The sequence below is a fragment of the Spinacia oleracea genome, chromosome 3, assembly GCF_020520425.1.
Source record: "Spinacia oleracea cultivar Varoflay chromosome 3, BTI_SOV_V1, whole genome shotgun sequence".
Classification (NCBI taxonomy): domain Eukaryota; kingdom Viridiplantae; phylum Streptophyta; class Magnoliopsida; order Caryophyllales; family Amaranthaceae; genus Spinacia; species Spinacia oleracea.
This window is the reverse complement of record NC_079489.1, coordinates 2164107-2712689: the sequence shown is the minus strand read 5'-3', so window position 1 is coordinate 2712689 and position 548583 is coordinate 2164107. Positions and strand designations below refer to the sequence as shown.

The following is a 548583-nucleotide window of genomic DNA, read 5'->3' as shown; positions in this document are numbered from 1 at the left end:
ACAATCCTAAATATCCACAACACACATGTCCTCAAAATAAAATTAAAAGTTCTATGGCATAAACATAAACTATTGTTGGCGAATTATAGAATTCTCACATTGGAAACGAATGCCTTTACTTTTATTGCTAATTCTATAAAGGTTTAATACATCCTTGAAAAGAATAAAGAATAACTCAAACTCTTATTGCTTTAACTTTAAACTGTTGTAGCTTTGCTACTTATTCTCCAAAACATTTAAGAACAAACTAACTATTACAACTTCAAATGTTTAAGGCATCTTGTCTATCTGTTCTTTCTTTGGAAATTTGTGAAGTGGAATCTAGATCCTCAGTATTCGTCGATCTTCTCAAAGGATCCTATGTTGGTGTACTTGGAAAGAAGCGTTTTATTCATGAAACAAACAACTTAAGATCTTACTAACGATTTCCCAACCAAAGCATAATCAGAATTCAATAAAACAATAAGTTTGGTGTAATCAAACAATTTTTATGCACATTTACATGCCACTTAAACATTTAACATATGCACATAGCAATTAACTTCTTATGCTAGCAATTAACTACTAATGCACATATAATTCTATCCTATATGCCCTTTCCTATATTACCCATCTCTCATAATAAATCATAATAGGTCAAACATTGAAGAATTTAAAGAATAAAACAAGAACGATTGGTAAGAAAAAGTTTATTAAACGAATTAATAATAAACGAATAAATAAAATAAAGAAATTTTATTATTATTTTTATTTTCAAACGAATAATTAATAAGAATTTTTTTTTTTTTTTTTTTATTAAACGAATAAATATTAAACGAATAAATATACTTAAGGGATAAGATTTTTTTTTTTTTTTTTTTTTTTTTTTTTTCCGAATATATTTAATTTAATTTCGAAAATAACGAAAAACGTACTTAATTCACATAAACGAAAAGTTTCGAATAAATAAGTTAATTCTGAACTTAAATAAGAAATATTATATACTTTCAAACAAGATAAAAGGAAATCGGCCCCCGAAAAAAAAAGTACCAATTTTTGAACACTATAATACGTAGAAGCTCGATTTTTAAGAAGTTTATTTTAAATAACTAGATAGTTAGGCGCCTAAAAAATTGTTAAGTAAAACCTTAGCTTCTAGATACCACTTTGTAACACCCCGACAATTCCCTTTTTCTAAAACAACCCTTTTATAAATATAACTATAGAGAATTATTAAGGCATTATCGCCCGTGTGAAAACGTACGGCTTATTCAGAATTTTGCAGCGGAAAACATAAAACTAACTTTTAGGTTCATAAATAATCGATTACATACTAAGTCCAAAACCAATTAACGGAAATAAGGAAATACGAATAGTACGACAACTTTCAAATATAAGTTAACAACCCAAATCACTTAATAAAACAAATATAACTACAAGCTCTCTAATCCCGATCCCAATGATGCATCATCTTCAAACCTGTAGATGGGCAACGCTTATTGATCCTTAGAGACTGCTCACCAAAGTTGGGTCATCACAGGATCAATAAGGCATAGCCATGATCAACACGCACAAACAAAGCACGTAATCAGCAAAGCTGAGTACTACATACTAAAACAATAATAATCCTAACATGATACTATTAAACATAATTAAGGGCAGACAAAGCATGATAATCTGACGACCATACTTAACTAGACTAGGCTAGACTGGACTAGACTTTTATAACAATAATATTATTTTAATTGAAATAGGCAATGGACCGAGTTTTCTAGCTAGGCGAGGTACGGGCGCGACTCCGTAACCTCAGTGACCTGCGATATCGAGGAACGTTTGACTGAAAATAGGACGCGGTGATCAATCCGGTCCGAATGAAAGGCCATGGGCTACCACCATGAACCCCAACTCCTGTTTGTCCGTCACTTTAGACGTGCACAGTCTAAAGCTATTGCTACTTAGTTTCACTTTACATGATTTACAGATTGACACCCTGTTATGACTCAACAATCACATAAGGCATGCAACTCACATTTATTTATAACTGTTTTTATCTTGGAATTGAGTAAGTGACCACAAAGGCATCAAACAAGACTCATTCCAATTAACTCCAATCTTTTCTTTAATACTGATCAACCCCTGAATATGGGTATAAGGTTTCAACTTACTAAATAAGGTCCTCCGCCCTCATAAAGTAGTGAAAAGCTAAAAAGGGAACAACAATTAACTGATCTGAATTATATACTAAATAATCTAGTGTTCCCAATCAAACATGTTTGCATCAATCTTCCATACTAACATGTTATAATCCTCAAAATGCAATAAAGGTTTAATATGTTCATCCAACAGTATCAAACATGCAATTTCAACCTGACTAAGTTCATCAACAACATCAACATAACCAAGTTCATCAATAATTCAACATGGTTTCAACAATTAGCACACATTCCAAGCACACAGGTATGTACGTACCTTGTGTAAACAAACTGATAGACCACTTTAACACTTTTAAAAGTCGCCTACAGATAATTCTCCGCCTAAAACAATCAACAAAGATACCCAATCAACTTCTAATCATTCACTACAATAATAGAGCACTCTAAATACATCCTAAACATATTTAGGATATTCCCTAACATTAAAACTTGAACATTTGATTTCCTAGCATCATAATTATTGAATCAATGATTGAAATTCGTTGAAAACTCTTCAAAGCATCATACTTTAAATTTCCAGCAACATAAACTAATTTCAAACTATTCCAAAACATAATTAACATGTTTGAAATCATAAAACAATAACTTTAATAATTAATAAACATCCTACCATGATTTAAAATCATTAAAATTTAAAATGTCCGCTTTAATTAATTCAAATTCTCGTTTCAATCAATTTATGAAATCTGAAAAATTAATAAATCGATTACGAAATATTAAAATCTGAAGTTCATGCATAAGTCATAAAATTCATAAATTTAGTTAAATCAAATATAACTTAAATTAATAATATATAATTCAACATTTAATTTAATTAAATTAGGGTTCAAGAAATAACCCAATAAAGAAGGAGATAAGTGTTGGCCGGCGGACAAGGGCGGCGGCGGCAGGCAGGGAGACGCGGCCACGGAGGCTGGACACCGCAGAGGTTCGCGGCGACGCTGGTTGTTTGCGAAAGAAGGAAGCCAGCAACAAGCAAAAGGCGAAAAAGAGAAGGGACGAACGAGAGGGAGAGGGAAGGGCGATGCTCGCCGGCGGCAGGGCGGCGCGACGGAGGAACTGGGCGATGGTGCGGCGACTTTGGTGGCTGTGCAAGAAAATAGAACATTAAGGAGGAGAGAACAACGAAGTAACGTGAGAGGAAGAACAAAAGGAAAAACGAGTGAGAGAAGGAGGAGGAGACTACCCGACAGCGGCAGGCGGCGGCGAGGGACGCCGGAGGTCGTGCCGGTGACCGGTGGTGGTGGCGGCGTGAGCACAACAAGCAAGGGAGGCTTGATAGTTTTTTTTTTCCACGTGAATGTTGAGAGAGAGAGAAGGGTTTGATTTCTTGTTTTTGTTTTTACGTGAAGTTGGAGCAAGTGAAAAGAGTGGTGAGTTTATTTGTTTTGGGCTTCACCTATTTGGGCTAGGATTAAGATTTATTTTTAGAACTTGAATCCAAAACCGATTATGATTGTTTTCCAATTTCGAACTTGTTTTCGTAATTCAAATACTTTTCAACATAAAATTCTAAAATCATTTTAATTTCATAAATCGTTGAAATATTTAAAACGATAAAAATAAATATTCGTTAATTACATATTTATTACTAAAATTCATAAATTCTATTTAAATATAAATAATATACGTTAAAATATATTTAATAAAATTTATTAATTTACGGGGGATTACATGGACCCAACACTTTGTAAATTATTTCGACATGAGTTTCTTAATCTAATATGTTTTCAATTAGTGTTCAATCAAGTCTGACAAATTTAATGTTCTAGAAATTTGATTTGATTTGTGTACGTTAACATTGGACATACCTCAAGATAAAGCATAGTTCGAGTTTTAACCCTTTAATAATATACGAAGTATGTGACAATCTCATCATTAATTACGGGAGGGAATAATATAGAAAACATAATTAAATACTCCATAATAAACATGAGTTCTTAAAATGTCATCAACATATATCATCTCATAGTTTAAGATGAACTATAATGTTATGTAGAAATAATTTACATCGTAAGTTATGACAAACATGCTATACGATGTAGAATTTTGAAGTTGTCTGACTTGAATTTTGTAAGACCCGCTAATAGTCCAACTCAAACAAATTTGATTTAGGCTTGGGTTAACCATTAGATGAAAGTATTGGCCTATACTAGCTGTTCCTAACACAAGTCCATATGATCGAGTTTTGGGTATGGAAAAACCTCAGTTGGGAAGGATGTTGCCCATCGAGGTAATCGTGCAAACTCGTGACGGATATTAATCCATTCGTCGAAGGTGGTGGAAACTGCTCGTAGCAGAACAAAAAAAAAAAATGTTTATAACATAAGTCCACAATTAAAGATGGTTGTGGTCCAGTTGGGTCGTGCTGTGTCTTGGCCTGAATGAATCGGGCCCACGCCAAACCCGCTTGCTTCTTGTTAGCCGAGACCAAAATTTTCAAAAAGGCAGCACATGCACGATTCAAACCCACGTGCCCTCTTGTCCGATAGGGTGGTACCTTCGTGCCTAAGTCTAATTTCACTAAAATTAACGTGTTTTGTCGTGCTTTTTCTAAAAAGTTGCCCGAGCCCAACCCACAATTTCGTGTTTTGTCAGACTGTGCTTTTTTTACTTGTCGTGTCATACCTCGGCCCGACCCAACATGACCCAACCCAACATGACCCAACCATCTTTTTACGTAACCCACACCTCCTCCATGAATGCAGCCCAAAAGGACCCTTTAGGAAATTCACATTAACGAAAGGACAAAAACATTAGTTTCACACTTTCACACATCTCAAAACCATAAACACAATCCAAAACCATAACCCCCAAAAGAAAAGAAAAATCATTCCAAAAAATTCCCATTGGCTAATCCTCCTTTAGGTGGCGTTTTCCACCACCCACCACCTGTCACCGCCCCATAACCACTCTCTCACCACCCCATCAAAATTACCAAACCACCCTCCACCGCTAATCATAAATGCAAAGCCCATTAACAGTAAATGAGTCATGTCTGACTAACACTTCCACTAAACTCCTCCGATTACAAACTCCATCATATTTTGCATTTCTAAAATCAGCATCAAACCCCAGAAATTTGCGAAAAAGAGGAGAGAGAAAATTCAATCACACTAATCTCACCACCACCACCATAACTACTACTGTTAGGGCAATGCCTGCTACTTGTTCGACCTCCATTGAAGCAACTTCAGGTGGCAATCTTCGTAACTTTAAGCATACTGAAGCCTCTTTTCTCGCTTCTCTCATGCCAAAGCGAGAGATCGCCGCTGATAAGTTTCTTGATGCTCATCCTCACTTCGATGGCCGCGGCGTCCTCATTGCTATCTTCGGTACTACTGTCACTCCATTTTCTTTCAATTTTATGATTTCTTTATTGTTCGAATTTGTTTTTGTTAATGATGCATGAAGATCAGATAATCATACTACTTAATTAAATAATGATTGTTGATTTGGTCGGTTTTTTCAATTTTATGAGTTCTTTATTGTTTGAATTTGTTTTTGTTAATGATGCATGACGATCAGATTATAATACTAATTATTGATTAATGATTGTTGATTTGGTCGGTTTATTTTTTAATTTTCCAATTTCCAGTATTATACAATGATTTGTTCGATTTGCGATTTTATTTTTTTGGTTTCTTTTTGGTGAAATGATGATGTTATTGAACCTATGATTGCTGACACGCCGAATTGCGAAGTATAGGTTGTTATTAGAAAGTTACCATTTGATAAAGGAAAATAAGAGGCATCACACTGCTGATTTTATTACGATTTTTTTTTGTACTTTTATTATTATTAAGAAGTAGAAACTGGCATTCAGCTTAAGTATATTAGTACTCCGAATATTCAAGTGTGTTGCTAGAATTAGCATTTCGGGTGATGTATGCGGTTGGAACATGGAATAGTTGTGACATTGTGGCAACTCTCGCAATTAAGGATGTGATTTGACAAAGGAAAAGAAGTTGCATCATATTGCTAATTTATTACGATTCGAGAACCTTTTTTTTAATATTTTTTCTTTATATTAAGAAGTAAAACTAGCATTTAGCTTAAGTATATTATTAATTTTGGTGTATGAAAAGTTGAAAACTCCGATATTCAAGTGTGTTACTAGAATTAGCATTCTTTGTGAGGTATGCGGTTGGAACTTGGAATAGCTCTGACATTGTGGCAACCTCTGGCAATTAAGGATATGCCATGATTTTACTAAATAAACCTTTCGTTATAGTTAAACCAATGCCACAATATTCGGTTGGTCATTCAAGAGAAGCATAAAGACCAAAAAGAAGTATGATCAAGAATAAGAACTTGATAAAATCTGCCTAGTTAATCAAGATATTTTTGTTTCGGGTGTATATAACTTTTATTTATAACTTGCTTTCTTTTATTCTGTGTTATTCTTTAAGATGCTTTGTTCTCAATACTTTGTACATTCCTTTGCTTTTACTAACATTCCTTATTTTAATGTGCTAAACCTGACGAAAACTACTATATCCCCATGATCTTTCTACCACCTCCTCAAGCCAAATTCTTACATGCTCTCAAATGTCTATATACATTCAACTTCTAATCATCTAATGTTATACAACTTTATCAAAAAAAAATGTCACTCTGCATCTCGTGCATTCGAGCACTTATTTAGTGTCGGTGTGTCAAATTTAATTTGCCTGTTAGTAGCAAAGCATATGATCGTGCGACTTTTTGAGCAGTGTATAGGTCCGAGAAAGTATATCCCATCTTGGAGAGTTGACTCTCAGGGTGTCATAGACTCGTAGTATAAACTGTTACTACTTTCGAAAAGGTGGCAACTATTTTGACATCCCAAAGTAACATGTGACGATTATTTCTAGATGGAGTGACTATTGGTGAAGTTTATGGTGGTTGTTTATCACATGACATTTGTTGATGGCTTAATTATCCAATTGCGATGCTGATTGGGAAATAGTTAAATTATGTGTTTAAATTATGCTTATTGGTGTAGCCAGGAGTGAAGGAATCGGTTATAATAGATTTTTGTGCTTAATTATTTCAGTATTACTTATTGATATTGAATGGTTGTCTATAATTAGATTCGGGGGTGGATCCATCTGCGGCTGGTTTACAAGTAACTTCAGATGGGAAACCTAAAGTTCTGGATGTCCTTGACTGGTATATCTAAAATCTCTTAATGTGGTTTTTACTTTTTGCTCTTTGTGACTCTCTATTACGAAACTTTTTTGGATCAACTGGGAGATTAACGCAGTGGATAAGGGGGAAAGATTGACCAATGTTGAGTGCTATGAAGTTAGTTAATTAAAACATGTTTTGATCTTGTGGTGATTTCGTTCTTAAAAAGACACTTTGTGTATTCTTTTGGAATTTAGCTAATGAGTTGTACATTTCCGCTACATTTTCTCAGTACTGGTAGTGGGGATGTTGACACGTCCACTGTGGTGAAGGCTGATGCAGATGGCTGCATTTGTGGAGCTTCAGGTTGGTTATTTTGTATAGATGACTTGGATGTGTTGTGATACAATCAAATAGCTATTCTTAGTTTACAGTTGCATACATAAATTCATTTGTTCATTTATCTTATATTTCTGCTTTGGTTTAATATGTTGTATAAACATGTTTCATGCCTGGTGTATGTTTTCCATGTGTGCTTCTGTTTATTCATGTGCACTTGTGCGTTAGAAGAAATAATTCTTTCTGCTTTCCCATAGCATACACTAGCTCAACTTCTCTATGCGACATTTTCCTTGTGAATTGTTGATGGACAATGCATCCTTTTAATTGTTTGGATGGAACTTTATTGACGTCAAAGTTTTAGGGGTCATATGAAGAACAATATCCAAGATGTTTTGGTGCATTAGACATTGCACTTTGGTCATTTTAAATTGTGCAAGCACATGATCTTGTGTCATTTTCAAAACCTTGATGGAAAATATACAAACTAGATTTGTGATGCAATGATGTGAAATTTTTCTAGTGAATAGTTTTAAAACTACAACATCTGTGATTCTAGTTTCCACAACTAATGAATCTGTATCCTGTTCTAAATTTTATAGACATTTCATCACATCGTGGAGTGCTTTCCATCCTGCTGTTTTATATTATTTTGCATTATTCTAGTCACTATACATTTGCATCAGTCTGTGGTACCATGTGTGGAACCAGTCATGTTATCATTTCCCTTCCATCATATTTATCCAAAATTTTGTGGTTAAATTATCAATCATCTCTGCACTATGATTGGTTCAGTGCTACCATGACCTGTCCCACATACATCTTGGGTGCGTCATGAAGACTTTGGATTCAAGTAATCCTTTTTATGATGATATATTTGGTTTCTTTCTTTCGGATGCAAATATGAATAGGAGCACCGTTGGTTGTGAATTCTTCATGGAAGAATCCGTCCGGGGAGTGGCATGTCGGTTGTAAACTGGTTTACGAGCTATTTACTAAAGATTTGACATCCCGTCTGAAGGTATTGCCTAATTGGAACCTCTTTTTTTTGTTTCCTTGTGTCTGGTGGATATTTAATCTAGTTACGTTAAGAACTCTTCAGAGTATCCCTTCTGAAAACGTCTCTGTTATGGGCAGAAAGAGAGGAAGAAAATGTGGGATGAAAAGAATCAGGAAGCAATAGCTAAAGCTGTAAAGGATCTCTCAGAATTTGAACAGGTTCTTTTATGAGTCCTTCATTTTTGTATCTATATTGATGCTTAGTAGTTGTACCCCGCATATGTTTCTTTTTATCTTGGTTGGAGTGTAGAGGATCTTATTTTAAGTACGTCCGAAGATGATAAGCAGCTGTCCAATTGGCACTTCATATATGCCTCCACCCTCCTTCCCCAAAGAAATGAAAAATGAAAATTTTGCGTGGTACTACCTCCGTTTCATAAAGAAATTTACAGTTCTATTTGCACAAAGATTAAGACAAAAGTAGAAAAGTTGGTTGAATATAATAGAATATGAATAAAGTAAGAGAAATTTGTAAAAGGTAAGTAGGTGTAAGAAAAAAAATGAATAAAGTAAGGGAAAGTGAGTGGAAAATTGTAAATATGGTGGGGTAAGAATGGTAAGGTAGTAAATTTTCATGTCCAAAAATAGAATAAAGCAAAGTGTAAAGACCATATGAAACGGACTAAATCGGAAAGTGTAAAGATCATTTTGAAACGGAGGTAGTGTATGCCTAATTCCATGTTCTTAGTTTCTTTTTAAAAAAAAAAAATTTAAAATCAAATTTGAATTTCTTTCTTCATGATATTTATATTCAGAGACTGATTTTTCCATGCATTAGAAATCATGTAAGCAACTAAAACTGTAAAAAAATTAGCTCGACCATTACCCAGCCCTTGGGTAGTGGGTTGTCAACAAAAAATTATGACCAGAAAACCGAAATATCCGGACCTGAACAACCTGGAAAAATTGGGCCTAGTCCACCCCTCTCTGTTTTACCAATCTGACCAAGAAGGCAAGAACCGTCTATTTCTAGTATTGAGTGATTTGAGAACTTTACCTTCAGAGTTCAGATGTTATGTTGCTACTGCTGGGCTAAACAGGATTTAGGTAGGACATAGAAGTTAGAAATCATTTTATGATTATACTTTGCTATAAATGACTATTTTATTATAATGTGTTACTCGACACGTATATTTTGTACTTGTATGTTTTTGTTAAGATACGACTATACATATTGCACTGAAAATGGAAATTGAAATCTCTTAACCCATTGGGTCGACTTGGAAAGTCACCAACCTGAAATTCTCAAACCGGATCCGACCAACCCGACCCCTTTTGACAAGTCAGGTAGCAGCCTATAAAATTAAGAGCATTCTGTAATCTATTTGGGTAATCTTCTTGTTCCGTAACGTAAAGCTGCTTCCAGAAGCTAGTGGAAGATTACAAAACCCGAGACTTCAAAAAATTCAATTTGCTTTATGATATTCCATTTATTGAGATGTTTCTAGTTCTTTTGCACTTTCTTTCTCTATTGTGAGTGTGAGTTTGGTATTTGTGTGAAAGTTAGCTGATTAAAGCTCTTATTACAGAAACATACAAAGTTGGAAGATCCACACCTGAAAAGGTTGCGTGAAGACCTCCAGAGCAGGGTAGACTTCCTACAAAAGGGAACTAATGTAAGTATAAGGTCTCTTAGTTCCTTCAAAATAAAAGTATAAGGTCTCTTAGTTTCTTATCATAATTTTCAAGTATAATATTTCTGTTTTGATTTGACCTTTATGTATTCAGAGTTACAATGATAAAGGGCCTGTAATTGACGCTGTTGTATGGAATGATGGGGAATTATGGAGGGTTGCTCTGGACACTCAAAGTCTTGAGGATGAACCGGGCAAGGGGAAACTTGCAGATTTTGTTCCCCTCACGAACTATAGGTAGTTATATTTTAGTATCTCTACCGGACATACAAGATTGAATATTTTCTTCTATTATATTGTATTCTTTTCAATGAAAAAATTTGTTATTGAAAAAGAATAGTGTGTGAGACTCTGGCCCATTTTTGTGTTGTGGGTAGTTGCCACACATTACTTTCTAGAATCTAGGGTCTAGAATAACATTTGAGAAATTTACCAATATGTCTCCTTCTAGTGTGCTTTATCTTTTATCCTCCCTATTTTCGTATTCGATGCCGTTGATGACATTTAGTGCCCTTTCTGGGTAGGATGTAGATACCACTTATTTCTTGTTATATTGACAATTTGCACGTAGCTGCTGTTAACCATCCTCACTATTGAGCACTTTGTGAAATTCCAAGGTCACTATCCTATGGATGCTAGTATCCAATTTAGTACTTAAATGTACATTTGAGATTGAAAATTGCACTTTTTGGTACAAGTTGCACCATATAATCTTTTCAAGCAAATAAGCAATTTAGTCATTATTTGGGTGTTATTCACTTAGTATATTTTCCCTCGTTGGGTAGCTGATTGATTTTGGTGTCTGTTTGACACGTGATCCGTGATTCATCCCAAAATCTTCCTCTAATAGGCAGCTCACTTAGAATTTCATGTTATCGCATGGTTATCTTGATACCCCTTGGTACACCTTGACCTTTTTATGAATAGTGGGTAGTAACCTCTTAACACCTAAAAACTAATACATTATGCTTTTTTTTCCCAGAGGGGTCATTTTGATACGATTTGTAACAGCTTAGCTCCTTCTTGGGTTGCTGGAAATTCCTCGGGCGACTGTCCACCTGTCTACAGTTTATTAAAATGGGATACATTTACTTAGCATGTGCGTTTTGGTATAGAAAAGTGCATCTTGTTGGTATAGACTATAGGTAGTACCATCAATTATCAACCATCATGTTTGTGTTAATCACATTAAGAGTGTAAGGAGTCTGCTAAAAGAAACCTAATCAAAATAGTACTTCATGCTGAGTCTGGATAGTGGAAAGCTGGGAATAACTTTCTAGAGAAGTGCCACAAAGAATCAAGAAACACTACTCTTCCCTGCAAAGACCCCTAGTCTGATAAATATCACCATCCTTTTCCATCAACAAATCTAATGGAAAGCCATGTAAGCTTATATCTCTATGTTGCTCATTGATGACAGGACTGAAAGGAAGTTTGGCATATTCAGCAAACTAGATGCTTGTTCATTTGTGACTAATGTGTATGAAGAAGGGAATGTCTTAAGCATTGTAACTGATTGCTCACCTCATGGAACTCATGTTGCAGGGATTGCCACAGCTTACCACCCCCAGGTTGTGTTCTTTTTCCATCTCATTATATTGATATCACTTGTGTTTCATCATCTAATTGTGATGGGCAATTTTGCTATCTATATAGGAGCCCTTGTTGAACGGAGTTGCACCAGGAGCTCAGATCATTTCATGTAAGATTGGCGACGCCCGCTTAGGTTCAATGGAGACAGGGACAGGCTTGACTCGAGCTCTCATTGCAGCTGTGGAGGTGAGCTTTCCTCTTGTTCTGCGTGTTGGGTAGAAAAGAAATGTGTAAATAGTTTATTCATTTGAGGGTAAGTAGGTCTTTTTCATTATAAATGTACGTACTTATTTTCCTTTCAGTGAAGTACAGTTAAAATTCGAATTTGGATTTCCTTGTTACTCTTGTATAAATATCGAGATACATAATGTGTTTTCTTCTTTGCTGTTGATATCTCTTGCACTTTGTCTTTTAATAGTATCAATGATATTCATTTGGTTTTTTGTAGCACAAATGTGATCTTATCAACATGAGTTATGGTGAAGCTTCGTTACTGCCAGATTATGGTCGCTTTGTTGACCTAGTTAATGAGGTTATTTTTACTACTTATTGCTCTGTTTCAATAGTGTGGCAACTCATCTGTTCTTCATTTTGAAGTATGATTTCCATTAATCAATGCTTCTCTCTCCTGATGAACTTGTAATGTTTTTGTTTGCGAATTTAGGCTGTCGATAAGCATCACTTGGTATTTATTAGTAGTGCTGGAAATGAGGGGCCAGCTTTGAGCACCGTAGGAGCACCAGGGGGTACCACGTCAAGCATCATTGGAATTGGTGCTTATGTTTCTCCTGCAATGGCAGCAGGAGCTCATTGTGTTGTTGAGCCTCCAAGTGAAGGGCTGGAGTACACATGGTAAGGTCCAATGGTTTCATACTTTCATGCACTTTGGCAACAATAATAATTTTGTGAATTTTCCATTATCAATGTTTTGTAGTTAATATTTTTGAAGATTTGAGTAGATGAATGTGATGCAGGTCTAGTCGTGGGCCAACTGCAGATGGAGATCTTGGTGTCTCTGTAAGTGCTCCAGGCGGGGCTGTAGCACCTGTTCCAACATGGACCCTTCAATGTCGAATGCTCATGAATGGAACCTCAATGTCATCTCCATGTGCTTGTGGTGGAGTTGCATTACTCATTAGCGGAATGAAGGTTCTTAGCATGCATTATTTTGCTTACTAGTCCTATTTTGAAGATGTATTCTTCCTACTGTACTGATTTCTCCTTGAATCTTCTACTTTTTCTTTCAGGCTGAGGGTGTTCATGTTAGTCCTTATAGTGTGAGGAAGGCTATTGAAAACACATGTGTTCCCATAAGTAGTTCTCCGGAGGAGAGACTAACCACAGGGATGGGACTTATGCAAGTTGATAGGTTAGTGTCCCCAACGCAAACTTGAGTTTAATTTTTATGCTATGCAATCCATTTAACGTTTCCAAATATGTATCATGGATCTCTATTTCTTCAGGGCATTTGAATATATCAGACAATCAAGTGACATTCCTTCTGTTTCGTACGAAGTGAAAGTCAATTTATCTGGAAAGTCAAGTAAGGCTCCTTGCTAACTTGCTGTTTCTTCCCTTTATCGGCTCCATATAACTTTTTCTTGTTAATCTACCACACTTGCCAAAATAATGTTCATAACTTCTCTGAGATCTGTGCCATCAACTTTTCTTCAGTTTTTCCATTCACTACTGGAGCAATTATTTGGGTGGACTACCATACTCAATATATCCCCTATTCTCGTTGCTCCAAGTTATAATACATGCCAACTTCACTCTTGTTACACTACCATTAACGTAATCTGTTTATTTTCTTCCTTTGTTTGACTGGGGGTACCAGTTGTATCGACATTCCTTGACAAGTGTTCGATTTTAGAAGGGGTATTCTTGCCTGTTGGCGAATAGATCATGGGATAAGGGTCAATCTGGGAGATTATGTGCGCTTAGCAGGCACAAGTGAGGCCGACAACGAGAAATCATGCTTGAGGAGACTTTAGGGGAATTGGGATGCTTTAAAACTAGTGGTGACACAATATCTTAACACAACACAAGTATTAAAGTAGAGCAACACTATGTAGAAGGTTTTGATTTCTTTCATTCGTTGTCGCTGTAAAGAGGCTTAATTTGAAAGTTTAAGAAACTTCCAGTTAACAGGGGATAAACAAAAACATAACAATAAAATCCGAAGCCTAGAAAACTTAAGAAAAGTCCTATATAACAATAGAATCCAAAGCCTAGAAAAATAAAAGAAAATCCTAGACAACATTAAATAAGGAAAATATAAGGGAAGGAAGGTTGGATTCTAACATTATCGTGCAGACAAGCAAGTCCACTTAGATCTTGTGCCCGCAACTATTACAGTGACATGTGACCCGAACATTGCTTTGAAAGAAGTGCTGGTTTAAATGTTTAATTGATGCATTGTTATTTGTTATTTCTTCTTTAGGGTGCTACATATAGCTAGAGAGAGAGGTGCATCTGCAGCGTGTTTAGCATTGAAATTGAAACATTTAGGCTTCTTCCAGTGAACCATTAACAGCTTATTTGTTGTCTCTGATACCACTTGAAAACTAGCTCTTCATTTGTATGTATGCATGACTTGCTCCTACCTACTACTTTTTTTCTTCTGAAACAGCACCTGCGTCCTTGAAAGTCAAAAAAGGTATTTATTAGCATGTATGCACTTGATGGATTTCAATTTGTATGCAAGTGTTTATCGTTGTGTAGTTATTTCCTTTGTTAATTATTATATCAGCTTTTGTGCTAGTTAAGTGTTATATCTTCTATACTAAGTGTCACCTTTTTAGACTGAAGCATGACTGGCAAAAGTGGTGGGATGTTTTTCATGTTTGCACTGACTTAAGCTTAGTTATGCGTCGTGCTAGGCCTTTTCCTGATGTTCTACTCTTCATTATCTAAAGAATTTGGCTGTCCATCTTATGCACAATTCACTTTTGCTTGCAGCACCTACATATCGAGGCATCTACTTGAGAGAGGCTAGTGCCTGCCAACAGGCTGCAGAGGTGAGCCAAAATAGGATGAGTGTTGTAGTTTTATGGGATATTTAATTGACATGCTGTGTTTGGTATATACTACATCCTTCAACCTTGGCAGGACTAATGATGGTGTTCTCTTTCAGTTCAATTCAATTTTGGGTGTAAAAAGTATGTCTGGGAATGTGGCTAGGTGTGAGATGCAGTGAGGATAGCGTGGGCCATGTGGCATTCTTCTTCTTCTTAAATGAAAAGGATTATATTATTGAGACGTTGGGAGTATTCATATTTGGTTGAGGGGGGGGGGGGGGTATGTGCCTCGTGAGCGTGCTGTGTCATGCCTGAGTGAGTCGTTCCCTCGTGCATCACACCTTTGAAACCCTTAGTGCCTTAAAGCTCCTCATGTTTTTCAAAATCATGATTTCTGTTTCTGTAAATCAAGAGGCAACAACGTTTCATATCACTTTGTTGGTTTCATGAATAATTTTTGTTAACTCTACACTTGAAAGTTAAAGTCCTAGCAAGATGGCATTTAGTACAGCAATTTCTCTTCCTCTAGACACCAAATTGCTAATAGCTATTCCATTATTTCTTTTTTTAATTTTGATAATATGTTTCATGTTTATATTTAAAGCGTTTATTTTATATGACTTCATTCTTCAGAATCTGATTTAGTCCTCTTAACAGTGGACAGTCCAAGTTGCTCCAAAATTCCACGAGGATGCGAGTAAGTTAGATGATTTAGTTCCCTTTGAGGAGTGTATAGAATTGCATTCCAGTGACACTACTGTTGTCAGGGCTCCTGAGTATCTGTTCCTAACTCATAATGGGCGTAGCTTCAAGTTAGTGACTATCTTCAACCTTGGATCCCCCCCCCCCCCCTCTGGATTCCTTCTCTTTCACTTTATTTTCTTGCTTTCTTCACTTGTATATCTGTCAGCTGTATTTTGTGATTTTTAAAGAAACATTTAGAAATTCAGAGACATTAGACATATACTTCACTTTTATTAATATGAGCTTAACATGTATCCCATCTGTTTTTTTCTTCTACTTACTCTATTTGACTTGGCTGATTTGCAATTCCAATGCATAACTTTGACCAAAAAAGTTTCAATTATCAATTTGCACAAGTTATAAATGTTGTTATTTTGAAACTCTACATAATTACATTTGTTTTTGTATATCAGCTAAAAACATGGTCAAATAGGATATGTGAATAGTGCACAAGATCAAACTGGAACGAGTAAAAATAAAACGGAGGGTGTTTTAGGCATTAGGTGATTAGGATATGGATGTTGATCAAGAATTTTTAGTATATAGAACAGCGTGGGCAGGGGAGTAGCCATAAGCTTTGAAGTGCAGAGCAACCGGAAATTATTTTGTTTAGAGGAACTTTGGACAAGAAATTGTTTGGTTCCAAAACAACAGATTTTGAAGGCATTATAGAACATTACTTAAGGTGTTGTGTCTTCAATTCAGTATTGGTTGGTAAATGTCACTCTTTCAGTGGAAGAGCCAGCCCTCGTAATTGTCACTCTTTTTATAATCAAATTATGATTCTTTTACCTCCTTTGTGGCCATCTAGCTTGCCTTCTTCTTCATCTCTCTCTCTGATGTGCGTATGTGTGGCCGTGTGGGAGTTCTTCTTTTCTTTTTTTGGGGGGTGGGGTTGACTTTTTGTGTAGCCTAATGAAGAATAGGTTATAGGATCAGGTTCTTGGCCTCCAAATTGCTTGTGGGGTCTTGTACACCAGTTATTGCTAGCTCGTAGGCGACTATGTGATGAGGAGAGAGATTTAGAGAAATAAAAGGAGAGACCCATGTAGTGAGGACTGAGGAGTAGTAGAGAGAAATCATATACAAATTGCAAAACTTCCATATAAGCGAAACGTTGCAATGTTAAAGGAGAAGAGGAAGTTTATATTTATGCTTAAACATTTTTGCTAATTTTTTTTTTTTATGTTTATTGATTTTTATAATCTGAACATTTGTAATAATATTCGTTTTCCAGACTGATTCTGGAATCATGATTTTAAGCTTGTATTCTTATTTCCTGCAGCGTGATTGTTGATCCCACAAATCTTGAAACTGGGTTACATTATTTTGAAGTCTATGGAATTGATAGCAAAGCACCTTGGCGTGGTCCTCTTTTCAGAATTCCTGTGACAATCACGAAGCCCGTGGCTGTGATAAATTGTCCGCCTGTGATTTCTTTCACGGGCATGCAATTTTGCCCAGGTACCCCTCTCTCTTCTCTCTGATTTTCTCCTTGGTAACTCTTCAAAATTGTCTCTCTAGTGGTCATGCTTGCTCCGTTGAAACTCTTTATCTGGTGGGTGGTGGTTTTAGGACTCTTTATCTTGAAGGCAGAGTTTATATTATTTCCCTAATTGTTTTCTTAATTGGGTTTTTTGTCACCATATCAGGAGGTTTGTCTAGATGACCTCTATAAATGATTATAGTATGGAAATTGGAGAGTTGTTTCCAAATAACTTTGAGAATAGAAGCCATACATCTTTGACCATATTGTTTATTCTTATGCCTGGATCTACCTTAGGCCATATAATGGTGAAACCAACTATTGGTTTCATTATAACAGAAAGCTATCCAAAACTGCACCAAGTATAATGAATTGATTTAGGCTGTTTTGAGCGGCTTGAAATAAGTTTGACTTTCGTATACGCACTATCGACTTTTTGTTGGGTGCTAATAAGTTCGTAAAAGTCTGTACCCCCAAGTATATTTTTGTTACTACTAGATTTTCACTTTTAAAAAAAAGTTACTGTTAGGAGTTTTTTTCGTTTCTTTTTGGGAATATAGTTATGATTTTGTTGTATTGTTTTTGAAAGAGTCTTCTGCGTAAGTGTCTCTGCTTAATGACGGTTAAGACTGAAGGCTATGTTTATCCTGCCCTTCCCAGATTTTACTGTAAGGCGATGGTTCTCGTTGACCGTTGTTATATATTTATATTCCATATCTTGCTTGCTGGAACTGGAAGTAGTACTGTACTAGTTAGTTGTCAATATTCATTGATGCAAATGATAGTGAGGTATTGGATTTCTATTTCTCTTGTCTAGATGTACATAATTCCGTAACTTCTCCATCTTTCTAATCTTGTCTCTTTCCTTTTAACATTTCATTAGGTCATATAGAACGGAGATATATTGAAGTACCTCTTGGTGCTACATGGGTCGAGGCAACCATGCGAACATCTGGGTTTGATACATCTCGCAGATTTTTTGTCGATTCTGTACAGGTTTGGAGAAATATTGAACTGTTTGCTCTGAGTCCTTTTTCAGAAACCAAAAAACTTTCTTGTGATCTATATCTGGTTCAATGTGCTTGCAGCTTTCTCCGCTTAAAAGATACATGAAAACAGAAAGTGTGGTCACATTCTCATCTCCGTCAGCTCAGAATTTTTCCTTTGCTGTAGAGGGTGGTAGGACAATTGAATTTGCTGTAGCTCAGTTTTGGTCAAGTGGAGTAGGAAGTCAAGAAACAACAACTGTGGACTTTGAGGTATAACTAGTCTTCTTAGTTTTGCAAAGGACTGAAGTTTTATACTATTTTTTCCCTGGACCTTGGGATTCTGACTCGCCCTTGTGTTTCTCTAGTTGACAGGTCAATGTTTTGATTTAGCTTGCTATTTTATGTTTCATATTGCCTTTAAGTACATAATGTAATGTATGTAAACAAGTGAAGTTGTAGACACATTTGTGAGGAGTCTTTTCGAGCTTATCGAATATGTGCTTGAAACACCCAACTTTACCAGAGAGCTCACATTCTTCCCACTCCTCTCTTGGTTGTGAAAGAGATAGATTTGACCCATCACCGAACAAAGTATTCCCAGATAATTAACTCTTATCTATTTCCAGAAATTTATCCTAATTGTACACAAGCAGGAAACCAAAATTTTGTATCAAAATTAACTTGATTCCAACAAGAATAACCTAGAAATTAACATGGTTTACATTGATTGTTTATTTTATTTAAGCGTCTCCCCTCGTCCCTTGATTTTCTTTATACACTCTCTTATTGCTGTCCCAAAATTTCTTCACACTTCTGTTTTGAGTTAAGTGATGTTTCTCTTCATCAAATGAACTCTTTTACTCTCAGCATGCTAAAATTTCTTTTACTCTTTTCTCTCACTATCTGCTTCCATTTTTTTAATTGAACTTTTATCACCATTCTTAACCTCCTAGCCAACCCCAGTCCTTAAGTGTGAAGAAAATTAAGAGATGAAGAGAGAAATTGACAACAGACCTAAATATGACCCATACCAAAAATAATCTGAACTGAACCAAATGTCTCGTCTTAAAAAATGGCTCGAGCTGAATCAACTCGAACTGAACCCGGGTCAAAACGACCTGTCTGTAGTTCTGCAAGGTTTAACTTTCAGCTGTATGCTTTTTCCAGAATACCCCATGATCTCGGTTATGTCCTAGTCTCATCACCCTGGATAACAAATTTTTTTACGCAAATGTGCAGATTGCTTTTCATGGTTTCAAAATAAAAAACGAGGAAATAATTCTTGGTGGGAGTGAAGCTCCGACAAGAATAGATGTTGGAAGCCTGCTATCATCTGAGAAACTTTTCCCTTCAGCTACTCTAAAAAAGGTAAAGATTGTCAGAGTTTGTCGAGGCAGTGATTGTTTTTCTACCCTCCCCCCCAATTAAATTTTGATTTGATTAAAATGTGATTTGTTTGTGTACTATATAGGTTAGAATTCCGTTACGACCAGTAACGACAAAACTCCGAGCTCTTCCAACAAGTCGGGACAAATTACCATCGGGGAAGCAGATTTTATCCCTTACGTTAACGTAAGTTTTACATCAATTTACTTACGTTATTACCTGTCTTTGGGTTTGACATTATTGTGTGTTATCTGTGCCTCTATTGTTCAACAGTTACAAGTTTAAACTTGAGGCTGGAGCTGAGATTAAGCCTTATATCCCTTTACTTAACAACCGCGTTTACGATACAAAGTTTGAGTCTCAATTCTATGTGATCTCAGATGCAAACAAGGTTAGCACTCTGTTTATATCTCTGTTTTCTATGCTCTGTGTTTAAGTACAACTGAGTAATGGCTTGTATTGACTGTGGAACACTAAAGATAGCGTTTTTGTTTGAAATTGTGTGTATTCTTCTCTTTCCCTGAAAAAACTCTTGATAATTCCGGTTTCCAGATATTAGGTTTAGTGTAAATATGATAGAAACGTTGATTTTGGTGCCAAAAAAATCATTACTTGAAGCTACCTAGTGGTTTCGTTAATGATCATTTATATTATGATGTGACTTGTATAAATTCCGATTCACTTAGCTTCAACTAGTTTAACACCTTCTCTCCCTTTTCATGCGATCTTTGTGTTTCTAGCGTGTTTATGCCTCGGGTGACGTCTACCCAGAAGCTGCAAGTGTGCCAAAGGGTGAACTTACATTGCAATTATATTTAAGGTGAAGAGTTATATATTTTGGGATGCAATTATTCTTTGTATTAGTAAATGGCTAGTCATAAACTTTTTGATTTTGATCTGAAATTGTTTGACAATATTATCTCTGCAGTGTGTATTCATCTCTCACACAGTTCTATTCTTCCTCAGGCATGACGACGTGCAGCTATTGGAAAAAATGAAGACTATGGTAATATTTATTGAGAGGACTTTGGACAACAAGGTAATATACCTTTTCTGTCCCTCCTTCATGAAGTCCTTATTTATTTTGTTGCCACCATGATTTCTTTGTAAAATTTTACTTATGTTGCAAGGATTTAGCTTTGGTAGTTTGGTACCATATGGCGGTGGGTGATGTGGTGATGTGAAATTGCTTTTATATCTGATATGCTGGTTTCTATTTTTTATTTTGATTCAGGAAGTCATCCAGTTGAGCTTTTATTCTCAACCTGACGGCCATGTGACAGGAAAGGGCAGCTTCCAGTCTTCAATATTGGTTCCAGGGTATGCTTACTAATCTGAGAGGCTGTTTTCCTCCAGCTATCCTTGGGACCTTGCTCCTTCATCTTCTTGTGTTCTGTGATTGCAGATCAGAAGAAGCTTTCTATGTTGGTCCTCCATCCAAGGAAAAACTTCCAAAGGTATGGAGTCTTGTACATGTGAATTAGTTCCATAATTTTACTGTATTTTCTCATTGCTTCGTCTCTGTAGAATTGTCCTGAGGGATCGTTGCTGGTTGGAGCAATTTCATACGGGAGGGTATCTTTTTCCGGTGAGAAAAATGGAGGAGACCCTGAAAAGAACCCTGTTCCTTATCAGATATATTATGTGGTCCCTCCCAATCAGGTTGTTAGAAATGCATTTTGAATTTAAAATTTGAATGTTCTTGTTATGTTATGCAGATATTTTTTATGCTCAGTAATACCAATAAATTTCAAATTGTGTCCAACTTAGTGGTCTCTTAACTTGTCCATCCATACTTTATCTGATAGCCTGTTGAAGATAAAAAGGATCTTTCAGTATCAGCTAGCAAGACTGTAGCTGAGCGGATCGAGGAAGAGGTATTTATGATACATTATAATGTCTATACTTGAGAATCAGTGGTACTTCTATAATTATTGCTGACTTGGGTTTCCATCTCATTAGGTTAGAGATGCGAAGATGAAAGTTTTGACAAGCCTGAAGCAAAGCAGTGATGAAGAGCGTGAAGAATGGAAAAAATTATCCGAATCATTAAAGGTAAAATCTACTAATTTCTTTTCAGAAGCTGTCTCATGCAGTGATGCATACATGAGTCTAAGAGGTCGCATAAATTCGATAAGGAACAAGGAATGCAACAAAACATAGCTGGAAAAATGGAAAACAAGTGTATTCCTGTTTGGTTTACCTAGAGTTGCATATAGATATTATTCTGTAGTTGTCAAGGGATCTGTTTTTCTGGAGTCTTCCCATGCAATAATTTCTCTCTCTCTTTCTTTTCCTTTTTATCTTTTCCGCTCATTTGATGGAGGAACAATGCTGGTGCTTACTGTGGACCCCCCCCCCCCCTTTAAATAAAAAGGTGAAATAAGCCATTGCTAAACGATAATTTTCTCACCAAAACCACATTTTCCATGGTGGCGTGGATGAAAAACCTTTTGTAATGAATGATGTTGCTTATAAATGTCATCCTTTACTGAATTTATGATATACTGTGCTTGAATTATTTGATACAACTAACAATGTGCTCATCTAAGTAAATTCAATGAATGGTGTTGCTTATAAATGAATGGTGTTGCTTATAAATGTCATCCTTTACTGAATTTATGATATACTGTGCTTGAATTATTTGATACAACAATGTGCTCATCTAAGTAAATCCAACCCCCCACTCCACACACACCAAAAGCACACACCGGAAAAAACTAATCCTGGTATGATGATGCTTCTCAAAGGTGGTTGTCACAGATTATTTAATATAAAACTCGGTATGGTTCTGTTGCTTGACAGTCTGAATATTCGAGATACACTCCATTACTTGCGAAGATCTTGGAGGGTCTGCTTTCTCAAACTAACATTGAAGACAAATGTTCCCACTTGGAAGAGGTAATATTTTTTGCTGGTTTTTCTTCCATTTCGATTGCTTATATTTCCTTGTTGTGGTATTTGTTAATTAGGGCTGAAATTATACTACCCTCTTCACCCCAAGATAATAGGCTACAACAACAACAAAGCCTTAGTCCCAAAATGTTTTGGGGTCGGCTAATATGAATCGTCGTAGGAGATTTTCATTGTCACCAATCAAACCAGAAAGGAGCGGGAAGTTAAAAAATAAACAAGGAAGAGGGAGAAAGTGGAATTAATGAAAGTAAGATAAGAGGAAAATGTATATATATATTACAGAAAAAAAATATTATAAGGGATAATAAAATAAGTAAAGTTTAAAATAAATAAATAAGTAAAGTATTTCAAAATAGCATGTAAAAAAATAAACGCAATAAGTAAAAGTAAGAAGAGTCAAAATGGAAGCTGTATAAGTCAAATGAAGTCATCAATGTATATTCTCTCCCTCTACTCTGTCATATCCAACGCCATATTTTGCTCAATCTCAAGAAGGCTCATATCGTGCTCAATCACCTTCCTCCAGGTTTTCTTAGGTCTTCCCCTACCCCTTGCAATTCTATCACTTTGCCTCCATTTTAGCCTCCTAACCAGGGCATGTGTCACCGCCGCCTCTTTTTCTCTTTTAGTCTTTTTCGGTCTTCTTCTCTCTTTCTTTTTATCTCCTTCTCTAGTACTCCTTGCGTTCTTGAATGTTAGTCCTTTTGGAACTAAGACAATCCAACATAAATAAACTTGTCATATGTATCTCAATAGCATCTAACATGTGGGTAGGACCGTAGGAAAGAGAAATAATCTAGGGGTTTAATGAGAATAAAGGTTTAATTGAGAGTTAATAAGTGGGTCATTTGGATATCTATAAGGGTATAATGGGGATATAAATGTTGGACAAATAAAGAAAGATTCCAAAAAGGACTAACAAAAAAAACTCAATACGGAAAGAAGACTAACATTCATGAACAGAGGGAGTAGTTTGATGGGTTTTATTTGCAATTGGTGTTGTTTTTAGGGTAGGAGGTGTTGTCTTCAAGTGGTGTGCGTAGCTTTGGAGTGGGTAGAGTTGTTTTTGAAGTAGGTGGGGGAAGGTTAGGGTTTGTTCTTGGGGGTGGTTGAGGGGGACTTTCGAGGTGAGATGAGGGGTTTTGGTGGTGTGTGGGTGATTTTGTGGTAGATAGGGTGGATTTTTGGTGGTGTGGGTGATTTTGTGGTAGATAGGGTGGATTTTTGGTGGTGTGTGGGTGTTTGACGGAGGGTGGTTTCGTAGTGGTAGGTGGGTGTTTGAGGAGGTTGGGTGGTTTCCATTGAGTTGGAGTTTGTTCTCGATGGTGGCTGGGGTGGTGGTTGGGTGGTAGGGAGTAGGGGTAAAGGGAATCATTAAATTAGTCTAACGAACAACATAAAAGGGAATTAAGGTAGTCGATTGTCTTTCCCTTTGATAAATCCCCAAACAAAGCTCCCCCCTAAATCCACTGGTATTTTTTTCTGAATTCTGGACGACCAACTGTCCGAAAGAAGCACAAGAGTGAGTTATTCAATAGTTCAAATTATTTTAAGAATAAACTAAGAAGATTACTTTTTGCTTACTACATAATGCTTTGTGGTTCTGGAAGCTTGCTTGACCTTCTTTGTGTTGTGTTAGCAGGTTATTGATGCAGCTGATGAGGTGATTGATAGCATTGACAGAGACGAGCTGGCAAAATTTCTTTCACAGAAGACTGTTCCTGAAGATGATGAGGAAGAGGTGAGCTTATGTTAAAAGTGTCCCAATGTATTTCCGTGGGAGACATTGTCCCTTGATATGTCCTGTTTAATGTCATAAGTTTTTGGGATCAACTGCACAACCCATCAATTTTCTTTGCAGTTGGGTATCCTTAGTTTCTATCATGTCTAATGTATTTCTTATGCGCTGATTATACTTATATGTGACCTTGCTCTTCTCTACTCGGCATTCTTTTTGTTTCTATGTATTTTTCTTACCCCATTTTGAAGTTGGAAATATGTTTTTATTTTTGTAGAAAACCAAGAAGCAAATGGAGACAACGCGAGACCAGTTAGCCGAGGCACTTTACCAAAAGGGTGTAGCTTTATCCGAAATTGAATCATTGAAGGTGAAATATGTCTCTTCACATTGTACCCTCATATTTGCCTTAACATTACTTCACATGTACAGCACTACTATTGGTTGTCGAAGTTTTAATTTCTTAATTTGTAGTATGAAAATAAGAGAGTGTTTATCTGAGCTTGCAGGCAGAAAGTGTTGCAGCGGATTTGGCAAGTGATCAGGTTGGAACTCCTTCGGATGATTCATTTGAAGCAACATACAAGGAACTAAGGAAGTGGGCGGATGTAAAGACCGCCAAGTATGGAACTCTCTCTGTGATTCGAGAAAGACGTTGCAGAAGGCTGGGAACAGCTCTTAAGGTTTGCTGCTTAACCTTTGCTGGCTCTTGATTAGAGATATGCTTAAAATTCATTATCGCTAGTTGTATACATGTCTGTTTTGTCCTGGAATGAAATAACCTAATCTAAACCCAATCGGCCCTAACAATAGGACTAATACGGGTTGATATTTCACAATAACCTGAATCGGACGAAAGTCTATAACTGAACCGAATATCATATTCCAAATATGATACGGACCAAACCTGACTGAAGCAGTTGTTTCCATGCCTACAGCTGCTACTCTGAAATGTTCCTAATAAACAAAATCCAAACTGTTGCAAAACAATTTGAGGATACCTGATCACCTCAAATAAGACTGTTGCATTTGGGGAGTAGTTTTCTTTCTTGGCCTTGTAAGATAAGGTTCCACTTCAAAGCTCAAACTACACTCTTATTTGTGTTAGAAGCTAGTTACGGGAACTAGCTCGGTGGCGTCACCACTTCCCTGCTAGATTTGTTCAAAAAGTCTCATCTGAAATTCTATTATGGATGAAGCTCTTCACTTCCTTTCGATGAAGTAGAAGATGGCCATCCCGTTGTCATCCCGTTATCGCTTTTGGGTCAATTGGAAACAACCTCTCTGCAATTGCAGGGGTAAGGTTGCGTACATCTGACACCACCCCCAACCCCGCTTCTTGCGGGAGCCTCTTTGAGGCAATGGGGTAATGATGAAGCTCTTAAATGAAGAACTACTAAAAACAAGTCACTTTCAATCCTACACTTTTCGGTCTGAATAGAACCCCTATCCGCCTAAATTTTAGACCTATAGCACATCTGGACTGACTCGTTGAACACAGTTGGAAAGAAAACAACTTGAGAGTTAGCAGAAGCTACCCTAACACCCTGACATTTCAGTTTGAGACAATCCCTACCTAGAGTACCTACCATGTGGCCTCCTATTCCAATATATGCTAAAACATCCCTGATATATAAAACGATTCGAATTTGTTCACTTCACCTTATTTCAGGAACTTGTTACTTGTGTTTGGAAGAACCAGACCAGATCAGAAAGATTTGGACCAGACAAGATTTCTATTTCTTTTTTTCTTTTCTTTTTTAATTTCAGGTGGACAAAATATTTCCAGTAACTCCAAGTAGTATGCAAGCTGTCATAAACACTAAGGATCAACATAGAAAGAACTAGTTACTAAACTTCAAATTTATCTCTTGATATCAACAGAATTTTAGATTCCATACCCTCGTATTTGAAACGTTCTAAAATTCAACAATTCTAAGCAAGACTTGGTAATTAGAGACTCGTGCAAATATCCTGTCCCTTTGCTTACATCTTGTTGCTCCAAATTGATGGATTAATATATACGTAGTACTATGGACCCTCATGACTCTTGGTCACATACGAGTCATATGACATCTCAACCCAAACTAAGCATCAATTAGAGAAAAGAGGAAGTAAATGAAATGGATTAACCAAAGTATGTCAACAGCAGAAATGAAAGAGCCAGAAAGAATGTTAGTATGAAATAACTTATTTGGCGGACCGATAGCAAGGATTGCCGCTCGAAAGGCTTCTGCGTGATGGCGACTTGAAAAGGGGTTGGGGATTTTGTTGGAGAAGTTGTCCAATCTGGTTAAACAGTGTTGTGTTTTGAATAATGAGTAATGTGTTTGTAAAAAATACTTCAGAACTTTAATGGAACCTATATGTATTTGTGGTTGTCTAAACACTGTGCTACTGGTGCATCAGGTGTTGAACGACATGATTAATGATGATGAGCAGCCTGCAAAGAAGAAACTGTATGATCTCAAACTGTCCTTGATTGAAGAGATTGGATGGGACCACGTAGCTACATATGAACGACAATGGATGCACGTCCGCTTCCCACAAAGCTTGCCTCTCTTCTAAGGTTGTTACTTCTTAGTTTGCTTAGTTCTTAACCATTTGTTTCTATTTAGGTTCCTACCTATGAATTGAATATGTAAGGAAGTTGCATTGCATCCCCTTTAATAAAGGCATGCTAATTGTTTGTGTTCTGATAGATAAATTGTTAATACAAGGCATTCCAGCTTTTCCCACGTAATAAAAATCATGCTTATTGAAATCCTTAGTGTAGAACTTGGTTTATTATTTTGAAAATAATAGTATTTCTGAAAGGGGGATCTGTTTGTTCCTACTGCAGATTAGAACGCCTTATGTTTGGGTGAACCAACATAATGATAATCCAACTGTTAGTTTTCTTTGCATGCTTGCCTTTTAATCAAGCACGCACAAAATTATAGATTGCACAACTCTTTCAATCCTAAATATTTTCTACTTTTTTCGTTAATTCAATCACACCTTCTGTTTTAATTTGTGAATTAAAAAAATTGAATTTACTACGGATATATAATTATTTTGTGGCACTTTGAAATATTTTATCCACTTGCTAAAACTCTAGGACGGTTTGCTATTACATCATTCTCTATTCAATACATGTCTTCTATATAACTTTGTGATTTGTAGAAGTCTCGTTGTTAAGTTGTTACAGATTTATTGTTTTAATGTTTTTTCTTATGTTAGTTTGTTACTTAATGTTTGAAATATCAAAATCTGTGCTTAATTGTACAAGATCAAAGGTGTTCAAATTAAATCTTTATACGTTGTTAATAGAGTAATTGTTTTTTTGCTAGTTTAATTAGATACAGAGTAGTATTAGAAAGTCAAAAAGTTGATACTTTATAAAAAATTTCAATCAAGTTCACATCATTTACGAATAAATTATTTTTACTTATTACTTTAGGTGTGTTAGGGCCCCCAGTTTATTATTTCGCCCTTGGGACACCAAAAAGTTTGGGACGGCCCTAGACGCAAGTTTGAAGCTTTGTTGGGCAAACTGAAATACAAACATATGCTACTTGGTTGAATCTTAATTTTAGCACCAACACATGATTTTGTGTCCTGTGCTTATATTCTCTAAGCTTTGAAGTGTATTGAGATCTTTCCTAGAACATTTGCCTACACTTCTGTAGTTCTATAGCTCGTAAATGGGTTTTTGTTAATTGCAATACATTTTCACTTTCCTGGTCAAAAATAAAGTCACTCATAAGTCATGAAGTATTCTAATGTAAGCCATTTCTTATTAGTTTGAAAACATTTACAAAGGTTTAACAATAAGAGGCACCCCAGAACCCGGTCTAAAAGAGAAAAAATAAGTCGGCGAATGGTGATACGACGGTGCAACGGTGAAAGAAAACCGGCGAAGAATCAAAGACATAACAATCTTGTACTCCATGAGTGCATAATTTTTTCCTATGCACATCCTTCCCCCAAACCCGAAAGGCATGTAACCCATCTTATGCTTGCATCCGCCGTACAAGTCGCCATCGAATCTCTCGGGTTTGAACTCGTTGACATCGTCTCCCCACAAAGTCCGGTCGTGGTGCATTCCAACGACATCGATCCATATGTTGGTGCCGTTCGGGATTACTACATTGCCTACTTGAATGTCACTTCTTGCTTGCCTTTGTGCATTTGGTGATGAAGGGTATAGTCTTAATACTTCATTAAACACCCATCCCATCTGCAAGAATAACAATAAATAGATTAGAACTCTATAATGTTTTCATGAATAAGCCAAAAAGTTTGCAGCATAAAGTGCTTTTTTTATTTCTTTTTGAGGAAAAGATAGAACAGACATTTTATTAAAGTAATATTCGTCAAAGCCGTTAAACTGCATGAAATAGTACCAACACAAACATATTCAAAATTACTACTGGTATCTCACCTTGCCACATCGAAATATTTTGCATAATGTAACATTGAAATACTTTTATTTATTTATTTTCAAAAAGATTTTTTTTTTTTTTATGTGGTGATCCAACTTTTTTTTGATGAAAAAAAGAGAATTTGGTAGTGGGTCGTGTACTCGTGGACAGAATGAGTGGCCATTACATTTAGAGTGAACTCATGTAGTGGGCCGTGTTTGACATCCGGACGGTTATCAGTTTCGGCGCTAAATGACAAATTATATGGTAGTTAAACTTTCCTTTTGGGAGGTGGTCAAACGTTTGACCCACGACCCATTTGACCATATGGTTTCTCACTTTTCTCGTTGACATAAAATGTCTCCCATCTTTTTTTCTCACCCTATTTTTTTTTCCATTTTTGGAAATTTTATGTACGGAGTACATATAATTGAAATCCAAACATATAGTTAGACCCGATCCTACCGTATTCTGATTTATTGTTATTGTACATTCGTAATATAGTTACTTCGATTAATCATTAAATTGACATCATCACCAACTCAATACTCTCTAGTTACCAATAAGGGTTATACATTGTAGTAAAAAGAATTTACTCCGTAACTTTATAATCACATGCACGTACTATGTTTGTCTCGTTTTACTTATTCATTTGACTGTATTTCTATGCGAGGGTTTTTATGTCAAATGGAGCAATTAAAATGAAACAGATGGAGTATGAGTTCCATATTTTGAAACCCTAAGGGCATTTGTCCCAATAGAAATAATTTAATTGGTTAAAAAAGTTATTTGACACAAATTTTGATAAAATATTAAAGTATTTATGTGATAATATAAAAGGGAATGTAAAGAACATTTCAAAACACCAAAAAAAAAAAAACGTAAAAAACAGAAAGAAACAGAGGCAGTACCTTCTTGAGTCCAGCAAGCATTGTGAAATCAATCTCATCTTTCTCCCCAATCACTTCCTCAATTTCTTTCCTCAATTCATCTTGCCATTTAGGGTACATTGCCAATAACATCAAAGTCCATGTCATTGACAATGCGACCGTCTCATGCCCTCCAAAAAAGAACGTCTTACACTCATCAACAAGCTCTCTAGTTGTCAATTTCTTTACAAATTGTCCATCAACTCGATTATCTTCCTCACCTTCGAGCAATAACCCTAGTAAATCATGTTGAGGTTCAACACCAATAACCTTTCTTCTCGAATTTATAATTGATAAAAGAATTTCATCAATTTCTTGTCCTAGTTTTCTTGCTTCTAGGGTTTGTCCCATTGTTAAAAGGTGACCATATGGGACTCCAACGTAACGTGTGTGTTTGAACAGACTAATTTGCATTGATCTTAGTTTTTCGAGTAATACGTTTCCTAATTCACTGTTAATCCCAAAATTAGTCTTGGCAATTATCTCTCCGGCTAGTGTTGTGACTTCTTTCTCCATGTCGAGTTCGAGTTTGCTCGAGTTGGTAAGGAGAGTAGTCCATTGGGTTATCATCTTTGTTGTGGATTCCACCATTGAATTCGCCATGACCTAAAGTATCGAAAACACAATCGAATTTAGTACAAACCAAGGTTATCAAAATCGTGATTCTGCTGTAAATCATAAGGGGCTCTTAGATACTGTAAATCATAAGGGACTCTTAGAATCGAATAGTAAATCAAATCGTAGAATCTTTACATTCCAAATTTTATTCTTAAATTTCATTTAAAGTGCTTATATTATAGGTGAAAATCTTAATAACTGAGATATATAGTTGTTTACTAACTAAATAAGCAATAATTAACAACATTTATATATTATTAACAGTCTCAATATGATTTAAGCTTATCAAGTTTTCGTTAGTCAAGAAAAAAGTATAGAATTGTAAATCGAATCGTAAGATCATATTTGAATAGTAGAATCGTAAGATCCTACGATTTGAATCGCGGTTTTATAAACCTTGATGTCATTTATATATAACTTCAAAGTTTAGTATTGCTCACTCTGTCTCGTTTTACTTCCTCCATTTGACTGTTTTTTGTGAGAGATTTCCGTGTCAAATGATGGAGCAACTAAAATGATACGTAGAGAGTAAACATTAGCGAAATGTATATAATTAAATTAATTACCTTCAAATTGGTAGAAGAGAAAGCTGGATTAATAATATGTCTATGACGAGCCCAAGTATTGCCCTCAATCATATTAAGACCATAATCTCCAAACATGGGAATCCTATCATTTCTGAATACATTAGGTTTTCCCCAATTCTTCGCCAATACACTTCCAGACATTTGCTTGAGAAACTCAGGATCTGCTATGTACAAAAATGGCTCAACTCCCATCCAGTAAACATACACTTTTCCTGCAATAATTCATGCATGCAACCACGAAAATGTTAGAAATTGTTCGTTCAATATCACTGTCAGTTTTATTTTATTTTTTGTTTTCATCAAATTCATATATTGCATGTTGCTCATTTATGGTAGTCAACTACTGGTCATGCATTATTGTCACACTACGTTGTTTACAAAGAAAGGAATAATGTTGGGTAGGAAGGTTACATATGGTATATTATATTCTATACACGAGAACTGATTTTGACACACCACTATATGAGTAGAACACAGAGTTTTTGTGCTGCATTATATGTACTTGTCAATGTTGGAAAAATTGTTAACAAATTCCCTTTGACCAATTAAGTTTGTGAAGTATGCAAGCTAGCTAGTGATTTCTACTTTTCTAACAAAAGGAAAAAAGAATAGTTTTTTCTTTTTCTTTTTTGTGCTTACCATGCAACTTCTTCCATTGAGCGAAATAAGGAAGAGAAGAAGAATGAATATCATGGGATATACTTTCAGAAGACGACGACGACAACGACAACGACGAAGATAAAGATTTAGCTTTGATGAGCATTTGTTTCATATCACTCAAATTTCCCAAAGGAAACTTAGGAGTTGGTCCTCCTAACCCGTTCGAACGCAGCTTTTGCAGCGTTCGAACGGGTGAAATATAACAAGCATTAATCAATTTCCATAACAAAAACAAGCTAATGAAGATGAATCCATACACAAAATGAACAAGACTCATTTTCTCTCTCTTCTTTCTAATTTTTTCTTTTGTTTTTGGTTTTTTCTCTCTCTAGTTATTGTTGTGTGAGAATATTTGATGGTGAGTATGACAAAGATGAAGAAGGGTATTTATAGAGAGCAAAAAAGTGAGAAAAAGAAAAAGGGGAAATAAAAAGGTTTTAGAATGGTGTTTATATTGGTTGGTTTGACCTTGAGAAATGTGCATTATTGAAAATACGTTCTTTGACTTGAAAGTTGAATAGAACCGCGGTTGCTAAATAAGTATACGACGTGGAACACAAAACATAATTTATCTTTTATTTTTTCATTATTCAACTCGTGTGGTCTTGACGTTCTTAATTCTTCCCTAGTTCTTTGTTCTAATTACGTACTTTAATCACACAAAAACAAATCGAAATTTTGAGTAATCAATTGGGAGTTATTTTATGTACTAAGTAGTACGTGTGTGTGTGAAAAGTAAATAAATAAGGCAATACTTTGTACGGAGTATATATATATTACTTCCGTTTCTGAAAGTTCTTTACGCTTTGGAAAATGTGTCCAAAGTATAAAATTTTTTGCCGTGAATTCTCACTGTTATATACATCAAAATGTTACATGTAAGATCTTGTCAGATTGGTCTCGGTATGTATTTTCAGAATATCAATTTTTTTAAAAAAAATTCACATACGAAATTGGATATATTAGTAGTTAAATATTGCATTGGAGTTCGTGCAAATAGTAACTGTAAAGATCTTTTTGAAACGGAGGAAGTATGTCATAACTTTATATTACCTACTTTTTATGGATGGCCGGTTATACAATAATCCGTAACATATAAGAAAATTATAGCACAAAGAACTAGGGAATAGATCCACTTAACCTTTCCCCATCTTTCATGATGACTATCCCGCAAACTCGATCGGGTCTGGTTGGTCCGAGAGGGGGTCTGACATGTAGGGCCCTCCATCTACGTTAAAAAAACACGTCTATAATTTTTAAAATTTCATGATTAATAAAACGGTATTTCTAAAAAATATGTATTCAATTTACTCTTTAACTTTTATATTTAAAATTATGTAGATAGTTAACCTTTTTGTCTGAACTTATTTTAATTTACTGATCTTCTGATCCGAATTTTTCTAGTCTAGTTAGATCTCCTGATTTGACTAATTTTGACTATGTTTGAACAAAAATATATACGGATTAAGAAAAATAATATTATCAAATACTCAAATGGAGCCTTATTACATTCTCCTTAATGTGTATCTTTGATGTATTTAATTTTCATGGTAATACAAATATGGAATTATATAAGCAACAGAAAAGTACAGTCTGATATGGCTGAACTTTTTCTGTTTATTCTATTTTGATTTGATGAAAAAAACGCAATCTAAATTAGGGAAAAATATTTAAAGAAACCATTTTCTAGGATGATCATATGTACTTTCAAACCTTTGCCATTTAACTTTCTTAGTAGTGGATTAAGGACTTGAGCGCAAGTGCCACGAGTAAGTATAAATTCATATCAGATATATTTTTACAAAAACATATCACCCCACTAAACGATAAAATAGGCTAAAGACAAACGTTAAAGTACAAAATCAATTTTTTTGGAAAATGACATCCGTTTTTTTAAAATGGCATCGATTTTTTTAAAATGGCATCGGATCTTTGAAAAATGACACATGTTTTAATGTTTGTCTTATCCATATTTTATCGTTTAGTGGGGTGATATGTTTTTGTAAAAACATATCTGATATGGGGCACGCCGCCCACCGAGTGACACACCCAAATGGTTTAGGGTGGTGAAGGTAACACCATGCCTCATATGACGTATGCTCGTTGTCCAAGACTTGTTCAAAATATAGATACCATAAACAATTTATCAATTATTAATTAAATTATTTGTAAAGATTAAATAAGGGTTAACTTGGTGTCATGTATTCACATTAGCACACATGATATTACATCAACAATCTTAATTTTATGGATTAAATTATCAATTACAAGGTGTTATTTTAAAGTTCAAAGCAATTATTGCATACTGAAAGTTCTACCGGGGTACCTAGTCGGATACGTACTATAATGTCACATTGTCGTGTACGGATTCTTATTGGACTATTTACTACGGAGTACGAAGTATTATTTTAATTACTTAGAGTATCGATCTATTTTAAAATACTACTCCGTAAAATCTTTTGCATGTCTTCAAACTTATAATAATAATAATAAAATTGTGTGACACGATATATTGGACGTATATGAAATGAAAAGTTACTCTTATTCTCTATAAAAGTTATTCTATAATATTATAAAAATTAAAGTTTAGTTCTCAACTCATAAGTTTAGTTCTCAACTCATATATTAGGGTGCAAATAGGGGTGGATACGAGCCAAGTCGAATCGAACTCCATATGGCTCGGCTTGGTTTGGTTAAACTTTTCCGAGTTTGAACTCGAGCTCCAACTTACCTCGAGCTTAAAATCCTTATTGAGTCAGGTTTGATAAGATTTTTTCGAGTTCGAACCGAATTTCGATCTTTTCGAGCCTTGACTCGATAAACTAATAAACCATATTCTACCAATATGTAAATATATTAATAATTTTCTTAATCTAACATAATAATAGTATTTTTCTTGGACAAGTTATGTAAAATATTTTCCCCTATTTGTCATTCAATTGATAATTTAGACAATGGTATTAAAATTCTCATAAATATACCGTATTATTCTTAAATTAACGAACTCGCGAGCTTTCGAATCGAATACCATTGAGTTTGAGTTTAGTTCGTTTAGTTATCGAACCATAAGTTTAGTTCGTTTAGTTATCGAACCATAAATTTAAGTTCAAGCTTGGTTCATTAACAAACGAATCGAGCTCGAACCGAACTTTTATCAGACTGATTCCGAACTATTCACGAACAATACTGTTCGTGTCCACCCGTGCAAATTGAGGAGGTGAAAGGTGACATTGGGAGTAGAGGAGAGGGACGAAAACATTTGTCATTTAGTAAATTATTACACCCGATTTTTTAAAATGTTTGTTGATGTATTTTTTACAACGTGAATTATCTCGGACTTGGACGGTACGGTAAATATTCAAATATATGGCTTGTGTTATTATTCTTTTTATATATATATATATATATATATATATATATATATATATATATATATATATATATATATATATATATATATATATTGTTTAAGGATGAATCAGGCCACCTTTGTATTATTGTGTACCAAACATCAATTGAGGTTGGCATGAGTGGTTAAGGGTCTTTGCTCCTTAACCAAGGTCTCGGGTTCGAGCATTGGGAATAGAAAAATTCTCAACTGGGAGGGATGCTGCCCATCGAGGTACCCATGCAAACTCCCATGAGAGATTACCTCGCCGAAGGCGGTGGGAACTCCTCGTAGTAGAACCAAAAAAAAAAATTGTGTACCAAATACCTCAAAAAGTAAGTACCAAAAATATGCAACCAAAAGAGAGTTTTATATTGCCTCATTTCCCGTAGTATACTTTTGCAGCTCTAAAATTAGAATGTCTTTCCGCATTCGGAAAGGATGCATCCATAAAATGGAAAATGTTCATCATTTTTTCATTTTCTATTGCAATAAAAATCTCTAACTTCAAGTTTCATATCAATTGAGTAATGTTATATATTTTTTAATTTTTTTTTTTGATTCAATTGAGGAGTAAATCCAATTGAGTAATGTTATATTTTAGATAATTAAAACTACTCGTGAAAACTTTCTTGACCCCTTCGAAAATATACCCCATTCTTCATACTCATATATATCGACCTATACTTGTCAAATATATATATATATATATATATATATATATATATATATATATATATATATATATATATATATATCGACCTACGAGATTTATGTTGAGTGTGGTGTAAATTATACTCACTCTGTTCCAAAATACTCGAAACAGTTTGGTCGGCACAAAGTTGGTAGTGGGGTATTAACTTATTATTTAATTAGATTGTAGTTAGTAGTGGAGTTATTTTTTTTAATATAGATAGTGGGATATGTGTCAAACTTTTAAAGGGGTAGGGGACTAGGGGGTGGGGGTAGTGGAATTTTTTAATGTTTTTTTTTTTGATGTAGGTGGGTCCTTGGATAAGTGAGAAATTGATATAATATTAATAAAATTTTCCATTTTTAGAAACATTACAAGTAATCCGGGACGGCTTTATAAGGAAAGCATTTCAAGTGTTACAGGACGGATCGGAGGGAGTATAGACTTGTATGCACTTGTCATCCTTTTTTTTACACAACGAATAGGTCAAAAGGTTTATTTCTTTTCAAATTTGTATGTATATCGGATGTAATGTTAACCCAAAATGTAGTAAACCGATATAAGGTAAAAGTTATTTATTTTTTGGTGATAAATATTTTTTTTAAATAACGATTATCTCTTTAAAATCATTCATAATGTATAAAGGTAACCATATAACCCTTTAAAAAGTTTATCCGTCAAAAATTAATTCTTAGTATAAAGAGTTAATTTAATCAAAATATATTAAAAGTTACTCCGTACCAAAAATTGGGTAAAAGTTATCCCGGTTTATAATATTTTATTACTCCCTCCGTAGTTTAAAAAGAGATACACTTTCCTTAAACGGTCGTATTTTAAAAAGAGATACACTTTCCTTAAACGGCCGTACTTTAAAAAAAGATACACTTTTCTTTTTTGACATGTTTTGTTCCCCACTTCCAACTATATTAATATTATTCTCTTTCGTGTGATCTTCACACTTATTCATATCATCTTTTTATTATAATATATAATTCATCCACTACCCCACTTTCATCTCATTTTAATAAATTCAATTCACTCTCTTAAAATTACGTGTCGGTCAATACACCAGTTTCGTGCAAGACATATCGCTATATATATCCACTTGTCCTTTCCTCAATTTGTGTCCGAATAATTGTTAAATACGAAACTTTGAATTATGAAAAACGAAATTCAGAAACTAGATTAGGACGAGATAATCTCTGTCCTTAGGATAATATTAGCCCCACTATATTGTTGATGGGATTCAAAGCTAATCTACCCCCAGGATTCCCTAATCAAGAACGGATTACAGCAAATTAAACCATTCTCCATGAACAAGTATTTTTGAAGAAACTGACATTGTGATAAATATGAAGGAAAACGTAATTAACATAATCAATGTGCATTAGATTAAATAGGAAACCATATGGCAGTTACTAATAACCGCCATTTGTTATTATCCTATTTAAAATAAATAATTAATTAATATCGAAATATTAATTAACTGATAACCGCAAAAAGATTAACGTTAATTATGTCATTAAATAACCCAATACTAGCACACCAAAGGCCAATGCTCCATTTGGCCCAACAACTTAACCCACCACATATTTAATATACAATGCACATGGGTCTATTTAAAGACATAACAAACTTCATATTTCTTCCATGTGGGAGAATACTCCCACACTCACAAATAGAAGACTATTATCTAACAATAATATGTTACAATAGGTAAAAATTTTAATTTGTTTCAAAAAGTAACTAACACGTGATTAAATTAATTGTACGACCGAAGATCCGAAATCACTATTACCATGGCGTCTTTAATTCACTTATGTCTTGTTTGACTTTATGGTGACACGTGTACAATGTTCATGCAACGTAACGTGCCAAGTATGACCTATCGTTGTTACATCTCTTGATAACCATCTCTAATTGGTAGATCGAATACATGAATTTCGATCAAAAGAGGGTCTTCTATATAATCATAGCTCATGCATACCCTACGTCGTCCTTACTAAAAAAAAATAAAAAAATTGCCCACCTAGCTGGTACTACAAGAAATTGTACTATTAACGACGGGAGCGAAAGGCCAATAACCATTCATTAACGACGGGATTTCCTCAGGGCCGGCCCTAGGGCAGTGCATAAGGGGCACTCGCCCAGGGCCCAACGAAAAAAGCCCAAGTTTCTCTTTAATCGGTCCAAAGCTAATTTATAAAAAAGTTACCGTGTGTTAAGATGCAGTATTAACTAAATTGGCTCATTGGTTGTTTGCGAGAAATTTGGTGCCAGTGGTGACTGGTTCAAGTCCCACGAAAGCCAAATTCTCACACAAGTTTCAATATTTTTAAAATCTTTTGTAATTTCAATTTTTTTGACCAAATGTAATTTCGATTTCTCATTTGCTAACTTTAACAATATTTTTTATTCAGTTTTATTTAGTATTGCTCAATTTTAATCAAGCACACACAAATATATAGAGTACACAACTCTTATAATCCTAAAATTTTCTTCTTTTTTCGTTATTTCAATCACACCTTCTGTTTTAGTTTGTGATTTTTTTTAGAAAAATTGATTTTTTGTACGAATACGGACTACGAAATATGCAATTTACTTATTTTATCGCACTTTGAAATATTTTACTCACTTGTTAAAATTCTAGGACGATTCGCTATTACATCATTTTCTATTCAATACATGACTTTTAAAAAACTTTGCGATTTGTGGAGGTCTCGGTGTTAAGGTGTTACAGGTTTATTGTGTTTTGCTATGTTAGTTTGATAGTTAACGTTTGAAATATTAAAATTCATGCTTAATTGTACAAGATCGAAGGTGTTCAAATTAAACCTTCATATGTTAGGTTTTTTTTTTTGACGATGATCTTCATATGTTGTTAATAGAGTTAATTTTTTTTTTTCTGGCAGTTTAGAAAGTAAAAAGTTGACAATGTATAAATCCATTTTTTTCAATCAAAAGTACACATCATTTACGGAAAATTATTTCTACTAATTACGTACTTAAGGTGCGTAGGGCCCCAATTTATTGTTTCGCCCATAGGCCACCAAAAATTTTGGGACGGCCCTGGATTTCCTGTCGCGAACCCGCGAAAGGCCAATAATCATTCATTAACGACGGGGTTTCCTGTCGCGAACCCGTCATAAAAGGGGGCCGTCGTTAATAGAAATCTCGTCATAAATCCGTCATAAAAGGGGGCCGTCGTTAATAGAAATCTCGTCGTAAATCCGTCATAAAAGACATTTGCGACGGTTATTCCCGTCATTGTTTGGTTGTTAGCCCCGTCACAAAAGCCTTTTGCGACGGGATTTTTGACCCGTCGTAATTAGGTTCTCGTTAAAAATACAAATTCTTGTAGTGTGGTTTTTTGGTGGCTAATTAATTAAGTGTTTCGAAATCAAAACTAAAAATATAATACAAAATTTTTGTCTTGGAGGATAGACTTTCGGCCCTCACAGGATATCATTAAGATATACGAACTTGAATTTATGGGGTTAATTAAGGATCTTAATTAATTGGACTGGAAATTAAAAATGCGATACAAAATTTTATGCCCTCGGCCCTCGCATGCCATCATTAAGATAAATGAACTTGAATCTGTTTGCATTTTATGTGACAAAAGAAATGTAGTTCAATTCGATAAATATAAGACCAAAATAACGCAAGTCCAATAAATAAATTGAAACTTTTCTTCTTAGATGATGCTTCTTACACCAGCTCGTGGACCATGAACAAGGGTGACAAGGGGCATTAGTGCATACTCCCTCCGTTTCGGAATACTCGACCCGGTTTGACCGGCACATAGTTTAAGGGATTTGAATTGACTTATTTAATTTAATAGGTAGTAGTTGATAGTGGGGTATTATTTTAATGTAGTTAGTGTGAGGTGGGTTAAGAGGTGGGGTTGGGGAAGAGTAGGGGTTGAATTTTTAATTATTTTTTGTATGGAGTAGGGGGTGGGTGGGTTAATAGGGAAGGAGTGAGAAATAATATAACATTGTTAGAATATTTCCATTTTTAGAAACAGGTTAAGTATTAAGGGACGGCCCGATAAGGAAAACAGGTCAAGTATTCCGGGACGGAGGGAGTAAAATTTATGCTTGTACTTGAACAACATGAGTATATACGTACAAAAAAAGTTACACGTCGTGATTTAAAAGCATGAATATCTCAAACTGTAACTAAGATACACCGATATTCTTTTACACAATACTTATATATCAGCCAACCGGCCATTTAATTTGTGTAAATCAATTGGTAGAAGGTACACCTGGTTGCACGTAGTTTTACGTGCAACCAAGTCATTTTATACTTTTAACTCCTCAAAAGTATATTTTTATAGTTTAAAAGCACATATTTATAAATTAAAAGCACTTTTTACAGTTTTAAATCACATTGTTACAGATAAAAAGCAAAGTTTTGCAAATAAAAGAAAATGAAAAATATATAAATATGTGCTTTTTAATCGTTAATGTGCTTTTTAAGTATGTAAATGTACGTGCTTTTAAGCCGTAAAAATATGTGCTTTTTAAGTATGTAAATGTACGTGCTTTTAAGCCGTAAAAATATGTGCTTTTAACCCGGTTGCATGTAGAACTACATACAATCGGGTGTACCTTATAATTTGTGTAAATTATGCATGTTATTAGTCCTTGTTTATTCTTTAATGTCCCGCTCCTTTCTGGTTTGATTTGGTCACAATGACGATCTCCTATGACGATTCATGACAGCCGACCTCAAATAATTTTTGGACTAGGGCTTTGTTGTTGTCGTTGTTGTTGTTGTTGTTGCTGTATACTTTGTAAAAAGATTTGGGTGTATTTGCACGTTATAAAATGTTGCCGAAAACCTTTTATAGGGTTGCTGGTTGATGTTGATAATCATAATATGAGGCGAAAGATGTGTCACAATTAGAGTTTTAAGACACTTTTAATAAAGTTATGGCTTTCATTTTAGGGCACTACATTATCAGCACCGTCACAGTACTTTATTTTTTGGGTGCATGCAATATATCTCCGCCGTAACACCAAACGCTAGGCAACAGTCTACCTTTCAAATCCACCGTCTCGTGCGATTTCGTTCTGGATGAGTTAATCAACTCTAAAAAAAATTAACTTTATATAATGATGTTGGTAAAATAAGTTGAAGGGGCGGTGTCCTAACAAAAAGTGATTGAGGATGGATTAGACCTGATCAAACACCGGGCCAGGTTCGGGGTGGGCTTGGGCATAAAAAGCAGTCCGTTATGTCGGGCCGGGCCGTGCCAAGATTCGGGCCAAAATTTTGTGTCCAAATCCGCTATTTTCGGGCCTAAAACACCGGGATTTTCAGGCCATTTCGGGCCGGGCCAAATTTATAACTAAAAAGTGTATTTTTGTGTTTCCCAAACCCGTCCAAAAAAATGAAAATTTCGGGCCGGGCCCGGAAACCGGGCCAGAAAAATCTGCCCAAGCCCGCAAAATTTTTGGCCGGGCCGGGCTCGACTTGATCAGGTCTAGGATGGATCACTACAAAAAATTGTACTATCGGAAAATTTCGTCGCTAAAGGCCAATAATCGTTGATTAATGACGGGATTTTCTGTCGCGAACTCGTCATAAAAGGGGGCCGTCGTTAATGGAAAATTCCATCGTTAACCTGTCGTAAAAGACATTTACGACGGTTGTTCCCGTCTTTGTTTGTTAGTTAGTCCTGTCCCAAAAGGCTTTTGCGACGGAATTTTTGACCCATCATAATTAGGTTGTCGTTAAAGATACAAATTCTTATAGTGTAATATAATACTCCATACTTTGTATCGATTATTTGACACTGCTACTTTTCTTTAGTTACGTAATTTTTGTTGTTGTTGTTGTTGTTATCGAAACAATAATAATATATGCAACATTTTTCCTACGTATTAAATATATTTCTAAATTTGTATATTCCGTATTAATTTAGAAAAATTGCATACATAAGCTAGTATGCGTATGTGTGTCTAACTTTCTAATGTTTGATTATACTTTACTTTTGAGTTGTTGTATTGAAATATAGCCTTCACAAATCACAAACAACACGTACAAATCAATGAGATCTTGGTCTAGTGGTTATCATTGAGGGTCTAACACGATAAATTTCAGGTACGAATCTCACTGCCCCAGTTCATAATTTGTATTACTCCTCGGATGGTATAATTATCATTTATCGCTCTCTCTTTTAAAATAAAATATCTATAGAAAATATGGACCAAATAAGTACATGATAATGGATAAAATATGATGAGGTATGATCGCACCTTTTTTTTTTTTTTTTTCAAGTGCATTATTGACGTAGATGTAGTAGTGATGTTCTTCTATTTACAATCCCTATTTGAGTGAATGGACAGTCGAAGTGATTCACTGATTTGGAGGTCATTATCAATTTATCATGATTATATTTATGGAGTTCTTTCCGAAATAAATCAACGGCCTTTTTTATTTGTTTATGGAACTACTATTATACTAGATTTATAGTACTTGGCCTACCACTCTTACAAAAAGAGAAAAATAAATTAAAGTGCTTCAATTCACCTAAAGTTAGGTCATGAAATCAATATAGCCTTTCATTAAAATAAAATAAAATAAAATCCCTATTTACAATCCCTATTTGAGTGAATGGAACCTTTCGCCTAAAGTTAGGTCATAAGTTCAAATAGGGATTGTAAATAGAACTTTTTTAAGGATCCGTAGTATTTACATGACTTTCGATCACTTATATTTTCTGATTTTTTTTTATCTGAACTTAGTTTTTCAGTAATAATTGAAATTAAGGTAAACGGAATAGAAAGCTAGTGAAAACATTATAAATAAACAAATTTTGTATTTTATTTTTAAATAAATAAATCTCAATCTACATTAATTATTCGTTAAATTGCGTGTATGATACCGAACCGTAGAAAATCAAGTAATATTTGATTTACCTTAATATTTTCAATTCTAACTCTATTGACACTCACGAAAACAGAGACTAATTAACATTAAGTCTCATTTTAGGTTAGCGATGACGGTGTTTGTCGCTTTCAAAAACTTTTATTTAAACGCTGCTCCCCATTTTATGGGGGTTCATAGCATGCTTCTCGAGTCACTTTTAGTGATTCATGCCGCTTGTGAGCAAATCACAAGCCCTTTGCAACCGACTCGTGTCATTACTACTCTCCTACTTCTTGCCTTGGTTTTTAAGTGTTTCAGGTTCTCAAGGGAGCCTCTAGTTTATTTCCCCAATAACCCAGTCTTTTATGAGGAAACCAATAAGTTTGTCTTTGGCATGCTACGACGCTGTAAACAAAGTCAAGTCAACAACCGGAATGCCAACGGAGAAGAATTTGCTACCTTTTTTATGTTAAGTAGTTTATTTGTTATGTAAGTTAGTTATTGTAATTTGTAAACTTGTTTCTTTTATGCAAATTAAGTCTATGTTAAAAAATTAAAAAGAAAAAAAAAAAGAAGAAAACAGAGAGTAGATGGGCAGAACAACACTAATAAACAAAGAAAGTATGCATGAAATCCAAAATGCATGCTTTGGGATTTGGGAATGAGATGATAATAGCAGAATGCATGGAATCCAATACTTGAAAATGTTGAAAATGCATGGAATCCAGAAACTTGTATGAATTTTGCATGCTATTTAAGAGGTTCAACAGAGAATATAATTGATATTTGAGTTTTTCCTAGTTCGATCTTAATGCCATATTGCCGTTAGTTAGTCACTTAGTCTTATATGACAACTGTCATAAGATTGTTGATATTAGAAAAACATAGTTATACTGATAGAATATGTATTTCTAATTTATACAAAATAATTATGAAATCAATAAAAATACGTATTATATCATATACATTGAAGAATTAGTGTAATTAATTATTTGATGAGAAAGTATAAGAATATATTGATTAGAAAGTATAATCATTTCAACCTAACTATTTTATCACAACTTATAGCTATTTGATTAGAAAGTACGTAGTACTATTTAGCAGGGCATGCATAATGCATTTGTTAATGACTAATTGATCAAGCATAACTTCATTATTGGATCGCCAAAAGTAAGTAATTATATTGTATAATAAAACTTCACTATTTGATTATAGGGTATAATATATATCTAATACTATATAGCTATTCGATCACAATGTAACTATTGGATTTATGCATGTGTTTGTTTCAAATACTTATAGTACAATAATAGTTGGAGTATGTATTGCACTAATTAATACGGAGTATAAGTTAATTAGTAGCATAATTTTATATACTAATAAATTAAAGTATACTCCTTATCAAATAATTATGTATTTATAGGTGTGCATAAGTTAAGTTACTTAACTACGCCAAAAAAAAAAAAACTTAACTTAAGTCAAGTTGGGTTTATACATAAGACTGTCATATATATACATGTGAGCTTAGCTTGTTTAAGGGAGGCCGCACATTTTTCTACCTGCCTATCGATCAACAATTCAATATTGCCTTGAATTCATTAATTTTCTAATGATTTGATGCCGTTGGGAATGAGGTTGAAGCAGAATGCATGCATGGAATTCAGTATTTGTAAATGTAAAAATTCAAGTTAAAATGTAATCGTACTATGTAGTTTGCATGCTATTTAAGAGGTTTGATTGAAAAAAGTCTTGATTTGGTGGTTAAAACTAAGGTCATGTATATAGGTCTTAGGTTTGTATTTCCCGACCCTATTTATAATTTATCTGTCCTTATAACTCATTCGCACAAAACAAAAAAAGCAAAAAACAAATTAAAAAAGATGGTTGAATAAAAGCAAGATAATTGGTAATTGAGTTTTTCCTAGGCCAATCTAGCTTCTTGCATTTAGTTAGTGAGACTACAAGTTGTATCTTAACCTATTTTAATAGGTGCATTTTATTCACATGTATTTTACTTATTTATCCGATCCGAACTTATTAGTTGAAAATTAAACTTGGGACCCTTTATTTATTTTGAATATATCTTATTTCATATTCCTTGAAATAAGTGGAAACAAGGTATATAAATGAAAATAGATTGGTCTGTTGTACAAGATCGAGCTTGTTTTTTGGATGCAACGTGTTTTTCTACCTGCCTGTCAATAATTCTATATACTTTCAATCCAGGGACGAAAAGAGATAAAGACAAACGTAAGTGAACACAAAGCTATACACGTAATTTTTTATAACATAATTATACTTTTCTTGGACAATCAGTTTGACCCTGTCTAAAATACTACGTAAGACTCTTCCTAATAGGCCTTCTATGTTTACAAGACCCCTCATACGGTCATACCGATTACCGACAATACCATTAGGCAATCTTGACTAATAACCAGGTCTATCTGTATTTAGGTAACCTATATAATACTCCTTTCGTTTTGAAATAATAATGACACTTTGACTTTTGACACTATTCATAAATTTTAATTTGACCATCATTTGTGATTTATGGATAAAGAAAAATAAACTCGTGTGGGGTCTTGTTTGATTCTTCTCAATAGATACTTTCGGAATATCAACTTTTTATAATTACGAATACAAAATTAGAGATATTAATGTCCAACCATTTACATTGGCAACCGTGAAAGTACAAATTGTCCCATTATTTCGAAACAGAGAATTGACAAATTGTTTTTTTAACGATGATGCTTTACCTTGAGTAGGACTTTGAAATCACGAGTATCGCCATCACTCGATCCTAATATGGACCCACATTGATATTATTATAAAGAAACTTCTAAAAACCAATATGCAATGCCAATTATGCATCCACGTACCAAAACAAACTCAACTAGTTTAAGTGGTAAACGTCACCAAATATAAAAAGTTCATTTTTGTAACCCTATTATTGGCCGGAGAACTCTCAATCATTTCAATCTTTATTTAATATTACGAAATTCAAAGTAGCTTATTTTATTTTAAAATGGCCGGTGATTAAGATTGATGCTAGGCCGGAGATTACTTCAATATTATTAAAGTTTAGTTTGTACTAGCTACCTATTAATTTGTGGCTCATTAAGCTAGATCACCAATCTCTTGTTACTTGTTAGTTCATTTGTCATTGTTGGAGTAATAAACTCCACTAAATTACATAGCACAATTTAATATTACAAACTTTTCTATAAGGCGGTCTTACACAAAAGACCAACTTGGTATCATATAAGTTAAGCAATGGAACCAATTAGTTAAGCATTTGAACTAATTAGTTAAACACTGAAATCAATTAGTTAAGCAAAGGAATTAATTAGTTAAGCAATTGAATCAATTAATTAAGCAATGTAACCAATTAGTTAAGAAATATAACCAATTAGTTAAGCAACCAAAGTGGTCTTTCCGGTAAGGCGGTCTTACACAAAAGTTGCCGATTTAATATACCGAATGTGTGACATTATATTTAGGATATTTCATGTCAAATTTAGTGCAGTATTGACATTCGTTTAATTTAGAAGAAAATAGAGAGCATTTCAAAGATCGAACATATGATTTGACGACTTTACGACTAGTCAAGCATATACTTCGTAATATCCTGACTATTCAATATCCTTCCTCCTCGAACCTCGATAAATCTTCAACGGAGTTTATCTGTATTATTTTGGATATTGGCTCACACATTTTCTATCTGGTTTCTCTAATGCTCCCTCTTTTCCTTGAAATATTTACTAAAGCTTCATTCTCTTTCCTTGTTATAAAATACAGAATAGTAAACAACGTAAACAATTCTTAAACATTACATTATCTATACTCTTCCTGTCTTCCATAACTACGTATAAACGGTAAAATAATTTTAAAAATTTTAACCAACTAAGCTAGTTTGACATCTGTATGTATTATTACGCGAAAAGGAAAACTAATTTTGTTCCAATAAACTGAAACAAAATGTAGATTATCTAGCCGTCTAAACTCAATAGTAATTGAAAGGACTTTTGCCATAATAATCCAACAAAAATTGAAAGTCAAAGAAGTAAAAAGGTGAAGATGGGCCAATTCCATAAGGACAAATGTAAAATTAATTAATTAATTGAATTGGCTCCACTAATAGGACGGTAGCTCATTCGTGGCTAGTTATGTTTTGGATTTTGGCGGCTTAGACTGATCACAAATTCACAATGATATGTCAATCATTAGTTTTATGAAAATATCAAATTATAATCAAAGGATATTTTAAGATTGCTTTCACATATGATGCACAAACGTCCCATAAAGTATTCATTTGGAGTGGAATATTGAGTAAAGTAATTTACTATATCGGCATATTCCAAATCAATACTAGTACTTGTAAAGTCGAATGGAGTATGATTTAAATAATATACTTCCTTCATCATAGGTAGTAATCTATATATATTACTTCCTCCGTCTGTTAATACTCGCACCAGTTTAACTGGTGTGGAGTTTAAGACACATGAATTGACTTATTAATTTAATGGATATTAATTGATAGTGAAGTTTTTTAATTGAAAATGATAAAGGTCGAAACATGCGACCTTTAAGCCGTGTCACAATGATGACATGACATGCTTATGTGTCATAATTTAAATTGGAATCTAAAATATTTAACTTATATATCCTATTATACATGTTTAAAATAAAGGTGGGAAAATCTTAATATTCTAATTTGTTTCTTTCTTTATATCGATTACCTTATTTACATATTTTTATAGTAAATTTTTTGCATTGATAGTAAAAATATTATGATGACTAATATCCTAAATGGCGCCTATATGTACTAATTAAACTCCGACACGTAAGATTGCGACAACTAAATGTTGTCGCAACTTGCGACCTTTATCATCACACTTTTTAAATATAGTTAGTGAAAAATGTATAAAGGGTGGGGAGTGGTGAGTGGGATGTGAATTTTTAAATGATTTTTTGTAGAGAGTATGGGTGTAGATGGGTAAGTAGGTAAGTGTGAGAAATAATATAATATTGGTAAAAGTTTTCATTTATAGAAGTGGTGCAAGTATTAAGGGACGACCCGAAAAGAAAAGCGGTGCGCTTATTCAGGGACGCAGGTCGGAGGGAGTAATTGAGTAGCAGAAAAATATTAAAGTAGCGGATAGTGGTGAACTAATATCCGGTAACTTACAGTTAGTTGTCAATAGTTGTTGATTGTATCAGTGTTCCGACCTTGCTCCAAGTCTTGACTATGGGTCATTTACAATCCTACAAGATGAACTCCGAGCCCTTGGCCGGTTGACGACCAAGGGCGGAGCCTCCGAATCTAAGTTCGTGTACAAACAACATATCTTTGAGAGTTTTTAGGGGAGAGAATTTGTACAAAAGGGTTCTTTGTGGCGAGAGTCTGACCTACCTTTACCTTTACCTCTAAGCAGAGTGTATATAGTAGTAGTGTTGAGCCTTGATAGTATATGTGGGCTCCTTTTGACCCTTATGAGGCTCTTTTATGATCCAATTATGATCTTGAGGGTTTATGTGGGTTGTGGTTATTTTAAGCCAAAATAAATAGGTCTATTTTAGCACCCAAACAGTAAGATAACATCATTTCGAATTCGAACAAGCGAAAACTTGTATTTTTACTTATGAAAACGTGTGATACTCGGGGTTGATAATTAAAACTATGTCGAGGAAACCTTTTAAAAAAAAGTTAAGATAAGTATCCTATTGAGCCAAAATCATGTATGTACTAATTCAGACTAAGTTAGCGGGCTGGACACTTTGAAAATGAGGGAGAATGGTAAGAGAAATTCTTTTAAAGTGTCAAGTAGAAAATGGATCCCAACCTTTTAGTTAGAAGGTGAAATATTTTCCATTAGACCAAGGTCTTGCTTGGTTACAATGTCAAGGACGACGTTATCATCTCATAATTGGAGTGTACTCCGTAAAAAATACGACGTATGGCGTCCCAAAAGAAAGCTTCAGAAGGGAAATCAAGTACTTTGCTAAAAGGTTGGTGTGTACAACTAGAAAATGTAGAGCAACTACGTATTGTGTAGTCACTAGCCCTCATGCTTAACTATTAAGACGAGACATTATTATTAACGCGGATCGTTTTAAAAGGAATATGGCTGATTATCCTAAATGTTAATCCCAATTATTTAATTAATTGGTTCACCTTTTATAATGACCGTATTTTTATCAATTGGTGCAATTTTTTATTTATGGAAATACCACTCTTATTATATAATTTCCTTCTTAGTTTTATCCCAATGACCCAACTAGTCATATTTTATGTGTACTCCTCTTTTTTCTATAGTCTTATATGCACGCGATGCGTATGTGCGAGAGTATATGCACATTAGAATGTCTCAGTTCATCATTTTAGAAGTTATGAACATTGAAAGGTCTCAGTTCATCATTATTCTAATCCAAGGGAGACACCAAAGGTGGATTTACGAAAATAACCTCAATTCTTCACTTATATAATAGAAATTCTTCAAATACTTTAATACACTCACTATCTTTTATTACAATCTTTTATTCCTCATTTATCCCACTTACATCTTATTCTACAAACAAATCACATTCATTAAATTCCGTGCCAATTAAAGTTCACTAATTAATTCTATACGAGGGAGTACATATGTGATTATAGTAAGGAATCAACTTTACACATTTTGAATTTTGAGAAACTGCCTGTTGGCAAGAATTATATGGCGTAGCTAGACTAGAGGCCCATCAACGGCCCAATCACAGCCCTCTGACCCAGTGGCTTAAGGCTTATTTATCCTTTGAAGACGAGGATGCTCTAGGCATGCCTACTTGGTCTACTTACTTTGGGCTAATTTTTTTTTTGGATTTGGAGATGGCGCAATGACTATGGGGTCTTTTGGTTGATAGTAGAAAGTAGAATTTCTTAGGAAAAAGTTATTTCCATGTATAAGCATTTTCTAGGAAGTGGATAATATTGTTTGGTTAAACATGGGAAGTAAATTCTCACGGGAAGTTCCACTTACCTAGGGGAATCTAGGTAAGCAAATTCCTCCATTTTGTAGGAAGTAGAACGTCCTAGGAAGTGTGACTTCCTATGTTTTTGTCAACCAAACAATCTTATACTTCCTAGGAAGTCATACTTCCCACGGAATTTCATGTCAACCAAACATCACCTATGTATGTTTGGTAGAAACAACGATGGTATGGAAGGGTAATCGTCTACTCGGCGTATTTTTATTAAAAAAGGATACATGATATACGTTGTTAGCGTCTAAATGGACGCTCTTTGTTGTTGTCCAAGATTTCCTCTTAAAGGGTATAATTTTCTTTTCTTTTATGGTTCAATGTTTTGTCAAAAATCTTAACCGCATTGGAACGCTTTTATTTTTTGATGATTTTTTACCATGTATTTTTTTCCCTGGGTGTATAACCAAGGTGTCTACCGTTAACAACAGTGACTAACTCTCTCATTTCGCGTGCTCCAACTAAGGGTATGGGGCTGAGTGGTTGACCAAGGATCTATTTTCATTCCAAAATATTAGGATTCGAACCCCTAACCAATTAGTTAATAGACAGTGTGAGCAACCACTATATCAATACCAACTTGGTTAACCTTGTGCTTCCTTGGAATTGTACTGGGCTCCTCACTACAAAGTTTCTCTAAACATAAGAAGTGTATTGGAGTCCTACCTAGAAAGTTTACCATAATTCGACAAGACTCCTTGACACGACATGACAAGCAAATCATATGATGTTCTTTTTCCTTGTACGAAACGACAAGACTCCTTGAAACGACAGTAACAACATGACTCTATGACATAACATGACAAGCATATGACATTTTCTTTTTATTTAATCGCAACGTTCATAAGATAGAAGTGTATATGACTTAATAAACCTACGAACAGAATTATATCTAGTTTGTAATATGAATAGAGGCGTGTGCCCACACACAACATACCCAACAATATACTTCCCCATCAATAATATTTTAACATACATCCTATAGGTTAACTTATAATTACAAAGGTTTAACAATAAGAGGCACCCCAGAACCCGGTCTAAAAGAGAAAAAATAAGTCGGGAAATGGTGATACGACGGTGCAACGGAAAAAGAAAACCGGCGAAGAATCAAAGACATAACAATCTTATACTCCATAAGTGCATAGTTTTTGCCAATGCACATCCTACCTCCAAAACCGAATGGCAAGTAACCCATTTTATTTTTGCATCCGCCATACAAGTCCCCGTCGAATCTCTCGGGTTTGAACTCGTTGACGTCATTTCCCCATAGATCCGGGTCGTGGTGCATTCCGACGACGTCGATCCATATGTTGGTGCCGTTCGGGATTACTACATTGCCTACTTGAATGTCACTTCTTGCTTGCCTTTGAAGATTTGGTGATGAGGGGTATAATCTTTGTGATTCGTTAAACACCCATCCCATCTAAAAGAATAACATATACTAACTCCGTTTCAGAAAGTTCTTTACGCTTTGGAAAATGTGTCTAAAGTATAAAAACTTTGACTGTAAATTCTACCAATTATATACATCAAAACGTTACATGTAAGATGTTGTTAGATTGGTCTCGGGATATATTTTCAGAATATCAAATTTTTATAATTTTTTCACATACAAAATTGGATATATTTGTAGTTAAATATTGCATCGGAGTTCGTGCAAATAGTAACTGTAAAGATCTTTTTGAGACGGGGGTAGTATAATTCAATTAGAATTGACATACAAAGTATAAAAATTTTGTGCCTTGTGGCTAGCTCATTTGCACACACACAAAAAAACCAAAAAAAACAAACAAATTAACAAACAAACAAACAACATATACCATTTTCGTTAATAAATTTTTGGTTTATGAGGACTGGACCACTAAGGGTCCATCAGCTATCGTGTTAAATACTCCATTCATTTCCGAATACTTGTAAATATGAAAATTAACTTTTGGAATATTCATACATTAAATTGAACCACATTTTCTTACTGTAGTAATATATAAAAATCAAATGTTATTGTGTAATATGTTTTTTTTATGAGGGGAAATGTGTAATATGTTGTTAGGTTTGTGTTAATGTATATTTCTCAAAAATCAACTTTTAATAGTTTTTGCTAACATATAGTTACATATATTTACGATTTAACTAGTGCATGGGTAAGTGTGTCAATCAAACTGCCACAAATATCATGAAACAGGGAGAGCAACATTCAATTCAACATACCAAAAACATGAAAATAATGTATTAAAATAAGGAGAAAAAATCCTTAATTACCTTCTTGAGTCTAGCAAGCATTGTGAAATCAATGTCATCTTTGTCTCCAATCACCTCTTTGATTTCTTCCCTCAATTCATCTTGCCATTTTGGGTACATAGCCAATAACATCGATGTCCATGTCATTGATAATGCAACCGTCTCATGCCCTCCAAAGAAAAACGTCTTACACTCATCAATTAGTTCTTTTGTTGTCAATTGTCCATCAAAGTGATCCTCACCTTCGAGCAATAATCGCAATAAATCCTCGTGTTGTCGAGGTTCGACACCAATAATCTCTCTTCTCGCGTTTATAATAGATAAAAGTATTCCATCGATCTCTTTCCCTAGCTTCCTAGCCTTTAGGGTTTGTCTCATGCTCAAAAACTTACCGTAAGGGACTCCAACATAACGCGTGTGTTTGAACAGACTAATCTGTATTTCTCTTAATTTTTCAAGCAATGTATTTTCCACTTCACTATTATGAATTCCAAAATTAGTTTTGGCCATTGTTTCCCCGCCTAACACCGGGAATTCTCTCTCCACATCGAGTTCGAGTTCGAGTTTGCTCGAGTTACCAAGGAGAGTACTCCAATTTTTTATCATCTTGATCGTAGATTCCACCATTGAATCCACCATGCCCTAAAGTTTCAAATGAAATCGATCAATGAAGTTGTAAATTTGAGCTCATAAAGGTGATCAAGATATACTTCCTCCATTCTCTTTCAGTTGCAATGATTCTATTTTAGGAAATTTCATTTAAGTTTTAACCTTTCCATTTTTGGCAATTTTACTACATAACTTTATCCAACTACCCTCATCCATGTACAATAACCCATCTTTCCCCCCAAATACATAAGAAGCATCCTCATCTATATGGCATGAATGTAATTTACTACCTAACCACTTGCATCTCAAAATTTAGGGTGAACAGTAAAAGTTGCAATTAAAACAGAACAGGGGAAATATTGAAAATTCTCAGGTACACCCTACAGTATTATGTCCATTGCTGGTCACTCTCACATTTTCTTTTCACTTGAATATATACGTTTAAAGGGAAAATATAAAAGAGTGCACACTATACCTGAGTGCATTATAGATGTGTTGAACATATATACCTTCAAATTAGTGGAAGAGAAAGCTGGAGTTATAATATGCCTATGACGAGCCCAAGCATTACCCTCAATCATACTAAGACCACATTCTCCCAACATTGGAACCCTATCACTTCTGAATACATTAGGTTTTCCCCAATTCCTCGAAAACACTTTTCCAGACATTTCCTTAAGAAATTCAGGGTCTGCTATGTATACAAACGGCTCAACTCCCATCCAATAAACATACACTTTTCCTGCAAATCATGCACGCAACCCTAAATATATTAGGGGCAAGTTCGGTATCACTATGAGTTCTCATTTTTTATAGATTTATACATAATTTTTCTATGTATACAAACGACTCAACTCTACACTATCCTTGCAAATCATGCATGCAACCATGAAAATACTAGTAGCAATAAGAGATGACAATGCATAGATCCTGGTCCTGATCCGGGTTCGATGGATCCAGACCCGTTTTACAGGATTTGGATCTTTAAAATTAAATGTAGACCCTGTAGATCTAGATCCGAATCCAGATACGTTTCTGGTAGATAGGGTCCGGGTCTAGATCTTATTCTCGAGATCCTGATCCGGTCCAGATCCTGCACATGGATTTGGATCCAAATTTTTGGACCCAGAGATCCGGATCTGGATCTATGTGTGAAAACGGATTTGGATCTAGATTCAGTAGGATCCGGTCTAGATCCTACCCATTGCCATCCCTAATAGCAATCCAATATCACTATCAATTTTCATTTTTTGGTTTTATAATTTTGTTATGTATACAAACGACTCTACTCCCATCCAATAAACATACACTAATCACTATCCCTGCAAATAATGCACGCAACCATGGAAATATTAGGTACAGTATGTTTGGTATTACTGGCTATTTTAAATTTTTGGTTTCAAAATTTTAAATGCAAGAAGAATTTTATGACAAAAACAAAAGAACTTACCATGCAACTTTTTCCATTGAGCGAAGTAAGGAAGAGAAGAAGAATGGATATCATGGGATATACTTTCAGAAGACGACGACAACAACGACGAAGAAGATAAAGATTTAGCTTTGATGAGCATTTGTTTCATATCACTCAAATTTCCCAAGGGAAAACTAGGAGTTGGTCCTCCTAACCCGTTCGAACGCAGCTTTCGCAGCGTTCGAACGGGTGAGATATAACAAGCATTAATCAATTTCCATAACAAAAACAAGCTAATGAAGATGAATCCATACACAAAATGAACAAGACTCATTTTCTTCTTCTTTTTGTTTTTTTTTTGTTTTTAGTTTTCTCTCTTTATTATTGTGTAATAATAATTATTATATGATGAGCATGCTAAAGGAGCAAGCACGAGGGGCAATATATAGAAAGAAGTCAAAGTACTATAAAACAAGGGTTGTAAAACAAATTCATGTACTTCTTTATAGTAAAGAAACGTGGGTATGACTCTTTCAACCTCTCATGCTGAGGCGCTCGCTTGCTTGCACGGGATGAATTCGGTAACACCCTCCTTACTTGTTGGTTCAGTAGTGATTAAGACTGAATTTGGTAGGAGGATCACGTGTTCGATCCCTCGCAACAACGATTGGAGGGGACTGAAACCTATCCAACGAGAACTCGCTCCAAATCCGAATTAGTTCAAAGGGTGAACGGGGTGCTAACACCAAAAAAAAAAAAAAAACAGATAATCATTTTGAATAGAAAGGCTTTTTTTTATAATTTGAGTGAATGTCGAATATTCCACTCCTCCACAATATAGAGCCAAAAGACATTGACGAAACAAATATTGAAATGTCCTCCTATAATTCATAATATTGAGCCAGAAGACATTGACGAAACAAATGTTAAAATGTCTTCCTATAATTCTACTCTTTGTTAAATTTTACCAAGTTGCATTACAAAAATTTGTATCTTTTATGACAACTTAATAACGACGGGTAAGAATCCCGTTGCAAAAGGACTTTTGCGACGGGGATAACAACCCAACAAAGATGGGAACAACCGTCGCAAATGTCTTTTACGACGGGTTAATGACAGGATTTTCCATTAACGACGGGCCCCTTTTATGACGGGTTGACGACGGAAAATCATGTCGTTAATCAATAATTATTGACCTTTAATGACGGGATTTTCCGTCGTTAATAGTACAATTTCTTGTAGTGTTGTTTGTTGGTTCAGTGGTGATTAGGGCTAAACTTGGTAGGGAGAACCTGTGTTCGATCCTAAGCAATAACAATTGGGAGGGGACTGTAACCTATCCACCCAGAACTCGCCTAAGTTGTAATAGACCGGTCTTGAATACATCCGACAAAACTCTAGTGAGACAATTATAGACCCGACAGAGAGTAATTTGGATGGATTGATAATATGGACCATTTCCATAACTATCATATCTACAATAAGTCAATAATTAATATTTGTAGACCCGATGAGAGTTTGGATCAATATAATGGATGGACCAATTTCCATAACTACAAATAGTGCTGGCGTGGAACGGGCTAGCACGCGGGCAATCCAAACCCATCACAAATCGGCCCAATATGATAAGATCCCATTGTAAACCCGACATAACATGAGAGGCACGACGATAGGTTTACGGGCCTTGCATGGAAATCATTTTAGATTTGGCACGGGCCAACATGAGCACGTCAGCTTATTTTTAAGAAATTAACAAAAAAAATTCTTAAAATTAGTAATGAAACCCGCTAGCATGGCACCAGTCCGACTCAAAATGAAACGGTACTTGAACGGGCCACACATGGGCCTCATTTATAGAAGAAAGGCACGAGCTTGCTAGCAGCGCACAATCCGGCACGGCACGCACTTGGACGGAACGTGAGCCCGGGCATGGACCTCATTTATAGAAGATCGGCATGAATCCTACACGACACGACTTTTCCTTAGCCTGTTCTAAACATGAATCGCAGGGCACGAGGACCAGATCTAACTACAAAACAAATAATTAAGATTTTTGTAGACCCGATGAGAGTAAATTGAATCAATTACCTCCACTAAAAAAGGCAAAGGAGATATGTAGGACGGTAGCTCGTTGGTGGCTAGTTTATTTGCTTATTTATTTTAGCGGCTAAATACTAAAGTGGTCACAATAACATGTGAATCATTGGTTTATGGCTTTATGCTATATTGTAATATTGCTATGTACATATTCCACATATAAAGTAAGCAAATATTGATATGATACTTCCTTAATTACTTTTGCCCGGAAAATAAACATATTTTGTCAGTAATAAGTCAAAATCAGTTGAGACAAACAGACCTTTAACCATTATATATTTATATGTGAATTTTTGTAAAAGTATCAGCAAATACGAAGTATAATAAATAATAAATAGGGTCATTTACATTTTACTAAAACCACTTTAGATTTTAAATCATATAAATAAATAACATCGTACTTCGAATTATTTATAAATTATTTCTATAAAGACTAAAGACATACTTACTTAGCTAAGAGAAGAGCTTGAAGCCTTGAAGAACAAGAAGAAATGAAGAAAAATTCACATTTTGCACTACAAAAAATGGAGTTAAATACTTCTACTTTGTAACCGTTGTCGTCTAATCCGGTAATTAATAACCCCTTCGAAGACAGAAGAACTCATACCAGAAAATCGTGAAAGAGCATAACGGCATCATCTAGCTTCATTAAGGACGAGTCTAGGAGAAACCTCACATTTCGTAGTCGTTCTCTCCTCTTCTTAACCTCCGGTGGCGGGTTTTCCATGCTCAAGTTCTGGATCTGGAGAAGCAAGTTGAAAAAAATATATGATTAAGCAAATTGAAGTGATGAAAAAAACATTACTATTGTAGATTTGTAGTATCACTTAACAAGTGAATTCATGGGGTCGTTTGGTTGAACGTAGGAAATTAGAACTTCCTAAGAGAAGTACATGCATTTTCCTAGGAATCAGGTCATGTTGTTTGATTGAACGTGGGAAGTTCTACTTACCTAGGGGGACCTAGGCAAGCAACTTCCTCCACTTTGGGGAAGTGAACTACTCCTAGGTGCTTGTTTGGTTAGTAACTTGTATTTCATAGGAATTTAATTCCTTTGTTAACTTCCTAGGAAATAGCTTGATGATGTTTATGTTTGGTTTAACTTAGGCAATGGTAATTTATGGGAATTGACATGGGAATTATAACTTACCAAGGGCAGAATAGGTAAGTCACTTCCCATGTTTCATAGCATTGGTAATTCCCCCTTACTCTCATTTCATGCCAACCAAACAACTTACAATATATGCACTTCCTAAGAATTCATACTTCTCCCTTCATTTACTTGCAACCAAACATCCCCCCTAGGAAGTGTGACTTCCCATGTTTTTGTCAACCAAACAATACCACAATCTTCCACTTCCTAGGAAGTCATACTTCTCATGTCAACCAAACAACACCTATATCAACTTCAATAACATATATACATGAAAAGCATACGACACATTAACCAATTATTTAGCCACTCGTGATGAATGAAAAGAAAACCAATTGGGGGGTGAAGGGAAAACATAAGGTAGTGACAGATTAGCTTGTTGACAAGAAGCAACAAGATGACAGAGCAATGCAACAATTGCATGTAACTAGCTTTTTTTGGACCGTGTGACGCACGGTATATATTTTTTAATAAAATTAAATAATGATGTTTGATATAAAAGTTGAAGAGGCAATGAACTAAATAATCAAGGATTGATTAATTGGGAGTTTTAAGAATGTTAAAAGTTCTTTTTATTAAATATTTAGGGAGACTTGTACAAAAAATAAGTTAAAATATATAAAAATAAAAGAGATATTAAGGCGGGCACAAGTGGCATGCAAATCTTCATGTTTTAAAATATTAAGATAGATGTGACATTAACGAATGAGTAGCATAAATCTCGAAGCTTCTCTGCTGATATATAAAAGAATTTTTCAACGATTTTATTTTGAAATAATCTAAAACAAGTCAACCAGCCAGATCAGTTCTGCAGGAATTATGCCATGAGTCCATGACCTTCTACTACTAGTTTGCCATTTTATATAGCCTTCACAAAATGCAAAGGGAAAACAATAATAGTACCTCTCGCTCTTGATCGACTTCATGAGCATATCGCAGGGACAGATTAAGTGCAGCATGGTACAGTTCATCCAAAATTTGATGCCAGAGATTGTCTTTTTTCACTCTCCATAAAAAGAAGTCTGTCTGTCTTGGACCTCCAGTACTTATTTTCTGCAAAAAGCATATATTAACTTATGAGGCATGATTTAAGGTATTCCTAACATTAACTTTCTTTGTAGGGGAACGGAATCTAATTTGCAGGCATGGGAAAATAACACACGCACAAAACAAAAGATGAAACAACTAAATTCAGAAAATAAAAATAAAAAAAGGGAGTTGGAAAAAAGAAAATGCATCTACTGACATTAGGTCGTTTGAAGTTAGAACATCGTATGCCAGGTGGACATCAAAATTTGTGCAACAATTGCATCAGAGAAAAGTTTTCCAGCAAGAATTATCCATAGGGGTTCCAGATCTAACTGAGGCAATTGAGATTTCACTCGTTATTTTTCTTACACCAGAGGCTAATTTCCACACAAAATTTAAGAACAACAAAAATAAAGTAAAGTTTTCACCTGAAGACTTTCATGATCATATAAATTAACATATTCTCATTTAACTGCAGGGTATAACTTCCAGAAATCTTGTGTCGACCAGTACAAGCAAACACAAGAAAAAGGAAAAGTGGAAAGCATGATATAGGGTACATAACACGACTTTACTTGATTGTAAAACTTACGGAGTATGCGCGTAGCTAAATGTTCAGTTTGGGAAAATTGAAGTTATTTGCAATTGCAAATCTGAAAAGCTGAGGCAGGCAATCAGAGGACCCCGTTACCCACAATTGACTATTCTACTTTTCAACTTTTCATTGCATCAAAAAATTATTCTTCTTTTAAGATGAAAGGTTAACTAACTGGTTTTATTGAAAGTCATGTCTTAGATCTTCCAAAGACAATCACACGAGCTACTGGCCATTATGGGATAGACTTGGTGAATGGACTCCATTGCCATTTCCATAGGAAAGAATCCATGTAACCTACCCACCTAATAAATACAGTGTTGATTGGCTAATTGTAGTGAAGTAAAGTATTTCTCATTGACATCACTAGTTTTAGTGTGCTTCGACTATTTTCGAATAAATTTTTCTATACCAGACAACCAGGTTTAAAGATTCTTACGAGTGATTTCTGGGACATTGCACAAACTGCTATAGCTTGCATTTTTGGCATCTTATTCCAAAAAAGTTGCTTCTATAAAAAATAAAATAAAATACCAGATTTGTTCTCCACTTTCTAGGTATCTAAGCAGCTAAAGACTGCACAATTGCAATCCAAAATCAAACAGGTTGCAAGAAAAGAACCTGAGACACATTCCTTAAAGAAGCAACACATCGGTGATTTGCTAACAAAATTAATGTCAAGGTGAATTTTCATGGAAAGCAAAAAGGAGACATTTCTTAATCCAAACTAACAATCATTAAATGGAAGGGGTTCTAGAAAAGACATTGAAGATTTTTGCAATTGCATGCAAATAAGTAAGGCAAGAACTGTTTGACGAAAAAGGTTCACAGAAACCATATGAAAGAGTAACTGAAAATCAGATACATAAACTGATTAATAACAGACAACCAAGAAGATTATCCAGTGAAAATGAGGATACCTCCATTTGTATGTAATTATCCTTCCAAAGCTTATACAGAATCTGTGGTGTACTTTTTTTGTCAACGAAGGTACGTTCCGAAATCTGCACAAGTGCATAAGAACTAAGAAAATGCATCAAGAGGACAAGGGGCCAGACTTCAAAAGATTAATTTCTAGGAGTCAAAAGATTTCTAGTCATTTCTATCAACTATATCACTGAAAGGCAAATCCTTAACATAAATTATACATGAATCCTAGAAACCATCAATTCCAAAAGCCACTTCAGTCTTCGTCTCCCAAACAACTAAACCAGATCTAACACTTGGCATAAAATGATTAAAAAATCTGGACACAGACTGTTTGATATGCAAGGCTACATTCTCATATTGTGTTTGCCGAAGAAGTCAAGTCTAGTCTAACCATATAAGAGATAGTCGCAAAAACAATAACCAGTTATGCCCAACAATTCCAATAAGCATATCAAATAATCTTTTAGTAGTATTACTTTCCACTTGGAGATAACCATCAAACCTTAAGCAGGACATAAGCGTGTTTCACTTTAACTTCCCTAGCATCCTAGTTAACCTATTACATGCATTTAAAGAAAGAGTGAAAGAAGATCAGCAGTATTGATTTAGTGGAATTCTACGAATATAGAGAAATGATGAAGGACCAAAACTGAAAGTAAGGTAGTCGATGTAAAAAAAAGAGAGAGTATATAAAAATTTGATATAAAACAAAACGTAGCATTTCTTTCTTTTACAATCAGCAATATGCACAAGAAATGCCTCAAGGTTTGATTGCATCAGCTAGTATGCATCAAACTTCATCTGATTGCATTGCCTGGTATTGCAGCAAAATTCATCTAACCCAACCCAATTTACGTTGAAGGCTTCATTTAGGTTTGCCTCTATAGTTCTACTTCATGTAATAAGTAGTACATTCTGGCTGAGTAAGATATTAATTTAATCCATTTTCCTAGAATGCAAAATGGTGACAGTTAGTTACATTTCTAAAGAACAAAGAAAAATGCAGCTCCGTCTTAATTATCTGTCTTGATAAATGAAGAAAATTATACAAAAACCACCTTCTTCAGCTAACTTATGACTTGCTATTCAAAATTTTAATTCAATATCTCAGACAGCCTATTTTCCAACCCAGGGTGATGTTTAGTCAGGAGTAGCAATGCTTTACATTTCCATCTCGAGCATGAATCACAGGTAGTAAACATAATTTTGTTGATGAAAATAGGTATCAAGTTATTCAGAAACAGGAAGCAGCCTTTGCAAAACCACACTGTAACCATTAATTACCTTATCAGTATCCAGTGGACGACCGTTTGATAATGACCTGAACATCCTAAAAGCCTCTATCCCATACCGCTTTTTCACAATAGACTCCACCTGTTCAGAAATTTATAACTGTATAAATAGAGTCGTATTTCAAATCAAACTCCTAAAGAAACACATCTGTAGATAGGCAAGCCAACTGACCTCTTCGAATTGAGCTTTCTTTATGATTTCATGCAGATCTGCAAAAAAAATCATTTTAATACAAAAGCCTGAAATTAATGGACAAAATGCCTTCAAGCATCCAGGCATTTAGTGCAAGTATTGCTAGTCACAGAAGAATTCTTACTAATGGTGTACACATCATCTGCTTCAGAACAAAAATCCAGTTGTTCAAGAGAGCATCTTAGATGCTCCAAGTTCATAGTGAGACCTTCTTCTCTCTTAATAACCTGTTCGAAAATTGAATCCAGAGACAACGACACTGCCAAGAAAAGCGCAACAATAAACCATAGCGAAAAGCCAGAAGAGAAACTACAGAAAAAAGGAGTCACGACACCTAAAAAAGAAAGCATCATAAAATAAACAAGAGATGGAGGTTTCACCTCTTAAAAAACCCGACAGAAAATAGTATCACATGGACAAAGCAGTGGAGAAAAAAACTATGGAGTTATGTCAGAAACCCAAACCTAGAAACCACTATTGCTGTCTACGGAAGAAAAACAAGAACTTAAAAGTAAAATATTATGCCGAAAACAAGCATCAATTACCCCTATAGACGTGTCAGAAGGGAGATTTGGCCTCTTCAAAAAACCAACCAAAAATAAGTCAAGGGAAAATCATCAGGATATTTCACTCAAAGTGATTATATTACAATCAGAAGGACAAAACATTGAGAAAAAACTACTGTGAGACGACCCAAACCTAGAAACCCCTATAGTTTTCTGTGTAAGAAAACAAGAACCTAAAATTAGAAATATTCAAATGAAAGTCTTTTTTTTTTAATATTATTGTTTAGACGTGAATTTCACACAAACTGATAAAATCCTATCTGGACCAACCATGACACACATACATGTCTACCAGAGAAATCCAGACAAGCAAGTAAGACATTAACATAATTTAAGTTGCAAGTAGAGGAGAAAGATCCAAATACCCAAGAGAAAGGAACAATTAATTTCTATCACATATCACAAGTAAGAACTAGGATCACAGATGTTGATCTAGGAAAACTCTTGAGAGGTTAAGATGTATGCAATAGTACCCCTAATCCATCAAAACTAGCAAAGGTTGTTTTAGAAGACTAGAAGTCAACAAGCAACTTAAGAAAGTAGAAAGTAATATTCATTCATATGAAAAGAAACATGCCATAGCATCAACTAAGAATATAGGTTAATAAGCATCATGGATATAGCATTAGCAGCCTATTGGACCAAGTTCTAGGCTTCTAGCACAGATTAGCCAAAATTATGCAAGAAAGATACAACAGCAGAGTTTTGCATTTTAAATAATACAGGGAAACCAGAAAAAGGTCCACATCACATAGTTAATAATCAAAGTCCATGACTGAGCAAGCAGATCAAACTATTTTTGGTTCTCCTGATTTCTGGAAAAACAAAAATCAAGTAGTAATTCGTCTTCATATCACAGGTCAACTTGCTTTCAGGCATCAGTTCATTAAGAAGAAGGGACAAACAATACTAGAGAAAACCAGCAAATTTTCTCAGCAAAGGCGTAGATAAATATCGACAGCATGATTACCTGTGCTAGTTGTTCTTTGAGTCCCTTCCAACATAGAATTCAAAATCACTGCTGCAACGTTGTCATACTCTGATCTGGCATACTCAACGCAGGCCTTGAGTAAAGCAAACAAGGAAAAGAGAATTTCAAGAAGCATACACGCAAAAGATATCAATTACTACCATTGCCACCCGCAAATTCATAGATCTACCCAAGACAGCAACACCATCACCACCATAGTATAACTCTATGCAACTTTACCTTTAACTTATCAAGATCAGTAGATTTCTAATAAAAACGAGGCAATACACATTAAAAAGCACGAGAACGGAAAAAGAGGGTAAGCACCTTTATCCTTAGACGCTTAATAAACTCATCAAAATTCACTCGCCATACTGGTTCTTTCTTACCCCCATTAATATCAAGTTCATTGTCCCACTCCAGATTATGTTGTTTCCTCTGCACAAGAAATTAATTATGTATCAGACTATGTAAACAGTACTCGACTAAGCAGAAATTACTAAATCAACCTTCTCTCCAACTTTCAGGCCTGAACTTTTACTCTCGCTTTTTTCTTCATCAGAATCAACTCCTTGGTCATATGAGATGGAAAATCTCTCTGCGTCCATGGGAATTGCAGCAGCCAAAGCGCGTTCTTCCAGGGTCACTTCTTTCCTAGCAATCTGAAATGAAGACGATAAAGTCAATCAAGGTCACTATTCAAAAAAATCCTGCAAAAAAAGCAGAAGAAATAATCAAATTCATACAATCTGCACTATCATAAGAAGATTCTATAACATATCCCCTGCATAGGAAATCGTCATCTTATTAGGGAGGAAACACATTAGGTAGCTATGCAATTTAGTGCCAAAGCATGAAAACGTTCTCAATGAATAGCTAATATAAGAAAAAGTTGCCACATTTATGGGACTGCATAAAAGAGGATCTTAGAACCAATTATGTTTCTTATACTTGTAAAGTAAAGCGAAAATAAAGACTTAAGTAAAAAACGGGAGAAATTATGTGAGAGAAAGAACCAAAGCCTGTGGCGGAGTCCAATCCCCCAGAGGATTAGATAGAACTTTTTAGTTCCTATACAGATTTGAGATATATTCCAAACTTCTACAAGATTCAGCAATAGAGCATTCAAAGAATAACAATAGTTGTCTAAACCTTACATGCTCTTCAGTACTTCCTCTGTTTTCTTAGTGTACCAAATCAACTTTTGCACTATTCACATCTCACCTTTGACCACCTTTGGTTCTACATAGCCATGTGGATCTTGCTAATTTGTCTCAATATATTTTCATAATATCAGCTTTTTATGATTTTTGCTTTTAGATAATCAAAGATATGCATTGGAAAACGTGCCAAATCAATATGGTATAAATAATTTTTTAACATTAAACAATAATCTTCAAGCAACTATAAGTTGCTAATTTATTATTGTAATATGAACTGAACGACACTATCCTACTTGTTTAATCATAATAAACTTCCATACTCGGAATTTATATAAAGTATGACAGAGCCATGGCACTTTTGAATTGAAAGGAACATAACTAAAAATAAAATAACCAAAAACAGCATAAGAGAATGAAAAGGAGAAAACAACTGCAGCAAAAATGCTCCCTGAGGATGCTACCTTATTTCTCCCCCCTCCTTTCTTAGCAGGACCTTCTCCCTCAGTTGGTAAAGATATTAATGGCTCTGGAGCAGGGCACCGTTCAACAAAACGGCCGCGAACAAGTTTTCTGAAGCTTTCTCGGTGAGCATCTTGATTTCCTGGCCGGAAAAAAAAAACAGAAGAAATGATATCCCAATCACTAACTTACAATTACAATAATATACCCAAGTACTAGAATTCAACTCAGTGGACCTGTGGTCAGTGACTCAGTGGTCATAGATGCATAGAGAAATAATCGTCCACAAGGTTATCACAAACTAAATCTAAGAAGCTAAAGGTGTCTAGTCAGTGGCAAGCTCTAAAAAAGTTAAATAGGCAATATAACATGACTCTTACATACATGTGTTAATTTATCAACTCATAGCCAAATATATCCTTGGATTCCTCTCAACAAGATCTTATAAGGTGCCCAATCAGAATCGGGGAAAAAAAATATGTGTCCTCTGCATCCAGATTTTATCACAAATTATAACTTCGCAGCTTCAGAAGGAAATAAAACCAGATAACGAGAGCAAGTTAAAAGGACCCCATGAACACAAGATGCTGCCATCTATTTCAGATAAACAATGAAAACGAGTCTTTGTTAGGTGGCCTACAATCATCACAGAAATTATGAATGGCAAAGACAAAAATATAGCCAACAAACTTGATATCGTCATATTAATTCCGGATACTAACATCAATATTAGATTTGCTTAGAGTGCGATCACGATTTTTGGATGTTCTTTTACCACTCAGGGATTATGTTGCCAATGTTATGGCATTACAAAGCACAGGTGTACAACCAGCAGAACTAAAAAAAATGTCTTAGTCAAGAACAGCATCTTGTTTGCTTGGAAGCTTGTTTGAATTCATAACAAAACATGAAAACATTGCCTAATTTTCTAATTTTGATACTACTCCATACTCAAGCCAAATTCTTTAATGATTGGCAGCATGTAGTTTACCAGGTCACTTGTTGAAATTTGAAGACTAGGGTAAAAATATAAACAATGTAGAAGACAGATCAAATAAATATTTCCTAATTATGCAAAACTAACATGCACTAAATTTCACAGACCAGATTCCATCAGCAACTTCCTTTTGGTACAGTTTGGAGGGCTAAGCGTTGGCAACAACAGCACCTGATATTACTATAATAGTAATATCAGACTCAGGAAGTCTTTTCCACAGACTTTCCCGGGTACTCTTGCTATAGCGGGCATAAAGACTCTTCAACAATCCCCTTTCACAATGAAGGCCTGTGGTCTAACAATTGACAACTGAACTTCCTTCTTATTGACGGGGGGTCCTACTTCAGCATATTTAGAACATAAATTGATAGAAGAAGAAGGCGATTTTGATTGATGATTCTGGAAAACAGTAACAATGGAATGATAAGCTTCAAGAGTTCAAGAGGCTGGTTCCCCAAATACAAAATAAAACTAAAGGAACCTCTCCATAGATTTCATCCTCATCTCTCTGCTCTATTCATAGAAGATCTGATTCTCTTTTCTCTGTCTCTCCTCCAAGTAACACTCTTCCTTCTTCTTCAAGCTACTCCTAACAGATTAATAATGCAATACATACACTACCCTCCACATTAGGCCAGTTCATTGCAAAAGGGGGGAGAAAACTCAGTACTAAATGTTTTGGAAAGATTTTCTTTGTCCCAGAAGCACATCATCTTACTTGGCAATACATAAAAGTAGATTAACTTGGAAGGGAAAGATGAACTTCTTGTGGGACTTCCCAATACAGTTAGAAGGAAGTTCATTTTGTGATGAACCTAAGAACAGTGTGATTTTCGGAGCATGGGTGAAAGAGATCAGAGTCGTCTCTTTAATGTTGTCCCAATCTACCAGATCAAGGTAAGGCCAATAATGAGGTCATTTTGTTGTTAAAAGAGAGCCTTAAGAAGGAATCTGATTTTTGAGCCTGGACAGAAATCCATTCTTTATTTCCAAGGTCCTATCCTTTTGCAGTTATCGACATGCATAATAAAAATAAAACAAATTATAAAAAACAAAAGAACCTCACATCAATTTCTAATATTTCATATAAAAATCAACCATAACAAATTAAAAACCACTTATAACTTGCCTACACTTGAACGGGCCCGTGCTCTATCCAGAATTTGCGTGAGAGTGAGTCTGCCATGCTGCAGCAACCCTTCAAGAATCTCCTCACCCTAGCATAATTGGTAACGACATGAGAAATGGCCAACAAGTTCCACAATCACGGCAAGAAGTTAGTAAAAGAGAAACATAAAGTACTAAGTCACCAACTTTTTTATCCTTCTCCATTGACACTGTAACCATGAACTTCGGGAACCTCAAGCGCTGAATGATGTTATCAAACAATGCCATGTACTGTGTGACTACCACTGTAGTATCTCTGGCACCCCCTAGGAACATTAATTCAATAGTTGTTATCATCTAAGTAGTAATATAGAATATGATTATTGACAACATCAAATAATGGAAATAGTATAACACTAGAAAGGCAAATAACCACAACTCCAATTGAAGAAGAATCTTGTGGCTGCTGTGTGCATTAATTCCATCATGATCATTGTCATAAGAGTTCTTAAGCCCACCTTTACACTTAGACTTCATATCACGACTTCAAAAGTTCAAATCACTTCAAATTTATTCAAAAGAACCGTATGGCTGTGTACATATATTCCTCTGATAGATGATTCAACAATATTAAAGAACTCTCTTTGGAAGCCAAATACTCCCTATTTGATAGAAAAAGTTCATTCTAAACTCCGGCATGGTTAATAACGAAAAAAACAATGTTATTTCAGATCTACTGATAACAAATCATCATACTATAAGTTTGTTCACAACAACACGAAACAAACAATGACTTCACCCTAAAATCCACCAAAACCTTTACAATGTATATAAACATAGGAATCATGATAACCACTAATCAACACCTCGACGAAACAAATTCCTTAGCATACTTCAAAAACTGTAAATTAATAACGAAAGCAACAATGTTACTTCAGCCCTACTAATAACACATGATCATAATAGAAACTCGACAATTAAGCTATTTTCCAGAAAATTCTAAACCAACAATTACAATAAACAACAAATGTATAGCATAAAAAACAACAATCATAAATTAACTAAGCATTATAAGCATCAAATTAATAAATAAAAATTAAAAAAAAAAGGAAAACCTTCTTGTTCAAGGCCGAAAGCTTGAACACAATTATGCTGAATTAAAACCCATAAACATTTCTTCACTTTGTCTTGAGGGAGTTCAGTGAATCGAGAAATCAACGCTCTACTTTGGGTTCCTCTTCTGAGTATACATTCGCATATTTTCTGCTCAAATTAAAATTCACCAAAAAATAATTGCAATTAATTGTATAAGAAATAAAATAATTAAATTGTCAATTGAAGAATAGAGAGGAGAGAGAAAGAGAGATAGTTTACAGCGACGAGGTTTCCGAAGTCGGTAGTGATGATGTGGACGGCGAGTTTGATGCCGTACGGTGTCAGCGCCGCCATCGATTACGGTGGTTCTTTCAGTGTTTTAACTGTCAGTGTTGTTTTTCGAGCTTTTGAGCTTTTAAGAAACGGAGGGAGAAGAACTGGAAAAGAAAACAAAAACAATATTTGATTATTTTAATGTTAGGTCATGTAACAGCGTTGGGTCCATAGCTCAGTGGTAGAGCATTTGACTGCAGATCAAGAGGTCACCGGTTCGAACCCGGTTGGGCCCTTCTAACAATACTTTTTTCACCATAAGTTCAAATTATAATCAACTTTATTGTAGTTTAAAAGGATGATACCCAAAATCATGGATTGAAACCCATTTACATCATTTTGTGGCTCTTTCTACAACAAACAAACAAATTGTACAACCTTGTCCATAGTCCACGAATTGGATATTGGAATATATGTCTCAAATTTTAAGGTTTTTGTCTAAGGTTTTATTTCATTGCAACAAGATTTTGGTATACATGTCGTGTCGCGTCTAACACAAATACACAATACCTCTTCTTTCTTCTAAGGAGTGTCTTAAACCATTTATATACGAAGTATTAGCTTATGAGTTACTTACTATATATTGCCCATTTATAATAGGTTTCGGGTTCGTGTCCCCCCTCCCTCCATTTATAATTTGTGTTACCCTTATGGCTCATTTGTACCGAAAAATCATGATTTATTCACCAAATTAATTTACCAAAGACTATGAATTCTTTATTTATCAATATTTTTTTTATCATACACATGAGTTACACACTTTTAATTGTAGAAGATGAGCTTTAATGAACTTTTTATGATACTATGCTACATAGGTTGTGTATGCAAGTTGATGGTAATAAGTTAATAACTTACCCATCAATTTACAACTGCAACGATTTATTTTTTGTGTATAGTATACTTAAGGTATCAAATTTTACCTAAAGTAAAACTCCCTAATTTCCTATTAAGTATGGTTTTTTCCGATCGATCCAATCTTCCATGTAAAACTATTTCCATGCACATCTGCACTTAAGGCTAGAAAATCGGATAAGATGTCTAGTAAGGAGACGGAGCTGGAGTGAAAACTGGGGCAACAATTGGAGTAACAATGTCCGACTCGTGAACATTGATAGGAGTTGGAGCGGAAGCCGGAGAATCAATTGGAGCGAAAGTTGGTGCATCAACTGGAGTAGAAACTGGAGCATAAGTTGGAGCTGAAATCGGAGCATCAACTTCCATCTCAAGAACATTGATAGGAGTTGGAGCGAAAACTGAAGCGAAAGTTGGAGCATCAATTGGAGCGGAAATCGGTGCATCAACTGGAGTGAAAGTCGGAGCATAAAGTGGAGCGAAAGTTGGTGCATCAACTAGAGCGAAAGCTGGTACATCAACTGGAGTAGAAACTGGAGCGTAAGTTGGAGCAGAAACTGGAGATTCAACTTCCAACTCATGAACATTGATAGGAGTTGGAGCAAAAACTGGAGCGAAAGCTGGAGCATCAATTGGAGCGAAAGTTGGTGCATCACCTTTAGTATAAGTTGGAGTAGAAACTGGAGCATCAACTTCCAATTCAAGAACATTAATAGGAGTTGGAGCTTCAACTGGAGCGAAAGTTGGAGCTTCAACTGGAGAAAAAGTTGGAGCATCAACTGGAGCGAAAGTTGGTGCATCAACTGGAGTATAAGTTGGAGTAGAAACTGGAGCATCAACTTCCAACTCAAGAACATTAATAGGAGATGGAGCGAAAACTGGAGCGGAAGTTGGAGAAGGAACTGGAGCAACCACTGGAGCAAAACCTGGAGCAAAAATTGGAATATCAACGTCAACCTCAAGAGCACTGATAGTTGGAGAGAAAACTGGAGCGGAAGCTGGAGCAGGAACTGGAGCGACAACTGGAGCAACAACGTCCAACTCAAGAGCATTCATAGGAGACCCAATTGGTGCGCCGAAGAAATTAGCGGCATGAATATCTAATCCCGGCCCTGGTGCAGCTATGCCCGAGCTCTTGATCTCAGACATCCCTCTCCTTGGGTTTTTTGTCTCGCATAGGTTAGGAAGAAATACACCTGCATCATTCATTACACATCTTTGTCAGTAAAACTGCATACTTTATCCGTTCCTTTTTAGTTAACACACTTTCCTTTTTGGAAAAAAAAATTGTACGTACGTAGTTGACACACTTCTTATTTTAGTAAGCTTTGTAACGTAAATTTCCCATTTCAATTCACCCTTACATGGTTAGTATGTTAACGGGTATGGATATTATTGTCTATTACCTTCCTTTTTCCTTTTTTTCTTAATATATGTGCCAAAATAAAGTGCATCGCCTGGAGAAGAACGAAGGAAGTATATAACAACAAATTATTGTATACCTTCACCAGCAGCAAGATTGAAGTAGAGATCGATAACATTAGGGCACATTTTGTAACATTCCGGGGAGCAAAGCTTTTGGGTAAAGCGAGACTCAAGAAGAGAGTCAGAAGAGATCCCTAGTGTATCGCGGTCTAGACCACAAGCTTCAATACAATGGTTAGTCTCAACCAAGTCCTTAAGCTTGTCGGCTTCGACGGCGGTGGTGGTGCACTTAAACGCCTCCATCCCATTCCTTCGCACATACTTCTCTAGCACGCAACGTTTTCCTATAGATGAAACCGCAAATGCGCATTCCTCCTTGTTAAGTTGCTCACATGTTATACCTCCTAATTAAACATATACACATATTATATAAACCAAATAAATTAGATGTTAATAACAATCGAGAAATTTTTTGAAACATATTTTGTATATGGTAAAGTACTCCCTTCGTTCTTTTTTAATTGTCGTTTTACCAATTGTATAGTAATTAGAAGGGATAAAAGCTACGGATCGAGTAGATGTTTTATTTGTTTTACAACTAACACCATTTATTAAGGACATAAGTCCTTGATCTATACATATTTCGTTTTAGTCCGTTTTGTAATATTATTTATATTGTGTTTGATATTATTTTTGGACATGAAATTTTATTGCCTTGCCTTCTTACCCTTAAAGGCTAAAGCATTTACAATTTTCACTCACTTTCTCCCTATTTTATTCATTTTTCTTTTCTTACAATGACGCACATTTTTACACAACTCTCTTACTTTATCCATATTTTATTATATTTATATTCACTCACATTTTTTACACTATTCCTTTTTTGTTTGAATATTTATGCAAATAGTAACTATGAAAATCATCTTTGAAATAATATTTCTTTTAAACTTCTCTTGGAAATACTCAAACTTTCTCATACTTCTAAGCATATTTTAATATTTCTCACTCCGCTATATAATGATGACTAACCTTTTAGTGTAATAACCGAAGTTATCAAGTTAAAAGTTGCATCGATAATCCAAAAACGTACAACAATAAAAAAGAACCGAAGAAGTTAGTTAAAACGACAATTAAAAAGAACAGAGGTAACATATGTTAATTAATTACCTAGGACACCTTGGATCAAAAGGGAGGAAAGAAGAGCAAGGGTTACAAGGGAAGTGATGTTAAAAAGAGAAGCCATTTGTTGTTGTTTGTTGTTATAGAAAAAGCAATAAAAATCAAAATATTGATTTAATTGTTATTGCTCTTCTATTAGCTTAATGTTGTTTCTTTGAAGAATGTTGTGGTTTTTAAATGATGTTTGGTATTACAAGTATTTATAGTTGGTTTCATGCAAATTGTGTGGTAAATGTGAAGGGAGTTATAATGGAAGATGCTTGATTACTTGGAAATTTTGGGTACTAAAACGGTGGGGCCCTTTAATGCTTCATTGAATTAGAGTGTGGACGACTAAGCTTAATTAGGAATATGTAATTAGGAAAATCTTCGTCAATGACTTCGCCACTATCATTGGTCGACAACTTTGATCATGTCACTTCAAGAGAAAATTAAAACTATATGAATATATCTTAGGAAAACTAGCCATGGACAAATCCGTAGTAGCATGTTACAAGTTTACAACTAGTCTCCTACTAGGCTGTTATTTAACTGTCAGACCATACTTCATACTTTGTATTGTTGTAAGTCTTTAATATATAAGTCTGCGTTCTATTCACCTGATTTTCACTTATTTTTCCTGAACTTATTTTATCTGAACTTAACTGAACTTATCTGAACTTATTACGGAGTAAAACTTATCAAAATTTATTTTAGTTATAAATTGTACTTGGTCAAACCTTATTTTAAGTGGAAATAAGGTGCACAGAACATGACCTAAGGCGGGTAAAAAATGGATAACATAATATGTGGTCTGATAGTTAAAGACGATTTTTCGCATTACTTGTACAATTTTAAACTAAGGAATGATAAATAAGCATTAATAGTACGGAATATATGAAAACACTCCAAATGAACTATACGTAGTATGATCAAATATAAACGCTCGATGAAACTTATCGATTTTCTTATTAATTTGTACTCCGTACTTAATAAAGCAACTCTTATGTAAGAGCGTATATATGTTTTGGAATTTGATTTTGGCACATGCACAATACTCGTGACATAATAGAAAAAATCGTGTTTTACTCATATAAGTTGTGCCAAAATCAATTCTCATATTTTCCTTAGCTATAAATCATAAATAACTTTGGTTATTAATTGTTTAGGTACTCTAACTAATTTTATTGTGCTTTTTCTTCCTACTTTTCCTAGTGTTTAAAGAGAATTTTCAATATTTGGTCAAGTGTAGCAAAACTATTGATTTGACTTCATCACCGTCGTTAACGGTAAGATTAAATGATTAAAAGTCCAACAAAATGAAATTATTTCATTAATTTGACAATTCCATGGAAAAAAAAAATGTAGCTAGACTAGTTGTTTGTTTTGTAATCCGTCCGTTGCTATTTTGTCCAAAAAGTTCGGGAGAAAAATGATGTCAAATCCCAAAGGTTAAATAACTACTCAAGAAGTTTAAACTTCATTTAAAGTTCCTTTTTTAAAAAAATAGGGTCAAAGTGAATTATGTGAATAGTGTAAAAAGTCAATAAACTGGGTAGAGTATTAAGGGACAGAGGGAGTACGTGAGTCTGTGGTTTTCGACAAACGTTATGTGGTTGTATGATTGTATTATGACCTATTAACGAAAAAGACGTACTCATAAATAAGGTTGTTAAAATCGGGATTCTACTTTGAATCGGAAAAGACTTTTAGAGTTGAACTGTAAATTCGAATCAAGAAATTGTAAGATTCTACGAGCAATCATAATCAATATTTTAATCTCAAATTTAAGTGAAAGTGCTTATATTATAGGTGAAAAACTTATTCAATACCCATGCGTGAGTATAGACTAGCAAACAATTGAATCAAATTTAACTCGCATTAAACAACAAAGGAAAATTCTCAAGTAGACACGTAAAATAACGAATAGTTGAACCACGAAGCTAGGTTATATTCCTAAGTGTAAATATAGACTAAGAAGCAATTGATGAAGGCTATATATTCACACATTGAATTATATATACATTAACAAACAATTGAACCGGCTAAACTTTAACTTACTTTACTTTGAACCACGAATGTTATATTCCTAAGCAACTATATATGTAAACTAAAGGGGTGTTCTGTCACCTAAAAAAAATATAAGTTTCAGGTTTAATAAGTTCAGATAAGTTCCAATAAGTTCAGGTCAAATAAGTTGAATAAAACGCACCCTAAGACATAACTAGCCGATATATTCGTGAATTATTCGCGGACAAATTCGGTCAAAATTTGGACAAAACTCGTTTGTTAAGTTAATAAAAAGCTTGAACAAAAGCTTTAAGCTAGTTGTTAAGTAAACGTGATAAGCTTGAACAACTCCTTCATACCTAACTCCTTAATATATGTTCGTGAACATCTCGTTAAAGTTTGTTTGTAAGGTTGTTCATAAGAGAAAACATATTAAAGCTTTTTATAAATATTTCATAACTTTTCTATATCTTTTAATTGGAATTAGTCACTTAGTAAAATTTTGCCATACTTTTTTGTTATAGAAAGATTGGAAAGACTTGAATTAAATTAAATGGATGTACTTGTATAAAATTTTGTTTCAGAGGTGATTCAGGGCACGTGTATTTTATCAAACTCGAGCTCAAACTCGAGATGCAAACGAGCATGTATGTTCATGAACATCGTTCGAACAAATCAAACTCTTAATTTAACGAGCCAAGCTCGAACAAGAATTTCAAGCTCGTTCAAACTCGAACACCAATAATCATTATCAAGCTTAGATCGAGCAGACCACAACTCGACTAGGCTCAACTTATTTGCAGCACTATAAGCAAATTGGTAAGTTGCTTTCATTTGCCATGTCAAATTTTCAAGCAACTATATTTTCATGTGTATTTTGCTCAAATGGTTAGCAAATTGCTTGAATTTTTTTTAAAATTTTAAATTATTTAATTCACATGTTTATCCAATAAACAAAAAACTTTCGTACTTTTTTCCAAGCTAATTTGCTTAACTTGGTTAATTGCTCATATGTTTCCAATGGTTGACTAGTAGCTAGAAATTTTATAAAAATTACAAGCTAGTCCCTACTTAAATATAATTTTTTTTGGTGCGAATGAGCCATAAGGGCGGGAATGAGAATCGATCCCAGGATCACCTGGAACCGGGATGAAAGCTCTAACCAACTAAGCTATCCATCACTCTCAAATATAATCATTGAAGATACTCTAAACAATTGAACTAAACTCTCAAATTATTTTGTCTAAAAAACTTATTTTAACCTTATTTTACCCAAAATAAATTAAAATAATTACAACATGACTATAGATATTCCAAAATGTGTCCGGACACGTGGTGATTGATAAACACATTAAATTGTTTCCCGCGGGAAATAGACGGTCAGGATTAAACTAGCTTCATCACGTCCCTTTGTCTTCCACTCTTCCTCTGCTACTTAAAACCGCTCAATTCTTTTTACACTCTAAACGAAAACCCTCCAAAGTTCAAACCCTAAAAACCCTAGTATTTGAATCGATCGAAGAAATTTTCTTTGCCCCTTTCAGAATTCAGGTCAGCTTCAATTCATACTTCTCATTCTAAATTATCTCGCATTTCGCAAATTCGTGCTATTACTAATCATGTTTGGAGAAATTAGAAACAATTTAAGTTCAATTTTGTAACATTTCCGTAATTTTTACTATAATTCTTCGTCATTTTTTGCGTTTTAGTCACGATTAAGTTTAAGTTCATACTTGGTTGCTTGTTTGTGTGCTTAATTTATATGAAATTGGAACTTTTTGTTTAAGCTCCAATTTTGTAACATTTCTGTAATTTTTACTACAGTTCTTCGTCATTTTGTAAGTTTAATCATGATTAAGTGTGAGTTCGTACTTGGTTGCTTGTTTGTGTGCTCAATTTCGATTAAATTCCAACTTTTTGATGGATTAATATTTTAATAGTTCATCGTTTTATGATTTGTAGTTACGACTTACGAGAAGTGTTAGAACCTAGATCGATTATACAATATTGCTCATTCTGCATAATTTAGTTGTTAAATTGAGTAGTACTCCGTATTATTCCATTAATTTAGTATAGAGAGCACTTAGGGTTTTTTGAAGGCTATTATAGGTTAGGTTGCACGGATACAAATACGAGAATACGGGGGAAACGAGAATCAAAGGTTGGTACCATAGGGCGATAAGCCCGGGAACAAGTTTTGGCGTGTTCAAGTATTGCGTGTCCAACATGTTTTGGAAACGATTAGAGTCATGTTTTGCCATGTCCGTGCATCATAGATTATAGGAACACCTAAAATGTGAAGGGTGGGGACTGGGGTTGTATGTTGGGCCCTTTGGAGCTATTGTCACTTACGTTTCATTTGTAATGATTTTTGTAAAATTTGGGACGTGTGAGAAAGAGACTTAGAGTGTGAAGCAAACTAAATTAGGACGAAGGGAGTACTAGGATTAATGTAATGGAAGACCCAACTTTTAGGGGGAAAGTATATTACATTTGGACCCCAAATTTTGAATTACCTAGTCCATTTTCTTGTCTCCATAGCCTTTTGTAAGAGAGAACCCATCCTTTTGCGGTTAAGGTTTTGATATTATTATTCTTGGGAGGCTTCTTAACAATTTACTTGTTCCTAAAAAGTCTCCCATCTTTATCATTCAATAGATAGTTTAGGCATTGATATTGAAGGATATAAAACTATCCCATAAAATCAAAAAACAATGAAAAAAAAGGCAGGGAAAAAAATGAATGCTCAGATGCGCTTTGTTTCGTCTGAAGATCAGACAGTAGTGGCGGACCCAACTGCCACAAGAAGCGCAGATATCATCATAGCTTTGCACCAGCCGGGAATCGAACCCGGGTCTGTACCGTGGCAGGGTACTATTCTACCACTAGACCACTGGTGCTTCTTGTGTTCTAGTTCCCTGACAAAAGTCTAGTACTAAATCTTTTTTAATGGTTTAAAACGTGGGCATAACCAGCCAACTCCAAACCCACAAGTAACATACATTACAAAGTATTTGTTAAATTATAAATTTATGCAAACAATTTTTACCATGAAACATATATGGGATAATGTAAATTAATGATTAAACTTAGCATCGTTGAGCACAAAAAGTCAAAACGTGACTCTAAATTGATATTTATGTCATTATGTGTCATGGATTGAGTCTTAATTAATAGAAGAATTGTTCATTTCATTTGTAACTAATATACTTAGTAGAATTTTCTATTGTTCATTTCATACATTAGTATTGCAGTTCATTAGTTTCCCATCAAACAATGTAATCATCTTTGTCATAGTTATGCTCAACGCCGCATGATTTCTTCGTTCTCATGGGTCTTGTTCACAGGTTTCTAGCATGTTTTGGATTTTTTTGTTCGAGTTAAGTTGTCCAAGTCTAACCTCTACAACCCTGTTCATTACAAGGGTGGTTACATTTGCAAAAACATGTCTTTAGACAACTGAACACATTATGTGAAAATGTGAGCAATTCGAGCTAGTTGTCCAAGTCTAACCTTTACAATCCTGTTCATTACAAGGGTTTTTACTTTAGCAAAAACATGTCTTTAGTCAACTGAACACATAACATGAATATGTGATCAGTTCAAGCTATAGTTCAAGTGTAACCTCTACAATCTTGTTCATTACAAGGGTGGTTACTTTCGCAAAAACTTCTTTTCAGTCAACTGAACACATAGTGTGAATATGTGATCAATGCTAAGTTTTTCTTTTTACAAGTATTAACATCTGTTTTTATTTACAAAGTACATGAAATGATGAAAATGTAGAGACTAGTCAGATTATTCCTTCTGTTGTGTGTCAAAGCATTGTGAGTTCTAACTGATGGTTAACTTTTTTTGTCCCCCTTTTCCTTAGAACAACATGAAAAGCCGAAAGGTTGACAAATCTGAGGAAGAGCAACGAGCAGAAGCTTCTCAACTAGCCCTTGCACAGTGGGTTTGCTATAGTAAACTGGCACCTCAGGCAGTTATTAGTGACTCTTTCAAACGACTCATGCGTTCACTGAATCCAAACATATCCTTCAAGTTCGAGACCCTTGAGAGCAACTGCCTGAAGTTGTTCGAGGAAGAGCAACTTAAGGTGAAGGATGCTTTCTCAAAACATGGTGGACAGATCAGCCTCTCTGTGGATGTGCTTTATGATCAGACACAATATCAGGAATATCTGTGCTTAAGTGCTCAGTTCATTGATGATGATTGGAAACTGCGAAATTGGGTGATTAGTTATTGTTGTGATAACGGTGAGGATATGTTCCTAATAACTGAAGCTATTCTGAAGTCTCTGAAAGAGTACAATATTGAGAGCAAAGTACTTACTTTGACTGTTGGTGGTGATACTGACTTGGCTGATGTTGTGAAGGAGGGTATTCATAAGGAGAAACTCCCCATGAATAGCCAACTGTTTCATGTGCAGTGTGGGTGTGATATTATAAGTCGAATGGTTCAGATAGGATTGGAGGAGATTGATAAAATCATTGACAAAGTTAAATTGTTAAGTTGGTCCAAATCATTGCCCTTATGGTACCTCACAACTTTTAAGCTTTCAGAGGCCTTGCAATTGCAGGAAATGGGGGAGTTTTCTTCAGTTAAAGATGATGGTTTTTATGAATTACCATCAAAGGAAGAATGGGAGAAAGTCAGGAACATGTGCAAAATTTCTGATAGAATTTATGAGATTGTTGAAAGGTTATTTGAACAAAAGAGGCCTACACCTAATCTCTTTCTACCACACTTTCAGGAGATTCGAGCTTACCTTAACAAAGAATCAAGCAGTTCAGATGAATTTGTGAGCTTTGTGGCAAAGAAAATGCTTGATTTCTTCAACAAGTACTGGGATGATACGTGTTTAGTGCTTTCAAGTACTGCATTTCTTGATCCTCGTTACAAGATGAAGTTCATAGAATTCTGTCCGTCTGACTCAAGGGGAACTACTTATTTGGACAACATTCGCAAGGTATATGATAGCTATGTGATGCAATGTGATCAAAAGGAGTATGTATTGAGCGATTCGAGTTCTGATTCTGAAGATGATGAAGAGGAAATTGAGGAAGAGGAAACTGAAGAAGGGTCTGAAACACATGCCAAGAAAAAACCCCGTGACATTCTTGAAAACCTGAGTTTACTAAAAGAGTATTGTCAGGCAATGGAATCATCTGAGAATGATAAGGCTCAAAAGACTGAATTTGATATGTACTTAGAGGAGCCTATTGTGCCATGGAAGGGGAATTTCAGTGTGCTTCACTGGTGGAAAGATAACTGCACTAAGTATCCTCAGCTTTCAAGGATGGCTCGGGATTTTCTAGCTATTCCTATGTCTGTTGCTACTTCTTATGATGCGTACTACACTGAGCAAAGGGAACCTGATTCGACATTGTTGTCTCTGAAACCTGGACTGATGAATGCGTTGAAGTGCACCAGGAGCTGGAAACTTGGTGCTATAAAACATAAATGAGAAGGTACTTACAGAATATAAACTTCTTGTACTGTTTCTGTTTTTGCGGACTGAACTGATAACAAAAATTCATCTTGAATTTACTTTCATTTCTGTTTTAACTGAACAATTGAACATCCCCTAAATCTGTCACACAAATAAGAAGGTACTGATGCAGAATGAATTTCTTATACTGTTTCCGTTTCCGCAGACTAACTGATAATAATTTGTTCTATTGAATTTACTTTCTTTTCTGTTTTAACTGAACAATCGAACATCCTCAAAATTTGTTTTGCTGTTTGCACAAATAAAGAAGGTACTTATGCGTAATGAAATTCTTGTACTGTTTCTGTTTTCTCAGACTGAATTGATAAAATTTTGTTATCTTTAATTACTTTCTTTTCAGCCTTAACTGAACAATTGAACACCCACTTAAATCTATTTTGCTGCTTGCACAACATTAAGAATGTACTTATGCAGAATATAAATTTCGGAACTGTTTCTGTTTTCGCGGCCTGAGCTGATAATGTTTTGGTATCCTAAATTTACTTTCATTTCTGTCTTAACTGAACAATTGAACATCCTGTTAAATCTGTTTTGCTATTTGCACAAAAATAAGAAGGTACTTATGCAGAATGAACTTCTTGTACTGTTTCTGTTTTCGTGTAGTGAACTGATAATGTTTTGTTATCCTAAATTTACTTTCTTTTCTGTCTTAACTGAACAAATGAACATCCTCTTAAATCCGTGTTGCTGTTTGCACAAATAAAGAAGGTACTTACACAGAATATAAACTTCTTGTACTGTTTCTGTATTCGCGAACTGAACTGAATATTTTGTATCTTAAATTTACTTTCATTTCTGTTTTAACCGAACAATTGAACATCCTCTGAAATCTGTTTTGCTATATGCACAAAATTAAGAAGGTACTTATACAGACTGAACTTCTTGTACTGTTTCTGTTTCCGCAGACTATACTGACAATAATTTGTTATCTTAAATTTAATTTCATTTCTGTTTTAACTGAACAATTGATCATCCTCTTAAATCTGTTTTTTCTGTTTGCTTGTTTCAGACTTGCTGCTGCTGCTAGTAGGGGCTAGTACCACCGCGAAAGAGTTCATTTTGGGACCGTCACTGGAGGAACATGATTTTGGAAGTATAGTACAGCCTTCTGCTTATTAAGATCCTTTTTGGTAGACAATTATTAATATTAAACTTCATTAGCTAATATTTTCTGGATTAGTGGTTTTCCATGACTAGTTTCGATCAAAATTTTCATGACGAATACTGTTGGGAGTTTATTCTAGTTCGTTTACAGCTTGATTTGAATGTCACAGTTTTAATCACTCCATAGTTTATGGTAATGTTCGGCTTGTTTGTGTTACAGTTTACTATGGTTGGAAATTTGCTTAAACTGCTGAGAGTTTATGAAATCATATTACTCTCGTACTCCTAGCTCGCGATGTTAACTTTTTGTTGTCAACGATGTTAACCGATCAAAATAGGGTTACATTTTTACTTTTTGTGAACAACTGTCAACCATGTGAATTAACCGTTCAAAATAGTCACATTTTACTTTTTGTGATCAACGTGTTAACCGTTCAAAATAGGGTCACATTTTACTTTTACACATCAACGATGCTCACTTTGATTACTAACTTACTTTATCGTATGTTTGTATGGTGAAAGTTATTTGCATGAATTTATACGAAAGTAATTTAACAAATACTCCCGGAATACTTGAAACCGTTTGACCGGCACAGAGTTTAATTCATTACTCCGTATAATTGACTTCTTATTTAATTGAAAGGTAGTTAGTAGTGGGGTATTTTTTTAATATAGACAGTGGAATATGGTGGGGGTCATGAATTTTTTAATGTTTATTTGGGGTAGTAGGGTTGTTGGTGGGCCTTTAGGTAAGGTGAGAAAACAATAAAATATTATGTAAAATTTCCATTTTTAGAAGCGTTTCAAGTAATCAGGGACGACCCGATAAGGAAAGCGTTTCAAGTATTCCGGGACGGAGGGAGTACTTCGCAGTACTTTGGACTATATACTTGTGGGTTTGAACTTTGAAGTGGGCTGGTTAAGTCCGTATTTAAGCCATTACAAAAGATTTAATACTAGGCAGTTTGTCAAAAAACTAGAGAATAAGCAGCACCAGTGGTCTAGTGGTAGAATAGTACCCTGCCACGGTACAGACCCGGGTTCGATTCCCGGCTGGTGCAAAGCAATGATGATATTTGCGCTTCTTATGGCAGTTGGGTCCGCCATTTCTGTCTGATCCTTCGGACGAAGCAAAGCGCATATGAGCTTTAATTTTTTTTTATAATCAAGAGTCTATAGTCACTATAATATACTTATATTATCTCAAATTTCCTTAATTATATTCATTCTTTAAATTTAAATAACTTTTTTCTAATCAAATCATATAGTGACTATAATATATTGTCTCAAATTTTCTTAACTTTATAATGAGACATGTGTCATCACTTCATCAGTTTCTTTATTTTTTGTTAATTAAAATAGAGAAAACTCAAAAGACATCAATATTAATGTGTACTTGTATTAAAAGAGGGAAAACCCAAAAGACTTTCCATCAAAAGAAAAAAAAAAACTTAATGGAGCTAACTTAAATAGTTGTTAGTACCATCACCATAACAATAAACACTTGTTTCTGACCATGCTGCCATTATATTACAAACTGAGGAACCTACTTTTACAAGGAATCGCCCTTATCAGGTAGAAAATTGGTGTCTTTCTTTTCCGGACGTCAAAAACTCAATTCAGGATGTCTGGAATCTTCAAATTTGGGGTTCTCCAATGTACTCCTTATCCCGTAGGATGGATACTATTCGTAAAGTTTTGCGCACTTGGTGTTTGCAAAATAAAAAATTATGGGGTATCAATTGGCATCAATTTTCGAACAAGTTGGCTTTGAAGGGGCTTCAGGTTGATACTATTCAGCATGGTAACCAGTATAGCTCTCTTATGCAACAGTTAGAAGAACAAGCAAAGTTAAGCCATCAATATTGGTCTCAAAGAATGAAGGAAAACTGGGTAAGAACTGGTGATTGTCCGTCAAAGTTGCTTTTTTCAAAGGTTAAGAAGAGACAAAAACGAAATGAAGTTTCGCGTTTGAAAGACGTCCAGGGAAATTTTAAGGAAGGTCAGGAAAATGTTCAGCAAATATTGGTCGACAATTTGAAATTGGTTTTCAAATCTGAGGAGTCGGTTATTGATTATGGAGAAGTGGATTATGTTCTTCGTGAAATGGATTTGCCTCAGCTCACGACTGATGACATTTCTAGGCTTTCACTTCCTTTTTCAACTTTGGAAATCACCAAGGCGATGTTTGATATGCATGGTTCTAAATCTCCTGGCCCAGATGGTATGTCTGTTGAATTTTTTAAGAAGCATTGGTTAATAGTGGGTAACTCTGTTATTGAAGGAATTCAAAGTTTTTTCAGAACTGGTTTTTTATTAAAAGAATGGAATCATTCGTTGTTGGTTATGATTCCAAAGATTGCTTCTCCAGAAGAGGTAAACCATCTTCGCCCTATTAGCCTATGCAATACTATTTACAAGTGTGCGTCAAAATGTCTGGTTAATCGTTTAAAGGTCAATCTCAATTGCCTCATTGATGAACCACAACATGCATTTATTCCGGGGCGTTATATGAGTGACAACATTTTAATGAGCCATGATATTCTACATTTTCTGAATGGAAGGAAAGTTAATGGTCCAAATTTGGCAGCAATGAAGATTGACATGAGCAAAGCCTATGATCGGATTCACTGGGGTTTTCTATTACGTGTTCTTAAAGCCTATGGTTTTCCATCGATGTGGATTCATTTGATATATCAGTGCATTTCAACAGTTTCATTCAAGGTTCTTATTAATGGAAAAACTTCACCTCCGTTCAGGCCCAAGTGTGGTTTAAGGCAAGGGGATCCCTTGTCCCCGTACTTGTTTCTCTTCTGCATGGATATTCTAGGACGAATGCTATCGTTAGGTCAGGATATTAAGTTGTTTCAAGGGATTAAACTTGCAAGGCAAGCTCCAACGATTATGCATTTGTTCTTTGCTGATGATGCGATGGTTTTTTTCCGCGCAACGGAAAGCTCTTGCACAAATATAAGAGGTATTATGGATCGCTATTGTCGAATATCAGGTCAGCAGCTAAATCTAGCTAAATCATTTATTAAGTTCAGTCCAAATACATCTCTTCCGAATCAACAACTTTTCAAAACAATATTTCGAATGACACAAGTTTCACAGTTTGGACAACATTTGGGTGTTCCCATTGATTGTATGGGCTCAAAACGTTCACATTTTACTTATTTGATAGACAAGGTTGCGGATTTGATAACTTCATGGAATGAGGTTAGGCTATCCCAGGTTCAAAAGTTGCTTTTAATTAATACCATCGTCGTTGCTATGGTCTCTCATATTATGATGAGTTTGGAAATTCCAGTGACAATTGCGAACAAAATTGATTCAATGATAGCTACTTTCTTCTGGGCTAAACAAGGACAAAAGGGAATGCATTGGATTCGAAGAAATATCTTACATTTACCCAAAGGAATGGGAGGCTTGGATATTCGTCATTTATCGACACTTAATAAAGCATTTTTAATGAAGCAAGTGTGGAGAATGCATCAAAATCCCCAGCTTTTAATTTCAAGAATCTATGCTGCAAAGGGGAAATTTGCTTTAGCTACAGGCAAGCCTAATAAATGCCAAGGTCGGGTTTCATGGGGTATGCGCAGTCTTCGCCAGGCAGAAAATGTGTTACTTCAAGGGTGTGCTTGGAAGATTGGAAACGGAAGCAACGTCATAGCAGGAAGGGATAATTGGGTTCACGGTAAGATACCTGTTTTTGCTTCCCATATTCGTTTAGCAGATGCTCAGATGTGGAGGGTCAACCATTTTATTCAGGGCTCTGAAAAGCGTTGGAATGCTTCACTAATTAGAAATTCCTTTGTTAATATGGATGCTAATGCTATCTTGGCTGTAGAGCTTCCATCAGGGTTAGTTCCAGACCAGTTATATTGGACTAAAACTGTAAACGGAAGTTTCACAGTTAAAACGGGTTACGCATTCTTACAAGATCGTCTCAAAGACCAGGATTCTATTTTTGGAATAAGGCAGAATAGGTTTCTACCTTTTTTTAAGGTGTTATGGACTCTTAAAATTCTTCCAAAGTGGAAGCTTTTTATTTGGAAGGTAATGGTCGACGGGATCCCAGTAAAAGCTAATTTGGAGCGAAGAGGGATTAGTTTAGATGTAACTTGTGATTTTTGTAGTGACTTTTGCGAAGATGAACAACACCTGTTTCGCCAGTGTAAATTGGCTCAAGATGTTTGGAGGAGTTGTATGCTAGGCATAAACTCAAATTTTAACGAGAATCTATCCCTTCAGCATTGGATTCTCAACTATATCCAGCTTTTTATTAGCGCGGATGGAAAATTAAGTGATCGTATAGTTACTTTTATAGGGATCTTGTGGGCATTATGGGTAACACGTAATTCAAGAGTTTTCAGTTCGGAAACTGGAGACATTCAAATGGTTCAGACACACTTCAAGTTAGCTTTGGAGCAGAACAAAATCTACAGGCAGAAAGACAGTGAACAACTGAGCTTTTTACATCCTCCGGAGGACACACCAACCTACCCGCCAGGGTTCTATTTTGCAAATATCGGTAGAGTTAACGTTTATTTGCCTGTTACAGTTATATATATTGATGGAGCTTGGAACAAAGAAACGTCAAGAGCAGGTATGGGATGGGTGCTTCAACAACAACCACAAGCAGCTGGGACAAGTATTATAGGAGGTAGTGACTATGGTTTAGGTCATTCAGCTTTACATGTGGAATCAATGGCCTGTTTGCGAGCGTTACAATGGGCAACGATAGCTTCGCTAACTGATATTGCAATACATACTGACTCAGCTACCTTGGTCTCTTATTTACAAGGACAAGTTAAGCCTGATATCCGTCTCACTTGGACAGTGAAGGCCATTCTCGAAATAGGTACAGGTTTCAGAAGTTGCATGATTATCAAGGTGGAACGGGATGATGTAAAACTTGCTCATGATCTGGCTAAACGGGCTGCGAAGGAAGGACTGCAATTCGATTCATCATTTGGTGTTAGGCCAAATGGTTAATTAGCTTGTTGTTTTTGTTTTGCTTTTACTCCTGTATCTTTATCCTATGTCAAAAAAAAAAAAAAAAAAAAAACAATAAACATTAGTACATATAAGTTAATAGTGTTTTAAATTGTTAACTAAAAATAAATCATAAGAAACTAAATATCTTCGATCTTCATCAACCTTTCATGTTCCATGCACTCCTTATAAATTGACTAACAATCATTTTGTGTTACATCACTTACACAATCAACTCTATATCATCTACATGTTCAGAGGTATGTGCGTTTTACTTTATGTGTCTATTTATTTTTTCTTTGACTAAGTTTGAATTTTTGTCAATTTATTATGATTATTTTATTATCGATTTATTTTGCTATTGACATTATATTATATGTTACGTTATCACCATCTTTGATGGTTCCTTCTAAATATTTTTAGATTAATATATTTAATAATAATCTTAACATATACAAAATATGGTTCTATGTATTTATATATTCGTGTATTACACTAAGCAAAAATTTACGGATGGGCATAAATAATTTAAAGGATCATAATACCTAAAGTTATTGTATTTTGACTAATGCAGTATAACTTTACAAATGTTCCCGTGCATTGCACGGATCCAAATACTAGTTCTTAAAATTAAAATAACCCTAAATATTTAAGTAAGTCTTTAACAAAAGAAATATAGCACAACTTATGCTAACTGACACCGATTTAATAGGAGTACTTTTTTAATCATGACCCTAATAATCATGCCAAAATAATCTACAATATGTTTAGTTCAGTAGTGATTAGGGCTGAACTTGGTAGGGAGGACCCGTGTTTGATCTCTCGCAACAACAATTGGGGGAGGGGAATGGAACCTATCCACCCAAAACTCTCCCCGAATTCGAATTAGCCTTAAGGGTGAACCGGTGCTAACACAAAAAAAATTAAAAAATCCACAATATATAGTGTGGAACTGTGGATCGAGCCAATTTAAAAATAACATACGTCTTAAATTAATCAATTTAGAAAATGTAAAAATTACTTATTTGTGGTCATTTAATTTATATACCAAGTAGGTTGCATGAGTAGTTCTTAAACTACAGAGGATTTTATATGTATATATATAAAAGTCTTTAGATAGGTTAATTTTAATACTTTTTCCTAAATGAAAATGAAAATCAACAAAAATAAAATAAAATCATAATTATGCATATAAAAAGAACGTAAATAAATAGTTTTGATAATAGAAAAAAAAAATAGTCCATAAAGAAAATATCCATAACATTCTAAGACGTTGTAGATTTGTGATTAAAACAATTTGTATTATCGATTTCCATTATATAAAATTATAAACAGAAAGGGAGTAGTAACAGATCCAAAAATTATAGGTAGCGGATTCACTATTTAAAAATTGAAGAAACTTTAACCAAAATTATGTAGGAAAAATTACTTTAAATAATCCAACCTTTCGACGATTTTCCGTTAATAATCCAACTTTTGGATTATTATCTAATAATCCAACCTTTGCACCCCATTAACTTTTATTAAACCCGAGTGACCGAAAACCGGTAAAAAAGGTCAACTTTTTTTTTTCCAGTTTTTTTCCCTTACCTCCTTCCTCCTAACTCATCTGCCTTCATAGTTGTTTGCTGATATATCTTCTTCTTCCCTCCCAGCTACTGCCATAATACCAGCCCACCAAAAAATCAACCCCACACAATAAATCATATACCCGTCTCCTTGAAACACCAACCCACCCTCGAAATCCGACCTCTCTCCCCCGCCTTCATCTCATATGCGACCACCATCAACACCTTAATTAATACCATTCATGGACATCCTAACTCCACCTCCAACCAATCTCCCATCAAAACTGACTAAAAATATCGTCTCTGCCACCGCAACAAGCTGGAGAAGGCGGAGAGAGAAAATCGAAACTCCTCACACCCAAACTACCACCGACGTTTCGACTCCCTGCGCACCAATCCTTTGTGCATCCCATGCAAATTAATTAATTATACGAGTATAAAATAATTTTGGCCTTTTTTATGTTTGTTTATACTTTTATACATGTAATATATGGTGCATGATTTGAATTCCACTTGAAATTTCATCTTTGTTGACTGTTAATTTGTAATGCTGAATTTGTAGATATTTTTTTCTTACTTTTGTTTTTTGGATTGATTTTGTGTGGTTGGTTTTTGCTTTTTTTTCTTTTCAATTCAAAATTTGAAATGAAGTGGAATTAATTCGCGTAGATGAAAGAGAAAACATTGAAGATGATGTAGATACAAAGTGTTGTTTCCTTTGTTGGTGAGGAGGAAGTCAAGAGGAAGGAAATTAAAAAAAACCCAGAAAGAAGACAGAAGGAAAACAAAAGAGAAAAAAAAAATAAAGAAATTATACATTTTCAAAATAAAAATAAATTATGACGAATAGTCGCATGACACGTGTACAAGTTACCTGTTGAATCGGGTTGGTGACCTGTTGGGTGCAATAAAAGTTAATGGGGTGCAAAGGTTGGATTATTAGATAATAATCCAAAGGTTGGATTATTAACGGAAAATCGTAGAAAGGTTGGATTATTTAAAATAATTTTTCCAATTATGTATTTTTAAAATTAAAAATAATGAAAATATAACTTATCCTAGGTGAGTCAAGTACCCCTATACTTTTTTTTTACAAGGTAAGAAGAAAGGAAAAACACTAGGAGACTTTGCTCACGAGGGGCACTCCTATGCATTAGAAGAAATGATGGGAAATAAACTAGAGTACGTTATTACAAATATCAATATCTAATCTAGTAGAAACAAGATGTCCAACATTAGCAATCCAATCTGCTGCTCTATTTGCTTCTATGTAGACGTGTTTGATTTTCCAATTGCAGAAAGAATTCAGGAGAATCCGAATAACAGTAATAATGTGATCAATTTGCCAGGGAGAGGACCAAGTACCAAGCACCACATTTATTACTAAGAGGTTATCACCTTCGATGTGGAGGTTAGAAATACCCATATCACGAGCAAGAACGATGCCAAGGTGGAGAGTTGTGGCTTCTGCGACGAACGATGAAGTAGAACCTAGATTGTAAGCACAAGCTTTGTGAGGTTGACCATTGGAGTTGCGGATGATTACTCCAGCTGCTGCTGAATTATGACGAACCAAACCATCGAAGTTGAGTTTGAATTGAAGAAGTTAGGAGGAGGGGCCTCCCATGCTACTGAGATGAGGTGGTGGTTAGAGGGAGGGTGAGAACGGGGTTGCCTGATAGGCTCCCCAAAGAAAGAAAAGAGTCTATACGGGTTCTATAGTCCCATTCCATAAATGTGCGACGAGCGCGATGATAAATTCGAAAGACATCAAACTTTTCATTACCGAAAATGGTGGCATTGCGTTTTTTCCAGATACTCCAAATGAGGAAAATAAACTTCCTAAGCGCGATCCTGTGCATTTGATAGTTATTAAAAGCTTCTTCGATTGAGAACGGAAACAGGAGCATCTAGATATTTAGATACAATTTCTACAAGTACCCATATACCTGTATCGTGGCTCCGCCACCAGAAAGAAGGCATAATACTCTACTAGTAGTTGAAACTTAAATATTATAGTACGTTCAAAAGGAAAATACCAAGGCAAATGAAAAATATTAGAATTGGTACTTCGTAGCAATTATGCTTTTGACATCATTCGTCTTCCTTTACCTTCGACTTTGTTCCATCATCACTTTAATAACCCTCGTTATACCACAAACATAGACTCGGAAAATTCCATTTGATTCAAGAAAATAAAATAAAATGTTTTATTAATTGAAGAAAAATAAATTTCTTTGGTTTTTTCTTTATCATCAAGAATATAAAAATGCGTAATTTTTAATTAATAGGACCCGAGTAGTATCAACTACTCACAAGGATCAACATTCAAGACAATCAACCAAACAATACAACTCCAATACACCATAAATAATACACCAAACAAACAACCTATCAATCAACCAATCATGGACAACAATTAATAATCAAATGTGGAAGAATAAAATGCAATCAACACACGAATTATCCTTGGGAAACCCTTCTATGTGACGAGTAAAAATCACGGGACTTAATTGTGAGGATTCCACCTTCTCTTAATATTATACCATTTAGGTGAAAAGAACTCAAATCAGACAATTCTCGTAGGTTCTGTTCAGCTACGACCACAGACAAACCAAAGCTCTAAACAACGATTCAGCCGTTCAAAAGGAGGCCTTATGTATCCCCAACAAGCTGACCAAAAATCAGCATGATCCGACAGTTGAAACTCCGGCAAACGACAATTTCGTGAAGCTTGTCATAAAAAATCGGAGCAAGTCTCCTCACTCTCTCCCCTCTTTTTGTTTGGGTTTAGATCTGATTTCTTGTTTCTAACTAACTCATTTAGCACCGAGTGCGCTAAAAACATAACCCAATATTTTAGGCTCACAAACACAAGTTAAAAGAACTTACTTGTGCAATAAATGAGCTGAACCCACAACAATGCAACACAAATAACATTTTGTCAAAATTTATGTAAAACATTTTTACTTTTTTTTTTTTTTTCTAAAAAGAGAACTTCAATTAAGAACTAAGAACATACATAGTTTGCCCTGAAGGATTAATTATACGGTTTTTTCATGAAATGCCCCTGAGGTTTTAAAAAACGCACCAAATACCCTCGCCTGTTTCGATTCACATAATATACCCCTATTTATCCGTACTGTTCATGACATGCCCCTGTTAGCTAACGCCGTTAGTCTGCCGTTAGTGGTGTTTTACTTATTTGCCCTTAATTTTGGTTTAGCGCCATTGACTTCCTTCACTTTCACAGAAAGACCAAAAAAAAAAAAAAACCGTTCACATTTTTCTCTTTCTCTCTCCTCTCCCCTGTTCTTCTTCAAGCTCTAATCCTACTCAAACCCTAGAAATTCTGGGTAGATCTTCAATATTTTTGTGAATTTTGCTGCGCACCTTAAAGGCGAGTTCGTGGGTTGTGATTTTGCTTCAATCGCGACAAAAAAAGGGAGAAACTTGAGGCGATTTCCAGTTGAGTTAGTGTTGAAGAGGAAACGGGAATTTAAAGTTGGTTAGTCTACTTCCAGGTAATAATCTCTTCTCCTCTGTTTAATTTTGCTGGTTAACTTGTTTTTTTTTCACGAAATCGATTAGGGTTAGGGTTTGTGAAATTGTCAGTTTTTTTTTTAAAATTGCGCAACTTTCTTGTTGGTTATTGGTCAATTGTGGTTGTTGGAATGAAAATTGATGTTAGTTTCATTATTTTTTCCCTTTAGGATGAGTGCTATTTGGTTGTTACTACGTTATGGGTCACATAGTTTTGATATTAGAGTGGGAGACATGGAAAAATATCGTTTGTTGAAGTTGTTTCTTGATATCTTTGAGGAATCAGTTAAGCAAGATGTTTTTTTGCCTAGTACCTTTAGCTTGTATGTTGAGGGTCCTTGTGGTAAGGTTGAATTGAATGATGATAAGACTTTAAGGCTTCTGTGGGGATGGAATTGGGGTAAAGACACTGCTGAAATTTGGGTTGAGGGAACAGATAAACCAGGATTGGTGTTTAGGAATGCTGTTGCAACAATTGAGAATCATAGAAAGGAAAAAGAGAGACAACTTAAGGAGAGACAAGAGGAACTGTTGAGGGCTCAAAGAGAGGAGGAAGAGGCAATGAGGAAACAACAGGAAAGGGAGGACATTTTGAGGGAAATACAGGAACAAATGGAGTACACTGTGGCTATGGAGGTCCCTGTTGTTGATTGTGAGGACATGAAGGTTGAGTATGTGAGAGTCATTAGCAAAGATGATGCTGATGAGGTGTTTCCAGGTTGCTCTCAACCAAAACAAACACAAGAATCCCCAAAGAAACAACCCACCCCACCCAAACACACAAATCATGTTGCTTCTAAGTCAAAAGGCAAGGATAAGCCTGCTTCTAAGAAACTAACCCCTAAAAGGAGGGCATCAGCTAAACAACCCACCCCACAGAAACAACCCACCCCACCTAAACAACCCACCAAACAACCTACACCACCACCCCCACCACCCCCACCACAGAAAGAACCCACCCAACCAAAACAACAACAACACACACCACCACCAGAACATCCCACCTCTCCACCACAACAACAACAACACACACCACCACCAGAACATCCCACCTCTCCACCACAACATCACACCCCTCCACCACCACCACAAAATCCCACTCCACCACAGAACAACCAAACTGATGAGCCTAACAATCAAGCACCACCTGATCAAGCTCAGCCAGTGAAAAAGAAGGGGGGCAGAGCTAGACCTGAGGGGTTTAGGGTTAACAAAGTCACTGCTAAGAAGGCTGGAACTTGGGTTTCCAAGGGAAAGGGAAAAGGGAGAAAGGGTACAGGAAGGTCTAAGACACCAGGGGTTTTTGCTGATGTTGGTGAGATATGTTCAGAAGAGGAGAGTGAGGATTCTGATTATGAGGAATCAGATTCTGAACAAGAGGATGTTCTGAATGATTGGATTGATTCTGATGTTGATGATGAGGTGATTCCTGATGATATTCCTGATTTGGGGTTTGAGGATTGTCTAAATGGTTCCTCAAAGATGGATAAGGCCTATAAAAATGGCAAAATATGGACTGATCAACCATATGGGTCCATTAAGTTAGAACCCTGGTTGATCTTTCATGATAAGGCCACATTTCATGATATGGACTGATTTCATATCCCCATGATTCAAGGCTGCTGCATACAAGCTAACCTATGCAGAACATATTCATCCTATGGCAGATCCATCTCAGTGGCCTGACTTTGGCCTTCCTTCCATTCAGCCTCCAACCATCAAAAGACCATCTGGCAGACCTGCTAAGAAGAGAAAGAGAGGGGCAAATGAACCAAAGAAAGGGAAGAGGAACACAAATGTGAAATGTGGAAAGTGTAGAGAGTTTGGTCACAACTCAAGAACATGCAAGAGTGGAGGAACAAGTGCCACTGGACCAAGTACTTCAAAGAGTGGTGCAGCAGGAGCAAGTACATCAAATGGGGGACCAAACACAAGGAAGAGGTCAAAGGCAGCTGCATAGTCACCTCAGTTGGCTATATTTTGTGAATTGTAGTGCACAAAGCTAAACTAACTTAGTCAAATCAGTTTAGTCAGAATCAGTTTAGTTAGAATCAGTTTTTGGAAACAGTTGTGCAGAGATCATTTTTTGGAAACAGTGAAATGCTTAGAACACCTCTTTTTGTGCAGTTCAGTGGTGTTTGTCCACTTAAAGTTCAGTTTATGTAAAGCTTATTTGCTTGAACAAGTATTTATGGAACAAAGTCTCTTTATTTCATGAAATTTGTTACAACTTTACTTCATTGCTATCCAAATCAGAAATGCAAACATTAATACACCAATTTTTATTGCAAAATTGATTTGCTGTTTCTGTTGTTTGATCTTCTTCTTCAATAGCTTCAACTCTTCATGCATTCCCCTGCTCTGTTCTTGCATTCCCCAGCTTTGTTCTTGCATTCCCCTGTTTTCATCATCTCTGTTTCCCTTGCTCTGAACTTCATCACTTGTGTGCTCAAGAAAACCTTTGCACCATTTGAAATTATCACAAGGATCACACTTGTAGTAAAGCTTTTGCGGATTTTTTTCCGTTTCCGAGCTCCTAATTGCAAATCTTCTCCCGCAATAGCAATTTTTATTAGGAACTCTAATGTATGCTAAATTTGGGATGGAAGAAGATTCGATTTTTGAATGAGAGCTCATGGCTAATTTGGAGAGGGGAAAGTATGCAAGTGAGGTGAACACTAGTAGCATTTATATGCAGCAAGAACATAACGGCTATATTTTGCTTCCTAGGTTTAAAAACTAGCCGTTAAATTCAAATTCCTGCAATTTGGGTATCTAGTGCAACTTAATTTTAAAATAGGTGTATATTATGCATTAAGTTTATAAAAAGGGGTATACTGTGAATTATAAACACGACTTAACGGAGGACTAACGGAAGGTCAGTTAAGGGGTATTTGGTGCAAACTTGGAAAAAATAGGGGTATATTATGTGAATCGAAACAGGCGAGGGTATTTGGTGCGTTTTTTAAAACCTCAGGGGCATTTCATGAAAAAACCGTTAATTATAATGAGATAAGGGGAGTTTAAAGACGACTCGCTTCCTACTAGACCTGTCAAACGGTCGGTCGCGTCGGGTTGTAAAAAAATATTTTCGGGTTCGGGTTAGATCGGGTCGGTCACTTTCGGGTTCGGGTTTACAAATGCTTGTTCAATACCCAGAATTTTCGGGTTCGGGTCGACTCAACGGGTTGAGAGATTTTAAAACGCGCATTATATATTCATTACTTTAGGTGATAAATATACAAAATATGGGCACAAATAAACAAATTTTCCTACACAAGTTTATATTTAGTCAAATTCAACCATAAAATGGCGTATAATTCAAATTAAAATCATATTACACACAATAATAGTAAAAACAACGTGTTTATTATGCTTAAATTTTCTCATAATCTCATTTATTACTATAAATACAACGATTTTCAATCGGTCAGGTCCAAAACGGGTTCGGTCGGGTTTTGACCCATTACTTTTCGGGTTGATGGGGTTCGGATAAAATCGGGTTACGGGTCACAATCTTGTTCAGGACCCAGTATTTTCGGGTCGGGTTCGGGTCGGCTTTCGGGTCGGGTCGATTTTTGACAGGTCTACTTCCTACATTAGGCCTAACATTAATAAACTTCATATCAACTATGGGACAACAAAGTAAAGGTTTTTCTTGCGGATTTTGCCAAATATATCAGCATCCAGTATTTTGTCAAGCTTTTCCCTGCATTCATCAATAATCAACTTATGCCTAGAATTACAACCATTAGCAGAGGTTATTTACTGGTACACAATTAGGTAAAACATTGTTGGTCTCTGTTTCTTATCAATTTGATTATGATTTAGAACTGTTTTTGGGTTTTTGTTTTCTAATTTTTGTGCTTAAAAGAACCATACAAGAACTTAATCCAAAATTTTGATTGATTGATAGAAGAAAATGTCATCCTGTATGTTTATTTTATTGATCTAAAAACTTTGACCCGTATTTTTTAAAATTAATTGAAGAAAATCATGTACAAGAGGGTAAGGGTATGAGTCATAGCATAAGCATAATAGTCTAGAGATTAATGGAACTAAAATGCAAGAAAAGCAAAGACTAATGAATGACTTTTTGCTGAAGGTTTTTGTGGATTCCTCAAATTAGTGTTGCTCCAACTCTTATATATATATATATATATATATATATATATATATATATATATATATATATATATATATATATATATATATATATATATATATATATATATATATATATATATATATATATATATATATATATATATAGTGTTAAGCATTTTGGTTTGATATGTTGGTAAGTGGATTCTAGAATTGTTGATAATTACTCAACTTAATGTTCTAGTTTTGCCAAGACAAATCCCACTTAATTCTCTAGATTTTACCGTATTAATTTTCTAGAGAGTGATATTTATGGTAAAATGCAATATGTGAGTTAAACTTGAATATAACGGATCATAAAATTTGGGCCACAAATCCAATACGTTCTAACTAAATGCACACCGTACACGGTACGTGTTTAAATATATACGGAATACATAATAGGTATAAAAACAAAAATCAATGTGTTACTAGCTAGATTAAAAATTGATGTTATGTTTATTTAGCACGAAATATCTATTGTATTTAGCAACCAACTACTAAGTAATATGTTTTTTTCCCATAATAATCAACAACAATAACTAAGTTAGTGTGTTAAAACGCTCTCCCATCCTCTTCCCCTCTCTCATCTTCTAGGTTTTTTTTTTTTTTTTAAACCGTCGTAGGTCGAAAATAGTCTAATTTCTTCGGAAATTAGACTACTTTCGACCCTTTTCCTTCATTTAATTCAGTTATTTTCTTCGAAATTCAATAAATTTTCACCACGTGGGCGGAGTTCGTCCTTGTTTGTTAGTCTCCCTGTGGTGGAGTTAGTATTAGTATGTTTGGTTTGTCGTTTAGTGGATTTATGTAGAATTGGTTCGTTGGTAAAGTTTTATGCGGGATCGCAACAAATATCCATTTTTCGAGTACATTCAGATGAATTAAGTAGAAATCATCATCGCGGCTTCAACAAATCGTTATACCTTCTCTCTAGAAAGACTGCATGTTTCAGCGTTATACACGGGAGACGTTCTACCGTGCAAGATCCATTCAACGACCGTAGTTTTAATGAAGGAAACCTTTATTTAAATCAATTTGTCATGTATTTAATTTGTTAATTAATCTTTAAATATCCTTCCATAATTTTAGGCAAATTATATAGTGTATTCCGTGTATAAATAAATTATTTTTATAATTAATCTTTATAATTATATAGTGTACTCCGTGTATAAATTATTTTTATAATTATTTTTAAGTTACGAGAATAATCAATTAAGAATGTATTCAGATTGATATTTGAAATAAGAACTACTCCGTACTTGTACGGTTGTACGGTTGTACCTAGTATCTTTTCAAAGACACATAACACAAGAAGCATCAGTGGTCTAGTGGTAGAATAATACACTGTCATGGGCCCACGGTACAGACCCGCGCTCGATGGCGCGCTGGTGCAAAACTGTAATGAAACATGCATTGTGGCTGTTGGGTCTGCCACTACTTTCTGATGCATGCCACACAACTTTTGGTGGTCTAAGGGTGAAACTATAAAGTATAGCCTTTACTTTAATAAATCGTAATATAATGTATATTTCCCTTTTTAAATTAGTGGAGTTGGTGGGAAACTCACCTTATAGTCGAGCCCCATCAGTTGCGAAATACTTGGGAGTGACTCAAGCGATGATATGCGTAGCTGGACTTGTTATGTACATCTTTTGAATACATAACGAAAATATTCTTTCAGTTATGATTTGGTTATGACTCATGCGCGCCCGCCTTAAGAGATCGTATTACTTAAGATTAATGGCTTATAGTGTCATTTCTTGAATTATTTGTTTGGTGTAATGTTATTAAGACCAATCAAAGGAAAAACGAGTTAAGAGATTGAATTAGTTCTAACTATGATTTGTACTGAATTTACTCAGTTCATAACAGAGTATGACATAGGCTTGTACCGAATTTACTCAGTTTACGCTCTAATTAATACACCAAGTTTCATATTATAAAAATACCGAATGAAATGCCTAGATATTTAGATACAATTTCTACAAGTATTTTAAGGTAATAATGGTGTTTACGTCAATATATTCCAACATACTAACACTTAATTCCTTATGACATATCAACCCAATTTAAAGATATTGTAATTGAACAAGTTAGATATTAGTCTTCAAGTTGTGTGAGTAGGAGTATTCTTCCACATGGAAGAGAAATGAAGTTTTGGTTGTCTTTAAATATACCCATGTGCCTCATATATTGAATATGAGATGGCTTGGGTTGTTGGATCTAGTAGTGCATTATTACATTCTTGATTAGGGAATCCTGGCTAAATTAGCTTTGAATCCCATCAGCAATATAATGTAGGCTAACATTATCATAAGGACAGAGATTAACTCGTCCTAATCTAGTTTCTAAATTTTCGTTTTTTTTTTATATATTTCAAAGTACAGTATTTAACAGAACATAGAGCCAAAATCATATCAACCCAATTTAAAGACATTGTAATGGAACAGAGCTAACAGCACCAGTAGTCTAGTGGTAGAATTGCACTCTCCCACAAATTGTAATTTCTCATAATACTTTGTCAAATTTTATGTAAAATATTGTTAATATCGGTTTCTAATCAGTTTGATTATGATTTGGAAGTGTTTTTTCGTTTTTGTTTTCTTATTTTTGTGCTTAAAACAACCATACAAGAACTTAACTCAAAACTTTAATTGATTGATAGAAGAAAATGACATATTATATATTTTTTTATTTTTCGACAAACTTTGACCCGTATTTTTTAAAATTGATTGAAGAAAATTATGATTCTTTAGGTTTCATCGTGTCGATAAGGATAAGGGTATGAGACGGTTATACTTCTTACTATTTACTATATGATTTTTTGGGTATTAATTAGGGTAAAGGTGAGAGATTATCATAATTCATAAACATCATAGTCGAGAGACTGATGGGAATAAAATGCAAAAAAGCGAAGACTAGATGAAATTTTGCTGAAGATTTTTGTGGATTCCTAATGTTACCAACTCTTGTATATATAATATAACGGTATATCTCGATTAAAATGGGAAGCATTTTGGTTTGGTATGTTGGTAAGTGGATTCTAGAATTGTTGAGAATTTCTCACTTAATGTTCTAGTTTTGCCAAGACAAATCACACTTCATGACAGAGATAAAAATCTGTTAGGATTTAATCTAATTAATTATGAACAATCAAATTTTAATTAATTTAAGTGTTTTAGAACTTATAAAAGTTGCTGGATAAGTTCTATTATTTTAATGATTTATAGCCTTGAGTCGTGATTCGCAAAGTAGCTCCGTGTTTATTATTTGTGAATCATGTGACTTGAATTATTATTGGATTAATGTTTGATGTGGTGAACAAACATGTTATTGATTATTGTGGAATTTATGAATCCTATGTGAACAATCATGTTGTGATCAATTATAATCGTTGAATTTAATGTCAAGCATGTTTTCAAGTTTTATATGCATGTATGTGTGTTTCACATGCAAAGATTATGTTTATGCTATTGTACGTAATGTCTAGCATACTTTGAGCCAAGTACGCGTGCCTTGTTGCACTATTTATTCTACCCCGTCTGTAGGGTATGTTTGGAAAATCTATGTGAATTGAACTAAGGATTTTTCGTGCCTTGTGCACACCTCGCTTGTTAACTGGCAATGTAGGGTTATCGATCTCAATAGTATATTGAGAAGGAACAATAGGAGTAATATCACTTGAGTCCTGTACTCCTGTTGCTTGTATTTTATGTTTTGTTGATTGTGTCTTGAATTCACTTTGTACATAAAATATTAATTAACGTAAGTGCAACCGGGTCAAACTTCAAAACTCTTGGAACGTATATACCTCGAGTATGAACAATGAGGGGAGTCTTGCCGGAAAACTTGTACTCCTACGAATGATACAAGACGTTGTTTCATTCTTATTTTTATGTGCTGGAATTTCGTTGGTATGGTCCAACCTTCGGTATGGTCCGATATTTACTTTATTATTATTTTGGTGTTTGGTGGGCTCCCAACACCCTTCCTTTTATGGATATTTTCTTTTAGCTCGTTCGAAGCTTATTTTTAATTAATATTTGAGTCAAGAGTCGTGTCAAGTGTCGAGTCTTGTCTCCGTAATTACTTGTTTATTAAATGGCTTTTGCATGTGGATTATTAAGTTGTTGACTGAAGCAGGTTAGACTAGGATTTCATTCTAGCTTGTTCCTAGTCAGATTTCGTTGACTTCGTGCTTCATGTTTCCTTTGGTCATGACCTTTGCCTTAATGACCCTATGATGATCCACCATTGCATTTGCATTTTCAATAACAGGTTTGTAGAGATAACTTGCGGGAGAAATTATCAAGCATGAGATTGAGTTTGAGAGATGTTTTCTCTTCCGCATTTATAAATTCTGCTATTATTATTTTATAGCCATGACTACATAAACTATTTAAACTATTTAATTGATAGTTAATGGATTTTAAAAGTTTTGGTTTGGGCCGTAACGGTTTCGATTTGTATGGAGGCCTTAACTATTATTGTGTTTTTGAAGTTAGTTAAATTCCGCTGCGCAATTCTGGTAATAGACTTAACCGTTATCACGGTGGCGGTAATATCTTAGTAATTCCTTTATTGTAAGTTAGAAAATGGTTTTATAAAAGCAATGAATCATTAGGGTATTACAGATATCCACTCTGTTCGTGAGAAGGTGGCGAAAGGACACATTCGTGTCTTACATGTCCCATCCCGTTATCAGATTGCAAATATTTTTACGCAGGGTCTTCTTCAAGTATTGTTTGAAAATTTTTGGGACAGTCTCAGCGTTGGTAAACCACCCGTTTTGACTGCTGGAAAGTGTTAGAATATATGATAATATAATTCTTGTTATTTTAGGCAATTATGTAAAGTCAAAACCAGTTAGCAATATTTGTGCATTACAGTTAGCAAATTAGCCTTGAGTCTCGGGCTGATTATGCGCCTAAATCATTCTCTCAATCTTTCACTTGTGACATATCAACCCAATTAAAGACATCGTAAATGGAACATAGCAAAAGAAGCACCAGTAGTCTAGTGGTAGAATAGTACTCTATCGCTATCTAGTGGTAGAATAGTACTCTGCCGCGAAAGAAGCACCAGTGGTCTAGTGGTAGAATAGTACTCTGCCGCGAATTAAGGTATTTTATATCCTTTGATTTTGTTGAGTTCTTATGATCGAGAATATAAAAATGTGTAATTTCTCATAATATTTTGTCAAAATTTATGTAAAATATTGGAAATCTTTGTTTCTTATCGGTTTGATTATGATTTAGAAGTGTTTTTTTTTTTGTTTTTGTTTTCTAATTTTTGTGCTTAAAACAACCATACAAGAACTTAATCCAAAATTTTGATTGATTGATAGCAGAAAATGCCATACTGTATTTTTTTTTATCGATCGAAAAACTTTGACCCACGCGTATTTTTAAAAATTGATTGCAGAAAATTATGTGTGCCGCAACAAGTGTCGTGAATCGTGTATCGTGTATCGTTTAACTTTTTACTGGAGTATGTACTATATGATTCTTTGGGTTTCTTCGTGCCAATAAGGGTAACGGTATGTGACGTTCATACTTCTTGCTCTTTAGTATTTACTATATGATTTTTTAGCATAAACATAATAGTCGAGAAACTGAGGGAAATAAAATGCAAGAAAAGCGAAGACCAGTGAATGAATTTTTGCAGAAGATTTTTGTGGATTCCAAATGTTACTCCAACTCTTGTATATATATTGGTATATCTCGATTAAAATGGGAAACATTTTGGTCGGTATGTTGGTAAGTGGATTCTAGTAGTGTTGAGAATTTCTCAACTTAATGTTCTAGTTTTGCCAAGACAAATCACACTTAATTCTCTAGATTTTTACCCAATTATTTTCCAGACATATCTTTATATTTCTTGTAAAGTGCAATATGTGAGTTAGGCTTTAAGTATAATTGATCATAAAATGATGCTTATATAATTATTTCGCAATTAATGACTGAACATATATCATATATTTTCTATCGATCTCTATTCTATAAGAAAATGTCTGAGACATTTGACCTTTCGATATCCCTTATGAAATATGAAGTACATATACTACTAGCCTAGTATACTACCCTTAATAACTTAGTTTCCGAATTACCTATAGTAACCATATTCACAGACAATCTATATTAATAATGTCTCGTGTCCTTCTCTTTGTATTTCTATTTTTTAAATTAACCAAATCAATCATTTATTACCCTCTCCCTCTTATATTAATATACTCCGTACACATTTAATTTCTTTTTATATTTAATTATCTTTTTTAAGTTATTTATTTATTTATATTTTTTAAAATCTGTATAAGTTAGGTTATGTGAATAATCAATGAAGAAATAACTCAATCAATTGATAATTGCAATTAAACTAAGTACTACTATCACCTCAACGATACACATCACAAGTAGCACCAGTGGTCTAGTGGTAGAATAGTACCCTGCCACGGTACAGACCCGGGTTCGATTCCCGGCTGGTGCAAAGCTGTGATGATATTTGCGTTAATTGTGGCTGTTGGGTCCGCCACTTCTGTCTGATCTTCAGACGAAGCAAAGCGCATCTGAGCTTTACATTTTTTCGTATTTCTTTATATTTTTTTACAATTTTCTTGATCTTATTAGAAGTAGATACTTCTTACACTGGATTTAACTCTTACTACTCCCTCCGTCCCGGAATACTTGACCTGTTTTCCTTATCGGGCCGTCCCTTAATACTTGACCTGTTTCTAAAAATGGAAATATTCTAACAATATTATATTATTTCTCACTCCACCCCTATTAACCCACCTACCCCTTACTCCATACAAAAAATAATTAAAAATTCAACCCCTATTCTCTCCCAACCCCACCCCTAGCTTCACACATTTCCCACTAACTACATTAAAATAATACCCCACTACCAACTACTACCTATTAAATTAAATAAGTCAATTCAAGTCCCTTAAACTCTGTGCCGGTCAAACTGGGTCGAGTATTCCGGGACAGAGGAAGTATTAGTCTAATACGCGAGAGAAAAGGAGAAATAATCAAGGATAAACGTTTTAAAAAGATCGAATTAATTATGAATAATTAGTTTAGTTTAGTTTAGTTCAGTTTAGTATAGAGTATGACATAGGGTTATTTCTTGGCTCATTTTTTTTGGTACATGTAATGTTCACCTAGTTCACATGAAATAAACTCCGATTTCTACTTAAACTTAATTCCACAATTTGCTTCGTACAGTATATTTATTCCTAAGATGTATCAAGTGCCGTTTATGAGTTTTTGGTGGACAAAACTAGCAAAACTATAAGTTGGGGCCTGTAAATACATTTTGCTTGTATTAGAAAATTATTGCTTGTAAATACATATTATAGTCTCTAGTTCTCTACTTAATTTAATTTCACAATTTACTTCGTGTAATTTAGTTCTACAATAAACAAAATTGCCTAAGATTTATGCAACCCCGTCTCTGAGCTTTGTGGCCTAAAATGACAAAACTATAAGTTGCAGCCTTACATTAGTTAACAAGTAATGGAAAAAAATATTGCTTGTACATAATCGGAGTACCTTTGTTATATTCAACAAACGATCGAATTAATACATGCATCAAATCATATTATAAAAATACCAAATGAAATGCCTAAATGTTTAGAAACAATTTCTACGAGCGTCGTAAAGTTTGTAATAATGGTGTTTACTACAATATATTGTAACACATTTTGGGACTAATTAAATAGTTAAACCTACCAATTGAGGTTGGCATGAGTGGTTAAGGGCCTCTTGCTCCTTAACCAAGGTCTCGGGTTCGAGCCTTGGGAATGGAAAAAATCTCAACTGGGAGGGAAGATGCCCATCGAGGTACTCATGCAAATTCCCGCGGGAGATTAGTCCACTCGCCGAAGGCGGTGAGAACTCCTCGTAGTAGAAACAAAAAAAAAACAAAAAAAAAAAGCTAAACCACTCCACCTTTAATTTCTTATGACATGATCAACCCAAGAACAATGGAATAATGTTTAGCTGTGTATGACAAGAAGCAACTGTGGTCTAGTGGTAGAATAATACCCTGCCACGGTACAGATGCGGGTGTCAATGAGAAGGAATTTGAATATAAATTTGTAAAACAATATTCATTCCTATGTTAATGCTAGTTCACTTAAAATTATTGACTTTTTTTCTTCATAAACTTTCATTACATTTAGGGAGTGGGAGTGCAAATTAATGAAGAAAAACACCAAGTTTGACACGAAATTTTATTACATTGACAATATGATGCTACTTTTTTGGCAAATAACACTCATTCTTACAATTTATTACCGACTACTAAACATGCCGTCAATTGTTTGGAATTTGAAAACCACCTCGATTAACTTTGTGGTGGTCAAGGATGTTAACTTAATACAATTTAAGAAAAAACTTATTTGCGGTCCTTAATGTGTTATTATACATATTATCTTATTAAGCAAGCCACCGTATAATTTTCCATATAAGAAGAACGTTAAAAAATAATTTGGGTAAAAAAAATTAGTCCAAATCTGTGATTAAAAAGTTCGTATTATCAATTTCCATTACATAAACAGAAAAGGAAGGTATAACACATAAGGTATAAAACTCCAGTTTAAACTAAAATCCTACAACCCGGAAAGGAAAATAGTAGTGCAAAAGAAAAATAAATATTAGGCACGTGTGTTCGGTCAGCAAATTTTAGCAGTTAACTAGTGTTTGGTGTCCGGGCGATGTCTCGGGAAGTCGGGTTACTACTTTGAATATCATATATGAGGTATAATATTTTGGTGTCCAAATATATATATTTATGTGCAATGAAGACCATGTCTAATGGTTGGATAAAATGGTAAGATATTAACTTTTCATTTGATAGATTCTAGCTATTTGATTCAAAAAAATAAAGCAAAAATGTTTTATTGATTAAAAAATATTCCACGATTTGAGGAACCGATTCTGGTTCCTGGTACTAGATTAGTTTACAATTTTTTTATTCATTCTTTTCGTTTATATAAAATTATTTTTCACAAGAATTCAAGAAATGTATAAACAAGGGCAGGATTATATAAAAGAATTACATAAAATTTATCTGTAATTATGCTCCAATAACATCATTTGAAAAAAAAAAAAAACTCATTAGACTTTCGGATAAAGGCAACCTTTATGGAGATGTGAAACACCATATCACCCGCTATAAGCAAACAATGTTTAGCTTTGAAGATCCAAATGACAAATGGTGAGATACTGAGATGTTGGAAACTAAAACTCGGATGTTGAAAATGACAGTGATGACGGATGAGTGAAAAACTCTAGGGTTTGTGTATGTGTGTTTGTGAGAATGTGTTAGGTTGTATGTATGAGTAATGGGCTAGACTTCATTTCTATGAAATATCGAATAGTACAGTAGACGGCAGAAAAAAACAATAAAAACAATGTTATAGAACTAGTGTTATCGGGTACCCGGTGGAAAACGGGTCCCAAAAGCTAGCAACCGATACCAGAACCGATTAAGCCGGGTGCTCATTTTTTGATCTGGAACGGATCTCAAGTTCTTAACGTTTCCGATTCCGGTTCTGGACCCGACGGGACTTCACCACCATTTTTGGGTTGATCCGGTACCGAATACCCGATTTTTTGCTCATACCTAACAATAATGAGAATTCTCTATTTATTATTTTGTCAAAATTTATGTAAAATTTTGTTAATCTCTATTTCTTATCAATTTGGTTATGATTTTTCTTTTTTGTGTTTCTTATTTTGGTGCTTAAAACAACCATAGAAAAGCTTAACCAAACATTTTGATTGATTGATACTCCGTAGAAGAAAATGTCTTATCGTATTTTTTTTTTATTGATCGAAAAACTTTGACACGTATTATTTTCAATTGATTGAAGAAAATTATATAAAGCTAACAAGTGCCATGAGTATGACACGTTTGTAATAGCATAAACATAATCGTCGAGAAATTAATGGAAATAAAACACAAGAAAAGCGAAGACTAATGGATGACTTTTTGCTGAAGGTTTTTGTGTATATTCCTAAAATATTGCTCCAACTCTTGTATATATAGACATATAGTGGTATTATATGTCGGTTAAAATTAAACTTAAAATGGGAAGCATTTTGGTTTGTAATGTTGGTGAGTGGATACTAGAATTGTTGAGAATTTCTCAACTTAATGTTCTAATTTTGCCAAGACAAATATATCCCACTTAATTCTCTAGATTTTACCAAATTATTTTATAGAGAAACATGAGACAATGATACTTATGGTAAAGTGTAATATGTGAGTTAGGCTTAAATATAACTGTTTTAATTCTCTGAACGTGATGTGGACTTATAATTAACAAAAAAATGCACGCATAACAATACTTATTTCTTTTAAATGGATAATAACAATTAGTTGGTTAATTACTTGTTTTTTTTTTTTTGACATAATAATTATTTGTTGTCCTTGTTATTAATATATTTTTCTAATTTTAATAGCTTATGTTATGATAAGCATTTTTTAAATTAATTCACTAATTTTTTTTTCAATTTTTGATTTAAATAAAGGGTGAAATTATCAATCACTTTTTTGACGCCACATCAGGCGTTCCCTTATACTTTCCCTGTTCTTATTTAAATCCCAAATTTTTATATGAGACTGTCCTCACCATCAACTGATGGTGAGACCAGTTCACACTTGCGAATTTAGGTATGTTACTTCTATAGTTTAGACATGTTACTTTTTTTTATATAATTTTAGAGGAGGTACTTTTTTTAGTTTAGGTATGTTACTTCTATAGTTTATACATGTTAATTACTTTTTTTATACAGAGTAGTTTTAGGGGAGATATTTTCTTAGTTTAGGTATGTTACTTCTATAGTTTATACATGTTACTTTTTTAAAAAAAAATAATTTTAGAGGAGGTATTTTTTTTAGTTTAGGTAATGTTACTTCTATAGTTTAAACATGTTACTTTTTTTTTATAATTTTAGACGAGGTACTTTTTTAGTTTAGGTATGTTACTTCTATAGTTTAGACATGTTACTTTTTTTTATACGGAATAGTTTTGGGGAGGTACATTTTTAGTTTAGGTATGTTACTTCTATAGTTTAGACATGTTACTTTTTTTATATATATAATTTTAGAAGAGGTACTTTTTTAGTTTAGGTATGTTACTTCTATAGTTTAGATCTGTTACTTTTTTTTATATAGTTTTAGGGGAGGTACGCTATTGGTTTCGCGTTCGTCACACCATCAAGTTGATGGTGTGACTGGTCTCACAGGAGCCGCGTTGTATTTAAATAACACAATTATTTAGTCACATTTTTAAATGCACGATTTTAAACATCAACATCTTCGACCATGGATAATAAAAAATTATAAAAAATTATTATTTAAAAAATATTTATTGAGAGAATGTAACAAAAACTCCATGTGACGACTATGTTCTTTCTCAAGTACTCCGTATAAATCACAAAAGGAAATCTATAACTAATATTCATTTACAATAAAGGAAAATTCAATTGTTTATTCTTTGAATATCTTTCCTTAAGAAAATTATATTATTGTATTCCATATATAAATAGTTTTCTTTTATAATGATCTTCTTGGGTAAGTTATTTACTTTTGTATCTGTATAGGTTAAGGTATGAGAATAATCAATGAAGAATATATTTATTAATACTGTGTAGTAGATTCTCAGCTATAAACACAAGAAGCACCAGTGGTCTAGTGGTAGAATAGTACCTGCCACGGTACAGACCCGGGTACGATTCCCGGCTGGTGCAAAGCTTATGATATTATCTGCACTCTTTGTGGCTGTTGGGTCCGCCACATTTGTCTGATCTTCGAATGAAATAATGAAATTTAAGTGCATCTGAGCTTTAAACCTTATTTTTTTATTTTTTATTTTTTATTTTTTATTATGGTATATCGCACCTTTAATTTGCTCACAACAACCATAGTCTTGCGTTAATTAACTTCTGCAATTCATAATTAAGCAAACTCGTCTTAAACGACATGTGATCCCGACTCTTACTAATACTCTGATGGGCGCAAAAATCGTCTTAAACTACATGCGATACCGACTCTTACTAATACTCTGGTAGGCGCTGAATGCCTGAATTTGCCCAGTTCATAAAAGAGTGTGACATATAAAGTTATTCTTGAATTATTTGTTTGGTGTAATGTTATTAAGACCAAATCAAAGGGAACATGCCTAAAGAGATCGAATTAGTTATGACTTATGATTATTTATGGCTTATAATTATGTCTTATGCCAAATTTACTCGATTCACAATATAGTAAGACATATAGGGTTATTTCTTTGATTATTTGTCTGGGGTAACGTTATTAAGAACATCACTTGCCGTGGATATCTATATGATAACTTTGACTTTAACATAAAAATTGATGAAGTCAACTTTAGTACGTACATTGTATCAATACATAAATTATCACAATATGAGAATCTTGTAAGGGAAAAACAGAGAAGAAAACTCACAACATTACATACATATGCGGCCGGTCACAATGTGCTACATTTTGTCGTCTTGTCAAATCGTACGTGTAGGTGTTAAACGTGGTTGATACTTGACTTGTTCTCTTCCGCCACATTGGCAATCCTTTTTCTCTTGAAACTAAGATACCAAGTAGTCGCTTCAAGTACAACAAAACTAACCACCAACCCCAAAAGTACCCCACCATACCCGACCCGCCATACATTATCGGGTTTAAGGATCCTGAAACCCTCGAAGATATTATATACACCAAGTATGATCGTAGCGTATCCTACCGAGTGATGGTACACGTTCCAGTAAACCCTGTACTTATGGTCCTTCTTCGGCCTTACGAAAAGGGCTAACACCTGAAGAGTCGCCATGGAAAAGATGGTGGTACCGATACATCTATGGGTCGGGTGATGAATGTGTTGCGGGCCACTCGTGAGCTTGAGCCCGGTAGCCCAGCCCGCGACGCCGAAAATGTAGGCTGTTAACTGACATCCTACGTGGAGGTAGAACCATGCTGGATCTGCTGATGGGAAGAACTTGACATATCTTGCTATTATTACTCCTAATGGCATTAGAATTCCCCAACTCATTGTGTTTATCACTCCATGTGTCTGAAATAATCAAGATTACACAAACTTGTTAATTTATTAACCATTGACTCATACAAAAAAAAGTATATTCCATGTTAATAACAAGTTAACAATCATATATGTGCAGTGACGAAGCTGCATTGGATCATGGATGGTCCACCGACACTTTAAATAAAAACAAAAATTATAAAAGCTTATTGTTCTTGCCGGTTTTCCTTTGTTTATGCTACAATAATTTGGAAATTTTGTGGGGAACTAATTTTTATCACGTACTCCGTACATTGGTTTTAAAATTAAATAACTACATTTTAATGTGTTTTATGTGGAAAAGCTACCTATTATCTAATATCTTCTTTTTTGTTGGCATCACTACACTTTTCATCCAAAATTTTATTTAGTCCAAAATATATGCAATTTTCCCAAATTATAAAACCTAATGTACAAATATATATTACTCCGTATGTGGCTAATGACTTATTTTTAGGACTAAATACCTTTATGTGAGGGTAAATTATACAATAATATGGTGTTAATTACCGTTAATTAGAAGTAAATTATTGATGGACACCTTAAACGGAATTTTGGATGAAAAGTGTTAATTAAGTGATAGTGCTACCAAAAATAAAAGATAATAGCTAGGTAGTTTTACCGAGTCCGGATCCTCTAGAGTTTTAATAAAACTCTACAAAATAGAGTTGTATTTATACCATACATTTTAAAATCAATGGCTCGTATTAATGGAAAGGGGAAATCAGGTTTTGGATATTAATGAGAAAAAATAAGGGAGATTTTGGAAAGAAAATATATGAGCCATTCATTTTTCATTCAGTGGTTGATATTGATCAAACTCTACCGTGTAGAGTTATTTTAGAACTCTAGAGGATCCAAAACCAGTTTTACCACATAATTAATTTACGTAATTATTTAAAAATCGCTATTATTAAAGTTCCTTTCGCACAAAATTTTCCTAGTAATAATTTACGATTAACGAAACCCCAACTTTAATTTCCAAAAAAATTCAGCCACTACATTAGGGTATGGCTATATTTATACGTAGTATGTTCGAATTAATGAAAAACAAAATAAATTAAACCAATATATTAAAAGTTAAGACTTACATTCTTCCAAGAAGTACCAAACCCGCCGGAACCACCGTTGGCCGGAGCAATGACACCGGAAAGAAGATCAAGCGACGCCATGGACCGAACATTATCGCCGGAAAGCGAATGCATCCGAGGAGTTCCGTCACTAGATAACGGACCTTCTTGCCAAACTTGGTTAACTTGTGTACTACCATTAATAGAAACCTTAATCGTCGCAAATATTACAATCTCGCCGTTACTAAACTCCGCCTTTAATTCCGACACATTAAAACTTAAATCACCCTTCTCAAGCATCGTCCCGTACGACGTGATTGGCGACGTATACGCCGTTAGGGTTCCGTCGATAGGGCTACGGTATGCTACTAATGCTTGTGATCCCACCATGGATTTGGATGTTGGGTTAATGGCCCAAACCACCCACTTTGAGGTGGCGGGGCCCGTGCTGCCACCAACGGGGTGGCGGTACGCGATGTTTAGGGTTTCGGTGGCCGGGGAATAAGTGTAGTGTAGGAAAGAGTTTAATGAAGGAAGATCAACACAACTCTTGTAGTTAGGTTGTTGTTGGTTGTTTGATTGAAAAGGGTGATTAGTACATGTATTAGTGGATTGAGCATTGGTAATGCTAGATGAAAGTGTGGTTAGTAATAACATGAGTGTTATACCGAAAATAACCTTTGCCATCGTCGTAGAATTACGTAGACGAGTACGTCGAACTAGCTAGGTATGGTGGCTTGCGTGCAAAGCAAGTAATGTGGGGTTAAAGAAGAAAGGTTAAGTTGTAGATGTAAAACTTAAGGAGGGGTTAAGGGAAATTTATAGATTATGGACGATGATGTACAGTTAGCATGGTATAAATAGCGGGTTATGGGTTGTTTTTATGGGTTTTTAGACGACAAAATTGTACTCCGATTCCTACTAGGTGTCTAGGTTTAAGACTAGCTAAGAGATTAGGGTTCCTTCAAAACTACCTAAGAGATTCCAATTAGTCTTTTCACATGCGTTTATCTTAACTTAGATTCGAATTAAAATCTGTTATTAGTATTTTCTTTTACCAAATTGGCTACTTAAACTAAACTATTTACCAAATTTGACTATTTTAATATTCTAATTTCGAAACTAGCTACTTCTATAATATTGTTTTGAAGGCATAAAACTATCTACTTCTATAGTACTATCTCCGTTTTGAAATAATAGGGACACTTTGACTTTTGACACTATTAACAAATTTCAATTTGACCGCCATTTGTGATTTATGGGTAAGGAAAAATATAGTCGTGTGTGATCTTGTTTGATTCGTCTCGATATGTACTTTCGGAATTATATAAAAAAAAATATATTTTTTACGAATACAAAATTAGATATATAAATGTCCAAATATTTACATTGACAATCATGAAAAGGTAAACTGTCCCTCGAGGCAATGCAAATATTGTACTAGGTTATTTATATTTATTTATTTATCTAATGACCATTTTTTCAATAATTCCATTTGTTTAAGCTCGGGTTGAGCTAGTTCGATTGAATTCAGTTCAGGCTGGGGAAAACTAAATCAAAGAACGAGTTTTACTCCAGAGTCTCAATACATAGCTTAGAAATTTTTATTTTATCTATTCACAAAAAAACTTACAATGTATCTCATAAAGGGAGACTAGTCGGCAATGATTTTACCGGTAGGCTATTCGGAGGAGATAAGATGGTTCCTACTCAACTTCTCTTCACTTTTTCATCTATCTATACTAATATATTAAAAGACGTTTATGAAAACGTGTATGTGCCACGTATACCCCCTCCTTATTACGCCATGTCACCGCTAATAATCGTCATGGCATGTTGACAACCAAAAAAAATCATGTAGCAAGGATCGAACATCAAACCTCGTGGATTAAAGTTTCACTTCTACCATCTTAACTAGCTACAAATCTACAATGTATGTTATATTTTCCTATATAAATGTAAAATACAATCTTTTAAAAATGGGCACATTTTATCAAAAAAGTAAACCTACTAAAAGTAAAACCCGGAGCAACGCCCGGGCCACACACTAGTTCATAGTTAAATGTCGCGTCTAATCTGCTTTAGTTTTGAAGCTGTCTTTCAGCATAAAGCCTCATCCATCCAAAAACTCCTATTGTAGATGTTCACTGATATCACACTTCTACCCCGAGAACTTTGGATCAGTGAATGACAGGCTTCAGAGGATTGCCCCTCAACCGCGAAAGCTCAATATCAGCATCTAAGTTTTCATCCAGCTCACCAATAATGCTTCTGTAAATGCCAAACGACAACAACAGGATAAATTACGATATCATATAATCTAGAGCTGGTCAACATGGGCCCGGCCCGAAAATTATCGGGTTTTGGGTTAAAAAAATGCAGGCTTTGGACAATATAAAACAACAATTTTAGTGTAATTTTGGCCTGGCCTGGAAGCCTGATGATATGTTTGCCCCGAAATAGCGGGGTTTTGGTACAAAAAATTGGCCCGAAGTTGGCCCGGCCTGACATAATGGGCAGATTTCTATGCCCTTGGCCCGGCCCACGTTTTGATCAGGTCTAATATAATTATACTACAAAAACAATTGCATAAGAATAAAAATAAAAATAAAATACTTTAAGAAAAGATAGCATACATGTTGTCACCCCTGATGATGTACAAACCCAATACAATCTGTTGGACTCCTTCCTGCAACCGAGCAAATAACTATTTCAGAATACACTCTAAAGTCTAAAACAGAGAAAGATTTAACATAAATACGGCAATAATAGGAGATTTCATGCACTTACAAGTTACAACAACATCAATTTCATTCCTCAACCCCACAGACAGGGGCGCCTTGAATGGATCCAAACCACATACTTACTTTTGGTCGACATAAAAGCAATAAATAACAAAAAAGACTTAACTTCTCAAATAAGGCTATAGCTAAAATAAGTTTTGATAAATTCTGATAAGTTCATTTCAGATAGTTCAGGAAAAATAAGTTAAAACCAGGTGAATAGAACACACCATAAATAGCTACCTATGTACAGTGGCTTGAACAGTATCGTGCTGAGACGATTAACACTTATCCTACTGGGTTACGGTGATAGATAATATAACCCTCCAATAACTTTCCTGCACTCCGAATGCAAAAAATTTAAGAGCTGGAAGCATTAAACAACGTAACATGCCACAATTTCTTGTTCTCGTGATATATACTTTAAGAGATGAACACTTTTACACAAGAGTGCAATACATAAAAGAATAAATGAACATCGTTAAAATAATAGGGCTTGCTACATAGATCAATAACGAGCTCTTATCTTTCTGCATTATGTTCCTCGTTACTGCTAACTTGTTGGAAACAAATCGGTCATAAGATCAAGTGATTGAGTAGACTGAGATCGAATTACAAAGAATATAACATGTATATAAGTATATTTATTATGGTTTCAGCCTTCATCTCAAAGTGGTAACAAGGAACTCAAGTTCCAACGGTAAACCAACTTTTCCCTGAAATTGCTTATAGTGAACATTACAATGTTTGATTTATTAGGCAGAAAAAAAAAACAGATAAAGACCCTGCATAATTCCATTGCCAAAAGATTAAGTATTTTCATGTATGTAAAGCCTGTTCTGTCGCATGCCATTCCATACCAAAACATATTAATATATTTTTTGGGAAAATTACTTTAAATAATCCATCATTTCGACGATTTTCCATTAATAATCCAACCTTTCGATTATTATCGAATAATCTAACCTTTGAACCTCATTAACTTTTATTACACCCAAATGACCGTTTACCTGTTAACAAGGTCACCCTCTTATTTTATTTTTAAAAAAAAAACTAAAAAGCTTTTAGAAATACAACATAATTGTTTTTTTTGTTTTTAAAAATATTAAACTCCTCCCTCTTTTCTCGTTTCTTTCCTTTGTCTTCCCCAAATGAATTTTGGCCACCTTCTTCACTGATCCATGCCAGCCAGTCAGCCATCACCTGCGGCTTTTCGAACGGTCATCGTCGATTCAAATACTCGAAGCCCAGATTCACGCAAGGCAACAAATTACTACCAAATGTCTAGATTCGCATAAGCCCCAAGAAAATCAAATTGGGGGAAGAAAAAAAATTAAAGTTCTTGTTCAAATAATTTGTGGCAAAATTTGAACAATTATGTTCGCATCAGGCATGAATTTAAGTATTTATTGTTTAATTTCGATCAAATTAATACTTTCCCAACTTTTTTTTAACAATTTGGAAATTAAATCCAAATTTACATTCAAGCACATTAAATTAAGGAATAAATAGGTTATATAATTTGGGTGAGTTGGAGGAGTTGGTCGGCAGCGGTGGTGGTTCTTGAAGGTCGTCCTTGTTGGTGGTTGTTGCGGCAATGACGAAAGTGGATACTAGTTGTTGTTGCTGCTTTGGGTTTCTGTTGTAAACTATTTCTGCTGATGTAGATGTGGGTGAGAAAAGAAGGGACAGAAAATGTAAGTGACTGAATAGTGCATAAAATTAATTTTATTGTGGTTTATTTTGATGATCAAATGATGATGACGACAATGGTGGTGGGAGTGAGTAAGGCTGGTGGTGGAGGATAGAGAAAAAAGAGGGGATGTGGGATTAGAGTAAGGACAGAGATGAGGAAGGAGGAAGGAAAGAAAAAGTAAAAAGAAATTATTAATGTTAAAAAATAAAATAAATTATGACAAATAGTTGCATGACACGTGTATAGGTGACCTGATGTATTATGTAGGTGACCGGTTGGGTGCAATAAAAATTAATGGGGTGCAAAGGTCGGATTATTAGATAATAAGTCAAAGGTTGAATTATTAATGAAAAATCGTCAAAATGTTGGATTATTTAAAGTAATTTTTCCTATATTTTTTAGTTTTTTTGATAAAAAAAGGGGGATAGAGAGAGAGAGAACTACGGAGTGATATAAGCCAAACCTTGGTAGAAAAAACCCTTTCATGCGATTCATCAAGAATAATATTTGTTGCCTGGTCAAAACCTTTTAGGATCCCCTGAATGAAAATCGATCACAATATTCAGACAAAGATGCCTAAATGAGTAAATTCACAAGTACTAAAGCCAACTTGAAAAGAATTTAGCTACTAATTCAGGTATCTTGCAAACTAACCACTATATTGCGTCCATCATTGGTAATAACTGAAATCATCTCTGCAAGGGGGGAGGTGAGAAAAAGAAAGATTGTAAGCAAAGGCCATGTCAACTTCGCTAGCTTTCAGACAACAATCTTATAAATGAAACTAGGGAAAATCGATATTATCAGTCCCAACTATGGCCGATTTACTTTAAAAGGTCGCAACTTTTGATTATCTCAAAGTGGTCCCAACTATAGAGAGTCCTTTCCAAAAATGGTCCCTTAGTTTATTAAGTGCTATATAACTTAATTAAGACTCGTATCTCTCGTGCAATAATCATATTTTTTAATTAAATGAAGTTAATGGAATAGTATGATATGGTTAAATCAACTTAATTAACAGTTTAATTAAGCTAAAGGACCATTCTGGGAAAATACACCTCAAATTTGAGACCACTCTAGAATAATCAAAAGTTGGGAGCTTTTAAAGTGAAAGGGCCATAGTTGGGACAGTCAGTATCAATCTTACAAAAGAAACTATTTAAATAAATTTTATAGCCCTGCTGTCACTCGAAGAGACACATCCTCATGCAAATCTGGGAACTGAAACTGCAATATAAAGCATACATGCAAATATAGAGCACTTACGGTCTACAAGAGGCTCAAGTCCAGGTCCGGTAGCCATTGTACAAACTCCCGCGGCCAACAATGAGGTCAAACTTTCTTAAAATACACTGCAGGACAGATCAGATAGGATCAACAATGATCACATACTAGAGAAACATCATGTAGGCATACGGAAAGAAAAAAATCAAATACGGTTGCCAAAAAAAACACAAATATGTGAATATAATTTCGGGATGACAACAAGTTCAATTACCAGTTCTCTTCAATTCATATAAAATCTGTATTATATACAAGTTTTAAAGACAGTGAAACAAAAAATATTGACGCTTGCATAAAAAATAAGAAACCCCTACACATAAACTAGAATGGCTTAGCAAAGACTAAGAAAAAAAAGTTGAAAATGTTGGCCATTAACATTTCCAACGGGAAAAACACACGATATCCCTGTAATACTTAACTTCCTACATGATGCTGAAACCTCCGAAATCTATCAGGATAATGATGCACTCCTCGATTCCCATGGTCAGCCAGCAGTCATCGCAAAGATAACGTTGTAGATTATATAATTGGGAAGATAACACACTCATCATCCTTCTAAAATCGTACTGCAGTCATCTGCTAAAATTGTGTTACCTCTGAAGCTTAGGTCATGGACGCAAAGAGTAATGAATTGTCCGAGTAAGAAGAAAAAGGATGGATACTATAGAAGAGTAATAGACCCTTAGAACAACCAATTAGCAGAATGCAAAAAATCAAACGTAGTTCACTTCTATACTCCATCAAGATGTACTCATATTACATATAACAGCTACTCCCGCCAACCAAGTTTAACAGGCCACATTTGGATTTAGGTAATCTTCAAGGAATTTGATCAAAATGCCGTAATTATACAAAGAATAATTGTTGAAAACAAGCATCTTATTATGATGCTTAGAATCATATCCTAAACAAAGTAAAAGTAATACCGGAAAATTCATAATTAGCTTAGAGCATCTCCAATGGACTAGCTTAGGGACTAGCTTGAGCTATAAAAAAAGTTCAAGTTAATAGCTAGACCATTGGAGTTAAAATAATAAATTAGCTTGGCCAATCAAATAAGCTTGACAACTAGCTCCCAAAAGTTGTCAAATAATTAATTGACAAGTGGGACCAATTTAAATACAAGCTAGTTGCTAGCCAATGGAGCAAATTAGCTACAAAATGAAATAGCTTGAAATCTTATGTGGCATAACAAGCTAATTGTCAAATTAGCTTGCCATTGGAGATTATATGAAAACTGGCTTATTATTTTGGGACATACTAAAATAGAGATGTGGCATATCAAAGTGGGACAGAGTCACAGAGAAAGAAAAATTTAAGTGAAAGAAACTCAAGTTTGTACCCATTATAGTGGAGTCTTGTCATTTCTTGCCTCGGTAAAACTACTCAATTGGCCCGAAAGTGGTTACTCTATTGGCCCGAAAATACGAACAAGTTCGAACAATGAGAAATACACACTTTGTACTATTTACAATGTGGCAAATATCCCGCTTCATTTGGCAAATTATGAAACCTGACCATGAAAGGAGGCGACTGCCCTGGACCAGGGAGAAAATATTTTCATAGTTTTACATCCTAACATAAAATTGGTTGAAGTAGGCCGGGAAGTAGGCTGAACGGTTGAAGACTTGAAGAAGTTCAATGGTATTGAGGCCTATAATCATCAACCTTCTCAGGCATTCAGGGTTGATCCTAGCCTAGTAACACTATCTTCTCATGAACAAAATCGCCACCACCTACCCCATTACACAAGCTCCAAAATTCATCTGCTCAAAATCTTATTCAATCAAACTCATAATTATGTACTGCCCCGTATAAAAAATGAGTTCAATCAAACTAAACATTGTTATTCCCTTAAGTTAATTCTTTTTTCTACTCGTTCGTTCTTTAAAAAAACACCAAATTAAACCCAAAACATAATATTTAATCAAAATAACTTGAAAATTAACTACAATTATGAACTGCTTATAGAATATTAGACATAAACAACACCAAAACAAAGCCAATTAAAAGACCAACATAGTGGTGAGTTTGCAAGATACCTGAATTAGTAGCTAAATTCCTTTCAAGTTGGCTTTAGTACTTGTAAATTTAGGCATCTTTGTCTGAATATTGTGATCGACATTCAGGGGATCCTAAAAGATTTTGACCAGGCAACAAATATTATTCTTGAATCGCATGAAAGCAAAAATCACCAATTAATTTGAGCAGAAATCATCAATTAATACGAGAAAAAATCACCAATTAATTCGAGCAAATATCACCAATTAATTCGAGCAGAAATAATCAATTAATTCGAGCAGAAATCACCAATTAATTCGAGCAAATATGACCAATTAATTCAGTAAATATCACCAAATTAAGTAGACTAAGTCGATAACAAATAAAAAATCGAACCATAAGTCGAACAGATAATTGCAAAAATAGAAAAATAGTCGAGTAGAATTTTCGAATAATAAATCCACCAAAATGAAAGCAAACAAATACAAAATTAAACCAAAATGAAGAGTATCAGATTCGTAATTTCGTACCTTGAATCTTTAAGCCGGGAAAATAATCGGAGAAGGAGCCGTGAAGAATGAGATGAGAAGCTTGAAGCCGTGACGAAAAGGAGACAGTGAGATGAAGCCGAGAAGAGTAGCAGAAACTCAGAGAAGACACTCGACAGAGAGGACTTTTGGGTTTTCTAGTTTATTTGGGCTTTGTGTTTTGGGCTTAGAGCGATTTCCTTCAATATTGCATAAAGATCCAACAATTCCCTAAATACGTTACTTTTTAAGTTATTTCCCACCATACCGTCCACGTAAGCAAGGGAGAAAGAGAAGTAAATTTTTTTTTCCGGTTCAGCATTGAACCGCTATATGAGATAGCGGTTTCGTTTTAAAGCAAACCGCCATCTCAGATGGCGGTTCAATGTTATAAACCGCTATCTCAGATAGCGGTTTGTATTAAAACAAAACCGCTATCTCAGATGGCGGTTTACTTAATTGTAAATTATTTTTAACATGAATTACAGTTTAAATAGAAATATAATTTAGAAGTAACCTCTTATGACATCAATTGTGTCTGTAGCTCAGTGGATAGAGTGTGTTTACGTAGGAGGTTGTGGGTTCGAATCCTACCTGATGAGTTTATTTCTTTTTAACCATTTATTAATATTAATTATAAACATTTCTAAATTTAACTTATCAACATTAGTGTCTGTAGCTCAGCGGATAGAGTGTTTATTTCCTAACCAAAAGGTCGTGGGTTCGACCCCTAGCTGATGCAGTTTTTTTTTAACCATTTATAAATAGTACTACCTACGTGATTATAAACCGCTATCTCAGATAGCGGTTTACTTAAGTCAACCGCTACCTGAGATAGCGGTTTTGTGTCGCTTCGTTAAAAAAAAAAGACCGGTTTTAATGCTGACGTGGACGGTATGGTGGGAATTAAGTTAAAAAGTGGCGCATTTTGGGAATTTGACGTTTTTTAAACAATATTGAAGGAAATCGCTCTTGGGCTTATTATTTGAGTAGAGTTTAAAAAATTCTGAGTCGGTTTATTCGGTTTTAGTTCGGTTTATTCGGTTTTAGTTTTTTCAGTCCAAAATCCTAATCATAAACCCAATTTTAAAAAATTGTCAGTCTAAACCGAACCGAATAGAAAAAAACCGAATAGAATTTCTTATTCGGTTCGGTTCGGTTCGGTTTTCGATTTTTTACTACCAAACTTTCACCCCTACTGAAGAGCAGCTCCGAGTTGGTGTTTGAGGTGAGAGAAAACTTATTCAAAAGACATGAAAACACGTAATCAACAAAATCTGAGTATTACAAGCTAAAAAAAGCTTAAAACTAACATGCTTCACTCCAAAGATACATAATTGAAATCACATGCAAAAATCATATAATAAACATTCAATCATAAAGACAATACTTGACTCATGATACGACTCTTAAACTTTATAAATTAATTAGAATAAGTATCGAACGAGTTTCCTTCCTCCTAAGCCCGAATGAACCAGTGTTGGGAGCCCTCCAAGCACTAAATAAAAATAGTAACTATGTGCCACAATTACTGTGACGGAATTCTGTGAGCATAAAATAGTAATACAACGTCTTGTATCACCGTTACAAGTAAACGGGACTGCGACCGAGCACTCCTCCCATTGTTCATACTCAAGATGCATACGTTCCAAGAGTTTTGAAGTTTATTCGATTTCACTTTACGTTTATTAATAATTTATTCAAATGCCGACTCAAGTCCTTAACATTCACTTTATTTCAGTGTTCGATCTTAATGATGGTCACTTTACACGTTAAACAACTAACAACTAATTTGCCAAACACTTTACACAAACAACTAATTCAACCGGCTAATAGATAATACAAGCAGCTAACAATTAACAGTTAATCAAACTAACTAATAAGTAATAACTACGGAGTACCAACTAATTGCTAAACATGGCTTTTATATTGAGTATTTCCAAAATTAGCCTTTTTGCTCGTATTTCTTAATTGGGCCTCCAAACTTTTGTTATGGGCTAATTTGTTATATATAATATATGGGCCAATTTTGTAAACCAACCCAGCTATGCTACGAGCTATTATTTCATGGGCTATCTCTTAACCTCATACTTAATTCATTGGCTATTTAGCTTGTTACATTGCTACATTCAAAAGATTACGTTGGACTATAAATCCAAATATTCGAGATGATTTTCAATGAGTATTAAGGTTAAATGGTGAATATTTAGAGTCTTCAATCTTAATACATTCAATAATCAATAGTACCTTAAAAAAATTTGGTCTCTCGAGTCTCGACGCATGTGTGTAACCGACATGTATCATCCATGATGTTGGTGTGTGTTGTGCGATCCATGACAACTAGAAGAACACATAGTCATAATGGTGATCATAAATTTAGACACGTCACATTTTCTCGTTAAATGTACATATTATGTGAGCATGTGAGGCTGTGACGAAGACATGTAAGAGGGTGCACGGTGCATCCGGGTGTATCTTATATAGGCTGCTATTTGTGACCCCTGAATAAAAGTATTGGTCATCTATCGAAACAATCTATCAACTCTAAACTTTTTTTGCCTCGGGACTACACATTTGTAGGGGTAATTTTTGAAATTGCAATTTTTTTTGTGAGAATCCTTCACACTACGTAAAGTATTATGATTATTTTACATTTTTAATTTTAATTTTAATTTTTTTGGATACTCTGTTTTGTTCAACTTATTTCCACTTATTTCAAGAAAATTAAGTTCAGATAAGTTCAGTTAAGTTCAGATAAGATAAGTTTAGTAAAAAATATAAATTGACCAAGTATAATTTATAACTAAAATAAATTCAGATAAGTTCAGTTAATTTCAGATAAGATAAATTCAAGAAAAATAAGTGAAAATCATGTAAATATAACTTAGTGAACGACTGAACGTGACCAAATTAGGAAACGGTATAAAGTCGTACAGTATTAACTATTAAGGATAAGATTTGCATGCTCCTATGTTCCGGACATCCGGGTGCAAAGAAATGAAATGACAAATGGAACACGTTATGATTTTTAAAACAAAAGATCTTGCGCGCACAAGGTGTACAATAAATTTATTGTACACCAATATAACTTTTATCTAATTTTTTGTAACTTTAACCTAGTTTTGATTAACTTTTATATTAGTAATAAAAAAATTGATAGATAAACATTTTAAAGGGTTAAATGATTAATTTTATACATTATTAGTCATTTTGAAGAAATAAGTTTTACTAAAATTAAAAAATTTATCACTAAAAATAGATAACTTTTACATATATAAGCTTAACTTTTAAGCATTTTGAGTTAACTTTTACTCCGGTGTACAATATTTATTGTACACCCCTTGTAAATAAGAATTTGTGTTTTTAAAATGCGAAGGGTGTAGTCTATAATTTGTAGTAATAATATAGGTGAATATAGTCAATTGATGAGCCTCTTTTTATGACATGTTTAGTATATTGCCATATTGGTACTAATGAAAGCTACCTTCACCAACAAATTAACAAATAACAACCCATTGTGTGCAAGGTTACACCTTAAAATGTAACATCTATTATGGGGTATTTAATTAGTTAAGTGTCACTAATTATAGTTCGGTCTAAACATGTGTTTGCTGAAACACGGTGTTATAGCTTGAATGATTGACTTTTTATTCGATTTTAACTGATTTTGGAATTATACATTATGATTTCCCTTTTGATATTAAGCACTTGGATCACAAAAGCATAAAGATTGACATTCATCGCGATAGCGTTCATGAATTGAACCAATGAGATTAAGGGTACGACCATGTATCCAAAAAGATATTTAAAATTTGATAGAAAAAACTTTTTGAAATTTCCATTAACATAATACATAAAAGTAACAAATAGAAACGAATGGGAGGTTACTCCTTAAAACGTAGCATCTATTACGGGGTATTTAATTAGTTCAGTGTCATTAATTATACTTCGGTCTAAACATGTGTTTGCTGAAACACGGTGTTATAGCTTGAATGAAATTTTCTTCGATTTTAACTGATTTTGGAATTATACATTATGATTTCTCTTTTCCTATTAAAGCATTCAGATCATAAAAGCATAAAGATTGACATTCATCGCGAAAACGTTCATGAATTGAACCAATGAAATTAGGGTACGGTCATGTATCAAAAAGATATTTAGAATTTGATAGAAAAAACTTTTTGAAATTTCCATTAACATAATATGTTAAAAAAAACAAATAGAAACGAATGGAGTATATTTAACCAAATTTAATAAGGTACTCCTAAAATCCTAGTAATATTTTGGGGTTGAGAAAGAAAGTTAATTTAAGTAGTATTTGCAAGTGTTTTGGTGGAGAGTGGCCAAACTTGACTATGGTTCTGTTCACCTTATTTCCACTTATTTCAGGAAAAATAAGTTCAGATAAGTTCAGTTAAGTTCACATAAGTTCAGATAAGTTCAGTTCAGGAAAAATAAGGGTTGACCAAGTACAATTTATAACTAAAATAAGTTTTGATAAGTTCTAATAAGTTCAGATAAGTTCAGATAAGTCCAGTTAAGTTCAGATAAGTTCAGATAAGTTCAGATAAGATAAGTTCAGGAAAAATAAGTGAAAATCAGGTGAAAAGAACGCAGTCGAATTCGTGCATTTAGAAAGAGGCAATTCGTTTCCTAGATGTCGATCGTGCCACACTTGAAAGAAACAAGTTGCTTTCCAACTTTACAAATTTTGTGGACAAGTCACAAATATATCATAGCCTCACAAGTCTCAGTCCTTGAGTAAATTCGTGGTTCATATAAATTAGAATTAATACAACATATATATTGGATAGGCCATATAATATTTGGAAAATGTTATGTGCATCGACATAAAAATAAAGCTTCAACACTAGCTCTGAAAAGGAATTAAAAGTGCAGTGGTGATGAGGTGTAAAAATTTCATTATTGGAGGGGATAACTTGATGGTGATGAACTCGATGAACTGAATTAATCTGGCATGTCCCTTGGAAGATAAGTGAGCGCATTGAAGATGCGAGTAGGAAGAATTTCGATTGTTTTTCGATCATTCACTACTATCGAGAAGCTAATCAATGACGAATTTTGTGACGCTGAAACATATGTTCTTATCCTAATTTGTCCTTATGATTTTCGTGTTTTGATTCTTCTCTTTCCCTCATTAGGTTGGCTGACTTGGCTCTCTTAAAGGGGCTAGCCTAGTTTCTTATCATTATATAAAAAAAAAATCAACATAAAAATGAAAATATTTACTTGGGTGATGATAAAGGTCGCAAGTTGCGACAACATTTAGTTGTCACAATCTTACGTGTCGCAGTTTAATTGGTACATATAGGCGCCACGTAGGCTATGTGTCATCAGGATATTTTTACTATCAATTCAATATTTTTACTATGAAAATATGTAAATAGATTAATCGATATAAAAAAGGAAACAAATTAGAATATTAAAATTTTCTTACCTTTTTTGAATCATGTATAATGGATTATATAAGTTAAATATTTTAGTTTCCAATTTAAATCATGACACATAAGCATGTCATGTCATCATTGTGACACAGCTTAAAGGTCGCGTGTTGCGACCTTTATCATTTTCGTATTTACTTATACTCCATATTAAACAATTAACTACATCGACCGACACATAATTTTGACGTACATGCGTTCCTACATAAATTACAGTTTAGGAAAGATATACTACTTAAGGCCTTGTACTGTTCACCTTAGTTTCACTTATTTCGAGAAATATAAGTTCAGATAAGCTCAGATAAGATAAGTTCAGATAAAAATAAGGGTAGACCAAGTATAGTTCATAACTAAAATAAGTTCAGATAAGTTCAGAAAAAATAAGTGGAAATCAGGGAAATAGAACGCACCAATATTTTATTGGGACCCTGGTAGACGCTTGTATAAAATTCAATTCTATTTATAAATCTGTTTAATAATCTCCTCCTTTTTTTATTCAATTCTATTTATAAATCTGTTTAATAATCTCCTCCTTTTTTTTGGAACTTTATAAATTGGTTGATACAAAAAATTCGACATGATCTAGCAGTTACCTTCCTCTTTCTTTTTCATTTTTATGTTCAAAGCTAGGGTAGTTAGCCGGCACTTTGACAAATTGAGATTAACAAAAAAATACACCAAATATTTATATAACCATCTGTTGTGCAATATTGATTTCTTATTTTGCGCGTAAAACATTCCACCATTTCCCCCGTTACTCCATTCTAATCCAACTTGTGTGTGATAGTGATATTTGAGTGTAACTTTGGACTAGTATTAGTTACACCTGATCAAAAGACGGGTTGGGTCGGGTTCAGACCGAGCCGAGGGAATAAAAAATATGTCGATTATGTCGGGCCAAACTTCGGGCCAATTTTGTGTACCCAAACCCCACTATTTCAGGATAAAATCATCGGGCTTTTCGGGTCTGGCCAAATTTATAACTTAAATTGTTGTTTTTCATTGCCCAAAACTTGCATAATTTTTAAAAAAAGTTTGAACCGGGCCTGATAATCGGGTCGATTATCGGGCCGGCAGGCTGGGCCCATGATGATTAGCTCTAGTATTAGTGAGGTTGAGACCGGACTACCTATCTCAAAACTAACCCAATCCAATTGAGAACTAGCCCCGGCCCGATATATTCTATACGAGGTCATACGACTACATCTTGTGAGGAATGGCCAAATCGGGGAATACAAGGATCAATAATCCAATGACCGACCTTGGAGAATAGCTCTTCAATCTTATAAAGTGGTTCATACAAAATGTTTATTTCTTTATTGTCCAATTATTCTGAATAAATAAGTTGTAATCAGATTCAATTAGGATAAATAAGTTTTAAAAGGTCTTGCGCGCATAAGGTATACAATAAATTTATTATACACCAAGATAACTTTTACCTATTTTTTTTGTAACTTTAACCTAGTTTTGATTAACTTTTATATTAGTAAAAAAAGTTGATAGATATACATTTTAAAGGGTTAAATGATTAATGTTATACATTATTAGTGATTTTGAAGAAATAAGTTTTACTAAAATGAAAAAATTTATCACTAAAAAATAGATAACTTTTACATATATAAGCTTAACTTTTAAGCATTTTGAGTTAACTTTTACTCTGGTGTACAATAATTATTGTACACCCTTTGTAAATAAGAATTTGTGATTAAGTTTTTTCTATCAAATTTACTATTTTGAAATCAGGACCAACTAAATTATATCATATCATATCAATCATGTTTGATCAGGAATCAATTCAATTCAATTCAAATAAATTCAGGTATTATAAGGAGAAATAAAGCCTCATATAACCATTATTTTTTCTTGACGGAAAGAACAATATCATTTATAATCAACAATATATATAATAATAAAATATATCTGCATACCACGCATTTTCTCCATTTACCGATCATCTAATCAGTGGATTGACATCTCCCAAAGTTTTGGGCCACTAAAATTTACAACCATTCCATAAATAGGTTAGAATTTGTAATCCTAGGCTTGGAGTAAATCCATGCCACGTTGCCCTTCCAAGACACGTACACAACCAAAAGGGTGATGATAAAGATCGCAAGTTGCGACAACATTACGTGTAGGAATTTAATTGGTACACATAGGCGTCACGTAGGGTATGCGTCATCAAATTATTTTTACTATCAATTCAATATTTTTACTATGAAAATAGGTAAATAAGGTATTCGAGATAAAAAAAGGAAACAAATTAAAATATTAAGATCTTCCTACTTTTTTTTTGAAACATGTATAATAGATTATATAAGTTAAATATTTTAATTTCCAATTTAAATCATGACACATAAGCATACCACGTCATGATTGTGACATGGCTTAAAGGTCGCATGTTGCGACCTTTATCATTTTCGCAACCAAAATTAAATACTTGTCTAAAATAATAAAAAATAAAAAATAAAAAATAAAAAATAAAAAATAAAAAGAAGGGATTGATAGATAGACAATGGTGGACGAAGAAGCAACTAGCAAGTAGCAAGTGGTGTAATTTTCAAGATGGACTTGCGACACCCGTGAACTTCCCCACACCAAATCACTTCAAAAACCAAACTCCCTCCACGTGGCAAACCTCCCCCAATTCTCCCCTCCCCCTTACAAAACCTATACCTATTCTACAATTGCCACTTTTCTTTCTTTCTTTGGCTTTTCCTTTTGGTTTTGGTTTTGGTTTTGGTTTTTTCTACCTCAAATCCCCAATAATAACATAGAGCTTAATGCCACCCTTTTCTACTTTAGGCATTGGTGTAACAACTTACAACTAGATACAAGTACAAATCTCATAAAATATCTACTCTATTAATTCTGTTTCATAAAATTTTTTACAGTTACTATTTGCATAAATATTGGGACAAAAATAAAAAAATTGGTTAAATATAATAAAATATAGATAAAGTAAGAGAAATGTGTAAAAATATGGTTGAGTGTTAGAAAAAAAAAAGAATAAAATAAGAGAAAACGAGTGGAAAATTGTAAATATTATGGGTTAGAAGGGTAATGTAGTAAATTTTTATGTCACAAACAAAATAAAGCAAAGTGTAAATAGCATTATAAAACGGATTAAAACGAAAAGTATAAATATCATTTTAAAATGGAGATAGTGTATTGTATTTTACTCCGTTCTATAATTAAGTTCAGGGCCGACCCTGAGGGTTGTTTTGAGGGGCGACCGCCCAGGACCCCCGAGCGGGGAGGGCCCCGAAATTGTTGTTTAAGATACAAGTTAAATAGCATATGTATGCATGCACATACAAAAATAGTTGGCAGCGTGGTTGGTTGAAGCCTCCAACGAAGTAGAAGATATTCCGGGTTCGATCCTTTCCGTATCAATTTTACCTCATTTTTACTGACTTGGTGTATCTCTTGTTTTTTCTTTTTTACTCTACGCTTTCTAAAACCTTCTCAGTTTATTGTTTTTGGCTGGATCAACTCTTCAAATTTTTGATATGGTGAATTTGTTTTTCTCGTAATTTTTCACTTTGGTGTTGTTTGTCTCACTAGGACTCTTTTTTACCGACTTCTTTAAAAATATTTTACATCTTGGTTTCGATGAAACTTATAAAGGACATTTTATCTTATATTTTCTTGTTGGACGGGAATAAAACACAACATTGATAATTATATGTATCTTATATGCTACGTATACATTGTCGTATTCTTTAGAAAATATGAAAACAAAGGGCTCCAATTTATCATCTTGCCCTAGGCCCTTAAAATGTCAGGATCGGACCTGATTAAATTCTTGCTTGTTTCTAATTTTCACAGGAATTAAAGTGGAACATGATGCATGCGTATTTCATAAATGAACGAATGTAGGAGTTTATTTAAAGTCGAATGCCATTGGAATTGAGTTTGACTCGTTTAATATGCAAAATACTGTATAATTTTAAGCTTAGCTTTATTCATTAACACATAAATCGAGCCCGATCAAATTTTAATGGAAATTAGTGACTTAAGGTTGCGTTCTATTCACCTGATTTTCACTTATTTTTTCTGAACTTATCTTATCTGAACTTATCTGAACTTATCTGAACTTAACTGAACTTATCTGAACTTATTAGAACTTATCAAAACTTATTTTAGTTATAAATTGAACTTGGCCAACCTTATTTTTTCTGAACTTATCTTATCTGAACTTATCTTATCTGAACTTAACTGAACTTATTTTCTTGAAATAAGTAGAAATAAGGTGAACAGAACAAGACCTTAATTCCAAACTGTTCACGAGTAGTTCTGTTTGTCTGTGTCCACCCCTGATTTCCGGTAAATAGTGGTGTTAGACTTTGTGACTATATTATACTAATGTGATCATATAGTCATGTCACTCATGCAAAGAATATATGCAAGGAGTTAAACATGGAACTAGTGCTTTAGCCTACTTTGTGTACTAAATGCTATATTATCACTTTAATTATAACTAGGGAGGAATTAAATGACGAGACAACTAAAAAATGAATTCCATGCTCAAAATGATTTGCTTCTGTTGCCAATATAAAGTAATTTAATTTGTTATGAAATGATTTGTACTCCGTATTAGGCAGTGAATTAGGGTCCTGTTAAATGATATAAGATTTAAAACAAGAGAAACATGTTAAATGACATATGGTTTAGCACAATCATCTTTCCATTTAGATTAAAAGTCTTCAAAGTAACATTACAATAATAAGCTCACAAGTCACAACCAACAAAATGCGCAACAACTACTTTTATCGAACATAAAAGTATCCCAATATAGCGTATTAATCATTTGTAGATTATATACTCGTACTAAGTAATATTAATCATTTGGAGTACTTCGTACTAAGTAATACTTACATGGTTTTCCCTTATCTGGATTTACCTAAACTTAATAAAAACATATCAAAAGTTGTTTAGCTGTAAATCATACGGAACACTTGATAACACAATAACACTTATTTTTTTTGAATTTATATTACCTGAACTTATTTTTCTTGATGTAAGTGGACATAAATTGAGCAAATACAGACTTTAACCTTGATTTGTAAATTTAAGAAAAGATCAATTTAATAAGTCAAAGACTCAAAGAACTAATCAGACTATCCTTATTTATCCAAGATTAATGGCTAAAAGGATTGTACTCAATTGACCCGTTACCCACTAATGGCCCCATGGCCCATGGGTAATTTGTGAAGACTAACTTTTTTCTAAAGTACATCCCCAAATTTTGTGTTAATTGCGTGCTTCTTGAATAACCAACCTTTCTGCCTCATTAGGGCCAGATTTAAAGCAAAGAAGAATCAGACTTTACGTTATGCATGACCTCAAAAATCAAAATTAAAATCAAAATCAAAAGATTATAGGGCCCAGTTTGATATCTGTGTGAGTTTTCAGTTTTTGGTTTTAAAAGTGAACTCTGTAAAAAAACATGTGATTTAAAGGTCATTATGAACTTAAAATCAATCGTACCGGGCGGCACAATCATTTTTTTTTAGAAAACATGCCAACAAAAATCTGAAAATAACTTTATCATTTCCACTCTTAAAAAACAGAAAACAAAGCGATAATGAACATACCTATGTTATTTGTTTTTTTTAATACTTCAGGTGTATTTGGCGGTAATATTTAAGGTAGAGGGAAACATTTTGTCCTATTCAAGACGCTTTTTGTAAAATTTGTAAGTGTTTGCAAGGTAGAGATTTAGGTAGCAGTTAGCGGTAGAGGTAGCGGTTTAGTATCTTTTCTCAAACGTTAAAAACAGTAACGTTCAAAGGTAACATTGGATAAAATTATATAAACTTTATCGTATTACACGAGATCAGCCTCTACTTTTACCGACTACTGCATTAATTACCACTATGTTAACAACCAACCGTTATTCGTTACTATTCAATACTACCCGCTAAATTTTACGAATACGACCTCACAACTTTTATCATGGCCTACTAATTAATAAAAATAAAACAAAAAAAATGGGTAAATAGTTCTCATGTGACCCCCACACGCCCCCTTCAACCGTCTATATATACTCAATTCATTCTTACCACCACTTCTCGTATCTCTCTCACTACCGTCACACCATTTCACCCAAAAAAAAAAGAAATGGAAAACTTAACCCTCACCGGATTACTCAAAGAAGTCGCCGGAAAATTCCCCAACCGGAGAGCAATTTCCGTCTCCGGTAAGTTTGATGTAACTCATTCTCACTTACACCAATTAGTCGAACATGCCGCCTCCCGCCTCCTCGCCGCCGGTGTTCATCCCGGCGATGTTGTTGCCCTCACCTTCCCAAACACCTTTGAGGTATACCTCGTTTGATTTCTCTGAATTTTTATTGGTAGAATTTAGTTGTCCTAATTCTCTATTTAATTAATTGTTTTACCTTTATTATTAAGTCATGTTTTATGCGTTTAATCGTATTTTTTGGTAAAGAAGTTGAGAATATTGATTCTACTCCATATAAAAGGGAAAATTCTCTACGCAGTAACTATGGGTCCGTTTGTTCTTTTTTGTTTCCATTTTTCTATTTTTTGTTGTTGATTGTTAAATTTTAATGCCTGATTAGTGATTACTGTAGGTATGACTAATTTTAATTTGCAAATTAACTTAGATTCTCTTGTTGCAACATTCGTATGGGCAACCAATTGTTTGTTGGTTCAGTGCCTGTACCAATTGTTTGTTGGTTCAGTGGTGATTGGGGTGGAACTTGGTGGGGAGAACCCGTGTTCGATACCCGCAACAAATTTGGGGGGACTGAAACCTATCCAACAAAAAACTCGCCCCGAATACGAATTGGCCTTAAGAGTGAACCAGGTGCTAACAATAAAAAACATTTGTATGGGCACGAACCGCACGAGGATTAAAAAAAACAAAGGAAATAGTGGGTTTTGGACCATTTGGTCTCCACCTGAGGGGCAAAGTTTGATTTTAATTGTGAAAAGTTATCAAATAGTAATTTACTATTTTTGATGCAAATGAGCCACGAGGGGCAGTTTAAATTACAAACGGGGAGGGGAGATTTGAACGTGCGAGCTGCCATATACATGCGCTCATCTTGTCCAATAGGCCAAGATATCTTTGATAAGTAACTTTACAAGTATTACAAGTGAAGTAAATTGATGTGTTTGCAACTCATACTAAATTTTTTTACGGTACATACAGAAGTATAACCTCCAAATCATAAAACCAAATAATTAAAAAGGGTCCAATCGTTCCCTACGCATTAATTAATGCTCGTTTGTTATTGCCGGCAGTTTTCAGTTTTGTGGTTTTGAAATTCATATGATTTATATTGAATCGTGAACCAAATCATACCTATAGTAATCATGTGATTTAAAATTGACAACAAAAAACTGGAAACTACTTTGTATTATTTTTATATTTTGGTTTTTAGCTTTGTAAGAAACATAAAACGAAAGACAATAAACAATGCCGAACGAGCCATAAGGTTTGAAAGTCATATAATTTAGTTTAAACAATAAACTAAAAAGTAGTCATCTGATAATTTTGGAAACTGGCAGTAAAAAAATTGGAAACTACTCGATGTGATTTTCACATTTTGATTTTTAGTTTTATGAAGCACAAAAAAGTCGGTAATAAAAACGATACCGAATGGCCCTAAAAAAGTGTCCAAATAATATAGATGAGTGTGATATTTTGGGCACTAATTTCTAAATTAATATTGTTATTAAAACTTGAAATTAATTTAAAGTAACATTGATATTTTGGGAGTGATTTTCTTAAGGTCACACACTCACAATAGAACCACTGAACCAATGAGGTCTTTGTCCGGTACTCCGGTCACTCCGGTGGTTAAGATTGAGTGTCATAGTACGGGTGCACTTAATATTTTTATTTTAAGAGAAAAAGTACACGAAAATTAGGCCCAGTTACACTTAATGTCAAGTGTACATTTCTGTTCATTTCATAAATTTGCTGTCGGAAGTCCATACTTGTATAAGATTTTTATCAAAACTTTTACCTGTGATTAATTTAGTAAATTATGTCACTATAATCATCATACAGAGTATCAATTAGGGAAGTTTTATTTACAATTCCTTAATCATAATTTGAATGTTTTCTTAACTAATGAAAGTTAATTGATGGTGTACAGTTTGTGATTATGTTCTTGGCGGTGATCCGAGTTCGAGCCACCGCAGCACCACTAAACGCAGCCTACACGGCAGATGAATTCGAGTTCTACCTCTCTGACTCAGAATCCAAACTCCTCATCACTTGTGCAGAAGGAAATAAAGCGGCCGAAGCCGCCGCTTCTAAGATCAACCTCCCCCTCGCCACCGCATCTTTCACCTCCGCTGACTCAGAAATCACACTCTCCTCAGCTCAGCCCGAGTCAGACTCAGTCTACTCGCTGGCCACACTCGTTAACGAGCCTTCTGACGTGTCACTCTTCCTCCACACCTCCGGGACAACCAGCCGCCCCAAGGGTGTCCCACTGAGTCAACTCAACCTGTTCTCCACTGTCAGGAACATCAAATCGGTATACAAATTAACCGAGTCTGACTCGACGGTGATTGTCCTCCCCTTGTTTCATGTCCACGGGTTGATGGCGGCGTTACTGAGTTCACTCGGTGCTGGCGCGGCGGTGACTCTCCCTTCAGCAGGGAGATTCTCGGCGTCGACGTTTTGGTCTGACATGAAGAAATACAATGCCACGTGGTACACTGCAGTCCCCACCATTCACCAGATCATCCTAGACCGCCACGTAAGCAAACCCGAAACAGAATACCCGAAACTCCGGTTTATTCGGAGCTGCAGCGCGTCGTTAGCCCCGACTATCTTGAACCGGCTTGAGGATTCATTCGGTGCACCCGTTTTGGAAGCGTATGCGATGACGGAGGCGACCCATTTAATGTGTTCTAACCCGTTGCCTGAGGATGGGCCGCATAAAGTGAGCTCAGTTGGGCGACCCGTGGGTCAGGAGATGGCGATTTTGGATGAAAATGGTCAAGTTCAGGGACCGAGGTCTAAAGGAGAGATTTGTATTAGGGGCCCGAATGTCACAAAAGGGTACAAGAATAACCCGGAGGCAAACAAGTCGGCTTTTCAATTCGGGTGGTTCCATACGGGTGATGTCGGGTTTTTTGATGAAGACGGGTATTTGCATTTGGTGGGTCGGATTAAGGAGCTCATTAACCGTGGAGGTATACATCATTTATCCCCTATTTGGCTATTTTAAGGCATTTATTTATGCTGATGTTTATTTATGGCAATTGTTTAAGTTTATGTTGATTAACAAATTCGTTATGAACTCACTTTGAAGTTTAGCAATATGAGAAATGTCTTGGTAAATGGTAAGGGCATTGCTTGTTAGTTTTAAATTACTAAGTTTGTCGAACATGCCATTAATAATTTTAATGCTAATTTGCTTAGACATCATAGACTCCTTTGTCAAAGTTGCTCAAAAGTTTCTAGTAGTGTGATCATAATATAATGTCTTGTTGCAATTATAGGAATTACGTTACGGTCCTATGTTTTTATGTGCTATGTGCAAGCACATTAAGCAATCACGGCTGCCGTGGCTCGTAGTGTTATAGTTACGATAGAAGTTTAACTTAGGAAAATCCAAAAAGGTTTTTTCGGATGGATTGGTAAAATGACCATTAAGGACATTGAAATGGGTTCCAACTTCTGCTTGCTCATGATGAGTCATTGAGTCACAATTTATGTGGCCGTTTATTGTCTTTATCACAAGTCACTACATTTATGTTACACCCTTCGTCCGTAGGGTCTATGGGTCTATTTTGCAGGGAGTCATATCTAAAAGTCTTGAGTTTGATTATCATAATTAACATTTTTTGTTTAAAATTTTACTATACAAATGTTGTACAGTAAATCTTGTCGTGGTCAATCTTGTAGGGGCGGAGGGAGTGCTAAGTCGAATCACTTAAAACTTGCCTTTAGAAAGTCACCATGATTAAGTAGTTTTGATTATCATAATTTCATTTACTCTTTAAGGTTTTACTATTCCAATGTCGTAAATCTTGTCGGGGTCAATCTTCCAGGGGCAGAAGGAGTATTTTAAGTTAATCACCTAAAACTTGCCTATAGAAAGTCACCATATTTTATTAGTCTCAAGTTGAATTGTTGATCAACTACTTTTCATGGTTGGTAAACTGAGTTTTCTTAATCCTAGTTTTCTTTCTTGGTCAGCAACTGAACCTCGTCGACAATCACCATCCTTTTTGTTATTCAATAGCTCTACTTTTTATCTTTACCTCTTTGCTTTGTTAATTATGCTCCACTTGTATCCCCGTGTTTGTGATTGTATATTTACAAGTTGGGGTTATAAAGTAAAAAATGTCTAATATATGGAGTTGTTTTCTACCACCAAATATTTTTCAGGGGAAAAGATATCACCAATTGAAGTGGATTCAGTGCTTTTGTCGCATCCTGACCTTGCGCAAGCTGTTGCTTTCGGGGTCCCTGATGACAAGTACGGTGAAGAGGTAAAATCTAATTTCTATTCCTTCTTGTGTTAGGCTTTAGGCTCCGTTTGGTTTGGTGTAAAATGTTTACAGTGAAAAATGATTTTTCATGGAAAGCACAATTTCAAACTAGTTTTCCTTTTTCGAAACGAGAAAAATCATTTTCCATGAAACGTTTTGCACCCTACCAAACGATGCCTTAAACTTTAAAATAATAAGTTGTTAGTCTACGTCCTTCATGATTAATGACGGGATTTGGTATCATCAAAGCAATGTCTCGTATCATCATGCCATACATATGACTTGTAGATTTGGTAAGATCATTTACGTGGATGCTATGAACATAACTTTTGTATCATCATGCCATACATATGACTTGTAGATTTGGTAAGATCATTTACGTGGATGCTATGAACATAACTTTTGTATACCAAAAGACAAATATAGGTGGAATTGAGTCATGTTATGCCTAATGATGTGGTTGAAAGGTAAAGCGTAGAAGCTGGTATTGTGTGTGAGGATTTCCATGATCATGTTTGGTTAGGTTGACTTTCCGGAACTGATGTTGCCTAAACAACGCCTTTTTATCACCAATAATTTGTTTTAAATGACGTTTTCTGTAAGGAACTTGAATCTTTTATAAAATGTTCCGTATGATGCTTTTTAGGCCCGAAACAGTGGGGTTGGGCACAATATTGGCCCGGACGGGCTGATTTTATGTCCCGACCCGGCCCGACTTTTGATCAGGTCTACATTGTTCTGACATTTTAAGGACGGGGTAATTTGGTTACTGATTCATTCATTTCTGCTATTTTGAACAGATAAACTGTGCAGTCATTCCAAGAGAAGGAGTCGAGGTTGACGAGGAAGCGGTAACAAGATTCTGCAAGAAAATGCTAGCATCATTCAAGGTACCGAAGAAGGTATTCATCACCGACTTTTTACCAAAAACTGCAAGCGGGAAAATACAAAGAAGAATCGTGGCGGAACACTTCCTAGCTCAGATCTCGACTGCTAAAGTTCCCAAGTTCGGGGCTTAAGAAAGAAAGAAGATGAACCAAACGCCGCCTTGTCCGGGCACTATATAGCCATATAGGTAGTTCTGGTTTTTTAGCATAACAGAACTGTCCTTTGGTTTGATCATTCTGGGTATGTAACTTCGGTTTATCTCTGAAAATGTAATACAGTATGTTCTTTCCACCCTTATCATTGTATAGTCTATGGAAAATGGGGTGACAAACATATCAGAAATACAACAGAGTTATTGTAGCATATTGATCCTTCATGAAGAAATATGTATCGATTAATCAGAAACATGGTTGATTTATACGTAGTAGAATAGAATTATACTGTATGAATGTATGTCGATGTCGGAGATTAACTTAGGTATGTATGCCATATATGTAATGTAAGGTTTTGGATCCTCTAGAGTTCTAAAATAACTCTACAAGGTATTATTTCTCCATAATTCAATGGTTCATATATTATTTTTACATAATTCCCCCTATTATTTCTCATCAATATGAGTTATTGATTTTAAAATGTATGGTTTAGATACAACTCTACCTTGTATGGCAGAAAGCAAATCTTTATTGCAATATTTGGAACTTTAAAATGTATGGTAGAAATGTATGGCAGAAAGCAAATCTTTATTGCAATATTTGGAAAGAATTTGTGGCTTTTCTTTGCTCGAAACTTGGTTCCTTAAGATTAATTTCGAAACTGTATTTTGAAACTTTGAGTGGTTACTTAAGATTAAGAGGTATAACAAAACTTTAGTACGAGAACTTTCGTACTAAAAGGTTAATAAATTTACTAGATTAGGGACTGTGACAATTTTTACCGGACACGAAATAGGTTAATTTAATTAATTTTACTAGATTAGGTTAATTTAATTAATTTTACTAGATTAGGGAGTGTGACAACTTTTATTGGACTAGGGACAATGAATTGTGTGGTTTAGTTGGGAGATCACACATGAAGTGGAGAGCATTCGACCTTTCTACATCAAAATGTTGGTTGTTGAAAGTTGGAAGGGAGATAAAGATATGCAAAACAATATAAAGAGTGTTGTTTTGGCCACACAAAATTTTGGTGCCTTGCAAACACTCTCAAGTTGTCTTGTAAGTTGTAACTAGTTATGTGACTATGTTAGTTTGGTGTGGCTCCACCGTTTGTTTAATTTAAGGGTGTATTTGTTTTAAATTTATTTATACTTTCTCCGCTTCATTTTAATTGCTCTAGTAGACTAATTTGTGAGAGTTTTTGGTTAAAGTGGAGCAAATATAATGAGACGAAGTAATTGAGTCTCATAACTTTGGTAGGGTTTGAGTCGGGTTCATTAAGGTATCGAGTTTCATTCGGTTTATGGATGATCGGATGGGGTCTGATTCAAATCAAATCGGATTGGTTCATATTGAAATGTGTTTTCTGGATTAGATCAAGCCATTGTTTATAAAGGTAGTAATATCGATGGGAAATACAATATTTTGTTTAGTGACTAACAATAAATTATTATTCTGCTATAAGCTAACTAATATTTGAGGTCGGACGATTCGGTCAATTCCGTTTGGTTATTTGGGTTCAAGGCAATTCGGTTCGGTTAATTGGGTTGAGTTAATTCGGGTATCAATTCATTCAAGGTCAAGTCAATTTGAAACCTATTTTTGTTTCGACTCGTATCGTTTTCAAGTTTCGGGTTAACTTCGTGTTATCGTTTTAGCTCAAAATTGAGAACCCGTCCGGGTTAGTTTTGTCGGGTCTAATTACTATTTACGCCCCTGTCAAACCCAATGAGCTTGGTAAGTCGGTGGGGGCAAGTCTAGGCTTTACTAACCCAACCCTGCGACCACCTCTATCCGAATTCGTGGGTTGAAGTTCAAACCAAGACCTCTCCGAATCTCCGCGAAGTGGATCGGTCCAAGTCGGGTTGAACCCTTGTCAAACACGGTGCGATCACCGATCGGTTAGTCGGTGGGACAAGTCTAGCCGTCTAGGCTCTATTAACCCCAACCCAAATGACCACCTCTATTTGGGGTTAGATTATAGACCTTGACCTATTCAGTCTGAAGCGCCTCTTCTCCCTCTCTTCCCAAACCCTGCCTAAAACCCCTAATTCACAGTTACCTTCTTCTTCAATCCTTCATCAACAGCAGCAAAAGCTTGAATCATACAAAAATGGTGAGTAAAAGACAGAAAGAAGCTAAGAAAAAGTTCAAACAAGAAAACCCTGGATTGTTTCCAAAGCCTGAACCAACCCCACCAAAAGATCCCACCAGAAAGAAGAAGAAAAAACCCGATTTTAAGAAATCTAAACCAAATCATCCCAAAACCCTAAATGATTCAAGTAAACCCTCTTTTACCAGAAAACCCTCTTTTACAAAAAAACCCTTGAGGGTTCCTGGGTTGAAGATTGGTGATTGCTGCTTCATTTGCAAAGATGTTCATCATATTGCCAAAAATTGTCCCGAAAAAGCTCAGTGGGAAAAGAATAAGGTCCGTTTTTCTTTTTCTATGCTTTAATGGGCACTTGAAACTTCAATTTTTCAGGAATTTGGTTGAATTTTATTTAATTTTTGCATTTTTATTTGAAACTGCTGTTAGAATGTGGTAGATTGATTTTTTTGATGAATTATGATTCCTTACATTGGTTTTGGGTGTATGTTTATAATGGTGTTACAGATTTGTTTATGTTGCCGACAACGCGGTCATAGTATGAAGAACTGCCCCAACAAGGATGGTGAATTTGTTGAAGCAGCTGGACAAAAGTTGTGTTACAATTGTGGTGAAAATGGGCATTCTTTGTCTCAATGCCCTCAGCCATTGCAAGATGGTATGGTCATTTTGTGCTATTTGATTCTCATTGTAGCACTTTGACTCGTTTAAAATTGATCATTGATATGGAAAATTGTTTGAATAACTTTTCTTTATGCTAGTTAGGGAAGAATTTAGAGGTTGTCGTTGATAGTGAATGAGCGAAATTAGTATATATGTCAGACAGTTAAAGATAGTAAGCTGTGTTTTGGTGTAATTAGGCAATCTCAATTCAATATAATAGATGGGACATTGCATCATGAGTCATACAGGTTCCAGTAGAGTTAGTCGTTTCATGCTAGAAGCTCAATTTTAGAATTGGTGTTCTACTTTGGTGTGTGGAACCGCTTTTATAGTAGATAAACAATGCTAGGATATGAGAAAGCCCCTGATTAGGGGTGTATGATGTCAACACGAGTATTTTAAACATATAGAACTTAGACAAGTATACTTTAGGTCAATCATTTACATAACTATACAAAGTATCTACTGTCAAACTTTTTCACCTGATGATTTTATTATGTAGAGATCTTCTGTGGTTTTAGAGAATCCTACTATCGAAACCATGTTCTGCTTCTTAAGCTTAGATTATAATCAATATAGGTGTTTTTTGGTATAGGGGGTTAATGTGAACCCTAGTCAGCCAAATTCAGCCACTGTTTTATAGCCAATCTAATATAGTTGAGGATAGGAGTTAGTGTGAACTGTTTGTGTATTTTAACCTGATCTAGAATGATCTCACTGTCTTCTTAAATGATTTTATGAACTGTCAACTAATGCTTGATTGAAGACCTTCGATATCTCTTGAAGTCCTTGCTTCCCTTGTATTCTGTTCTTTGTTTCTTAATTCCCGAGGTACAGGAGTTGACATGCTTTATTCTTTCTATAGCTTCTCATCCTTTATTCTTTCTATAGCTTCTCATCCTTTAGTTCTTTTCATACGTACTTGTTTGCGCTTTGCTTAGCACTCTTAGGCCTCTCTAGTATCTGCAATATCGTTCATGTTTGTTTATCCTATTAACCTTTGCCGCTGGTAGTGAAATATTAGTAACTAAAAGTACTTCAAATGTCCTTAGTACCTTTCAACTCAACAAAAGTAGTTACAGATTAGCCACTTTGGCAACAGATGCTGCATCGTGATTGCTGACTCCTTTCTATATAACTTCCTATCTACTTGCTTTTCATGTATCCCCTCCATTAGTAATTGTTTGAATAATTTGACAAAATATGCTTAGTAAGAAGTATTGCCTTTAACAACTATGATTTATGTAGTAACAAAGTATCTGTTATGTCTGTGGTCTACCTGTAACCACTATGATTTACTACCTCGGTTGCATAATGATTTTAACATTTCCGTTTCGTCCGTACCATAATGTTCTTAAACATTGTGCTTTATACTATTTTAGACATGAAAATATACTATCTTACCCTTCTTAGCCCACTATATTTACACCTTTCCACTTACTTTTCTTACTTTATCCACCTTTTTCTTAAACTCGCCCACCTTTTTACACTCTCTCTCTCTCTCTCTCTCTCTCTCTCACTCTCACTCTGTTCTAATATTTGTGCAAATAATAAGTACGGAGATCGTTATGAAGCGGAGGTTATATGTGGTGGGTTTCCTGAAAGATAGCAAATTATTTGATGAATAAAATTTATTAACTATGTATAAATCTATTGATACAATTCAAAAGACTGGAAAACACTACAAACTTATTGGATATATTATGAACAATTTGTCTTCTACTGTAATAGGTCATCCAGTACTCCAGTAGTAAAGATGTAGGAACTTAAATGGACACGAGTCCACCTTAAGCTTCTCTATTAGGTACCTTTGTGCAATATTCTTTGCACAATATTGAATCAAAAGAACTTTTGCCTCCTGTTCTGATACTTTTGCTCAAGTTACCTTCTGTTCTATCAAGGCTCTTGTGTTAATTGTCATCCCTAAGCCAAGCTTGTTTGCTGAATTTATAGATTTCTAGATGGCACTTCAGATGGGGAAGAAAACAATCCTATGATTTCTTTTATGCTATTAAGAGGGTATGTTGACATACAAACGTTGTTATTCCCAGCGATTAAGACTTTAAGTTATAATAGTGCTATAACTTTAGCTAATCTCCTGATTATAGAACATTGTGATGTTAGTGCAGTCTTTTTTCTGATCCTGACATAACATTTGTTAGAATTGCCTTGGCTTAATTCTGAAAGCATTAGTTTGTACAGTGTCTACAGCCTTCAAGTCACCGTGCTTGCTTCAAAATGAATTGTTAAAAGAAAACTAAGAGTCTAAGAGCAAGCAGTTACTCAAAATTTGTGAGAAACTTCCAGGGAGTTCTCTGTGCTAGTAAGTTGATCCACACAAGAAACTACTGAGTGAAACTTAACACCTGATAGCAGGTGGAACTTGAGATTTTGTTCCAAAACTAACTCTTATATATGTAATTTTTTTAACCTTGTAAATAGTCTGTAGGAACTATGACTAATAAGAACAATAATTAGAACAAGCTTATCTGTAACAATGTCGTGGCGTGACACCAATCACTGCCCTAAAGTCGAATTTGCCCCGCTAAGTACACGCGGACTCGTAGCAACCGACCCCTAGGGATACACGACTCCAATCCTTCGGTGTACGACGAAGAACTAGATTGAGAACATCCTTAAGCAATGCCCAGAACAATGGAGGTTTTGTGTTTTTATTTCGGAGAAGAGTAAAAGAACAATTTTTCTGTGTGTTTTCTGTGGAAAAAGATGATGAATTTATAGAGAGGTTTTTGGGAAACTGTAACAGCCATAAACGGCTAGTGGAGCAGTTACCGGAGTAATGGGGAACTGCAACAGTCATAAAACGGCTAGTGGGGTTAATGGAGCAATTTCCAGAGTTAGTGGGTTGATTAAGTCTCCTGACTTAATCAAACCGCCCTTGACCAAAAAGAATAACCCGGTCCACAAAACCCACCCCACGCCGCGAACCGCATTCGCCAAGTACCAAGTACCAAGTACCAAGGCCCACGGCCCACGGCCCTCGCCCGAGCCCGGCCCGGCGCGCGCGCGCGCGTGTGTGTGTTGTGACCACCCATGCCACTCTCAAGCACTCTTTAACAAATGATTAAAGGGTAGTGCAATATATAAAGAAGGTAGTATGTGGGTTTTTTATCAATGTGGGACAATTGGTTTTTCATTCTTTTGAAGCATTCCTTTTTGGAGGAACAAACTCCAACATTCCCCCACATGATTCAAAAGAAGGACGGCTTTGGTAATGAAAGATGTTCTGGGCAAGGGATACTTAGTTTTGCAAGTATCAATGTCTTGTGGACTTGAATTGATACCTAGTGCATACTAGTATGTCATACAGCCATATAAGGTGGATTTATCCTTGAACCCTGCATGGGGATTGTAGTAACACAACAGCGCACCAAACTTTTCTCAAAACAAGTAGTGTTCTCGCGAACTTTAATAGTCAGTGCCCCACAAGTTCCTGGTATTTCATGAACGCTCTAGAGGTCCTAAGCCAAGGGACCTCATAGGGGGTTGGGCGTAGCCCCCACATTCACATAGGTAAGTTCATCAGGTTTATACTGTCATAAACCACCTCAATAGGCTATGAACTTATTAAGAGCTTTGGCTCATCCTTACTCATTTGACAGTAAGACAAAATACTACATCACTTTATTAATAGGAATGGCAGTAGTATACAAAACGCGAGTTCTTTTGTTACTTAGTTTGACCCATTGAACTTAGATTTCTCCAAGATGGGTATCCATCACAATTCACTCCTCAATAGGCTTTAAACCCATTCCTTGTGCTGACTCATGCACCATTTTCTTACAAAGGCCTTTGGTGAGAGGATCTGCAATATTCCTCTCCGACTTTACATACTCAAGTGATATCACATTATTTCTGATCAGATCTCTAACAATTGCATGCCTCACGCGAATGTGCCTCCTTTTTCCATTATAGGATTGATTGTTCGCTACCCCAATTGCAGCTTGTGAGTCACAATGCATGGACACTGATGGAGTTGGCTTCCCCCACAATGGTATGTCAGCTAGCAGGCTCCTTAGCCACTCGGCTTCTTGACCTGCCAATTCTAAAGCAATAAACTCAGATTCCATTGTAGATTTAGCAATACAAGTTTGTTTAGATGATTTCCATGAAATAGCACCACTAGCAAGAGTGAAAACATAGCCACTAGTAGAATGAATCTCATCATTATCTGACACCCAATTAGCATCGCAATATCCTTCTAAAACACATGGTGTCCTATGATAGTGCAAACCCCAATTGATAGTGCCTTTCAAGTACCTCAATAGTCTTATTAAAGCATTCCAATGATCACGATTAGGACTATGAGTATACCTACTCAATCTACTAACAGCATATGCAATATATGGTCTAGTATAATTCATTAAAAACATCACACTTCCAATGATCTTGGCATATTGTTCCTGAGACACACTATCACCTTTATTTTTCTTCAAAGTAATATTAGAATCATATGGGGTTTTCGCAGGTGTACAATCAAATTGATTAAATTTCTTTAAAATTTTCTCAACATAATGAGATTGGTTTAAAGACAGCCCATATGAAGTTCTAATAATTTTTATGCCAAGAATAACATCCGCCTCTCCCAAATCCTTCATTTCAAAACAAGAATTTAAGAAGGCCTTAGTTGCATTAACAACATCTATATTGGTTCCAAAAATTAACATATCATCCACATATAGACATATGATCACACAACCAAACTTGTCAAGTTTAGAATACACACAAGCATCAGAATCATTAACACAAAAACCATCAGAAATAATAGTTTGATGAAACTTGTCATACCATTGCTTAGGTGCTTGTTTTAGACCGTATAACGATCTAATGAGTTTACATACCTTGTTTTCCTGTCCAGGAGCAATACATCCTTCTGGTTGCTTCATGTAAATCTCCTCTTTCAAATCACCATTCAAAAAAGCAGTTTTCACATCCATTTGATGCACAATAAGATCATGAATAGATGCAAGTGCAATTAAAGCTCTAATGGTAGCAACCTTTGTCACAGGAGAATAGGTATCAAAGAAATCTAGACCTTTCTTTTGATGTTGACCACCAACTACTAATCTAGCTTTAAACTTGATCAAATTTCCATTAGTATCCTCTTTCTTTGTAAAAATCCACTTACTTCCTAAAGCTTTACAACCCCTAGGAAGTTCAGTCAAAACCCAAGTATTGTTACTCATGATAGACTCTATCTCACTATTTATGGCCTCTAACCAAAAACTAGAGTCAACAGACCTCATAGCCTCCCCATAGGTCATAGGATTTTCTTCTAAAATAAATGCATCTATCTCATGCTCATTCAGAAACTCATTTTCAATAAGAAATGCAGTTATGAAATCAGGACCAAAACTAGACTCAGTTTTAGCTCTCTTACTCCTTCTAGGTTCTACATTAGATGATGCAATGTCATGATGCACAACAGAAGAAGATGGAGATGGAACAGGTAAACTTGCTTGCACATTCAATTTCATAGGAAAAATATGCTCAAAAAATTCAACATCCCTTGACTCACGAATTGGACCAAAACCAGATGCATCCTTAAGAATGAGTCTATATGCAGCACTGTTAGAAGCATAACCAATAAAAATCCCATCAACAGTCTTAGGCCCAATCTTACTCCTTTGGAAATCAGGAAGTCCTATTTTTCCTAGACACCCCCACACTTTAAGGTAACTCAGGTTTGGTTTAAAACCTCTCCATAGCTCAAAAGGGGTTTTATCTAGTTTTTTATGGGGAACACGATTAAGCACATAGCAAGCAGAAAGAATGGCCTCACCCCACATGTTAGTAGGCATACCCGAACTAATAAGCATAGCATTCATCATATCCTTAAGGGTTCTATTTTTCCGCTCAGCTATTCCATTTTGTTCGGGGGTATAAGGAGCTGTAGTCTCATGAATAATACCATTAGTTTCACAAAATTTCTTAAGGGGATTGCTATCATACTCTCCACCTCTATCTGATCTCAGCCTTTTAATCTTAAGGTTTAATTGGTTTTCAACTTCAGCCTTATAGATAAGAAACTTTTCTTCAGCCTCATCTTTAGTACTCAACAAATAAACCTTAGTAAATCGGGAAAAATCATCAACAAAAGTAATATAGTAATGCTTACCTCCTCTACTCATTGAATTCTTAAAGTCACCTAAGTCACTATGAACTAACTCAAGTAAAGAAGAAGTACGAGATACACTTTTGTTAAACGCTTTCTTAGGGTGTTTAGCCTCCACACATACTTCACACTTATCGAAAGAAGTATTGCTAAAGTCAGGAATTAAACTAAGTTGTTTAAGTCGTTTAACAGATGCAACATTCACATGACCTAGTCTAGAATGCCATAAAGAAATAGACTCGGCAATATAAACAGAAGTAGTAGGAGTTTTATTATCAGAAACAACATCAAGCACAAACAAACCCCCATTACAAAATCCCTTTCCCACAAAATCCCCATTTCTGGTGAGTACAAGTTTATCAGATTCAAAAGTTAATTTGATGCCAGCTTTGTTCAATAATGCACCAGAAATGAGGTTTCTGCGAATATCAGGTACATGTAAGACATTTTGCAAAGCAATGGTTTTTCCGGAAGTTAATTTCAGAAAAACCTTTCCTTTGCCAAGAACACTCACAGTGCTTGAGTTGCCCATGAAGACACATTCTCCTTCAGAAACTTTTTCGTACTCCTTGAACATCTCCTTGCTAGAACAAATATGACGAGTTGCACCGGTATCAAGCACCCATTCTGTTACGTTGCTCACCAAGTTTACTTCCGACACCACAGCAGCAATGATTTCATCCTCAACAAGATTGGCTTGAGCTTTATTCTCCTTTGCTTTGTTGTTCGGTCCATGCCCTTGTCTGCAATCTTTTGCAATATGCCCGAACTTACCACAAGTGAAGCAGTTTCCCTTGAATTGCCTATTTCCCTTGAAGTTGTTTTTGGCTTGTCTGGTCCCATGAAGTTGATTAGAACCTTTTCCCTTCGAACCTTTATTATAACCTGCATTTTTAGATTCAACAAGGTTAGCAGTAGAAGAGGAATGATCCTGAGATTTCCCTTTGGTTTGGATGCGATTCTGCTCTTCTATCTTGATCCCAGAAACCAACTCTTGGAGGGTGAAATCCTTCTGTTTATGCTTCATGGAGTGAACATAATTCTGCCAGGAAGGAGTTAGTTTTTCAAGAAGACAATTGGCTTGAAACTGATCACAAAACTTCATTCCTTCAGCAATAATATCAGCACATAGATTCTCATACTCATGTACTTGATCTAAAACAGGCTTATCATCAGTCATACGAAAATTTAACCACCGAGAACAAGCATACTTCTTAGTCCCAAAATCATCAGTACCATACTTAGATTTCAAAGCATCCCAAATATCCTTTGCATTCTTTGACTTACTATGAATCATGTAAAGGGAAGTAGTCATGTAATGCAACAACATACCACGACAGGTCTTATTATCCTTATCGAAATCCCTAATAGAATTAACAGGGGCTACATCAATAAGAAGAGTATAATCTACCCCAATTTGACCCAAGAAAAATTCCATTTTATCAGACCACATCCTATAGTTTTTCCCATCAAAATGTTGCATTTTCGACATATCAGGAATGAAAGCATGGGAAAGCATGGATGAGGAAAGGGGTACAGCAGTAGGAATATTATCAGCCATAATTCATGAAAAGAAAAATAAATTCGACTTTAGATTGTAGGAACTATGACTAATAAGAACAATAATTAGAACAAGCTTATCTGTAACAATGTCGTGGCGTGACACCAATCACTGCCCTAAAGTCGAATTTGCCCCGCTAAGTACACGCGGACTCGTAGCAACCGACCCCCAGGGATACACGACTCCAATCCTTCGGTGTACGACGAAGAACTAGATTGAGAACATCCTTAAGCAATGCCCAGAACAATGGAGGTTTTGTGTTTTTATTTCGGAGAAGAGTAAAAGAACAATTTTTCTGTGTGTTTTCTGTGGAAAAAGATGATGAATTTATAGAGAGGTTTTTGGGAAACTGTAACAGCCATAAACGGCTAGTGGAGCAGTTACCGGAGTAATGGGGAACTGCAACAGTCATAAAACGGCTAGTGGGGTTAATGGAGCAGTTTCCAGAGTTAGTGGGTTGATTAAACCCACCCCACGCCCGCGAACCGCATTCGCCAAGTGCCAAGTGCCAAGTGCCAAGTGCCAAGGCCCACGGCCCTCGCCCGAGCCCGGCCCGGCGCGCGCGCGTGTGTGTTGTGACCACCCATGCCACTCTCAAGCACTCTTAAACAAATGATTAAAGGGTAGTGCAATATATAAAGAAGGTAGTATGTGGGTTTTTTATCAATGTGGGACAATTGGTTTTTCATTCTTTTGAAGCATTCCTTTTTGGAGGAACAAACTCCAACATAGTCCACAACTCCACACCACCTTCCTTGAAACCAAGTGTCATTCTAGGCTTCTTATATACCGGTGTACTTTCGTACCCTTCTTCTGTATATCTTCAGGATGATTTTGTTAATTTTTTTCCCATTTTTTTGGGGTTAATGTAGGTGGAACAAAGTTTGCCCTATGCTTTATCTGCAATGAACGTGGACATTTGAGTAAGAACTGTCCCAAAAGTACCCATGGGATATATCCGAAGGTAAAATAAGGATTCATTTATTACTGCAAACTGTCATATGTGTATATTTTTTGTTTAATTTTGTTATTCATTGTTGTTTCTTCTAACTTTCCCATCTTGCCTTAAATCCCTGAATTCTGCTTACGTGTATAATGTTTAACTGATGTACAGGGTGGGTGCTGTAAAATATGTGGTGGTGTGAATCATTTAGCTAGAGATTGCCCAAACAAAGGAAATAGTTACGGTTCTGCTAGTAGAGGAGGCAGAGGTCAGTTTCTTCTTCGTATAAATTGCATATTCGGCAGTTATGAACTAACAACTGTGATGCGACTGATGCTCAATACATATCGCCGATATCGGATTCAACCTGAGAAATTTCATGATTTTATTTTTGTGTTGTTTGTCTGCTTGAATACTTCCCTGGGTCCTTAATAATACAGTGTAGGTCACATTTGGTTTTGGGTCATGCTCAAATGCTCATTAGTAAATAACTAAATACCATCCTGGATCTTGTAAATGAAATGGAAAGAGTTAACCTGAGAAATTTCAGGATTATATGTATATCTCCGTTCTCTTTCAATACTCCATCGGTCCCTATATAAAACTCCGCAGGTCAAATTGATTTGGGATCATTTCAAAAGAATTTAGCTAGAACACCCTAATCCGTTATTATTTTCCCATCTTCACTAGTCCAATGTAGTCTTTATGTTGCAAATTTGCAATACTTACCAGGGTGTCGTTTCAGGGAAATTTAGAAAATTCAAAACTTCTTTTTGAATGATAAAGTGGCCTATCATTGTAGGATAAACTAAAACTGAAATCTGGCCTACTATTGTTGGATAAACTAAGAGCGTGTTTGGTATAGAGTTTTAAGTGATGGAAATGGAATCAATTAACTAATTCCATTACCTAATGTTTGGTATGAGAGGAGTGGTAACACAATCCATTTCCTAAGGATAAGTGGTAACCATTACCACAATTTGTTACCTCTCCCACTCTATGGTAACAACATTGTTACCCTCCTTAATCCCCAATTTGTTACAAGTGATTCCTTTCCTAAGGTATACCAAACAACTAATAGTGGAAATAGGTAACACTACCCTTTCCCCTTATTTATTTCCTTTCGTAAGTTTATAACAAACATGCCCTAAAACAGAAACCGTATTACCATGATGGTGATGCCTATTGATTTCACCTTGTTTGGCCAATATAAGATTTCACTTGTTAGTCACGACTCATGACTCATGAGTTGACTCGTGGTGCTACAAAACCAAATTGTTTAATTTTTGCTGAGATGTTTTTCTGCATCATCCCACCACAGTTTCTGAATTCTGATGTTGTTTTTATAATGTTTCTTCAGTATCTATACTAGAACAGTCGCAGTCAAAAGTTACTAAGCTATATAGTGGGGATGATCTTGAAGATGACTTCACGATAGAGGACGACTCCAAGGATTTTGAAGGTGATCCTGCATCTGAGAATCCCGCAAAGGTAAAGAAGAAGCAAGGTCCGAAAGTGGTGAATTTTGTTGGTTGACATTGTTGATCAGATAGTTTGAGGTATTCTGTAAAATTCGACACTCGTATAAATTTTTTGTTATTTTTTACCGTACTAGAGGTTCTTTTCATGTTCCTCTTACTTTGGAAATCTTGTATCAATTTTTAGCATTTTTGGCATTAATGGCTGTATTAGTTTGTATTCCAATGTTTAATTCTCCTGGTCTAGTCTTGTCTCTTTCTTTTTCAATGTTTTCTTCATAGCTTAACTTAGTTTAGTTATGGAAAGCTCGATTTGGTGATCAACCTTGAATTCCCAAGTTCGATTCCCCTACTAGCGTATGTGGAGAGTTTACCACGATTGTTATTTGTAATTTCAGTGTTAGGGTGCGTTCTATTCACCTGATTTTCACTTATTTTTCCTAAACTTAACTGAATCTGAACTTATTAGAACTTATCAAAACTTATTTTAGATATAGAACTTATCAAAACTTATTTTAGATATAAATTATATTTGGTCATCCCTATTTTTCTTGAACTTTTATTTTTCCTGAAATAAGTGAAAATAAGGTGAACAGAACATAGTCGTAATTGTGTTTTTTGGGTAAATTTGGTAACTTGATTTATGGTCATTTTGAAGGAACTTTGTCAAAATTCTGATTTTGATCTTAAAATAAAATGTGCCCCATCAATGGAAAATGTTTCAAAATCTTAATACAACCGCGTATGTATGTCAACTTAGATGACGAATCAAGCACGAGTTGCTGATTTGGTCCACTTGCGATGGAGTCAACTGCAGCATTATGAATCCCCCCTTTCTCTAAGTATGTAGCCCGTTAACTCAGTTTGGGTCAACTCGATAGGAATTACGGTTCTGTAGGGCCTTTCATCTTACCTTTAAGCAAAAAAAAAAGAAATATCGGGTAGACCCAGTCAACAATTACTTCATAATCCAAAGTATTAGCCGTACAACAAAACTAATGCTACATTGAACTACTTGGGGGTGGCAATTCGGGTCAATGGATTAGGTTCGGGTTTGATTTCTGGTCGATTCTGGGTTGTTTCAAAAAAATATCAGAAATATTGAAAAACTTAATATCACGACAAATTATGATAAATATGTCAAATTAGGTCGATTTCAGCCTTTCAGGTCATTCAGGTTCGGTTCAAGTGGGGTTCGGGGTTCTCTCAGTAACTTCAGGTCGGGTTATCGGGTCGGGTCAGGGATTGACAACTCATACTATATATCTAACACCAAGGAGGTAATTGTTTTTCTTGTAGGTGCAAATTAGCCGTAAGGGCAATACAAATTACATCGGGGAGGTAATTGTTTTCCTTTTTTTTTGTGAGAATCAGTGATAAGGCAGTACAAATTACAACGAGAAGGTAATGTTTTCTTTTATGGTACGAGTTAGCCATAAGAGCAATATAAATCACACCGAAGAGATAATTGTTTTCTTTTATGGTACGAGTTAGCCATAAGAGCAATATAAATCACACCGAAGAGATAATTGTTTTCTTTTTTGTGCGAATTAGCCATAAGGCAATATAAACCGTGGGACATATATTCTACAAATCATCGACGTTAACGAGTTAATGATTAAGCGATTAGACTAAGACACCACTAATTTTTCAGTTTTAACCACTACGCCAATACATCATTAGTTCAAGGAGGTAATTGTGGTTGACCATTGTTTGTACAATACCCAAAAAGTATAATCCATGATTTGTAAATAGTAGGAAAATGGTGCAAATATTAATATTTATTTTATTTAATTTTGATAGTCAAAACTCAAAAGGTGGTGGGACGTGCCTTGTTAGGCACTAGACGTGGCAACAAGAACAGTTCGTCGTAGACATGATCAGCCTTGCTTAGCTAATTTTTTGGGAGCAAATTAGCTGTTTTTTCACACAAAATACCCAATCAAATTTTAGTTTCTTTTATTTATTTAATTAATTTCTTGAATTTTATTTTATTAATTTATTTAATAAAATAAATAAATTCTCTACATTGTCCGCACTTTTCTGGCCCCTCAAAAACTCTAACCATTCATGGTTGCCCTTTAATCAAGGATCTCTCTCTTTCTATCTTCATTCCTCAATCTCTCTCTCTCCCCCTTTCCCATAATCTTTTCTCAAAATTCCCATTTCTCTCTAATTCATTGCCAAAACAACGACAAAATGGTATGTTTCTTTTCTCTTTTTGTTTTATTTACATTCATGTTCATATAATGATATGATTTAATCATCTAATGATCTAGATTAGGATAATTGTATTGTTTCTCGTGAGGAAAATAGACGAGGGGTTGTTATTATTATTGCAAATCAAGTTTCGTCAGAGTAGAAAATGATTTTGTGAAAATCAAGGAACATTTATACTTTTGGACCCATCAATTTGCATGTTTATGTCAACAAGATGTAGAACGTTCTATATATCTTTAATCTTTATGATCATGCCATGCATTTTGTTCAATGTGCTTGAATAACAAAAGCACTATGTTAAGATGTTAGGGAATGAATGGTAATGACATTACAAATTACAGGGAGGGGTTTCGTTCATGTGGCCTAATATATATATTTAATACACAGACCCTGAATCTTTATCACTAGACCAAGATCTCATTCGTTGGTCTGTTGGGATGATCAACGTACAATTTCAATTATTTTGATAGCGTTGATCAAATTTTGCCTGCAATTTTTGTTTCCATCATTTTAAAAGGATGTTTTGATCTGACATAATTTCACCTAGTGCTACAAACTTGAAATGTTCTTTGCCACGGTCTACGGGAAATTTGTTTCATGCGTTTGACCAAATCAATTTTCCGCTTTTAAATTCATCCAAAATCATATGAAGAGAATTTAACACTTTTTTCAATTAAATCAACTAATCTCGAAATGTTAAGAGTACAATCCAGATGTGATGGTTATGACTAGTTTGGTGGGCTACGTTGTCTATCAGCAATTGGTTTTTAGGATGAAACTTTACTAGACTTGCATGTGGTACTTATGTTTTCTTATATACTATAGTTCTTAAACACTACTGTTGAACACGCCCTATATGCGACATCATTGTATATCATAACTAAACAAACTAATCTTGCAACATCAATAGCACTTGTTAGACATGAGTTCCTATCTTCGAGCAAGTATGGTGCTCATTTTTATCATCTTATATGTTAACAATACAAGATTGGTGAGCCATATGCATTATCTATCACCAATTGGTTTTAAGATGGAACCCTGCTAGGATTGTTCGTGTTCTATCACTCCTCTTGTGTAACGTATTCGAATTCTTACGTTATGACATGTAGTTTGCGCCAGTGTCGTGGGAAATGATAAATCCAAGGAATAATTCACTTCTTCCAAGGAAATCATCTTTGAAGAAATGTGGATTTCCTTGGAAGAAGTAAAAATTTCCTTGGATTTATCACTTCCCCAGTGTCGTGTATCTTAGTGATGGCCCGAGGGGCCCGTCCCACCATTGAAAATCTCATACTACATTGCTTAATTCTTCAATTAACCTCCTTAATTAAACGGTATAAGATCCGCCATTGGACTGTACATCAAAAAGATTAAAACAAAACTCATTTTGCAACATCAATATCACTTGTTCATTGGCGGATCTAGTGTATAGGGAGTGGGGTCACTTGACCCCACTTGGCCAAATTTTTTTGCATAATTTTAGTTAATTTTCGACTAATTTGTATTAAAAAGTACCTAATTTAGTTAATTTCTCAGTAATTTTGTAATAGTGACCCCACTTAGTACAATTTCTAAATCCGCCACTGCACTTGTTAGACATAAGCTAAACTTTATGTTGCTCAAATTTGTCATCTTTAAATCTTAACTATATGCTGCTGTGTTGGACCGGAAACCTCCTTCTCGTGGCCCGAAAATGACAGGCGAACGCTGCGTCCGGTATGGCTGTGGACGACGAGTGTAAGCTCAAGTTTCATGAGCTAAAAGCAAAGAGATCATACCGTTTCATTACCTTTAGGATTGATGGACAACAAGTTGTGGTGGATAAGTATGGGAGCCCTGAAGAGAGCTATGAAGATTTTACCAATTCCTTGCCTGCTGATGAGTGTCGTTATGCCGTTTTCGACTTCGATTTCACTACTGATGAGAACTGCCAGAAGAGCAAGATCTTCTTCATTGCATGGTATGTATGCCCCGTTCCTCTTTCTTTTCCTGCATTTTCTGTTAGTTTGAATTAGACCTGATCAAATTACGGGCCGGGTTGAGTTCGTGCCGGGCCATGACTTAAAAATTCTGCCCACTATGTCAGGCCGGGCCTAACTTCATGTCGGAAATTTCTGGCCAAAACCCGCTATTTCGGGCCATTTTCAGGCCGGGTCAAATTTTTAATTAAAATTGCAATTTTGAGTTGCCCAAAACCCATACAAAAAATTTAAAAATATAGGGCGGGTTACGGGCCTACAAATTTTGCCCAAAACCCAATATTTTCGGGTCGGGTTCATGAAGATCATGTCTACTTTGAATACAACTTTATAGTTACTGATATTCTTGTTGCTATGCATCCACTATGATAGTTTTGAACCTGGACGATCTATGATAATCAGTTGAAGAGAACATGGCTTTAATATGCACGCAGTATAAATATGTACAAAGTAGAACACTATGCAAAACGTACTATTGGAAATATTTGTGGAGGTACTACTTAGGGGTGTTCTCTTCAACGGATGAAACCCGTACTTATTTGAATTGAACTTATTAAGATTGATTAAACCTGTTGACCTGTTTGGACCTGGTTGAAACTATTAGACATGGTAGAACCTGATTGAAACTATTAGATCTGGCTTCATTGGAACTATTAGACCTGACCTAATAGGACCTGATTGGAACTTTTAGACCTGACTTGATAGGACTTGATTGGAACTATTAGACTTGACCTAATAGAACCTAATGAAACTTTTAGGCCTGACTTGATACGACTTGATTGGAACTATTAGACCAAACCTGATAGGACGTAATTGACCTTATTGGAACTATTAGATCGACATGATTACTAGAGTCTAAACTTAAGATAGTAAAGTTATAAGACCTAATGGAAACTTATTGACCTTATAACACATGTTTGCAATTTATCTGAACTTAATAGACCTGAAACTTTTTTTCATTAACTTTTTTTTAAGCACCCTTAATTGATATTAATGCTCTACTTAATTAAGATTAACACGCAATGTATATGATTACAGGTCTCCAGACACATCAAGGGTTAGAATGAAGATGGTGTATGCAAGTTCAAAGGATAGGTTCAAGAGAGAACTTGATGGCATTCAAGTTGAATTACAAGCTACAGATCCTAGTGAGATGAGCTTCGACATCATCAAATCACGAGCATTATAATAATTTTTGTTTTCAATGAAAAAATACTCTCACTTAATCTTCTTTTGGATTTAATTCAGCAATTCTATTTTATTGCTGTTTTTATTTGTGGATCAAACAACATTTTGTTGCTTAAAAAAGTCCTTTTTTCTTTAGAGAAAAAAAGGGATGCAAAAAAATGGTTTTTGTTTATTTTTTCAGAATCAAAAAACTAAGTGTAGTGCAGAAGAGATGTAACATTGTGCACTCTTTTAATCATTTTCAGTATTATTGGTTGTTGTTGTTGTGTGCTACTCTTTGTTATTATTATTGGCATTTTGCAACCAATTTGTTTACGGACATGCATAGGTTTATGAAATATTATATGGATGATCATTATTAATTTTGTGAAACGAGGTATTTTCACATAATGGTTTCTTCATTTAACCTGTCACGTGCTGACTATTTTATCTGCTTTTTAAGGCTAGCCACACATTGTGTCTAAGTTTACCTTGTAGCGCAACTCCTTAGTGCTACAAAAACTCCCGATTAGCATGGCGGTGGGTAGTGGAGTGGGCCATATCGCGTATGGGCCTGGGTAAGGGGGAACTTAGATCAGTCCACTGAAGAAAGGAACTAGTTTCCTTGGGCACTATAGGCAGAGGGGTGGGCTAGGATTTTGACCCATGACCCTTAAAATTGTACCCTCATGTGTCTAGTAGTGGATGATCAAGTAGTTAGGGATGTCAATCGGGTGGGGCAATGCGGAAGTAGGTCACTCCATCCTCATTCCCACCTAAAATTTCCAATCCCCATCCCCGCCCCATCATCCTTGGCGGGTACAAACTTCATCCCCGTCCCCGTTCCAACGGGTACAAACTAAAATCTATCCCCACCCCACCACCTGCTTAGGTATCCATCCCGGCCCCGCCCCATATCCGCGCCAACACCCACCTAGTTTTTCTTATTTAGCAAACATTGCGGAAAAAGTAACTTCCATAACAAAAAAACTTCAAGCAAACAAAATCATAAGTCTCGCCTTAATTCATATTATCACATACTACAAACAAATCCAAATACATAAAAGAAATTATTTAACTTTTTATCTTCTTTAAATTTTTTAATTTACGTAGAAAATGATACTCGGGTAAGGTTGACGAGTATCAAGTGGGGCTGGTGGGGATGGGGCGGGGCTGGCGGGGATAAAGCGGGTCCAACAAAAAATTCACACCCGCCCCATTACCCATGGCGGATATGATTTTTATACCCATCATCGCCCCATCACTCGCCAAACCTCCCTCCATCTCCGCCAACTTGGGGCGGATGCGAGACAGGTCTCCCATAAAACTCACCCCACTGACATCCTATTCGAGTAGAAAATAACCCATGACCCTTAACTAACACTGATTGGTATAATTAATATTTAGTTGAAGTAAATGTTTTCATTTTTAGGCTTATATATAGCCTTAAGGGTTGCATATATCATTTTTCTTATTTTAAAGTTATTTTATCGATTTTTTTTCCCAAAATAAGATAAATAAAATATTAATATGGCCGACGAAAACCCATCATCGGCTCTATACGGACTTACGGAGTATAACGGAATGTATCTAACGTTGTACAATGCATTATGTATGGCACATTGGCACAATCAACAAAAGATTTTGCATACCTTTGTTTACAATAATATTGTTGTGTGACGTGACTTATAATGGTATTTACAAAAGATACTCGTATTCTCGATAAAAGTTATCCTAATATAGTTATCATGTAGAGCTGATTATCATGGGCCCAGCCCGAAAATTAGCGGGTTTAACAGATTATTTCGGCCAGATTTTCAGGCCCGATCCGAACTTTTTTTAAAAAGTGCGGGCTTTGGACAACGCAAAACAACATTTTTAATTATAAATTTATCCCGATTTGAAAATGGGCCGAAAAGCCCGTTAATTTTGGCCCGAAATAGTGGGTTTTAGGACACAAAATCGAGCTGAACCCTGACATGGCCCGACATAATAGGCAGTTTTATTTCCTCGACCCGACCCGAACCCGACCAGGCCCACTTTTGATCAGGTCTATCAATTTATCAGGGTTTACAATACTTTGTAGCTAGAAAATATTTATGAACTATGTCGGGGGCAGTGGGCCGGATCATGTAGGATGGGTACTGTTGGAGTGTTGGGTCAATTCAAGTGGACCAACTTAATTTAAAACAGTATCTAATTTGAAGAAATAATAGTTGGCTAGGATTTTGACGCATGCCACAAAAGATTAGCCCCGTGGTCCTCATGTGTCTATTAGAGCCTGGAAGGTCCATATTACAAGTAGGACTGTTAAAAACTGATCCGAACGTATCGCTATCCGATAAACTTTGAAGTAACCAATTGTTGGTTGGTTCAGTGGTGATTGGGGCTGAACTTGATAGGGAGAACCCGTGTTCGATCCCCCGCAACAACAATTGGGAGGGGACTGGAACCTATCCACCCAGAACTCGCCCCGAATCCGGATTAGCCTTAAGGGTAAACCGGATACTAACACCAAAAAAAAAAAAAAAAAACTTTGAAGTGACTTCAATAAAAAAATCACACAATAGACACAATTAGAGTAGATGTTATAGCAGCTTAGTAGTGGCTATTGTAGCAAGGGGTATCAGCATGTAAGTCATTGCAAACAAAAATCTTTTAATCTAATTTCGAGTTTGTGAATTCTGAATATAATTTCTTTAAAGGTGAAATGATCCTTTATAATCGTCGATAAAGTTATAATACATTGTATTCTAGCTACCTTTTCCAATCTTGATGGTGGGTCGCAATTTTGTATTATAACAAGAAGTAAACAACTCAGACGTTTATGAAAATGTTAGGAGTTACGCATCTTACTTGAGTTTGGTTTTATTTACATTTATTTTCTTCAAAAGTTAGATGATCCTGTGTAATCTTAGCCAAACCTAGCAATTAAAGGCTAACTCTTCGATGTTAAGATCCAAACCATTTATATACAACGTTACGTTACGTACGGGATTATTATTTTAGGATATCGTTACTATTTTACAGGTTTAGACATACGGTATTACAAGATTTCATTTGAAAATCGGTAAACATTTTCAAGTATCGTTAAGTTTTATTGTAAGCCCTTGTGTAATTATAAAAATATATAGTATATAATTAAAAAATAAAACCAATTTTAAAATTTTCAACAACCAACTCCTTTTTATAATAATGACAGTTAATTATCTTATAGTCCCCATCAAGGCAACAAGTTGCCAAAAAATCATGGTTAAAGTTTAAAAAAAATCATTCCATATTTTGATCTTTTAATGACTAAAAATGTCCCATAGGTTTTTTGACGGAAAATGATCCCATAAGTTGGCTTAGCATCGATGATTGAATTATGAAATCTAACTATACATTACTTATCTACTTCATCTCTATTATCGTATGTACTAAACATTTTATCTAGCACGAATAGATGAACGTGTTGATACTCCTTGCCAAACTGGTTACAACGATCCTTACTCGATCATCCTTACACTGTTGTACCATGTGTTCGATCCTCTGAATGTGGAAAGGGTTTTTTTTGCGATTGTTATTTTTGATTTATTATTGTATTTTATAGGTCCTTGTTACGATTTATGGAATCAGAATACATAATCTATAGTCAGATTGTATATTACAATATATCTTCAATTCCTCAACCTTAGCGATAAACAAATCAAATTCATAAAAGGATCCAACCTTGGCTGTTGTTGAAGAACAAAACATCACCATATATAGTCCTCTTCTACACTTCTTCCACCCAGTAAATTGCAATAACTGAAAATGATTTGGAAAAGGTAGATTAAATTTAATAATTCAATTGAGCAATTCATCAAGCATCTTATATGCATTATAAAGGGTAGTTTATCTAATAAAAGAACTAGTTTATCAAGTCGATTAAAAATATAAAATATCTGATTTATCAAGTTGATTAAACAATGGTTGTATTTAATAAAATTATTTCCGTAAAAGAGGATGAAGGAAGACGAGAACTGCAACAAAACTATTTTTTCTTATTATTTTTTGCTGAACAATAATGACAAGGTTTCTCCGTTTAACAATGCTAGAAATAGAAGGAGGTGGAGGAAGATGAAGAAAGGTGAAATCTCAATTAAAATTTCACTTGACGCTTAACAGGGGAAGCACAATTCGGCTAAATAAACCTCGCTCAATAGTGTACAATAAAAAAGAACCCGAACATTTCTATGATTTTATTGTCCAATTTCCTTCTCATTTCTTAATGGATTGATGACGTGTCGACAAACTATTGGTGTACAAGAAACCCTTTCACACCATGTGCATTCGTATCCTTTCCAAATAATTTTAATACACTCTTTCAATTTAAAAAAACATTAGATTAAAATGTCTAAATTCCGACTAGACAAACCATTCATTCGGATCTAAAAGTAGTTGTACATCAGTCTCATACGAAACATAAAGGATCATCACTCATCACTCACTTTAATTACTTGAATATGAAAATTCAGTGGAAAATAAATTGATGCTACAAAAATCGAAGGCAACATTTAATACTTGATTCTGTTGAGAAGATCACAAGTAAACATTCCAATAGAAGATACAATACTAATCACTAATCTACCTACCGTCCAATAAGGTTAACTACATATGAATCCCCCATTCCAAAATTATAAGAACTTAACTCGCTTCTTGTCAAATGGTCGTACTTTTTTGGTTCTACTACGAAGAGTTCCCACCGCCTTAGGCGAGTGGACTAATCTCCCGCGGGAGTTTGCATGGGTACCTCGATGGGCAGCATCCCTCCCAGTTGAGATTTTTTCCATTCCCAAGGCTCGAACCCGAGACCTTGGTTAAGGAGCAAGAGGTCCTTAACCACTCATGCCAACCTCAATTGGTAAATGGTCGTACTTTTAATTAAATAACTAGTTTGTGGCCCGGGCGTTGCTCCGAGTTTTACTTTTAGTGGGATTTACTTATTTTAAATATGTGCGTATGTGGTGCTATTATCTGATTTACATTCAAGATCAGTGGCCGATCAACAAACTTCCTTCCCATATCCGAAAATCAAAACAAAGTCGAGTTCTCTTCTTCGTGATTAGTTGATTATTATACTCTTGTCAATGTTTCCCTCTTCACGCACTCATAATTACACTCCATTACCCTAATTTTTTTATTTTTTAAGCTTAAGTTGAGAAGAGAAGAATTATACATTTATAAGTTAAGTAATTAATTCCTTTTTGTTTGTTTTTTTCCTTTAATTCATTATTATCTATACTATATATTAAAAGGCGTTTAAAAGAAAGTTTATGTGACACGTGGCGCTCTTCTTATGGGTGGTTTGCTCAATGTAATCTTCATACACATTAAAAAAAAAAATCAAACATGGTTTGCATAAGGTTTGAATCCTTGACATTGAGTTTAAACAGTAAAGTCTTTACCACTAAGTTATTACATGTGTTCATGTTATCATTGCAGAAAGAAAATACAAGTAAATGTGAATATCATTAATGTAGTAACCCGGGGCATCGCATGGACCCAAAAACTAGTTCATTTTAAAAAGGTTGTATGTATTATTTAAATAGAAAGATAAAATATCATTGTGGCTAGCTAAGATGGTAAGAATGGTAACTTTTAATTCAATAGGTCTAGTGTTCAATCCTTGCTATACATGCTTTTTGGTTGCCAACTACATGTCATGATACTTAGTAGTGCTGATGTGGCGTAATAAGGAGGGATCTACGTGACACATATACGTTCTTATAAACGCCTTTTAATATATTACTATAGATTACAGTAATAATTAGTCATAGAGTTATGTTATATTTTGTATATAGGTTGCCATAATTTCAAAATAGTGGAGTAATAAATATCATTTTAATTAAAAACACTTAATAAAAATAATTTAATTACAAATCTAACTAATACTTTTAAACAAAAAATATGCTTACCAAGATGTCCAAGTGTCCCACTTCAATTTCATTTCTATTGTTGTCGAATTTTTTTTTAATTTTTTTTTAAATTTTTTATTTCCATTCCTTTGTTTTTCAAACTATCATACATTTTCATAACCTTGTGTTCTATTTTTTTTTTTTTTTGGCAAATAAGGGTATTTTATTACCAAAGAATAATGAATACATCTAGCCAAGCTAGAGACTAGTTAAGCACAAAACAAGAGTGCAACAGCAACACAAGCAACATAAGCTCATAAAACAACAAGCTAAACTAGCTCAACAGAAGTAATTTCTGACTGTCAGTAGCTCTACATGCTACTCTAAATTTGATATCATGCAGAACCTCAGTAGGAGTTCTACGCTTCTGGTTAAACACCTATCTCATTGGGTTGCAGCCAAACACTATAAATGCATTCACCAAAGTACATCAACAACAACTTATGCCTATAACCAGTTCTTTTAGTAGCTTTCAAAATCCAGATCAGTGCTTGATCAAAGGTAGTAAGCCTCCTTAGAAACTGCAGGTTGTGTAAAATATTCACCCAAATATCAGCAGCATTTTCACACTCGAAGAATAGATGAGCCACTGAAACTTAATGAACACACAGTAGACAGAAATCACTAGTAACCACATTCCATGACATCAGTCTGTCCTTAGTAGGTAACCTATTTCACAGAGCTAACCAGGTGATAAAAAGACTCTTGGGATAGCTGAATTGTTACAAACAATCCTTCTCTGGTTTACTTTCTCATGAGTACCCAGCAAGACATTGTGTTCTCATATTTATTAAACTATCATGTTTTTTCATTCTTACTTTTATTAGTTTCACCTTCTAAATTTAATTGGATCAATTCGCAACAAACTCACAACTGATCCTCTACGTAACGTTATTTCAACAATTTCGTTTTTCATTCCTCCTCTTCTTCTTTACAAATAGAAATAAGACATTATTTTGGAAAAAACAGTAATTAATTAAGAGAGAACTTGTGCGTTGCACAGGGTGAAAACTAATTTCATTTATAACGAGCGCGAATAACTATTATCCATAAGTAAAATCCGGCGGGAGAGACTCCAGGGATCTCCCTAGCACACATAATAGTACATTAAGGGCATACACACATTTATATATGAGACTAGCTATATATCTTCCTCTAGCTAAAAGTAGCTAGATTAGTAAGCTACCCTCAGCTTATTTGATACTCCCTCCGTCTCATTTTAACCTATAATTGTCACCCTCTGACCAAAAAGCTCTCACTAAAATTGGTCAAATGGAGCAAATAAAACGAAACAGATGAAGTATTTTTATGATCACAACAATGGATGAACATGATTAATTGTCACTCTTTTTCTTCTTAAGGTATTCCATGACCCAAGTATCACAAGCAAAGCAAACCAATTGAAAATCTTCAAATCCAGCCTCTTTGCCTAAGGCCTCAAACTCTTTTTTGGTTCTTGATTTTCCTCCCGTAAATGTCAACATAATCGAATCCCAAATGAAGGCCGTGTGAGCTTGGTAACTTGTTTTTGGCAATTCCGGTACGACGTACTCGCAGATTATTACTTTTCCGTCTTCCGGTAACGCTTCGTGGCAATTCTTCAATAGTTTTACACATTTTTCATCGGTTCCTGATTGAAACGTCCACTGAATTCACAAAGGAAAAAAAATTAACTCAAACGGACGATTAATTAATTACTTAGTTACTACGTATAATATAATGTTTTCATATAATATTTATTACGACCCCATAAAATTGGTATACCACTTAATATTGTTTTTTTGGTGTTAGCACCTGGTTCACCCTTTGGGCTAATACGGATTTGGGGCGAGTTTTGGGTGGATAGATTTCAATCCCCTCCCAATTATTATTGCAGGGGATCAAACACGGGTTCTCCCTAACATGTTCAATTCATCCCCAATCACCACTGAACCAACAAAGAATTGGTATCATTTAATATTATATGACTACTTAATTAATTTTACTCGATCCATATTGGCAAGTTGGCATCACAATCGAAATTAAAACTCACCTTCATAAATATAGCATCACCCTTAGGAACACTGTCGTACATGTCCCCTCCAACGTGCTCCACACCTAAAAATACGTAGAAATAATTAATTATCAAGAATACGCGTGAGTAGATCTTTTTTAATACGAAGTACATTGTGTATCGCTATTCGATGTCCTCAATCACTAAAAACACCCTTGTATATGTGGCAAAATGACGATTTTACGCTTTTAAAGAAAATTACCTCCCTCCCCCTTCATCCTTCCCCTTCACTTTTTTAAACTTTTTTTTGAATCGAAATTAATATTATTACCTCCGTTTCTAAATAGTTGCACAATTTTGACTTTTATTTATCTTACTTTGACCATATTTTTTTGCTAATACTTCGTAAAGTAAAAAGAAATATTATGTAAAATGTGTGGGGTACTCTGTATCCAGTTTGTGTCAATATATATTCACTACAAGCGTTTGTATCTTTAACGACAATCTAATTACAACGGGTCAAATATCCCGTCGCAAAAGTCTTTTTTCGACGGGGCTAACAACCAAACAAAGACGGGAACAACCGTCGCAAATGTCTTTTACGACGGGTTAACGACGAAATTTTCCATTAACGACGACCCTCTTTTATGACGGGTTCGCGACAGAAAATCTCGTCATTAATCAACGATTATTGGCTTTTAGCGACGGAATTTCCCGTCATTAATGGTACAATTTTTTGTTGTGATTTTTCTAAATATTGGTATTGATTGTCAAAATTATGTATGGGTAAACGTAAAAGTTAAAATGGTGTAACTATTTTGAAATGGAGAAAGTATTAATGATTAACAGGGAATATTAAGTTCTTAAATAATTACCTGGATAAGAGGGTGCATCCTTAATAATATGGGGCAGATCAAAATTGATGGCCTTAATTGAAGGATATTTATCCAGAATCATCTTAAGTGTGAGACCAGTCGCACCACCAACATCAATAATTGTCGAAATACCCTTAAATCCTTGGTAAGTATCTAGAAGTTTCTTCATAACAATGGTAGAGTGATGATCCATCCCCTCATAGAAAACCTTATAGAATCTTGAATCTGTTCCAAGATAGTCAAAAAAGCTCGTACCATTTGAATTTCTAAATGCACTTCCACCTACTAGCACTGCTTCTTTCAAATGTTTCCTTCAAATTAAAATATCTCAAATATAAGTTAGAAAACAATACCTCAGATATTAAAACATTTATGTGACATTATGATAACATAAAAGTAATTACGTACACTACAAGAAATTATACTGTTAACGATGGAAAATCTCGTCGCTAAAAGCCAATAATCGTTGATTAACGATGGGATTTCTTATCGCGCACCCGTCATAGAAAGGGACCGTCATTAATGGAAAATCTCGACGTTAACCCGTCGTAAAACACATTTGAGGCGGTTGTTCCCGTCTTTGTTTGGTTGTTATCCCCGTCTCAAAAAGATTTTGCGACGAAATTTTTAACCCGTCGTTATTAGATTGTTATTAAAAATTTAAATTCTTATAGTGAGAAAATAATACCTAGCTCGGATATTAAGAAAATTATGTGAGGAAGTACATTTTATAACACTGATTTTAAAAGTATTAGCATTTTTTTTAGTACCATTTAACATTTTCCATTCAAAATTCTGTCCAAGGCGCTCACGGGTAACGATCTACCTCCAACTATCAATAATTATACACCAATTAAAGGTAATTAGCCCCAAATATAAGCAATTTTCTTCGAATTACAAACTTTGATTTACAAATACAATGTGGCTATACTAATGACTTACTTTGGGTTCTCTAATTATCTTTGTTTGGGGGTAAATTAAACAATAACATGGAGTGGCAGTGCTACTAACAAAAAAAGAAGAATAGGTAGTTTTTCCAAAGGTAATGATTTTTTCTTCTTCTAAAATAAGTGTTATAAAAGGTAGTTCCCATAAAATTGTCTTACTTTTAACTTATTTCAGACAAAATGGGTTCACCAGTTAGGATTTGCTCTCCTCATCTTATGCTTATTGCTTATTAGTAAACCCAGAAAGACCAGATCAGAATAGACCGGGCAAGAAAAAACAAAAGGCATTCACATGCATAAACATCTATTCCAAACTATACCAGACCACATCAAACCAGGCTAGAAAAAACAAAAGGCATTCACATAAACATTTATTCCAAACTATATCAGACCAGACTAGACCAGAAACTAGAAAAATCATACCAAATCAGGTGAAGAGAATAAGGACTAATAGCCTACGAAAAGAAAGACGATCAAGTTAAACTCACCAAGTGTCCATAATAACCTTATCATGCATAAGATTAGCAAAGGCAGCGTAAGAAACCTCATCATCATTCTTAGCCAAAAACTGGCAAACCGGACCAAGCCCATATAACCTCTTAGGCTGACCATCATCTCCAACTTGTTGAGTACAAGTGAGGATAGTAAAGCTAGCCAAGAGGCGGAGCATACGGTCCAACACCACCGCGGCGTGGGGGTTCGTGGCGGGTAATTTGGCCACGATCTCCTCCGCGGAGAGCTGGGCCTCGGGCCCGGTGAAGTAAATGATGTCAAGGACGTTCAACTCTAACACGGTTTTGAAAACCATTGAGGGAACTGACCATGTAGCCAAGCACATTGCCATACATGAGGCTTCTTCTTCAGTAGTTGGATGGATTTGTGATTCATTGCTACCAATAATTGAACTCATTTTGTTAACTAAATAGAAATATGAAAAAAGATGTAAGATTTGTATAGAAATGCCTAGGATGAGATGAAATGTTACAAGGTGCATGTTGGGTATTTATATAGTGGTAGCTAGACCTGATCATGTTAAGCCCGGCCCGTTGGCCTGACCCAAAAAATAATGAGATTTTGGAACAGAATATTTAGGCCCGATTTTAATATTTTGGGACGGGTTTTTGGCTAGAGCATATTAAATGCACCAGAAAAAATACTCTTGATTGCACGGTGCATCTAATATTTTCAGTTTTTGGCAACTCAAAACAGGAATTTCAGTTATAAAATTACCCTGAAAAGCCTTTAGTTTGATCCGAAATAACGGATCTTGGCACACAAATTGGCACGAAATTTGACCCGCCTACCCGACAAGGTGGGATAAATTTTCATCCTCAGTTCCGCCCGAACCCAGCTCGACCCGCCTTTTGGCCGGGTGCAATAGTGGCAGTACACCCTACACAGTATGGGTATACACTAATCATGTAAAATTATGGCGTCATCATCCACTAATATCTATATGTCACCTAATACAAATAATGGTCGTTAATAATTTAGAATGTCAGTCCTGATTCACGTGATTCCTAATATTTTATTCTATCAACAGTATTTTTTTTTCTGCCAAATTACGGAGTATAAACGGGAAAGGGGGATTGAATCTGATTATCTGAACCAATCGTACATACACCTTAAATTTTACTCCCTTCATCCCGGAATACTTGACTTGTTTTCCTTATTGGACCGTCCCTTAATACTTGACCTGTTTCTAAAAATGGAAGTATTTTAACAATATTATATTATTTCTCACTCCACCCCTATTAACCCACCTACCCCCTACTCCATACAAAAAATAATTAAAAATTCAACCCCTACTCTCCCCCAACCCTACCCCTTTACACATTTCCCACTAACTACATTATAATAATACCCCACTATCAACTAATACCTATTAAATTAAATAAGTCAATTCAAATTCCTTAAACTCTGTGCCGGTCAAACCGGGTCGAATATTCCGGGACGGAGGGAGTAATCACTAAGAGTCTAAGTCAAAACCTCACTGGTTCATCAAAAATATGATGATTGAATGATTATATGCACTATCCATCTATAATAATATATTAAAAAAACGTCTTTAATAACGTAGGTGTGTTACGTGAAATTCTCTAATAACATCATGTCATTTTCTTAGCTAGGAATATGTACTACTTATAACGTACATCAAAATTTCTTGCATAAGATTTAAACCAGTGACCTATCACACGGAATTAGTTGATGGTTTACCATCTTAGCCAACAATTAGATATGATTTACATTTTTTTTAAATAGGTGGGAAAAAAAGACCCTACTGAACCAACACCTAACACAGGTTAACCGGTCTATCTATGCAGGTCTTCATATATTATATATTGCATGTAAATAGATACAACTCGGAACATCTAAATGAATATTATACTACGGAGTACGGAGTAGTGTTGTACTCCGTACAGAATTAATCCATAATATGATGTTCAAAATAGCAATCTAGGGTATCGCCCACACCAAACTGCACACTACTTTTTATTTTATAAAAGACTAGTTTAGGGCCCGTGCAACGCATGGCTACTACTAAAACAATTTATTATTTTAATAGTAACTAAATTTGAATAATACTATACAAAGTTATATGTAACGCCTCCACCGAGATTATACAATTATGACATATTTGATTATTCCAAATACTTAATTTCAATTTAGATGGGGTTTAATTGAATTGTAAATGTATGTAGATTTTATCATAGGAAATGTTGAAAATTTAATTGATTTTGCATAATCATGTACGTATTCCATAATCCTGTATGTATTCCTTAATTCAAGGTTACGAGCTTTCCGGGAGCCGATTTTTCGGGACAAATTTCACGACTATAAACACCGCCGCAACTCCCACATGAATTATGAAGAACAAACGTTTTCCGGATTTTCAGTTTTCCGGCGAATAATGAAGAAACAGGTATGAATTTCAGTTTTCCGGCGATTTATAAAAGGGGTAAAAAAAATACTCGCCGGAATTTCATTTTTCCGGCGACATTCCGGCAGCCAGTTGGTGGGGAAGGGGGGTTGAGAGAGAGGTGATGGAAAGGTGAGGTGAGAAGGGTAAAAAAATGAAAGGGAGGGGTAAGTTTTTATAAGGGTATTTCTGTACTTTCGCTATGAATAGTAGGGCGTTTTTAGCGTGGGTGGGCGTCGAATAGCGATACACATTCTTTAATGAATTTGTAGTTTTGATTTGCATTTTTTTTTTTTGCATAATCCCATGGTATCCCTTAATTTAAGATATTCTTGGAGATCCCTTTTAAATTAGAGTTCGTATGTAGGATCATTATTACTTTTGTGAAACCAAGTGTTTTTTTAAATGTCATACGGAGTAATCACTTTAATTAACATGTCACGTGTTGACTATTCTGCTACTCTTTTAGGTCCTGTTCTTTAGAGCTGAACTGAACTGAACTGAAATGAACTGAACTGAACTAAACTGAACTGAACTGAACTGAATGCTCCTGAACTGAACTGAACTGAACTTAACAGAATATATTACCGAAATAAATAATAAATAATAAATAATAAATAATAAATAATAAATAATAAATAATAAATAATAAATAACAAATAATAAATAACAAATAATAAATAATAAATAATAAATAATAAATAATAAATAATAAATAATAAATAATAAATAATAAATAATAAATAATAAATAATAAATAATAAATAATAAATAATAATAATAAATAATAAATAATAAATAATAAATAATAAATAATAAATAATAAATAATAAATAATAAATAATAAATAATAAATAATAAATAATAAATAATAAATAATAAATAATAAATAATAAATAATAAATAATAAATAATAAATAACAAATAATAAATAATAATAAATAATAAATAATAAATAATAAATAATAAATAATAAATAATAAATAATAAATAATAAATAATAAATAATAAATAATAAATAATAAATAATAATAATAAATAATAAATAATAAATAATAAATAATAAATAATAAATAATAAATAATAATAAATAATAAATAATAAATAATAAATAATAAATAATAAATAATAAATAATAAATAATAAATAATAAATAATAAATAATAAATAATAAATAATAAATAATAAATAATAAATAATAAATAATAAATAATAAATAATAAATAATAAATAATAAATAATAAATAATAATAATAAATAATAAATAATAAATAATAAATAATAAATAATAAATAATAAATAATAAATAATAAATAATAAATAATAAATAATAAATAATAAATAATAAATAATAAATAATAAATAATAAATAATAAATAATAAATAATAAATGATAAATGATAAATAATTAATAATTAATAATAAATAATAAATAATAAATAATAAATAATAAATAATAAATTAATAATAATTATTAATTAATAACTAAATAACTATATAATAAATAATAATAATAATAATCTGTAATTGATTACTCAATAATTACAATAAATGATAAATATTAATAACAATAATATTTCATATTTAATAACTAATAACTAAATAATTAATAACTAATAATCCGTAACTAATTAATAAATAATATTAATAAATAATTAGTTATAAATAATAATAATAATAATAATAATAATAATAAGTAATATAATAGTATAAATATAAATATAAATAATAAGTAATATAATAATATAATAATATAAATATAAATAATAGTATAAGTAATATTAATAATAATAATATAATTATAATTATAATTATTATTATTATCATTAAAATAAATTGAATTAAATTAAACTGAACTGAACTTAATGCTCCTGAACTGAACTGAACTGAACTGAATGCTCCTGAACTGAACTGAACTGAACTGAACTGAACTGAACTGAATGCTCCTAAACTAAACTGCCAAATAAGTCCTGAAACTGAAATTAAGCCAAAAAGAACAGGGTCTTAGGCTAGTCACACACCTTAAGCCACTGTCTATTAGTGGATGGTCGTTTAGAAAATAACTCCGATTTGCGGAGTGTTTAATGTTTTTTTTTAAAACTTAGTTACTCCGTAACTTATAAGAATTTGCGTTCTCTTAGAAATATTTATTAAAACTTTTTTTCCTCAAAATGAGTAGAGATAAGATGAATAAAATATTAATATGGCCGACAAAAGCCTATCATTTAGCTCTATACGAAGTTTAACGGAATGGTACATTGGCAAAATCAAGCAAAAGCCTTTGCGTACCTTAGTTTACAATAATATTGTTTTGTGACGCGACTTATAATAGTATTTACAAAAGGGTCTGCGCTAGGCGCACCGTTTACACGATTCCCGATAACTTCAGCCATGCCAAGGTTTTGTTGGGTAACTAATTAAGGGTGATACAATAAGTGCTCCGCATAGAAATTGGCTTCGGGTTTGACTTATTTTGCTCAGTTCTATGTGTCGGCACTCGGGATGCTCGATTTTGTAGGTCAGCGCCCGAATTTGCAAGTGATATATGATTTTGAGTGAAAAAGTGTCTCGAATACACTCGTATTCTCGATAAAAGTTAACCTATTATAATAATATTTCGTAGTAAACTGTAAACCATAAAACTACCCCTTTTCCAAAGTGGGTCGGATTATTTAGATGGGTGGTGGGTAAATCCAAGTTGACCTTTTAAACCAGTATCTTTTTTGAAGAAATAATTGGCCAGTTGCTTGGCTAGGATTTTTGACCCATGAATCCCATGACACATAAAAGATTAGCCTCGCCCTCGTGTCATCTGTCTATTAGTGGAAGACTGGAAGGTCAATACGAGCAGGAGTAGCATTTCGGGTTAATGGGTCAGGTTCGGGTTTGATTTCGGTTGGATTTCGGGTTGTGTCATAAAATGTCAGAAATGATGTAAAACTCAACATTACTACAAAATATGATAAATGGGTCAAATCGGGTCGATTTCAGGTCATTCGGGTTCGGTTCAGGTCGGGTTCGGTTTAGGTCGGGTTCGGGTTTCTTTCAGTAACTCCAAATCGGGTTCGAGTCGGGTTATCAGGTCGTGTCAAGGATTGCCAACCCTAAATACGAGTAGGATATGTAACTTTTTTTTAGGTATTTTCCTTTGAATTTAATTTAACTTACTAGTTGGGTATTGAGCCCTAAAAACATTACTGGGTTGATATAGATGCAACGCATACTCGAAATTTAAAGACGTATTACAGTAAAAACATTAGAAAACATTAGTTACTCTAAAGATTAATGACGAATCAGGCCCTCATAAGAGGAAATTTTATAGTGTATTTTTTTGTTCCTTCGCCTAAAATTTTAATATAACTGTAAAAACTCCGTATTTTATTACTTAATTATTTTTCAGGTTCCGTTAATTAAATTGTTCAAAATCTACCACTACTCGATATTGAGTCACTAGACTCACTGCTTAATTGGTTACGTGACATCAATAGACCAATCTCTAATTCACGATCAAATTCCACTACAGAATAAAATATAATCCTAAAAATAGCCTAAATTCCGACCAGACAAGTCATTCATTTAGATCTAAAAAAAGTAGTTTTACATCAGTCTCATACAATTATAGAGGAGCATCACTCATCACTCATTTAATTACTTGAAATAGAAAATTCAATGGAAATTAATTGATGCTATAAATAACAAAAGAACATTTAATACTTGATTCTGTTGAGAAGATCACAAGTACACATTTCAATAGAAGATACCATATTAATTACTACTACCTTCGTTTCATTAAGATTTTTAGGGTTTAGGATTTAGGGTTTTGGGCCGGATTGTATAATTACTCCGTATTTGTTAATAAAGCACTCCGTATAACAAAGTACTCTACATTTACATCTAAAAATTAATAATCATGAATTTGCTCAATAAATTTAAGTAATCACGTGACAAACATATGAGTAGTCAACGCATGAAAAGGTGTTTGGCTATCGATTTCCGACCAAAGGTGTGGTTTGACCCCTACAAAAAATTGTTTAGGTTTATTCTCACAATTTTTTTTTAAAACAATTTTTTTTAAGGTGATTTTTCATAAATTTGTATTTTTAAAAGGCGGTTTTTGACATGCTTAAAGAATATGACAATAATAGTTGATGTAATTTAACAACCAAAAATAATATATAAAAACCACGACGAATTAATAAGTGTCGTACTAGAAATTATAGTACTCCATCGCAATGACGCAATCTCGTATAGTCTACGTTGTATCTTAAATTATACGGAGTACTCCATAGCACCCCCTCGTAATTTAGTATTCCGAATATATATTTATAATGCACGCTATTCAACTAATTATTCACGCTATTAGTTTTATTTCATATGTAGTACATATTCCTAGCTAATTAGAAAATGACATGGCATCCTTAGAGCCTTAGAGGTTTTATGTAGCATATATACGAAGTATGTTATTTGTATTTTAATGGACAAAAAGTGCATACAATTAATATATTATCGAATGATATCTTGACTTAGTGATTAAGAGCAAGGATATATATACACGATAGGTTTGAATTCGAATTTTCCATTTCCATTTATAAAACTTATTGACGGAAAAGAAGAAATTATTGATGAATAAAATATTAGGAATCACGTGAATCAGGACTAACATTCTACTTAGGGAATCAGGACTAATATTAGGAATCACGTGAATCAGTAAATTATTACCGACCATTATGTGTATTAGGTGAAATACATAAATTAGTGGATGATGACGCCATATTTTACATGATTAATGACCGGTTCGAACCCGGTTGGGCCCTTCATGTTGGTTTTTTTTTTTTTAAAAAAAAAAAATTACATGATTAATGTGTAGTTGTGTACGCATGCATAGTATGTAAGCTATTAATGGTTCGTTGATTCAGTGGAGATCGGGTTTGAACTTAGGGTATTTGGGGCGGATTTTATAGGAGACCTGTCCCAAATCTGCCCTAATTAAGTAGGCAGTTGGGGATGGAGGGAGGTTTGGCGCGTGATGGGGCGATGATGAGTATACAAATCATACCCGTTATGGTAATAAGGAGCATGTGGATTTTTTGTTGGACCCACCTCATCCCCACCCGTCCGGCGTGATACTCGTCAATCCTACCCGAGTATCACTTCCTACGTGAATTGAAAAATTTAAAGAAGATAAAAAGTTGAACAATTATTTTTATGCGTTTGGATTTGTTTGTAGTATGAGATAATATGAATTAAGGCGGGATTTTTAGTTTTGTTTTTTTGAATTTTTTTTGTTACGGAAGTTACTTTTTTCCCGTAATGTTTGCTAATAAAAAAAACTAGGTGGGTGTTGGCGCGGATATGGGGCGGAGATAAGACGGGGATGGATATCCAGGCAGGTGGTGGGGCGGAGATGAATTTTAGTTTGCACCCGTTGGGACGTGAATGAGATGAATTTTGTATGCGTCATGAGTGATAGGGAGGGGATGAGGATGAAATTTTTTGGTGGGGATGCGGTTGGAGGGAGCCACATCCGCATTCGCCCCGCCGCATTGACATCCCCAGTTGAATTTGGTAGGAGGACTACATGTTCGATCTCCCGCAACAACAATTGCGAGGGGACTGAAACCTATCCAATCAAAACTCGCTCCAAAATAGCCCTAATGGTGAAACGAGTGGTAACAAAAAAAAAAAAAACAAACTATGTAGGGCGTACTGTCACTACAAGACCTGATCAAAAGGTGGGTAGAGCTGGGTTCGGGCCAGACCGAGGATAAAAAAATCCTATCATGTCGGGTCAACTAGGTTGGCCAATTTCGTGTGCCAAAAATCCGTTTTTTCGTATCAAAATAGAAGGCTTTTCGGACCAATTTTATTACTGCAATTCCTTTTTTGAGTTGCCAAAAATCCGTTGAAAACAAATAAAATCGAGCCTAAAAATTCCATCCAAAACCCGTTATTTTCCGTGTATCGGGCCAGCGGGACTGACTTAAGATGATTAGGTCTAGCCACTATACTATTTGTTATATGTACTTCGTAATACATATTTTTGTGGATTGTGTACGATAGGTGTCAGGTTCGAATCTTGTTAACCCATGTACTCCGAAGCGTATTGCAGAAATTTTTTAAGCACCTTATTAAAATATTATACATGACACACATAGTTATTAGAGACATTTTTAATAGATTAAGAATCACATGAATCGGGACTAACCTTTCTAAATCATTACCGACCATTATTGGTATTAGGTGACATACATAAGTTCATCGCTTATGTTATTTAATTCTTGACAATAAACAGTGACATTAGCAAAATTATTCAAGTGCAATGTAATAAACATATTTTGAGAAAAATGCCCCTAGCTAGAATTTTATTATCTTGACAAATATCTTGAACTTTTTTCAAATTTTTTGTGCACTAGTTTGAGAATCTTTGTAAAGATCGATCTGTTGATATTGTTCCACAAATTCATTAATTGTTTCACATTTACCTCTAGACTTTTTCACATTAAGTTTGAGATGTCGGAGGGATGATGAGTCTTGGGATCTGTATGATCTAAAACATTAAACGCCATAATTTTATATTAATTAAATCAAATTAAAATATTGTACATTTTACATGTCAAGAATGAAAGAAATCATGTTCTTGATATTGTTTACCGTGAGAGCCGGATGAAATGCCGACACTAGGGATGTCAATGAGCCGATACGCTCGTGAACAACTCGTGAACAAGCTCGGTCAAAGCTCGTTCATTAGTAAATAAATCGAGCTTGAACAAAAAAATTTAAGCTCGTTTAATAAATGATACTAGCTTGAACAACCTAGTGTTCGGCTCGTTTAGGCTCGCGAACAACTCGTTCATGTTCATTTCCAAGCTCGTTCGTGTTCGTTTACAAGCTCGTTTAAAAGATCGCGAATAACTCGTTCTCGTTCGTTCAAGCTCGTTTATATTAAATTTCTAAAAAAATATATATATTTATAGTAAATATAATAAAATATTAACAAACAATATATTAATGATATTATTCATATAGTTATGCTAAAATTAAGGGTAAGAAATCAACTATATACTAGTATATTACCAAAACCATATATGCTTACTATTCTTATTTTTTCGATCAAGGATATATTAAAATTCCTAAAGGTCAAAACCCTCAAGTTTATGCTTTTATGTTTTATAATTTTTAACATAATATTTCGTTTATTAATATGATCGTTTAAATTCAATCTTACTTGTTTATTAAGCCTCGTTTATTAAGGCTCCTTTGCTAATAGCTCGGCTCAGATCGAAGTTGAACTTAAATCTTAAATGAGCTACTCGTGAGCTAAGCTCAAACAACAAAAATCTTAAATGAGCCAAGCTCGAATAGGAAAAATAAAAGCTCGGTTAAACTCGGCTCGAGCTCGAACTTGGAAATTTCTTATCAAGCGTAGCTCGAACATCCAAATACTCGGCTCGGCTCGTTAACATCCCTAGCCGACACATCTTCGTTTACCATGATGAGATTATACAGGTTGGTTTAATTGAAAACAAATAGTTGACTTATGCATGTGAATATACTACGTTGTACCCAAGACTTGGTTTTTATTTATTTATTTTATTTATTTATTTTATTTATTTTTACGTCAGCAATAATTGATTTTTAAAAACCACTGGTATATTGCAAGACTATCCAACTGGTATTAGTTGGCATTCATAAATTGGTGGTTGATGACGCCATAATTTAGAATGCTTATATTAATCTAATTGACTAATTTCTACTTATTTTCCCCGAACTTATTACGGAGTATATCTTATCATAACTTATTTTAATCATAAATTTTACTTAACGCTTATTTTTTTTTGAACTTATCTTAACTGAACTTATTTTTTCCTGGAAATAAAGTGGAAATAAGGTGAACCAAATAAAGTCATATTTTGTTCTCATCACCTTATCCTCATTGCTTATTAATTAAATCAGATCAGAAAAATCAAACCAGATCATAGCACAACAAAAATAACAAAAACACTCTTATAAAAAATTCAGAGAATTATAAAACCTTACTTGAATAGTGTGTGCACACATTGTATTAGTGTGTAGTGTGTATTGCCACTACTATATAAATACCCATCATCACCTTATAACATTTCATCTCATCCTAGGCATTGCTACAAATCTTACATATTTTTTCATACTTTTATTTTACCAATTAATTAACAAAATGAGTTCAATTATTGGTAGCAATGAATCACAAATCCATCCAACTACTGAAGAAGAGGCCTCATGTATGGCAATGTGTTTGGCTACATGGTCAGTTCCTTCTATGGTTTTCAAAACCGTGTTAGAGTTGAACGTCCTTGACATCATTTACTTCACCGGGCCCGAGGCCCAGCTGTCCGCGGAGGAGATCGTGGCCAAATTACCCGCCACGAACCCCCATGCCGCGGTGGTGTTGGACCGTATGCTACGGCTGTTGGCTAGCTTTACTATCCTCACTTGTACTCAACAAGTTGGGGATGATGGACACCCTAAGAGGTTGTATGGGCTTGGCCCGGTTTGCCAGTTTTTGGCTAAGAATGATGATGAGGTTTCTTATGCTGCCTTTGCTAATCTTATGCATGATAAGGTTATCATGGACACTTGGTGAGTTTTAATTTGTCTTTCCTTTTGACTAATTTATCTTAACTTGTTTTTTCTGAAATAAGTTAAACAAAATATTTTGCGTGCCCACGCTTTATATTAATGTTAAAGTGTTAGATTGACCAGAAAAAATTTATTTTTGCTACACTTATCACTACAAAATAATCGGTTTATAGAGTTTCGAAAGCCAGTCTCCTATTAATCCAAATCCGTCTCATAATATTTTCTTGAGACGGTTTAGAGACAGGAATAGGGTGTCTCTATATTGGTCTTCTCAAATACTTTGAGACGGAATTGGGCAATTAGTCTGTTACAAATTTGAGATGAAAATTTTGAAACTAGCTCCATATAAATTCCCTCTTAATTAAGTATTCTTTAGCAAAGAAGTTGATAAAATTCCTTCTTAATTAACATTAGGGTTTGTTTGTTTTAACTTATTCGGTTTATAAATTTAGTAATCTTTATCATCCGTCTCAACCTTCTCTAAAGCAGTATTATTATATTTTGTAGTGCATATATACGGAGTACTTATTTTGTCCGAACTTAACTGAATATAGAAGTATATATATATATATATATATATATATATAAATAAATATAAATAAATATATATATATATATATATATATATATATATATATATATATATATATATATATATATATATATATATATATATATATATATATATATATATATAAATTTGTTTTTCTCAAACAAGTTAAAACAAACAAACCATATTGTTAATTATATTGTCATCACCCGAATTTGAAATCCAACTTAATAAAATATCTCACACATGTACGTACCTTGAAATTTTACAGGAAACATTTGAAAGATGCAGTGTTAGTAGGTGGAAGTCCATTTAAAAACACATATGGTACGGGCATATTTGACTACCTAGGAACAGATTCAAGATTCTATAAGGTTTTCTATGATGGCATGGATCATCACTCCACCATTGTTATGAAGAAACTTCTAGATACTTACCAAGGATTTGAAGGTATCTCGACAATTGTTGATGTTGGTGGTGCGACTGGTCTCACACTTAAGATGATTCTGGATAAGTATCCTTCAATTAAGGCCATTAATTTTGATCTGCCCCATATTATTAAGGATGCACCCTCTTACCCAGGTAATTAAGAATCTAATATTATATTCCTTGTTTAATGTATCTATTAATTACATTAATTGCGCGTACGTAGTATTAATTGATAATTACTGTAATACAAAATTTTATATGCTATGGTATTATGTACAGGACCAACTTGTCACCAAATAAGTATTCTTTTTAATCTAATAACTAGTATTTGGGCTCGGGCGATGCCCCGGATTATTATGTGAATAACATTAATTATTATATTTCTTAATGAAACTATGTTTGAATTTTTTCCACAAAATAATAATTCTATATTATATCAATATTAATTTTGCAAAGATAACATGTAAAAGGTTATAGCTCAATTGGATAATACTCTAGTGTTTGAAACACGAGGTTGCAGGTTTGAATTTTATGCTAACCATATTTCTTATTTTTTTTAAATGAAAGTGTATTAATAGCATAGACTTATGGATTGAGGGAGAGCTCCACGTGACGTGTAAACGTTTGTAAAAACGCCTTTTAATATATAGTATAGATTACTCAATTTGATCAAATAATTATAGTCTATTTATATTAATTTATATTACACTCTCCAATCAAATAGATAAAGTGTTTAATCAAATAATTTTTTTTAATGATAACATCAGCGCTCTTACGCTTATGACGTTGTTATGAAAGACTACCTACTCTCAAGTTAATTATTTATGTGTGTGTACTTGTAGGTGTTGAACACGTTGGAGGGGATATGTATGAAAGTGTTCCCAAGGGTGATGCTATTTTTATGAAGGTACGTGAGTTTAAATTTCATTATCTTGCCAAGTAATTATAATATTTTTGAACCATAGATAATATATAACGAGCGAAGTTAGTTAAGTAGTCACGTAATACTAAATCATATTATCAACTTGTTACATTTTATGAGTTCGTAATAAAATATATCCTTTGTGTACGTGTTACAGTGGACTTTCCAATCAGGAACCGATGAACAATGTGTGACGTTATTGAAGAATTGCCACGAATCGTTACCAGAGGATGGAAAAGTAATAATTTGCGAGTACGTCGTACCGGAATCGCCGAAAACAAGCTACCAAGCTCATACGGCCTTCATTTGGGATGCGATCATGTTGACATTTCCAGGAGGAAAGTCAAGAACCAAAAAAGAATATGAGGCCTTAGGGAAAGAAGCTGGATTTGAAGATTTTCAATTGGTTTGTTTTGCTTGTGATACTTGGGTCATGGAATATCTCAAAAAGAAGAGTGTCAATTAATTAATAAAATTTTAAGTTAATGATCATGTGATCGAATCAATCAGACCTTTAATTAATGTACTAGTATTTGTGCTCGTGCGATGCCTCAATTTTAATTCACGGGTAATAATTAATTAATTATTCCCTTTATGAATAAAGATCATTGTTGGTTTTACTTTTTATTTATTAAATTTTCTTTATTAATTAATTAAAATGCAATTTTGTTTTAATAATTATGATAGTTCGATGGTTAGTCATTAGTGAAGATCGAAACTTAAAGTCACAATTTTGTTTTGAAACCTATTTATAACTTGCATTTGAGAAAGATGAGAGAAATTCAGTAAGGTATAGAGTTATTTCTACTATTATTATCAACTGATTTTAATATATATAAAATCTTCTTTGGACTTATTAATTGAACAAACTCCCATACGGCCATACCCCATTTAATAGTTCAAGCATTGTACAAACCAATAAACATATTTGAGTTTTTTTTTTTTTTTTTTTATAAAATATATGACATGGAACGAGACTCTACAGGTGGTGTACTCTGGATTCGATCTCATATCTATATAGTATATTATTTATTGTTTTGTTTAACGTTGTGACTTGCAAATTCTATTATGATATTGGTGGAATTGTTACAATTCTTTGCATATGTTCCAACAATGAATAATGAACTGAATTATTAATGTTTCTCCCCACTAAAATAATGTGTCATTTGTAGTCGAGTCTTTGGTATTGATGCTTCCTTTACATATATACTGAGTAATTAATAAGGAATAATCGATTAAGTAAGAATTGATGATAATTCGATACTTAGAATTCGTGAACCAAATATTTATAGAGTCACACCAACCACCACAAAACTTTGTATAATGATATGATTAATGATCAACCATCTGCTTAACATACTAGCCAAATTATACGATGATTCATGTACCATTTAATTTAAACGGTTGAATATACAACAAAATTATGCATCAATTAGAAATGGATATGATTTTGAGACGGATACAATAAACATCTCAAACTTGAGACGGATTACTAAAATTTCGTCTCTAAATTAAAATTGAGATGGAATTGTATATGAAATTTCAAAAATTCCGTCTCAAATTTGTAATGAATTTGCAAAAATTTCGTCTCAATTTTTTTTTCGGTTTTTTCATGAAATGCCCCTGAGGTTTCACGAAATGCATCAAATACACCCGCGCGTTTCAAAATACATAATATACCCCTATTTAAACTTATTTGCACCAAATGCCCTTAGAATTAACGGAAGTCTAACTCCGTTAACATTAACTCTTAATTAATCTAACTAATCCTAATTTAACCATAATTAAACACCGATTAGTCTAATTAATCCTAATTAACACCTAATGAACCTTAATTAACTCTAACTCCCCTCTCTCCTCTCACTCTCCTCTATCCTCTCAATCTCACGCCTTTTTCTGGGTATCAAAATGGTGAACCCAACCACAATATTTCCTTCTTCAAACCATCTTCATCAAACATCAATTGCTAACTCATGTAGATATGTACTTCATGATATATGTTGGTTACTTGAGTAGCTTGGGACGGTGACGAAATCGGGAGGTTTAGGAGCGGATTTCTTAGGATCTGGCGGCTGAGGGGTGGTTTCAGGCTTTAAGGGCGGAGGGGTGGTTTCTGGCTTTGAGGGCGGCGGAAGAGGAGAGACAGTGTTGAAAGCGGAGGTGGTGTTGATGGGTGATTGGACCTCCATTGGTGGTGGTGGTTGTATTTGTGCTTGCTGCTCTCGTGAATGGAAAGTCAAGTTGACAGACATTGATTTGGCTGCCCTCGATTCCAATCGCTGCTATTCTACTCTCCTATTTCTGCTACTGCTGCTATATATCTCTTTCTGCAGAAGAACTCAACCCCAAGAACGAAAATAAGAAAACAAAATCGAAAAAGAAATTAAAATTTGAAGACGAAATTCATTCTAATCTACGAATTGTTTATGATTCTCTAATCTAATTCTAACTACCCTGCGCTATTCTCTTTCCTAGCTGTTATTCTACCTCGCCCAATACAAATTAGAACTTCGTTTTAGAATTTGTTCTTCAGCATTTATGTTCTTCTTTTTGGTTCGAGGGAGCAGCTGCGATTAGAGGAGATAGAGAATAGCGCAGCAGGAATTGTTTTATGTTTTTCAGATTTTGATTTTTGTTGGTTTTCCTATTTTAGATTTTGCAGCTGGGTTCTTCGTGAGTATATAATAGCAGCAACAACAACAACAAAGGGCGAAAAATGGCAGAATTTGGGTAAATTAGAGAGAGATTAGAGCCACTAGAATTCCAATTTGTAGTTTAGATTTTCGATTTTAGGTATTAAACTCTCAAATTTTCATATTCTCTTCTTCAATTTTTTGGGTTTTGTTCTTGAATTTTCAGATTTATTGTTCTTCAATTTTGGGCTTCAAATTCAATTGTATTTGTTAGCTAGAGTTAATTAGAGGCAATTAGAGGTTAATACTAACGGAGTTAACGGCCGTTAGTCATTAAAGATATTCAAGGGCATTTGGTGCATTTTTTTAAGAAATAGGGGTATATTATGTATTTTGAAACGCGCGGGTGTATTTGGTGCATTTTGTGAAACCTCAGGGGCATTTCATGAAAAAACCGTTTTTTTTTGAGACGCCCTCTATAGAGACGCCCTATTTCTGTCTCAAAATCCGTCTTTAAGCACCAATTTGAGACGGATTTAGACTATATAGAGACAAAATTTCTCGTCTCTATAAAATGATCATTTTGTAGTGATATACTTTATGAAGTTTTGCAACATAAATTAGCCTAACAACCGAGGAGGCGGCCCAAGAGTTATATTGACATCATTTATTTACATAACCACAAACGTAGAATGATTGGAATAGTTTTAGTACAAACCGTTGTGTTATAATAAATCGAGGTAAATTTTTTGCTAAAATAATTGAAATCTTAATCCTTATACATGAATGCTTCACTTGTGTAAACTTTTTACGTGTATATTTGATTAGGGTTGAGTGGAGGACTGATTGAGGACTTTAACTTCGATGTCACGGTTCGATAGAGCTTTGAGGCTTGAAATAAATACTCATTAAATAGGTCACTAATAACAACACCAATCAATTTATAAATACAAGGATCATTCAGTGAACACGTAGATGAAGTAGTTGGCCGTAATTGCATGGCACCAATAATTAAAGATGGCACTGGGTCAGGATGAGCTGAGACATGACACGATCTATCACAAAAATGTACAACGTGTGTACGAGAAAAGTATGGCACCCTAGGGGCACGAAGTTGTGGGCTGAACTCGGGCCTCAATTTATTTGGAAAATCACGACACAACCCGAAACAACAAAATACGCTAAATTGTGTGAAATTATGCTTACGAGTTTGGGTTGTGTCTGGGCCGCCGTTTAGACATTTGTGGTTCGGCATGGCTCGACACTTTCTTTTTTGACAACTTCGTAGTATAACGTATTTGTATTATTTGGTTATAAGAAACTTTAACTACTCCGTAATATTTTATTCGTTATCTTTCTTTGTACTATCTATTACTATATATTAAAAGAGACACCAGGAATTGACACGTATCTATTATTACTATATATTAAAAGAGACACCAGGAATGGCACGTGTCAATTCCTGGTGCGATATTTTTCCGCCGAAAAACACTTTCCCAAAAAAGTGTATTTGTTTTATTTTATTTTTATTCTCTAACTTTTTTTTATAAATTATTTATGTATGGAAACAAAATTTAGTTTATAAATTATGGCAATAATAGATACGACGTAATAATAATTATTCTAAATTGGTAATATTTTAGTCAAATCGCTATATTAATGATGGAAAATATATCACCCAATATTTTAGTCAAATTACCATATCAGCATTTTAAATATGCATATTAGATGAATAAATTTAAACGAGTATGTTAAAAATGTTATAACTATTCAGTAGTTTGGGAGATATTCATTTAAATATGTTGTGGAAAAATTGATCAAAATCCGTACGTACACGGGATCTAAGCTAGTTTGACAATAAGAGTGTAACTTTAATTTGATCGGGTATCGAGTACCCAACTATACATGGATCCGGAACGACCACCCGGCCAATACAATTCCGGTTTTGAAACTGCCGATTTCTATCCGGTTCTGATTCCGATTCGAGGTATATATCCGGAAATTTTGCTCACCCTAACTTCTATTGAGGAAGGACACGCCAATGTTTTAGTTAAGGATGCCATATAAATCATGAGTATTTTCTATTCATATCCTTCGAAATCCCAAACTCCCCCTCGTAATTATTGGTCACATTACTAAAAAATTCTGTTCCTAAAATTTAGTACTTCGAATTTTATAAATTATCTTTTTCTACTGAAATACGGCCTAGCATTCATATCGATTGTTGACGATTTTATTAGTTATCAGAGTTTGTCGATGATGCCATAATCACTGCATGGCATGGTACGTATAGATTGAAAAAATTATTTTTGATTAATTTATATGAATTTATTTTGTCCGAATTTATATGAGTTTATCTAAATTTATCTGAAACAAACAAACATTAAATACATTTCTCTCTATAATACGAACAATCTCTCTTACAATATGAAAAATTCCAACATATTTCAAAATGAAAATAGTGCGAATTATTACGCGCGCATGTGCAGATCTTTAGTATTTTAGTTTCGCTCCCTTAAAATTTGAAACATCGATACTTTTATAAATCTCATACCATTATAAATCTCATACCATTTTGCTTAAAATTTTCAAAATGAAAATAGTGCATGGTACGGAGATTGATCAATCAAACATTAGGAATCACGTGAATCAGGACTAGCATTGTAAATTATTACTGACGATTGGTGTTAGTTGCCATAGTATAATGGTTGATGACCTCATCATTTACATGATTGCTCGATTCGTTTTTTATTTTCAGTTTTCTATTTTTATAAAACTAAACATCAAAATATAAAATCACAAAAAAAGTATTTTCTAGTTTTTTTTTTTTTTTTGCCAATTTTTAAAATCAACATATTGCTATAGACATGACTATTTTTTTGTTCAAAATAAATAAATATAAACTGACTGTAATACCAAACAAGTACCTATTTACGTGTGTATAGTGTGTATGGAGTACTACACTTTCTATATAAATACCCATCACCTTGTAACATATTCCCTCATCCAAGGCATTCCAAACCAAATCTTACTCCAAAGTTTATACCAAAATTGTAGCCTCTTTTTCCACATTTTTGTTTGTGCTAATTAACAAAATGAGTTCAATAATTGGTAGCAATGAAACACAAATCCACCCAACCACAGAGGAAGAGGCCTCTTGTATGGCTATGTGTTTGGCTACATGGTCAGTTCCCTCTATGGTTTTCAAAACCATGCTAGAGTTGAACGTCATAGACATTATTTATAACTCCGGGCCTACGGCCCAACTGTCCGCGGAGGAGATCGTGGCTAAATTACCCGCCACAAACCCACACGCCGCGGTGGTGTTGGACCGTATGCTACGCCTCTTGGCTAGCTTTACTATCCTCACTTGTACTCAACAAGTTGGGCCTGATGGCCAGCCCAAGAGGTTGTATGGGCTTGGCCCAGTTTGTCAATTTTTGGCTAAGAATGATGATGAGGTTTCTTATGCTGCTTATGCTAATCTTATGCATGATAAGATTATTATGGATACTTGGTAAGTTTAACACTAAACTCAACCTAATAGTTTGCCTTGTATTCAAAGAGCTTTTGAATTTCTCTTTTCTGTTTTCATTTTAAAGCATGACAAAGCCATGAAAACTTGATCATCATACGGGTCGGGTTGGGTCGGGTTAAGGTCAATGCAGGTCATTGGCGGATCGGGTTATTAGGGGTCACTTTTTAGTGAGTCAAAGCCATTTAGATTGATGTTGGACAAATAACGGACGAGTCAATAAAAAAGCAAGAAAATAAAGGATGGAAAACAAAGTCAATACACAATCCATATAAATATTAATCCATATGTTTGTTTTTATGTTATCTATTTTCCTTTTACCGAGTAGTAATTATTGGGCAAACATTCTAACCTTGTATCGATCATGTCCAATAAATTAATATCCGGTCAACTAATAACCATGTCCAATAAAAGTCATTTGACACTACCCCTAAACCTTAGGCAATATACTATCGTGTCCAATATGATCTTGTATCGACCATGACCAAAAAATGTCATGTCAACTAATAACCATGTTCAATAAAAGTCCATTCACATTGACTCTAACCTTTTCGATCGGCAACAGACTACCATGTCCCATAACCAGGTCTAAATCAGATCCAATTCGTTAAATTAGATCAATATTTGAATTGATATGATTGTTGCAGGAAACATTTGAAAGATGCAGTACTAGAAGGTTCAGTTCCATTCAAAAAGACATATGGTACGGGCATATATGATTACCTAGGAACAGATTCGAGATTCTATAGGGTTTTCTATGATGGAATGGACCATCACTCAACCATAGTCTTGAAGAAGATTCTAGAAACATACAAAGGATTTGAAGGTATTTCTACACTTGTTGATGTTGGTGGTGGTTCTGGTGTTACCCTTAAGATGATTGTCTCTAAATATCCTTCAATTAAGGCCATCAACTTTGATCAACCCCATATCATCAAGGATGCACCATCTTATCCTGGTATGAATACTATTTTTATTGTCATCAATTAAAACATGCTTAGTAATTCCTAACAAATAGGATGTGTTTTCTTCACCTTAAAAAAAATACGAAATAAGTTTCAGTCTAATAATTTCGTATTAGTTGAGGTAAGTTACAATCAGGTCATCATGTCCTATAAGCTTACTCTGTGTAACAAGGTCGATCTGATTAGGTCCAATTTGTTTCAATCTGGTCATATCAGATCAATCAAATTTAATGAGTTCCAATAAATTCAGATAAGTCACATAAGTTTAGGTTTTATCTGGTCAAGAGAATGCACCCTTAATTAGTCTTTGTACAATAAAATGTTATGCGATATACTTCCTATATTTCAAATAGTTGCATCATTTTCACTTTCATGACGCCTAACCATCAATATTTATAATTGTTTAAAATTATATAAAAAATTAATATATGTACAATATATATACATTGAAACAAGTCCAGTAACATTGCCAAAAGTCAAAATAATGCAAATATTTAGATACGAAGGTAATACATTGCAAAAAAAAATTATATTAATTCGAAGATTTCTATGTATTTGAAGGTGTTGAACATGTTGGAGGGGATATGTACGCCAGTGTTCCTAAGGCGGATGCTATATTCATGAAGGTGCATTTTACTTACGTACAACATGTTCTTTTTTCCTTATCATGCCAAAAAAAAAAAACTTTACACTTTTCAAAATGATCTTTATACTTTTCGTTTTTGTTGTTAGTGGACGTTTCAATCAGGAACCGATGAACAATGTGTGAAACTGTTGAAGAACTTCCACGAAGCGTTACCGGAAGACGGAAAAGTAGTAATTTGCGAATACCTTGTACCCGATTCGCCGAAAACAAGTTACCAAGCTCATACGGCCTTCATTTGGGATATAATCATGATGACATATCCAGGAGGTAAAGCAAGAACTAAACAAGAGTATGAGGCTTTAGGGAAAGAGGCTGGATTTGAAGATTTTCGATTGGTTTGCTTTGCTTGTGATACTTGGGTCATGGAATACCTTAAGAAGAAGAAGAGCGGAAATTAATCGGTCGTGTTTTAAGCTTGTTTTAGCTTAGGGCCGTCTCTGACATTTTAGAGGCCCCACTCCCGGTGCCAAATAAAAGGGTGTTATGAAATTTTCAATTGAAAAAGTTGTTTTTTTAAGCTTTCATTATCTTCTTTTAATATCTGTTGTTGTGAATTAATACATTAGTTCAATAAAGATTGAAAAATTTTGATTTGTGGTTTTTTTGGGTCAAAATGAAGAACATGAATACCAAAATAAGAACACCTGGATTTATAGTGGTTCTCGTCCAACATGAGCTACATCCACTTTTGGGGAGGGGAATTATTTCTTGTATTAATCACTTCAATCTATGAGTGGTGTTTTATGTTTATCTCACTACCATTTAGAAAATAGGTTTAATTGGGATTATATAGTACAAAGGAATAAGTTAGAGATATAGAGCAAAAAAGGTCAAGTAGCCCAAACAAAGAAAACCCGTGCAAGGACATGCGGGTGCACGCCTAAGTCGTGCGGGCGCACCAAACGAGGTAGAACATTTTGGAAATTGAGCTGCAGGGATGTGCGGGCGCGCAGCTATTTATGCCAATTTGGTGTTATATTTTGGTATTGATGTGCCATGCTAGCCATTTTCACATCGATATGCCTTGCCGGTCTTTTTTCAACACTATATTTTATATTTTCATTTTATTGACTGCTACGCTTCACGATTAAATATTAATGGAGCTAAAATGTTTCATTTCCTTGTCCTTGCTTCTGATGGCCACGAATGGGCTTGAATATTTCAGCCCAATTCTTTTCCTTTTCTTACTTGTTGAGCTCGTGGCTAATTTGGCCTTATAAGGCCCAAGCTTTGCTTTCTCCTATTGAACCCAAACATCTTGTTCTCTCTTCAACACTTCAAAGTTAAAACTATTTAAGCTTCAAGCTTATTTGCCCATTTTAAATCCTTCTTTGCACTATAATTGCAAACCCAAAAATATTAATCCTTCATTAAGGATTTCATTCACCTTAATCACAACATCATTTACTCTTAAGGGTGATGATCAAGGTCGCAAGTTGCGACAAATAAAATATTTCGCCATCCTATATGTCACTCTTTTAATGGTACCACTAGGGTGCCACGTAGACCGCGACTCATCAAATTATTTTTACTATCAACGGCTCAACGCCATATTTTTACTATCAAAATATTAAAATAAGGTAATTTATAGAAAAAAAAAGTAATTATTTTTATAATGGTTATAGTAAATGTATATATATTTTTTTTATTTTGTAAATTATAAATTAAAAAATTACAATTACAATCTAATAATATAATTTTGTATATTTAAAATAAATTTGCGACACAAATTATTTTGTCGCAAACTAATAGAGGACCTTTTATCATTTTTCTACTCCTAATATGTTTGTATTACCTACGTGACATTAATGGTCAGGGCCGTGTCAAACAATTGGGACTTGGGAGGCCTTGTGCTAAGTGCAATTTACTTTGACACAACTTTAAGTAAAGTTAAACTAATTAAATACTAAAACACACACTAAAAGTGATGGCAAATGCCTAAATAACAGTATTTTGGAACAAACTAATCTAAGCTATTACTAGTTTATACTTTGATAGGCTTTTGTTATCATTTACATATAACACGTAACTCTGATCTAACAACCCTTGATATCATGTTAAGTGATAAATCTCTCAAATAATATGAAAAGTATGTAACTCGTTGTATTTGTATTAAGTAATTCTTGATTTTATGATTAGTGACTTAATGATATAGCTAGGTGTATATCATTATACTTATCTTAAAATACACAAACCACCTTAAATGTACCTTCCTCAAATAAGCGATCAACTTATCAAATTACTAATTATATGCACGTTGCAATTTTTATTTTTTTTGACAACACAAAATAAGAAAGAAAGCAAATTAAGTGCCCCTTCTAGCTTTCACTACCAAATTATATATATAAAGGCTCTTATTACACATAGTCTATCAACTTTAATAATTCTAAAAAAATCAAGCCCAACAGTTGATTCTTTGATCTCTTCCACTATCCCTTGAAAATTCTTGTTGCCTTTGTCCAACACCATTGTTGGTCTTCTTCCAATTGCACCAAAAAAATGTTGAAGAAAACTGCGTTCAATTCCTACTCCTACTCTTAAGTGTTCTATTAACTGTGGCTAATGCACTAAGCAGTGTTTCTTCAAATGTACGTAAGCCTACTCCTTATATTTTATTATATACATAGTACGTACGTATATCCATATTTTCGTGTTTTTAAAAATGAAAATTCTTGTTTTATTTTTTATTCAACAGGTAAAGTACGTAAACATTATCATTGCCCAAGACGGGTCGGGCACCGCAAAAACAATTTACAAAGCCATCCAGATGGCCCCAAAAACAGTCTGTCTCCTTATATTATCTTCGTTAAGGCTGGAAAATACGTGATTTTAATTAATTTGGATTTCAAAATGTAATTCATATCGAGTAATAATGTTAAAGTATATAATTGATTATGTGCTTGACCATTAAATAAATTGTACGTACAATCAAAAGAAACAATTTTTGTTCATTTGTCTTTATATAATACTACAAACTTATATAACAGTTCAATAGTTCCCAACTAAAACTAAAACTAAAACTAAAACAATTTTTTAATTCCCCAACTTACATTTTACATGTATATATATTGTTCATATATTGCACGTATACTATACATATACTCAAAAAAAAAAAAAAAAAAAAAAAAAAAAAAAAGTTAGCAACTTATTCCTTATCTCTTTCACGGAAGAATTCAATGGCAAGTAATACTAAAGTGATATTATCTTAACAATTACACTAGCTATTAACAATTACACGATGCATTTTTAGACTTTTAGTGACACTCACACAGATGACGGATATAGCAAAATCAGTAAGTTGGAATAGTCGTTTACATATAACGTAACACTTAAACAAACCCATAAAATAAAATACTAGTATTAAACAATGCTTGCTAATCCAATGTATCATTCTTATAGTTCAATACCGCGTGCATGATGTTTAATTGCAAAGACGCATCCCCCATGACCCGTAACCAACAACCTATTTTTGGTTGTAATCTTTATCATTTACTCAAACTAGCTAATTAACTTGTTTGTATTATTACTAATGAGTAACTAATTGTGTATTGTTACGCCAGCTGCCTGGGGTACCGGGTTATTACTCCAGGATATCACATTTGTGAATGACGCTGGTCCAGCAAACTAACAAGCAGTAGCACTGCTTGTTGCGCGGACCAAGCTGTCATTTATAGGTGTGAGATACTGGGGTATCAGGACACCCTTTATGTATTCAAAAAGCCGGCAGTTCTACAGAGACTGCGATATTAATTTACGGCACAATGGACTACATTTTCGGCAACACAACAAGCGTGTTTCAAAACTGCACTTTGTGGGCCCGAAAGCCCATGGACCATCAACAAAATGCAGTCACGGCCCAAGGACGTGAAATGGACAAACATGAGGCTACATGTATATCCATCATCTCTTGCCAAATACGGGCAACCCGTGAGCTAGAGAAAGTGAAGTCGGATATTCCTACGTACTTGGGTCGCCCTTGGAAGATTTACGCCACAGTTGTTTACATAGAGTCTTACCGTGGAGACCACATTGATCCCGCGGGTTGGTTGGAGTGGAACTCAACGAGTCCACTCCAATATTTGTTCTACGGCGAATTTTAAAATGTTGGCCCGGGAGCCAACATTTCTCAACGGGTCCGATGGCCCGGTGTTCATCCTAGTATGTCTAGGGCAGAGGCTGGGAAATACACAGTGGCCCAATTTATCCAAGGCCACACTTGGATAAATGGCACTGGGGTGCCTTACCAAGAAGGTTTATTAGGCTAATTTAATTGTGTTTAATTCATCCCCTTTCCTCTTTTAATTACTTACTAATTACTATGTATTATTGTAAATAAATGTTTGTCTAATTGTTAATCAAAATATTTCTTGAAGATGTGTCTTGGACTTTGTGCTGGATAGTGGATACAAGCCCAATTATGATATTGGGCCTTGTTAGGTTTTGTTATGGGCTATAAGCCTAGAAAGCGGGACCAAATATGTGGGTTCTTGTATTTTTATCTTTTCTTTTTATTTATGAGAAAATGAAGTACTTTTTGCATTTTGTAGTCTTAAAGCTTAGAAACTGTTCTCAACGAAAATGTTGGTAACCTTAACTAGAAATGCAAGGAACACATGTTACAATCACATCGGAAATAACCAATTGAGGTTGGCATGAGTGGTTAAAGGCCTCTTGCTCCTTAACCAAAGTCTCGGGTTCGAGCCTTGGGAATGGAAAAAATCTCAACTGGGAGGGATGTTGCCCATCGAGGTACCCATGCAAACTCCCACGGGAGATTACCTCGCCGAAGGCGGTGGGAACTCCTCGTAGTAGAACCAAAAAAAACAATCACATCGGAAATTAGAAACTGTTCACTTAACAAAAGGAAATGAAATAAACATCAAAAGTATTATGTTTTAACAACATCTTTCTCATCAAAAATAAAATAATATTGATATTTCTATAATTATAAAAATAATATTTTTAACACGGGCTAGGGTCATAGGGCTGCTTAGAGTAACGCTGTCATTGCTAACATTCGTTCTTTTCTTTTTCAACTGTTGTGTTTTGCCTTGAATAAGGGTGTCAGGGATCAGTTAGTTGCTAGACTCCCATCCAACTTTGTATAAATGTTTTTATAATAATAATAATAATAATAATAATAATAATAATAATTTTATAGTAGTAATAATAATAATAATAATAATAATAATAATAATAATAATAATTAAGAGTAGTGTTTGACTACTCCTCTGAATTTCATTCTTGAGAGATTGAATAATGATTTGAGCATATCCTAGCTTCACTTTGACATTAATTCTATTTGGGTTTAACTTATTGAATTGAATTGAGAAAATCAAATATACTTCCTCCGTCCCTTTTTTATTCTTTACATTTGTTATTATACACGCTATTTAACAATTAATTAATATGGAATGTGATTTACTTACTTATCTATTTAAATAATATAAGTTACGTTTATTTACAATGATTTCACATGTCTAAATGAATATAGTTAATTAAAATAATCATTTGACACAATTTTTAACAGAATATTAGGGACATTTAAGTTATAATATAAAAGCATGTATTCCAAACGCGCGTAAAAATAAAAATGGGACACACTATTACACTAAATGTAATACGTAAAGAATAAAAAGAAACGAGAGTAGTTTGTGATAAGGTTATAAACGGATTAACCCGAATCTGATACGTGTAAACAGATTAAAATGGGTAGAGAGTTACTGACCCATTTAAGAAGACTGGTTGAGTTAGGGTTAGGGAGACTGGACGACCCACCAACCTCAAAGCCCAATAGAAATTCGTTAAATCGACACGACCGGCGTATCTATTACTTTTCTAATTTATGAATACTAATAGTAATAACTTTTCTAATTTATGATCCTCCGTATCTACGTGATTTATGTAAAAAACTAGTGTGTGGCTCGGGCGATGCCCCGATTGTTACATTGAATAGTTAAAATTTTAGATTTTTCTTGAATAAAATATTTGATAAGATACATGTAAAGCATTAAGTGAAAGCATTCATCAAGTTCGTCAACTACACAAACACACTAAGTCATTCATCATGAGAAATAATTTTTCAATTGCATCATCTTACAATTTGTATAATTTGTTTTCTAGTGGAAATAAGTGATTCAAAATTAACAAACACCAAATTAGATACATGCAGCAATGCAAGACATTTCTGTAGTTGATGCTTAATTATGAGACTTATGACATCATGGTTATTCATGGTTGTCCTAATTCTTTAATTATTATTTTTTTTTCAAAATAGTCAATAGAAAATAAAAAGTCACATAAGAGTTTAGTTGTTGTAAACTTCATGTTAACATTCACTTTTAAATTAATGTGAAAAGATAAACCACAAATGGTTGTTGGTTAAGATGGTAATGAAAGTTATCCTCCACACTTGAGGTCTAGAGTTCAAACCTCATTGTATGTATTGATTTTTGGTTGTCCATGATATGACATATCATTTGGTGAGTGGATGATGTGGCGCAAAAGGAAGAGTACTACGTACCACATAGACATTTTTCTCAACGCTTTTTAATATATTAGTATAGATATTTAAAAAAAAATGAAAAAAAGAGAGAGAATCCTAGTGATCTTATTTTATTATTGAAAGCATTAATATATACAAACGGGTATCTACATGATTAATTACCATTACTTGATGATTTGATGCAACTTATAAAGATTTTTTCCTTTTTTCTTAAGTAAACAATGGGTGATATACTGATACGTACAATATTTTTTCCTTACATAGAAAATTAAATCAATTATTATAGAAAACATAATTAATTGATAGAAAACATATATGCAAAATTAATATTTTCTTCCTAATTTATATATTTTTATTAAATAATTCCATAAAACAGCCTTTATAAAATCCAATCTCCACCCTCAAAAATTAAAAACCTTTTACACCCGATCAAATATGACTTCTTTTCAATTCCTCAACGCGTTCTTTCTCTTATCATTGTCTACCACCTTAGTTGTCGCGGTGTCCACAACCAGCAACAATGAGATTATAAATATATGCAAAGAAGTAGCCGAAGACGTAACCATGAATTACAAGTTTTGTGTTGACACCCTTAACTCCATCCCCGGAAGCGCTACCGCTAATCGTACAACATTAGGGCTAATGACGATCCACCTCGTAAAACAAAACATTAACAATACATTGTCTCTAATTACGAGTCTTTCAAATAATCCAAAGACGGGAAAAGGAGAATTAGCATCACTAAGTGTTTGCACAACTGTTTATTCAAATAACATGTACTTCCTCCGTCTTTTAATACTCGCAACGTTTGTTAGTTTCACGCATGCCGATGCACGTACAACTTTGATCATTTATATCTTAAATTCTCTTTATGCAAAAATTATAAAAAGTTGATATTTTGAAAATACACATTGAGACGAATTTAACAAGATCCACATGACTATGTTTTATCTTATATAAAAAACACTACGAATAGTCAAAGTAGATTATATGAATAGTGGCAAAAGTCCAAACGTTGCGAGTATTAAAAGACGGAGGAAGTATGATTTAAGGGATATAGAGGAAGATTACAATGCGAAACGTTTCGGTGATGTTCAACGTAAAGCAGGTTTCGGGGTTGATGCTTCGTATACTTGTGAAGATGGGTTTAGCGATTTTCATATTCCTTCTCCATTAACAAGTCAAAACTTTGCTATTTCTCAAGTGTCTGGTATTGTTCTTTCTATCGTATATTCATTCATGAAATAAAGTTTAACTAGTTTTTGGGCCCGGGCGATGCCATCAAACATCTAATAGTTTAGTGGTGAAAGTTTTGATGGTTAAACTCAAGGTCAAGGGTTCAAACCCTATGCAAAACATGTTTGAAATTTTTATGTATATGAAGATTACATGATGTGAACCATAAGCTGAGTGCCACGTGTCATGTAAACTTTCATATAAACGCGGCCCTGGAATTTTATATCTTTTGAAATAAAATGAGAAAATGTTATTATTTAATATTAATTACAAGTTTGATATTATTTAATATATATTTTTCAAATATTAATTTTTTACAACTTTTACCTACACACAATTTAAGATATTAAGAGTTAAAATAATATATTAGATGAGTAAAAGTCAACCATGATGCGATATTTATGGAACAAAGTAAGTATAGTATACGTAGACACGTAGTAGATGTCATGCAAGAAGTACCGGCCGGGGCAAGAGTCAGCAGTAGTAATAGTAGTAGTCGGCCTATATGGCTATATAGCTAATAGGTAAAGATGGATGTGGCCCGGGCTAAGTCGTGCTCATGCCGAGCCTACGGGCCCTTACCTTGAACGAGCCCGGCCCAATCTCACCTCATTTGAAACGTGTTTTGTCGGGTTGAAAACTTCAAAAATGTGGCCAAGGCACGACCGAGTCCACGTGCCAGGCCGGGCTGTACTCATGTTTAAGCCTAAATTTACTCAATTTAATGTGTTTTGCTTTGTCGGCATGTCTTGCCTTGTTGTGCTTTTTCTAATTAATTAAATGTGGCTTAGGCCTGACCCATAACTTTGTGCTCGTGTCACGACGTGCTTTCTTTATTCCGGGTCTCGGCCCGGTGCAATAACAATTTTACGCCAGTTGGGGGGAGTTTTTGGTTTGGTGTACGGAAAAAAAATCCCTTTAATTAATGTAATATCATTTTCCGTTGTTTGTAATGAAAAATGGTGTCAAACAATTTTTCATTAACTCTAAGGGTTGAAAACGTTTTCTATTTGAAAGGGAAAATCATTTTTCCTCTTTACATCTATCATCCATCTATTCTTATTTTCTTTTTCGACGTTGTAACAACTTGTAAGAAACAAAACAAAGTAAAACTAATTTAGAATGTGATATTTTATGAAAAATGTTTTATACCAAACCAAACACTCTATAGTACGTAGTAATAACTTTTCTTAGTTATGCTCCACCGGTTCTACGATATCAAAACTAGTTTCCAAAAAATAGTGATTCTATTATTATGTTGACAGCAAATACTAAAGGACATTTACATGATTATTAATTCCCATTATTTGATAATTTCTTGCAACGAAATATTAATGATATTATTCATATAATTATGCTAAAATTAAGGGTAAGAAATCAACTATATACTAGTATATATACTACCAAAACCATATTTGTTTACTATTCTTATTTATTCAATGAAGCATGTATTAAAATTCTTAAAGGTCAAAGCCCTTAAGTTTATGTTTTTAGTATTTCTAATTTTTTTAAATAATATTTCGTTTATTAATATTATCGTTTAAATTTGATCTTGTTTTTTTTATTTATTTATTAAGGCTTGTTTGCTAAAAGCTCGCTTATTGAGGCTCGTTTGTTAATATCTCGGCTCGGCTCGAGCTTGAACTTAAACAAGCTACTCGTGAGCTAAGCTCGAGCAACGAAGAAACTTAAACGAGCCAAGCTCGAACAGGAAAAATGAAAGCTCGACTAAGCTCGGCTCGAGCTTAAACTTAAACAAGCTACTCGTCAGCTAAGCTCAAACAACGAAAAACTTAAATGAGCCAACCTCGAACAAGAAAAATGAAAGCTCGACTAAGCTCGGTTCGAGCTTGAGCTCGGAAATTTCTTATCAAGCCTACCTCGAACAACCAAATACTCGGCTCGGCTTGTTGACATCCCTACTCATTACTTAGTTGTTAATTATTAACTTGCTAATTCAGTTTTAGAGCATGTTTGGTATAACACTTTTCAAGTGTTGGAATATAATCAATTAATTACTAATTCCATTAACCTATTGTTTGGTATGAGAGATGGGTAGTAACACACTCCATTACCACCAATTTGTTATCACTAATAGCCTCGTGGTAACAAAGTGTTACCCTCCTCAGTCCCTAATTTGATACAAGGGATTGTATGTTTTCCTTAGATACCAAACAACAAATAATGATAACACTTAACACTAGATATACCATTTCTCCTTCTTAGATGTTTCTAATCCATTTCCTTTCTTAGATTCATACCAAAATCAGAAGTTTAATTTTAAGCTAAGGGTGGAAATTTGAACATGCACCGATACACCTACACCTTAAAATACACAACACACTTATGCTCCGACATCGTCACTTAATTGTTTTTTTTTTTGGACATCCAGGAAAAGTACAGGAAAGAAAAGAAAAAGGAACAAAACTAAAACGAAACTAATCAGGCTCTGCCACTTAATTTTTAAGTAGTATGAGTAATTATTAAGTCGATAATATTATAATCATCGAAATCAGGAGTTTAATTTTAGGCTACGGGTGGCAATTTTAACATACAAATACCCCTTAAAATACTGAAAATCCTACAATATCGTGCACTGCCATTTATCACTAATTAAATAAACGTGCTATGTACTACATTAATTTATTTATTTAATTAAATTTGTGTTGATTTTTATATCTTGTTACTACATACTAGCACGTAGTATATGTTAGTAAGTTAGTTTAAATGGTATTGACTTTATAAATTTTGTTGATGGTTCTAGGATCAAATCCTAACACTTTTTATTTTATTCCATTTTTTCTTTACAGTTTGTTTTATTTTTCAACCCCTTTTCATTTTCTATAGACTACCTTCATCTTTATTGGATATTTTACGTGTTGTGCATTCTCTTTTTTTCTTTTTTAAACATTTGTAAAAAATGTTTTCATAAGTAGAATTTGATAAATTAACGGGTATATTATAAATTTTAAATAGTTTGCATGTGATAGTTTGTCCGAAATAATCACATTGTATTTTTTTTATATACCCTCCTCCTATATGTAGTAATATTTTACTCACTTTTGATTTTGGAGTGTTTCATAACCTACTCACTTTCTATTATAAATTGTTCCATAATAATCTACTTATGATCTCATCAATTACATAGTATCACATATATAAATACAATGTAAACATTCATTGTATTACTCATTTAATAAAATTTACAAAGTTTCCTACTCTTCTCTCTTCTATCTACTGTCTTATCTCTTCTCATTCTCTCTTAAGAAAAATGTTTCTCTCTTTCTCCGTTAACACATCAAGCAGTTGAGGATAAGCCTCCTGCAACATGATCACCTTTCAATTGAAAATGTCCTATGTGCGATGATACTTTTGGGGAGTCTTTTTTTCACTACCCTAACTACTAGTGAAATTGAAAATGTTTTAAATGTAAGGGTTTTTTCCCCTTATTTTCATTTTCACATACGTTAATGCATGGTTGTTCATATTATGATTCGTCGTATTATTTATTTACTTTTCAAAGCTACACATCATATACCATCAAAATTTGCCGTAAACAAAAACAAGAACAAATTTAAAATATAATTACAAATTATTTTTTCAAATAACTAAATAAGTAAATATCGAAGAACAGTTTCTAAATCATGGTATATGTGTGTACGTACCATGAAATAATGTCAAAACATCTTTTCATCGTGTGACCAGAGGACTTTGTAGCTTAATTGTTAATTATTAATTAACTCGCTAATTCAATATTAGAGCATGTCTGGTATAACATTTTTCAAGTGTTTGAATATAATCCATTAACTAATTTCATTACCTATTGTTTGGTATGAGAGATGGGTAACACTAACACACTCCATTTTCAAAGGATTACTATTACCACCAACTTGTTATCTCTCATAACATTGTGGTACCAAAGTGTTACCCTACTCAATCCCTAATTTGATACAAGGGATTGTACATTTTCTTTAAGTATAAAAAACAACAAATAATGATAACACTTAATAGTTAACACTACCATTTCTCCTTCTTAAATTTTTCTAATCCATTTCCTTTCTTAGATTCATACAAAACATGCACTTATAGTACTTGTTAAAAATCAGGAGCTTAATTAATTTTAAGCTAAGGGTGGAAATTTGAACATGCACCGATACAACTACACCTTAAAATACACAACACGTACACTTATGCACTGACCTCGTCACTTAATTGTTACGGACTATACGTAGTACTACGTAGTTATTAAGTCGATAATATATAGTGATCAAAATCAGGAGTTTAATTTTAGGCTATGGGTGGCAATTTTAACATACATCTACACCTTCAAATACACAACACACTTAAAATACACCTTCCACTTGCAGTATGACCTAGTTTTTGGGATGTTTATTTTTGAGTTGTAGTGTAATTTTGTAAACTGCATGTAAATATGTGATCAATCAACGTACTCATCAATTAATTACTTATAGAAATGTTACAATTAATGTGTGTATATATATAGATATAAGGTACCCTCTGATATGATCAGTTATGAGCAACTTCAATTCCACATCCACTATGAAAATTATTCCATTATCCCGTTTGTATTCTGCTTTGGCTTTGAGCTTCCACTGCTGGTACCTATGCGCGGTTGTTCTCTTGGCCGGTCTTCTCTTCACACGTACCCTAGCTTCTAATGACATTGAATATGTTTCAAATGTAAGGTTTTTTTTTTTTCCGTTTTCAATTTTACATTCATGGTTGTTCATATTTTGGTTTGTCATATTATTTATTTACTTTTCATTAATCAAAATTATTGTTTTCTTTGTTTACGAATTAACTAGCTAGATTCCATATATCTATGTTACGGTAGCCCAAGACGGGTCGGGCACCGTAAAGACGGTCTTGGAGGCCATCGGGATGGCTGCCAAAAACACTCCTCGACCTTACATTATATTCATCAAGGCCAGAAAGTAAGTATAAGCTAGTTTATTAATTTCATTTAAAATGTAATAATAATAATGTTAATTAGTTTTGTGCATGATCGACCACTTAAGGTATTGTACGGTGTAATTGTTGGAAGTTCTAAGCTATGTCAAAGAAAGTCACCCTCAAAAATTAAATAGTGCGCAACAATGATAAAAATATATCCAATTTTGTTCTTGTAAAATGATTAGTTTAACAAAGTGGTCATTTGAACTTAGAACTTAATTACTAAGTAATGATAAAAACTTAAATAATGTACTAACTCTCCTGGCTGTGCAAATTGTATAACTATTTCAGGTACGCGGATCAGAATTTGACTGTGGACTCATCTAACTACTTATATTGAAGTAGAAGGTTCAAACATATATTATATTTTATGCACATATTGCACATATATTATACATATATTGTACATATATTATACTCCCCCTGTTCCTACATGTTTTTCCCATTTTCATTTGACACACATGCCAATGCACATTTTGCTTCGTTAATATCTCTTGTTACGTGTTATTAACAATTATAAGATTTTCATATTGTTAAAGTACTCATTGAGACGAATCAAACAAAACCCCACATGACTATGTGTTTTCTTATATATATTGAACGTAATTCATAAGATTCTCTTCCATTATGAATAATGTCAAGATTCTAAATGAGAAAAGCATTTAGATTCGGAAGGAGTATTTATTTTATAGGTACATAAATTGACATACGTAACAATATATCTCAAACTTGGTAATTGCATTGAACTCACATGTTATCTTTCTCAATTTAACTAACTAAAATAATATTTCATATTCATATTCAAAAGAAATTTGTGGATTAAGTGATGCCAAATAACCTCTATTATTTAATCATAACTCCGCCTCATTCTCAAAATAAAAACTTAATTTTTTTTGAGAACAAAATATAGATCTAGTTTATAGTATATTTAATTTGTTGTAATATTTTTTAAGAAAATTAGAAAATTGACTTTTGGTCCACCTAATATACAAACGTACTCTCTACGTTCCAATTTATTCTTTACGCTTTCCGTTTTCAGTGTCATATTTTAATCTTTATACTTAGAATCTTTCCTTTTATATTGTAGCATAAAAGTCCCTAATATTCTATCAAAAATTGGGTCAAATGATTATCAACCAATCAAATTAATTGGGTCATTTTAACCATTAAATCTCTCGCACTTTTCCATTTGAACATTAAATCTTTCTCATTTTTCCAATGACAATATTTTGATTAAAGTGAAAATATTGCTCAGTACTAATAAATATATTTGTATTGTTTAAGTTAAATAAAAATAGAATCTTTATCCACATTAATTATTTATTAAATTGCGTGCATGATAACCTTCGTAAAGAAATAAAATGGGACGAAGGGAGTAAAATATATGGTCAATGTTGGTGTATGAATAGTAACATAACTAAAAGTGTTGTAATTTTTCTTCTTCCTTAGAGGGTTCAACTTTGTACTTAACACGGAATGTTTGGAGCAATATCAAGTTTTATTTTAGACCACATTTCTCTTCTCTTCAAATAAAATATATTTCCTATGCTCTTAGTTATATGACACAATTGAGTTTTTGACACTATTCACACAAACTCATTTGACATCTTTTTGCGATTTATACCTAAGAAAAAACATAGTCGCGTGAGTTCTTATTAGATTCGTCTCAATAAATATTTTTAAATATCAACTTTTTATAACTTTTTTATTATAATGGAAGATATTAACTTTTAAAATTGTACATTGACAAACGTGTATAAATAATTGTGTCATTTAAAAAAGAATAGAGAAAATATATAATACTATGTATTACGGATCGAGAACTATAATTTTAAAATAGTAATTATACTCTTGTTTGAGTGTCCAAATGACTTCTCCAATTTGATTCTTGTTAAAGAGTCCAAAAAGAACCACATTATGACAACAATGAGAAAGTTGGCCTAAAGGCCCAAAAACATGTGTTAATAAGATCCAAATGCTACGCAAGCCCACTACTATAAAAATGGGCTAAGGTACCACTTTGTAGGATTGTAGGTTTCTAAGATAAAGAAATCTGGTTTCATAGGCAATAATAAAAGATACTGTACTAAAAGTCACCATATATTTGTCTTTATTATGGTTTCTTAGTTTTTATTTAAGAAAGTGATTAATAAAACCATGTCATAAATATCTTTTACTTTACATAAATATTCTTTTCTTTAGTTCTATTTAAGAAAAAACTGGATCAGTAAAACTTGTAATAAATGTCTTTTTCTTTACATATAAATGTCAAATACGAAATGTACTCATTGATTTTTTTTTTTAAAGCGTGGCCATTACAATGAAAATGAGGGACGTCACATTGAGATTGCCTCATACCTTAAGTAATAGGTTTTTCACTTGGTTTCAACTCATGTATATAACTTACGCCAAAATTTTAACAAATTGAAGTGTCCTTTATGACCTTATGAGTAGGGGTGACAAAACAGGTCAGTGGGTTAGCTCAGAATTTGATTTCAGGTCGATTTCTGGATATGGCTAAAACTATTAGAAAAAGTTTAAAAAAGTTAATATAACAACGAAAATGATAAATGAGTCAAATTGTGTTGGACGCTCATGTTCGGTTCAGGTCTAGTTTGGGATCTCTTAATAACACGAGATCGGATTCAAAGTCGGTTGGTTAGCCCACCTAACATATGATGAGATTCTCGATCGATTTGATCGAATTAGAATCAAATTATCGATTCGGGCCAAGAATTATCAGCCGTGTTTACGAGACAATAAAAAAGAGACTGAGGGACTCTGGACCTTTTTAGGTTCACAAGTAGCAAGTAGCAAAAAGCCAAAAAGTAGGCAGCAAACCACATTTTAAGGCTCAAATTAAAAATCAAATGCATTTAATTTAAGTCCCAAATGAAAACAACGGTAAGTTTCATTGAGCTAATTCATACCTAAATCCACCACTGTATTTTCAACAACAAAAACAACTCTGAAAAGAGTTTCCAGTCCAAAAGATATCACCAGCTTTCCCCCAGATTCTCTCAACTAGGCCTCGCTTTCCTTTTTTGCTGTTTCTCTCTCCTCGCCGTCCTCCGCCACCTCTACCACCTCCGGCGTTGCTGATTTGGTACTTCTCCCCCCTTTCTCTCTCTCTAGATTCATTCATTTCGATGTATTCGAGTTCTTTCTTGTACAATAACTCAGCAACTTTTGAGACCCACTTTTGAACCCATTAATTTTATGTAAAGTGCTTGTTGTTTAAACTGAATCTCAGTAATTTTAGTTCGATTTTTGATTTTTGATTTTTCTTTTGTCACTTGGGGTTTTGAAAATAAAGGGAAAAATTGAAGAACCCCACTTTGAGTTTGATTTTTGAGTTGGGGTTTGAAAATAAAGGGGGAAAAATTGAAGAACCCTCACTTTGAATTTGATAGTTTTCTGATGCAAATAGGTTGTTGCTCAATTGTGAATAATCAATGAGTAGTAGCAAGAACTTTGACAGGTTGTTGTCAGCTAGGAAATCACTAAACCTAAGCTTAGAAAAGTCGAAATCTTTAGGGTTAGCTTTAGATAAAGCTGGACCTAGATTGGAGGAAATTAACCAGAGGTTGCCTTCCCTTGAGGCTGCTGTTAGACCCATTCGGGCCAATGAGGATGCCCTTGCAGCTGTTGTGGGTCACATTGACCGGGCCGTTGGCCCGGCTGCCGCCGTTCTGAAGGTTTTTGATGCTGTCCATGGCCTTGAGAAGTCATTATTGTCAGACCCCAGGAGTGATCTTCCAGGGTACCTAGCCGTGCTCAAACGGCTCGAAGAGGCGTTGCGGTTTTTAGGGGATAATTGTGGGTTAGCCATTCAATGGTTAGAGGATATAGTTGAGTATTTGGAAGATAATGTTCTTGCTGATGAGAGGTATATTTCTGAAATGAAGAAATTGTTGAAGGGTCTTAGAGAAATTCAGAATGATTCGGGAAAGGGAAAGGCTATTCTTGATGGTGGATTACTAGAAGCGGCTTTAGATAAATTGGAGAACGAATTTCGGTGTTTGTTGATTGAAAATAGTATCCCACTTCCCATGTCTTCTGATGATGATCAAGCTTGTATTGCCCCGTCCCCTCTTCCCGTAGCAGTGATTCAGAAACTCCAAGCAATTCTTGGAAGGTTGATTGCTAATAACAGGCTTGATAAGTGCATATCAATCTATGTTGAGGTCCGAAGTGCGAATGTTCGTGCAAGTTTACAGGCTCTTAACTTGGATTATCTTGATATCTCAATAGCTGAATTCAACGATGTACAGAGCATTGAGGGTTACATATCTAAATGGGGGAAGCATTTGGAGTTTGCCGTGAAGCATTTGTTTGAAGCGGAGTATAAGCTTTGCATTGATGTGTTTGAGAGGATTGGATTAGATGTTTGGATGGGTTGCTTTGCTAAAATTGCAGCTCAAGCTGGAATTCTGGCGTTTCTTCAGTTTGGGAAGACAGTTACAGAGAGCAAGAAAGACCCCATTAAGCTTCTTAAGTTGTTAGACATTTTTGCATCTTTGAATAAGCTCAGGTTGGATTTCAACCGACTTTTTGGTGGAGCAGCTTGTGCTGAAATCCAAAACTTGACCCGAGATCTAATCAGGCGGGTCATTGATGGTGCGTGTGAGATATTTTGGGAACTTCTAGTTCAAGTTGAATTACAGAGACAAACACCACCCCCTATTGATGGAAGTGTTCCTAGGTTGGTTAGCTTTGTTACTGACTACTGCAATAGACTTCTTGGGGATGATTACAAACCACTTTTAACCCAAGTTCTAGTCATACAACGGAGTTGGAAGAACGAGAAATTTCAAGAACGGCTCCTAATTAACGCCATCCTAGAGATAATCAAAGCCATTGAGCTAAACTTAGATGCATGGTCCAAGATGTACGAGGATAACACCGTCCTTTCGTACCTTTTCTTGATGAACAACCACTGGCATTTGTACAAGCAGTTAAAGGGAACAAAACTCGGGAATTTGTTAGGTGATTCATGGTTAAAAGAACACGAACAGTACAAGGAATACTACGCTGCTATTTATCTGAGAGAAACGTGGATGAATCTTCCGTCTTTGTTAAGCCGAGAAGGTCTGATCTTGTTCTCTGGTGGTAGGGCTACTGCTCGTGACCTTGTTAAGAGACGGTTAAAGAAATTCAACGAGACTTTTGATGAAATGTATAAGAAGCAGTCAACCTGGGTTGTTTCAGACAAGGAGTTGAGAGAGAAAACATGGCAGCTTATTGTGCAGGCGATTGTTCCTGTATATAGAAGCTACATGCAGAACTACGGACCTCTCGTGGAACAAGATTCGAGTTCTAGTAAGTACGCGAAGTACACAGCACAGTCTTTGGAGAAGATGATAATGGCACTGTTTCTTCCTAAACCTGGTAGATTTAACAGCTTTAAAGGAAGGCAATATAGTGGGAAATTCAACAATGTCCAAGCAGATCAACCTCAACCTCAACCTCAACCTCAACCATCTCCTACTGCTGCTTCATAATCAATCTCAGCATGCTATGATATTCGGGCCAGCGGGTCAGGTTCGGGTTTTGTTTTGGGTCGACTTCGGGTTGTGTCAAAAACTCAAAAAATATCAGAAATATTGTACAACTTAGTATTACTACAAAATATGATAAATGAGTCAAATCGGGTCGATTTCAGGTCATTTGGGTTTGGTTCAGGGCGAGTTCGGGTTTCTCTCAGTAACTTCAGGTCGGGTTCGAGTCGGGTTATCGGGTCGGACCAGGGATTGCCAGCCCATTTCTCAAGTGTCCAATCAAGTATGCAAAGGCTGATCTTTGTATATAACTTATATTCTCGGAGATCTTAGTTTGCAGACTGATATGGTCCTGAATTACTGCTGGCCTTCAGTAAGTAAAATTCTACCTCCACCATCTTCTTCATCAGTGGTAGTATAATGTATAAGTTTTGTCAAGGGTTATTTAAGGTTCCAAGAGTAGCTAAATTATCATCATTAAGTGTATTAGAATTGTGAGTTGATAGAAAACTAATAATAGAACATTCATTTGTAATTTGGAGTAGATTTCTGTACGCCTTTTTTATTGTGTTTCTTGGATGTTCTTGTAGAAATATGGAATAGTTTTTCAGTCCAGATTAGGACCAATAATTCAGAGAAGATTTTTCAGGTAAGAGTTACAGAGCCTGTTATTCTGTTCAACTCATTTCAGTACACTGTTTGGTTGTATCTTGAGAGGTACCGGGAATCCGGTAATCCTTTGGGGTCAGGTTTAACACCCTCTCATTTTATCACTGTCAGTACAACGGTAGTCTGTAGACCTGATCAAAAGTCGGGCCGGGTCGGGTTGGGTCACGACAAAAAGTCTGCAGTTTAGGTCGGGCTAGACTTCATGTCAAAATTTCTGCCCCAAACCCGCTATTTCGGGCCAAAATAGCAGGTTTTTCGAATCGGGTCAATTTTATAACTAAAGTTCAAATCTCTTTTCTCTCAGAACCAAGAAAATGGCCAGATCAATCTCAGTTCTCTGACTTGTGGCTAACCATCGCTCCACAAGAAGAAATTGAATTCCCGACTAACTCTTTCTAAAGATAACTGCTCCCGGAAATTCAAGTCAAACTTAGTACTTATATGAATAATGCCAAAGTTAAAGTCATGCATTTAAAAAAATCGGGAGTAGAATATAATATCGTTAAATTAGAGAGAAAATAATAGTCAAAGAAAATTCTTTTAAAAAAAATATCCGGCAGATGCTAGATATGATCAACGTGAGCCTGGCTCGAAATTTTGTGGGTTTGGGCAGAATTTCGGGTCCGTTTTTCGAGCCCGATCCAAAATTTTTAATTTTTTAACTGGGCTTGGGCAACATAAAACCACACTTTTAAGTTATAAATTTGGCATGGCCCGTAGGCCCGGTAATCTAGGCCGAAACAACGGGTTTGAGCACATTTTGTTGGCCCCAATCTTGACACGGCCCAACATAACAGACTGATTTCATGCCTCGCCACGGCCCAAACCCGGCCTGGACCGCCATTTGATCAAGTCTAGCAGATACCTGTCATGGCTCACATTATGACACAGAGGAAATACTCTGTAGACCGTAACATGTAAACCATTGACCATCTAATATTACAGAATTTTCAGTATTACATGACCGAAAAATTATTTGATCTTGTAGAAAGGTCTGTGTTGCTAACCTGCACGGCTGCAGATATATCACATTCACCATTAATCTAACAGTGAATAACAACAATTTAACAAATATCTTAGGATAGTAATCATAGGAGGAACAAAACTACATTACATGCCAACAACGAAGTCTTAATTTGACATTTGCTTAAAGCCATTACGAACACAAATATACAATACAAGTCTTTAATCTTGCATTAAGAGTCTTCCTTTAACCCAACTACCCAAGCCTTGTCACTAATTATAAAGAACATCTATACTTAAAGAAGTGCACTCAAGACTCAAGTGCATCAAACAATTGGTGCTCAGGTGCTCTCACCCCATCACGGCATCGCCTGCACACTCGACGCTCTAGACCTTGGTGCACCTAATTTTACAATGGCAGCTAAAGTTAACCTTATTTTTATGTAGATATGAAGTTGTTCTATTTTTTTAATCAAGTTAGAGCTCCGCCCAGTCAATCTTCATAATTGGCGAGTGAAACATATTAAGGGGTATTTTTGTAAATAAATTATCAAAATGTACAATCTACATTATTTAAATATACAATCTCTTTTTATATTAACTTTTTTCTTTTATTTTTATTTTTATAAAATATCAAATATATTATGCAATCGCATTTTTACATTGTATATTTTTTTCATTATATACGAGTATTCCACTTAATATGTCAATCAAAGAAATTATTTTGAAATTTCTCTGTACTTCACTACTTTGTAATAATTTAAATCCTCTTCGATTTCACAAACATTGTCACGTACCAAATAGCCCTAAAATAACAGGCCGTGTTGCCGTCAATTTTACCGCCAAACATTCACCGCCTAAACACTGTAAAAAGTAAAAACACTCATCGTCGCAGTGGTTAAACGTATGTTCAATTCCGATCAAATCCTAACCCTAGAAACCTAAATTCTCACTCCAATTACATGAACTCGTCTAAATTCTCACTCCAATTTCGTGAAAATGCTGATTAAAATGTGAAAATATCCATCTTTAACCTCCGATCACTTGTTTAAGGCAACAAAAAGTATCGATTAGTCTTTGCGATGTAAAATTGAGGACTTCATTAGCTGCAATTTAATGGCGTTGAAGACGTGAAGAAGAAGTAATTCAGAAACGGTAAGAAAAATCCCATTGGATTACACCAATTGATCATATTTTTCTGCTTAAATTTGCTCAATTGAAAAAGAAGTAATTCAGTTTTTTTTTATTTGTTAAGAAAATATTTCTAGGGTTTCCGATTTTGATTATCGTTCTATCGACGCAGAAAAACAAAGAGAAGATGAAGAACATACTATTCTGCAGATCAAGTAATCTTCAATTATTCATTTTAGTAATTAGTATTTCTACATTGCGATCTTTAATTTTAAAAAATGTGATAATTACTGTTTGTTGGATTCAATTGAAGTTCTCGCCAGTCCAATTTCAAACGACAGCGTTTCATAGGATATTCCTGATGATGGAGGAGTACTAGTAACGCAGTAAGTTTCCCGAGTTCCCTCTTCTGCTTCATTGTCACAATGCTTCACTATGCTTGACTGATTTTTGGTCTGTTAATTTGGAAACTTTGGCACCTTCTCTGAAATGACTTATAGAGAGTAGAGATTAGGCTATCTAGAAAAACTAGGGTATACATTCCTAACTTGTTTAGTACGTCAAAATCTCTTCGGAGACTAAGTCTATCTTTACACATCCATACATGTAATTGTCTTGTGGGTCTGGATTTGACTCAAATTTTCCACCCCGTGGTTGTTGGAGAAACTCTTTGGCCATTTTGTGTTTGTTGAATTGTTGCACATTGATTTTTTCTGTCTTTTCATCCTGTATAGTTTCTCAAGAGATTAGCAGACATCTACAAGTCATTCAAATGAAAACCTTTGATTATTCCAAGTGAAAGGTCTCCTCTGTGAGGTCTTTTGATATTGAACGTACAAGTAGAAAAGCCAACCATATATGATAGAGGCACTGCATGCTACTCTAGGATGTTATAACAGGGGAGGAGTTGTTTTTATTGTTAAACTCTAAGAAACTTTGCTCGTAATGTACGTTCATCGTTTCGCTGGACTTTGAAAGGTTGCTTTCTTGGGTTGTACCATTTTTGCTTGACCTGCTTGGCTGCTTGACTTCCAAAATTCCCTCATTTTTTTCTGATCCAAGTGAAAAAAGTTGGATAGGATTAATTTTCCACAAAAATCAATAATTTCAGAGAGGATAGGATTATAAATAATTATATACATACGAGTTTTCAATTTTGAGTAGAAACCCAACAATAACATACTATGTATACGATTATATGTTAGGAAATACCATATATTAACATGTACTACATATGTGTGTTGGATTAAATGTCTCATAATTGAAAATATGTACTACCTCCGTTGCTATATGTTGCATGTGGTGATAAACTCATATTACCTTTGTTTCTAAATAGTTGCACCATTTTACTTTTGACACTATTCACTTATCGTACTTTGACCACTATCTTCTACTAATAAATAAAGGCAAATATTATTATGTAAAATGTTATTAGGTTGGTTAATATTTGATTTGTCCCAAATATTAACTCGGTTTGTTTATAATAAAATGCAAAGAGAAACAATAATAATAATTAATTATTACTGCCTTAACAATCTTGGGCGTCACGTTGAATATTCAATTTAACAAGGGTTGAAGAAGACAATGCATGCAACTCGGCGATGGTGACCAACTGATAACAGTTACCAAAAAAGAAAATTATCCCCCCACCCCACAGTGAGATTGAGAGGTTGTCTATAAAGTCTGACTAGGAGCTGTATAATTTTTCATAACAAAAAATCATCAAGCATAACAAATGGGTAAAGTGCAAATATATTATTTGCTTACTATTGTTCCCCTTTTTGTTTTGTTTATTGAAAATATGAAGTTGTGTAGTTGTGGCATGTACTCCAACAGCAGCCATTTGCTGAAGTTGGGGTGTAAGCCTGCTGAAAGGAAGGCACTGCTCAACTTCAAGAGCAGTGTTACCTTCTATGATAAACATGTTTCGTCTTCATGGAAAGGCGAGGATTGCTGTAGCTGGCGTAGGGTTAAGTGTAATCCTACTACTGGCCACGTCGTCCAACTCCGTCTCCATGGCAGCTGCCCAACAGATACATGTGATAACTTGTTTGAAGCTAGAAAGATGGAGTCGTCTTTGGTATATTTGTTGGAGTTGAACCATCTTGAGCATCTCGATGTGAGCGGCAACGACTTCGGTAATAGCAGTATCCCGAAATTTATGGGTTCAATGCAGGAACTCAGGTATCTCAACCTCTCATATACGAGTAATCCCCTTTATGGAAAAGTTCCTAATGAACTTGGTAATCTCACTAACTTGCAAGTCCTCGATCTAAAATCTTACGAAACCTATTTATTTACAGATAGTTTGAAATGGTCTTCTAGTCTTCAGCAATTGCGTTACCTAGATTTAACTGGTACAAATTTAAGTCAGGTCAATAATTCCTCTTTTAAGAGTCTTGGGTTTGTCTGACTGTAGCCTAATAACCACTTATCAATTGAAGAATTCATCACTTGCTTCACCTCCACTATCTATCCGTAAATTAGATCTCAATTGGAATAATTTGGAGGGAGAATTTCCATCTTTTATACAAAACTTAACCTCCCTTGAATACCTTGACATTTCAAGTAATATACACTTGGACTTAGGAAAAGCTGGTTTCACTAGTGTTGAAGGAGGAGATATTTGGAGCCTTGTAGGCCATCTACATAACTTGACATATCTGGATATTGGTCAAACCTTTCTAAGTCTTAAGTTGTCTTCTGGTTGGGTGCCTCCCTTCCAACTTCAATCATTCACTGCCAGCACCTGCAGAATCAATGGTCCATTCCCTCGGTGGCTCAAAACACAAAAGAGTCTGAGTTATTTGAGATTGTCTGATGCTGGAATTCACGGTGCATTGCCAAAATGGTTCCATAAGATGCAATCACTTACTTTCGTGGATCTTTCTAACAACCAAATTACTGGATGTCCGTCCTTTCCCGATAATTTTGTAAGTTTGTATCTGTATAATAATTCATTATCTTGCCAATACATGACTAATACGAGCCATAGAAATAAGGTCAATTATCATGCTGATATAATAAATCTCTCTAATAATTCTATTTCAGGGCAATTTCTTGAATATTTATATCATGAAATGCCTAATCTGAGTTCACTCATCCTATCTAATAACAAGATAAGTGGTTCAATCCCAAAGTCTATGTGTCATTTTACATCCTTGCATCTTCTAGACCTTCCAAGGAATAGGATATCAGGGACAATACCACATTGTTTGCGTGACCTTTACAACCTTGACTTTGTAAGTCTTTCATTCAACAAGCTCTCGGGGCCGGGGATATTCCTTGCTTCAGTAGCAAGTTGTCATATCTGCACTTAAATGACAATATGTTGAGTGGACAAGTCCCTTCTTGCTTAGCTAACCTCTCAGGTCTGAATATTTTGGATGTTGGCGAAAATAATCTATTAGGTGAGATACCAACATTCATTAGTGGAGTAAATGTTCCATACTTGCAAATACTTCGGCTGAGAAATAATAAACTTGAAGGCAGTATTCCTGATCGAGCAGTTGTGCTCATTGTCTAGCCTTCAAATCTTGGACCTTGGCCACAATTGTTTAAATGGAACCATTCCTTCCTGCCTAAGCAACCTTACGGCTATGAGTTCGTTGGTTGATTATGACTCATTTACTAGCATAGGCCAAGTCAACGAGGTCACCAAAGGAATTGAACGAGCGTATACAACCACACTAGCGTATATGGTGAACATTGACCTTTCATGCAACAACCTAATCGGCCGCATTCCGGAAGGGATCACAAATCTCTCTTATTTGGGTAACCTTAATCTATCTTACAATCACTTATCAGGACAAATTCCCATGAGCATAGGTGGTTTGAGATTATTGGAATCTCTTGATTTATCAAGGAACAAACTCCAGGGAACAATCCCAACAAGCTTGCATTGGGTGCAATATTTTCCTTGGAATCCCTTGACTTATCCTACAACAATCTCTCTGGTCTAATCCCAACCGGAAACCAGTTGCAAACCCTCAACGACCCCTCCATTTACGCAGGCAATCCATATCTTTGCGGAGACCCACTTACCAAGAAATGCAAAAGCAACCACGACTCTACAAGTGGTTCATCGGGAGATCAAAACAACGAAGATGAAGAAAGTGAGGACAAGCATGAGACAATGTGGTTCTACCTAGTTGTGATGTCAGGATTTGCTACCGGGTTTTGGTGTGTTGTTGGGACTCTGTTCTTGAAAAAGAGTTGGAGGCATGCTTTTTTTAGGCGTGTTGAATTTGTCCAGGATTGGTTGTATGTGGCCGTTGTTGTTCGAGTTCCTAAGCTTATGAGACGCTTCATATGATAACCCCGGTGTATGTGTGGCTGTTGTTCAGGGTGTATGTGGCCGTTGTTGTATGTGTAATTGTGTAAAGATGGTTAAATTCAGTAAGGTCTTTTTCCAACTTGGTTTTGTTTTCGTGATGTGTGTACACCAAGTATGGTATGTCTGTAATTTCTTTTTATATTCTATTAATAAAATTACTACTGGGCTGCAGCACCCCAAGTGAATTATTTGCTGCTACTTTTGTTTTTGTCAACAGATATTAGAAGTTGTAACTTAGTTTTCTACTCTTGAATGAAATATCAAACATATATAATGATTCCCCAGATGGTTCAGGAGATCAAGGCAACCAAGATGGAGAAGACAAGGATAAGCATGAGGCGATGTGGTCGTGATGTCAGGATTTGCTACCCGGGTTTGGTGTGTTGTAGGAACTTTACTGCTGAAAAAGAGTTGCAGGTATGCTTTCTTTAGGCGTGTTGAAGATGCACAAGATTGGTTGTATGTGGCCATTGTTGTTAGGATGGCTAAGCTCAAGAATAGATAAGGTAGTATAGTAGTATATATTTATTGTATGATATTTGTCCAACTTGGTTCTCCTTTTCCTATTGTACACAAAGTGTGGTACCTTTGTATTTACTTTTTTTCTGTATTGATGTAGTATAATGTACGGGGATGCAGCACTCTGACACAATTTAGCTGCAAATTCTTTTCTCTTATAACATAAGTTGCAGTCCTCTGTTAGTATGGCAATAAACTAGAAAAAAGTTCTTTGTTGGATATACAGAGGTATATCTATTCATCTTTGATTGTTAAAGACATTTGCTCTATATTGTTGCATACTTGCAGCCCTATTTACTTGTACTGGAGTGATAATTTATCCTGACTAATGCTTGCCTTTGACATCTGTTGTTTGCCAAAGCTTTTGTGTGCAGGTGCTTGCTCGTGACACAGGTTTTAGGATGTTCACTAGCTTTTCGCCGCCTTGGATAGAAGTCTCTTGAGCAGGTTAGTTGGAGGCGTGCTTTTTTTAGGCGTGTTGAATTTGTCCAGGATTGGTTGTATGTGGCCATTGTTGTTCGAGTTCCTAACCTTATGAGACGCTTCATATGATAATCCCGGTATATGTGGCCGTTGTTTAGGGTGTATGTGTAAAGATGGTTGAATTCAGTAAGGTCTTTTTCCAACTTGGTTTTGTTTTCGTAATGTGTGTACACCAAGTATGGTAATGTCTGTAATTTCTTTTTGCCTTCTATTAAATAAAATTACTACTGGGCTGCAGCACCCGAAGTGAATTATTTGCTGCCATTTTTGTTTTTGTCAACAGATATTAGAAGTTGTAACTTAATTTTCTACTCCTTGAATGAAATAATCAGACATAGATAATGGTTCCCCAGATGGGTCAGGAGATCAAGGCAAACAAGATGGATAACACGAGGATAAGAATGAGACGATGTGGTTCTACCTGGTCGTGATGTCAGGAACTTTACTGCTGAAAAAGAGTTGGAGATATGCTTTCTTTAGGCGTGTTGAAGATGCACAAGATTGTTTTTATGTGGCCATTGTTGTCAGGATGGCTAATCTCAGGAATAATTAAGGTAGTTTGTGTGATATATTTGTTTTCCTTTGTATTTTATTTTTTCTGTATTAAAGAAGTACCTAATTTACAGGAGTCAGGGAAGGGATGCAGCACTCTTGACATAATTTAGCTGCAAATTATCCTTGTTGTTTCTCTTGGTATGCCATTAAACGAGGAAAAGGTTGTGATTGGAGATAATCAAGGCCATTTATACAGGTCTTCAGATCATTTGTGAAAGAGATTGGAGAAACTTTTTCTTTCTAGACATCATTTTTAAAATGTGTTTTATTTTTTATTTTTTATTTTTATGGTAAATGCATGCAGGGAGCTTTTGAGGCAGATGGGTGACGATGACATCGAGCACCGTACAAAGAGGAGACTCTTATTTAGTCGATTCAGAATTTTATCTTACAAACTCTAATTAAGAGCATCCCATTTGTCTCGGGTTATATGGAAGCCTTGTTCTAAGTATAAACTAGGCTTATGCACGACCCGTCTACACCACGGACTTCCCGGTTGATTACTACGGAGTACTTTAATATTAAAAGAAACACTTTATTGTAACGGAAGACAAAATGGTGGCTAATACTAGCCCAAAATAGAAGATAAAATGGTGGCCAATACTAGCCCAACTGCCTCTGTTTGAAATTGTTCAAAGTGCAAAATTAAAATGAACAATGAGTGTATGACCAAAACAAAAACAAAAACAATAAAAAAAGTTAAGGTGACCGGCTTAAAATTTTGATAAAGATCTTTCTGAGTATTAAGACCTTGTCCTTGGCAACTCTGTAAAGTTGGAATTGAATGTGAATACTATTGGAAATCTTTTAAAGATTTGCATCTCCTCGTAGAATCCGAGTTCAATATGATCGTCATTAGCTTAAAACCTACGTATGAGTTCATAAGTATGTTGGAGTGCTGCAATCATACAGAATACTGGTAAACAACATGCCTTCATTTATCAGTGCCGAGTCGACAGACGACAGTTTGTACTTGTGCCGTACAAACTCCCTCCCCTTGTAGAATTCTAAGTATTTTGAATTGATTTGACACAGAACAAAACCCCAACCCAGATTTAAGGTGATGAACTCGTCTATGTACTTTTTTTTGCTTGATCATAATATGTTGCCCCGTAACCAGATTGCATATGACGTAAAGACCCTGACCCGGATCAGAATGCGAACCCAGATCCGGATAAGAATCAAACAAGATTAATCCATTACATTCATTGAACAGATATGGATCATTCCCCTCTCTGGATTTGGCCCTGTACCTAATCATCATATCGGGATTAGACCTGGTTATTGGACAGGGTAGTCCAATGGATATAGGGTTAGGGTCAAGTTAATAGGGCTTTTATTGAGCAGGACTCTTATTGGACAAGGTTTTTATTGGACAGAGTCATTATAGGGTCTAACTTATACTACAATTATTTTGAAAATTAAAATAGTAATGATACAAAAAATTACGTGTATAGCTTCGTATTCACTTGTATTTGTACATGGCTCTTTTGTTTTTCATTTTTCATTGCTCGTTTATTGACCCGCCCACTAATGACCCGCTATTGACCCGCGACCCGCTTTTGACCCGCCCATTATCGACCCGCTAAAAATGACCCTTTTAATACCCGATCCTCTTTTGACCCGCACCGACCCTGACCCGACCGGCCCGATAACCAGGTCTAATCGGGATTAACTTCAAGATTACCCATCTCATTAACATTTGGGTGTTTTTTGTCTATGTCAAGGACTATAAACGAACAGTCCGACTCTTTATACAAACAACCATAAAGCAATAGGGTGGAATAGCGACCACGATAACGGCGCAAATTAGCAAAATGTGGATCTTTGATGATAGAATTCCAGGTTTTGCAAACAAGCTTACAAATTATTAAGCATGTTTTAGTTGGGAGTCTTGATAAAATATCGCATAGAATTGCAGATGGGATTTTTTCGATCATACAACGATTCAATTGCACTTTCTTCTTCTTCACCATCGCGAGCTCAACTGTATATTAAAGACTTAAGTTTATTATTCAATTAATAAATCTATAATTATTAATTACTACCTCCATTTGTGAAAGTTATTTACGCTTTTGAAAAATAAAGGTATAAAAACTTTGACCGTGATTTCTCACTATTATATACATCAAAATTTTATATACATCAAAACGTTACCTGGAAGATCTTGTCGATTTCGGTATATATTTTCAGAATATCAAATTTTTATAATTTTTTCACATACGAAATTAGATATATTAGTAGTTAAATATTGCTATGGAGTTCGTGCAAATAGTTACCGTAAAGATCTTTTTGAAACGGGGGAAATATAAAGGAATTTTTTTTAAAAAAATGGTAATTGCAAATATACGAAATCTATGATATGATTATGATAAGGAAAATTCAAAAATAAATTGGTATGTAACTAATCGCAAATTTACTTTGCAGTCTTAAGAATGGGTATCCATGGAGATTATTTTATTTATTATTTTTTTGAGCAATAACAAGCAAACAATACGAAGTACAAAACAGTAAAAAATTAGGTTAAAAAAGCGTACCTTGAGGCAGTTTGGACTTTGGAGCTCGACACATACGAAGCTTACACGGAAGGAGAAGGAGAGTTTTTTGGGTATATTTGTAGGGGAAGAAGAGTTTGGGTATATTTTGATTCCATAATTTTATTATCGGTTTTTTTATGAAATGCCCTTGAGGTTTCACAAAATGCACCAAATACACCCGCGCGTTTCAAATTACATAATATACCCCTATTTAAACTTATTTGCACCAAATGCCCCTAGACTTAACGGAAGTCTAACTCCGTTAACATTAACTCTTAATTAATCTAACTAATCCTAATTTAACCATAATTAAATACTGATTAGTCTAATTAATCTTAATTAACTCTAATTCCCCTCTCTCCTCTCACTCTCCTCTCTCCTCTTAATCTCACATTCTCACGCCATTTTCTGGGTATCATCAAAATGGTGAACCCAACCACAATATTCCTTCTTCAAACCATCTTCATCAAACATAAATTGCTAACTCAAACCCCCAAATATTCGAACCCAAATTTTCGAGTGAATTGAAATCGTGAATAGCGCAAAAAAAAAAATGGAGAGTTTGATAGTCTGAAAATGAAGAACAAAACAAACTTGAAAATGAAGAACAAAACAAATCAGAAAAATTGGAAAAGATATATAATCTGAAATTTGAGAGTTTGATTCCTAAATTCTCAACTATAAATTCGATTCCAATGTCCCTCGATCCCAATTGCTGCTATTCTACTCTCCTATTTGCTGCTACTGTTGCTATCTCTTCCTGCAGAAGAACTCAGCCCCAAGAACAAAAACAAGAACACAAAATCGGAAAAGAAATAAAAATTTGAAAACGAAATTCATTCTAATCTACGAATTGTTTCTGATTCTCTAATCTAATTCTAACTACCCTGCGCTATTTTCTATCCTAGTTGTTATTCTACCTCGCCCAATACAAATTAGAACTTCGTTCTCGAATTCGTTCTTCAGCATTTATGTTCTTCTTTTTGGTTCGAGGGAGCAGTTGCGATTAGAGGAGATCGATAGAGAATAGCGCAGCAAGATTTGTTTTATGTTTTTCAGATTTTGATTTTAGGTATAGCGCAACAAGATAGAGAATAGCGCAGCTGGGTTCAGATCGATAGAGAATAATGCAGCAAGATAGAGAATAGCGCAGCTGGGTTCTTTGTGAGTATAGAATAGCAGCAACAGCAACAACAAAGGGCAAAAAACAACAGAATTTGGGTAAATTAGAGAGAGATTAGAGCCACTAGAATTCGAATTTGTAGTTTAGATTTTCGATTTTAGGTATTAAACTCTCAAAATTTCATATTCTCTTCTTCAATTTTTTGGGTTTTGTTCTTGAATTTTCAGATTTATTGTTCTTCAATTTTGGGCTTCAAATTCAATTATATTTGTTAGCTAGAGTTAATTAGAGGCAATTAGAGGTTAATACTAACAGAGTTAACGACCGTTAGTCATTAAAGATATTCAAGGGCATTTGGTGCATTTTTTTCAGTAATGGGGGTATATTATGTAATTTGAAATGCGCGGGTGTATTTGGTGCATTTCGTGAAACCTCAGGGGCATTTCATGAAAAAACCGTTTTATTATATTATTGTAAAATATATTATGTGTCGTATCAATTACGGAGTAGTGGAGTACTTCAGGAAACTATATTATTTATCTTTTTGAGAGATTAATATTATTATATATATATCCATGAATCGTGTGTTTCCTAATGGAGTGTGTAGTACAAACGATAACTCGTACAAAAATAATGACTAAATTTGATTTGATTAAAGAATACTAGTTTAGGCAATAAACAATTAATACACGGTTACTACTAAAATAATTTTTACCAATTGACTGTTGGTTCAGTGGTGATTGAGGCTGGACTTGGTAGGGAGGACCTGTGTTCGATCCCCGCAACAACAATTGGGAGGGGAATGGAACCTATCCACTCAGAACTCGCCCCGAATCCGGATTAGCCCTAAGAGTGAACCGGATGGTACACCAAAAAAGAAACTACTTAAATAATTTTTGTTATTTCAATAGTAACTAAATAAAAAAACTTGTGATATTTAGGAAAACGTGAATCACAAAAATAATGACCCCAACTGACTACAACTATCTTACACAAAAAAAAAAAAGTCAAAGTCATAGGGTAAATAGTGTAAAACCAAATAGTGCGATATTTACGGAACGAATGAAGTATTACAATTCAAAGTTAAGGATTATCGTCTTGTATGTAGATCATCAACCATATTTGATCAAGTTCATGGGTCAGACCATTTCTCTCCAAATATATTTATGGACATGAACTTTTCATATTGTTTCATTCCTATTTTTATAGAATGATTTTCACGTACCAAATGATACACCCAAATAGACATAACTCAAAATTTTATTTTAACAGTATTGAAGTATAGATGGGTTGAGAAAAAAAATCATACTCGGGTATTTTCAAAACTTGAGTTTATCTTGTAATGTATCCATATTTTCTGTATTCATAAAGTTGGGTGTTGCAACCGAAATACTCGAGAAGAGTTGAGTACATGCTTATTTTTTTATGTGTTGAAGATATTATGGTTAAGAAGTTAGGAGTATGATTCATTTTGTTAATGTCTCGAACTTAATAAGTTTACCAAGCTTTAACTATACATATCATATGTTGATTGTTGAGTTTCATATATTAAAATTTATGGAGGTACGTACTATCATCAAAGAATTATTTCACTAATTAAGAACATAAATTCTTATTTATAATGAGTGTACAATAAATATTTTACACCGGAGTAAAAGTTAACTCAAAATGCTCAAAAGTTAAGCTTATATATGTAAAAGTTATCTATTTTACAGTGATAAATTTTTTCATTTTAGTAAAACTGATTTCTTCAAAATCACTAATAATGTATAAAATTAATCTTTTAACCCTTTAAAATATTTTACTAATATAAAAGTTAATCAACACTAGGTTAAAGTTACAAAAAAAGGATAAAGTTATCTTAGTGTACAATAAATTTATTATACACCTTGTGCGCGCAAGATCTTTTGAATTAAGAAATAAAGTATGTGTTCACTATAATATAACGATTCTCCCAAACTTGTTCAGCATCAAAATAAACTAGTCTCGTGAGGTGATGGACAACAACATTGCCATCCTTTTCGAACATGTGACCAGACAATAGAATTAAAACGAGTTTATAAAGACAGAATATCTCATGAAACCGAATCAAGATCAGAAAAATAAATGACACCCTTCGACAGACGAGAAATCAACAATTGGCAAATCCGAGTATAGTATCACCTTCATAAGGCAATACTTTCGTCCAAATTTGACCTTAGGGCTTAGGCACTCGTTCATATTCTTTCTTGTAAAAAAACAAAAACAAAAACAAAATATATGAAGAGAAAGATGGATAATAAAATTCGGTCCACTTCCTTTTCGGGTAGACCCGACCCATTACTACTAGTCAAGTGACTAAGCAGCTCATCACTCACTTCAGCACATCAGCATTCAGCAAACATTGCACCGATTTTGCTTCTTTCCTGAACAAGAGTAGGGTTTATTGAAATCAATTAATTCCTCCATTACCTAAAATTAAGCAGAAAAAGATGAGAAATTTATCAAAATCTCTGCAAATTTCATCAACTCTACTGCGTTCTTCAGTTACCCACAAACCCCTTTCTTCATCTTTAACCTCTTTATCTTCTTCAGAACCCTTAATTTCCCAGGACCCAATTTCAGAATCTTCATTACCAAATCAATCACCAATTTCTAATGATTTTAATGAGGGATATTCCTCAATACCCATATCACAGAATCATCAAAATCCCACAAATTTCTCTCATGGCATAAATGGTTTATTGAGCTCAAAGGATCCACCTTCTGCAATGGAATACTTCAAATGGGCTGAAAAACAACCAGGGTTTGGCGAAGGGGTTGATTCTTTCTGTTTACTTTTGCACAATTTCATGGGTTTGGAGGGTCAGCAATGTGCAGTGAAAGAATTGGTTTCAACCCAGAATTTTCCTGATGCTAAAACTGTGATTCGAGGCCTCAATGATTGCTCCAACAGGTTTGGTTTTGATTTGGATTCGCGAATTTATAATTACTTACTGTGTGGTTTTATTAAAACTGGTAGAATTGAGGATTCAATTAGTTGTGTCGAATGGATGCTTGAAAATAAAATTGACTTATGGGTGTCATATTTGAATGATCTTATCTATGAGTTAGGGATTCAAAGGAAAATGATTAAGGAAGCTAAGGAGTTGTATGATAAGGTGTTTTGTAAAGGGAATGTTGTAAATGGTGGTACTGTGCGTATAATGATGAAGGCTTGCTTGAAAGATGGGAACCCGAGTGAGGCGGACCGATATTTTAGGTTAGCAAGGGATAAGGGAGTTGAATTAGATCCAGCTGCATTTAGTTGTGCTATTGTAGCTGTTAGTCAAAAACCAGATTCGAATGCAGCTTGTGAGTTGTTAATGGAGATGAAGGAGAAGGGTTGGGTGCCCTCTGAGGGTACCTACACCCAAACTATCATCGCGTGTGTGAAGCAAAGGAATTTGATGGAAGCTTTGAGATTGAAAGATGAAATGGTTTCTTGTGGGAAACCGATGAATTTGGTAGTTGCAACGACCTTGATGAAGGGGTATTGTGTATCGGGTGATTTGGAGAGTGCTTTAGGTTTGTTTGCAAAATTAGATGAGTATGAACTTTCACCAAATAACATCACTTTTTCAGTTTTGATTGATGGATGCTGTATAAACGGAAATATGGAGAAAGCGTCTGAGCTTTATGACCAAATGATTGAAAAGGGTATTGAACCTAGTGTCTATAATGTTAATTCAATGATTAAAGGGTTTCTGAAAGCTCGGTTGTTTGAGAAAGCTTATGAGATGTTTAACAAGGCGGCTGAATCTGGTTTGGTTGATGATTCCTCATTGAACAGTCTCCTATCATGTCTCTGTAAAGATGGCAATATGGATGAAGCTCAGAAGTTTTGGGGTATGGCGTTACAATGTGGAATTGAACCTAATCTACAAAATTATAACAACCTTATCCTTGGTTATTGTAGGAAAGGAAATGTTGCTATGGCACATAGCATGTATGTTGAGATGATTGGTAAGGGTTTGAATCCCAATGTTTTCACCTTTACAATATTAATCAACGGGCATTTCAAGAAAGGTGAGGTAGATAAAGCTCTTAACCTGTTTGATGAGATGTCGGACCAGAGGATTGATTGTACAGATCACACGTACAATACTATGATTGGTGGATTGTGCAAACACGGGAAAACATCGCTTGCAAGGAACATGCTAGAGAATTTTATCAAGGAAGCTAATTTTGTACCATCTTGCATGACTTATAATTCTATTGTTGGTGGATTAATTAAGGAAGGTGATTTGGATTCCGCATTGTCTGTTTATAATGAGATGGGCGAGAATGGAGTGTCCCCTGATATTTGTACATACACAATTTTCATCGATGCATTCCGCAAGAGCAATAATTTTGATCTTGCTTTGAAAATGCAAAATGAGATGATAAGCAAGGGTCTTGAATTGGATATTACTGCATACGGCACACTTATTGATGGTTGTTGCAAAAGAAGGGATATGGAGAGTGCATGTAAACTTTTCAATGAACTGTGTAAATCCGGGCTGTCTCCAAACATATACATTTACAATAACATGATCAGTGGTTACAGAAATCTAAATAACATGGAAGTAGCTCTCTCGTTCCAAAAGAAAATGACCGAACAAGGGGTTTTGTGTGATTTGGAAACATACACAACATTGATAGACGGACTTCTGAAGGAAGATAAACTGAAGTCAGCTTTAGAATTCTATGATGACATGGTAGAGAAAGGCATTAGGCCCGATAAAATTACTTATACGGTTTTGGTGAAAGGTTTGTGTAAGAAAGGAAAGCTGGAAAATGCACGTAACTTCTTCAAAGAGATGGAAGAAAAGGGGGTGACTCCAAATTCCCTTATATATAATGCTTTGGTTGCTGGGTATTTTAGGGAGGGTAATTTGCCTGAGGCTTTCAAATTGTATGATGAAATGCTCGAAAGAGGTCTTACTCCAGATAAAATGACTTTTGATTTCCTCATGAACGCAAACTTCAAACCCGGTTACCAATCATCAAGGACTTCATCAGATATGCCTATATTCTGCAAAGAGGCCCTAGCATGAGCTTGAGACTTTCAGACAGGTAATGTGCTTAAATTTCCTGTTTACTGTGGAGTATGTGTTCAAAGTGATGTATCTTTATGTTTCCCATGATGAGTATTGAACTTTGACTAGGTGAAGTTTCAAGAGGAAGGAAAAATGATAGCATTGTTTCTATCACGGTCTTGGGTTTTGGCATCATTGCATTACTAGTGTTATAAAACAGTTTGAGCACAAGGCCATTTAGAATCTCCTATCTTATTTTGTTATGTTGGCGAAGATTTGTGTTGAATCAATGGAAGTTTCCAGAGAACTATTGCTGATTTGCTGCATGTTATAATTAATGGCATTTCTACTTTCTGCGCTCGTCAAGCAGTACTTAAGCTGACATATCTGCTTATTTTTGAATGATTTGATAACTCGAATTGCCTCGACTATGAAGATAAATTTCTGGGCTTGTTAGTTGAAATTCCCTGCATTTTTTAGCTGTTTTGTAAGAAATAAAAGTGTGCAAATTTGTCTGGTTAGAGTATCACACTTGTTTGTGTTCTCCCTTTTATATTTTATCTCTGCTCCCTCATGTCCGAATTTGGACGTGATTCGTACCCTTTATGCTAGTTTGTAATTGTGTTTGATTAAAAATGCTGCAAGTCCCTTGCTAAAATCACTTTTGTCGTAATTTTTGACAAAATATAAAGAGTGGGTTCCAACCCTGGACTATTTAACTCAATCCAATTCCTTCTAGTCGAGCCTCCCGATCTGTCATTATACCTCTCGAGGTAGAAAGCGGATTCAATTGGGACCGAGCTAGAACCCAAGAATGTGGAAATTGCTGCACTATTCTGACAAAACTAGAATGACCTATGTATTAAATCTGCAGGAAAAAGAAATTGGAGACTCTAGTGAAGCTTTTAGCAGAGTAGCAGAGTATGAGAAGGCTAACAACAGAAATGATGAAGATGAAGATGAGGATGAATATGAAGAGGATGCCACAAGAATCTGCACTCCCATTCGCTTGATAAAGCGCCGATAACTGACTAACTGGAGAATCAGATGACTATGGAGCTATTGAATGGTTATCTTCATTGAGTGAGGTGTGACATTTTTGTTTTTTCTGTCTTTTAACTTCCTTCAAAATACATATTTGCTGCTGCATTTCCCTATAGTTTAACTTCTAGGTATATGGTCCATTTCTATCTTGGCTTTGAGTTAACATTAGTGACAGTAATCTAGAAACAACACATTGCTGAATTATTATACTTCTGCGTAAGTACAAGTCGTTAAGCATAAGCGCCAACCCTTCTCAAAAGAGATGCACAAACGAACCATCAACTAAAGCTCCGTTTGGTTGGGTATAAAACATTTCCAGTGTAAAATGATTTTCATGGAAAACAATTTACAACGGAAAACACAATTCCACAATTAGTTTTCTGTTGTTTGATTCCGTGTAAGAAAAATGATGAAATGAAAGGGAAAGTAAGCAGGTAGTCAGAGGAGTGTACAAGAGAGATAAGGAAAAGGAAGGAAAACAATTTTCCCGTCATTTTGAACAATTTTGAAGGGAAAATGTGAAGGGAAAAAGGTTTTCCATCATTTGGAGAACAATTTTACTCCTAGGGAAAATGGTTTTACACTCTTTTGCAAATCAAACAATGTAAAATTGAAAATAGAAGAAAATTGTTTTCCATTAAAATATTTTACGCCCTACCAAACGGAGCCTAAATGAATGCCATCTTGAAAACAAATGTATTCCATCTTGCTGTATTGCCAGGTCAATCAGAATCCTGTATAGATGTATCTGCTGTTGGTACTCCCTCCTTTCAGTTTTTCACACTTGATTTAGATGGAATTAGTAATATTCTTCACTGGGATTCCCAATTCAATGAATACATATTCGATTACAGGCTGATGAGTGTACTTGTTTCAGGTTTCTGCTGCTGGTAAAAGATGTATATGTTTGCCCTGGTATTTTTCCCATCAGCTGAAGGTGCTATTGTGGCTTTATCTCGAGTAACTCTGTTCCAGATCATTGAATGAAAGTCCACATTCTACAGGAACATAAGCGACAATGCCTTCTCGGCATTTGATGGATTCCGATTTTGGTATATTCACTCATCTTTTCCATGGGGTTTCATTACTCAGTAGATGGTGTCTTTTTTCACTATTCATCTAGTGATGAATCCAGGCTTCTGGCTTATAGTTACTAAAGCTTGGTGATTTTGGGTTTTTGTTACCAAAAACGACTTTCCGGAAATTGTATCTGCTCTTTTCTGGAAATTGTTCATGTGTTTACAATGTAGTAATGATAGAATGTAATTCCAAAGCTGTGTTTAGTTTATATTACTGCTCCACTTCTTGTTTAATTAGATGGGCGAGAATGTGAGATTAATAAATTTTGACGTTTGAACATTTTAGCACTTGATCGTGTTAAAAACTCACAGGTCAAGTATAATGTTTGATTATTGATGTTTTGAGTAAGGTATTTGACTATTTTCTCTGTTTTAAAGCTGTATTTGTGTACAATTACACAAAGGTATCACGTATGAAAGATGGCTGCGGGCTGGGCCGACCCGAATACTGGTCCGAGCACGAAAAAGCCCGGCCCTGCCTGGCCCTAGCACGAAAAAAGCACGGCCCGGCACAGGCACGAAGTCGTGGGTCGTGGGCCGAGCCTGTGCATGAATTTTGTTGAAAAAGCACGACAAGACACACTAAATTTAGTAAAATTAGCCTTAGGCAAGACGGCCTGGCCCGATACGAAAGCCATGGGCTTGGGCCGCACATGGGCCCTATTTTAAAGGTCTTGGCCCGGACTGGCCCGATTCAACATGGGCCCGGTCTGATTAGGCCACGACTCGAATCCTGACCCGGCCCGGCCCGGCCCACGCCCATCTTTGTTTAACCCTTAAGGCCTTAAATCCTTAATTACACTTATCTTACACGTAATTAAATACCAAAGAAGCCTTAACCTAATGCCTAAGATCGAGAGCTTATATATGATAGGTTAAAAGTTTAAATCCAAAATATCATTTTTGCTAGGAGATGGTCATTAAATAATCGATCCACATTCCCGATCACCCAATCCTATCACAAAACTCACTTCTCATCCTGCGTGAACCATCCAATGGCAATTTGGACAACCCACGATATGACAAATGGGCCATTTGAATAGGTTTCATCTCATATAAGTTCTAATCGGGTCTTTTCGGGTCGGGTCCATTTGGGTATCTCGAATCAAGTCTAATTCAGTTTATGCGTGGTCGGATCCGGTTTGTTTCGAGTCAAAATTCCAGGTCAATTTCGGTTCGGGTCATAACAGGTTCGATTTTTTGGGATAAGTTTGGTTTTCTCGGGTTAGATCAAGTCATGATGTAGTTAACTAGCTAACTTTGGGGTCCGAACATCAGGTCAATTTAGTACAGTTATTTTGGTTCTTGCCGATTTAGCTTGGTCATTTGGTACGGGTCAACTAAAGTATCATGTCATATCGGGACAAGTCAATGTCGGGTCTGGTTTAATTTCGATTCCTATTATTTTTGGGTTTCGGGTTAACTTCGGGTATGAAATCGGGTCAAGCCGTTCGGATAATGGTCCAGATCAGTTTTGCACAAGTCGCACCCATGTTTATGAAAATGAAGGAATCAAGTTTTTTCGTCAGTCATGGCAACTAGTGTTCACTGGAAATCCGAAACCATCATCAAGATCTTCAAAAAATGAGTGCTTTAAGAAAATCTCTGCAAATTTCTTCCTCCCTACTGCAATCTTCCACTACCCAGAAATCTTTCTCTTCATCTTCAAACTCTCTTACCTCAATTTTACTCTCCAAATTGGAAACCCTTCTCCCATCCCAAAAACCCCCAATTTCCCAAGAACCCATTTCAAAAACATCAATTTCAAATGAATTTCTTCCCTCAGATGCTCTCAAAACTGCAAATTTCCCAATACCCATCTCACAAAATCACCAAAATCATCAAAATTCCACCCCTCTTTCTCAATCCGATGTAGTAAATAGTCTATTGAGCTTTAAAAATCAGCCCAAGTCAGCCCTAAAGTACTTCAATGAAGCTGTGAAGCAACCTGGGTTTAATGTAGGAGTTGAATCTTTATGTGTTTTGGTTCACATTTTTGCAGGATCTAACAAGTATGAACCTAAGAAGAATAAGAATGTTAGAGAATTGTTTTCAATTCAGCAATGCCCTAAAGATGCTGCCATTGTCATCCAAGGTCTGATGGAAACTGCTGAGAGGTTCGAGTTTCGTGTTAAACCTCAAACTTTCGATATTTTATTGAATGGTTTTGTTACTGCTGGTAGATTAGATGATGCAATTGTTTGTTTTAATGCTATGGTTGAGAATTTTGGTACTGATTTGAATGAATCATTTGCGAATTTTCTATTGAGGATATTGGTGAAAAGGGATAGGATTAAAGAAGTTGAAGAGTTGCTTAATAAGATTGTTTCGATTGAGATAACTCGAAATGCTAACATCATTAATCGATTGTTGAAGTATTGTGTTAGTAATATGAAGTTTGAGGAAGCTGATCAATTGTTTAGGAAGGTTAGGGAAATGGGGTTTAAACTAGATGCACAAACATATAGTTATGTTGCAGAGATTGTTAGTAAGAAACCTGAATCGAATTCAACTCGTGAGATGTTGTTGAAGGAGATGAGAGGTAAGGGTTTGTTGCCCTCTAGTTCTCATTTCAAGAATGTTATTTTCGGGTATGTGCAGCAAAAGAACATGGTAGAAGCTATTAGGGTTAAAGATGAGATGGTTTCGAGTGGTGAACCGATGAATTTAGCTGTTTTAACTAGATTGGTGAAGGGATATTGTGAATCGGGTGATTTGCAGAATGCCGTGAATTTGTTGAAAAAATGCATAGACGACGGACTTCTTCCTGATAGACGGAGTTTGTCTGTCTTAATCAAAGAGTACTGTAATAAGGGAAATATGGACTTAGCTATTGAACTTTACAACTTAATGATTGTAATGGGGATTAAACCAAGTGTTTATATAACCTTTTTGTTGATTAAAGGTTTTTTGGATGTTCAATCATATGAGAAAGCTTGTGAACAGCTCAACATTGGTGTTGAATCTGGTGTTATTGACTATTTTTCATATAACTTTCTGATGTCATGGCTCTGTGTAGAGGGTAAGGTTGATGAAGCTCAACAGTTGTGGGATAAGATAGTAAAAACTGGAAGCATACCAACTGTAATTTCTGATGAATATTTTGGTTATAGCAAGGTAAAAAAAAAGGTTGATCTTTCAGTTGTTGTTGGAAAGGATTTTAAACCCAATGCTATCACCTATACTACCTTAATTCATGGGTATTTCAAGAAAGGCGAAGTGGAAAAAGCCCTAAAACTATTTGATGAGATGGTAAACCAAAAGATTGATTGTAAACCTTACACATACAACACCATAATTCATGGATTGTGCAACAATAGCAAAACTTCTGAAGCGAGGAAGATGCTTGAGAAGTTCACTTCTTTCAAACCATCTGTAACGACTTACAATTTCATCATCGATGGATTTGTGAAAGAAGATCAAATGGATTGTGCATCATCTATCCATACCGAGATGAGCGAAAAGGGAGTTTCCCGGGTCCCAATGCTGAGGAAAGATATAGTTGAGAAGTTGTGTGAAAACAATAACCTTGATCATGCTTTACAAGTGATAAAGGAGATGTTAGAGAAGGGTTTTGAAATGGATGTTTCGGGATTCGAGATACTTATTGGTTGTTTTTGCAGTAGAGGAAACATTAGAACTGCTTTGAATCTTTATTCTCAGGTTCTTAATACAGGATTGGTTCCTACACAATGTATTCTGGATTGTATGATTCGATGTTTTCGGGTTAGAGAAGGTCAAATTGATGTAAATGCAGAAGCAGTTGTTCCTCGGAACAAAAGGAACAAGAAAAAGAAGAAGCTGAAGAAGAAGCTAAAGATTAGTGATTTTGGAACAAAAACTGCTTAGGTTGATGAGACTCTGTTTATTTTGGTTTTTTTAATTAAGATTAGTGAATAATTATGTGCTCACATTAGATTAATGGTGAATGTGAGCCATTAATCTGTTTTTTGAAATTCTGGTCATATTAATCCTTTGTGATGCTGAAAACTCTGTAACATTTAGATGGTTTCCATGTTACGGTCTACGGAGTATTTCCTCTGTTTCATAATGTGAGCTTGACAGGAATCTGCAGAGTATGTTTTTCTCGAGAATTTTCTTTGACTATTAATTTCTCTCTAATCTAACGATATTATTCTATAAAATTGGTACGGTTTGATTTGACTGAAGATTATTTTACCAATGAACTTAATCAAATATGTATGATGATCTACCTACAACTACAAGTATACAATTATATATAATCCTTAAATTTGAATATTTATTTAATTTACACACTTTGAATGTATACTTTTGCATATATATCCTTTTTATTTTTACATTTTCCTAATATCACAAGATTTTTATTTAGTTACTATAGAAATAATAAATTATTTTAATACCAGCCGTGCGGTTTTAGGGGACTAAACTTTATTTTAGTAGTATTCTCTAATCAAATCAAATTTAGTAGTTATTTTTATACTGCACACTCAATTAGGTAATATAAAATACACAGATTTATGGAATTCAAAATAATCTAATATATATGTATATATATAGGAGGCATATTTGCTGAAATATTAGAGCGCCACCTACGATTACTAATGGTTTCGGCCAATGAAAAATAAGATTTTTAATTTATTTTTGAATTAAAAAAATCGATTGCCACGTGGATAATTAATTAGGTGCCACGTAGATATTCTAATTAATTAATTACTAATATATACAACTCAATCCAAAATCAAACACTCTAAAAATTTAAAAAATAAATCTAAAATAAAATTCATCCAAAATCAAACACTAATCAAAAATAAAATAAATAAAATTCAATTTAAAATCAAACATTAATCCAATATTAGAGCGCCACGTAGGAAATTAATGGTTTCGGCCAATGAAAAATAAGATTTAAAAATTAATTTTGAATTAAAAAAGTTGAGTGCCACGTAGATAAATAATTAAGTGTCACGTAGATATTTTTATTAATTAATTATTAATATTACGCATGTACAATTTCATCCAAAAACAAACAACACTCATAATTAAAAAATAAATCTAAAATAAAATTCAATGCAAAATAAAAAAAACTAATCTAATCTAATATATAAAATTGGTATATACATAGGAGTTCTATTTGAACATAACAATTTAATAGAATTTGTGCATCGCACGGGCTAAAATTATTAGAGCGCCACCTAGGATTACTAATGGTTTCGGCCAATGAAAAATAAGATTTCTAATTTATTTTTGAATTAAAAAAATCGCGTGCTACGTAGATAATTAATTAGGTGTCACATGGATATTTTAATTAATTAATTACTAATATATACAACTCTATCCAAAATCAAACACTCTAATAATTAAAAAAAATCTAAAATAAAATTCATCCAATTAAAAGAAAAAACTAATCTAAAATAAAATTCAATCCAAAATCAAACACGAATCCAATATTAGAGCGCCACGTAAAAAATCTAATGGTTTCGGCCAATGAAAAATAAGATTTCGGAATTATTTTTGAATTAAAAAAGTCGAGTGTCACGTAGATAAATAATTAGGTGACACGTAGATATGTTTATTAATTAATTACTAATATTACACATATAAAACTTCATCCAAAATCAAACACTCTAACAATTAATCTAAAATAAAAAATTTAATTTAATCTAATATATAAAACATAGCCGTTGGTATTTTTTTTTTAATTTAGCAATTTTATAAAATCAGTGCATCGCACGGGCTAAAATCTAGTATTGATATATTAAAGTACTCTGTAATTTGTTACAAACAATATATTTTACAAAAGTATAATAAAATTATGGAAACAAAATATACCCAAATTATCCTTTCCCTACAAATATATATTGCTTCGTATATGGCAATTGACTTTTTGTTAATACATCGGAAACGCAACATTAGCGCCAAACTGCTTCAAGGAATCAAGGTATGCTTTTTTAACCTAATTTTGTACTTCGTATTGTTTGCGCTTGGTTATTGCTCTAATCTCCATGAATACCCATTCTTAATTTTCTTATGAATTCAAAGCATATTTGCAATTTCCAATTATTATTTTTGAATTTCCCTCGTAATAATCATAGATTTATTATATTTGCAATTACCAAATTATTTTTTGAATTTCTCTTGAATGGAGAAATAAACTTGAGTCGACTTGAATTAATTTACAGTTGAGAGCTCGCGATGGTGAAGAAGAAGAAGAAGAAAGTGCAATTGAATCGTTGTATGATCGAAGAAATCCCATCTCCAATTTTATGGGAAATTTTATCAAGACTCCCAACTAAAACATGCTTAATAATTTGTAAGCTTGTTTGCAAAACCTGGAATTCTATCATCAAAGATCCACATTTTGCTAATTTCCGTCGTTGTCGTGGTCGCTATTCCACCCTATTTGCTTTATGGTGATTTCATTAGAGAGAGGTTCGTCTATAATGACTCGGGTTGTGACCCGGGTTGTTCGTTTCTGGTTCTTGACATAGACAACAAGAGCCCAAATGTTAATGAGATGGGTAACCTAGCTTGTAGTTAATCCCGATATGATGATTAGGTACCAGAATAAATTTATAGTGAAGAATCATATGCGTTTGGTTAATGAATGTAATGGGTTAATCTTGCTTGATTGTTATCCGTGTCCGGGTACGGGTCGTTGTTCTACTCCGGATCAGGGTATTTTTGTCATCTGCAATCTTCTTACCGGGGAATATGTTAGGATCATTCAACCATTGATCAAGCGAAAAAGAAAAAGATTTGAATCAGGTTATTTACTTAAAATCTGGGTTGGGGTTTTGTCCTATGTCAAATCAATTCAAAATACTTAGTATTATAAAACAGGAGGGAGTTTGTACGGCACAAGTACTAACTGTGGGCACTAATGAATGGAGGCCTGTTGTTGATGATAAAGGAATGCTGCAAACAAGTAGATCGTTCTGGAATATTTTTGTGATTTTCTTTAACAGCTCGTTTTATGGATGAGGAAGTATTTTCGGATATCAGATATGTGTGGGCAAATGCATATCATAGCAAAAGACAAAATAAGAAAAATGACAAAAAAAGAAATTAAATGGTACTTTTTTAAACAAAAATGGTACTTTTTTTAACTGAATGGTACTTTTTTAACATAAATGGTACTTCCTTTTTTGTCTTTTAGCTATTTGTCTTTTAGTTGATATGTGTGTTGCCTCACATATCTGATATCCGAAAAAACAACCTCTTTTATGGATACCCGTACTACTCGCACAATACCAAGTATATATGGGCATTCCATTGCGGAAATGAACAATTTTCCTGCATTCCATTACCCAATGAAATCACAGTGTATTTTTTTTGCAAATTTAAAGAAAAGTGTAAATTTACACCACCACTAATTGTCTAATTGCAACAAACTTAATTACTTCGTATTAAGTAATAGACGACTAACAGTTTTAACAATTAGTCAACACCAAATGTCAAACCATCATATGATTCACATACATTCTTCCTTGTTAGCTACATAACCTTCACTATCTTCACTAAATTAACAGGTAAAAAGTTCTTCACATCTTCACTATTGTTGTCGTTGCATCTGGTTCATCTTCAATACCCTAAAGGTGTTCAACAATCCTCCTATGAAGATCAAGAAGCTTCCTACCACTCCAAACCACACCATAGAAGCTTGTCCCTACATGAATATGATACCAAAACCTCAGTTTTGATGCCACGAAAACTATATGTATAAAAAGTTAAATTCAATATACTAGTAATTTCACAACAAAAATATTAAAAAATAACATATCAAAGAAGAAGAAAAAAGGCATAACAATATAATTAAATCATGTCCCACAACTTGTTTTTGATGGTTTTTCATAGAATCATAATGTGTTCAAACTTATAAATCGTATCGTTTGGTGATGTATTGTTGTAAATCAAAATTAACATTTTAATACATGATTTATTTGTATTCCAAAAATAAAATGAATTGCTAAAACTGACCTGATTTGTGATCATGGATCCAAGTGAGAGTAGTGCCCCAACAAAACGAATAGTTGGAATTGCAGACTCAAGATCCATCAAAAGCTCTACTTTTGAAGACTGGTTACCAAATCCTATTATACTACATATCAAATCATATAGATTGATGAGCATAATGAGTAAAAATCCAACTGCGAGAGCAACATTCCCAACTTGCGACGTATTCGGGTTTGATGAAAACTGCGTTGTAAAACCATAGATTAGCATCAGGGAAGCCAGCAGGTACTGCACATGGAGGTAGCACTGCCCAAAACTTGCAAACTTCATCTTGTTCATCCTGCAATCGAAGTCATTTTCAAATAATGGTTTACTGGGTTTATCTCATATTCTGTAAAATCCCTAAAACTCATCCTTCAAAAACCCTAAATCGCAACAATCTGTCAATCCTACCAAATTACCCCAAATCAATTTTCGTCCAAAGTACCTAATGCAAGGCAATTAGGGGTCGCATTTATTTCTCAAAATTTAAACCTTCAAAATGGAAGCAATTGCGTATTCAACTAAACCCCCAAAAAAATTAGAGTGTAAATATGATAAAATCAACAAAAACCCCAGTCGTAATCAACCCATGAATTGCAATTCATATCTGATTTGAACATGTCAAATATTTAATGTGTTTATTTGATAATCTGTATAAACCCTAAAACTCTTCCTCCAAAACCCCTACAATTTTTCCCCAATCAATTCTCATAAAAAAATACCTAACGAAACGCAATTAGGGGTCGAGCTTGTACTATTTCTCAACATTTCAACCAATCGGAAGCAATGGCGTATTCAACTGAACCCAAAATCCGAAAGAAAGAATATATCCGAGTTTGCATATGTTAAAACGCGAAAAAAAAAACCTGAAATTGAAAGAAAAATAAGAAAAGCATTGATTTACCTTGAGTCTTGGGAGAGATTGTCGCTGGCTTCCAGTTTTATCGAAAAGTTTGAAAATCGTAAATCCTTTCCTCTCGTCTCTCAATATTGTCAGTTGAGTTTGAGCAGGAAGAGGTAAGCGAAACAAAGGCCGATTTAGATGAGGCTATATTTTTTCTCGTAAATATATAACAGCAAAATTACACAAATTCTTATTTACAATGGTTGTACACCGGAGTAAAAGTTAACTCAAAATGCTTAAAAGTTAAGCATATATATGTAAAAGTTATCTATTTTTCAGTGATAAATTTTTTCATTTTAGTAAAACTTATTTCTTCAAAATAACTAATGATGTATAAAATTAATCATTTAACCCTTTAAAATATTTATCTATCAATTTCTTTTTTACTAATATAAAAGTTAATCAAAACTAAGTTAAAGTTACAAAAAAGGGTTAAAGTTATCTTGGTGTACAATAAATTTATTGTACACCTTGTGCGCACAAGACCTTTTGGGAAAATTATAGGTGGTATAATTCTATCAAGTGACTATGTTTTTTTTTGGGGGGGGGATGGAAAAGTGACTATGTTTTATAGTTAACCTTTATATTAATAGAACGATTTTCGTAAATGATGCTTAAAGATATCAAAATTTGCAAAATACGTCTCTTTTCAAATATAATTCTATTGTCCACATCAGTATTAAATTCGGTCTAATATTTTTATAGGAGTCAATAAAAAATCGCCAATTCAATTAGCGGCTAACTAAGACAAATCACTAATTGAATAGTGGTTTGGTATAAGTTTCCCTTCATGCAACAAAAGACACAAATCCCATACAAAATTACATAACAAACAAACATTCCAAAGGAAATCGATTAATTTCTCTTGACGCTTGTGTGTTTGTAGCCGACCACTTAATCTCATCGTCACTATTCTACTTCCTCCCTGGTGCGTCGGCATAACCTCTCACCAGAAGCGGTGGTAGCAACAACAAAATTATGTGGTTTTGTAAATATTTGTTAAAAAGCTTATTTTAATTTGGGGGATTTGTTTGAATTTGATCAAGAACTCGTAATTATGATTGAATTTGATCAAGAACTTGAAATTGTTGTTATAGATTTTGCTTCTCCGCCTTTTTTGTTGTTCTTGTTGACTTGTTGGTGATGGTAATGGTAGATTGGTACTTTTGCGGAGTTGTAGGGCCGCAGTTATTTTTTTCCTCTGCTTATTGTTCTTTCCAATACAAGTATTATTTGCATATTTTTTCGGGATTTGTTTTTTTTTTTTTTAGTTTTATAGTGAAACCGCCAATTTAATTTGCGGTTTTATAATGCATTAAACCGACAATTGAGTTGGCGGTTTAGAGAAGAACCGATTTTTTTTTTTCAAAGTACCCGATGATGTGGACTACCAGATTGGGAATTATATTGAAAAGGGACACATTTTGGGAATTTCAGTATCTTTAAGCATTATCTACGGAAATCGCTCATATTAATAAGGGTTAATTATATAATAATACTTGTTGACAATATACTCAGCCGTTGCTGATGTATTACTAAAACGCAATATTATTTATTTGTAAGTCATTTTTTGTACAGTCACTATACAAAGCCTAATAACTGATGGAGACCATTAATTCTTGCTTGGACAACAAGTTTGTGGTCGTTCATCGCTTGCCTACTAATAAATTTAATACTACGTATTGCAATAATCAAACTTTATACCTATATTACAAAGATCATCATTTATGCTGCGAATCTCCATAGGGGTAGAAATTCTTCTTCTTAGGTGCTTACTGAGGGCCTTGCAATCAGTATTGATAATAATGTCCCCATAGCCATTATCACTCAGCTATTTCATTAAGAGAAGGACTCCTCTTGCTTCTGTATCTGTTGCCGATGTGCTTCGAATATGCATGCTCATTGTGGATGTAGTGGTGTTGGTATTCTTGTTGAAGATTCTCCACCCAATTTTTGCGAAACTTTTACTTGGGTTGTTTCTTTTCGCTTTCCAAACCCCATCAACATTTTCTGCTAGATATGTGTTCCCATCCTTGATAAATTCAATTGATACATTGCCTTCACTTTCTCTCAGTTCCCTTGAAGTTGGATTGCTCCTTAATTGTTGTTCTATTATGTGCGGTCTTCTGTGCTATATTGGTCCATTGATGAAGGGTCTCCACGAGTGTGTGTGGGTTTGGAACTGCTCCTCGGAAGATTATGTCATTCCAATGCTTCCATATAGTCCATAATCCTGCAAAAAAATGTTAGTTCTTTCATAATTTGGTGCATCATCTCGCATAAGAATCTTGATCCATTACTTCGTCCAATCTTGAATTGTGGTTGTGTTCCCAACCCTTGTGTTGATGCCAAGGGGGCTGGTTTTCCACAATCTTGCGACCCAAATACAATCCCTAAACAGATGGGTGTCAGTTCCCTGTTCTTGATTACAAAGAACCCAGACGGGAGCAATTGGGGTCCATTTTTAATTGATGTTTGTTTTTGTTGGTAAGGCATTGTTGCATAGCCTCCATACGAACACCTTCCATTTGTGAAGAGTATTGATAACCCAAAATTTCTTCCAAATGGCATTGTCATCCTTGTTTGTGTAGTGGTCTACACTCTTGTTGATAAGAAAAGCGTACCTGATTTTCACTGAATAACTCCATGTACTCGTGTAACCCCATGTTTGTTAATCATCTTTTTCTTCCTTTGTAATGTATGTTTCCAAAATTTTAATTTCATCTTCTTTCGGGAATGAGTTCCACGTGATGTTTTGGTTCCAATTCCTCCTGTTGTGATCAATAAGGGTGACCACTTTGGACAAGGACTCTTTGATATCGTACGAGATGTTGTTCTTGAACACAACAATGTGATATTTGATCCATGTATCTTTATCAATTGATCTTCTTGATCCTAGGTTCCGGCCACCTCGTGCTCGTCTTGAACTCCATTGCCACCCAAATTATTCCTTTGAACCATCATGCCCAATAAGGCTTAATGTTGTTGGTGAACCCTCCTTCGAGGATGTTGGTTGAAGCCCATATTTTTCTTTATAAATTTGAGCAAGGATGTTGTCTTTACTTGTGTTGTATCTCCACACGTATTTGTAGAGAAGCTCCTTGTTGAACATGGCTACATTCTTTATAACCAATCCACCCATTCCTTTGAATTTTCAAGCAGGTGTTTGTTGCGCCAATGGATCGCATTCTGTTTTCATTTGGCCTTCCATGCATCAATGGAGTTTGTTATCTTTTTCGGTAGCAAAAATATTGACATTAAATGATTGCACATTGAAGAGAGGATGTCATTGATAAGCACCAACTTTCCGTCTTGGGAGAGAGATGAAGCCCCCCATGATGATATTCTCGTGGAGACTTTATCACAGAGGAAACAAAAGTCTTTAGACTTTGCTGGTGAAAACGTAATCGGAGAGCCAAGGTACGTACCAATATCTTCTTTAAGAGGCACTGCCATTATTTCCTTTAATTCTAGCTTTGCATCAGTAGAAATGTTAGGGCTAAAAATAATGGAAGACTTTTCCAAATTGATTACCTCTCCCGACAATTCACTGAATTTCTCTAGATTCCTTTGAGATTATTGTACCCATCCGAGTTTGCTTGAATGAAGAAAAGGGCGTCATCTACAAAAAAAAAGTAGGTGGGAGATGGGTGGATCTCTTCTCGCTATTTTAGTTCCCATGATTAGCTGGTTATTTTCCAAATCCTTTATTAGCAATGATAGAACCTCTATACATAGAATGAATAGGTAAGGTGATAGGGGATCACCTTGTCTCATGCCACACTCGGGGTGATTGTGTCAGAAGGTTCCCCATTAATAAGCACTCTGTAACTAACTATGCACACCCGTGTCCGGATACGGGTCGTTGTTCTACTCCGGATCAGGGTATTTTTGTCATCTGCAATCTTCTTACCGGGGAATATGTTAGGATCATTCAACCATTGATCAAGCGAAAAAGAAAAAGATTTGAATCAGGTTATTTACTTAAATCTGGGTTGGGGTTTTGTCCTATGTCAAATCATTTCAAAATACTTAGTATTATAAAACAGGAGGGAGTTTGTACGGCACAAGTACTAACTGTGGGCACTAATGAATGGAGGCCTGTTGTTGATGATAAAGGAATGCTGCAAACAAGTAGATTGTTCTGGAATATTTTTGTGATTTTCTTTAACAGCTCGTTTTATGGATGAGGAAGTATTTTCGGATATCAGATATGTGTGGGCAAATGCATATCATAGCAAAAGACAAAATAAGAAAAATGACAAAAAAAGAAATTAAATGGTACTTTTTTAAACAAAAATGGTACTTTTTTTAACTGAATGGTACTTTTTTAACATAAATGGTACTTCCTTTTTTGTCTTTTAGCTATTTGTCTTTTAGTTGATATGTGTGTTGCCTCACATATCTGATATCCGAAAAAACAACCTCTTTTATGGATACCCGTACTACTCGCACAATACCAAGTATATATGGGCATTCCATTGCGGAAATGAACAATTTTCCTGCATTCCATTACCCAATGAAATACAACAGAACTATAATCGTTATCATCAGGCTGGTCACACGCCTTGTTTGAGCATTTATGATTCTTGCCTTTCTCTCAAATGTCGGATTGACAAAGGTACTCGATGTGAAATTTGGGTGATGAAAGAATACGGTGTGAAAGAATCTTGGGTGAAACAATTTGTTTTCAAGAGTACTTCGATTAGTCGGAGTTTGATGCTTCCTTTGATGCAATCCGGAAAAAATATCAGATATTTATGAAATCGAAAATAGGGTTTACGTTGATGACGACGGTCATATTGAACCCGGATTCTGTGAGCATATGCAAATCTTTGGATGTTATTCGTTTAAGGTACTCGCATTCAATTCCAACTTTACAGAGTTCTCAAGAACAAGGTTTGAACCTTCAACAAGAATTACAAGATCTTTATCAAAATTATTAAGCCAATCACCATATTTTTTGTTTTTACGGAGTATCAACTATTGGCAATCGATTAAGCCAACTTTACAGTGACTTTAATTAATTTACAGTTGAGAGCTCGCGATGGTGAGGAAGAAGAAAGTGGAATTGAATCGTTGTATTATCGAAGAAATCCCATAAAACTCCCCACTAAAACATGCTTAATGATTTGTAAACTTGTTTGCAAAACCTGGAATTCTATCATTAAAGATCCACAATTTGCTAATTTGCGCCGTTTACGTGGTCGATATTCCACCCTATTGCTTTTTGGTAATTTCTATAGAGAGTGGTTCGATACGTTTTTGGTTCTTGACAATGAACAATTTTCGTGCATTCCATTACCCGATGAAATACAACATAACCATTCTCGTTATCATTCTTATCATCACAAACCTTGTTTGAGCATTTATGATTCTTGCCTATCTCTCAAATGTTGGGTTGACAATGGTACTCGATGTGAAATTTGGGTCATGAAAGAATACAGTGTGAAAGAATCTTGGGTCAAGCAATTTGTTTCTAACACTTGGATTAGCCGGAGTTTGATGCTTCATGTGTTGCGTTCTCAATCGCAACCGAGTAATGAACTCGAAGTTAGGGCTTACGTTAGTGACGACCATATTGAACCCGAATTCTGTGAGCAGATGCAAATCTTTGGAAGTTTTCCGTTCATGGTAGTCACATTCAATTCCAACTTTATAGAGTTGCCAAGGACAAGGCTTGAATAATCAACAAGCGTTGCAAGATCTTTATGAAAATTATTAAGCAAGTCACTTTTAATTTTTTTTTTGTTTTGTTTTGTTTTGGTCATAGACTCATTGTTCATTTTAATTTTGCACTTTGAATAATTTCATACAGAGGCAGTTGTGGCCACCATTTTATCTTCTATTATATCCTAACACTTTAAAACATACTTCCTCCGTCTTTTAATACTCGCAACGTTTCTTAGTTTCACGAATGCCAATGCACAATTATAAAAAGTTGATATTTTGAAAATACACATTGAGACGAATCTAACAAGATCCCACATGCTATGTTTTATCTTATATAAAAAACACTAAAAATAGTCAAAGTAGATTATATGAATAGTGGCAAAAGTCCAAACGTTACGAATATTAAAAGACATAAGAAGTACTCCTCTGTATTTTTTTAAGAGATACACTTGCCTTTTCCGGCCGTATTTATTTAAGAGATACACTTGCCATTTTTAGTAACTTATCAACCCCACCATCTAATTAAATAATACATTTAATATACCCTATCATCCACCATCCTATTAAACAAATATTTTCATAAACCCACCCCACCCTCCACCCACCAAAATGACATGGTCCTCACATATTTAATTATTAAAATATCTATCCAACCCCACTTGCTTTATTATTTTATTTCATTCAATTATTCTTCTTAATACCCTTGCCCGGCCAAGTGTATCTCTTAAAAAAATACGGAGGGAGTATAAAGTATGTGTTTCTTATAATTTAATATTAAAGGAGGTTATCAACTCAACAAGGGAGCCACTGCACAGGCCAACGGGAAGTCCGTGATGTACATGACGGGTCGTGCATAAGCCAAGTTTATACTTAGAACAGGGTTCCCATATAGCCCGAGACCGGCCTACAACATATAAAAACTGATTTTAATATACTTCCTCCGTTTGTTTTTACTTGTAACATTGACCACTTTCACGCATGCCAATTCAAAACTTATATCATTAATATCTTAAATTCTATTTAAGCAAAAATTATAAAATGTTTATATTTTGAAAATACACATTGGGACGAATTTAACAAGATCCCACATAAATATGTTTTATCTACGTATAAATCACGAACAATAGTCAAAGTTGAATATGTAAATAGTGTAAAAATTCCAAACATTGCGAGTATTAAAAAATAGAGGAAATATTATTTTCAATAACAATGAGGCAATTAATCCCATGACGCCTAAGTCAAGCAAAAATGGGACAAGCCAAGAAAAAAAGTAAACAATCTTCCAAATGTCAGCCAAGCAATGGACGTTACATGCAAAGTTTTTCTACTTGTACGTTCAATATCAAAAGGCCCCACATACGGAAAATACGGATACATCACAAGATAAACTCGAGTTATGGTAACACCCGACTCTTTCTGCATCAAAATCATGAATTTTTTTTCCCAACCCCATCTATGATTCTAACTGTAAAAAAAAAACTCAAGAGTTATGTCCATCTGGGTGTATCATCTGATACCTGAAAATCATTCTATACAAACAGGAATAAAACAATATGAAAAGTTCCTGTCCATAAACTACACTACTCTGAATCTCTGATACATACAATGACAAATTGACAATAAATAATAACACAACTGAACATAATAACAAGCACTTTTATTATTTCCTGTTTACCTATCTAAAGAGTAAATATAAGATCTAGCTATCTATTACTACTGAGTTGGGTTAAACCAATAATCTTTCTCCCACTTTTCTACCTCTTTCACTGTGTTGGTTTATCTGAGAATGCATCATAAACTTCTTCTCTGAGGCAACTTGAATTTTAAGAGCTTAGAATATTCAGTAAACAAATGTGGAGTAATATGTAATCATATACAAAAAATAAAAATAATTTTAAACAGCTTAAAAGGCGGATACTAGTGCAAAGTTGTCAAGAGCAGGTTAACTGGATTAAGAGAACAGCGAACGTCTGTTTTAGTAGGTTATCTCTTATTTACCCCCTCTTCGCCTCTATTCTCATCCATCTCATCACTATCTCTTGACAAGAGTTATCTCTAAATATAGGATCTCTAAAAAAACTCAAGAAGTAGCCTACCTCTTATACACTACTTCGCTCTTAGACAACTTTTTAATATTTTTTATTTTATTTTTGGAACAAAAATGACAAAAGGCAAATATAATACCAATTATTATTCCACCTCACCCCCTCTAATTTACCCAGAGCTACCTCTAAATATAGGATGTCCCAATTAGCCTCTAAATAAGAGTGAGCTAAGAATTACCCTAATTTTATTAAGAACTAGTTCTTAAAATTTCTCTCCTTAAGAGTGAGCTAAGAATTACCCTAATTTTATTAAGAGCATCAATAATAAGGGTCGCTTTTATTAACCTCTCTCTTCATCCACCTCATCACCCTCTCTTAATGAGAGTTATCTATCAAAAAAATCCAAAACATACACTCTCTCTTATTTACTCCCTCCTAAACACCTTTTACATGTATTTTTTTTTAAAATAAAAATATCAAAAGCAAGCACAATATCCCCACAATCATCCCCTCTTATTTCTAAGAGTTACCTCTTATTCAGAGGATGTCTTAATCAACCTCTAAATAATAGGTAGCTAAGAGTTCAAAACATTTCTTTCTCTTGAATTAGCAAGACCACTGTTTCATAAGCATTAGTAAGACCACTGTTTTATAGCATTAGTAATGCAATGATGCTAAAACGCAAGACCAGAAACAATAGTATCGTTTTATTCTTCCTCTTGAAACTTCACCTATTCAAAGTTCAAAACATAAAGAGACATCACTTTAAACACATAGTAAACAGGAAATTTAAGCACATTACCTGTCTGAAACTCTCCAGTTCATGCTAATTACAACACGGGGCCTCTTCGCATAATATAGGCATGTCTGATGAAGTCTTTGGTGATTGGTAGGAGTAAATCAGAAGTCATTTTATCTGAACTAAAACCTTTCTTGACCATTTCATCATACAATTTGAAAGCCTCGGGCAAATTACCCTCCGTAAAATACCCAGTAACCAAAGCATTATATATAAGGGAGTTAGGAGTCACCCCCTTTTCTTTCATCTCTTTGAAAAGGTAACGTGCAATTTCCAGCTTGCCGTTCTTACAGAATCCTTTCACCAAACCCGTATAAGTATCTTCATCAGGCATAACTCCTTTTGCTACCATGTTATTGTAGAATTTTAAATCTGACAGCGGTTTACCTTCCTTCAGAAATCCATCTATCAATGAAGTGCATGTTTACTGTGCTAGCCAATCAGGTAAAATCCCTTGTTCATTCATTTTCTTTTCGAACGAGAGAGCTGCTCTTATGTTACCTAAAGTTCTGTAACCCATGATCATGTTATAGTAAATGTCATAGTTTGGAGACAACCCTGCTTCACACAGTTGATTGAAAAGTTTACAAGCATTCTTCATGTCCTCCCTTTGGCAACAACCATCAATAAGTGTGCCATATGCAGTAATATCCAATTCAAGACCCTTGCTTATCATCTCATTTTGCATTTTCAAAACAAGATTAAAATTATTGCTCTTGAGGAATGCATCGATGAAAATTGTGTATGTACAAAGATCAGGGGACACTCCTTTCTCGCCCATCTCATTATAAACAGACAATGCAGAATCCAAATCACCTTCGTTAATTAATCCACCAACAATAGAATTATAAGTCAGGCAAGATGGTACAAATTTATCTATCTTAATAAAATCCTCTAGTATTTTCCTTGCACGCGATGTTTGGCCATTTTTGCACAATCCGACAATTATACTATTGTACGTGTCATCTGTACAATCAATCCTCTGGCCATTTTTGCACAATCCACCAATTATAGTATTGTACGCGTGATCTGTACACTTAATCCCCTTCTGCAACATCTCATCAAACATCTTCAGAGCTTTACCTACCTCACCTTTCTTGATATGCCCGTTCATTAATATTGTAAAGGTGACAACATTGGGATTCAAACCCTTAGCTATCATCTGGACATACATTCCATGTGCCATAGCAACATTTCCTTTCCTACAATAACCAAGAATCAGGTTGTTATAATTTTGTAGATTAGGTTCAATTCCACATTGTAACGCCATACCCCAAAACTTCTGAGCTTCATCCATATTGCCGTCTTTACAGAGACATGATAGGAGACTGTTCAATGAGGAATCATCAACCAAACCAGATTCAGCCGCCTTGTTAAACATCTCATAAGCTTTCTCAAACAACCGGGCTTTCAGAAACCCTTTAATCAATGAATTAACATTAAAACCACTAGGTTTAATACCCTTTTCAGTCATTTGATCATAAAGCTCAGACGCTTTCTCCATATTTCCGTTTATACAGCATCCATCAATCAAAACTGAAAAAGTGGATTTATTTGGTGAAAGTTCAAGCTCAGCTAATTTTTCAAACAAACCTAAAGCACTCTCCAAATCACCCGATACACAATACCCCTTCATCAACATCGTTGCAACCACCAAATTCATCGGTTTCCCACAAGAAACCATTTCATCTTTCAGTCTCAAAGCTTCCATCAAATTCCTCTGTTTCACACACGCGATAATAGCTTGGGTGTAGGAACCCTCAGAGGGCACCCAACCCTTCTCCTTCATCTCCAACAACAAATTACAAGCTGCATTTGAATCTGGTTTTTGACTAACAAGTCCAATTGCACAACTAAATGAAGCAGGATCTAATTCAACTCCCTTATCCCTTGCTAACTTAAAGTATCGCTCCAAATTAGCACCAGAATCATAATACGCCTTATCATAAAACTCCCAAGACTCATACATAACATGCTTCACACATGGCACCCACAAACGGATGTTATTTACAAGCATCCATTCAACACAACTAATTGAATCCTCAATCCTACCAGTTTTAATAAAACCATACATCAACTAATTAAAAACCCGCGAATTTAAATTAAAACCATACCTGTTGGAGCCATCTTTGAGGCCTTGAATCACAGTTTTAGCATCAGGGATTTTCTTGTCTGAAAAATAGTTCACTGTATCTTTGAGACACTCCAAGCCCATCAAACCTTGCAACAATAAACGGAAAGAATCAAACCTTTCGCCAAACCCTGGTTCTTTTTCAGCCCATTTGAAGAAATCCATTGCATAAGGTGGATCCTTTGAGCTCAATAAACCATTTACATCATGAAAGAAATTTTGACGATTCTCTGGAATTGGGTCCGGGAAAATTATGGTTTCTGAACAAGATGAAGAGGTTGAAGATGAAGGAAAGGGTTTGTGGGTAATTAAAGAACGCAATAGAGTTGACGAAATTTGCAGAGATTTTGATAAATTTCTCATAGTTTCTGCTTAATTTTGGGGAAAAGGAGGAATTCATTGATTTCAATAAACCCTAATTTTCCCGAGAGAAGCAAAATTGGTGCAACACTGCAAGTTGCAACACCTGCTGAAGTGAGTGATGAAAATTGAAAAGTGATCGACTACTTGACTTAGTAATGGGGCGGGTCTACCCGAAAAGGAAGTACTGGACCGAATTTTTATTATCCATCCATCTCTTCTTGGTTTCTATTTTTTTTTTCTCTTTAACAATAGAGCATGTGAACGAGGAACTTTAAGGTTCAAGTGACTTGTGTTTATATGGACACAAGTGACTCGTGTTGGTACCGTTAATTTGACATTACTTCCTCCGTCCCGGAATACTTGACCTGTTTTCCTTATCGGGTGGTCCCTTAATACTTGACCTGTTTCTAAAAATGAAAATATTCTAACAATATTATATTATTTCTCACTCCACCCCTATTAACCCACCTACCCCCTACTCCATACAAAAAATAATTAAAAATTCAACCCCTACTCTCCCCCAACCCCACCTCTTAACCCACTTTCCACTAACTACATTAAAATAATACCCCACTATCAACTACTACCTATTAAATTAAATAAGTCAATTTAAGTCCCTTAAACTCTGTGCCGGTCAAACCGGGTCGAGTATTCCGGGACGGATGGAGTAGTATTGAGACTAGTATGGTATTTGTATACCAATACAAATCATTTGTGTTTTTGGTACTGACATATGCATTATGCTATGAATGAGTGCCTAAGGTTAGCACCAACAAGAGTTCGTGCTCAAAAGCTGGTGGAAGTAGCGGAAGCTAAAGTTTTGGCTGGACTTGGACGAAAATACGGCCTTACATGGAGGTGATTCTAGAGTCGTATTTGCCAATTATTGATTTCTCGTCTGTCGAAAAATGTCATTTATTTTCCTGATCTTGATTCGGTCTTGATCAAGAGATATTTTGTCATTATATAAACTGATTTTAATTCTATTATTTTGTCACTTGTTCGAAAGGATGACAACGTTGTAATACACGACTTTGCAAGGCTAGTCCTTTTGAGTGTTGAACAATTTGAGAGAATCATTGTCTTTCAAAGATCTCTCCTTGAAGGACTTTTTGTCCCTAATTAATGAACTATCTCGTAAAAAATATAAAGGTTGATTCTTTCTACATATATCTATGAAAACACCCGACTCTTCCTGCATCAAAATCATACAAAGTAATTTTTTTAACCTATCTATGATTCCTTACTCTAATACACTCGAGTTATATCCATGATCCATATGGGTGTATCATTTGGTATGTGAAAATCATGCTATAGAAAACTGGAATAAAACAATATGGAAAATTTCCTGTGTTACTAAAATCTCTAAATATATCTACCTAGTGTGGTGTATAGTCCATAAACTACACTCTGATACAATGATAATAATAACACAAAACTGAACATAATATAATAACAAACATTTTTATGATTTTGAGATTTTCTATTTACCTATTCTTAAGAGTAAATATAAAATAAAGACCTATCTATTATTGCTGCTGAGTTTTGTTAAACCAATAATCTTTCTCCCATTTTTCAACCTGTTTCAATGTGTTGGTTTTTCTCCTCAAAAGGGTTTGAAGTGCAACCTGATCGTAAGGAGGCGGCATGGTGCACGGACTTTTATCCGAAGGACCTTTCACCAGAGAATCCATCATGAACTTCTTCTCTGACCCCACTGCAGGGCACGCCATGGTTTCTGAGCAAAGCTCAACCGCGTCTTCTGGTATTGTGGGGTTGTATTTTAAGAGCTTGGAATATTCAGTAAGTAAATGTAACATGTAATCATATACATAGTCCATTTTCATATCTTCTAGTATGAAATTACTGGCCGCCTTTCCAATTTCCTGCGCCTGATAAGTTCATAAAGATAAATGAAGATTAAACGGGTTACAAGGGTTAATAGTAATGCAAAGTTGTCATTCAAATTTAGCGCAGCGCGTGCCAACCTCAGAACAGAATGTATATCTGTTTTCTTGAAAGAGAAGGGTTGGTAACGCTGGTTGACTGGTTTAAGGGGGCGTTCTATTCACCTTAATTTCACTTATTTTTTCCAACTTATTTTATCTGAACTAATCTCACTTATCAAAACTTATTTTAGTTATAAATTGTACTTGGTCAACTCTTATTATTCCTGACTTATCTGGACTTATTTATTTTTCCTGAAATAAGTGGAAATAAGTGGAAATAAGTGAACAGAACAGAACAGTCAAAGTCTGTTTTAGCAATTAGGCGGCACCTAGTTGACCTCTACTAGCATATGCCATACTGTGTGTTTTGAGAATTATACGAATGAACATTTGGTTCATGTTCAAGATACAGCAAATACTCCCAGAAAAAAAAAAATGACAAATCTAGTGGAACAGATGGAGTACTAATGATAAGAACTGAATGTTAGGCAGTTACTGGACTTTGGACTTTGCCACTTTGGAGCATCATCTTATATAGTGTAAAGAACTATATGTATTAGGATACAAAATCAAGTTAAGACTGTTGTCAGAGGTTCTTTCAGTTTTCTTATTCACATTGGTCCGAGGCGCTTAGGGCACGCACATCTCCACTATCTACTTTTTAGTTAATCTGCTCAAATTGATTTCCTATTTCTGGCTTTCCTATTGATAAAGCTACCAAATCCGCCATGGATATAATGTTTGAAATTCCCCATAAAACCACAGAATAAAAGAGTTTAGTAGTGAAAGTTACCTTTTGCATGTGATGATTACCCCATTCAACAGCGAACTTAATAGACCTACACTTATCATCCTGCCTGACGGGCCAATAATGTTGTAGAGGCATCAAACTTCTTGAGAAGAAGTCGTAGTACAATGGCTTTACTAACAAGGAAACAGAATCACATGCGAGGATATACTTCTCACTGACTGACCACGCTGATCCTTCGATGTAGATCTTATATCTAGTCAATCGTACAAGAAAAAATGTCACCAAATTTTAGCATATCTTCTAAGAAGACGAAGATTGTTTTGAGAAACTATAAAATCACTCATGAAAACATTCATGTCATGTACCTGTCTACGCATTGGCTCGCCAAGTCTGACTGCTTAAAACCTTGTTGTGCTTCTTTAAACCAATCCTGCATTAATTTTTGGTGGAAATGTCAGTAGGTTGGAGAAGCTAAGCAGTAATAAATTAGAATAGTTATCACATGAAATTTTAATTATGGTAATAAGGAGCAAGAATGTAATATACTTGAAAGAATGAAAACTGAAGAATGTTTCACCTGTATATACAAGCGAGCATTCCAGTCCTCCTTGTCAGTGACGTTACACTTAAGAAGGTCCAACCTGTGTGGCGCAACAAAAGGATTTCCTTTCCAAAAAGCATAAGGTTCTCTGTCCGCGAATTTCATCCTCGTGTTTCCTTCTTTTAGATCCTTCGACAAAAACTCCCATGGCTTCATATTGATCTCGGCCCTGTGTACAGATATTGTTGAGTGCTAAATTTTATGTGATAGTCATAATACATATGAAATTTACATTACATGTGTATTAACAGAGAAACTGGCAGATGTTATGCGTACATGAACTCTAAAAAGAAATGGTGAAACAAGGAAATCCAGAAATTAAGTTTTGCATGCACAAGGAGTCCTTGATGTTACAAACTTAAAATTAGATTATATACTCAAAACTTGGCATATCTGTTTTATCAGTTTTGAAATGTGGAAGAGCTGAACCAAAAACTCAATCAAATTGTGGAATGGTGCAAGTTGCAACATAAGTATATCGGGATATAAATCATATCTACCAAGATTTTAGTAAAAAGGACATAAAACATATAACATATATGTACCACCTGGAAAGTAACTGGCTATGCAAGATTTGTAAACTTACCATCCCCAAAAGGACCAGTCGGGGAAAACGATATCCCATGTTCCATCGTCCCCGCAATAACGAAACAGCGGAGGAGGAGCCTCGTTGTTGGGCCAGTGATGGCGTTTTGATATTACCGGCCAGTCAACACAGTCAAACATGAGATCTAGATCAGGAACTTTACCAGGGTACCTCCTTAATAGCTGTAAAATTCCCCAGAGGGTGAAAACATCTCTGGTTTGATACGACCTTTTGTATCTCTCAACATAAGCCTTTCCATCTTTTATCACCAATCTGAAATTGGCAGTTCTTTTTGCTCCTTCCACCATCTCTCTACTAACACCATTCTTCTTCCAAGGCTGTAAATCTTCATGTATCCAGCGAAAGTATTCAGGACACGTGGAAGGAGGTGGAGCATCCGGATCCATCTCCGGTTTTTTAGGGTAATTTGCTGGGCAGGTTTGTGTGGTGTTCTCATCAGAACATTTAAGTGGAATTTCAATTTTTCTGTGAGCCTTTTTAGGGGGCTCGGTGGTCGGGTTGTTCGAGTTTTTCTGTTGTGCAGAGTCTGATGTTGCCAATTTACCACTTGCAGTGGCAGTTGGAAATGCTTGCTGTGTGGAACTTTCAGCAAAATTCTGCAACCAAAGAGAAGATAAACAAAAATGTTAGCAATACAGTGTAGAGTAGGAAGTATTGTATGGAGTAATAAGTACATACAGTGTAAATATCAACCACAATCAGAGTAGGAAAAGCATCATCAAATTCCCAAGCTAGTGGATACTTTGTAAGAAGTAGTAATAAGAATCGAGAAATTTCATTCGTGACTTCAACTGGTTTGTTTTATTGGACCTTATCCAAGGAGAAGAGTGAGGACTAATACTTTCATATGCCAGCTTACGAGGAAATGTAGCATTGCACTTAGTTCAATACACATACATGCAGCGTGGTAAAAGAAGAGGGTTCGTGAATCATAAAGACATAAACCATCTGACGAGTGTCGAGTGACTCCTTAATATACAAAATCTCCATTTGACAGAAACTTTCAGTTTATAGATTGATGATATGAAACATGTATAATACAAATGCACATTGTACAATCAATTACGGAGAACAACAAGTCAACAACCATCAAGCATGCTTCTAGTGTGTGAGAGGGATCCAAGTTTAGGTCAATCCGTGGCTTTCATATCATATAACATCAAATGAAGTTGTGTTGGACAAAGCTGGTAAAGGTACTATATGCATTATGCCATTATGGAGTACACAAAAGATTAAAGTTATCTCTAAACCTCTTTGAAAACCGGAAACATACATAAGGAGTAATAGTAAACCATTTTGCCCCTATAGGTGCCGGAAACTACAAGATAATGCCCTTTTAAGTACGACAAGTAACTCGAGAGTCCGTGCACGGTACTCCCCTTTAAACAAATTACGGATCCTTCCTTGATCACTAGATTGTCAAGATTCTCAAGTGTTAATACTATATTTACTGACAACTGTTGATTTAAGTGGAAGTATTAATAATTGAGGGTCGTGTATAGATCACTAGATTGTCAGGAAATTATTAAACTTACTAACTTTGGGAATATGTGAACAAGAAGAAATCAATAAAGAAATGTAGGGTTCTTTTATCCAAAAATTAAAAAATAAAAAAACGAACTTCCAAAAGTCTCCCTTGCATTTGGCAAACTTTGTAAACAATTAAACATGGAGTACAACGTCTAGTAACGTAGCAGATGTAAGTACACGTAGTTATCAAATGTATCTAATCTCGCCTGCATTATTGCCCTTAACTGCTTACTACTCTTTAAGCTTCCCTAGTTGCTTGGTAAATTGGTAATTAGAGTTGGGCACGTGTCGGGACGTGTAGGTCCACGTGTCCGGCCTGCGTGCCTTGCGCTCTATCGAGTTGTGTCTAAAGCGGGCCAAGGGAAAGTCGTGACGTGTGGAGCTTGTGCCTTTTGTGACGCCCATGCACAGCCCATCCCACATACTGGGCCGAGGCGCATCGTGTCATGCTAGTCGGTTCCTTTACTACTTTTAAGATTTTCTGTTAATCGCTTAAAATAAGTGTGTTAGACATGTGGGATGGCCCGTCGTGTTCGTGCCAAATTTCTAAAATGATTCACATGAATAACCCATAGTGCATCGCCGTGTTATTCTAGGGTTACAACGGACTCATGCCATGGCGGACCAAATTTTTTCGGGCCAGCGAAGCCCACATGCTGGCCCAGCCCGACCCATGCCCATTTAGTAATTAAGGAGTACTCCCTCTGTATTTATTTAAGGGATACACTTGATTTTTCCAGCCGTATTTATTTAAGAGATACACTTGCCATTTTTATTAACTTATCAACTCCACCATCTAATTAAATAATACATCTATTACCCTATGATCCAATATCCTATTAAACAAATAATTTCATAACCCCACTCCTACCTCCCACCCCACAAAATGATATGGTCCCTACTTATTTACTTATTAAAATATCTAACCAACCCCACTTACTTTATTATTTTATTTTATTCAATTTTTCTTCTTAATACCCATGCCCGACCAAGTGTATCTCTTAAATAAATATGGAAGGAGTATCTGTCAACGAGAAGTCAAGATGGCTAATTTAAAAAGAGTGAAGAAAGATCCACTCCACATTATTTAAAAGTTTCACATGTGATTTGTCCACGTATTTCAAGGTGTTCCTCCCGTTGGACCCCACTACCTACTACTACACGCAACAGATCTAGGCCACCTTGCCTCCCACATTCTTCTCTCTCCCCCCACTAAAAATAAAGTCCTCCTTCTATTTTTGACATAAAAAATTCCAAAATTAGCACACGACACCGTTTGGGCACCATTTTCACTGATTCCAATTCCCAGTGTAACAACTTCTTCCTAGTGTTCAAACTAAAGCCTAATATGGAGTAAAACTTCTTGCAAATGCTATATCAATTCCTCCACAAAGGTAATACAAATTTCAAATGCGAGAAGGAAATTCAAACTTGTTACTTATCGACTTATCGTACATAATCCTCAATCTTAACCACGCATTTACGCATTGTTGATTTTTCCAACACTCAGTTAGACAGCACAAAATTTATATACTGCTATACAGGTTCAAATTATGGAAAATGATATACATAACACATTTATAACAAACTAGAATTGAAAATATTAAGCATAATTAAACATTTGATATTATCATCCATACACATAAAAGCATTAAAATGATGATTTACGGTAGTGCGTTATGTAACCAGTGAAACGACAAACGTTACAACTCGAAACACGTAAAAAGAAGACTAAAAACTAAAAGTAAAATTAAAATGAAAAAAAAGAAGAAGGAGAAGAGAGACTTACGGAGGTATCAAGGAAGCGAGTAGAGAGAAGAGCACCGACGAGAAGAGAAAGGAAGAAGAAAAGAATGATCGAAGATCTAGCAGGAGATTGTATCAATGGCCGCAAAATCATCTCTGTAAACTGACCAATAAACCCCGATTTATTCGATTTATTCACCAAATTACCACTCATCATCTTACTTCAATTCCTTTTTTCAATTCAACTCAACAGTTGAGCTTCATCACCAAATCAAACACTCCTGCGCGCTCGCATGTCGATTCAGTGGCCGCAAAATCGATTATCAGTTAAGCTTGATTTAGTAGGAGACTGTATCAATGGCGGCAAAAATCAATTAGCAGTGGTGAATTAAGAAGTTTGAGCTGAATCAGGAGAGAGAATGATGGTTTTGGAGGAGAGAGAAAGGGAGAGGAAGTAGTAGCCCGTGAAGAAAAGGGAGTGTAAACTGTGTAATACTGTAATGGTTTTTGACGATCGAGAAAATGGAAAGGGGATTGAGGGAGGAAGAACGTGGAAAAGGAAGGGAAAGAGAAGAGGGGGAGTGTTCGTACAAAGAGAAGATGTAAGAAGCCAAAAGAGAAAACAAAGTGGGTCTACTCCTTTTGTAATGTGGTTTGTCTTTTTGCTATTAGAATATGTATTCTCTAATTTGGGTTGTTAAAAACGAATACAACAATTATTTAAACTTATTTTGGGTTTAATTAAGTTTCAAGTTACTCATCGGTCGATGAGCGCCGGTCTATGTGATGTAAGTACTCCTGGATTGATTCATTACCTGTCAAAAAAGGTCATCGGGTCGAATCAGGTCGGGTAATCATGGGTTTTCGGATTGTGTCAGGTCACTTTATTACTCGGGTATTATTCGGGTTAGGTCGAATTGGTTTTCGGTCGGGTCATGTCGGGTTTTTTCCAATTTCGGGTATAAGTCGAGTTCGGGTCAAGTCATGTTCAGGTCAGGTTCAATTTTGAGTTTGGGTCTTATATAGTTGGGTTTGAATCAGGTTTGTAGCAGTTAATCTCAGGTTCCGGGTCAAGTTCGGATCAGAAAATTTTCGGATAGGTTAAAATGCAGGCCGCGTTCACTCTGGAATACGAGTTAAGATCGAGTTCGTATCTAATTTAGTCATCTCAAAATATTCAAACGTAAAATATTTACTCCACAGGTCGAGTCACTAATAGGTTATGTGGTAAAAATCGGGTTAAGGTCATTTTCGGATCGGGTATCGGGTTCAGATCATTGTTCAGTTTGGTCGGGTTGGTTATCGGTTATCTTTCGGTCGGTTGTCGGGTTTGAGTTCGGGTCATACAACATCGGGTTAAAATCGGCTATTGGTTTTTTCGTGTCAGGTACATGTCGGGTTTTCAGTTACCTATTTTACCAAAATTTCGGATGATGATCAATTACGGGTTCGGTCGTTTCAGGTCGGCTTTTCGGATCGGGTCAGTTTTTGACAGCTCTCTGGAGACATTGTAATTTGGTTAATTATGAGTCTGGTCGATTTCTATATGGAAAATTATCTTATTTGAGAAATTAAAATAGCTAACTCAATTATATGGTTAATTATGGGTCTGGTCGATTTCTATATGGAAAATTATCTTATTTGAGAAATTAAAATAGCTAACTCAATTATATTTGACTATACCGGGTTGATTTAAGTTGAGTCTACTTTAATTTAAGCCACTTTTAGAGTTCATGTCATATAACTTCGAAAATGAGTCTGGTTCATTTCGATTCGAGTCAATATTTGACTCTTTTGAGTCATTTAACTTCATGTTGAACACATTTCAGTTCAAGTCAACTTTACTTTCGAGTTATCTAATTTCAGGTACAATTGGATTCATGTCAGGTCATTCCAATTGAGTCCGTTCTATCAATTATAGTTATATATAAGTGTACTCGTATGCATCATAACGGTTCCCCTTGAATCCAACACAATTATGTGATCGATACAACAAGATTTCAACTTATCCTAATGTATATATGCACAATGACGATTTTCATGTTTGTCTCTTCCACATAGAACGTATATTTTGATTACAAACTTTTAATTAATAACATCTTATGAGTATGATATTATATAGTAATGATTTTGTGTTACAATACTACACATATTTCGGATTTTCGGGTTAATAGTTGTAATTTTTGCGTTAATAGTTATAGTCTTATGAGTACGAGACGATTTTACACAGAACTTACCCAATACTCCCATACACAAGTATGGAATAAGATTATTACATACAAGTTTTTTTTTTTTACCAATAATATGGGTTTTGCATCAAAGTTGATGTAAATGCAAAAGAGGTCAATCAGCGGCACCAATTTTACGGAAGCATGTCCTAATCATAAATGTTAGAACCATTATTCAATGCTTGTTTTGGTACGTTACTGTCAACTTAAGTATAGATTAACATGATAATTATGGGTTTATGGGGGGTTTAGGGAAGTAAATATTAGTTTAATCGTGATGTAACAGTGTAATGCGTATACGTGTAGCATTTTAATTACTTGTTTACTGCACCATAACATTCGAATATTCGATCGATTATCAACCAGTGAATTAATGATGTCTTGGTAAAAAGAATCAAACTAGTTTGAAAATCGATATAAAATCGACCTGAAAATAATGAGTCTTGAATAAAATATGGACTCGAAACCCGATTTTATTTGAACCTGAACAACCCGGAAAATAATGGGTCAAAATCCAACCGATCTATCGCATTTTACCCGACCGATTGAAAATCATTGTATTTTGGTGTTACATTATTTTCATTTTGTTGTTTGTTATTGGTTTAATTTCAGGAATGAGGTGGTTAGTTGCGGATCTTTGATATCGTGGGATGGAATACATATTGTGTGTGTTTTTTTGGGTGTATAATTAAGGTGTTCATCGCCGACAGCAGTGATTAATCCTATCGTCACACGTGCTCCAATCAGGAGTAAATGGCTGGTCAGTGGTCAATGATGTGTTTTCATTCCCAAACTTTTGGGATGATGAGATTCGAATCCTCAACCTGTTAGTTAAGAGACAAATTGAGCAACCACTCTGTAAAGACAAACTTTACCAAATTTAATTAACATTTAATCCGATTAAAAAAGTTCAAATAAGTTCAACTAATACGGAGTAAATAACCTTGATCTCACATGAACAAAACTGCAAGATATATGTGTGCAAAATGGAACCAATTATCCTATACTTGTACTTTTCTCTACTAGAGAAATCCAAAAAACAAGTCTAGTACTATTGAGCTATTTGACTTTTATGGCGTCTCGGATGATATACTTTCTCCGTTCTTATTTACATCACACAATTGAGTTTTGGAAACTATTCACACAAGTTCCTCCGATTTCCTTTTGTGAAAGAAAAAACGTAGTCGTGTGGAATCTTATTAGATTTTTCCCAATATATATTTTTTAAATATCAACTTTTTATAATTTTTTCTTTTCCATAATTGAATATATTAATATTTAAAATCGTGCATTGACAAACACACGTACCTAAATAGTTATATCATTCAGAAAAGAACGGAGAAAATATCTATACGTTTCCTAAGGAGTTAATTTGATTTGAAGAAATAATTTAGTTCATCTATTGCTAGAAAAAATCTTTTGTGAAGTTTGGTTCTTGGACATATTTGTTTTAATATAATATAGATATCTTCTGATTTGCGCAAAAAAAAAATTGCTAGAAAAAATCATTTCGAGCCAAAAAATATAAAATTACAATATTGAATATTCATTTATAAAATGTCACACATAGCGTCCATAAGTACTATTTTTGAATATTCCATCCCCCGACATCAAATTGTCCAACCTTAAGTTGATTATACGTTACACCACTAAAATTATCATTATGCAAAGTGGCCCCATAAATCATAAGTCATAATACAGTTGGTCCAGGCCATCACTTGAAAGTTGAAAGCCATCTACATGAGATAGTGAAGAAATATTGTCTTGTGTCCTGAGAGGTGCTTGGAGCCAAATGTAGGTCCCAGATCGGTTTTGGACCGATGAACAACCCTAGCCGTGATGTTACGTACGTCGATCTCCCGTGTTTCCGAGGCATAGTTATGAAAATATGAGCTTAGGATCAACGGTCTTCATTCTCCTGGACCTTTAGAAGGCGCATGGATGCACCTAAAGATGGTAGTGGGTCTTTCTATCCTTCAGGTTGTGGGCCTGGACGAGCCCGGCCCATGCCGAACCCATTTGTAATATGTCGGGCTAGGAAGTTCAAAAATACGGGCAAGGGGCACATGCCCTCGTGCCGGGTCGGGCTGAGAATTTCAAAAATATGGGCAAGGGGCACCTGCACTCGTGCCGGGTCGGGCCACATGTCGTGCATACGCCTAATTTTACTCAATTTAGTGTAATTTCTCGTACTTTTTCAAAAAAAGTGTGGACCAAGCCCGGCCCATGACTTCATGCTCATGTGGGGCGGGCCGAACCAAAATTTTCAAAGTACGACCCATGGCCACATATCCTCGGGCCGGCCCGTTAATCTTACTCATTTGAATGTGCTTGTCATGCCGGGCCAGGCCGTGCTGTACTTTTTCAAAAGAAAGTGACTCAATCCCACCCCCACGATCCGTGCTGGGTCGGCCCTCGGGTCGGTGTCGGGCCACTAGTGCCATATTTACCACCAAGGCTCCAACCACTTGGTCTAAAATCAAACATGCTTAGTTTGATTAATCCAATAATCTTTCTCCCACTTCTCCACCAATTTCAGTGCACTTGTTTCTCTCCTCAGCAGGGCCCGAAGAGCAGCCCGATCGTAAGGAGGCGGCATGGTGCATGGAGCTTTATCTGAAGGACCTTTAACAAGAGATTCCATCATAAACTTCTTCTCTAAACCAACTGCAGAACACACCATGATCTCTGAACAAAGCTCAACTGCATTTTCAGGTATCCTGGGTTTGAATTTTAAGTGCTTAGCATATTCTGTGAGCAGATGTAACATGTAATCATATACATAGTCCATCTTCATATCTTCGAGGATGAAATCACTGGCTGTCTTTCCCATGCTTTGAGCCTGATAAATTCATGAGATCATATCAAATTATCAATTACACAACTAGCCAATTCCATTCAGTTTTTAATGAAATATGGAGTACTAAACACTAGACCTGACAAACGGGACGTTTGGATCGGTTTAGACCGGGTTCATCTGGATTGGTTCATTTTGGTCACTTTTACTTCGGGTTGGGTTCGGGTATGTTCGTGTTCATTCGGGTTTTGTTCGGTTTTTTGATGGTGGGATCGAGTTATGTTTGGGTCATAGCGATTAGCTTCTAGTCAATATCAGATTAGGTTTTTCGGCTTAGGGTTAAACGATAAGGGTTACATTTTTCACATGTTTGCAAGTAATACTAATATTAAAAGTTTTTGTAAAAAAGTGTGTTATTTAGTTTACACTATTGGTAAACTTGAGTTGTTCTTCAGTTCGGATCGGTTTTGTGTTTTAAGTTCAGGTTGATTCAAAATTTACATTGAACATCGGTTCGTTTTCCTTTAGTTTCAGGTGAAGTCGGTTCGGGTCGATTCGAGTATCAGGTCATTTTGTGTCATATCAATTCTGGTTCAATTTTGGGTCGGATCAATGTGGGTTGATTTCGGGTCAAATCGGGTACGGATCGGTTTTTCGGATTCAGGTGAGTTTTCCCACGTCTACAACACCAACAAGATATTGCACCAAAATACTCTTGAAAAACTATGAAAAATCCATTACCTTTTCAATGTGTTTATTCCCCCATTCAACAGCAAACTTAATAGACCTACACTTATCATCCTCCCTAACGGGCCAATAGTGTTGCAACGGCATCAAACTTCTGGAGAAAAAGTCGTAGTACAATGGTTTTACTACCAAGGAAACTGAATCACATGCCAGGATGTACTTCTCACTGACTGACCATGCTGATCCTTCAATGTAGATCTTATATCTAAATCAAAGTCATACAAGAAAGAAAGAAAGAAAGAAAGAAAATCATCAAATTTTTAGCAGAGTTTTTAACTAGGAAATGATCATTTTTTGAGAAACTGGGAAATCAGTGAAGAATGTACCTGTTTAGGCATTGGCTTGCCAAGTCTGAATGCTTGAATCCTTGCTGTTTTTCTTTTTCCCAATCCTGCATTCGTTTTTGGTGGAAAACTGTCAGTAGTAGACCTGATTTTAATAATCGGGTCATGACGGGTTCGGGCCGGGACATGACCAAAATGTTATGTCCATTGTGTTGGCACGAGCCAAATTCGGGGCTGAACTTTTCTGTCCAAACCCCGCTGTTTTGGATAAAAAGTAGCGGGTTTTTTTTGCCCATTTCAGGCCAGGTAAATTTAATAACTAAAATTTCAATTTTGAGTTGCTAAAAAGTCAACCCACACCCCCAAAAAAAAAAAAAAGGGCCTGGCCGGGTCCGAAACCGGGCCTGAAATTTATGTCCAACTCCTGCTGATTTCGGGCTGGGCCAGGCGAAACTTGGCGCTGAAATTTTCTGTCCAATATCCGCTATTACAGGCCAAAGAAATAGCGAGCGTGTTGGGCCGTTTTCGGGCCGTGGCAATTTTACAATTAAAATATCAACTTTCAGTTGCTCAAAAGTCAAAACCGACCAAAAAAATTTAAAATCAAGACGGGCCCGGAAAACGAGCCTAAAATTTCTGCCCAAAGCCCACTCTTTTCAGGCTGGGTCAGGTCGGGTAGGGGTTCAAGATGATCAGGTCTAGTCAGCACAATTTTTTTGTCTCAAGACGAAGGTTACATTCTCCCATCCCCCCTTCTCCTTAGACAATCATTACCTCGCCCCATCTAGCTCAACTGCACAACCCCCTTAACACCTGGCCTGCAATTTCCGTCAAAACCCACTTTCGGGCTGGGACGGGTCGGGTCGGGCTCAAGGTGACCAGGTCATGTCAGTAGGGTGTTATCCTACATTCTCATGCTCTTAACAGCAGAATTGATATCAACTGATATCTTACTCTGAAATGCTATCCAAGAATGAAGGAATAAAGGGAAAATGTTTTCACCTGTACATACAATCGAGCATTCCAATCCTCTTTGTCAGAAACATTACACTTAAGAAGGTCCATCCTGTGTGGAGCAACTAAGGGATTTCCTTTCCAGTATGCATAAGGTTCTCTGTCTGTAAATTTCACCTTCTTGTTGCCTTCTTTTAAATCCTTTGACAAAAATTCCCAGGGTCTTATGTTTATATCAGACCTGTACATAAATATTATGCAGTGAGTAATTACATGTGAGGTAATAGGATATAAAACATTGCTACTTCTCTTCTAGCTACCCACATCAACAAAAGAAACTGGCTTCAGGAGTTCTTGATGTTACAATTAGATTGCATAATACATTGCACTACATGGAAAAAGTTGAGCATGGATTCGCTATCGTTTTATTGATTAAGATGGCATCGGGCCGGGCCCAGCACGAGGACAGAAAAGGCACGGCCCAACACGAGCACGAAGTCGTGGGTCAAGATTGGGCCGCATTTTTTTTTTTGAAAAAGCACATGGTACGGCCTGATATGACAAAGCATGCTAATTTTAGTAAATTACGCTTAGACACAATGCCCCGGCCCGACACGGCACGTGGGCCTGAGCCGTTGTTGGGACACTTTTTTGTAATTTTCCGCCTGGACCGGCACGAGTACGAAGTCATGGGCTAGGCTTGAGCCACTTTTTTTTTTTTTGACGATAAGGCACGACCCGACAAGACAAAACACGCAATATTGAGTAAATTAGACTTAGACACGACGGTCCGGCCCCACCCGACACAAGGGCATGTGAGCCTGGGTCGTTCTTGGGCCGCTTTTTGTAATTTTCAGCCACGGCTAGGGGGATGAGCTTGGGGTGCACTTTTTTTTTTGTTGGAAAAACACGAGAAAACACGCTAAATTGAGTAACTTATGATTATGTGTGCGGCCCGGCCCGTGAGCCTGTGCTGTGTTTGTGGAGCTTTCTATAATTTTCGGCCGATCGGGCACAATATTTTACAAGTGGGCATAGTGTGGACCAGGCCCATGCCACTGCTCGTGGGCTCAGCCCAAAGACCGGCCCGACCCACAACCATCTCTAAGCACGGTAGCTTAGCAGCACAACCATATAACAAAATATTTTGAAACCTTACCATCCCCAGAAAGACCAGTCAGGAAAAACAACATCCCTCGTACCATCATCTCCACAATAACGAAACAACGGAGAAGGAGCTTCATCAAACGGCCAACGACGAGGCCTCTTCTTTATCTTCGGATAATCATCACAGTCAAACATGAGCTCTAAATCAGGCACTCTACCAGGGTACCTCCTTAACAGCTGCAAAATTCCCCACAGGGTGAAAACATCTCTGTTTTTCTGCCAATATTCACTGTATCTCTCAATATAAGCCTTTCCATTATGTATTACCAGTCTGAAATTAGCAGTTTTTTGAGCTTTATCCACCATTCTTCTTGTAATACCGTTCTTCTTCCAAGGTTGAAGATCTTCGTGTATCCATCTGAAGTATTCGGGGCATGTTGGAGGTGGTGAAGTATCAGGGTTCGGGTCGGGTTTTGAAGGGTAATTTGCTGGGCAGGTTTGTGTGGTGTTGTTGTTATGGTCAGAACATTTAAGTGGGATGTCTGTTTTTCTGTGAGTGTTGTTGGAGGGAGTTTTGGTTGTGTTGTTAGTGAGAGTTGAATGTTTTTGATGGGTGGAACTTTGCAGAATAGACTGAAAGCAAAAGCAAGACCAGAGAAAATGTTATTCCATAACAGTACATGAGAAGTTTACTGATACAGAACAAGATTATGCCAATTACAAACCTCAAAATGTAAGTCTAAACAATAACTAGGGGGTGGGAAAATGTCTAGTTACATTGGACAAATTGAGATTTATTTTATGTTACACCTGATCAACTATAGTCCAGCCCGTTGGCCCAAAAAGGTACAGATTTGGGCAGCTTTAAATACACATTTTTTTAGATCAAAACCCGAATCCGGCCCGAAAGCCCGAAAGAACCCCTTTTGGACAGAAAATCCGTTATCAAACTTGTGAGTTAAAGCCCGAGATGGCTTGAATTTTGATCATCTCTAGTTTATGTTTATCTTAGAGTCACAGTTTATGTAACGTCACTTATAGGCTTGTTCTTTTGGACGTTTCAATTTCTTTCAGTTCAGTTTCATTCAATTCAGTTCAGCTAAAAAAACTTCAACAAGATACACTTAGCAAACACACAATAACTACTAAAGAAGCTAAACTTGAACAGAGTTTTAATCTCAGTTTAAAGTGTTTGAGCTTGCATGAGTTAAAACATATATGAACATGTTAATGTTATTACAAACATCCCGACTTGTGCTTAGAGTTGCATATATCATTTCCCTTATACCAACCGTGAAAACACAAAATTGCGAAACATACTGAAATAAGGGAGAGGGGGGGAGATAGACTTACAGAGAAATCATGGAAGTGAGTTGAGAAGAAAACACCGATCACGAGGAAAGACAGTAAGAAGAAAGCAATGATCACAGAAGTAGCAGGAAGCTGTATCAATGGCCGGAAAATCATGCCGGAAAATTGACGTAAAATCTATTTCTGATCAACTATTGTGGCCACAGACTGAATAAGAGGCATTCAAAGAAAACAGACAAGAAAGAAACAAGTGGGTTGGTTTGTGCTTTAGAATAAGCCCTATTTATTGGATGAGAATAACTACTTTTGGTCGTTATTACGAAATGGTTCAATTAATAATGTTCGTTTGGAGACTAATTGTGTGGTTAGGAACTTTTTGTATTACTTCTGAGTGGACTACAAAAGGCCAAGAGTACGTAGTTAGATACATCGATTTGAGATGGCACTGGACTGGCCGGCTCTAGGGCCCAACCAAGCTAGCCGGTCCGGCCCGAGGCCCAACCCGGCCTGAAACAAAAATGCACAGCCCGTCCAAGTGTAACTTGACACGACACGACACACGACATATCACGCTAAATTCAATAATATTAGACTTAGGCACGACAGCCCGAGTCAGCCCGTGGTTCCGAGACAAACCTGGGCCCTAATTTGATACTTCTGGCCCGCAATGGCCCAACGCATTTGCATGGGCAGAGCCGTTTAGGCCCTGGCCCATAGCTCGTGGGCTTGGACCAAAGCCCGGCCCACAACCATCTTTGGACGCAGCACAAAAAAGCAAAGCCATGCACAAAAACAAAGTCAGGGCCCACAAAAGGCACGACAAAACAAGCTAAATTGAGTAAAATTAGCTTAGACACGACGACCCAACCCGACCCTACACGAGGGCTGGCAGGCATGGGCTGCAAATTTCTAAACTTTTGGCCCATTCCAGCACACACAAGTGGGCTTGTCTTGGCATGACCGGGCCAATTTAGGTCCACAGCCCATGAGATCAGCCCGAGACCCAGTCCTACCACTGCCATCTTTTCTATTTGACTCGATCTCCGTTATAATCAGAATCATCTTGCTCAATCCAAACAAGTTCTGAAATTACATTTAACAATTTTCTCTTCGAAATGAAGTGACTTGAAATTTTATGTACTAATGTTGATTACTTTATACAACTATATAAACGACTCGTTAATCAATTCACGACATACCTTAAACGCCTTAACAGAAACCCAGAACAAAGGAAACTGTAATACTACAAGCATAAAGGATCTGAAAGTTTATACAAGTGAAAAGGTTGAAGTATTTACATCGTCGATAGGTTACATACCCACATGATCTATGCTCACCCCGGGAAAAAAAACCCGAGGATTATTGCAAATACTCAGATATAGAACTTCATATGTAATCAAAACCACCACTTCCAGGTTGCTCTATATCTGGGTGAATCCCTCCTCGTCGAGGACCACGTCCTGGGTTAGGTCCTCGTGGGAACCTATAAATTGAGGACAAATTAAGTGATTAATAACAAGACGAATATGCTAAACATGGTAATCTACGATTTAACATTAGCCAGACTGGCTGTGACTCTGTGAGCCGGGCCGGCATGGGCACGAAAAAAGCACGGCCCGACACGAGCACGAAGTCGTAGGCCGGGTCTGAGCCGCATTTTCTTGGAAAAACACTACAAGGCACGGCACGGCACAATAAAGAACGCCAAATTTAGTAAAATTAGGCTTAGGCACGACAACCCGTGGGCATGGGCCCTGTTTTGAACTTTTTTGGCCCGACCCAGAACATTACAGAGTGGGCTTGGCATGGACCTAGCATGTATAGGCCCATGACCATGGGCTCGGCCCAAAGCCCAGCCCATGCCAATCATTAGCCAGAGTGGGAGAATGGTTTATTTATCAACTTTCACACAGATAAATTAAGGAGAAAGATAAGATTTGCACCTTCCAAAACGATCAGGCTCAAAACCAGGGACTCCTGGTGGACCATAAGGATCGAATCGAGCACCAGGTGGTACACCACTGCCAGAATACAAAAATAGAATTATGAGAAAATCTTGAAATGCAAACAATGTAAGATGCACAAGATCGCAAGGGTTACTCACAGTCCTCCTGGTCCTCCCGCAATGCCAGGGAAACCACTTCTGTCGCCAAGCCATCTAGGATCTTCCGGACCTATGAGCATGGACCCACCACCAAAATCACCTCTGTAAAAGTGCAAATGAGACACTGGTTACTATTGGAGAAAAAACTTAACTATCAAAAATGATACGGTAGAAAAGAAGGGGAGACACAAACCTAGAAGGATACATTCCAGCACCAGGACCAGGGTACAGATCACTACCACCAGCTGGACTGATTGGAGGAACCACAAACCTAAAAGAAACCCAAGTAAAAAAAAAATTAGCAAAAAAGCCTTAACTGTTGGCAATGATAATCTGGATTAGATTTGGTGAAATAAAACAAAGAGCTCCTGTTGGATACTCTGCAATTCACGGCTTGTTTGGTAAGTGATAACAAATAGTAGTAATTGTAAGTTTTTAAATTTCATTACCATTATAGAGGTGGAACTGAATATTGATATTCATCTATGAATAGGAAGGGATACTTGGGGGCAGACAAGCATTACCATCACGGCATCACCAATTCACCACTATTTGCTACCGTCCATTGAACGGGTCGTGAAAGTACGGTACTGTGAGTTTGTGATAGAGGGAATCTAGTTGTAATGGAAATTATATATTCCTATCTTTGTGAATATTTAGTTTCCTAGTTCTATTCTGTTAAGGTCTCTAAGGTGTTTCACTTAAGCTCCAGCCTCCATGTCTGTGACCTAGTATGTATTTGTCAGACGTTTCTGCAAATCAATTCAAAACTGTTGACACATTTTCCTAACTTAATCAGTTTTTCTCCCCACCCTTCTTTAGATGAAACTCTGAAGCAAAGTTTATACAAGAGTACAAGTATATCGTCCAGTCATTTACCGATTGTAACATTAACAATTCTTAAATTGATTTCAATAGTGAAAACAATCCAACTACGTAATTTATTGTGCTAAATATGAAGATTCAAATATGTGTCGATCTTCCATCGACCGTGTTGAGTAGATCTTGCAAGTAAACCAAAAATCTTGAACCAACATGCTAACAGTAGTAGATAAATTGTCAAGTCTACAAGTTACTCAAATTGCCAACTGAAAAGCGATTATATTTATTTTTTATTGAGAAAATATTTGATATTTACCCTGTAAATGGATCTTGGGAGGTAATTGATCCATCTGAATACCTGTTTGGCTCCTCAACATCAGGTAACCTGTAAGGTGACAAAAAGAAACAAATTTATTATTAACAAAAAAATAGCCCCTTTACCGTAACAAAATGCAAGTCAATAGCAAAAAACTCTGACTTGAGATACTTTATTTATCACTTGAGCATCAGTTTTAAATCCAAATTTGAAGTTCGATTATCACACAGGGGCTATTCAGATAAACATTTAGACGATATAGTGCATCGTACAGACGTGCACATAAATTAAATGTATGAAAACATTTTTGAGTAAGATACTTTTTGGTTATATTAAAGAGACTTAGTGTTGGACAGTGTGTTTTCCTTGGAATGTATAGTCTGATCAATATTTGTGTTTTAGTGTATTTTTTACCCAATAGTTTAAGAGGCAGTCACTAAGGTTTAGACATTGGGGCAATATTCAGTAACGGTTACCATAGAACCAGATAACAGCTAAATGGCAAATAGACAAACGACCACTCTTAATCTAAGTATAATACTATAATAGAAACTTTGGCAGATTTGATATGAAAACATTTCAGTACAAAATCATAATAAATCATTGTCAAGCAACAAAATCTGTCATTTCACTTCACATATCCATCTATACAATTAGAAAGAGGACTTTGTACAAGGATACAGCATCAAAATAAACATGAACTTGTTCTCAGCCTTTTTCATTTCTACATCAAAATGATCATACTTAGCTTTATACATCTGTAGACTTGACTGTATAACTGTATAATATCAAGGACAGTAAATGAGAAACTGAGAACACGGGTCAATATATGCTTCCACTTTACTCATGCCCACTAGAAACTTAAACTTTTTGCAAGTTACTTTCAACAATTTTTCGGGATACAGAGACTGGAATAACAACTAGATATAACCTATATAGAAATTGCAGACTTCCCACGATTGAACACTAGTGTTAGATACAAGAATGCAAATTACCACCATTGTTGAAAAGCCCACCCAAAGTTATAAATCTGAGTCCAAGCCTCAAGAAACGGGCATACTACAAGCATGCAAATAGGCACCATTATAAAAAAGAGCAATGCTAAGAAGGAGAGATTTTAGTAATCTAGAGAAAACAGAAAGCACATGACATTCAAAAGATGCACCTAACCCACCGCTCCACCAAAGGTCATAAAATGTGAACCAAGGCTTCAGGAAAGGGGCGCCGTCGAACTATAAGTTTCTAGATCAAAAGGTAAAAATGGACAACAAAAGATACCACGCTTCGGCAAAAGCTAGTTTCTACAGTGGGCATCAAAGAACTTGGCAAGGAATTTTGTATTGACTTTCCCAAGCTACTATGAGCATTACGAAAGATGCAACAATCAGAAAAGACAAACCAAAGAACAAACATAATGAAAAACTAAATGCACAAACAAAACGGAAGAGAAGCCTTTTGAGAGGGTAAAGCAGAGGAGAGATAGAGATGAGGGACAAAACTATAGACGACTAGATTAAGGATATTCTGCTCAAGTTAATGAGTAACACATCTTGCCATGGGGTGATATAGTGCAGAAGTGTAAAGTTCAAGCCGCACTATTAACCATAGCTGATGTTGAGACTTGAGAGTAATGGGTACATTTAAAAGTTCAAGCATATGTGGTCAGGGTACTCTTAAACGAGGGAAGATATGAGCATCAACCATTTTAGGACAAGTTTTCCACAGCTGCGAACATTCATCAATGGGAAGTTGGAACCAGAGGGGATTCTGCTAGGTCATATCTTGTACCTATAACATGATGTCTAGTAGTCCTTTTAGTATTGAAACCAAGTAATAAAAAACCTAGGTTCGGAAAAGTTTGATGGAAGTGACATATGGCTCACAAGACTCGCAGTGGCAACAGAGAGAGGTAACGTCAAGGTTATTGGCTTCCTCAAGGTCCAGGATTGAGAGAATACACACGAGTTCAGGGGCTTGGCAGTTCAAACTTCTTGATAGACTAGCAGAACACTGACTGGGAAAGGTCAGCACATATTTTGAGCTTCAAACACTTTAAGAGTTCTTAGTTGTCTCCTAGATGATTTAAGGCCGCTCAGGCATTCGAGGACCATTCATATTTTCTGTTACTTTCACAAGTGTACCATATTTTCATAATAAATAGCAGGTAGTTAACAGAGGCCAGGCTATGACTCTATGAGCAGCCATTGCAAAGGCAACTTGAGAACCCTCATCATCACACGGTTCACACACTGTGTGTATCAAGACTACCAACAGTCAGAAAAAGGAATCAATTTGCAGATAGCGTGAAAACTACTCCGGATATCATATCTTTGGAACTTGGAAAGAACCTTCAAAAGTCCATGCATGTGCCATTAATTAAAACCCTCAAAACCCTCTCATGCACTGCCAGAGTACAATCTCATTTTTCTTCGGATTTAGTAAGTTATCTCCTTTATAAGCTTGGTGAATGAGTAAATGGTGATAGTACAGTGAGAAATGATCTGTCTTCATTCTTAATGGAAGAACCCAACTTCCTAATTCATTACAAGGTCTCTAGTGTTGCAACCTTTCGTACTCCATAAGGGCTTGCATCTCATACTTTTCTCCTCCACCTCACCCCAAAAGCAATGGCATGTATCAGGTCCACAAATGAATAGAACATCTATGATCCTAAATATCAACACTAACTAGTAACATGAAATTATTCAAATGAAATTTCCAACAACCATAAAATAATACTTCATTAATCCACTACACTCTTGGAAGATATCTAATATCAACAATGACATGATATGTTGTCTAAATGACAGAAAACTGCCATATTGATCTGAAGTATAAAGGAAATCAAGAAGCCAGACAATCCAGATATAACTTAACATTTTTTATAATCTAATGAAACATTTTTTATAACTTAACACACAGAAAAATATATGTATCTTTGCACCTCATTCATTCACTCCATTATAAAATCATAAAGAACAAGGAACAGGACACCAATTGAACAACTATGAAACAAAAAGTATATAAAGATAAACGGATTCTGGGAATTACCTTGAAGGAGCAGTCACAGAACCTCCTGCTGAAGATCCATCCAATTTGGAAAGTACATCTGACTTCAAACTGCTAACAAGCTTCCCCAAATTCTTGTACTGTGCATTGTAATCACTTGTTGCTGTCTCAGCAACATAATCATCAACACTGCGAAAACACACCATCCATCAAGAATGGAACAAAGGTGTGAAATTCACATCCAATTCAGCAAATAAATCCAATAAAAAAGAACAAAAACATCCAAGTTGAAAGGAAAATGTACTTAATATCAAGGTGAACTTGCTCAGTGGCACCATCAAGCAAAGCATCGACCATCAACTTATTAGCTATTACCAAGCACTTTACCAACACCTTCTTGTTACTCTGCTTCGGGTTTATGTACACAAATGCATATTCGTCATTCAGTTCATTCCAACGATCAATCCCCACCTCATCTGAACAATCAAAAAGCATAAGTTATACTATCTTTCTAACCACAAAATACAGAACAAGTTTCTACACAAGAAATGTATCCATCGTTCCCAATCATCAATTCCATCTATCTAAGAATCCCAAACCCACAAATATTGCTCCAGATGATTCAAAACTAATCCCCCATCAAAAATATCAAAATAAATTCATACACAAAAGCATATTTTTAAATGATTGCATTCAGATGATCAATCACGAGCTTAATGAGCAACCAAAACCTAAGAAAATTAAATATCTAAACAAATTGATACAGAGAATCATATTAATCATCACCATCATTCAATTAATCAATTCCAAACTCCTCCGAACAACCAAAAAAGACCTAAATCACAAATATCATAACAAAATTAACTCCAAAAGGTTTGATTTTACAAAATTACAGAAATAAAAGAGTGATACCGGTTGAAGAGGAAGACAAGTGAGAGCTCGCTTCAAAAGCAGGGGGTCCGGTGGCAGTGAGGACAAAACCAGCGGCGAGAAACGAAGCGTGAACTGCAAAAGCTAATTTGTCGTGATCATTTCGGAAATTAGGTCTAGATGCTCTTATCACCAACATTACAGATTCTTCTGTCGCCATTTTCTTCTTCTGGCTCGAAATTAGGGTTTTTTCTTCAAGAATTTCTCAATTGATTCGTCTTCACTGGAAGTTTTTTCGGGTTTTGATTTTCTGTGTCTCTGAAAATTTCTTGGGAAGGAGGGAAAGTGAGGGGGTTTTCGGGGTTTATTGTTGTCGGGCTGATCATTCCTATCCGGGTCAGGCGGCAATTTGCGGGCTTAATGATCGGGCTCATTCTAGATTGGAAGGTGCTTTTAAATTGTAAATATGTGTTTTTCAATCGGAAAAATGCGTTTTTTAAACCGTAATGTGTTTTTAACTAGGTTACATTTAGAATTACATATAATCGGGGTGCACCTTCTAATAATTTGTATTCTAGATTTTTTTTTAGGTTTATTTAATCGTGAAGCCCGTAGACAAGAGTTGATTATGGATTCGTACGGCCCAAACTGATATGAGCACGAGAAAACACACCGCTTGGCACGGGCTCGAAGTCCTGGCCCATGGGTTGTATATTTGCCATATATTTTTGGAAAAAATACGACAAAATATGGCTTAACATAACAAAACACGTCAAATTGAGTGAAACTCTTAAGCAAACATATTGTCATATTAGCAACAATTAATATTTTCATTATACATATCAACTTTGTATATCATTTACTAATAGACCACTAGAGAGCGGTCAAAGTAGTGTAGTGTTGCATTCATAGTTACTAATCTTGTATGCACGCATTACGTGCGAAAGTAAATAGAAAACAAATCAAAGAGAAAAACGATTGGTTTTTAAAAGTAAATCAAAGAGTGATTAAGGGATTTTCCATATTTTGTTGTGCTTATTTGTCCTATAATTTGTTATTATTTGAGGCATATTAATCTAGAATACGGATTTTGCCAAGGCAAAAATTGATATATCCAACACAATACCGTCAGTCCGTTACCCACTGCTCGTGATATTTCTACTACGTAGCAATTAACAAAAGTGAATCAAATCTCCTACTATTCTTTATTGCCAAAATTATGAAATAATAATATACTTAATCTCCTACCGATTTTGTTTTCTACAGAATATATTTTTCCATGCGCCATTTTAGTAATTAATTGGTATTTTCCTCAATTACTAGTATTAGACTATTAATACGTTGTTAATGCATTATGCATAACCAGTTAGTCTCATAATTATGGGAAAAATATATGCGAAGTACTTGGTATATTTTAACTTTTTGCAATTGCACAAATAATTATTTCTAAACACACATGACAAAATAAGTGGATAATAAAAATGTGTATAACTCCATACGTACGGCTAATGAATGAATGAATTAAACATAAATAATCTACTAAAATCTCTCATATAATTAACAATCTTAAAAAAGTAACCCATGGAATTAAGCTTTAAGCACGGGCATCTCGGGAGTAACAACATCCTCGGGAATGAAATGACCCCAAAACTTGTGATTCTTCCAGACAAGATTCATCTCCTCGATAGGCACGTTCTTGGTCTCGGGCAACAAGAAGTAGATGAATATTGTCATAACCACCACGAAGAAGGCGAAGAAGATGAAGAGTCCAAACTTCATGGCACATAACATTGGGAGGAAAGCTTGGGCTATAATAAAGGTGAATATCATATTAACCGATACATTGATACTTTGTGCAGCTGATCGGACTTCGAGAGGGAAGATTTCACTAGGGACGAGCCATCCTAGTGGACCCCATGACCATGCAAATCCTGCTACGTAGATGCATATAAACAATACAACTACAATTGCATACCATTCTGGCAAATTTGTTGCATCCCCTGTCACCCCAAATTGCCATCCGATGAATATTGCTACCAAGATCTGACAAATATGCAACACAACAATTAAGATAAGTCGTCAATTAATTAATTAATCAATCCATTAATGTTACATTTAATTAAATTAAGATTGAAGAAATTGATTTGATTACCTGGAGAATGAGCATTTGAATTCCACCCTGAAGAAAGAGAGCGCGCCTTCCCCACTTATCAACACCGTAAATGGAGACCAAAGTAGCAACAACGTTAACGCCACCGGTAATAACAGCTGACATGAGGGAAGCGTCATCTGCAAATCCAATTGTTTTAAACAAAACCGGTGCGTAGAACATGATCACATTGATCCCGGTAAGTTGTTGAAACATTGGAATTGCAAAGGCGAAGATGAGAGGAGGTCGATATTGTCTGTCTTTTAAGAGGCTTTTCCAAGGGTCTTCCACTTTCTTGGAGGCGTCGCTAGCTGTAACTAGATCTTGGAATTCAGCGTCAACATTGTCAACCCCTCGAATTTTTAACAGTTGTTTCTTAGCTTCATCGGGTTTGCCTTGTTCAATGAGGGAGTTGGGGGTTTCGGGAAGGATTAAAGAACCAACAAGGATAATGAGAGCAGGAACCATAGCTCCCCCGAGACTCAACCTCCATCCAATGTGGTCAACTTTGGCAAATACGTAGTTAAGGAGATTGGCTATCAGGATTCCTATTGTGATTGTCAGTTGAAACATCATGTTTAGCGCACCACGGTGCTTGTAAGGTGCCATCTCTGATAGAAACACAGGCACTGACTGCAAATACCATACAACAACCAATAATTTACTTAATATAATTTTTTATAAACAAATCTCAACTTACAATTACACATATTAATTGGTTGTATATGTGATATAGCAATAAGAAGTATAAATTAGAAACGGTAACTCTATCAATATCAATGTCACATATAGGTTAGGAACTACGTACTACGTATTAGACTAACTGGTTATATATGCATAATGGCATAATGCATTAACACTTTGGTATATAAATCGTTTCGTAATTAATAAGCTATGCATACTTTAAGATATATAGAATGCAATATAATTGTGCTTAAAAACAAGAGTTATGTTCTGCCACTAATCTCTCAAGTAAAACATACGAAGTATTACAATTATAATTACAATTACAGTACAGTAAAAATATAGGTTATATATAGGTAATGCATTAACACTTTGATATAAATCATTTCGTAATAAGCAAACGTATAATTTAAGATAGAACTAGTATTTGGGCCCGGGCGATACCCCGGATATTATGTGAATAACAATTAATTATTATATTCTTTAATGAAATTATATCTGGATATTTTTCACAATTTTTTCTGTATTATATTAATATTAATATTACAAAGATAATATAGCTCAATTGGATAATGCTCTAATATTGAAACTTGAGGTCAGCGCCACGTGATATGTAGACATTTGATTGAGGGAGAGCGCCACGTGATATGTAGACATTTGTAGAAATATATATAGTATAGATGCAACATAATTGTGCTTAAAACCAAGAGTTATGTTATACCACTAATAATAATCTCTCAAGTAAAACATATTACAATTATAGTAAAAATATTGGTTATATATGCATAATGCATTAACACTTCGATCTAAATCGTTTCGTAATAAGCTACATACGTATACTTTAAGATAGAACGCAATATAATTGTGCTTAAAAACAATGAGTTATGTTCTGCTACTAATAATAATCTCTCAAGTAAAACATATTAAAATTACAGTACAGTAAAAAAAAAAATTGGTTACGTTCGAGGAGTATGTACCTGATTAGCGAAACCAATGCCAAAACCAAGAAGTATACGACCAATGATAAGCATTGCAACGTTTTGAGCAGCGGCATTAACGACGGCACCAACAAGGAAGAGGAGCCCTCCAGCAAACATGGATCGCTTACGGCCCCACTTTCTGGTGACGGTGGATGCCACAATTGAAGCTACCAATGCAGCCAAGTATAAAGAGGATGTGAACATGGTTAATTTGACGCTATTAAATTTACAATATTGGTTCGTTCCAGAATCCGCCATCTGCTGTCTGTAAACGGATGGGAAAAATTTCTCCAAAAACATCGGCATTGATGTAACTCCACCTACATATATGAAAATTATATTATGTTAATTGATGTATCTAATAACACACATGCGATTAATACTCTTAATTAGAATCCATATACGAGATTTACGTACTAATGACAATTATAATATGTTAATTCACGTATCTAATAACACAAGTGCGATTAATGCTAGCATCCCTATACAAGATTGACTAATTAAGCGAATAACGGTATCCCTCAAAAAAATAACAAAAAATAAGCGAATAACACTAGCAACATCAATTCATTCAACTCAAGCCATACAAATTAAATTAAACCTTGATAATATAATAATTCAATAAATCAAATTAATACCTGAAATCCCGATGTCATAGCCGAAAATCAAACCTCCGGCAGCCGCAAGAAGGCAACTCAAAAAGACGTAGCTAGTTAGTTTTCCTGGATAGTCTTTACCCATTTTCCCACCATCAACCATTATTCCACCCGCCATTGTTTATATTATCTCTATGTTTGATCGACAGAGAAAATATTGATATTATGAATAAATTAAAGCACAAATATCAACGTATTTATAGTATCATATACTCTCCTAATCCTAATCGACATGTAATAGGAAACTAATAACTCGAAACCTATAATTAATTGAAGTATATAATAAGAAACATAAGATAAACACAACTCTAAAAGGTCTCCTAATTCTATCCTAACAAGAAGCAAAACCGAATTTACAAGGAGCACACCAGGAGTTTTAGTAAGAGAACACCGTATTTAGTTGCAAGATTAATTAGAAGATAACTTATCTTTTTGTGTTTCTTTTGTTTTTGTTTTTGTTTTTGCGTACAGTAGTAGGTTGCTGGAAATTTATTTAAATTGAAACTCTATTTTATTTTTTTAGCTATTAATTAATTGGTACTCCGTAATTTTTAGTACAAGCTGGGTAATATTGATTACTAGGTTAGGTCCTATGCGTTGCACGTTTGTTATTAAATCATTTGTTTATACTTCGTATATTTTTAATTTTAAACTAATTTATTAAAAATAATTTTTTCGTTAGGTAAAAAACCAGATTTTATCAAGTGTTAATGAGACCGAATACACGACCGAGTTTCGGATTTTTAAATAATTTTTTTGTTCACGCTTTTTAATACTTATTAAATGCATACAATGTAATAAAAAAAATACAAAATTTCTCAAAATTTTGACTCATACCCGAACCAGACCCGAAGTAAAGTGACCAAAATTACTTCATTCGAATGCGATCCAAATGACCTGTTTGCCAGGTCTAGTATATATAGTAATTGATTGCTTGATTTATTGACTGATAGTTATAGTTATCGATTTCAATAGTTAAAAAATGTGCCAGAAAAACACTCTCGAAGGTGTGACACATTGTTCTCGGTATTGTTTTAAAATAAAGTAGTGTAATAATTAATTGATTTTCAAAAATAAAATTGTAAAAATAATAATATTATGTAAAACAAAATATATATGTCACCGTATTTAGAAAAGAATAAATTATATACTCCGTAACATATACGGAGTATATATATATATACAAATAGTTAATTTATAGAAACAAAAATTTGATAAAGGATAACAATTGTGTAAGGAATAGTTTTCTATATTAAACAAAAAAATGAATGATGAGATTCTTTAAAATATAGTAAATCTTTTCCGTGCAAAAAATAAGGGAAAAAAAACTAAGGACTGTTCCCACCGCCTTCTGCGAGGTCTCCCGTGGGAGTTTGCATGGGTACCTCGATGGGCAGCATCCCTCCCAGTTGAGATTTTTTCCATTCCCAAGCCTCGAACCCGAGACCTTGGTTAAGGGCTTGCTCCCTAACCACTCATGCCAACCTCAATTGGTTATATCTATAATCTATGACCTAAAGTAATAATCGTTGAGGTCATTATTATGCATTTATGCACATGGTTGGTGTCTTTCTCAATTACTAGTATTAGACTATTAATACGCTGCTTTCATCCACGCTTACTTACCCGTCAATTTTCATAACTAGTACCTTGTTCTATCAAAAAAAAATAATTGGAGGACACTAATCACACTAACTATAACAAAAAAAAAGAGTAATATCAAATATAAATACGAGTAATAACGAAACAGATTAATGAAACCATTTCATGCAATAAAGATAAAACAATCAACGGGTAAAAGACCAATTAATTGCCAAATTGGGTCAAGCAACAAATTAAGAAAATGATAGTGGAAGATTTGATTCGTTTTGTTACTTCACGTTATATAGAAATAAAAAGATTACGGTTTCATCAAAAGAAAATAAATAAATAAATAAATAAGATAACAGACAGCTAGCGGTTAACGGTGTTGCCTTTGATCTATCAATTTTTGTCTTGGCAAAATCCGTACCCTTAATCTATTATATAAGGGACACCAAAAAGGCATTATTACATTAACGACTTCAAAAGTTAACTATAGATTACAGATGATTTATTCAGAAACGATGAAAATATTTAGTAATAGATAGTAAAAACACATATACGAAAAATATATTTCACCTCAATATACATTTATACTAATGAAACGTTAAACATTTCCTTAAACATACAAAAGATACATTACCAAAGGAGTTTAAACATCCAGCAACAGCTACTACAAACCTTACATAAAAACAACAAACCAAACTGAACCTTTCATATTTCTCCTCTATAACCCCCACCTCCAAAATAATCCTTTCTCGAATTAACAAGTTGTTGGGTTTTCTGATGCTCCAATTTAGGGCAATTCTGGATCCTATGACCAAGCCCTCCACAATAAGAACACCCAACGACTCCACTCGCCATCGCAACATCGTCCGCTTCGTCCATCGGATCATCAAGTTCGGCCAATACTGGAGGTATCCTCTGTCTAGCTTCTTGCAAAAGGTGCTTCAAATCAAGCAGTGTAGTCTCACTCTGGTTTCTATTTATGAATGTCGTTGCAATTCCCGTTTTCCCACATCTTCCCGTTCGACCAATTCGGTGAACATAATTCTCAATCTCACCCGGCATGTCGTAGTTGATAACGTGCTGAATATCGGGAAAATCAAGCCCCTTTGAGGCGACATCGGTGGCAACTAACACGTCTTTTTCCCCGGCTTTGAAGGATTTAATGGCGTATTCCCTCTCCTCTTGATCTTTTCCACCGTGGATGGCGACGGCTTCAACCCCTTTTAAAAGGAGATACTCGTGGATATCGTCCACGTCAGCTTTGTTTTCACAAAATATTAGGACGGGTGGCGGGGTCTTTTGTAGGCATTCGAGGAGGTAAACGATTTTGGCCTCTTGCTTCACGTACTCGACTTCTTGGATAACGTCGAGATTAGCGGCCCCCGCTCTGCCGACATTTACAACAATGGGTTTAACCAGGGCACTTCGAGCGAAATTCTGGATCTTTGTTGGCATAGTGGCAGAAAACAGGACTGTCTGCCTTTGAGCTTTGAAATGGTCAAAGACTTCTCTGATGTCATCTTCGAACCCTAAATCAACCAATCTATCTGCCTCATCCAAGCACAAATATCTGAGGGGAAAAAAAAACAATTGTTAGGGCCTTAAATAAAGAGAGGGATTAACTCAAGATGCTTTATTAAGTTATTAAGGTAGTTAATAATAGGAAAGCCAAGTTCCATATATTTTAGCAGACCAAATACAAAAATGATGTAGCATCAGCTAATTACTAAAATATTAGCAGACCAAATACAAAAATGATGTAGCATCAGCTAATTACTAAAATACCACCAACATGACCCTACGAAACTCGAGTCATAAAGGGGAGAAAATGTTTGATGATCCACAAAAGGGGGAAAGTGCAAATTACCATTAAGTTCTTAGAAGAAAGAGGCTAAGTATTACTTAAATTTCTTTCCTTTGCTAATTATTAGAAGAAAAACCACTAAAAAATACTCGTATCCAAATAACAAATATTTGGTGTAACCCAAAGCAAGCAGGCAGTAATAAGAATAAACATGAGATAAGCGCTGAGCCACCACCGACTGTCAACTAACATATAGAGCCAGTTACATACAATCAAACCATCTTAACACCCCACCAGTGTTACCTAATTCCTAATCACCCAACGAAGTGCAAACGGAAAAGGCAAATATAACATGAAACTGGTACATTTTTTCATCTAATTTAGCAAATTAGGCAGCAAATTGTGAACCCGTAGCCAATCTAATACTAGCGAATCATATGATTATATGCAAGACAAAGTACCTAACCATCTCCCCAGCTTCTGAATCCAAACTACAATACTTAAAATCTATAATTGAGCTCTTATACCATGACACTTCATTCTGATTCTACATGATGGTTATATGATTCATGTGAAGAAGAAAATAAGGAAAGGGGTGTGATGCAGCAAGTTTATAACACACTACACAGTAAAGGTATTAAACTATTAAAACAGGAATAAAGAACTTGAAGCTTTTACCTGCAATTATCAAGATTCATTTTCTTCTTGGCAAGCATATCCTTAAGCCTCCCTGGAGTGGCAACAACTATATGTACACCCTTTTTTACAATCTCCAATTGTGACCGCATATCAACCCCTCCAATGCACAGCAACGGCCTCAATTCTGGATGTCCAGCCTCCCTTAGCGGAATCAGAAACTGCTCCACAACCTCGTATGTTTGCCTTGCAAGTTCCCTTGAAGGGCAAACTACCAGACCAATCGGCCCTTCGCCGGGAAGAATAGGCATCATATACTCCTCTTGCAGGGCCAACATTATGAGGGGCAAGACAAAAACCAATGTCTTCCCTGAACCGGTAAACGCAATACCGATCATGTCTCTACCGGACAAGATTACAGGAAGGCCTTGCACTTGGATTGGTGTGGGTTGAACAATTCCCTTGTCTTTCAACTCCTTCAAAACAGGTTCAGGGAACCTCATCTCCTTAAAGTTCTTGATAGGAGGTGGTGCATCATCACCATCCACAATAATATGCCATTGCTTTCGAATGGTTTCACACTGCTTCTTTGACATCCTCCTTATAGGCAACGGAGGTTTCCACCCTGTCCAGAGTGGCTCTGTGTATGTTATGCCTTTGGCTAACTCACGAACTGACATCAGGGTTTTCCTATCTGAAAGATTCTCTATCATCTCCTTTTCTTGTATCACAATTTGCTCAACAGGACTGATCTCAGGAACATCTTTCTTTAATTGTGTAGCCTTCACCAGAAGACTGGGCTTAGCTTCCTCGGCTTTCTCCTTCTCGACTTCAACTTCATTTGGTGCTGACTCTTTCCCCTTCTGAAGTATTTTTGCTTCTTCCATAGCCCTTCGCTTATTCACAGGGATGTAGTCCTCATAGTTATCATCCTCTTCAATTTCCATAGTTTCTGAAATACCGGCAGGCCTGAGAAAAATTGAATCTTGTTAAAAAGGATTATACGATTTCAAACACCAAAACAATTTAACAATTTGAAACGCATCATTTAAGAAGAATCGAATCATATCAAAATAAAAAAGTATAATACGAATGAGCTCAAGAGAATAAATTGAATAATTTAGAAAATTACATATTTTGAATCAATAAATATACAAATAAAATCAACAGAAAAATAGACTGTAGATAATTATCGAGAATATTTCACCTCATTATATTTTACACAGCATCAAAATAAACATAAACATGCTCTCGGCCTTTGTCATCTCATCTCTACTTCAAAATGAAACCTCTTATTCAGTTTTATACATCTGTAGACTTTACTGTATAATATCAAGGACAATAAATGAGAGCACAGATCAATATATGCTTCCACTTTACTCTGGCCATTAGAAACTCAAACTTTTTTGCAAGTTACTTTCAACATTGTTGCGGATACAGAGACTAAAATTACGACTAAATATAAGTATATAACTTGTACAGAAATTTCAGACCTCCCACACATTAAATCACTAGCGTTAATACAAGAATGCAAATTACCCCATTGTTAAAAAGCCCACCCAAAGTTATAAATCTGAGTCAAGGGCCTCAGGAAACAAGCATACTCAATCAGATCAAACTACAAGCATGCAAATTGCCGCCATTATCAAAAAAAAGCATTGCTGAGAAGGAGAGATTTTATAAAATCTAGAGAAAACAGAAAGCCCGTGATGTTCCAAAGGTGTGCCTGTTTTAAATTAAAATAGCCCACCGCTCCACTAAAGGTCATAAATGTGAAGCCAGGCTTCAGGAAATGGGAATCGTCGAACTAAAAGTTCTAGATCAAAAGGAAAAAGATGGAGAACAAGATTTGCAAAAGCTAGTTTTCTATAGTGGGCATCAAAATGCAACAATAGGAGATCAAACATAATGAAAAAGAAATACACAAACAAAACAGAAGAGAAGCTTTTTAAGAGGGTACGGCAGAGGAGCGATACAGACTAGCGACAAAACTAACAACAACTAGATTCAGGATATTCTGCTCACGTTAACAAGTAACCATTCTTGTTTTGGAATAAATAGTGTAGAAGTGTAAATTTCAAGCAGCACTATTAACCAAAGCTAATGTTGAGGACTTGAGAAAAATGGGTGAATTTTAAAAGTTCAAGATCTAACAACATCGCAAGCATACATTAATACGAATCATAATATAGGAGTTAAATATACCTTTTCATATTTCGGAGACAAAATCCCAAGCGTGATTCCTCTACTTAGTCCACACGAGCACAGATCAAGATCTCCTTGCGTCGTTTGCTTCACTTTCACAAGGAAAGGACCGGATTTAGAGTACTGAATAAGGTTAATGATTTATTCAACTTGTGTTTAATCATCATTAGACCTGGTTATCGGGCGGGTCGGGTCAGGGTCGGGGCAGGTCAAAAGAGGGTCGGGTATTGAAAGGGTCATTTTTAGCGGGTCGATAATGGGCGGGTCAAAAGCGGGTCGCGGGTCAATAGCGGGTCTTTATGGGCGGGTCAATAAACGAGCAATGAAAAATGAAAAACAAAAGAGCCATGTGCAAGTACAAGTGAATACGAAGCTATACACGTAATTTTTTGTATCATTACTATTTTAATTTTCAAAATAATTGTAGTATAAGTTTGACCCTATAATGACCCTGTCCAATAAAGACCCTGTCCAATAAGAGCCCTGACCAATAAAAGTCCTATTAATTTGACCCTAACCCTATATCCATTGGACTACCCTGTCCAATAACCAGGTCTAATCATCATATGGTCATCACGAGCTAAAACTAGGGAACCTTATCCCAGTAAACCTTAACTACTACAGATCATAATTGGTTTCTAGCAAAATATTATGACCACCTAAATAACCGGATTATTAATCTCCATTATTAATCCTAATCTATATTCAGTGATTGCCATCTTGATTAAAGGACATATTCCTTCACAATCACGAGCTCAATGAGCAACCAAAACCTAAGTAAAATATTATACGGAGAAGCATATTAATCATCACCATCATTCAATTAATCAATTCCAAATTCCTCCGAATCAAACAACAAAACCGTAAATCACAAATCACAAATATCGTAACAAAATTAACTCCAAAAAGTTTGATTTTACAAAATTATAGAAATAAAGAGTAATACCGGTTGACGAAGCAGACGAGTGTGAGCTCTTTTCAAAAGCGGGGGGTCCGGTGGCAGTGACGATGAAACCAGCGGCTGAAAACGAAGCGTGAACTGGAAAAGCTAATTTGTCGGAAATTAGGTCTAGATGCTGTTATCACCAACACCACTTTCTGTCGCCATTTTCTTCTTCTGCTTCAAATTAGGTTTTTTTTTTTCAAGAATTTCTCGATCGATTGAGATTTCTTGGGAAGGAGTGAAAGAGTGAAAGGGAGGGGGGTTTTCGGGGTTTATTGTTGTCGGGCTAATCATTTATATCCGGGTCAGGCGGTGATTTCCGGGCTTAATGGTCGGGCCCATTCTACAATCTCACTTTTAATTTTTTAGGTTTATTTCATCGGGGACAAGAGTTGATCATGGTCTCATTTTTATTTATTTTACTAATGTATGCCCGTGTTAATGCAGGGGAAATATTAATATACATGTATTATGATCGATTACTTGTTTAAGTTTTGAAGCTGTAATTATAGGAAATAGTTGAACATTTATGAGAATAGAAATGGCGCAATTTTTTATTTATTTAAACAACATACAAAATAAGTACTCCGTACAATACAACTCTAGTTTCCTAAATATACTAGTACCCTAGATATACCATAACTCTAACATCACTTAATTTTTTGAACTTATTACTTAGAACTTATCAAAACTTATTTTAGTTATAAATTGGACTTAAATAGCACTTATTTTTTCCGAACTTATTATATGAACTTATTTTTTTCTCGAAATAAATAGAAATAAGATGAACAAAATGGGGCCTAAGTGTCGGAACCATGAAAATATTAATGTAGTTAGGAGTGGAAACAATTAAAGGAGAAAATGTAATAAAGTAGTTGAGATTATTTCCATAAATAGAAGTCTAACACGAAAATGACTGATTTAGGCAAGTGTATCACTTTAAAAAAAACGGATAGACTAGCTCTCAAGTACTCCCTCCGTATTTATTTAAGAGATACACTTGCTTTTTCCGGCCGTATTTATTTAAGAGATACACTTGCCATTTTTAGTAATTTATCAACCCCACCATATAATTAAATAATACATTTAATTTACCCACCCCACCTCCCACCCCAAAATGACATGGTCCCCACTTGTTTACTTATTAAAATATCTACCCAATACCACTTGTTTTATTATTTTAATTCATTCAATTCTTTTTTCTTAATACACGTACCCGACTAAGTGTATCTCTTAAATAAATACGGAGGGAGTAGCACTTTGAATTTGGGTTGATAATTTGGTTTTTTCTCGGGTTGAACGATTTATGGTTAAAATATGTCGGGTTGAAGTGATGTGTTCTTTTGGTTGACTGGTAAGTTTTAAACAACTTTAAAAACTAGTGGGTCAGTATGCGGTTACTGCTTACACAATTTTAAATTAGGCTGGTCATAATCGGATTATGACAATTTTGATTCTAGTTGAAATAGATCGAGTTGTAAATTGGTGAATGACACACTTTCTTTTTTCAACATTTTTCAAAATATTTGACACACTTCATTATTTGAAAAGAACCCACAGTATAAAAACGTTTAACTTTTACCTAACATGACCCACTAACTTTTCTCACAATTACATGGCCCATTTTCTCACAATATAAAGTAATTCCATTAACCAACCTTTATACGTAAGTATTACCAAACTCATTTCATGGTTCCCATCTATTCCGTATTATTTATTAAAAACGTTTGTCTAATGTAGTGTTTCACTTATTATGAGACAGATGTCGTAACTAACACTGACTTCGATTGATCAATCAACAATGACTTATTTGATTAAATATAACATGTATCAAACTAGATCATACCAGATCAACTTAATTGACAAAGACAATTAGTTCAAATAGAGTAATGTTCTCTCAAAAATAAAATAAAATAAAATAAAAATAGAGTAATGTTCTCTAAATACGTCATATCGGACCAATTTTATTATTTTAAGCAAGTTTAAAGTGTTAAAATCCAAATTTAAACAAGTCAAAAGGCCGAATTTTTTGAGAGCGAAATTTCGGCATGTTGTGATGTGTTTCAAAACACATCACAGGGACATTTTGGTGAATAACATGTACCATTCATCAAAAAGAAAGTACCATTTCGTTAAATGGAATACCATTACGATAAAAACATATACCATTACAATAAAACATGTACCATTACAATAAAAATAGACTAGCATTCTGAGTAAAATATGTACCATTGACATTCAATATATTTACAGAATTTCCCCTGTGATGTGTTTAGCATGCCGAATTTAATTCCTCGAACTTTTTAACATAAATCGTTTTTTACTTTTACTTCTACTTCGTAGTTCGTACTCAATTAGCTTATCACACACTTGATTACTTGACAATCTCCCTCCTCTCTCTCTCTCTCTCTCTCCTCAACAACTATTTCTTTTGATAATACTTTGGCCTTCTCTCTTAATCATCTACTGCCTGCTGGTTAATCTGGTTAGTTCATTTTAATTGATTTATCAATTTGATGTTAATTGTTGTGTTGATCTGATTTTGGTAGTCATTTTGTATTCAATTATTTATTTGAAGTTTTGATTTGTTGTCTGGGTTTATTTTCACCTTTTTATATCTTTGAATTATTGTCTCCCTTTTTTCCAAATTGATTTAAAGAATTAGTTTTGTGTTTAATTGATTGATTTGTTCTGAATTATTGCATATGGAACTAGAGATTTGGTTAGATTGTATGTTATTTGGTGGGTTTGGTTTAGGGTTTGGTGATATGAAGAACAAATTGATGAAGAATGGTACTTCCAAATTCTGGTAGTGGGATTCTGTTTAAATCAATTGTCGAAATTACTGGTAGTTGATGTTCAATTCAAAGACAAGGGTCAACTTCCTTCACAAAAGTTTAATTCCTTTATCCAAAAGATTACCCCTCTTTTGTAAAGAATTGTAAAGTCAGCTTTTGCTTTACAAAGATAGGTAAATTACAGACAAACAACTTCAATTGAGCTTCCTGTGGAAGAAGTTAAGTTTCCCCAGTTTGTGTAAAACCTTACTTAACTTGCTCAGTTGCTCTTCACTCTCAATTCAAATACTTTACAAATGTTAATTAAACAGGTGAATCATGAATAAATTGATTGGATATTTAGTGTTTGGAATAGAAATCTATATTCATAAGCAATGTTTCATTGCTTGGTTGGCTAGTCAGAAACAAAAGAGGGGTTGTTCGACATTGTTTTTGTAGGTAATGAGTATCGATGCAGATCTGTAATTCTATTTAGCAGGATCTTGTTTTTGTAGGTAATGAGTCATTGAGTATCGATGCTCCAAGAAAGCTAGTGGCTATGGAACAGCATATTCATGGTTTACGTCCGTTATATGAAGTTCTTCTACCTTTTTTAAGGAAAGCGGCAGTCTGTGAGTTTTGCATTACTTCTTGAACTTTCTACTATATGTCTATATGCATTACTGGATAATGATCTATTGCAAGTGCCAGTGTGCTAGTTGAGCTTCTACAATGTTTAATTTACTCTAATTACGTGTTTGTAACCAAATGCGCATATATACACACACATATTGGGTGATGTTTTTTCTAAGTGTAAAGCCTATTAGCTCAATTAGTAGAGCTTTGTGCAATTGCACAATGATGTAGGTTCGAATCCTACATAGGCTAGCTATTAATGGATGTTTCACAATCTGGTAAGTGATGCTTTTAGACAAAAATAAAATAAGCTTGTTTTGATTTCTAACATAGTAATAAGAAACTGCATGTGAATTTTATAAATTGATTGCCAAAAACAAAACACTTTAATTAACACTTTAAAGCCAAAAACAATGCAATTGCTCACTCGTATTGCTAAAACTCTCAATGGTATCTTCAGTTCCTGCAACATGAAACTTACCAGTCTCGAGGGAGTAGAAAACTATATGATTCCCTCTGAACCTGGAGATATAGATCCTATTTCTCATCCCAACCTCTGTAATCAATGCCGAAAAAGATGACTTTTGGCTAACGAACAAGCTGTAGTTACCAAGGGTTTTAAGTTGAACCCAAATTAGTTTACAAAGATCGAACTTGAACACTTTAACCCAATCTCCCATGCACCCGACAAATACAGCTACAAGTTGTCCATCACACTCAACTAAGTGATATGATTGTAGTGTATCTGTATCATCTGAAATGGATGACGGCTTGTTGTAAACTTTCCAGCTTCCTTGTTGTTCATCATCTACCAGTTGAAATTCTCCCAAATATCCTTTTATGTCAAGAACATAAAATGCTCCTGCAAAATAAACCGGACTGCTTGTTCCCACAGTAAAGGTAATGTCTTCATTATGGTTAAATTCACATCGATTCCATGTTTCATCCCCATTTTGAATATGGTATATGACGACTGCTCGATTTGCATCTATAAAATCATTTCTAAAATAATTTGTAAAAGCAACAGTAATGCAGTCATGGGAATTAGGGTAAGTTGAGAACCCGATACTTCTGATACCCGAAACACTTAGGTCACCATCAGGGTCGACATAATCCCCCCTAACCCTAGTGATTGGGTTGAAGAACTTTAGTGATTTCAACTTATCGTAACTCCAAGTAAGTATAACAACCCAACCATTCTTGGAGAAATCTACTGTAAAAGGATCTTCTGTAGATGATATTCTGAGGTTGTTGTAATGTATATCGTTACGATATAGGTCCATTACTTGACACGATCCACCTTCATCATTCTTAAAGGAGATAAACAAAGGAAGCAATAAGTTATTATTGGTTTTTGGGATGGGCGGAACTGCTAATCGAATAGTCTTACATGTAGCTCGGAAGTTCCCAAGATCGAACAAATGTATGTATTCTGATAATAAACTTATCATGTCTTGAGGAAGCTCAGTGATTTGCCTAATAAACCTATCTTCTTCATCATCTTCTACTTGTTCTTCTTCTTCGATTGAGTACATTACTAACCTGTCGTGTTGATGTTGATGTTGTGGCATCAGATTTAGATTTGCCCAGACAGGACTTTTGACAGGGAATTGTAAGTTGGGGTAATGTAGAAACGAGGTGATCCTGTCATCTAGTAGGCTGTAAGAATAAAAACATCTGAAATCATCATAGACAAAATAGACACAATTCCCTTGAACCCCGAATTCAGATTCAGATCCCCAACACCAGGTAGAAGAATTTTGATCTAAGAAAAAGGCGCGGCCATCCAAAGACTTGACCTCCACCCAATTTTGTTCTACGAGCAAATCCAACACCCACACTTTGACCGCGGTAATTTGGGATTCCCCTCCATTACGTATTAAAAGACTTACGTAGTATATACGCCCACAAGATTCAAGCAGAGCATCCATAGCAGGAATATAATTGTAACCATAATTAGGTCGCTTGAGTTTCGAGGACTTAAAGGTGATTGAGTTTGTACTCAAAAAACAGTCTATAATTGAATAATGATCGGCATCCATCATCTGACCCTCACTGTATAGGATCCCATTCAGTATAACAGTGCGGTATATATCTACACTCTCACCATCAAGCTCAACTCTTTGAATTTCCCAATTAATACGACCACACTGATTTTGATTTGTTGTAGGACGGCAGGACAAAACTTGTCCTGGAAAATCAAAAAACAAAAAAAGCACACAACAACAACTAGTACTTGTATTTTCAAGATCATAACTTGGTACAGGTGATGTGAGTGTACAAGCAGATAAGTCTGGCAAATCAGATTCTGCGAATGACAACAATCGCGGCAATGGTGGAAGAGTGAGTAATTGTATAGTCATTGGGTTCCATAAACTAAATAGGTTTAATTTGTTAGAATCACGAAGAACTAACCAGCCATGGTAGGAAGCTTCGACAGTTTTACCTTCCAATTCAGGGATGTTTCTTATATAAATATTGTTGTTAAGATTGTTGTTTGAAATTGTGCAGAATGTTTGAAATTCATTCTTTTCCGAATCCGAATGCGTATACACAAGCCATGGTGCTGCTGTTGATGCCACCGGAGGCCGTCTTCTTTCATTCATCATCCTCTTCTTCTTGTTTGAACCCGCCATTAATCTACCAGTTAATCTACCAGTTGACGTACTTTGCACAATTTAATCTACCAATTAATATAACCTCGATCACACACTTTTTGTATATATATAGGACATAATACTATATATAATAGACATAGGACTTTCCAATACCAATTCGATAACAATATACCAAAAATAAAATATCACTTATAGTTTCCTAATTCTCATTCAACTAGGAAACTAAAACTCCAAAAATAAAATATACGATTGCCGTACGTAGTATTTGTATGCATAAAGAATAAACAATTTGACTTTTACTCAGACTCGATTTCTAACATAAGTTGTGTTCATTTACCAAAATATTCTTTCCGTATTTATTTAAGGAATACACGAGTGGGGTTGGATAGATATTTTAATAAATAAAATAAGTGGGGACCATGTTATTTTAGAGGGTGGGGGTGGGGTGTTTGGTGGGACATATGATATATTAGATAGATTATTTAATTAGATAGTGGGGTTGATAAGTTACTAAAAATAATAAGTGTATCTCTTAGTTTCTTTAAGCTCGTGTCAAAAAAAAATATATATATAAAAAAAAAAAGGATAAATTGTTTTTTACCACCTAAAAAAATCGAAAAATTGTTTTTTACCACCTGAAAAACTAAAACTTGTATTTTACCACCTAAAATTTTTTTAAAAATTGTATTTTACCACCTGAAAAATGGAAAAATAGATGAAAATGTTATGTAGGGGGTCACAACAACGGTAATACTTCTAATATGTTTTATTCTTCCACGATTTCATGCATTTAACTCTATTTTCTTCCCCCGTTTCCTTATTTTCTATTAATTTACATAATTTTTCACCACCATTAATTTACAAAATTTGACAATAATTAATGGAAGTAATGAGCGAAGGGTGAAAGAGTTAAAGAAATCACACAAGGAATGTATAAAATTGGAGGAAATTTGAATTAGGTAGCCATACATAAAGGTTTCATCTATTTTTTTATTTTTTAGGTGGTAAAAAACAAGTTTTAATTATTTTTTAGGTGGTAAAATACAAGTTTTAATTTTTTAGGTGGTAAAAAACAATTTTTCGATTTTTGTAGGTGGTAAAAAACAATTTGTCCAAAAAAAAATGGCACAAACATTGATTTCTCTTACGAGTAAAATCTGTGCATGCACATCCTCCTCTTTTTTGGTTGTGACTTCTGATCACACACTTAATTGTAAGACATCGAATATTAAAGAGTCGATCAAACATTTATTTTGTAGGATCAATCCCATCCAACATTAAACATGAAATTCACTTCATCATTGCACTATAATTACTGTTCTTAAACAGTTTACCACTAATAATACGGACCTATTAATAGAGGAAAAGCTAGGAAAATCATTGTCCCATGCACGTGGAAGAAATATCTAATACTTCCTCCGTTCTCATTTACATGACATTATTGGTGTTTACACACTATTCACTTAAACTCTTTTGACTTTTTTCTGTGGTTTATATATAAGAAAAAACATAGTCGTGTGGGGTCTTATTAATTAGATTCGTCTCAATAAATATTTTTTTAATATCAACTTTTTATAATTTTTTCTTATGCATATTTGAAGATATTAACGTTTGAAGTCGTGCGTTGGCAAACGTGCCTAAATAATTGTGTCATTTAAAAAAGAACGGAGGAAATATTTTCCTTCTTTATGGCACTCGATATTTATTTGGGTTCCAATTTTTTAATTTTGGGTACCCGTTATTGAAAACAGTATTTACCGGATACCTAACAAGGTTCCCGTTCTAGAAAACTGAGAATCGTAGTGTGGCGGATCCAGACATTTAGAATAGGATAGACACGCTTATTAAAAAAATGTATATTTCATACATAGAGAAAACAAAGTGATTTTTCAAAAAAGAGAAGCAAATATTTTGAAGGGAGAAAAAAACTAAAATGGCAAATATTAGGCACAAGGATAGAACCCATGGTCATTCATATTTAACCAAAGCTTTGAAAGCATTACCAATTACCACCAAGCTACAACTTTATTTATGCTAATAAATCATAGGAATAATATTTTAAAGAGGGTAGACAATTGTCTACCCACTTTGTATAATAGATCCGCCCCTAATCATAACGGCACAAACAAAACCTGTTTGAATAAGTTTTCAATTTTATTACCCGAAATCATATGTTTCTAACAGCTTATGGTTTCGATTCAAAGTACGTACCTTGAATTTTAGTTCACCCCTAATTAGGGATATTACATAAGTATGTTACAATTTGCACTCTACCTTTCTTGATAAATGTTCCATTAATTGCATCAGTTTTTATAGGATTTACTAATGAATACTTAAATATACTAGCGGTCACCAAAAGGAACCTTTCCTCTTCCCCGCCATTTCGGTTTAAGAAGATGAGAAAGCGGAGTTACGTTACGGGCAGACATTTTATCAGAGGTTTCACTTGTATCAATCTCCCCTTGTTTTCTTGATCTACCCAATCGGTCAAGGAAGCTTTTCTGATGGTATGCCTCTAGGAATCTCCGATGAGAGACGGTGGTTTACCCTGTGGCGGATGTCAGCGAATCCAGTCTGCTTATCTCCAACTCGGCTGGCTATTCACGGACTGGTTGTACATACTGTTTCTTTTTTGGGGTACAATTGCTCAGGATACCCTTTTTTAGCTTCTAGAGTCTATTTTCTTCATGTTGGTTCAGACGTTTAGTAGTGTTTGAGGATAAACTTGGTATGGAGGACCGCGTGTTCGATCCCTCGCAACAAAAATTCGGAAGGGACTGAAACCTATCCACCTAGAACTCGCCCTGAATCCGGATTAGCTCTAAGGGTAAACCGGGTGATAACACAAAAGAAAAATTTATTAGTGATCAAAGTTGTACATTAGCAAATGCATGCTCGAGTCAAAGTTATGCATTTTTTCAGAAATAGAGGGAATACTTTGTAATACGTGTAATAAAGAGCCATATTTTGTTTATTTGTCTATATCATGATTCTATATTAGAACAAAACTATATATCCATTTTGGGCCAAAATGCTGAAATTAAGGATAAATAAACTTAGTCAACAAGTAAGCGAGTGAGCCAAAATTCAAGCAATTTTGATCTAACATCGATCAATTTTATCCATGGAAGAATTAATCAAATTGAAAAACAAACAAACAAACTAAGTCACCAGCTAACACTTTGTTGATCTGAAATCTGTAATAAACAATCGATGAGTATGTACGAAAACAGTGACCCAATTACGTTCATCAAAGTACATAAGTAAAACTAGGTGCACGTTAACTTCAATAAACTACGGAGTTAGGACTTAGGAGTAACAAGACAGAGTAAAATTTTAAGAACATATTTTACATGTGAGTATTAAACTGATTATTCCACATTTCGTTCCGGAAATATCGCACCATTTGTTTTTTACACTATTCACACTACAACTTTGACAATTTTTTGTGATTCGCATGTAAAAAAAATTTAGTCATGTGAGGTCATGTTAGATTCGTATTGATATATATTTTATAAATATTAATTTTTTATAATTTTTACTTGCACGCAATTTGAGATATTAAGAGTCAAAGTAACAGGGAGAGGGGTAAAAGTCAACTATAGTGCGATATTTCCGGAACGGATGAAGTATAAGACTTGTTTTGAAATGCAACATTGTCATGGCTTATGTGGCTGACTGGCTTCTCTTGTCTGGGCTTGTACACAACCCACAAAGACCTAGAATCAACATATCATTAGTTAACCTTTTTTGGCTAACTATATCGACAACCAACATGAAAACAGTATCAAGAGCCTCTCAAACAATACTGATTTTGGCATATCTCTAATGAATAGAGAAACTCTTACCGTGCGTGTTGCCAAAAGCACCTCCCCTTAAGTTGGGAATGTGTCGAGCCCTAAGTACCTCGTTGGGCACTCGTCAAAGAAAGTCTTATTAGGAGTCACACTTACCATTTACGATCATATTTTATTAGGAGTCACACTTCCATTTTTAATAATTTTTCTCCCACATTATAATTATTAATTACATCTAATATTCTTTAGGTACCACCACTACAATAAACTCCTCTCTACTTTGATTAAAATATGATTCCTATCATCTTTTTGTATTTGTTTATCACTCCCTCCCCCCCACTTACTTTATTATTTTTGTTAGATTCAACTTTCTTTCTTTAATACGCGTGTCGGTAAAATGTAGAGCTGGCAAACGTGTCGTGTTCGTGTCGAATATAAAAGTTTGGAAAAGTCTCAACACTAATCAGACCCATTTAATAAACGTGTAGTGTCGTGTTGACCCGTTTAACTAATTGCATGTGTCATAATCTCTTGACACTAACCCGTATTTTTCGTGTCCGGATCGTGTCGTGTTGTCGTGTTTGTTCGATAAAGTTAGCTTTATTATAAGGTTGGTAACCGAATACATTAAATAATTGGTTGATTTTCTTAACTGGTTTAAAGTCGTGTCAGTTTCAGGTTGAGAATCTAAATACTAACCCGACCCATTTAATCAAACTTGTCGTGTCGTGTTGACCCGTTTAATTAAACCTTAACACTAACCCGCTTTTTTCGTGTCCGCATCGTGTCGTGTTATCGTGTCGTGTCAGACTTTGTCAGTTCTAGAAAAATGGGACTCCTAATAAAATAAAATACGGAGGAGTAACAATTTCAAATTGCAAAAAAGAAGACAATTAAAACACGCGAGACAGAAGAGCACTCGTATTTCTCTTTCCAAAATCTAATATACATATATAAAGGAGACATATTTGCTGAACTATTTGTAATACCTCGTATTTTTATAATATTTATAAATATATTTTATTATATTTATAAAGCATTTTACGATTTATTAGCATTTAAATAATATTTAAATGTATTTAATGTATTTTAATTAATTAGAATATTTATTATTTTAATTAATTACGAAACGAATTTAATTCTTGAGTCGGGAAATTAAATGAGTTGCAAATGATTTTTATGTGCTTCGGGTTTTAAATAAAAAGTCCAATTCGTTTTATTAAACGAGCCCAATCAAAAGAGTTTAATTTAAATCCTAAGCTAGCCCAATCATTTGTTTCCTAAGCCCAACTCAAATCTCCTAAGCCTAGCCCATCAAGGGATTAGGGAGCCTATAAATAGGACTCCCCCGTCATTAAATGAGCCCCTAAAATTCATAAACCCTATTTTGCTTTGCTTGCCCAACACTCCTCTTTCCTCTCCTCCTTGCTCGGCTCGTCCGCACGCTGCACGGCCTCGTGCCCTCGTGCTCGTGCCCCTGCTGTTGCGTCGCTGCTGCTCGGCCTCACGCCCTAGCGCACAGCGCCCCTGCTCCCTCGTCCCTCTCGCGCGCCTAGCGTGCTGCCCTGCCCTGCTCCCTCGCGCCCCAGCGCGCGCGTCCCTCTCTGCTCTCTCGCGCCCCAGCGCGCGCGTCCCTCTCTGCTCTCTGGCGCCTCAGCGCACGTCCCTCTCTCGCTCTCTCCTCGCGCACAGCGCGCGCCTGCTGCCCTCGCGCCCAGCCCCTGCGCGCAGCCCATGCTCGTCGCCCCTCTCGCCCGCGCGCACACATGACGTGTGTGTGTGTGTTGTTCGTGTTCGTAATTCAATTCCTTTTTCGTCCAATCACCCTAATTCGTGATTGTTCCGTGCTATAGGCCGGATTGGTATAATTCTCTTCTTCCTTACCTATTCTATTTAAATTCCGTATTTTAAATTATTATATTAATATTGTTTTGAGTAATTAAAATGCTGGGAACCGGTTATGAATACCGTGGTTTGAGGATTTGTGTGTTGTGATTCATTAGGTTTGTTTTAATTATTAAAGGATGAATTTTCAGATTTTTTTATTTAATAAAGCATCGATTTTTATGATATTAAACTAGTGTTTTTGGGATTTTCAAGTTAGGGTTTTAACCTAGACCTAATGAGTCAATTGATTAGCATAATTAGGCGATGATTTTAATTATGATAATCAATTATATTTTCAGATTTGAATAAAGGTTTAAAGTGTTGATGTTTATTGATTTTAAAGGCGGAAAAAGTATGTTTTTGTACTAGGGATTGATTTTGTAAATTGAGACGACTTTATTATTGAAAAACGATTGAATTCTAAAGTCTAAAGGAAGTTTTAATTTTTATAAAGTTGCTGGAAATTTAATGAACATGGAAATAATTTAAGTTTCATTATTTTGATGATAGGAGGTGATTTCTAGTTGAGTGCTCGTTATTGCAAAGTGGCCCCTACGCTTAGGTATTCAAGGTACGTACAAGTCTAGGGCGACCACACCTTTTTGTCAATGACACTACATGATTGTTGATGATGTGAATTACATTATGTGGAATCATGTTTATTTTGATGAACGAGCATGTGATTTGTTGTAACACCCCGACAATTCTCTCTTTTCTAAAAGAACATTTTAATATAAAACGTAGAGAATTATCAAGGCATTATCGCCCGTGTGAAAACGTAACGGCTTATTCAGAATTTTGCAGCGGAAAACATAAAACTAACTGTAGGTTTATAAATAATCATTTTCAGAATAAATCCCAAAAACCAATCAACGAAAAACAAAGTTAATGTTACTAATTCAATAAGTTTTAGAGTCCACTTAAACAAACCAAATCCAACTTAGAAAATCAAATGAACTACAAGCTCTCTAATCCCGATCCCAATGATGCATCATCTTCAAACCTGTAGATGGGCAACGCTTATTGATCCTTAGAGACTGCTCACCAAAGATGGGTCATCACAGGATCAATAAGGCATAGCCATGATCAACACACACAAACAAAGCACGTAATCAGCAAAGCTGAGTACTACATACTAAAGCAATAATAATCCTAACATGATACTATTAAACATAATTAAGGGCAGACAAAGCATGATAATCTGACGACCATACTTAACTAGACTAGGCTAGACTGGACTAGACTTTTATAACAATAATATTATTTTAATTGAAATAGGCAATGGACCGAGTTTTCTAGCTAGACGAGGTACGGGCGCGACTCCGTAACCTCAGTGACCTGCGATATCGAGGAACGTTTGACTGAAAATAGGACGCGGTGATCAATCCGGTCCGAATGAAAGGCCATGGGCTACCACCATGAACCCCAACTCCTGTTTGTCCGTCACTTTAGACGTGCACAGTCTAAAGCTATTGCTACTCGGTTTCACTTTACATGATTTACAAATTGACACCCTGTTATGACTCAACAATCACATAAGGCATGCAACTCACATTTATTTATAACTGTTTTTATCTTGGAATTGAGTAAGTGATCACAGAGGCATCAAACAAGACTCATTCCAATTAACTCCAATCTTTTCTCTAATACTGATCAACCCCTGTATATGGGTATAAGGTTTCAACTTACTAAATGAGGTCCTCCGCCCTCATAAAGTAGTGAAAAGATAAAAGGGAACAACAATTAACTGATCTGAATTATATACTAAATAATCTAGTGTTCCCAATCAAACATGTTTGCATCAATCTTCCATACTAACATGTTACAATTCTCATAATGCAATATAAGTTCAATATGTCCGTCCAACAATATTAAACATGCAATTTCAACCTAACCGAGTTCGTCAATAATATCAACATAACTAAGTTCAACAACAATCTCAACACAACCAAGTTCACCAACAAGTTCAACATGGTTTCAACAATTAGCACACATTCCAAGCACACAGGTATGTACGTACCTTGTGTAAACAAAATGCGAGACCACTTTAAGAATTCAAAAGTCGCCTACGGAGAATTCTCCACCTAACAACAACCAATATAGACTCATATCAATTCATATTGAATTTTCAGCAACATTAGGGAGCTTCAAACCCTTCATAAACATAATTAGAACATTTTCCAATATCGAAACTTGAATATTTGATTTCTAGCATCATAATTATTATATTAATTATTGAAATTCGTTGAAAACTCTTCAAAGCATCATACTTTAAATTTCCAGCAATATAACTACTTTCAAACTACTCCGAAACATAATTAACATGTTTGAAATCATAAAAACAATAAATTTAATAATTCCTAAACATCCTACCATGATTTAAATCATTAAAAACCTTAAAATTCATTCTTTAAATAATTAAAAATTAATAGTTCAATGCATTTATATAATCTGAAATTAATAATCTAATTATGCAAACATATAATTCTTGAAATTCATAATCAAATCATAAAACCTATAATTTAAATTCAAGAAACATAATTAAATCATTAAAACGTAATTAAAACATTAATTAATTTAAGGGTTAAGAATTAACCAAAAGAAAGAATGAAGAGTGGTTGGACGGCGGTCGGAGATGGCGCGGCAGCGGCGGTGGCGGCTGTCGATGGTGGCAGCGAGGGTTGCTCGGGTCGTTGGTGGTGGTGCCGTGAGCAAGGAGCAAGCCAAAGGGAGGACTGTTTGCGTGTGGAAGGATTGCGAAGTTGGTGCTGGTTGGTCGGCGACGACACAGGACGGTGGCTGTCGCGGTCAGTTTCGTAGGTGGGTGGTGGTTGCTGCACAAAACCACGAGCATTAAGGAGGAGAGGAACGAAAGGAAAACCAATCACGAAAAGGAAAACGTGAGAGGAGAAGGAGAACGGAGGAGAACGAAAGAGATAAGAGAGGAGGGAGGTTTACCGGACGAAGGAGGAGACGCCGACGGCGAGGGTGGTGCAGGCGGTGTGCGGTGGCTGGTGGCTGGCGGCTGCAAGGTTTGAGGGTTTGAGGGTTCACGTGAAGGGTGAAGGATGAAGGAGAGAGATTTTTCTTTTGTTGTTTCTTTGGTTTCACGTGAGATGAGATTATGGGGGTTTAGGTTTATCACAATGGGCTTTACCAAAGTGGGCTAGAATTAGGAACTTAGTTTTAGGATTTCATTCCAAAATCGATTAGGAACGTTCTCTAAATTCAATCGGTTTTGTAATTCGATTTATTTTCAACATGAAATTCTAAAATTATTTTAATTTCATAAATCGTTGAAATATTTAAAACGTATAAAAATAAATATTCGTTAATTACATTTTTATTTCTAAAATTCGTAAATTCTATTTAAATATAATTAACTATACGTTAAAATGTATTAATAAGATTTATAAAATTACGGGGGATTACAATCTACCCCTCTTAAAAGAAGTTTCGTCCCGAAACTTGACACGAAAATTCACATATCTTTCCAAACTTTTGAACTTATTCTTACTGTAGAAGTACTTGTGGCATTTATGTACACTCTTTTGCCAACTTAAAGTTTCTTGAATTACTCATGAACACCTTTTTCTTACGCGGAGAATCTATTTACTTGCATCGACATGTATAATTTGCTAAAATAAGCATAAAAATGCATAAAAACACCATAAAATTAGGTAAGAAGCGCGAATTTATATCGCATTCTACCCCTCTTAAATAAAACGAGTTACGCCCTCGTAACTCATCTCAGGGAATAACTTTGGGTATTTCTTCCTCAACGAATTATGTCCTCAATACAATATTCTCACTAAACTCATTCCAACAAGTAAGACTTCTACAATTCTTTCCATACAGTGCCTCAACATGTGACATCGTAATGCTTGCATGGTAACTATTGATGCACGAAAATTCAATCGAACCTAGGTGGCCTTCCCAATTACCCTTAAAGTCAATAACACCGGTTTTCAACATAAATTCCGTTAGTAATCTCAATCTGTCTATCGGTTGCAGGGTGGAAAGAAATATTCATTTTCAATGTTGTCCCAAAGATTCAACTGGACCTTATTGCCAAAATTTCAGACTTTTGTTCTCGGTAAGGATCTTACATGTTGCTCTATAAAGGTAATGTCTCCAAATATTCGTAGATAACACCATAACAGCTAACTCTAGGTCATGGGTTTGGTAATTAGCCTTATAAGGTTTCAATTGACGCGACAAAAGCTAAATCTAAAAAGCTTCCTCACATTTCTCACTTCACTTGAATTTCGATTCCTTTTTCAACAAGTTGGTCAATGGTTTTTCTCTCTTCGAAAAGTCTTTCACAACATCCTATAATGGTCATCTAGGCCTAGAAAACTTTAGATACATACACGTTATTGGAATAGGTCACTCACTCACCTCTCTAATCTTAGCAGGATCTACAGAGACTCCTTCTGGTCAACTTTTCCTTTTTACCAAACCTCATTATGCCTTTCATGGATATGTATAACTTTTGGGCACAACCCCTAGCTCTTTCACCAATTCATATATTTCTTTTCATCTTTTTAAGATGCCAAATGATTTCTAACGATCCTGGACCACTCGAATCTTCTCTTAAATTTATTCCCTTAAGTAACGTAGTTTTCAATCAATTTAGTCCTTCACTATTCCGCCAGTGTCACTTATACCCACATGACTTCAAGATTTGTATACTTCATCCATATAAAACTAGATTCTTTCTAAGCGTCTCCAAAATAACTCTCAAGTGTTTACCATGCTCTTTCTCATTCCTTGCTATACGGTGTTTCAGATATAGGTGTCGTTTCAGGATTTAACTCTATAGTGAACTCAAATGCTCTAGTTGGTGACATACTCGCAATTCCACTCGGAAACACATCAATGAATTCATTCACACTGGGAACATCCTCGATCTTCACTCCAACTTATTTACTCCCAACTAGCACACTACAGAAAAAATAGCTCACGCTCTCTATTCGTCCATTTCCTCACTCGCATTACAGAAATAACTAAAGGTTCTTGGACTTCTCAAAACATCTACATGAGGTCAATTTCCCAACAAGGTTCCTTAAAATTACTCTCTAAATTTCACAGTCTATCTTAGCCTTGGAAAAACTTAGTCAATCCGTCCCTGGAATTACATCTAGGTCCCTAAAATTAAACTTTTGTCCAATCATAAGGGAAAACGCAATCTTTTGTCTTCAAAGGCAAGTTCTTAAATAATCTTATACACCTTATGGTTACCCCGGTGGGCATAATAACAGGTAAATGAAACATTCAAAATCTACTAATTTCAGACTTTTAATAACAAATGACAAAATGAAAGAATAAGTTGCTACCGAATCAAATAATGTTTAACTAGCACAAAATTAATTAAAAAAAAGTACCATGAACTACGTCTGCAGAACGTTCAGCTTCATTTCTACTCATCATGAATAGTTTGCCCGGAGCCTTATCCTGGTTGTTGTTATCATTTGCAGGCTTATTATAGTTCTCTTGATTGTTTTGTGCCCCTCCAGGCTTTGAATTTTGATCTCCAGACTGGTTAAACCTCTCTTGGTTCCCACCTCCATTACTATTTTGTTCCTTTCTGTGCTTAATGAAGCACTCAAACTCTCTATGCCCCCTTTTCTGACAATAGTGGCAATTCACCAATTTTCCTTTACAGTCCTTCCCAGGGTGGTTATTGTTGCACCTCTTGCAGTGATACACTCTCTCGGATTTACTCCTATTGTTGTGCCCCTGACTGTTTCCTCCTCGAAAATTTCCATTTCCATTTTCATTCCTATTCTCATTCATATTCCTCTTGAAATTCCCTTGGTTTTCCTGGACATTAAACTCTTTTCTTTTCTCCCCAACAACATTTTTCGCGTCCCTTATGGACTGCAAATCGTAAATATGAACGGTTCTCTCATACACATTATCTAAAGAGGTAAAGATTTCTCCACCTAATCCCAACTGGAACTCATCGGTCAACCCTTGCTCAAACCTCTGAGCCTTTATCTCTTCTGTGGCTACAACTTCAGGTGCGATCCTCGACATCGCTATAAATTTGCTATAATATTCAGCGATGGTCATACTCCCCATCCCAAGGTTTATGAATTCCTGCGCTTTTCGTTTTGTTATAAAAGGAGGATAAAACTTTTCCCTCAATGCAACAACAAATGAGTCCCAATTAAATCCTTCAACAACACTTAGCTTAGTTCTATTTTCTTTCCACCATAGATCGGCCTCATCTTTTAGGTAAAGGACAGCTTGGCCTACTTTCATATTTTCAGGACAATTTACCGCCCAAAATAGTTTTTCAAACTCCCTAATCCAGCGTTCTAGGAAGGTCGGGTCTGCTTGCCCCTTGAAGTATGGTGGCTTAACTTTCGCAAACCTTTCAAACATGTCCCCTGCAGAATCGGGGCGCTCAGTTCTTTCCTGGGCTAGTTTTTCCGCCAAGAGGCGAATAGCAGCAGCTAGGTCATTATTGTTGGCCATCCTAAAGCGCGACCTGTAAGTAATATATTCTATTTTACGTTCGAAACTTCACTTAACATTATCCTAGCAATGTAATATCACACCAGCATCCAGAATTCACATACATAAACAATCATTTATGAATGATATTCGCATACCGGACATTCAACTAAGAAACAAGGATCAAATTCAATCATCACAAATAATAAGGTAGAAAAAGAAGAAAACATTCCCTTTGCGTGCCCAAAATAAACTCTTGGTCCTTTGGATAATCAATGATCTAACTTTTATTCCTCAAAAGAATGAGTATAACAATCCCTAAATATTAACAACACACTTGTCCTCAAAATAAAATAAAAGTTCTATGATATAAACATAAACTATTGTTGGCGAATTATGGAATTCTCACATTGGAAACGAATACTTTAACTTTTATTGCTAATTCTATAAAGGTTTAATACATCCTTGAAAAGAATAAAGAATAACTCAAACTCTTATTGCTTTAACTTTAAACTGTTGTAGCTTTGCTACTTATTCTCCAAAACATTTAAGAACAAACTAACTATTACAACTTCAAATGTTTAAGGCATCTTGTCTATCTGTTCTTTCCTTGGAAATTTGTGAAGTGAAATCTAGATCCTCAGTATTCGTCGATCTTCTCAAAGGATCCTATGTTGGTGTACTTGGAAAGAAGCGTTTTATTCATGAAACAAACAACTTAAGATCTTACTAACGATTTCCCAACCAAAGCATAATCAGAATTCAATAAAACAATAAGTTTGGTGGAATCAAACAATTTCTATGCACATTTACATGCAACACTTAAACATTTAACACATGCACATAGCAATTAACTTCTTATGTTAGCAATTAACTACTAATGCACATATAACTCTATCCTATATGCCCTTTCCTATATTACCCATCTCTCATAATAAATCATAATAGGTCAAACATTGAAGAATTTAAAGAATAAAACAAGAACGATTAGTAAGAAAAAGTTTATTAAACGAATTAATAATAAACGAATAAATAAAATAAAGAATATTTTTTTTTTTTTTTAACGAATAATTAATAAGAAATTTTTATTAAACGAATAAATAATAAACGAATACATATTTATTAAGCGAATAAATATTAAACGAATAAATATACTTAAGGAATAAGATTTTTTTATTTTATTTTTTTCGAATATATTTAATTTAATTTCGAAAATAAAGAAAAACGTACTTAATTCACATAAACAAAAAGTTTCGAATAAATAAGTTAATTCCGAACTTAAATAAGAAATATTATATACTTTCAAACAAGATAAAAGGAAATCGGCCCCCCAAAAAAAAAGTACCAATTTTTGAACACTATAATACGTAGAAGCTCGATTTTTAAGAAATTTATTTTAAATAACTAGATAGTTAGGCGCCTAAAAAAATTGTTAAGTAAAACCTTAGCTTCTAGATACCACTTTGTAACACCCCGGCAATTCTCTCTTTTCTAAAAGAACATTTTAATATAAAACGTAGAGAATTATCAAGGCATTATCGCCCGTGTGAAAACGTAACGGCTTATTCAAAATTTTGCAGCGGAAAACATAAAACTAACTGTAGGTTTATAAATAATCATTTTCAGAATAAATCCCAAAAACCAATCAACGAAAAACAAAGTTAATGTTACTAATTCAATAAGTTTTAGAGTCCACTTAAACAAACCAAATCCAACTTAGAAAATCAAATGAACTACAAGCTCTCTAATCCCGATCCCAATGATGCATCATCTTCAAACCTGTAGATGGGCAACGCTTATTGATCCTTAGAGACTGCTCACCAAAGATGGGTCATCACAGGATCAATAAGGCATAGCCATGATCAACACACACAAACAAAGCACGTAATCAGCAAAGCTGAGTACTACATACTAAAGCAATAATAATCCTAACATGATACTATTAAACATAATTAAGGGCAGACAAAGCATGATAATCTGACGACCATACTTAACTAGACTAGGCTAGACTGGACTAGACTTTTATAACAATAATATTATTTTAATTGAAATAGGCAATGGACCGAGTTTTCTAGCTAGACGAGGTACGGGCGCGACTCCGTAACCTCAGTGACCTGCGATATCGAGGAACGTTTGACTGAAAATAGGACGCGGTGATCAATCCGGTCCGAATGAAAGGCCATGGGCTACCACCATGAACCCCAACTCCTGTTTGTCCGTCACTTTAGACGTGCACAGTCTAAAGCTATTGCTACTCGGTTTCACTTTACATGATTTACAAATTGACACCCTGTTATGACTCAACAATCACATAAGGCATGCAACTCACATTTATTTATAACTGTTTTTATCTTGGAATTGAGTAAGTGATCACAGAGGCATCAAACAAGACTCATTCCAAATAACTCCAATCTTTTCTCTAATACTGATCAACCCCTGTATATGGGTATAAGGTTTCAACTTACTAAATGAGGTCCTCCGCCCTCATAAAGTAGTGAAAAGCTAAAAGGGAACAACAATTAACTGATCTGAATTATATACTAAATAATCTAGTGTTCCCAATCAAACATGTTTGCATCAATCTTCCATACTAACATGTTACAATTCTCATAATGCAATATAAGTTCAATATGTCCGTCCAACAATATTAAACATGCAATTTCAACCTAACCGAGTTCGTCAATAATATCAACATAACTAAGTTCAACAACAATCTCAACACAACCAAGTTCACCAACAAGTTCAACATGGTTTCAACAATTAGCACACATTCCAAGCACACAGGTATGTACGTACCTTGTGTAAACAAAATGCGAGACCACTTTAAGAATTCAAAAGTCGCCTACGGAGAATTCTCCACCTAACAACAACCAATATAGACTCATATCAATTCATATTGAATTTTCAGCAACATTAGGGAGCTTCAAACCCTTCATAAACATAATTAGAACATTTTCCAATATCGAAACTTGAATATTTGATTTCTAGCATCATAATTATTATATTAATTATTGAAATTCGTTGAAAACTCTTCAAAGCATCATACTTTAAATTTCCAGCAATATAACTACTTTCAAACTACTCCGAAACATAATTAACATGTTTGAAATCATAAAAACAATAAATTTAATAATTCCTAAACATCCTACCATGATTTAAATCATTAAAAACCTTAAAATTCATTCTTTAAATAATTAAAAATTAATAGTTCAATGCATTTATATAATCTGAAATTAATAATCTAATTATGCAAACATATAATTCTTGAAATTCATAATCAAATCATAAAACCTATAATTTAAATTCAAGAAACATAATTAAATCATTAAAACGTAATTAAAACATTAATTAATTTAAGGGTTAAGAATTAACCAAAAGAAAGAATGAAGAGTGGTTGGACGGCGGTCGGAGATGGCGCGGCAGCGGCGGTGGCGGCTGTCGATGGTGGCAGCGAGGGTTGCTCGGGTCGTTGGTGGTGGTGCCGTGAGCAAGGAGCAAGCCAAAGGGAGGACTGTTTGCGTGTGGAAGGATTGCGAAGTTGGTGCTGGTTGGTCGGCGACGACACAGGACGGTGGCTGTCGCGGTCAGTTTCGTAGGTGGGTGGTGGTTGCTGCACAAAACCACGAGCATTAAGGAGGAGAGGAACGAAAGGAAAACCAATCACGAAAAGGAAAACGTGAGAGGAGAAGGAGAACGGAGGAGAACGAAAGAGATAAGAGAGGAGGGAGGTTTACCGGACGAAGGAGGAGACGCCGACGGCGAGGGTGGTGCAGGCGGTGTGCGGTGGCTGGTGGCTGGCGGCTGCAAGGTTTGAGGGTTTGAGGGTTCACGTGAAGGGTGAAGGATGAAGGAGAGAGATTTTTCTTTTGTTGTTTCTTTGGTTTCACGTGAGATGAGATTATGGGGGTTTAGGTTTATCACAATGGGCTTTACCAAAGTGGGCTAGAATTAGGAACTTAGTTTTAGGATTTCATTCCAAAATCGATTAGGAACGTTCTCTAAATTCAATCGGTTTTGTAATTCGATTTATTTTCAACATGAAATTCTAAAATTATTTTAATTTCATAAATCGTTGAAATATTTAAAACGTATAAAAATAAATATTCGTTAATTACATTTTTATTTCTAAAATTCGTAAATTCTATTTAAATATAATTAACTATACGTTAAAATGTATTAATAAGATTTATAAAATTACGGGGGATTACAATCTACCCCTCTTAAAAGAAGTTTCGTCCCGAAACTTGACACGAAAATTCACATATCTTTCCAAACTTTTGAACTTATTCTTACTGTAGAAGTACTTGTGGCATTTATGTACACTCTTTTGCCAACTTAAAGTTTCTTGAATTACTCATGAACACCTTTTTCTTACGCGGAGAATCTATTTACTTGCATCGACATGTATAATTTGCTAAAATAAGCATAAAAATGCATAAAAACACCATAAAATTAGGTAAGAAGCGCGAATTTATATCGCATTCTACCCCTCTTAAATAAAACGAGTTACGCCCTCGTAACTCATCTCAGGGAATAACTTTGGGTATTTCTTCCTCAACGAATTATGTCCTCAATACAATATTCTCACTAAACTCATTCCAACAAGTAAGACTTCTACAATTCTTTCCATACAGTGCCTCAACATGTGACATCGTAATGCTTGCATGGTAACTATTGATGCACGAAAATTCAATCGAACCTAGGTGGCCTTCCCAATTACCCTTAAAGTCAATAACACCGGTTTTCAACATAAATTCCGTTAGTAATCTCAATCTGTCTATCGGTTGCAGGGTGGAAAGAAATATTCATTTTCAATGTTGTCCCAAAGATTCAACTGGACCTTATTGCCAAAATTTCAGACTTTTGTTCTCGGTAAGGATCTTACATGTTGCTCTATAAAGGTAATGTCTCCAAATATTCGTAGATAACACCATAACAGCTAACTCTAGGTCATGGGTTTGGTAATTAGCCTTATAAGGTTTCAATTGACGCGACAAAAGCTAAATCTAAAAAGCTTCCTCACATTTCTCACTTCACTTGAATTTCGATTCCTTTTTCAACAAGTTGGTCAATGGTTTTTCTCTCTTCGAAAAGTCTTTCACAACATCCTATAATGGTCATCTAGGCCTAGAAAACTTTAGATACATACACGTTATTGGAATAGGTCACTCACTCACCTCTCTAATCTTAGCAGGATCTACAGAGACTCCTTCTGGTCAACTTTTCCTTTTTACCAAACCTCATTATGCCTTTCATGGATATGTATAACTTTTGGGCACAACCCCTAGCTCTTTCACCAATTCATATATTTCTTTTCATCTTTTTAAGATGCCAAATGATTTCTAACGATCCTGGACCACTCGAATCTTCTCTTAAATTTATTCCCTTAAGTAACGTAGTTTTCAATCAATTTAGTCCTTCACTATTCCGCCAGTGTCACTTATACCCACATGACTTCAAGATTTGTATACTTCATCCATATAAAACTAGATTCTTTCTAAGCGTCTCCAAAATAACTCTCAAGTGTTTACCATGCTCTTTCTCATTCCTTGCTATACGGTGTTTCAGATATAGGTGTCGTTTCAGGATTTAACTCTATAGTGAACTCAAATGCTCTAGTTGGTGACATACTCGCAATTCCACTCGGAAACACATCAATGAATTCATTCACACTGGGAACATCCTCGATCTTCACTCCAACTTATTTACTCCCAACTAGCACACTACAGAAAAAATAGCTCACGCTCTCTATTCGTCCATTTCCTCACTCGCATTACAGAAATAACTAAAGGTTCTTGGACTTCTCAAAACATCTACATGAGGTCAATTTCCCAACAAGGTTCCTTAAAATTACTCTCTAAATTTCACAGTCTATCTTAGCCTTGGAAAAACTTAGTCAATCCGTCCCTGGAATTACATCTAGGTCCCTAAAATTAAACTTTTGTCCAATCATAAGGGAAAACGCAATCTTTTGTCTTCAAAGGCAAGTTCTTAAATAATCTTATACACCTTATGGTTACCTCGGTGGGCATAATAACAGGTAAATGAAACATTCAAAATCTACTAATTTCAGACTTTTAATAACAAATGACAAAATGAAAGAATAAGTTGCTACCGAATCAAATAATGTTTAACTAGCACAAAATTAATTAAAAAAAAGTACCATGAACTACGTCTGCAGAACGTTCAGCTTCATTTCTACTCATCATGAATAGTTTGCCCGGAGCCTTATCCTGGTTGTTGTTATCATTTGCAGGCTTATTATAGTTCTCTTGATTGTTTTGTGCCCCTCCAGGCTTTGAATTTTGATCTCCAGACTGGTTAAACCTCTCTTGGTTCCCACCTCCATTACTATTTTGTTCCTTTCTGTGCTTAATGAAGCACTCAAACTCTCTATGCCCCCTTTTCTGACAATAGTGGCAATTCACCAATTTTCCTTTACAGTCCTTCCCAGGGTGGTTATTGTTGCACCTCTTGCAGTGATACACTCTCTCGGATTTACTCCTATTGTTGTGCCCCTGACTGTTTCCTCCTCGAAAATTTCCATTTCCATTTTCATTCCTATTCTCATTCATATTCCTCTTGAAATTCCCTTGGTTTTCCTGGACATTAAACTCTTTTCTTTTCTCCCCAACAACATTTTTCGCGTCCCTTATGGACTGCAAACCGTAAATATGAACGGTTCTCTCATACACATTATCTAAAGAGGTAAAGATTTCTCCACCTAATCCCAACTGGAACTCATCGGTCAACCCTTGCTCAAACCTCTGAGCCTTTATCTCTTCTGTGGCTACAACTTCAGGTGCGATCCTCGACATCGCTATAAATTTGCTATAATATTCAGCGATGGTCATACTCCCCATCCCAAGGTTTATGAATTCCTGCGCTTTTCGTTTTGTTATAAAAGGAGGATAAAACTTTTCCCTCAATGCAACAACAAATGAGTCCCAATTAAATCCTTCAACAACACTTAGCTTAGTTCTATTTTCTTTCCACCATAGATCGGCCTCATCTTTTAGGTAAAGGACAGCTTGGCCTACTTTCATATTTTCAGGACAATTTACCGCCCAAAATAGTTTTTCAAACTCCCTAATCCAGCGTTCTAGGAAGGTCGGGTCTGCTTGCCCCTTGAAGTATGGTGGCTTAACTTTCGCAAACCTTTCAAACATGTCCCCTGCAGAATCGGGGCGCTCAGTTCTTTCCTGGGCTAGTTTTTCCGCCAAGAGGCGAATAGCAGCAGCTAGGTCATTATTGTTGGCCATCCTAAAGCGCGACCTGTAAGTAATATATTCTATTTTACGTTCGAAACTTCACTTAACATTATCCTAGCAATGTAATATCACACCAGCATCCAGAATTCACATACATAAACAATCATTTATGAATGATATTCGCATACCGGACATTGTCAATCATGTTGTTCAATATTTATGCATGTATGGTTCAATTCACATGCAAGGGATGGATTATTCGTTTGTATGCTATTGTACGGGATGTCTAGCATACTTTGAGCCATTTATTTGTACCTCGTCGTACTATTTATTTTACCACATGTGAAGGGTTAGCTCACGTAAGCCACCGCACATGTAGGGTTCAGTTGGGAATATTATGTATGAAATGAATTAGGATTTGTCGTGCAAGGGCACAACCCTCATGTTAATGTGCATAATGTGGAGTCTCACTTTGGTGAGGAGGAACATGGTAGTAATATCACAAGTGTCTTGCTTGGTTGATCACAAGTCCTAAAGCATTAAAATAAGATTTATTTTGGTTGTTGTTTATTAATTGTATGTATGCATGTTGTCGAATCTTGAGTTCGCCTTTAATAAAATATTAATAAACGTAAAGTGCAACCAGAACAAGCTTCAAAACTCTTGGAACGTAAATACCTTGAGTATAAACAATGGGGGGAGTCTTGCCGGAAAGCTCGTACTCCTACTAATGATACAAGACATTGTTTCATTTATATTATGCGCAGGAATTCCGTCGGTATGGCCCGACACTCGGTATGGCCCGATTTTATTATTATTATTATATTGGTGTATGGTTGGCTCCCATCACCTTTTCCCTTTGTGGATTATTCTTTTGGCCTGTTCGAAGCTTATTCTAATTAAATTGTGAGTCAAGAGTCGAGTCAAGAGTCGAGTCTTGTAAATTGTAACTCATGATTGGTTGTTAATTATTATATGGCTTTTGCATGTTGATTACTACTTAGTGAGTGATGCATGTTTTAATTTCAATCACCCTATTCTTGTAAGTACTCAGCTTTTGCTGACTACGTGCTTTGTGTGTTTCTGGTCATGGCCTTTGCCTTAATGACCCTATGACGATCCATCATTTGCACTTGCATTGTTGGGGAGTAGAATAATATAGCAGGTTGGTAGATCAAGTACGATCGAAATCATGTGGCTTGGGATGATTGAGAGAGTTGCATGTTTTCGTTCTTTGAAACTATTTTATTTAATATTTTAATTATGTTTGAAATGTTTGAATTATTTACATTTTGGGTTTTGGGCCATTATGGTTCCAAATTGTAGGAGGCGTCGATATTACATTAATTATGTTTTTAAAATTCCGCTGCGTAATTCTGGTAATAGCCTTAACCGTTATCACGGTGGCGGTAATACTTTAGTAATTCCTTTATTTTAAGTTGGAAAATGGTTTTATAAAAGCAAGGAATTATTAGTGTGTTACACTATTAGAGCGCCACCTAGGATTACTAATGGTTTCGGCCAATGAAAAATAAGATTTCTAATTTATTTTTGAATTAAAAAATCGAGTGCCACGTAGATAATTAATTACGTGCCACGTAGATATTTAAATTAATTAATTACTAATATATACAATTCCATCCAAAATCAAAAGCTCTAATAATTAAAAAATAGATTTAAAATAAAATTCATCAAAACGCAAACACTAATCTAAAATAAAATTCAATCCAAAATCAAACATTAATCCAATATTAGAGCGCCACGTAGGAAATCGAATGTTTCGGCTAATGAAAAATAAGACTTCAAAATTATTTTTGAATTAAAAAGTCGAATGCCACGTAGATAAATAATTAGGTGCCACGTAAATATTTTTATTAAATAATTATTAATATTTCTTATATACAATTTCATCCAAAATCAAACATTATAATAATTAAAATAAATCTAAAATGAAATTCAATCCAAAATAAAAAAAAACAATTTAATCTAATATATACAAGATATCAGTTGATATATGTAAGAGTTTTATTTTAACGTAACAATTTAATAGAAATCGTGCATCGCACGGGCTAAAATCTAGTTTCAACAATTCAAAGCTGCAATATAAGTTGTAATCGAATACATATTAATTTAGTGAAGAAGTCAAAATTACCGGTGAAATTTGATTTTGATGATTTTGATTTGAGTTGGAAATGATTTGATTTTGATGATTTTTATTTGAGTTGGAAATGATTTGATTTTGATGAATTTGATTTGAGTTGGAAATTGCAGGGCCCGCGGAAAAATGCCCTATGCGTGGATCCCAGATAACAGTACAGCCAGCAGGGAGGATTTGAAGGATACATCGGGTTGGCGATGCGGAGTATGCGGCTTACAATTTAAGAACATAGATGAGCATAAAGTTCACCGTGCAACACATGATATCAAGAAGGAGAAGAAGAAGAAGACGAAGGAGAAGAGGAAGAAATAATTAGGTACATACATTAATAGTTAACGAAAACGGATAAGAACGAGAAGAAATATAAAGCCGATTTTTGATGACCATTATTATTATTACTATCTTGGATCTTCACTGGCTTTCTTATTTACTCCGTATTTATAAACAAACTAGCTTAGTACTCGTGCAACGCACAATGATTACTACTCCGTAAATATTTTTATGTAATAATTTTAATAATTTAATAATTATTTACAGAAAAGTTAATAAACTAAAATATATTTCGTAAATTAGTTCATCAACACCAATTGATTGAACTTTCACTAAATAAATAATTAAAAAAAAATTAAGTGATATAGATTGGATACTAAAATGTTTGATTTATTATATTGCATTATTTCAATTTCCCATATATATATATATATATATATATATATATATATATATATATATGTATATATATATATATATATATATATATATATATATATATAAAAATCCAAAAATTTTATTACAATATTTTAATCAAATAAAAAATATAATGATGAACAAACCTAGTATTTAATAACGTTTTAATGGAATAATTACAATGGTTATCATTAGTTTATGTAGATTTTTGGATTAGTATAGGGTAGAGTTTTGGATTAATTTAGTGGAATTTCATCGACAAAACAACAATGCAAGTTTACCGACTTTTGATTTCGATTTGTTTAATGTAGATTTTTGATGGCCCATGGGAAGATGCCGCACGCGAAGATTCCAGGTCAAAAGGAATTTCATCGCAAAGATCGCAACAAGTATGATTCTAACTGGCAGTGTGGAATGTGCGGCAAGCACGATTTCAAGAACGAAGATGAGTTTCGTGTCCATCAGGCTACACATGCTATAAGAAGGAGAAGGTGAAAAAAGAATAATTAGGTACGAAATTTATATTTTCCAAATTGGGGCTAATATACAAATTGGACTTGATATACAATATTCAGTTTATATACAAAAAGCTACACTAAATTAATCGAAATATAAAAGGAATGGAAGATGAAATACAATATTTATAGCCAAACTGATACAAGGAATGGAAGATGAAATACAGTAATCTTCAGCCCTGTTTGGATAGCCAATAATTCTCCCATGAGAGCAGATTGAACCCATCAATTTTGGTGAAAACTTAGTATCCAAGTACCCGAATTGTCTCTAAAAACACCTGCCACACTAACAACTTCACCTGTTGTTTTGAAAGATGTATCAAAATTGAGCTTAAAACATTTGGGTGGGGGGAGGGATCCATTGTGGAATTGAAATACTTGGCCCAGGATTGGAGGTAGTGGAATTTCTGGAAAACCTCTCCCTTCCCTACTTGAACTAGAAAATCCAGAAAATATCACCTTGTTCGCAAAGCCCACAAGTCGCGGAGAAACGCACGCCAAGAAGGCAAGGCATAATTTTTGTCCCGAGGTTGGTCGAGGATATAATCGCAGCGGGGTCGGAGGTTTGTAAGGCGACACAAGAAGAGGAGGAAACTGGAGGTAGTTAAGGAAGAAGATGTTGAAGCATGAGCGAGGAAGAGGTCATAATGGAGGAGAGAGAAAGAGGTGTATTCGGATAAGAGGAAGAGGATGGAAATGCCAGCAGATTGGAGGGAGGTAAAGCGGTTGGCCGGAGAAAAAGAGTTGGTATATGGAGGACTAGAGGAGGGAGTTCGATTATGAATCGACACTCGGTTTATTTAGGCTGGAATGGGAGGTGAAAGTTGGTGGGGGTGGGGGGTGGCCGAAAGGGGATGGGTAGTTGGGTAATTGGCATAGTGGTAGGTTGGACGAAGCAGTAATGGATGGGGGAAGGGAAAAGTCAAAAAAGGGGAACAATAATGAAAAAGAAAAGGGGGTAATTTGGGGGATAAGGGGGTTAATTAGATGTTAATCGGGTTGATTAGGGGTTGATAACGTCATTAAGGATAGTTGGTGTATTAAGTATTGAAATAGGGGTACTTTATGAATATTGAAACTTGAGGGGTATTTGGTGATTTCTTCAAACTTCATGGGCATTTCATGAAAAAACTTTTAGTAATAGAAGGGATGGTACTGGTTCTAAACATATTTGCAATGTATTGGTAGATGTCATCCTTGAGAATTGGCCATTGGTCACTATGAAAACGTGCATGAAACCCATCCGGTCCCGGAGCCTTAAACGCCCCAAAGTTAAACAAAGCATCCTTATTCTCCTTACAGGAGGGAAAACTAAGGACTACTACAATAGAGAATTGAGGGGTAGAGTTTTGGACAACATTATCCTAGTTCCTAAACCAATACACCTCAACTTGGAAGTAGTAAAAAGATTAATGAAGAACTTATACACACAAGCTTCAATCTCACCGACTTGTGAAAAAGTGTCGTACTTTTATCCCCGTTAGTTAACCGATTAGCGTTTGATCTAATGGCAATTTGTCAAACGAGACTGGAAGTTCACCATCTTATATATACATGCCTAATGCTTCAAAATGAAACAATTGAGGAAACCCTTTACTAAGGCTTTTCCAACCGAAAGCGTTGAGAACATGTGCATAAGAGATATGTAATAATTCTACTTGGATACAAGTCCACCAATGTAATACGCCGAATTTTTAAAACTTGATTATATATGCTCAATTATTTTTGTTTAGCTTAAAGTCGTTTTAAATCCTAATTTCGAACTTTATTAAAGAAGTTGTATGTTGCTTGAATTTTTAATATTGTTACACGATTTATTATTTTCAGATTTTATAATTTAATTTCAAAATTACGAGCTTAACTACCTTTTTAAATCTTAATTATTTCGTAATTTATAAAGGATTTTAATAATTTCGAAACGTTCTTATTAACGACAAATTTTATTCGAAAACTAAATTTATTTATGATAATGATTTATAAAGAATTATTTCAAAAACTTTGTTTTAATTAAACATTTCTATTTCAATCAATTTCCTAAAAATAGTAACCAAATTTCAAAAAATTTGCCTTACAATGTGAAATGACCAAAATTCCCTCAAGAGCAAAAATTGCCATTTTCTTCTTCTTCCTTCCTCTTCATGTATGTATTGCTTCCACTCTTCCCTCAATCCAGTCTTTGTTCATGCCTTGGTCCCCAAGGATTCATCCTTCTTCTTAGACTTGACCCTATAAATAGAGCATTAATCTTCTCCAATTCTTCATACAAATCAGTCATAATTCCAATTGAATTTCAATAAAAACCAAATACAATTTCAATCTCATCCCTTTAATTTTATTTCGAACCACCACCACCATCATTCCCAGCCACCCACACCAACTCCCAAACCCATCACCGCCTCCATCTCCTGCAAGAACCGACCCTCAAACTCCCCTGTTTTTCCCATGTTCGCACGACCTCCCTCTCCCCTTTCCTTGTTGTTCTGTCGCCGTGAAACCACACCACCACCGTCGCCTTGGCGCGGTTCCGCGCTGCTGCGCCGCCCAGACCCCCGGTCACCACCTCCCATCTCCTTCCTCTTCGTTCTCCCTTTCTCCCTCGTGCCTCCCTGTTCGTGCTTCACTTCCCAGAAACCAAGTTTTAGATGGTGGATTATATCGACTCTTAAACAGGAAGATGGGGTGGAAGAGGTTATATGCTAATTTTGTTGAGGGATTCTGATTTCAGTGAGTTGAAAGTTGAAAAAAAATATATACAAGTTAGATGGTGGATTAATATCGGCTGTTAAAGAGAAAGATGAATTAAATGTGAATTGATGTTGAATGAGGAAGATGAAATGGGGTGTTAAAGCTGTAAAATAATTTGTATAATAAACAAAAAATGAAAAAGTTAATAGAGGAAAAATGTGATGACACATGTTATCCAATAATCTATGATCTTCCTTTTTAAATACTACTAGTTATAGATGTGCTTGAGTTTATCTTATTAGAATAAGATAGTTCATCTTCTTAGAATACTATAGGGGTGGGGTAATAGGTTATAACTTAAAAATTAATAGTTGGTAGTGACTTATAACTTAAAAGAGTTGAGTATGCGAGCAAATATAGAGATCAAAAGAGGGGGAGAAAAATTATAATATAATTGGAAGAGGTCATGATATGCCAAAAATCAAAGTTGATCACTTTATATAATATGGCTCGAAGAAGGAAAGTATATCATTTAATAAAATAAGTTACAAAGGGAGTAACTGGATAAGGACATTACCAAAGTAAGATTCTCCCAATACACTCTAATATAAGTTTGTCTCCTTCCTCTGTTCCATGAATATCTTACCATATCGCACCATCTTATTTTTTACACTCTTTGCACTAGACATTTCATGAGATATTGTTAAATTTAGATCGATATATATTTTCTAGATATCAACTTCTTAATAATTTTTCACATATATAATTCTAAATATTAAGAGACAAAAGTACAAGTGTAAAGTCAACCATGGTGCAATATTTAAGTAACATGGAAGTATTAGAATTATCACAATACAAAAACAATTAAGATTCTCCCAATATACTCTAATATAAGTTTTTTTCTCTTAGAATTATCGGATATTATTAATCCAAAGGTCAATGTGAGTAGATGTAAAATTTTAGACAGTAGATATTGTGCAATGTGTCATTATTCTTATTAACAATACACTAATCTTGTTGCAATGTGCAATGTGTCATTAACAATACACTAATCTTGTTGCAATGTGCAATGTGTCATTAACAATACACTAATCTTGTTGCAATGTGTCATTAACAATACACTAATCTTGTTGCAATGTGCAATGTGTCATTAACAATACACTAATCTTCTTGTTTGTTGTGCGTAGAGAGTATGGAAGTTGTATCTTCTCAAGAAATTATGTATGGATCTTTTTAATGTTGTAACTAATTAATCGTACATTCATGTATTTGTGCGTAACTTAATGGTACTATATTAGAATTTAACTAAAAATAACTCTTCGTATAAGTGGACGTATTTAATTAAAAGATATATTTCTTATTTTGGCATGTTTTTGGTTTACTTTTAATTATATTAATATTTCTTCTCCTACGAATCACATAATTAAATTGTGAAGTAAAAATGAAAATAAGAATAAGAAAACGAAAAAGGGAAATATGTGTCATTCAACATGTTATACTTGTAGAATGGAATACTACGAATCATGGAATTAAAATAACTCTATTAAATCAAGAAATTGTGATATAAAAATGAGAAAATGAAGGGTAAAACAAAAATGAAGCTCAGATGCGCTGTAGATTTCGTCTGAATATCAGACAGAAGTGGCGGACCCAACTGCCACAATTAACGCAGATTTCATCATCGCAGTTTTGCACCAGCCGGGAATCGAACCCGGGTCTGTATCGTGGCAGGGTACTATTCTACCACTAGACCACTGGTGCTTGTTGTTTCATAATCTTTTGAGAAGCTACTTGGATGCTTTAAGCTTAGGAACTTGGGCCTAACCGGCCCACTCCAAAGCCCAAACCCACAAGTTATGCAATCAAAATTTGGAGTAATGGTTTTAACCTTTTACCGAGTCCTTACCACATTATACTTAAACTTAAGTTGTCTTGACTTTTTTTTTTGGTGAACTAAAATTTAGTTCATTAATGGAAGATTTAATTAGATATTATTATGGAGTTTTTTTTTGTATAAGATTGTGTATTATGTAATAGTTTATATTTCGATGTGGAAAGAGTTTTCGACTTCGATGGACAAATTATCTTAGGCCGAACTTCAAACGGGAACTTTTTTCGAGGAAGAGAACAAGATTTTTATACAACTTCAGGGTCTTCTAAGCAATAGGCACAAGATCTCTTAGATATAGTCACTATTTTTTGAATCAAATTAATCCCATGGTTTTAAAAGAGAACTTTGATTTAAAATTACATTATTCAAGCATACAACATATACTAGCGAGACCAATTTGATACGAAGTATGTTTTTTCATAATAAGGCACCATTCTCTTCACCTCAAGTTCACTTATACTATCTTAACTAATCAATGACGACCCACTTCTATGACGGTTTCGCAACAGAAAATTCCGTCACTATTGACCTTTATCGACAGATTTCCCGTCGTTAATGAAACAATTTCTTGTAGTGAATGGACTCTTGTTTCAAATTTTAGTGGCGCTTCAATCTTCACCGAGGTTTTAAGGCAATTTATCGTGCTTTTTTCAGAAAAAGCACGGCCCGAGCTCAACCTATGGCCACTACTTCGTTTTTGTATTGTGCCGTATTTTTTTCCTGTCCTTATCAAGCTTTTTGTTTTTTTTTCTTTTACGTTGGGCCGTACCATGCCTCGGGTCGGCCCGGCTCAGTACCACTTTATGCACATATGATAATGATAAATTAATTTGTACGCAAGATGTCCAACGGGATTATATCCTTAATTTTAAACCAAAGAAAAAAAAAACAGAAAACAAAAACAGGCTTATATCTTTGTCTCTTTGGATTATGGTGTGAATCAAATCTTTGGTGGGAAATTCAATGATACGCCTAGACTCCTAGAGAGTCTTTAACTACAAGTCCACAAGTACAGAGTAGTAGAAATATACTCAATTCCTCTAGAGCCCTATTAGGCTAATACTCCTCTTTTCTCTTTCTTAAAATACTCCCTCCGTCCCGGAATACTCGATCCAGTTTGACCGGCACAGAGTTTAAGGGACTTGAATTGACTTATTTAATTTAATAGGTAGTAGTTGATAGTGGGGTATTATTTTAATATAGTTAGTGGGAGGTGGGTTAAGAGGTGGGGTTGGGGGAGAGTAGGGGTTGAATTTTTAATTATTTTTTGTATGGAGTGGGGGGTAGGTGGGTTAATAGGGGTGAAGTGAGAAATAATATAATATTGTTAGAATATTTCCATTTTTAGAAACAAGTCAAATATTAAGGGACGACCCGATAAGGAAAATAGGTCAAGTATTCCGGGACGGAGGGAGTAAATAATTTGAGGTGCAATAAGTATTCTACTCCTATATACTCTGGTATAGAGCTGACAAACGTGACGTATTGAATTGTGTCTAATAAAAAAATTGAAAAAAAAAAAAATCACACTAATCCAACTCATTTAATTAAACGTGTTTACTCCGCTCGTGTGAAGTAATGTACGTAGTTTTTGTTGTTGTTTTATTAGGTAATAAAAAGGCCCCTAATAAAACAACACTTATCACATGTTAATCAACCCATCTACACAAGTCTACCTTTGAGACACTTTTAAGCATTTTACAGCTGATGGGACTCGACCAACCTGTGTTGGTTAAAATAATGTACGTAGTATCACCTGGTTTATTGACAGATAAATAAAGCGGCATTCATTTTGAAATTTCGATTCTACATACGTACGTGTGAAGTTAGTATGAACAATATGTTCGATCAATTATTATCATACCATGCATATGTTAATTGGCCGGAAATGGTTAAAATAGTACTCTCTCCGTCTTATTTACTTGCTTCATTGACTGTTTTTGTGATATTTTTTTGGGTCAAATGAAACAAGTAAAATGAGACGGAGGGGAAAATATGCAAGTGTAACGAGTAAACACAAGAAGGAGAGAGTATTGCTTAAAACAAAGATCAAATCTCTTCTATATTCCATGCTCCATAAACACAAATTTAGTAGTACTAGATTGTCTAGATAAAGGCATAAAGCTTTAAAAGTCAGAAAATTTACATAATCTAGCAAAACTAAACATTCTGAAAATTTTAGATACGGCCATACGGGGTAATATTGTGTGACTGTGTCTGTTTGTCAGAAGTATATTTAAGAGAAATAATTATGAATTACAGCTAAAACAAAAAAATTACTACTCCACTACAAGTTAGTCAATAAAGGTCTGACACTCTTTTTGTGAAATACAAATATTTAAAATGACATTAATTCATAATAGTACTCCCTCCGTCCCGGAATACTCGACTCGGTTTGACCGGCACAAAGTTTAAGGGACTTGAATTGACTTATTTAATTTAATAGGTAGTAGTTGATAGTGGGGTATTATTTTAATGTAGTTAGTGAGAGGTGGGTTAAGAGGTGGGGTTGGGGAGAGTAGGGGTTGAATTTTTAATTATTTTTTGTATGGAGTAGGTGGTAGGTGGGTTAATAGGGGTGGAGTGAGAATAATATAATATTGTTAGAATATTTCCATTTTTAGAAACAGATCAAGTATTAAGGGACGGCCCGATAAGAAAAACAGGTCAAGTATTCCGGGACGGAGGGAGTAATATCTATGTGTTCGATCTACTGTATATTTTTGAGTTCCATCGAAGAAAAAATGGAAAAAAGTACACAACTTCCATTAATGTAATTAATGCGAGCGCCAAAATTAATTGCAATTTAATGGATTTCATCTTTTTAGTTTTCTCACTTCGGTTGTCCTTTATTTTGTTCTCCATATATGTTGGATACTTAATCCATATTTCTTTTGTTTTGTGTGTGTGTGGGAAGTATCGTAAAAAACAAATACTTCCACCGATTTTTAATATTCGCAACGTTTGTGATTTTTACATTATTCGCGTATTATACTTTGATCAGTGTTGGTGATTTATACGTAAAGTAAAACATAGTCATTTGGGATTTTTGTTAGGTTCGTGTTAATGTGTATTGTCAAAATATTAACTTCTTATAATTTTTGTTTAAAGAGAAATAAAGATATTATTGGTCAAAGTTGTGCATTGACATGCGTGAAAGTGACAAACGTTGCGAGTAAAAGTGAATAGAGGAAGTAATATAGACGGGATTTAATGTCACTGAATTTGTTGTTCGGTTGATGACGACCCGATTTTTACTTCCGATATCATATTAGAGTATTTGTACACATTAGTGAGATAGGGGAAGAGGATTTTAACATTTAATTTATTGTAAATACACATTCAGTTTTAAGACTTTTAACCACTAAGTTAAAACCTTATTAGTTAAAACTAGGGGTGATAATTTCACTCGAACCTAACTTATATCTGAACTACCTAAACCGAATATATGAATGGAAATTCGATAAAACACGATGTTAAACGGGTGTCGGGTGTGTCGAGTGACTTCTATAATGATTATAGTATGCTATAATTAATCTTGCAATGCTTAGTGAATGATATGATGTACGGAGTAACATATTTTTATTGCATAACGGTATTTTTTACATGGAGTGGAGACTCGTTTAGGAAATTTTTTAACATGTTATGAACGCGTTCTTATTCACTTAATTTTCGCTAGTTAAAATTATCTAAACTCATTAGAATTTATTTTAGTTGTTAATTGGAAATACAAAATTCTATTTTAATTAAACTTAATTTGTTTGAATTTATATAGGTAAAAATGTGAAAATAATGTAAATAAAACTTGATGTTATGAGTTTTGTCCATGGGTTTTTCATTACTAATAATAATAAAAAAAACCCTTTATAGGGAGCATAGTACTACATTAAATACAAGTGTATGTACTTAAAATTTGGCAATCTATCAATCAGATTTTTATCATCATTATCATCACCATCTCCTTGAACAGTCTTTTCATTTATTTATTTAAACTTAATATTTTCTATTATATCTCACTCAACCTTTTTACTAGCTTATTGTTATAAATAATACTTTTAGGAGGGCTTTTTTTAAAAATCATGAAAATAATTAAAAGATGGTAAAATCAACAGAAAATTCATCTAGGGAAAAATGCATTAAAATTGAAAAAAATGAAAGTATTTTCAAGTTAAAGAAAGGGTGTTGGACTTTTGAAGAAGATCGTAAGCTTGTTGATTTCGTCCGCAACAACAACGGTCATCCTGGAAACTGGAAATCTGTCCCTAAACTTACTGGTTAGTTTCTTATTTATTTATTTATTATTACAAGTATTTTTCAACAATTTTATTTATTTATTTATTATTACAAGTATTTTTCAACAATTTTATTTATTATTACAAGCATTTTTCAACAATTTTATTTATTATTACAAGCATTTTTCAACAATTTTATTTATTATTACAAGCATTTTTCAACAATTTTACAAGTATACTCCCTCTGTCTCATTTAGTTGCTTCATTTAACCCAAAAAGCTGTCATGAAAAATAATGAAAATGCATAATTAAAAATGAGAAGTAGGGATGATTTATTTTCGAATTTGGATGAAAAATTCTTAGAATTTTGACATTGTTATTTGATTAATTTCGAGATAGAGAGAGTATATATAATTTTGAATTTTGATCTTGTTTGTTTGATTGAGTTGTTTTAGTATATGAATGTTACTATTTATAATTACTTGATAAGTTTGGATAACAATGATTTTATGTTTAATGTTCAAAAAAGGGAAATATGTCTCATTCAACATGTTACACTTGTAGTATGAACCACGGAAATTAAATTAACTCTACAAAATCAAGAAATTGTGAAATAAAAATTATAATATAAGAATGAAAATTAAATTAACTCTACAAAATCAAGAAATTGTGAAATAAAAATGATAATATGTCTAATGTTCAAAAAAGGGAAATATGTCTCATTATACATCAAATGTTATACTTGTAGTATGAATCACGGAAAGTAAATTAACTCTACAAAATCAAGAAATTGTGAAATAAAAATGATAATAAGAAAAAAAATAAGAAAGAAAATTAAATTAACTCTATAAAATAAAGAAATTGTGAAATAAAAATGATAGTAAAAAAAAAAAAATGAAGCTCAGATGCGCTATAAGCTTCGTCTGAAGATCAGACAGAAGTGGCGGACCCAACTGCCACAATTAACGCAAATATCATCACAGCTTTGCACCAGCCGGGAATCGAACCCGGGTCTGTACCGTGGCAGGGTACTATTCTACCACTAGACCACTGGTGCTTCTTGTGTTAAATTTCTTTGAGAAGCATGAAGTTGCACATTCTTTACATGAAATAGTGTTTTGATTCAGAGAATGTGTATGAATTATGATATTGATTTCTAAGAAATTTGGAATTAAATTTGTTATAGTCACTGTGCATGCGAAGTTGCGAACTATAGGGTCAGTGAGTCAGTCACCTACAGATGGCCAACATGGCGTGTTGGGTGTGTTGTGAGTTGGTTTGGTGGGTCGTGGGTAGGGGATAATTGACACATGACCCACCTCAGTTTAATTAGGATGGGCCGAGTCATGGTAAAATGGACACAGTACATGATGGGTGGTGGGTTACGTGGGTCGTGGGTCGAGGTGGGTTGTGCAGGTCGGGTGGGTCCGATTGGTTATAATAGATGTTATCCAATAGGTTAGGTGGGTTTGGACCATTACTTAAGCGTTAAAAGTAACAAAGTTTGTATGAACTTCAATTAATTAATTTTTATGTTAGTCACATACTCACATAAATGTGGTTAATGTATATTTACATAATAAAATTAGAATTTATAAGCATTTAAACATATAAAATTGTATAAATTATGATAGGTTTGGTGGTTTGGGTTCGTGTGTTGGGTTGGGTGGGTCGGGTCTGCCGTGGTGGGTTGTGTCGGGCCGATGGGGGTGGGTCGAAATGGATTGTGTTAAAAAAATTGGACTCACAAGTCCACAACAAATCAAAAAAATATCCGGGTTGGGCGAGTTGTGTCATGGGTCATATGTGGGTACGACCTACGTGACCCACTACAGGCTGTGTCAGAGTAGGCTGGGTCAAACCCGACCCATTGGCCATCTCTACAGTCACCCAACCAACAAACCTTAAGCATGGACACGATCGAGTCGATGTGAACTCTAAAATTGTTTGGCTTGGTTTGATTAGTTTTTACTAAGTTCGAACCCTCGAGGTCAAACTTATGCACTATGCTTGCTTAGTATAGGGTGAATGATGTTACTCAGCCTTAGGGGTGGACACGCGCTGAACTTTAACATGGTTCGCCTTGGTTTGATTTAGTTTTTACCAAGTTCGAACTCCAGCTTAGGCTCGAACTTAAAAATCCTTACTATCGAGGTAGGTTTAATACCACATTTTGAGTTTGAGTCGAGCTTCAAGGACTTAAATCGACAAAACCGATAATTTAATAACCTCCTTAATCAACGCTATAATAGTACTTCCTTAATCAAAAGACTTCCCACTTTATCATTCAATTGATAGTTTAGACATCCATAGGAAAAAATATAAAACAATCCCTTAAAATCAAAAACTTGTAAAAAGCAAGAAAAATTAAAGCTCAGATGCGCTTTGCTTCGTCCGAATTGATCAGACATTAATGGCGGACCCAACTGCCATAAGGGGCGCAAATATCATCATAGCTTCTTTGCACCAGCCGGGAATCGAACCCGGGTCTGTACCGTGGCAGGGTACTATTCTACCACTAGACCACTGGTGCTGGTTGTTTAATATGTCATTGCAATTAATTTGATCGGATCATGTCATAAGAACTTGGAGGTTGAATTGTTTTGCAATTTAGGCCCATTTTATGTAGTGAGAGAAATATGTTGGAACACATCGATGTGAACACCATACTTACTAACTTTGAGTCTAAATTATTTGGGTATTTCAATTGATGTTTCTTTGCCTCTAAAATAATAGTAGAAATTATTTAGGTATTTCATTCGATGCTTATTTGTGTCTAAAAATGCTCTTCGAAGTTATATGGGTATTTTCATTTGATGCTTCTTTGTGTCTAAAAATGCTCGTAGAAATTATTCATGTATTTCGGTTCGATGCTTCTTTGCGTCTAAAAATGCTGGTAGAAATTATTTGTGTATTTCATTCGATACTTTTATACTGAAACTTGATGTATATATATATAATAAATCGTTTGTTGAACATCATGTAAAACATTATTTACAGGCAATTTTATCTCCATTACTTATTAACTAGAGTCATAGTTTATTGTTTCGCCTTTAGACCACTAAAAGTTTAGAAACGGGGTTATGTTACTTGCGTAGATCTTGAGCGATTTTGTAGAACAAAATTATAAATTGTGGAATGAAATTAAGTAGAGTCGACTATACTTCATGTGAACTAGGTGAGATTACTACCACTCAATCACTTGTAAAATAAACATAAGAGAACCAGCGATTTTGTAGAACAAAATTATAAATTGTGGAATGAAATTAAGTAGAGTCGACTATACTTCATGTGAACTAGGTGAGATTACTACCACTCAATCACTTGTAAAATAAACATAAGAGAACCAAAAAAAAAGGCATAAACAAAGGAAAAACTATAAAAAAGTTTAGCTCAGATGCACTATTGCTTTCGTCGCTTAGATCAGAAAGTAGTGGCGGACCCAACTGCCACAAGAAGCGCATGTTTCGTCACAGCTATTATGCACCAGCCGGGAATCGAACCCGGGTCTGTACCGTGGCAGGGTACTATTCTACCACTAGACCACTGGTGCTTGTTGATTTATGCTTCATTATGAAGCTACTACTCTAAAATTGCTTTTAATGCTTTAGGGATTGGGCCTAACCGGCCCACTTTAAAGCCCAAATCCACAAATTGTGCAATCAAAATGTGGAGTAATTGTTTTACCAAGTCCTTACCACATTATACTTAAGTTGTCTCGACTTTTTTGGTGAACTAAAATTTATTTCATTGGTGTTATGGATTTATTTAGTACTACGTATAAGATAAGATTGTGTATTATGTAATAGGTATACTTCGATGTGGAAAGAGTTGTCGACTTCGATGGACAAATTATCTTAGGCCGGACCTCAACCGAGAACCTTTCACTGAGGAAGAGAATAAGATTCTTATACAACTTCATGGTCTTCTTGGCAATAGGTACCTTATTAGTTATTACTCCAATGTTATAATTGTTGTGTTTAATACATACTCCTAGTATTTACTCAAATTATTTTGTACAAAATATTTCATAAATTATTATGTGACAATCTCCTACGAAGTACTAGACTTTGCTTTCCTCCAAACGTTTCAGTAGGATGAGTTTGGGAGGAAAGCAAAGTCTAGTACGAACTGTTTCATAATTAGTTTAAATCAAAATCGAGGTAGCTTAGGGTCAAATCGAGGAAGCGAGATACAATAAAAGTAAGTAGACCTGATCAAAAGATGGGCCATGTTTGAGCCGGGTTCAAGTCGGGCCAGAATTTGTGCCATATGTTATGCATTTCGGGCCACTTCGGGTTGGACCAATTTCATAACTAAAATTTCAGTTATTAGTTGTCCAAAACCAATCCAAAAAACATAAAAATCGGGCTGGGCTGGCCTTAAAAATCTGCCCAAACCCGTGATTATTCGGCCTGGTCTACTAACTAGTAATGCCATCTTTGCAGGTGGGCTGCAATAGCAGCAAGGCTACCAGGAAGAACAGACAATGATGTAAAGAATCACTGGAACTCCCACTTCAAGAAATACCAAACCAACAACAATGACTCAAAAACTACACAATCGGCCGAGTCACGTATAGCCCGGCATATGGTACAATGGGAGAGTATCAGATTAGAGGCCGAGGCCCGGTTATCACTCCAGGCCCGGCATTACCCCTCAGGATTTCCCAGGCCCAACTCTGACAACTTCCTTCCTCTGTGGAACTCCGAAGTCGGACAGTCCTTCCGGAAGGTTCCAAAGGAGCAGGCCCCGGTAATGGGCTGGGCTTCAGCTTCTCCCGAGGCATGTTCGGGTATAACGGGCCAAGTTTGGCAGCCATTAAGTGTTAAAAAAGAGCAGTTTTCAGGTGTTACAGACCAAGTTTGGCAGCCTGTAAGTGTGAAAAAAGAGCAGCTACAGCAGCAGTGGGCTTATTCAGGGTCTCCTGAATCAGGTGAATCTTCTGATACAGCAATGAATATGTTGCTTGATTCTCCAGTTAGTGAATAGAGTAGATTAGTTACAGGCATGATATAACTTTAATCTTGCTGAGGTTGTTAGGAATTTAAGCTCATTATTGTAAGGATTAAGGGAACATTTTGATCCGATCCTTAAAAATGTTAATCTATGTTACCCGATATGATACGGATATCCATGCCGGAAACAGGTACGTAACAAAATGAAGTGATGCTATTTTGTGAAAAAAATGCATTATTTTGGTCCAAAATGAATGTTCAAGTATCGAGGAATGAAGAGACGTTAATCTAGCTGAAAAATCTAGCAACAGAATAGGTAGAAAAATCTAGCGTAAAATAATGTCTAGAAATTACTTAAAGAAATATCTAGCTATGACTATCATCCTAACCAAAGGGAAGGAGGTAAAAAATTCTAGAGAAGGAAGATTAACAACATTGTGTACAACTATAAATAGATGTATATCCCAGGTTTTTACAAGTCTGCCCAAAACTATCACAATTCAAATCCACATATGACATATATATGAAACTAAATAAATACAAGTATGCAACAATTTTTTACAAATCTGCCCATTACTATACAACTACTAACAAATTAAACCATAGAACACTTTAACAAACAGAAACATGAGCTTTTTTTGGTCTTTCCTTTACACAATCTAAATAAATATTAACATAATTATTATTAGAACAAACCAAGAAGAAGTTTCTTGGGGGCCTTTCCAGTGGCACGAAATTTGGCAGCCATTTCTTCTGATTTTAACACATCTTCAGCACGTTTCGCTTCAATTGCCGCCTTCTTCTCTTCTGCTTCCTTGTGAATCATAGCCACTTTGTTCTTCATTTTTTCCGCATATTCTGCCTTCTTCCTTTCCAACTTTTCCTGCATTTCATGTAAGCCTCGTAAGATAAAAGGACGTCTATGACACACAAATTACTCTAAAATGATAAAAATAATGGGCCTTATACCTCCATCTTTTTTAGCTCAGCCTCAACAGATGCTTTTTTGCTATTCTCCCATGCCTCTACAGAAGCAATATTCTTGTGTGCCCTGCTCAATTCATTTAGTAAGTCAAAGTGTTTCATGGTTTATCATTCACATTGATATGCATGAGAAACGCTTAAATACTAGCTTATGGTCTAAATTATACTACAATAGCCTTTTCAACTAAATCAACAATCAATCTGAACCCAAAAACAGAAAGTTTATTCCTTAGAAAGATATTGAAGGATAGAACCGTATTCCTGTTGCAAATGCTTGCTACCATCATGCAATTCGAATAAGCAACAATGGAGTGTAACACAATGGTTTTACGAAAAAGAAGAAAAAAAATTTGAGGCAAGAAGGTATGTTTGGCCATTCGATTTGTCCGTTGAGGTTGAAGGGTTCATTTTTTGTCGCCAGCTTATCATTTAGTATTATTATTGTAGTTTATTCACAAACCAATCTTAGAACTTTGCTCGTTAATGGTATACTTTTTAAATATTTAGGAGAATGTGCGAGTTGTTTTTTCCGTTATTCTTTAGCAGTTTCAGAGCCATTCTTATTTGTGGGCTTGCAAATAAGGTGAGTAAGGAAATTAAATTTGACAAATTCACTAATGACACTCTTTGGAGTAACTAAAACGACAAATAATCACATCTTTACGAAGTATACTATGTACTTACTTGTTTTCGACCTTGCACAACTCACTTTCTTCCCATGCTTTGATGAGTGAGTTCCTCTTCTCGGTCTGAACTCGTACAAGCTTAGCATCTGAATGCAACGATTGAAATGTTTGTAAAATACAACTAACAATTAACCACTGACCAAGTTCATGTATATGAATATGAGTACAACTATTTACCTCTAGCAACAGATCCCTCTAAAGACTTTTCCCCTACAGAATTCTCTTTCTCTTCTACAGACTTCTCCTCGATAGGCTTCTCCTCTAAAGATTTCTCGTCTGCAAACTTCTCCACGATAGGCTTCTCCTCCAAAGGCTTGTCCTCCTTAGGATTATCTGTAACCTCTGTTCATCAAATATAGTAAAATCAAAATATATACTTCATACTAAAAGTTTACTTGTCAAATATTTCATGTTGAAGTTTAACATACTCTAAGCCCTTTTTTTTGACTTCTTTCCATTTCAGTTTCTAAGACTTAAATTTCACTTTACTTCACTTCAGTTCAACTCAGTAAAATTCAGCTCAAAAAAACACAGACTAACTGAACGAAAGCAAAAAAACCTAAAATTAATGAGGTAAAAGCAATTAGTAAATTTGTGTACATCCATTATTATGGAGGATCCTTCATCTATGGCTAGCTCAAATGATAACCAAGACTTGAGTTAAAAAGCGTATACAATATGTATTGGTGCTTCGTAATTAATTATATATATATAACACGATTTTGTAAAATGACCTTTATAATAGTTGGTCATCTCAATCATATTGCCATCAATTTAGAGTCATATTGAAAACTCTAACCATCAATAAAAAAAAACCATGTGATTAGTAAATGTGACAACTTTTTTTGCATATTATATGACTACATAGTACTCGTAATCAAATAGCTACATGCCTAATTATAATCATTGCAAACACTTTGGAAAATTGTAACGCTAGCATATAAGAAGCTAAAAATGACTATACGATCAAACATAAACATAAACATAAATAAGTTATCTACTTCGTACGTAAAGTGATTCACCAACTAATACCATATTCAATTTATTAACCGTAGGCTGCATATATCAAAACCGAGAAATTAAAGAACATCTAACATATAAGCAACTTGGAAAATGATAACGACAAACATATACGAAGTAAAAAGCTAAAAATGAAAATACGAATTACTGATCAAACAAAAATAAATTATCTATTGAACACTTGATTTTGTCATAAATTCACAAACTAAGCAAACTTGGAAAATAATTACGGCAAACATATAAGAAGCTAAAATTGAAAAACACGAATTTCTGATCAAACAAAAATAAATTATCTATTGAACAAAACCGAGAAATTAAATAACAAATAATAGGAATTAATAAAGTTGATTAACTTACTTTCAACAGAAACAGGGGTGTTTTGAGGTTCAGGGGTTTCTACCACAGTGGCGGCGGCAGAAGGCGGCGGTGGTGGTGGAACTTGTTCCACAACTTTCTCCTCAGCCAGAACCACAGTTTCCTGGGTCTCCACGGCCAGCGGCGCTGGTGACTCTTGCGGAGGAGTAAGAGGCGCCGCCGCCGTAGTTTCAGTCTCCACCATCTTTGCTTCCTCTGTTGCCAAACTTGCCATATTTGTCAATCAATATATGTAATAATACCAATTAATTAAGTATATTTTCTTTTTTACTAAGATAAAATCCCAAATAAGCAAAACAAAAGCAAGAACAAGAACAAAAACAAGAAGAAAAGTTGGTAAGGAGTTTGTATGTAATGTAATTATGGTGGGGGAAGAAGTTGGAAAGAAGTTGAGGGAAGTTTATGAAAAGGACAGTAGTTATATAAGGGTATTTAGCTTTTTGTTGACAGTAGTTATATTAGCTGGATTGAAAACAAAAGTTGAATAATTTGTAGGTGTAAGCAATCAAGGAGTTGGTATTCTGCTGGTGTCGACGGTGAACACCTTGGTAATTCAAAAGAAAAAAAATAGTTAGTTCATTATTTTGATATAAATGGTAATGATGATTAATATAATTAAGTTGAATACAAATTCTTTTCTATGTTTAGTATAGTCTTAGTTTCCTATTTTAGTTAATCAAAGTTCAAAACTAACAAAAAAAAAAATGATGACCTAAGAGTTGTACTCCGTATTAGCTTAAGAGATATTTCTTTTTTTAGAAACAATTTTGATGTATCGGGTCACAGATGTAACAAAAAATGATAACCTAAGGGTTGTACTCCGTATTGAAGTGTATGTTTTGTTGATGTCAACTATTTTAGTTGGTAAAATTTAAGAGATGATACTCAAGATTTGAAATTAAATTTCTTCTACATTATTTGCAGGCCTGCCCTTTTTATGACTCAGAAAACTGATAGTTTTAACTTAACAAATCATTAAACATTTAATTTCTTGTTCGTTGAGGAATAAAAGAATAATTACGACTTACGAGCATAATTAATCAAGTTCAAACCTAAATAATTTCAAATAAATAAAAAACAAGGTCACTTATTCAAATTGAGAAGTACTCCCTCCGTATTTTTTTAAGAGATACACTTAGTCAGGCACGGGTATTAAGAAGAATAATTGAATGAAATAAAATAATAAAGCAAGTGGGGTTGGATAGATATTTTAATAATTAAATATGTGGGGACCATGTCATTTTGGTGGGTGGAGGGTGGGGTGAGTTTATGAAAATATTTGTTTAATAGAATGGTGGGTGATATGGTATATTAGATGTATTATTTAATTAGATGGTGGAGTTGATAAGTTACTAAAAATGGCAAGCGTTTCTCTTAAATAAATACGGCCGGAAAAGACAAGTGTATCTCTTAAAAAAATACGGAGGGAGTATAATGAACCGTGATGTTGGAGGATAAGGACGCGTTCTCTTCGGCGGATGAAATTACATAAACTAATCTGATTTTATTGAAACTGATTAAACTTGATTAACTTGAGAGTAAACATATACAAATTGATTAGAACTTATGGAGGGCGGAGAGGCCAATATCTGATATGTATTTCAAGATACATATCACCCTACTAAACGACAAATTAGAAATAAGACAAAAATGAAAGCATGTGCCATTTTTCAAAAAACAAATGCCATTTTGGAAAAACGGATGCCATTTTTCAAAAACCAATGCCATTTTCAAAAAAAAATTGATTTTGTCGTTTAGTGTTTGTTTTATCCTTATTTTGTCGTTTAGTGGGAGATATATATTTGTGATATACTTCCTCCAATTCTTTTTAGTTGCAACACTTTGCTTTTCACGCTTGCCAATGCATATCTTGAACAATTAATATATTCAATTACCGATAAGTAAAAATTATAAAAAATTGATTTTCGCAAAATATACATTAAGACGAATCTAACAAGATCCCACATGAATATGTTTTTCTTTGAGTATAGATTATAAAAAATAAACAAAGTAGATTATGTGAATAGTACAAAATAAAAAGTGTTGCAACTATTGTGAAATAGAGGAAATACATATCAGATATTGATTTATACTTCCTCGAACTTATGAGACCTTGTTGCAACTTATCAGAAATTATTTGACCTGACTTTTTTAGGTGAAAATGAAAATAACACACCTAAATGGATAATGTAATAGCTAAGGATCTGATTGCAACATTTCTAAACTTATTTGAACTGAAATTTTTATTTATTTAAAGTAAAGATAATGCACCCTAAATGAATAATGTGCTCCCTCCGTCCCTTAATACTTGCACCGCTTTTCTTTTCGGGTCGTCCCTAATACTTGCACCGCTTCTATAAATGGAAATTTATACCAATATTATATTATTTCTCAAACTTACTTACTAACCCCACCTACACCCTTATTCCCTACAAAAAATCATTTAAAATTCACACCCCCACTCACCATTCCCCACCTCTTACACATTTCCCACTAACTATATTAAAAAATATCCCACTATCAACTAACACCCATTAAATTAATAAGTCAATTCAAATGTTTTAAACTCCGCACCGATCAAACCGGTGCGAGTATTAAGGGAGGGAGTAATACGGAGTAGTCTTGTACCCGAGAAAAAAAGTCCCCGTTCGTTCCAACTATCATTACGGATTACGGAGTACGTACTTGTTGGTAGAATACAAATAATGAGAAATTGGGAAGGGAAACTTAACAAGCAAAGCCGACATGTAACAATCATCTTTATACATCCAATTGTATGGAATCTTGAAGATTAATTTATTGATTAAGTAATCAACAAATGTGAGAGTCACTGGAGTGTGATGTCATTAATACTTTTTATGTTCATAATCATGATTCAGGAGAGATCATTAGGCCCCATGATGGATACTGGCATTAGGTGAGATAATACCATTTAGGCCATATTATGATCACATCATCAAATATAGGATTATACAACTATACAAGCATCACCAATTGCTCAAAAATGAGTGTATTCACACGGGGCACAATACTCATTTTTGCTCATTTGCATTGCTCATTTCAAGCTCTTCCAAAGCTAGGGATGGCCCGGACTATCACTTGGGTTGCTCGAGCCGAGCACAAAATTGGTCTGGCACAACATAAGCTTGTTGTAAACTCGATTCAGAACGAAAGGCACGACATTAGACCATGGGTCATACATGGACATCATTTTAGAAATTTGGCACAAGTCCAACACAAGCAAAACAAGCCCACTTGCACGCGAGCACACTTATTCTTTAAACAATAACAAAAGATCTTAAAATTAGCAAGAGAGCCCGGCTGGAAAACACAATTCGGCCTGACACGACACGACCAGACGTGTGAACCTCATTTATGAAAAAGAGCAACAACCCAACGCGACACGACTCTCCTTTGGCTCGGATAGGCACAATCCTTTAGGACACATGGGGCCCGGCCCATGCCCACCTCTAAGCCCTTTCAATGAACATGAGCCAAAAGATCAGACGGGACAACACGTGAGATGGTCAGACGGGATATGCATGAACCTCATTTATGAAAGAGAGAAACAACCCAATGCGACACGACTTTTCTTTGACCCGGATAAGCACAACCCTTTAGGGCACACGGGCCCCGGCACGTGCCCACCTCTAAGCCCTATCAATGAACATGAGCAACAAGATCGTCATGAACTCATGGGTGTACAATACCAACATTTGTTTAGTAAATTATAATATAGCAAATAATTTCAGAATGGAGGGAGTTTAAGATAAGTGTGACCCCTGTCTTTGCAACAAAGGTACAGTACAAACATTTTCAGATCATAAAAACCACCACCAAGACTGTGACTTAGATACATGACATACAAGACATAATTTTCTAACAAGTTTTTTAAAAGAATAAAGTAAAACAATTCATGACTAATTAACTATACATTGACACCATAAAATCACCTTCAAAGTATAGAGTAACAAGGATTCAAAGTGGTATGGTATTTTTCATTTATAGTCTTTCAAATAGCTGAATAGCTTCTATAATCCTCCTCCTCCGTCTGCTCATCCTTCTGAGCATACACCGTGAGCAAAACAAACCCACCAAAAAGTATAGTAGCAATGGCAGTGAAGTTTACGAGATAAGCCTCTGGACCGACTTTGTCGAGGCCTGAACTTTCGAGAAAGGTAAGCTTCTCTAGGAATCCTATTGCTGCATTTGCAATAGCTAATGCATACACAAATATCCCTACGAGAACATGCAATGGAAGTGATTCACTTCTTAAGGAAGAGTTCCCTCCTGGGTAGAAGAATATTACGAATCCGTATATCCACTGCAAAATTTGTACCAATAGTTTCGGGAAGAATTAGAAGCTGAGATGAAAAGGACAACTCATGGGGCTTAAGTATGAAGATACTGTTAGGAATTAAACACAATTTAGTTAAGTCGACAAGAATACAAAACGGACTTGGAGAGATTGTGCAACACTTTTGTGTTGGGTAATTGTAAGAGAGATTCATTATCATTACCCCGTTGCCTTAAAGAGGCTCCCGCAAGAAGCGGGGTAAGGGGGGTCCGACGTACGCAATCTTACCCCTGCAATTGCAGAGGTTGTTTCCAATTGACCCAAAAGCGATAACGGGACTACCACAGGACGACCGTCTTCTACTTCATGGAAAATAGGCGAAGAGGTTTTAAGAACTATTTTGATTTAGTCCATTATATCCCACTGCCAAAAAGAACAAATGAATCTTTGGCTCCGCACTAAGCTTAATTCAATGTTGTAAGAGAGATAATCTTCTTAATTCAATGTGATAAATATACTAATTACTCCGCACTAAGCTTAATCTACATCAGTTTTCACCTATATTGCCATCAGCTCTCTTTTGCTGGGCTGAAACCATGTGACTATCACTTACCAACAGAACAACACACTACGTAAAGGGAAAACTGGTTTACCTAATGAAGTATTAGTATTCAATACTAAGCTTAATCATACATCAGTTTTCACCTATATTGCCATCATCTTTCTTTTGCTGGGATGAAACCATGTGACAATCACTTACCAACAGAACAGCACACTATGTAAAGGGAAAACTTCTTTACCTAATGAAGTATTTGTAGCATCAGCAAAGTTGCTTGAAATGTGGTTTGTTCTGGTTCGTAGAAAATGTACGGGATTCCATGACACCTCTAGCCTTAAGGCCCAAAAGGCATGTTAGAGCAGTGACAGATTAGTACTTTAGTAGTCACCATTATGATTTTGTGCCAGTTGCTTATGTGTTGCCAATTCTCAATAACACATTTAATTATATTTGATCCAAAAATCCCTCTCAAACACTATGTTTCAGATCAAAATCATCCAAATAGTACTATTGGTTTCACATTTTCGATCCATGATAAGCTCATTAGTCTACCACTTTTGTTTGATTTGACTTGTGAGTTATGAGGGTAAAGTATTTCCTGAATCATAAATCTTAAGCAGTGTTTCATGACTTTGATCACCTTATGTATAGTTTTCATATCACAAGCAAGCAAATTGTCAGAGTATTATGAAAGTTTACCTGAAGGGTGTAGAGGACAATGATGCCAATACCAAGCCATGAGTGTAAGCTGTACAAGTTTGGGATTGAACTCTCATTGTGGAACTTGAATGCAGCCCAAATACCAATAATACCAAGAATTAGTGCAACAGCATGCAGCACTAGATGAATCACTTTCTGCACTTCTTTCTTCAAGGGCAGAGATTTGTAGCTTACAATTGCTGCAATTGAATTCTAATTAGTATATGTTACAAAGACAGACTTGATTTTCAGCTGAATTAAACATGATCCCAATTTTTATAATGTAGAGTTTAGATTTAGCCTGATTGATTACCTTCACCTCCAAGTATTATGAAACCAATCAACATCAAAACAGGGTGAATCTGTCAAAAGAAAGTATAAGCTGATGGTGAGTGATTACCATCAGAGTAACAACATTACTCAATGAACATAGACTATAAGGGATTAAGTGGGGCAATACAAACAGGGGAGGTTAAAGATGGATGTGGGCCGGGCCGTCCCGAAGCCCGACCCGATTCGACACGAAAAAGCCCGGCCCGACACAGGCACGAAGTCGTGGGCCATGGGCCTTAATTTTTTGGAAAAAGCACGGCAAAGCACACTAAATTTAGTAAAATTAGCCTTAGGCACGACGGTCGGCCCTGCCTGGCACGAAAGTCCGTGGTCTTGGGCCGGACCTAGGCCCATGTTTTGAACTTTTAGGCCCGGTTCGACACAAAACAATATGGGACTGGTGTGGGCCCGAACCGGTTAGGGCCATGACATGTGGCTCGGCCCGAAGCCCAACCCATCTCACGGCCATCTTTAATTAATTTTATTATATAAACGACCCGGTAGGTTAGGAAACATTGTTAGGAGGTGCTTAAGAGTCACCCACTAGTTGCCAAATTGAACAAAACACATATCAGAAGAGCAGGATTAGTTTTTAAACAATTATTTTCACTGTTTGACAAGCACCACGTTTCTCACATTCCACATGAATCAGACACAAAAAGGAGGTCCACGTCCAGCTTACCAAATTTATCCCATTATTCTGAAATTTTTTTTGAAAGATTGAGTAGTACATAAGAAATCAAAGCAGCCAATCACAGTCTAAATGCAAGATAAGTATCCTAAATTATTTCCACAAAGGGACAAGATACCTCATCTTTTTATTAAACTGAACAATCTATGCAAGTAAGAGGCTGATATTCTGTAGCAAAGAAACTTCCAATATTTTCCTAACATGTAGAGGTTTGGGAATTTCAGAAACTTATTATGACAATTTAGGAATCTTGAGGCTTGATAGGGAGCATTTTGAGTGACTTGAGACTCTATTGTCACAGTTTTGAACTAGGGGTTTCTCGTACTAGTAACGTTATCCATCAAGAGTGTTCATGGTATATAACCTATGTTATTCCGACTCTTCATTTTACCTCAAGTACCTGTGTTGGACCCTCGACACTCTGACATGGGTACGGACACTCCGACACTTCATTTTCGACTTAAATCCTGTATTTCTTTCACAATGCCGAGTCGGACCCGAGTCCAAGTTACATAGTATATAACATCCCCTCATTCTTTTTATCATTTGACGCTTTTCCAAAATGAGCAAACGAGCTAAAAAACTAGCGTTGGCTTTACAACATTTTTGGTTTAACTAGTATAGAAATTGCCTTATCCAAGGTATGGAGCTTCAAAGGTTTGGGTTCCTTCAAAGACAAACAACCAACATACTTTCAGTATACTCTTTCCATTATTAAAGACTTATATCATATGGACACACTAGAACTTTCCTAAAACTTCAAAATTCATAAATTACTAAAGCTAATAGGTGCCCAACTGTTCACATGTTATGGAGTAATTAAATATTAATGGTGTGAAAGAGGGGAAGTCAAAATCATGTGCAAAGTTTATTGTCACATACACACCTAAACCAACCAAATGTATTATCTTCTGAGAGAAACAAGCAAATGATAGGAATCATAGGATGATGTTACCTAACATACCCAATTACTCTGCCTACCATGATTTCCCCTCTAATTCGAAAAATCATTTGGTGGCATAATTTTTATTCCAAGTATACTTAATTTAATATATTAAAAAGACCTCTCACCCCAAAATTGTAGAAAAGTGACCTATCCCAATCCTATACGTGGGCAATACTTTCTCTAGAAAAGAAGTAACCAGCTAAAAGTCTAAAACCAAACTTTATGACTGGTTCCATCATCATTTGCCATTTGAAATCACCCAAGAGACTTTAACTTTATTTTGTGTGACATATTTTCCATTGTTCCCAACAAATCTGGAATCAGGATCAAGCCCACCACAAAATTTAGCAGAAAAACTAACTATTACTAGAAAGAAGAGGGATGATCAAATTAAATCAGAAAGTAGTAAAAGAGCATACGTTGAAGATGAGACTTTTATTGGTAGCTTCCCAAGCCAATCCGCCTCTGAAGTGGATGCACCAAACCAACACCATCACTGCACACGCCACCGCTAGCACGTGTACCACATAAGTCAACGGAGCTGCCTTTACCAACCCGGCCATCCTCTGTTTCTGTTTCTTTCTCTAGTTCTAACTCTCTCTCTTTTTCTGTGACTCCAAAGTTCGTTGTATTCCAAACTGAAACAAAAGCTTAAAGTCGTTGGAGTATTTTGGGAGCTAAAGTTTGGTATTTATCTTTCTTTCTATGGGAGGATATTGGGACTTTTGATTTATCACTAGCGACTTGAATAATAGCCGTCGGATACTAAGGTTAGTTTTGGCAAAAATAATTACGAAAGAATTAGACAATGTCATCTACGTGGAAATTTGGCGTATGGTCCACACTATTAAATTTAAGGTATGGCCAATATTAATAAATTTGAGGTATGACCCTATTGGTTTTGGGCCCATATTCTCTAGAATTCGAGTGTCTACCACCCGCTTCAAGCCTTCAAGTCCACCTACGAGTAATTAATTTGATGAAGAGGGAAATGATGTGTTCATTTCAGCATCACTAGATAATTTTTATGGAGCACAAATTTCTAATGTGATTTTCATTTTCCTTAGATAAAAAACAATTGATTCCTTTTTCTTACACAAATGAGTCACAATAGACTAATATAAATCACAAACAGGGGAGAAGGGATTTTAACTAGTGATGTATCATACACACACTCAGTCTTACCACTCTTAAACATCAGGCCAAAACTTCATTGATATTTGAATTCTTTCTGTAATAGCGATGTTATTTGGTTGATTAAAGGTTGACAATTAACAAGATAGAAAGAGAACAAAAAATAGTAAAATAATATATTAGAATTATTCAAGATAATCATATTATTTTGTTACCTATGCCAGTACGATCATTGTGAATTTCAGTTTTTAGTTTTATGATTTTGAAGATCACATGATAGGTCGAAATAAACTTAAAATTAGTCATACCAATAATAACCTTATTCACGTTGAAAACTTACAATAAAAAACTGAAAACTAAAAACGAAAAACAAAAACCGATGAAGAACAGGCCCTAAAATACGTGTTTTCAAGCATTATAATATGAGCTGAGTGAACTTAGTGTTGTAATGGCTCTGGACTTTTAAATGTGTCTGTCTACTAAATTGGTCCTGACAGATGGAGAGGCTCACATTTAAACCACACTAGACACTATCAGCCTACCTGGACTGAACCCAGGCCCAGTCAAACTTACACTTGAAAGACTATCAAAATGGGCCTTACAGATGAGGCACCAGTATCACAAATCACAAGTCACACCGAGCCATCTGTTTTCAAACTTGTACCTGAAGGGGTCTAAAGCTGACAAAAGCTTACCTTGATGCCTACTCAAAGGTGCAAGAAGCAAGCATTACATCTGGAAACCTACTCTCGAAAGAGCCAAGAAACAGCCTTATATGCTTCAAACAAAACTAAATCAAGACTAAATTACATTTAGAGAAACTAACAGTGATCACACTTGGTGAAAAGGATGAAAAAAAAGACTATATATTCCCTTGTTTCATATGAAATGAGGGAGGGATGGAAAGGAATTTGGAAGAGCATATTCTTTATACAAAAAATTTCTTACGTAGCTTTTCGTGCATTTAGGTGCAGACGGATGCATATAAGAATCTTCACACATTTTCATTATTTGAATAGTTTAGAAGAAAAATGATAGCATCCTATGACTCCTATCCTTCCCTATATCTCTTTCCCTCACCTCCCCTTTCGGCCTTTCCTCTCCAATTACGAACCAAGTACGAGTACATAGTAAGTGACAATTTTCAAAGGTTAAGATCCTCGTTTAAGTTCAACACTTCAACACCAAATCATGTACAATCTGTTGCGCAAAAATGGGCCAAAGAATAAAGCCCATGGCCAACTATATCAAACCCACCCTTGTCTGAAGAAGTGTGCAATAGCACTCTAAAAAAATTACTTGAATAACGGCACTTTCATTAGTTCTTTGTTAGAGCAAGTGGATTTTATTAATCTAACTCTGTATTATAGATCAATTGAGTATCAAAAGTCAAAACAATCTCTCCCTTATCCAGTAAACAATGAAAAAACAAGTGCTTACCCCTTGAAGATCGTGAACATGTTCCACCACTGTCCTAATTACATTTGTGTATACTTGTTAATAGCTGCGTCCCCATCACGTTGTCAGATTCTACAATAAATTCAACACCAAACATTATCTAGTAAATGGGGCCAAGCAAAAAACTACTACGTAGAAGGGGAAAAAGGTGGCTTGTTTATTCAAATGAGGCATGAATGCAAAATTCAAGATTAGAGGTGGAAGAAGATATATTTATGTCGATACACTAGTGGAAGTCAATAAGTGTATGAAAAGCTACACTTTTGTATCTCTAATCATAAAAACAGGATCTTACCAAATCGTATTCTATATTTCTACCCCATCATAGTTCAATGAAACAACAAAAGCTTTATAGAGAACGACAATTAATAATAACTGCTAATTGCGGCATTAGGAGTTTAAACCCTTAATTTCAGTAGACAAAAAGAGGTCAATAATTACAACCCGTATACAGCATTATTAGTATGTTGACTAGTAGGAAACGTAATTTGTAAATGGCATTACTGTCTGCAACTGCACAGGGACAAAAACGTGCTTTTTACTAACAAAGGTTAGTTTTATTTTTAAATTTGGTTAATAGCATTCACAAATCATTGCAGGAAAGAATTGAATGTACCTGCTGAAGTGCTGAGTACTACAAATAACTACAAAAACATGGAGTAATGGGGAAAACTATTCCTTCAATACTTGGATAATACTACTCTATCCTACATTTATACTCTGGAAAGTGTCAAACCCAAAGTATACTAGATTTGTTTTCATTGTTGGAATACATTCTACAATTTTTATAAGTTTGAAAGTTATTATGGTTCTATACTTGAGTTACTCTATAGCCAGCCACCATAAAAACAATACTTTACCTTAATACCATAAAATAAACCCTAGATCAATAGCCTTGATAAGGTTGAGGGCGTACTATAACTACCTCATGATTTCAAGAATTAGGATCACCTAGATCAGTCCTACACATATTTTGAACAACCTCCTACGTTTGTTGCGGATGTAATTTTGGAGGATAAACCTCCTTGAACTTTCTCTTGTAACTCTCTACTTTTTAATTTAAGGTTCCTTGCTTGCATAAAAAAAAAAGTTGTTTTAAGTTCTTATTCCGAAAAAATCTCCACCTGAAGATGTTTCGTAACCTATTGATGGTGCTCCATTAGTAACGGAACAAATAGCAAGGAGCAAGAAAAATATGTAAGCGGGTACAATATTCACCTAAAGTATATGAGAACTTATTTGGTATCAGACTATCAGGGAATCTAAATTTAGGGTGGAGGAAGTAAATTATCTCAATGACTTCTCATAATTGACAAGAAAAGAAAATCATAAGGGAGGAAAAAACTTGTAACAGAATCACAATGACTTTCCCTCTTTAATTTTGGCCCTAGTGGTCCTTTGTTTCAAAGAGGAAACAGAGGGGGACTTGAAAATTAAAAAATGATCTGGCACGAGTGTGTGACAGACATGTTACCATGTGCTACCAGCCCACAAAGTGCAAACTACTTAAAGACAATTTGCTGGTGTATTGGTGTAATATTTCCATTATTCAGACACCAAGGTTCCGTCAACGGATTGGGAGCTTATCTCTTTCACACAATGCATCCAAGGTGGCACCATTTTACCTAAACAGATCCAGTGTCTTCACATGAAACTCTTAAATCGTAGTCCAATACCAATCCAATCACCAATAAACATCTTCCGTAAATAGACAACTAGCTTAGTTGGTTAAAGTCTTTGAAGATGGTATCCAAGATTGGGATCGAATCTCGTCTTCTACACCCAGAAAATTACCAATAAATATACCCTTTCCTCCAAACGTATCAAAGAAAGAGGAGATAAAATATTGAAATTCCTAACTGGTATTTGATTAATGCTTGTATATCAGAATGATCTTTTAAATTACTCAAAGAATGGCAAAGCAGATTTGTGATAATTAAATGCTAACCAGAGGCAAATGTGGACATTGACTAGACAGACCATCTGCACAATACTAAGCCATTTATCATTATAAATTATTGTCTTCTATGGATTTGTGAGATCTATACTTCTTTTTTTTTATTAACACAATATAACAAGGAAGGCTCATATCACGTGCCAACCGCTGCTCTCACAGAGTCACAGCCAATATCCCACTTTATCAGAGAATGATAGAGAAGTTTCTTTCCTTGCCTATTCTTTCTTCACCTGATGGTAATCTGTTTTCCTTTCGACTTACCTAACCTTTTGGATGCTTTACCTCAAACACTCTATTTAGGTTAATTAACAATCTATAATCTCTAAAGGACCTGGGCCCACATGTAGTGAAGGGTAAAAATGTAAAAATAAAATTCAAAAGATGAAGGGCCAGATCACCTTTATGAAATCAAAGGGGAAAACAGAAACACGGAATTAAATACAATTCCTAACTAATTCCTAATTTATTATACTAGTTGTGTAGTTCACTAAACCAAAGTAATTTTCGAACCTGAAGGCTGAAGCTTAGGAAGGAAGTTCACTGACAGAGAGGTCTCTTTACTCTTATTCTCTTGTCTATATGCCATATGTGCTCTGTCCTTGCATATCTCTGCAAACCAGAGCTTCACTGCCAATGTACGAGATTAGTAAACAGAAAGGGAAAGATCAACTACAAAGATAACGTAGCAGGATCTTCATTATTGGATTGAGTTTCGAATCGAGTTGTCCCAAATCCAAGATGTTCAAGGTGGGAAGATGGAGGAATGAGAAGATCAAAGCTGTATTCAGGTTACAGTTTGAAGCATCTCAGGTATCAATCTTACCCCATCATGAAGCAAACTTTGGGAAGTCAAATTACTGGAAAAATAATTCAGTCTACCACAATAAGCTTCCTTTCAATTTTAAAATTTTGAACTGCTTGACATTTACTTAGAATGGGGTGCACTGTTTCATCCACAATTACTTGTATTTTAATTTCACAAATGCAACTAGAAAATATGATGTGATCATATAGTTTAAAGATTGAAAAGATGTCTTACCAGGTTAATTGATTCTTATGCCTTCTGAATTCTCAGGTGCCAAGTTCCAAATTAAAGCTGATGATATCTGTGGTTCCAGTGGATGTTGGCCAACCAACAGTTAGACTGGGCAAAGCTGCGGTCCAAGATGGGATCTGTACATGGGAAAATCCCGTATACGAAACAGTTAAACTCACAAGGGACACAAAAACAGGAAGAATTCAAGACAAAATTTACCAATTTATAATTTCGACTGTAAGAAAACAACCGAAGTCTTTCGCATTCTCATCTGGCTTTTTCTACAATCTGTGTTCATTTTTTCTTGTGTTGCACACTGCCAGGGATCATCAAAATCTGGCTTCGTGGGAGAAGTGTTTGTTAACCTTGCAGATTTTGTTGATGCAACAATACCATCCACAATCTCCCTGCCAATTAAGTCCTCAATCGCTGGAGCAATTCTGCATGTGAGCTCTTTACATTTCTTTAGCTTATTTGTAACAAACCAACAGTCAACTGCCTACTCCTTCCCCGAACCAAATAACAATAACAGGAATAGAAGTAAAGAGTGGAAATACTGTCACCCTTTCCCATATAATTAACCAAGATATTACTCAGCCCAATTAACAATTATCAGTACGGATCAAGGGTTTGGTAGTTTCTAATCCATTGTCACTGTAATGTGGAACATCCGAGTGTCATTGCATATCTAGGAGAAGAAAGGTGAGGAGGAAGCCAAAGAGAACAAGTAGATGAGTTTAATAGTTATCCGAAGATGTATTATTAATTTATTATTTCTCTGATCGGTAGTTAATTTAAAACAGGTCATAATTCAGAATATGCACGGAGCTGCTGATCAAAGGTAATTGTCAAAAGAATAATGATTCTAATCCTTTTGTTCTCAACCTTCTGTTATCCCAGAAATTTGATATGGATGAGTGATGATGCATCTAACTTATATTTTCAGGGAGCCTCAGAGGGATATTGAAGAAAGTAGAGCATCAATTGCACAGGACGGTAGCTTGCATAGTCAAGACAGCAACTTTCAACTAGAAGGAAACATGATTTATGATACCCATGAAGTAAAGTTTCATTCCAGCTACTCACCTTCAAATTAAGTGTAATAGGATGTCTAAACATCCATTTTAGAATTTAGTTCATGATAGAAAATTTTCAGATCAAAGTTATAATTTACCAGGTTGCTGGTTGTCTTTATTAAGTGGAATCTCTCTTTTTGGTGGCAGGATGAGTACTACAACACAGTTAACTCTCTAGACAATGAAGGCGGGAAAAACACAAGGAACGTAAATACGTTGAATTCTCTATTTGAACAGAAAGAAAATAGAGACCTTCAGGAGATCATCAGTGACCAATCACTCTACGAAAATAAACCTGTATCAGAAGTCCCTAGTCCTGTACACAAGGAACATCAAATGAGAAGACCCCTCACGCTGGATTGGAGTTCAGATGATGATATAATAAACTATGTGGACACTAGTGAAAATATTTCGAGAGAGCAAGAGCAAGAGCCTCCCAAGAGTCTCGTTGAACAGCTCAATAGAGAGATTTTTTCTTTAAAGAGACAGGCAGAGGTAACTGATATAGAGCTATTGTCAATAAGGAGGCAGGTTGTGAAGGAAACCAAAAGGGCACAGGAATTAACGGGCCAAGTGGTTAGGCTAAAAAAGGAAAGAGATGGATTCAGAAGGGAATCTGAAAACATAGGGTCAAAGCAAAATGGAGAAAATGGCGAACGTCCAAAGGAAATGGGAACTCAGGGTAAGAAATCGAGACACCGCCACAATGAAGGTGATGAAGACCTGGGTCAGGTAAAGGATTTGAATAGGACCCTTCGTTCACAGCTAAGGAGGACACAAGATTCAAATTCGGAACTAATTCTTGTGGTGAGAGACCTTGAAGAGAAGCTTGGTAAAAAAGAGAAGGAACTAGCCAATCTTAGCAGAAAAATGATAAGTGACAGGAAACAAGAAGAATTTGAAAATATAGATTCTGACCATGAGCTGTTTGGTGACAAACAAGTAGAAGCAGCACAAAGTCCAAACAGAGATTCTAGAGAAATAAAGCTCTTGCAACAACAGATCATGAACCTGCAAGGTGAATTAGAGGACCGTTTGAAAGAGAACGAAAAGCTTCAGGAGCAGATAAAAAAGGTTTTCCAAGATTGTGAGATTGCGAAGAGGGAAAATGATGATCTCTCTTCAAAGTTTAACCAGAAACAGCTAGATTTGATTAAGAAAGAAAGAGAGTGCACGCATAATATGCGAACTGTAGAAGAACTTGAATCTCACATAGCAAGGTTGGAGAAAGTGATTCAGAACCAAGCAGAAGAATTCTGTGAATCTTCAGAAACAATTCATGACCTTGAAACCCAATTAAACAGCTTGAAGAATGAACTGGAAACGCAGGAAGCAGAATTTGAAGATGAGCTTAAAGCAATGAACGATGCAAAAGTTGAGCTCGACCAAAGAACCCTCCAAGCAGAGGAGAACTTGAGAAGAACAAAACTAGATAATGCTTCAGCAGCCCAGAGGCTACAAGAGGAGTTTCGAGAACTTTCTGAAGAATTAGAAATAAAGTTCAAGGAAAATGAAATTTTGACCGCAACAGCAGAAGCTGAGGCCAGGGAACTACGTCTTCATGTGAACACTCTTGAAGAAAATGCAGAGAAAGCTACCAAAGAACTTGAGCTAGTTCAAAATCGATGTAAATCTGAGGTGGAAGCGCTTTCAAGACAGTTGAAAGAGAAAGAGAGCGAACATGAGCAAGTAGTACTCGCACACAGAGATGAGATTCTGGAGCTTAAAAGTATCAAAAAGAAAGTAGCCGACAAATGTGAAGCCTTGTCAAAAGAGAATCAATCACTCAGAATGGAAGTCGAAAGGCTTACAGAAGAAAATTATTACTTCTCAAAGAAGTTAGAAGAGATGACGACACTTGTTGATGAGACAAATAAGTCTTTTCAGGAAACGAAGAGAGACAGGGAAGACCTAGAGACTAAATATACCTTGGCGAGGGAAGAAATTAAACAAGCACAAGAGGAACTGAAAATCCTAAATTCCTTGAAAGAAAAGGAAGGTGTGATGGCTGAAGTGCAATCAGAATTAGAAACGCTCCAAGTTAGGCACAATGAATTGAAAAACCGACTGACTGAAATGAAATTGGAGAATGAGAACCTCAGAAAGCAACAAACCAGGCAGAAGGAAAATCTACAGAAGAAGGACCATGAGATATCACACTTAGAGAAGGTCAACAACGGCAGCTCCAAAGAGGTATCTGCTCTTAAGGAGAAAGTAAAACAGCTTAAGGTGATATATCTTTTCCCTAGTTTCATATTAACTATTTATAGGCCAAATCAACATATAAAAGTGTGTTCTGACCAACTGACCATATATGACTTTTTCATAATCAGTACAATTACCTCTCTTATCTATGGCATTAAAAAGAGTCAGTTAGGCAATATCCGTGTAGGAATTCTTTGGAATACAATAAACTAAATCAAATATCCACCAAATTATCCTTTACTTGTCATTTAAAGTGCATAGTGACAGTGATACTGATACAATAGTTTCTAAAAAATATAGTTTTCTTATCAGAAAGTTCTAGCTGTTCTACTGTCATTCTAGCACAAGAAGTATAATAAAATAGAAGAAAATTCACAGAATAGCTAAACCACAAATTTTCTCAAGGAAACACGTTGCTTGTATCTACATGAGTTTCAAAACATTGCATGATAGTCCGTTAGAAAATGAAAGTAAAAGGGAGAGGCAGAAAAAACAAAGATAATATGTAGCACAATTTCAACTTTCTCCAAGTAGGCAAGAAAAGAGAAATGCAAAACCCTTTCCCCGGTTCAATTTTCCTGAAATGATCCCTTTAAAATGAGTTAGGGCATAAGCAAATATCACAATACACCAAAGTACACGATGTAAAATGCATATGTAAAGGAGTTGATCCCTTGTAGGAGTTGTAGTAAACAAATAATTTTCATAAATTGGGCTCCTGCCACAGTTAGATACAGGGTGATATTCAGAAGTTTTTCCTTTAAATGAGTGAAAATATTGCTGTTTACCCAGATCAATGGTTTAGTGACTTTAGTCCATTAAAGTGATTAAACCAAAGCTTAACTACACCTCAAGGACGACCCTTGGCTTGTCAGAGTATTAATGTCAAGTTGCTATGACGTGAAGGCAAATCTATCTGTTGAATCGTTGGATTTTCAGCTTAATCATAAATGCAGTGTGTCTAAAGTAAACTAGAACCGCCAATTTGATTGTAACCCCCTGGATGATGAGACCACAGTTTACATTCATGTTGGTTTATTATAATATTTTACTAAAGATCTTAATGAACAGAGTGTTCACAAAGTTTCCTGTATAAAATGTGTAAACTTCCTCTGTCTCACCAAGTCCCACGTTAAGCACCCCAACTGATTCTTCTTTTCTCCTCACACCAGAAGATGTTTCACTAGTAAACTTTTGTACCTCTGCCTTAATATGCTTACAAAACCAATTTGAGAATTCTTTCACTAGAACAGGAAAAGTGTTGCAAATACTTATTATTGGAGATTATCTTAACAAATATGGGTTGCAAATCCACAGGCAGTCAGACCCTCTGGAATATCTGCTGAGACGCCTGAGAGTGGTAGCAGGATGGAAGAAAGAAAACATATGGCGAAAAAAACACAGCAGTCAGCAACTTCAGTCAAGTCATTGCAAAACGAGGCCAGCAGAATAGCAGGGGAAAGGTGTAGTGAACAAACTCTTCTAATTCATATTCCCTTTGTTCATCCCTTAACTCTTTAGTGACATTGTTCTTCTGATTATGCTAAAAAATTCCCATTCCCACTGCAGAAGAGAAACATGCATAGAAAAGAAAGTCTCTGATTCTCAAACCAGTGATATTCTAACAGAATTGACGTTACTGAAAGAGAAGAACAAAATAATGGAAGATGACCTCAAAGAAATGCAAGAGAAGTATTTGGAGGTCAGCCTGAAGTTTGCAGAGGTTGAAGGTGAAAGGCAACAACTTGTAATGACCATTCGCAACTTAAGGAATGGGCAGAAGAAATAGATTTTAATACTAGACATAATTTAGATAGAAAATGGAGAGAAACAATTGACAGATATGATTATTTATATTGTGCACCAAGAAGAAAAACCACATTCATTATTTAAATTCTTTAGTCGGATGTAAAGCTTACTATATGTCTTCTTATGTTAGTAAATGGTGATTTGGCTTCCTGGAAACGCCAAAACTCTGTCAATGACTGATACAGTTCTGGTGGTCCATCCTTATCTAACACCCCTGTGAGGGTGGAGTTGGCGGCTGGGAATAGTTAGGCAAAGTATCTTCAATATTAATGATTAATATTTTGCAAGCATATTTAGAGTTGCTAAGATCATAAACATTATTTGAAAAAGTGCAAGAGCAGGGTTTTAATGGTGTTTCAGAATTTGCATCATGTGCTTGGCTGTACATAACATCAGAATGTCTTCTTTAATTAAACTTTAAAAAGTACTTCTGTATTTAGCCTATGATTGCAAAAAATCGAGGTGTAACACAAAACTGGCAAATTTAATATCCTTAATACATGTCATCGTAAACATAAATTGAATTTGCATTACATGGATGTTATTATCCACACAAGCAATATGAATGTTTTCACGACACTTTTTGTAAAGGAGAAAAACTGAGACCGTATGCAGAAGAATCCTAATCATAATTATGTTCCCCCAAGACTTCTATTCCCATCAATAATTCCATGATTCATGAATGTAGGTTACTTAACAACTGACAATAAAACAAGATCTCTATGCTGAAATCCTGACCCATTGTGCGCTGGTAATACAAGATAACAGGCGCTAACAAGTAACAAATGAAGAAACAAGGTATAACATTAACCTGACATGCATGAAGAGATCTTGCCATCAATGTTGGTAAGTGCAAGTTTAAGGTAAGTGCAAGTTTAAGGCAAGTGCAAGTTTAAGCTAAGTGCAAGTTTAAGATAGAGCTATCCCACATACAGTAACTAAGATGAATAATAGGTCTTTTCTGTAACTCTCATTTAATTAAAAAGATCAAGACCAACCTGTAATTTCATGCTAATCATTATGGGATGATGTTACCTAAACACATTGCATGATTAGAAATCTTCAGCTGTCTCATGCTCAACTTGAAAACATGTTTCCCTGACTGCAAGAGATATTGTCACCCCAAACAAGTTTAGTTTGGCTCCCAGTTCCAGTAGTTGTAAAAGATAGACTCTGCAGTTCATGAAATCAGATTTTGAGAAGAAGAAAATTTAAACCTGGTAAAGTGGTAAATAAAGCCATTAGTATAAGAAACAAACCCGTCTTGCTCTTTTGTCAATTGGTGTACAAATTGGACGAAATCCTTGAGACCTCTCATTCCGCAGCTGAGCATGTTGCTTTTGCATTTTCTGCTCTGCCACCTTCCTTGACGTGCTGTCACTTTGATATTTATAGTATTCAAGAATAGATGGGCTTCTTCTCTTTGTGGCTTTTGTGATATTCCCGTGATAACTAGTGCGTGGAACAGAAGCATATGGCTGACACTGTTGATTTAACCTCCTCTTTTCCTTAATACGATTGAGAAATTCTATTGTCCAAGGTGACCCTTGAGCCAGTTTCCCTGAATGAACGGCTTTCGAGAGTGGTGATTCACCATAGGGAGGCACGTTCTTTCCTTTCAAGAACTGGCCACTGAAATTTTGCATAGATTTTTCGGGAATATTTCTAACTGTCGGCTCCTGCTGCTCTGGAGCCTTGTATATGTTGTTGCTCCAGGTATATTCCACATCATTAAAACTATTATCTGCCCTCAACTGTCTATTTTCTTCTAACATACATCTAGCATCCATTCCATCAGCCATTGGGATGTTCCAGTCAGAACTGTTGTCAAACGATAATCTTCTAGCAGTCCTGTTATATGTAGGAGCACGATCTTTTACATTATCAGAGACTATTGGAGAGCACTTCACGACTTCCTCATCTATTTGAAAGTCCCCATCAAATATAGATTTGTCATAAAAGTCGACAACTTCACCAACAAAATCTTCCTGCAAATCCTGAAGTAAGTCCCTTGAACTCTCTTCTCGGTTGTTTTTTATTGTCTTACCTGATTTCTGTTGACAGGGAAATCTATCATTTACATGTAAGCTAGATCGAGCAAAACCATCATCCATTCGTGGAAGTTTTGGTTCACAATTGATATTTGTTTCAGGCCATGCTTTAGAAGGATCCATATTTATGGCAGTATATGGTACTTCTCCTTCACGAAACAGTTCACTATCCAACAAGAAATCAGGCAGCTTCTTCTGCAGACATATCCTGGGACTTTTTGGTGCTTTTGAATCAGATGGCCTCAACATCATGCCCTGGTCAGATGATTCAGCATCATCATATTTTTTGGATGGCTCATAACATCTGAAGTCATACATAGCATCACCAGAAGTTGCATTAAATTTTCTTTTTCTATCATCTGAGTTGCTTTTGCTGACAAATCTTCCTGAATCAGGAGGAGAAGATAAAGAGGAAGAACAGTCAGTCAGTCCAGATTCCTCCCGCTCCCCGTATTTGCACAAGGCACTAAGAAGATTGACACTTTCATCCGGTACATGATTCTTTCGGAGTAAGAGGGCCCTGCTTTCAACTGTCAACTCCAGGAACTCCAAGAGCGTGCAGCCACTAGAAATAATTGCATGCGCTGAGAGTGGATTAATAGGAGGGAGCTTGGTAAGGAACGATTCAGCAAGTGTCTCTGATTCAGGAAGTCTAGAAAGTGACCCTTTATATATATCCCTGGAATGTCTGATGTAAGTCAATATAATTTCATCTGTCAGCTCAATTGACGAGGAATAGAAGATCTGCAAATAAATGCCAAGACTGGCTGCCGCTGCATACAATTCATCTGCTGACTCCATTACAGGACCAATGAAGTTGCAATCTCCCTCGAAAATCTTTAACCAGAACAAAAAGGAAAGGCATTTTTTTACAAAGCTATGGTATTTAGCAAGCCAAGCCAAAAGTGCAAAATATAGATGAACGTGAAAAAATCAACTAGGTCAACATGAAGGGAACAGCAATAATCACTAGTTTTCAAACAAAAGGTTTAGACTACCAACTTAACCACATACAGCACCACATAAAACCTTTATATGTCAGCAGAAGTCGGAACAAGTCAGGCGACTTCCAAGAGGAAGTAATATAGATAACTAAAGCTCTGAGTGTTCCACCAAAATGCTTCATGCGATGAGATATAAACAAGTAAATAAATACCTAGGACACCAGAAGAATGAAAGAAAAGCTGCTTCACCATACTCAAGGAAATTTTTAGCATGCTCACCAGTTCCAACAACAATAATTATAGTTTGAGATTTTTTTATTAAAAAAAAGAAAGAGAGCCTCCAGAAATATTGAGTATAAGTGAAGAAAATTACCAGAACACAGGTAGTGAATGCAAAACTCAGAGATGTCAGAATATTTGTTGCTATATTCTCAATGCAGAGAGGAACGCTTGAAGCACCCTCATCTTGAGCAGTGGCTTTCTTTCCAATATTTTTGCAGTTATACCACCCTAGGCATACTGTAGAATTAAGTACTATATCAACGGGCAGAATCAGATCCCTCTCCACAACTTGTACTCCTCTCTTCTCCATAGTTAAGATCTTCTGATATGTGCTTCTCCGAGAAATTATCATCTCTTTCTCAAAATCTTGAGTGTTAATAATGATAGGCATATCTTGGAAAGTTATTCCACATGGAAGAACCGGTTCAGATTCTTGAGCCGTGTGACAAACAGGTATAGGAAAACCCGAGGAATTTGTACCACCTGAAGCTTCTGTAAACACTTTATTGCATTTTTCCTTGATAGGCCCACAGTTCAATAGCGCATCCAACTTCTGGTGGTTTAGAGTAACAATACAATTAATAATTAGACTAACAATTTCAGTAAGTCAGCTAACTAATAGAGATCAACCTGAAGCATTAGCATTAGCACAAGCATAAGCTTAAGAACAACCTGCCTAGGAACAAAAAAGATAGTTTGAAGTTTCTTTACTGTAAGACATACTTCACATTATCAACAGAACATATCTAATTAAAAATCAAATAAAAGTATATGTGCATTTCATTTCTATCCTGAGAGTGCATGTAATAGCCCAAAGAGATGAGAGATCAATATGTATAAGATTTACTTTCTTAAAGAACCATAAGATTTTGAGGGGTCAAATATCCAAACCTCACTTTCATTGATATGGAGAATGAAGGGTAGCAATGGATTGGACTTGGCCAAATTTAGTCTTGTTGGATATATCAAATAATTATTCCCTCTTCTTTGAATTAAACTCTCAACCATTAGCCTTGACCCAAGCTGGGCAGGCTGCAGGACAAAGGAATTTCTCTTTCCAGCCATTCAAAATAAAAATGAAGAGGCATGCAAGAGGAGAAAAAAAATAACAGTGACCTCAAAAAAGAGAAAGTAAGGGAACTCAGTGAAATAAATGATTGCCTCATCTCTTGATAGGTAGGTTATCTTGTGAATAGTTGAAATTTCCTTAATATACTTGATAGCATTAAGGTTTGAGGTCTCTCCAACGGCCAAAACAACCCCTCTTAAGTTACAAGGGTAAACCATCCAGACTTCACACAACAGAACTTTGGCCAAGTGGTTATTTATGGACTTTGCAGCACCCACCCTTGCAGAGGAAATACACCATGCACAGAAATTTCAGCTTCCACACATTAAAATTAGAAAATGATGAAATAGCTGCAGTATCCTATTGAAGAACACCTCCTTATGTTAAAGAAAAAAACAAAGCAATAATTTGCCCAAGTGAATCCAAATCTCTTTGCATCTCCAAACAGTATCAAGGATCATCATATAACTCTCAACACGAGTAGGGATAGGCAAATAAATTCATGCACGAACTGGAAAACAACTTAAGGAGTAGGGATGGGATTCAAGCACAGACGTGAAAACAACCCATATAATAGAATGAAGAACAATGCTGTGATAAATGGTTAGAAAATATGAAGTACACACTTAACTGAACAACAGAAAATATTGAAATGACAATCTGAATTGGACTTCTACAAAAGGAAACAAGATCAAGAGAGTGATAATAATGCTCAGACTTACAATTGTATCTCTGTCATTTGAAGTGCCAATGACACCTTCACAGACATTAAACTGCTGCATTTGATTGTTGCTTGAAGGGGCTGTTTCTTTCTTCTGAAGACCCCTATCAGAAAGTATAGATTTAGCATCTAGTGGCTTGACTTTGTTACCGGTTCTCATACCACCCATGGCATTTCTAGGATTTAAGAAAAAATCAAGATCATTGAACTGAGGCATTGACCCGGCGACTGAATCAAGCTTATGCAAATCAACATTGCATACTCCAGCATTTTCTACGATTTCACAATCAACGTTGTACAACTTGCCTGATGAAAACTTCTCAAAATCAGCATTAGTAAGATTTCCAATATTTTCTATGATTTGGCAGTCCTCATCTAGAAACTCCCGTGAAACGACTTCATTGAACAGATGCTTTTCTGTGCAGCTCACTCCAGATGGCATCATTACCTTGTTCTCCATCATATGTAACCCATCTGAAGGACCGTCTGAAAAAAGAAATTCAAGCACTAGCATATTTCCATCATCAGATTTCAAGTTAGGATCCATGGTATAACAATCAATGTCATCGAACACCTTCTCAATAGCAGCATTTACATAGCTATTGCATTCACCCCTTCCCAGAAGATGCCAATCCAAATAAATTTCATCCGATGTAGAGAGGGGCACTGGTTCCAATTCAGTGAGTATTTTATCAAAAATAAAATGTAATGACCAGATCTTTTCATCGTCAACCAGATCAGGGACAGAGAGTGATGTGAAAGTGCCATCAATAATTGCTAGTTCACGGCTGACAATTAATTCTTCAAAACTTCTCAAGGGCAAGTCTTCTGGAAACATATTGCACAATTCAGTTTCTTCAGTTGTTTGAAAAATGGCATGCGTCTCAAAAATATCAAAGGAATCTGAATCCAGCATCTTGAATTCTTCAAATAAAAATGTATCGACAAAGGAACTAGCACCAGCATCAGTGTTTTTCTCTGTATAAGGAATTTCTATAACTTGTATCAGATCAATATCTGAAGTCATACTCGGGCTTGTATAACATAGTTCAAGGGGAAGCTTTGATGAGTGACTATCAGAAATATGCTCCAAAATGTCAATTTCCACGGAGACAAGCAGATCTTGGCAACTACGTTCAAGGTCAACACTACAAACAGAATGTTGTTCTTCAATAGTTGCAAACAGAGATTCCGGGCAAAAGCATGGAAAATCTGCAGGTCCGATCTCTTCTACTTCAAGCAATGGTAAGGTGGTGCCAAGGTGATGGTTGGTGTTTGGCAAGAGGTCAACTTCATCCGGTGTCTGAAGCTTCGGTACCATATCATATTCTAGACAGATAGTCTCCACTGACTCCACATGATCTTTAACATCAAAATCAAATGGATCTCTATTTACAAGATTGAGAAATTCCTGCATGTATCAATAAAATAAACAGAAAAAATTAGAAACAATCAAAGGTAATTTGGCTTCGAAGAAGCATAAACTACTCAATCACAAAGATATTTAACCAGAAAATCCCAATGATTTGTTAATTTATAAGGCATATACATATGGAACAATACAGCACCAGTAAAGGATCCCGTCAAGGCTAAGTTTTACATCAACTAATAACAGCTCGGCTGCCATGTTTTGAGTTTTCCCTTGTCATTGTGCATGCATTATAGACAAGGTTTAATGGAGTAAGCAACAAAATAGTTCCCACGTACATGGATTGACAAGTTGACAGTGCATCCAAATTTCCTATGGTATTTCATGCGCTCACTAGTTCGGAAAAAGAATGAATCTCAGCATAGGATTCAACTGGCTGAATGATATTTGTTTCAAGGAGACAAGCAATAAATCAGTATTGCTCACTCATCTGATCCCAAAACCAAAACATTCCCGGGCTTCTTAAGGTACTTAGCAGTTACCATAAAAGACTCTTGTAGACTTGTGGTTGTCTGCCTTCTAAGACCAACTAAAGTGAGAGTTAGGTCAACCTTTTAAACCAAAATTCCGTTCAGCACTGTCGTAACTTGTTAAAGCCCATGAGCAATGAGAAAAAAGAAGGAAAAAAAAGTAATTTTATCAGCAATGGAATCTTATACTAATGTTATGAGTAGGAAAAATCATTCAGTCGGCAAGCATCCATCTAATTCCATCTGCATACACACTACCGCAGATATCAAAAATTATTCAATGCACATTCACCGGGGCAGGTATATCCAGAAATTAGTAGGCAAAGCTAGTCTGTTTACCAAATCATCATCACAATCTTGCACTTCTGACAGTAACTGAATTTCTTCTTTCTCGGACATGCAAACATTGTCCTGTAAAAAGCAACACAAAACTGATTAGTCGTTAGTCTCAGATGGATAATAAAAAAATATCCTTCATCAAATGTTTAAGAACGGTTATTTAACCACATATTGGAACAGTTCTGGTGTTTCAAACTGGATAATCGCAGCCTTAGTGTCATTCGTATCACCAATAGCGTCCTTAGCAAATTGACGTAATGATTCAGAATTAGAAGCTACACATCTATGAGCTTCCATTTCCTCATAACATGAATCGGATTCTTTCTGCATCAGAAATACAACAAGTGCATAAGAAAGTATTTCGGGAATGCCTCTTGAACTAAATTTGACATTTATAGATACACTAGACAGTAAAACAATTAGTCAATTACGGGTTTTTTTTTTATGTCCAAGTAGATATTAGACAATATAACATGCTTGTTTAACTAAGCCAGAGCCAAATATAAAAATGATGAAATAAATGAAAATTAAAATAAATAAATAAATTGCTTATGTGAAACAGTAGCTTAATCAATCATGAAATCTACTTCAGCAAAATGGAAATTCCTGACATCGTAGCCACGAATGAAATTTGTACAATATCACAGTCTAGCATCACAACTCACAACTGTTTTATGAAACAGAAAAATTGACCAAAATACTTACTGGCTGACACTTTGAGAAAGCATGCAACGAACTTAGGAGTACCGAATATTTGTACATGATTACTCAAGGTGATATAGATAGATTTGGTCACACTTAAATTTAAGGATACACATTGCCATTACAGGAAATCATTAATCATAGATTAGTAAGGGCAACAAAACAGACAGCAGCGAGATGATACGACAGAATTTCAACATTACAACGCAGAAATTCTCACAAATATATACGTAGTAATAGCTTTTGTGAAAACTAATAAGGATTGACTAACTGTATTCAATCAATCGTAAATATTCTGCAAATAATGAAGGATTTATTCCTTCAATATTCGGTCAATAATCTGTGAATATCTACTCCTCTAATTTAGCTTAAAAGTCTTTCTTGTTATATTTAGTTATAGCATACTCTAATTGTAAAACAGCTACTGTAAGCCCTAGCTTGCTTGCACTATTTACATGTGCAAATACTCTATAAGAAAATCATCTCTTCTCAAACTCTAATTAAAACACATTACAATTAATTTATATTTTTCATATATAAGTTATAAACTTATAACCGAACAACAATCATGTTTGTCCCAACACATAGCTTCACAATAGCTTCATAATTTTCATAAATAATCATTAGAAATTTCGAAAAGGCTAAATGAGATAAGAAACCTAGTTATAATCGAACTTTTCAATAAAATAGCCGATTACTGAGACACACATTCATCACTGTGGCTAAGCAGATAATAGAGGCACGTATTATCATTGTTACTGAAAAGAACCGACTTCAACAACTCAAGCAATTCCAATAAAACATGAACAAATCATCAGAAAACCTAATTCACAAAAACACAGGTCAAAACTTTTAGAAAATCAAAACATCCTACAAAATCAAAGCACGTCGAACAATCTCGCGTCAGTCGGCCGTTCTCAGCTCCAGAAACAGTTCAATATATAAACAAAACTCAAAATAAAACACTGAAACCCTAGAATTCATCAGTAGCATCTCAAAAACTCGCAAAATTGACGAGATATAGTACAAAATGGTTAGGAATGCGAAATTCACCTTCGGAATTTGAACGTCGCCATAGCTAGACCCGGAATTGCTCGAAAAATCGTCATAACAAACGTCGATAGTGTGAGGAAGTACGTCTGAGTAGAATTTTGACAGAGCGTCGCCAATCGGAAGGCTAGGGAGCTCGTACGAGACGGAATTATCTGCAGAACCGGCGCAGCAGCGAAGCAAATCGGAGATAGAGAGAGGTTTGGGAGGAGGTGGTAGAGGGGAGAGAGGGAATCGAAGGAAATCTAGGGTTTGGTCGGGGGCGAAGTAGTCGGTAGTGAGAAATCGAGTTCGCATTTCTGCAGATTGCTGGTGAGAGCAAGGAGAGAGATGGTGGAGGAGTGGAGTGGAGAGGAACTGTTTGTTTATGGTAATGCTGCTGATTGTTAAGAGGATTTTGAATTGATTTTCGGGATTTAAGAACAGGGAGAAATGAGGGGAAGGCGCGCAATTTTTTTTATTTTTTTTTCTTTCTTTTTTTCTAACTTTTAAATTGGCCTCTTGCTGGGCTGGCATTCTGCATTCTGCCAATGACTTCAAGCTTCAAAGCCCCAAATGGGCAAACCCAACAAATTTGGAGTGGTTCTATTTGAGGAAAAGGTTACATGTATAGTGTACAAAATCTCTTGTACAATATCATTAATTTGTTGACACATCATTAAATCCACTAAAAAATGAGAATGGAAAATAATAAAATGTCATTTCAACCAATAGAAAAGCATGGTGTATAAGATGCCTTGTAACACTAGGTGTACATGTAGTAAGATCCTCTATTTGAAATTGTTTTTTTTTTGTTCAGAATTAATAGGCACATACTCACATGCCCTTGTCAAACAAAAAAATATATATACTAACATATAGTGTGAGGGTACATTTAATCAAATGTGGTTTTCCTTTTTAAATACTAGGTATAGACTAGGTATAGACTAGGTATAGATGATATATGCAACTATTACGGCCGTAAATAAGTACTTATTTAGTTCATTTCCTAAATTGAAATCAATTTAGTAATGCATGTTAAAAGCACGCGTTTAACAGTATAATTAATGTTAATTAATGTTTACATTTTAACTTCTTATAATTAATGTTAATTAATGTTTACATTTTAACTTCTACCGTATGCGATTCATTCTCGTATAGATTATAATAGACATAAGTGATAAGACTCCTTACCCTGAGAGCATGATGAGTGATTCATTCGACGAGCTTATATATGTAATTTAATGACCGCGTAAAGATGAAGGACCCTACTGTACTGATAACTCGCATATGTATTTCCAGCCAGCTTTGTAGGTCAGACTCATTAAAAGTGAGGGGGATTTAGAAGAAATCCTCACCACCAAAGAGTCCCTAGTGGAAGGTTATGAGGCCAAACTTTTACCACTAAATCGAGCCTTGCTCGGTAAATCTCTCGCTTAATATGTTGGTATAAGTTACTACTTTGTGTACTAATCAAGCAAAACTTTGCTGAGTGATAAAAGTTTCACTACATAACCTCGAAGTCATGAGATCAAATTCCACTAGGAATTCTTTGGAAGTAAGGATTTGCTTATCATCCCTCTCAGTTACAATGTGTGAAAGTGTGAAACGAGTCAAACATGACAACTAATTGAAAATACCTGCGAAAAGTACCATTTTAGTAGAGTCCTTTATAATCCGGGCTTGGACCTGATTTACCAATCCTATTCCGATTCAAATATTACCGGTCCAATTCTCAAAATTAAAATTGTTAAATTTCTGTTCAGGTCCGATCCAAACATAAATGGAGTACAAAATACGTGTTACTATCATTAATTTGACCTGAAAAAGAACTAATTTTTACTACTAAACAATATTGATTATTGAACTGTACGTGTTAATAGTTAGGAGTATTAAACTATTAACAATCTTAATTACGGAGTAAGGCCTTATCCTTAGTTCAAATTATGGCGAAACCATTTACACCTATCTCACTTGTCTCTAGACCTGTCAAACGGGTCGGTCGGGTCGGGTTGTAAAAAAAATTATTTTCGGGTTCGGGTTGAATCGGGTCGGTCACTTTTGGGTTCGGGTTTATAAATGTTTGTTCAAGACCCAGAACTTTCGGGTTCGGGTCGACCCAACGGGTTGAGAGATTTTTAAACGCGCATTATATTTTCATTAATTTAGGTAATAAATATACAAAATATGAGCAAAAATTAACAAATTTTCCTACACAAGTTTATATTTAGTCAAATTCAACCATATAATGGCGTATAATTCAAATTAAAATTATATTACACACAACAATAGAAAAAACAACCTGTTTATTATGCTTTAATTTTCTAATAATCTCATTTTTTAGTATAAATACAATGATTTTCAATCGGTCGGGTCCTAAACGGGTTCGGTCGGGTTTTGACCCATTATATTTCGGGTTGCTCGGGTTCGGATAAAATCGGGTTACGGGTCACAAAATTTTATTCAGGACCCATTATTTCCGGGTCAGGTTCGGATCGGTTTTCGGATCAGGTCGATTTTTGACAGGTCTACTTGTCTCCTCTTTATTCGGCATGGGTTAAACCGCCACGTTAAAGGCTAAACTCAATACCATCACCATTCACCACCGACTTAATCAAGCAGGCACGTGTTAGCTCACACCAACACGTGTCATTCACCCAAAGCACCAGCACCATGCAACGTGTCACTTTCCTATTCTGCAAAATATTTATTACCATAATTCCAATCAAACTCCCATTTTTTAATTACAAGAAAACAAAACAAGTACTGACTTTAATTTTACTTTCCCTTATTGGTAACGTCTTCTTTTACGAGTTGATCACTATCACTATCACTATCACTATTTATTCCCCCCTACTATTCGGCCATTACCATTTCCCAATTTGATTTCTACAAAAACAAAAACAAAGTTATTTGAAAAACCGAACCAAAAAAATAAATAAAATAAATTGAACAGCCACTAATCACTATCACAATGAACAATCAAATGGAACGCCCTACCGGTCACACCACTCATGTAGACGATCCTCATATGCATGGTCAAGATGTTGACATCAATGGTAAGAAATACTTTACTTAATTCAACCTTTTGTTTTTTATATTAACACCCGGTTCACCCTTAGGGCTAATTCGAATTTGGGGCGAGTTCTGAGTGGATATGTTCCAGTCCCCTCCCAATTGTTATAATTAAGGATATAACATGCTTTCATAATTAAGATATTTTTTTTTTTGGGTGCGAATGAGCCACAAGGGCAATATAAATTACAAATGGGGTAAGGGATTCGAACCTGAGACCTATTGTACATAGGCCCTCAGTCTTAAACTCTTAACCACTAGGCCAAGACATCATTGGTTCATAATTAAGATATAGTATAACATGATTTTATTCGGATGTGATTGTTGTTATTTACTTGTCATGTTTTGATTTAAATAATGGCATATATTTTACTAAGTAAAATCAAGGTTTTGCTTATTGATTAAGCCTTAAGGTTTGACGTCATAATCTCCATTTATCATAAGATTAGAGGGGATGCTAATGAGATTAGAGGGGATTTCTCTTTATCATCCCCCTTGCTTCTAATGGGTATGGCCTTTAAGAACACGTGATACATGTTTAGTGGGTTATTTATTTCATAACAGAAAATGGGGTTAATATTGTTGTTTTAACCTTTTATGGGTGTATGCAAGTGAGTTCATAGAGTGAACCTATTACTAAGGAAATTGAACAATCTTTAAAGGATAGACTGAAATAAACAAATAGGGGCATACAGAATATTGCATTGCAAATAGTATCAAATTGATCAATCTGTGGACGAATTATCATACCAATAAAGTCTTGATCTAGTGGTTAAGATTGATAACCTGTATGATCCTGTTATTCTATACAATAAGGTCATAGGTGCGATTCTCCTGTATCTATTTATAATTTGTATTGGCTCATTTGTATCAAAAAATACCAACGAGGTCTTGACTCAGTAGTTAAGATTGATAACTTGTATAACTATATTGTTCTATACTATAGGGTCATAGGTTCGACTCTCCTACATCCATTTATAATTTGTATTGGCTCATTCATATAAAAGAAAAATCAAAAAGAAAAATGAGGTTTTGGCCTATAGTTAAGACTATAGGGTCTCAGGTTCGATTCTCAATTTCTCATACATCTATTTCACTATTTGTAATTTGTATTATATTTATGGCTCATTCGTATTAAAAGAAAAATGAACGAAATGGAATTTTACAATTAGTCTGTTTAATTACCGTACGATATGGGAGTTAAGCTAACATTTAGGGAATAACATTTGATTTTTTTTTAGTATGGTTTTAGTATTCACAAATTCTTATTTACAATGGGTGACATATTTTACACCGGAGTAAAATTTAACTTAAAATACTTAAAAGTTAAGTTTATATAGGTAAAAATTATCTATTTTTAAGTGATAAATTTTTTCATTTTAGTAAAACTTATTTCTTCAAAATTACTAATAATGTATAAAATTAATCATTTAACCCTTTAAAATATTTATCTATCAATTTTTTTACTAATATAAAAATTAATCAAAACTAGAATAAAGTTAAAAAAAAAAAAAAAAAAGGTTAAAGTTATATTGGTGTACGTCCAAGACCTTTTGTTTAGTATCAGCAATCTCACTAAACTAAATAAATAGGGACATACAATCTTTAACGATATGGTTTTACCGTTTTACTTTGTGTTGTCCGTGCAAATAGTAAGTGTAAAGATCTTTTTGAAACAGAGTAGTATTAGCAATCCCACGGAGCCGTGGTTAATTGGTTATTCTTATTCATGGTGAAGGTCAAAATGAAGAGCATCATGGTGAGAAGAAATCAGTGCTAAAGAAAGTAAAGGCGAAAGCGAAGAAGATTAAGGACACTATAAAAGATCATGTTGGACATGGTCATGATCATCACGAGGAAGACGACGACGAAGATGATGAGATGGATATGGACCCTGAAATCCACGGCACTCACAGTATGTCACTTTCTCTTCTCCCTCGTTCATTCCCTGTAAATTACTGTATTTATTATTTCTGTATGAATTTCCTCCCCAAATTACCATTTTTAACCTAAAACTAGTGTGTGGCCCGGGCGATGCCCCAGTTGCTACATTGAATAACTAAAGTTTAGATTTTTCTTCAGCTCAATATTTGACCAAAATACTTGTATTCTATAGAATAGAAAATATCCGTTAAGTTAGTCAATTACACAGACACGCTAAGTCATTTATCATGGCAAGTAAGTTTTCAATCATATCATCTTACAATTTGTATAATTTGTTTTCTCGTGGAACTAAGTGCGTCAAATTAATAAACACCAAATTAGATATATATGCAGCCATGTAAGGCAATCCTATAGTTGATTCTTATGAGACTTATGACATCAGGATTCTCCATGGTTGTCATAATGCTTTATTTTTTCTTTTCTTTTCAAAATAGTCCATAGAAATGAAAAAGTCCCATAAAAATTTATTTGTTTTAGACTTCATTTGAACATTTATTTATAAATTAATGTGAAGAGATAAACCACAATTGGTGGTTGGTTAAGATGGTAATGAGAATTATCATCCACACTTGAGGTTTGGTGTTCGAACCTCATTGTATTGATTTTTGGTTGTCCATTACATAATACTTTGTGAGTGGATGATGTGGCATGAGGAGAGTACTACGTGACACATATACATTTTCCACAACGCCTTTTAATATATTAGTATAGATAATAATAATTAGATTTCAGATATGTTAAACAATTTCAAATAGTTAGTTCAATTTACTATACTGTCAATTTAACCGATTACAGTATTAAAGCAAGATCAATTGAGGCGGTGTCAATTGAACCGATTGTAGTATTGAAGCAAAATCAATTGAATCGGCCGCACTGTCGATTGACCCGATTTCATTGAATCGGCCATCGCCAATTGAATGATTTACAGTATTGAAGCAAAGCCCATTTAATCGGCCTCACTGTCAATTGAACGGATTTCAGTATTAGAGCAAAATCGGAATCGCCCGCACCATCAATTGAACCGCTTACACCAATCCTTAACTTATTTCAAAGTTTGAGCTAGTAAGCTAGATAATTTTAGATATTTAATTAAGATAGAGAAATGCAAGATAAGAGAGTGCACTGTGTTAATGGAACCCTAAGTGAACATCTGAAATTGTGCCTATTGAAGGGTATGCTCAAACTCGATCATGGACATATGTGTGTAGGCTCATTGTGTACTTGAAGAATATAAGTGGAATACTTAAACGAATGTAGTAGAGAAAACAGAAGGGTAGGGGTTGAAATATGGAATACTACTACAAATGTGCTTTGAAGAAACAAAAGGGGTACGAATTACAGCAAAGAGCAGGCAGCAATGGTGCCAACTTGTGTGTTTTGTTATAAACCGAGGGAATGGGGGATGTACTGCAAGTCTGCAAATGTGATACTAAAACAATGTAGTAGTAAATCAATAAAACGTAGGCAGCAATGTTGCCAATGTGTTTGTGTCATAAACCGGGGAAACGGGGGGAATGCATTGCAAGTCTGTAAAATGGAATTCTAAAACAATGTAGCAGGGAAAACAGTAAATCTATTTTTGAATTATGTAATTCCGCTAAATGGATGATTTTGCAGCTGCACAAAGCACCATGCCAGGGCAAGAGGGAGTTGCAAGGCAGCAAATGCACGAACCAATAATCGGTGAAAGAACTGCAGGTGAAGGTGCCCACGTGATGAGTAAGCCAAGGCAGCAAATGCATGAACCAACATTCGGCGAAAGAACTGCAGGTGAAGGTGCCCCACACGCGATGAGTAAGCCGGGTGATTATCAGACATTTGATCCTACAACTGCGAGATATACCCCTGGACAGGATGAGACCTTGGGTTGGTCGAGGACCGATGCCAGAAGGCCACAGGACTTTGAGGAAAAACCTTATGCACCAAAGAACACTCCTGTTGCTATGCATTCTGGTGGAGGTCATAGTGCTAGTACTGGAGCTTTGGATATGGGGAAGAAAGGAGCTCCTGTGAAGCTTGGAGGTGTTGTTGGGGGAGTGGAGAGAGATCCTCAGGCCCCGAAAGATGTAGGGGTAGATCGTCATCCTGCCAATTATCAAGCCAAAGTAACTGACCCAACAGCCACTGGTAAGATTGTATCTCAAGTTAGTTGGAATGTTTTATGTACTGTACTCTAAATTAATGTGTACTTGTGTTTGGATTCTTCATCTGGCTTCAAGTTTTATGTACTGTACACTGGTTCCTCGATTCTGTGACGTGGGTTTTGAATATCCAACTACTACTTTATTTTTGTTCAACATGTTGGAAGCATGCTTTTATAAGGGGTTACATGGCCTTTGTGTTCAAAGGAAACTGAATGCATAACATTGATATACTTGATCATGGAAAACTGTATCTTCCTTTTTGCACAATCATTCACTTCATTGTTACACTTGAAAATTGAATATGGAATATAATATTCAGCTTCCATCTTGAGAAAGGGTCTGAATTTTCTTTGTGCCTGCTGAAAATTAATGTTTTAGCACTTCAGCCATCATTTAGTATTGGAACTTATAAGTGTGATTTTGTCAAATTGGTGAAGATTTCTCTGCATATACTATATTCCATTCAACAAAAAATAAAATTAACCATTGATTTATTATTGTATAGGAAAGGATCCCCTAGTTGCTCAGAGCTTCATGGCAGGGCTTCATACAAGTAAAATCGATGAAAGATCAGTCGAAGGGGTGATTAACGCCCCAGCAAGCAAGCCACACGGAGATTTAAGGACCTTTGATCTTACTACTACAGATTATGTCCCAGGACAAGAGGAGACCTTAGGTTGGTCTAGGGCTGATACTGGAAGGCTAAACAGGTCAGAGGAAGTGTCCAACGCATCATATAATACACCAATAGCAGCCCATTCAGGTAGATTACTTGTTTGTGCTTTTTTACACACTGATTGTTCCATTTGCAATACTGAGAATAGCCGGAAATGCTGGACTACAGACTGTTTATAGAGGAAAACGTGAATGTGCTTTGTGCGTGATGTATGTTAATGGTTTAGCTATATCTTGCATGGGAAACATGTATGTTAATGGTTTAGCTATATCTTGCATTGGAAACTTATTGAATGTAATTTGCATTATAAACTTATTAAATGTGATTTTGTTGAATTGTTATATATATTTTTTGCATATTCACTTGCAAAGAAAAAAAAAGGTTCTTTTCAGAATGTAGGAAAAATTTAATCATTAATTGTTCTTTTAATTTATAGGACATGAATCACATGATTCCACAGCTGCTCAGAGATTCATGCCAGGGCTACATAGACGTAACATGGGTGAAGGAACTGCAGTACAAGGGGTGGTTCATTCCCCGACAACCAAGCAGCAAGGCCACTATCAGACCTTTGATCCTACTAGTGCAAGTTATGTTCCGGGGCAAGAGGAGACTTTGGGTTGGTCTAGGACTGATACTGGTAGGCAACACGGATCAGAGAAACTGTCCTCTGCAATAAAGAATACACCAACGGCAGCTCATTCAGGTAAACAAAATTCTGCCTAAACAATTTTATTTTCCTCCACATTGAGTTTGTCACTTGCAAAATGACTAGAAAAACCTGAATTTTCTTGGTGCCTGCTGAAATTTACCTCTGGCTAGCATTGGAAAAATTTCTGCATTTGCTATAGCTGTCTGAAATTTTTGTATGCATAGAAAACTTGTTAATTCAAAGTTTACCGTTGATTCATTTTACAACTGCGAATCTGTACAGGAAATGAATCACATGATCCCATGGCTGCTCAGGGCTTCATGGGAGGGCCACATAGAAGTAAAGTGGATGAAAGAACTGCAATGGAAGGGGTAATCCATTCCCCGGAAAGCAATCCGAAAGGAGATTATCACACCTTTGATCCTAATGCAACGAGTTATTTTCCGGGGCAAGAAGAGACCTTGGGTTGGTCTAGGACTGATACCGGAAGGACTCATACAGGTAGAATTCATGGTATGGGAGCTGAAGAGGAGAGAGGGACTGGGAAGCTTGGTGGCTTAATTCAGAATCCAGGATTCTTGGAGAAGGATCCTAATACTGCAAGAGTTCCAGGGGAAAGACATCATGCTGGAAATTATGAGACCAAAGTTTCAGACCCAACAGGCAAGGGTAAGAGATTTTATTCAAAATTGTGCATGTATATATGGTTGCGAATTAAACCATTCTTATTTTTCTTCTGCGTATGAGAAGACCTGTTTTGATCTCCAATATATTACTCTCTGATCTTGTTTGTATTATATGGTTTGGTACTATTACCAGCAGTTCAGAGTAGTGGTTTTGGATCAAAAAAATTAGAATGGTTGTGAATTAAATCATTCTTAATTTCCTTCTACATATTATATGACTTGTTTTTGCTCTCCAATATATTACTCTTTGATCTTGTTTGTTTTATATGGTTTGGTATTATTACCAACAGTTCTGAGTAGTGTTTTTGGATCAATAATTGTTTTTCTATATATTACTCTTTGATCTTGTTTTTTTATATGGTTTGGTATATTACCAACAGTTCTGAGTATTGGTTTTGGATCAAGAAGACTTGTTTTGCTCTCCAATATATTACTCTTTGATCTTGTTTTTTTAATATGGTTTGGTATTATTACCAACAGTTCTGAGTAGTGGTTTTGGATCAAGAAGACTTGTTTTGCTCTCCAATATATTTACTCTTTGATCTTGTGTTTTTTTATATGGTTAGGAATATTACCAACAGTTCTGACTTCTGAGTAGTGGTTTTGGATCAAGAAGACTTTGTTTTGCTCTCCTATATATTACTCTTTGATCTTGTTGTTTTATATGGTTTGGTATTATTACCAACAGTTATGAGTAGTGGGTTTGGGTCAAAAAAATTTAGAAGATCTGAAAAGTGAATGCTAGTACTACACGAGTCGTGTTGCTTACATGCTTCTACTGTCACTTTCAGGCGGTGAAGAAGTAGGGGTTACTCCAATCCTGCATCAGTTAGATAAGATGAATATTTTCGATGAATCACAGCAAAAACCAAGAGCAGACAATGTTCACCTGAACAGAACAGAACACACTCCACAATCTGAGAAGATCACCACTGGAAGCCATAATCAATTCTATCCAGAGCCAGTCACTTCCGAGACGAGCACATTTCTCCAACAATCTACCAGTCCAATCAGCGAGGGACCACGTGACATGTCAGAACAGAAACAAGGAAGTTACACCGGAAAGGTCTCGTCTGCAGCTGCGATGGTGGCTGATAAAGCAAAGCAGGCCACTAATTCTGTTACATCAAAGTTAGGGTATGGTGGAAATTCTGATCAGCACCCAACTTCTGTATCTTCAGCAATGCATGACAAGTCGTCTGAGCCAAGGGGCTATGGGGAGAAGATAACAGGTGCCACAGCTGCTATTACAAACAAGGCTGTACAAGCCAAGGATGTTGTGGCCTCTAAACTAGGCTATGGCGGGACTCACGAGAGACAGCCACCTGTACAAGAAGGGGCCTCCAAGGGAGGAGGATCAATTGTGGGGACAGTGAAAGAAAAAATGGCCCCGGTTTACGATAAAGGGGCAACGGTGGGTTCAACCATGGCCTCAAAGGTGCAAGGTTCAGGGACGGAGCATGAGGTCCAGTTTACTGGGCCTACTATCGGTCCAACTGCTGGGGTGGATAAGGGAGTGTCGATGAAGGAGTATCTGGTCGAGAAACTGAAGCCCGGGGAAGAAGATAAGGCGTTGTCTGAGGCTATAACTGCAGCGTTGCCGGTACACAAACGTAGGGAAGATGTAAGCAAATCCGGGGAGTTCGGGGAAGGTGAAGCGAGGAAAGTGACGATAATAGGAAGAGTGACGGAGTCTGATGAGGTGGCGCAACGGCTTGGAAGGAGTGACGAGAAGAATTATGATAATGCTGGTACAGGGATGGCTAGTCCAGGGAAGGGTGTAATGGACAGGATTAAAGAAGCTGCTACTTCTTGGTTTCAGAGTAGTGGTGAGTTTCCATCGCAGTATACCACTACACAAGGTAAGAATAATCGACTTCTCTGTGAGAACTAGAAACTTTGTTTCAGATTGTAGACAATAGAACATATTTTGTTGATTTTTGGTGTGTTTTCTTTTGTAACAGGAACTGAAGGTTCTACTATAATTTCCAGCACGGAAAGTGAGCAGAAAAGAGCCGATGAAGCAGGATTTCAGTAATAACTTGAGCTTAGATATGTTATGCTATATGTTAATCTGGGATTTTGTGTTTGTCATGTCATGTGTGCACAATAGTTTGCTCCAGGTGATAAGAGTAATGTGGGCTAATGTACTTCAAGTTAGCAGCTGTTGTAAATAAAGATTCTGGACACTTTTTGGTGTTTGTGAATGTTTGTAATGTGTTATCTTTGGTGCACTTACTCGTATTGTCAAACCGTTCTTTTACCATCGGTGCTGGGGTTATACCAGTAACCGATGATTTCTTCTTAAGATGAGTAATCTCTATATCTACAGGTTACATTTTTTTTGTTTTGACTGGTACAGGTTACATTATACTTTGCTATCATAATCAAATAAAACAGAGGGTGAATTTTACGGTCAAATGCTCAAAGTTAGTAAAGATTGATCATTGATGGGAGATCATGCGATAGTAGACTGTGAACTAAACTTAACTGAAAGTTACTCATACAAAGTATAAAACTTAATGCACATTTGACATAACCAGTGTGAATTCTTGGTCAAATCTTCAAAATTGAGACATTTCAAGTGTTTCTGTTCTTCAAGTGTGTTACGGAATACTTTTAGGCCGTCAATTTCCAACGCACTTAAATTAAACGGAATATAAACTTATCATTGTTGCTTTGGAGGGAGTATAATGAAGTACATAGAATTAGGTGAAAGCTTAACAAAAGTATAGTTCAGTAATCAATTTATTTCATAAAACAAGCTGGGATATGCTTTATTTACCGATGGAATGGATGAACGTGGATATTGTACCAGATTAGACCTGTCAAACGGGCCAGTCGGGTCGGGTTGTAAAAAAAATACTTTTGGGTTCGGGTTGAATCGGGTCGGTCACTTTCGGGTTCGGGTTTACAAATGCTTGTTCAAGACCCAGAACTTTTGGGTTTGGGTCGACCCAACGGGTTGAGAGATTTTAAAACGCGCATTATATTTTCATTAATTTATGTGATAAATATACAAAATATTGGCACAAATTAACAAATTATCCTACGAAAGTTAATATTTAGTCAAATTCAATCATAAAATGGCGTATAATTCAAATTAAAATCATATTATACACAACAATAGTAAAAACGTGTTTGTTATGCTTAAATTTTCTCATAATCTCATTTATTACTATAGATACAATGATTTTCAATCGGTCGGGTTCAAAACGGGTTCGGTCGGGTTTTGACCCATTCCTTTTAGGGTTGCTCAGGTTACGAGACACAAAATCTTGTTCAGGACCCAGTATTTTCGGGTCGGGTTCGGGTCGATTTTCGGGTCGGGTCAATTTTTGACAGCTCTATACCAGATTAACCACCATTGTAGTGAGGCGAGAATGGGTATAACTTATAAGTAAAGATGGTTGTGGTTTGGGCAAGTCGTGCTTCGTGCTGAGCCATGTGCCTTGGGTCTGAACGGCGCAAGCCTATGCCAAGCACACTTATCTCTTGTCGGGCCGAAATTGGCCCAGGCATGACCCACGTTAGAGTGACCTCGGTCGGTCGGGTTGTGCCAAAATTTGGCCTAGTACGGGCCCAAGCTCGCGTGTCGGTCATGCTGTGCTTTTGTGCCTAACCTAATTTTACTTAATTTAACAAGCTTTATCTTGTTGGGATTGTTCTTCTTTTCAAAAAATTCAGCTTAAGCTCAGCCTAGAGTTCAGACTTCATTCTCGTTTTTTCAATGTTGGGTTGTGTCTCGGGCCGACCCATCCCAGATAAAGATGGATGTGGGGCGGGTTGGTCCTCGACACGAAAAAATACGGCACCGATACATACACAAAGTCGTGGGCGATTGCATTATTTTTTGGAAAAAGCACGATAAGGCATGGCACTGCCCGCATGACAAAGCCATAAAATTTAGCAAAATTAAGCTTAGACACGACGAGATGACCCGTCCCAACTCAACGACACGTGGGCTTGAACCAAACTTGAACCCGATTTTGTAACTTTGACCCAGCCTGACCCGATAACAATCGGGCTTAACATGTTTCGGGCCCATTCAACCCATGGTATGTGCACTTAGTCTGAGCCCAGCCCACGGCCATCTTTAATCCCAGAGCCATCTCTAGGTAAGTACACACAAGTAGGAACCACCCTCCCAACCCACCGGCCAGGTACACGTCCGTAATTACCGCCGAAAGAGTACTACCGACATAAGATTGTGACCGATAACCCACTCCTTTACCGCCATGTCAACCCCCAAACTCATAACCAAATACTTTCTACTTTCTGAATGTGCCGACATAAGCAAACAGAGACTAATTAGCTCATACCAACACGTGTCATTTATCTATTGCACCAACACAACACAAAACGGATCATTTTCCTACTACTATTATTCAAGATATTTTTAAATAATTCCTAAAATAAAAAAATTAATTTTTATATCCATATTTGTAAAGCTGTCTTCTTTACAAGTTGGCTCACAATAATCATGGTTTTGTAAGTCTTATAAAAGTTATAACCTCCTATTTATTTCCAATTCAATTTGTATCTCATTTTATATAAATAGTATTTTCAATTAAAAAAACCAAGAATTCAAAATGGAACACCCTAGCGGTCACACGCGTCACACTACTCATGTAGAAGATGATCTTCAAGATGCTTCCATACAAACTGGTAAGAAAAACTTCACTTTAATTAGAGTTCTAAACTTATAAATGTAGTTGAATTCTTGTATTAGCTTTCCAATTTAAGACTATAAATTTGTGTAAGATAGTAATTCTACTCATTCGCACCAAAATAAGTAGATGAATTGTGACATGATTGTATTAGTTTGTGGGGTGATGATAAAGGTCGCAAGTTGCGACAACATTTAGTTGTCGCAATCTTACGTGTCGCAGTTTAATTGGTACATATAGGCGACACGTAGGCTATGAGTCATAATAATATTTTTACTATCAATGCAATATTTTTACTATGAAAATATGTAAATAAGGTAGTCGATATAAATAAGGAAATAAATTAGAATATTAAGATTTTCCTAGTTTTTTTTTGAAACATTTAAAGTAGGATATATAAATTAAATATTTTATTTTCCAATTTAAATAATGACACATAAGCATGCCATGTCATCATTGTGACACGGCTTAAAGGTCGCATGTTGCGACCTTTATCATTTTCGTAGTTTGTGATCTCCTCTTCTCCATTGCTTGCCATGTTTTGATTTAAGGGAAAAAAAACAATAGTACTACAATTTTTGGTGTCCAAGTATTGAGACTATGCGACCAACATTTGCTATCAAATAACATATGATCGTATCATGCAATCTAGTTATTTATGTACGGAGTATTAATTTAATGTTTAAAGTTGTGCATCGATTACTCCTCCATACATGTGAGGTATGACTATATTTGAAGGGATAATGTTAAGTTTTGAAAAGTGAAATGTTTGATAATTCTCATGTTAAACGGGCTTGTAATACGACAGCTCAGATAAAGTGGAAGATTAGTGGTAATGAAGAACGTATTTGTAGGACAAATGATAAATTCAAGGAATAATTTCATTTTTTCTAGGGAAATCAACTTTGAAAATATATGAATTTTCTTGAAAAAGGCGAAAATTATCCTTGGATTTATCACCTCCCTGTTTATACTGTTTCTTTTGGAAAAGGCTGCATGTACACCTAGTGTACAAGATTCTCTTGTACACCATCATTAATTTGTTGACACATCATCAAACCCACTAAAAAATGAGAATGAAAAACAATAAATATACCATTTTAACAATAGAAAAGCATGGTGTATAAGATGCCTTGTACACTAGGTGTACATGTATTAGGACGTTTCTTTTGTGCAATGCTTAATCACTTTAGTGAACATATTACATTAATTAATAAAATGCCCGGACTACCTTCCCTTCCGAAAAATAAAGTTGCTCATTGGCAATTGTAAATGTAATAATCAAATTTCTCCCAATTTTAAGAAAATGGGGGAAGTATTATGTATGAATACATGGAGTTTGTCTGTTTAATTATCATATTATCATATAATATGGTTTTAAACTTTTTATTAGCAATCTAATATTCTAATGGAGTCATACTTATTAATTGTGAAGGTCATAATGAAGATGAGAAGCCTGAGAAGAAAACAATGATGATGAAAGTAAAGGCGAAAGCAAGGAAGATTAGAGACAGTATTAAGAATGTTGGACATAGTCATGATCATGATCATGATCACGATGAGAATGACGACGATGATGACGAGGAGGAGGAAGTTGAGATGGATATGGACTCTGAAATCCAAGGCACTCATAGTATGGTTCTTACTCTTTCTATCTTTTTAATTGCCTTATTGAGTAATTGTGTATGAGTTTAGTGTCACATTCCCATTTTTTTAAGCAAACAAGTTCAAGTTAGTTAAAATAAGTTCAGATTAGTTCAGTTGATTACACCGACAAATCGAGTAACACCATGGGAGTGTTCGGTTTGGTATAAGACTCTATTTGGTTCAACTGAATTTGATTGAAATTAACTTATCTGAACTTATGAATTTATTTTTGTTCAAAATAACTTAGTTGTGTCTGAAATTATCTATAAAAACTTATTTTTGCTGAAATAAGTCAAAATGAGTTGAACCAAACAAACCCTAAAATGTTTTCCCTTTTATAACCATTTTCCGTTGTTTGTTTTGGTAAGTGATGAAAATAACACTCCCAGGAGTGGAAAACATTTTCCATTTGAAAGGAAGGAAGCTACTCTTCCTCCTTACCTCATTTTCTCTATTCCCATCATTCCCCATTCCCCCACCCACCAAATCCATGCTCCGTTTTCTTTTTCTATATGCTTTTTTTTGTAACAAACAAAACAAAGGAAAACTAGTTTCGAATTTGTCTTTTTTTCCCCTTGAAAAGTGTTTTCCATAAAAAATCAATTTTCACAGAAAATGTTATCCGCCAAACCAATCGGAGACCAAGTAGTAAAAAGTCGAAATAAGTTTCCTGATAATGGAGCTCTAACTCCTCTAAGTACAGACCAAGAATTGAGGATAAGGGTGAAATACTGTAACTGAAATACTAAAACAATTTACTCCCTCTGTATTTATTTAAGGGATACACTTGCCTTTTCCGGCCGTATTTATTTAAGAGATACATTTGACATTTTTAGTAACTTATCAACCCCAACCATCTAATTAAATAACCCCACCCCCACCCCCACTCCCTAAAATGACATGGTCCCCACTTGTTTTTCTTATTAAAATATCTACTCAACCTCACTTGTTTTATTACTTTATTTCATTCAATTCTTTTTTCTTAATACCCGTGCCTGACCAAGTATATCTCTTAAATAAATACGGAGGGAGTAGTATGGAAAATAATAAGTCCATATTTGAATAATGCAACTCCTCTAATGCACAATTTTGATTTGCAGCTGCTCAAACCGGCACACCAGGGAAAGAGGAAGTTACAAGGCAGAAGCTGCATGAACCAAAACTGGTAGAAAGAACAATAGGTGAAGATATCCAAGTTCGGAACAGACTAGGTGATTATCAGACATTTGATCCTACTTCTGAAACATTCACTCCTGGACATGATCAGACCTTAGGTTGGTCGAGGACTGATACCGGAAAGCCAAAAGAGTACGGTGGAAGTCATAGTACTGAAGCTTCTGATAAAGAGATGAATGCAGCAGCTCCTGTAAATCTTGGAGGTGTTGTTGTTGGTTGTGACCATCAGGTCCCGAAAGATGTAGGGGAAGATAGTCATTCTGCTAATTATCAGTCTGAAGTCATTGAACCAACAGTTACTGGTAAGATTTTATTACAGATTATATGTATGGTTTTGTATGTATTGTGTGTTCTTCTAGTGTTTTATTACCTATGTTGTGTGGACCTTTTGTATCACTTGAAGTACATATATTGTGTCTGCGATACTATGACATGGGTATGGATATTCGGTGTTTTGTTTTGGATGAATAACATGGATTATTTTCTATACAAAGTTGAGCCTAACATTAGCATAGACACTCATCCGAGTATGCCTTTGAGGCTCCGTTTTGTTCGACTTATTTTGTCTAAACACTTATATTATCTGAACAAGTAACTTTCTGAACTTTTTATCTGCAAAAAACACTTATTTTGTCTGAAATAAACTGATTTGTGTGTGAAAAAATATGGAAAAAACTTGATTTTTCTGAACTTTGGTAAACTTATCTGAACTTATTTTATCAGCAAAAACACTTGTTTTGTCTGAAATAAACTGATTTGTGTGTGAAAAAAGTCTGGAAAAAACTTAATTTTTCTGAACTTATCTCATCTGGATTTATTTTATCTTATTTGACCTTATTCTGCCTGACATAAGTCGAAAATAAGTCGAACAGAACAATGAGTGTCAAAGCAAAGGTGTTGTTGTGGAAGGCATTATTTTTGTAGGGGTTACATGGCCCTTTGTGTTCCAATGAAACTGAATGCATGACATTATAACTGACATACTTGATCATCTTCTTGTTTGCCAAAACTGGTTGTTTTTTGCACAATGATTGTTAGTTTGTTACACTAACATAACAACTGTTATATATCTCTGAGAAAGGCCTGAATTTTCTTTGTGCCTGCTGAAAATCAATGGTTTGGCAGTGTAATCTTTATCTAGCCTTAGGATCATAAAAGTCTGATTCTGATAAATTGTTGAAAGTTTCTTGCAGATTTTGTACTCCAAAATTCAATATGTAAAAAAAATTAACCATTAAATTATTTTTGTGACTGTGATATAGGATTCGAATTCCCGGTTGCTCAAAGTCATTCACCAGCAAATAAGCCACAGGGCGATTTTCAGACCTTTAATCCTAGGACTGATACTGAAAGGCTAAACAAGTCAGAGGAAATGTTCAATGAATCGAATAATGCACCAATATCAGCCCATTCAGGTAGATTTCTTTGTGCCCATGTTAATGGTTTATTGAGTGTGATATTACTATATTAGACCTGATCAAATTGCGTCCGGGCCGGGTTTGGGCCGGGCAGCCACTTAAAAAATTCTGCCCACTATGTTGGGCCGGACGGGCCAAACTTCGGGGAGAAATTTTCTGCCCAAACCCCGCTAATTCGGGTAAAAAATAGTGGGATTTTCGGCCCCGGTCAAATTTATACTAAAAAGACGATTTTGAGTTGTCCAAAACCCACCCAAAAAATTAAAAATTCGAGTCGGGCCACAAAACCGGGCCTAAAATTTCCGTCCAAAACCCGCTATTTTCGGGGCGGGCTCATGGTGATCAGGTTTAATATTGTTTGATGAATATTCTATGCATAATTTGTATTTTAAGAACTCAGGAAGATTTTAACCATTTGTTTTGTTCTTTTAATTTATAGGAAATGAATCACATGAAAGAACTGCAATGGAAGGGGTGGTTCATGCACCGGGAAACAAGACAGAAGGCGATTATCAGACCTTTGATCCTAAGACTACAAGCTATGTTCCGGGACAAGAAGAGACCTTGGGTTGGTCTAGGACTGATACCGGAGGGCTAAACAAGTCCGAGGAACTTTCCAATCTATCGAACAACACTTCAACTGAAACTCATTCAGGTAAGATTTGATTTCAAATTATGTTTGTAGCAAGATTGAAAATTAGATCATATGAGCAGACTTGATTTGGTTTAAAAGAAGTTGGCTCACCATTATAGTACTCCTTGATCTTGTTATCATGTTTGTTGTGAATTGTTTACATCTATTTACTGGTAGCCTGTTATAAATGGTGTCAATGAGAATAAATTTGTTAGGAAAATCAATATCCATTCCCATATGGTAATGCTAGACTGCTAGTTCACTCAAAATCATCTACTTTTTTTTCATAAATTTTCATTACCATCCGTTATCATTTTGGGATTGGTATTGGGTGAGAATGCAAATTTATGAAGAAAAACATCAAATTCGAGATAAGATTTTATTACCATGGACATTATCCATTATGATGTTATTGTTTTTGCTAAATAACACTTAAATCTATTCTCATCCTTACCATTTATTACTGGTTACCAAACAGGCCGTAACAGTTTTGAAAAACTTAAGGATGTTACTTACCACATGAGTGTGTTTTCCTTTGCTTACACACTTCTTTTCACTTTCAGGTGATGAAGAAACAAGGATTATTCAAATCCTGAATCAGATGGATTTAATGAATGTTAACGAAGAATCGCAGCAGAAACCAACAGCACCAGATGATTCTCACCTGAACAAAACAGAACATCATAATCCACTAGATGAGAAAATCTCAACTGAAAGCCACCATGATCAGTTCTTTGCAAAGCCAGACACATCTGAGACGGGCCCAGCTGTTCAAGCTACTACTACTCCAGCCAGTGACGGTAATAGCTACACCGGAATGATATCAAATGCGGCTGCAATGGTGGCTGATAAGGCAATGCAAGCCACTAGTGCTGTTACATCAAAGCTAGGGTATGGTGGGCCATCCACCGGGCCTACTAGTCCTGATCAGCAGCACTCAACAACTGATGTAACTTCAGAAATGCACGACAACAACCCGTCAGATAAGCCCGTGGGTACTACTTATGGGGAGAGAATGTCGAGTGCCACAGCTGTTGTTACTGATAAAGCTATACAAGCCAAGGATGTTGTAGCCACTAAGCTAGGCTATGGTGGCAGTCCTGATCAGCAGCACTCCACTGATGTGACTTCAGAAATGCATGAAAACCCGTCAGAGCAGCCCGTGGGTACTACCTACGGGGAGAAAATATCGAGTGCCACGACTGTTGTTACTGATAAGGCTATACAAGCCAAGGATGTTGTAGCCGCTAAGCTAGGCTATGGCGGGCCGTCCACCGGGCCATCCACTGGGCCTATTACCGGACCATCCAAGGGGCCTATTACCGGGCCATCCACCGGGCCTATTACATGGGGGGATAAGGGAGTGGCAGTGAAGGAGTATTTGGTAGAGAAACTGAAGCCCGGTGAAGATGACAAGGCGTTGTCCGAGGTTATAACTGAAGCCTTGCCTTCGCCCTTACACAAACCGAAGGAGGAGGGTGTGACTATAATAGGGAGAGTTGCAGAGCCTAAAGAGGTGGTGCAAATGATTGATCATATTGAGGAGAAGAATGATGATGGTATAGTGATGGGTGAAGATGACAAGGCAGTGTTCGAGGCTGTAGTTGGGAAGGTAGGGGGAGGGGACGAGGTTGCGGAAAGGCTTGGTTGGGGGGAGGAGAAGAAGGAGGATGGTAGTGATAATGGTGGTGCAGGGGTGGTTAGTCCAGGGAAGGGTGTAATGGAAAGGATTAAAGATGCTGCTAGTGGGTGGTTTCAGAGTAGTGATGAGTTTCCGTCTCAGGATACCGGTACCGGTACCGGTCATATCACACAAGGTAAGAACACATTGATGTAATTGTGGAAATTGAAAACAAGGAACTTTGTGATCCTCAATCACAATCCTCTCGAAATGACCGGGAAATCGGTCTAAAGATGGATGTGGCCGTGTCAGGCCGGGCCGTGTTTTTTTGTTGAGCCCACGTGCCCGACCCATGTAAAACACACTTGTTTCGTGCCGGCCCGTGCCAAAAATTTCAAATGGGGGACCAGGCCAAGTCCACATACCCTCGTGTCGGTTCGGACTGGGCCTTTGTGCTCAAGCATAAATTCACTCAATTTCACATGTTGAGTCACGCCTTGCCATGTTTTTTCCCCAAAAAAAATATGGCCCGAGCAATCCACGACTTCCTGCTTTGGCCCGGCCTGGCCAAGTGTCATCATTAAGCATTGTTTTTGGTAAATAGATTTAATTTTGTTGATATTTGGTGTGTTTTCTTGTAACAGGAACGGAAAGTTTTCCCATTTCTAGCATGGAAAGTGAGCAGAAAAGAATCGGTGGTGCAGGGTCTCTTTAGTAATTTGAGCTTAGATATGTGTTCCGGGTCTGGAAGTGGAACTGGGGGATGATCTGGGAGTACCTTGCCCTGTCAAGTAGAGCAAACGTTAGCCCCACTTTACGACCCAGTACAATATGTTGTATTCCCGGATTTTTTTTATTTGTGATGTGTAAACAATAGCAGTTTGCTTCAGGAGTAATGCTGCTAGCTTGCTAGGAATGTACTTCAAATTAACAACTGTTGTAATTTTGTAAATAAAGAACTGGACACTTTCCAGAGTTTGTGAATGTTGTAATGTGTTAATATTTGTTGCACTTTACGTGCAGTGTCGGATCTTGAACAATTTTACGAGGGGGTCGGTAAAAAAAAAAAGGCAATATAATACTTGTACAATTATACACAAATTTCAGGGGACGTAACTAAAAATACAATACAAAAATATTCGCCAGGGGGGCAGGCCCACCCTAAGCTAAGCTTAACTAACATCCGACACTGCTTACGTGTACTCGCCTAACCATTTCTTACCGCCGGTACGTGCTAGTGTTAATGTGTTATACGTTTATACTGAGTACTAATTTGCAAACTGCAAGCTGGGAAATCTACCACTGCACAATGTCGTATTGCTCAAGATGGAGAGGATTTTAAGGTAGATGATATTTACCGAAACAACCCCAGAAAGTCAACTTTGGCCAAGTCAACGATAGAGTCTAAACTAAGGAGTAAGAAGTTTGCATAGGAAACATGTTCGTACATCGTTTCAAGTAGATTATGTAAGTATTAAGTTGTAGATGTTTTTAACAACACTGATTATCAAATTGTAATTTTTATTTGATGACTCGTGTTTATATTGTACTCCATACCTATACTCGATCCTAAATCTTGTCATGCTTAGCTCTATATATTCGATCCTAAATCTCGTTATGTTAGCTCTATATAACTATTTAAAGTATACCCCATTTTTTCCCCCAATCTACCGTCTATGTCATTAAGAATTTATAAAAAGTAATTATTCTTTTCCGGTTCAAACACAAAAACGTCAATTCAAATGGTAGTTTTACGAAGGACAAAACCGTCATTTTAGTTAGCGAAGATTCGACAAAGGGGGGTGGTAGACTGGTAGGTTGAATATGCTTTTAGATTAGACTGAAGATAAAGTTTTCATTGCCTTTTTGAGAAGGGTAGTGTGTCGAATTAGCCAATAGCTTAATAAAGTATGTGTTAATAATCAATTTATTTTATGTAATCGGCAAGACAGCAACCACCTGCTGATTGCTAACGGTCCACAGTAGGAGGAATTGCTAAGCAATCTCATATGTTGGAAGAAATTTGTCAATCAAGTCGAATTTTCGAAAAAAAATGAAAAAAAATATACAAGTACAATCGAAATGATTATAAATCTTGTTTCTTTTAAAATATACTAATTAGGTTTTACCCCGAGTCGATGGACCAACCCGGCCCAAACTAAAAAAGTGCGAGTTTAGGCAGATTCAAATATGCTTTTTTAGACTAAAGCCCGAGCTTGATCAGAAAAAGCCAAAACCCCAAATTTTTAAGTTTGGGCACGGGCTTTTGTGTTAATGTTCGGCTCGACCCTACCTGACCCAACCCGAATTTTAATCCCTCTTTTAGGCTATATTATGTTCTATTTTACTCCTTGATTACCAAAAAGCCATTGATTTGGATTTTTCGGCAATCAAGGAGATCAACTGAGCGGCGAACCTCGAGTAGCAACTTAAAAGTTGAAACCACACTCTAGTCTGGGCTGTGCCGCCACCCGGGAACCAAGCTTCTTCGCTGAACTGCATCTTTGCACCTCTCTGTATCCGCCCATTGATTTTCTTGTTACAGAAAACTTCAGTTCTTCCAACAATCAATCAATCAACCAAGTAAGCTTTTTTACTCCGTATACTTCTTCTCTCTCTAAAACTGCAATTACCTCCCTAAAACCCTAAACCCTCATCCTAATTATTAGCATTTGAAACTCTCTGATTTTTGGTTCGTTTGATAAGAAGAAGGGTAGATTAATATCTTGATTTTCAATGAGGGATTTTAATTTATGAGTTGGGGGCTCTTAATTTTAATGGGAACATTGCAATTGGTGTTATACTTGCTTGAATGTTCAAATCTGTTTCTGGGTTTCTTAAATTCAATAACTTTTGTCAAGGTATTGAGATAATGGGATCTGCCCATTTGTTGGATTTGGTTAACTATGAACTCTGTAGCTCAATTTGGTCGAAGGTTTTTTTTGCATCCCGTCTCGTTTCTGCGTTTTGTGTCGCGAAGGCGGGCGTATTGTAATTGTAGTTTAGATAGTGGTAGTGATGATGTTGATAATAATGCTGGAAAAGGGTATAGCCCTATTGAGAAATTGTTAAGGGAATTCTGGAAAAGTCCGGATTTTGATCCGGGTTTGGATAAACCAAGTAGAGAGGAATCGGATGATGACAACGAAAGCCAATTTCGGGGTAACTGTGATCTCAAGCAGACGTTTTTTGTGACTACACAGAGAGATGCAAATAGGATGTTTGATGTATTAAGGCAGGATGGTCCGGGGTTTAATTTGAAAACTGCGTTGCTTGAATTGGATGTAAGGATTTCGGGCCTTCTTGTTAGGCTAGTACTACTGAAGATTTTGAAGATTGTAAACTATGAAAATAAGATTTTGTGTGCCAAATTGGCTTACAAGTTTTTTGTATGGTCTAGTGAGCAGGAATACTACAGGCATCCAGTGAACGCGTACCATTTACTATTGAACATTTTCGCAGCTGCTGAGGAGTTTAAAGCAATGTGGAGATTAGTTGATGAGATGACGGAGAAGGGGTACCCGGTAACTGCAAGAACATTCAATATTCTGATATGTTGTTGTCGTGAATTAGGGTTGCAAAGAACAATCGTTGAAAGATATGTTAGGACGAAGACTTTCAACTACCGCCCATTCAAGCATTCCTACAATGCTATTTTGGTTTGCCTTCTTAGAATAAATCACCACAGGTTGATTGAGTGGGTTTATCAGCAAATGTTAGCTGATAATCATTTGCCTGATACTCTGACTTATAACATACTCATCTGCGCGCACTATAGAATGGGAAAGATGGATAATGTTCATCGGTTGTTGGATGAAATGGGTAGGAATGGAATTTCACCGGATTATCACACTTTTAATGTTCTTCTTCACGTTCTTGGAAAAGGGGATAAACCATATGCTGCTCTCAATCTTTTAAATCATATGAGGGAAGTTGGAATAAATCCAACCTATTTACACTACACTACTTTGATGGATGGTTTAAGCCGAGCAGGAAATATGGATGCTTGTAAGTATTTCTTTGATGAAATGAGTAAGAATGGTTTCAACCATGATGTTGTCAGTTACACTGTTTTGATCAGTGGATATGTACAAGCAGCAGAGCTAGAAAAGGCTCAGCAATTTTTCAGTGATATGATTGCAGATGGACAGTTGCCAAATGTTTTTACATACAACTCTATGATTCGGGGACTCTGTATGGCTGGGAAGTTTGATGATGCATGCTCTATGCTCAAGGAAATGGAAAAGAGAAATTGCAGCCCGAATTTTCTTGTGTACAATACCTTAATTAGTAATCTACGAAGCAATGGGAAGCTTAACAAAGCACATGAAGTAATGAAAGATATGATCGAGAAAGGACAATATGTTCATCGCATCTCAAGATATAGGAGACATAGGAAATACTGAATAACAGGAATTCGACATTGTAACTTTATTCCAGAAAGTATTCATTGATTGTTTACACACCACAGCTTGTTGCTGCTGCTTGTATTGGATGTTAGTTGAGCGCATATGGTATGATAAACTCTTCCATTTCCTCAATTTTCCTGATAAATTTTATAGTTATGATTTTTGTCCAAGTTTCATCATGCCTTGCAAAGTTACAATTTCACCGTATGGTGTTACCTTTGTTGCGTGGGAAATAGGATTCACCATTTTGATTAAATGATTACTTCCATGTGGAAAATGATAAATTGTCTAATGCCTTCTAAAGTAGTTCCCGTTCATATTTTGGTAATGTTATTCATTTTGGCGCACCTTACGCTATTTGTCTTTATTTATTTAGTGTTGACATCTAAGATGCGTTTTCTTTTTAGAAGTTAGAACTTACTTATGCTAGTTATACCTAGTTGAGAAGATCATCAAAGAAATATTAGGTCTTTCTCACTAGATTTGGCTGCTATTCCAAAGGTGCATAATTTTCCATCATGTCCTCAACACTTCTGAAATCTCGAGTATTTTGTTGATCTTGTTTAGGGAGAAAATCTGTAATAGTGGGGTTCGGTGTAATTGCTCCAGTTAAAAAATGTCAATTCAAAGTCTCAGAAAGTTGTAAAGAGAAAAGAAGTGCTCTAGTGCCCAACCCTTTTAGTCTCGGGTTTGATTTAGTCTTGCTAAAATGCTACTCAGAGTTTGTTGCTTGGAATTATCCTTCATTGCCTAAATAGTCGATATCTTCTCTGCCCCTTCTTATTCCTGCAACTTGCTATTGCCAAACTAGCTTTCGTCGTGGGTAATAGTTTAGGGATTCTTCTTACATGCAAAATTTTCTGGTTTTCCTGTAAAGAAAATTTGATCACTTGTAGAGATGGACACCGGTAAGATAGAATCATAGGAGAGTAAGGAGACTAGATCCTGTAACCTCCATTTATTGAAATTTCCTTGCCATTGGTATTGGAAATGCAGTTCTTAAGAAATAATATTTTTGAGAGTCAGGAAAAACATGTATTATCATCCAGCGGATCGCCTTCCATATTTGATATTTCTGCCCTTTCTATAAGGTAGAAGTTGATGTTCCCTCTTTCTTAATAATACATATCATCAGATTGAAGAAAGTGGACAAACAGGGAAGGCTTTGTGGAACATGAACATTGTCTCCTGGCATTTGAGTGCTACTGAAATATCCTGTTCTGTTCATGAAAGATTCAACCTTATGGAGTTATGGTTAGTACTTCTTCTGTTGCAAAGTAATTGACAAGTCAACCCCTTTTATGGTCAAAACTTGCTAAAATATGACAGATGAGTGTAAACATTACTTTACCAGGAGGTAACATTTTCTGGAACCTTACGTGGTGATTGTCTGAGTTCCTGTGTACGTTAATTTCCCTATATTTTTATCTCCTCGGAAGTTTGTAACACTTGTTTATTTATTGGCATGGAAAATTTGATGTATTGACCTCTCAACTCTGTCTGATTTTCCGAGTTTCCGACAGTAATGTCATTTGAATTTACTTCATGCTTTGTCTATATACAAGTGAGTTACTTTTACAGTGTCTTTTTGAGCCAAGGCGGCTGTAGCCTTCAAGACTTGCTCAGTTAGGCTCTTCGGGAGAATCAATGGAATTATTTTTGTCCGTAGTTTGTGTTTGCTGTTTTCACTAATGGGGTTAAATAAAAAAATATATGAATCTTAATCAAAAAGTATGTGATTAATCAGGCAATCATTTAGATTATTCTTCTTGGTATTGATTGATTGGGGCTTTGAGGGTCTTGAAAGTTCTCTACCGTTTCATCAGATGAATTACCCTATTGGTGAAATTATGCTACCTCTAATCAGCCGGCGTTTCTTCTTCTGCCTTACTTGCTATCAGATCAGTTTTATGTCATGGTGTTGATAAATAATACTGACGCTTGCTGCCAAGTTATGGTGCATGTGTCTCTCTTGTGCTACCGAATTTCTTCTCATTGTTGCTTACCTTCCTTTTCCTTTCTTTCTACCTGATGTATTCATAAAGTTCATAGATGCTATGTGTTCTTGAAACTTTATGATAAACAAACATGAAGATACATGGTTTTAGAAGTAAGAAACCACTTATTCGGATAATAAATTCATGAAATAATAACTATCAGTTGGTAGGTGTCATTGACGATTACATTCTGAAGAACATGTCCATTATATCCACTGGTTTACGTCCCTGTCTAGTTTTTCTTGCTAGCAGAATGCAGTATGAATGATTCAATGTAGTATTGAACTATCCAATCTGCATGCTAGATCTGTTTATAGTTGTAAAACATTTATTTGAGTGTCTTGCAGGTAATCTCCATTTAAATCTATCTCTGTTGAACCGCTGCAAAGTCTGGACGTCACCAAATTTTTGCACACTATGCCAAGAAAGTGGAGCTGGTCGCTAGGTATTCTTCTACAACTCCGCTGATAGCTCATTTTTTTAGTAGTACATGTATTCATTTAAATTTGGTTTTTCATGTCCAAGGGTTTCATTGCTGTTAGAAAAGGTTAGCATCAAAGACGACCCGAATCGCATGCTAACTACTCAAGACTGTGTGCCTCCCCCACCGGGTCCAATCCGTGGGCCTAAACTGGTCGTGCCCAAGCCAGGCCCACTCTGCATCGTGTCAGGCCGGATTGAAAAGTTCAAAAGGCCCACGGGCCGCCGTGTCTAAGTCTGGTTTTGACTAAATGTAGCGTGCTTTGTCGGGTCGAGTCGTGCTGTGCTTTGTCGTGCTTTTTCTTAAAAAAATGCGGCTCAGGCCCGGCCCACGACTTTGTGCTCGTGTCGGGCTGGGCCTCGCCCGGGTCGGGTCATAACCACCTTTACCCCACCCCCCAAACAGGAATACCAGTAGCTAAGTAGAGGCGCCTAGGAATTTTGGATGTTTTAGACAGGCTCGGGATTTTGACTTGCATTTAGCAAGCTTTAGCCATTACTTCATGGATTTTCCATTTATGCTATATTATTCCCCAAGAGTGTGTTTGCTGTTTGCCTATTTGGGGTAGATTGAGCACTGCTAGATTTTCAGAACTATATTTTCTCGCTGGATTTTTTGATTTTTTTCTGCCGCCAACTGAATTTCCTGCTGAATGTATATAGGATTTATTGTTGGTCTAACTTTCCCGAAATCCCCTTTCTTGTCTCCACACCATAGATGAAAAGAGGAATTGTAGGAAAAAAAAAGGCAACTAGAGTTAAAATTCGAGTTTCATGCTTGAACTTGCAATTTTTTTTACAGTCACTGGATGATCCCCCTACACCCTGCTAGCTACTGAGTTTCAGGCTTTGTGTGCTAGTGAATAATTCTCTGCTCTTCCCACAGTTCTCGCTACATAAGTTTGACGAAACAGAATCCTGAAACGATTAAACCTCGCCAACCTCCACGTAGTTGGTTATGACTTAGTTGTTGAGGGAATGGTTAGACTTAGGGCTTGTTTGATTGACATGGGAATTTAATTCCCATAGGAAGTTATAATTCAAGGGAAATTACTTGAGTTGTTTGGTTGATAACATGGGAATTAGAAATTCCCATGAATTTTGATTGACCGAGGGGGAGCTAGGTAATTTAGTTCCCATGTTTTGTAGGAATTACAACATCCCATGAATTTCAACTTCCTCCATTTTTACCTTTTTATGTCAACCAAACAACTACTTTATCTATGTATTCCAATGAATTTCCACTTCCCCCATTTCTAATTGTCAACCAAACAACACCTTAGTTTGTTGTAGACTTGTAGTGCTTGTGTAATTTTCACATAGAGCAGAAGCCATAATAGTTTTCGCCATCTTATGGTTTTTTTTTTACAGTGATGCAGGACTCTTGAACCGGAGCTCACAGACTCGCAGTAGAGATTGGACAACGGTTGTATGTAACAATGTATGGAGAAAAGGTTAGGAGTTTTCTTGCCTAATGGATTCCTTTTTTAGTGACTCCATCAATAGTTTTTTGGCAATTTACGGAATTATATATTCTTCCGTTGCAAAAACTTCGTATGAATTTTAGATTCGTCTCAACAAATGCTTTCGTGGGAAGATAGAATGTTCTTTTTACTCTGTACATGATTTAGTCATTGGTAATGATCAATAATAATTGTCAACTTTGGTACTGTTTTGACTAAACAAATACAAATGTAACCTTTTATCTTGAAAAGTGGGGATTAACTAAAATGAAAGGTCTTCCACATTCATGAAAGACTGTGGTTTGAACAGTCTTAAATACGAAGTACTTTGTAATTCATCATCTTAAGATGAGTATATGTAAGGCTCTGTTTCGAGTTACCAGTTTAGTAGAGTCCTTCATTTTACCTTCTAAAAAAATAAAAAAAAAATAAAAATATATATATATATATATATATATATATATATATATATATATATATATATATATATATATATATATATATATATGAGGCTTTGTTCGCCTCACCTTATTTTTATTTTCATTTATTTTTCAAAAAAAAAGTCTAATTTTGCAACATTGGAAGGTCAGCGTCGCTGAGCCATATACAAGAGAGGGAGTCATAATTGGTAGGCGCTCTAGCTAGCTTAATGTGAACTGGGATTTCAGGAACGAGTTCGAAGTGGTTAGAGTTCATGCATTAGCCACCGCATTTCATTATTATAAAAATATATATCGAGGGGTCAAAACTACGAGAACCAACATAATTCATCCTTTCGGATTATATTAAATATTAAAAAAAAACTACATTCTTCAAATATTTCTGCTTGTAATCTGAAGTCTGAAGAGAATATAGTGACATCAGAAATATGTATAGCATGAATTAGGCGATGTTGATCTTTATATAAAAATAATATGATGACAGATTAAAGTCATTTTCAGGTAATCTTGTTCTGAATGATACACACAACATGATGAAGTCATTATGCACATTTACACTCTGGAATTTCATTATCATGCCGTAATTGTGTTATCTGCATCACTTATTAGTTATGTTTTTAAAGTTTCCTTGTATGGTCGTGTTGGGCGTGCTTCGTGACGAGCCCGTGTTTTATGTGCTTGAATGGATCCAACCCACGCCAAGCTGAAACACATTCGTGTCGGGCCAAAATTTCAAAAGGGTAGCCTCGTACCGAGCCTCCGGGCCTATGCCACTCAATTTAACGTGATTTCTTGCGCTTTTTCTAAAAAAATACGGCACCAACCTAGCTTACAGCCCACGATTTTGTACCTGTGTCGGGTTGTGCTTTTTTCGTGTTGGCCGGTGCCGGACGGCCCATTGTCATCTTTATTCCTTGTCCACACTAAGTCCACCATTAGTGGGTGCTATATTGGATTATTGAATGAAGAATGACCCTTCATCAAAACTGGATTTTTAAGAGTTCCTTTGCCAATGCATTGGCGATTGCCGTATGCCAATGGTCAGTGTTATGGTTCCGAATGACAACTAGTTCCCACTAATTTGACAGTTAACTGTTATCCATTATTATTCACCGCTTTCCGCTACTTTAATAGTTACCCGCTTTGGCAACTAAACATTATCCACTACTTTTTTATTTACCGTTATTATAACAACTACTCTCTATTCAACCGCTGAAAACTCCCGCCTACGACTAGTTTTGCCAAACAGGCCGTAACTCATTAGCCCCCAAGGAAGATAAGGGAAACAAATAGCCGAAATGAAAGGCATTGTAAACTTTCTTTTTTTATTTTCACAAATTTATTAGACAATATAGCGTATCCTAACACGTTACGATTATAATCATATCTTAGACGAGAAAAAACTATCGGTCATACCCGTTACACCTAGTACACAATCCATCTTAACCAACTTCCAATTTTGTAGTGGAATGATTTTGTAGTGGAATCATTGCATCATAAGAATAAGAAAATACAAATGCATATGCCAATTTATGCAAAAATTAGGTTGTGGATTAACTAAAATATATGTAATTTTTTTAAATTTGGAGTGTCTAATAATAATTGAGAAAACAAAATAAAATAAAATAAAATAACTACTTTTTCTCCTCTTTCTTTTCTTCCTTTTTCTCCTCTTTCTTCTCTTCTTTTTTCTCTTCTTTCTTTTCTTCCTTTTTCTCTTCTTTGGCTGGACCAACTGAGATTATATCAGTTTTCCCAACTTTCTTCAACTTCTTCACTACTGCTACTGCATCCATTAGCCCAATTACTGTCAACTTCTGCTCTTTTATATCAGCTGCTATCGAATCCACCCCTGTTCGATCGCCGACATATTGTCACGTTGATAGTGTAAGTTGAACTAGTAAACACGACTTTACGGCCGCAGAAGTGACAACAATATGATATAAAGTAGTGTTACTTTGGCTCTGTTCTATTCGACTTATATTATTTGAACTTTTTATTTTGTTTGAAATAAGTCAAAATAAGTCGTATAGAACAAACCATTAATTCCCTAATCACCTCATAATCCAAGAACCAAAAAGTGAATTGTAGCATGAAAATGGTACTTTTTTTGGTCTAATTTGATACAAACTAGGTAGCAAATTGAGAAGTCGTACCTAGTCGCATACTAACAAATCAGGTAACAGTAACCTAAAAGCATGAAAGTTTAGAATAATGGGGTTGAAATTTGTACCAAAGATATCAGCAGCAGCTTCAATAGCTTTCTTCTTTGTTTTCTCATCAGTCATGGTTAGCACCTTTACCACCACTTTCTAACAAAAATTAACCAAATCCAAATAAATTTTAGAAAAAAAAAATAGAGAAAATTCGCTTTTATGAATATTAGAAATTATAAAATTGGGATCAAGAGAAGGGAAGAAAGAAAATTACTTGTGCCATTTGATGTGGATTTTAGCCTCGAATTTGAATTCCGATAAAGTAACCGATATTTCTCCTCACACGATCGCTCTCGAAACTCGTGACTCGAATCTAATGAATTTTGAATCTCCAACCTTTGCCCGATCTTCTAAAAATGTTTAAACTTTAGAGAAATGGAAAAGGAGGTGAAGAGAGCAAAGTTGAATTATATAAGTGTGTTGAGCATTTAAATTGATGAAAAAAAGTGGGGAATTTGTGAGGTTGGAGATGGCGTGTATGTAGGGCCTCCTTTTTTTGTGATGTTACGTGCACCTTCTCCTCATTGATGTGCTAGTGTACTCCACTTTGTCAATATGGTTAATTGTACGTAGCAATCACTAGTTTATTAGGTCGATTAGGATAAATAAACTCGATTATTGGTAGTCTGACAAAAATACCCGTATATCCAAGCAGTGGCGGATCAAGAATAATACAGTAGTGGGTGTAAATATTTTTCCTTTCTTTTAGGGGGTTCAAATTGACAAATTTGTATAAGAAAAATTACAAAAATTCTGATTTTATAGCAAAATTTTCCAAAAATTTATATTCAAGTGGGGTCAAATGACCCCATATCCTGAACATTGGCTCCGCCCCTGTATCCAAGTACAGGAATACCAATGAGATGTTAGCCTGTTAAAAAAACTCAAGATGAATCTAAAATGAAGATTTAGGGGGTGTTCGCTTCACTTGAAAAAAATAGCTCAAGAACCAATAAATTCAGATAAGTTACAATCAGGTTTGGTAAGTTTCAGTTAAGTTTTATATGTCCCAAAAAGTCGTTTAACTTTACTTTCTTGCAATCAAATCTGATTCGGTCTAATAAGTTTCAGGAAAGTTTAATCGGTTTAACATAAGTTCCAAGAAGTGCAATTTAGAAAAATTTAAGTTTATAGGGTGAAAAGAATATAATAACACACCTCTTAATAAAGTAGGAAAATGCACTTGTTTTACTCCCTTCGTCCTAGATTGGTTGTTACACTTTCCTTTTTCGTCCGTCCCAGATGAGTTGTTACACTTCTAAATTAGGAATTATCCCACAGTTATTATATTGTCTCTCTTTTTCCACTAATTTTTTTTGTCCCCACACCCTCTCTCATTCAATTAAAAAAAGTACTCCACTAACTCCTATCACATCTATTTTTTCAATAAAATAACAATTAATAACCAAACAAGCACTTATCACCTAAAACTTTGTGCAAAGCTAAGTGTAACAACTAATTTAGGACAAATGAGTAGTTAATAAAGGGTGAGAGGAGAGAGTCCAAATGTGTCCATATACAAATAATGAGAAGTCAAATGGAATCATATTACCATTTGAAAATGTTATTTGTTGGTACCTTCATGTACCTTTGTACCAAATACCCAAATGCGCAACAATTCTACATTTTAATTAGGTTTTGCTTTGTCATTGAATTATGAGATTATGACTTTGTATGGTTTAAGGGACATATCTAACATTTCAAATTAGGTTTATCTAATAAATTCTTGAAAAGTTTTCAAAATAAATCTCCAACTTCTACTAACTAATACTCCGTACGTAGTATATCAAACGAATAAAGATGGATGTAGGTTGGTCAGGGTCGGGTCGAAAATTTCAAAATAGGGCCTAGGTCCACTTGCCCTTTTGCCGAGTCGGGTTGAGCCGCCGTATTTAGGCCTAATTTTACTAAATTAAACGTGAATTGTCGGGTCGAGTCATATCGTGTGTTGTTATGTTTTTCCCAAAAAATACAGCTTAGGCTCGACCCACGACTTTGTGCTCTTGTCAGGCCATACTTTTTTCGTGCTCGTTTCGGGCCTTAGACCAACCCGACCCACAACTATCTTTACATGCGACACCTCGAAAAGCCAAAAGTCAATCAAGAAGCCGGCAAAAGTCAATCAACAAGGGGAGGGTGAATCATATCGAGTGAAGACTTGAGTGTTTATAGATGCGTATATTCTGTGTTGTCCAAACATAAGATTGATAAACTTGGAAAAGGAGAGGTGCCCATCAAACTTTGGGAGGATTTTGGGGTCCTTTTTAAAGAAATGGCCTACTTTCTTTTCTTGTAATTTCAAATATTCTCTCATTGGATTTGGATCGTCCTATATTGTATCGAAAAATTGAAAAAGCAAAAACAAGCACTAGATTGTGGTCCTTTGTGAATCTTTTTCTCACACTTGTTAGATTTGATCATAAAAAGTAATCCGAAAGGTCGCAACATGTGACCTTTAAGCCGTGTCACAACGATGACATGGCATGCTTATGTGTCATTATTTAAATTGGAAACTAAAATATTTAACTTATATAACATATTATACAAGTTACGAAAAAAGGTAGGTAAATCTTAATATTCTAATTTGTTTCCTTCTTTATATCGATTACCTTATTTATATATTTTCATAGTAAAAATATTGCATTTATAGTAAAAATATTTTGATGACGCATAACATACGTGGCGCCTATATGTACCAATTAAACTCCGACATGTAAGATTGCGACAACTAAATGTTGTCGCAACTTGCGACCTTTATCATCACCCTAATGTACTACTGCATGTGATAATGCACGGGATAACTATAAAAGTATACAAATTTGTTAAATCACTGAAATCTAATGGTTGAAATTCAATTGAGTCAGATCAATTGTCCACGATGTCTAATGCATGAGATTGCTTGGATGACCTTTTACTCCACTCTCATTCATCAACACTATACTTTAAAATGTTACTCCGTAGAATAAACAGTGACAAAAGGTATTTACTTCCGATGGATAGGTTAACTTGTTAAGGTTAAAATAAATAAAAACTAAAAACCTTCCGAACGTTGTTCCGATCTGAGTTAGTAGGCTAGACACTCCAGGAGGAGAGCAAAATATTATGAGGAACTCTCCCCCAATGTGTCTAGTGGCGATTGGACCCATGACCTTTAGGTAGGTTGGAAGGTAATCCTTTCTACTGGGGTAAAGTTTTTAAACACATCGGGCCACATACAAGCCCGTACATTAGAAGAGATTGACCAGGGTTCAATCTTAAAACCATTTGGTGATAGGTAGAATAGCCCACTAATTTTGTATATTAGTCGATTTAACACTATACCTTCCATGTGTGATAATTAGTCTCAACTCACATATATGTGTGTTAATGTTCTTCAAAATGATGATATACTAATTACTAGGATATAATTACGGCACAATTTCTTAAACACACGAAACAATCAATCAATACAAGAACACAATATGCAAAGTGAAACCCTACTTGCTACTACTAAACCAAGTCACATTATGCTACAAGCATGAGGATTATCATCACTAAACATCGAAGCCACCGCCTCATCGGACGCCACGGCCACCGAGTACACCGCCGGAGTATGGAAAAACGCGTGGACACTCGGGGCGGCGCCGTTAGAAGTGTCGTAGTAATGGTTTGTAATGTAGGAAGGGTACTTATAAAATGAAGCATAGTGAGAATGTGAAGGGAATGGCCATGGTTCGGCTGCTTTGCCCGTTCGCTTAATCGCCTTGATTACTTTCCTTTCGTCTAGTCTGTAACCCTTTATGGTTACCTTCTGGGTGTCCATGTCTACTTCTATGTCCTCAACTCCTGCATTGTTACATACATTGGCTTCATTAGTATAGTCTACAACAACGGTTTAGTGATAATTATCGAATGAGATCTTAACTTAATGGTTAAGATTGAGTATCTGTGTATGATATATCTCAGGTTCGAATCTTCCTATTTATAATTTATATTTTCTCTTGTGGCTCATTCGCAACCAAACAAAACAAAAAAAATACACATAACTTAAAGGGGGAGAAGAACAAGTTTTATAGCTAAGGTTGATTATATATACTAGGTTTGGGCCTCTATTTTCTAGACCAAACTTTGGCCCAAATCTTAGGCCAACTTGTAGTTCATCAGCTCGGCCCATTGAAAATGTATAAGTAGGTAAACATCTCTACAATTGGAGAGGGACTTACCGGTTTTTCGGTAACCATCATAAATGTTGTTAATGAAAATGAATCATACGTAAACTTGTAAGAAGAATCAAACTCTATAACTCATCTCTAACAATTCAAGAGATTCTTTCCACTAGTTTAACAACAATAAAAAATTCAGGGACTCTAACAACGGTTGAATGGAGGTGAATACACTACACACATAATTGTTTTCTAGTCAAATCAAAACAAAATCATGTACTCACTGTCATTCCGCCATTGTTAAAATCGGTAAAGATGTTGATTGTTGTTGATTATTCAGTTGTAGACTTGTAGTACATACCTAACTAGGTTACTCCTTATGTGAGACTATGCATGCATGCATGACATCATATCTGTTAACTGAAAGTTGACTTCTACAATTTGCTCATTGAGTATATACTTGATACTAGGGGAAATATATGATGTAAGGAAGTTACTCCATTTCATATTGAAGAAATGTATGGTGTAATGAAGTAATGTCATCCCAAACTTGTGTTTTTCTTCATAAATTTCATTCCACCCAATACTACCTTGGTCCAAGTAATAATGGTGGTAATGAAAATTTGTGGAGAAAAAAGACAATTTGAGATTAACTAGTACGGAGTAATGGAGTATTTCCATAGACAACTATTTTCCTTGTAAAATTAACAACTTCATTTCCATTAACACCATCTATCAACCGAGATGTTGATTGACTTGAATGATTCCAAATTTAAAACGCCTAAGACATTGCTCTCTTCACCTGATCTGATTTTTTTAGTTTCTGATCTGGTCTGGTCTGGTCTGATCTGGTCTGATATATTTTTTATGGTTTGATTAAGCAATAAGAATGAGGAATCTTAGGTATTTATCAATTGGGCCCACAACTGCTTGAACCAGTTGAACCAAGCTTGCATGAAATTGGGCTCCACTTGGAGTACCAAGTATTTTTTGGAGTACAAGTTGATAAGAAGAGATGCTATGTTACTTAGACACTTTGGTTGATAGAAGGTGTCAGTGTCCGATCCTCCGACACTTCGACACGACATGACACCGAAATATAGAGTGGCCTTCTATGAAATTTATAACATTTAGAGTGTCAGATCCTTGGATCCCTTGTCGGACACGACACCCCAATAAGAGTCTGAGCAACATAGAAGAGATGTGTAGATCTCTATAACTAGATGGGCTTAGGAGACATCAATTATTTGAAACCAAAAAGGCTTACGTGCCTTTAGGCCCAATAGTAGGGTAAAAGTGTAACATAATCAGACGTTTCAACTTTATGATAACCATTGCATGCATGAAGCTACTCAATTGTCAACTTTAACCCACCACATGATTGATTCCAGACAACTAAGACAAGAGATGAAACATAGAATGAGTACAACATATATGATATATGCCTAAGCCTAAATGACAAATCAACTTTTTCACATCCAAGAACATAATTACTACAGAAAAACGAACATACAGGTTAACCAGTACAACTACGCAGGTTTACGTTTAGGCTGTTCTCAAATATTTCACAACTAATGGGGTTCGACTTTGTAACCTCCAACTCATAAGGTGAGTTCACCACCAACTTATATGAGTTTCAGAGAAGAATATGCGTTACTCCATACTGGCATACTCTTTTATTAGGTTCCTACTACATGTACACCTAGTGACTAGTGTACAAGGCATCTTGTACACCATGTTTTTTTATTGGTTGAAATGACATAGTTATTGTCTTTTATTCGCATTTTTTAGTGGGTTAGATGACGTGACAACAAATTAATGATGTTGTACAAGAAAATCTTGTACACTAGGTGTACATGTACCCTTTTCCGTTTATTAGGAAGTCGGAATAAAAACCAAGGTATGGATCATAAATTCATGACATTTTATTACACTTCTTATAAAACTCTTGGTCACCAACATAACTAATTTTCCGTTAATTCTTCAACTTTACACCGACCATGATACTAGATTCAACCTTTGAATCATATATTCCCAATAAGTCTAGTGAATACACAATACACTCTTTCATATTTGACTTAACAATAGTTCAATAATTCAATTACTTAGATTAACACTTACATAGTTACATTACATCAATTCTATCCAATCAATGATTTAATTAGCTAGGAATGAAAAACAATAGTGTTCCAACAAAATCGATTGCTTTCTCTTTATGTATAAGTCAAAAGGATTTGGAGTGTTTATGAAATTAGCCGTTGTAAACTCAATTATTATTAGACATAGCTTGTGGGCTATGGACCCTATGGTTAATTATGACACATATACTTATATTATAATTAATGTTGGTTTTTTATTTAAAAATCCGAGTAAATAGAAATAATAGCAATAGAAACATCAAAGAAATTGCCAATTTAACACAAAAGTGGGATATGAATTGAAAAATAATAATATTCAATTAAAAAAAAATGAAATGATAAAAGAAAAAATAGAGCAAAATGTTGAAAATAAGGGGGCACATTCGCATATGTAAGAGGGTCGGGTCACCTAACAAAATTAATAATGGAAAATGTAGACGATGTTGCTTAAACATGCATTTAGAATTTTTCGAAAGTTTAAACATTATCATTATATTGTTTGGGACCGATATACTCCCTCCGTTCCGTACTTCCGTAGAAGGGTTTCTAATAATATAACTTGTAAAGTACGTAGTTGTGATTAGGACGACACAACTCTGTAATATAACCGTGTAATTTTGTATATCTCATATTATATTGCTTAATTTTTTTTTCCTTAAATACTGGGTTCAAAATCCGCCACTGAATTGAAACCATTTCAAATTTGGTTAATATAAAAAATTGGTTAATATAAAAAGTTGCATGCTACAATGAATGAATTATGTAATTAATTATGTCCCACAAGGCCACAAGTTACGGGGTGGCAAACAAATTAATTAAAAGAAAGCTAGGCATAGCAAGCATCACTACAAGAATTTGTATCTTTTACGACAACCTAATTACGACGGGTCAAAAATCCCGTCGCAAAAGCCTTTTGCGACGGGGCTAACAACCAAACAATGACGGGAATAACGTCGCAAATGTCTTTTACGACGGGTTTACAACGGGTTTACGACGGGATTTCTATTAACGACGACCCCCTTTTATGACGGGTTCGCGACAGAAAATCCCGTCGTTAATCAACAATTATTGGCCTTTCGCGACGGGATTTCCCGTCGTTAATAGTACAATTTCTTGTAGTGCATGCAGTCTGTCTGGCCCCTATGAGAATTATGTATGAACATGTAATTGGTTTCGTGTGACAATATCAATAAAGTGGTACGCCAAAATCAGTTCCCGTGCGAATAATGTTTAAACTTTTATACGATCTGTACAAGACAAAGATCTCATAAACTAAAATTAAAAAAAATAAAAATGTGAAAAGAAGAAAAATTAATAAAATAGTAAAATACCTTTGAGTTTATATAGAGCCTTCTTTAACTTGGATGCACATCCTTCACAATCAAGGTTTGGCACTAATACTTCCACCATCTAGCCACAAAATGTATAATAAAATCACCACAACATTATTATAAGAGAATGTCAATTAAGAAGAAGTAAAGTTAATTAATGATTAATGCATGCAAATGCAAAACATTAAGTGCAACCCAAACAATGTCGGATCTTCCACACTCGAACATGTTCCTATAGACACTTTCACACTTCATTTTGAACCAAAACCATGTAATTTTTTAACAAAATAACCGTATCAGACACTTAACACACGTGAATGTAAATGTGTCCAATATGGGTATTCGAGTCCGGAAACATAGAAAAAATCTACTTAATTGTTTTATCGAAGTAGTGCATAAAAGAAAACTAAAATGCATGAGATAGCTCAGAAAAACTTACAGACATTCTTGAAACTTTTTTCTAAGCAAATGCCAGAAATTAAGAACACCAAATTATTAAACCAAATTATTAAACCTTTGTTAGAAGGAAGAAGGGAAAGCTAGTTATAGAGAGAGAGAGTGAGAGAGAGAAATGTAGGGAAGTATTTATGGAGTACTTTGGTAGTTGAGGTTTAATATAAGAAGAATTTATTACAAGTCCCCTAGCTGGAGTACTTTCCTAGTTGGAGAGAATTTTAGTCATTGGTTTTTTGATTTTTTTTTTTAAGAAATTTAAGTTTGAATTTTATGTCTATCAATCCATGTACCACTTGTGTAGCTGTGTGTTAATTCTTCTTATTGGTTGATGCTGGTTTTAAAACTCGTGCGATACACGGGCCTGTAAATGAAAAAAATGGTTGACTATTGTAAATATGAACCAAGAAAAAGTGACACACGTATGACACAAATTGTGGGATAGGGGATAAACTCATGGGAGCGGCGAGGCGGCTATCTGATACGGAGTATGTGTTTCAAACACATATCAGTTAACAAAACGACAAAATATGGAAAAAATGAAGTACCATTCATGTAAAAACAAGTAATATTCCTGTTAAAAATAAGTATCATTCTGTTTTAAAAAGTATAATTTCTTTTTAAAAAATATCATTTAATTTTATTTTTGTTTTTTTCCTATTTTGTTTTTTCCTATGATATGTATTTGGGTTTTGGATCCTCTAGAATTATAAAATAACTATCCACGATGTACGGGTCTCTAAATGAAAATAAAAAGTGATTAACTAATTACAAATATCAACTGTAAAGAAAAATGACATAAGTAATTAAGTGGAGTATAATACACAAATTGTGGATAAATGATTTTGACTTGAGAAATGTAGGCATTGGGTTTTTCATTTTTGAAGTTTTGGAAAGAGAAAATATCAATGCTCTTCTGTCACGCGTGTTTCCAAAATCCGTGTTTTCCTTTTTACCGAGTAGTTTATATTTTTATGTGTCTTTTTTCTGTTTTGGGTTCATATCGAGCCCAAAGTGCTAACCCTTTTTCTGTAATCTTTTGTCTTTTACTGTCTCTATGGCTTTCATCCTCTATTGTGTTGGAATTTTGGTTAACATTTTTTAGTAAAGTTTAAAAGATCACTTGCTTTTTGTTTTGTTAATTTTGGCCCATTTTATTTCTACACTTCATTATTGTCTTTGTTGTTGCAATGGGTTAGTTGGTTCACTTGGCTTGTTTGAGGGGGGAATAGAATTGTATATAGTTGCTCCAGTACATGCAGGTTGCTTGAATACGACACAAGTACAAGGGTTAGTCCACACGTCGACACACTTATTTTTAAACAAATAACAAAGATTCTTTAAAAAATAGCTAGCACGACACGTGGGACAGGCCGGACATGAGCATCATTTATAAAGGAGAGACACTCGCCCAGTAGCCCAATACGACAAGACTTTCCTTTGGCCCGTTAGGGCACGAGGTACCTGGGGCTCGACACATTCCGAGCTCTAAGGGAGGTCCCTTGGCACACTCACGGTAAACGTTTGTCTATTCACTTAGAGATCGATGTGCTAAAATCAGTTTTTATTTGAGACTTATTTACATTATTTGTCATTGGTTGTCGATGTAGTTAACCAAAAAAAGGTTAACTAATTATATGTTGATTCTAGGTTGTTGTGGGTTGTATTCAAGATTTCAAGCCCAGATAAGAGCTGCAGTCAGCCACATATAAGTCTGACAGTGTTGCATTCCAAAACCAGTCTTATATGTTAATTTATCTTTCTCTATTTCTTCAACGTCAGATTTAATACAGAATACTCACATGTGAATTATACTCTTAATATGTTAAGGTGTCTTGTTACTCCGTACTCCGTACTCCGTACTCCGTAGTTCTGTTTTCGTACATACTCATCGATTGTTCATACAGATTTCAGAACAGCAAAGTGTTAGCTGGTGACTTAGCTTTGTTTGTTTGGTTGTTTTTGAATTTGATTAATTCTTTGGCCTTGCTGTTTTCCATGGATTATTGATAGTTTTCGACAACCTGGATAAAATTGATCGATGTTAGATCAAAATTGCTTGAATTTTGGCTCACTCGCTTACTTGTTGACTAAGTTTAATTATCCTTCATTTCAGCATTTTGGCCCAAAATGGAGATATAGTTTTGCTATACAAAATCATGATATAGACAAATAAACCAAATTATGGCTAATGTACAACTTTGAAATACTCCATCCGTAATGCATAATTTTAACTCGAGTACTTGCTAATTTACAACTTTGATCACTGATATCTTAAGTACATATTAGTAAACCCTATAAACAATGATACAATGAATCATTTATTCAGAAACAGAGAGTGCACCATGTAACATACTTATGTTATATCGCTAAGGTAAATTTATCAAAAACTACCTTATAAAATATGATTTTTGCGAAAAACTACCTTATAAAAAAAATGTTGTAATAAAGTTAATAATTTTGATTTTTCCATTTCTGACATATTTCCAAATTAATATTAATATATTATGTTAGATTTTTGTCATAATACACGTGAAATCGTAATTTTGGGGAAAAGTAAGAAAAACAATATCTGAAAATGAGATATTTTTAATTAATTCGATACACCAGGAGATGGTATGTATCTTTCCTGGTGTGTCTTTAATATATAGTATTGAACTATTGATTGTCCATTATTCATTACTTATTTCATTATTTGTATTCGGTAATATTCAGTTCCGTAAAAAAAAAAAAAATTAGCACGGCAGCAAACCCGAAACCCATATTATGGCGTGTATGGTTAACGAATCAAGCCCGAAAAAATGAGTTCGTTTTTTCTATTTTAGGCCCAGTAGATGGATGCTATAATTTTGTAGTGAATATACGTTGTTACATCTTACAACCAAATGAAAAAAAAAGAAAAAGAAAAGGAATAGATGAACCCATTATTGATTTCAAACCCGAGTTTCCCAACTCGAAGCTTTATACTAGCTACAAATTGATTATCCAGAAAAATGGTGTGAAAACGCAATCCAAATTCCAAAGCAACAGTGTAATACTTCCTCCATTTATAAATACTCGCAACGTTTGTCACTTTTACGCATGTCAATGCACAATTTAGATCGTCAATATCATAAATTATCTTCAAGAAAAAATTAATCTAACAAGATCTCACATGACTATGTTTTATTTGACATAAAAATCACCAACAATAGTCAAAGTGGAATATGTGAATAGTGTAAAAATATGAAACGCTGCGAGTATTTTTAAACAGAGGAAGTATATTTTATGTACCACCACACAATATTAAACAAATAATTTCACTTGTTTTACTTATTAAATATTTAGGTATAAACTTTTTTATAAGGCGATAGATCTTACGCAAAACACCACCTTGGTATCATATAAGTTAAGCAATTGAATCAATTAGTTAAGCACTTGAACTAATTAGTTAAGCATTTGAACCAATTAGTTAAGCAAAGTAATTAATTAGTTAAGCAATTAAATCAATTAATTAAGCCAATGTAACCAATTAGTTACGAAATTAAACCAATTAGTTAAGCAACCAAAGTGGTCTTTCCGATAAGGCGGTCTTACACAAATATTGCCGTAAATACGAAGGAAGTATTTTGGTAAATGAACACAACTTATGTTAGAGTTATGGTATATCTAGAGTTCTAGTATATCTAGTTTCCTAAACATACTAGAACCCTAGATATATCATAACTCCAACAACTTATGTTAGAAATTGAGTCTGAGTGAAAGTCAAATTGTTTATTCTTTATGCATACAAAAACAAATACTACGTACGGCAATCGAATATTTTATTTTTGGAGTTTTAGTTTCCTAGTTGAATGGGAATTAGGAAACTATAAGTGAAGTATTTTATTTTTGGTATATTGTTATAGAATTGGTATTGGAAAGTCTTATAGTCCTATATATATATACAAAAAGTGTGTGATGGAGGTTATATTAATTGGTAGATTAAATTCTGCAAAATCCATTAACTGGTAGATTAATGGAGTGTTCAAACAAGAAGAAGAAGGTGAATGAAAGAAGACGGCCTCCTCCTTTTGCTTCTGCACCATGGCTTGTGTATACGCATGAGGATTGGAAAAAGAATGAATTTCAAACATTCTGCACAATTTCAAACAACAATATTTATAAGAAGAGCATCCCTGAATTGAAAGGTAAAACTATCGAAGCTTCCTGCCATGGCTGGTTAATCCTTCGCGATGTTAACAAATTAAACCTATTTAGTTTATGGAACCCAATCACTTTACAATTACTCACTCTTCCACCATTGCCGCCATTGTTGCCATTCCCAGAAGCTGATAATTTCCCAAACTTAACTGCTTGTACACTCACATCACCTGTACCAAGTTATGATCTTGAAAATACAAGTACTAGTTGTTGTTGTGTGCTTTTTTTGTTTTTTGTAGGCAAAGTTTTGTCCTGTCGTCCTACAACAAATCAAAATCAAAATCAAAATCAAAATCAAAATCAAAATCAAAATCAAAATCAAAATCAAAATCAAAATCAAAATCAAAATATTAGTTGGGAAATTCAAAGAGTTGAGCTTGATGGTAAGAGTGTAGCGATATACAGCACTGTTATACTAGATGGGATCATATACAGTGAGGGTAATGTGATGAATAGCGATGGTAGTACAGGTAGACAGTGTTTTTTGAGTACAAACTTAATCACCTTTAAGTCCTCAAAACTCGAGCGACCTGTTTATAATTACAGTTTTATTCATTCTAAAGACTTTGTGCTTGAATCTTGTGGTCGTATATACTGCGTAAGTGTTTTAGTACGTCATGGAGGGGAAAGCCAAATTACCGTTGTCATAGTGTGGGTGTTGGATTTGCTCGTTGAACAAAATTGGGTGGAGGTCAAGTCTTTGGATGGCCGCGCCTTTTTCTTAGATCGAAATTCTTCTACCTGGTGTTGGGGATCTGAATCTGAATCTGAATCCGAAGTTCAAGGGAATTGTGTCTACTTTGTTTATGCTGATCTCGGATGTTTATATTCTTACAGCCTACTAGATGACAGTATCACCTCGTTTTCACTTTGCCCCAACTTACAAATCCCTGTCAAAAGACCTGTCTGGGTAAATCTAAATCTGATGCCACAACATCAACATCAACATCAACATCAATCTGATGACAGGTTAGTAATGTACTCAATCGAAGAAGAAGAAGAAGAAGATGATGAAGAAGATGATACGTTTATTAGCCAAATCACTGAGCTTCCTCAAGACATTATACGATTATTCTCAGAATACATACATTTGTTCGATCTTGGGAACTTCCGAGCTACATGTAAGACGATACGATTAGCAGTTCCGCCCATCCCAAAAACCAATAATAACTTATTGCTTCCTTTGTTTATCTGCTTTAAGAATGATGAAGGTGGATCGTGTCAAGTAATGGACCTATATCGTAACGATATACATTACAACAACCTCAGAATATCATCTACAGAAGATCCTTTTACAGTAGATTTCTCCAAGAATGGTTGGGTTGTTATACTTACTTGGAGTTGCGGTATGTTGGAATCACTGAAGTTCTTCAACCCAATCACTAGGGTTAGGGGGGATTATGTCGACCCTGATAATGACCTAAGTCTTTCGGATATCAGAAGCATCGGCTTCTCAACTTACCCTAATTCCCATGACTGTGTTACTGTTGCTTTTGTAGATGACAGACCAGAAACCGTCATATACCATATTCAACATGGCGATGAAACATGGAATCGATGTGAATTTAACAATAATGAAGACATTAACTTTACTATGGGAACAAGCAGTCCGGTTTATTTTGCAGGAGCATTTTATGTTCTTGACATAAAAGGATATCTGGGAAAATTTCAACTGGTAGATGGTGGACAAGGAAGCTGGCAAGTTTACAACAAGCCGTCGTCCATTTCAGATGATACACATACACTACAATCATATCACTTAGTTGAGTGTGATGGACAACTTGTAGCTGTATTTATCGGGTACATGGGAGATTGGGTTAAAGTGTTCAAGTTCGATCTTTGTAAACAAATTTGGGTCCAACTTAAAACCCTCGGTAACTACAGCTTGTTCGTTAGCCAAAAGTCATCTTTTTCGGCAATGATTACAGAGGTTGGGATGAGAAATAGGATCTATATCTCCAGGCTTAAAGGGAATCATTTAGTTTTCTACTCCCTACAGACTGGTATGTTTCATGTTGCAGGAACTGAAGATACCGTTGAGAGTTTTAGCAATACGAGTGAGCAATTGAATTGTTTTTGGCTTTAAAGTGTTAGTTAAAGTGTTTTGTTTTTGGCAATCAATTTATAACATTCACATACAGTTTCTTATTACTATGTTAGAAATCAAAACAAGCTTATTTTATTTTTGTCTAAAAGCATTACTTACCAGATTGTCAAACATCCTTTAATAGCTAGCCTATGTAGGATTCGAACCTACATCATTGTGCAATTGCACAAAGCTCTACAAATTGAGCTAATAGGCTTTACAACTACAAAAAAACATCACCCAATATGTATGTGTATATGGCTATATGCGTATTTGGTTACAAACACGTAATTAGGGTAAATTAACGTTGTGGAAGCTCAACTAGCACACTGTAGCCTATAATAGATCATTATCCAGTAATGCATATAGAGTATATAGTAGAAAGTTCAAGAAGTAATGCAAAACTCACAGACTGCCGCTTTCCTTAAAAAAGGTAGATGAACTTCATATAACGGACGTAAACCATGAATATGCTGTTCCATAGCCACTAGTTTTCTTGAAGCATCGATACTCAATTACTCATTACCTACAAAAACAAGATCCATAATGAGAAAGTTCCAAATGACGTTAGTCTACAGAGAGTAGGATTTAGAGGCACAATGTAAACACTTTACCAAAACCAAGCATTCTACCTCTGGATTTGAATCTTTGATTCAGAGAAATCCAGGTAATGAATTGATGCTTAGAAACAACCATCCTTTCCCATACAAACCCATACCAACTACACCTACCATTCCCCTATTTTAAAAGCCTAAACTGATCTTGTAAGTTGTAACTACCCTGCTCCAGTTGGAAGAGTGAATATGTTGCACATATATCTAAAAAATCCAGAAGTTTAATCCGTAAAAGAATGCATAACAAGAGTAAATATTTGAAAAAAATACTGAAGAAACTAATCATTACAAGATATCCATAATTCCATACTTGTTGATAGGAACTAAATGAACAAGAATCATCCAATGAATTATAGAATTCCTTGCCCAAACTGATAATAAGGTTCCCACCAACAAATGGTGGGAATCAAGAAACATGCATGTAATAGACGCAGAGTCACTCAAATATAAGCATGGAAAAAGACCTATCGTATTCGTAGGCATAAGGATGCAAAATAAGCAAGCTCAACACTATCACAATAGATACCAATTTGTGTCGCATTAAAATACAGTTAGATTCAACACTCCACTAATGGTTGCTAGCAGTAATGGTGTTAACTGTTAAGTAGTCATGTCGAAATTGAGAAACATAAAGAGTTGACCTTCGTTAACTTTACTCATCAAAAAGCCTCGTCTTGGTCGAATATCACCAACCAAGGTCAGAATTTCCGGTGTTAAGAGCACCCTAAACGTGCGCTGCCCCAATGTCGAACAACCCCTCTTTTGTCTACAACCTATTCTGACTAGCCAACCAAGCAATGAAGTATGGCTTATGAATATAGATTTCTATTCCAAACACTAAATATCCAATCAATTTATGCATGATTCACCTGTTTAATTAACATTTGTAAAGTATTTGAATTGAGAGTGAAGAGCAACTGAGCAAGTTAAGTAAGGTTTTACACAAACTGGGGAAACTTAACTTCTTCCACAGGAAGCTCAATTGAAGTTGTTTGTCTGTAATTTACCTATCTTTGTAAAGCAAAAGCTGACTTTACAATTCTTTACAAAAGAGGGGTAATCTTTTGGATAAAGGAATTAAACTTTTGTGAAGGAAGTTGACCCTTGTCTTTGAATTGAACATCAACTACCAGTAATTTCGACAATTGAAGGATTTTTTCTATTTTTGTTTTTGATTTAAACAGAATCCATTACCAGATTTTGGAAGTACCATTTTTCATCAATTTCTTCTTCATTTCACCAAACCCTAAACCAAACCCACCAAATAACATATAATTTAACCAAATCTCTAGTTCCATATGCAATAATTCAGAACAAATCAATCGATTAAACAAAAAACTAATTCTTTAAATCAATTTGGAAAAAAGGGAGACAAAAAATCAAAGATATAAAAAGGTGAAAATAAACCCAGACAACAAAATCAAAACATCAAAGCAATAATTGAATACGAAATGACTGCCAAAATCAGATCAACACAACAATTGACATCAAATTGATGAATAATTTAAAATGAACTAACCAGATTAACCAGCAGGCAGGAGATGATTAAGAGAGAAGGCCAAAGTGGAGTGAGAAAGAGTTGTCGAGGAGAGAGAGAGGAGGAGAGTGTCAAGTGATAAGTTAGACCTGATGAATATGCGGGTCTGGCCGGGTTCTGATCGAGGCCATAATGTCGGGCCGGTCATGCTTCGAGTCAACTTCGTGTGTCCAACACCTGTTATTTCGGGCCAAAAGTATCGGCCTTGCAGGCCATTTTCAGGTCGGGTCAAATTTATAACTAAAATTGTTGTTTTAAAGTTGTAATGCCCGCAATTTTTTTAAAAAGCTAGGCCGTGTCCGATAATCGGGCAAAAATATGCTGCTCATGTTGATCAGCTCTACTAGGAGTGTGTTTCGTGTACATGTACACCTGTACAAGTTTTTAATTGGGTCTGAATGAACCAGACTCCCTAAACTTTGTACTTGCATTGATAAAGACACTCCGACCCATGAAACATAATAGGTGACCCATATTGAGAGGGAAAAAAAAGGATCTCATACGTGAGGAAATGTGTTAAGATCTGACCCATGAAACATTACGTGTGAGAGTTCCCACATTAATAAAAGAGAAAAGAGAAAGTCTACAAGCATAGTCGTATTTATTTGAGTTACAAGATTATGCTGTATAAATTATATACTTTGTGTTGGGGTGTTAAAATGGGCCCACCATTTTAACCTAAAAGCCAATAAAATCCACTCAAGCCCAATATCCCTTACAAGGCCTCAAAGGCCCAACAAAGGCACTATATATACCCCTCAAAGGGCAAGGTAAAGGGGCCATTCTCTAACCCTAGAGAAGCCACCCTACTCTCTCTCCCCTAAACACCTCATTTTATACATCAATTGTACTGACTTGAGCGTCGGAGGCTCCGCCTCGGGGACCCCCCCTTGGCCCGGAGTTCATCTTGCAGGCACCGTACGTGATCGGAACTCAAGACATCAAGGACGCTCCTTCCATCGTTTCAACCCCGGAACAATTTGGCGCCGTCTGTGGGGATCGAGAGCAATAACCCATGAAAATCCACATTTTCATACTATTATGTTCAACCGCAAAAATGGCCGGAAATCTGAAATAGCCGACCAAAAATTACTGTTTGTCAACAAATTACGTTATAATGGGTAGTGTGGTGACAAATAATGTTGCTACAAATTGTTGCTACAGATCGTTACTACATTTTGGTGGCCCAGTAGCCTCAAGGCCAAGTAAAGATGCTTTCCCACTCTCCCAGATCTGCAAACTCATTTTCAGAATAAAGAGGATTCATTTTGCTTGAGTACAGATTTTTGGAGCCAGTAACAGCTCACGCGTGAAAGTTATGAATTTGGAAATAAAGCAAGTTTCCACAACTCAGACTCAACTGAGCCCACAATCACCTTGCACGATTGGTAACAACAGCATACATTGGCATGATGGCACTACATCACTTCCGAAGGTAAAAATCCGAAGGATAAAACCGAGCCGAAGGTAAAAATCCGAAGGATAAAACCGATCCGAAGGTAAAAATCCGAAGGATAAATCCGAGCCGAAGGTAAAAATCCGAAGGATAAAACCGAGCCGAAGTTAAAAATCCGAAGGTAAAACCCGAGCCGAGATTACAACTCGAACCGATGTTACAATCCGAGCCGATTTTAGAAGCACGTTCTTAAATAGATCTTCGGATTTGAAGAGCGAGGTTAAAAATCGCTCCGAGATTACAACTCGAATCGACGTTACAATCCGAGCCGAAGTAAAGAAATCGCTCCGAGATTACAACTCGAACCGATGTTACAATCCGAGCCGATTTTAGAAGCACGTTCTTGAACAGATCTCCGGATTTGAAGAACGAGGTTAAAAATCGCTCCGAGATTACAACTCGAATCGACGTTACAATCCGAGCCGAGGTAAAGAAACCGCTCCGAGATTACAACTCGAACCGATGTTACAATCCGAGCCGATTTTAGAAGCACGTTCTTAAATAGATCTTCGGATTTGAAGAGCGAGGTTAAAAATCGCTCCGAGATTACAACTCGAATCGACGTTACAATCCGAGCCGAAGTAAAAAAACCGCTCCGAGATTACAACTCGAACAGATGTTACAATCCGAGCCGATTTTAGAAGCACGTTCTTAAACAGATCTCCGGATTTGAAGAACGAGGTTAAAAATCGCTCAAAGATTACAACTCGAATCGATGTTACAATCCGAGCCGAAGGAAAAAAGCCGCTCCGAGATTACAACTCGAACCGATGTTACAATCCGAGCCGATTTTAGAAGCACGTTCTTGAACAGATCTCCGGATTTGAAGAACGAGGTTAAAAATCGCTCCGAGATTACAACTCGAATCGACGTTACAATCCGAGCCGAGGTAAAGAAACCGCTCCGAGATTACAACTCGAACCGATGTTACAATCCGAGCCGATTTTAGAAGCACGTTCTTAAATAGATCTTCGGATTTGAAGAGCGAGGTTAAAAATCGCTCCGAGATTACAACTCGAATCGACGTTACAATCCGAGCCGAAGTAAAGAAATCGCTCCGAGATTACAACTCGAACCGATGTTACAATCCGAGCCGATTTTAGAAGCACGTTCTTAAACAGATCTCCGGATTTGAAGAGCGAGGTGAAAAATCGCTCCGAGATTACAACTCGAATCGATGTTACAGTCCGAGCTGAAGGTAAAATCCGAAGGTAAAAATCCGAAGGATAAAACCGAGCCGAAGGTAAAAATCCGAAGGACAAAACCGAGCCGAAGGTAAAAATCCGAAGGACAAAACCGAGCCGAAGGTAAAAATCCGAAGGATAAAACCGAGCCGAAGGTAAAAATCCGAAGGATAAAACCGAGCCGAAGGTAAAAATCCGAAGGATAAAACCGAGCCGAAGGTAAAAATCCGAAGGACAAAACCGAGCCGAAGGTAAAAATCCGAAGGACAAAACCGAGCCGAAGGTAAAAATCCGAAGGATAAAACCGAGCCGAAGGTAAAAAACCGAAGGATAAAACCGAGCCGAAGGTAAAAATCCGAAGGACAAAACCGAGCCGAAGGTAAATATCCGAAGGACAAAACCGAGCCGAAGGTAAAAATCCGAAGGACAAAACCGAGCCGAAGGTAAAAATCCGAAGGACAAAAATCCGAAGGTAAAACCCGAGCCGAGATTACAACTCGAACCGATGTTACAATCCGAGCCGAGGTTAAAATTCTGAGCTGAAATCGACTTTCACTTGGAAGTGATCAAAATCAAAACCCAACCCATTTTTCAAATAGAATTGGGTCTGGGGGGCATTTGTTGGGGTGTTAAAATGGGCCCACCATTTTAACCTAAAAGCCAATAAAATCCACTCAAGCCCAATATCCCTTACAAGGCCTCAAAGGCCCAACAAAGGCACTATATATACCCCTCAAAGGGCAAGGTAAAGGGGCCATTCTCTAACCCTAGAGAAGCCACCCTACTCTCTCTCCCCTAAACACCTCATTTTATACATCAATTGTACTGACTTGAGCGTCGGAGGCTCCGCCTCGGGGACCCCCCCTTGGCCCGGAGTTCATCTTGCAGGCACCGTACGTGATCGGAACTCAAGACATCAAGGACGCTCCTTCCATCGTTTCAACCCCGGAACACTTTGTATACGTAAATTTTTTGTAGCATAGTGGTTGAATACTATAGAGTATGGATGATGTCTATAACTTCCTCAAATACCAATGATATTTTGGCCCAATAGTTAAATCGGAAAGTTGTATATGATAGATCATTTGCGTCTTTGTGGCTCATTTACACCCCCACACACAAAAAAACAATGATCATAATTAAAAAAAAATAAATCACCTATTCTAATTAAAAAGCTATTAATAAAAGAAATTACAAAACCCTAAAAGGGAAGCAAACCTCATACACGCAAAGCAACACACAAGAGAACCAAATTTGAAATAAGGACAACTATAAATTAGTCCTATCATTCAAACATAAGGAATTACTTCATCTCCAAGTTATCTTTCCTTTATAAACACCTCTCTTTTTATTCTTTTCCCCCCTTAATATGTTTAACTACAACAATTAACAATCTCCTTAGCTAGGGCACTCTAATTATCTTTAATTAGTATAGTGTAAAGCAATCATTAATCAAAGCATAATCACGTACAAAAATGGTTAAGCTAACAATAATTGGAAGGATTAGAGATGGTATGCCATTAGCACAAGGTCTAAGGTATGTCAATGAAGATTACAACAACATACCATTGTACAAGCAACAAGCTGAATTCATTCTCAAAGAAATCTCAAGAGGTTCATTAGAATTTAATCATCCAAAGATGACGATTCGCCTCGATCATCAGCATTCTTTCAAGTATGATATCTCTCTATCCACCTCAAATTTTCTATTATCAATGATGTCTTAGCTTAATTAGTAGTTAAGACTGAGGGTTTGTGTATTGTAGGTCACAGTTTTGAATTCCTGCTTTCTATATATTTGTAATTTTTATATTGTTCTTGTGGTTCATTCGCACCAGAAAATACCCTTTAATTTTTCTATTTAATTTTACGCGAATGTGTATAGCTAATTAACTTTGTTTTGTTAATGATTGTTACAAGTTGTTTGGTTGCTTGTGGTGTTTGCTTCATCACATTGTGTGACTCTACATACCCGAGGACATTAGCTTTCCATTACCTTGATGATTTGAGGCAAGAGTTGGAGAAATTTCAAAGTGATGATCAACTTGTTGAAAAAGTTACAAGACCATATAGTTTTGTCAAGTTTGGTAAGTATTTCTTGCTTGTATTGCAAGTACTTAGTATATGTTTAATCGGAATATTATACGGAGTATAGTTTTTTTGTTATGAGAGGTTTGAAAGAGAATTTTGGTTTAAAAAAACTAATTTTGAAAATATTTTTCAATTACAGGTTTGAAAAAATAGGTGTAAAAAAATGAAAGATTTTCCTATTATTGAACAAAATTACAAATATTGCTTAATTATATTACCTAAATCATTTTGGCAGTGTCATTAATAGTCATTTAGTTACCATTAAGCAACTACTCGTAACAGTTAATTTACCAAATACTTTATACAAATAGCTAATTCAACCAATTAACTAGTCAAACCAGCACACGTCTAACATGTAATCAAACCAACTAACAATTAACCGCCGATTGCCAAACATGGCCTATGTATGTGTTTATGTGTGTGTTTGTTTAACCTTTCTTTGTTGGTAAATTATGTATGTAGATAGTGTGATTAGCAACATTAGGAAACAATATGTTGACACAAGAACACAAGCTAATCTAAGGAAGTTGAATGCCAATCGTGGACAAGAGTTGGATATCAAAATAGAAACCATGTGTTCAATTATAGAAAATCGAAAGCAATTAGGTAAAGATTATCTCTCTCGTTTTATTCTCAAATTTTTTATTAAATTTTGGGGGAAATTATACAACATTTCATAATTCAATGTTTTATATACTAGATTATATGGAGAGAGTTGTGATGGCTCCTCAAATAGTTTCACCAATATGGGGTTCTCGGCGTCTCGAGGTATGCAATATTTTTAAAGATCGAGTACTCCTATATATTGTTTCTGAATACTTGCAACACTTGTTTAGTTTGATAGAGTATAAAACTAATCTTGGGGCTTCAACCATCACCTTAAGCTTTTGGTTGAGTTGGTCCCTTAACATGGTATCAGAGTCAACGTGACGCAAAGGTCACGGGTACGAATCTCATCCACCCCTCTTTTCAAAGTGGAATATTCCGCGCTAGGTATGAGGAGGCCTATGTTCAAAGGGCTTTCATGTGAGGGGGCGTGATAGAGTATAAAACTAATCTTGGGGCTTCAACCATCAGCTTAAGCTTTTGGTTGAGTTGGTCCCTTAACATAGTTCAATCGTTTAAATGTTTGTAAGTCTGTAACACTTCTCTTTTGGACATAAGACCGCTGATTCTTTATTGTTTTCTTTCATTTTTACTCCACTTGACCAGTTCTTTTATTATTTTTCTATCGCATAAACCATTAAAATATAACCATTAACGCCCCCCTTGCACATTAATTTATTCACTAATGTACTACCTACAAACATTCTTAAAACTACGCGCGAGCATAGGTTTTGCGATTTTTTTTATAAAGAATGGTTTTGAAGTTTGAAAATGTTATGTAAATGGACTTCCATTTTGTGTGTGGCAGATTATCGCGTTGAAATGGACACCAATTGGCATTTCAATTAGTGTCGTGGTCACTCTTCTGTTATGGGCGTCCTTAATCATGGCAGATTACGTTGTCTTGTGCTCGTGACATACGCCGCATAAAGTGGCACTAGACTGGGCCGACCCAAGACATGCTACGGGCCGTAAGGCCCAACACAAAGGAAAGAGCACAGGGCCAAATAAGGGCTGGAAAAGGCGCGGCACGTCACTAGCACGAAGTTGTGGGCCATAGGCTGATCTTGGGCCTTTTCTTTTTTGAAAAAAGCACGACAAATTGCCATAAAACCTAGGTGAAGATCGAAGCGCCACTAAAATTTGAAATAATAGTCCATTATATTTGTTTCATGCATCATGACTTCCGTTTCGTCCCCGACTTCAAAAATCTTATACGTTATAACCAGTGACAAATCCAAGAATTTAGAAACATAGGAGGTACAATAAAAACAATCAAAGTTGGTATTCGTTGGATTAGTGGCCCAACTTTATTAAGCCCAATTTAAACGTTTTTTTTTTTTAAAAGATACTACCTCCGTTTCTGAAAGTTCTTTACGCTTTGGAAAATGTGTCCAAAGTATAAAAACTTTGACCGTAAATTCTCATTGTTATATACATCAAAATGTTACATATAAGATCTTGTCAGATTGGTCTCGGTATGTATTTTCAGAATATCAAATTTTATAATTTTTTCACATACGAAATTGGATATATTAGTAGTTAAATATTGCATTGGAGTTCCTGCAAATAGTAACTGTACAGATCTTTTTGAAACGGAGGAAGTAAGAAGAAAAACTTAAAAACCCCTCCGCGTGAGGGTAACTCCTAAGTGGTAATTTAAACGTACTTGATGCTTGTAAATCAAAGAGTCATTACAAGGTTCTAGTATACTTCTTTATACTAGTGTGCTTTCTAGAACTCAAATATCGACATAATATATTGTTCAAGATGATATATGAGAATGACAATACTAGAAGCATCTCCAACATTCTCTAAAGCATAGTGCACCGCCATATTCTCCTATAAATAGGGAGTTGATGGTCTATCTACTTGGGCAAGATACACGAGAAGCCACAATGATCTACCTTTCTTGACACACCATTAAATTAAAATATCATGTATAAAGTTAATTATATGAAATGCCATTAATTAACAATTCAAGTATTCATTCAAATATTCAAAAAAAAGAAACAGTTCAACAATAAACTTAAAGAAACGCTACCATAGTCAACCTTATGACTTATTTAAAATTAAAATAGTAAATCATTTGAATAATGGATGTTTCAACAATAAACTTAAAGAAACGCTATCATAGTCAACCTTATGACTTATTTAAAATTAAAATAGTAAATCATTTGAATAATGGGCGTTGGTTGAATTTTGTTATCTGATATTTCGTAGAGATAAAGATGAATAGTATGCTCCAATCTTTTTTTATTAATGGCACAGCCAATTGATTTAACTAACTAATGTTTATCCTAACGGAAATGAGCTAATTGTTTTCTTTTAAGAAAAATTAGTGTATTTTTTTTTTATTATTATAGTGAAGTAATACAAAAATATAGAATGTATAAGATTTATTTCTTAATAATTCTTAATAAAGAATTATATTTTACAGACTATGTTGTTCATGCGCTTGTAGAGTTGTAGGAGGCCTACCCTTTACAAACCAATTGTTTTTACCGCTAAGTTCTAGCAAATAGGCCGGAACGAGATAAAGTATGGAATTGAATCATTGAAACGACAAGGATAAGAATGATCTAGAGAAGTTATCGGTTCTTAGTTAAGATATCAAATACGCACTACCTTACTATTAACATGTAAACGTCACTCTTAACATGTAAACGTCACTCTAATTTATTGATGTTATTTGAATTCCAAATAGACACAAGACACTATTAATTAGGTCACTTTTGTATAAGAGGCTTCCTAACATGAGATTCGTGAATTATGACACATAGTTGTTGACGTGGGGTCGTAAAGGCCCGGCCCAATGCAACTTTCAATGAATTCTTATTTTGTTTATCGATCAAATTAAATTGGCTCATGTGAAGCGAGCAGTTACCTAAAAACTATTTATTGGATGTGGGTTGTATCAAAATTTAACTTTGAATTTATTTTCCAACAACATCTTTACCAAGTAATTTCAAGACATGTTTTTAAGACTATTTATAAAAGAGGTCTTTTATGCTATTTTAAAAGCATATCGTTTTTGTCCGAGACTTCCTTCAAGGAGGCGTCGAGAGGTTGCCGCCAAAGACAAAGACAAATATACGCAAAAATAAACATTATTTCTAAGAACAAATATCTGCTAATTAAATAAGCAAATAAACTCAATTTTCAATTTTTTTTTGTCATTATTTCTTTAATAATGGGGGTTAGGACTTAGGAGTTGAATATAGAACGTAAATTCAATTTTTGTCGGATCTTTTTGGATTAGAATCTCACCAAATAATAATATGCAGAAAGCATTAAAGACATATTTAACAAATACATGCATGGAATTCATTAATTAATTAATTTCTCCCACTTTTCTCATTAGTTATCACTCCAAATTGTCTCATAATTGATGTTATTATAAGAAAACTTATGGCAATTTTATATATTCTAGAACTCCAATAGAGTATTTCCAAAAAATTTACTCACAAAAAAACATCTCACTTGAACGTATACAGTATGCTTCCATTTATACCCCGTACTTCGCAAGGAATATAAAATATACGGAATATCAATTTATTTAAATTACTATTTTCCAAACATATAATGTGAGGGATAAAAGCAATAAAAAGCTATTATAATTTGATGAGGTGGGACGCAGGATTCAAACCCTACCCATATTGCGAATGGTTTGATACTGCGTCCTTAATTCGTGTAAAATTAATCATTGTTCATTGAAGATTGAATATTTTGAATTTATATCAAAAAAAAATATTATTTTTGAATTAATAGCTTAATTGGGGAAAATGTAAATTGGAGAAAATTTCATGATGGTTATTGTTAACAAACAATTGAATTAATATTTTACGAGAAACATTGGTCCTCCTATACCCGAACCAAGTTCGAAATCCGAGTTAGAGAGATCTGTTTAGGTAAAAGAATACGTTCTCCCGCCAAAAAAAAAGTTGAGTAAAGTCGGCAGCCTATCCATTCTTTATCTCCTTGGATGATTCATTCTTCATCTCATTGGATGATTATTTTTTTTTATTTTTTTTTTTGCTAAGCAAAAGAGGAAAATATATTAAGATCACAAAACCAATTACAACCAAACTAACTCAAGGGATAGAAAACCAACTAGGTTGGACCCCTAAAACCCAAGAGCTAGACTAACAACAAAATCAACCATTAAAGGTTAGAAAACCATAAACTATCTCCTCTACTGACTTTCTTTGGCATTACAGCCCAAATTCTACTTTTCACAATTTGCTTAATCCTAGCCACAACATTCTGTATAGTTGGAACAGCAGAATCCAAAAAACTTTTATTCCTGCTTTGCCAAATGAGATAAAATGCAGTTGCAAGACCTGCATACCCAACCTGCTTTCTAAACTTGGACAACTTACTCTGTCTGATTATCCTCATAAGCTGATGCAGATTAGCAGAAGTTGAATTAACACCAATCCACTGCTTAACCTCATTGATGCAAGCTCTACTGAATTGACACTCAAAGAGCATATGCTCATGATCTTCATCCTGCTGAGCACATAATAAACAAGCTGCAGATTGACATATGTCAATCTTAGCTAGTTTAGCAGTAGTTTGCAATCTAGCTTGAATAGCCATCCAACAGATGAATCTTTATCTAGGGGTATTAAGCCTGTTCCAGACCATACAATCCCAGTGAACCACTGGTTTTGTGCCTTTTAACTTTTCATAGACAAGTTTGACAGAATAGTGTGGCATAGCACTGAACTCACTCTGAGTATACACCAGCTTGATCAGATCCTTTGTTGCACAAATTTTCCTCCAATACCAGCTAGCATCAGCTGAAGGCTGGTAGTCCCACCACTCCCCATTTTTGACATACACAGCATTGACCCACTTGGTCCAAACAATATCTTTTTTAGAGGCAATTAACCAAACATACTTCCCCATGTTAGCAGTGTTCCAAATAAAGATTTCTCTGAAGCCTAATCCACCATATTTCTTATCCCAACAAGAACTGTCCCATGAGATATTGCTAGGTTTGTTACTGAAAGCATTTCCACTCCACAAAAAGGCCCTGCAGACTTGAACAACATCCCTCAAAACTTTCTTAGGCAAGATATAAATTTGGGACCAATTTGGATGATCTTTTGCATCTCCGTGAAATATCAAATAACAAAATTCAACAACACCCCTCTTCTAATGATTTACTATATTCAATTTTGAACGGTTGATTATGGTAGCATTCATTTAAGTTTATTGTTGAACTGTTTTCTTATTTGAATATTTGAACAATACTTTAGCCGTTCATTAACGGTAATGAATGCTTTGAATTCATGTTTTGATCCTTTAGTTCGAGTAATCGGGTTTCAGATTACTCCCTCTGTACCAGAATACTCACAACGATTTGACTTTATATTAATGTTTATAAGTTTGTATGATATATAATTGAAGATATTGATGTTCTAAATTGTGCACTGACAAACGTGTATAGTTAAACAATTGCGAGTATTTCGGGACGGAAGGAGTATATTATGTATTATAACGTATAGCTTCTCGTGTACTTTGCCTAGGTAAAAGGTGGTCAACTCCCTATTTATAGAAGAGTACGGCGGTGTACTAGCTTTAGAGAATGTGTTGTCTTTCTCCTATATCAGCTTGTTCTAGAAAGCACACTAGTGTAAAGAATTATCTAGAACCTTATAATGGCTCTTTGATTTCCAAGTATCAAGTTTAAATTGGGCTTAATAAATTTGGGCCACTAACCCAACGAGAGAAAGTACCAACCTTGATTTTTTTTTTTAATTTTTTTTTACAGGTAAGAAAAAATCATTTACACTGTCCACGAACAGGGCTTTCATCTAAAGGCCAACAACTTTGAGTGTTTTTATTGTATCTCCTACATTTCAAGTGGTGATTACTCGTCTCTCAAAAGCATCGATCCATTTATTTATCTGACTTGGATTCTATTTTGGAGGACATTATATCTCTAAGTAGTTTTTCGATTCTGTTATTTGATATCATGTTAAAAGGGATGGTAATGTTGTTGCCCATCATCTTGCTAAGTTAATGCCTTTTGTGTAGAACAAGTATGAGATAATCATTATTTTGCTGAGATCTCCCCTTATGTATTAATGGACTTTTTGTCCCTTAATTAATGCACTAACTTATATTTCCTCTAAAAAAAATAAATAAATAAAAAATCCCACCAAACACAATTCTTTAGTTTTTTTTGGCAAGAAAAGGTATTAAATGATAAATTCTCCACACATGATACATTACCCAAACATTTAGGGATGGATTTTGCCTAGCTACCGATTAACCGTGAATAATTTTAAAAAGTTATTATAGCTAAGTAAAGTCCATTTGCACTCTCCTTTTTCTTTTCTCTTTTGAATTTTAAACTAAGGTTTTTTTTTTATTACTTGCACAACCTTAAGTACTTAATCATTCAACTTCATGGAAAATTTCAGAGGAATAAATTATTAATAACAGAAGATTCCTTATGATCGAATATGTTTGGTTAGTTTTGTAAGATTCTTTTTCTTCTTCTTCTTTTTAATTTATAACATGATGCCATTTTAAAATGCATGATAATAATAAACTATTATGGAAAGTCCTTGTTCTATGTGGCACCCCAAGAACCACTAGGACTACTTATAATTTTTTTAATTTATTATTGAAGGATACTTATAATTTCTTAGATTTTAACCACCCAAAAACATTGTATAGTTATGACTTATGAGAAGTCAATATAATTAAAGTCTATTACAACCTTATTAGGTTAGGTTCAAGAGCCTAATTAAAAACTAAGAGTAATTTAAAATTGCATGAATCACATTTATTGGCATGGGAGTTTGATTGATCTCCCACTAGAGTTGTCCGACATTATAGTGGAGAAACTCGGAAGAGACACACGATAAGTCGATAACAATGGTTGAGCTTATTAGGGGTTGTCGGTTTAATATATAATTCTTTTTCTTTTTCATAAGCACGACCTCGTCGACCTTTTTACAAAGACATGCTATCAAAGTCTTTTTAGGCTATTTGGCTCGTATAATATTTCATTATTAGGTAATTTTGGAACAGAGTCTCAGAAGTCGCCCCTTAACAATGCAACAAATCATCCCTCAATAACTAAATCACCAGACCACCCTTAACACGTACTATAACAAGGCACTAATGAGTCCACGACCCACCCGCCAATATATAATTCCCGTTTGAATTTTTTTCCCTAAGAGCGGTCACAAAATTTATTAATTATTTGGTATACGATTCATTGGATATCGCACCTAACGCTCCTAAAATGGTTAAATGAAACCCTTTATGCATTAATTTTCTCTATTGTTATTCTAGTAAATATTGACAAGTCTTTGTCCCATATGAGTATTACAAGGCAAAAGAGTTTAAAAATAAAAATTAAAAATTAACAAGACAAGTAATAAGCTTTAAATAGAAAAGAAAGGTCTTTAAGATGTGTTCAATTCATTGCTCACACACAACACAACTTCATCTTTCTTTTCCTTCAATTCTCTCACTTAAATTAATTAGTTTCCTAAACTCCATTCTTGATTTTTTTTTTCTTTATTTTTCGTCTAAATTATTTCTATTATTAGTACATACAATAGTACGTACCTTGCTAAAAATGGGTTACAAATCATTGGAAAAACCAAAACCAAAACACAGAAAAGGTTTATGGTCACCCGAAGAAGATGAAAGATTAAGAAACTACATTATTCATCACGGCCATGGTTGTTGGAGCAATGTTCCTATTAATGCCGGTAAGTTCAATTCCTTTTTAATTTTTTTTAAATGTTCATAAATTCAAAATCAATGACATATCATGTGAATTTGCATTGAATTATTATTGCGTTGAATTATTATTATGAACTTATATATAATTATAATATTGATATACCATGATTCTGGATTTGAAACGACTAGCTTAAGCGTCCTTATATTAACCACACGTGTAAAGCATTTTTGTCGAGTATGTTTTGTGAAAGACCGTCTTGCACTTATAAAACGATGATATTAACAAAAAAATCATAATTAACGGAGTACACAAAAATCATAATTGTTAATACGAACATATAAATATTACTATTATCCCAAAATCATAACTATTAACAAGAATCTTATATTAATAATTTTTTGTTTTACAAAAAAACATAACTACTTGTGTAAATTAATAATAATTTACAAACTTTTAGGAAAGACCGCCTAACGGTTAGACCACTTTGATGTCACCTAATGGAATTGATTAGTTAAACAATGAAACTGATTAGTTAAACAATGAGATCAATTAGTTAAGATTTTATGAGTTTTAGTTAATAATAAGTTTGTTAAAAAATAATAACTATTCGACTCATAAATTTAACTATTTATCTTTATACCTTAACTATTTTGTTATTCAATTAGTTATGATTTTATTACTTTTAGTTATGTTGTATACTAGTTTAGTTAGTACCAAAAAAAGTGGTCTAACCGTTAGGCGGTCTTACACAAAAGCTTTTGTAAGCATTACTGTTTGATATTAAGAGCATAATTAACTTTCTAATAACGTTCTAGTTTTATGCGTTACCTTCTAATTATAAAGTATAACTGTTTGCATGATTTAAAGTGTAATTGTAGTTTTATGCTCATAAACTAGCTAGTATTAACTAAGAGTTAGTATTTTTGGTTTATTTGAACATTTTTGAATTAGTAGGATGGTAACTTGAGTCAAAAAATACAAGAATTTAAAGTGTACAAGCAAAAGATTGTGACAATGACATAAAAAAAAAAACTTTAATAAAAGTGGAAAAATATGTAGTCCAATTGATTTTTAAGTTGACTTTTAATGGAGAAAAATCACCTCATCATTCTTCATTTACACTTTTGTTTATTTATTTAAATGATTAAAAAACTAATTGTCAATTAATTAATTTTGCAGGACTGCAAAGAAATGGGAAGAGTTGTAGATTAAGATGGATTAATTACTTAAGACCAGGGCTTAAGAAAGGCATATTGAGCCCTCAAGAAGAGGACATTGTTCTAACCCTTCATTCTTCTCTCGGAAATAAGTAAGTCAAAATAAGTCAATCGCAATTTATATGCTTACTTGTGTGAATAAGTCAACTTTTTTTTTTTGACATAGATAAGTCAACTTTGTAAAGGTTTGACTTTCACATGATTAGGGTAATATTTGATACAATATCACCTTGATGAAATGATTTTTAACTTGTTAAGTATATATATGTCAGAAGTAGATATTCCTGTAAGCTATGTCCAGGGTTGTCTTTTTATTAAAAAATAATAATAGTGAGTTGCAAATCGAGAATAAAAATATTAAAATTTCGGGGACAATTACAATTTACTTTGCATCTTTTTAAGGATTACTTTACGACCCACATATTCATTTTTTATTTTTTATTTTTTATTTTTTGAGGGTACGTATTTATTTAACTAAACATTTAATGATAATCTTACAATACACGATCTAACTAAACATTTAACAATCATCTTACTATACGCATTTATGTATTAAATTGTGGCATAAGTTTACCAGTACACTGTCAATTTATATCATTAAAGTTGCTTAATTTTGGTAGTCTCTTCTTAGCTTAAGGCACTCTTGGCATCAAGCCACATATGGTTGAAAATCTAGACAAAATGCTACTCCATACAACAATGCAATTTAATTATTAATCAAACAAAATCAAAATTGTACGTAATTGTTAACATGAAACCTATAACAATTAACACAAAATTACACGGAGTAATTGTACGTAATTGTTAACATGAAACCTATAACAATTAACACAAAATTACACGGAGTAATTATTTGACAATAAGAGTGTAACTTCTAATTATAAAGTGTAACATGACAATAAGAGTGCGACTTTATAAAGTATAACTATTTGATCGTGAAATGTAACTGTAATCTTATACTCATAAAGACATTATTGACTGTGTTTTATTACACTTATTTTGACTGAACTTATATTATCTGAACTTATCTGGATTTATTTGAACTTATTTTATCTGAAATAAACTTATTCAGTTATTTGTGTGTGAAAATGTCTGGAAAAAACTTATTTTTGATGAACTTAACTTATCTTAACTTATCTTAACTTAACTTATCTGAACTTATCTGAACTGAAATAAGTCAAAATAAATGGAACAGAACAGAGCCTTAGTTAAAAGTTTGTGTTCCATATTAATAATGATAAAGGTGTTTTTTTTTTCTTTTTCTTTAATAGATGGTCACAAATAGCACAACAATTGCCTGGGAGGACAGATAATGAGATCAAGAATTATTGGCACTCATATCTCAAGAAGAAGGTAACAAGGGCAGAAAAATTTGAACCCATATCAAAAATCCAAGAAGAAAACGGGTCACCCGTCGGAGCAACCGCCTCGTTTTCGGGTTCCGATTCATTTGGAAAGAAAGAAGGATGTTCAATGGATTTAACTCAAATAATTAACAATAATAACAACAATCAAAGTGCATTACCAAGAGTTATGTTTGCTGAATGGTTTACCAAGGATATTGATCATCTTAATTATGGTCTCACTCAAAGTGTTACGTGCGACGAAGGACCATGTAGCAATTATTATGAGTTATGTAATGACTCACAAGAGAATGTATTGAGTGATTTCTTGTATGGGAATGAAATTTCAAATAATCGTTTTGTTGGAAGTAATTTTATGTACATTTAGGCATTTAGCTGTACGTTTTGTAATGCCCTTATAGCTTATTCGGAATATAAAAAAAACTGGTTAAGGAGGGGATTTATATAATTATATTATACTTATTCTTAAGTACTCCCTCTATTCCTTTATGTTGTACCCATAAGGAATGTTGGGGGGGTTTTTAAGAAAACTGAATCTTTGTTTGTATTGGGATATGAGTAATGATTGGGTGTAAGAATAATGATTATGTGTAAGAGATTATATATTTAAAATAAAGAAAGGAGAGAGAAAATATTAAAAAAAATAAGATAAATAGGAGATATTTTATTATTAATAACAAAAAAAACCAGTTTAATTCAAACACAAAAAATCAAGAAAAATCAAACCAAAACATTAACAAACAATCAATAATTGGACCAAATCAACAATCAAGATTTCGAACAAAAAAACCAAGATTAAATTTGAACAAAAAAACCAAATTAAACTTGAACAAAAAAACCACATTCGAAATCAACAAACAATCAAGAAAATTTGACATAAATAAACCCAAAATTTCGGTACAATGAACCCAGAAGTTCAACATAAATAAACCCAGATGAAAATTACACCCAAAATTCATCCCAAAATTCAACCCAGAAATTCTAGATTAATTCAACCCAAAATTAAACCCAGAAATTTGACCAAAACAACCCAAAAATTCAAGAAAATCAACCCAAATTTTCGCCCAAATCAACCCAAAAATTCGAATTAAACAACCCAGACATTCGATAAGCAATTCAACCAAAATTAACCCAGAAATTCGACAACAACCAACCCAAAAATTCGACCAAAATCAACCCAAAAATCCGACCACAATCAACCCACAAAATTCGACCAAAATCAACCAAAAAAATTCGACAAAAATCCGACCACAATCAACCCAAAAAATCAACAAAATTCGACCAAAGGCAACCAAAAAATTTTCGACATAAATCAACCAAAAAACCCGACCAAAATCAACCCAAAAATTCAATAAAAAGTAACCCAGAAATTCGACTAAAAAACAGAAAATTAAACCTTGAAATTCGGGAAAATTATACCCAAAATCAACCATCAAATTTGACCAAATTTAACCCAAAAAATCAGCCAAAATAACGACCAAAATCAACCCAAATTTTCGACAAAAATCACCCAAAAATTCGACAAAAACACGCACAAAAATAAATTAATACTCACTTGATCCTTAGTATCACTCACGATTTTGAGGATTTAGAGGTCAAATTCGACCATGAAAACTCTAGATCTAGATTTTTTAGGGTCGAATTTCACCATCTAAAGCCATAATACATGCGGCGGAGGTTTGGTTGCGGTGGTGGCGGCGATCTCGTTTTTAGATATGAAGAATGGCGAGTTGTTTTGGAGGAGAGAGAGTGAAAAGCGTGAGAGGAGAGAAACGGATGAAGAGAGAGACTGAGAGATTAAGAAAATGAAGAGAGAGAGAGACATCCGAAAGAGGTGAGAGAGTGAAAGGGACGGGGAGTGGGTTTGGGTTATGGGGAATGATTAAATAATTAAATAAGGGTGGTGGGGAAAAAGAGAGTGGAAAAAGGGTAGAATCTTAGGGTTTTTTGGTAAATAGTGGAGAATCTTAGGGTAAATTGGTAAAAAAACTATAGCCAAAAATAGTAAAGATTCAGAATGGGAACAACAAAAGGAAACGCCAAAAAAGGAAATGGGAACAACAAAAAAGAATGGAGGGAGTACTTGATAATTGATATGTGGATGTCAACTACTATGTAGCTTAGTTAGTAAAGTCTAAAAAGGGTGATATTTAAGACCGGAGATCGAATTTTGTTTGCATTTGGTTTCCATTCCTCTAATTAAACTTCTTGGTTGCATGCATTTTCAATTTTAGATTTCACATATCAAAGTTGTCAATTTAACCGATTTTCTTACATAATCCAAGTTGTTGAATCGAAGTTATTCCGGTCCTTTGAGTGACCAACTATGGGGATTTTTAAGGTTCCAAAATGCCATTTATATATGACCGTATGATACATTCCCCTAAATTTCATTGGGTCTCGGATTCTCCACACATGGGTAAAAAAAAAGGGTTGAATTATAACTTTCATTTTGGATAATGTGGACCTTTTCGGACCCCGTGAGGATAATGGTCTGGATGCTTCCCATAAACCTCAGGGAACACCGAGATACATATTGAGTGGTTAGAACCATTTACTTCGACTCTTAGATGACACTTTAACCAATTTTCTTGAATCAAAGTCATGCTGGCCCTTTAAATGACCAAATCTAGTGTGTTTAAGGTTCCAAGCTTCCTTATAATTAAGACCGTAGGATACATACCCAAATTTCTTGAGTTTTCGAGATTGGGTCCCAGAATCTTCAAATATGATTAGAAACAGTGTATTATAGATGTTAATTAGTCTTCATTAATTTAGACTTTTTTCAGACCCTAAAAAATTAGTTGTCCGGATGCTTCCCATATAATGAAACCTCAGGACGCATCCGCATGCATGCCCGCTGGCGCCGGCCAACCGGTTCCGTTAGTGACATGTTCGGTCGGCAATTCGGCCGCCATTGGCTGGGTTTAATGGAATTTGGGCCACACTTAACCCAACACTATCAATAAGGTGTAACATACATTTCTTCTTTAATTATCTTATCTTAATTGCCATTTTAATCATTGCTTACTAACTGTACTAAGCACAAAAGGTTAATGAGAAAAAGATAGAATAATACTTTGCCTCAATCATATTATTTATTGTTGGACTGTTTCAATTATTATTAACTCATTATTTTTCTTGGATTAAAGTTTACTTCTTTTACAAGATTCCACTTTAATACATGAGACCAACCAAAAGATTAATTTACTCTTTTAGTAAAGGTGCTGAATGTTTAATCTTCCATTAAGTAAATTTAGCAAGCTAATTAGATAATTATGCAGCATTATTACAATGATCGACTCTAAGAGAAAGAACTCCATTCATGCTCTTTAATTTCTAAAAAGCACGAAAAAGAAATTAAGGCTGTGTTTGTTTGGAGGAAAAATATATTCATGTGAAAAATATTGCAGTGTCTTTTCCAAAAATCATGAATATTAGTGAAGGATAATTAAGTGATGCAAGAACATTAGATGATGAAATTCTAAGTTGGATTTTTTCATAATTACTAGCTTATAAAGTCTAACTTTTCAAACTTACTACCTTATCACGGAAACCGTTAAGTTTTCTGTTAAGTGGTGGTTGTTTTAAAATTTTAGACAAATAGGTGGTAATTTTGAAATAAAACTTACCATCTTAAAAAATATTATTCAAAAATTGCCACCTTAAATTTGTCTAAACTTTGCATGGAAATTGGTTAGGAGTTACTACTACAAAGATGGTAGCTAGTTTAAATACTGTAAAAGATGGAGTCTAAAGTTAAATTCCGCGCTTGTGTTTAGTCTTTCACAGATTAATCACATCATTAAGTCACACAAATCACTCTTTTAAACTCTGAAATTAACAAGAAAACACTAAAATGAGTATCCCTTTTGTACATAGAATAATCCTTTGTTAACCTCCTTAAACATGCATTAAGAATAAATCCCACTATTTGACATGAAAAACCCACTACTATAAACCCCATCCACAGCTGAAAAATCCATGAAATTATTACTACTTCCTAATGGCAAATCCAGCATACTCTTCTGCATAACAACATCTCCTACTATTTCCTGGGAAAACTTGTCAATACTCGAAGATGAACCGCCTTCATTATACCCAAAATCAACCATAAAATCACCCTGTTGTTTTTCTGCTGCTGTAAAACACAGACTGTTATTCTGCATTCCACTGTAATTATTTGGAAGCCAATCTGCAAATACGAGCCTAGGTAAGATACTTTCGTGTTCTTGTTCTTGTACTTGTTCTGCTTCTGTTCTTTCATGGAAATCAAGTTCGATCTTTGAAGTTTTGGTTGTTTGATTCATGAAAGAATCGATTTCTTCTGTGTTTGAGATGTTTATTGCGAGTTTGTTGTCTTCAGATTTCTCTGATCTTTTCTTCAGGTAAGAGTGCCAGTAGTTTTTAATCTCGTTGTCTGTTCTTCCGGGTAAGTGCTTTGCTATTAGAGACCATCTGCTCAAATTCATAGAGTATATGGCATGAGCAAGTATGTAATTATACTACCTCTGTTCGGTTTTAGTTATTACACTAATAACGTGACTATTAGTTCTAGACGGAACAGAGTTTTCTTAAAATATACTCATAAATATAGTGCTAGGGCTTCTGCCGAGGTAAGTCTTAGGCTTTGTTCGCTTCACTTGGACTGGTCTGATTTTTCTAGTTTCTGGTTTGGTTTGATCTGATTATTCCTAGTCTGGTTTGATTTTCGAGTTTCTGGTCTGGTTTGATCTAATTCTTCTTGGTCTGATTTTTCTAGTCTGGCCCTGGTCTTGTCTGAAATTTTCTGGTTTGGTTTGGATGTTTTCTGCGAGTGTTTTATGCTTTTTCTGGCCTGGTCTGATTTTTCTAGTCTGATCTGGTCTAAAATTTTCTAGTCTGGTATGATTTTAAGAAGAATAAGGAATAAGGAATAAGAATAAATTGAAGAGAACATAAGCCGTCAATCGTCATTATAATGCATGGAAAGTGCCTTCTTTGCTAATCATCAGGTCTCAACTTCTCATAACATAGTATAGGTGATCACACTTTAATTCCTAGGTCACCCAATGATATCATCTATATAGTATTTTACTTCTACAAAGAAAACATCCATGGTACACCGTACAACCAACCTTGTACGTTCCTTTCACTTCAGAAAGTCACGTAAATTAAATCAGACTACTTGACGAACAACTAAATACTACGTACATCATAACTAATTGTTAGCCAAATGACCAACATGCCCGAGGAGAGCAGAAAAAAAAAGGGAATGACATCAAGAAATGGGTCACCAAACAGAGCTTTTTGGTTTTAAAATTCTACCAAAAACATGGTTGTTAGTGTAACCATGACACATTCAGTGTAAACCTGATGTATTAGAAACTCCTACAGAAGAACAAAACGTCTTTTTCGAATATTCTTAGATATTTTACTCATGATTAGGACATATTCTTAGGGAAGCCAATGAAAGATTAATCCCTAATTAACAAACTAAATTCAATATTTTAATAACTCTTACACTCTTATCAGACTTTTGTTGAGCAGTTGAAAAGATCAACAGCAAGACTTAACACAATTAAATAGTACTTTCATCATAACATTAGTCGAATTTTACAAACGATTAAGCATCTTTTCGAAGATGAAAAATGAGATTTAAGTAATGAAAACTTACTTGTTCCCTAAGGTTTGGTGAAGGGTCAGAATCATTTCTTCTTCTTGAGAACTAAACATGCCTCGTTTTAATCCCGGTCTTAAGTAATTAATCCATCTTAATCTGCAGCTTTTTCCATTCCTCTGCAACCCTATATAAGAACAGGTAGTGATCAGTATATAGGTGTTTCACATGGCTCTTTTTAACATTAGTAGTAATTTTATCATTAAAGTCTTGATAATGAACTTTTGAAAGAGAATTTGGCCACCTTGTCAGATACATGCACCTTGTAACTTATTAGAAATTCTCGGTTTTGATTAATATTCTCATATAAGTTTTAAGGGTATGAAAATTGCATGACACGGAACAATGTTTCGTAAGAGAGTACTCTACAGTATGTTACTCGGACTGTTCATTTTGTACCAGTGTTGGATCATTGACACTTCATTTTGGATAAAAAACATGGAAATCTTTCGTTTAAGTAGGAAACTTAGACAGACACCCGTGTCTTGCAAAAGCAGCAAAGCATAAGTAACAGATACTAAGCATGATTCATGAGTAATTATCACAAGAGAAATGAGATTTAACAAATTAACACCAAGGGTACGTTCTATTCACCTGATTTTCACTTATTTTCTCTGAACTTATATTATCTGAATTTAGATGAACTTATTAGAACTTATTTTAGTTATAAATGTACTTGGATAACCCTTATTTTTCCTAAACTTATCTTATCTGAACTAAATTTTACTGAAATAAGTGGAAATAAGGTGAAACATAACAGAGCCTAAGAAGGGAGGTTAAGAAGTTGATGAATGCGAAAACAGGATTAACAAACTTTAACGAACACGCTTTGTTTAAGCGAGATTTTAACAATCTGATAAAACTTACCAGCATTGAGAGGAACAGAACTCCAGCAACCAATGCCATGCTGAATTATATAGTCTTTGAGTCTTTGATCTTCTTCAGGTGACCATAACCCTTTCTTGTGCTTCTTCGTTGGCTTCTGCGAAGGCTTAAACCCCATTTTCGCAATTTCTTCAAGAACAATAACAAGAAGGAAATATCAATGATGAGGAAAAAGTAAAGGACAGCAAACTTCTTGCTTGGAATATGAAGCAAAAAGATGACTTATAGCCGCCCAAACTTCTGTATTTTTAAAGGAGAAAAAAGTGGTAATGGGATTATTGTATCTTAGGTTGTCATTTAGCACAAAGATAATCATGTTTTTCTACATTTTTTTTTGTATTATATTAGTAAACAAACAAAGCAAAACAAATAGCCATTGTTATAATCATTTTTTTTTTCTGAAATACCTATTTAATAAAGGGTGGCTTTTACAGCAGAGTAATTTCCCTTATTAGCTCTTGGACCACTGAAAACTTACTCTTTTCTTAGGATGCCTTACACACTTCGGCTTAGTTAGAAAAAACACGAAAAAGGAAAACAAAATTTGACTGCAGAAATCAGTTAATAACTTATTTTTCTTAGTTTAGTTCACTAATTAAGTAATTAGCAACTTAATTATTGGAGAATCATAACAGTATGTCAGCATCTAATGATGTCAGACAAACATTTTGATTACTATGATTAAAGGATCAAAACAACACTCTTAAAATGGTTCTGTTAGATTTCAGACAGTGTTTCAGGCTTACAGCACATGTTTCTTGGACACGCGTATCCTTGTCAAACACAGGATCGTGTCCAAGTATCCATACCCATGTCAAACATTCGAGGGTTCCACAAACGTACTTGAGGTCATAATCTGAGAATATTTTGATTGTACTATGATTAAAGGATAAAAGTAACACTCTTAAAAAAGTTCTGTTAGATTACAGACAGTATTTCAGGCATTTAGCCTATGTTTCTTGGACTTGCGTACCCTTGTCAAACACAGGATCGTGTAGGGATGGCACATCATGGCAGGTAGGTATAAATTTGTGGATACCGCACCGCACCCGCCCCAGTTGGGGCGGGGATGGATATAACTTTGGCAAGTAGTAGGCGGGTGTGGGTATGAGAATCCGTACCCCGTCATGGGTAGCGGGTAGGTGGTGGATTTAAGCTCATACCCGCCTGACCCGCCCGGCATCCAACAGCCCGCCCGCCTACCCCCCGCCTGTTACTTAAGACCGGTAACAAAGACTTTGTCCTATGAGATCAACAAACGAAAAACTACAAAATTTACCAGACAGAAGACATCAGAAGGTGACAGTAAGCAAGGGAAACAGGGAAAATAGTAGGTAATAGTCTGACCTGTGTGACTGTCACCCTTAGATAATCAAATTCTACTATAATTATCAAAACTTCTGCTGATAATTTTATTTTTCTGACTCAGTCTAATTTCTGTATGTTGAATTTCAAAACAAGTTCTGGTTTTTACAGTGAAAAAACAGGTCATTGATCAAGTTGATCAATAAGACCATTGCCTTGTCGGCTGTTGCTACACTATATTAAGATATATAGTGGTTGGTTCATATCAAATTATTGTAAGAGTTGACATATACGGAGTATAAGACAATGGCAGTCAATAACAGCTTTTGTTTCTATTGAAATGGTTATGTATTACGAAATCAGAATACACCTACGTAGGCGTAAGGATACCGTACTAATTCTGTCATACATGCCTCATACAGTCATACTACAAACGTTCAAAGAGAAATATCGTGTATGGGACTATCTCACAATTACAGAACGTAATCTTTTTAACGTCTCATTATTGAATTAAGACGAGCCTACCTAAGACTTGCCTCGATAAATAAGAGGAAAAGCCGAAAATGAAACTTTCTAGGTTTACGGTAGAATTGTAACTCAAGAAATACACAGTGAAAGAAATAAGAAAGTCGTAGTTCAACAAATATTAAACAATATCTTCTCGTGTTATGATTGTGATTAATCAATAAAACAAAGACTTGATGCAATATAAAACATATCATTGTTGTTATAATTAACAAGAATCAACCAATCTGGTCTATAATTTTAATCATAGGAAACCGACAATGAATACATAAAAGGCCATGCAGATGACACCTTTTTTTTTTAACAAATTTGGCAATATTTACTATTTATTTCCAGAATGACAACTGCAAATTATTTTCTCTAATGAAACTTGTTTACATATAATTGATTTCGAATTAATTATACGAGCATGATTTGCATCATCCAAATTCACCAAAATAATTGATCATAAAGAAGAGATAACACACCTGCTATATTCTGTATAGTTGGCACTTGAAAATTTTATATCAGCCTGTGACTTACGTTGCTTGGACTCTTCATATCACCTCAAATATCCTTGTCGGACTAAAAATTAGCAACTGATTCATAAAGTAGCCGAGTCTGACTAACATAGTATAGAAAAATGGAAAACTAAATGGTGGATGCCAAAACTAGAAGGATAGAAGAAGAAAAAAAAAGTTACTGTCAATTGTGCTTTCAGTCACACCAGCAGTAAAATTTCTGATTCATGAAACTATAACTATCTGACACTTTCTCACTCCGGTTTCACTGATTTCAAGTTTTCTTATCTAATTTATTAACCCTCGCCTAAACTTATATGTCGTATAACTTACTTTCTTTAACGTTAAGAACAGTCAGATCAAACCATTTTGCAAGCTAGTTTTACTTATGCAGCATGTCAAATTTTCGGTTGGTTACTACCCTGTCAACGAAGAAGAAAAGCAGCTGCCGGTAACCAGTGAGTTCTTAACTCTTAACTCCACAATTACAGTTAGAAAATAAAATAAGGAAATTGGTTTACATGTTGAAGATATGAAAATATTTCCCTAGTATTCAATCGGAAAAACCAAGTCTTCTTTGTCAGTCATCAAAAAGTAGAAATCTCAATGATGTCATACAATGGACAAAGAGGCTGCTATCTGAAAAGAAAGGATGATCAAGCGAAACAAGGCATAACATCACATAAAAATATGGGGCCTTAGTTATGACTTAAAATAGACCAGGAAAAGAACATAAAGTGGAGCGATTCCAGGCTAAAATGCAAGAATATTTCAAATTCCTGAAATATGTCCATTTTTCATATAATTCTCGACCTACGGTCCACGTCATCAATAATTTTAAAAACTACTTTTTTCCGGTTTAGTGGTAAACCGCCAACTAAATTGAGGCACAAAGTGATTAAGAACAATCCAACTGAATGCAGAGTTGCAGACAGCAGCATAGGAACAAAATATGGAAAGTTTCTGGATTTGGCTAACATTTCTAGTGCAAGTTAATATAGAGGTTGCAAAAGAAAACAAAAACATTAATAATAAGAATTTATTCATACCTGATTTTGGCCAGGATAAACATAAACTTATGGCATTTTGTTTTGTCAGATAAGGTAAAGCATTAAAACTACAGTCTAAGTATAGTTAACTTTGTACAAAAATATCTGCAGAAAATCATTTAATTGTATCATATGATATAGCTCCTTGATAATCAAACTTATTTTCGTATCAAAACGAACCAAATTCAACCGTCCCCCTCTTCCCCATCGAGATTATGTGCACATACTCCGTACTCCTCAAGGTGACGACTTTTTTCAGACTTTCTAAGACTTCAATTACAAAACTTCAACTTCAACTTTGAATAAAAAAAGATGGGGGCAGATTTCATCACCAGAAATATCTTCATTGTCAAACAGTTATTACATACTGATTGGATAGTATTCTTCTACTATATTAGTGAGCATAAGACTTTGATTCTCACAAGTTGTAAATCAAGATTCTGTGATGTATGAACTCAAATATTTTACACATGCTTCCTACCAGAATACATATATTAAAATACAGAATTTGGTTTTACTTCAATATTTTACAGAATTAAATCTCTTGGGAGAATCACTATCATCTTGATGACCTCAATTAGTGCAAAAGAAAACATGATTAATAAGACTGATGAAGACGGCACTTAATAATTAACTTGATACTAATTTAGACTCAGTTATATGGCGGTGGCAAGTGTACGGAAATAAAATGTTTCTCCAGTTACATTAGAGAGTTCAGTGGCTGAAATTAAACCACCAGTATAAGATTATATGAAGAGATTATGCAGGCCATAAGAAACAATAATGCATGGTTTACTACTAATTTTCATATACAGTATGTAATAATACAGCTCAAATGTCAACTGAATGAGAGAGCTTAAGCAAGAAACACATGGAAGTTTGTTAAACTTGGATATGTAACCCTTGAATTTTCTGAAATTATTCCCTAAACTAAGGACACCAAAACCAAGTCCAAAACCACAAGAAAAAGTCTATTTGCCTAATAAGGCAAAACGTTGTAGCTACCGCTAACGAGCAAACTAATACTCTGTAGTTAGACTTGCTTAAGGGCATTGTTAAAGATGGCATTGGGTCGGGTCGGGTCGGGTCAAAGCACATAACAGCACGAAGTCGTGGGCCGCGGGCTTAGTCGCATTTTTTTGAAAAAGCACGACAAGACACGACACAACATGGCATGTTAAATTGTGTGAAATTAGGGTTAGGTACGACAGCACGTGGACTTGGGCCACATTTTTTTAAGTTTTTGGCCCGGTATGTAACAAGTGCATTTGGCGTGGGTCAGGCCCATTAAGGCCTAAGTCACGTGGGCTCAGCACAACAACTGGCCCGACCCGGCCCAGCCACACAGCCATCTTTAGGCATTGTTCATACATGTAATTAAGCTGACTGAAACCACAACAAAATGCAGAAGATACTTTATTTCTCAATAATATGAATATACGATGCTAACACATAAAATAGCACCATCAAATTTATCTAGAATTCATGAATATGAGCTTAATACAGGGATAATAATTCTACTCACAAGTTAGTAGAGTAATGGTCAACAGATGTATCTCCAGACTCCAAGAAAGCGTTGATGATTTGTTCTTGTGAAAAATCAGTGAAGTAACCCTTTCCTGCAACCATACCTGCTTCCCGTGCAAGCCGCTCAACTTCAGCCTGAACTTGATCTCCTCCAACTTTGCTCGGTTCCAGCAAATTGCAAGCAACCTCAATGACTCCCTCTCCATGAGTAAGTGCCATAGCTTGCACTGATGGAAGTCCCCCTCCTCTTTCGCTAACAAGTTTGGAAATTTTACGGACAGCTGAAAGATCTGTTGAAAAGATTGGGACGTTGTAGTTGTCCACCCATCTTGTACTCCCTATCACAACAACACCCTTAGATGGGTCAACTTGACTTGGCCCTTCATCTGGATGCAAAGGTAGAGTCTCTGAATCCGGCCCGCCCGCCCAAATGTTTCCCTGAGTGTTAGGCTTAAAGTAGCCAAGCTCTCTTCTTACTGAATCAAGAGTCCGTCCTTTTTCATGCGCTGCTCCATATAGAAAGGAAGGAACTGCATATATTACATATAAATAGTGTAAGAAACTCCAGAAAAACTTGAACCATGCAGTAGTCCTCTGCTTCTTAGTGCAAGGTAGCAGAAACTAACTGTGTTCAATTAGTAAATAACTGTCCATCCTCTTCACAATTGTCAGTTTTTCCTGTTTATGTAACCCCAAACCTTGCCACGGTAGGCAGCCTCAAGCATTACATGGGATTGTTATCAGCTAGTGTTAGCAGCATATATAACTCAGCATAACTAGATTCAGATCATATGAATTCTTTACAGAAGTGCAAAGAACATGCAAAAATCCATAAAACTTCCACTAAGAAGATTTTACATCTATGATTAGTTAGCATGTACAAGATGTTGGTAGATCATCACGACCGTACAAGAAGAAGAGGCTTGGCTGGGGATGATTTAGCTTTCACCCATCTTGAAATTACAAGCATCAAAAAGCATAATCACGCTCTCTAGAAAATTTTGGTTAGTTTCACATCTTGCTAAAACAAAAGCACTCGCTCTGTCACTCAACTGTACCCTTGGTTTCCACTTACAGACTTCCCAAATTGTCCACTTTTTCTCCCCATAGCACTTTCCCAGTCCAAATGCAACAGATAGTACTCTAATGTTGGACCCAAAAAAAGATCAAGGAACTGGGACTATGCATACAACTTCCAAGGTATGAGAATAAACTCCAACATTATTGTAGAACACAACTAAATACTAGTGAAGCCCCACCATAATAATATATTAAGCTGCTTATCTTCATCCGTAGGATCATGCAGGAATTAAGACGCCAACAAAAACCAACACCAACCTGTACTTGAACAGGTTGGTGCCAATATTTGTTTTCTACTCAAATTAATGAAGTGAATCCTCCTAGTTTTGCTTCAAGGTCTGATGTTAACAAAGTTTACAAACCTTCAAGCTTGGTGCCAATATCTGTCGCCAAGAACCTTGCAATATTTGCGGTTTGCTCCAAAGAAATACTTGCTAATGGGTGAAAACAGATGTGATCAACAACTCCAAGACGAGGATGGCTTCCACTATGCATATTATAGTCAACTGCCTTCAAAGCAGAACTGACCATTGCAAAAGCAGCATCTTTTAGAGGGAAAACATCTGAAGACAACTTTGGAGATAGCTTAGAGACAAGGGTATAGCCAACTCTGTTATAAGTTTCATCTTTAAACTTGTTGATAATTTTAGTATCATGAAAAATCTTGGCTGCTCGTTCGATAGAATCAAGGGCAGCTGTGTTGCGACTTTCTGATATGTAGAGCTTGCAACAAGCAAGCATTATTTTTAGCATTTAATTCTTTTTTTCCACTAATCTTCCCAATCTACAGGATAGATAAATGCCAAAAATTAGCTTAGCAACAGCCATGTAAAGGTCATGATCACACGTTAATAAGAACCACAAGCTCAACATACATAATATCTTTATCATCATATGTCATTTCAAGCATCCCCTGTTTTGCATACACAAATAACTACATGGTCTACATCAACGACAATGTTAAGTGCAGCATTAATTCATAATCCAAAAGTCAAAGAATAGAAATCCTTTTACTGTTGCGTAACTTAGAATAGTAAATTATTGAAATGTTGAAAATTGACATAATAGATAACCATATAATTCTTACACTGAAAGTACAACTCTAGCATAAGATTCTAGGTTTCCAGTGCATCTCTGCTATCCCAATCAAAATGAAGGCAAAAAGACTACATCATGCGTGGATGTGTGCAGTAAAAGACCAAATAAACTTTGTGAGCCAAGAGATAATCGAAAATTGCTTTACTGACATATCTACTGCAGCAACACAAATCCAACACACAGCTGAACAATTAAGCATATAAAAGAAACAAAAGGCTTCATGTCCTACGGTTCACAGAAACAACGTTCCTGATTTCCCTACTCTTATCAATAGCCCTCTCATTTAATTGACCAATCAAAGGTTAAATCTCAAATCCATGGGAAGAACAATTCAAACAAATAAAACAGTGATACTCGGGAATCACATATGTACCTATAATTGCAACACTCATAGGGACTCACCCCAGCAAAAACAAAAGGACTAACTTAACACGCATTGAATTTCCCAATCCATAATACTCCGTACCAAATGCAAACTTAATGAAAGAAATTTTCCACACTCAAAAATTCTCATGTATAGATTCATTGACTTAAAATTCGTACACTTTTTTCAGTAGCATACATAGTATACCATTCCATCTGTTCTAAGTAAGTGTCATTCTAGAAACTGGTGTTCTTCTAAGATGAGCACCATTCTACATTTTCAATGCAAAAGTATACTTCAGATTTCCCAAGATCACAGTATTAGCCTTAACAATACGAGGGCAACTGTAAGGCAATCGATACTTCCTGAATACTCAATAATCATGAGCATCAGACATTTTAGGGTATCCCTTATATTCCAATTTAACACCTAAAGACGCACAAGTAGCCTTAAACTTCAACCTAAGCTCATTTAGAATGTCATCCTTGCTCTCATCTTCATGATCCATTAACGGGTACTTGTCAAGCAACTCCTGAATCTGATGAATACTCTTCTGAACCCTAGCAGAGAAGAACCCGGGTTCAACACGAATCACAGAGGTCCAAACATCAACAAGACCACGGTAAAAGCCGAGCTCTTCACCATTCTGAAACCCATGTTTTAAACCCACTTCATAGCCCTCTTGCTTACCCAACTTAAGACCATCTTTATACCCATCTTCGTAGCCTTCTTTGATGTGGGATTCTTCCAAATTTACAGAAGAACCGAATATATCTTCATTATTGTCCAGGATTTCGAGTTTTGATGGTTCAATTTGTTCGTTTTCGAGACAAGAATCAAACAAATCCATAGGATCTGAGAGGGAAATTAAGGATTGCCTGTTTGTTCTAATGGTACACACAGCAAAATCAATTCGGCAATTGTTTAAAGAGAAGAGTTAGACCTGTTTAACAAAGAGAATCATATAATCATCAAAATTAATACAAAACCCATGAATCCATAGGTAAATTAAGCTAATTTCAGCCCATTATATATCAAACTATTGCAAAACCCTGGCATGAATTAGCTAAATTGAATTACATTCCGCAAATTTCAATGATTTTTCTTCCAATTGAGAAAAATAGATTTGAAAAATGAGACATGGGGGAATTTAATGAAAAAGTGTGTAGAGAGAAGAGTTAGACCTGTGCAACAAAGAGAATCATATAATCATCAAAATTAATACAAAACCAATGATCTGAAGCTAAATTAAGCTAATTTCAGCACATTATATCAAAGCTATTGCAAAACCCTAACATGAAAACGTTTTTATATTAGCAAAATTAGCTACATTGAATTACATTTAGCAAATTTCAATTAATTAATTTCAATTGAGCAAAAAAAAAACAATAAATGAAACATGGGGGAATTTAATCGGCAACATAATTTCAGAACGAAAGCTGGAGTATCGAGCAAAACAACGAAGAAGAATAAGATTCCGAAAAGAGTTTACAGACCTGGGAGAAACTGTGTGATTTCACGAAAATCTTCAGGCTTGGTTTGGGAAGAAGAAGAAGATGAAGTGAAGATTGAAGAAGATGAGCATCGAGAGGAAGAGAGAAATTGGGTTTTGGTAATTGGTATCCGCCCCTTTTTTTGGCCCGTTTAACTTTCGACCCGTTTCAAAAAGATTGACCCAATAGTCCAATACTAGTCAATTGATTAGGTCCTACTCCTCCGTCCCTAAAATATTGTCCCGTTGCAATCTTCTTGGTTAAATTTTAGAAACTTTGACCATGATTCTCATTCTTCGAGTATAATCAAGTCTTTGTGTCGGCGTCTTGCGTTTTTCATCGGTGATATTTTTATAAATAAAGGGATGTTTTAGTATTTATCACGTTTTATGGCATTTGTCTGTTTTTAGTTGTGTTAATAATTATTGCACATATATTAGACATATTTAACAAAATTGGTACGAAATGCTCCGTATATTAAACTTTAATAATACGATAAAATCAAACCTACTTGTTCGGACGATTTCCGACTAAAATGCTAGAAGAAAGTCGAAATTCCATAGATACAACCCTTTTCATAAAAAAATTAATCTACCATCACATCAGCACAAGTTAGAAATTTTGTTTTTGTCCCTGGTTCATCAACAAAACGCCAACTGATTCAGCAATTTTACTAGCAAAACATTCAATTGAGTTGGCGATTTTACAAGCAAAATTCCAATAAGAATTTGTCTTTCATGGGAATCAAAATCCCAAATCAAGTTCCTAGAAATTGCCTTAAACTTGTTTGTTTGTTTGACATGGTGATTTTTTTTTGCAAATCATGGGAATTTTGAGTTACCTAGAGGAACTAGGTAAATAAATTCCCATGTTATGAGGGAAGTTCCAATTTCATGGAATTTGAAATCCCTACATTTTCACAATCTTTTGCAACCAAACAACTCTCCCAGTAATAGAAAAACAACAGAATCATTTGATCTGTCAACACAAACTTCCCCTTTCCTCCTTCGTTACAAAAGCAGAACAATTCAATCTGCCAAAAACAGCTACCATAAAAGTCACCACAATTTCTACAAAACATACTATTACTAGTTTACTACCCTGCCTTTGTTGTATACTAGTCTAACAACAGTTCAAGAATTTGTCAGGGAATTAAAAACCAATACCTGACACCAGAGAATGATCTCATAAAAAATCATCCGAAAAATCTAATTAATACCCAATTAGTAGGACTAAGTGAAGGTTATGAGAGTAACTTCCAGTATTTCAATGTGAATAAAGGGCCTTTTAGTCTTTCCCAGTAAACTTGTATTTTCTTCCACGAACAACGGTAGGAAGCAACTACGTACTCCATGCAACGTTGCAACCTGGTTAATCTCAAGGAGTGATCATTTTAAACTGGAATCTGGACAGCTGCTGTGGAATGGAGGATAAGACGGGTCCATATCTCTGTCATCAAGCAAAGAACTCATATCAGAACATTTTTCAATTTCTGTTATACACTTATACAGGTTTGATGCATGTAATTCATGATAATAAACATTCAGACTGCAGTCCTGTTCTTTTTACCTGACTTTTAATAGATTGAAACTACTGAAACTAACTAAACTGAAAAATATGGAGGTAGTACAACAGCGATATCTCTGCCAACAAATAGAAGACATAGGCACTGCATAGCAAACTCGGTGGCGCAACACCAATGAACAGGAGCAATTTTGCTAAGTGATCAACTCTTAAGAACTACATAGTTCTTTTCATAAAGGAGTAAGAAGGCTAGCAGCAAAGAGTCAAAGACGTACACCTAAATTATGATCATATTGAGGGCAACTTATAACGATAGAACTTTTTTTTAGCAATATCAATATACTATGTAATTATACAATTATACACAATTTTTTTTTTTAATGGGGGGGGGGGGGGGGGGGGGCTTAACTAAAAATACACTATAAAATTTTGACAGAGTGACTTCTGTGACATCTTCTCAGAAGATTGAATACACATGATTTCTTTACTTTTGTCGTGATCAACTTCACAAGAAAATACATTATGAAGTATCACTGTTAACAGATTAAAGACTTAAATGCGCCACGTGGGAAGATTGCCAAGTGAGACAGGTCAGACAACCCTTTCAATATATATAGGTGGCTTTTGTATTTGATATGGGGATTTTGCATAGCAAGAACTCAAGAAGACATATATTTAATAAACTTAAGCACGAAAGAGTGAGGAGGTTTGATAAGGAAATAAAGCAACCCTTGAGGAATTGACGAATTTACATGTAATTCCCTTCAATTTCCACTGAGATTCTCCCAAATCTCCCCTAATTAGATGTGTCTCACAACCAAATGCTATAGCCTTAAAGAACTGTGATTTCACCAACTCTTTCGTGAGTTCCTATTAAACTTAAGGTCATACGGACATGCATCATCATCTAAATGGATTTCAATGCATAGAGTTTTCTATTATCTATGGTCCAAGAGAAATAGGGAAGGCTTCTAAGAGCTATGGGAGATACCTGGAGCCTCCTTGAGACTAGGAAAGACTTATCTCCAAATTCTGGTACGGTGTATAACGAAAGAATCAACCAAACCACAGTTACCTGATTTGCTAGTATGAGATTGAGTACGGGTACGCAATTCACTACCTGATTTGCTAAATTAGACCAAAATTGTACCATTTTCACGTTATAATTCGCTTTTTGGGTTCGCGGTTCATGGAGGTGATTAGAGAATTAGGTAACACTGAACCAACGTGAGATATAATATAGGCTAAACATTTGTGCGGCACAGCCTTGTTGCAGATGAGGCATAGGCCTTGCTAAGGCATCGGGTAATGCCTTAGCCTTATGCTTTTAAGAATGGGCCTCAGTATAGGATGACGCATGTGCATTTGCGAACTCAGAGACCTGGTCATTGTTCAACTGTTGTGGAATCCAGTCTTTTAAAGTTCAAGTCGAACATCACTGATCCCCCCGACCTAGGTTTGATAAATTTTGGTTGTTTGATTGGTATCACGTAACAATATTTTTGAGGGGACAAGTAGAGAAAGGAGGACAAGACATCCTCGCAAAAAAAGTTTAGCAAACAAAAAGAAAGACACTTACAAGCTGTGATGAAAACTGATAATAAAATGGCTACACCAGCACAACAGAAAGAAAATACACGAAATGATGAAGTGTAGCATGAACTTCTAGCACTCGTCAACAGAATGTCCGGTTCTTTTACCATTTAAATGACTTGAACCAGGCTCAATCAGGCCAGTCTGTCAGGTATAACTTGACTTTTAAGATAAAAGAAGAAGCCACGAAAACATGTTGAAACAATTACAATCCTCTCTAAACAAGGTTCGTAGCTACTAAAAGTTTCAGCCGTAAGCTTCTTGGCCAAACAATCTTTCATGCATAATTTGACTTAAAAAGTACAATATCAGAATTGATAAATACAGTTCGAAATACTTTCATGAGGTACATTCATCTCTAAATAAGGTCAATAGTTACTAAAGCTTCAGCAGAAAACAAAATCGCAGAGAGGCATATATCTAAGAAAACAAAACAGGAAATATTTCTGGACATATACCTGGACATTGTCATAGAGTTCAAACAAAGGCACAGCAAGCAGTTTAAAGTTTTTTGGCACAGCAAAGTACTCTCTCTCAGATAGATGCACAATATAAAGTTTTTTGCACTCCTGCATTTTCACAAATATGGATACAAAAATATTAGCCTGAAAGTAATTCTCTCTCAGTTATCAGCATAATAAAATAACCCTAGAATACCTTTGGTTTGGTTATATGAGGGGGACAGTAGGGATACATAATAGTTTCGAAGTTTGGCCGCCACCAAAGACCTACACACTCCCCTATCTGAAACAAAAAGAGAAAATTGAGCAGTTAAGACGGAAAAAAAACTTTATGAGAACATTTTTATCAGTTATTCTGATGTATATACTGATTAAAAGATATCTATGACATATAAGAATATGAAAATACTACCTGCCACTCTGGATGTAGAGAAGGTGTGGTAGCAGCAAGCTTGCTTGATAATTTCCTTTTCAAACCCTCGATCTCTGTGATAAAAGTCAAATTACCATACCTCAAATTTCCGAAAGAAAGTAAAACCAATGCAAATTGACATGCTTTCTTTTTTAAGGAAGGGGAAAGAATCGAAAGATACCATTCTCGCCTGGCTTCAACCGACCTCCGGGAAGTTTGCAGAACGTGTTTCCAATTTGGAGAAGCAGTATGTGTGGATGATTGTGCTCTTGCACCTACAGTATGAAGCAAATTAATCCTAGTAGAAACGAGAAGAAACGAAAAAATATAGTTTGTTCTTGCGTCTCCCTACAGGTTTTCCAAATTAATCCAGCAGGAACGTATAATTCAGAAGAATATGCAAATGATTCAAACATAATTTTTTTTTCCAATTGATCAGTTTCCTCAAAGAATTGGAATCCGATGTATTGGTCTGCATCTTCAATATTAGGGAAGTTTATAAACATGCCAACAAAAAAAGAGCACCACCTAATCCATTAGAAAATAATACATAGAGTAAAGATTGGAAGATACCCCCCCACCCCCCACAACAAAGAAAAATGCAAACATACACAGTGTGCAGTATGTAATGGATCTTTCACCAATATTGCAATAGCTAATCTCACATTTCTAGCAGCTTCATAACCACAAAAATATTGCTTCCACCAAGATCACCCAATTCTCAGACAATGAACACAACTAATCAAAACCCTCATAGTTAATTAGTGTAACACCAAAATGATAACTCATCCAGCATTTAATCAAAAAAAAAAAATGCATTCATCATTATCATCATTCATCAACCATGAGGTTAGTCTTATGTTTGCACCGTACGGGGGGAATTCTGGCCTAGTGCACTAGTTAAACGGCTCAAACCTTCGGTTTTCTAACATAACTAGCTTTCATTATGACAAGTTCAATAGTTCAAAAACAACAGTCATTAGAGGAACTCGAAACGAATAGGAGTTCAGAACCATACCAGTAGAATTGCCTCCACACTTGTTCTCATGCCCTCTTTCATGTAACTACAGGAAAAGTGAAAACCAGCAAAATTTTCAGACTACCAACATATCCATCTCAATTGCCAAAACCTGAAATCTTAATTTCTACCAGTAAATTCAGAATTCCAACCCCTAACTAGTTTCATCATTTGCACAATGTATCCCCAATTCAACTCTTTTGAAATGTACGAAAAAATACACAACTAAAACCCTAAATTGTTAAATTCACAACATAAGTAACGAGAAACAAGAAATTAAAGAAACCCCAACAAAATTACAGCAAAAAATACAAATGGGTCAAGGTTTATAGAGGGTTTTAACAATTTAAACTCGAAAATTGAGAAGGAGGAGAGAGAAAAACAAACTTGAGTTTCATGCGAGCAAGGCGATCAGCAACGGAAGTATCTTTCTCCATCTTGGGCTCTTTGGTGCCGAAAGTGTAGCTTGATAATGGGTAAGTGTTCACCACTGGCGCTGGATTCACCATTTCTATTGCTTCTTTCTTTCTTTCTTTCTTTCTTTCTTTCTTTCTTTCTTTCTTTCTTCGAGCTTCTTTACCTTCTTCGCCCAGTTGCCCTTCTTTCTTCTGTGATTTGCAGAGAGAAATCAGGGTTTTTCTGGGGGGAAGGATTTTGGGGAAGAATGTGGGGGGAAATCAACTGGGGAAGTACTGAATATTGCAAGATTTAACAAGGGTTATTAATTAAAAAGAGACAAAATAAAATAAATAAATGCCCATAATAAATGTAATGTTTTTTCAAAGGGGGCTGCAACTAAAATATGGTTGTGGCCAGGGCAGGGTCGGCCCGAGGCCCGATATGAACCCGAAAAAAGCCAATTCGACACGAGCATGAAAAAAGCATGATCCGATATAGGTATGGAAAAAGCATGGTTTGGCGCGGGTACGAAAAAATCACAGTCCTATACAATAATTAAAAAACACGGCCAAGCACGGCACAAAGTCGTGGGTCCATTTTGGGCCACATTTTTTTAGAAAAATCACGATAAGGCACAGCACGACCTGATCCGACCGGACAAAGCACGAGAAGGCAAATGTAATGTTTTTTCAAGGGGGCTAGAATCCTAGAAGTCTCGGTCTTTTCTTTTCACCTTATTTTTTAATATTGGATATTAGAGATGGTATTGGGTTGGGCTGGCTTGAGACATGTTACGGTCCAATATGGGAAAAAAAACACGGGCTTATAGTAGCACGAAATCACGGTCGCTTTTTTATGAAGAAGCACGACGAGGAACAACACGTCACAACACGTCACAACCTGCCATGACAAAACACGTTAAATTAAGTATTATGCTTAAGAATGAAAGACACACGACCCGACACGTTGGCTTGGCCCATGACTGGGCCGCCCTTTTGGAACTTTCATTCTAGCACGACTCGACACAAACATGTGGGCTTGGTGTGAGTTGGGTCCATTCAGGCCCAACGCACGTGGATTCGACACGAAGCACGGTGCACACCCATCTTTATTTGAGACGATGTCCTGTGTGAGATAAATAGGTTAGAAATTTGAATTTTTACTCTCCATTTGTAACTTATATTGTTTGCTTGCTCATTCACTTATTGAAGATTTGAACTTAAATTATCTAATAGTATGAACTTATTAAATAATTTTTAATCCTCACCGACTAGAACCATAATTATTTATATGAATAAAATAATGTACTTATGGAGTCTAATATTATGTTCTTATCTGAAAATTTCATTTATCGGGTTAAGTCGGATTAGATTAATTTCCAACACCGGATGTAATCGGAACTGACTAATAACAATTCGGTGGAATTTTGATTTGGATTGATACGAATCAGGTTAAATCGGATGCGGGTTTCATTTGGTCGGGTCAATTACTATTGTTATAGGGCAAAATCAGTTTCCGAAGTTGCTATCGAACTGCAGCGAGTTCGGTTCGGTTAAATGTTATCGGATGTAAATCGGGCCTGATACGAGTCTCCTCAGACAGCAGATCGTTTTTAGATCTTAAATTTGCGGGTACATGGATTTTTTGGGTCAACATTGGATCAATCCGGGTTGGTCTTTTTAGATTCCTATTTACAAGTTATATTCGTTTGAATGTTGGTTGGTTTCGGTCGGGTACCCGGATCGGGTGACTCTTGATGTACGGAGTAGGATGGTATTTTCTGAAAAAACAAACCAACTCAGTCACAGCAGCAGAAGTGCGCGCCAAATAAGCTTCAACCTCCACCGTCAACAAAACCCCTTCATTTCTTCTGGTAATTCTCTCAATTTTCTCTCTCCAAAAACTCAAATTCACCATAAAAATGGGGAAACAACAGAAACAACAAGTAATTTCCCGGTTCTTTGCTCCAAAACCCAAGCAAAACCCTTCATCTCCTTCTTCCAATTTCGAAAAACCCTCTTCTTCTTCATCTCCTTCCTCTAAAATCACCACCACCGTCACTTTCTCCCCAGCCAAACGCCTTAAATCCTCTGAATTCAACAATTCTAACAAAAAACCCAAGCTTTCCCCTCATACCCAGAATCCCATTCCGTCTTTCCCCAATTCCAACCCCACCCTTCACCATAAATTCCTCCAGAAGCTTCTAGAACCTACTGATGATGTTCTAGAAGGAGTAGAATCTTCCTTGAAGAAACCCCAACAACAACAACAACAACAACAACCCCATACTTCTAAGACAAAGTACACCCCACTTGAGCAGCAAGTAGTGGAGTTGAAGAGTAAGTACCCAGATATTTTGTTGATGATTGAGGTTGGTTATAAGTATAGGTTTTTTGGTAAAGATGCTGAAATTGCTGCTAGGGTTTTAAGGATTTATGCTTATGTTGATCATAACTTTTTAACTGCTAGTATCCCTACTTTTAGGTTGAATGTTCATGTTAGGAGGCTTGTTAGTGAAGGATATAAAGTGGGTGTTGTTAAGCAGACTGAAACTGCTTCAATTAAGGCTCATGGGTCGAACCGTGCTGGCCCGTTTACCCGTGGGTTATCGGCATTGTACACCAAGGCCACCATCGAGGCGGCCGAGGACTTGGGTGGGGCTGAGGAGGGTTGTGGGTCATTGAATAATTACTTGTTTTGTGTGGTGGAGAAAGATGTTTTAGTGGAGAATGTTGATTGTGGTATTGAAGGTGGGTTTGAGGTGAAAATTGGGGTTGTTGCTGTTGAAACTTCAACTGGGGATGTTATTTATGGGGAATTCAATGATAATTTTATGAGGTCTGGTCTTGAATCCATTCTTCTAAGCTTGTCTCCGGCCGAGTTGCTTCTTGGTGAGCCTTTGTCGAAACGAACCCAGAAGGTAGTTGATTAACTCTTCTCCTTGTTTGCTTAAGGAAGCTGTTTCATGTTTAGTTTTCATGTGATACTTTAAGCATTTTTATGAGGTCTGCTGTTTCCTGATTAGTTTTCATGTGATACTTTAAGCATTTTTATGAGGTTTGCTGTTTCCTGTTTAGTTTTTTCATGTGATACTTTAAGCATTTTTATGAGGTTTTCTTATATAATGAAACAGTTAATTGCTTATTGAATTGTTGAGGTTCTTCTGGTTGATTCAGTTTGTTTATTCCTCATTACTGTCTGTTGTAAACTTGTAATGACACGTCTTGGAATTGGAAAAATGAATATGATGAATTTGTAGTGGGTAAAGAATCACATTTTTTCACCTAGATGTCATCTGTCAGAAAACCTGCATATACCTGATCCCAATTCTATAATAGATTTATGATGCAAGAACGAGTATTAGAAGATGTTGTTGTTTGTAGTTTACGTGTTATGTATGTCAACATACTCTGGATTGAGTTTTGTAGTGGGTTTACTAATTTCTTTTTAACTTAATCTCAATAGTTGTTATTGACATATGCCGGCCCTGCATCTAATGTGCGTGTGGAGCGTGCTTCATGTGATTGCTTTAAAGATGGCGGTGCACTAGCTGAATTAATGTCTTTGTTTGAGAACACTAGCGAAGGTGATTTTGAGCATTTAGAAGATAGTCATGGAGAAGTTGCTGGTGAAGGAAATGGGCCTGCAATTAAGGTATTGTGCTGTAATGCTGTTAAACTGTCTTCACACTGTTATTTGGAACTTTAGCTTAACGAGTTGGTATAAGTACGGCTATATGAGCCTCTATAAATTGATTTCTCAATTACCAATTGTTGATGCAAGCTTAACTATTAAGTACGGTTTATACAATTATTCACTAGTCAATGTTTAATGCTTATATGATAAAGTGGTGATTTTTTCTTTTTTATCCACCAATTTCCGGAATTTGACCTTGTCTTATAGGGGATCATGGGTATGCCAGAGTTGACTGTGCAGGCTTTGGCTGTTACTATGCGACATCTCAAACAATTTGGTCTTGAGAGGATTTTGTCTCTTGGAGCTTCATTTCGGCCATACTCAAGCAACATTGAGATGAATCTCTCAGCTAACACACTTCAACAACTAGAGGTCAGTTGCAACTTTGATATGTCTTCTAATAGGCAATAGTTTGTCTGGGGTTTCTCTCCATAACCCCTTGCAGAGTCAGGTAACCTAAAACCATGAGAAATAATTGAAGGACCAAGTGGGTTTTAAAATGTTACAAGGGAAAAAAGTGGCTTCATTTTTTAATTTATTCCTGCAATAATACAACTGAAATAAGGAACTTTTGATGCTAATTAGAATTTTAGTCAGGAGCAGCAGAGCAGGGGGAAGAGAACCATTGGCATGAGAGGGTCGAAGTCATTATGGGGTTGGGGGTTTATCTAGTGGATTAATCTTGGGTTTTGATTCTGATTCGGTATTGTTTATTACAAAATATTAAAGAAGTGGCACACAAGCACGAGCTTCATCAATTGATTATTTGATCCTGTAATACTCCCTCCGTCCCTAAAAGATTTCCCCATTGCTTTTCGGGTCAAACTTTGAAAACATTGACCGTGAATTCTCATTGGCCTATAAAGAAATAGTATAGTCACGTGGGGTCTTGTTTGATTTGTGTCAATATATTTTTCTCGAAATATCAATTTTTTATGTTTGTTACGTGTGTATAATTAGTGTTATACTCCGTATACGTTTTAAGTCGTGTCTTGGAAACCGTGAAAAGTCAAATGGAGCAATATTTTAAGGACGGAGTGAGTAGCAGATATGATTTTCTTTCTGCTGAGACGCTGACAATTGTTCTAATTATAAGTTTCACGTGCCTTTCTAGGTTTTGAAGAACAGCAGCAACGGGTCAGAAACTGGTTCGTTGTTGCAGACTTTGAATCGTACTCTTACAATATTTGGCCAAAGGCTTCTAAGGCATTGGGTATGAGTGGAACTAAACTACAGCTTTGAAGTAGAGTGATTTTTCCGTCTTTGATCTGCAATTTCATTCTCTTGTCCAGGTTACTCATCCATTATGTGACAGAAACATGATAGCTGCCCGGCTTGATGCTGTTGCTGAGATTGCAGACTCTATGGGCGGCTGTAACACTTCTGATGCTGCAGCTATTCCAAGTGATGTAAATTTTGTGCTTTCTTCAGTTTTAACTACATTAGGACAGTCCCCTGATGTGCAGCGTGGAATAACAAGAATTTTTCACAAGACAGCTACCCCATCCGAGGTGATGAAAATGTTTTAATCGTTCTTATTGAAAACATATGAATATATTTCCTGATTCTATTTTATCTTTGATTAATAGTGTATAACTGTGTACTTCATAAAACTAAGGATAAGTGCAAAATTCATGGTTGTAAGTCTGCTTTTATGCATTTAATAAGTCTTTTGAATGGGATCCTAAACAAGTTATATTTCATGTGTGAGTCACGATTGGGAAATCCTCTTTTACTTTCTGGCATTTAAGTACATCCTACTGAAAACATCCTACTGAAAGAAAACAGGGCACATATTTGCTGCGTTTTTGTCTTCTAAATGCATTTATTAATGTCCACTATGGATTTTTGATCATGTATGTATGCATACTTTCCAGTAAAATGTTAAACTCTTGTGACATAAATGGGAAATTGAAGAACTGGTAGTAATAAAACATGCTTTCTTTTCAGCAACTGGATCAGGCAGTTTGAATTATTTCGTTTGGATTCATCATCTTGTTCAGTTTCATCTTTTACTGACAGTTCCTGAACACTAAATTGTACAGTTCATTGGAGTTGTTCATGCAATTTTACTAGCTGCAAAGCAGCTTCAACAACTTGAAGCTGAAACAGTTCATTCTGCATTGCTGAGAAACTTGATTCAGACTGCTTCTTCATCCAGCTTGATAAGCTGTTCTGCCAAATTCTTATCGTCCCTAAATAAAGAGGCAGCTGAGAAGGGGGATCTGTTGAATCTCATTTGCATTGCGGATGGCCAGTTTTCTGAGGTTTGTTGCGAGAACCCATCATCATCTCTCACATCCAACATAAATCCCTAATTTTTCCCCCTTTTTTTTATAAATTCATGTCAGGTTGCTGAAGCTCGGAAAATGGTAGAAGTGGCTAATGAGAAGTTGGAATCCCTTATAAGTTTGTACCGCAAACAGCTTAGGATGCAAACTTTGAATTTCATAAATGTGTCTGTGACAACTCATTTGATAGAGGTAATTTGCCTGATGGCATTCGTGTTTTCCATTTCTTGCATTTGTAGTAGACCTGATCAAATTGCGGGCCGGGTTGCAACTTAAAAATTCTGCCCATAAGGTCGGTCCGGGCCAAACTTCGGACCGAAAATTTGGTCCCAAAACCCGCTATTTCGGGCCGTCCAAGTTTATAACTAAAATTGCAAAAATGAGTTGTCCAAAACCCACTCAAAAATAAAAAATTCGGGCCGGGCACAAAAAACGGGCCTAGAAATTCTGCCCAAAACTCGCTATGCCGGGCCAGCGGGCTGGGCTCATGATGATCAGGTCTAAATTTGTAGGTTATATTAACTTTAATGATAAAGTATTGGACTATTGGTTTTATGAATGTATTTCTCCATTTACCTAAAAGACAATTTGTTTTTGCAGTTGCCTTTAGAGACTAGGGTACCTTCAAACTGGGTGAAGGTTAATAGTACAAAGAAAACAGTTCGCTATCATCCACCAGAAGTTTTAACTGCTCTGGACCAGTTATCATTGGCAAATGAAAAACTTACTGTCATTTGTCGTTCTGCATGGGATAAATTCTTGGGGGAGTTTGCTAGACACTATGCTGAGTATCAAGCTTCTGTTCAAGCACTTGCTGCTTTAGACTGTTTGCATTCTCTAGCAATTCTGTCCCGAACTAAGGTAAGATGCCGGAATAGTACGAAAACTTGCTCCATTTTTAAGTTTGCATTATAGCTTATATATCTCATTATCTCCCCCTTTGCCTTCCATATTGTATAACTTAAACTAAATGTTCATCTTTTGGCTCCATTTCCTATTTCAGAATTATGTGCGTCCAGTTTTCGTGGATGATAAAGAATCTGTTCAGATACAGATTATCTCTGGTCGTCATCCGGTGCGTTGAATTCTATATCTTTGTGACATTGCTTCGAATCATAGTATTATTGTTCATTTTATCACATGTCACATAGTTGGTTATTAATCTGCTGCAAAAATACTTGGATCTGTATATCATACTTATTAATGTACACCAAAGAAAATGTGTGAAATATTCGTTGAAACTTCGATCTCATTTTGATGGAGCATTGTAGGTTCTGGAGACTATATTAGAAGACAATTTTGTCCCAAATAATACTCGTCTTCATGGAGATCAACAGTATTGTCAGATTGTTACTGGACCAAATATGGGTGGCAAGAGTTGCTATATTCGCCAAGTTGCTCTCATTACAATAATGGCTCAGGTACCAACAATCACCCCCACCACCCAACTATCCCAAGTTGTTTATCTTAGTAAATACATTTTCTAATTTATCATAACTTAGTCAGATGATTTAATCTGCAGTGAGAGCTTCAAGTCATGCTATAAGTTACTTCATCCATGATATTTTCAGTCCTCTTGAATCTAGTTTCCATTTTCTGTACGTTGATATTTTGCTTGCACAAATTCTTATTTACATGTGGTGTATTGTACACCGGAGTAAAAGTTAACTCAAAATGCTTAAAAGTTACCCCTATATATGTAAATATCATCTAATTTTTAGTGATAAATTTTTTCATTTTAATAAAAATTATTTATTCAAATTCACTAATACTGTATAGAAGTAATCATTTTAACCCTTTAAAAGGTCTATCTATCAATGTTTTTTTTTTCATAATATAAAAGTTAATCAAAACATATTCAAAGTTACAAAAAACTAGGTAAAAGTTACAAAAAAATGGTTAAAAGTTATCTTGGTGTACAATAAATTTATTGCACACCTTGTGCGTGCAAGACCTTTTGTTTTTCTTGATCTTGTATTTCTTGTTGCCTTAATATCCTTCTTTTAAGTGTTCTTTCTTAACAATGTAGCACTCTAATGTAATTATGTGAAACATCTTGATATTTGAATCTAATGATAACCGTAATTGAAAATTGGAAACACTAAGTTATGTCCTTGCTATGTTTCTAGGTCGGTTCTTTTGTACCAGCATCCTCTGCTAAACTTCAAGTGCTTGACGCTATTTATACTCGAATGGGTGCTTCTGATAATATTCAGCAAGGAAGGAGCACCTTCTTGGAAGAACTTAGTGAGGCTTCCAACATACTCCACCATTGTACATCTCGCTCTCTTGTAATTATGGATGAATTGGGGAGAGGCACAAGTACGCATGACGGAGTAGCTATTGCTTATGCTACTCTGCACTATCTTCTGAAACAGAAGAGATGCATGGTGCTATTTGTCACTCACTACCCTAAAATTGCTGATATTCAGAAAGAATTCCCGGGTGTGGTGGGAACGTACCATGTCTCGTATCTGGCAACGGGGAGAGAGAATATTAGCCCTAAACTTGGTGAAAGTGATGGGAAGATGGACCATGAAGATGTTACATACCTCTATAAGCTTGTACCGGGTATTTCTCAGAGGAGTTTCGGTTTCAAGGTTGCGCAGCTTGCACAGGTTAGGCATTGCCCATCCTTTCCATACCTGCCATTATCTCTAACCCTTCACGCCACCAAATCCACCCAAAATACACCAGGGGAAAAGGACTAAAACTAAAGCCCGGCCCGATTTTTTGTGGGTTTGGGCATATTTTAGGCCCGATTTCCGGGCCCAGCTCGGCCTGATTTTTTTTTTTAAAAAAAAAAAATTGCGGGCTTTAGACAACGTAAAACAACACTTTCTAGTTATAAATTTATCTTGGTCCGAAGAACCCAGTGTTTTAGGCCCAAATAGCGGGTTTGTGGGCACAAAAAACTGGCCCGAATTTTTGTGGGTTTGGGCAGAATTTTTAGGCTTGATTTTGGGCCCGGCTCGGCCTGATTTTTTTTCAAAAATTTACGGGTTTTGGACAACGTAAAACTACACTTTTTACAGTATTTTAGGCCCAAAGTACCGGGTTTGTGGGCACAAAAAATCGGCCTGAATCTTGTCCCGGCCCGATTTGATGGGTTGATTTTTATGTCTTGGCCCAGTCCGAACCTGACCTGGCCCGCCTTTTGATCATGTCTAACTAAAACCATCAGTTATTACAAGTTTTAACACGGTAATCCAAAATAAACAGAGTTTTAACTTTGAAGCCTGGGAAAACTCTAATGGTCTTAGCGTGCTTGTGTGTGTCAATTTTTTTGCATGGGTTTGAAAATGTTTACTTGATTCTTGCAGCTTCCACCATCATGTATTCAGCGAGCCATCACAATGTCTTCAAAGTTGGAGATGTTGGTCCAAAAGAGAACAAAAAACCGTCTACATGGAACATTGTTTTCAGAAGGACTGTTTACAGATCCTGCAAGTGATGCATCGGATAATTTATCAGATCATGCTGTTTTGTTGGATGAAAATGACGAAAGAGGCATAGTTCAACTGACTGTTGATTATATGAAGTTCTTTCGAAATTTGTGGTCGATCTTGGAAAATAACGACATGGAAAAAAAACATGAATTTTTGAAGTCTGCTAAGCGTGCTGCAGCGGAGTTAATTGCTTGGTAAGCATGAACATGACTTATTCTCAACCCCATTCCCCCTCAAAAGCATAGACACAAAAGATAGATAAAAGGGTTATCTCAAAACTTTAAATTATACAAATACAGAGTACGAAGTATATATTCGTGTTCTTGAATGGTTAGATCAATGATGGCTACCCATTATGTCCTGTTGTTGGTTGTGTTAAGGGTTGACTGTATAGTGCCATTACTGCAATACCAGTTTTTCCTGCTAGTACGTGTGTGGATGATTTGGTTACGGTGATTGTAGTTGAACAACTAATCTATGGCGTCGATACTTGATAGTAATAGACTAATAGCCATATATGTTACTTGGACTCGGGCACTAGTGTCGAACACAGGTACTTGTCCAAGGATCTGACTCGGCTAAACTGTTAAAAATTTCCATGATTTAAGTCGAAAATGAAGTGTCGAGGATCCGATACAGGTACTTGAGGTAAAATGAAGAGTCTGAGTAACATAGATAGCCATGTTAAGGGTTGATCGTATAGTGCCATTACTGTGATACCAGTTTTACCTGCTCATACGTGTTTGGATGATTGTAGTTGAACAACTATACTATGAAGTCGATACTTGATAGTAATAGCCATCTATGTTACTTGGACTCGGGTACTAGGGTCGGACACAGGTACGTGTCCAAGTGTCCGACTCGGCTAAATTGTGAAAAAATTCCATGATTTTAGTCGGAGTGTCGAAGATCTGAGGTAAAATGAAGAGTCTGAGTAACATAGATAGCCATGTTGTAGTTTCCATCGTCTAATCCCTTAACGAGTGGTTTGATATCTTCTTTGTGCTTTTGCAGATGAGTAATGCCTAACCTTTTTGTTCTACGGCTCGTGGAAGTGGCAAGAATAGCCGTTCGTTATGACTAAACGAGACATTCTCAACCCGTGTATAAAGGAATTTCATGTACATGAATATAACTAAACTTGTGTTCATCTCCTGTGCAGCAGGTGTGTTTCTCTTAACATTGGTTTATTAGTTGAGCATATCAATTTTGTAAATCCCATCTCTTGAGCCGATCAAATTTTGTAAATCCCATCTCTTGAGCAGATCAATTTTTGTAAATCCCATCTCTTGAGCAGATCGAATTTTGTAAATCCTGTCTCTTGAGCAGATCGAATTTTGTAAAATCCATCTCTTGAGCAGATCAATTTTCCTAAATCCTATCATCGGTCTAGACATGGCCTTGTCAATAATTTTTGGTTAGTTGATTAAGGTTTATTCTTGAATAACACCTTTCTTCTACTCCGTACTTGAGTTCGTGTGTATTGATGAATTGTTTTAGATTGAATGAAAATTTCGTTCGCGTACTATTGAAACTTGAGATCACGAGAACTTTTTTTTTAAAAAAAAAAATCAAAATTAGCTTGAAGTGCAAGGCAAATTTTGTTAATTGCAGGATAATATCAAAGAAAACAATAGATTAAAATAAGTGTGCTTTATTAAATAGCAACAATGAATTTATGATAAAATTTGAAAAATGAAGCTTCTTTGTCTTTAAAATCTTGGGGACCACGTTGAATATTCGAATTAACAAGGGTTGAAGAACACAAGGCATGCAACTCGGTGATAGGGATTTGAGCATGATTTATGTATACAGAGAGTAGCATAAACATTTTATTGAAGAATAAATACAATCAAATTTTGCAAATCCTATCTCTTGAGCATATATCAATTTTTGTAAATGCCATCTTTTGAGCAGACCAATTTTCGTAAATCCTATTATCGGTCAAGGCATGGCCTGGTCAACCATTATTTGTTTGTGATTGAGGTTTATTCCTTGAATAACACCTTTCTTCTACTTGAGTTCATGTGTATTGATGATTTATTTTATATCGAATGAACATTTTGTTCGTGTATTGTTGAAATTTAGAATCACGAGAACTTTTTTTTCTAATAATAAAATTTAGCTCAAAGTGCAAGGCAATTTTGTTAATTACAGGAACAATAGATTAAAATAAGTGTGTTAATTACAGACAATTTTGTTAATTACAGGCAATTTTGTTAATTTAGCTCAAAGTGAAAACAATAGATTAAAAAATAAGCGTGTTTTATTTGTTCGCATATTGTTGAAAATTGAGATCACGCGGGAACTTTTTTGTTTTTAAATTTTAAAATTAGCTCGAAGTGCAAGGCAATTTTGTTAATTACATGTTAATATCAAAGAAAACAATAGATTAAAATAAGCGTGCTTTATTAATAAATAGCAACAATGAATTTATGATAAAATTCGAAAATACATCTCCATCCAGCTTGTTACATACAAATCACAAAGGATTAGAGAGCTCTAAAAGAAGCTTCATTTCTTGCAAAGAATAAACCTGCAGGATTATTATTATCAACTTTGAACAATATAAATAGCAATTAAAACATTAAATCTCCACAATTTCGCTCCAATAGAATAACAATTAAAAAAAATCGTTGTGCTCCATGGATATATCAAGGCACAATCCGAAAACAGCAAAACCAAAGTCCCGGAATGCACAACCGCTTGTTTACAAGTACTCTACATCGAGATCTCAACCTGCTTCAAGTAGACTAAACAAGGTTGATCGTGAATGATACATATGGATGAGAGTCTGCTTCACCGGCCAAACCGGCCATTGCTCCAACTTCCTCCTCGGATTTCCAGTGCACGCTAAAAGAATGAGCAAAGAGGGGAAAGAATCAGCAAAAAAAAGAATGATGGGTTTGCAACTTTGCAAGGCAACCAGAAAAGGAAAGCATGTCATTAAGGCTCCGTTTGTTTTGACAGAAAACACCTTTTTGGAAAATGATTTTCCGACTTTCCTTTGTTTGTTTTGTTAAAAGTGGAAAACAACTTTCTCCAGTGAAAAACTAACTTTCCTTTTGAAAAGACGGAATGCCAAATTTTCCACTCAAATCCCTTACATTTCCTTTTCTCTCCTCTCATTTCAACTTCTATGTTATTTTTCTTTATAATTTTTCCGTAAGTAAACAAACAAAGGAAAATTATTTCTCTTTGATGTTTTCCCTTGAAAATTGTTTTCCATGAAAAATCATTTTCTGTTGAAACAAACGGAGCCTAATGTTTTTATGCCCTACGGAAAGATGCAACATCATATCCAATGAGAACCATGACAAACTTCAATTTTTTCATAACATCATATTCACTGATGGCTAGATGCAGCCAATTTTTAATGCCCTAACGATTGCTGGGTTGATGTCCAAGGAACTACTACCGTTAAGTAACCAACACTATAAATCAGACGGTTACATGCAGTCTAATGTTACATACCTGTTTCTAGCAGTACAATTTCGTTCGAGAATAGAGCGTACTTTCTTCTCACTTTTCAGAGATGGAGCCAAAACGCTGGCCTGAAATAATTCACAAATAACCAATCTCAATAAAACAAGACCAATCAGATACAATAAACTGAAAAATCAGCTCAAAAGACTAGGTACCAAGAAATTTGGTGGCAAGCCGTATCTCAATATGCTCTCAGAAAATACACGTACAGCACAGAAGTGCATCCATGAGCTGAACACCTGTTCAGACACTTCATATTAGTTTCTGCAAATAGTATAAGGATTAAGGAGTAATTTTATTCATACAAGTAATAGATATAAATGATGCTTGTAAATGAAAGGAAGACTACAGTGCATCGAATCAATAAGCTTAGCAATGTTGAACTCAATGACTTTTCCTTAGGTTTTGAATTTTTTTTCTGCGCAAATTTGTTTACCGTAAGACGTAAGTGTAGGAGTTGAAAGTTAAAGGCCGGATTGTTCAGACAGTGATCGAGGATGGAAGGACAATGCCATTTATAGATAGGCATTTTCGGACAGTAATTAAGTATGATATCATTTACCTGTCCTTTAGTATTTTAAATTTATTGTTAATGACCGTATCATTTAGGTGGTACTAACATATCCCCTACATTTGAAAAATTCCAGCTACATACAGTTCTAATTTGCTCAGCTTGTTCTAATTTGCTCAGATTTTCCCGGAACACTCACTACCAATGTTTCTCAGAGCATATAACCACTTCATTATTTTACCAAGTGAAATGAGTTTTTGTGCCCTTACTGTAATTCTCCTCATTTCCCATGTTCAACTCTCAGCTCATCTCTCTCCAATGGCCCCTTTATTCTCTTCTCTCTCTCCTTTTTCCACCAACACATCCGCACAACAAGTACAAATCAGAAAGCATCGTAAGATATCTAATACAAGTAGGCACAAGCATGAGCAACAAGAACAATTAGAGCCAAGAAAAAGAAAGCAAAGGTTCTTATGCTGTAAAAACAGATGTTCAAATACAGGCACTATCAGACAAGACTCCCGAGAAAAAGAATTGCCTTGCTAAGGAGGATCCCAAGTCCTAAAAGACTTACGGTAGATTTATACATCCACAGAGGGAAGTAGCATTCCAACCTTCACTAGGTCTCAAAGATGGAACTGTAGCAGATATCCTATTGCGGAAAATAGCATTCCAACCTCCAAAAGGTCTCAAAGATAGACCTATAGGCCTACGTCTAACACTGGACTTAAAAAAATAAAAGCAAGAAATGTTATATTCTCTTTCCTTCACTGTTAAGTACCTCCCTCCAAGAATATGGTAGTTACAGTCTCCATATATTCCATACTCCCCAAGATGATTGAGGTGATATTTAGATTTCGGGTGAGGATTCCATACCCTTGTCGGAGTGTCCGACACGAATACGTAAAACACAATGAAGAATGGAAGAAATATAATTCTTACTGCATTACTAAGATGGTTAATTCACCAGTAAATTCATTGAATTCTTTCTCCAAACTGATTAGGATCCGTGGTGATCATCCACAATTCCAATTGACAAATCTAATTCGGAATTCACTCATGTTGAACAAATTCTGGCAAAAAAGGGAAGAAAAGTTGCTTATGACCATCCATTATTCATGGCAATATGTGGCTGACTATTATATAACTGTAGTATACTAAAGTACCTGCCTAAACACTTGGGATGGAACAATTTAAGAAGAAAAACTGCCTAGACAGGAACATCCATATAGTACATCAGAACATGTTATTGTATTCCATAAGCTATAGACTTAGAATTGAGTATTCTCCAGAGAAGAAGGATGAAAGATTATCCAGAATTCAAGATGCCGCAAAAGGATAATTGGAACACGTACATAAATGACTTTTAGAAAGTTACCTCCCCATAACTGGAGTAGCACCATTGCAAAAGTGCACTTCTCATTGTTTCCTGGTCTTGAGCCAGTTTTTCCATCTCTTGCTTCAGTGAATCTTGTGTTTCTGGGTCGTGCTCAAAATCTCGAATCTGATTTGCATTCAAGTACAGGAGCGATTAGGAATTTTTTCAAGAGTTACATATAAGGATTCCAGGACGTCTGCTGATAAAAATCAACATGCTTGGGGAAATAGACAATAATTCATTAATTCTCAAGTCTTAACAGAGGAAACCTCAATGAAGTTCAAATCAGTAAAAAGGGTGGAAAGGAAAATAGATAGAGAAGAGGAAACTGAAGCACCTGAAAACCTCTTTCACGAGCTTTTATTCTGAAGTTATCAGCAACACGGGTAAACATAGTAACAGAGTATAGGGCGTATTCATTGTCCTCATACAGCTTTTTAGATGACCTGGGGACCTGAAAGAACTCAACTTAAGTGCCCAGAAACCTACTAGAGGGTAAGAAATATATGCAGATTTGAGACTATTTCTCATAAACCACAATTAAGAAGTATACGGATATCTCCATCTAGAGGGTAAGAAATATAGCAGTCCATACCACATAATCAGTCAACGTCTCATAGCTTGATAACCAGTCCTTTTGTGAGAACTTGGAAACAACTGACAGAAGAGTAACCATATGCTCTGTTGTAATGATATCCTCTGGTTTAACTAAGTTGGAGAGATCTCTCACCGCTAAGCTGATGTGATCAGAAACTTGTCAGCAGACAATATGACAATATGACCAGAAGTTCTCTAAAGCCAGAAAAATAATAACAACCTGGACGGGACCTTTACCTTCCACTTTGTTTCCGGTTAATTGCATTAAGTTGACTGCGAACGTTGTTATACTCAGCAACACGGACCTAGCAAAAGTAAAGATTTCCAACTCAAACAATCATTTAAACATAACTCATATTAAATTAGTCTTATGCCTAATCGTAGTCTTATGCCTAATTAATTCATAAAGAATTCCTTTTTTACTATTCAAATGAATAATTTGTCTGTCAAGTCTTATGCTTAATTTCTGCATTGGCATTAGTACTACAAGCAAGATTCAAAGTTATTTTACATGTCTACCTTATTAGGTAGCGTATATATTTACTAAAAACTAACACCAGATTGATCTGAATTAATTCACAAAATTTGTTTACACAGACAACTTAGGTTTTCTTCTCTTTCCTTATTCTTATTGCTTATTAGCTCAGATCAGAAAAATCAGACCAGACCAGACCAGACCATAAACTAGAAAATCAGACCACATCAGGGGAAGAGAACAAGGCCATAGAAGGTGGAAACTAAGCTGCATTTTTTAAATGAGAAAATCCAACATTTCAAAATTGTACCTAGAACGATTAGAAAAGGTATGGGGAAAATCTCCATTTTTAATGAAAATCTGAATCCGCTCAATCAAATTTGGGAAAAAGAACAGAAGCAAGGACTGTAAATTTGTTGTAAGTTATTCTACACAGGTAAAAATCATGTAGCATCACTTCAGAATGGTCCAACGAACATAAGGTGAGTTTATCCCTTAGACTCAACTCTATATATCAGACTTTGCCACATCGGCTTAACTTTTGCCAACTTTATTACTCAGACTTACACATAAGACTTTCGCTACTTTACACTTTATCCCTAGACTATGTGTCATGAGTGACTTTATTGGGTGAGAGAAATGTGCATTGGCATTGTCCCACCAACCAAGTCTTGAGTGGAGTTTCTAAATCCAAAACCCACTTCCAGACTTGCATGACTTTCTTTACCAAATATCCAATGAATCTTGCATGAGACTCACCTTGAGACTCCCTTCAAGACTTCCAGTAAACACACCCTATTCTATATTTATTTCAACAGGAGGAAAGATCAAGGTACTGAAATATCTTAAAATTTGCCTAAGGGACCATTTCATTTATTAAGCAGTCTCAACTCTCAAGTACTCGAGGGAGGACACTTTTTCCTTTTCATTGGGAAGGGATCAAATATTGATTCTATAGCCGGGAGGAAGCAGCTGTTCAAATTCACTCATCTCTTGGCACTCCCAGGAAACAGGTCAGGATGATCAAGTGAAATTGTTTCTTGGCAAAAATGGAAGAAACTTAAGGTATGTCAAGCCAAGCACTGGCCAAAGAAAAACTAGTTCTCCAAACGTTAATTGTGGACAATTATGGGTTATGAGGAGATCCTATTACAGAAGCATTGTTGCAAGAATTTGAAATCATTAGGAAGGACAAAACAGCAGAACTGAAGGGCAGACAAAGAATGTAGAGACTATTTCCAATTCGAAAGTCCACATTCAGGGATTACAACAATTGAAAATGTTAGTACTTCACAATTAATCTGTTACCAGACCTAAAGTTTAAGTTTTATGTGTTAAGAAAGATGCTAATTACAAAACTTAGCATTGCAACCTAAATGCATCATCCACAACTTAATTGCATATCCTAAAGTCGAAATTCAATTAGTCCATCTGCTGCAGGATGGCAACAACTCAAATGCTAGTACTTCAACAGCGATAAATCTGTTCCCAGACCTAAGCTTTACGTTGAATATGTTTTTATGCATTCACAAAGTCGACAAACATACTGTTTACATATCATAGCATAAAAACCCTAAATTCTTCTTCAATGGCTTAGTTACATATCCTAAAGTCCAAATCTTTGATAACAAAAAAAAGAAAAAAAGAAAAACAATAATCAATAAAAAGATTGACACTTTACCTTGAGGTCATCTTCAACCTTAGCCACAAAACCATGAATACCATCAACAATCTCCTTCAAAGGCGACATAGTAGGGTATTTAGCTTCATCCCAGACAAATCTACCAAAATAATTACAAAACACTAATCAAATTCACAAACAAAACTCCAATTTCATAGTTAAACAATCAAATTTAGATCCTTTGATAACACCTCACCTAGTAAGATAAGAATCAATTGGAACTCCATCAACCGTCAAATCACCACCATCAACGCCGGAAGATCTCTCCAGTTCATCGATCTGACGCCTGATCTTTTGCGTCACACCTTCCACAAACGCATTCGCCTACAAATTCGATTACAAAAAAATCAAAATCCAATTCACACATTGCCCAAAAAATCGATTTCAAAATCCCCAATCGAATAATCATACCTTCAGAAGATCATCAGCAAGTGATAATAGCGAATCTAGGGTACCGACACGAAGATTAGGCACATTGAACTACAAATTCCACATCAAATTACAAATTAAAAAATCACAAATCTCGGGAAAAAATTCAATTCAATTGAACTATAATTAGAGGAGAGAGAAAAGAAGAAGATATGTACTCGATATAGGGGAGTGTCGAAGGATTGTTTGGAGATGGATTCTTGCAATTGAGACCATAAATTAGAAGCAGATGATTGGACGGGAAGAGACACCATCCAGTATCTCGACGCCATTGTTGATCAATTCGAGCTTTTTCTCTCTCCAATAAGTTTGAGTTTATCTCTCTCTGTGTATGATGTCGTTGTTGTAGGAAGAAGGGAGGAGAGAGAAAGAGAGAGAGATCAAAGATGATGATGAGAGTGATGAGGTAGATGACACAGACCTGGAAATTTAGGAGACGCTAACACGACCAAAAGAAATTGAGCAATGATCAATCAATCTGAAACTACAGAAATTTAACAGAAACTACCTTTATTTTGTGGTTTTTTTTTTCTTACTATTATCTTCGTCCTCCCCCGTAAAGGCAATGGGTCGGGCCGGGTCGGGTCGGTCCAGCACAAAAAGGCATGTCCTGTCACGAACGAGTACGAAGTTATAGGTCGTTGGCTGGGCTCGAGCCGGATTTTTTTGGAAAAAGACACGACAAGGCACAACACGATATTGTCTGGCACGGCAAAGCATATTAGATTGAGTGAAATTAGACTTAACCACGAAAGCTGGCCTGACCACGAGGGCACGTGGGCTTGGGTCGTGGCCCAACCGGTATTTTGAAGGGACAAGTGGGCTTGGTGTGGGTTGAGCCTATTTAGACCTAAGGCACGTGGCTCGACACAAAGTCAGGCGTGACCCACATCCTTCTTTACTCCCCTGTCCTCATTTAATTGTCGCAAATTGAATGAGAAGAGGGGTGAGAAGCTAATTTTTTATAGTGGGAAGAGATGCAATAAACTATTTAGTAAAGGACGTATGGCGATTTAATTAGGACGAACAGGAAAAGAAAGTACGACGATTAAATTGGAACCGAGGTAGAATAAAACTAGTTATCAAGCACCTGCGACGTTTTTAATGTTTATGCGAGCTAAAATTAGAAAAAATGGTGTTCAAATTCTAGTTGATTGTTAGCTATGGCAATTCTTTTACCTTTTATTCTTTTTACTTTTCACCTTTTCTTGTAGCGTGAAGTGTAATAAGGTAGCTCATTCCATAACTAAATTCTTTTCCAAAGAGGGTTTCACACGGATGGAGGATAGTCCCCATAAGGATATCTCTCTTGTAGTGGTTGACAAAACCCGATTGAATAAAATTTAAGCTCACTTTTCCGCCCAAAAAAAAAAGCATGTGCAATCCAAGGTAAACATGTGGCGATCAAGGGAATTTATATTGAATATTCCCGAATTACAATTAATATTCCGAAATTACAATTAATCCAAAGAAGCTAGCCTAATGATCATTAAGCAAACCTTATGATTAACACAATATAAATACATACAACCAAGAGATTAAACAAAGGAGAATACAGATTAATATACATTCACATTCTCTCATTTGCATAACAATTTTCTCAACGAATCAATTTTCAAATTTTCATGATATCTGTCATCTGATACTACTCAGGAACAGTCTGAGTTCTCGTGCTTTCCGAGCATGATCAGGCGATATTTCCATCTCTGAATCACTCAGATCAATAACACTAACTTGTTCTACAATAGTTTGACACTTTGACACGTACCGTGTCCTTAATAAAGGAGACGGGCTCAAAAGATCAATCACATCAGTTTCCATACTAGTTGGAACATCAATCACAATGTTGCTGTCATATTCTTCATCCAGAAACTTGTCAGAAACTGTTAATTTGTAACTTGCATTGTCCTCAAAATCGATTTCAATCAACGGGTTTTCAGTTCTTAAACCACGGGTCGGAAGTTCAACACACGGGTCATTTCCAGTTCTAGAAACTTCCATACTAGTTGGAACATCAATCACAATGTTGCTGTCATATTCTTCATCCAGAAACTTGTCAGAAACTGTTAAGTCCTCAATACTGCTTCCTGAAATTGATGTGCTGTAACATGAGGTTAATTTGTATGTTGCTGCATTGTCCTCACAATCGATTTCAATCAACGGGATTTCAGTTCTTAAACCCGTGTGTTGATGGATCGGAAGTTCAACACACGGGTCATTTCCAGTTCTAGAAACTTCCATACTAGTTGGAACATCAATCACAATGTTGCTGTCATATTCTTCATACAGAAACTTGTCCGAAACTGTTAAGTCCTCAATACTGCTTCCTGATTCTGATGTGCTGTAACATGAGGTTAATTTGTATGTTGCATTGTCCTCAGAATCGATTTCAATCAACGGGTTTTCAGTTCTTGAATTATCCGTTGTTCTAGAAACTTCCTCTTCTGATTTCTTTGGTCTACTGTTGTTGTTGTTGTCGTTGTTGTTGTTATGTTTCGAGGTTGGATTGTTGAATCTTTTGTTGTCCTCAGACTCGATGTCAAGTAACAAGCTTTGGAGTTTTGCATCAACATTGGCCACAGAGGACATGTTGTCTGAGTTTTTTGGTTTTGGTTTACGGCGATTCTGTTTCTTTTTCTGAAGTTTCCTCTCCTCGAATTCTGCAATCTTCTCAGGACAAGCTCTGTAGGAGAGATTTTTTAAGGTCAATATTATTTCCGAACAACCTAAAATAGTACGTGTGACTAATCTGAGATGCAACAGACAATTTTTATTTTTTTAAAAAAAAGAAACGAAACTAATTTGGGACAGACGAAAATGGAAAGCGTAAAAACTAATCTGGGATTTAGGGAGTATTACAAAAAGACAATGTACATTAATATCTAGACTGCATATTTTGACAATTTATTTACGAAAATGCCACCCGATATACTTTCCATTTCCTAAAGACGAGGGGTCAGTTCAAGGTCATTACCTCTGTACAAGATCAGCTGGTACGATGGATGTTTCAAGGCCATCAAAATCTTCCCATGAAACCTCAAAACTTTCTCTACCTTGAACTTTTCTGTGCTTTACAACTTCAGATATAGGACATTTTACTGGCATCTGTTAATGGACAAAGGCACCCAAAAAAAAACAGTTTTTATGTTAGTGCATGAATTGTCTAGAGGGAATTTCACTACAAATCTTCAGGCGGAACAACTAACTAGCTTTATGTAGAATTAGACCAGAGTTTTTATGCACCGCCCTTTAGACGTGATTTATCTGATGCCAGAGATGGTGCTTAAAGAGAAGATAGAATGATGAGCCTCAGATCGTCTCAAATTATCTAAAAGACTAAAGGTTATGTTCTGTTCACCTTATTTCCACTTATTTCAGGACAAATAAGTTCAGATAAGTTCAATTAAATTCAGATAAGTTCATGAAAAATAAGGGTTGACCAAGCACAATTTATAACTAAAATAAGTTTTGATAAGTTCAGATAATATAAGTTCAGAAAAAATAAGTGAAAATCAGGTGAATAAAATGGACCCTAAAGCACGGTATTCAAAGTGGGAGTTACCTATCCCCACCTAACAACCCCTGCACAAAAGAAAGAACGAGCATTTGGAGTACCAGTGTACCGGATATGAGAATGCTTACCGAGTGCAATGGAAGTGCAACTCCTAACTGTGAGGAAGACAACCGCAAATTGGCAAATTTCCGCAGCTCTCTTTCAGCAATCCTTGGAAGGATATACTCATCTGAAATAGGTTCAACAAAAAGGAGGAGAATCTCAACAATGCTTGCATACAAGTTCTCTTGAAATAAAAAAAGGCAAAAGGTTTTATGAGACAGCAAAGTATCAGTTAGAAGCCGCTTTTTCAGACAAAAGCTGTTGTTTTGTTATTAGTTTACTACATGATTAAGCGTGTCTCACTGTCACTATAAGTATCGACCTTGTTTATTATCGAGAAGAAGAAACTCCGGACCATGGAAAACACGTGCTCACATGGCTTCCAACAATGTTGTAATAATCTAAATCAGGAAAGCTGAAGTGGTTCATGACTGTAATTCTTCTGAATCCACATAATAATACCTATTATCTCTGAGTCTGAAGTAGATTCGGCCTATTTATTTGACTATGAAATAATAGCTGCTATCTGCACCATTACATAAATGCTTGATTCATGATGACTGACATCTTCGGAAGCTAAATTTTCAAACAGCTTTACTAGTCATATCACCACTTCCAAACGTGTAAATTTTTTGTCATAATACTGTAGTAAAGTAGACAAAGACACACAATGATACTCCTAAACTTATTTGGGTATCTGCTGCAATAGCAACTTAGCAAGAAGTCAAGAACCTGTTTTTTCAGGAGGCCATCCAAAGAACTTAGAACAAAGCTCCTGAAGCTCAGCACGCTGAAAAGGATGCACAGCGAGGACCCTGAAAACAATATGAGCAAAATAATCAGTAAATTATAATGTACATTCTCCTGTAGAAGCAGCAAATACGATGAATACATTGCACATAGGTACTTTAAGATATAATGAAAATCTAGATAACAATCTTGTTTTTACATTTTCCAACTTAGGCGTAAGTAACATAGAAGAATTCAGATTGGTGATTCTTGTTGAAAGTTTTAAGACTAATATATTATCAAGTAAGATGTGAAACTTATGCATGTATTAGATAACAGTTTGGGATTTGGGTCATAAAAAAGCAACAAACTTCCATTGACATTACCTAAACAAGCCAAATACATGCAATTTAGGGCAAGTGGAAATATTTTATCTGGGCCTAAACAACCGTGCCACGAAATAGCAATAAGATATATATCACATATTTTCATTAGGAAAATAGGCATTACCTATATACAGGATCTGAATCTGCTGAGTGACACTCTGGCTTCATATATGCCTCGATTACTGGCAATACTTCATAATCTTTTTCTAGAGGGGGGTTATCTCCTGTGAAAAAATGACACAAAAAAGTTATTCATAGATCTCTCGCATACTTATCGCTCCACAAACTTTACATACTATGTACATCTACAAAGAAATTTGACACACAAACACATCAAAAGTTCCCATATAAAAAAATTGCAATGACAAATTCATGCAGCCGAAAATGACTTAGACAAACAAGGTTTAGTATCACACGTTAATTTATAGACAAGGGCAAAAGTGTTGCAAAACCAAACAACCTTTGAAGCAGAAGAAAAAAAGAGGAGAAAACTTCTCAACCAAGTTTCAGGCTATTCTAACATTCACATCTTCTAGTTACTGTAAACTGTAATAGAAAATCAACAGGAACATAATAAAGCATGCAATGGTCAACATTTAAGTGTCAGTTTGACCCACCAGTAGCCTGTATTTGGGGATCTGGAAAGTTCTCTTTCCCAGGGCGTTCAGAAGCTTTCCCATTTTTCCTCGAGGTTTTCAGTGACTTCAAAAAAGATAAACCCTCTGAAGCAACACGTTGAAGAACAACATCTTCGCTAACAGATCTAACAATCTGGCATGCCTTATCCTGTAACCAGGTAAAGAAGAAATGAAAACTCTAAGACCTCGTAAATTGAAAGTGAAGCACATTTGCCAATACTCCACCTTAAAGAAAGCATAATTGTGTTTTCATACTTACTGGTCCAAACCCACGAACTCCATGACAGTAATCACTTCCTAAAAGAAGGGCAAGGGCAATCTGAAAATACAATAAGGTTGTCAAGTATCAACTAGAACGACACTTCTAAAACAGATGAAATGATGTACAAGCTAAAAAAAAAAACTCACCAGTGAGTGCCTCCCGAGTCCAAGCTTTTTCTCTATGTCATTCATTTCGTAGCAAACAACGTATCCTCCTTTATCTATTCATCAATTGAACAGATTACATAAATATGTTGTAAAATTTAATTTCTTATTGAATAAATCAGAGGCAAATTGAAATGTATTACTCACCAAGGCATATATCTCTATACACAGTTCTTGCACCAAAAAGGAAGACATCTGAATCAGATGTGAAACATCCATCCTGAAATAATTGGAGGAAACATCAAACTTATAGCAGTATGACTGCCCCCCTTCCTTAGGGAAGTGTACTTATAGAGTTTTAGTTTATGTATCTGTATAAAACCAGTGGCCAAATATTGCAAGGAAAATCATACAATATAAAGAATCTCCGTGAGTGATAAAGAATGCAATATAAAGATAGCATAATACATGTAAAGCCTCCTGAATGGCACATATCATAACTATAATTAAACTGTCACATATAATTAATATGACTAAGAATTTGTTTCCAGTATTATCACATCTTGATAAAAAATGACTTTATTCCAAGTGAGTAATACACGTGGTGTATGTTACATGGACCTGGCTATGGATACTAGCAATGATACAAGTCCAAGTGTCAAACACAATCTTTTTCAAGCAAAGTTTAACACTTTTTAACAAACCCTAAAGTATCCCACTGTTAACTTGAAATAGCACATGGGATTTCCATCTCCAGTGGAAGGATGAAAAGGAAGACGGTAGCTATCTCTTATTTTCTTTCCTACCGTGTCATTTTCTTTCATGTGAACTAAGAGTAGTTCAACCATAATATATTGGTATTATAAGCATCATATGTGATGTGTCCCTTGTGTATATTTAGCCCCTCCAGCTATTTCTAGTAGCAGAAAACTATATGGTTTCAGTTTCCAGCAAACAACCAAATACGAGTGAAGATTGAAATATCTTCTAGCATGGGTGTGGTGCAGCAAAGTAAAATAGGAGCCCAATCACGCAACAAAGTCCTTCAACCACAAGAATAAAGAGGGGAAAAGGTTAGTACTACTTACACAAAGTGATTCCGAGTTTAGTAAAGCACATTGTGCTTCGCCTTCCTCAATCCTGAAACGTATAAAGGACAAGGTCAGAAATATGTCCTATAAAGAACTAACATCTTGTAAATCAAAATAATAAACCTAATCATATGATATTATCTCCACATCCTTTAGAAAAACTAACAGTAAAATTCATAAAAAAAGTTTGTATGCCAGGTTATAATTAAACATTTAGTCTGCGTACGCAGGGAAGCCAAATGGGATGTTGTCCTAAGAAAATCAGACAAATAAACAAAAATTACCCATCTAAGCAAGGAATGCCAAGCGCCTTGCCGAGGTTTTTCGCCTCTCTGATCATACAAGAGAATTCAGAGCCCATATTTCTTCGAAGGGAAGTAACTTTCTGTCTGTCTACATCATCTTGTGTAACCTATCTTGATTCAACATGTTAAGAAGAATCAATAATAGTGTTATTCTCTTTTTCTTTGCTGAACTCAGAACAAAAAGGGAAAGATTAACATTATAGCTACAGGAAACCTACCTCATTTACTGAATTTAAGCGCCTTCTGTACGTAGAGATTTTGATGGCCGGGATAGCTCCATCTATCATAAACAAAGATGACACCAGTAAAGATAAATGAAGATATCCTGAAATTAGTCTTCAAGGAGTTCAATTCTGATTTCAGTTAAAATTAATTCAAAGAAAAATAGATAAAATTGTAATCACACACAAAGGCATTAAATCAACAATCACAAAAGAATTAATCGAACAACAAGTCTCCTTGACTAAACAAGTAAACCTTTCTGATCAAACCAACTAACTTGTTACTACTAATACATATTATGCTAAACTATTAATGATTGTTGTTTGACTTTTTTATAGATCCCTCTAAGGTTAACTTTTTACCTAATTTTTGTAACTTTGATTTGTAATTTGTTTAACTATTACCTGGTCCAACTATCAAACATTCAAACCGTCTTTTACAAGAACTTGTAACGAACTAGAAGTCTTGACAACCCACACAACAACAGCCTCCAAATTTCCAATAGATAGTAACAAAATAAATGTCCATAAAAATGTGGCAAACCTAAACATAAAAGAAGGATTAAAGAGGGCATACCAGTGACAAAAATAACACTGCAATTCAAAGAAATAAGCGCCCTCACTCGATGAAAAAGACCCCTCAAATAAAGCTTCTCTTTCATTGCACAATGTGATCTGTTCACATTTTGAAGCTGCACCATCCAACATGACAGGTCTATGCACACCCTCTTATTCCTGCAACCCCAATTTTCAAGAATTACTCACAAAAAATCACAATAAAACTTAATTCATGATATTAAGCACCATATATGAAGCTTAAAACTACTTTTAAACCCAAATTAAACATTAAATTGCGCATAATCATGACATAGAAAAATAATATCTTACTCAACAAAATCACAATGTACTTTAATTCATCACTAATTATGAACTTTAAAACTAATTTTAAACCCTAAAACCTTAATGAAACATATAATAGCCCATTATCATTACACAGAAAAAATAATACTTTGCTAAACCGAAATTAAACAGAAAAAAAAGAAGGAATTCACAGACAAACAACCCCAGAAAAAGGAACTGTCTTTAGAGTTCAAAACTATATAAAAATACGCCCGAAATTGTCACGTTGATAGTGTAATTTGAATGAGTAATGTGACAACTAAACCCGAACCGAGGTAGTATATCATAAATTCATAATAATGTGCAATAACAATCAGAATTAAAAGCATAATTAGTAAGAAAAAACTAATGGGTTGAAGAATTTGGCACATAATAACTGGAAATGGATGCAAAAACTTACTGGAGATGGTGAAGCGGTAAGGTTTTCTTGCAGGATTCCAAGATATCCCACATATTTTTTACCCCCATTTTCGCTTGATTTTTTACTGTCGGGAAATTATGCTATGTGAAGGAGAAAGAATGGCGAAGAAGATGAAAAGAAAAAGGTTGAATGAGAATGGAGATTGGAGAAGGGAATGCAAGAAATGAATGAAGAAAGCTGCAATTTTGATTTTTGAAACCATGAAATCAAAATGTTATCGTTGGGATTTGGGAAATGGGGGTTTGGTTTGGTTTGATTTCCGGATTTTTCCATTTATTTTTATCTAAGCCGGATTGGTTACTGAACCGGTCGGTTCGTAAGTTCACCAAATTTTTTGATAGAGAGGAATTTTTTTCACCGTTCTATTACTTTTGGTTTTTCTCTTTGATAAACTATTTCTATTTTAGTTATTTACGGTACTCGTATACCCTCCTGTCTCGTGTCCTAACGGGTCGTGCCTAAACGAGCCAAATGAAAGTCATGACGTTGCAAGCTCGCGTCTATATACTATAAATAAGGCTCATGCATGGTTCGCACCTCTCTACTACGGAGTATAAATAAGGCTCATGCATGGTCTGTCCTGGGCCTGCGCCTTTCTACTATAAATAAGGCTCATGCATAGCCCATCCCATATGTCGTGCCCGGCTTGATCATGTCGTGCTAACAAGCTCTTTTACTAATTATAAGAATTTTTGTTAATAGTTTAAAAAATAAGTTAATAAGTGTGTCGACGTGTAGACCGGCCCGTTGTGCTCATGCTAGGCTCTTGCCAAGTTCTAAATGATTTTCATGCACGGCCCTCAACCCTTCGTCGTGCCTCTCCATTTCAGGTTTATAACAGGCTCGTGCCATGTCGAACCAATTTTATGCTGGACTCTAATAGCCATTGGCCCGGGCCATGTAACACCCCGACAATTCTCAATTTTCTAAAATAACCTTTTAATATAAACGTGGAGAATTATCAAGGCATTATCGCCCGTGTGAAAACGTAACGGCTTATTCAGAATTTTGCAGCGGAAAACATAAAACTAACTTTAGGTTTATAAATAATCGATTACAGGTTTAGTCCCAAAAATCAACCAACGAAAATAAGGAAATATAAATAGTATGACAAGTTTAAAGTCCAATTAAGCAAACCCAAGTCAACTTAGTAAATCAAAACTAAATACAAGCTCTCTATTCCCGATCCCAATGATGCAACATCTTCAAACCTGCAGATGGACAATGCTTATTGATCCTTAGAGACTGCTCACCAAAGATTGGGTCATCACAGGATCAATAAGGCATAGCCATGATCAACATGCACAAGCAAAAGCACGTAATCAGCAAAGCTGAGTACTACATACTAAATCAATAATAATCCTAACATGATTCTATTAAACGAACAACCCTAACATGATACTAATGAACACAAACAAGGGCAGACAAAACATGATAGTTTGACGACCATACTTGACCAGACTAGACTAGGCTAGACTTTTAGCAATAATATTATTCTAGTTGAAATAGACAATGGACCGAGTTGACCATCCAGAAGTCTTCACTAAGGAAGACGAGGTACGGGCGCGACTCCGTAACCTCAGTGACCTGCGATATCGAGGAACGTTTAAATAAAAATAGGACACGGTGATCAATCCGGTCCGAATTAAAGGCCATGGGCTACCACCATGAACCCCAACTCCTGTTTGTCCGTCACTTCAGACGTGCACAGTCTAAAGCTATTGCTATTCAGTTTCACTTTACATGATTTACAAATTGAGATTCCGTTATGACTCAACCATTACATAAGACAGACAATTCACATTTGTTCACAACTGTTTTTATCTTGGAATTAAGTAAGTGATCATAAAAGCATCAATCAAGACTCATTCCAACTTAACCAACCTTTCCTTTAACCATGAGCAACCCTGTATATGGGCATAAAGTTTCAACTTACTAAACAAGGTCCTCCGCCCTTATAAAGTAGTGAAAAGATAGAAAGGGAACAACAACCAATTGATCCAACCCAATCATATAGAATAATCTAGTGTTCCCAACCAACATGTTTGTATCAAACATCCATACTAACATGTTACTGTTCTTATAGTGCAAAATAAGTTCAATAAGTTTGTCCAACAGTATTAAACATGCACATTCAATATAACCCAGTTCGTCCATAATATCAACATCACCAAGTTCAACAATAATATCAACATAACCAAGTTCAACAACAAGATTCAACATGGTTTCATCAATTAGCACACATTCCAAGCACACAGGTATGTACGTACCTTGTGTAAACAAACTGATAGGCCACTTTAACACTTTCGAAAGTCGCCTAAAGAGAATTCTCCGCCTAAAATAATCAAGAAACGTACCCAAATCAATTCCTAATAATTTACAGCAACACTAACATACTCTAAACACATCCTAAACATATTTAGAACATTCCCCAATATCGAAACTTAATTAATTAACTTCCTAAAATAGTGATTAATTCCCTAACGATCCCTAATTACCATAAACTCCAACAAACGTTCCTTTTTAAATTTCCAGCAATATAAAATAGTTCAAAACTTGCTCAAAATATATTCAACATCCTTAAGATCATAAAAATAATAACTTTAATAGGTATAATCATTCTATTGTGATTTTAAACATAATAAAACCTTAAAAATTCATGCTTTAATAGTTTAAAATACTTATTTAACCAAATTAATAAATTTGGAAATTAAATTTGTTACTTAAACATAATATAAAATATGAAAGTATACTTTAATCATAATAACTTGTAATTTATATTCAACAAACACGAATTAAATCACTAAAGTAATTTAAAACCTTAACTTACATATTAATCATCCAAAACTAAAATTAATTAATTTACAATATCAATATCAAATCTGAAAATTATAATTTAACTATAAAGATTAATAATTTAATTCAAGAAACATAAATTTAAATTAATAAAATATAATTAAAATATAAATTAATTTAAGGTTTTAGGAATTAACCAAAAAGAGGAGGGCGAGTGTGCTGGTCGGCGGACAGGGGCACGACGGCGGCATGGTTGACGAGGAGTGACGCGGCTGGGCGGTGGTCATGCCTGGTGGTGCGCGCGGTGGCGGTGGCTGCCGCAACAAACAGAAACAAGAGTGAGGAGGGGCAAATAAAACGAAAAGGTAAAGGAGGGACGAAGGAGAAGAGAAGGGAGGAGGAGTTACCCAACAAAGGTGATAGGCGACGGTGGTCCGTCGTGGTGCCTGGCTGGCGCGTCTGCAGCGACGTGAGAGAGGGAAGAAGCAACGTCTGCAGCAACGCGAGAGAGGGAGAAGGAAGGACGTTGGTGCTCGCGAAGGAGAGGGGAGAGATTGGTGGCCGGCGGCTGGGCGGCGCGGCAACAGAAGTGGTGGCAACAAGGTGGTTGTTCCCGAAGGTGGTGGTGGCGTGCGAAAGAAACCATGAGAGGGAGGCTGGGTTTCTTTTTTACGTGAAAGAGGAGGAAGGGTTTGAGAGTTGGAGTTTTTTGTTTTGTTTTGTTTCACGTGAAGTTGAATAGGAGAAAAGGGTTATGGGTTTATTGGTTTGGGCTTTACCTAATTGGGCTAGGAGTAGGATTTAGGTTGTTTGAATCCAAAAAGGTTAGAATTGTTTTCCAAATTCGATCGAACGTGTTTTCGTAATTCAATTATTTTCAACATAAAAATTCTAAAATTATTTTTGATTTCATAAACCGCTAAAATGCTTAAAATGTAATTAAATAAAATAAATAAACGTCGATTATATATTTATTACATAAATTCGTAAATTCTATTTAAAGTATAAATAACTATACGTTAAAATATATTAATAAAATTTATAAATTTACGGGGGATTACAATCTACCCCTCTTAAAAGAAGTTTCGTCCCGAAACTTGACACGGAAATTCACACCTTTTTCAAAAGTTTTCAACTTATTCATACTAAAGAAGTACGTGTGCCACTCTTATGCACTCTTTTGCCAACTTAAAGTTGTTTGTGTTACTCATCAACACGCTTTTCTTATGCAGAGAATCTAATTACTTGCATCAACGTGCATAATTTGCTAAAATAAGCATAAAAATGCATAAAAATATCATAAAAATAGGTAAAAAGCGCGAATTTCTATCGCATTCTACCCCCTTAAAGAAAACGAGTTACGCCCTCGTAACTCATCTCAGGGAATAACTTTGGATATTTCTATTTATCGAATCATTTCCCCAATGCTATATTTCCACTAAAATCGTAGCAAGTGGGATTTCTACACTTCTTTCCACACAATGCCTCAATAGGTGTTATCTTAAAGCTCACATAGTAACTATTGTTGCAAGAAATTCCATCGAATCTAGATGGTCTTCCCAATTACCCTTAAAGTCAATAACACAGGCTCTCAACATATTTTCCGTTAGTAATCTCAGTTTGTCCATCGATCGCAGGTGGAAAGCAGTACTCATTTTCAATGTCGCCCCCAAGATTCACTAGACCTTTTTGCCAAAGCTTCAGACTTTTATGGTGAGGATCTCAAATGTTGCCTCATAAAGATAATGTCTCCAAATCATTCAAAGTGAACACAATAACAACTAACTCTAGATCAAGGGTAGGGTAATTGATTTCATAAGGTTTCAATTGTCGTGACGATAGGTGCGGAGGTCAAACATTCCTTTAAAATCTGGAAAGCTTCTTCACATTTCTCACTCCACTTGAATTTCGATTCCTTTTTCAACAAGTTGGTCATTGGTTTTTCTTTGTTCGAAAATCTTTCACAAACTCCCTATAATAGTCAGCTAGGCCTAGGAAACTTCAGATATCAGACACGTTCCTTTGGAGTTGGTCACTCACTCACAACTTGATTCTTAGTAGGATCTACAGAAACTCCTTCTACTCAGCTTTCTCTTTCTAGTGATCCTCATTACGGCTTTCATGGATGTATAACTCTTGGGCTTAACTCTTAGCACTTTCACCAATTCATACATTACCATCTTTTCAAGACAACAAATGATTTCTAACGATCCTGGACCACTCAAATTTTCTTTTAAATTTATTCCCTTACGTAACATAGCTCTCAATCAATTTAGTCCTTCACTTTTCCGTCGGTGTCACTTATACACATATGACTTCAAGATTTGTATACTTCATTTAATAAAACTAGATTCTTTCTAAGCGTCTCCAAGTAATTCTCAAGTGTTTGTCATGCTCTTTCTCATTCCTTGAACAAATCGGGATATCATCAATAACATAATAACGAACTTAATTCGGAATTCGTAGAAAATCTTATTCATCAAATCCATAATTATGGTAGGTGCATTGGTTAACCCAAAAGACATTATTCTAAACCTATAATGACAATAACGAGTCCTAATGATGTCTTAGTCCCTTATCAGCTATCCTCAATTGGTGATATTTCAAACACAAATCAGTCTTCGAGAACACACTCGCCCAATTCATTGATCCAATATGTCATCTATTCTAGGCAAATGATACTTGTTCTTGATGGTGTTTAGCTCCCTAAATTCGATGCATAATTCCATACTCTTATCCTTCTCCTTAATAAACAACACATGAGCTCCTCACGGTGACGCACTAGGCCTAACATACTCCTTAACGAAACAACTCTTGCAATTGTGTCCTAATTAGATCATTTGTAGGTGTCGTTTCAGGATTTAACTCTATAGTGAACTCAAATGCTCTAGCTGGTAACATACTTGCAATTTCACTCGGAAACACATCAATGAATCCACTCACAATGGCAACATCCTCGATTTTAACTCCAACTTCTTTACTCACCTCTAACACACTACAGAAAAATCGTTCACACTCTCTATTCATCAATTTCCTCACTTGCATTACAGAAATAACTAAGGTTCTTGGACTTCTCAAAACATCCACATGAGGTCAACCTTCCCATAGGGTTCCTTAAACTTACTTTCGGAATTTCACAATCTACCTTAGCCTTGCAAAAACTTGGCCAGTCCATTCCCAGAATTACATCTAGGTTTCTCATTAAACTCTATCAAGTCAAAAAGAAAACGCAATCTTTTATCTTCAAAGGAAAGTTCTTAAATAACTTGGTACACCTTAAGGTTATACCAGTAGGTATACTAACAGGTAAATCAATCACCTCAAAATCTACTAACTTCAGACTCTTAATACGAGATGACGAAACAAAAGAATAAGCTTTCCCCGGATCAAATAACTTTCTAACTAGCACGGAGTTAATAGAAAAGTAACAGAAACTAAGTCAACAGGTCGTTCAGCTTCATTTCGACTTATCACAAACAGTTTACCCGGGGCTTTGTTATGGTTGTTATTCTAATTAGCAGACTTATGGAGGTTTCCTTGGCTGTCTTGCGACCCTATAGGCTTCGAACTCTAATTTCTGGACTGGTTAAATCCCGACTTCACCTGGTTACCACTTCATTACCATTTTGTTCCCTTTTCTGCTTAGTAACGCACTCATACTTCCTATGCCCCTTTTTCTGACAATAGTTACAGTTCATTAATTCTCCCTTACAATTCCTACCAGGATGGTTGTTATTGCACATCTTACAGTGATACACTCTCTCATATTGGTTCTTATTGTTGTGACCCTGCTTGTTCCTTCCTTGAAAGTTTCTATTTCTATTTCCATTCCCATTGATATTCTCATTCATATTCCTCTTGAAATTCCTTTGGTTTTCCCCAGCATTAAACTCTTTTATTTTCTCCCCAACAACATTTTTCTTGTCCCTTTTGGACTACAGGCCATAAATATGAGCAGCTTTCCCATACACAATATCTAAAGACATAAAGGTTTCCCCATTTAATCCTAAGGTGGTCATGCTATAAGTCTGCATCGTATTCAGCTATGGTCGTGCTCCTCATACTAAGGTTTATGAATTCCTAAACTTTTGCTTTCTCATAAAAGGTAGGGTAAAACTTTCCCTTAAGGCAGTAACAATTGAATCCTAATTGAATCTCTCAGCAGCGCTAAGCCTAACTCTATTCTCTCTCCACCATAAATCGGCATCATCTTTCAAATACATGACAACTTGACCCCCTCTCATATTCTCAGGACAGTTCACAACCCCAAACGATTTCTCAAACTCTCCAACCCGGTTTTCTAAAAACGTAGGGTCAGCTTTTCCGCCAAGAGGCGAATAACAGCATCTATGTCATTACTGTTGGTCATCCTAGAACGCGACCTGAGATTAATATACTCTAATTCAGGTTCAAAACTTTACTTATATTATCCTCTAGCAATGTAATATCACACCAACATCCAAAATTCACATAAAATGAACAATCATCTACGAATGATATTTGCATGCAGAACATTCAGCTGAGAAACAAGGAATAACTTCAATCATCGCGAATAATAAGGTAGAATAAAGAAGAAAACATTCTCTTTGCGTGCCCAAAATAAACTCTTGATCCTTTGGATAATCAATGATCTAACTCTATTTCCCAAAAGAATGTTAATAACAATCCTAAATATCCACAACACACCTGTCCTCAAAATAAAATTAAAAGTTCTATGACATAAACATAAACTATTGTTGGCGAATTATGGAATTCTCACATTGGAAACGAATGCTTTAACTTTTATTGCTAATTCTATAAAGGTTTAATACATCCTTAAAAGAATAAAGAATAACTCAAACTCTTATTGCTTTAACTTTAAACTGTTGTAGCTTTGCTACTTATTCTCCAAAACATTTAAGAACAAACTAACTATTACAACTTCAAATGTTTAAGGCATCTTGTCTATTTGTTCTTTCCTTGGAAATTTGTGAAGTGAAATCTAGATCCTCAGTATTCGTCGATCTTCTCGAAGGATCCTATGTTGGTGTACTTGGAAAGAAGCGTTTTATTCATGAAACAAACAACTTAAGATCTTACTAACGATTTCCCAACCAAAGCATAATCAGAATTCAATAAAACAATAAGTTTTGTGGAATCAAACAATTTCTATGCACATTTACATGCAACACTTAAACATTTAACACATGCACATAGCAATTAACTTCTTATGCTAGCAATTAACTACTAATGCACATATAATTCTATCCTATATGCCCTTTCCTATATTACCCATCTCTCATAATAAATCATAATAGGTCAAACATTGAAGAATTTAAAGAATAAAACAAGAACGATTAGTAAGAAAAAAGTTTATTAAACGAATTAATAATAAACGAATAGATAAAATAATTTTTTTTTTTTTTTTTTTTTTTACGAATAATTAATAAGAAATTTTTATTAAACGAATAAATAATAAACGAATAAATATTTATTAAACGAATAAATATTAAACGAATAAATATACTTAAGGAATAAGATTTTTATTTTATTTTTTTCGAATATATTTAATTTAATTTCGAAAATAAAGAAAAACGTACTTAATTCACATAAACGAAAAGTTTCGAATAAATAAGTTAATTCCGAACTTAAATAAGAAATATTATATACTTTCAAACAAGATAAAAGGAAATCGGCCCCCCAAAAAAAAGTACCAATTTTTTGAACACTATAATGCGTAGAAGCTCGATTTTTAAGAAATTCATTTTAAATAACTAGATAGTTAGGCGCCTAAAAAAAATTGTTAAAGTAAAACCTTAGCTTCTAGATACCACTTTGTAACACCCCGACAATTCTCAATTTTCTAAAATAACCTTTTAATATAAACGTGGAGAATTATCAAGGCATTATCGCCCGTGTGAAAACGTAACGGCTTATTCAGAATTTTGCAGCGGAAAACATAAAACTAACTTTAGGTTTATAAATAATCGATTACAGGTTTAGTCCCAAAAATCAACCAACGAAAATAAGGAAATATAAATAGTATGACAAGTTTAAAGTCCAATTAAGCAAACCCAAGTCAACTTAGTAAATCAAAACTAAATACAAGCTCTCTATTCCCGATCCCAATGATGCAACATCTTCAAACCTGCAGATGGACAATGCTTATTGATCCTTAGAGACTGCTCACCAAAGATTGGGTCATCACAGGATCAATAAGGCATAGCCATGATCAACATGCACAAGCAAAAGCACGTAATCAGCAAAGCTGAGTACTACATACTAAATCAATAATAATCCTAACATGATTCTATTAAACGAACAACCCTAACATGATACTAATGAACACAAACAAGGGCAGACAAAACATGATAGTTTGACGACCATACTTGACCAGACTAGACTAGGCTAGACTTTTAGCAATAATATTATTCTAGTTGAAATAGACAATGGACCGAGTTGACCATCCAGAAGTCTTCACTAAGGAAGACGAGGTACGGGCGCGACTCCGTAACCTCAGTGACCTGCGATATCGAGGAACGTTTAAATAAAAATAGGACACGGTGATCAATCCGGTCCGAATTAAAGGCCATGGGCTACCACCATGAACCCCAACTCCTGTTTGTCCGTCACTTCAGACGTGCACAGTCTAAAGCTATTGCTATTCAGTTTCACTTTACATGATTTACAAATTGAGATTCCGTTATGACTCAACCATTACATAAGACAGACAATTCACATTTGTTCACAACTGTTTTTATCTTGGAATTAAGTAAGTGATCATAAAAGCATCAATCAAGACTCATTCCAACTTAACCAACCTTTCCTTTAACCATGAGCAACCCTGTATATGGGCATAAAGTTTCAACTTACTAAACAAGGTCCTCCGCCCTTATAAAGTAGTGAAAAGATAGAAAGGGAACAACAACCAATTGATCCAACCCAATCATATAGAATAATCTAGTGTTCCCAACCAACATGTTTGTATCAAACATCCATACTAACATGTTACTGTTCTTATAGTGCAAAATAAGTTCAATAAGTTTGTCCAACAGTATTAAACATGCACATTCAATATAACCCAGTTCGTCCATAATATCAACATCACCAAGTTCAACAATAATATCAACATAACCAAGTTCAACAACAAGATTCAACATGGTTTCATCAATTAGCACACATTCCAAGCACACAGGTATGTACGTACCTTGTGTAAACAAACTGATAGGCCACTTTAACACTTTCGAAAGTCGCCTAAAGAGAATTCTCCGCCTAAAATAATCAAGAAACGTACCCAAATCAATTCCTAATAATTTACAGCAACACTAACATACTCTAAACACATCCTAAACATATTTAGAACATTCCCCAATATCGAAACTTAATTAATTAACTTCCTAAAATAGTGATTAATTCCCTAACGATCCCTAATTACCATAAACTCCAACAAACGTTCCTTTTTAAATTTCCAGCAATATAAAATAGTTCAAAACTTGCTCAAAATATATTCAACATCCTTAAGATCATAAAAATAATAACTTTAATAGGTATAATCATTCTATTGTGATTTTAAACATAATAAAACCTTAAAAATTCATGCTTTAATAGTTTAAAATACTTATTTAACCAAATTAATAAATTTGGAAATTAAATTTGTTACTTAAACATAATATAAAATATGAAAGTATACTTTAATCATAATAACTTGTAATTTATATTCAACAAACACGAATTAAATCACTAAAGTAATTTAAAACCTTAACTTACATATTAATCATCCAAAACTAAAATTAATTAATTTACAATATCAATATCAAATCTGAAAATTATAATTTAACTATAAAGATTAATAATTTAATTCAAGAAACATAAATTTAAATTAATAAAATATAATTAAAATATAAATTAATTTAAGGTTTTAGGAATTAACCAAAAAGAGGAGGGCGAGTGTGCTGGTCGGCGGACAGGGGCACGACGGCGGCATGGTTGACGAGGAGTGACGCGGCTGGGCGGTGGTCATGCCTGGTGGTGCGCGCGGTGGCGGTGGCTGCCGCAACAAACAGAAACAAGAGTGAGGAGGGGCAAATAAAACGAAAAGGTAAAGGAGGGACGAAGGAGAAGAGAAGGGAGGAGGAGTTACCCAACAAAGGTGATAGGCGACGGTGGTCCGTCGTGGTGCCTGGCTGGCGCGTCTGCAGCGACGTGAGAGAGGGAAGAAGCAACGTCTGCAGCAACGCGAGAGAGGGAGAAGGAAGGACGTTGGTGCTCGCGAAGGAGAGGGGAGAGATTGGTGGCCGGCGGCTGGGCGGCGCGGCAACAGAAGTGGTGGCAACAAGGTGGTTGTTCCCGAAGGTGGTGGTGGCGTGCGAAAGAAACCATGAGAGGGAGGCTGGGTTTCTTTTTTACGTGAAAGAGGAGGAAGGGTTTGAGAGTTGGAGTTTTTTGTTTTGTTTTGTTTCACGTGAAGTTGAATAGGAGAAAAGGGTTATGGGTTTATTGGTTTGGGCTTTACCTAATTGGGCTAGGAGTAGGATTTAGGTTGTTTGAATCCAAAAAGGTTAGAATTGTTTTCCAAATTCGATCGAACGTGTTTTCGTAATTCAATTATTTTCAACATAAAAATTCTAAAATTATTTTTGATTTCATAAACCGCTAAAATGCTTAAAATGTAATTAAATAAAATAAATAAACGTCGATTATATATTTATTACATAAATTCGTAAATTCTATTTAAAGTATAAATAACTATACGTTAAAATATATTAATAAAATTTATAAATTTACGGGGGATTACAGGCCATGCCCAACTTAGCTATAATTAAATTTCAGTTCTAATCAGGAGAATATTCTAATAAAAAAAGCAAATCAGCATGAAACTTTTTGGAAAAAGCTGGACTATATATAGCTAGATTCATAGTGATTTTTATTTTAACAGAATTGCAGTTGATATTCAGACAGTATTTTCCCTTTGAACAAATATTTCTTCCTAGTCTTTCAGAAGTTCTGCAAGGAAAACAACACCACCAAATTCTGCAGATTTTATGTGAGTGTGCAAATGTGCAATGATCTCAGTAGAATGAAGGAGGATAGAACATAACTGTACTTCTAAAAATAGTACACATATTCACTCTGTAATATACATTCACTCATCTAAAACACAACAAACAATTACATACACTAGGTTTACAAACCAGATTCCTACATTAGATTACACTGCAATCACTGCCTCCTCTGCGATTTCTTTGATGTCTAAGTCGGCAATGGTTTCCTTGCCAAATAACGTGAATCCGACAGTCACCTACAGAAAGACATGCATAAAACTGATTAGACTTTCCTTTTGTAGAATTAGACCTGATCGTCGTAAGCCCGGCCCGCTGGCCCGACATAGCTCAGCCCGAAAATAGCAGCCCGGTTTTTGGGGTACTCGAAATTGTAATTTTAGTAGACTTGATCAAAAGGCGGGCCAGGGAGGGTCGAGATATAAATTTAGTCCATCAAGTCGGGCTGGGTCAAGATTTAGCCACTTTTTTGTGCCCAAACCCGCTAATTTGGGCCTAAAATACCGGGCTTCGGTCGAGGCCAAATTTAGAACTAAGAGTGTAGTTTTACGTTGCCCAAAGCCCGCAAAAAAATTAAAAATTCGGGCTGGGGCCAGAAACCGGGCCTAAAAATTATGCCCTAACCCCCAAAATTTAGGGCGGGGGCGGGATCATGTTGATCAGGCCTAATTTTTAAGTTATAAATTTGGTCCGGCCCGAATGGCCCGAAATAGCGGGTTTGGAGCAGAAATTTGCCCCGGCCCGCAATTTGATCAGGTCTATGTGGAATAACACTGAATTTTTTTACTGAAAATCTTTTTAAGTTGAAGATAACATGACTAAAAGCTTTGTGCATTCGAAGTATTTACTGCAGTGAAAATACATACCTTATCGTTCTTTTTATCCACCTTCTTGAGGATGCCTGAAAACTCTGCAAAGGATCCAGAAACAACTCGAACAGTTGAACCAATTTTCGGAATCTTTTTCTTTCTTTCTTTTGGTGCAGACTTTGAAATCTTCTTGGTTGTTCCTTTTTTATTTGCATCAATAAGTGTTTCCAGAGAACCAGACTCAGACTCGAGAAGAGGCATCTCTGCGCTAATCACTGATTTCTGAGCATCTTCGAAGGCTTGATCAGCTTTCTCCTGCTCTTCTTTTGCTTGTTTAAACATTATTTCCATGTCTTCTTCAGATACCGGTCTGGGTTTGTTTATCTGTCGTTTCCTGTAAACACGGTATAACAGATTTAATTTAACTCCACTGATGTCGGGACTTACCTAACCATGAAAGAAGAAGAAGAAAAGGAGGTTTCTCTCTTATTCAGCAAGAAAATACGACTAAATTTCTTGGTATAAACATAAATGTATCAAATAATTCCAGTTCATGCATAATGCATTAGCCCAAATGAAAATTGTTAGTCCTAATAAGTAATAACTACGGAGTAGACACTAGTGGTCTTGTTTGTAGGAAACAACAATGAACGGTGCTAATGGTACAAGATTTGTGTGTAATTGTGTAAGAAAAATGTTTAGTCATTGTTCATGGCAATGCAACTCTAATTTCAAATACGTATTTTTATTCTTGAATTGTCATTACCACACATAGCCATTTCATGTGTAGTGGATGGGAATGGAAATCTGTGAAAGGAAACACATGCAGGGAAATGAAATTGTAATTAGCATGTGGCTTTCCTTGCAAAATTACACACAAACTCAATACCACTATTGTCACTAATTAACATCGACCAAACAGGCCATCAAGGTTAATACTAAGAAATAATGGTTTTTGGAAAAGCGGGTAATGATGCCAAATAGAACCTACAAAGTGCAACTTTCTTACTGAGGAACATTACAAGTCTGGAAAAAAGGAAATGGACAGGATATAACGAAGACAAAGCTAACATCACTCCCCTCAAAACAAAACAAAACAAAACAAAAAAGTCAAAGCTAGCATAGTTAAGAAGTGTCCCATTGCTCCCCAGGCCAGATTCCAGAATGGCAAAGCCGAAGCCTTCAAGGTTTGTCTCAGGCACAAATCGCAAAATGCAGAATAGAAAATTTGAAGCTTATTTCAGACTAGGAAAGGATAAAAGAACTAAGTTGTAATCCTGATTGTTGTGTGCCCTGCATCGAATCATCGATAGCAGCTCTTGCCATGGTAAAGTTTCTCCGTAAATGGAGCTAAATCAATTTGGTTCAGTGAACGGTTTAACATTTATGTACTGCATGCAGACTCCCAAATAGCTGTGCAAATGGTTAATGCTGAAGACCAAGTCCCTGATGCTAATATGAATCTTATAATACTATGCAGGGACCTCGTACCGCGGACTAACAATGTCAAAAATCAGTTGAGCCCAAGGAGTACTAACCGAGTGGCAGATGCTTTGGCGAAAATGTGTAGGGAAGAAGACAACTATTGTAATACGGTGTTTGTGAACCCTTTATCCTTGTTATTTAGCCCTTCCGAGGCTCTGGAAATTGTGGTAGAGGAAGAAAAGCCTCCCTGGACTCTTTGTTGTAACTCTTGAACTTTGTTAATTTACTGTAGTCCTTGCTTTGCATCAAAAAAACTTCTAGAGGATTGAAATGCTACAACCCAATAACATGCGAGTAATTAACTAATTATGCCATCTACAGCATACATTTTCTTTTTTAGTAAGTTATTCAGGTTGTGTAAATTTTATCATTCTTCAGAGATACAAATTCGAGTACAAGGTCAACGAAAGCTCTTGTTTAGCTTTTTTTCCTAGGTTGTCAGCACAAAATCATGATGACATACAGTTTAGATGGTTGATAACTGGCCATATATCCTGGAAATAATGCAACACAGTTACTCTCCCATCTAAAGTTACTTTCCCATCTAAAGTCTAAACCCTATCAATCCATTTCTACCCTCTCCCATAGTCTCCACAACATAACCATAAGAATTCAGAAGAAAAAAAACAGGTTGATCTTTGGACATGAAACTTAAAAGTACTTTCAGATGCGTGGTTTGCTGTTCATTCATTCAAGTTTTGAGAAGGAAACAAACACCAAAATCAACAACAGAAGAAAGAGAGCAGCAACGTTACATAAATGTAAGATTTACACATTGCAAACAGTTTACAGTGTGTCAAGAAGGAAAAGCGTTGAAATTAGCTTACGTGTTTCCAACTTTGGATCCAACAAATCCTCCTATGCCTTCAAATTCTCTAATGAAGTCATGTACCTCCTTGTTCATCACACACTTCAAAAAGACGCATCCAGGAAATAGCGGTTTTGACTTGATTGATAACGAACCACTCTTTAATTTCCTTTTCTCTTGTACTGCAGGCATATAAAGCTGAAATAATAGTAAGAATTTTTAAGGTATAGAATTCATAGATATACATATACTCCATACATATCGCCCGTCATTGTACTTTGTCATAACACCATGTCACCATGGACATAAAGTATCCAAGTTCAGTTCTCATTTACAGAAGCATGATGTTCATTTACAACCTGAAGAACTCCACAATACTTAAGACACAAAAGACATACTCTCCGCATCCCCCCTCTCTCTCTCTCTCTCTCCATAACTCCATATTAACGGTAGGCGTGCCAACCATAATTTATTTCTAATTTAGGCTTTCTTTGGTAGAAAGGAATCAGAAGGAAAAGAAGAGAAAGAAAAAAAAAATGGGTTCCCGTGTTTGGTTTCAAAACTTAAATTGGATTTGAAAGGAAAGGAAAGAAAGAGAAATGGAAGGAAAACATCATTAATTATCTTACCTTTCCTTTCCTCCCAAAAGTGGGGGAATTCAGAAGGAAAAAGGAAATTAAAAGTTGTCAAATGATTTTCCTTTCTTTTCCCCTCTCTCCTTTCCATCAAACCAAACAACGGAAAATATATTAAGTTTTTTTTCTCTTCTTTTCTTCCCTTCTTTACCTTTCTCTTCCCTTCCTTTACTATATGTCGTACCAAACAAAGCCTTAGACAACGTGACATTTTTTCCGAACAATCCAGAAAAGAGTACATGACTATTATTTTCGAACAGAAGAAGTAACTAAAGACTCGGCAATGATGCAACATGATTCCTACACTTCATGAATGAAATTGCACAAGCACAGGCAATTCACAACCAAACATAGTGTCTACTCATGTCACAAATTGCTATTGTCACCTAATCCACCTAGCAAATTTCATAATCTCGAATTCGAACCACTTTGATCACTTAATCGACCTGCCAAAATTCATATTCTCGAATTCGAACCATGTCACATTTTGTTATTGCACCTAATCTACCTAGCAAATTTCATAATCTCGAATTTGAACAACTTTGATCACTTAAACGACCTAACAAAACCCAAAATCTCGAATTCGAACCAGTATAATCACTTAATCAAGCTGCCATAATCCATCATTAACCACCTCATTAGATGTTTCTTACCAGAGAAAACCCCACATTTCTTTCACATATAATTGCATAATATGAATGTCCAATGAAATTTTCAATTAAAAATTCCCAAATATAAGCATTCTAACAAACAAATTCATCACAAAAACAAACAAAAAGGAGCATTTGCAATATCAAATTCAACAAACCCAGAAGCAAAAAAAAAGGCAGAAAATTGTCTTAGTTTTTTTGCATAACCTTGTTAATATGAATTTCCAATGAAATATTCATTTAAAGATTCCCAAATATCAGAACTCTAACAAACAAATTCATCACAAAAACAAAAAACAAAAATAGCATTTGAAATATCAAATTCAACAAACCCAAAAAGCCAAAAAAGCAGAAAATTCTCAAAATTTCTTTCAATTTCTCCCCACAATTACCTTAAAATCATTTTCATGGAAGTTGTTAGCTAGAGAACGAGCAAGCTTTTCAGCAGTCTCATGACCATTAACCCGAGAAACCCGAGCAACCCACCATTGAGGGCCCAATTGGGCCAAAGTATCAAGGTTGAGCTCGTCCATCCACGACCCATATCTCTTCTTAGTCTTCTTAATGAGCTTCATCTCCACTTCCTCTTTCCAATTGAAGGATTTACTCTCTCTCCTCTCATTCCGAAGCTTTCTTCTCTCTTTTGCGGGTAAGTTCTCTTCTTCTTCGAGGGATTTTATGGTTGCTGAGATTAGGGTTATGCGTCTGAATTTGAGGGAAAATGGGATTGTTGAGGGTAGGGATGAGGAGAGAGAAAAGGGTGAGAGGGGGTTTGGAGAAGAGGGATTCCATTGCAGAATTCCTTGGTTCATTTTATCTTTACTGGAAGTCTGGAAAAGATGAGTGTTTCATGAGAGCAAAAGATGACACATGCTTGCAGTCATTGGTAAGTTTGAATTTTCCCAATGGTTAAAGAATGACACTAGCCTGGGCCGGGGCGGGCTGGGTCGGCTCGGGTGGGCTGCGTTGGTTCGGGTGGGGTCGGGTTGGGCCGAGTAGTGGTGTTAATGAGCGTACTTGATTTGGGAATAATTTAAGCTCAACACGAACCTGAGCATAACAAAGCTCGACTAGTGAAACCTGTGAACAAGCTTTAGTTGAACAACTTTTATGGTAAGTTGAACTTGAAATTTTAAGATCGACAAAGGTTGAGGCTCGGTTCTAGTTTAAATGAAAGTGTAACGAGCAAAGCTTGACCAACCCAAGATCGGTCTCGGCTCGCCTGTCACCCCTAGGCTTGAGATAAGACACAACAACGAAACCCACTCGGAATACGCTAGTATGATATGGGAAAATGATAGATATGACTATATGAGTATACGACATGCAACTATCAACTATGTGTATGGACGTCGTGTGCCAACAATAATAACATTTTTGTTGGAAAAACATGACACATCGCTCCAATATAATAGACACGTATGCTACATGTATTGTTGTCGTTTTTCACATATTACTCAATAAAATTTAAAAAGCCTATATAATATTAGTAATATCTAATATTTACCGATAGGTAATTTTACACTTTCTTATGTACGTTTTGGACACTATCCCCACAGTATCACCCTAAATCCCAAAACAATCTCCAAAATATTCCACTGATACCTCGTCAATGCGAATAGAGAGTAGCTAAATAGAATACACCCGTCTAACGACGTATTCCGAGGGAGGAGATATATTTAGAGCTGACCAACCACGACAACAAGACACAAACCCAACACGAACCTGACTCAACACTTACAAACGCATACCAAATTCGACACAAATTTAAAACCAAAACACCTCGTTTTCCCTAATTGAGAATAAGATATATGCCTCTAACAACGTAGTTCAAGGGAGGGAACACATACATGATACATGTGTTCATGGCTAACATATCTGGTCAATATAATACATAGTACAAAGTCGCAAACCCCAAATCGAGCCCTACACAACACATAAACACATATCAAAATCGACACAAAATAAAACACGAACGCACCTCGTAGCCCTAATTGAACTGAAAAAATGTTCCTCTTTAACTCATTGATTTGACTTTGACGGTCTCACCTGCCTACTATTCAAGTACCCTCGTAATTCAAACTGCGACACATACCCAACTCAAACCTGACACAACACTCACAAACACGGGTCAAATTCTCAAACTACGACACAAACCCAACTCAAACCTAACACAACACTCACAAACACGGGTCAAATTCTAAAACTACGACACATACCCAATTCAAACCTGACACAACACTCACAAACACGAGTCAAATTCTCAAACTACGACACATACCCAACTCAAACCTGACACAACACTCATAAACACGGGTCAAATTCTCAAATTACGACACATACCCAACTCAAACCTGACACGACACTCACAAACATGTGTCAAACTCGACACAAAATCAAACACGAACACACTCTTGAACCTCGTGGGATTGACTCTCATCTACCTATTCAACTGCCCAAGTTCCAACCCACCAATAAACCATCTATCTGTTCTCCCATTCTCCCACCTCCATCCGGCCATCCATCTTCATCACTCTCCTCACCAAATCCCAACACTTTTTCTCTCTCCTCAATCCTCATAAGTCAGAGAGTCACAGACCCCAAATTCAACCCGAACTCTCACAAATTCACAATTAACACACACCTTCTTCAACCTCAACAACCCCTCCATCCTCAAAACCTCACAAAAAATGGCTCTGGAATTTTGGGGAACACTCAAAGAAGCAATCACAACATACACAGGTCTTTCTCCAACAACTTTCTTCACTGTAGTTGTTTTAAGTTTAGCCTTTTACCATATGGTTTTTGGGTTGTTTGGATCAACCCCTTCTCCGCATCAACGCCATAGGTCTATGGAGGAAGAGATGGAGCCCTTGCCACCACCGGTTCAGCTTGGGGAGATTGAGGAAGATGAGTTGAAACTCTATGATGGCACTGATCCCAAGAAACCCTTGCTTATGGCTATTAAGGGTCAGATCTACGATGTTTCCCAGAGCAGGTCTAATTTCAATTTTAATTTTAATTTCTTTCTAATGTTTTGTTCTTGGTATTTTAAGTTCTGTGTTGCTGAAATTAGCTGGGGTTTTTGTGATCTGAACTGGGTTAATTCAATTTTTTTAGGGTTTGACTGATTTAGGGTTTTAGTAGCTTTGCATGAAGGTAATATGTTTGATCTTGTGGTTAATTGAAGTTTAAAGTTCTGAACTTTGATAATTTGTGGGTTTCAATTGGGTCAATTAGCTTTTGGGGGACTTTTATTTGTGTGTATCTTTAACTGAGTTTTCTTTGGCTGCCAATTGTTGGGGTTTAGGTATGGCTTAATCTTGTTGTTTTTCATAGGTTTAATTAGTTTCTGGAGTTAAATTTGTGTTTTCATGGTGTTGAAGTTGAAGATACAGTTTTCTGGGATTTGGCAGCTGGATAAGTGGAGAGTGTTATGTGGATTTTTATTTGTTAATCAGTGTGCTGTGGAAGTGTTGATCATAATCCTTGTTTCTGATGTGTTAACTATGGGTGTTTGAAGTCTGGAAATGAATCATATAATGCACAAGTACAAGCTTATCATATAATGCACCACTGTTTTGTTTTCCATTTTCTCTTCCCTAGTTTGTGTTAGACTTTATTGGTAGAAATGTGTTGTTTAGCGGTGTATCTAGCGCCTTTTAAAAGATTAGGGAATCTGAAAAGCACTGGAAAAGGATTTTGGTGGAAGAGTTAAAGAAAAGACAGTAACTTTGTATACTCATATGACTTTCTTTCTCAAAAGATCAGATTATTGAGTAGAATTTGACATTCATTATATGGATGAGGGTAGGTAGTGGATGAAAAAGCCTCCCTTCTTGTTTTGAGTCTTTTGATTGACAAGGGTAAGTTGCACAACTTGCACAGAGTTATAACCCTCCATCCTCACGCACTTCACCAGTAGCGGAATTCTGATACCGTTGTTAGTTGAACCAGTAACCTTTAAATCATATTCAGCCTAAAGTCTCATCCTTTTTTCACTTTTTAATTGCTTTGTTTGTCACTGGAATTGATTCTGCAACTGTTACCGATAACTGCTTTGTTCATCACTGGTTTGTTCTGCTCCTTGACAGTCATTTGGGTTCTAGACTGATAAAGTAATGCTTCCTTTTCAACTTAAACATAGATTTGTGCCACTTCCCAAAAGCAGAAAGGGATCTTATATATTCCTTTTACGGTTTTACCACTTTATTTGAGAATAACTAACTTTTGGATATTGCTTTTATAAAATTGAATCACCCAACTTTTTTTTGCTTCTTTTCAACCTCCCATTTACATAACCATGCGTCTGCAAATCTGGAGTACACGCTGTTCTGATGATACCCCTTTTCTGATGCTATGCACCTTGTGACTCATGAAAAATAAGTGAATTCAAACTGCTGGTTGCTCTCCTTGCTTCTTTGTTTGGTTTGTCTAGTTTTTTTGTTTTCCTGGTTTAGTATAATCTTGCTGTCTGCTGTTTCGGTTTTTCTCGTGGAGTTTCGTTTTCCATGCCTCTTTGCTATTCAAGTGCCTTATCTTCATTTAAGCATATAACTGGTATTCATTGTGCAAATTCTATTTTTTTTCTTCACTGGAGTGAAGTAAATGCCTAAGTTTTTCACTCCTATAGAATATTTTCTTATTACGGAGTATATGCACCTATCTATAGGATCTTATAGAATATTGTGGATAACATTGCAACTGTCAAGGTCTTTGAACATTTCAGAAACATTTCTGAGATTCAACCCTTTTCAGTTCCATATAAATACTATCACCTGTGCTATGCAACGAACTTTGTATGCTAACATCCATATTGTTCCAGGATGTTCTATGGTCCAGGTGGGCCCTACGCTTTATTCGCCGGCAAAGACGCCAGCCGAGCTCTAGCCAAGATGTCGTTCGAAGATAGCGATTTGACAGGGGATATTTCCGGCCTTGGTCCTTTCGAGCTCGATGCACTACAAGACTGGGAATACAAGTTTATGAGTAAATATGTTAAGGTCGGAACTATTAAGTCAAAGGATGCTCCGGTAACTGATGTATCCTCTCCTACCGAAGCAGCCGAAGCTACTGACGGCGTGTCAGAGAAGCCTGAAGCAGAGACTGTAGAGACACCGGCTACCGATGCTGAGAATAAAGACGAGTAAAACAAACAAAAAACTATGCCGTTGGCTGTATACCGAGTTTTGGAAGAAAAAAAAAAAGTTTTTAAGAAGCATGGAAAAAGATATAGAAGGGGGGGCTAAGTAGGTTTGGGGTTAAAGAAGTGTGGAATGATGTGATAAATTGGATCCTTGTTACAAGAACTTGTTTACTTGAATTGCTATTGTAAATAAGCATGCTTGTCTGTGGACTCCATTGAATAAGTTTGATGGTAATACAGCTGAAATTGTTGCAATCTCTCTTTTATTTGGCTTATGTAAGATGGTTGTGAGTTGGGCTGGGCTGGGCTAAGCTTTGTGTTGAGCCCACGTGTTTTCGGTGAACAGGGCCGACTCACGCCAAATCCACTTATTTCATATGGGTTGGCTGTATCGAAATTATCAAAAAAAATGGCCTAGGCACGGCCCAAACCACGTACCCTCGTGTTGGGTCGGGTTGTGACTTTGTGCATAAGCTTAATTTAGCTCAATTTGACGTGTTTATCGTGCTTTTTCCAAAAAAAATACGGGCCGAGTCTGGCCCTTGACTTCGTGTCGGGCCTCATATTGAGCCCACATGTGTTTTGAGGCTGAACATGCCCGACTCACGCTAAAGTGCTAAACCCATTTATTTCACACGGGCTAGGCCGTGTCAAAAATATCAAAAAGTCTGTCCAGGCACTGCCCAAGCCCATGTGCTATGGTGTCGGGTTGGGTCGTGCCTTCGTGCCTAAGCCTTATTTCACTCTATTTGACGTGTTTTGACTTGCCTTTTCCAAAAAATACATCCGGTGTCTGCTCCACAACTTCGTGCTCGTTCCAGGCCATGCTTTTTTCGTGCCTGTGACTGGTTGTGCCGTGTCGTGCCTCGGCCCGACCTAACCCAGTGCCATCTTTACGTACATGATCTGTACATATTTGGTTACTTCGTCTTACCCTAGGTCCAGTCATAAGTATAGGTAGGGTGTACAACAGGTCATTCAGATGCAATGGTACCATTGGAACTGTTCGTGTGCTCATCTAGATGTGTACCATAGAATGGTCAAGTGTAGGTCCAACCCACATGACCACAATGAAAAGAATTTGAAGCACTAGAAAACCAAACTAACAGAAAAGGGTCATGTAAATTTATGCTCTAAATTGGCCCTATGCCACAAAAACAGTCGACAACCCTCAATTGCACAAAAGTATTAATGTGCCAAGAAATATGTCATTTTCTTTGATGAATTGATCACACTCCATTACTCCCTCCCAGCCACCGGCCTTTTGTTTTGGTTTTTATGTATCCGATTACCGTAAACTCTAATCGATAGGAGTACATAATATATCTTTACGTTAAAGATGGCTAATGGGACGTGTCTGACAATCCACCCTAACACAACTCATGGTGGGTCATGTATGTGTGTACCCCACGACACAGGCACAATCCGCCGATTCTGGATTTTTTTTTTTTTTTTGATGTATTGCTGGTCTTTTTTTTTTCCAACACAGCCCGACTTACTTGACCTGATACAACCTATTACAACACACCTTATCCAACCAACTGAACCCATGAAACATAGATACATTAGCTAGATTTATGTGAGTATGTCAATAATATAAAAACTAATTAATTTAATTTCATACTCCATATGAATTTTGTAACTTATTTTACGCTTAAGTAATCATCCAAACCCACCTGACCCACATCAGCCCTTAAAGGCCGTCAAAACCCACCAAATCTACTCAAACCGCACAACACACGACCCAACACAAAGTGTGTCCGTTCCCCATACACAACCACAACCCGACTCATCCTTACCTACACTGTTCAGTCATGTGCCCATCATCACCTATCTACGACCCACCTAACCCGTCTTGTTATCCATCTCTTCTTTACACTATACATGTGTGATTGCTGAACATACCCTCGGTCGCCTTGTTCACCTGTCATATTATTCGATGAATTGATCACACTTTCTCCGTCTTTTTTTTATATAATTTTAGTTAATGTATTCAATTACTGTAGACTCTTTAGTCTTTACACCATACACGCGTCATTGTTGAACTATACGACTTTACCGAAGTTTGTGTAACAAGATTTTTTGCAATTTACTCTCAGTCACGTCGCCTTGTTCACTTGTCATATTCTTAGATGAATTGATTATACTCCCCCCGGTTTTCAATATTATTTTATGTATCCAATTACTGTAGACTCTTTACACCACACATGCATAATCACTGAACCACACAACTTTTACCAAAGTTTGTATAGCAAGATTATTGTTTACAATTTTACTTCCAAAGTTATAGATTAACCATCAATATCGTGATCTTATATAATTACCCTAAAAAGGACCCAACAAGAAAAGGGGAGGTGGTTACCTGAATATCCCGTCAGTCAGTCTTCCAAATTGCTTCGTAGTACATTATCATTTGGGTTTGGCCCCTCTAAAGACTTTTCTTAGCTGCTTGAGTTGTCATTCATTCATAATGGGTCAGGGTCAGGGTCAGGGTCAGGGTCAGGGTCAGGGTTCCTTCCTTCCTGGGTTCCTCCCTCGGGTTCGTGTTTTATCTCGTGTCGTAAATGTTTTTTCTTCCCATTATTTTATCGGCCTTTTACGTACGTGGACCCTACCCACGAGTACGTAAAACACCTAATGCAATAAATATTTTACGAATGATTGGTTTTTTCTAGACTTGGTTATTGAACAGGGTACATAGTATTATGGGCATAGGATTAGAGTTAAGTTAATAGGGTTTTTGTTGGGTAAAACTCTGAACAGAAATTTTATTGGAGAGGGTTAATATAAGATCAAACTTATAACCCAATAATTTGGACAACTAAAATAGTTACTACCTCCGTTTCATAAAGTTCTTTACCGTTACTATTTGCATAAACTCAAATGCAATATTTAATTACTACGTACTACGTAATATATCTAATTTTAAATGTGAAAAAATTATAAAAAGTTAATATTCTGAAAATATATACCAATGTCAATCTAACAAGATCTTACATATAACTTTTTAATGTATATAATAGTGAGAATTCACGTTCATAATTTGTGCACATTTTTCAAAGCGTAAAGAACTTTAGGAAACGGAGATAATATGATATATTAAAAAATTATATGTATATTGGTATAGCTTCTTATTCACTTGCATTTGCATAGAACTATTTTTTTTTTCTTTGCTCGTTTATTGATCTGCCCTCTATTAGCCCGTTATTAACCCACGAACCCCTTTGACCCGCCTATTATTAACCTACTAAAAATGACTCTTTCAATTCCATACCCTCTTTTGACCTACACCAACCTTGACCCAACCCGACCAATAACTAGGTCTAGTTTTTACACTGTATGAAGTAGTATAACACCAATAACAGTCTATATTAATACAGTAAACAATATACAAAGTAATTAGTCACCCAAAATTACATAAAAGTGGCGATTACAATGAAGACATGCATTGCAAAATCTACTTCATAGTCTCATAGATATACAATCGTGAAAATAAATAGGAGATTTAAAAAAATTATTGAACTCATTGTCAATTGCCATCAAATACTAACTCTCTAGTCAATACCTCCATTATATGTGTCATAGTGTTAAGATTTTAGATTAAATGTTGTAGGATACCACATACTGACATACGGCCTCAATTTCGAACACAATATAGAACCTACTCAAGTTATGTTATCCCCACATAAGTAAGCACAAATTCTTGCATAGTTCGTTGTCATTCCAAATCACATAAAAATTTCAAATAACACTTAAAATCCTAATTAATTTCATTTTATTTTTGACATCGGCAGATATTACAAAAGAATAAATTCTTGAAGAAAGTTTGAACGCATCATTGATAACCCTTTGAGCCCAGCATGCTACCAGCCCCAGATGTGTGCTTCTTTTCCTTTAAGGGGAGACTTCGAGTCCCTTTCTGATTAATTTCAAATCCTTTTCTGATTAGTGATGTATATAGCTAACCATCTAACTAACCCAATATTAATCTTAATTTGAATTTTCAAACATACCCGTTAGGTTGATTATTTCATTACACATTAATCCAGTCTTGAGCCATGGTCCCCTTTTTTCGGGGTTTATAGCATGCTACCAGCCTCGGATATGTGCTTCTTTCCTTTTAAGGGGCGACTCTGAGTCCCTTTCTGATTAATTTCAAGCTTAAACTCAAATCCCTTTGTGATGAGTGATTTGATTATAGCTAATCATCTATATAACCCAACATAAATCTCAATTCGAATTTTCAAACCTAGCGGTTAGTTTGATTATCCCATTACACATTAATCCATACTTGAGTCACACTCCCCATTTTTCGAGTTCATAGCATGCTACCAACCCCCGTGTATATATGTGCTTCTCTCCTTTTAAAGGGAGACCCCGAGTCCCTTTGTGATTAATTTTAAGCTTAAACTCAACTCACTTTGCGATTAGTGATGTGATTATAGCTAATCATCATCTAATTAACCCAACGTTAATCTTAATACAAAAATTGTCATCTCTCCTTGTAAAGGGAGACTTCGAGTCCCTTTGTGATTAATTTCAAGCTTAAACTCAAACCGCTTTGTAATTAGTGATGTGATTATAGCTAATCATCATCTAATTAACCCAATACTAATCTTAATACAAAATTGTCAGGCTTTTATAGCAACCTCAATCAATAATATGGGACCATATGCAAATGAATTATGAAAAACCCGTGGTTGTCACTTTCGTACACTAAATGACATATCTATAGACCTATACCATAACCATTGATTTATTTTTATTTATTTTATTTATTTGGTTTATTAATCTCCTAGTAAAGAAGAAAATAACATACATTACTAAATTCTCGCTGTTTTCGTGCTTTTTGTACCAAATACTTTTGTTTTTGTTGGTCCTTCAAATATGTCAAGTACAAACTTTTGGGTAATTGTTTTTCTGATTCTTGGGAGTTCGTTCATCTCGTTTTCGCTCTTCTTCGATCGTCCGACTTCCGCGTATCAAATCCGACGACAACAAAGATCCGCCAGACGTCTTCTACCTCAAACTCAGACTCAGACTCAGACTCAGACTCGGACTCAGATTCATGAAAGTAATTTTGGTAGCAAAGAGGAAGTTGTGAGTGTCAATAAGGTAAATACACTCTATGCTGTCACACGTACGTCTACCCCAACCGGGCCTAACCCGCTTCATAATTGAATCGGGTTATTTTCGGGTTTTCTGCGGTTTTATAGAAAATTTTTAATCAGTTTCTAGCTATTTAGTAATTAAGTATGTTAATAGAGTATACATCAATATATACATGTTAATCGGTTGTATTTAGAATTCGTTGATGAAATATTTATAGACTTTTATCAATTTTTGGTTCTGTATACATGAAATTAAAGTTCGTTACTTGATTTGAATTGATTACTTATTTTGAAGGCAAAATAATGCTCCAAACTTGGAATATGTGAGAAAATGAGAGATGTTTGGTTATGAGAGATTTTGGAAAAAAAAAAGCTTTTAGTGGTGGTAAATTGGTGGTTTGACCATTTTAAGAAGTTCATGGGGTGTTTGATTATGAGAGTATTGCGACGAAAAAATAATTTTAAAAAGCTCAATATAATAGCTTTTTAATTAGAGGTTTTAAGAAGTGGGTATAAAATGACAATATTGTTCTAAATAAAATTACGATTCTTACTTACCTGCCTCTTCTTATGGCAATGTCTTTAATGGTCATTTTACGCGTAGACCGACTAACAACTAATTTACCAAACACTTTACACAAACAGCTAATTCAACCAGGTAGTTAAATCAGTTAATAGAATCACTAATCTCTAACAGTTAGTCAAACTAGCTAATACGTAGTGGGCAGTGGCTAACAACTTATTACCAAACACGAGTTTAATATTTTAGATAATGGTTTAGAATAATTTTTGGTTGTTTTCATTACATTCTTCTACCTCATAATCCGTAAGAATGTTTTGGGCATCCTTTTTAGAGATCGATATCACATTGACTGTTCTGCTTGACAATTTAAAAATGAACTCAAGTAATTTTGGTTGATCGTACAACTTCTTGAAATAATGTATGGTATTCTTCCAAAATGGATTGAGGAAGTTACCTATCTAGTACGTATCGGAGTAAATACATTGAGAGCAACTCCAATGATTAAAAAAATAATTTATTCACAAAAAATAAAAATAAGTGGATAGGTAGCAAACCGTTGTTACATCATTGACAAAAGCAGCTGTGAAAATCTTGTATCTATTTTGAGCAGGTAGCTCAAAATTTTGTTGGATATTAAATAATTTATTTTGGATCAAATAAATAAATTAAATATTATAAGGAACTAGAGGGTATTGTAGCTAACCAATGTAAAACTTTGTAGCTTAGAACTTTGATGTGGCAAATTTAGCTACACTATCTTGTTGCTCATCATTGGAGTTGCTCTAAACATGACTTGGTCGGTCTAGAATAAATATTTGGCCTTATAATCTCAAAGTCATGGTCCGATTTGTAAAGTTATCTGAAAATACATTCAAAACTTACTAGTTTAATAAGATCATTCATCTTCCCTTCTTAAAATTAAGAAATTTGGTGAAACACTATCTTCAAGTTTGGTGGTTTTATGAATTACTACCTTTTAAAAAGAAAATTATATTTTACTACCTTATAAGTTTAGTTTGTTTGACTAACATTACCATTTAACGTTTTTCGTTAATGTTTTCCGTCTTTGAACTCCACTACAACTGCTATTTAATAGGGCAAATGAACAAAACGACAACTGAACAAAGATATTTAAAAAGTAGCAATTAACAAAATCACCAAACATAAAGATAGTATTTCACAAAATTTTCTAAAAAATAGGGAGTACATACGACTTTGTTAATTGGAGTAGTAAATTTCTCGTGAAACTTGAGAAGGACTAGACGGTTGTTCAACTTTACAAGTTATTTCATGTGAAATAATAATGTCGTTATTATATTTGGATTACTTAGTTTTTCCCTTTGTGGTAACAAAAATATTCATTTGGATGTTGTGCATGTGTTAATGAGCCATAAGATAATACAAATTATAAATGCGGGATGAATTTAAATCTGAAATGTACCTATCTACACAGGCCATCAATCCTGGCCAAAACCTCAAACTTATACTCCAGATAACAAATTGTAAGACGGTTTCATCTGGAACTAGCTTAACAAACCTTCATTTTCATAAGTTAGACCTTTAATTTAAAAGTGCAAAATCATACTATGACGTTTTAACCACTAAACCAAGACATCATTTGTAAATTACACTTTTAAAACTGCAAAATCATACTACGATGTTTTAACTACTAAACCAAGACATCATTAGATAAGAAGCCAATCCTAATGCTGAGTTTTGTCGTTTATCAAGTGCTTAATAATCAATATATATACATGGCTTTGACTAGATTCATAATATTACAAGTTTACAAGGTTGTTATAGAAGTTTACACGCTTGATTAATTAGGTGCTAATTATTTTATTAATGTATAAAAAAATTAAGCAAGATATGCAACAAATTAACACCAAACACAAACACAAACACAAACACGTATGAATGTATGATTAGCTTGTAATTCATCATAAATAATCTCTTAACTACCTATAAAAATAAAATCTACAACAACTGCCAGGCAACAACACCGCGACACGTATGTAGTTTTGAGTTTTGACATTCTAAAGCATGCATGAACTTGATTATAAAAATGATAATTAGGATTAGCCAACTAATTAAGTAAGATCAATGCTTAATTAAGATATATAGGATATACTTTAACAAATATGCTCATTTTCTCTCTTCGGAAACATCTGATAAAATTGAAACGACACAAATATGCTGCGTGCTTTGGAACATAAAGATGATGACATCTCACAAGAATTTGTATCTTCAATGACAACCAATCCCGTCGCAAAAGGCTTTGCGACGGAGCTAACAACCAAACAAATACGGGAACAACAGCCGTAAAGGTCTATTAACGGGTTAACGGCGAGATTTTTCATTAACGACGGCCCCCTTTTATGACGGGTTCACGACAGAAATCCCGTCATTAATCAATGATTATTAGCCTTTAGCGACGGGATTTCCCGTCATTAATGGTACAATTTCTTGTAATGGATCAGTTATATTACGTTCATGTTTTAGGTTTGAGAACGTTGAAATGTCATCGTCTTTATGTTCCTTTTTACGTTGTACGTAGTATATGTGAATATATTGCTATGGTAATATGGTATGTTAACTATGTTTATTAGGGTTGCACGGTAAATGGTCCCAAATATTTGTTACTACATTTGTATTTGTACTGTGTGTTATTATGTTAGGTCTAGGGAACCTGTTATTAATTCCCCCCTACCACGAATTCAATATAGGATAAGTACATAATATCTTTATTTACCTTTATGAAAGTTGTAATACTTGTAACTTGTATCTGCGAATAATTGCGTGTTTGGTTATAAGAGGTTTAGATAAAGATTAATTTTTTTTTTTTTTGAGGTGAATTAGAGGTTTTATAATTTCAAAAAGTTAATGAGATCGAATGTTTGGTTATGACTTATGAGAGATGTGGAAGAGAGTTTTAGTATGAAAACACTTATTTCGTAAAAGTTTGATACGGGAGCTTTTTGCAATAGAGGTTTGAAGAAGTGGGTGTAAAATGACAACACTTTGTACTGATATTATCTAGATTTAGAACCTCTATCAACCTACATCACTTTATGCATGTCAGTGTCCATAATGATAACTTTTCACATTAAATAGATAGTCAAACCAACTAACCACTAACAACTAACAACTACTCTCTATTTGTCAAACAGGGCCAATATCACTGCAGGTTTATTCGACAATCAGGTGCTTTTCCTGAATTTACCCCAAATTTATACTACGTATGCAGTATCAATGATATTCAAAATTTCGAATTGATCTTACGCTTCGGCATAAGAAACATTCGTGACTAGTAGGTTAATTTTGAATTGATCTTACGCTTCTGCATAAAAAACATTCGTGACTAGTAGGTCAATTTTGAATTGATCTTACGCTTCTGCATAAGAAACATTCGTTACTAGTAGGTTAATTCCGAAACCGTCAGACAGATAAGCTTCATTCATGCGAAATATGAACCCGATTCTTGACTGAAAAAAAAATATATAGTGATTTAAATACAAAAGTCAGCCATTTGCATGATGGGAAAATAAAAAACTTGTAAATTAGTAGTAGCCTCTAAGAAAGGGCATCAATAATGTTACGTACCAATTATTATTGATATGGTTCTTGATTTAATTATTACTTACACTACGTGTACAAATAATGCAAATTATTATTCAATATTTTGACACCCTAACATAACAAATCTTATATAATAGCCCACCAAAAACCAAAACATGCATTATTAATTTGCTAATCTTCTTCCATTTCCAAAACTTCCTCCATGATTAAACAAAACACTTCGTTGTTATTCAATATTTACGTGGTATTGTTCGTGTTATTAGCATTGTTTCTGCAATTCTCTAGTTGTATTCGGGTTGGTTTCGTGAACAATGAGCATAAATTGCATATTGTTTCTCACCGGAGATCAATTCCGGGAGGATCTCCGAATCCAATTCAAAATCGTTAAGGCGGCTCTTCGAAAATTCTACAAGTTTAAGGATGTGGTGAAGAAATTAAGGTTGTTTTGGTGGTAAATTTGTTATCAAGAATATTTAAGTTACAAAATTTTGGCTAATTTTTGCACCATTTAGTCACAATTCATTTATGTATCAAAATTTTGGTTAATTTTTGTCTATTATGTATATGACTTACTATATATATGCATGTGGTATGTTGTGAAGTAAGTTCTTGTTGAATTTATTTCCAAAAAGATTCTTTTGTAAGTATTGTACAAGATAATTAATAAAGTTAACATTTGTTGATTATCATATTGTTTATTTTTTATTTATTTTTTCTTTTTTAAGGGTATTAATTTCATTTATAGGTAAATTCAACTCCAGCGAAGGAACAAAACTACAAGAAACCAAAAGGTCTTGCATGCACAAGGTGTACAATAAATTTAGTGTACACCAACATAACTTTTGCTCAATTTTCTCTAACTTTTACCTAATTTTTTTCGACTTTTATATTATTAAAAAAAGTGATAAATAAACATTTTATATGGCTAAATGATCAATTATATCCATGATTATTGATTTTGAAGAAATATTTTTTATTAAAATAAAAAAAAATTATCAGTAAAGAATAGATAACTTTTACATATATAAAGGTAACTTTTAAGTATTTTTCGTTAACTTTAACTTCGGTGTACAATATTTATCGTACACCTCATGTAAATAAGAATTTGTGACAAGAAACACGTAGAAATACATTCTAAGTAACTACTAGCATGAACAATGTCTTTAAAGATAAGGTGAAAGTTATTCCCTCCTCTCTCTTTTGACTAAAATTTTGTACCTTCAACTCAAAAATATTTAGCCAATAATTTAAAGTTTTCAAACAAATTAAATCCACCATTTAAGGCTTTGTTTGGTTCAACTAATTTTAACTGAACTGAAATTAATCAGTTAAATTCAGATAAAATCGATTTAATTCAGATTCAATTAAATTCAGTTAAACCAAACAGATGCTTAATTCTCTCGATATAAAGGGTGCATGTAATCTCCCCACCTAACCGTACTAATATATGGCCCTACTCGTAATTGTAGGGGCCATTGTGGGTGAACCATGAAACTATACGTGCACATGAAAATGTTTGATATGATTATTATTGTTCTTGCGAACCCAATACCTTAACGTTGAACATTATTCCGTACAAAGTTAAATGAACCACAGGATTTTCAAACAATTCCATAATGTGTTCTAAGTTCTAACATTGTAGACCACAGGATTTATACAAGATTGTCATTGTTATTGTTATGTTATTGAACAACTCTATTAATCAATTCGTATGATCAAACTCGATCTTTTTTATCTAATCCGGTAAGATGTATATAACTATTTATGAACTAACATAACTCGAATTTTTTAAATATAATAGAACCCTAGATATATCATAACTCTAACAGTAACGCCGCTCTTTCTAGTATTGGGTTACTAATGATGTTGTTGTAAGGAACTAATGAGTCGTATGTTGCATAATACTCATTGGCTCACTCGGTTAATCAGTCGGCCAAGATCCGTCACTGACTGGAGATAAAGATGCATGGTCATGGGCCATGCTTTGTATCCCTGCCTTTGGTCTTGAACGGATATCGGCTCACACCAAGCCCACTTGTTTTGTGTCGGACTGTGACGGGCTAAAACTTTCAAAAGGGGTCTAGATACGGCCCAAGCCTACTGGCCTTCATGTCGCGCCTTCGTGTGTCTACGCCTAATTTCGCTCGATTTAATGTGATTTGGCGTGTCATGTCTTACAGTGTATTTCCAAAAAAAATTACCGCTCAAGCCCAACCCATTGCCCACTACTTCGTGCCTATGTCATGTCTTACTTTCCCGGGCCGGGCCGGGCCTCGTCTTTGGTTGGAGGAAACAAGAAGGACAATTGGCAAGCAAGAAACAAACGGTAGAAGCAAAATGATGCTCGGATCGAAACACGAGCAAAACAAGGTGAGTTAAAGATAGTGGAAGAACGATGGGGTTGTCCTTCCTTGGAACTTCAAACTCATTCATTTTAAACAAACAATTTATTTGTGTGTTGATCGAGTTTTCTTCGTGTTAGTGTATTAAGTTTGTTACCATCCACGTGTGACATCATCACTTCAACTCTCTTGGTACCATCCAAGTATTAAACATTATTATTTTTTAATAAAACTAACTCGAAACCGATCAAAGTGAGATGAAACCGGTATCATTTGTGGGCCCCGTATTCTAACGGGTCGTGTCTAGAACGGGTCAAAGAAAAGTCGTGTTGGGTCAGACTTATTTCTCTTTACCAAGTATAAGGCCAATGCACGACGAGTCCTACGTGTCGTGTCGGAATGGGCCGTGCTAGCGAACTTCCTTTACTAATTTTAAGATACTTTGTTGATTGCTTAAATATTAGCGGTCCAACCCGTTGTGGTCGTGTCGAGCTCGTGCCAAATTTCTAAAATGATATTCACCCACGGCTCATGGTCGGCCCATAGTCATGCCTCTCGTGTTGTATCGGGCTCGTATCGTGCCGGATTAATTTCGTGCAGGCCTTGAGCAGCCCGTGTGTTAGCCCGGCCCATGCACAACTCTACCCATCATTTTTTTTATGGTTGGTGGCAGTGGCGTAATGGACTCTATCCATTTCCGATGGAGCCAAAGATTCATCTGTTCTTTTGGATGTGGATGTAATGGACTAAATCAAAATGACTCTTAAAACCTCTTTGCTTCCTTTCCATGAAATATAAGATGGTCGTCCCGTGGTCGTCCCGTTATCGTTTTTTGGGTCAATTGGAAACAACAACCTCTCTGCAAACTGCAGGGGAGGTTGCGTACACCCGACCCTTCTTACCCTGCTTCTTATGGTGAGACATATTGACAATGGGATAATGATAATAGTGGCAGTTAGGGATGGCAATGGGTCGGATCTGGACCGGGTCCGATAGGATCCAGACCCAGACCCGCTTTTTAAGAGGTGGATCCAGATCCGACCCAGATCCACTGGGTCTAAAAAAATCAGATCCAGACCCAGATCCACTGGGTCTAATGGGTCTAGGGTCGGATCTGGGTCCTAAATGGGTCTAAGCGTATTTCTTTTCCAAAAAAATTTGTCCCTCATTTTTCTTATATTACGTAATTTTTTCTCCCATTTTTTGTATATAAACGTATCGTTGCTTTAATAAAACCACTAAATATGGAATATTCGTTAATTTTGTTTAGGAAAAAAAATCATATTAGCCCTGTAATACAATAAGTATTTAAAGTTTCTAATATTATTATGTATATGTCACGTCAAACAATTTTTAAATAGTTTAGTATCATAAGAACTGAATAAAGTTTAGCATGTAAAGATTGAATTATGTTTAAATTTTAATATATTTTTTAAAAATTATATATATGGGTCTGTGGGTCGGATCTGGATCGGATCTGGATATTTAGTTCTTGAACCCGGACCCAGACCCGCCCCATTGAACAAAGACCCAGATCCGCCCCAGATCCACAGGGTCTAATTTTTTTGGACCCAGGCCCTTAAAAATGGACCGGGTCCAACTGGATCTGGATCGGGTCTTGGACCCATTGGCATCCCTAGTGGCAGTGGCGTATCTTGGGTCTGACCAGGCCCGCTCAACCCAAGTTTTGCAAATAAAATTTCAATTCGCCCCCCGGAATTTTAGCAAACCCCTTAATTAAACTGTCCAAGATCGGCCACTAATCGGATGAAACAAAGACGACAATTGGCAAATAAAGAGACTTCAACCCTCTTGGTGTTCTACAAAATTGCTCTTATTTTCTGTCACTATAATAAAATAAAATAAAAAACATTTACCCATTTTAAATTATTAAGCCTAACTTATCAAAGTGAGTGAACTCAACTAAAGAGAGTGATTTCACTAGAAAATTTGACTCTAATCCCAGATTTTAGCGGTGCTTCCCTAAGTTTTATCCAAACTGCATAAAACTTGCCACTTTTTTTTTTAATAATTACTGTTAATTACTGTTAATTATCCAAGAACAAAAGGGGGGGAAATTATGGGAGAGCAGATTAGAGCAGAAGATTGGCTACCAGAAGGATGGAAGATTGAAATCAGAGTCAGAAAAAGTGGCAAAAAAGATCGAGTAATTTCTCATATTCTTACTTAATCTCTTTCTATCTTTTCCAGCTAGTTAATGCATTGTTTAATTATTTCGTTTATTAATCAAGATGGAGTTGAATGAATCTTTGTTAGCTATGGAGTATAATGGTATTAGTAGTTTTAACTAAGGTTAATGCATTAATTAATGTTTTGTTTATTAATCAAGATGGAGTTTAATCTTTGTTAGCTATGGAGTATAATGGTATTAGTATTTCTGAGGTTAATGCATTGTTTAATGTTTTTGTTACTAATAAAAATGGACTTGAACTTTCTTCTTTCAGAATCTTTAGTTGCATGTAGTTGAGTAAATTTGTACTCCATTATTGAATTGGAAAAAAAAATGTGTGTTTGTAATATGATTTTGGAATAATGTTAAAGTTGCGTTCTATTCACCTGATTTTTAATTACTTTTCATGAATTTATCTTAACAAACTAATCTGAACTTAACTGAACTTAATTATCTGAACTTATCTGAGTTTACCTGAACTTATTAGAACTTTGTTTAGTTATAAATTGTACTCGGTCAACACTTATTTTTTCCTTATCTGAACTTACTTTCCCTGAAATAAGTGAAACAAGAACATGACATAGCCTTAATGATGTACCTAGAAATATTCAATCCTACACTATAGCTACATGAGTTAGTTTGAGTTCTATATAGTTCATTAAGGCCTTTAAGGGAGTGTTTAGTTTAATATGAAACGTTTTCTTGGAAATTTATTTTCCCCTTTTTAATCATTTTCGTTGTTTGTTATGCCAAACCAAACAGACCCTAACTATAGTTTAATTGAGTATTTGTTTTGATTTTTTCAGTACTATACGGATCCTGTAAACGGGTACATATTCCGGTCACTGAAAGACATTGACCGGTATCTTCTCTCCGGAAAGTTAGGGAAACATGTAACCAAGAACAAACCAAAGGGGTTAGACGACAGTGATGATACAGTGAATTTTAACTTGATTCAGCATAATGTAAGTGTACAATGTACATTAATCAGCACAAATTAATCATCTTTTCTATAATTCTATTAGTTGTTAACCACAAATTGTTTTGATTCTTTTTCCTGTTGAGAAAAGGATGTACCGATAATGAAGAAATCGATCAAGTCGAATCATTCAGACAAGAAGGTAGATTTTCCTCCCTTAATTCTTGATTACATGGTGTTTAACTAGATCAAATTACGGGCCGGGCCAAACTTTGGGCCGGAAATATCAGCCCATAACCCGCTATTTTGGCTCAAAAATAGTGGTCTTTTGGGTCATTTTCCGGCCAGGTCAAATTCATAACTAAAAATGCAATTTTGAGTTGTGCAAAGGGCCAGGCCTAAAAATTCTACCCAAAACCCGCTATTTTTCGGGCTGGGCTCATAATGATCAAGTCTACATGTACCTGTTGCTGTATTTCAGTGTTAAGAACTTGTTAATGTCTGATGTTGTTGATGACAGAAGAGATCCAGAAACAACTCCAAGACAGGAAAAACCGGACCTGAAAATTCGGAGACAGAGAAGAAAACGGGCAGTAGATCTTCGAGAGGAGGGAGAGGTTCTAGGCCTAAGAAGAAAAACGAATCGACTCCTTTCTTTATACTTGATCCAGATCGGTGTAAGTAGTTGTGAATTTTATTTTTTTACTTAGCCGTTAAGAAGAAGGGACTCTACTTAGACCTGATCAAATTGCAGGCCGGGTTGGGTTCGGGTTGGGCAATGTCTTGAAAATTTTACCCATTTGGTAGGATCAGGTTCGTGCCATTCTTTGGGTAGATTTTTTCTTCCCCAAACCCACTAATTCGGGCCAAAATAGTGGGCTTTCAGGCCACTTCGGGTCAGGCCAAATTTATAGCAAAAATTGCAATTTTGAGTTGTCCAAAACCCCCACCCAAAAAACTTTTAAATCGTGTCGGATAGGGCCTAAAAATTCTGCCCAAACCCGCTATTTTTTGGGCCGGGCTCATAATGATCAAGTCTAACTCTACTGAATTAGCAACTATCACAGGTTAACCAACACCCATCACAAATAGTTAGGAAGGAAAAGTTTCGGTTACATATTGAGTAAATTTATCAAAAATTGCCGGGTTTCTGATTGTGTTGTTTGTTGCAGGCGAAGGCAGCAGCGCGGTCAGCATACCAAACCTATCTGAAATCATTGATTCTATGCTCAAGGAGAAAGAAGGCGGTAGTGGTAAAACCGTCTATCTTTCTGCTCCGGATATCGGATCCCTTCTCGGAGGAAAAATGTCAGAAACCGGGTGTACTGATAACAGCAGTAAGAACCCGAATAAATCTGCTGTCAATTACAGCAGTTTAGTTTCTGATGTAAAGAAAGAAGGTTGTGAATCTGAGTCAAGAAGCGCGGTAAAACCATACCATGAACATCACGGGCCATCTCCGATGCTAGAGAAGGTTATTAAGGCGGGTTCAGAAAGCCCGGTTTTTGCAGATTTGTTCGAGGATCCATGTATCGATTTTGCTATTAAAACTCTTACAGGTAACAACAGTCTGTTTGGCGTGTAAGAGGTCGTACATATATATGATGAACTTTCTGAATCCACCTCGCTTTTTTCGTGTAATGACAGTATAATCAGCAAATATGTTGTAAAGATGTGTATCTAATGTCTGGTGTAATGTGTAATGACTGTAATAGTGTAATCTTTTCTAGTCTTTTGTTGAATGTAATCTTGTAAACATGATTTACTTTTCATAAACTGGCCATTGTAGGAAATAATAAGTTTCAATATCTATATAAAAAAAATTAATAGTACATCTATTCATATGGTTTATGAGAACTATAGTTGGGACTTTGGATTCAAAAAGAGTGATGTCATAAACAAGTTTACCACTTAATTAACACTCTAATTAAGGATGCGTTTATTTCACCTTAAAAAAATTAGTTTTAGGTCTAATAAGTTCATATAATTTTGATAAGATGCAATTAGGTTATGTTAGGTATTGAGTTCTAATTAATCCGGTCTTATAGGTTGACTTTCTTAAGTTTCCTCTCTTATAATCAGTCTAATCATTTTCAAAAAGTTTCAATCAGGTATAATCATATGTATTAGGTAATCGTTTCCAAATAAGTTAAAATAAGAACACCTCTATGTATGTTTTGACTAAATCCTAGCCCACATAACATAAGTGATACTCCCTAAGTCCCTATGTCCCTTAATACTCGCACCGTTTTGAGTTTTTGCGTTATTCACATAATTCACTTTAACCTTATTTTATTTCTAGTATATGAAAACAAATGTTAGTATATAATATATTGTTGGCTTCATCTTAACATATAATTTCAAATTACTAATATTTTTATAAGTTTTTATAAAATATTGTTAAAAATATTAGTGGTCAAAGTTGTGCATTAACAAGCGTGTCCAGTTAGCGAGTATCAAGGGACGGATGGAGTACTCCGTACGACCCTGTGTCAAATCTGTGGGAAAATACAAAAGCGCGCGAAAGTAGAGTTCAATCAAAGCTGCACGACACCGTTTCCTCTCCTCGCTGCTCCACTGGCCAAGGTATCTCCCTCTCTCTCTCTCCTTCTCTCCTCACTTTGAGCGTCAATTTTCCTTCGAATTGATTTAGTTTCAATTTCAAGCTCTATCTAATTGAATCTCCGATTAGCTAATTAGCTAATTAAGCTCTATCATTCAATTATGTTCTTTTCATTTCTAGGGTTTATCTATAACTAATTGAAATCAGGGATTCAATTCGAGGCAATTAGAATTGAGTACGTCAATTTGAAGATTTTGAATTACATTTGTTGTTTTTTCAATTGTTGAATCATTTTGAATTACATTTGAAGATTTTAATCATTTTGAATTTTAGTACTGAAATTGGGGTAATTGATTTTTTTGTAAAGGAAATTCAAGTGAGATAGTGAAAAATGGGACCAATACAGATAAAATGCAGCTGTGGGGAAAAGAATTGTCAAGAATGGGCAGTAATTGAGTTGCAAGGTGTTATTGAAGCTCAACCTGAATTCCAGAACTGTCTCCAAAACCTCGAAATCGGCCAACTTTGTCGTCCTTCCTCTCAGGTATTGTTTCAACACATTCTTGTGTTTTTAGCTAATGATATGACTTTCAGTCTCTTTTTTCTCGTGTTTACATCGAAAAATGATTAAAATGGATGTGATTCGTTCTTACTTTTGGAACTACTGGGCACCTATGCGATTTTAGGATGTTCGGAAAAAGTTGTTTGTTTAGTTGTTGTGATTAAACTTATACATGATTAACATAAATGTAGTTCGATTCTTACGTTTGGATTTAATAGTCGCATGTGCAATTTTAGGATGCTCGGGAAAAGTTGTTTGTTTACTTTTGGTTAAATCAATGCATGCATGATTCACACGAATTTTACCTTTGGAGTTAGTAGTCACATATGCGATTTTATGATGTTTGGGAAAAGTTGTTTCTTTATTGGGTTTGATTAAATCGATACATGATTAACATAAACGTAGTTCGATTCTTACGTTTGGAGTTAATAGTCACATATGCTATGTTAGGATGTTAGACTAAAGTTATTTCTTTTTTAAGGAATTGGGGAAAGGTAGAAAAGACAATTTCTTGTTACAATGTTATCTAATTCTCTAATCACCACGAACCACAAACGGAAAAGGTGAATTGTAACATGAAAATGGTACAATTTTGGTCTAATTTAGCAAATTAGTTAGCGAATTGCGAACCCATACCCGATCTCATACTAGCAAATCAGGTTGTTATAAAATGTTGTCTAAATCCATGACATATCACATTAATGATGAATTGATGACTTGTTAGGGGTTGAAACTTGGAAGAAATGTAATGTTTCGGATGTAGAGATTATATTATCAGCTTGATGAACCAAGAACAGCGCCTTCTTATGTGGTGTGAATTGGAAACCCTTAAACAGATGAAGTTTATTGTTCAATCTGTATGAGTGTGACATGAATGTTCATTCAGTCGCTATATCCTGGCTATGGAATTTGTTGAAGGTTGTTGGTGACTTATTTTATATTCTGCAGAAGACCTAATTTAGGATGTTCAGAAAAGGTTGTTCTGAAAAGACAATGTCTTGTTATAAATAATTAAGTTGTTTTCTAAGTAGATGACTTGTGAGGGGGTGGAACTTGGAAGAATGTAAATTCAGGGATGTACTGATGTAGGGAGTATACTTTCAGCTTGGTGAACCATATGGTGTGAATTGGAAACCCTTAGATGAAGTTTATTGTTCAATTTGTATGATTGTGACATGAATCTTCAATTGATTATATCCTGGTTATGCAATTTGTTGAACGTTGGTCGTGATCTATTTTGTATCCTATAGGAGACATACACATTTACAGTCGCTTACCACGAGTTAACAGGAACAAAGGTGAAGCTAAAGAAACCACTTCTAGTGTTAAAGAAAGTGAAACATTCGGATGAAAGCGTAAACTCCTCTGAATCATCAGCAACAGTGGAACTGGATGTGATCGGGATCATAAGACAGAAGATTTTATTCAAGACTAGGCCAAAAGCCCTCATAACCAGCAGCAAGAAGGTTTTAGCATAATTCTCAGCCCTTAAATGCAATTTCGACACAAAACTTGCTTAGTGGTGGAACTATGCAAGTATGCAATATTGCAATGTTATAAGTTCATAAGAATGTCTAATGGTTTTGTTTCTCTGCACCAGTTTCAGGAGATAGCTTTCGTTGTAAAACAGATGGTAGTTTCATAGGATACGAAGTAGAATGCTTGATTAAAAATCGTGTCCTTTCATTTATCTAATAGGTAGTTTGTGTATTTTGGGCAATATTTATTTGTTGCATCTTGGTTATTGACACAAACTAGTGAAGTACTCCCTCCGTCCCTTAATACTCGCACCGGTTTGACCGGTTCGGAGTTTAAGACATTTGAATTGACTTATTAGTTTGACGGGTGTTAGTTGATAGTGGGGTATTTTTTTAATATAGTTAGTGGGAAATGTGTAAGAGGTGGTGAGTGGAGAGTGGATGTGTGAATTTTTAAATGATTTTTTGTAGGGAATAGGGTGTAGGTGGGGTTAGAAAGTAAGTGTGAGAAATAATATAATATTAGTATAATTTTCCATTTATAGAAGCGGTGCAAGTATTAAGGGACGGCCCGAAAAGGAAAGCGGTGCGAGTATTAAGGGATGGAGGGAGTATAAGTGTACCATTTTGTCTTCTACTCCGTATATAGAAGAGTATAGGCTAATGATGCTTGTTTGATCTTAAAAACTTTCATTTCATGGATTTATACTAGCAATTTGACTTGAATTCGCTTTTACTGTGAGGCTGGAGGAGAAAATGGTGCTGTTGCTACTAGGTAGTGTCCTCCGCAATGTGGATGAAGGCTGTTTATCATCAGGGCTGCGTACTTACTACTTAAGATGGTTGTGGGCCAGGCCGGGATTCTTGTTGTGTGTCTAAGCGGATCCGGCTCGTACAAGCCCATTATGCATCGGGTCAGGTTGGAAAGTTTAAAATAGGGGATAGGCCTACCGGCCGTCGTATCTAGGCATACTTTTGCTAAATTTAGCGTGCTTGTCATGCCGGGTAAAGTTGTGTTGTGCCTTATCGTGCTTTTTCCAAAAAATAACTCGCTAAAGCGCTTCGGTCAGGAAGCTTCGCTTAAACTCAAAAGCTCGAAGAGCTCTCGACCCGAGCGAAATTGCGATGTGTCTCGGCCCGGCCATGACTTAATGCTCGTATCTGGCCGTGCTTGTTTCATGCCCATGGCGGGCCTTTCTTGTGTTCAGCCTCGGACCAGCCCACAAGTCCACAACCATCTTTAGATATTGGTGTAAGGAAAAATATTCGTGATTTGAAGGGAAAGGCCCTTTCAAGTGCCCAATGGCAGCTTGATGATGCCTCTGGGATGAGCAGCAGAAGCGATAGCAGTGTTCTGGCAGCAGAACAAGGTTATGGAAATGTAGTTCTTCCTCCGTCTCTTTTTGTTTTTTACATTTCTTTTTATATTATCACATAATGCATTAATATTCTATCAGAATTTGTGCCCAAATGATAGCAGTGTTCTGGCAGCAGAACAAGGTTATGGAAATGTAGTTCTTCCTCCGTCTCTTTTTGTTTTTTACATTTCTTTTTATATTATCACATAATGCATTAATATTCTATCAGAATTTGTGCCCAAATATTATTTTAACCAATTAAATCCATTGACATTAAATATTTCTCATTTTCCCAATGTTAGATTTTTAATAAAAGTGAAAACATTATAAATTAACGTAATTTTTCTTGATTAAATAAAAAAAGTAAAGTAATTTCAATGAAAATTAGTTAGTCATACGTGTAAAATACCAAACATAAAAAACAAAAAAAGACGGAGGGAGTACTTTATAAGAGTTGGTTGAGCAAATTTTTATAATGATATTTAAGCAGTGAAGCGTCTGGTTAGACTCAAGACAATATGACAATATTTGGAGTGTTATTAGCAAAGCCTTAATAAGAAAGAAAAGACTTTTAAGAAGAATAAAAGCCTCCAATCAACATCACACAAGTTGGTTATTTAGTAAGAGAAACTAATACATTCAAATAAAACATGCAAAATCATATAAGGAACACCGAAGGATATAAATCTTGCATAACCAACATAAATCTGGAAATACAAAGATATCTTTAGCAATAAAGAAACGTCTACTTCCAAACATTAAAACAGCCAAAATTGCACCGTCCTCAACTCAATACAACGCTAATACTAGGTAAGAAGACGAATTGCTTATCGCTTTCCACCTCCACCTCCGAGCTTGGGGCCTTTAGGACCGGCACCCTTGGATACTCCCTTGCCTGCGGCCTTCTGTGACTTGGTTACCTCGGCTTTCTTCGCCTTCTTTTCATCCTTAGTTTTCTTGATCCTTTCCTTAATTTCACTGCATCATAAATAAAATCATAGGTTATAACATGTTTTAAATAGATGTGTCCAAAACAGTATAGTAACAAAGGTAATGTAAACTAACCGAAGGGCGGCTTCTCTAGCAGCATCTCTAACTTCGGGCTTCTCGCTTCTCTTCTTCTGGATGACTTCCAAGGTAGCTCCAACAATAGACCTTGAGTATGGCTTCTTGGTGGCCCTTCTCCTCTTCTTCACGGCTTCAGCAGAAATGTCCTGATATGGAAACAAAAAAGTTAGAACATGATGAAATATATTTAGTGCAAAGAACTAAAGAATAGGCATTGTACTTTATGCAACCACTAGGGGTTGTTTGGTTGACATCTAAATATAAACACAAAAATGGAGGAAGTTGGAATTCATGGGAAGTTAAGAAAATTCCCATAAATTTAAGAAGGGGAATAATTTCCCTAGAATTACAACTTACTATAGGAATTGAATTGCCATGTCAACCAAACAAGTCCTACATCGCATCAAACAAAGAGAACAAGTTCAAAGAGACACAGGAAACAGGAGAACAAAATCTAACCTTCTTGTGTTGCTTTCGGTACACAGCAGTCCAGCAAAGCTTTGATGGCTTGAGACGGTTGTGGAAATACCTCTTACATTTTGAGTTAACAAAGAGGAATACCTACAATTGGCAACATCACATCACTAGTAAGTTCAACATGTTCTAGTAACAAGCCTGTCGGGTAGTATGAAAGTATAAAGAAAGTGAGAAATTGTGATACCTGAGAATCTCCACGAACGAATCTGATACCCCTACCTGGGTAGATCTTGGCGCCACTGAAACGGCAGAGTTCAGTCCTGCATTTCAAAGAGTGTACACCAGAATTAGTATAAAGAAAATAAGACTACTAATATTTTGACAAAATAAACATAAGATACAAACTTGGTAGAATCCAAGTAAATCAAATACAAATTGCATCCTAACATCAGCTAAAAGTTACAAATGACTGAGATTGGACACTTCATTGACACATTATACAGACAAAACACATTATACCCTAGTTCAACCAGTACATAAACTAGTTGAAGCAATCGACAAGCAAAGCAAATCACATTCCCTGATTGTATCATTCAAGCTAACCTAAGAATAACATATCATTTCAACATCAAATAACAAATTTGCTCAATCATGGCGAACAGAGTTTCCAATAGTTCAATCAGTAGATAAACAACTTGAAACAAAAGACAGGCAAAGGAAATCACATTCCCTGATGAATGTATCATTCAAGCTACTCTCAAGCTACTCTAGGGATAAGATATCATTCTCAACATTAAATACCAAACTAGCTCAATCATGGAGAACAGAGTTTCCAATGGCTCAATCATGGAGAAAAGAGTTTTCAATAGCTCAATCTACACACGAGTGGAGACAATAGACAAGCAACACAAATCCTGTTCACTAATTGTATCATTCAAGCCTCTCTAGGAATGAAATACTATTCTCAACATCAAATAACTAACTAGGTCGATTAAAAAACAGGTAAATCGATAAACAACACAAATCCCATTAACAAATTGCATAATTTCAAGCCACTCTAGGAATAAAATACCATTCTCAACATCAAATAACTAACTAGGTCAATTAAAAAACAGGTAAATCCATCAGTGTACCATTTTCATTCCCTTTTACAATGAGATGAGACAAACAGTTATACCTCTACCAGAAGGCCGAAACCATCACGCAAAATTACAAACAAACAAAAATAAACATGAGTCATTGCAATAAACCGATTATCATTTCAATAAACTCAGATTAACTTCCAGATTTTCCCAATAAAATAACAACATTTGCAGGTCAAAATATCATCTTCAACCACGAAATCAATTAAACGACAAGATGCGAAGCTGTAAATCAAATTCGGTGATGAAACTAGCAAATTATTAAACACGAATTCGCAGAAAATGAACATCGAATAACTGTAAATCAAAGATCGATTTACAAAGGAAACTCACGAATTTCATACAAAGAAACATGGATTAATTAGCGTAAAGAGTGTAGAGAGAGAAATTACTTGAGAACCATGGTGGTGGTGTTGCGGTTTCTGCTGCTGGGAAAATCGGCGCTCTGGTTACAAAACCCTAATGACAAAATATATGGTTTCTTTAGAAATGTTGGTTTTATGAAGAAGAAAAAAACCCTAACTATTTAATGGGCTTGTGAATTGGTACATGGTTCATGGGCTTTGGGCCAACATTATTAAATAAAACTTAATTTTGCTTTCGGCCCTTTCTTTTCCAAAGCTCCAACCCGGCAACCCAAGCTAAAATGAGAGAAAATCATACGGGCCGGGGCGGACTTTAACACGAAAAATCGTACCCAAACCCATAACTTTGGTGCGGCCATTTCGGGACAAAATAGTTTTTCCTGGCTTTTGAGGGTCGGGTTCGACTTTGGTCTAAAAATGTGTATTTGAGGTTGGCCAAACTCGTACTTTTTTGGGTGGGGCCAGTGGGTCGTGCTATTGATGATCAGGTCTATACAGATAATTCTATATTTATATGTCTAGATACTAGGTTTCTCTTCTAATTTAAAAACATGCACAAATAAAAATATTTAACTAGTGTGTGGCGCGAGCGATGCCCCTGTTGCTATTTGAATAATTAAAATTCAAATTTTATTTTAAGCTCAATATTTGTTTGACCAAAATACATGCAGTCCATAAAAAGTGAAAATATTCATTAAGTTTATCAATTACGCATGTACACTATGTCATTTATCATACGAGGAATTTTTCAATTACGGAGTAGATCATATTATAATACGTCTAGGTTGTGTTTGGAAACATGAAATTCATTTCAAATAACGGAATTGATATTTTGGAATTGGATTTTTGGAACTCAATTCATAATTTTGTGTTTGGAAAACATGAGAATTTTAAATCCAAAATTTGAAATAGAATTTTAATTGTATAAAAAAATTGGCATGTAAACTAATTATTTCATTATTAAAAAAAGCATACTACAAGCCAAAAAGTCAAGAACAATGACATTCAACACCAAACTATATATAGTCCAAAATGAATGAAATTTTTGGTAATTCAACAACTGCTAATTCATGGAATACCAATGATATATCATATTCAAGGAAATTGAGTTAAGTTAAATCTATTAAAAACGTGAAGTGGAATAATCTAAGAGGGGAAATGAAGCCCGAAAATGGTGATGAACAGGTTGCCCTACTAGATGTTGTTCTATTGAGTACATGTGTAGTTGCTCAATAGGCTTCTAGTAGGTTTCGTATTTTTCTATCAACTCTCTGTCATAAGTATTCCTCGTAATCATGAAGTATTAGTGAGGGACTGAGGGTGTGCACACAAGGGACATTCTGTCGTCCCGTTACTTAGTCATCATTTAAGGGTGACGCGCGACCCTTTCTTAGTAGGTGGTTACTTTGGGACTAGCCCCGGGCTACTAGCGTTCTCTTTTCCTCTCTTAAATAAAATATAAAATTGTTGTTCGTCGATTCATTAACGGATTTATTTAATTTGGTTTCTATGTTTTGTTTACGTTTAAATCTAAAAGTTTTTGAAAATAAAATTATTTATATTTACGGGATGGAGTCGTAATTACTCAGTTTTTATGATTTTTGGGAGTTTTTCTCTCTTTCTCTTTTCTTATGTATTTTGCAGGTTGAGTATTAGAAACGACTCGAGTGAGGGCGAACGTTAGAATAATCACTTAGTCGGACAACTTTTCAAGTTTATTATTTTTTCGTTGAACATTTTCTTAAGTTTAGTTATAATGACAGAACAACACAACCACAAACACACGAATGTAATATACTTCATTTCTCTTGATGGTTGTGCACAGAAGAAAGTACCCCCATATCACCTTAAAATTGAAATGTGGGAATAAATCACTACAAACAACACTATAACGTCGGCTTCATGACCCACACCCGAGTTTGGTTTAAATGTCAAACTCATATTGAAGTTAGAGTTCGTAGCCCAGATAAGTCGATAAAAAACCACCATGTAACCAACAACCACTGTTAAGCTGACTCCGAGTATGAAATGTTTGCTATGTAATACTCCCAAGGTTTGAACGGTATTTTTATCTATAGTGAAAGATTCGAATTTTGGAGATGTTACAATTAAATATAAGTAATAGCAAATAAATTTATACCAAAAACATATCATATCTTGTGGTAATCTTGACCATGTTTTCTACAATATATGTTTTGTATGGATCATAATTTACACTCAAAAGTTACAACAAGAGCTTTATCTAAACTCAAAATTATATTGATAAACTTTTACTAATATAGTAATATTATTCGTAAAATTAAAAATGACACATGATATATATTTATAACAAAAAAAAAATATTATATTTTGTGGTAACTTAGATCATAAAATCTACCACGCATAATTTAATATAGGTTTTAACCTATGCTAAATGCTAAATTTAACAATGATGATGAAATTTTATGGAATTTAACATACAAAATAAGTCATAACCCATATTCAAATTATATTTATAACATGTGTTTATAAAAATATATCAATGTATCTAACACGAGTTATAATTTTAAATCTTTAAAAAAACCAAATATTAGATTTTTTTTCCAGTTTTAGCCCCTACAAATTTAGAAAAATCAATAACTTTTATAATTTTTAAACTCTTATTTTTCTTAAACATAATATCTTTTCAATTTTCCCCCGAAAAAACTAAAAAAAATAATGTTTAAATGTATTTTACGCACACAATATAACACCATTACGTTGTTATTTTTAATTTGTTTCTCATGTTTTTTCAAACACTCATAAAAAAATACAAATAAATTTTATTTTATTAAAATATTTCATATTTATAGATTATTATTTACGAATAATTAATAGTACTTCATAAACAAATATAAGTCAATGTGTTATAAGCTAGTTCATTTAAAATAGTTCGATAATTTTTTTCATCATAAATTTTATGATTTTTCTAATTATAAAACAATTATGTACGTCGATGACACTCTTTCTTTCCGTTCGATGGAGTAGATCATGTTGTGTATGTTAAATAATACACCCCTAGAAGATACCAAAGGAATGAAGTAGATATTTCCAAATACAATATTGCGATCCTATGATAATTGGCTGACAGATTAGCTCGAATTGGAATAAATCTTTCTAGAATAATGTGAAGTCATTAATGAAAAATGTAAGACAATTTTGTGTGTTATTTAGGGAAAATTGTATAGAATAATTTTTATGTCATCTCGTCAAAATGATTAGAGTTAGTTTTGAATGTTTATGTTTAAAGTCATGAATATGTTTTTGAAATATGTTTTTGAAATATGTTTATTAGGCTGATCAATATGGAGATGGAAAAATCGACTTCATTGATTTCATCATATCCATCTTGAACCGGTGCAGGGTGGAAAGTGTTTCTCAGCTTTACAAGTCATTCAAATATTTTGACAAAGATAATAGCATGTAAATGACTTTGGATTCGTTTACTCTCATGTTGGCTTTGATGTTGTTGGCTTTGATGTTTTAAACAAATATTATGATTTCACAATTTTAATAACATAATTATCTACTGCAATATTTTTAACACTATGATTAATTGGTCAATATGAACCAATTATATTTTACCAAATTTAAAATTTTATTACGCCGTTATTTTTGTTTTGTATCTCATGTTTTTTCTAAACACACATAACATATACAAATAAATTTTATTTATGAATATACTTTAATAGTACTCCGTAAACAAATTTAAGTTCATTGTGCGTTGCAAGGGTGATAAGATATATTTTTTTATATTACAAAGATATCCATATGTAAAACATGAGAGTTTATATACCACTTGTCACATTTTTTAAACTTATTTTATCTATTCTTTTTAAAATAAAGATATCATTAAACTATTCTTATTTTTTTAATTTTAAAAGAACTATTCATAAATAATCTTTAGTCATCATATTTTGGAAATTTTGAATGTCAACTTGTCACATTTTTTAAATTGTGAATGTATATTAAAAATATTTCCTGAAAATTAAATTATAAAAACACTTAGTATTCATAATAATGGTGCCAGACGAAGAAGAAAGAGATGGGAACAAGAATGGTGCAACAATAGATTAATAATAAGTGTTTCAATATTGTCACCTGCTTGGATGTCGTACGTTTTTTTTTGTTGATTATTTATAACTTAGGTTTTTGATATCTGGGTCATTTCGTAGCCTTTGAATTTTCACTGGCAATTCATAAAAAGAAAGTATGCATAAGAAATTAATCTTCTCAAAACAAGTCATCAACCTCTCATCCACTATACACTCCTTATAAATGAATCGACTAACTACTGTTTTCGTTATATCTTACACAATCAACTCTATAAAAAAAAACATTTTTAAAGGTAATGTATGTTTTACTTTATGCACGTGTCTTAATCTTTTTCAATGGCCAAGCTTCAAACTCATAAATTTATTATGATTATTTAATAGCTGTTTATTTTAATTTGCTATTGACATTATATGTTACATTATCAACATCGTTCATTGTTCTCTCTAATTTTGTTAGATTAACTTAGTCATAAACTTAACATATTCTGGTTCTATTTATTTGTACATTAATTGTATGTCTATTAATGTAAGTTCTTATAAATAAAATTTACAAAATGCTCTCGTACAATGCACAGATCAAAATGCTAGTTGTAAAGTTAAAACAACCTATCGACACCATACAAAAACATTATCGTTTTTCAAAGTGACAATATTACGTCGAATAATAGTGAAATTATAGCTCAATTATAATCCTTAACAATAAAAACGCATAAAACATTAAAACTAGAATATAAAAAACCCAATACTCTGAATTGGGTCATGGGTCATAACTCATTAGGGGTGAATGGGTCAATTTTATTCATTCGGGTCAATTTTATCCAGTCGGGTCAACATTGAAAATCTAGAAGGGGTCGTGGTTGAAAGCAAATGTAGAAAATCACAAAAACAGCATCGTTCTTTCTTTTTCTCAGTCCTGAAGATTCAGGTAACAATTTTTTTTTTTCAGTTCTTAATTTATTTATTTATTCATTTATTCATTTAATTTGATTCTGTTCATAAGTTAATTAATTGGGCGTATTGTGTACTTCTATATTTTAAGATTTATGAGAAAAACGGCATCGATCGAGCTGTAAAAATTACTCAATATATTGTTTGCAACAGTTGTTATCGGGATCGGTTGGTTTCTGGGAATATTTGTTGTTTTGATGCTTTATATGATTCTATGTTCATTTTTTTCCGTGAGTCAGATTCTAGGTTTCGTTGCTTTTTGCTGGTAATTTGATATTTAGGTTAAAACTGACTAAAAAATTCGCTATTTTGTTGTAGAAATATGACATAGATGTTGTATTGATAGATATTAAACTTACCAATTTATTGGGTTTTTGGGGATTGAGCTTGGATGCTGCTGGTGTGTTGAATTTGGTTTCATGTACTTGAAGAGCTTGTGTGTCAATGGCTAAAAGCTATGCTTTGTTTCCAATTTTGGTGTTTTTTTTTTCTATTTATCTGGGGTAGAATTTGTTGTTGATTTCATTAGCAGTCCAAAGTTAAAAATTTGATTATTGATATTTGGCTATTTGCACTCATACAATCCACCTTAATGCTCTTTTCAAAGTTGGTGTGGATAGTGGCTTTTGAGAATGGGAATTTGGGACTAAGTTTTATGTGCATGATGTACTGCTGTAGCTTGTAGGCTGTTTCTATTAGTTAAGGAGTATTGTCACTTTGGGGGTTTCTTGAGCTAATGTGTTTTCGTGGACTTACAAAGATAGAAATGGAGGTTCCTGGGGAAAAGAAAATTTGAAACTGGCTTCATTATCTGTTTTCGATACATATAAACCATATGGTTCCCTTAATTCCTTGTCCTATCATCCTACATTTGTTGAGGGGTGGGGTGGGTGGGTGGTGGAGGTGCTGGTAAGATGGTTGTTGATGTTAGGTCTTGACTCTTGAGGCTATCATAAGGGTCATCTTCTCTATTACCTAGACTCTTTATGTTACCTCAAATACCCGTGACTGATCATCGACACTCGGACATGGGTATGACATTTGGACACTTCATTTAGACCAAAATCATGCAGTTTTTTCACAAAATACTCGTGTTGGACACGTATCCCTGTCCAATATGGATATCCGAGTCCAAGTAACATAGGTCATCTTGATGTTTATTTCTATTTACAAGACTTTGGATGTTGTCCCCATCCACCATCGTCCTGTATAGCTGCATTGTGTTACACATTTGCACTCTCTGGGTTAGTATAGTGGTCCGTGTAAACCGATACTTCTTTATGAATTTCTACACTTGAACCCTTTCTATTTTCAATCTCTTTCAGAATATCCGACTTTATGGTGCAGGTTTGTAGAGGTCTTAAGTTAGCGGTTTATTTGCTGGGGTTTGTGTGGCTGGTTCCATTATATATTGTCTTAGATGTAAACCCTTATCTGTCATCATCATACACGATATAATTACGACCTGTTTGAGATGCTTTGTCTACCATTTGTGTTGAATAAATGAAATAAATATATATGTAGTTTTTCCTGTATTCATCTTCAACCCGTACGCTATGTTTGTTTCTATAATAACTAGATATCTATGTCCTGCAGAGGAAGTTAGCTGCTGGCCTGCTTTGCGTCGCTCACATTTCAAGAAGATTACTTCTGTGGAATAATGAAGTATGTCTCTTCAACTCTTTCTTCTTTCTTTCTTTCTTTCTTTCTTTCAGATTAGGTAGTGTCCTTATTGATTAATAGCAGTTCAATGTTAAGAGCAGATCCTTGTTCATACTTAAAATATGAAATAGTTATACTGATTTATCTCTTTTCTTGGTTCAATAAATGGATAGTGTATATTGATTTTGTGGCATTTGTACAGTATGTTAGCATCATTTAGTTTTGTCTGTCCAGGGCCTACTTTATATAGTACTCTGCAGGTGAAAGGATTGAGGGAAAATGTAGCCTTATATAGGTTATTGGAAGTTTTTGGATCCATCCTTTGCATATTTGCTTTCATAAATATCTAACATCTTGTAATTCCTGTTGTCCCGTGGCACGGCCTACTTCCTGTAGTTCTAATTGCTATGCAGAAAAGGTTGGGAATTTAAGAGGGATTTTTTCTTTCTTATTTTACGTATTTGTATATTTGGGAAGGGATTGGAGGCCCAATTCCTCTTGACCTGTTGACAAGAGTCCTCAATCTAGAGAATAACAGAGGACAAGTATCTAATGTGCTCCCTTGTGGTACTTCTGTCATGATATTTGTTCCCATGCACTACTATAATTCACATCATTGTTGTGCTTCTTATTTTACCTGATTCCATGGTAAGTGAAGGTGAACGGATGATTTTTTTAGAAACAAATTCAATTTAGAGAAAAGAACAGGCAACTAAATGAACACAAACTTCCTTGTTGTGTTGCTGTCTGTCATTCTCTCTATTCCTATGGGTGTACTTTGCTACAATTCACAACATTGCTGAGAGTCTTGAAAGCCTTGAGACTTTAAAGTGAGGGCTGGTTTCATATGATTTCATGGTAGTTGGTGTAAAGGGTAGGGAATGAAAAAATAGACAATATGAGAAAGACAGATGAAATGGGTCTTCAAACACAAAATAGAACCACGGATAACTGCTCTATTCACTATGTTGATTTAAATAAAATAAGCTATCTGTTTTTCCTGTGGGTCGTTTTGTTGCTGCGTTTACAATATATTTCTTTGGCCTGGTTTACAATGTAATGGTGATTTAGCGATTAAATTTTTTTAATGCAGAAACCTAATTCAAGTGTATGTAAAAATATTTTCAGAGGACGTGTAAGGTGGGATGAAACTAACTTGGGGGACATCGAGAAAAATAAGCCGGTAAGGCAAAAGATCACTGAGCCAAAGACGCCATATCACCCTATGATTGAAGATGATGGTAAGATAACCTTTATTTTAACTAGTTTATTTCAATTAATTACTTCATATTTTGGGTGCTCACTTTTGGAGCTATATAACATCTTGTATTGAGTCAGGATTTAAGGCACTTTGTACACTTGGGCTGCTTACAATGAAAGTAGAATAGGAAGAGTAATACCTCTAGGTATGAGACTAATAGCTAACCTATAATTTTGGCATCTAAGTACCACTCAATGTACACATGATACATGCCATGTATATGCATTTTACCGAATTTACAGTGTAACAACTGCATCTTCACTTTTATCAAATGTTTTCTCATTCAAATGAGTTCTCAACAGTATTCTCTTACACCACATTAGTTTTTTGCAACTGTGTGAGCTTACCATTAAAGATTTATTTTTGCTTACATGTTTTTGTTTCATATTGTCCCTTTGGAAGGATTTGGGGAGACCTTTGCTGAAATGTGTCGAATATCTTTATCTTGCTAGATTCTTAAATAGTTATGTATTTTTTATAGGTTCTCTGTCTCCAATACGTAGTGCCTTTGATGAGTGTATTGATGAAGCTGAACATGCCAAAGCTATACGCCATGCTTTGAACGATGTTGCCAAAGATGTTGCGTCTTCTAGTGGCAAAAAGTCTCCTCGATCTGGTGGCTGGACCTCGTCAGAGGATGAAAGAGATGTTATGGAGCAGGATGATGAAGGTATTGTGTTTGGTTCATTCCTCACCCCCATTATTAGTCTGCTGAATTTGTTAGTTATCATGTGTGTTCACCATTTTGTTTCCCAGTAATTACTTTACTAGAGGTAATGATCAAACATTTTGCTTCTTCATGCCTTGCTCTATCCAGTACTATATAGGCCCAATATGGGATCATTATAGTTGTGACTTGTGAGTTTGTTTGTAAAAAAAGTCTACATGAACCTGTTTGTATAGTTAGTAACAAAAAGTCTACATGCACATGTATGTGTAGTTAGTTTGTTGCTACTTTTACTAGTCTTAGTTACCAGAAATAAGATTCGGCTAGAACAAGCACAAAGCACATTTTTTTTCTTTTTGATTAGGAAAGATTACTCAGGCGGACAACATGAAATCATCCGAAAGGATGATACAAGACTTCGAGACTACAAAAGATCAAAGAGTACAATGAAACACAAACCCCAACCTCACCCTAACCCCAACCCCAGTTACAACTTACAAGTAAACTTGGTGAATGTCTACAAAGGAGGATGATTAACCGAGAATTAGAAGTTAAACTCTATAATCTCTCAATCCCAAATACGGAGTACTACTCGTACTACCACTTACCTATTCTAAAGCTTTTCGCCTTATAGCAAATGAGCACTTGATTTTTGGTGTACTACTTTCAACACAAGCTGTGTGTAATTGCAATGAATGTTGTCCATGGACAAGGAATTTCATACTGTCATTGACTCATTGTCCTTGAGATTTGGAGCAGGGATCCGGACCAGTGTAGACTTTTCCTCCCCTCATTTTCGATTGAAGCTGGAAATAACATTTGGGGAAATTTTATCTTTTTTGTTCCGGGGGTGGGGGAGGGTAAATGGTAATCATACTATTCTTTTATGCTTGAAAGGTCGTAAGCTACTAAGCCGTTTAGGCTCTTTTCTCCCAGAATTGAGCCAACCTGTGAAAAGAGGAAAGAACAAAAGATCAAGCCCGAGTTCATTGACCGCGGCTTCCTCAAAGAGTAACCAGTAGTGAAAAAGCATGTCCAGCACTAGAGGTAGTCCTAAAGGGTGTAGGATAAATGGTAATCATACTATTCCTTTATGCGTGTAAGCCGTTTAGGCTCTTTTCTCCCAGAATTGAGCCAACCTGTGAAGAGAGAGGAAAGAACAAAAGATCAGGCCCGAGTTCATTGACTGCGGCTTCCTCAAAGAGTAACCAGCAGTGAAAGAGGCATGTCCCAGCACTAGGGGTAGTCCTAGGATATTAAGAGGGGTTTGGTTCGCACGGGGTAAAGGGAATGGAATCAACAAAGGGGAAGAAAGAGAATGGTAATAAATCCCTTTGATTTAAAATGGTGTTTGGTTATCATTTTCAAAAGAAACCCCAGATTCCTAAAATGAAAGAGGAACAACAACCATCATTGTTGCTTCACCCCAACCCCAACAGTGGTGAATTGGTGATATTCATATTGACGCAGGATTCAAAGGAGAAATATGGGAGGAACTTAAGAAAATATGGAAAATTGCAGGGCCTTCCGTATTTTGTCGTTTCACCATGTTTTCTCTTACTATCATCACTCATTCTTTTGCCGGCCATTTGAGTGACCTTGATCTTGCTGTTTTCTGCATTTCTACTACCTTTCGCATCGCCATACTACCATCTCACATCTTTCTTTCTCTCACCATTATACGGAGAGGCATAAACAAAAAGTTAGCGGCCGCGAACAGGAGGCAGACGACGATTAAAGCCGTAATAGACCCAATTAATACGGCGGCGACCGCGCAGATCCTGTTGTCAGGAAAGAGAACAGAGTTCGGCGGAGGAAGAGGAGGAGGACCGGAGGTGCGGTGGTCTGGCGGTGGACGGCAGAGATGGTGGTGGTCTGGTGGTGGTCTGGCGGTAGAGGCAGAGATGTTGATGGTTTGGTTGTGGGTTGAAGATCTAGGGTTAGAGGTGGGAGAGAGGGGGTGGGGAAGTGAAGGGGAAAGGAAATGGAAAAGTCTGGGGGGGGGGGGGTGGGGAATCAGTGTAGAGGGTTTTGGGGTCAACTCAAACTTTAAAAAGGGTAAAGGCAATGGCACAAGAGACCTAACAAACAATAACCAAGGGAATGGAATCAAACGAACGCACCCTTACAGTATTTCATTCTAATATAAGACAGTAACACACTTGTGAAATGCATCCCAGGTAAGATTTTTTGAATTTTTTTTGTGAAGTTAAAAGGTGTGATTGTAGAAATGAATTGACATCTTGAACTAGATTTTCCTGGCATACATTTGGTATGAGCCCTGAGCATTGCAGGGCTTGTGATCAGGCCTTGCACAAGTTTTCCTCTTCCACAATAGGGGTGGTCATTACTCATTAGTTTCATTTATTAGTTTGCGCCTGAAACCGGGATCTGATTGCCCTCTGTGAAAGATGTTTTTGTCAACACAACTTCACGAAATTGTGGCCAACCCCACGGAAATTCCTATCAACTCCTTTATACCCGTTGTGTCAGGCAAGTTCTTTACAAACAGAACAGAATTCCATTGTTTCAAAATTCTGTTCTTGATCATGCCAAATCCTTTTAAGGAGATTCAGATGGTAGTTTACAGTAGTCAGTAGATGTTTTATGTACAAGAAGCTTGAGAAAATTGGTAATGCTTTTTATTCTTTTGGGCTGTTTTGTTTAGGAATGCCCAAGTATGTTTATTACTAGGTTCGTTTTCCCCTTTGGGTTTGGCGTTGGTTGTGTTGTTTAGCTTATGTTGGATTTAGTGCTCAAATTAGTGTATTAGTGGTCCTTCGTTTTAGGAACATGAATATTATTAGTGGGCATGAATATTATTAGGGGGCAGTAATGGGTTAGTGGGTTATTCCACATTCTAGCAACGTAGTATGTTTTATGAGCCTACGAAAGGTCTTTTGATGTAACTTAATTAATTGGATTGAATGAAATAGTAGTATAATTTTGCTATATTCTTTCCTCCTCTCTTGTTTCTGTTAAAATTTCAACAGCTTATAATAGTTTTTTGATTATTAATGAAAAGTAAATATTTTGTTTAAAAAGAAAAAAAGAGTTCCATTGTTTCTGAATTTTATTTTCCATGACTGTCAGATTCTGATTTGGAGAGGAGTATGAGTTTCAAAGAGCTCAGACGCGCCCATTACGACGAGTTTCTGAAAGTGAAGGAGCTTCGACGCAAGGGTTCTTTCTTGGAGGAAGAATATGATGAGAATGGAAACCACATCAAGAATATTAATAATAATGACTGTTCATCATCATTAAGTCCTGCAGTAAAAGCCATTGATATACATCAAGGCAACCCAGATGAAACTGCAACTCATCCCCCATCAACAAATGGAGTTTAGAAAAAAAGCTGCAAAAATCAGTCAAGTTGATGATGCAGTTTTTGGAGTTTGGTTGAATGTAATGGTGTTGTATATAGAGATCACCTGATTTAGTAGCCTACCACATTTGTAGGATTTATGCTGCTTAATAGAGGATGATTTCCTTAATGTTGAAGTAATCTTCATTTGGTTCTTACTTTGTTTTAACTTTTAATGGTAAATGACTGCATTATTGGATCTTTTAAATATTACAAAGTCGAAAATGGCTGTAATTTCACTTTCTAAAGTTAGTAAGGTTTCCAAAACTGAGAACTTTCCTCATGAATAACATATGTCGCTACGTAGTCTGTATGTTTATACAAGTATTGCTTATATGTACCAAGTTTATACCAACATAAGTTGGCGGAGTTGGTGACAATAAGGAGGAAACCCGTTATATCGAACTTTGTTGTACATGATTCTGCCCATTTGGTGGAATGGAGTTTTGATGTCAATGAAGTTCAAATAATATTTGCATTTGCGTACTCCTCTTTCTTTTTCCTCTAAACTAAAAAGAATACGAGCCAAAAGCTTTGCTTTAGCGACTACGTTTCTTTCTTAACTCTTGAATTTGAAGGGGAGGCCCTGAAGAAAAGACTATGTATAGGGTTCAACATCTTCTTTTTAGGTTGTGAACAGCGCCATAGCGTCCACTCCAGATCATTTATCGGGAGATAGAGGAAATGTGTCTCAGGTACATCAATGGTTGAGCTTGAGCCCCATCAACTACAAATGCTTTGTAGTGACTCAAGCTTGACCTTCATAGCTGGACTGGCTAACCTGTGATAGGTGGTGGTTCAGTGGAATCATTCTTACCTAATAATGAGTGGCAGAAGATGACTACGAGTCTGTTTTTATCGACTTAAATATGTGAGTTTAGAACTCTACATCATTTATCAAAACTTTAGATGAGAGGACAATATCCCCAAGTCTCATACTTCAGTTGACACTAATTGTTGTGTTCTAAGCACCCGATTACGCGATTCTTGTATTATGCAACATTGCAACCCTAATAGGTGCAACTGTATTGATTGAGTCGAACTATAAAAAACAACAAAATGTCTTGTGCGCACAAGGTGTACAATAAATTTATTGTGCACCAAGATGACTTTAACCCTTTTTTTTGTAACTTTAACCTAGTTTTGATTGACTTTTATATTAGTAAAAAAATTTGATAGATAAATATTTTAAAGGGTTAAATGATTAATTTTCTACATTATTAGTTATTTTGAAGAAATAAGTTATACTAAAATGAAAAAATTTATCACTCAAAAATAAATAACTTTTACCTATATATGCTTAACTTTTAATCATTTTGAGTTAACTTTTACTCCGGTGTACAATATTTAGTGTACAACCATTGTAAATAAGAATTTGTGAAAAAACAAATCATTTTTACAACAACAAATCATATAGCTATATGTTTCTTGTCCAAAAAGAAGAAGCTACTCCCTCTGTCCCTTAATACTCGCACCATTTTGACTTTTTGCACTATTCACATAATTCATTTTGACCTTATTTTATTTATAGTATATGAAAACAAATATTAGTATATAATATATTGTTGGCTTCATCTTAATACATATTTTCAAAATATTAATATTTTATAAGTTTTTATAATATGTAATTAAAGATATTAGTGGTCAAAGAAGTGCATTGGCAAGCGTGTCCAGTCAAAACGGTGCGAGTATTAAGGGACGGAGGGAGTATATGTTATCGCCTCTGGTTTCCCACTTAATTTACATGGATCCTATAAATCTCAAAAAACAAATATCCAACTGAACATTGAGAACCACCTCATTCAAGGATTAAACGATAAACATTGTTATCATGAAGAACAACATGCAACCCACCTTCATCTATCACCTTCGAAAAGCATTACCCTCATCAGCTGATGACCTTCCCTGAAGAAAATGTGAACGACGACGAACACTTTCCTCGATCGTCGAACTCCCTCCTTTCTCAGCACCGTACACACTCTTCTGAACAGAATCGAGGAACGACTTCCCCCCTCGGGAATTCCCCGCTTGGCTAGCTTCACGTGCATCATTCTCATCCGCCTTCTTCAACCTTTTCCATCGTTGCTCTTCGTGAGTCTCAGCATCCATTTGCATCTCTCTCAACCTAGCCGCCCGTTCTTCTTCCGAGAGTTGTGGGGCCCTACCTCGCCGCCTGTGTGACTCCTGCCTAGGTGGCAAAGCCGTATGCTTTGATTCGTGATAATCCTGCCTAGGTGGCAAACCAGTATGCTTTGATTCGTGATAATCCTGCATAGGTGGCAAACCATGCTTTGATTCATGATAATCCTGCCTAGGTGGCAAACCAGTATGCTTTGATTCATACTCGGAATGTTTTGAATTCTCGTATCCTCTCTGAATTCGATCACTGTCTTTATTTCTGTCTGATTTTTGCTTTCCATCATAGTTTCTGTGTGAATGTTTATGATGTCTGGTTCTGTCTCTGGAGTCGTCCTCGTCAGAATCTGAATGTTCTTTCTTCTTGTTCTTCGTCTTTCTTCTCCTTTCTCTCTCTTCATCACTTTCCGTGTCTGAGTGATGTTCTTTCCTTTTTTGCTTCACCTTCCTTCTTCTTTCTCTCTCTTCATGACTATCACTTTCTGATTCTGAGTGATGTTCTTTCCTTTGTTGCTTCACCTTCCTTCTTCTTTCTCTCTCTTCGTGACTATCACTTTCAGATTCTGAGTGATGCTTGGACGAGGAAGAGTGCTTTTTATGTTTTGATTTCACCTTTTGGTGTTTCCCATCATGAGACTCATCGTGTTTTTTCTTTGATTCGACCTGAAAGGGGAAGGTTTTCTGTGTTAGAAAGTCGCTAATATTTTCACAAAAACAAAACCATACGAAGTAATAAATCAAGTAATTGAAGTCTTTCCATTTAAAAGTAACAAAGAGATGATGATTAACATAATATAGTAATTAGCAAGAATCCGTTGTCGGGGATCAAGATGGCCGTAGAAGACCGAGAGAAAACACGCCCAATGTAATCCTCGCTATGGCAGCTAATCAATCAACTTAGCTGATTCTCACTGTCAGGCATTCTGTTTTACTTGCAAAAGATGATAAATTTGAATTTTGCAAATGCAGTAGAGAAATTCTATGTAACATGTAATGCTAGAAAGAAACGATTCATCAAATCAAAGCAATAACACCCAATGTGATCCGGATGCATGCCTTCGTTGCATCTTAATTGACTACTGGCTGTCTGGCTAACGAATTTGGACTCATATTGATATAAGTATATAACAATTTACTCTTAGGCTCCGTTTGGTTTGATGTAAAAGGTTTTCAGTGTAAATTGATTTTCCATGCAAAACATTTTCCAAGGGAAAACATAATTCCAAACTAATTGTCCTTTGTTTGGTCCCTTAAAAGAAAATGAGAGAAGATGGTGAAGTTTGAGGGGAAGAAGGGAGAGGAGGTAAGGAGGAAAGGTTTCAAATGGAAAATGTTTTCCATCCCTTGCCAAACCAAATAACGTAAAATGGTTGAAAAGGGGAAAATTGTTTTCCATGAAAACGTTTTACACCCTACCAAACGGAGCCTTAGATCCAACAGTACATGCAAACAAACTCGGTTATGTATATTGTATATTGGCCAATACATGAACAGTAGTCTGCAGGCTGGCAGGCTAACAAACAAATAGACTCAAATGTACATGACTGTAAGATTTTAGAAAGAAAGATTGCTAATACAGAGGAAAAACTTACTGATTTACGAATCATAGCCATCTTTACTGGATTGTTCTTTATTCGAGCCATAGCTTCTTGCTCTCTTTGCCGAATCATCAGCAGTGGATCTGAATGGAGTTTCCTCCAAGCGTCATTGGCAGATTGTGGTTTCTCTTCAAACAAAGCTCCAGGGACAGCTGGTTGCTGCAATTTTGAAAATCAAATGTGTAAAACTTCAACCAGAAACTACAGCAGATAAAAGAACGAGTTAAATTGAAGGCAGCCAGCTCAATGTTAATGAACTACTTCGTAGTAATTAGTATCCACGACAATAACCAGGATCCACAAGTTGAAACAACCATGGCAAGGAGTCAAAGCATCTGATATGCTGCTGCAACTAGAACAAACTTTCAGCATAATGTCAACCAAAATATTTGTATGCATAAAGCACGGAATAGGACAAGACAATGCAAAAGCAAAATTTACATCAAGAAAAGAAGAAAATTGACCCATTTGGTTGAACATATACACTTTACAAGCGATGGAACAACCTATAATGAGACTGCTTCTATTCTAGGACTCACACTCACCTCTATGAACACTTTGGGTACTTCCAAACCAGATGGAGAACAGAATTGTGGAATGCAACAGAATCACCAAATTCCAAACATATCTCGTAATCATAAAATGGAAAATGTTCGCAAGAAAGCACAAGATATATTTCCAAGAGAACGGCAGCTATTATAAAATGTAAAATAAAGGCAAACTACTGCAACCTTGTTCTAGGTTTTAGAGCACCATTAGGGACACAATCCTTCCTTCTGCAAATTTTCAAGCAGATGCTTCTTCCCAGGACTCTAGGATAATCACTCCAATCAAAGGACTCGTGAAAAATCCAAAATTAAGCTGTATAATAAGGCATCTGATGGTTCCGTTCATTCCCACAGCGGCATCAGCATAGATGATGTGCTACCACAAGTAAGAAGCAGGAACACTCCAATTATGAGAAATTACCATCTCATCTTTTTCGATTTTTTCCTACACAAAACCTTACCCCTCAGAACAGCCTACCATGTTCAACTGACACACATCAACTAACTTCATAACATCACAAAAAGATACAACAATTACATGAGAATACGAGTTACTGCATTTTTTTTTCCAGGAATATATGTACTACAAATAGCAAGCTCTTGTTGCATGCCTTATACTCTAGCAGCCGATAAAAGTCTTGCACTCTTACAGCCATTCAATATATAATTATCTCTTCAAAGTTGCACAAATTCAGAAAGACTCTTCTACATTCAACAGAATAACTTCTTATTGTATCATCAATTCAAACTGGTCTTCTAACTACTAAAATGATCAAACCACTATAATTAACACTATTTTCACGAGGAGACTCATAAACACACTAAGAAGCAGCATAAATCATGTAGTTGTCTAACTTATTTCCCTAGAATGAGGCTTCAATCTTTCTCAACTTTATACTAACGCGATCAAACCATAAAAATAAGCTCAATTTTGGCCATTAACTTTCTCCAAATACCTAAATTCTTCTCAACTCCAAAGATCCAAAATACTTCCTGGGTAAATAAATTCCGTGTCTACAGCAAGGCCATACAGAAGCATCCAATCTAGCTATAGCTTTCTATACAATGCACAGAAAATAAACAAGTGATTACCAATCAACACAAACCCTTTTATGCAAATGTTTGGTTTAATTAAATTATAGTACATTCGAAGTGAAATCATACAATAGAGTGACAAACACACAAAAATCCCAAAATTCACCAAATATAAAACTAATCAAGCCACAATTAAGTTACAAGAGCTCACCGCTTCCGACGATGGAGCCGGTGCTGAAGCCAATACCGGTGCCGATGCCGATGCCGATGCAGAATTATCAGCACTAGGGAAACTCCCAAGTGCTTGAAACCCATCAGAACTGGGTTTTCCAACAGCTAATCCGGAATCATACAGAAATTCCAATCTTTCTTGCCTCCTACAACAACAATCAAATTGATAGATTAGCCAATTAAGAACCCTAACCCTAAATTGGCTACACAAACACAAACATCTAACAATCGTGATAATGAAAATTGGAAATGAGTAAAAGAGGAGATTAATTACGGGGTGAGGCCAGCTTGCTCTTGAAGAACACGAAACTCATCACGCTCTCTCTCCTCGATAATCTGCTTCCGAAGCTCCTCCAATTTGCGTTGTTCGGCTTCGTTTTTCTGTTCGGCTTTCCAGACGTTCTCGATGTTTCGAAGGCTTCCAGTATGCCATCCTTTCTTGTTCAGAAACTTCAACGCCATTGTTGCTGCTCTGGTTCGGGAGGAAGGAGGAGGAGAATTGGGGAATGTGGTCTAATGAGAGAGACTGTAATTTTGACTTTTTCAGAACTTTGGTTTAAAGGTTTATGATTAGAAATAGAGTTTATGATTACAAAGATGAACCGACTTTCTTAATTAGGCTCCCTAATTACTAGCCACTTCACCACTTGGCAGTTGGCACTAGGGATATCTGCTCGAAACCGACCCGATCCGTAGAAAATACGATTTGAATTCAAGAAAAGAGAAATTATCGATTTCGAGTTTGAAGAGGATTGAAGTTGGAATCTTTACTAATTTCAACTGGATCGACCCAATTCGAGTTTTTGACTTATAAGTGTAGGTGGATGATTTCAATTCAGACAGTGATGGAACTTTTTAAAAAAAAAAAGGAAATATAGTGATGAAACTTATGAGTAATTATTCGTGAAATTTTAGCATTTCTTAAACATTTTGAGAATTGTAGCTAGAGAAGTTAATAAGGCGGCTCATGTCGATACTTGAAAAATGATACACGAGTTGTAGTGAGAGGGTGTCCATTAGAAGTAGAACCTTTATTGACATTTGATCGTGTTGAAATGAATAAAAGCTTGTAACTTTCGAGTTTCCTAAAGTAATTAACCCAAAAATAAATGGAGACCTGCTCATGTCGATAATTGAAAATGATACACGAGTTTTAGTGGGATGGTGTCCATTAGAAGTAGAACATGTATTCACATATTATTGTGTTGAAATGAATAAAAGCTAGTAACTTTCGAGTTTCCTAAACTAAAAGTAAAATAAGTAGATTAACCTAAGGAAAAAATGGAGACCGGCTCATGTCGATACTTGAAAATGATACACGAGTTTTAGTGGGAGGGTGTGCATTAGAAGTAGAATTGATCATGTATGACATTCGATTATTGTGTTGAAATGAATAAAAGCTAGTAACTTTTGAGTTTCATTAACTAAAAGTAGAATAAGTAAATTGACCCATGAAAAAAAAATGAAAACTGAGCGAAATTGGAGCGGAGCTACATGTCATAAGATAGAAAGTGAAATTATTGTAGTGTAGATGGAGTATATATAGTTTGATGAAGTGTGCGGGTGAGTTATGGGTATCTATTTAAAAAAGATGTTTTTTTTTGACGACTTCTTCAACGTAAATTGATGTAAAATAGACATGCCCAGACAGCCGCGGGTGGGCTTTCACCAAGGGCGGAGAGTATTCGATTAAGCCGACCTATTTCCTTGGTAAGTCGTGTAACTTGGACTATTTTCATAATGCTTGCGTGTTGAAGTGTGGAAAATAAATTTAACCCCGAAAGTGCGACATTTTCTATGACAAGTTTGCATGGGCACCCTCCCAGTTGGTGCTTAACTGAATTATAGGCACGTGATGGACAATGGAAACTATGTGTGGGTGTGGACGTGTGGTGTGTAACACACTTTAAATTGTGAAACATTACTTGTTTGAGTGTCCTACGGTGCGTGACTTGTAGGTTGAGTTGGAATATGAAGAGATGACATGGAAGGAGGAGGAGAGGTTCATGGATGTTGTCGAGGCATGGAAGACCTTGCCCACAGACAAGCGCCGATGTGGAGCAATTCTACTATGGTACATTTGGGGTAGGCGTAATGATAAGGTTTTTAATGGCAAACCATTGCCCTTGTGAGATTTCTCCCTGTATTCTGACGGATAATTTATCCATTAACAAATATTTTTTCTAAAAGAAAATCTATCTTTTTAGTTGATCAATGATCATAATACAAATATACAATACAAGTAATGAGTTGCCATTAAAAAGTAAGCAAAAAAACAAAAAGAAAAAAAAAAACAATTTCCCCTATTTTTTAGAGGACCGTTGAACATCCAGATAACGGCTAGTTTCTCAACTTCATCTCTTTCCCCCATTTCAATCTCCCCCCTTTCACTGCCTTTGAAACTCTAAATTGGAAATTCGATTTCTAGGGTTTTATCCAGTCGATTCAATTTCCCCAATTATACCCCTCGAAATTCCTCAATTACAAATGAGTCCATCAACAATGTCGTCGGAAAACCCTAAACCCCCAACATCATCCGAAACTTCAACTCCAATGCCGATAAATCCCCAACAACCTCGACGATCTCGACCTAGGGTTCGCGAAGTGAGCTCGAGATTCATGTCACCGGCGGCAAAACCTCCGACAAACAACCTAAGGCAAATCCCTTCAACCCCGTCGGAATCTCACATTTCAAAAAATCACTCTCTCCGACGATCGAACACAGATTTCCGACCTTCGCAGTCGAGGTACAACGACGAGAACCGACCCGATTCCTTGAACCGGAGCTCCCTTAGCCCGGTACGGAACCCATCCAAACCCAGAGCTGTTGTTAAGCTTTTTAAGGAAGGTTCTAGAGCTGATACTCCGGTACCGGTGGCGCCGAGGTTGATCCGGCAGCGGAGTTGGGATTCCGCCGCCTCGAAGTTGTTACAAGCGAATGGGATTTCCTCTGAAGAGGATTGTGATGATGGTGGTTGTTCTGTTAATGGGGATTGTGAGTCAGTGAAATCGGAACCAGTTGATAACAATTATCAAAGAGTTTCCACGCCATTTTCTAGATCAATGGAGTTTTCATTTTCCAGCCATGATCATCATCATCATCAACAGCAACAACAACAAATGGGTGTATTACATTCTGTTAAGGGTGGGAGCAATAAGGTGGCGCGTAGCCTTAACCTTCCTCCGATGGCTCCTTCACTTGGGTGTTTGAGGCCGCAGGGGACGGTGGAGGGGAAGAAGGCGGCCGTGAAGAAGGGCGGTTCTTACCAGCAAGATGATTCTCAGAAGCTAAAGATGCTTCATAATCATTATCTTCAATACAGGTTTGCTAATGCTAAGGCTGAGGCATGCTTGAGTTCACAGAAAAAGCAGAGTGAGGTTAGTTCATTGTGTTCAATTGGGTATAAATTTGGTTTCAACATTGAATTATTCATTCTTGATTTATGTCATTTACTGCTGTGTTAGTAGTTAGGTTGTGTGAAACATGATGTGGATATACTTTATAAGCTATTACATGAGACTAAGCTGAATTAGAGAAGCTCAATTGAATTATGAACATAGCTGAGATAAATTATGTATATACTGAGTGATTTTAAATTTGGTTTCAACATTGAATTATTCATTCTTGATCTATGGCATTTACTGCTGTGTTAGTAACTAAGTTGTGTTAAACTCCAGCATGATGTGGATGTACTTTACAAGCTATTACATGATATTAAGCTAAATTAGAGAAATTTAATTGAATTATGAACATAGCTGAGATTAATGATGTATATACTGAGTGCTTCGAAATCGTTGACCGGAAATTTATCCTCTTCAGAATTTGGGATTGTAAGATGGTAACAGTCAACTGTGGCAAATGATTTGAGGGACAAATGAATGAATGATTAGGTTGTGTGAAACATGATTTGTATATACTTTACAAGTTATTACATGGTACTAAGCTGAATTAGAGAAGGTTCATTGAATTATGGACATAGCTAAGATTAGTGATGTTGATGTATGTATTGAGTGCTTCGGAATCATTGACCGAAAATTTATCCTCTCTAGATTTGGTATTATAATATGTGGTATGCATCTTAGCAATCAGCAATGCTGAGTATGTAGTTTTAGACCGTCTCTGATCGCCTCGCATTGTTGAAGGCTTTTAACAAAGAGGTCTTGTGTTCGATCTTTGTTAGATGTTTTTTTGGTTGTAATGAAATGTCATAATGCTAATTCGTGGTGACGTGGCGTAATAAGGAGAGGTCTACGTGACACGTATACGTTCCACACGTATACGTTCTTCAAAACGCCTTTTAATATATTAGTATAGATAGATTGGGAACATAGCGGTGTGTGCAACCGTGTGAATTGTGATATTTATCGTTTGTAAACTAGCAATTTAAAGGATAAGACACCAAACTATACAAATCATTCAACATAGTCTTAGCTCATCTTAAAGGAAAACATGGTAAAATGACAATCTTTTTATTAAGATGAAATGTGCAGTTAGCTAATGTTTCTTTGTAGCAATTGCTACTCATTCCATGTTATGGATTAGTGATGTAAATTTCTTTTATGTGTACCAGAAACTACTTTATTCAATGGGAGTAAAGATATCAGAGTTGCAGGATTCTGTGAAAAGCAAGCGTGTCGAAGTTCGACTTCTGAAAGAAGCAAAGATTCTATCTACAATTCTTGACACTCAGGTATAGATAGATATCATAGATTTCTTGCTGCTGTGTATTTATATTCACAAGTCAGTTTTGAGACTAGCAACATGGGAATTGTTGTTATTGTTTAAATTAAGATTTATCCAGCAACAACTTATTCAGCAATAAGCTACCAACTTTACTTGGATTACTGAATATAAAAGGAAATCCTCCAATTTAACTTAAGATTCCACAACCATTCAGTAAACACTGGCAGTTTTACAATAAGTTAGGCAATTGAATGTGATTTGTTCAACTGTTCATTCTTCAAGTCCCTAACTTCACTGTCATTTGTTCAAAGAGCACAATTGTCTTTTCATGTTACTATTAAGCACTTAAAACGTACATGATTGAGGAAGTTGATGTGCTGTCTTTAAATGTACATACTATGCTGTGGGTTTTTGTATTTCCAGCTTTTGTAAAGTATTTAATCAGTACTAAATGCTTTCTCAGATTCCCTATTTGGATGAATGGTCTGCTTTAGAAGAAGCTTACTCTTCTTCATTGCTAGAATTAACTCAAGGTTTGCAAAATATATCATCCCGACTTCCACTAAATGGTAATGTAAAGGTAAGATATCCCGCTAATCCTGTGCTCTACCCTTCCTTGAACTCTTCATATTTCTCTTTAATAATATATGGGTGGTTTAACAGGTTAATGTAAAAGAGATAAACGAAGCGATGAATTCAGCCTTGAAAGTGGCGGAAAGCATCTGTTTGCAAGTGCAAGGCTTCGTACCCAAGGTGAGTTGTTAACTTGTTTATGATGATTGATAAAATCAAATGTTTGTATACACTTAATACAGGAATTAAAATTGGATAAACAGATTAATCTTAAATCTTGACTGAGAATTGTGATATGTATGCAGGCAGAGCAAGTGGATGTTCTAGTTTCTGACTTGGCTAGAGTGCATAGTGGAGAAGTTACACTTGTTCAAGAGTGCGGTGATTTATTATGCAGGGCGCATTTATCACAGGTTAAATTCATATCCCTATATTTCAATAATCAAATACTCCCACCGTCCCTAAATAATAAGCCCCGTTTCTATTTTGATCCATCTCTGAAATAGACCATAAAATTCAGATTGTGAAAGATAGGGAGTAGTACTTGGTGGTATTTGATGACCTTTATTCAAATGTGGATTACATTTAAGAACTGTCTAATTGTCCACCCTATTTTGAAATTTTTGTACTGTTCGACTTATTTTGACTTATTTCATACGGAGTATAAATAAGTTAAGATAAGTTACGATAAGTTCAGTTAAGTTCGGATAAGTTCAGATAATATAAGTTCAGATAAAAAATGTTTTTCCCGGACATTTTCACACACAAATAAATTATTTCAGACAAAATATATTTTTTTCATATAAAATAAGTTCAGTTAAGTTCAGATAATATAAGTTCAGACAAAATAAGTCGAATAGAACGGAGCCTAAGAGAGATAGCGCAAAAGACAAGTTAAAAACTTAAAAACTGACCATTTGCAACGTGTTATTCTAATGACTTTCAGATAGAGGAGTGCAGCCTAAGAGGACAAGTAATGCAGTTTCAAAAATGCAGTCTTACTTAACCACACTATAGAAGATGAAGATCAAACCCTAACATGGCCGTCTTAGCTCACACGCCACCATACTCAATGGTCAGTTTGATATGTTGGTCATCTGATGATGAAACAAGACAACAACTCAGGTTCAGGAGGCCACAACAGTTAAGGCTCTCCTTCTTCTTCTTCTACTACTGTATGTAATCATTCTTCCTCATTCTTTTGCAAGCGAGAATTTTTGGGAAAAGCTGTTGATAGAGAAAATAGGTGCATCAGTTTCCACCAGAATATAATTCCTTCGGTTGTTGCACGCTTGCACCAAATCTGTACAGTGTAATTCTATCATTTGATACAAGCAGAAAATGTCCAGGAAATAATCCATTCTGCCTTACTAGGCAATTGGTTGATCAATACATGTCTTACTTTTCTGTATTTAGTCTGTATTTGTTGATCAGTACATGTCTTTTACTAGTCTGTATTCTGCTTGATTTGTTGACCAATCTGTAGATCTACTTATCCCCCTTTTTCTGCTTGATATTATACATCTGAATTGAATGATCCGAGTATCCGACTATCGAAAACCTAACACTATGGTTGCCAAGTTATCTTTCAAGTCTGATGAAACATCATGGCATTAAATTTTCAATGTGAAGTTCTTGTGATTTTCAGTCCCCCCTGTTCTAAACAGTAATCAGAACGAACTTATATGACGTGTTACGGTCCATTGTTTGGTTATGACACCTAAGTCCCACATCGGTCATATGGAGTGGGCTGATGTGGGGTTTATATAGGATATTGACTCTCCACCCTTTGAGCTAGCTTTTAGGGTTGGCTCTTTGGTGGTCCTGTACCAATCATATTAGAGTCGACTACCACTCGTAGCTCCACATGTGAATGATGGAGGTGACGCCGGTGCTTGTTCGGGGCTAGAGGGGCCGTATGTTACGGACAGGGTTGCAAATGAGCCGATACGTTCGCTAACAACTCGCAAACAAGTTTGGTCAAAGCTCGTTTATTAATTAATAAACGATTTTGAACAAAATTCTAGGCTCGATAACTAAACTAGTCAACCTCGACTAAGATCGAGTTCGGCTAATGTTCACGAGCACTCGTTTACAATTCATTAATTACCATAGCTCAAGCTCGAAAAAATAATTTAAATGGAAAAAAAAAAGTTTATTTAAAAAAAAATTGACCCTTCAATGTCAAGAAATGTGTAAAACGGAAGCGAGTCTATCATGTAGCATAATATCCTATATAATATTCTAGTTATACATATATTTTGTGAAGCTTTTCCTTGATTATAGGATTTAAACAATTTGACGATTTCTCTAAGCTCGAGCTAAATGAGTGAGCTCGAGACATTCTAATGCTTAGTGAACAAAGCTCGAACAACAAATTACAAAGCTCGGTTAAGCTCGAACAATCCTTATCAAGCTTAGCTCGAACAAGATAAAACTCAGATCAGCTCGGCTCGTTCGCAGCCCTTGAGCTAGCTTTATTAGTATAAGATAAACTTCTTACCAAACAATTATACAAAGTACTTTCTAATCAAATAATTAAATTTTGTCATCATATATTTATATTTCTCAATAATAGCACTGAAATACTCTTCACACAAAGGTGATATGCACAATCCAACAAAATCTTTATCCATAGCACCCTTGTGTACAACAAAAGGTCTTGTGCGCACAAGGTGTACAATAAATTTATTGTACACCAAGATAACTTTAACCCTTTTTTTTGTAACTTTAACCTAGTTTTGATTAACTTTTATATTAGTAAAAAAAAATTGATAGATAAACATTTTAAAGGATTAAATGATTAATTTTATACATTATTAGTGATTTTGATGAAATAAGTTTTACTAAAATGAAAAAAAATTATCATTGAAAAATAGATAACTTTTACATATATATGCTTAACTTTTAAGCATTTTGAGTTAACTTTTACTCCGGTGTACAATATTTATTGTACACCCATTGTAAATAAGAATTTGTGTGTGCACAATGCATCCATAAAATTGTCTTAAGCCAAGTGTTTTGGGCCCACTTTCACAAACAAGATAAAAGCTCCAAACTTTGAAAGAAAGAGACTTAAAAAATTCCTATGGCTAAAACAAGCCACTCAACCTCATCAATGGCCACACAAATCTGCAACCAAATAGCCACCATATTCACCACCCCCACCACCACCGCGCCACCGTTAGACCTCCTAGTGGACCAAATAACAACCACCGCGGCCCAAAACGGCCGCATCTTTGTCTACGGAGTGGGCCGCGAAGGGCTCATGTTGAAAGCCCTTTGTATGCGACTAGCCCATTTGGGCCTCTCAGCCCACTGTGTATTTGACATGACTACTCCCCCTATTGGGCCCACTGACCTTTTAATCGCCTCAGCTGGGCCTGGAGGATTCTCCACCGTTGATGCAATCTGTGGGGTTGCTAAATCCAACGGTGCTTGTGTGTTGCTTCTTACTGCTCAACCTGAAAGTGGATCCTCTGTGGAGTATGCCACCGTTGTGGCTCATGTACCTGCTCAGACAATGGCTGATGATGATCATGATCATCAAGGAGGACACGTGGAGGAATCTAGACCGTTGTTGCTTCCTATGGGAAGTCTTTATGAGGGTGCTTTGTTTGTGTTGTTTGAAATGGTTGTGTTTAGGGTTGGTGATGTTTTGGGCCAAACACCTGAAGTTGTGAGGGCAAGGCACACTAATTTAGAATGAAAAGTTTCCAAGTGTAGATCTTTGATCTGTTGGTTAAAACTGATAGTCTGTTTACAATAAGTCTCAGACTAAAATGTATAAGAAGTTCATGATCCGATGTACAATATTTGCTTGTTCTTTCAAATAGTTTATTTAGAGGTGATAATAAATCTCAACATAACGCTAATTCATTTTCAATTGAATGTTATGTATTCACGGATTTCGTCATGTTCATCACTTCTTCATTAGTTAGATTTGAAATCTGAATTCTACAATGAAGGTCGTAATGAAATTTGAGACAATCCTCTTAGTCGTTATTGCTTTGAGCATCAAATAAATGGAAAAAGAAATTCCGAGAATTTTAAGCAATATTTCACATTAGGTCATTTTACAAGACTCCAAGATATGCACTAACTCTTACTACAATACTACTCACTAGCGACAACTTGTTGTGGTTTGTAGCTAACCTGAAATGGCTCTTTCGTGGATTTGGCATATCAGCTAGTTTCCTATCAAACTATATGAGACTTAATTAATTGTCACACCATGTTGAATAATATATTAGCCAGATGTCTAAGTTGGAGATAAGTGACACGACATGTGGCTTGACAGTTAATTAACTGACACAATTCTTTTACAAGAATTTGTGTTTCCAAATAATGATGGCATTATATAGGTGTTTATGATAAAGTTACACGTGGATCTATACTGCTACCACTTAATGTTTCTTTTTTAAATTTCTTGTGGTTAGTTTCTTAACTTTATCTTCTAATGACGGTTTATCATTTTCCAATTAACAAGTGAAGATATTTTTTTGTACAGTGGTTTCCAAACCCCTCAATATAATGATCAATCCCATTCTTTAGAGTCGTTGTTAAAGAACTGATAATGTCGTGCAAAGCCACAAAGGTGTCATTCTCAAATATTGAAAAACTAACAAAGACATTTCTCAAATTACTGGAAGAAGAAAGAGGAAAGAATACAGGAGAATTGTACAATTAGATTAAAAATCATCTCTAATTCCTTGTTATATATTAACATGATAATCAAACTTGTAAGTTGTAACTTAGAGCAAGATTAGCGCTAGTACGAGCTATAGTCTGAGCAATAGTTTTATTGAGTATTAACCTAAGACATTCCATTTAAGTGGGAGAGTATGACAAAAGTCTAAGCAAGAGTCTTGGAATATCAAGACTCTACTTAATACGTTTAAACTGTAAATCTTTGTTAAATAGTTTTATTATTTTATTATTTTCACAAGTTTGAGAAGTCTTGAATGAGTATGACGGGTGAAGTGAAGAAATTAAGTAAGTCTGAAAGGATCTCAACAAGAATTCGAGAAATTGAAAATAAATAAAAAGTTGATGTGGAAGTTTGAGCTCATAATAGCGCTAATCTTGCTCTTAACCCCATTACGCGTACTGTAATTTCACTCCTTAATCGCGTTTATTATGTTCTCGGGTACACTCCAGGGCATATAATTTCTTGTATTGATTTATCAAAGGCTACTCTTTTCTTGTATCGATTTATCAAAGGCTACTCTTGTTGGAATTTAAAGATTGGAAAAATGCGCTGATCGAAAACCTGCCTACCAGGTTTTCCGAAACCGGCAGGTTTCGAGCGCCAGTGGAAAATCGGAGTTAAAAAAGTCTTTCTTGAATTGCACCGAGAAACATAGTAGTTTATGAAGGTTTTTTGTTTGAACTCGGAACCGACCGGTTTTGAGAAACCGATCTGACCGGTTTTGAGAAACCGATCTGACCGGTTTTGAGATTACTTCTCCGGATTTGTCCGGTTTTTATCTTCTCTTTTGATTCCTCTTTTATAACAGACTTTTAAGTATGGTTTATGGACAATTATCTTTCTGATTATGGTGATTAAGTTGGTCCATTGTTTTTATTGATTATGGGGGTTATAAACTCTTCATTATCATGGTTTTAATTGGTTGTTCAATGTTATTGAATTCCTTTGAGTCCTTTGATTTATTTGAGTTGTTTTGTATCCTCCTCTAGTCCTATAAATACATGCTTCATTACTTGAGTTTTTTTTATAGAAAAATCACTCTTTTATCTTGTTCTTTTCTTCCTCTCTTTTGGGCATAAGTTCTAGTAACTCAATCTCACACCCCAAGAGTGTCGTTGTGTGTTGAGAGTTGTATAAACCTTAGGGAACGAATCGGTGAATACAATTGTGCACCCCAATTGCACCGAATCTCGTTTTCAAGGTTGTGGTTTGGTTACCACGACACAACAAGTTCCGTAAATCCTACTTTCTTGTTCTTCATATTAGCCTTAAAAACACTTAAAATACAACAACTCTTTGTACTCGATTAGTTACTATTCCTCGGCTTCTTATAGTAAAGTTGTAGAGGAGAGTAATAGTTCGTGTTGTAAGTGTACCTTAAAATACGAATAGTAAAATTCTAAAAGATATGACGTAAAATATTTATATATACATATGGTGTACCCTTATTTTATCATAAATTAGAATACTAGTGTGTTCTTTCAGGGTGAGCCGTTATTCTTCACGTGGTATCAGAGCCTCGAAAATATAAAATCCCTCTTTTCTTTGATAAATCTTCGATAAACAACAGAAAAGACAAAATATAAGAATACGAGTAATTCATCGTGTCAGAAGTGATAAACACAAAAATAAAAAATGATGAGTTAGGAAAAAAGATCTAGAGGATAAATATCCAAGAACTTAATGTTGTAAATTTTGTAATGTACTACTACTACTACTAATCTAACTTTAGTCGCATTTGCATTTTGCTTTTGCTTGGGTTTCAATTTCAACGTTTCATTGAAGGGGTGGGGCAGTTTTCCGGTGGGTTGTAGAACATCAGTTGTAAGGTGGACTTGCATTACACTCCCTTGTCACCTGATATGTCCTCTAGTTGTGGGACCACTTGTGGGACCACCTGTGAAAAAATACCATAGTTAATGTTAGTTAACCATCTAATCGTAAAATTTAATACTCTGTTGTAACACCTTGACTTTCACGTTTGACAACGTATTATTTTTATTATCTACTCCGTATATACGAAGTATGTGGTATTTAATTATTGTGTAACACTTTGACTTTCACGTTTGATAACTAACAATATAATAATGTCAAATTGTTTTAGTTATTATTATTCATAAGAGAAGAATTACTTTAAAAAAAGGAAAATAATGTCAAATTGTCAATAGGCATATAGTTTAGTAAAATAGAAAAAGTCTCACAAGTCATACCAACCTTTAAATATCTCTTTTGTTAATAAATCATTTACCACCAAATAAAAAATTAGATATAATATTAAAAAGTTAGAAACAAAATTATAATTTAGGTAATTATTATGTAAAACCGTCTTAATACGAAAATTATAACTATTAACACAAAATCATAACTACGAGTATTAGTTAAATGTTAACTATAAGAGTGTAACTTTCTAATTACTACATAAGGAGTATAAAATAAAACTAATTGATCATAAAGTGTAACTAATTAACTATAGTCTCATAATATGATTTAATTAAGATTTGTATTATTAATTTTTCATGATCAAATTTTAAATTTTTATGGAGTATTTAAAAAGCACCTCCACGTCAAAAAGGGAAAAGAAAAGTGAGTGTCTTTTCAAATCCATTGTCAACATATTAGCTGCCAGCTGTGCCACCCCCTCCCCCCCAAAAAAAAAAAAAAAAAAAAAAGACGCCAAGATTTGGATATTTTTTGCATGAATATTAAAAATCATTCAATAGTTGTAAAGGGGGCCCCACTTTCAACCAAAAAGATCATCGTTGTGAATCGGGCCCCACTCCTAAAATATCTTCTCCCTTGCCTCAAAAATATCTTCTCTTTTGTATCCGTTTCATTTTACGTGTCCCATTTTACGACTTATTTCATTCTAATTTTAAATTCGAATGAGCTATATGACCCTCGGTCTTATTTACTGGGTCAAGACCTCGTTAAGTTACATTACTTCTTTCTCTCAATTTAATTTTACATCTTTTATATATGTAAAAAACACGAGTATTTAAAATAATACTCCACATGTATTTTAAAAATACAATTACAAAGTTAGGCCCTATTTCTATTTCTATTTCTGTTTTGTTTTTTCTTTAATTTTCATAGGCATAAGAATTAGGATTTTTTGTCATTTAACACCTTAAAAAAATTAGTTTTTGTAATTAAACACCTTACTTATTTTTTATTATATTTAAACACCTTAAAAATCTAAAAATTTATAAATCAACACAGCTTAACGATTTCCATAAGAAAAAAACGTTGATTTTTAACCATGCTATAACTTCCAAAGCATAATTTGATGGTAGAAGGAGTTGTTTACCACGATATCATGCCTTGGGAACTTTAGCATAGTTAAAAACTAATGTTTTTTTTAACAAAAATCGTAAGTGGTGTTGATTTCTAAATTTTTTTGTTTTTTAAGGTGTTTAAAAACAATAAAAAATAAGTAAGGTGTTAAATTACAAAAACTAGTTTTTTTAAGGTGTTAAATAACAAAAAAATCCTAAGAATTAATTTGAAATTATGAATTTAAGTCATGGTCTCTTTAATAACGATAATGATTCTGAAAACTGAAAAAAAAAAAAAAAAAAAAAAAAAAAAAAAAAAACTCGAAACTACGTTTTATACTTCTATATTTTTGTTTTAGTTACGAGGTAAAATAAAAAATAAACATAAAACATAGGAGTAAAACATAAAACTTAAAACATAAAACATAATTTTATACATGTAAAAAACACGAGTATTTAAAAAATGATATGATTTTAAAAACACAATTAGAAAGTTAGGCCCTAGTTATATTTTTGGATTTTTTTTTTTTTTGTATTTTCAAAGGAACTTGAATTAAGTTGAAATTATTATTATTATTATTTTGATGAAATTAAGTTGAAATTATGAATTTATAAGTCGAGACCTCTTCAATATCGATATTGATTTTGAAAACTGACAAAAAAAAAAAAACTTTAAACTACTTTTTATACTTCTATATTTTTGTTTTTAGTTTTCTACCATATAAAAAAAAACCCTATAAATCTACAAAAATAAAACAATATTAAATGGACCTTAGATTAACTTTAAACAAAAGGGAATATAAAGAAGAAAGAAATTCAATGCACAAACCTGATCATGTGACATTTTATAAGGACGAATAATCGCTCTTCCTTTTTGCCTGTTACAAGTCCTGCTCACTCGAACCGAAGAATGTGCTGCAAGTCCAATTCCAATTTCAAATTAATATAAATATAAACATAATTGTTATAAAAAAAAAAAAAAAAAAAGTGAAAAGATCTTGAAAATATCAAAAAAAAATGCATATAATCATAAAAAGGTCAAGATTATCACACTTACAAAATATCTGAATAAGCATATTTCTGTGTCACTTTTGAGTCATCAACAAGGCAACTATCTTCTATAGTTTCTATTTAATTCTTTTAGATTTTTTTTTCTTCTAAAATATACTAATTCAATGATTTATTTAGGTCATGTTTGACTTTTTTAGATAAAAATATGTTAATTTCATTACACTAAATTCTTCTTACAAAAAATCTATGTTTTTTACGAAAAATTTCGTGGTTAAATATAGACAAATTTTGTTTAACGATAATAAAAAAAGGATGATTTAGACAATAAAAAAAGTGTTTAAACTTATTGCTTACTTGTATGAAAATATAATAAATAAAATCTATGTCAAAAAAAAAAAAAAAAAAAAAAATTTATTACTGTGCGTATAGGGTGGGTGACTTGTTTTTTTATGTGGACAATATTGCTTTTGTTGTTAAGATATTTTTTTTCAAAATCTTTGTACATTACTAAAAGTGGTAAAAAGTTGTATTACTCTTTATTAAAATGGGGGAAAAGTTAATTTCTAGCCTCATTTAACCATTAATTTCTAATTTGGTTAAGAAAAGTGCATATTTTTTTAATAAATCAACCAGAAAACCACTTGATTTTCTTAATTATGTCATTAGGATAAGCATAAGTGAGATCAAACATAGTAAGTGATTAGTGACATAATTGATTATTCTATTAACCATGATAAATCTTTCATGCAAAAAAAGCAAAACCCTATCAACTACAAAGTCAACAAAATCAAAATCAAAATCCATTAACAATTAATTATTTGATCAAGAGCAATAACAACACTAAAAAATAGTTGATCTGATTTTTTTATATATATATAATTCCATCATTCGATATTTTATGTTTGCTAATGTAAAAAAATTAGCCATTAATAGCTCTTGTTATAGATTAGTTAAAATTATAAAATTTAATGTTACAAAACATAAAGAGTCGATAAAAGAGTGTGTAAATAGTAAGTCTATAACAAGTTGGACCCTAACACATACAAATTTATTATGTTATTGATTTACATTTAACAAAAATAACAGTCTAATTGTACCAATAAAATATGTTAGCGTTATAATTGAACAAATATGATTCATACAACCTAGAGGATAGTGTAAAATTCCAAATGATAGCAATTAAATAAAAAAATGTAAAAAAAAAAGTGAAAAATATCTGAATTTAAAGAAAATATTTAAATAAATGAATTAGAGGAGATGTAAAAATAGCTACCTGATCGATTTGAAGAATCAAGGGTAGACTCGGAAATATCAGGGATGAAACGGTCAAGCCTTGGATGAACAGGATGAAGAAGATGAGATTGACGACTGTTCGTGGCGGCGGCGGTGGTGGTGGTGGTGGCGGTGTCGTTGGCGGTGGTGGCTCCCTCCATCAAATTCCGTACAAAACTGGCTTCCATAAATCTCAAGAAATTGGAATGTTTTTCGTTGGTCCATTGCATTTGCATCAACCCTTTTTTTGCATTTTTTGTATTATTATTGTTATTATTACTATTTTTATCGATGATAATATCGAGTCGGTCCATCTCGCCGGAGAAATTTATGAGTCGCCGGGAAAATACTCGACGGAGGCGGCGGAAGCGGTGGTGGTTGTGGTGGTGGAGGTAGTTGTGCTGATCCGGATGATGAGTGTATGTATGTGTAGATATTTTCTCTCTCTTACCAAAAGGAAAGGAAAAGATTGTGCTGGTTTGGCGTTGTTGCGTATAGTAATGTTTATCGATGTGGTGGGGATTTTTTTTTATATAGGCACTTTTTTTTTCTTTGAGTTTTTTTTAATTTTTAATATTTGTTATTTTAATACTTTCTCTGTTTCCGAAATATCGCATCATTATTGACTTTTATTCCTCTAACTATTACTTTGACTGTTAATATCTCAAATCGTGTGCAATTAAAATTTTTAAAAAAATAATATTTAGAAAATATATATCGATACGAATCTAACATGACTTACATAATTAACATTTCTATAAGTACGGATCACAAAAAATGAACAAAGTTGTAGTGTGAATAGTGTTAAAAACAAGTAGTGCGATATTGAACAAATAATATGATATTTCCGAAAAAGATGAATTATTTTATCTTTTTTGGACAAACGAGTTATTTTTGTTTGGGGGTGGGACTTGTTTTGTTCGTTTGAGGCTATGGCATTCGAAGCAAAGGAAAAGAGATTAGAATATTGGATGCGATTATTATTATTACTATTATTATTATTATAATTATTATATTCGTCGACTCAAGGTAGAAGATCTTTTCGAGCGTGTGTACTCGTATAGTCGTATGTGTCGAATAGCGGTAATAAATGATGATAATGAGAATGAATAAATTTACATTAATTTTATAAAAGGTTAAGATTCGATCTCCTTAATGTTAATATAATTTGATCCGCGATTTCATAAAAACGTTATTATTAATATGGAAAACTCTCGCGGGAGATTAGTCCGCTCGCCGAACGCAGTGGGAAGTCCTCGTAGTAGAACAAAAAAAAAACCTTGGAAAATGGTGCTTCATTATATGTACGGAGTAGTCTTTAAGGATTACATATAAGAAGCTAAGCATGAAAAACATAACTTATTTATAACATTAATTACATGATTAGTATGTGATTTACCGCTTTTAAGGGTTGGATATATCATTAAACTTACTCTATAAATATTACTTATTTACTTCATCCATTTCATAATACTTGCAAAGGTCTGACCGTCTGACGGACATATTTATCAATGTATTTTGACCGTATATATATGATATATATGTTAAAAAAAAAACTATAAAAGACAATAGATATTTGAACCGGAATATGTACATTTAAAAATAGTCTAACAACATATTTGTATTACATAATAACATTTGATTTTTATGTATTAATTAAAAAAATTGTCAAAATTTAATGTACGAAGACTTTTGCAAAAGTATTCAGAAAAAGGAAATAGTGGAACATGGTTTCAAAATATCTATTGTTTTAACTTTAATAGTCCGAATATAATCGTATGGTAAGAAAATATCTATGTGATGTAATTAATAATGTGAAGTAGTTAGTTTGTTGTGATTTCCTTGACTCGGGATATTTAATTTTCTATTTTTGTTGGAGAGTACTATAAATAACAATTAAGATAGCCCATTTTCAGCTAGATGTAGTTTTAACTTTTAACACAATTAAATCATCACATTTATGACAAATATAATTAATCAAGTTTTTTTTCGTATATTGGTCGATGGTAGTTTAAACTCAATGTTACCCACATATGAATTGTTTTATATTGAAAAGATGAATTATTTTGTTGCATGAGTTTCTAAGTGAATCGAACTCTAGTTTATTAATTGGATTGGCCAGGCCCATTTTATATTCTCTGGAATTTAACAATAGCCAAACTTTTAAATCTATAATTAAGTGTGCTAATACAAGTGTTACGATTATTCTAATATTCTGGTAAAACTTTTATATTTATAAGTGTATCAGTAAAACTGTTACAAATATTCTGAAATAGATCCGATAACATTTAAGATTACCAAATTGGAATGAGATTTTGTTTTTGATTTTTTTGCAAACTTACATTACTTTATCATCAATTCAACCAAATAGAAAGTAGATCATTAATGGTATCAAGTATCAACTCTTGCAAGGCCATGGCCATGCATTGACACGTTATTAAGTTTGCAACATTCAAAATAAAAAACCCTTTACTAATGCAATAAGTGTAATACTACTTATAAAGTACGAAAATTTAATGAGGTCTTAATTTAATAATTAAAATTAAGATTCTGTATAAAATAGTTATCAAGTTCGAATTTCTCCATACATTGAGAGTTTGTACACAAAAAATTGTATACTTTTTTTTTTAACAAAAATAAATTATGAATACAACAAAAATTATGATAATCTCCTAGAAAAATACCAGTCGATAGATAGGTCATGCACAATTGCACATTGCATGCATGGATTTTTTTTTTATTTTTTTTTTATTTTGGGTTAATCTCTAAACCATTGTTTAGATTGTTATGATCGATCATATCTTGTTGTCTTGTTTTGCTGGCATAAGACACCTCATTCGTTGCATGGGCCTTGGACAGCTGGACTTTTGTGGCATAAATAATTTATTTAATTTGCAACCATTTTTCTAATTTTTTAATTTTTGTTAAGATGCAATTGTGTCTAACCATTCAAAAAATTCAAGTTAAATTACACTAATCTTTTTGATACTCCGGTCACTTTCAAGTAAAAATAAATCTTTTTAATACTCATATGACTTAATAGGAGAACCAGTGATGTCTTGGCCTAGCTAGTGGTTAAGACTGAGGGATTGTGTACAATATGTTCGAATTCCCCTGCCCTCACTTGTAATTTAAATTGCCCTCGAATCTCATTCGCACCAAAAAATTACTTAATAAGAGAACCTTTTTAAATGACACGTGTTAAAACACATTTGCACCCACGTCAATATAATTTATAAGAGTGTGTTTTATGTACCTATCTCATTTTTTTTTTAATATTTGTGTAAATAGTAATCGTAAAGGTCTTTATGAAGCAGAGGTAGTACTTGAGTAGTCCTTGTTTTTCTTGAACTTATTTTACCAGAACTTAACTTAACTTAATTTATTTTTTTCCTAAAATAAGTGGTAAAAAGGTGAAAAAAAAAACACTTCTATTGAACAAAGACAAGATGAAAAAAAATGCCAACCGTTAAGTTACTCCTATTGTGAATTGATTTTTAGTACAATACTTCATTCGAACTTATAAGTGGACTAAATTCTCCTCGTTTTTATGGGATACCAGAATTATTTTCTCTCGTACAATAACCAATTTAACAATAAGATATTTTATTTCATTTATTCCAAAAATGCATGATAACATTGATAACCATATTACAAAGCAACTTTAAGAGAATACACCTTAAAGCACCTTGAAACATCAAGTAATCAACACCTATAATATGTCTATGGGCTATGGCATTTCAAAAACTAACACCTCACCACATAATAAAGCATTACCAACCCACAATTCCACAAACTTAACTACATAGTTTTTTCACAAGCAAAGGAACAACAACTCATTAACTTATTTGAAAAGGATACGTGTTCCAACTTCCAACGTTTGTGTTCTTGTGTAATAGACGACAAGAGACAAACTACAGTGCAAGATCTCTTAATAAATCATCGTAGTTTAATGAAGAAAGCTTTTATTTGATTTCGAATCGTTGTATAATAACGTATAGTATCTTCGTTTCAAAATGATCTTTACAATTTTCGTTTTAGTCTGTTTAATGATTTGTTTACACTTTGTTTTATTATATTTTTAGACCTGGAAATTTACTACATTACTTTTCTTACCCCTCAATATTTAGAATTGTTCAATCACTTTCTCTTACTTTATTGATTTTTTACACTAACCCACTTTTTTACACGTTTCTCTTATTTTTATCCATAATTATATATTATGGTCAACAAACTTTTTCAAATTTTATCTTAATATTTGTGCAAATAATAATTGTATAAATATTTATGAAACAGAGGAAGTACAATGCACGTACTATTGTTAGATTTTTTAACATATTATACATAACTTTTATCACATGAATAAAAATTTCTACGAAGTATTACAAAATATCTATCTATATTTAAATGTCAATTGGAGATATTTTGTTAGTATAATTAAGTATACAGTATATACCCCTAAATGATTACTTGGACTTTTACGCTATTAGTCTTGATGTTCTGCTAATATATACAAATTAAAGGTTAATTACGCTTTAGTCTTGATGTTTTGCTAATATATACAAATTAAAGGTTAATTAATATGGAATATATTGTTGGTTAGTACGTTGTATATTTTCATTATACCAATTTTTCATATAATTTATTATTAGACAATTAAAAGTACCAGTGGCCAATTTAGTTGTGCATTGGCAATGTGTCTTCAAAGTTCAAATTGATATATATATACGAAGTATTTATTTAGAAATGGAGGGATCGAGTATACGTATTGCGAGCATAGACCGTCAAAGAAGCATTGAGCCATTCGGTAACTAATGAGGTTTTAGCCTAATGACAAAACCGAGGACATTAAAGCTTGGACAATACATTATTAATACTTTCTCCGTTCCATAAATATTGCACCATTTAATTTTTTTACACTATTCACACTACGACTTTAGCTATTTTTTGTTGATTCATACGTAAGAAAATTGTAATAATGTGAAATCATGTTGGATTCGTATCGATATATTTTCCGAATAACAATTTTTTATAATTTTTATTTATCCATGATTTGAGATATTAAGAGTCAAAGCAATATATTATAGAAGTAAAAGTCAATTATACTGCGATATTTATGAAACGAAAAACATATATTTTTTTATTCCCCTCTTTAGATATTATTATAATTTATTATAATGACATTGTGGCTCATTCGAAACCTGGAGTAGGCGAAAAGTAACCCAAAACGTAAAATAGTCAAATCGAATTAAAGTGATGAATTCAAGCTGTTCAAGTAGAGGGGGGTGGACAAATCATATTTTATTTATACTCCCTCCGTCCCGGAATACTTGACCTGTTTTCTTTATCAGGCCGTCCCTTAATACTTGACCTGTTTCTAAAAATGGAAATATTATAACAATATTATATTATTTCTCACTCCACCCCTATTAACCCACTACCCCCTACTCCATACAAAAAATAATTAAAAATTCAACCCCTACTCTCCCCCAACCCCCCTCTTAACCCACCTCCCACTAACTACATTAAAATAATACCCCACTATCAACTACTACCTATTAAATTAAATAAGTCAATTCAAGTCCCTTAAACTCTGTATCGGTCAAATCGGGTCGAGTATTCCGGGACGGAGGGAGTAACATTGCAAAAATATCTGACGTACCAAATAAATAAAAAGATCAAGAATTGCACTTTAAAGAAATATCTAGTGGGTATGAATATTATGATGACGTCGATTGATGAACTGTTTGAGATCCATATTAGATATTTTTTTTTCCTATACTCGAAACAGAATAATCTTGTATTCATTGAATTCTGACTTTGAATTTTTAGTGAAATTTCTGGGAATTGAAAAACGATACGTAGTTAACATCTTACCCACCTAATGTTCAAACAAACATCAACTGGTTTTATTGGTTTGGATGATATCTAGTCTCATGTATTGCATGAGTTGTCTCGAGCAAAAATAAAATAAAATAAAATATCATATATTAAAGTTTTATTGAAATGGTTTGAGTTAATTTTATAATCGTTTTATTAGACTTTGTTTGTAAATATCACAAATAATATTGAAGAAATATAATAAACATGGTAGAGTTCATGTTCGTCTAATTACTGTAATGAAGCCCTCACATAGTTACATGTATCCTTCTGAGATTATGTGCGCTGATAGTGACAGAATGCCACTAACATAACATCTATCATTATGTGTGCTAGCATATTTCTTGTATAGTTGCTTTGTTGCTCTTTTCTTATTGTTAGTTTCTACTTTCTAGAATTCTAGGTATATACGCAACATCCGTTTCGAAATAATTGGGATACTTTGACTTTTAACACTATTCATAAATTTCAATTTGACTATCATTTGTGATCTATGTGTAAGAAAAAATATAGTTGTGTGGGGTCTTGTTTGATACGTCTTGATATGCACTTTCGGAAAAACAACTTTTTTTTTTTAATTTTTACGAATGCAAATTTAGAGATATTAATGTACACACATTTACATTGGCAAGTGTGAAAAGGTAAAATTGTCCCCATTATTTCGAAACGGAGGGAGTATACAGGTATGTTAACATTAGGGCAGATTAGAGTGTTAAAATTGTAAAGAGAGAAATAAAGAGGCGCATCGTTCAAAACCAAACACACTCTAAATTGATTTTCCAACGGGAACTTTAAAGTATAAACTTTCTTCAAATATGACATGTCTTAGTAAAAGAGAGGTGAGAGGAAGGAGAATGCGCTTGCATTTTCCTTTCAAGTCTTGTGTGTATTTTGATAATTGATGAAATCAAAGTGACTTTACAAGTGAAATGAAACAATTAGCGCATGAACGGGAAAACAAATATATTTAAGAATCCATTTGGACATGAAAGAAAGATAACTCCATAGAATTACACTTAGAATAGAAAGAACCGATGATGCTTGTTGAATTCGATCTATACATGTGCATATGTGTTGTCCCTAGTACACCTGGTTATCGGTCGGGTCGGGTCAAAAGAGGGTCGGGTATTGAAAGGGTAATTTTTAGCAGGTCGATAATGGGCGGATCAAAAGCGGGTCGCGGGTCAATAGCGGGTCATTAGTGGGCGGGTCAATAAACGAGCAATGAAAAATGAAAAACAAAAGAGCCATGTGCAAGTACAAGTGAATACGAAGCTATACACGTAAATTTTTGTATCATTACTATTTTAATTTTCAAAATAATTGTAGTATAAGTTTGACCCTATAATGACCCTGTCCAATAAAGACCATGTCCAATAAGAGCTCTGACCAATAAAAGCCCCTATTAACTTGACCCTAACCCTATATCCATTGGACTACCCTGTCCAATAACCAGGTCTAGTCCCTAGTACAAATTATGCTATATCTAGGCTAGCTATTAAGCCCAAAGATTAACCTAGCGTTACAAAGCTAAAATTATTAAAAGGCTAAGACTAGTTTGTTGATGTTGATTTTTTTTTTGGTGTACCATCCGGTTCACCCTTAGGGCTAATCCGGATTCGGGGCGAGTTCTGAGTGGATAGGTTCCATTCCCCTCCCAATTGTTGTTGCGGGGGATCGAACACAGGTCCTCCCTACCAAGTTCAGCCTCAATCACCACTGAACCAACAGTCAATTGGTAGTTTGTTGATGTTGATTGATTGACGTCTTTTGCCTATATAAAGGATGACATCTTCCAGAGTTCCGGTATGTCACAAACAAGAACCCTTGTTTAGAAGTGCAGAGTGCTCACAGATAACCGCAGTTAGTGTACCACATTTACCTAATTTCCATGGGTATGATCTCCAAACTTGTGCTTCCCTTGCTCAACCTCTTTCTGGTTGACTTGGCGCTAACATTTTTTGTGCCTTGAACACAACCTTTTAATCTTTGGGCCTCCGTTACTGGGTTCGATTGATTCTTAAGGATACTGACCTCCAAATATAATCCACATGCCTTTACCGCCTTTTGAATATCCCAAAGGACAAAATTATAAATGTGCATAAGAATATACTCCCTCCGTCCCGTAATACTCGACCCGGTTTGACCGGCACAGAGTTTAAGAAACTTGAATTGACTTATTAAATTTAATAGGTAGTAGTTGATAGTGGGGTATTATTTTAATGTAGTTAGTGGGAGGTGGGTTAAGAGGTGGGGTTGGGGGAGAGTAGGGGTTGAATTTTTAATTATTTTTTGTATGGAGTAGGGGGTAGGTGGATTAATAGAAGTGGAGTGAGAAATAATATAATATTGTTAGAATATTTCCATTTTTAGAAACAGGTCAAGTATTAAGGGACGGCCCGATAAGGAAAACAGGTCAAGTATTCCGGGACAGAGGGAGTATTTGAAAGGAACTAAAGTACTCGTGCCACCATATATATAAACTTGTTTTCTGATTCTCATAAAGCTGACCGCAAATTTTTAGATTCACCCGCTTGTAGAGTTGCAGTGCACCTGAGATACTTAAGTCCATGTGATCCGTAATTCCTCTCACGTTTTCTCTTTTCACATCCAAAAAGGAACGTGAGAAAATTCCGATGCACCCGTGTGCAAATTAAATACACTCCAAATTAGCGCCTCAAAATATCCCGATCTTAAAATCACCCGACTTAACCCGACCCGACGGACCCAAGTGACCAACATTAACACTCTCCGGCACCAGTGACCAGGAAGTCTTTTCTTTCTATTTGAAGCAATCGTTTCCAATTTCCAAAATCCAACCATCAAACAGGGGGAAAAAAGGGGGGCAAATTAACAAGAAATGTATACACTTGTTCTCTCATACAAGAACTTGATCTTCCAAATCATCCTCTCACTTTCACTCTCAATCATCCTCTACTTCATCTCTCTCCCATCTCTAATTCTTCAAGGTCTCAACACTTACATCCACCCAGATGATGTTAACCCCACTAAACAAACCCAATCATCTGGGCCCAAAGTCGCCATTAGAAGACCTTCTGATCAGAATGTTAATGGGTCATCTGAGCTAAGGAACAGGAAGAAACCCCGGGAGAAATTGTTCGAGTTTGATGAGACTAAAGCTCAGATCTTTCGATTGAGATTAGGTGATGCTCAAATTTGTTCACGCCTTTACTTTGATAGTTTTAGAAGTTGTTTAAATTGCTTTGTTGTTGCCTTTTCTTGCTTTTTGTTGCATAAGTATTTGATTTTGAATGTGGGTGAAAGTGAAAATGAAAATGATAATGGTAATGACAATGTTGATTATGATTATACGACTTCTGGGGTTTTGAAGAATGGATCTTTAGTTCCAATTGTGATTGGGATTTTAGGGTTTTTTAGGGTTTTGATTTCATTGTTTCGTGTTTCCATTGAAAGATCTGCGTTTAAGAGGTCTGAAAGGGGGTTAGGGTTAGTGATTGGAGTATTGGGGTTTTTTGCATCTCTTGTGATCTGCGTTGGGGTATATCCTTGGTTGTTTGACTTTGAATTTAGCTCAATTGATGGATTTGGGAAGTTATTTGTTGCCCTCCTTTCGGGCTCTATCACCGGGTTTTTGTACTTGGCGGCGGGTAAGAATGCTCGGGCCTTTTGGCTAGGAACGGATCAAATAAGATGCAATTTGCCTATAATTTCATGTGGATGGTTTGCTCAAGTTATCTTCTATGCAAACTATTTGCTATTGGGATTCACTTCCTTGCTTTGGATCAACCCGTTGGGCGAACTTCTTGTTAACAAAAACATTGATGGTGGTAGAAATGGGGTGAGTTTGAGTTTGGTTGGCAATGTGGGTATGGCTGAAGCCGACTTTGTTAAATTTAGGCTATTGTGTTTGCTTCTTTCGGGGGTGTTGCAAGTTATTGCATTGCGTTGGTACGTGCAAACTTTCTTGAACGAGGCAGTGTTATCGTGGTACCAAAGGTTGCACGCGAGTGTGGTTCCTGATATGGAATATAGTAGGGCAAAGGTTTTCCTACACAATCATTATTTGTGCCTCGCGGTTATACAATTTTTTGCACCGGCAGCGTTGGTGCTTCTTTCATTGGGATTGTCTCAAGTTGATGAGGGTTTATTTGAGAACTTTGAAGTGGCATGTGTTTTGCTACCATGCTCGGCTTTTGTTAAAGAGGTTGCCCTCTTCTTGGCTTGGTGGGTTTCTTTTGTATGGTTTGTTTTCACCTCAACGTACCTTGCTTTCTATAGGCGTGGGATTTTGTACATTTCTTGATGCGTTCCTTGATTCGTCAAGGGTGGCATTGATTTTCTTGACCAGTTTTGGTAGGAAGAGTTCTTTCACTGTAACAATACACGCTAGGTGCTCTTATATTAATGAAATCGGTTTTTGGATTACATTACTTGTTTGTTATCCACTCTCTATTTCTTACATAGTACAATGTAGGTTGATGAGGGTTTATTTGAGAACTTTGAAGTGGTATGTGGTTTGCTCCCATGCTCGGCTTTTGTTAAAGAGGTTGCCCTCTTCTTGGCTTGGTGGGTTTCTTTTGTATGGTTTGTTTTCACCTCAACGTGCCTTGCTTTCTATAGGCGTGGGATTTTGTACATTTCTTGATGCGTTCCTTGATTTGTCAAGGGTAATTGATTTTCTTGACCAGTTTTGGTAGGAAGAGTTTCTTCACTGTAACAATACACGCTAGGTGCTCTTATATTAATGAAACCGGTTTTTGGATTACATTACTTGTTTGTTATCCACTCTTTATTTCTTACATAGTACTATGTAGGTTGATGAGGGTTTATTTGAGAACTTTGAAGTGGTATGTGGTTTTCTCCCATGCTCGGCTTTTGTTAAAGAGGTTACCCTCTTCTTGGCTTGGTGGGTTTCTTTTGTATGGTTCGTTTTCACCTCAGTTTACCTTGCTTTCTATAGGCGTGGGATTTTGTACATTTCTTGACCAGTTTTGGTAGGAAGAGTTTTTTCACTGTAACAATACACGCTAGGTAGTAGGTACTCTTATATTAATGAAACCGGTTTTTTGGATTTCATTACTTGTTTGTTATCCATCTAGACTCTTTATTTTGATCTTATCTTTGTCCATCAATTACACTTTTCATCGTGCTTGTTACTTAAAATGCTCGAGAGATCTTTGAAGTACTTCTCTCATAATCTTATGTCCAAATTTTTGATGATCTTGAAAATCTATAGCAGC

At 35.2% G+C, this 548583-nt stretch overlaps 55 protein-coding genes, 3 long non-coding RNA genes, 15 other non-coding genes and 4 pseudogenes across 89 annotated transcripts; 36 read left to right on the top strand and 41 right to left on the bottom strand.

Annotated features, from left to right (window-relative positions):
* Positions 1 to 4987: 4987 nt before the first annotated feature.
* On the top strand, positions 4988 to 26972 carry LOC110784171 (tripeptidyl-peptidase 2). Its single transcript, XM_021988603.2, has 34 exons — positions 4988 to 5527; positions 7268 to 7346; positions 7597 to 7670; positions 8555 to 8664; positions 8781 to 8861; positions 10232 to 10318; positions 10431 to 10573; positions 11757 to 11907; positions 11993 to 12115; positions 12378 to 12461; positions 12594 to 12781; positions 12904 to 13078; positions 13177 to 13298; positions 13393 to 13472; positions 14891 to 14949; positions 15607 to 15761; positions 16979 to 17157; positions 18063 to 18175; positions 18268 to 18438; positions 19408 to 19536; positions 19640 to 19740; positions 19828 to 19945; positions 20295 to 20374; positions 20521 to 20593; positions 20789 to 20874; positions 20960 to 21011; positions 21082 to 21216; positions 21363 to 21431; positions 21517 to 21609; positions 22360 to 22455; positions 24113 to 24211; positions 24486 to 24578; positions 24718 to 24891; positions 26618 to 26972. Exons 1-34 carry the CDS (start codon positions 5158 to 5160, stop codon positions 26774 to 26776), a joined length of 4101 nt encoding a protein of 1366 aa, XP_021844295.1. The 5' UTR covers positions 4988 to 5157; the 3' UTR covers positions 26777 to 26972.
* A 691-nt stretch (positions 26973 to 27663) lies between these two features.
* LOC110784080 (cytokinin hydroxylase) lies at positions 27664 to 31745 on the bottom strand. Its single transcript, XM_021988479.2, has 4 exons — positions 31388 to 31745; positions 30728 to 30960; positions 29526 to 30149; positions 27664 to 28430 (listed from the first exon to the last, which is right to left on the bottom strand). The coding sequence occupies exons 1-4, from the start codon at positions 31683 to 31685 to the stop codon at positions 28005 to 28007; spliced, it is 1581 nt and encodes a 526-aa protein (XP_021844171.2). The 5' UTR covers positions 31686 to 31745; the 3' UTR covers positions 27664 to 28004.
* An 18442-nt stretch (positions 31746 to 50187) lies between these two features.
* On the bottom strand, positions 50188 to 54113 carry LOC110779586 (cytokinin hydroxylase-like). 2 transcript variants are annotated; one of them, XM_021984077.2, is made up of 4 exons: positions 53690 to 54113; positions 52749 to 52981; positions 51652 to 52272; positions 50188 to 50815 (listed from the first exon to the last, which is right to left on the bottom strand). In XM_021984077.2, the coding sequence occupies exons 1-4, from the start codon at positions 53982 to 53984 to the stop codon at positions 50390 to 50392; spliced, it is 1575 nt and encodes a 524-aa protein (XP_021839769.2). In that variant the 5' UTR covers positions 53985 to 54113; the 3' UTR covers positions 50188 to 50389. The 2 variants fall into 2 exon arrangements, with proteins under 2 accessions (XP_021839769.2, XP_056694302.1); XM_056838324.1 differs by having other exon boundaries at positions 50673 to 51069; positions 53690 to 54069.
* Positions 54114 to 56071: 1958 nt separating this feature from the next.
* Positions 56072 to 67735, bottom strand: LOC110784173 (uncharacterized). Its single transcript, XM_021988607.2, has 14 exons — positions 67576 to 67735; positions 67317 to 67464; positions 66409 to 66527; positions 66224 to 66311; positions 64100 to 64239; positions 62985 to 63137; positions 62803 to 62913; positions 62476 to 62569; positions 61064 to 61198; positions 60919 to 60956; positions 60739 to 60828; positions 59445 to 59528; positions 57804 to 57953; positions 56072 to 56489 (listed from the first exon to the last, which is right to left on the bottom strand). The coding sequence occupies exons 1-14, from the start codon at positions 67648 to 67650 to the stop codon at positions 56349 to 56351; spliced, it is 1566 nt and encodes a 521-aa protein (XP_021844299.1). The 5' UTR covers positions 67651 to 67735; the 3' UTR covers positions 56072 to 56348.
* A 58-nt stretch (positions 67736 to 67793) lies between these two features.
* On the top strand, positions 67794 to 67865 carry TRNAC-GCA (transfer RNA cysteine (anticodon GCA)). Its single transcript has one exon. It is a non-coding gene; the product is annotated as a tRNA-Cys (tRNA).
* Positions 67866 to 68320: 455 nt separating this feature from the next.
* Positions 68321 to 71272, bottom strand: LOC110784081 (uncharacterized). Its single transcript, XM_021988481.2, has 3 exons — positions 71074 to 71272; positions 69984 to 70310; positions 68321 to 69677 (listed from the first exon to the last, which is right to left on the bottom strand). Exons 1-3 carry the CDS (start codon positions 71147 to 71149, stop codon positions 68668 to 68670), a joined length of 1413 nt encoding a protein of 470 aa, XP_021844173.2. The 5' UTR covers positions 71150 to 71272; the 3' UTR covers positions 68321 to 68667.
* A 3199-nt stretch (positions 71273 to 74471) lies between these two features.
* Positions 74472 to 79910, top strand: LOC110784082 (zinc finger BED domain-containing protein RICESLEEPER 2). Its single transcript, XM_021988483.2, has 3 exons — positions 74472 to 74625; positions 76949 to 78548; positions 79599 to 79910. The coding sequence occupies exon 2, from the start codon at positions 76955 to 76957 to the stop codon at positions 78542 to 78544; it is 1590 nt and encodes a 529-aa protein (XP_021844175.1). The 5' UTR covers positions 74472 to 74625; positions 76949 to 76954; the 3' UTR covers positions 78545 to 78548; positions 79599 to 79910.
* LOC130471222 (small nucleolar RNA snoR114) lies at positions 75817 to 75903 on the bottom strand. Its single transcript, XR_008931883.1, has one exon. It is a non-coding gene; the product is annotated as a small nucleolar RNA snoR114 (small nucleolar RNA).
* Positions 75904 to 75974, bottom strand: TRNAG-GCC (transfer RNA glycine (anticodon GCC)). Its single transcript has one exon. It is a non-coding gene; the product is annotated as a tRNA-Gly (tRNA).
* Positions 79911 to 80683: 773 nt separating the features above from the next.
* On the top strand, positions 80684 to 80754 carry TRNAG-GCC (transfer RNA glycine (anticodon GCC)). Its single transcript has one exon. It is a non-coding gene; the product is annotated as a tRNA-Gly (tRNA).
* LOC130471226 (small nucleolar RNA snoR114) lies at positions 80755 to 80842 on the top strand. Its single transcript, XR_008931887.1, has one exon. It is a non-coding gene; the product is annotated as a small nucleolar RNA snoR114 (small nucleolar RNA).
* An 8476-nt stretch (positions 80843 to 89318) lies between these two features.
* Positions 89319 to 91401, top strand: LOC130470715 (uncharacterized). Its single transcript, XM_056841240.1, has 2 exons — positions 89319 to 89786; positions 89976 to 91401. Exon 2 carries the CDS (start codon positions 89977 to 89979, stop codon positions 91399 to 91401), a length of 1425 nt encoding a protein of 474 aa, XP_056697218.1. The 5' UTR covers positions 89319 to 89786; position 89976.
* Positions 91402 to 100366: 8965 nt separating this feature from the next.
* TRNAG-GCC (transfer RNA glycine (anticodon GCC)) lies at positions 100367 to 100437 on the top strand. The gene has a single exon. It is a non-coding gene; the product is annotated as a tRNA-Gly (tRNA).
* Positions 100438 to 100524, top strand: LOC130471221 (small nucleolar RNA snoR114). Its single transcript, XR_008931882.1, has one exon. It is a non-coding gene; the product is annotated as a small nucleolar RNA snoR114 (small nucleolar RNA).
* Positions 100525 to 105713: 5189 nt separating this feature from the next.
* LOC130471232 (uncharacterized) lies at positions 105714 to 105810 on the top strand (annotated as a pseudogene).
* A 497-nt stretch (positions 105811 to 106307) lies between these two features.
* Positions 106308 to 108937, bottom strand: LOC110784197 (cytochrome b561 and DOMON domain-containing protein At4g17280-like). Its single transcript, XM_021988633.2, has 2 exons — positions 108145 to 108937; positions 106308 to 107047 (listed from the first exon to the last, which is right to left on the bottom strand). Exons 1-2 carry the CDS (start codon positions 108808 to 108810, stop codon positions 106502 to 106504), a joined length of 1212 nt encoding a protein of 403 aa, XP_021844325.1. The 5' UTR covers positions 108811 to 108937; the 3' UTR covers positions 106308 to 106501.
* A 1053-nt stretch (positions 108938 to 109990) lies between these two features.
* LOC110784174 (sm-like protein LSM8) lies at positions 109991 to 116601 on the bottom strand. Of its 2 annotated transcripts, XM_021988609.2 has the most exons (7): positions 116418 to 116583; positions 115929 to 116021; positions 113869 to 113954; positions 113257 to 113297; positions 113066 to 113140; positions 110760 to 110812; positions 109991 to 110394 (listed from the first exon to the last, which is right to left on the bottom strand). In XM_021988609.2, exons 3-7 carry the CDS (start codon positions 113903 to 113905, stop codon positions 110304 to 110306), a joined length of 297 nt encoding a protein of 98 aa, XP_021844301.1. In that variant the 5' UTR covers positions 113906 to 113954; positions 115929 to 116021; positions 116418 to 116583; the 3' UTR covers positions 109991 to 110303. The 2 variants fall into 2 exon arrangements, with proteins under 2 accessions (XP_021844301.1, XP_021844300.1); XM_021988608.2 differs by lacking the exons at positions 109991 to 110394; positions 110760 to 110812; positions 115929 to 116021 and adding an exon at positions 111251 to 112109 and having other exon boundaries at positions 116418 to 116601.
* Positions 116602 to 127954: 11353 nt separating this feature from the next.
* LOC110784175 (probable CoA ligase CCL9) lies at positions 127955 to 133846 on the top strand. The gene is made up of 4 exons (XM_021988610.2): positions 127955 to 128203; positions 130014 to 131064; positions 132266 to 132369; positions 133170 to 133846. Exons 1-4 carry the CDS (start codon positions 128003 to 128005, stop codon positions 133386 to 133388), a joined length of 1575 nt encoding a protein of 524 aa, XP_021844302.1. The 5' UTR covers positions 127955 to 128002; the 3' UTR covers positions 133389 to 133846.
* Positions 133847 to 134528: 682 nt separating this feature from the next.
* LOC110784176 (actin-depolymerizing factor 7) lies at positions 134529 to 151963 on the top strand. 2 transcript variants are annotated; one of them, XM_021988612.2, is made up of 7 exons: positions 134529 to 135843; positions 136030 to 136180; positions 144755 to 144846; positions 144997 to 145093; positions 146186 to 146267; positions 150220 to 150483; positions 151541 to 151963. In XM_021988612.2, exons 1-7 carry the CDS (start codon positions 135526 to 135528, stop codon positions 151689 to 151691), a joined length of 1155 nt encoding a protein of 384 aa, XP_021844304.2. In that variant the 5' UTR covers positions 134529 to 135525; the 3' UTR covers positions 151692 to 151963. The 2 variants fall into 2 exon arrangements, with proteins under 2 accessions (XP_021844304.2, XP_021844303.1); XM_021988611.2 differs by lacking the exons at positions 134529 to 135843; positions 136030 to 136180; positions 144755 to 144846; positions 144997 to 145093; positions 146186 to 146267 and adding an exon at positions 148347 to 148505 and having other exon boundaries at positions 150224 to 150483.
* A 6633-nt stretch (positions 151964 to 158596) lies between these two features.
* LOC110780238 (caffeic acid 3-O-methyltransferase) lies at positions 158597 to 162406 on the bottom strand. Its single transcript, XM_056838322.1, has 4 exons — positions 161912 to 162406; positions 160477 to 160787; positions 159641 to 159705; positions 158597 to 159254 (listed from the first exon to the last, which is right to left on the bottom strand). The coding sequence occupies exons 1-4, from the start codon at positions 162331 to 162333 to the stop codon at positions 158943 to 158945; spliced, it is 1110 nt and encodes a 369-aa protein (XP_056694300.1). The 5' UTR covers positions 162334 to 162406; the 3' UTR covers positions 158597 to 158942.
* Positions 162407 to 172435: 10029 nt separating this feature from the next.
* Positions 172436 to 175487, top strand: LOC110784177 (caffeic acid 3-O-methyltransferase). The gene is made up of 4 exons (XM_021988613.2): positions 172436 to 172959; positions 173781 to 174091; positions 174781 to 174845; positions 175018 to 175487. Exons 1-4 carry the CDS (start codon positions 172538 to 172540, stop codon positions 175324 to 175326), a joined length of 1107 nt encoding a protein of 368 aa, XP_021844305.1. The 5' UTR covers positions 172436 to 172537; the 3' UTR covers positions 175327 to 175487.
* A 4997-nt stretch (positions 175488 to 180484) lies between these two features.
* LOC110784083 (caffeic acid 3-O-methyltransferase) lies at positions 180485 to 183230 on the top strand. The gene is made up of 4 exons (XM_021988484.2): positions 180485 to 181010; positions 181676 to 181986; positions 182555 to 182619; positions 182726 to 183230. The coding sequence occupies exons 1-4, from the start codon at positions 180589 to 180591 to the stop codon at positions 183035 to 183037; spliced, it is 1110 nt and encodes a 369-aa protein (XP_021844176.1). The 5' UTR covers positions 180485 to 180588; the 3' UTR covers positions 183038 to 183230.
* Positions 183231 to 185911: 2681 nt separating this feature from the next.
* Positions 185912 to 186904, top strand: LOC130470711 (probable pectinesterase/pectinesterase inhibitor 61; annotated as a pseudogene).
* Positions 186905 to 198233: 11329 nt separating this feature from the next.
* On the top strand, positions 198234 to 201508 carry LOC110784179 (exocyst complex component EXO70A1). The gene has a single exon (XM_021988614.2). It carries the CDS (start codon positions 198810 to 198812, stop codon positions 200856 to 200858), a length of 2049 nt encoding a protein of 682 aa, XP_021844306.1. The 5' UTR covers positions 198234 to 198809; the 3' UTR covers positions 200859 to 201508.
* A 2544-nt stretch (positions 201509 to 204052) lies between these two features.
* Positions 204053 to 206033, top strand: LOC130469261 (receptor-like protein EIX2). The gene has a single exon (XM_056838321.1). The coding sequence runs from the start codon at positions 205354 to 205356 to the stop codon at positions 206029 to 206031; it is 678 nt and encodes a 225-aa protein (XP_056694299.1). The 5' UTR covers positions 204053 to 205353; the 3' UTR covers positions 206032 to 206033.
* A 1184-nt stretch (positions 206034 to 207217) lies between these two features.
* LOC110782252 (receptor-like protein EIX2) lies at positions 207218 to 207933 on the top strand (annotated as a pseudogene).
* Positions 207934 to 215521: 7588 nt separating this feature from the next.
* On the top strand, positions 215522 to 220670 carry LOC110782509 (pentatricopeptide repeat-containing protein At3g54980, mitochondrial-like). The gene is made up of 3 exons (XM_021986691.2): positions 215522 to 218247; positions 219085 to 219298; positions 220132 to 220670. The coding sequence occupies exon 1, from the start codon at positions 215643 to 215645 to the stop codon at positions 218226 to 218228; it is 2586 nt and encodes an 861-aa protein (XP_021842383.2). The 5' UTR covers positions 215522 to 215642; the 3' UTR covers positions 218229 to 218247; positions 219085 to 219298; positions 220132 to 220670.
* Positions 220671 to 221917: 1247 nt separating this feature from the next.
* On the top strand, positions 221918 to 224437 carry LOC110782508 (pentatricopeptide repeat-containing protein At3g54980, mitochondrial). Its single transcript, XM_056841237.1, has 2 exons — positions 221918 to 223996; positions 224399 to 224437. The coding sequence occupies exons 1-2, from the start codon at positions 221918 to 221920 to the stop codon at positions 224435 to 224437; spliced, it is 2118 nt and encodes a 705-aa protein (XP_056697215.1).
* Positions 224438 to 226074: 1637 nt separating this feature from the next.
* Positions 226075 to 226934, top strand: LOC130469260 (uncharacterized). The gene is made up of 2 exons (XR_008929688.1): positions 226075 to 226250; positions 226492 to 226934. It is a non-coding gene; the product is annotated as an uncharacterized lncRNA (long non-coding RNA).
* Positions 226935 to 227685: 751 nt separating this feature from the next.
* Positions 227686 to 229372, bottom strand: LOC110782309 (uncharacterized). The gene is made up of 3 exons (XM_021986430.2): positions 229212 to 229372; positions 228290 to 228605; positions 227686 to 227978 (listed from the first exon to the last, which is right to left on the bottom strand). The coding sequence occupies exons 2-3, from the start codon at positions 228602 to 228604 to the stop codon at positions 227865 to 227867; spliced, it is 429 nt and encodes a 142-aa protein (XP_021842122.1). The 5' UTR covers position 228605; positions 229212 to 229372; the 3' UTR covers positions 227686 to 227864.
* A 6172-nt stretch (positions 229373 to 235544) lies between these two features.
* Positions 235545 to 240349, bottom strand: LOC110782507 (pentatricopeptide repeat-containing protein At3g54980, mitochondrial-like; annotated as a pseudogene).
* Positions 240350 to 241513: 1164 nt separating this feature from the next.
* On the bottom strand, positions 241514 to 248040 carry LOC110782506 (uncharacterized). The gene is made up of 6 exons (XM_021986689.2): positions 247450 to 248040; positions 244110 to 244726; positions 243500 to 243692; positions 243288 to 243352; positions 242965 to 243175; positions 241514 to 242114 (listed from the first exon to the last, which is right to left on the bottom strand). Exons 1-6 carry the CDS (start codon positions 247621 to 247623, stop codon positions 241752 to 241754), a joined length of 1623 nt encoding a protein of 540 aa, XP_021842381.1. The 5' UTR covers positions 247624 to 248040; the 3' UTR covers positions 241514 to 241751.
* A 3117-nt stretch (positions 248041 to 251157) lies between these two features.
* LOC110782505 (uncharacterized) lies at positions 251158 to 257162 on the bottom strand. Its single transcript, XM_021986688.2, has 6 exons — positions 256877 to 257162; positions 255576 to 256156; positions 254465 to 254657; positions 253505 to 253569; positions 253173 to 253383; positions 251158 to 252476 (listed from the first exon to the last, which is right to left on the bottom strand). The coding sequence occupies exons 1-6, from the start codon at positions 256988 to 256990 to the stop codon at positions 252114 to 252116; spliced, it is 1527 nt and encodes a 508-aa protein (XP_021842380.1). The 5' UTR covers positions 256991 to 257162; the 3' UTR covers positions 251158 to 252113.
* An 868-nt stretch (positions 257163 to 258030) lies between these two features.
* LOC110782308 (probable proteasome inhibitor) lies at positions 258031 to 264301 on the bottom strand. The gene is made up of 8 exons (XM_021986429.2): positions 263998 to 264301; positions 263390 to 263561; positions 263128 to 263274; positions 260077 to 260145; positions 259132 to 259209; positions 258939 to 259040; positions 258778 to 258855; positions 258031 to 258317 (listed from the first exon to the last, which is right to left on the bottom strand). The coding sequence occupies exons 1-8, from the start codon at positions 264173 to 264175 to the stop codon at positions 258221 to 258223; spliced, it is 921 nt and encodes a 306-aa protein (XP_021842121.1). The 5' UTR covers positions 264176 to 264301; the 3' UTR covers positions 258031 to 258220.
* A 1132-nt stretch (positions 264302 to 265433) lies between these two features.
* On the bottom strand, positions 265434 to 268720 carry LOC110782250 (sugar carrier protein C-like). Its single transcript, XM_021986367.2, has 4 exons — positions 268407 to 268720; positions 267766 to 268088; positions 266108 to 266737; positions 265434 to 265998 (listed from the first exon to the last, which is right to left on the bottom strand). The coding sequence occupies exons 1-4, from the start codon at positions 268540 to 268542 to the stop codon at positions 265543 to 265545; spliced, it is 1545 nt and encodes a 514-aa protein (XP_021842059.1). The 5' UTR covers positions 268543 to 268720; the 3' UTR covers positions 265434 to 265542.
* Positions 268721 to 270546: 1826 nt separating this feature from the next.
* LOC110782504 (DEAD-box ATP-dependent RNA helicase 35) lies at positions 270547 to 275876 on the bottom strand. 3 transcript variants are annotated; one of them, XM_021986685.2, is made up of 4 exons: positions 275606 to 275876; positions 274660 to 274751; positions 272497 to 273423; positions 270547 to 271584 (listed from the first exon to the last, which is right to left on the bottom strand). In XM_021986685.2, exons 2-4 carry the CDS (start codon positions 274665 to 274667, stop codon positions 270720 to 270722), a joined length of 1800 nt encoding a protein of 599 aa, XP_021842377.1. In that variant the 5' UTR covers positions 274668 to 274751; positions 275606 to 275876; the 3' UTR covers positions 270547 to 270719. The 3 variants fall into 3 exon arrangements, with proteins under 3 accessions (XP_021842377.1, XP_021842378.1, XP_021842379.1); XM_021986686.2 differs by having other exon boundaries at positions 274660 to 274746; XM_021986687.2 differs by lacking the exon at positions 274660 to 274751.
* Positions 275877 to 277961: 2085 nt separating this feature from the next.
* Positions 277962 to 284585, top strand: LOC110782307 (uncharacterized). The gene is made up of 3 exons (XR_008929686.1): positions 277962 to 278087; positions 278895 to 279011; positions 283980 to 284585. It is a non-coding gene; the product is annotated as an uncharacterized lncRNA (long non-coding RNA).
* Positions 284586 to 288192: 3607 nt separating this feature from the next.
* On the bottom strand, positions 288193 to 293158 carry LOC130469259 (uncharacterized). 2 transcript variants are annotated; one of them, XR_008929685.1, is made up of 4 exons: positions 290276 to 290803; positions 289914 to 290151; positions 289338 to 289401; positions 288193 to 288354 (listed from the first exon to the last, which is right to left on the bottom strand). XR_008929685.1 is itself a non-coding variant. In XM_056838320.1 (3 exons), exons 1-2 carry the CDS (start codon positions 293114 to 293116, stop codon positions 289373 to 289375), a joined length of 441 nt encoding a protein of 146 aa, XP_056694298.1. In that variant the 5' UTR covers positions 293117 to 293158; the 3' UTR covers positions 288193 to 288354; positions 289338 to 289372. The 2 variants fall into 2 exon arrangements, 1 of the variants encoding a protein (XP_056694298.1); XM_056838320.1 differs by lacking the exons at positions 289914 to 290151; positions 290276 to 290803 and adding an exon at positions 292705 to 293158.
* A 562-nt stretch (positions 293159 to 293720) lies between these two features.
* LOC130469258 (uncharacterized) lies at positions 293721 to 301177 on the bottom strand. 3 transcript variants are annotated; one of them, XR_008929684.1, is made up of 4 exons: positions 297517 to 298045; positions 297155 to 297392; positions 296579 to 296642; positions 295434 to 295595 (listed from the first exon to the last, which is right to left on the bottom strand). XR_008929684.1 is itself a non-coding variant. In XM_056838319.1 (3 exons), exons 1-2 carry the CDS (start codon positions 301042 to 301044, stop codon positions 296614 to 296616), a joined length of 1128 nt encoding a protein of 375 aa, XP_056694297.1. In that variant the 5' UTR covers positions 301045 to 301177; the 3' UTR covers positions 293721 to 293816; positions 296579 to 296613. The 3 variants fall into 3 exon arrangements, 2 of the variants coding, with proteins under 2 accessions (XP_056694297.1, XP_056694296.1); XM_056838319.1 differs by lacking the exons at positions 295434 to 295595; positions 297155 to 297392; positions 297517 to 298045 and adding exons at positions 293721 to 293816; positions 299946 to 301177; XM_056838318.1 differs by lacking the exons at positions 297155 to 297392; positions 297517 to 298045 and adding an exon at positions 299946 to 301177.
* Positions 301178 to 308636: 7459 nt separating this feature from the next.
* LOC130471229 (small nucleolar RNA snoR114) lies at positions 308637 to 308725 on the bottom strand. The gene has a single exon (XR_008931889.1). It is a non-coding gene; the product is annotated as a small nucleolar RNA snoR114 (small nucleolar RNA).
* A 3-nt stretch (positions 308726 to 308728) lies between these two features.
* On the bottom strand, positions 308729 to 308799 carry TRNAG-GCC (transfer RNA glycine (anticodon GCC)). Its single transcript has one exon. It is a non-coding gene; the product is annotated as a tRNA-Gly (tRNA).
* A 4096-nt stretch (positions 308800 to 312895) lies between these two features.
* Positions 312896 to 318283, top strand: LOC110782249 (transcription factor MYB17). Its single transcript, XM_021986366.2, has 3 exons — positions 312896 to 313203; positions 316971 to 317100; positions 317610 to 318283. Exons 1-3 carry the CDS (start codon positions 313026 to 313028, stop codon positions 318151 to 318153), a joined length of 852 nt encoding a protein of 283 aa, XP_021842058.2. The 5' UTR covers positions 312896 to 313025; the 3' UTR covers positions 318154 to 318283.
* Positions 314059 to 314147, bottom strand: LOC130471223 (small nucleolar RNA snoR114). Its single transcript, XR_008931884.1, has one exon. It is a non-coding gene; the product is annotated as a small nucleolar RNA snoR114 (small nucleolar RNA).
* TRNAG-GCC (transfer RNA glycine (anticodon GCC)) lies at positions 314148 to 314218 on the bottom strand. The gene has a single exon. It is a non-coding gene; the product is annotated as a tRNA-Gly (tRNA).
* LOC130471225 (small nucleolar RNA snoR114) lies at positions 315532 to 315620 on the bottom strand. The gene has a single exon (XR_008931886.1). It is a non-coding gene; the product is annotated as a small nucleolar RNA snoR114 (small nucleolar RNA).
* TRNAG-GCC (transfer RNA glycine (anticodon GCC)) lies at positions 315624 to 315694 on the bottom strand. The gene has a single exon. It is a non-coding gene; the product is annotated as a tRNA-Gly (tRNA).
* LOC130471224 (small nucleolar RNA snoR114) lies at positions 316551 to 316640 on the bottom strand. Its single transcript, XR_008931885.1, has one exon. It is a non-coding gene; the product is annotated as a small nucleolar RNA snoR114 (small nucleolar RNA).
* On the bottom strand, positions 316644 to 316714 carry TRNAG-GCC (transfer RNA glycine (anticodon GCC)). The gene has a single exon. It is a non-coding gene; the product is annotated as a tRNA-Gly (tRNA).
* Positions 318284 to 318545: 262 nt separating the features above from the next.
* LOC110782503 (remorin-like) lies at positions 318546 to 321615 on the bottom strand. Of its 2 annotated transcripts, none has more exons than XM_021986683.2 (5): positions 321167 to 321615; positions 319967 to 320122; positions 319788 to 319875; positions 319089 to 319170; positions 318546 to 319002 (listed from the first exon to the last, which is right to left on the bottom strand). In XM_021986683.2, exons 1-5 carry the CDS (start codon positions 321396 to 321398, stop codon positions 318805 to 318807), a joined length of 756 nt encoding a protein of 251 aa, XP_021842375.1. In that variant the 5' UTR covers positions 321399 to 321615; the 3' UTR covers positions 318546 to 318804. The 2 variants fall into 2 exon arrangements, with proteins under 2 accessions (XP_021842375.1, XP_021842374.1); XM_021986682.2 differs by having other exon boundaries at positions 319967 to 320131; positions 321167 to 321604.
* Positions 321616 to 324886: 3271 nt separating this feature from the next.
* LOC110782502 (transmembrane ascorbate ferrireductase 1) lies at positions 324887 to 329430 on the bottom strand. The gene is made up of 4 exons (XM_021986681.2): positions 329129 to 329430; positions 327053 to 327101; positions 326740 to 326939; positions 324887 to 325508 (listed from the first exon to the last, which is right to left on the bottom strand). Exons 1-4 carry the CDS (start codon positions 329270 to 329272, stop codon positions 325197 to 325199), a joined length of 705 nt encoding a protein of 234 aa, XP_021842373.1. The 5' UTR covers positions 329273 to 329430; the 3' UTR covers positions 324887 to 325196.
* Positions 329431 to 333490: 4060 nt separating this feature from the next.
* On the top strand, positions 333491 to 339674 carry LOC110782500 (uncharacterized). Its single transcript, XM_021986680.2, has 8 exons — positions 333491 to 334068; positions 334334 to 334531; positions 334618 to 334740; positions 335098 to 335135; positions 335241 to 335355; positions 335518 to 337599; positions 338893 to 339038; positions 339145 to 339674. The coding sequence occupies exons 1-8, from the start codon at positions 333997 to 333999 to the stop codon at positions 339362 to 339364; spliced, it is 2994 nt and encodes a 997-aa protein (XP_021842372.1). The 5' UTR covers positions 333491 to 333996; the 3' UTR covers positions 339365 to 339674.
* A 612-nt stretch (positions 339675 to 340286) lies between these two features.
* On the bottom strand, positions 340287 to 349099 carry LOC110782499 (protein SHORTAGE IN CHIASMATA 1). The gene is made up of 7 exons (XM_021986679.2): positions 348445 to 349099; positions 346855 to 347013; positions 346690 to 346761; positions 344453 to 345862; positions 342753 to 343214; positions 340644 to 342272; positions 340287 to 340557 (listed from the first exon to the last, which is right to left on the bottom strand). Exons 1-7 carry the CDS (start codon positions 348955 to 348957, stop codon positions 340462 to 340464), a joined length of 4341 nt encoding a protein of 1446 aa, XP_021842371.2. The 5' UTR covers positions 348958 to 349099; the 3' UTR covers positions 340287 to 340461.
* A 2200-nt stretch (positions 349100 to 351299) lies between these two features.
* Positions 351300 to 359947, top strand: LOC110782248 (low-temperature-induced 65 kDa protein). Its single transcript, XM_021986365.2, has 8 exons — positions 351300 to 351479; positions 353234 to 353410; positions 355057 to 355566; positions 356089 to 356346; positions 356696 to 356965; positions 357194 to 357580; positions 358389 to 359459; positions 359562 to 359947. The coding sequence occupies exons 1-8, from the start codon at positions 351395 to 351397 to the stop codon at positions 359633 to 359635; spliced, it is 2832 nt and encodes a 943-aa protein (XP_021842057.2). The 5' UTR covers positions 351300 to 351394; the 3' UTR covers positions 359636 to 359947.
* Positions 359948 to 362059: 2112 nt separating this feature from the next.
* On the top strand, positions 362060 to 369747 carry LOC110782498 (low-temperature-induced 65 kDa protein). Its single transcript, XM_021986678.2, has 7 exons — positions 362060 to 362265; positions 363703 to 363900; positions 365015 to 365392; positions 366353 to 366505; positions 366948 to 367163; positions 367706 to 368959; positions 369408 to 369747. Exons 1-7 carry the CDS (start codon positions 362190 to 362192, stop codon positions 369476 to 369478), a joined length of 2346 nt encoding a protein of 781 aa, XP_021842370.2. The 5' UTR covers positions 362060 to 362189; the 3' UTR covers positions 369479 to 369747.
* Positions 369748 to 371101: 1354 nt separating this feature from the next.
* LOC110782497 (pentatricopeptide repeat-containing protein At1g55630) lies at positions 371102 to 377474 on the top strand. 4 transcript variants are annotated; one of them, XR_008929683.1, is made up of 4 exons: positions 371102 to 371346; positions 374308 to 374426; positions 375517 to 375614; positions 377021 to 377474. XR_008929683.1 is itself a non-coding variant. In XM_056838317.1 (1 exon), exon 1 carries the CDS (start codon positions 371670 to 371672, stop codon positions 373167 to 373169), a length of 1500 nt encoding a protein of 499 aa, XP_056694295.1. In that variant the 5' UTR covers positions 371116 to 371669; the 3' UTR covers positions 373170 to 373342. The 4 variants fall into 4 exon arrangements, 1 of the variants encoding a protein (XP_056694295.1); XR_008929681.1 differs by having other exon boundaries at positions 371116 to 373277; positions 377021 to 377379; XR_008929682.1 differs by lacking the exon at positions 374308 to 374426 and having other exon boundaries at positions 371116 to 373277; positions 377021 to 377377.
* A 1520-nt stretch (positions 377475 to 378994) lies between these two features.
* Positions 378995 to 380180, bottom strand: LOC110782306 (heavy metal-associated isoprenylated plant protein 39). Its single transcript, XM_021986426.2, has 3 exons — positions 379983 to 380180; positions 379786 to 379864; positions 378995 to 379404 (listed from the first exon to the last, which is right to left on the bottom strand). Exons 1-3 carry the CDS (start codon positions 379989 to 379991, stop codon positions 379187 to 379189), a joined length of 306 nt encoding a protein of 101 aa, XP_021842118.1. The 5' UTR covers positions 379992 to 380180; the 3' UTR covers positions 378995 to 379186.
* Positions 380181 to 383161: 2981 nt separating this feature from the next.
* Positions 383162 to 387987, bottom strand: LOC110782305 (heavy metal-associated isoprenylated plant protein 31). The gene is made up of 3 exons (XM_021986425.2): positions 387819 to 387987; positions 387380 to 387458; positions 383162 to 383593 (listed from the first exon to the last, which is right to left on the bottom strand). Exons 1-3 carry the CDS (start codon positions 387822 to 387824, stop codon positions 383268 to 383270), a joined length of 411 nt encoding a protein of 136 aa, XP_021842117.1. The 5' UTR covers positions 387825 to 387987; the 3' UTR covers positions 383162 to 383267.
* Positions 387988 to 394316: 6329 nt separating this feature from the next.
* Positions 394317 to 396347, bottom strand: LOC110782304 (uncharacterized). Its single transcript, XR_002531905.2, has 2 exons — positions 396234 to 396347; positions 394317 to 394626 (listed from the first exon to the last, which is right to left on the bottom strand). It is a non-coding gene; the product is annotated as an uncharacterized lncRNA (long non-coding RNA).
* Positions 396348 to 400240: 3893 nt separating this feature from the next.
* LOC110782301 (25.3 kDa vesicle transport protein SEC22-1) lies at positions 400241 to 403114 on the top strand. Its single transcript, XM_021986423.2, has 5 exons — positions 400241 to 400566; positions 400812 to 400978; positions 401445 to 401588; positions 401683 to 401750; positions 402397 to 403114. Exons 1-5 carry the CDS (start codon positions 400367 to 400369, stop codon positions 402502 to 402504), a joined length of 687 nt encoding a protein of 228 aa, XP_021842115.1. The 5' UTR covers positions 400241 to 400366; the 3' UTR covers positions 402505 to 403114.
* Positions 403115 to 409004: 5890 nt separating this feature from the next.
* On the top strand, positions 409005 to 412442 carry LOC110782300 (transcription factor LAF1-like). The gene is made up of 3 exons (XM_021986422.2): positions 409005 to 409333; positions 410488 to 410617; positions 411797 to 412442. Exons 1-3 carry the CDS (start codon positions 409027 to 409029, stop codon positions 412254 to 412256), a joined length of 897 nt encoding a protein of 298 aa, XP_021842114.2. The 5' UTR covers positions 409005 to 409026; the 3' UTR covers positions 412257 to 412442.
* A 3199-nt stretch (positions 412443 to 415641) lies between these two features.
* LOC110782299 (transcription factor LAF1) lies at positions 415642 to 421614 on the bottom strand. Of its 2 annotated transcripts, XM_056838316.1 has the most exons (4): positions 420731 to 421614; positions 418416 to 418562; positions 417546 to 417675; positions 415642 to 416347 (listed from the first exon to the last, which is right to left on the bottom strand). In XM_056838316.1, exons 2-4 carry the CDS (start codon positions 418549 to 418551, stop codon positions 415804 to 415806), a joined length of 810 nt encoding a protein of 269 aa, XP_056694294.1. In that variant the 5' UTR covers positions 418552 to 418562; positions 420731 to 421614; the 3' UTR covers positions 415642 to 415803. The 2 variants fall into 2 exon arrangements, with proteins under 2 accessions (XP_056694294.1, XP_021842113.1); XM_021986421.2 differs by lacking the exon at positions 420731 to 421614 and having other exon boundaries at positions 418416 to 419565.
* A 1601-nt stretch (positions 421615 to 423215) lies between these two features.
* On the bottom strand, positions 423216 to 427529 carry LOC110782247 (uncharacterized). Its single transcript, XM_021986364.2, has 5 exons — positions 427378 to 427529; positions 426258 to 426824; positions 425279 to 425332; positions 424782 to 425172; positions 423216 to 423869 (listed from the first exon to the last, which is right to left on the bottom strand). Exons 2-5 carry the CDS (start codon positions 426729 to 426731, stop codon positions 423334 to 423336), a joined length of 1455 nt encoding a protein of 484 aa, XP_021842056.2. The 5' UTR covers positions 426732 to 426824; positions 427378 to 427529; the 3' UTR covers positions 423216 to 423333.
* Positions 427530 to 428324: 795 nt separating this feature from the next.
* On the bottom strand, positions 428325 to 433082 carry LOC110782496 (pre-mRNA cleavage factor Im 25 kDa subunit 2). Its single transcript, XM_021986674.2, has 7 exons — positions 432770 to 433082; positions 432383 to 432428; positions 431546 to 431639; positions 431365 to 431438; positions 431149 to 431235; positions 430950 to 431060; positions 428325 to 428823 (listed from the first exon to the last, which is right to left on the bottom strand). Exons 1-7 carry the CDS (start codon positions 432889 to 432891, stop codon positions 428752 to 428754), a joined length of 606 nt encoding a protein of 201 aa, XP_021842366.1. The 5' UTR covers positions 432892 to 433082; the 3' UTR covers positions 428325 to 428751.
* Positions 433083 to 434577: 1495 nt separating this feature from the next.
* LOC110782495 (DNA mismatch repair protein MSH3) lies at positions 434578 to 443598 on the top strand. Its single transcript, XM_056838315.1, has 13 exons — positions 434578 to 435701; positions 436247 to 436435; positions 436685 to 436849; positions 437592 to 437690; positions 437770 to 437988; positions 438523 to 438744; positions 438829 to 438960; positions 439369 to 439629; positions 439772 to 439843; positions 440040 to 440189; positions 440898 to 441386; positions 442092 to 442411; positions 443232 to 443598. Coding segments are annotated over exons 1-13 (3318 nt in total). The 5' UTR covers positions 434578 to 434702; the 3' UTR covers positions 443233 to 443598.
* Positions 443599 to 444605: 1007 nt separating this feature from the next.
* On the bottom strand, positions 444606 to 451242 carry LOC110782494 (V-type proton ATPase subunit C). The gene is made up of 11 exons (XM_021986671.2): positions 450933 to 451242; positions 450757 to 450825; positions 450542 to 450669; positions 450346 to 450445; positions 448427 to 448494; positions 448188 to 448329; positions 447930 to 448046; positions 447593 to 447718; positions 445859 to 445942; positions 445692 to 445771; positions 444606 to 445070 (listed from the first exon to the last, which is right to left on the bottom strand). Exons 1-11 carry the CDS (start codon positions 451044 to 451046, stop codon positions 444971 to 444973), a joined length of 1128 nt encoding a protein of 375 aa, XP_021842363.1. The 5' UTR covers positions 451047 to 451242; the 3' UTR covers positions 444606 to 444970.
* Positions 451243 to 452164: 922 nt separating this feature from the next.
* On the bottom strand, positions 452165 to 459709 carry LOC110782493 (single-strand DNA endonuclease 1). Of its 2 annotated transcripts, XM_021986670.2 has the most exons (14): positions 459427 to 459709; positions 458704 to 458861; positions 458124 to 458185; positions 457885 to 458012; positions 457598 to 457649; positions 456717 to 456789; positions 456552 to 456625; positions 456403 to 456462; positions 456123 to 456291; positions 455630 to 455729; positions 455123 to 455205; positions 454417 to 454517; positions 453749 to 453879; positions 452165 to 453457 (listed from the first exon to the last, which is right to left on the bottom strand). In XM_021986670.2, exons 1-14 carry the CDS (start codon positions 459492 to 459494, stop codon positions 452410 to 452412), a joined length of 2307 nt encoding a protein of 768 aa, XP_021842362.2. In that variant the 5' UTR covers positions 459495 to 459709; the 3' UTR covers positions 452165 to 452409. The 2 variants fall into 2 exon arrangements, with proteins under 2 accessions (XP_021842362.2, XP_056694292.1); XM_056838314.1 differs by lacking the exon at positions 459427 to 459709 and having other exon boundaries at positions 457885 to 458016; positions 458704 to 458782.
* An 11550-nt stretch (positions 459710 to 471259) lies between these two features.
* Positions 471260 to 476564, bottom strand: LOC110782492 (uncharacterized). The gene is made up of 4 exons (XM_021986669.2): positions 476061 to 476564; positions 474403 to 474581; positions 472148 to 472484; positions 471260 to 471520 (listed from the first exon to the last, which is right to left on the bottom strand). The coding sequence occupies exons 1-4, from the start codon at positions 476478 to 476480 to the stop codon at positions 471431 to 471433; spliced, it is 1026 nt and encodes a 341-aa protein (XP_021842361.1). The 5' UTR covers positions 476481 to 476564; the 3' UTR covers positions 471260 to 471430.
* A 1540-nt stretch (positions 476565 to 478104) lies between these two features.
* On the top strand, positions 478105 to 481069 carry LOC110782491 (membrane steroid-binding protein 1). Its single transcript, XM_021986668.2, has 2 exons — positions 478105 to 478666; positions 480494 to 481069. The coding sequence occupies exons 1-2, from the start codon at positions 478359 to 478361 to the stop codon at positions 480816 to 480818; spliced, it is 633 nt and encodes a 210-aa protein (XP_021842360.2). The 5' UTR covers positions 478105 to 478358; the 3' UTR covers positions 480819 to 481069.
* Positions 481070 to 494193: 13124 nt separating this feature from the next.
* On the top strand, positions 494194 to 497311 carry LOC110782298 (uncharacterized). 2 transcript variants are annotated; one of them, XM_021986420.2, is made up of 5 exons: positions 494194 to 494536; positions 495367 to 495525; positions 495631 to 495681; positions 496003 to 496156; positions 496652 to 497311. In XM_021986420.2, the coding sequence occupies exons 1-5, from the start codon at positions 494450 to 494452 to the stop codon at positions 497062 to 497064; spliced, it is 864 nt and encodes a 287-aa protein (XP_021842112.1). In that variant the 5' UTR covers positions 494194 to 494449; the 3' UTR covers positions 497065 to 497311. The 2 variants fall into 2 exon arrangements, with proteins under 2 accessions (XP_021842112.1, XP_021842111.1); XM_021986419.2 differs by having other exon boundaries at positions 494198 to 494536; positions 496000 to 496156.
* Positions 497312 to 497916: 605 nt separating this feature from the next.
* Positions 497917 to 500324, top strand: LOC110782489 (uncharacterized). Of its 2 annotated transcripts, XM_021986665.2 has the most exons (4): positions 497986 to 498065; positions 498223 to 498277; positions 498410 to 498586; positions 499855 to 500324. In XM_021986665.2, exons 3-4 carry the CDS (start codon positions 498434 to 498436, stop codon positions 500080 to 500082), a joined length of 381 nt encoding a protein of 126 aa, XP_021842357.1. In that variant the 5' UTR covers positions 497986 to 498065; positions 498223 to 498277; positions 498410 to 498433; the 3' UTR covers positions 500083 to 500324. The 2 variants fall into 2 exon arrangements, with proteins under 2 accessions (XP_021842355.1, XP_021842357.1); XM_021986663.2 differs by lacking the exon at positions 498223 to 498277 and having other exon boundaries at positions 497917 to 498065.
* A 1779-nt stretch (positions 500325 to 502103) lies between these two features.
* Positions 502104 to 504593, bottom strand: LOC110782488 (60S ribosomal protein L24). The gene is made up of 5 exons (XM_021986662.2): positions 504460 to 504593; positions 503170 to 503245; positions 502968 to 503069; positions 502506 to 502654; positions 502104 to 502418 (listed from the first exon to the last, which is right to left on the bottom strand). The coding sequence occupies exons 1-5, from the start codon at positions 504468 to 504470 to the stop codon at positions 502268 to 502270; spliced, it is 489 nt and encodes a 162-aa protein (XP_021842354.1). The 5' UTR covers positions 504471 to 504593; the 3' UTR covers positions 502104 to 502267.
* Positions 504594 to 509312: 4719 nt separating this feature from the next.
* LOC110782487 (protein phosphatase inhibitor 2) lies at positions 509313 to 516606 on the top strand. Its single transcript, XM_021986661.2, has 5 exons — positions 509313 to 509430; positions 511050 to 511118; positions 512244 to 512356; positions 512858 to 513046; positions 516137 to 516606. Exons 2-5 carry the CDS (start codon positions 511114 to 511116, stop codon positions 516388 to 516390), a joined length of 561 nt encoding a protein of 186 aa, XP_021842353.1. The 5' UTR covers positions 509313 to 509430; positions 511050 to 511113; the 3' UTR covers positions 516391 to 516606.
* Positions 516607 to 518044: 1438 nt separating this feature from the next.
* Positions 518045 to 522533, bottom strand: LOC110782485 (uncharacterized). Its single transcript, XM_021986660.2, has 4 exons — positions 522230 to 522533; positions 521936 to 522101; positions 520136 to 520300; positions 518045 to 519206 (listed from the first exon to the last, which is right to left on the bottom strand). The coding sequence occupies exons 1-4, from the start codon at positions 522415 to 522417 to the stop codon at positions 518271 to 518273; spliced, it is 1455 nt and encodes a 484-aa protein (XP_021842352.1). The 5' UTR covers positions 522418 to 522533; the 3' UTR covers positions 518045 to 518270.
* Positions 522534 to 524212: 1679 nt separating this feature from the next.
* Positions 524213 to 528726, top strand: LOC110782484 (protein ENDOSPERM DEFECTIVE 1). Its single transcript, XM_021986659.2, has 6 exons — positions 524213 to 525333; positions 526527 to 526646; positions 527103 to 527219; positions 527303 to 527392; positions 527518 to 527625; positions 528159 to 528726. The coding sequence occupies exons 1-6, from the start codon at positions 524443 to 524445 to the stop codon at positions 528216 to 528218; spliced, it is 1386 nt and encodes a 461-aa protein (XP_021842351.1). The 5' UTR covers positions 524213 to 524442; the 3' UTR covers positions 528219 to 528726.
* A 1550-nt stretch (positions 528727 to 530276) lies between these two features.
* Positions 530277 to 531098, top strand: LOC110782297 (uncharacterized). The gene has a single exon (XM_021986418.2). It carries the CDS (start codon positions 530301 to 530303, stop codon positions 530919 to 530921), a length of 621 nt encoding a protein of 206 aa, XP_021842110.1. The 5' UTR covers positions 530277 to 530300; the 3' UTR covers positions 530922 to 531098.
* Positions 531099 to 533449: 2351 nt separating this feature from the next.
* On the bottom strand, positions 533450 to 537997 carry LOC130469256 (uncharacterized). Its single transcript, XM_056838313.1, has 3 exons — positions 537483 to 537997; positions 536028 to 536113; positions 533450 to 533820 (listed from the first exon to the last, which is right to left on the bottom strand). The coding sequence occupies exons 1-3, from the start codon at positions 537793 to 537795 to the stop codon at positions 533764 to 533766; spliced, it is 456 nt and encodes a 151-aa protein (XP_056694291.1). The 5' UTR covers positions 537796 to 537997; the 3' UTR covers positions 533450 to 533763.
* Positions 537998 to 545902: 7905 nt separating this feature from the next.
* Positions 545903 to 547768, top strand: LOC110782483 (uncharacterized). The gene has a single exon (XM_021986658.2). The coding sequence runs from the start codon at positions 546222 to 546224 to the stop codon at positions 547644 to 547646; it is 1425 nt and encodes a 474-aa protein (XP_021842350.2). The 5' UTR covers positions 545903 to 546221; the 3' UTR covers positions 547647 to 547768.
* The last annotated feature ends 815 nt before the right edge of the window (positions 547769 to 548583 follow it).

Excerpts from the sequence above, each read along its gene's own strand:
- LOC110782248 (XM_021986365.2), top strand. The coding sequence starts at position 351,395 with ATGAACAATCAAATGGAACGCCCTACCGGTCACACCACTCATGTAGAC. Across the intron at positions 355,567-356,088 it reads AACTGACCCAACAGCCACTG|GAAAGGATCCCCTAGTTGCT; the intron begins GTAAGATTGTAT and ends ATTATTGTATAG. Across the intron at positions 356,347-356,695 it reads ACCAATAGCAGCCCATTCAG|GACATGAATCACATGATTCC; the intron begins GTAGATTACTTG and ends TTTAATTTATAG.
- LOC110782247 (XM_021986364.2), bottom strand. The coding sequence starts at position 426,731 with ATGGATTTGTTTGATTCTTGTCTCGAAAACGAACAAATTGAACCATCA. Across the intron at positions 425,333-426,257 it reads TGTCTGATGCTCATGATTAT|GGGATGCTTGAAATGACATA; the intron begins TGAGTATTCAGG and ends TATGCAAAACAG. Across the intron at positions 425,173-425,278 it reads TTATGTATGTTGAGCTTGTG|ATGCTAAAAATAATGCTTGC; the intron begins GTTCTTATTAAC and ends AAAAAGAATTAA.
- LOC110782503 (XM_021986682.2), bottom strand. The coding sequence starts at position 321,398 with ATGGCAAGTTTGGCAACAGAGGAAGCAAAGATGGTGGAGACTGAAACT. Across the intron at positions 320,132-321,166 it reads CACCCCTGTTTCTGTTGAAA|AGGTTACAGATAATCCTAAG; the intron begins GTAAGTTAATCA and ends TTTGATGAACAG. Across the intron at positions 319,171-319,787 it reads TTGTGCAAGGTCGAAAACAA|GGCACACAAGAATATTGCTT; the intron begins GTAAGTACATAG and ends TGAATTGAGCAG.
- LOC110782492 (XM_021986669.2), bottom strand. The coding sequence starts at position 476,480 with ATGAACCAAGGAATTCTGCAATGGAATCCCTCTTCTCCAAACCCCCTC. Across the intron at positions 474,582-476,060 it reads TCCATGAAAATGATTTTAAG|CTTTATATGCCTGCAGTACA; the intron begins GTAATTGTGGGG and ends CTATTATTTCAG. Across the intron at positions 472,485-474,402 it reads GGATCCAAAGTTGGAAACAC|GAAACGACAGATAAACAAAC; the intron begins GTAAGCTAATTT and ends CCGTGTTTACAG.
- LOC110782504 (XM_021986685.2), bottom strand. Across the intron at positions 271,585-272,496 it reads ATGAATCTTGATAATTGCAG|ATATTTGTGCTTGGATGAGG; the intron begins GTAAAAGCTTCA and ends TTTTCCCCTCAG.
- LOC110784197 (XM_021988633.2), bottom strand. The coding sequence starts at position 108,810 with ATGGCAAAGGTTATTTTCGGTATAACACTCATGTTATTACTAACCACA. Across the intron at positions 107,048-108,144 it reads TTGGTACTTCTTGGAAGAAT|ACACATGGAGTGATAAACAC; the intron begins GTAAGTCTTAAC and ends TGATTATTTCAG.
- LOC110782487 (XM_021986661.2), top strand. Across the intron at positions 512,357-512,857 it reads CCCTATGATTGAAGATGATG|GTTCTCTGTCTCCAATACGT; the intron begins GTAAGATAACCT and ends TATTTTTTATAG. Across the intron at positions 513,047-516,136 it reads TATGGAGCAGGATGATGAAG|ATTCTGATTTGGAGAGGAGT; the intron begins GTATTGTGTTTG and ends CATGACTGTCAG.
- LOC110782488 (XM_021986662.2), bottom strand. Across the intron at positions 502,655-502,967 it reads ACCGAAAGCAACACAAGAAG|GACATTTCTGCTGAAGCCGT; the intron begins GTTAGATTTTGT and ends TTTCCATATCAG. Across the intron at positions 502,419-502,505 it reads GCTAGAGAAGCCGCCCTTCG|TGAAATTAAGGAAAGGATCA; the intron begins GTTAGTTTACAT and ends TTTATGATGCAG.
- LOC110784174 (XM_021988608.2), bottom strand. The coding sequence starts at position 113,905 with ATGGCTACCGGACCTGGACTTGAGCCTCTTGTAGACC. Across the intron at positions 113,298-113,868 it reads ACTTGAGCCTCTTGTAGACC|AGATGATTTCAGTTATTACC; the intron begins GTAAGTGCTCTA and ends CCCCCCTTGCAG. Across the intron at positions 112,110-113,065 it reads AAAGGGTTTTTTCTACCAAG|GTGATGGCTGACTGGCTGGC; the intron begins GTTTGGCTTATA and ends GAAAAGCCGCAG.
- LOC110782301 (XM_021986423.2), top strand. The coding sequence starts at position 400,367 with ATGGTTAAGCTAACAATAATTGGAAGGATTAGAGATGGTATGCCATTA. Across the intron at positions 400,567-400,811 it reads GATCATCAGCATTCTTTCAA|TTGTTTGGTTGCTTGTGGTG; the intron begins GTATGATATCTC and ends GATTGTTACAAG. Across the intron at positions 401,751-402,396 it reads GGGGTTCTCGGCGTCTCGAG|ATTATCGCGTTGAAATGGAC; the intron begins GTATGCAATATT and ends TGTGTGTGGCAG.
- LOC110782502 (XM_021986681.2), bottom strand. The coding sequence starts at position 329,272 with ATGGCCGGGTTGGTAAAGGCAGCTCCGTTGACTTATGTGGTACACGTG. Across the intron at positions 327,102-329,128 it reads ATAAAAGTCTCATCTTCAAC|ATTCACCCTGTTTTGATGTT; the intron begins GTATGCTCTTTT and ends TTCTTTTGACAG. Across the intron at positions 325,509-326,739 it reads TTGTCCTCTACACCCTTCAG|TGGATATACGGATTCGTAAT; the intron begins GTAAACTTTCAT and ends CAAATTTTGCAG.
- LOC110782506 (XM_021986689.2), bottom strand. The coding sequence starts at position 247,623 with ATGATGAGTGGTAATTTGGTGAATAAATCGAATAAATCGGGGTTTATT. Across the intron at positions 244,727-247,449 it reads CTCGCTTCCTTGATACCTCC|AATTTTGCTGAAAGTTCCAC; the intron begins GTAAGTCTCTCT and ends CTTTGGTTGCAG. Across the intron at positions 243,176-243,287 it reads GCGAGCCAATGCGTAGACAG|ATATAAGATCTACATCGAAG; the intron begins GTACATGACATG and ends ACGATTGACTAG.
- LOC110782300 (XM_021986422.2), top strand. The coding sequence starts at position 409,027 with ATGTGTTCAATTCATTGCTCACACACAACACAACTTCATCTTTCTTTT. Across the intron at positions 409,334-410,487 it reads CAATGTTCCTATTAATGCCG|GACTGCAAAGAAATGGGAAG; the intron begins GTAAGTTCAATT and ends TTAATTTTGCAG. Across the intron at positions 410,618-411,796 it reads CATTCTTCTCTCGGAAATAA|ATGGTCACAAATAGCACAAC; the intron begins GTAAGTCAAAAT and ends TTTCTTTAATAG.
- LOC110782489 (XM_021986663.2), top strand. The coding sequence starts at position 498,434 with ATGGGACCAATACAGATAAAATGCAGCTGTGGGGAAAAGAATTGTCAA. Across the intron at positions 498,587-499,854 it reads TTTGTCGTCCTTCCTCTCAG|GAGACATACACATTTACAGT; the intron begins GTATTGTTTCAA and ends TGTATCCTATAG.
- LOC110784176 (XM_021988612.2), top strand. The coding sequence starts at position 135,526 with ATGGTGAGTAAAAGACAGAAAGAAGCTAAGAAAAAGTTCAAACAAGAA. Across the intron at positions 135,844-136,029 it reads CTCAGTGGGAAAAGAATAAG|ATTTGTTTATGTTGCCGACA; the intron begins GTCCGTTTTTCT and ends ATGGTGTTACAG. Across the intron at positions 145,094-146,185 it reads TGCTAGTAGAGGAGGCAGAG|TATCTATACTAGAACAGTCG; the intron begins GTCAGTTTCTTC and ends ATGTTTCTTCAG.
- LOC110782305 (XM_021986425.2), bottom strand. Across the intron at positions 383,594-387,379 it reads GGCTCTATATAAACTCAAAG|GAGTTGAGGACATAGAAGTA; the intron begins GTATTTTACTAT and ends GTAACAATGCAG.
- LOC110782498 (XM_021986678.2), top strand. The coding sequence starts at position 362,190 with ATGGAACACCCTAGCGGTCACACGCGTCACACTACTCATGTAGAAGAT. Across the intron at positions 363,901-365,014 it reads TGAAATCCAAGGCACTCATA|CTGCTCAAACCGGCACACCA; the intron begins GTATGGTTCTTA and ends TTTGATTTGCAG. Across the intron at positions 366,506-366,947 it reads ACCAATATCAGCCCATTCAG|GAAATGAATCACATGAAAGA; the intron begins GTAGATTTCTTT and ends TTTAATTTATAG.
- LOC110782306 (XM_021986426.2), bottom strand. Across the intron at positions 379,405-379,785 it reads AGCTGCTGCTGATATCTTTG|GGGTGGATTCGATAGCAGCT; the intron begins GTACAAATTTCA and ends GCGATCGAACAG.
- LOC110782308 (XM_021986429.2), bottom strand. The coding sequence starts at position 264,175 with ATGGCGACAGAAGAATCTGTAATGTTGGTGATAAGAGCATCTAGACCT. Across the intron at positions 263,275-263,389 it reads CAAGTTCACCTTGATATTAA|TGTTGATGATTATGTTGCTG; the intron begins GTACATTTTCCT and ends GTGTTTTCGCAG. Across the intron at positions 258,318-258,777 it reads GAGCCTGATCGTTTTGGAAG|GTTCCCACGAGGACCTAACC; the intron begins GTGCAAATCTTA and ends CTCAATTTATAG.
- LOC110782298 (XM_021986419.2), top strand. The coding sequence starts at position 494,450 with ATGGGAGAGCAGATTAGAGCAGAAGATTGGCTACCAGAAGGATGGAAG. Across the intron at positions 494,537-495,366 it reads AAAGTGGCAAAAAAGATCGA|TACTATACGGATCCTGTAAA; the intron begins GTAATTTCTCAT and ends TGATTTTTTCAG. Across the intron at positions 495,682-495,999 it reads CGAATCATTCAGACAAGAAG|AAGAGATCCAGAAACAACTC; the intron begins GTAGATTTTCCT and ends TGTTGATGACAG.
- LOC130470715 (XM_056841240.1), top strand. The coding sequence starts at position 89,977 with ATGAGTGCTATTTGGTTGTTACTACGTTATGGGTCACATAGTTTTGAT.
- LOC110782485 (XM_021986660.2), bottom strand. The coding sequence starts at position 522,417 with ATGGCGTTGAAGTTTCTGAACAAGAAAGGATGGCATACTGGAAGCCTT. Across the intron at positions 522,102-522,229 it reads GAGCAAGCTGGCCTCACCCC|GAGGCAAGAAAGATTGGAAT; the intron begins GTAATTAATCTC and ends TTGTTGTTGTAG. Across the intron at positions 519,207-520,135 it reads TGGCTATGATTCGTAAATCA|GTCGAATCAAAGAAAAAACA; the intron begins GTAAGTTTTTCC and ends TTCCCCTTTCAG.
- LOC110782309 (XM_021986430.2), bottom strand. The coding sequence starts at position 228,604 with ATGAACAAGATGAAGTTTGCAAGTTTTGGGCAGTGCTACCTCCATGTG. Across the intron at positions 227,979-228,289 it reads GATCCATGATCACAAATCAG|GGACAAGCTTCTATGGTGTG; the intron begins GTCAGTTTTAGC and ends ATATTCATGTAG.
- LOC110782508 (XM_056841237.1), top strand. The coding sequence starts at position 221,918 with ATGAGTGCTTTAAGAAAATCTCTGCAAATTTCTTCCTCCCTACTGCAA. Across the intron at positions 223,997-224,398 it reads CTTTGAATCTTTATTCTCAG|GAATCTGCAGAGTATGTTTT; the intron begins GTTCTTAATACA and ends TGAGCTTGACAG.
- LOC110780238 (XM_056838322.1), bottom strand. The coding sequence starts at position 162,333 with ATGAGTTCAATTATTGGTAGCAATGAATCACAAATCCATCCAACTACT. Across the intron at positions 159,706-160,476 it reads GGATGCACCCTCTTATCCAG|GTGTGGAGCACGTTGGAGGG; the intron begins GTAATTATTTAA and ends ACGTATTTTTAG. Across the intron at positions 159,255-159,640 it reads GTGATGCTATATTTATGAAG|TGGACGTTTCAATCAGGAAC; the intron begins GTGAGTTTTAAT and ends TTGTGAATTCAG.
- LOC110784173 (XM_021988607.2), bottom strand. The coding sequence starts at position 67,650 with ATGGCGGCGCTGACACCGTACGGCATCAAACTCGCCGTCCACATCATC. Across the intron at positions 63,138-64,099 it reads AAGGAGGGGGGAGAAATAAG|ATTGCTAGGAAAGAAGTGAC; the intron begins GTAGCATCCTCA and ends TCTTCATTTCAG. Across the intron at positions 61,199-62,475 it reads TCAAAGAACAACTAGCACAG|TGTCGTTGTCTCTGGATTCA; the intron begins GTAATCATGCTG and ends TTTTCTTGGCAG.
- LOC110784083 (XM_021988484.2), top strand. The coding sequence starts at position 180,589 with ATGAGTTCAATAATTGGTAGCAATGAAACACAAATCCACCCAACCACA. Across the intron at positions 181,987-182,554 it reads GGATGCACCATCTTATCCTG|GTGTTGAACATGTTGGAGGG; the intron begins GTATGAATACTA and ends ATGTATTTGAAG. Across the intron at positions 182,620-182,725 it reads CGGATGCTATATTCATGAAG|TGGACGTTTCAATCAGGAAC; the intron begins GTGCATTTTACT and ends TTTTGTTGTTAG.
- LOC130469261 (XM_056838321.1), top strand. The coding sequence starts at position 205,354 with ATGGGTAAAGTGCAAATATATTATTTGCTTACTATTGTTCCCCTTTTT.
- LOC110782491 (XM_021986668.2), top strand. The coding sequence starts at position 478,359 with ATGGCTCTGGAATTTTGGGGAACACTCAAAGAAGCAATCACAACATAC. Across the intron at positions 478,667-480,493 it reads TACGATGTTTCCCAGAGCAG|GATGTTCTATGGTCCAGGTG; the intron begins GTCTAATTTCAA and ends ATATTGTTCCAG.
- LOC110782499 (XM_021986679.2), bottom strand. The coding sequence starts at position 348,957 with ATGCCAGCCCAGCAAGAGGCCAATTTAAAAGTTAGAAAAAAAGAAAGA. Across the intron at positions 345,863-346,689 it reads AAGATTGTGATGATGATTTG|GAATTTCTCAATCTTGTAAA; the intron begins GTAAACAGACTA and ends TGATACATGCAG. Across the intron at positions 342,273-342,752 it reads CATTCACTACCTGTGTTCTG|ATTTTCGAGGGAGATTGCAA; the intron begins GTAATTTTCTTC and ends TTCTGGTTAAAG.
- LOC110782493 (XM_021986670.2), bottom strand. The coding sequence starts at position 459,494 with ATGGGGGTAAAAAATATGTGGGATATCTTGGAATCCTGCAAGAAAACC. Across the intron at positions 455,730-456,122 it reads TCCCCAAATACAGGCTACTG|GAGATAACCCCCCTCTAGAA; the intron begins GTGGGTCAAACT and ends ATTTTTTCACAG. Across the intron at positions 454,518-455,122 it reads ATGGCCTCCTGAAAAAACAG|ATGAGTATATCCTTCCAAGG; the intron begins GTTCTTGACTTC and ends AACCTATTTCAG.
- LOC130469256 (XM_056838313.1), bottom strand. The coding sequence starts at position 537,795 with ATGGACCGACTCGATATTATCATCGATAAAAATAGTAATAATAACAAT. Across the intron at positions 536,114-537,482 it reads TGATTCTTCAAATCGATCAG|CACATTCTTCGGTTCGAGTG; the intron begins GTAGCTATTTTT and ends TTGGACTTGCAG. Across the intron at positions 533,821-536,027 it reads ATAAAATGTCACATGATCAG|GTGGTCCCACAAGTGGTCCC; the intron begins GTTTGTGCATTG and ends ATTTTTTCACAG.
- LOC110782496 (XM_021986674.2), bottom strand. The coding sequence starts at position 432,891 with ATGGTGAATCCAGCGCCAGTGGTGAACACTTACCCATTATCAAGCTAC. Across the intron at positions 431,439-431,545 it reads GTTGAAGCCAGGCGAGAATG|AGATCGAGGGTTTGAAAAGG; the intron begins GTATCTTTCGAT and ends CTTTTATCACAG. Across the intron at positions 431,236-431,364 it reads CTCTACATCCAGAGTGGCAG|ATAGGGGAGTGTGTAGGTCT; the intron begins GTAGTATTTTCA and ends TTTTTGTTTCAG.
- LOC110782483 (XM_021986658.2), top strand. The coding sequence starts at position 546,222 with ATGTATACACTTGTTCTCTCATACAAGAACTTGATCTTCCAAATCATC.
- LOC110782250 (XM_021986367.2), bottom strand. The coding sequence starts at position 268,542 with ATGGCGGGTGGAATAATGGTTGATGGTGGGAAAATGGGTAAAGACTAT. Across the intron at positions 268,089-268,406 it reads CTATGACATCGGGATTTCAG|GTGGAGTTACATCAATGCCG; the intron begins GTATTAATTTGA and ends TCATATATGTAG. Across the intron at positions 266,738-267,765 it reads GCATTGGTTTCGCTAATCAG|TCAGTGCCTGTGTTTCTATC; the intron begins GTACATACTCCT and ends TGGTATTTGCAG.
- LOC110784082 (XM_021988483.2), top strand. The coding sequence starts at position 76,955 with ATGAAAAGCCGAAAGGTTGACAAATCTGAGGAAGAGCAACGAGCAGAA.
- LOC110784171 (XM_021988603.2), top strand. The coding sequence starts at position 5,158 with ATGCAAAGCCCATTAACAGTAAATGAGTCATGTCTGACTAACACTTCC. Across the intron at positions 8,862-10,231 it reads ATCTCTCAGAATTTGAACAG|AAACATACAAAGTTGGAAGA; the intron begins GTTCTTTTATGA and ends CTCTTATTACAG. Across the intron at positions 21,217-21,362 it reads ATGTGGTCCCTCCCAATCAG|CCTGTTGAAGATAAAAAGGA; the intron begins GTTGTTAGAAAT and ends TTTATCTGATAG.
- LOC110784179 (XM_021988614.2), top strand. The coding sequence starts at position 198,810 with ATGAGTAGTAGCAAGAACTTTGACAGGTTGTTGTCAGCTAGGAAATCA.
- LOC110784081 (XM_021988481.2), bottom strand. The coding sequence starts at position 71,149 with ATGGCTTCTCTTTTTAACATCACTTCCCTTGTAACCCTTGCTCTTCTT. Across the intron at positions 70,311-71,073 it reads TTTGATCCAAGGTGTCCTAG|GAGGTATAACATGTGAGCAA; the intron begins GTAATTAATTAA and ends ATGTTTAATTAG. Across the intron at positions 69,678-69,983 it reads CAATCTTGCTGCTGGTGAAG|GTGTATTTCTTCCTAACCTA; the intron begins GTATACAATAAT and ends TGAATGATGCAG.
- LOC110782509 (XM_021986691.2), top strand. The coding sequence starts at position 215,643 with ATGAGAAATTTATCAAAATCTCTGCAAATTTCATCAACTCTACTGCGT.
- LOC110782497 (XM_056838317.1), top strand. The coding sequence starts at position 371,670 with ATGAACTCTGTAGCTCAATTTGGTCGAAGGTTTTTTTTGCATCCCGTC.
- LOC110784177 (XM_021988613.2), top strand. The coding sequence starts at position 172,538 with ATGAGTTCAATTATTGGTAGCAATGAATCACAAATCCATCCAACTACT. Across the intron at positions 172,960-173,780 it reads AAGGTTATCATGGACACTTG|GAAACATTTGAAAGATGCAG; the intron begins GTGAGTTTTAAT and ends GAAATTTTACAG. Across the intron at positions 174,092-174,780 it reads GGATGCACCCTCTTACCCAG|GTGTTGAACACGTTGGAGGG; the intron begins GTAATTAAGAAT and ends GTGTACTTGTAG.
- LOC110784175 (XM_021988610.2), top strand. The coding sequence starts at position 128,003 with ATGGAAAACTTAACCCTCACCGGATTACTCAAAGAAGTCGCCGGAAAA. Across the intron at positions 128,204-130,013 it reads CCTTCCCAAACACCTTTGAG|TTTGTGATTATGTTCTTGGC; the intron begins GTATACCTCGTT and ends GATGGTGTACAG. Across the intron at positions 131,065-132,265 it reads GGAGCTCATTAACCGTGGAG|GGGAAAAGATATCACCAATT; the intron begins GTATACATCATT and ends AATATTTTTCAG.
- LOC110782249 (XM_021986366.2), top strand. The coding sequence starts at position 313,026 with ATGGTAAAATCAACAGAAAATTCATCTAGGGAAAAATGCATTAAAATT. Across the intron at positions 313,204-316,970 it reads ATCTGTCCCTAAACTTACTG|GTATACTTCGATGTGGAAAG; the intron begins GTTAGTTTCTTA and ends ATTATGTAATAG. Across the intron at positions 317,101-317,609 it reads CATGGTCTTCTTGGCAATAG|GTGGGCTGCAATAGCAGCAA; the intron begins GTACCTTATTAG and ends CCATCTTTGCAG.
- LOC110784080 (XM_021988479.2), bottom strand. The coding sequence starts at position 31,685 with ATGAGTCTTGTTCATTTTGTGTATGGATTCATCTTCATTAGCTTGTTT. Across the intron at positions 30,961-31,387 it reads TCAATGGAAGAAGTTGCATG|GAAAAGTGTATGTTTACTGG; the intron begins GTAAGCACAAAA and ends GAATTATTGCAG. Across the intron at positions 30,150-30,727 it reads TCTCTTCTACCAATTTGAAG|GTCATGGCGAATTCAATGGT; the intron begins GTAATTAATTTA and ends TCGATACTTTAG.
- LOC110782297 (XM_021986418.2), top strand. The coding sequence starts at position 530,301 with ATGGCTAAAACAAGCCACTCAACCTCATCAATGGCCACACAAATCTGC.
- LOC110782505 (XM_021986688.2), bottom strand. The coding sequence starts at position 256,990 with ATGATTTTCCGGCCATTGATACAGCTTCCTGCTACTTCTGTGATCATT. Across the intron at positions 253,384-253,504 it reads GCAAGCCAATGCCTAAACAG|ATATAAGATCTACATTGAAG; the intron begins GTACATTCTTCA and ends ACTTTGATTTAG. Across the intron at positions 252,477-253,172 it reads GGAATAAACACATTGAAAAG|GCTCAAAGCATGGGAAAGAC; the intron begins GTAATGGATTTT and ends TGAATTTATCAG.
- LOC130469258 (XM_056838319.1), bottom strand. The coding sequence starts at position 301,044 with ATGGCCAACAATAATGACCTAGCTGCTGCTATTCGCCTCTTGGCGGAA. Across the intron at positions 296,643-299,945 it reads TTCTGCAGACGTAGTTCATG|GTGGAGAATTCTCCGTAGGC; the intron begins GTACTTTTTTTT and ends GGTTGTTGTTAG.
- LOC110782299 (XM_056838316.1), bottom strand. The coding sequence starts at position 418,551 with ATGGGGTTTAAGCCTTCGCAGAAGCCAACGAAGAAGCACAAGAAAGGG. Across the intron at positions 417,676-418,415 it reads TTCTGTTCCTCTCAATGCTG|GGTTGCAGAGGAATGGAAAA; the intron begins GTAAGTTTTATC and ends GTTCTTATATAG. Across the intron at positions 416,348-417,545 it reads CACCAAACCTTAGGGAACAA|ATGGTCTCTAATAGCAAAGC; the intron begins GTAAGTTTTCAT and ends GAATTTGAGCAG.
- LOC110782494 (XM_021986671.2), bottom strand. The coding sequence starts at position 451,046 with ATGGCGTCGAGATACTGGATGGTGTCTCTTCCCGTCCAATCATCTGCT. Across the intron at positions 450,446-450,541 it reads ATTGATTCTTATCTTACTAG|ATTTGTCTGGGATGAAGCTA; the intron begins GTGAGGTGTTAT and ends TTATTTTGGTAG. Across the intron at positions 445,071-445,691 it reads AATTGTACTGCTAGAAACAG|CGTGCACTGGAAATCCGAGG; the intron begins GTATGTAACATT and ends TCATTCTTTTAG.
- LOC110782495 (XM_056838315.1), top strand. The coding sequence starts at position 434,703 with ATGGGGAAACAACAGAAACAACAAGTAATTTCCCGGTTCTTTGCTCCA. Across the intron at positions 439,844-440,039 it reads TTATCTCTGGTCGTCATCCG|GTTCTGGAGACTATATTAGA; the intron begins GTGCGTTGAATT and ends GGAGCATTGTAG. Across the intron at positions 441,387-442,091 it reads AGGTTGCGCAGCTTGCACAG|CTTCCACCATCATGTATTCA; the intron begins GTTAGGCATTGC and ends TGATTCTTGCAG.
- LOC110779586 (XM_021984077.2), bottom strand. The coding sequence starts at position 53,984 with ATGAGTCTTGTTCATTTTGTGTATGGATTCATCTTCATTAGCTTGTTT. Across the intron at positions 52,982-53,689 it reads TCAATGGAAAAAGTTGCATG|GAAAAGTGTATGTTTATTGG; the intron begins GTAAGTTCTTTT and ends CATGATTTGCAG. Across the intron at positions 52,273-52,748 it reads TCTCTTCCACTAATTTGAAG|GGCATGGTGGATTCAATGGT; the intron begins GTATATATGTTC and ends TTGAAACTTTAG.
- LOC110782500 (XM_021986680.2), top strand. The coding sequence starts at position 333,997 with ATGTTCAAGGTGGGAAGATGGAGGAATGAGAAGATCAAAGCTGTATTC. Across the intron at positions 334,741-335,097 it reads TCGCTGGAGCAATTCTGCAT|GTCATAATTCAGAATATGCA; the intron begins GTGAGCTCTTTA and ends AATTTAAAACAG. Across the intron at positions 337,600-338,892 it reads AGAAAGTAAAACAGCTTAAG|GCAGTCAGACCCTCTGGAAT; the intron begins GTGATATATCTT and ends GCAAATCCACAG.
- LOC130469259 (XM_056838320.1), bottom strand. The coding sequence starts at position 293,116 with ATGAATGAGAATAGGAATGAAAATGGAAATGGAAATTTTCGAGGAGGA. Across the intron at positions 289,402-292,704 it reads TTCTGCAGACGTAGTTCATG|GTGGAGAATTCTCCGTAGGC; the intron begins GTACTTTTTTTT and ends GGTTGTTGTTAG.
- LOC110782484 (XM_021986659.2), top strand. The coding sequence starts at position 524,443 with ATGAGTCCATCAACAATGTCGTCGGAAAACCCTAAACCCCCAACATCA. Across the intron at positions 526,647-527,102 it reads CTACAATTCTTGACACTCAG|ATTCCCTATTTGGATGAATG; the intron begins GTATAGATAGAT and ends ATGCTTTCTCAG. Across the intron at positions 527,220-527,302 it reads CACTAAATGGTAATGTAAAG|GTTAATGTAAAAGAGATAAA; the intron begins GTAAGATATCCC and ends GTGGTTTAACAG.